The sequence below is a fragment of the Pituophis catenifer genome, unplaced genomic scaffold, assembly GCF_029215685.1.
Source record: "Pituophis catenifer annectens isolate HBS135680 unplaced genomic scaffold, rPitCat1.0.hap2 SCAF_1, whole genome shotgun sequence".
Lineage (NCBI taxonomy): Eukaryota > Metazoa > Chordata > Lepidosauria > Squamata > Colubridae > Pituophis > Pituophis catenifer.
In genome coordinates this window covers 93,531,898-94,086,315 of record NW_027256881.1, presented here as the reverse complement: position 1 = coordinate 94,086,315, position 554,418 = coordinate 93,531,898, and the positions used below count along the sequence as shown (strand labels likewise).

General features: G+C 38.1%; 4 protein-coding genes across 6 annotated transcripts; 3 read left to right on the top strand and 1 right to left on the bottom strand.

The window, feature by feature from the left end:
* The first annotated feature begins 67,263 nt into the window (after positions 1-67,263).
* Positions 67,264-359,236, top strand: NKAIN2 (sodium/potassium transporting ATPase interacting 2). The gene is made up of 6 exons (XM_070952837.1): positions 67,264-67,272; positions 74,237-74,374; positions 107,512-107,592; positions 229,932-230,132; positions 331,172-331,232; positions 359,151-359,236. The coding sequence occupies exons 1-6, from the start codon at positions 67,264-67,266 to the stop codon at positions 359,234-359,236; spliced, it is 576 nt and encodes a 191-aa protein (XP_070808938.1).
* Positions 359,237-414,493: 55,257 nt separating this feature from the next.
* Positions 414,494-466,211, top strand: RNF217 (ring finger protein 217). The gene is made up of 6 exons (XM_070952823.1): positions 414,494-415,117; positions 440,715-440,948; positions 447,716-447,880; positions 451,232-451,433; positions 464,216-464,287; positions 465,720-466,211. The coding sequence occupies exons 1-6, from the start codon at positions 414,494-414,496 to the stop codon at positions 465,797-465,799; spliced, it is 1,377 nt and encodes a 458-aa protein (XP_070808924.1). The 3' UTR covers positions 465,800-466,211.
* Positions 466,212-498,619: 32,408 nt separating this feature from the next.
* TPD52L1 (TPD52 like 1) lies at positions 498,620-522,863 on the top strand. Of its 3 annotated transcripts, XM_070932727.1 has the most exons (8): positions 498,620-498,664; positions 499,370-499,467; positions 506,577-506,692; positions 511,721-511,869; positions 515,166-515,267; positions 519,679-519,717; positions 521,059-521,119; positions 521,861-522,863. In XM_070932727.1, the coding sequence occupies exons 2-8, from the start codon at positions 499,377-499,379 to the stop codon at positions 521,990-521,992; spliced, it is 690 nt and encodes a 229-aa protein (XP_070788828.1). In that variant the 5' UTR covers positions 498,620-498,664; positions 499,370-499,376; the 3' UTR covers positions 521,993-522,863. The 3 variants fall into 3 exon arrangements, with proteins under 3 accessions (XP_070788828.1, XP_070788829.1, XP_070788827.1); XM_070932728.1 differs by lacking the exon at positions 499,370-499,467 and having other exon boundaries at positions 498,642-498,664; XM_070932726.1 differs by lacking the exons at positions 498,620-498,664; positions 499,370-499,467 and adding an exon at positions 504,832-504,943.
* Positions 522,864-523,462: 599 nt separating this feature from the next.
* On the bottom strand, positions 523,463-532,860 carry HDDC2 (HD domain containing 2). The gene is made up of 6 exons (XM_070932729.1): positions 532,734-532,860; positions 529,843-529,964; positions 527,628-527,730; positions 526,814-526,882; positions 524,721-524,859; positions 523,463-523,615 (listed from the first exon to the last, which is right to left on the bottom strand). Exons 1-6 carry the CDS (start codon positions 532,776-532,778, stop codon positions 523,518-523,520), a joined length of 576 nt encoding a protein of 191 aa, XP_070788830.1. The 5' UTR covers positions 532,779-532,860; the 3' UTR covers positions 523,463-523,517.
* Between the last annotated feature and the right edge of the window lie 21,558 nt (positions 532,861-554,418).

The window sequence follows — 554,418 nt, the reverse complement described above, 5'->3', positions numbered from 1 at the left end:
GAGAACTGATGTATCTTTGCTCAAATGGATGTAGAAGCTATCCTCAGATATACAGTCACAACAAGCTGGATGATAGCCAAAGCATATGCTCTTTATGGAAACAGGAATTATGAGCCTTTAATGGAGGTAAGATTGGAAAGTCATTTCGAAAGGAGACAATTGCATCTGCTTCTGCTTGGTTCATCTTGGATCCAGTCATCTGGATTTGAGCTCTCAGCTTGAGGGCTTTATCTTTTAATATTGACTAGATTTTGTTCAACTGAAATAAGTCAATGTTGTGTGTTTCTTTCAAAAGCTAATGACCCTGATGAGAGTTTGTCTCAAACTGGATTTTACCATATTCACTAAAAAAGTTCTTAAGCAGCCATCTCCATAATTCTCTTCGTACATTGTAGACTCTGTTCAGGGCCCTACCTAATGTGATAAGCAATTGGCAGGGAAGGAATATGAGCCAACACAGTTACATGTGTACTTAAATATGCTTACAATTGGGATGGGGGATTAGAGGATTAAGGACATTTAAGGAGGTTTAGTATAATTAGCTTTGGCGAGAAAGTTGCTTTTCATATGCATATGTTACTTCTGAGATTTAATGTTTGCCACCCTCTGAAAACATACATTTATTTCTAAATTTATAGATAGTAGAAAAAACACAAATAATGTTGTAAATTGCATTAAAAACTCAGGGATACCATAATATAAATTCCAGTTCTCCATGTATGTTTTGCCTTTAATGTTGCTCTAAGTGCAACAATAAGAAAACTCCACTGGTAAGCAATGTTGAATTCAGTGGGTCTGACTCCTGGCAAAGTAGAAATAGATGTGCGGTCGGATTGCAAACACAGAATTTCTTTCAGGATCATTTGCTTCAACCCAGCATACACAGCATTCGAAAGAAGGCAGACCCCACTAAAATGTTGCCTTCTACTTTAATGCATTAATTGGTATTGCACCTTCCTGACCTGATAGCAACCCCAGAATGCTTTGCCTCAGGCAGCCAAATTATACTGTCAGGTTTTCAGCAGTGCAAGGCTTATGAGGCTAGCAAATGAGCTCAGTAGCAAGGCACTGAATTACAATATACTAAATTAATATTGTCCGTGTTAGTTAGTGTGGCATTCATATGCCCTTAATAAAGCAGAGCTAATAGCATCATTAAACTCCTTGTTATACAATATTCCTCTCCTGTATGCTTGTTCAGGGTTAAAGCAATCCATCCATTTCTAAAAAAAACTGTAACTGCGGGAATGATAACCATCTAATGTTTTATCAGGGAAATCCAAAATGTTTTAAAGTATAAAACTGAAACATTTTAAAATTAAAAGTCAGAGATGAATGCAACTATCCCATAAAAACTGAAAAGCCACTTTTTTGAATCCTTGTTTTCTATTTTTCTTTTGATTTTTTCTTTTCTTGCACTGTTGGCTTTCTCTTTGCTTTCTTTTCTATTTTCCTTCCTTCCTTTATATTAGTAGTCCTCGACTTATGACCACAATTGAACCCAAAATTTCTGTTGCTGAGACACTTGTTTAGTGAGCTTTCTGCCATTTTACGACTTGTCTTGTCACCGTTGTTAAATGAATCACTTCAGTTAAGTTAGTAACATGGTGGTTAAGTGAATCTGGCTTCCCCAGGATCTTGCTTGTCAGAAGGTCGCAAAAGGTGATCCCACTGCAACCATCATAAACACGAGTCAGTTGCCAAATGTCTGAATTTTGATCACGTGACCAGGGGGATGCTGCAATGGTCGTAAATATGAAAAACAGCCATGAGACACTTTTTTCAGTGCCATTGTAACTTCAAACAGTCACTAAATGAAATGTTCTAAGTCGAGGACTATCTGTATTGTATTTTCTTTGAAAGTTGTATTGCAGTGGGCTGAATGAGAATGTTGGGGCCTGCCGGCAGCCTGCAGAGCTGGTAGGAGAGTTGGACAGTGAGGAGGTTAGGGAGGAATATGGGCCAGCCCTGGGGGCTGGGGAAAACTCAGGCAAGGGCTCTGCATCGAAGGCAGAAAGGGAGATAGACAGCAGTGAGTCAGAAGAAGAGTTGGAGCCTGTTCCCTTTGTGCACATGCTCACAGCTGCCAGAAGACAAAAACAACTAAGAAAGCAGGGTTGACTTGGGAGTAAAGCCACATCTTGGAGGTGATTGGCCCCTCCCATAGGAAACAAAAGAGTGAACGGGGAGGGGGCTTTTGCAGGAAACAATTCATTCAGTCAATCGTTGCCAAAGTGGAAAGTTCTGTTCATGACTTTAAAAGACTCTGTGCCAAGTTTTGCCTTGTCTGCAGTTGGAAACTAGTTTTCTCACTGCTTTGTCACTAATTCAAGCAAAAGTATTTGCAGTCCCTGTATAAGCATACACAGATGATTTAGAATGCACCTTGAAGTGGCCACACTGAACCTTGAGATGACATGACAACTTTGATGCTTTGAGGAGCAGCTCTTCACTTGCAACATTGCTCTGACAACAACAACACTTCAGACAATTAAAACCGCCCTAAATCTTGAGAGTATAAAGATTTTACAAAAACTGAAAAAAAATCAGATTTGTTTTTTTATTGAGAAAATAGAAGATAGATATACAATTGAAAAAATAAGTTTGAATATTTAATAGTTGTTGAGCAAAAACAAAGTAGAGTAATTCAAAAGGAATTCTTAAATTATGTCTCATATTTGGAGATGAACGTTAGAGTGCTAACATGGGCATTGTCATAAAATAACACAAAGACAATATCCACCTAGTGAGTTAAAGAAGAAATTATAACAACACCTATGGCAAGGTAACGTACTCAGTCCAGGGGTGAAATCCAGCAGGTTCTGACAGGTTCTGGAGAACAGGTAGCGGAAATTTTGAGTAGTTCAGAGAACCAGCAAATATCTCCTCTGGCTGGCCCCAGAGTGGGCTGGAAGTGGAGATTTTGCAATATCCTTCCCGCGCCATGCCCACCAAGCCACACCCACAGAACCCGTAGTAAAAAAATTTGGATTTCACCACTGACTCAGTCTATTAATAATATAAGCCCCAAATGAAATATCGGTGAACATCATATTATTTAAGAAAGCCTAAAGAAAATGCATTGGTGTAACATTATTCTAAGTATAGATTTGTTAAAATCTTTGCATGGAGGAACTTTTACTGGATAACTTTGCAAACATAGTTGTTCCCAGAGGGTAAGGTCCCTGATGTGTATCTTTTAGGAAACCCATTAATTATACTGACTTCTTATGTAGGCTACTTGGAAAGGAAGGATTTCATTTCAAGGAGGGAAATCTGAGTGTTTGAATAAAATGACTAACCATGATGGAGACCTATATTATTATGGACAAGAAAGACGATATTCTAAATAATGAGCAGCTGTCATAGAATAGTTTCTACGCAAAAAACCGAGTTGACCATTGCATTCCTATACTTTAATTGGGTGCTGTTCGCCTTGTTTATGGGAGAGAAATTCAGGTATGCACATGCGTGGTGGCCTCAAGTCTCTATTCTTAGCACAAATCTAGCATGCTAGGACTCACTGAATAGCATTTGAATTAGCAATGAAAAATGCATCATATATTTGTGAACCACAGGAGGGAAATATACAGTAGATCATCACTCAACATTTTTTCAGCATGTACAACAATTATTCCACCTCCACACAGCTCTAATGGCAGGTATGCTTCTTCTCTAGAATTTTCTGAACTGTAAAGAGGCCATAAAGTTATCTCTTTTAGTGTTGTGGCCCGTCAGCGGCCTGTGCGGATTGTAGCTGATTCTGAAGCGAGGAGGCTGGTGCGGTGTTGCACCAGCAGCCTGTGCAGCTGTCACCCGAGTCAGACAATGAGGAAGCTGGAGAAGATGTGGTGCCAGAGGCAGGGATTCAGCTAGGGCCTTCAGAACCTCCAGAAGCTCCTTTAAGTGAAGAGGACGAAGAGGAGGAGCCTCTTCTCGATGCACGGCTCGCAGAGCTGCCAAAAGGCAGGAGTGGCTCCTCAGGAGGAGGTCTCCTCGAGAGTAAGGCTTGGGGCTAATTGGCCACTCCCTTAGCCTATTTAAGGAGGAACGTCGACTGAAGCAAGTTGTAGGGAACAACTTTAGTTCACCCTACTTTGCATCTGGATTCTCTGCACATTGCTTCTGGGTTTTCTGCCAACCTTTGTAAGATTGTGATTACTTTATCTTTGGTTTCTTGTAGGCTGTTAAGAAAGCTTATTAACAGCCTTTGTTTTGAAAAAGTCTGAGTTATTTTAGTAAATTAAGTTTTGTACAAACTTTGTGTGTGATGTGTTCTTTGGGATCTGTAGCAGGGGCAGAACATTTAGGAAGGAAGGAAGGATGGTTCATGGAAATCTGCCAATTTATTGTTATCCTTTGAAACCCAAACAATTATCCCTATCTAACATTAGGCAGGGTTTTTTTTTAATTGAGTAAAAACAATAGAAGTGCTTCTTTTGTGTGTTCCTTAGATAGAATGATTGCAGTTAATTTGGTGAATTTATTGACATGAATGAAGATGCACTGTGAAAAGAGCTCCTTCTACATTTCATTTTCTTCATGTTATTAAGTACAGCTGCAGTCATTTCCAGACTTGCTTGGAGGTGATTATTTAAAGTTCTAAGTGTGAGGTTTTGACTTAATATAATCCAATTGTGATGGGAGGGGGGAGGAGGAATAAATCTGTAACAACTACAAACAAATACACTTACAGATCTAAGGGACAACCATCTTTAAAAACAGTATAAAATTAATAAAATTTCAATGATATCCATTGACCCTAATTTTCACTGGAGTATTTTAAAAGTAAAATGAAATATTTCAATAGTTCTGGCAATCTATTCGTAATTAGAACTCTGCATTTAAAGATCATTGAAAATGGTGATGCTGCAGTATAGCTTTCTTTCCTTCATCAGAAGATCTTGCCATAGTCATATAGCATAAGGAGTCTTGGAAAGTCTTTGTTTTTAATAGTGGATAGCAGGGGAGCTTGTTAAAACACTGGCCTAATATAACAGAGTTTTCTGTTTAGATGACTGGATGATGGTGACTTTTTGCCCTCTCCAATGCTTTATCATGCTTTACAGTTCCTCCTACATACTTAAGCAACCTTTTTTTTTTTACACAAAGTTTGGTTTTAAAAAGTACTCTAATTACATACAGTTCAGCTTTTTAAAATTTATTTCAATTACAGTTTCATTATTACCACTAGACTTTACTATCTTACTTTCTAGCAGCTATTTGCTCCAGTGAACTACAATATAATTTAAAAATTAAGAATAATAGACTTCATTCCTATGCATTTGTGGTGGTGCAATGGTTAAATGCAGTATTGCAAAATTGGATCCAAGAAATAATGGAGGAAAGCATAGATTTGGCCCCTGAAACCTTTCTCCTGGGAGTACTAAAGAGGACGTACGGGAAAAAAAAGAGATACTTAATTATACATATTATCATGGCAGCTAGATTAACATACGCACAACACTGGAAAGAAAAGGGAACACCACTGGAAGAACATTTAATTCGGAAAATATTAGAATGTGCTGAAATGAGCAAACTAACATATGAGATTAACGAGAAAGAGGAATCAGAATACTATATGGTGTGGGGACTTTGGTATAAATGGATGAAAGATCGAATAAAGAAGGGATAAGAGATAGTGTAAATAGTAAAATAAGTAGGTAAATTAGGAGGCACTATAACAAAAGAATGTATCCAATTTGTACATATATTAGCACTGTCAAACCGATATCTTATGTATTGTATTACAATGTAACTTAATAAAAATAAAATAAAAAAAAAGAATGCAGAATTGCAGACTAACTCTGCCCACTGCCAGGAGTTCAATCCCGTTCGACTCAGCCTTCCATCCTTTTGAAGTCAGTAAAATGAGGACCCAGATTGTTGGGAGCAATATGCTGACTCTGTAAACTGCTCAGAAAGTGCTGTAAAGCACTATGAAGCGGTATATAACTCTTAAGTGATCTTGTTATTCCTATTGCTATTTTAGCTGTTTTACATTTTCAAAAAAGAAAGCACAGTGCTTCTCTTTAACCCTCAGGATGCACTCACCGGTCCAGGTGGTGTGGTTTTCAAACATAGTTGTGTGTGTTTGCTTTAGTCTGATCGTATATTGTGGATGAGCCTGGGCTGTGGTTCCTGGACGTGAACATTGACATCAGACTGTTGTTGCACCTCTGGGTGTAATAGAAGGCAAGGGAAGCTTAATGGACTCTCATAAAACTGATTTAATAATTCTACATTTAGATTTATTAAATTACATGAATTTATATTTACTTTTACTTTACTTTACTTTACTTTACTTTACTTTACTTTACTTTACTTTACTTTACTTTACTTTACTTTACTTTACTTTACTTTACTTTACTTTAACCACGGATGATCTCGCCCAGCGGCTTCACATAAATGTTGAACAGGAGGAGCGAGAGGACCGACCCTTGCGGCACCCTGCATATGAGGGGCTTCAGGGTTGATCTCTGCCCCCCTGTCAACACAGACTGCGATCGGTCAGAGAGAAAGGAGGAGAACCACTGCAACACAGTGCCTCCCACCCCTAACTCTTCCAACCGCTGCAGCATGATACCATGGTCGATAGTATCAAAAGCCGCTGAGAGATCTAACAGGACCAGGACAGAGGAGCACCCCCTGTCCCGAGCCCTCCAGAGATCATCTACCAACGCGACCAATGCCGTTTCCATGCTGTACCCGGGTCTGAAACCCGACTGGAATGGATCCAGATACGTCGTTTCATCCAGGTGCTGGGGGAGCTGTTGCGCAACCACACTCTCAACAACCTTCGCCACAAAGCGAAGGTTGGAGACCGGACGGTAGTTTACCAACATTGCCGGGTCCAGGGAAGGCTTCTTGAGGAGAGGCCTCACCACCGCCTCTTTCAAGGCGGCGGGAAAGTCACCCTCACCCAACGAAGCATTTATAATTCCCTGGAGCCAGCCTCGTGTCACTTCCCAGGAAGCCACCACTAACCAGGAAGGATACAGGTCCAATAAACAAGTGGTCGCGTTCAGTCTGCCCAGAATCCTGTCCACATCCTCAGGGGTCACAGGATCAAACTCATCCCAGATAACATTCTCAAGACCTGCCCCAGTCCCTCCCCTGAGACTACCCAGTCGGAGTCCAGATCATCCCAAATCTGAGTGATTTTGTCATACAGGTACTGGACAAAATCCTCGGCTCTACCCTCCTTCTTCTTTGTTTAGAAATGCATGTGAAAAAGAGGTTTTTGATCGTGTCTTAGATAAAAATAAATACTGTACCATCACTATCTAAATGTACAAAAATCTCTGTTTCTTGTGTTTACATTAGAAAACTTCCGTTAAATCTACATTTTGTTATCTTTATAAAAGTACTCTTTTATCTCTCCATGTTACGTTGCATCTGGGTTCTGTTTAGCTACATTTAGCGACTGGCAGCGCTATTGTACTTTTATTTAGTTAGTGCTTCATTTGTGTTTTATTTAATTAGGAGGGTTCTAGTAGTTATCTTCTTCAAATACTACAGTGTATTGTTTATGGAAGTGCATCTGGCCTTGGAAATGAATGTATGGCTATTGCTTTTCCTTGTTTTCTGAAAATGCAAAATCCATATGGCATGCTCCGAAATGAAAGTGTTTATGTTTCCTTAGTGCCAAATTAGTTGTCATTACATGTGAAAAAAAGGTGAATCACATGAGGCAAAAATCTAGTGATCCTTTAGTGCTGCTTAGATTCCTTGTGTAAATTAAACATTTGCCATTTTAATAACTATATGGAAGATCTAAGTATATTTTTGTTGCTCTAAGTATATCTTTGTTGCAGTGAATCTTTATCATTTGCTAGGCTAAGAAACTAACCAGATGGATTGATAAAAGAACGAGGATATTAACTGATCAAAATCGGTGTCAGGCTGGCTAACAATTAACAAAATGCTGCTTCAGAATTTAGATGTAATCAAGAGGATAGTTGTGTATTGCTATTGTTATGTTTCTAATTTTATGAATATGTGGCATTCCCTGTAGAATTGGATACATGAATGCAATTGTTAATTTAGTATAAATTATTTATTTTCTCAGAGTACAGATTTCTTTTCTAAACAAGTCATTGGCCTACTGATTATCACGAAGCAGAGGATGAATTTTCTTAAATATCTGCATGATTTATTCAGCTTTGTAGAATATTAAAATATAATTGTAATTTAATTCTTGTATTTTTCTTATTTTTTATTTTCTTATTGTATGTAGTATGTAAACCATTCAGCATGCTGCTGGATTGGATTGGTAAGCCTATAAATGCAAGTAAATAATTAATAAATATAGCAATAGCACTTAGCAATAGCACTTAGACATATATACCGCTTTATAGTACTTTACAGCCCTCTCTAAGCAGTTTACAGAGTCAGCATATTGCGCCCAACAATCTGGGTCCTCATTTTATCCACCTCGGAACGATGGAAGGCTGAGTCAACCTTGTATAGATTTATAAAAGATTTATAAAAGTAGAATAAATGGCTTTCAGAAAGATAAGTTTATTTTCTAATTCCTCCCTCTTCCAACTCATGTTTCTTTTTTTAAAAAAAAATGAATTCAAATTCTGTCTAACCATTTGCATTTTAGTATATTCTTATAAAAACACTGATTAGAATTGCAGTGTATGTAAAAGAAAGAATAAATGCAGAATTAGTCTACGCAGACGATGAGGGTAGAATTTTGATGATAAAATTAGACAGGGAACATAAACAAATTTTATTAGTAGTGGTATATGCCCCAAATAAAAATCAACAGGAATATTTCAAAAAATTACATAATAGAATAATAGAACAAGAAATAGAAAATGTTTGCATAATAGGAGATTACAATGCCATAGCTGATAGTAAAAAAGATTATTACAGTAATAAGAAAAATAAAAAAAGAAGGAAATATTACCTAAAGAATTCTTCAACATGGTATCAGAATTAAGTTTAAGAGACACATGGAGAAAAATTTATAAAGAAGAAAAGCACTATACGTACTATCCTCATCCGCATCAATCTTGGTCCAGGATTGATATGGCCTGGATGACAGCACAATTACAATTAGAAAAAATAGACATAGGAATAAATTAATGGGCTGACCATAACCCGATAATTATCCATTGGAAAGGACAAAAAAGATACAAAAGATGGACGTTAAACCAAAACATATGTAAAGAGAAAGAATATAAACAATTGTTGGAAAAACAGCTAAAGATTTTGCTAAGTGTAAACAAAAAAGAAGACACGTCGACTCAAAACCTTTGGAATACATTAAAAGCATATATTAGAGGGGTGACGATCGCATATATGGCAAAGAAAAGAAAAGAGAAAAGGTCTCAGCAAAATAAACTACAGAAAGATCTTAAAAAATTAGAAGAAGACCTACAGAAAGACCCCCAAAATAAAAAAGTAAAAGAGGAAAAGAGAATAATTAAACATAAACTAAATTTGATAACCCAAAAGAAGTGGCATTGAAAATAAAGATGACAAAACAAAACTATTTTGAGCACGCAAACAAGGTGAGCAGATGGTTAGCTTATAAGTTAAAAAAGGAAAAGGATAAAAGAACGATACAACATTTGAAAGATGAGGAAGGGAAAATCCAATATAAAAGAGAAGATAAGAAACGAATTATACATATTTTTTTCTCCAAATTATATACACAGGAAGAAACGATAGAAGCAGAAATTAAAAATTATCTAGAGGAAACAAATGTATGTAAATTTACGGAGGAACAGAAAGAAGTATTAAACTGACCAATCTCTGAAACAGAATTTGGAATTGCAATAAAAAGGCAAAAAAACAATAAAACGCCAGGACCAGATGGAATATCAGTTGAGTTATATAGGAGTATACAAGAACAGATAGGAGGATTAATGCTGGAAATATTTAATGAATCACTACAGCAAACAAACATACCCAAAACATGGACAGAAGCATTAGTCACACTCATATACAAGGAAGGTTCAGATCAGCAATTAGTACAAAACTACAGGCCTATCTCTTTATTAAATTCTGATTACAAAATATACATGTCAATTATTGCGGAAAGGTTAAAAACAATCTTAAATAAACATACATTTGGATCAAAATGGTTTTTTGCCAGGTCAACAAATTAAAAAAAACACATGGACCATAATTGATATATTAGAGTTTTATGAAGTGTACCCAGAGAAACAAGTTTCATTGGTTTTCCTTGATGCCCAAAAAGCCTTCAATAATTTGAATTGGAGATTTATGATACAACAAATAAAAAAATGGAATTTGGGTCAAAATTTGAAAAAAGGGTTGAAAAACTATATTCAAAACAAACTGCAAGGGTAATTATTAATCAAGATATGACAGATAGATTTGAGATAACAAAAGGTGTGAGACAAGGATGCCCACTTTCCCCACTTCTCTTTATACTATCATTGGAGCCACTCTTAAAAAAATTTAGGGAAGATCAAGAGATAAAAGGATTGAAGATAAAAAAAATGAAGAGTATAAATTGCAAGCTTTTGCAGATGATATGGTTTTCATAATTGAGGAACCTCTAAAATCTGGCCCCAAATTGATCAAAAAAATAGAAGAATTTGGCGTAATGGCAGGTCTAAAAATTAATAAAAATAAATCTAAATTGCTAACTAAAAACCTTACAAAAATCAAGAGATAGAATTAGAAAACAGTATGAATATTCAGATAACAAACAAAAAAAAATACCTAGGGATTTGGCTAACAGCAAGAGTTCCTCAATCAAAAAGGACAATTATGATAAATTAATACTGCAAATTGGAAAAGATCTGGAAAATTGGAAAAATCTACAAATTTCATATATGGGAAGAGTGGCGGCAATAAAAATGAACATTCTGCCCAAAATTCTGTTCTTCTTCCAGGTTATACCGATAAGAATAGAAAAAAGCTTTTTTGATTTATTAAACAGATTGATCTCAAAATTTATATGGCAAGGGAGAAAGCCTAGAATTAGATTAAAAACCTTACAAGATACCAGGGATAGAGGAGGAGTAGCCCTTCTGGATTGGGAGATTTATTATCAAGCAGCATGCCTAACATGGTTAAAGGAATGGATGGAGTTGGGAAATAAAAGAATGTTAACAGTTGAAGGTCACAATTTACAGATAGGATGTCATGCATTCCAGGGGTGAAATGGTCCCGGTTTGGACCCGCTCGGGCGAGTAGGTAGCGGAGATTGAGGCTAGTTTGCCGAACCGGGAGCATGGCATGGCTGGCTGGCCACACCCCCAAATCAGTCCACGGCCCGCTGTCCTGCCATGCTTGCCTGCCTTCCATGCTGCCTTCCTGGCGTCCTGGTGGCCAGCTTGCGAAGGCAGGCAAGCAGAAGTCCACATGGAAGGCAGACAAGCATGGCAGGGCTGCGGGGAAGGAGCTAGCAGCTTACTGCCCGTCCCACTCAAGCAGTGGCTTCCCTGCTCACCCCCAACAAGCTATGCATCCATAGCAATGGGGTTGTTTTGTTCATCGCGGTGGTGCTTCGGGAAGGCAGGTGGACATATTCATTATAGTTGTCAGTTGCAGACGTCCGCCTTCCCTCCCGAAGTACCACCTCAGTGAACAAAACAACCCCATTGCGCTGCATCTCCTTCTGCAGTCAAATGTGCCCAGTTGTGTGTACCCTTTCCTCAAATGGGTTGTGCATGGGGCGCTTGGAGAGCGAGCGAGCAAGAGAGCTCTCCAACCTCTCTCTCTCTCTCTCTCTCTGTCTCTCTCTCTCTCTCTGTGTGTGTGTGTGTGTGTGTGTGTGTGTGAGAGAGAGAGAGAGAGAGAGAGAGCGATCTGAAGCTGAGCACCCAAACTTCTGGCAGTTGCACGGGTGGCTTCTGAGCAGCCCTGAGTCAACCAGCTCCACTTGACCTACTCCCTGAGTCTCGCCGTTCTCCTCACCCACTCAAGCAGCGGCAGGCTCTGCGGGGACCTCTCATTTTTCCCACAGCACGGCGTACACTTGCTACCTCTGCTTGTCTGCTTGCAAGCGATGATCTTCTCTGCTTCTATCGGGATGCTGGTGCGGGCACCATGGATGCATAGTTTGTTGGGGCTGAGCAGGGAATCCACTTCTTGAGTGGGGTGGGGGTGGGGGCGAGGAGAACAGCGAGACTCAGGGAGTAGGTCAGGTGGAGCTGGCTGCTCAGAAGCTGCCCCCGCCACTGCCAGAAGTTTGGGTGCCTCGGCTTAAGATCGCTCCCTCTCTCTCTCTCTCTCTCTCTCTCTCTCTCTCTCTCTCTCTCTCTCACACACACACACACACACACACACACACACACACACACACACACACATAGAGGTTGGAAAGCTGTCTTGCTCGCTGTCTCTCCAAGCACCCCATGCACAGCAGAGTGACATGAATGATGTCAAACTGGCCATGCCCACCCAGTCACATGACCACCAAGCCACACCACACCACACCAAGCCATGCCAACAGAACCGGTAGCAAAAAAATTTAGATTTCACCCCTGATGCATTCCTATGGGGTGAAAAGCATAAAACCCATTGGTATTTTAGAAGACATATAATTAGGAACTCATTATTATTACTTTGGAACAAAATCAAAAAGCAACATTATATGAGAATACTGTTTTGGATTTCGCCCAATGAAACATTAATGCATCCAAATTTAATAGACTGTACCAAAATAATTAGATACAGGGATATATTAAACGATTTGGGAAAATTAAAAACAAAACAAGAATTGGAACAAGATTTGAATAGGGAAGTTGAATGGTGGACATATTTACAAATAAGATCAAAATATTCAGAAGATATAAAGACATATTTTATTTTTTTTGCTTTAATTTATATGCCGCCCTTCTCCGGAGACTCAGGGCGGCTTACAATGCATTAAGCAATAGCCTTCATACTTTTGTATATTTATACAAAATGAGGTACAATTGGAGCAAAACGAATTGGATAAAATTGTGTATGGGGTGGAAACAAACATTAATTAGTAAAATATATAAATTCTTATTACGGTATAAAATGGAAGAGGAAATAGTGAAAGATACTATGATTAAATGGACAAGGAATTTCAACCACACAGTAGAATTAGAGAAGTGGGAAAAGATGTGGAGAATAAATATGAAATTGACAATATCAACGGCATACAAGGAAAACCAGATGAAAATGTTTCATAGATGGCATCTACCGCCAGCTAGAATAGCAAAGATGTTCCCTAGTAATTCACTAAAATGAATAACTATGGAACATACTACCTATATTCTATGGAACATACTACCATCTCTGGTGGACTTGCCCAGTGGCAAAGAAATTCTGGGCCAAAGTCAAAAAGTGGCTAGAGGAGATAACACAGAAATCAATAAAGGGAGAACCAGAGCAATTCTTACTAGAGATTCCCATAGAAAATTACACAAAGGAAATACAATATTTAACATTACACATACTAACAGCAGCCCGCATAGTCTATGCGCAAAATTGGAAGACGGAAAACTCACCAACAGAAGAAGATTTAATTAAAAAATTTTTAGAGTGCGCAGAGATGGACAAACTAACAAAAGAACTCAAGGAGAAAGGATACAGAATATTATAAAGTGTGGTGTAGATGGTATGAATGGTTGGAGAATAGGAAAAATGAGAAAGAGGAATAAAGGAGAGAGAAAAAAATGTTAAAGATCAAGGTAAAATGTATACGAAATAAGGAAAGATAGATAACAATGTGGAGTAAGATAAAGTTAAAATATGTGTAAATAGTAAGAAAGGACCACTTCGAAAGAGCTGTTAAAAAAAAGTGTATATATATAAATGTTGTATGTTTGTGTCTTGTTTTAATGTGTTTACAATAAAAAAATTCAAAAAAAAAAAAGAATTCTCACTTATTTGTATTAAATTCCAGGTACAGTTATTCCCACGTGGGAAACAGCTTGCTACGTAATAGAGAAATATAATTTCTCCACTTTAAAAAAAAACACAACTAGAAATCCTGAAGTAGAGTTCCAAATATTGACTGAATATCCAAATATTCAGATACAGTTGCTTAAAAGCTGAACAGCTAAAATTCTTTGCCTTGGTTAATTACCTTTTCTTTTTTCACATTTGAAATATCTTAATTATTAATTAACTTTATGTACTGTTTATGAACAACTGTGCAAGTTTGATAAGACAGTATTGAAAAGCAAAGAAAATTCATACCTTTCCTTTCTCATTTCACTATGTTCCTTAAGTAAAGTGACAAATCACCAGTTAACATATAAACACATTAAAATTATGGAAGTATTTTTACAAAATGGCTTCAATTTTCAGCCACAAAAGAAACAATCATGTTATTATGTTCTGCTTTGCAGTTCCATTTATTAGGAGAAACAAAAATAAATTATTGACATTAAGAGCACGATTATCCTTTTAAATATTTTCTAATATGCCTTTCTTCTGTTCATCAATGTAGTCACTTGAAACATTTTTCTTCTGGTTTGAATGCAGTTTTTATATTTTGCTGCTTGTTGGTTGGATTGTAGCTCCATGTTTTTATTTGTATACTTCTCTTTTTTTTAAATATTCATTTTAAAGTTTTATTATTCCCATACATTTCTCTCTCTTGTCCCCCTCCCTTCTGTACAGGTACTCCTCGAGCTATGGAACCAATTAGGACTGGAATTTCCATTGTTAAGTGGTGTGATAATAGAGTGCAACACCACATGAATGCATTGCTTAGCCATGGCCATCTCTGCAGTCCCAGTAGCCATTGTTAAGTAAGGATTGTGGGTCATTAAACAAGTATTTCCTTTCAATTTTCTGCTGGCTCCCAACAACCAAAGTCAGTGGGGAAACTGCCAAGAAATTGCATCTCCTGGGTGGTTTGTAAGCAGGTTGGCAAGCAGGTGTTGTGGCCCGCCAGCAGCCTGCGTGGATTGTTTCTGATCCCGACGAGGAGGAGGCTGGTGTGGTATCGCGCCAGCAGTCTGTGCAGCCGGCGCTCGAGTCGGACAGCGAGGAGGCTGAAGAAGATGTGGTGCCAGAGGCAGAGATTCAGCCAGGGCCTTCAGAACCTCCAGAGGCTCCTTCAAGTGAAGAGGATGAAGTGGAGGAGCCTCTTCTCAATGCACGAGCACGCACAGCTGCCAAAAGGCAGGAGTGGTTACTCAGGAGGAGGTCTCCTCGAGAGTAAGGCTTGAGGCTAATTGGCCACTCCCTTAGCCTATTTAAGTTTGCACACAGCTTGTAAACGTTGCAGGAAACAACGTATGTTCTCTCGCTGGTCATTGAATGTGGATTGTCTTTGCAAACCTTGCTTCTGGGATTTCTGCCAACTCTCGTAAGACTTTATCATATCTGTGGACTTTCTAGCAGGTTGTTAAGGATGTTTTAATTAACAGCCTGCGTTTGTAGAAAACTACGTTTGGAAGTAAATTGAGCTTTGTTCATAGTTTCTGTGTGCTACATTCCTTGGGATCCGTAGCTGGGGCAGAACAGCAGGGAAGGTTTCACAAAAATGCACAAGGAGGCGCTGTGCAAGCTAAACAAGGCTCATGGGGTGTGTGTAAGGGTGCATGATTGTCAGGGCACGTGCACAGTGGAGCTTGGGGTGATTGCTGCCGGTTGGGGGAGACTGTGTGACTGGTACGCAAGGGTGTGTTAAGTGGCAGGGGAGGTGTAGCAGAAGCATAGCAAAAATTCAGGGAAGAGATGTGAGTGTGTGCGGGTATCTGGGAAGGTGTGGCATGATTGCAAAGAGGCTGGGAGAAGGTGCCCAGGTGAGGGAGATTTACTTGAGCAACTTGCAATCTTCTCTGCCAGCTTCACCAGCATTGATTTTTCTTGTGGGAAGACAGCAAGGAAGGATGCAGATTGCAATCAAGTGATTGAAGAACACTGCGATCTTCATAAGGACCGATTGTAACCACCACTGATTCAGTGCCATCATAACTTTGCATAGATGCTGAAAGACTGGTTGTTAATTGAGGACTACCTGTATCTGTATTGCATTCTCTGTGCTTTCTAGTGATTCTTCAATTTTACCTGTAGTAATTTAATATTTTATTGTGGACTAAAATACATTTCAATTGTCTATAGCAGGGGTGTCAAACTCGATTTCATTGAGGGCCACATCAGGGTTGTGTTTGACCTCAGAGGGCTGGGGGGGCATGACCAGGGGGCATGGCCATGATGGGCGTGACACAGGACTCGTGTCGGGTGCATCTGTGGTGGCCAAGTGCTAAGGCAGGACTTCCCTGAGACCCTCCCTCACTCTCATTATAATCTCCTTCCTTCCTTCCTCCCTCCCTTCCTTCCTCCCTTCCCTTCCCTTCTTTTTCCTTCCTTCTTCATTTTTTCTTCTTCCTTCCCCTCTTTCCTTATTTTTCCTTCCTTTCTCTCTTTCCATCTTTCCCTTGTTTTTTTGTCTTTCCTCCTTCCCTTTCTCCTTTCCTGTCCCTTCTTGCATGTTGAAATGCAAAAAGGGAAACATTTTTCCTTTTGTTTTGTTTTTAGTTTGTTTTGATAGCTCTCTGCCAATTAAAATGGAGCTCAGAGGGGCCGTGTACAGCTCCCCCGTGCCCCATTTTCAACCACGACAGCCTCCTGCAGCCCTCCGCCAGCGAAAACCGAGTGCACGCCCCTCTCCGAACTCCATTTTTATTGACAGAAGACTGCAGGCCGGTCTTATGCTGTTTACAGGCCAGCCCCGGGCTCAGATCTAAGCATCCTGCGGGTCTTGAGTTTGACACCCTTGGTCTATAGCTATTTAGATATTTGTTCCAATTATAACATCATAACTAAATTCTCCGTTGTTGTTTTTAATATGGCACAGCACATAGATGTAATACGGCCAGTCTTTGTTGAAATAGATAGAAATAATGCTTGCATCATTTACGATTGCATCGTAAATGATTTCAGGAGAAATTGATATATCCCTCTCTGACAATGCTTCATACCAAAATGGTATATGATACATTCTCCTTGAAATTTTTATCTTTGTATTTACTTATTTATTTATTTAAATTAATATTTCATTATGGATATTTTAAATATGTATATGTACCTCTGGACATAAGGTGCACTTGTAGAATCTAATTTATTATCATTATTTATTGATAAAAGAAGCCACATTTTAGTGACTTTTGATATATGGTTTTCACTTTCACATTAATTTTTTACATTGCATCAAGTGAGTTGATGGCCTGAATTAAAAAAAGAGGATTTTTAATGGTTCATACTTTACATGAATTTTAATGTATAACTGCCTGAAGGTGTTGCTTTAAATTATTTCTGTTTATCATTTGAGCAAGGCTAATGGAATCCATAACAAAGAAAGCCTTTGCTTTTAATAAGAAACAAGAAATTGCTTGTTTATTTATTTATATTTACAAATAAATATACATAAAAATATAGCATAAATATATAAACAATCGATAAACAATACAAAATTATATGAACAGCTTCCATGCTATTTAAATTCAATGGGATTCTAATCTTAATCTTACTGATAAAGACCTATTTAATATTTTTATTGTAAGCTAGAGATAATTAATTGGATATTAGAACCTCACATGAGCCCAGATTGTATCAAGTGGTAAATCAACTCTATAAAAGTTTATTAGCCAGATGAATTCCTAAAAAAGAATGTATTATAAATATCATTATATGGGTGTATTCCTCAGTACAAAATATTTCCAGTCATCCAGATAAACTGGAAAAATAGCTCTTTGGTGTTCACTGGGGAAACTCAGGTTGCTATGAACTTTCTGGACAATTCTTGCTGTCATTCTCAGTTTTTTTGTTTTTGTTTCTGCACTACATTTACTGCAGTCTATTTTATCGTTATCTTTTATTTATTAGACCCAAATCTTTGACTACAGTTTTAGACATTTACTGTTCTTTTTATCTTAACATCTTTGCTATGTACATAGTCCTTGATTTACAACCATTCATTTAGCACCATTCGAAGTTACACCACCACTAAAAAAGGGGATTTGTGACACCCCTTGCAGTTAAAATTGTCACACTATGCCCACGGTTGCATAATCAAAATTTAGGCCCTTGGCTCAAATGAATTTATGAAGGCTGCAGCTTCCTTGGATTATGTGATTGCCATTTGTGACCTTCGCAGCCAGTTTTCAACAAATTCATTCACTTAACAACTGTGGAATTCATTGAATGACTACAGTGATTCACTTAACACATATGTCAAAACCTACAGCTGGTTAATATAACCTCAGTTAAGATGAGGCCTGTTCTTTCCCATCCAGATCCTCATAGTCTCCAGACAATGGAAAAGAACCTTTATGGTATCTCTTGGGGTGGAGTTCTATAGCTGAGTATCATCAGTATACTAATGATTCTTAATTCCATATTTCCATATTCAACAGATGACCTTAAACAGCAGCTTCATTGAGATATTAAAAAGAAGTAGATAGAATCCTGAAAAATCCAGCAAAGTTATACCTTTGTCACCCAATAATACCAACTGGAAGTGGCCCTAAACAAAAGAGAATTGTGAGTTTTAGTCCTACCAGAAAGCTGGTTGGGTGACATTGGGCCAGTCACTCTCTTTCAGATCAACCCAACTCATAGGATTGTTGTGGGGGGAAATAGGAGAAGGATGGACTATTATGTATCTTTATCCCCTTAAGTTATTTATAAAAATAATAAAATAGGGATAAAAATAAATAAAGGAGGATAACCATTCAACACTGTGCTTCCATCCCTAACCTCTGAACCTGGTTCATAAGGATATCATAATCAGTGGTACTGAAAACTGCTGAAAGATCAAGAAGGGCCAGAAGTAATGCGGCCTGACCATCTTCTCAACCACTTTCATTAAAAAGGATGGAGACAGCTATGTCGGATCCAGCAGAGTTTTATTGGGGAAGGGGTAGACCACTGCTTGTTTAGTGGGACCATTCCTCCTCCCTCAAAAATTTTTCACTACTGCTGGGATGTAACCACATATCATCTCCCAAGAGATTATCCAGTCAAAGTCACTGGTTGTAATTCACAAGTGACTTTCACTTACAGCACCAAGGATACTGTCCAGTTCAATAGTACAAACAAGCTAAAACTCTTCCCAGATAATCAAGCATGACTGTGTCTTGGTGACTTCCATAGTATCTACAAAGCCATCTTACAGTTTAAAGCAAAACAAAGTGCCTTCATCCAGCAGATAATTTGAATAGTACACATGGTAGCCCAGTAGGTGTTCCTCTGGATCCTTCTTAGCCATAAGGAACTAGGCCACTTCAAACAGGGCCACCACCCAGCTATCTTCAGATGCAATTAGAGTGGAAAAAATAGTTATATTTTGCTGCTGTTGTCATCACTTTAGTAAAAGCTCTCACCATGCTTAGATGAGTTCCTTCTTCATTTCCTCCAATAATTGTCTTTCTATTTCATCTTCCAGATTCCTCTGATCAGTGAGGTCTCTGGGTTTCACATATAAGAAAAGTCTATGAGTGATAATCCAAGGCTGTTGCTTTCTCATTCCAAGCAGCAACTAAGGCTTCAGTGAAATCATGAACTAGAACTTTAGGAACACTCCCCAATTCCCTCTGAAACCCAGCAAGGATCCATTAGGTACCTGAGGCAAACTAGAGAATACATTTTTCCTCTCAGCAGTGGAGAGCAGCTACAGAAAACTAAAAACAAAACCTGAACTGTGATCTGACCATTATAAGGGACTGATGATAGTATCCCCCTGCTTCAGATCACATCTCCACTGCCCTAAGCCAAATACCAGTTCTAACATGTGACCACTGAGAAGCCAAAGGATATACAATAGAAAGAATTAAGTAACATTGACGGGCTCTTTTGTGTATTGCAATCAACCTCATTTCAAAACAAATTATATCCCACTGACAACAGATCACTATTTATTGGCAAAATTTCAGCATAAACTAAACTATATGATCGCTTAATTCTAATTATGTATTGCCATTTGTAACTACTGAAAAAGATCTACTAAGTATACAGCATATTGTGCATTACTAAAGAATCTAAAAGCAATGATTCTTCTTTAAAAATAGATTTGGATAACATAAGTGAAGTGTCTTATTATTATCATGCATTTGGTAATATCATAGAAAGCTTGTGCTTTTCATCTTTTCTTTATGTCTCTGCACCCATCATTTTTTTGTGGAGCTAAATTGACTTCACTGGCAAATTGTTATTGCTTCTGATGATGGAAGCTTGTAGGCTCTAAAAATAAAGCATTATGGCTTTCTTCTGACTACACAAACAGACTTGCTGCTTGTGATCTACGGTTCCCTTTTTGTGGAAACATTTCAACCATTAATGTATATTTCCTGAAAAGTATTTCATATTGAAGTTCAGAAGTCAGGCATTGCAATGAACAAAAGATCAGCCCCAGTAAATATAAACTTTGCTGCAGAACAAAGAATCCTTCTGAATTCTGCCAGATTATTCCTGGACTGCACATTTCAGCAAAAAGAATAGGGATGATGTCTGTTCCATTATTTGCCTTCCCATATAAAGCATGCTGGCTTTGATGGAAAAGGTAAGAAGTAGAATTAGAATTAGAATTAAAAGATTAGAATTAGAATTTTTTATTGGCCAAATGTAATTGGACACACAAGGAATTTGTCTTGGTGCATATGCTCTCAGTATACATAAAAGAAAAGATACGTTCATCAAGAATCATAAAGTACAACACTTAATGATAGTCATAGGGTACAAATAAGCAATCCGGAAACAATATCAATATAAATCGTAAGGATACAAGCAACAAAATTACAGTCATACAGTCATAAGTGGAAGGAGATGGGTGGTGGGAATGATGAGAAGATTAATAGTAGTGCAGACTTAGTAAATAGTTTGACAGTGTTGAGGGAATTATTTGATTATCAAAGTGATGGCATTCGGGAAAAAACTGTTCTTGTGTCTAGTTGTTCTGGTGCGCATTGCTCTATAGCATCGTTTTGAGGATAGGAATTGAAACAGTTTATGTCCAGGATGCGAGTGGTCTGTAAATATTTTCACAGCCCTCTTTTTGACTCGTGCAGTATACAGGTCCTCAATGGAAGGCAGGTTGGTAGCAATTGTTTTTTCTGCAGTTCTAATTATCCTCTGAAATCTGTGTCTGTCTTGTTGGGTTGCAGAACCAAACCAGACAGTTATAGATGTGCAGATGACAGACTCAATAATTCCTCTGTAGAACTGTATCAGCAGCTCCTTGGGCAGTTTGAGCTTTCTGAGTTGGCGCAAAAAGAACATTCTTTGTTGTGCTTTTATGATGACATTTTTGATGTTAGCTGTCCATTTTAGATCTTGCAATATGGTAGAACCTAGAAATTTGAAGGTCTCTACTGTTGATATTGTGTTGTCTAGTACTGTGAGAGATGGAAGTAAGGAAGGGTTTGTCCTAAAGTCTACCACCATTTCTACGGTTTTTGAGTGTGTTCAGTTCCAGATTGTTCCGGTCACACCACGAGGCTAGTTGTTCAACCTCCTGTCCGTATGCGGATTCATCATTGTCTCGAATGAGACCAATCACTGTTGTGTCATAAAAGCATGTCATTTATGCAGAATTCTGCTAGCCTATGACATCACTATTTTCTTTTTCAAAAAAACTGACCAAACAAAATGCTTCATCATGCAACCTAGGTTGTATTAGAATTCATAATAGAGAAGAGAAGAAAGACTTTAACCTTGTTACCATCTGAGGTTTCCAGGAACAGTGTGGATGTGTTTGTGTGTGTATGTGTATGTGTATGTGTGTGAGAGAGTGGGGAATGTGTGTGTTTTCATTTCAACTATTACCATCAGCCCAAATAATTGTTATGTTCCACTACTGCTCATCTTTAAAAGTTCACTTCTGATTTTGACAGTCCCTTAGTAGCTAAAAAAATTAAACATTCTATCTATGATATGGATGCTTGATTTTTTAAAATCTAGCAAATAAAACATCCTTGCTTCTAAGAGGTATCTACAGTATGTTGTGGTCAAATGTTTTAATATAATCAATAAAACAAAATTACATGTATTTTGGCTTTTCTGTTATCTATTGAATATTAGCAATAGTGAGTTGGCATTCTGAATCTAATTTGCACATCTGGCATTTGTCATTCCATATATTGTTGAATTATGGGTTGGAAATCTTGAACATTATCTTGCTAATATGTGTGATAGGATACCCTGGTGTGAATTAAATTAGCAAAGTTTGTGTCAAGTCAGCCCCTATGATTACAGTACACGTGAACTGAATGAGGTTACCCTATTTTTTATTTTCTGTAATAAATAGTGTGTCTAAGAAAACTTTTAAGAATGGGTAATACTAGATTTTGTGATTCACATTTGCAAACAAAGAATGTATACAAGAAAAGCATATGTTATTCATATTTTGTATAGGAAAATAATTTATAAATGGTATAAAATAGACATTGCTTATAAATATTTCTGTCTGTAAAGCTTTACATTCAAAATGTTTCCTTAAATATATATATTTGAGGAATAATAAACAAAAATATGCATAAACGTTTTTTGCAGATTTCACGAACCGATGCAGGAACAAGAAGAAATGAATTTAGGACTGAAAAATTAGAAAGTCAAATGGTCCAATGCAGTTCCACCTTTCTACTTTTGGGCAATCAGACTGAAAGTGAAATCAGAAAAGTACAAACAAAAACATTGTTTCACATCAATGTTATTTAAGCCCGTGTCAAGATTGATTGCCTGCTTTGGGAAACGACACATAAGCACTTCCCTGGAGAACTCCATTATAGTTAGTTACATCAGAATAAGAATCGTTTTAGTCAAGAAGTAGCCGGCAAACTAAAATCACACTGTTGCTCATTTATGGGAAAATAATGAATTAATGCTGGAAGCGAAGATGTGTTAAGTTTGTGTTCTCACCTATTCCAGAGAACAGCACTTGCATTGGACCTGTTGAATAACAGCATGCTGGAATGTTGATGATTCATTTTTGCGGTTTGTCTAGCGCCTCTCTGCATGTCTGAGGTGGCATTCTAACTTTCTCTTGGGCTGCCAAACAGAAATAATTATTTTATGCAACATTCTTGACTATTTTTCTTGACTTGTCTCATTTATGAAGAGTCCATGTTTTTTATATATATATATATATATAAAACTAAATCTAACAAAAATAAAGATTTTTATTTTTTTTAAAAAAAATGAGAGAGGCATGTAGTTTTATTGCACATTTCCAGGCCATTGACCTGTAACGTTTACAGGTTTCTTTTTATTTCTGTTGTCCCAACCCAAATTACTTTTTCATAGCGTGTTGCTTTTCTCAGCTTTCGGCTGTTCAAATCTGTCTTATTACTTTCTTGCCTTTTACTCAGCGGAATCAATCGATAGCAAGTGTTTTTAGCAGTGACACATGACACCCGTTTACTGCAGAGTAGGTGCTGGATGGGATTAACCCTGTTGATCTCCCTTGCACTGTGTGTGGAGTTAAATAGCGGTTATCCTTTTGTGATCTTTTCAAATATGTCTTCATAGGCTTGAAACATGCCTAGAATTAAGCTTGAATAATATATATGCCTTCTTGAACTCTGCTGAAGAACATTGTAGTGCCATTGTTATTTCAAATTCTACCTGCAAAAGAGATTTTTCAAGGATCTGTAAATCCTTTATTCCAAGAGAAACAACTCCAAAGCTCTTCAGAAAATAGTGACTATTATTTATCGCTTTTTACTATTTGCAATTTTTGTTGAGTATAACCATTGCTCTGGGGCATGTCGTGAGAATGGCTGATGGTCAGATTCCGAAAGATCTCCTATATGGAGAATTAGTGCAGGGAAAGCGCCTCAGAGAGAGAGAGACCACAGTTGCGATATAAGGATATCTGCAAGAGGGACCAAAAGGCCCTGGGAATGGACATTAACAACTGGGAAAACTTGACTTCCGATTGTTCAACTTGGAGGCTAAAGACGCAGCATGGCCTTCTCCAATTTGAAGAGACACTTGTTTGGCAGGCTGAGGCAAAGAGGCAGTCCCAGAACCAGTGAAATCTGGGGGCTGGGCAGGGGACAGAATGTATCTGCCCTCAGTGTGGAAGGGATTGCCACTCTCGAATTGTTTAGTCACACTAGATGCTGTTTTAGGACGCTGTTTTAGGACCTCTTTCCAGAGCACAATACTATAGTCTCTTGAGACTGAAGAATGCCAATGATAATATTGCCACCTGGATGATGATTATGGTTACTATGTTCTCAAACAAAAACAAGCAAAATGATTATTAGTAAATACATGGGGAGTGAACATTTATGAAACAGTCACCACATTTAATATTATATTAAACTGCAGATGAAATATAATTTCTAAGTTCCAATTTATGCTGTGATTTGGCAGAATGTCTCCATTCTTTCATACTGTATAGATTTTAATTTGTCCTGGAACTAGTTCTCCTTTTTCCCCTCTTTTTTCATTGTGTTATATCCTTTCTTTACTTTATGGATGATTTACATGTCTTTCAGAACTCAAGATATAAATACTTTGGTTGACATTAATTCTCCTAAATCAGTATTTCTGCTTGTTTCAGCTTTACAAGTCAAACTTCAGAAATACTGCATACTCCCCATAGGAAGATACAGTTGATCAACAAAATAGTCTCACCACTTTCAGTAATTCTTGTTGAGTTCATATTATTACTTGGCCAAATTAGACTGAAAATGTACAAATACATGTTTATGCTGAGCCCATTTTTTTTTTTTTTCAAATGGCTTGGAGTACATCTATCAGTTCTGATAGTTTTTCCATATCTGTTCTGCAAGTCAGCTCTGAAAATATATAATATGAAGACTTGAAAACCCAGAATGCTTTTCTATGAAGAAGAAATGAATTATGGAAGCTCTCATAAAGTCCCTGCTTATTTACTGAACAGAAATGTGATTTAACAGAGAACTGATTTGGTCTATAAGGCATGATTTATGGCCTACGACTACATGTAAAGCAGGTCATAATGACTCCTGCGACACACTATGGTTTTTCTTCATTAGCTTTCTCAAAGACATAATGAAGAAGGGTTTCCCCTCCCCGAGTGCTTTTCCTGTTAACTTAGATTTCATATTTGAATATGCCCTAATATAATCAAAATATAGTTTGATTTAAAGTTCGAATGTCAGACTGTGGCTTTTACTTTTCTTCTCAGAAACAAAGTAATGAACTGAGAACAGGCAAGAAACAATGATTGCATACCATATCCACAATGTGTTCCATATTTGCAAGTTGAATTATATTTAATCCCACGAGAAACATGTTTAGTTATATGATTTTTGAGATTTTCTTACTTTCAAAATGGGCCATGGGGGGGGGTCACGTGCGCATTGCATTATGGGTGCAGGCACATGTGCACGCACTTTCGGCACGCAACGACAAAAAGGTTAGCTATCACTGCTCTAGGCCTTTTTATGTAACTAAACAACAAATTGTATCTGTGTTTCTCTTTTTCAAGTATATATCACATGAGTATAAGTACTGGTACCCTATTGTTTGAGCAATTGAATAGAATGAGTGAAATATTCAAAATCTTCGCTTTTAATGTCATTTAATTCAATGTCCACTGGAAATAAAAGGCAATTTATTTGCTGAACTTTTACATCTGTGTTGGCCTGTTAGACTGATCGATGCCTGGAGAGATTTCCTACTCAAAAGATTTGTAAGATGGGGCCGTTTGTAGTTTGGCAAATTGCTATCTGTCATAGTCTCTGTCCAATTACATAAGATCACCCAGGAGCAGCATCTTCCTTTCCTCCTTTCTATCACCTGTCATGCTACTGAACAACGCTAGGAGTTTGTGGGACTTCGGACTGTTGTGTTGACTTATGTGCTAACTTTTAGAACTGGAGACTGCAGTAACCTACCCAGATAAACTAAACTTAGAAGCCTTGTTGACAAGACATACTATAAGTTAGAGTACCTTTCTCATGATTTTTGGCGTTTCCCTGATTTTTCTCCAGTTCTGTATGTTTTTCATTATCTTATTTCTTCTAGGACTCTTGCTTATTTCAATAAGTCTGATTTTTGCTATGTTCTTCAGTTCTCATGCTTGGTTCTTTTACAGCTTCTGATTCATTTTTTACAGGTGCCTAAATCCCATGCTTATAGATACAATGTGTCATTATTGGGATTCACATTTTCTCATCCTTCTTGTCTTCAAACCATATATTATGTTGTCTGCTGAAAAGAAGGAAGCTTGTATTGTGGTGGAATTGTGACGTGCATTTTCAAGAATTTACAGGAAATAGTTTACGAAAATAAAGGTTATATGTATGTGCAGGTCTGGATGCCCTGCTGGTTATAGGAAATTATAATCTTATTGCATCTGGAACTAAAGTGCTGCATTACACTATGATGATATAATAGTTGCAGCTGCTGCAATTCTTTTGCATGTACTCAGTGTTAAGTCTAGTTTGTTCCCAGAGTTCGTAGAAAATGCCTGGTGTGAGAGACCCATGTGGGATTGTATTGCTCAATTTCATGAATTCAGCATAGGCCATAATGTTGATTCAAATGAAAATACAGAGCTAATGGATGGTATAATCAAATGTGTGCCAGTAGCAAGGCCACTGGGAATATAGCCAGTGTAGGAAACCAAGTGCTGAGTCAAGATTTTCCAGTTCACATGCTTAGCAAAACCAGCCCTTTATAAAATGAGTGATAAAATGTTTTGCTGCTTAATGTCTCTTTTTTTTACACTGACTGCACTAATTGCTATTATAACTGAACAATGGAGTGCAATCTCTATAATTATTCAAATAAGCATATTTGCTTTATGTGGAGTGGCCATAAAAAGCAAGAAGGAAAAAACTTTCAGTGCAGTTAAATTAAAAATATTTTTAAAGATGAAAAGCATTCAGGCTATTCATAAATTATCAAGAGATCTTATGCTATCTCTTTTTACTTGTACTTATGCTAATTGACTCTTAAAAGTCTGAGCTTAGGAACATTAGTGGATTTCAATTTCGGCCGCTACTTGGTTCGCTCATGGCCGTGAGCATGCGTAACACTTCTGCGCATGCGCAGAGATGGGTGAGTGGGCGGAGCCTCCTGCCGGTACCAGTCCGCCCGATCCAGGGCAAACCGGTAGCAACCCACCACTGCTTAGGAATCTTTGAAAGAAGGACATTGTGAAGAGATTTGCTCAGTATAGTAGTCATATGTGTTAACACTATAATTGTTCTTAAAATATTTTTCTAGGTAACTACACCTTTCAAAACATTTCCTATTTTAGTGATTCAAGTACAGGCAGACTTATGACTGATTGCTTAGCAGTTGGAAGTTATGACTGACCCTCCGAAAGCTTCTTATGACCCGATTTCAAATTACAATGGCCACAACCTTAATAACCACACCCGGACTCAGAGGATTACATTTTGGACTCATGGCAACCAGCTCATTTTTATGGTTTGTAGCATAAAGATGGCCATTTGTAGCATCCCACAGTCATTAAACAGCACAAGTCATGATTTTTACATTTCTTGGCTGTTTCCGGCATTTACTTCTGGTTTTCAGCAAAAAAAATGTCTATTGGGTAGAATGGATTTGCCTAACGACCATCACGTTTGCTTAATGACTGCCACAAAAACAGTCATGAAATCAGACCTTGTCATGCCTATTTAACAACCGCAACAACTTACAACCATAATACCAGGCTCAACTTTGGTAGTAAGTCAAGAACTACCTGTATATTACATTTCTCTGTACAATAACCTCAGAATAAAGAATAGCTGGGGGCAGCATATATTTAAACAACTAATAGTCTAATTTTTATGATCAATATGCCAGAATAATATTTATCTATGAGCTCCTTATTTGGTGTAATATTTGGGGCAGCTTTTGAGAACTAAGAATATATCTCTGTTCTAAAGAACCTATTTGCAGGTAAAAAAAAAACAGTTGAGATTAAAATGGAAAATGCAGATGGTCTTCACAGTCCTAAATGTGAAGCAATTCATAAAGAAAATATATTGCAAAGAAAGTCTTACATGAGAATCCTTTCCTTTGGGTAGTGAGTATCTGCTGATTCTCCAAACGGCGGGAACGGCAGTCAGGCATAGGAGGCAACCCTTGTCTGTTTCCATAGGACCGAGTCTGCCAATCAAATAAGTCCCGTCTCTTCCTGTGACTCTCCAGTTTTTCGACTCGGTCTGAACGAGTAGTGTTTTTAGTGTTAATGCTTTGTTTAAAATTTTAAAAAACCCTCAGAACTTTTTCTGAGCATTTTATGGAGAATAGTTAGATTTCTATGCAGAAATATTTTCCATTTAAAGGCTATTTTATTATCAGAAGCTAATTGGAGGCTTTTCCCTCCCATCTTTCATAGAATATAGAGCATTTCACATATGCATAATAAAATAAAGTAGTGACAATTAGACTTTTTGTGGATCGTGCTCTAAAATAGCTACTTAGGAAAAAAATTAGCCTAGTGAGCAATTGAGCTTCATATTCGTTTTCTCAAATATGATAGTGATAGTCATTACCTTCTGCGAGATTTATCTGCCATCAAATTGTTTAGAAAGCCAATACAGTACAGATAGTCCTCAACTTACAGAAGTTCATTTAGTGACTATTCAAAGTTACAACAGTACTGAAAAAAATGCCTTATGACTCTTTTTCATAGTTATAACCTTTGCAGCATCCCCATGATCATGTGATCAAAATTCAGATGTTTGGCAACTGGCTCATACTTATGTTCATTGCTGTGCCCCAAGGTCATGTGATCACCTTTTGTAACCTTCTGACAAGCAAAGCCAATGGGGAAGCCAGATTCACTTAACAATCAGGTCACTAATTTATCAACTGCAGTGATTCACTGTAGCAATGAAGGTCGTAAATGGAGCAAAACTCACTTAACAAATGTTTCACTTGGCAACAGAAATTTTGGGTTCAATTCTGGTTGTAAGTCAAGGACTATCTGTATAAAGGTTGTTGGACTAACCCAGGGAGACCCAGGTTCAAATCTACTCTTATTCACAGAGATTTACCAAAGTCACAGAGGTGACTTTGGGCTAGTCAGTAACCCAGATAGGAGAAAAGGAGGATTTTGTATGCCTTTTTGATCTGCTAAAGGAAAAATGGGATATAAATCTAACAAATAAATAAAATAAAGATTGCATCTGTTTCAGAAGCTTACAAACATCGTAGGTGAGCCATTATGTGAGAGCTCTGGTTGCTGAGTATTAGCTAGAAGCTGTAGCATCAAATGAACCAAGTTCTGAATGTGATTTGTCAAGTAACAGTGTAAATTGTAAACAGGTTGGTTTTACATTGATTCACCTCTCCCAGATGGGGGGGGGATTAATGTAATGTGCAGTTTCTGATCTTTAAGTGCTGAGATAAATTCTTGTTTTTGAATTCAGTTATTTAATTTTTTTTAAAAAACTGTTTAACTTACCTATTATACTGTACATGTTAGGACTTCGGCATAGTAATACATAATTATTGAACAGCAGCACAAATTCAGTAAGGGAACACACAATCCAGGCTTGTCAGAAACAATAATGATGCAGACTTCTGCAAAATCAGTGATCCAGTAAGTGTTTTGATTTTCAATTAAATGGTTTTCCTAAGGTAAAGGTAAAGGTTCCCCTCGCACATATGTGCTAGTCGTTCCCGACCCTAGGGAGCGGTGCTCATCTCTGTTTCAAAGCCAAAGAGCCAGTGCTGTCCGAAGACATCTCCGTGGTCATGTGGCCGGCCTGACTAAGTGCCAAAGGCGCACGGGACACTATTACCTTCCCACCAAAGGTGGTCCGTATTTTTCTACTTGCATTTTTTACATGCTTTCAAACTGCTAGGTTGGCAGAAGCTGGGACAAGTAACGGGAGCTCACCCCGTTACGTGGCACTAGGGATTCGAACCGCTGAACTGCCAACCTTTCAATCGACAAGCTCAGCATCTTAGTCACTGAGCCTCCATCCCTGTAGTTTTCCTAAGTTACTATAAATCCTTCAAAAATGGCATTTTTTTCTCAGTAGGTAGCCAGAATGTATGGGAACTATTATTGTAGTTGGCAAGGCACTGGGAGTAACCCATTCAACTTAGAGGAGCATGAAATGTTCGATCTTATAGAGCCAAGTGTTGGAAAGAATGAATTGGGAGAGGAGAAATCAGCATGAAGCTCCATATTCCATATGGACTAGATTTCACATTGCTTTCTGATCACAGGAAACCTTGCACACAGTCTGAAATAACACCACTGCTTTATTTTTATTAAAAAAAACTATCCGTGTTTATCAAGACTGATTTTATTGAGTGGTTGTCAGTGACGCTAGGGGGTAAAGACAATCTTAAAAATGATCTAGTGGGAATTTGGTTTGAATGGCACCGACTATTTCTGCCTAAAGGAAGAAAGTGAAAAGAAGGCAGAGATACCTACATATAACAAACACTGAGAAAAATGTCTCCAGTTGCTTTGGGATAGTATCTCCTGTCCAGCTAAAGGGTCAAGAAATTAGCTAAAGATTTGTATTTACAGGAAAAAGAAGAGGGTTTAATAGGTTTAGGCTTTGGAAGAAAAAATTACCTCAGAATCCAGAGAGCTCCCTGATCTTCAGAATCAGGATCATGGGAAAATCATTATAGACTAGCTCAGATTAAAAAAATAAAATGTGTTATTCTAGCATCAATATACAATTGGTGGCAAGATTAAGACGGCAAACCCTTTTTCTCTATCTCTGGATTGTTAAAATTTATTTTCATTCTCGATTGCCACCAAAAATTGTGATCATGTGACTGCTGGATGCTCCAAACATCCGTAAATGCAAGCTGGTTGCCAAAGTGCAAAGTGCAATCACAGGATCAGGGAGGAGGGGTGGATATAAGAACTCTGAAACTGGGTCATAAGTATCTTTTGGGGTGTCCCATCATAACCTTGAATGGTCACAAAATGATTGGTCATTAAGCGAGGGCTGTTTTGCATTCAACGAGCAATTGCAAAGAATAGAGTGTATTTCCCTTACGTTGCAAAGGGAAGCATCCTGCTCTTATGAACTGTGGCCTTTTCATGAAATATTTCCTGTACCAGAAGCAACACTTGTAAATAATCATCTCTTTCCCCCAAGAGCCTTGGTAGTACAGTGGTCTAAGACACCCTGTTATTAAGCTGGTTATTAAGACCAGCTGCCTGCAATTACTGCAGGTTCGAATCTCGCCAAGGCTCAAGATTGACTCAGCCTTCCATCCTTTCTAAGGTAGGTAAATTGAGGACCCAGTTGTGGGGGCAATAAGCTGACTTTATATAAATATACAAAAGGATGAAGGCTATTGCTGAGCACATTGTAAGCCGCCCTGAGTCTCTGGAGAAGGGCGGCATATAAATCAATTTTTTTTAAAAAAAGAAGACATAGTCTGAGTGGAGGACAAAAAGGCAAAAAGGAGCTAAGAAGCATAGGGGAAGCTGCTAGCCCTTTTAATACTATTACAAATTGCTGATCAACAATGCTGATTTTTATGCCAGAATAGCAGTGAGAGTGGAAAGACCCTAATCAGCTTTCTGTTGCTCCCAGCCTTAAGAAACAAAGAAATTCTTCAGTAGGAAAACCAACCCAATCCTACATTTTTTTTTTTTGTTATTAGAAGTAAAGATGTCACCAGTTTAGCAAAAATTCCACTATTTAAATTCTGTTTTGCAGAGAACCTCAGACAATTGCCACCTTCTGTAGTCTGAATCAGAGAAACCTTTGCAATATTTTCAATCTGTGGCTTCTTGGACAGAGAACAAACCTTCTGGTTGATCTTCCTTTTAAATCTTCCTTTTCTTTTGTTTGCTTTGTTCCTCTTGAATGATGATGCTAGAAGCATGAGCTCCTTTTTGAGGCATCTGATATGCAGGGCCTGGCTAATGGTCCTATTAATATTGTCATCTTCACTGGATAGCACAGGTAAAATGCAGCTGTACTTGTACTTTCTTGCAGAGAAAGGTCACAAAGCAGTCTATTATTCAATGTCCTTGGTCCTGAGGAGCAGGGTAGAGAAAAAATGTTCTTTACTTGATTTACTTAGGGGAAAAAAAGGTCAAAGTGTACTTTCAGGTTACCAATGCCATTTCCAGATCAACCCACTGTGAAATGTCTTAGTAACCAAAGAAAATAGTATATATATTAAAGTGTCCCACAAATACTCTTGAAAATTTCAAGTAGGTAATAAAAAAGGCATTAACTCTTGTTAAACAAATACTGTATGCACAGTTGATTCTTGTCTCATATTTGACTAAATAAATCACTCAGAGGTAAAACTGGAGCAGTTTTCCCCTTTTAGGAACATTTATTAATTTTACAAAGAGAAGGAATATAGTTGTACCAAAGTTATATACAAACAATATCCAAAGGTGCTTTTTCTAGAGGCAACTCGACTTTCTTTGTTTTTCCTTGAAGAAGTTTCACTTCTCATCCAAGAAGCTTCTTCATTTCTGACTGAATGGTGGAGAATGGAAGGATTTATAGTCCTTGCAGTCATCTCATCCTTAGCATTCTCTCTGAGAGTCGTTGAGACCACTTGGAGGCTTATCTGTGCCAATGGACTGTATTTTGAACATAATTGGAAAATGTGAATTAATCATCTTGCTGACTATTTACACAGGTCTCAGAGGTTGTAAACAGAATTTCAAATAGCAAAATTTTCCTTTCTATGTGCAAAGATTCTAATCTGACTTCTCCCTAAAATCTTTTATTGATATTTGAAGACAGGTTGTAGTTAACATTTCAAAAAGAATAAAAATATGATTTCTAAAAATAATCACAACAATAATACCATCCTGTCAATGATTGATTGATCCATTTGTGTAGCCTTCCTATTCAACACAAGATTGTGTGCATCATTGCTAGCAATAACAAATCCATTTAAAAAAAATACATAGATGGGTTGGGTTACCTCTACTTGTTCAGTGACCATCCAGAGTTGTAACTGTGCTGAACAAAGAGGACATGTGATCAGTCCTTGGAGTTCTAGCTATTGCAGCATCCCCACAGTCACATGATCACGATCCAGCTTGCAAGTTGCAGTCACATAATCATAATTTCTGACTTTATGGCTGCTGGCTTCCCACAAGCAAAGTCAATGGGGAAGACAGCAGGAAAACAGAAATCATGGTCATATGAGGTGTGACATTACACTTTGTGATCGTTGTTTAGCGATGACAATTCTAGTCTCAGTTGCCCTTATAAACTATCATGCCCCCAAAACCACAAAAGACACATGGTGATCATTTCAAGTAGATTTCTTTGTTGTTCCACACCTACAGACAGAATCTTGCCAAACTGAAGCACTCTACTATCTACATTAAGAATATACTTCGAGACCTATTAGGGAGTGGTTGTCTTCACCCTCTTTGTCTCAAACAAACTATCTGAACTGAGCTGCCTCTTATTCCTTTGGAATACACCCCTGCTTCCATGGAATTCAAGCTACTACATTCCATCACATAAGCTTAGGGCTACCTGTAATAAAACAAGATATGAAAACCAAATAAAAAATATATAAGTGCTGCCCCCTCCCCCAGCACTTATATTTTTGTTTACTGGCACTTGGCCTCTTCTGGGCCAAGTGCCAGTAAACAAAAAACAGGTGTTTATTGCCTTCCAAAAGAGTAATGTTGGGGCTAGCCAAATTTCAGGAGATACTATTGGAAAATGAATGGTCTCACAAATAACCTTGTTCTATACCATGTAAGTAAGTATCAGCACCTTGAATTGCAAATGGAAATGTATTTATATCCAGAGTATATTAAGCTATACCTGTAACTGCCAACATTGCTGCATTCTGGACCCAGTGAAGCTTCTGAGTGGTTCCCTTAGGCCAATGATGGTGAACCTTTTTGGCATTGAGTGCCCAAACCAGAATGCGTGTGCATGTGTGCGTGCCGGAGCACCAGGAACCCAAAGACCAGCTGGCCGGCGCACACATGCCTGTTTTTTTGCTGATTTGGGCTGTTTTTCGGGCTGTTTTCAGGCCATTTTTTCAGGCCATTTTTCGGGCCGTTTCTCGGGCCATTTTTGGCCTGAAAAACAACCTGAAAACGGCCCCAAAAAATAGCCTGAAAATGGTCTGGAAAACTGCCAGAAGATGGCAGATGGCAGACGGGCCATTTTCAGGCGCTCCAGTGCCCACAAAGACCAGCTGGCCAGCGCACATGTGCACGCCAGAAACCAGAAGAGCAGCTGGCGATGGCGCGTGTGCCACAGAGAGGGCTCTGTGTACCACCTCTGGCACCTGTGCCATAGGTTCGCCATCATGGCCTTAGGCAGTCCCATGTATGTATTATATAGGAATTTCCAGATTTAATTTCCAGATTGGAAAATAATGGAAATGATAATGCTGTGACTATGTATTTAGAGCTAGTTTGGCATAGTGGTTAAGACAACAAGCTAAAAACCATGAGTTCTAGTCCTGGTTTGAGTACAAAGCCACCTACCTGTGTGACTTTGGGCCAGCCTCTTTCTCGTAGCCTTAGAAAGCAGGCAATGGCATATCACTTCTGAAAAATCCTACCAAGAAAACTGCAGGGATTTCTCTAAGCTGTGTCTATCAATTGGACACAACTTAATTGAAGAAGAAAAATACTATGAGTATAAAAGGGTTATCATTGTTATTATTATTGCTGATATTAGTTTAGGTTGCTTTCACATTAATTGTACCATGTTATCAGTCCATCAAAGCTCAATTAATCTCTCCTTTTTTTGCGTATGTGCTATGAATCATTGAAATAAAGCATGATATACAGATCGAGAGTCTGATCAAAGATATGGTTGACAAGCAATCTGTTTTTGTGTTAGTTCTCTAAACATCCTTGTTGCATTAGCAATAACTGCATATCCTGCATAAAGAGTTGATATTTGATGTTAGTTCCATCTGGGAAAAGGGTAATAGATATAGAAATACAGAAAGAAAAACAATGACTAGAACAATGATATATATGGAATAAAATATGGTTTAAAAATCGATGGGAGATGCATCAAGAGCTTTTGGCAGCAATATCACTCACACAATCCCAGACAAGTTATAACATCAATGAATGAAGTTTTTTCAAAATATTGGTATAAAGATTAAGCATCTAGGGAAGCTTCTAGAATTATATCTGGACAAAAGTAAAGGAGTATGGATTTCTGAAAGTGGAGAATATAAAAAAAAAAGGGAGAGAGTTCCCTCATCACCCATCCTGGAAGATATACGTACACAATTGGAGCTGTCTTTGAAACAGAGTATATGTGATTTATTTCTATGGAATATAGTACATAGCAATATGGCGAGAGCAAACAAAGCAGAGTGTGAGCAGCTAATTCAGTCTTCAGAACATTTACTCTTATAGGCAGCACCCTGTAGTCCAGGGTTCACGGATCCAAAAAAATTCAGAATTACTTCTTATCAGATTTATCTAACCAGCCACAATAAGATATGGCAGAAGAGTACATATGGTCACCTGTGATTGAAATACAAATTGCACTATCCCAGTAATAGCTCATTTGATGCTCCTCTATAGGGGCAAAATAATAATTCCATCCGTAAACTAAATATCAGAGGCCATGACGTTTTAACTAAGCCTACTTGTTAATATGCTTGATTTCTATATATAAGTGTTTCAAAACAGAACATTCTAATAGCATTTGAGCAAAGTGTTTAGGGTAGTATCTTAAAAATCGATAGGAATAGGAAAAAGATAATTATTAAAATGTTAGATGAAAGTTTTAGTTTCCCAGAATTGTTTTCACTGCATCAGAAGGAAAGAAATTCTAACTGTGTTAACCTATGATCTTGGCATGCTATAACAAATGAACAGTGATAAAAAGCAGGTGAAAAAAAAAGCTTGAGCAAACAAGGCTGCCAAGCTCTACTGGTTTCATTACAGACAATCAATTTTCTGCTGTCCTGCTAGCCTAATGTCTAATTTAATGTTCTGATACTTCAGCAAACATCCACTTTTTCTTCGTAGAATTCTTTCATATGCACTCTCAAAGTCTACAGCCCACCAAAGTGTTACGGTACAAAGAAAACTTTGCTAAATTGCTGTTATCCAGATTTCCAATCCTTGATTGCCATATTTAAACAGAAAATATGATTTTTTTTCTACTTTTCAGGTTCATCTCTATTGGGCATTAAAACCTACCCTATCGCTATAGTCTCTTGTCCTGTCCTGTCTTATCCGTTCTCTTTTTTCTTAGCTGTTTCAGTTCTATGTAATTTTGAATTTTAAAAGGAACTTGGCAAAATAGAACCAATTAACCATAGATTCTTTTTTAAAAAAAGCAAAATAATGTTTGCCTTATACAAAACTCCTCTAATATAAAATTTAAGAATTCATATTTAGCATTTTTTTTAAAAAGAGCTTTCTTCACCATAAAAATTTCTTACTAATGATTCAATTTTTATTATACAAATATTGCAATTTGTCTCAGGACAAAAAAGTTAAAACCTTTTTAAAGGTTTTTAAATATGAAAGAAATAATCAGTTTAGTATAATGATTAAGGCACCAGGCTAAAAACTGGAAGACCGTAACTTCTAGTTTCATTTTAGGCATGAAACCAGATATGTGACCTTCAGTTAGTGACTCTTTCTCATCCCTAGGAAGAGTGAGGCAAGAGCAATCCATTTCTGGAATCTTGTCAAGAAAATTGCAGCAACTTTTTCAGGCAGTTGCAAAGAATCCAGATTGACTTGAAAGCACAGTAGAATGAATGAATGAATGAATGAATGAATGAATGAATGAATGAATGAATGAATGAATGAATGACTTTGAAAGTTGAAAAACCTTTCAACTTTTCCAATAACATTTGACAGGACTGTTCTATTAATAGAGACCTAAACTTCCTGTATTTTTTAACTTAAATCTTATGTGCATTTTAAAGAAACAGATTTCAAAATCATGTAGCTCAAAAATGTTGCCCTACAGTATTTGGATTTTCCATGTGTAAAGCTTTAATTTTCCTAGAAAATTAAACTTTGGAAAAAAATGGTAGAAAGCAACATTTTAGAGGTTTTGTTTGTTTTGTTTTTGATCTATATTCCAAATTTTCTTGGAATCAGTCTAGGGTTATCTTTCAGATTAATAAAAATGAAAGTAAGCCTCTTTTAGAGCTAAGGATTCACTTGTCAAGCAGGTTGCACAGCATTTCATGCATATTGTAGCTTTTTGACAATGAAATTACCATTGGTTTCAAGAAAAAAAAAAGCCATTCCCACATGGATACGACTGGGGTCTCTCTCTCTCTCTCCCTCCCTCCCTCCCTCTCTTTCTCTCTCTCTCTCTCTCTCCCTCCCTCCCCCTCTCTCCCTGTCTGCCTCTCCCTCCCTCAAAATTTTGGATTAGGGAGAAAAGATATATTATCTGTTTTATTTGCTACATTTAATAAAGAAATTGCAGTTCCTCTCCTTCCCATCCTGCTAGTGATTTGCTAGTGAATCAGGTCAAATACTGGCAAAATAAAGACAGCTGTTACTAGCATGTCTAATTTTATTCATGACTTGTATTCTTTCCTTAGATTCACATCTTGATTTCTTCGGCCAAAGGACAGTCTAAAAACAATTTTAATCAATAGCAAAATATATGAGTTGCCATTCCAGGGCATACTTCCTATCTTTGATCTGGTTTGGACAAAATAACTTTAAAAAACAACTATTTCTAATTCCCACAATTGTGGGGGAGGGATCATATTCAACTTTTTTGCTTTGAATTAAAAAACATTAAAATGGGAGAGTAGCCCCCTCCCATTTTAATGTTTGTAAGCAAATTTGTGTTTCCTATTTTGTCAGCACATGTTTGTTTTCTTTTCACTCCACTTTTTTTTCCCTTCTTCATGCTTTTCTCTCACAGTGCGATTGGCTTATAGCAAGTCTAGGCATCCTTGTGGGGAGCAATATGATTGTTTTATAGCGAATCTGAATTTGTCATTGTATCATAGCAAGAGCTCTGTATGTGAAAACAATACAGCTATGATTGCTCTACAGCAAAAAAAAAAATCTTCCTCTTTCTTTTTTATGCAAGCCATTCTTATTGTAGATGCATTTAAAACTTAAATAATTGCTGGAAACACTGGAAAAAGACATAGCTTGTATAATACTGTAATAACAACTCTAAATAAGGTTAGTTGGAATGAAAAGCAATTAAATGTAATTAGATATCTTTTGTTGCAGTTGATAATTTAGGAGGTATAGCGGCATTATTTAATTCACAAGATTGCATAATGTCACCTAGAGCTGTTTCTGATCCTGGCAAGGGTTAATTTCCAAGAATATTTTAGAAAAAGAAAGTGTGGCATGTTCCTATTAAGCACTAGGTAATCATCAAGACTGAAGAAGCAACCCTAAATTCTTTGTGACTCTTTTGAATAGCTTAATATTGAAAAACTGTTGCAGTCTAACCCTAGAAAGACTCAAACCCCCACCCACCCCTTATCATGTTGGTGCATAGAACAACTTTGAAAAGGGACCGCAACATAAGACAGAAATGAGGAAAACAAGGTGTCAGGGCAAAGAATCAGGGCCATTCATAAGGTTGCAGAATAGAAGATTTTTCAAGCAAATATGCAAGTATATGGTCAAGTAAAGTTCAACACCAAATTGGTACTAGATTAGGGTGAACAGAACTCAGGAGGGATGAAATTGGACCACTTGTGGGAATGCAAGGACTCTAAACTAATGATACACTTAACTCTGCCCCCACCCCAGCTTTGCTTGCTCTTCTTCTACACAAGGCCCTCTAGAAGATACTGATCTAAATCTCCAATAATCCTCACAATCCTAACCCAAATTGTGGTCATTGAGCAAGGTGGTCACATGACAACTCACTTAATGACCACTTCACTCAACAACCAAGATTATCATCTCAATTGTGGTCCTACTCTGAGGCTTTTTTGCTATGGTTCCCATACATGTATGGGTGCATAGATTTGGAAGAAGAACAGGCACAGCTGGGTGGGGGTGGAATTAAGTGAGTCATCAGCCTAGAGTTATTACATTCCCACAGATGGTCCAAGTTCAACCCATCTTGAATTCTGTTGATTTTTATTTGGTGCCAATTTAGTATTCTATGTTATTTGACTAAATTATTCTGTATAAGTTTCAGCAATAAACCTTCTGAACTAGAACTTATGTGCGATCCTGATCCTTTGTGCTTGACAACAGAAGGCCTTCCACTTGAAGGTTCCTGATATTGATTTGCTAATTATTTTGTTGGACTATGCTTATGGAACATAACTGTACATTAATAAAATCATTTGTGACTGTACCTTGTGTTTTATAAATGCTCCCCCATGTAACTTCTAAAGCCAATTTCTAATAAAACATGGATAAGACTGCTCTTCAGATCTTCCTGATTACTGATGGAGAGGCAAGGAAGCAAGGCCAGTTATGCAAAGAGACTAATTCACAAGGCCTCATATCCTTCCATGTTTTCAACATTTTAATGGATTCAAACAAAGAAGGAGAAGGTGATTTTAATTTATCTAAACATCAAATTCTAAATCTTAAAATACGTGCAATAAGATTCTGCAATGGATTTATGGGTAGTATTCAAACCAACAGCTTGGATTATCAGAGTGTGGCATCATCCTCAAAGCACTGTGTGTGTGTGTGTGTGTGTGTGTGTGTGTGTGTGTGTGTGTTTACTGGAATTGCTAGTAAAGTGAAGCTTCATTGCACAGTCCTATTAATAATAATAATAAATTTATTTACGGTCACAGACCAAAATGCAAGCATAGCTACAGAAAAACATAGGAAAAAGAACATCACGAACAGCCGGCCACTGGAAGCCCTGGCCGAGAGGGACCACAGCGCTCTCCTCTAATGGTTACGGCTCTTAGAAAAAATTTTGAGACCTGAGAGGTAGTGTATGAGGAGCCATCCCCTAAACAGTACAAGGCCAAATCACTATCATTGGGCCCACAGAAATCTGTCTCTAAGAGAGACATCAAATTAGTCCTGGCTACGTTGTACATGGGGCAGTGTAAAAGAACATGCTCCACAGCCTCAACCTCCGCTCTACCACAAGGACATAGCCGCTCGGCCCTCGGAAGCCTCTTGAATCGACCGTCCAGCAATGCTGAAGGCAAGACGTTAAAACGAGCAAGGGAGAAGACTCTTCTATTCTTAGGGATGGTTAGAGTATAGAAATATGAGGCCATCCTCAGTCCAAAATTATTAAGTTGGCTGAAGACCAGAGGGGAGCAGGTTTTATTGGCTCTAGCTCTCAGATATTGTAAGTCTATGTCCACAAGCTGTTGGACTACCCTACATTGGGCGTCTTTAAGGCCATAGTCACCCATGGCATCCCCCGAAAAACCTAACAGGTGGAGTTTCTTCATCAGATCCCTCTCCCATCGAGACATATGGGGGTCAGCTAACACCAGGGAGAGGTAGCTGCCAGGGGCTGCCAAAAAGAGTGCCCGAAACCACCATTTAAAGGTGTTGATCCACGCCATGCATTCGACTGATCGAATGCCCAGTTCCAGATACATCGGAGCAAAGCCAACACAGGGAGGGAGACCCAAAAGTTTCCTTAAAAAAGCAGCCTGGGTTCTTTCAATACACTCCTTGAAGCCCTGTATCCATATGGGAATTCCATAAAGAGTTTGGGCCAAGGTTTTGGCTTTGTAAATACGCAGAGCAGAAGGAATAAATTGGCCACCTTGGGTATAGAAAAATCTTAAAATCTGCTGATGGCTACAAAAAGCTGAATTCAGCACCTGGGTTCGGTGTCTAGTCCAGGCACCAGTGTTCTGAAAATGTATACCTAAATACTTAAAATGGGAAACCTGCTTAACAGCATTACCCTTAATAGCCCAGTTGTGTAACTTCCGGGCACTAGAGAACACCAAGACTTTTGATTTGTCGTAGTTAATGGACAAGTGATTCTCAGCACAGTAGGACCCAAATGCAGAGAGAAGCCTTTTCAGGCCAAGCCTCGTCAGTGATAGGAGGACCGTGTCATCAGCATAAAAGAGAAGCGGGATCACAGTCCTATTATAAGTTGCTGTATTAATATTAATTTTGCCTGGTGCAGCATCATTATATAGACTTTATTTCTTTGGTGGGGGTGGAGTCCATTGAGACTGATAACTCAGGAAATGAGAACCACTTGAATTTTTGCAATGATCTTTACTGCTAGGAGGGTAACATAACAGAATCTTGAAAGCCTATCAAAGCTATTCCCCAGCTGAATGTATCTTTAGTGTAATTAAGGCAGGGTTGCTTTGAGTGTCTGTCTCGTGCTACTTCCCTCCCCTCGGCTGGGGTCTCTCCTTTGCAACGTTCTCTTTTTCTCCTCCACTTACCCAAAATCTATTAGACATTCCATCGTAATTTGAAAGCCATTAGTACCTTTTGTTAAGATGGTTATCCATAGGTTTGGAATTGCAAAAAATACAACTAAATAGAAGTTATCTACACTATTTCTTGCATACGAACTTGACTAACAAGCACTTTTCCAATTAGTCAGCACAAGGCAAAATGAAGAAAAAATATGTTTAGTATGAGATAACTCTTTTCAGGTAGGAAAGCAATAAGTGCTGAACTAATTGGATTGCAGACATTTGGTGAACTCAGAGTCAAGTATCACCAATTCTGTTATGAGATGCAGTGAAAAATGGAGAGAGAGCTAATTAGTTCAGCAATAGTTATCTAAAAAGTGCATACGTTAAGGTGTTTTCTTGATCTCCAAGACCTATGTAGATGGCTTTCTGGAGATGAAGTCTGTTCCACCATCACCACCCTGGGCCTAGCAAAATTCAAAGTACTATTTAGGTGGGGAAATCCTCAGAATTAATATCTTAGCTGAAGAAAAAGTGTAACAAGCCAAAACAATATGCATCATAAAATATACCACATAAATATAATGCATTGTAAGCCGCCCTGAGTCTCCGGAGAAGGGTGGCATATAAATCAAATTTTATATATATCTATATCTATCTATCTATCTATCTATCTATCTATCTATCTATCTATCTATCTATCTATCTATCTATCTATCTACCTGATGAGGATCTCAGCCAGTCAGGCATAGGATGCTTTAGGATTTCATACTCTTTTAATTTTCATTCTTCCCAATGGATGATTATTATTCTGTGCCTACTGAGCATATTCAGTCCTCATTGCTCCATAATTATATATTTATGAGTTTATTTATTTGAAGTCTTTTTGGCTTACATATTTCATAGAATGATATTACGGTGAGAACAAATTAAAAACATAAAAATAGCAGAACAAACTAAACAAAGCAGCATGCTATTTTATATTATCTTGGTAAATAATTAAGTTTTAACCTGATGTTGAAATGTTTGCAAAATCATAGGTTTTTGAACTTCGGGTGGGGGAGGGAAGTATTCCAGTGACAAGTCTTCCCTTTGGAGTATATTCTCAGCAATTCTAGAAACAAGACAGAAACCACAGTTTAGAGAAAAATAGAGTAGATCCACATGACTTGTTAATCCAAACTAGTTGCATCAGATTACTTTGCCTCTGTCCGTTTCAATTCTGGAAGTTGCATTCTGCCCTATTTAAGGCTTCAATACTAACATTCTTACAGTTTTATTATAGGCTAAGTTGTAAAAAAGACCTTCAGCTCTTCCATCACTACTGTAACTGAATCCATCTATCTATAAACATAATTTATTATGTTTATAACTGTGCTTTACAAAGGAGAATTCAAGAGCAAAACCAAGAAAATAAATAAATGAATTTAAATGAATCCGAAGGACAGCTTTCTGAAATAAAGGATTGTCCTTTAAGGACATATGATCATTGTAATGTAGAACAAGCTAAACAAATGCACACAAATTCTAAACATATCCCATTCCTACATACATGATCTACTTGTAACTTTTTAAATGATTTTTTTCAGCCTTGAAAGGCAATAATGCCTTGAAAGGCAAGCCCAGAAAGGGGAGAAGGAGCATGTCATGAAACTTTTGGTTCAAGATACTCATTGCCAAAGAGATGGAAACTTCTTGACAAGTTCTAGTTTAATAATCCTTTTCATACTGAATAGAGCAAGATTCGTGAAATCTGTGCCAGACTCTTAAAAACAATTCATTTAATAATTTTCTGCCTGTCACCGGTCACCTGGGACTCTCCACAGGCTCTGTTGTTTACTACAACCAGTGCTGGCTAAACGGTATATGGCACCCCTCGATGACATTGACTGATGTCACTTTCTCCCACTGATGCAAAATGTTGTATTTTTAGAAAGTTTAGGAAGAAGGAAGGCATTGACACCCTAGACTACTGTCTACTGTATTTAGCCTAAATCTGGTTGCAGCTACATGTGACCTGACAGCATTCACTTATTTTTTAGAGCAGGCCCTTTCAAGCCCCTTTCCCTGATTCCCATCTGGACCAGTTTATTACATTTTTTGCTATAAACAGCCTTAGCCTGAGTTCACTCTCACATGACACATAATCACAAAACTTCATATTCATCTCCCATCCCCTAATTTCAATTTCTATGTGAAATTTCTAAAGTTCTCTCTTTATGTCTGTGTGTACCTTATGCCTTCTATAGCCCATTGTGTTACCAAGACAGTTCCTTCATCCTAGGCAGGTTTTTGCCCCCAGACAAAAAACATAAAACAAGAACCATTATTTTACATCAATTAAGATATTTAATTTAATAATTTAATTAATTTAATTTGTATGCCGCCCCTCTCCAAAGACTCAGGGCGGCTAAGCATACAAAGCTTCAGGTTATATTAAAACAGTGACATCAAAGACAAATTTACTTGTGGCATTGTCACATTCCCCCAGCCCCTTTGCGCTTGCACTTGTGCACCCTCTCTGATTCTAAATGCCTCCCTTGTCCCCTCTCTCACATCTTTCCCTCTCACACATCCTTCCCCTCTCACTTCATTTCTTACAATACCTCCCTGTCCCAGGCTACATTCTCAAATACTTCCTTGCACACCCAACCTTTCTGTCCTCACACACACCATTACACACCTCACATTGCATTACCTGTGTATTCCCTTACACCCCTATGGACCCTTCACACCCTCTTGTACTTCATTCACCCTCTCCAACTCACACCTTTTGAATCCTTCCCTGAAGCCTTGCAACCCAGTCCCATTCCTTCACACACCTGTCAGCAACTACTTACCTGTCTGCTGGCTAGGAGCTTAAAATTGGCATTGACTTTAGTTGTGGGAGATGGGTGGGAAGTTGCAATGCCAAATGACCATACGATTTGGTTAATGATGGCAACTGGAACTGCGGGAGTTGCGTTTAATCTGGTTGTGCTTTATGAGTGCATTGCTTAGTGATGGAAATTCTGGTTCTAATTTCCATCATAAGTTGTGATAGTTGTAGAGCAAGTCAATATGTGACTAGAACTGATTTTATTATCATTTTTACCATGGTTGTTAAGTGAATCACATGGTCTTTAAATGTATTGAGCTTCCCCAGTTGGCTTTTTTTGTCAGAAACTGGCTGGGAACTTTTTCAAATCATGATCACGTGACTATAGGAATCTGTAACCCGTCATAAATACAAGCTGGTTGCCAAGAACCTAAATTGGGAAAATGTGACCACGGAGGTAGTGCAACAGTCATAAATGCAAGGACACTTTCTGGGGCCCTAGTAACTTTGAACTATCACTAAATGAATGATCATAATTCAACTACCTGTATAAATGTTGGGTGGAAAATTGATCCAAATTTATAGCTACTGTATCCATTCTTATTTTTATTCTTCTCTATCCCTTAATATCTCTTTCATGTCCATCTGGAGCCTTACCCTAGACAACTAATACGTGCTATTTTCAAGCCCTGACCTCCTTTATTATTATTTGTTCTTGTAGTTTTTTTGACTGATCATGTACAGTAGGTTTTAGAAATTTCTTAACTGCCTGTTCGGATAGCCATTGGTCATTTCTGACTTATTTATTATTCAGTAAAATAATGCTGAAGCAAGACACTAAAGGAATTTTAGCCTGTGCCAGTATTAGATTTATATAGTTATATTTGTGCAAGGGTTGAAGTAGAATATTAGCAAGAGAATGATGATAAGAGGAAAAAAATCAAATATTTGTCTTCCAATGGTTAGGATGAGTTAATTCTGCATTATGGTAATGGAATTTATTCATGCATTTGTACATGATTGAGCTATAAGTTACCGGAACATTTCTTTTAATTTGTCAAATAATCATTCTGTTCATTTTTTTAAGTTGGTACCATAGTAAGAATAATAATATTAAAAGGCAAGCAAAATCCAGTGTTGCACTGAGCATTTGTCAGACTTTATTAACAAAACTGTAATCAAGGTGAATTAGCTAGCTAGTGTGATAGTTTCTGTTAAAAATTCAGTAAGATGAGTAAAATTAGTGACCTACTGAACTGAAACAGTAACTTTTTAATTAGACAATTAATATTTGATGATGTATGCATTTTAATAATACATATTTTTTCAGCTGACTGTCTTTTAGCCTCAATAGGTAGGCTTTGTTATAACTGCAAGAATCAGTTTGAACCAGGTGTGAAATTCACTTACCTTTCCTAGCGGTTCGCAAAAGTGCATGCACCGTGCGCACACTCACTTCACTTGCGTGCATCATCGCCCATGCATGTGCAAAGCCTTCTGCGCATGTGCAGAGGCTTAAAATCATCACAAAAAAGTGACATCATGATGTCCACACGGATGGGCGGAGCCTCCCACAGTCGCCGCCTAAGCCAGGTAGAACCAGCTGAATTTCACCCCTGATTTGAACCCTGATGGCAATGCAGTTGATGGAACACAGGCTACATACTTACATTCTCCTAACTGTGCACAAATATTCCTCAACAACCATTTTGATATGATCTCCTCATTAATGTGTAACTTCACCTCACCGTGAATCCATATTGATTCTCTTTACTTGACCTAGTTTTAAAGTGTAGCTTACCCTCTTCTCTCGAGATAGGCATTGCCACGGGTGCACTCTAGCATGTTTTATTAACAATTTGGTTTCTTTTCCAAATCATGATTTATTTTTTTTCATAATAGTATTAGTTATATTGCTCTTTAGCTTGTAGATAAAACTACTAGCTACAAAGGCTTTCTAAAATAAATATTAATTACAATGTTTTTAAAAGTTTAATGAAAGGAAATTTAAATTTAAAAGAAAAACAGGTGAGATCCAAATCTTCAGATACTTTCTTTAACTTACTTTAAAACTAAAGGAGAGCACCACTTGCTGGCCTCATTACTGTGGTAGAATAAAGCTCAGCTATCAGGGCTGCAAATTTTATGCTGACACACTTTCCTGCTAGCTCAAGGACTGAAGGATTGCACCTTAATACATCTGACTGGATGTGTCTGGGAGCAAATCCAAAGGAAGTATAAGAGAGGAACCATTGATTCCCTAATATTGTTTGGGTTGGAATATTAGTAAATCAGTATAAAATCTCCAAGAAAAAGCATTTGGACAGAAATTAATGAAATGAAAAGGGTTTAGTTAATACGATAAGCAAGCTATATTTCTTATTCTGACCATATCAGTGGAACTCAGATGCATGAAAATTAGAAAATGAATGGGCTTAGAATAATCAGTTCTCTGTTGATTCTTCGATAGGAAACTTTTACAAAGTGCCAGAAACATTGAAATATTCCAGATATTAGCATTTTATCCATGTAAACAACCCTATATAAAGACATACTTTTAAATATGTGCAAGCTATGAGATAGGAACAATTAAATATATATTAGGTGGGGAAGAGGATAAAATAGGAACATATGATGAACCCACTTAAGCTATGCCAAAATGAACATCTCACATTCTTCTGGCTTGGATGTGATTCAGATAGATCTGTGAAGCAAATTTGATTTGAAGACTTCAACTCCCAGAATACCTCAACCAACATGGTCATTGCTCAAAGTCTGAGGATTTGAGCCATAAATTTGGACATTGCCAAGGCGTTGTGATAATAATTCAGACAAATGTATTACCACAAATAGGTGTAAGTGAATTGTATCCAATCTACTAAAGAAATAACGGGTGTTCTGTCTTGAACTAGATACGTGAAAAATCTTAGAGAAGGAGTAAGTTGTCAGATGATCATTAGAAGGGAAATATGAGGAAATACAGAACAGTCTGTCTACTAAATAATAATATTCCTAAATATCTTGAAAGCAGTGTGGTTATTACCAGAAATCAATGACAAGTTTTGAGTAGAATAATTTTTTATCATATTTTTATTGGATAGCTTCCTTAGTAATTGTGGGAAAAATCATATATCTCAACTTCAACAAATTATTAAAGAAAATACCCCATGAAATTCTGATTAGCAACCTTTGCGTATAGGCTCAATAAGAATCAGGTGAATACACAGCTGTCTTGAAAATCATTTTCAACAATATCTTCTCAGTCATTTCTCATGACACTGTATTGTTTCAGAGTTTAATTCTGGGCCTTATACTCTTCAGAATTTTTTAAATTAATGATTGGATGATGTGATGCAAGGAATGTTTATAAATATTCAGGGAGGCAGAAATAAAATCCAGAATTATATTGCTAGATTAGAAATATGGGTTGGAAATAACAGATTTAACAAAGTCATAAAGTGTTTCATTTTATGGAACAGAAAAGCAATGCACAGATTCAATATCAAATATATGTGACTTGATAATAGTACTTCGGAAACAGATCTTAGAATACTAGTGGATTGCAAACTGAATAAGAATCAACAGTAGGATGTGGTTGCCTAAAAGGCAAATAAAATTTTAGACTGCATGAGCAGCAGTACAGTTTCCAGTCAGGACATATTATGTTGATCAGATCCCACCTTTATTGTGCTATGTGTTGAAAACTGTGCTGGGAAAGATTCAGACAAACTGGAACAGATTTAGAGAAGGATAATAATAGTCAGAGGACTAGAAAGTAAATCCTATGAAGAGAGATTAAAGTTATTGGGACTGTTCTGTTTGAGATGATTGCAGGATGGGGAGGGGGATGTAATAGCACTCTTCATATATCTTAAAGAATGTCTGCCTATCTGTCCATCTCTCTGTCTGATACACAGAGATCAAGACTTGTTCTCTGTTGTTTCTTCATAAAAGGAGATAGAAAAATGACTTTAAATTATAATAGAGCAGATTGTGACTGAATGTTAGAAGAAATTTCCTAGTAGTAAAAGCAAATCAATATGGATGCCGCCTTCCCCCCTTCACCAGAGCCTAGAAAACCATCTGTTGTAGTTGTTTAACTTTAATGCATAGCCCCTGATGTGATTTTATGGCTTAAGTGTTGCCTTCCAACTTTCTAATTCTATGTTTGATTACATCCCGTAATTCAAAGGCAATGAATGAATTCCTACTAGCTCTTTATTCAACATTCCTCTTTAAAAATATAGAAATAATTGAACATGTTAATAGTGATGAACCTATGGTGCTGAAATTTCACTTTGAAATATTCAAGAAGCCAAGAAAATAGCAGACTATATGAGTAAAGTACAGGTCAATCCCTCAAGAAAGGGATTCCATGGCTTAAGCTGCACTATTGCTCCTTGTTCTGACCAGTCTGCCTGATAGGTGGTTTTATACCAGGGGTGAAATGTTTCCAGTTCTGACCGGATCGCCTGATCCGGTAGCGATGGCGGCGGGTGGTTCGGAGAACCGGTAGCAAAAATCCCTATGCCCCCTCCCACACACACCATGCCCAGCTGAGCCACAGGATCATCAGAGGCTTTTTTTTTTTTTTTTACTTTTAAAAGCATTTTTTCTACAACCTCTTCCAATGAAAAAATGCTTTTAAAAGTAAAAAAAAAAAGTCTCTGATGATCACGCCGCTCAGCTGGGATCATCAGAAGCTTTTCAAAGCATTTTTTTCTGCAACCTTATGGCTGAAGAGGTGGTTTAAAAAATGCTTTGAAAAGTCTCTGACAATCCCAGTTGAGTTACCTGATCGGCAGAGAGGCATTTTTTAAAGAGCCTCTCTGACGATCCCAGCTGAGTTCCTGATCTGCAGAGAGGCTTTTCAAAGCATTAGAAAAAATGCTTTGAAAAGTTTTTTAAAAAAAAAGTTGGCCACTCTCACCCAGTCACATTACCCCCCACCAAGCCATGGCCACAGAACCTAGTAACAAATTTTACATTTCACCTCTGTTTTATACCAATATAAATGGCACAAAAGAAGAGTCACCTATTAAGATTTTCTGGTCCTGTCTAAGCAGTAGCAACCAATTTTTAATAGCTGTTGCTTTCAACTTATCCTGAAAGCTAAATTAATCAAGTTTAAGAGATAACTGTCAAATAGATGGCTGTGACTAAGCTCAATAGTTAAAAAAAAATAACTTCACAGATGGTGTCTTATCCATAGTAGATAAAAAACATTCATTATTAATGTCACCTTCCAGACTTCACCAAATAGTACTGAAGAAAATTGTACATCTAGATGAGTGCTGTTTTGTCACTAGTATCTTCAAAAGGGACACGGTGGCTCAGTGGCTAAGACGCTGAGCTTGTCGATCAAAAGGTCGGCAGTTCAGCGGTTGAATCCCTAGTGCTGCGTAACAGGGTGAGTTCCTGTTACTTGTCCAAGCTTCTGCCAACCTAGCAGTTCAAAAGCATGTGAAAAATGCAAGTAGAAAAATAGGGACCACCTTGGGTGGGAAGGTAACAGCGTTCCGTGCATCTTTGGCGTTTAGTCATACCGGCCACATGACCATGGAGACGTCTTCGGACAGCGCTGGCTCTTTGGCTTTGAAACTGAGATGAGCACCGCCCCCTAGAGTCAGGAATGACTAGCACATATGTGTGAGGGGAACCTTTACCTTTATCTTTTTATCTTCAAAAACTGGTTTTCCTTTTCACAAAGAACCTCTGTCTTACCTGAATTAAAATTCAGTATATTTTCTCTCCTCCCTTTTGAAGTAACTTCCAGTCCATATATCATCCACAGTCTCTCTAGATTCAGTCATTTGTCCCTTTTCTTTTGGTATCAGAAAACAATAACATGATTCTTTCTGTCACCAAGCACAGCTGTGGTCTTCACACATGTAGAACAGATTGTATATGTGTTTCATAAATAAACCACATCCATATTTTAACATTTATCCGGTCACTGTGTACATTTGCAATCTTAATGAAGAATACTTAGGAATTGGCTTTGACTTATTTTCTAAATGTTACGTATTAGTAATCTCTTATTTTCTGACTCTATCACTATTGTAGTCTGGATTTAGGTTTTGTAGAAAGGTTGGCTTATATTCTGTTTAAGCAGTGTTTTTACACTGAGTTAGTGGACTTGTAAATACCTATAGTAGCTGTACATTTTTGCTATATGATTTTAACAAAACCAGATACATTTTGCAAATCTAGATTTGACAGGTTATTGCAGTTGAATTGATCATCTCTGGGAGCATCATATTTTGGACCCAGAAAAGCTCTATTTGACATAATTGATGCATAGGTGCTTAAACTGAATATGTCAAGGATAAAGAGTAGCAGATTTTCTTCACTGTCTGGCTGTGCAGTCCCATCAATGGTGTTTCTGATGTTTTTAATTTACATAGATTAGGAAAGTAGCTAGGAAAAGCATTTAGTTCCTTTTATCATAATTAATAATTTTCTAGTTCAATTTTTAAAAAATTAATTATAACAACCAGTGGTCCATAAATTACAAGTGCCCTTGGATTGTTAAGGTTGGATTTAATTTTCTGCTTGAACATTTTGTTGAATATTCATTTTGATTGAATGTTTGACTCTAAGAAAATGAATTTGCCTAGAAACTAATAAAAACAACTGTTTTATGATGGGAAAGGAGCAAAGCTACAAAAACAACTTTTTAAAAAGATGATCCAGTTGGCAAAGTTATATATGAAAAATAGGCCCAGTTAATTCATATTTTAATAATACTTGTTTTTCTCTTGTAAAATGCATATGTGAATATGGAATTGGATTATTATGTTCTTTCAGACACAAAAACTTTAAAGTTATAGATTAAACTATAAATAATGCAGATTATGCTGTAACATCTATCGTAGTATCAGCCTATGCATTTTATGATCAGTTAAACTCAATGCAGCATCTTATGAATACATCTTTTAAATTTATTGCCTGTCTCAATCTACAGCAACATGGAGTTTATTATTACTCACTGGCAAACTACAAGAAATTATTGGTGAGCCATATTTAAAGTGAATTTTTTTCAGATCATTTTAGGAAGATGGATAGGTGAACTATATATGTCTTTCATTTATTCACCTTGTTCCTGTCCCAAAATCTGAGTGTTGAAAAGAGGGAAATGCATTTGAGAGACAAAATACTTTCCTAAATTCTCGATCACTGGGAAACAGTACACCAGGTTTGGTCAGCTAAATCATGAACTTCGTATTTTCTTTCCTCTCTTTCCTATTGGGGAAATAGATGAAATAGCAAATCCTAGTTTCATAGATATAAAATATTGCCAAATCTTAGTTTGTACATTTCATTATAATTCATTTTTTGAGATTGAAATACTATACATACCCTGCTTCTAAGGATTTCGTTAACATGGTTATTCTTAAAGATTGTTGCTTGGGAGAGGAAATGAAAGGTTTTTTGGTGTTTCATGTAGGGATAAATCTCATTTAGCAAAGTTTTAATTCTTGGATTGACTTGAAATGTGGGCTTTTTGGACTTTTTGTCTATTACCATAAAAGTTGATGTTTGAAATTCATCTGGATTTCAAATGTCACCTTTTGAATTTAAATCCTTTTGCTGATTGTAAAGCCTGATTCAATAAATGATATTTTAAATAAAAGTAGAATGTTACCTACCTTAAAAGAAATACCAAAGTACCTGTAGGCTTATGAACACCTATATTATTTGATGGTTAAGATTAAACCCATCTCAATTTTATGAATAGCCTTTATGAATAGGGAGAAAATATATGTCTTCTATATAACTCACTGACTTTCACATAGTCAGTATCTACCACACACTTATACTACAGGATTATTCATTCATTTATGAGGATAAAACGTTTCTGTATTCCTAATTGTTTCCGTGAAGGGTAATTTTACTTAGTGTCTGAGAATATCCCTCTGCATGCATAAAACATACCCCGTGCTAATAGAAGATAACATGGCAGAATCCTTCTGCATATGAAACACCATATGTACTCTATGAAAGTAAAAATAGCTCTGTTGCTTTTGTGTCCCACGCAAAAATGTTTCAATTATTAGAACTGAGGAAGTATCCAGGGAAGAAATTTCTCCTAATCTGATTTTCCCAAACTCCATCTGAATATCACCTGGCAGATTTGTGAATTCTTTGGGTTTTCCCAGAAATGCTTAGCCTGCAGGGGGCAAGGAAAAGAAATACACATTTCTTTCAATTTATAATCTGCGTGTTGTTGATTTACATTCATCTCCTCTCTATCACCTAGGAATCATTTGCAAAGCAAAGAAACTCCAGAGCACACTGCATATCCAATGTCCCATACAGTAGCTTTTAAAGCATTGGGCATGCAGATTTCATTTTTCAGGATCAGTTTTTCAAAACAATTCTCATACATCGTCACCGTTTTTCCTATAAAGCCCTCCCAACTATTCTTAAGAGATTCAGCAAATGTCAGGCAATTTATAGAGGACACTAAGATTTGAATTATTTATTTATTTAAAACATTTATGTGGCCTCCCAACTGATTTAGCAGGGGGAAAGCATCAAGAACATTTTATTAAAAACAAAGAGAAAGATAATCCCTGAATGAGTTTTCTTAACCCTGGAATTGATCCTTCTTTTCAAACTAAAAAGAGCTCATCTCTTATGACTAAAATAGCTCTTGAACAACTGTTGTATATCCACTCAGATTGCTTGTTTAGGTGGTTGTTTTTGGGTTTTCTTTTTAGTTCGCTAGCCAAGAGAATCTTCATAAAAAATAGGCTATATCAGGAGATTCAAACTCGATTTCATTGAGGGCCGCAACAGGATTGTGTCTGACCTCAGCATTGGCCAGGGTGGACATGGCCAGCTCAATATCACTTGTGTCGGGTGGGGGGGGGGGGCTGTGGCAACTCTATTCCTAGTAATTTTATATTAGGTATGAAATCTTTACAAAACAGCAACAATATTGTAATATAATTATGGCAGTCAGCTAAAAATAACAAAACTTATGAGCTTGCCAAAATGCAAACTGAACTTTGTAAGGTATAGATCTTCAGTCAATTGGAAATAAAAAGGAAATTGAGGCTGCTGCTGCTGCTAAGAGATTAACTGCAGATCAAGCTATGCCAGTAATATATTATATTCCATGCCATTCATTGGCAATGCTTTTTTTCTTCTTCCATGCTATTGTGGTTTAGCAGGAAAGAATTCTGTGCAATTTGAAAACTAGCTCATTACTCTGTCTGTGCTAATAATTGGTCTGATCTTTGTATATATGAAATTATTTTCACACAAATTGTGTTTGAAAGGGTGATTTTAGAGGGTGGCCTATGATAGAAAAAAAATCCTTTGGTACTTTTAACTAGACACTCCAGGATGTGAAGTTGTGTAAATCTTTTTGTTGCTTATTATGGACGGGTGCCAATTTCATCTTCACTATACATAAAAGTCTTTTAAGGAGATATTTCAAGTTTGATTTTACAATAAATGGATCTATAGGTCAAGTTGAAAATTTCATATTACTTCTGGTTGACACTTATGAAAATTGTAGTCTTAACTTGCTCCAGTCAACTGTGCCAAAAAAAAAAAATCACTATCATTTTATCTTTAAATTATCTAAAATAAAGCAGTACTGACTTACTATACAAATGTGCCAAAACTGTGATAGGTTTAACAGCAACCAGGGCAAAATCAAAATGGAATAACTTCAGTGACAGGATATCCTAAAATATACCAACAAGATTTCACTACTTGAAATAATATCATAATCATCTCTAATATTAGATATGTGGTATATCACTTAAAAGGTGCTTATTAAATATAACTGCCTCCTCCACTCAGAAGACTGAAGAGGGTATCCCCATGGCAGACATAAACCAAGTATTCTTATGTTACATAAAAAATAATTATGTTAATATCTGATTATAAATTATAACTATTACAGCAAATTGTGTGTTAGCAATCATGGCAAAGTGACCATTATAAGGTTCAGAATCCTTAAAGTCTATGAAAGACTTATCAGAATTCATTATCTATTTTCCCTTGAGCATCTATGCTTGATGAAACATGAGGGAATATGATAAACAGCAAAAGTCAGGAACCAAAACATACTATAGAAGATATGGAATTCTGTTTATTGACTACAACATAGCTGCTCACCTTCTTTGTATATGCTCTGTTTAATTTTTGAATGTCAGTAAAATCTACTTAATTTGCCAATATAAGCTGACATTTATACATTTCGGTGTATAAAGTAGTTTCAGCAAGCTGAACAGTTCAGAATATTAAAAAAAAACACCACCCTGTGGGTTTAAGAAAAATCACACATTTTCTTAGGTCTTAAAAGTGTCTTTAGAACAGAATATTGTTTCTGATCTTAACAGAGCAAATATGCATTTTATGGACCTCTGGGCCTCTCAGTAATGAAAGTATTTTAAGATTTCTTATAGTAGCTGCCTTTAAAGTTTTCTTCATCTGGAATTTTAGAAAGTAGTCCTCCATTACTTACTAGTTTTCAAATATTTGTGAAGTGCCTTATCAAATAATGGATTTAAAATAATGGATTAAAACAACAACTAATTGGGCCTGTCATTCTCACTCAACCCAGCTTACTTTATAGGGTTGTTATTGAAGAGATAAAATGAAGGACGCTGTCATGATCCCTTGGAGAAAAGGTGGGATAGAAATCAATCGAACAAATTGCTGCAATTTGTTTTCACGATCTAATTAGAACATTGTTTTTGAGAGACCAACAACATATGTAAGAGTAGTCATATTGTCTAGAAGATCCTTATCAAATCGTAGCTTGGGTCTCTGTAATGTGAGATGCCAGTGAATCGATTGTAAGCCTCTCTTTTTTTTTGCTATTGATGGAAATACGAAAGAGTACATACATTCATTTCTTTTCTGCCTCATTTTTTCTGTAAATCTTGCTCAGAATAATTGAATTAACCCTGAGGGAGTCAAGAGAGACAAAAAAAGAGAGATTTGATATTTCATGTATTTTTTTTCACAAAGCCAAACATTTTCATTTTGCTTACATTTCTGTCTTTGTTCAATGACTATAGATAGCAAATGAATCAACAGCCAATGTCCAGGAGTCCAAAAATCCTATATCCATATCAGAAGAACTTCTGTTCACTTTTCTTCCCTGCTTCAATTCCTTTCTTATGAAGATGTCTGCAACCTTTAAATACAAATAAGAGAATCAAAGGATTCAGAAGAAATAAGATTTTACTTATTTATTTAGCATATGGCATATCATACATGAACTAACAATATAAATTAACATTTCAACTAGCTTAATAGAACCCAATAAAATATAAATGTTAAAAAGATCTATGTTCAGATATCAATGTCTAGGCCATCTAACCATTGAAGCGCAGCATCATTTATATTATTAAAAAATAATATAAACCCATCCAAGACCGAGTGGCTGAGGTTTCCGACATCCCGATATAGTCAGTTGACGCCATCGCTGACTATTGGGGGTGAATCGCTGGCCCCCACGGAGAGGGCTCATAGCTTGGGCCTCCTCCTGGATTCACAGCTGTCTTTAGAAGAGCACTTGACGGCCGTGACCGGGAGGATTTTTCATCAGGTTCACCTGATTCGCCAGTTGCGTCCCTTTCTGGATCAGGACTCCCTACACACAGTCACTCATGCCCTTGTCACCTCCCACCTGGAGTATTGTAATGCTCTCTACATGGTGCTCCCCTTGAGGAGCACCCGGAGGCTTCAACTGGCGCAGAGTGCAGCCGCACGGGTGGTTATGGGAGCAACATGGCGTTCCCGTGTGACACCTCTCCTGCGTGAGCAGCACTGGCTCCCGGTGGTCTTCCGGGTGCGCTTCAAGGTTTTGGTTACCACCTTTAGAGCGCTCCATGGCTTAGGACCTGGTTACTTACGGGACTGCCTACTACCACAAACAGCCTCCCACAGGCTGGTACGCTCTCACAGAGAGGGGCTCTTCCGGGTGCTGTCAGCCAAGCAGTGTCAACTGGTGGCCCCCAGGGGGAGGGCCTTCTCTGTGGGGGCACCCACTATCTGGAACGAGCTCCCCCCGGAGATACGGAGGATCCTGGATCTGCGCACTTTCCGCCGTGCTCTTAAGACCCTCCTATTCCAGCAAGCTGGCCAGGCCTAATTTTCTCCCCTTTCTTTTTAATTTTTTAAACTGAAATTTTAATTTATTTTAAATTATGGGGTTTTTTTAATTGTCTTGGGCTAAATTATTTAATTTGGTTTTAAATTGTTCTTAACTTTTGTATTTATGTATTTTATTCTGTGCCTGTTCACCGCCCTGAGTCCTTCGGGAGTAGGGCGGTATATAAATTTAATAAAACAAACATAAAACAAACAAACAAACTTGGTATCAGACTCATGAGAACCTGAGCAATTATATTGTCCAAAGGCAAACATTTGTTTTAGCTTTAGTGCATGGTTATTGTTTTGTACAAAAGATGAAATCTTTTTTTTTTTTTTTTAGTAAAGGCTGTTCATTTTAATTCCAAAAATGCAGTGATTCTAACCAGTAGTGGGTTTCAAAAAATTTTTACTACCAGTTCTGTGGGTGTGGCTTGGTGGATGTGGCATACCATGGCTTGGTAGGCATGGCTTAGTGGGTGTGGCAAGGGAAGGATACGGTAAAATCTCCATTCCCTCCCCAATCCAGGGGAAGGTTACTGAAAAATCCCCATTTCCTCCCAATCAGCTGGGACTTGGGAGGCAGAGAATAGATGGGGGCAGGGCCAATCAGAATTTTTACTACCGGTTCTTGGAACTACTCAAAATTTCCACTACCGGTTCTCCAGAACTGGTCAGAACCTGCTGAAACCCACCTCTGATTCTAACCTAAGAAACTTCTTTTTCTTAGTTTCTTTATTTGCTTAAAAGAACAAATTTTGAAATCAATTTATTTCATTTACTCATTACATATTCATTTCTTACATTACATATTCATTCAGAATTGTGAGGTCAGTCCACCATCTGTGATATTGAAGAATCCAATGTGGCATTTATTATGGAACAACATTTATAAGTATTGATCCTAAAAACATTATCCTCGAATGGAGAATGAATACTAGGTTTTTAATCCATTAAAACTGTGCCAGAGTATACTTTTCTATAGGCATTCACATCCAAGTATCTAGGTTCCTTGTAAATATTTTAACTAGTGAATGTAGGATAGTTAGTGAATCTGTGCTCCTCCAGATGTTGAGGAATTATAAATCATTGCAGCCCTGTGACTTTTGGCTAGTGATGAAGGATGCTAAGAGCTATGGATTTCCAACTTCTGCAGGGCCACAATTTTTCCTTTTTTGTAGTGCCTCCTTCTACACATGGAGAAGGTTTCAAAATTATATTTGTTTTTGTATTCAGAAGTTTTTCACTAAGCTGTAGAGATTTTTTTAAATCCTCAAGGCACTGATGTTAGATTAGGAGCTCCAGATAAAAACTGCCATAGTAACATTTCACAGGAAGGTGTGTTTTGCCATCAATGCAGTCTTTGTGATGCATTTTAGAATTAATAAAATATAGCACAGTTGCTTTCTTTATTTCAAATTTTATAGAAGGGCTTGAGGGGTTCTGGGGCATTTGCTAATGGAACACCAAAAATAAAAATCAACAATCAACTTTATTTGCAATCATTAGCCTAAGAAAAATAAAGTTGTAACTGAACAAAAAGCAAAAGCAAAAACATTAAAAGCATATAGTTACTAACATACAATATATAAAGGATTTTACAAAGAAAATTAAATGACGAGTAACCACCTTTCCTTATATAGATAGTCTATGCCAACTAAAGATACATTCATAAATTGCTGATAACTTAATAATACAGTCATCCTGAATTGTTGGCGATATATTAATCTTTTTCACATTGAAGAAGTCTTTTAATTATACCTGTGTGCTTTTGAGTTGAGATTTTTGTTTTTTCTTTTTTACTCCTGTGATTGCCTGGACAAACCCAGGCAATTATTCTTGGCAAGGTTTTTCAGAAGTGGTTTGCTAATGTCTTCTTCCTAAGGCTGACAGAAAGTGACTGGCCCAAAGTTATGCAGCTGAATTTGTGCCTGAGATACAATTAGAACTCAGCCAAAGCCAGCTGCATTGGCTCTTACTTGTATGTAGGCATGGAGAATCCATTTTTTTTCAAATTTGTCACTTTCCGTCCAATAAAAATATAGTTCATATAAGCATAAACCATTACATTTTGTCTCAAAGCTGAATTAATAACATGTAATAATATTTCTCCCAAATGGAACAATTAGAAGACATTATACAATATGTTTAAATGAAGTACGAATCCCATTGCCTCTCCAATAGTTGGCAAATTTTAGTTTTCTACTCAAACCCAATGAAGTCCATTTGGTTTAAAATAATATTTTTGTTGAATAAAACATACTTCAAGGTTTATTGTAACTTTTGGTAAAATGTCAACTCCTCTTTCCATTGTCCGGGGGGGGGGGGGAGGAACCTCTAATTCTTTATTCCATACAATTGTTAAAGTGTGTATTTCAGTTGGAAGCCAGTGTTTTAAAAACTCAGATAATACTTTAATCTTAATGCTTTGCCCTGCTTTATTTGAATCAAATAAATCCATAAATAAATTTGTCCGGAATAGTACAGGTCTCCTTCTCAAGCAGGTCATTGGACTAGAATACTTCCAAAGTCCCTCACAACTCTGTTCTTCTGCTATTCTGTTACACCTTTCTTTCTTCCTGTACACACAAGTGGCCTAACTTTTAAGGAAGAAATTCCAGTTCAGACCAACATCTACTGGTGGACTCATACCTTGATTGATCGATTGATTTAAATTTATTGGTCATCCTACTCCAGTGGACTCTGGAAAGTGTACAATCCTAGAAACCAGAATAAAAAGAACAGCTAAAAATCATCAGACAGTACAGAATAAAGAATAACAAAATCAAAACAGGGCACATTAAACAAATCATAAACATAAAACCAGTGGTGGGCTTCAAATTTTTTAACAACCGGTTCTCTGCCCTAATGACTGGCTGGGTGGACGTGGCTGGGTGGTCATGTGGCTGGGTGGGCATGGCCAACTCGATGTCGCTTCTTTGTCTAAGAGATAGCCTATCTCTTTTGCTCCTTCTGGACTGATGAGTTAAAGAGCTGCCTCTAGACATTCATTTTAATAAGATTTTTAGAAATCTGCAGTGAAAGTTCTTCATGTCTCCTTACCCCGAAGACTCAATTTCATTTGGAATTTAATCCCAAAATGATTGCCTGATACTTCTCCAAAATGCACCCCTAAGAAGCCACATTTCTCCCTCCCCCCACCCACCCCCTCTCTCTCGCACACACAATTTAAGCAAATTCCCTTGTTTTGTAGACTTTAGACTCACAGGCTAGAAGGTATCTTGGAGGTCTTATAGTTCAAGGCAGAAGACCTCATACTTATGCAAGTTCACAGACATCCTAGCTTTGGCTGCAAGAACTGCAGGCAGCCTTCCCCACCACACACTTCCTCCTCCTGCCACCACAGGTGGGAGGCCCGAGAGAAAGCACCAGGTCTGGGCACACAGCCCTCCATGACGGAGCTCTTTCGGGGGAGCAAAGCAAGAATTCACTGATCCATCCTAAGGGTGAACTCCAGAGTGGTAGCAGCATTCTGGCCAGGTGGCCCTCGGGGGAGGAATTTTCTCTCAGGTCTCCCACCCATCAAGATGTTCCTTGATCTTGTGGCCGCTTCCTGCGGCCCTTGTTGTTGCTGGGCATGCCTTGGGCACTCGGTGAGACACTCCATGTGGTCTCCAGGTCAGCAGCTGTTTCTCTTCACTGCTGCTCTTGCTGGGAAAGCGTCTTGCACAGCACAGCAAAATTTAGCAGCCATGAGCCGCCACTTTCCTCTAAGTCCCATCTGGAAAGCGCTGCGACAGAGAGAAGCAGCCAAGTTGAATGCTGTTTCTCTCTGCTGCAAGCCCACAGCACTTTCCAGATGGAATTTACATGAGCCAAAGCGGCAGCTCACTGTTGCTAAATTTCACTGTGCTGCACAAGACGCCTCCCAGCAAGAACAGCAGAAGAGAGAGAGCACATGGAGCATCTCTATGAGAAACTGAGGCTCACCCAACACCAAGGGCCAGAAGAAGCAGCTGCAAGATCTGAGAGACGCCGGAGATTCAACCGGCTGCTTCTCTCCACTGCAGGACTTTCCGGATGGGACTTCTTACAGATAAGAACCTTACCCAAACCGCTTTGGGCCCCCTGCACCCACACAGTCACCCCATGACAGATAAATTGTTTTGGCCGGGGGGGCCGTAGTTTGAGGCCAGAGGGGGGCATGCGGGTGGAGGCCCCGGGAAAGGTCAGAGCCAGGGACTGGTGCATCCCATGAGAGGTGAGATAGGGTAGGGTGAGGTGGGCGGGGGCAGACAATAGTGGGATTTGCTGGTTCGCCGAACTGCACAGAATCGTAACAACTGCTTCACCCGAACTGGTCCGAACTAGCAGCAGCCCACGTCTGCATAAAACCCAGGCCTGGAACAAAAGCCAGATTTTCAAAGCTTTCTGGAGTTCAGAAGAGAGGGTGCAATGCTGTCCTTATGTCTGGATGGTGCTGTTCCAGATGGTGGCAGCGGCAATGTTTCCTAGATCCCACAAGATGACAATGTTCAATGGAGAGGACCTGGAGTGTACCCACTCTGCTGCAAAGTACTAGGTGGAAAGATAAGTTATGATATCCAATAGTTATATCCAAGCCTTGTATCACAGTTATCTTCTCTCTAGGTTAAATATACCTTTATCCTTTCACCATGCCTCATAGAATTTTAGCTTTACCATCATAGTAACCTTGTCTGAATTTGCACCAATATATATTGTCTTTTGGAAGTGGACCCAATACTCCAAATGGGATCAATCCAAGGGTGAAATGCTCCCAGTTCGGACCGGATCGCCCGATCCAGTAGCGATGGCAGCGGGTGATTCGGAGAACTGGTAGCAAAAATCCCTACACCCCCCCCACCACCACCACACACACCATGCTCAGCTGAGCCGCAGGATCATCAGAGGCTTTTTTTTTTTTACTTTTAAAAGCATTTTTTCTACAACCTCTTCCGCCGAAAAAAATGCTTTTAAAAGTAAAAAAAAAAAAAAAGCCTCTGATGATCACGCAGCTCAGCTGGGATAGTCAGAGGCTTTTCAAAGCATTTTTTTCTACAACCTCTTGGCCGAAGAGGTGGTAAAAAAAATGCTTTGAAAAGTCTCTGACAATCCCAGCTGAGTTTCCTCATTGGCAGAGAGGTATTTTTAAAAAAGCCTCTCTGACGATCCCAGCTGAGTTTCCTGATGGGCAGAGAGATATTTTTAAAATGCCTCTCTGACAATCCCAGCTGAGTTTCCTGATCGGCAGAGGCTTTTCAAAGCATTAGAAAAAATGCTTTGAACAGTTTAAAAAAAAAAAAAGTTGGCCATGCCCACCCAGTCACATTACCCCCACCACCACCAAGCCACGCCCACAGAACCGGTAGTAACAAATTTTACATTTTACCCCTGGATCAATCTATACTCCACTCTGAAATATTAAAGCAGCCACCTCCTTGGCAAGGCTCAAGTATTCCTTTGAAAGCTGTTCCCAGCCAAGTATTAGGACCAGGTTTTCTTGGTGGGACTAATGAAAAAGTTATCAACATTATGATTGGCGAGAGAAAAAGTCAGGTCAAAGTTACCTGGTGACTTCCAAGATGAATTTGGATCGCCAATGTTGAAATCTAACATCTAAACCCTCAAATAAGTCTCACATGTTGATTTTATTTCAAGCCTGTCACTGACTAATCTGTATAACTGATTTTAATTAACTCAGTTCTTTCTTAGTTAGATTTTCAGTGGGAACTATACAGAGCTTTAAAGCCTAAAATCCTTTAAAATCAATAGGGATTATATACCTGCTAAGAATCTGAATATTCTCAAATCTGACCTTTTTCCCCAGTTTAATGACTGGGCAGACTTACCTGGCTAGGGGCCTTCGGCTGTATAGAATCATATTACAGAATAACTAATACATATTTTTACAGGATTATAAAACTGTACAATCACCTTTTTATTGTGTGGGAAAAAATATCCATCTGGTTCAGTTCCAAGCTGGGAGAAAGACACTGGAAACATGGAGGATGATTGGAAAGATGGTTTATTGATGAAGAAGGACCACATTGGTTTGTGGTTCTGGGCAGTTCACAAAATGGAGTTGAGAGTAAGTTTTTTTAATAACTTCTCTTGGGCTTTGCACTTGAACTTCCTGTTCCTGGCAAGAACATGTATTCTATTGGCTGTTGTCAGACTCCCATGGGGCCACATAGGGGTTATGTAGGGGTCATAGCTGGCTCTATAGGCGAAGTGCAAATCATAGGTGTTTGTCTGAGCTAGGTTTGGTTGAAGTTTGGACTTCTCTGAGGATGATGCAATGAAGGGGCTTGTGTTTTGAAAGGGTGTTGGGTAATTCCTATTGTGGCTTAATGGCTTTCGTCCTGTTTTGGTTCTTGGTGAGGGTATTTGCTTATGAATAGAGCTATCCAGATACTTGTCTTCTTTCAATAAACTCTTTATCTCGTAAGTGCTGACATCTGCTGTGGGCTATTAAGAAAAGTGGGAGTTGCTTTCTGCCTCTAAAAAAACATGTTTCTCCCTTTCAGAAATATAATAATCTGCCTTTTTTAAATATTCCTCAAAATATTTCATCCTTCTAGGGGAGGGGGGCTTCCCACAATTGATAATTGTTTTTAGTAGAAAATTGTTAGAAATCTGTTCAGAATAGATGATACACATTACAGTATCTGCAGTTAGTATAGTTAGATTTGTTTCAAGAAGGGAGGTTTTGATTCAATGTATATTTTATGTATTTATTGTTACTAAACTGCCGAGCATTTCTACTGCTTTTATGAACTTAAATGAAGCATTAGATTTCTTTTCTCTTAGACTAATCTGTGTTAAATGAGTCAAAAACAGTTGTAAACACCTAGCTTTTGCTGGTCATGATTGCATAGCTAATTGCTTCTTACTTCAAAAAGGGTCATTAGCTAACAAGCCAAAGTCAATGAAAAAGGGAGATAACCTGAAATTTTCAACTTGCTTTTTTCCTCTCCTGATAGGCATTGTGGAAGAGTATGGCAATTTAATTTGCCTTTCATATCCTATGACAAGGCTCATGAGTATTAAAAATATTCAATGCCGCAAATGAGTAGACCCTACTGTTTTGGACTGGCAGAATTTAAATACCTGCCACCTAACTGTTTGCTGCATTGCACCCTGCCAGGATAATAATTATTGTTGAATTCTTGGATTTTATCAAACCAGCAAGGTGATCACCCCCTTGAAACAGCTAGAGATATGAGGTATGGCCAGAAAAAGGAGGCATCAACAATATCTCTCTGTTAGAACTCTGGCAAATGCTCTTTGAAATACGACATTTATTTGGCAGTGACAAGATTCTGTTGGAAAATTGCTTGCAGCCGCATTACATTACCACTTTGGCTGCTTCCAAGAGAAATTGCTGTAAGTACTGAAGCAAAGAAGCCAAATTCAAGGGAGGAGAGAACAAGGATTAGAAGGCAAATATGGGATAGAAAATTGGGCTTTGAGATGGTATGGGGTTGGACTTCCAATGAGCTTGCTTGGATTTTCTATTGAAGTTTAGGAAATGTTCCGTATCCTCTTCTGTTTTTCCTCCTGAAGCTTAGCAGGATGTGTTTGAGAGATGGTGATTGATGATGTGTAAAATATTCTTAATAGCTTTATCCCATTCTTACATTTAAAAAAGGTAGGGATAAGCAGGAAGCTTGCTGAGCATATGATTGCACATAATTCAGTAGGAATTGCAAATAATGTATGGTGGGGAGAAGTGATTATTAGTAGTGATATTTATATCTGTCAGCCATGCAAGGTAGTCCAGGCAAGAAGCACAAACCATGAGTATTAACACTACCTTTATTGTAAGGTTATAGTAAAGCAGAGGTCTCCAAACTTGGCACCTTTAAGACTTGTGGACTTCAACTCCCAGAATTCTTCAACCAGCCATACTGGTTGGGGAATTCTGGGAATTGAAGTCCATCAGTCTTAAAGGTGCCAGCTTTGAAGACCCCTGCAATAAAGAATTTTGCAAATCTGAAAATACCTGTACTCACCTCTCTATTCCTTTCCTTTTACTTTTCATAAAACTAAGGAGGGTCATGTACATTTTACTCCATTTCCATTTTTTCCTCTTATTATAATATAAGTTTAGGGGATCAGAAAGACTGGCCTAAAATCATCCAGGGAGGACTCTTGGCTTCTCTCATGATGTAGAGAGCAAAGGAGATGAGCTTGAGGGAGAGAGAGATCCATTACCAAGGCAACAAGCAAATAAATACTGTATTGCAGAAGTCCAGCTGAGGCAGGAGAAGTCCAAAAATATCTCAGGTAGACCCAACACAAATTCACATAAAGATAAAAGAGAAAGGAAGAGAAGCACATTCTGGCTTCCAAGATTCTATTATCACAGGTAGTCCTTGATTTACAACACTTCATTTAGTGACTGTTCAAAGTTACAACAGCACTGAAAAAGTGACTTATGACCATTGCAGCATCCCCATGATCACATCATCAAAATTCAGCCTCATATTTATGATAGTTGCAGTGTCCAGGGATCATGTGATCACCTGTTGTGACCTTTTGACAAGCAAAGTCAATGGGGAAGCCAGTGTCACTTAACAACTATGTTACTAACTTAACAATTGCAGTGATTCACTTAACAACTGTGGCAAGAATGGTCGTAAAATGGAGCAAAACTCACTTAGTGACAGAAATTTTGGGCTCAATTGTGATTGTTCATCAAGGACTGCCTGAATAGCCAATCTTAAAGTAGTTTAAGACAAACATTGATATCTGCTTCATGATCTGGTCTACCTTGCAGGGCTGACACATCTTAATTGCTACATAGCAATTGCTCTCAAAGCGAGAGAACCAGTATCGTTTAGTGATTACACTGCTGGACTAGAATCAGGTTCTAGGCCTCCCTTGGCCTGCAAATCAACTGAGTGATTTTAATCCATCCACTTCCTCATGAGTCCTAATCCATATCAGACTGTGTGATATGTGGATGGAAATTGCATTATTCATTGATAGCTCTGAGAACTGAATGAGTGCAGTACAAAGCAAGAAGACCTGCTAACCAAGTGGAACAAATATTATAAACTGTCTCTCCAAATGAGTTGACTTGCCCAAAGATCTGATCTATCTCCAGTTACAACCAAGCACAGACCTTTTCATGTCTCTCCCCCCCCCTTCCTATTTATTTGATCAAGCCCAGGAAAAATTATATACAGGGGCTCAGGCTAATTGTTAATTGTCTTTTTGGAGCAAAGAACTTCTGCAGTATATGAAGAAATATCTCATGCAGTTGAGGGTTTGCGGTCCTAATAACAGAATTATTATTTCAGTGCTTCCTTCCTAGTTTAAAAATGATAGGTGGGTTTTCTAAAGTTCATAAATTTACAAACGGCTAGAGTTTGTTCCTGTGGATACTCTTTCTTACTTCTGCTATTTAAGGATATCAAAGCTTAGAATAATAAGAATAGGGAGACTCTTCCTTACGTAATGATCTGTGAAGCATTAGGAAACCATTAGAGGGCCGTATCACAGCTTCCAATGTCCAATGTAATAACCTTTACCTTTAATCAAAGAAGACCACTTTAGAATTACAAAGAGGCTTGTGCTGTGCTGCTTTGCCTGTGTTGAACTTTAGAGTTGGCCTCTGGTGGCTTCAAACACTGTGCCAGAATGCTAAGCAATAGAACTTTTGCAGAAACTGCTGTTATCTCAAGTGATAACTCTGTAGTTGTGTTTGTGGGAGGGTGTTGTGGCATTTGCTATTCCTGAATTTCTGCTTGCCCTTCCCTGTCAACCTTCATTGGGAAGAAGCCTGAAAGAAGGATGCCGATGTATAAGCATCTCACATAATGTAGAACTTTCAATGTGTCGTACAGTAAAAATGTAAAATAGCAGAGCTAATTGTAATGTTGGATCATATCTACAATCCAATGTAACCCCTGATTTTGATATAGTAATTCTATAATATTAACATAGTACTGTAAATTAGGAAGTAATGGTGACATTTATGGTTACTATGCTAAAATGCCTTGTTAATGCCATGAAATCTGTTTCTCCATATTAGCACTCGAGAAGTACTTGTAACATTTTGAGCAGCAAAAAAAGAATGAAAAAAGCCCAACAGTACAAATCTCATAATATTACAAATATTTTCTGTATAGTAGCAAAGTAATCTTTGAAGTTGAAATGCAACTTTAAATTCTGCTATTCCCAACTATGACTCTATTCTATTCTATAGAGAGTTCTATTAGACCTCTCTTAAGTGGTCTTATAGATCATCTATAAAGCAAAATGAGCTTTATAGAGACAAAAAACAATTTGAGTGTCCGGATTTGGTGCCAAGTAACTAAAAAGCAGGAAATTTCTTCTTCCTCTGAAAACCTACAAGGACTATTTGTTCTTGTCATTAGTGCAGTCTGTAAATAAATATTTCTCTCTGAGGAGAAATATATGTCTAAAATTACTTTCTGACACTAATGGTTTATATTTGCAATGTAATTTTTTTAAAAAACTAGAAAAATCTTACATTTATTATAATTAAAAGAACTCTCTCTGTGTGTATCTGTGTCTGTGTAAATAATTTTCTAAAGGAAAGAGTTGTTTCATAGTCAATAGTCATTTTTTAAAAAACATTTAGAGAGAAGTTTAAGTACAGAGAAGTTTCTGCATTTCATTAAAAGAAACAATGATTTACACAGACACATCCATTGCTCAATACTTACTATCATTACTTGTGTCTTGCAATTCGCTGCATGAACTTTTACTATTGAAACTGCATATATAGAAGTTTTTTAATTGGAGTATAAAAACATGACATGTTTTTTCTTGGAGTAGCTTTTGGTGGGTCACTTCTGGATGATGTAGTGAGAAAAACACATAAATTTTCAATGAAATGGAAAACCTGCAGGCTTTTTATGATAGTGTTTATAATTCATAACTCTGTAAATGGTAGCAAATGTAATGCATAAATTACAAATAAGAGTAAGTTAACTCAGATAAATTAATAAAAATAAAGTTGCATTTTGATATAATTTTATATTGTTTATTTTTTAATACCTTGACCTATTTATCTCTCATTTCTAGGATGTACAGAGTTCTATAATTTTCCAATAAATATATCCTTTGGATTATTATTGCAGCTGTTAATATGCAGGCTATTAAATTTAGTGCAGATGCAACTAGTTATCTACATCTCAGTGATGATATGCATAAAAAAAATCCGTTGCATGGAAATTACAACTAAATAACATGGAAGATCTAACATACTGAATACAATCTATGTGATCAGCTTTTTTCAAGATTCTTGAAAGAGAATGCTCCTAAATCTTGTTGCTGAATATCAGCATGAGTTAGTTTACACTGGTTGTATATTATTCAGGGATATTCATTGTACCTGTTTGTTAGGCAAGAATGTAACATTTATTTGTTTGGCTTCAAGATCATGTATTTGTAAATTAATATGGCAACTGCATTTAAAAGTCATTAAAATCTGGTAGGAAGGGCCCATCCCTCCCATAAATACCACAAACAAAAGAGACAAAATGGGGAGGCATCTTTTAGATGTCTTTCAACTGCATATGTCTAAAATACTAACTTGATCTGGGCAAATTAATCAGTCCCTAACATATTGTACCATTCAGTCCAGCATTTGTCTAAAGAGATGTGTATCTCACTGAAAGGGATGGAACTGGAATATTTAAAAAAAATTCCCCTCAATTTGTAGGATTTGGAATTTGTTTGTTTTGGCACATAAAGTGTGCTAAGTCTCTTGGGTTTAACTCACCTATTTTACTTACTATTTTGACTATCTACTATATTACTTACTTATCTATATTACTTACTATTTTCACTATCAGGATCCCTTGTCCAACTCATCCTGAATTGATCTGCATTGATTTATATAGTTTAAAGGGTCTTGACAGTACACCTGTAAGGCATCATAGACCCAATATCCTGCTTGTCCCTACTGCTTGGTTGAGGCTTTATTTTCATAACAAGATTGGGCTACCGTTAGTAATTATACTTGAATCTGTCAGTGTTTTTCTATTAAACAGAAGAAGCCCAGAGACATTGTAGCTTGCCATCAGAAAAAAATTAAAAGTATCTTCAGCATATGCAGGATGCTTTCTCATTGCACTGAATAAATGAAATATGCAGTTAAAATTAAACAGGGCTCCATGCCCTTAGCAACCAGTTCCTATGCCAGAGATTGCTAGGACGTGTGGCTTTAAGGATTCTACCTTACCCTTTTACTTTACTCTGGAGATTAAAAAAACAAGTCCAGAAACAATGACACAGATACTTATGGTATCCCATGAGCCATAAACTGCAGAGACATATATACGTATACTAGTGAACATTGAATTACTACACAATTCTGTACTTAATAACAATCTCTCCCAGGTGGCCAAAAGAGCCACCACGAAGCACAAGGAGGCTGAGAGATAAGTTGAATATAAGCTGTTGAGACGAGAGAGAGAGAGAGAGAGAGAGAGAGAGAGAGAGAGAGAGAGAGGAGGGGAGAGGGAGAGAGAGAGGGGGTGGAGAGAGAGAGTTTTCTTGGTTCAATTGCAATTTTTAAGGGAAAGCAAGTGCTGCCAAAAGTTTTATATATTATAATCCACTTTTAGTAGTGGACTTTATCAATACATTTTGGGATGTTTTCTAGCCAGAAATTCCTTCTGCCAAGGAATAGTATTAAAATTCAGATTCAAGCACGTTCTTGATCTTGTGACTGTATTTTAAAAAGGAGTCTAACTTCTTGATTCTATTGTATGAAAAACCAATATCTCTCTCCTTCAGTTTCCAAGATGATTCGAATAAAAAATAGGGCATAATCAGAAATTTTAAAGAGATATGCAGAGATCATAAAGGATATCTTGTCAGGTGGCTGATAATTATTTTTCTTGTTTCTTTTTTGAACACAAGTAATGGGTTAGTGGATTGCTTATATTCCTAAATTAAAATGACCCTGGTATAATGTTCTGCCACTGAGAACTGCAGAACTGAGTCCCTCTCACCCAAATCCCATTTCCTAGTAATCCTGCTGGTTCCAGAATGCAGCTTCCAGGCATTCTGTTGAAAAAATAAACCAAGGTCTCTCTTGCCTATGGATTATTTTGGACTGTTAGAAAATATCACTGAGGCTTCGTATACAGTACTCTCTAGTTAACAGTTCTTGGCACCTGATTAGTGTCAGTTGTTTCCATTGACAACTGACACTAACGGAAATAAAAAAGAGTGTTAAAACATTCTTGGCAACAACACTACAGGGCTCTGCACACCAGAACAACTAGACACAAGGACAGTTTTTTCCCGAATGCCATCACTCTGCTAAACAACTAATTCCCACAACATTGTCAAATTATTTACTAAGACTGTATTACTATTCTTCTTCTCATCCTTCCTAGCACTTATCTCTTCCCACTTATGGCTATATCCATGTTGCTTGTATCATTACAATTTATATTGTTTAATTGTTTCCTAGAAAGATTTGATTGCTTATTAGTATCCTATGACTATCACTAAGTGTTGTATCTTATGATTCTTTATGTGTGTGTGTGTGTGTGTGTGTGTGTGTGTGTAGTGAAAACCACTCACACATTAATCAAGAAATCTCCCGAACTGTAAAGCCTACAAACTTGAAATTTGCCACATATGTCCCTCTTGGCTTCTAGGTGCTCACTAAGAAAGGATTTTTTGAAATGACCATCAGAGCATTGGTATTTCCTATATTATTATAACACGCTCTGATGCTAATTAGTTAGATGTTCTACTCCCCCTCCCAACTTGAAAATAACTCTGGAGAGAATGGGATAGCATAGGACAGGCTTCTGTGGGGCAAGCCTCATGGAGAGAAGGGGCTAGAAAGCCTGAGAGAGAGAAGGGGATGGGATAGGATCTTTGGGGCCAGCCTGAGGGAGAGAAGGAGATAAGAGAGGATGTATAGGGCCCAGCCTGAGGTAGAGAAGGGGGTAGGATAAGAGAGGCTTCTATGGAGCCAGCCTGAGGGAGAGGAGAGGCTTTTGTGGGGCCAGCCTGAGGGAGAGAAGAAGAGAGAAGAGGGTCTATGGGGCCAGCCTGAGGGAGAGAAGGGGAGAGGAGAGGATCTATGGGGCAAGCCTGAGGGAGAGAAGGAGAAAGAGAGGAGAGGCTTCATTATTCATTAATTTTCAAACTCTTAAGTGTCGATTTATCAAGCCTGATCACATAGTTTTGTAGCGGAGCACGGGTATTCAGCTAGTATATATATATATATATATATACACTGAGAGCATATGCACCAAATACAAAGTCCTTGTGTGTCCAATCACACTTGGCCAATAAAGAATTCTATTCTATGTGTTTCTTCACTGCTTTCCTGCATGTTTTTTTTTTTTAATTAGTATACCTGTGATATATAATGGTTAGTCTATCTCTAGCTTTTTTTCTCTGTTGCAATCCCTCTCTCTTAGTGTCTAAAAATGCTAAGATCTCTTTGGGAGGAAATACCCCTTTTTCTAAAGTTCAATTTTTTGGAAGAACTTGTCTGTTCAAACTGTCTTTGCCCATCATTTTTGTTTCTTTAGACTCCTTCCTGGCAGCTGAGCATTCCAAGTTGGTCGCCCTATGACAAAGATTAGCTAAAGCGCTTCCTGATGTGCTTTGCTAAAATATGAAAAGTCTTTAAACGCTTAATAATATGCCTAATGTAATATAATTGGTTGACAAAAATGGAATTACTGGATGTGTTGCTTGCCTGTAAATTCAGAGCAGAAACAAAATTCAAAGAAAATGGCAGAAGAGAGAAAGCTGTTTCTTCTTAAAATGTAAAAAAAAAATGGAAATACTCTTTATACGTTTTTCTACTCAAACATGGCAGTGGAGCAGTTGAATTAGATGCTTATGTTATGCACGCACCTTTGTTTATTTAAAGGCTAATATTGGTCTCTGAGATAAAGTATCTCACCAGAATAATTAATTTTGTTTACTGATTTTATTTTAATTTATAAAGGATTTCAAGGACACAGCTAGTTAAACCCTCTTGAGGGCCTTGTTCCTTACCAAGCTGTTGTTTGAATATAGCAAAATGATGCAAAGCATTTATATGCATACCATTTAAAATGGTACACTGTGTGCATATTTTGTTGGGTCTGGAATAAAGTACATAAATAATCATATTGAAGAGCTTCTCTATATTCCTTCGAGATTAATGTGATTATTCCTCAAGAGCATCAAAATCCCTGATCAATTGCTCACTTAGTTTATTCATGTAAACAATTAAAATAAACCAGTGCACTATAGATATATATTGGAGGTCCAAATCAGTTCAAATAAAAAATGTTTTCCTGCTTGTTGATGCCATTTTTATGATTATTACAAGATATGCATTGTAATTACCACAGTATATCTTAGGACATATACTGATATTGTTTGTACTTGATGTAATGTTAAAGATCTTAAGGATGAAGTATCATTTTTGTTATATAACAAAAGTCAACTTTCTTTGTTCCCTATGTCTAAATCTTCAAGTCAGCTTGAAAAAAAAATAGATAAACTTAAACCTGTTATGTGCTACTAGTGGTTTCCCATTTTGATTTACAACAACAACAGGCAATGCATAAACCATGTGTAGTCCTTGGCTAATGGTAATGGGTACCCAAGGGTGGCAAGCAAATGTTTTGCTTTCCCTTGCTTTTAATACCACTTTTCAAGATAGAGGAAAAGGATAGGCAGAAGTAAAGTTAATGAATGGATTTATGGGTAGGGATGTGTAAATAAGTTCAGAAATAGTTTCCAACTATGCAGTGAAAATTTCTTAATAAATTTGAATAAATGTATGAAGAATGCTTGTGATGATATTAGAGGTATTGAAGATATGGAAGTATTTTGTATTTTTGTGTGCAGATGTTGTGGTTTAGTTAGTTGGGACCCTGAGTTATTCGCAATAAATGTTATGTAGTTTGTATGATGCAATGGGAATATGGATGTGAAAACTGACATGTGTTAGACAGATAAAGTAGACTGAATGATTGTTCTATGTTTCCATAAGTGTGGCAACTTGATTCTAAAATTGGATTAATCGTATTACACAGTTTGTAAACAAAATTGCATTTTTCCCAAATTTCCTTGAAATTGTAATGTAGTATTTAATTGACATAAAGAATTATGTCATCCTTGAAATATTAAAATGACATTAGTTCAAATTTACTTTCATCCATCCATCCATCCATCCATACATCCATCCATACATCCATCCATACATCCATACATACATCTCACAACATAGAGAAGTAAGTTCTTGTTTCTATTGCAGGAAAACTTTGTGGTACCTAAAAGACTAGAGACTGGCATCTCAAATCATGTCATCAACTTTTTTGGATGGAAATCATTTTATTAATGCATAAATTGTCTCCTGATGACTATTTGGGCATATCTATTGTACAGTATATTGTTTTCCTTAAAACATTATAGAAGAGGCTTACTATAGCCTTCTTCTAATATGATTTTTTATTTCCCAGCTTAGTCTATAACTCTGGGATTTTATAATGGTTTCCCATTCAGCTATGAACCAGACCTCTTCTAGTTAACTTTTTAGATGAAAATCAGGATGCTGTCATCTTCTGGGATTTTATGAAAAATATCTGATTCCACTAAACCTGAATCTCACAGGTAATAGTAGTCATGAGGAAACTAAGCAAGTCTGCTGAATCAAACATCCCTCTCACTTTTCATAAATAAGATTCTGAAGGTGAGAACCAGGATTCAGCTCTCATTCATTTGTTCTTATGCATACATATTTTTTTCTGTCCTTTGCAACATTAATGAGAAATTCTTTCTATAGGAAGCAATAGACAAAAGGGGAGGCTACTTTGGTACTATTATTGCAGTTCTATCGTTCTTTAGCTCTTTCTGTCAACTCAGTGGAACCAAGTATACTTGGTCTGTGAATGGTGATGGTGCTAAAATGGTTGTCATATCGTTTCATCTGAGGCTGTTGTCCTCAGATGTGGATCAGAAGTGTAAAGTAGTGATGCATTTAGCTCATATGAAGCCATTCCATAGTGCTGAAAATTACAGTACACGGGTTTTGACAGTTGCTAAAATGGACTTCCACTTTACACAATGACAACTACAATCAGTGTGCCTTCTATGTTTGGCATTCCTGAGAAAAAGAAGTTCTGTACGTTTCCAAGAACTTGACACATTTTGAGAGACAATTATCTGAATGATCCATCTATGTTCTTAAGTGATGGTACGTGTCTAATGAGTCTCTGTCTCACTCTGTCTGTCTGTCTGTCTGTCTGTCTGTCTGTTTCTCTCCCCCCCCCTCTCTCTCTCTCATCAAGATAGGAGAGAAGTCTTAGAAATAAACTGAGTTTTTCAATAGATTTTCAGATGGTTTCAATAAGGCAGAATATAATTTATGTAAGATATCCGGTTCCCAAAATCTCTTTCAGGAATCTACAAAATGTTCAAGTCCATACCTTAAATAAATCCTTTATTTAATTGTTGTTAATTTTAACCCTTTTAATGCTTTCATACTATTGTAAACTACCCAGAGTTACTCTGGGTAGTGAAACTAGTGGCATATAAAATAAATTAGTAAATAAATAAATAATAAATCATAATTTTGCAGTGCAATCACTTGCCTTGCAAACCTGGATCAATCTTAATTTCCTATATCTGAAACTTGATTCAGATCCTTTCCTTTGCCACACACACACATGTACGCACTCACATTTTGATCTGAAAAAAACCTGTATCGGACTTGCAAACAAGCCTCCCATTCTAGACATGGAAATCCTATTGAAATCCTATTAATGGTAAATGATGAAGTTGTTAATGCTTCACTGCCTTCAGCTGCAGCATCTCATTGAATGAGGATTTGTAACTTGCTAAAACTGCCCTTGTGAATATTTTATCTAAACAGATCTCAGTGGACTGTTGCTCTAAAAAGGTACATTTTTACAAAAAGAGTGAATCATAGTGAAAATCTGCTTTTCTTTGCCTTTTTTGCCTCATCAAGCGATACGACAAGTTTCTAATGGTGGTACTGAAGAAGGAGAAACTATTTTTCAAAACACTGTTTTTTTCCCTCTCTCTTTTATTTCTCTTTTTTTCTTGAGCTATTCTAATCAAATCACTGTTGTTCTTTAATCCTAGGTCTGTGTGCTGGAGAGACAGATATTTGATTTCCTTGGTTATCAGTGGGCACCAATCCTGGCAAATTTTGTACACATTATTATAGTCATACTTGGCCTATTTGGAACCATCCAGTATAGAGCTCGCTACATAACAGGAGTAAGTATCATTGACTTTGTATGCTTAAGAATGTACCTGCTATATGCAGTAAGAATTAAGAGATGTTAAGACAATCTGTACAGATTAGGAGGCATCTGTTCATATAATCTTTGTGATCAAGACAGATTAACTATATCCAGAAAATACAACAAATTGTTCAGAGATCACTGGATTTTTTTTAAAAAAAGTATGTTACCAGGATTTACATAATGTCATGTATAAGTACTGGAGTATTTCAATATCTGAAAAGTTAAGCTATTTATGCTTTGTGAGTGAAATGGGTGGTTTCAGTCTCTCTCCTCCCTCCCTCTCTTCCTCCAATCTGACTCTTTCTTGTACCGTTTTCCTAAAAGAACTAAACATAAAATCCAGAAAGAACTATGCAAGTCTTGCAGTAGCTGCTCATAATAAATTTTGAAGGTCAGAATGGGTTAGGTGGCAGAGAGAGAAAAAATACTTAGATCCAGTCCTTAGCTCAATGAAACACTTAAAACAACATGCATAAAACTGTAACCTTAAAACTATTCACGATAATGGCAGATCTAATTCAGAGCTGAACTCAGATAGTAATCAGAGTTGAAGAGTATTCAAAGAAGGATGAAGGTAAAAAGGAATGCAATAAAAAATAGTTTTAAAGAAAAAATACAAGATGTCTGGCCAACAGAGATGACATTTCCATAGATTAAAGAGTCAGACTTTATCTATTCTTTTACTGCTCAGCCTACTAGATAGATGGCTTTTTTAGTTTTTCAACATATGCTGAAAAATGTTATCCATAAGGATCAATAATAACAGCAGATTAAGTTCATCAGCTAGAACTTAGCAATTGCTATTTCGACTCTATCAGCAACTTTGATGATTCAGAGTTATTATATGAATATAGTCCTTCATAATAATGTAGCTGTAGTTATATACTTCCGATTTTTGAAATGGATAACTGCTACTGAATGCTCAGAAGGCAAGAGGACTTTATTTATTTATTAAAGTTATTACAGCTGCCCACTCCAGGAGATTCTGAGAGGTTTGCAAACTATAATACTAAATTAGTTAAAAACATTGATAAAACAAAACAAGGCATCCTGGGCTAAAAACTACCATTAAAAACAAAAACAAAAAAAATGGAGTAATTAAATGTCTGCAAGAAGACAACCAAGCTCAGAGAGCATCACATTTTAACCCCGAGCTACAAATATTCTTCTTTATTGAAAATGAAGAATGGCAAGGACCTTCCCAAACACATCAACCCTGAACCTGGGACTAAAGCCAGGTTGTAAGAGCTTATTGGAATCACAGGAAAAAGAGCAGCATCCACATTTCTGGAGAAATGATGTCCCAGAGTATGGAGGTTGCAACAGAGAAGGCATGCTTTCCAAGTCCCAAAAAATGGTAACATGTAATAAAAGATACCTGGACTGCACCCATTCTGCCCAAACACACTGAATGGGCAAAAACAATGGGAGAAAGATGGTCCTCATTTAACAAGCTCATGAAGGGCTTCAGAGGTAAAAACCAGCACCTTGAACTGTATCTGGAATCCAACTGGCAGCCAATGCAACTCTCATAGCAGTGGTGACATATGGCCACAATGAGAAGTGCCCATTACTGCTTGCGCCACTACATTCTGAACATCTCTAGTTAAAAACATAATCAATGCTTAACACGTATTTTGAGAATGGTTGATATGGTTTGGAATGTCATGAAACACTCTTTTTGAATATTATGCCTCTTGTGGATATTCCTTTATGCTTAGTCAGTGTTGCTTCTAAGGAGCAAAATCTATTTCATTACAACAAAGCAGTTTGAAGTTTTAGTAGAAATAAAATTTCCATTTGGTTCTGTGTATGGTCTCACTAAACTCAGCTAATTGCAATAGTTTCTTCCTCAGAATTCCCTATCACAGTGGTTTGATTTGAATATTGTCTTAAAAGCTATGTTTATAATAAAACTGATACAGTAGAATATCCTATCATGCTAAGTATTTTTCCAAGCCAGTTCATTTAACTATACTGTGTAGTTTGTACTATCCTAGAAGAATTTCTGTAGTTTTACCACCATTGACATCTCTGCCAATACTATAGATTTTTGTCCTACACACATCAATTTGACAAACAAGCTAGATGTCTACTCCTTTGCTTTATGTCTGCAAGAGTCATGTCCTGTATCCGTCTTATACTTAGCATTCTCTTCGTTGAAGTCCAGCTCTGAAGCACTCTCCTCCGCCAAACTTATTAGTTCTTCATAGAATCATTCTGAATTATTGACATTATAAAACATAATTCACAGTTTTCCTCCAAATTATAGTAAAAGAGCTCCTAACATGCATGCAGATTCTTCTTTCCCTTCCTTCTGTTAGAATAGGTCACACAAAACAGGAATTCTGTGTCTGTTAGTTCTTGACATGTTTACAAGCAATCTCCTTCTGTATTAAATATATAGCCTTTTATACAGGATAAAGCATAGGTCAGTGAACTATCTGGGTGATTCACAGATTACAAGCATTGTCACACAAGAAGTAATTCTCAAGCCTACAAGAACTTGTTTTTGATATTTTGCCAAATATCCTGATAGGAAGATCCATGCAGCAAATCTACTCTCCTAATTTCATATAATGATTCTTGGATGTTCTGAATCTCTCTGTTTCACTGCTGGGAAAACTATAGATGTCAGCCTGATGCTCTTGTGGATTAAAATTAACATGTCAGAGGAATGAAATAGCAATTTCCATTCCTGATGTATACATGTTAATTAGAACAGATCTACAGAGCATGTTTGTGTATACATTTTGTGGATGATAAACATCAACATGCTTGGCATGGAGTTGAAGCTGCTTAATGCAATGTCATTCTGTCTCCAGGTAAAACGGAACACAAGAAAAAGGAGCACAGACAGAGCCAATTTTTTCTTCTTACATTGATTTACAAATTACTTATGCTTCATATCTGTCTCTGGCACATTTTCCTGGTAAAGCAATTTGGAAACATTGATTGGAAGCCATTCTACTAGAGAACATGAAGTATTTTCTTCCTAGTTCTGCAATATATGAACATTTGATTGCACATTTACCCTTCCAGTAGAACAGGATCTTCATACTCCCATTATCACTCTTCATATCCAGAGATTTAGAAAACTTTCCAGGATAATTTCTATTTTCACAGATAGAAAAGAAGGGGATCTGTGGGAATTTCTGTAAATCAAAGGAGTATTCATATAATATTGAATATAGCCCTATGCTTTGAAATGCTCTAATTATTTTATAAATTATTGACTCTACAATAGTTATTTTGAGAGTAGAACTTCAATTTATTTGCAGGCTGGTCCTAATTAAAAAAACAACAACAGTAAAGCAACAATCCTATCTCTATCTTTCATATTTATTCAAGGTGGAGAAATGGAAACATGTTTTAGTTTGAATGGTTATTTCCCAAACCTATGTGAGAACCAGAATAGATTTGCAAAATTCAGAAAATATACAGGCACTAAAAAGCATCTATTGAAAAAAAGTATGTACAAAATGAATATGTTTGAATAAATGTACATGATAGGATAAGGTGACCAGACGTCCCGCTTTTGGCGGGACAGTCCCAATTTTTAGCAATTTGTCCCGCGTCCCGCGGCGTTTTAAAAAAGTCCCGATTTTTCATTCTGCCTCCTGAGTCCCGGCTGCCTCCTGAGTCCCAGCTGATGGCTAGAGGAAAAAAAACTGTTTAAACTCTTGCCGCGGGGCTTCAAAGGGCCGACCTACAGCTGATCAGTGTTAAAAGAAAACAAATGAGTAGACCCATGCCTGCCCCTTACAGCTTCCGCATAGGTTAATTGGCTGCAAAGAGTTCCTGGAGCAGATTTTTTTTTCCCCTAGCTATGCTGAAAAAGCGAAAGTGAAAGTAAAGCTGCAACGTGACAAAATGAGGCAGAGAGAGATTTCTTTTTCTTTTTCCTCACCAAAAAAGGTAGGTGCAAAACTGCAAACAATGGGAAATTTAGGGCAAAAGAGGAGAGTTCAAGATTTTAAAACACAAAAGAAAAAAAGCTCTATTTAACTAGGGAATTGTAATAATTGAGATACTATTAATAATTGTATATTATGTTGAAAGCAGAAATGGTTAAGTTGTGGTTTGGAGGAATATATGGGGGAAATTATTTGGTTTATTATTATTGGTAAATATAATTAATTGATTTGTAAGAAATTGGATTGCATGGAAATAATTGGAATATTCATGTTCATATTGATTAATATACAAAAAAGATAGTTATATAACTAATTGATTTATATTAAAATGTTGAATTTGTATTAAACAACTGTATTACATAATTACATAATTAACCAATGTGAGGATGGATATAAAAATAGATGACAATGGGAAGGGGTATAATATAGAATAAAAGGGAAAAATTGAATTTGATTAAGATTAGAGATGAGGATGAAGGGTAATATTGGTTTTTTAAAAAAATAGATGAGGAATAAATATGGCAAAAAGGAAATATAGAAATTGTAAATTTAATTGAAATGACTAAACACTGTTTAAATTTGTGAACCGGCCAAATATTCTGTTCAAAGAAAATACATTGTATGTTTGTATGTGTGTTTCTAATTATTGCTATTTATTTATATTTGTTCTCTTTTATTCTTTAAAGTGTAACAATTCATTCTTTATCTTAATATCTTTATATTTGCTTGGGGTTGGCTTTCTTCCCTTTCATCTTTTTTATTGTACAGCAATCTTTCTCCTCAAACCTACCATCTCTCTCTTTTCTTTCCTTCTTACTTTCTCTTCCCCCCTCTTCTTCTCCCTACTTCCTCTTTCTTTCTCCTTCTCCTCCTCTCTTCCTCCCAGTCAAAGTGCGAGGACCTGTCAGAAATGACTTTTTTCAGCCCTCTGAGTAGTCCCTATACACATAGCCATGGCCACCCGGTCACATGACCAGCTAGCCACGCCCACCAGTCACATGACCTCCAAGCCACACCCACAATGGTGTCCCTCTTTACCAATGTTAAAATCTGGTCACCTTATGATAGGAATATTAAAGAAAACTAATATTTATGAAACATGTACAAATTAGAAAGTTCTCTCAATGACTAATATGTTATTAATTTTCAATCAGGTTTTCTTTTTTTGCAAGGTATTGGGTCTGAATTCATGAAGTACAGAAATGAGTGGAGTGAAATGAATTGAATGAATGAAGCTGAAAGGGAAAGAATTGCCCATTCTTAGTGCAAAGTCACATAAGCAGCATTTCTTGACTATTTCTGAAAATATCTTCCTTGATGCATCAAAATCGTCTCCTTTTCAAACAACAGCAAGTTTCAATTCATAAAACCAGAGTCTTTTTGTTAGATAAGTCTAAAAACTACATTAACTGCAGGTAATGGTTAAATATCTTTTTCTCAAACCTCTCTTAGAAAGAAAAATAAGCAAATGAATGTTCTGCTTTCATCTGGAGATTAGCAGTTAAATTAGTCTATCTTTCTACTTATAAAATCTAAGATACTGTTTTAATTACTGCTATGCAAATCACTGCTTGAATTTCAGTAGCTAATATGGATTTGTAGGTAAAGACTGTAAATTATCATAATTGGCTTTAAACTGCAATTTTAAACTCAAATGCTTGGAAGTAAACTTTATTGACTTTAGTGAGACTTCCAAATAAACCTTTTAGAGATGAGCTCTTTCCCCCTCCTCTCTGTATTTTAGCTTTTTATTTCTTTCTTCGATTATTTGTAATATATATTCCATATTTTTCCCCACAAAATCAGATTTTGATTTATTCAAATATAAATTTATGTTTTGTTTCATCTTTATGGAGCAGGTAACTGTTAAAAATCCATTCATTTTTGAAGAGTATCTGATATATTTTTAGCTATACTTCTTCATTATATTAGCATGGTTTATGATATTCCTGTGATCCCTTAGCCAGGAGATGGAAGAAAGGACACAACCCCCATAAAATGTATTCCTTTTTATTTCATTGTTATTTTAGTGGGGGGAAATCACTTTATTTTCTCTGCTGGCTCATGGATTCAAACATCCTATTCTTTGTTATGACATATTTATATTTCTGTAAGGTAATTCCTTTCTGGGATATTCTGCAATATTATGAGTAAGAAATAACGCATCTACGAAAATAAAAGCATGAAGCAAGATAATATCTAAATTTAATTCACAGCAACACCATTTTTCTATAGTTCTCTGTAGCTTTCTGTTCTTGCAAATATCCTTCTACCACATCCATATATAGTTCGAAACATATTTACATATGAAAAAAAAGCCTCTAAGGAAAATGTCTACTTGCTGACTTTCTTCTAAGCAGCAGGAAGGAGAAAATAAGGTTTATTCATAAATTTACCCAAATGTCTTTCCTGAATTTTTTGTTTTTTTTACTTGGATAGGTAGTTAGCTGTTACTATCAGCTTTAACTGTCCTAACAAAGACTTCTGAAGCTTGTCTTGACACAGGTACCTATAGGTACAGGTAAAGGTTCCCCTCGCACATATGTGCTAGTTGTTCCCGACTCTAGGGGTCGGTCATCATCTCTGTTTCAAAGCCAAAGAGCCAGCACTCTCCAAGACATCTCCGTGGTCATGTGGCCAGCATGACTAAATGCCAAAGGTGCATGGAATGCTGTTACCTTCCCACCAAAGGTAGTCCCTATTTTTCTACTTACATTTTTATGTGCTTTCAAACTGCTAGGTTGGAGCTCAGTTCACTCCGTTACACGGCACTAGGGATTCGAACCGCTGAACTGCCAATCTTTCGATCAACAAGCTCAGTGTCTTAGCCACTGAGCCACCGCATCCCCATACAGGTGCCTATAACATGCTTTATTTAAAGAAAAATAGAACTGTATATAAAAATAGAAGAGTTAGAATGAGGATACGTGGGATAAATTGTTTTAAACTACATTCAAAACTGTATAATAAAACCTAGCACCTGGCTGCTGCCTTCATGCCTTGATGTCATGAAAGATAACAGTGCAGGCTTATCCTTTTCCCAAAATACTAAACAGGAGTAACCTCAAGACATTTGACTTCAGGGGTTAGGCATCTTTATGATAGAAGTCTTCCATTACTTGAGGGGTTGTCACAAAAAAGAGAGGGTCAACCTATTCTCCAAAGCACCAGAGGGCAGGACAAGAAGTAGGGGGTGGAGGTTCATTAAAAAGAGATACAACCTAGAAGTAAGGAGAAATTTCCTGACAGAGAATGATTAATCAGTGCAATGGCTTGCCTCCAGAAGTTGTGGGTGCTCCATCACTGGAGGTTTTCAAGAAGAGACTGAACCACCATTTTCCCTAAATGGTATAAGGTGTCCTGCCATGGGCAAGAGGTTGGACCAGAAGACCGCCAAGGTCCCTTCCAACTTTATTATATTATGTTCTGTGTTCTATCTTAAGAGGCACATCCCCTAAGATCTTTAAAACATGATGGAAACTTCCTTCACACAGAACCCAGGCAAAACGTGTGGTGGCTTCAACAAATAAGAATTGTGTTGGATTTCTTTTCCAAAGGCCTTTAGATGCCTGCTAGGTGACTAGGTGAATTCTCAGAAGAAATCTAGCAGGTGACATTGCTCAGTTCCTTGAGCATAATTGTTGGTTGGATTCCAGTGCATGCTGCTCCTAGTTGAATTGATATGCCTAGTGGACAAGAGAAGATGCTGTGAAAGAGAGATCATGCCTAAGCTTACATGTAAAATCATCTTTTCTTTTCTACTATTGTGAAGCTATTGGGCAACTTAGCTCCCTTACTAGGAGAAAATTTAATGCCGTGGTAGAATATATAGTTTGCATATGGAAACTTTCATGTTCAATCTCAGAGATCACTAGTTAGAGCAGGGGTGTCAAACTCGTTCATTGAGGGCCGCATTAGGGTTGTGTTCAACCTTGGGGGGGGTGAGTAGGCATGGCCAGGGTGGGTGTGGCCAGCTCAACATCCTGCAGCCCTCTGCCATTGAAATGGAGCCTGGGAAGGCCACACATGGCTCTCTTGAGCTCCATTTTCGTTGGCAGAGGGCTGCAGGTGTCGCAGCCAAAAACGGAACCCAGGAGGGCCGCATGTGGCCCTCGCAAGCTCCGTTTTTGCTGACAGAGGCACCACAGGCAGGTCCTTCACTGTTTCCAGGGCGACCCTGTAGGCCAGATCTAAGCACCTTGAGTTTGATACCCCTGAGTTACAGCTAAGAAAAGCTCCAGCCAGGAAACTTGTAGACAATCTGTGTAAGCTATACTATGCCAAGTGGGGTTTGCACTTCTTTGAATTTGACAATTTTCAGTTGGAAAAAAAAAAAGGAATTGGAATCAATGCAAAAATTATTGTTGAGAGATAAAATACGATTGGGATTGTATAGTTGAAGGGAAAACATCTTCATAACTGCATAATTAGATATGTGGGGTTTTTTGAAAATTAAAATCATTGCTGATTAATGCAGAAATAAAATGAATTGACATATGACATAAATATATACAGTAATTTGAGTTTATTGTTTGGATAAAGAATTTGTCTTCATTCTTTTTTCACATTCTGTACACACACACGATCCGCATGCAGTTCTACTGTGATATTTTCTGTGAATGCTTCTTTTCTTCGTAACATGATTCATATCCTTTCTTTTGGAGAAGTAAGTTCTCTCTTTTTACTTTAAAGACCATGCTGTAAGACACGTGTACTGTGGTCAAAATACCTTTGCAACTGCATTGCTTTGTACTGGCTGACTTCCTTTAACTTTGCTTTAAGGATTCTTTTATTGTGTCTTCCCTTCTTTGAAAGTATGCACTGAGTTCGCTGTAAATCTTGCCATTTTGATCCTTCTGTATCTTACTGTTTCAGCAAGTTGTTCAGCTTTCGAGTGGTCTGCAGGGAAAACAGCAAATTACTTTTTCACACCATGCTTGTTGTCATGTGTGCTATTCCCTGGAAAGAAACATTTTACAGCTGACATTGAAAAGCAAGATAAAAAACGTGCATAGTGTGAAACACAGCAGTTAGAGTGCCCCCAAATTCCAATTTCTCACAATTTCCATAGTTTAGTTGTAAATTGTGCAATTTATCTAGAGACTTGTTTTATGTTTTATTGTCTATGCATAGGCACAGTGATAAGGCCACACAGATTCCTGTCAGAGGAACCATACTGCAGATAATAAATATCAAATGTAAAGTAATAAGAATCTCAGTGCTGTAGCATCTGATGTTCAGTTAGGTTTGCAGATATTGCATTATAAATGGCTACCAATATGGCACTTTATCCATATGGCACTGACAAAAGAATTATTTTTTTCCTAAATAGCATGGTTTTCTTTGCAACATGTACCATAATAAATATTATGCCATGCATAAGAGGCAGTGCTACTAACTTTGGTTTTCTCTCTCTGTACATGTAATCCTTGTTTAATCATGACAGTTGGGATTAGTAACTCAGTTGTGGGCACTAAACAAAACAAAATAAAACTGTGCATACAGTCTTATTTCTGCTTTCCTTTGACTTACACACCTGTGAAGATCATAAATGTAAGGACAGGTTGTAAAATTATTTTTCTTCACTCCTATAACTGTGAATAGTTGCTGTACGAAAGAATCATTGCACAAGGATTACCTGTAATTAAGAAATTAGCTGTGGTAAAAAGTTAACTAATTGAGGATCTGTATACTGCACGAGCCAGAAAGAGGGCTGTGAAAAAATCTACAGACCCCTCACATCCTGGACCTGTTTCAGGTCCTGTTTCATCCTGTTTCAACTCCTCCCCTCAGGGCACTGCTATAGGGCATTGCATGCCAAAACAACTAGATACGAAGATTCCTCCCCCTCATGCAAACAGTCTGTTAAACACCTAACTCCCACAGCACTGTCTTATGTAGAGCTGTATTGCTATTATTAGTCTCATCTTTCTTATCTTCTCATCATTCCTACTACCTTCTCCTATTGGTATCTTATGATTTATTACTTGTTACTTGTACCTTATGATTGTATCATATGATTTATGATCGGTGACACTTTGTTGTTTGTACAGAATGTACACTGAGAGACAAATTCCTTGTGTGTCCAATCACACTTGGCCAATAAAGAATATTCCAATTCCAATATTCCAATTACGTGTTTTCATTCTATTTCAGTGTCCATAATTTTGTTTGAACATAGAGTAAACCATTTGATACTTCTTTATATGTTATTCAATATAAGGTGTTATGAATAAACTACAGAGACTACAAGACTAGAACATAGTTGCTGGAGAAGATATATTTAAATCAATTTCATCTTGCCAACCATTATTTAAGAAAATAATGTAATATTTATTCATATAATTAGAATATTCATTTCTTTAAATAAATATTTTAAACTGTATCTTTACAAACCATTTGTAAAGAGAAATTACACTTACGTGCAAGAAAATTTGTGAAAAATCATTTATACTTTCATAATATCCTGATGTGATACCGGTGAGAAGGAAAACATGAAATAATTGAATCTCAAATGTGAACTTACTTCTGGATATGTATTAAATTAACTGTTACATGTTTCATCTATTACTAGGAAATGAGAAAATGAGGATGAAATTTATTTAATAACCAAATTTGAAATTCAGAATATACCATCATAGTTCTGACACCTTAAGACTATTGACAAATCTTAAAATTTTCATGTAGTTTATACACAACAGAGTTCGTTCCTCTGATGAGTCAGCCTATTCATTCCAACAAGTCATAGTAAATAAACTTCTAGTCTTCTGGATTTCTGAGCAGATTATGTCTTGCCATCATTCTTCAGTTTTACAAAAGAAAAGCAATTCAGCCATTGAGATGCCCTTTAGAAGGGTACCTGAAACAACTGTCCTTGTAATGAGGTGAAGTCAGATGGTGAAGCAGGGTGATATCAATATACTGGTCTGGTATTTCATTTTAGATGCTTATGAAAATTTAGGTGCAGTTAGGATAGTGGTGAGTTCTTCCCGGTTTGGCCCGGTTCTCCCAAGCCGGTAGCGGTGACAATATGATGTCATCGAACCAGTTCTGCCCCCCTGCCCCCCCTGCATTATTCTTACCTTTTATTTGGCCCCACCCCCAATCTATTGCTGCCTCCTGAGTCCCAGCTGATGGCTAGAGGGAAAAAACTGTTTAAACTCTTGCCATGGGGCTTCAAAGGGCCGCCCTACAGCTGATCAGTGTTAAAAGAAAACAAATGAATAGACCAGTGCCTGCAAAAATACATGAGTCAATCAGTGCCTGCAAAAATAAATGGGTAGACCAGTGCCTGTAAAAAATAAATGGGTAGATCGGTACAGCTCTGCAAGCAGTTAAAAGCTGCTTGGTAGACCAGTACCTCTGCTAAATCCTAAATAATTGTCACATGACCATCAAGCCATGCCCACAAAATAAAGCACATCCACAGAACCAGTAGTAAAAAAAAATTAGAATCCACCCCTGAGTTAGGAAGACATGAATGTCCTCAGAGAGGAAGGGGATTATAATGTAATTGTGCAAATGATGGAAGTAATCAGTTTGTGCATGAGTTACCACTGTGTTTTTTAGTGGATGCCTTGCGGTGAGTATGTGTGTGTGCGAGAGAGAGAGAGAGAAGGAGAGGGAGAGGAAGAGAGAGAGAGAGAGAGAGATAACAAAGATTTTTAAAAATACAATTTTCAGTGCAAAACTAAAGATACATAAGATGAGAAGAGACTGACTATTCCTCAGTAGAAACTATATGGGATAATAAATTTATATATAATTGTGTTGTATCTGCTGCAGAATTAGAACTAGAATTAAATCTAACCATCCTATCCTCATTCTTGATACACTCCAGAATATGTAATGACAAGAAACTGCTCTTCAAAGTATTGTCATGGTCCACCTCTTTCTTCACACTCCCCCACACCCACCCACCCAGACAGCTATACCAATCTATTTCAATCTATGTCTTGCTTGGGTAAGCAAGCAAGTTTGCCACCATCTCACCCTCAGATGAATCCATCTGTTGGCTCAGAAACACTCTTTCTTTCTTTCTTTTTCTTTCTTTCTTCTTTCTTCTCTCTCTCTCTCTCTCTCTTTCTTTCTTTCTTAAAATATTCTTCAACATCCACATGAAGCATAGCAGTGATTTCACTGGTATTGTTCAATTCATTTTTGAACTAAATGAGATTTTTGGAAGCTTTTTAAAAGCAATACAGATGTCTTAAGCTTAAGAAGCTTAATATGGTCATTTAGTTCTTATCTGAACTTTAAAAAGAACTAAAACTGCAGCAGAAGAAATCAGCAATTTGCCATTGAATTTTGGTAATATTTCTGATTCTGTGGGAACCTTGTTCCAGAGGCCAGGCAGGCCCTGCTACAGAGAAGACATACTTGCAGGGTTCTGAAAGGGCTTTATAGATGACAATTAACACCGTGAATAGGTGGCTCAGCGACCTGACTAGGTGGCTCAGTGGCTAAAACACTGAGCTTGTCGATCAGATAAGTCGGCAGTTCAGCGGTTCGAATCCCAAGTACAGGTCTCCTCGGTGAGCAGAGGGTTGGGCTAGATGACCTCCAAGGTCTCTTCCAACTCAGTTTCTGTTGTTATCAAAGTCATAAGTAAACTGGCAACCAGTACTATTAAGAAAACAGAGGTACAACATGGGCACACCAGTGGTGGGATTCAAATTTTTTTTACTATCGGTTCTGTGGGCATGGCTTGGTGGGCATGGCATGGCATGGCTTGGCTTGGTGGGCATAGCTTGGTGGGCATGGCAGGGGAAGGATACTGTAAAATCTCCATTCCCACCCTATTCCAGGGGAAGGATACTGTAAAATCTGCATTCCAGGGGTGAAATGCTCCCAGTTTGGACTGGATCAGCCAATGGTGATGGCGGCGGGGATTCAGAGAACCGGTAGCAGAAATCCCTGGTCCTCCCGCCCATGCCCACCCAATCGCCCGGTCACTCACTTGCCGCTTGTTTTTTAAAAAATGCTTTTAAAAGGGTAAAAGATAGGCTCTGACGATCCCAGCTGAGCTGCCTGATCATCAGAGGCTTATTTTTTTTTTTACTTTTAAAAGCATTTTTTAACAACCTATTTGGCCAAATAGGTTGTAAAAAAAATGCTTTTAAAAGTTAAAAAAAATATCGTGCACTACAGCTGATTCCCCCCTCCCAGGGTGCGCTGTTCTACTTACCCCATGCCTCCCATTTGGTGCATGGTGCGCAACCAGTGAACCGATAGTAAACCGGTTCAGATTTCAGCACTGCCCCATTCCCTCCTCACTCCAAGGGAAGGTTACTACAAAATCACCATTTCCTCCTGATCAGCTAGAACTCAGGAGGCAGAAAATAGATAGGGGCAGGGCCAGTCAGAGGTGGTATTTACCGGTTCTCTGAACTACTCAAAATTTCCACTACCAGTTCTCCAGAACTGGTCAGAACCTGCTGAATTCCACCTCTAACATATAGATATCAATGACAAGAGTTTGGTTAATAACAAGAACTGGGAGATACTGAAGCAGAGGTACGATCTAGGTTCAACCTTCTATAAAGTAGCATAGCATTTTTACTGTTACTTTTATGCTGAACCTACTTTAAATGGCAGCCCATTCGATTGTACTGTTCACTGTAAACCTGTCAGATTTTTAATGTCTCTATTCCAGTTGTAGGCAATGTGACCTGGTTTGGATTGCCTCTTATTCCATTCCTTTCTCTTCCTTATTAAATGAACTTGTAGGACCAAATTGCTCTAAATCTTAATTTACTAAGCTGTGCCACACCACAACCTGTACAATACCCAAAGCATACCCTCCCACCTGCCTCTTCCTTGTGCCAGACTGGCAGCTCAGAAGCAGGCCTGCATTTCATGCTCAGCTTCCTATGTGCTTGGGGACTCTATTGGCACAAATATACTGTAATATGTATGGCAGCAATTCTTGAGTTTGAGATTTTTCCTGGGCTAATTTTTTTTCCTTCAGTTTTTAATTAATTGAACATTATCTGTATCTTAATTATGTACATGTGCCTGGAAGGCCTTTGGGTATTGGGCATACATCACATTACTGTTAATAATGATATCGCTGCTTATATTATCATTACCAACCTATTATAATAAAAGAATATATATATATACTAGAGATTAAATAAATCTAAAGAAAGGAAAGGGGGCTTAGATGTGTCTTTATCAGGTTAGAAATGCAATAAATAATTTGTACAAGAAAACTCTTGTACAATGAGTTTTTTGAACAGGGTTCAAAAAAAACATAAGACAGGATCTTATTTTCGAGGAAACACGGTATATTTTAATAAGGTTAATACAATTAAGGGGGAAAAATACTCATTTGCCAACACGTTGCTTCTATATTTCATGTAGGTCAGCTGTCTACCATTCCTTACTACAGCATAATAAGGAAATTGCCTTCTAACTGTTCAGACTGTTTATCCAACTTGTCTGGGTCATGTGTATTTATTGGCCAAAACATAGGCAAAGAAAGGGAGGCGTGGCCAGTAAGCTGAAGTTCCAATTTAAGAAGACTTCTCCCTGCAAAACTGCGCTATATCTCTGAATATTTCATCTCTTTCTGGTCATAAGTCTGTACATGATAAAACACCATGGTTTCTAATGAGCATTTGTTTGTTCACATTTGCAAATCAGTAGTTCTTGCAGATGAAGCTTCTATTTTAGAAGTAGACATAGAAATACAGGATGTGAAATGGGATTTTATATTGAAAAATCTCTGGGTTTTCTTTTCTTTTTTTCATTTTTCCAACTCTTTTAATTTGGTAAAAGAAGCAGAAAGAGGAATGATTGGGATGATATGACTTGGATATTGATCACATTTTGACCTTAATGAGGTAAAAATGAAATATTCATATATACACTAGAAACATTTATTATTCTAGCTACCCAAAATAGCTTCTTCCTGACAGTTTTACATGCCTTGAGACTGTCTGTGAGGAGAGTGGAAATAATTTATATCTGGAAATGCTAACATTTAAAATTGGAATCTTGTTCTTTATGACAGAACTGAAGAAACTATAATTAAACATTAAATGTACAAAGAGAGAGAGAGCGACAGGTTATGATCATCTCAAAAATATTCACTGACTTAGTTTCTTTTCTTGTCAATTTACTCAGTGCCATTTTCCCTTTGGAAATAATGAGCACTAGCAGAAAACTTATATACTAAAATAGGAGAACTTGGCTGTAGTTGCATGAGTATATTGCTATCTTAGAGAATTTCAGAGTCTGATCTATGACTGCAGTTGGCTTTTAATGCTTCTTTGCATACCAAAAAAAAAAAAAAACCTATTTATGTAAGCACTTGCAATTTTTACTAAGTAGGGAGGGTGAGGAAAACAATCACCATAGATAGAAATTATAACACATGGTTTAATTGTTATTATTTCCAAGCAGCAAAATTAAATTTTTAGGTGGAATAATTAAACATTCAACTCATTCATATTGAAATACACCGCTGGAATATACTGCACACATTGTTTTATCCCTGTAGTTTGTCTCGTGGATTGACATTTTTAATATTAATAATAGTGCATGCACGCATTAACTTGGATCCCTTTTTTATTTATACTTTCTTGGAATCCTATTTTTATGTGTAAAGACTAAATGTTTTATAAGTGGGTGGATTCTACACAGACTTCATCAAACAAGTACTTATATCTATCTGTGCATAAACAGAAAAGTGGGTTATAGATGAAATCTAGTAACTTAGAGAACAGTAAGTGAATCTGAAAAATGTAATATACAGTACTATAATAATCATTCAAAATTGAGTGGTTATTACTTCTTCACTCTCTCTGAACTGGCCAAGTTTAAGAATAGAACAACATACCCAAATTTTGCCTCCACTACCTCAGTGCGGGGGGGGGGTGTTAAAGTCTTTTTTCATTTAATATTTTTATTAATCCATTTTCAAACAATTATAGGATAAAAAGAACAATTCTCCATATAAAAGCTAGTCATGCATGCTAATTCCACTTTTAATATAAGGTTGTCTTAACAGAATCTTGCAAGTCCAAATGTTCTTTCCCTTTTCCTCTCTCTATCTTTGTGAAAATAGAGAGGTTCTTTTCTGAAACACTTTCTGAGATAACAGTTCTGACTCTGACTCGAGTTTCTTTTAACTGATTGTTGTCTTCATTACAGCTCTTCATCCTGTTCCTCAAGATTATTTCTCCTTCATTCATTTTATCTACTTACGCTGAATACTAGCTTTCCTAGATTTGTGTTGCTTGTCACAAAAACCCCAGGATTATAAAGTCCCTTTAGAAATAAGAAATACCTTATTACACATATAATAACGGCAGCAAGAATCTCTTTTGCACAACATTGGAAGGAGAAAAATCTACCATCCAAGGAGCACGTAATAAGGAAAATACTGGAATGCGCCGAAATGAACAAACTGACATTAGAAATCAATGATAGAGAAGAAACTGACTACTACAGTGTTTGGGATTTGTGGTATGAGTGGTTGAAGAAAAGAAAAGGGTAGTGAAGCTCGAGAGAGCAAAAAGTTAAAAGGGATAATTAACTAAATGAGTATTTGGATATGAGCCATACTACCGGTAGTAGGGAATACAAGAGAGTAAAGAGGCAATCTTATGTAAATAAAATGTAATATTAAATATTAAGGATAACCAAAGTAAGAAACCCTATGGGTAGTATCTCTGAACTAAGATAATGAATTAATACTATGTAAATAATAATGTAAATATTATGAAGGTATATCAGTATATGTATACGAACACCATGAAACCGGAAGGATGTAATTGTACTACAATTTTTTAAACAATAAAAACTTTAAAAAAAAAACCTCCCTTTCTCCCAGTTATCGATATCTATCTTGCATTGTGTTTTGTGGATACAGACATCCATTCCTAAGTATGCCAACACTTTTTTTTTTTTTTTGGTAAAGCATTATGACATTACAATGCAAGCTCCACCTTGTCATAGTTGCATCTCAAGTTGTCTGGTAGTAGGGGCAGAGTTTGCACTGTGATTTATGATACATGTTATTTCACTTTACACACCACCAGCCCGCCACTTTTGCATCCTTCCCCAGTCACCAATGTAGATTAATAATTTGGACATTTGACACTTAGGGAACTAAGAAAGAGATTGCAGGCACTTTCATTATTAATTTCAATATTTAAACTTGGGGTGAAAAATAGATTAAACATAATACATGAACCTGCCACGGGAGATCATCTATCAGCACAAGGTCAGGTACCATTAGTATGCTGATGATAGCTAGTTATATTTCTTGACCTCAAGGCAAACAGGAATACAGTAAAAGTGTTGGCCAACTACCCGGAGACTGTGTAGGTTTATATGGGGAGGAACAGATTGAGTTTGAATGCCTCCAAACTAGAATGCTTTGGATTTCCAAAATTCTGTAATCTAACCCCCTTTTCTTTTCAATAAATTTGATTAATTAGACTCAATAAGAAAGCAGCTGAAGAAAGATAGTCATAATGAATGGAGAAAGCAAGTCTGGAGTCTAGTAGAATTAAAGCACTGTCCGTATCTAGGAAATGCAGACTAGATTAACTCTGTATCTAGGTTTTATTCCAGCACCTATGTGGGTTCAACCAAGGCTTTAAGAAAAAATGAAGAGTCTGATGGTTTCTCTGCTGAATCCTAGGTGCGTCCAACCTTGGCAACTTTAAGACTTGTGGACTTCAGCTCCCAGAATTCCCCAGCCAGAATGGCTGGCTCAGGTATTCTGGGAGTTGAAGTCCACAGATCTTAAAGTTGCCAAGGTTGGACACTCCTGCTCTATCCTGTTTGCTGCTGACTTTGGAAATAAAGGGTCCCAAAGATTGAAATGAAATTCATGTAGGCCAGTAAAACTATAGAAATTATATAAATGTGTCAATTAAAGATAGGTTTCCTCATCAGTCCAGAAGAAGTTCTGGGTGTATTTATTACTACTACATACTTATCAGAACTAGACTGAATCTGAAAATACACTAACATTTTCCATTTTCAATGTGCACATTTCAAATATGGCCTCATATTTTAGGATAGAATTCAGATGGAGTTTCTTATGTATATTGGAGTCTTCTTTTACCTTCTTTTACCTAATTCTTTTAGGATTAAGGGAAACATCCTGGTTGACAAGAATTCCCTTCTCTGTGTGTTGTGGCTGTATGTGTGTGTTGTGTGCTTTAGAGACAGTATCGACAAATCGCTGCAGATTTTCTGGCAAGGTTTTTCAGAAGTGAATTTTTTAAAAAAAAAAATGATTTATATGCCGCCCTTCTCCGGAGACTCAGGGTGCCTTACAATGCGTTAAGCAATAGCCTTCATACTTTTGTATATTTATACAAAGTCAGTTTATTGCCCCCACAAACTGGGTCCTCAATTTACCTACCTTAGAAAGGATGGAAGGCTGAGTCAACTTTGAGCCTGGTGAGATTCGAACTTACAGTAATTGCAGACAGCTGGTGTTAATCACAATGCTATCAGTCTGCTGAGCCACCAGGCCCTGTCTGGTGTTTGTCATTTGTCATTGCTTCCTTCCTAGCACTAAAAGAGGATGACTAGTCAAAAAGTTATGCAGATGACATCATGTCTAAAATGAGTCTAGAACTTCCAGTCTCCTGGTTTCTAGTCCGGTGCCTTAACTGCTACACCAAACTGGCTTTTGCAGAGTTCATTATGGACAAATATTTGGATATGTGCAGGATATATGGAAAAGTATTGTGTCTTGTCCTTCTTTAGAGACTTTTTTTTAAACTTGAAAGTGGGATTTCCAATTTTAGTAAGAATTTTAGACCAGACTGATATTTAGAAATACTTTCATTGACTAACTACCATGTTTCCTTGAAAATAAGACCCTGTCTTATATTTTTTTGAATCCCAAAATAAACGCTTGGCCTTATTTTCGGGGAAGTCTTAGTATTCTGCGGCACATGGAGCAAGATGGGGCTCCTCTTGCTGTCTTACCTGATTTCCAGTTCTGCGTTTAAATATTTTTGAGGAGGGCTTATTTTGGGGGAAGGCTTATTTTAGTGCATGCTGTCAAAAGCCTGATTGGGCTTATTATCAGCGGATGTCTTATTTTTGGGAAAATAGGGTATCATCAACCTAATTCTCAGATAACTAGACTTCTTCTGGGTTCTCCAAACATGCAAATGTTTGTTGATGAAAAGAAATGTGTGTTAACGATGAATGCCATTTCTTTTCCTGAAACAACAAAAATGCAAGACAGACTAAACGTATACCGCAACAATAACATAAATGAAGCTCACTTCAATTTTTAACTCAGCTTGAATTTCTGGTATTATATAGATTTGCACATTAAAATAGCATGCATTTAATGTGTTGTTGTTATATGGCAAAAGTAATCTCAGATTTTAACAGGCTATAGTAATGTATGTTTACATACCATATACAAATAAATGGTATCTCAAGTACAGCTAATGTTTGTTTATTCAGCATTCCATGACTGTTTTCCTAGAGCTGTGTGACATTGTGAGTGCAGAACTGATGTGGATAAAATGTGTTTGCTGTTTCCTTCAAGTGAAATTAGTTTTCATGAAAAAAAAGTCAGCTTGGAGGCATTAGAAAAAGAGTCAAGCTTTTATCTTTTGAGGATTAGACCAGCATGAGCACCTACCTCTCTTGGTAACATATGTATCAAAACCTTGGCAATTGAGCGGACACACCAATTCAATCTTCCTTCCTAGAGTTCATTGATGCAAATTCTCCATGACCAAATATTTCAATCTTTGCCCTTTCTGCCATATCCAATCTCATCTCAGTAGTTTCTGCTAGCGAGCTCATTAGATCAGTAAAGTGCCTAACAAAATTCTAAGTCAGCAAAATGTGAAAGTGACAAAGAATATAGCAACAGTTTCCTTTATTGCAGGCTCATCCATTATATTGTTGGATTTATTTTATATGTCTTCTTTTCCTCTTTTCCACTTTTTCCCTTCGGTTATGCTTTATTTCCAGTGCAATTAAGTAAACAGATTTTTCCTGTATAATGACTTATCCAAATTATATTGTGATGCTTATAATAGTGGATAAATCCCTCAAAGTGTATTTTAATGTAACCAGTTATTTCTTTTGATTTCATAAAATATTTAATGTAAATCATAGTTGACATAATACATGTATATATCCTACATCTTAATTGGAAGCCAGACAATGTAGTAGGCTATACTTAGGTTTTTAAAAATACTTTAGCTAACAAAATGGATTATTGAATCAAACCACTCTAGACTTCTTACACAAAATGGCAATATGAAAAGCATCTTAATGTAATCTCTCCATATACATTCACACTAAGCCTCCTTTTTGCTTTTATCAGTATGTGAACCTAGATAATTTATTCTAGCAGGAAAGAGTAGTCTCTTATATGCAAATTGATTTTGAAACCAGTGGTCTGTTTTATTAGGCAATCAAAAATATTTTGGATATAAAGATAGCTGGAACTGAACAAAATTATTATGAGTTATACATTATATATTGGATATCTTGATAATTATCGAGATGTTTCATCTAAAACTGTGGATATATGTTTGTTTATTAGTTGTCCAATTAAATGGAATGTCTACTAGACATCCAGTTGAATCACAAACATTTTAAATGCCTGTAATATAGTGGAATAATTAGTTTTAAATATACTGGAATAATTATCCCCAAAAAGATAATAGTTTGTTGATTCAAATATTTCAAATTGTTTCAATTGAGTTTCATATTAATGTATACACTTGGTTGAAAATTCTCAAAACTTTATGTGGAAGAATAAATGATAAATATGTTTCTCACAGTCTTAAAATGAGATTAATTCATCAAAAGATACTGTCATGTTTATTAGACAATCCAGCAGACATTTAAGAAGAGTTTGGTATCAGTTTTTATGCTAAATACTGTATGTAGTATTTTTCAGACACCTCTGACATGTGATTTGGGCTTACCAAATTGTCAATCTGTTAATTGTTCCATTTTGGTTTAATATTTGCATGATTTTGGAAAGATAAATAAGCCTTCAAGATGTTAATATGAATGATATACCAAAAATGATTTTGTTGAATTTTGGGCTTAATGTATTTGTTTTGTTGAATTTTTGCCTTAAAAAGATAATTTTGTGTTAGAAATAAATTACCTTTCCTGTGGATTTAATCAATGTTAAGTCTCAGCCATTGAATTGGTTCCTTGCTAATATAATAGAAAGGCTGATCAATATGATTCTCTTCTCATATTTGGGAGTCAAAATCTAGTATTGATATCAGCAGTCAGCCCAAAATTTCTGTTTGTAAGTGAGGCAATTAATAAATGATTTTTGCCCCATTTTATGACATTTCTTGCCACAGTTGTTAATTTAGTGACATGGTTGTTAAGTGAATCTAGCTTCCCATTGACTTTGCTTGTTAGAGAGTGATCACATGAACCAGAAACACTGAAACTGCAAGTCAGTTGCCAAGTGTCTAAATTTTGATCCCATGACCATGGGAATGCTGCAAGGTTTTAAGTGTGAAAAACGGTATTCAGTCACTTTTTTCAGTGCTGTTGTAACTTCGTACGGTCACTAAATGAACTATTGTAAATCAAGGACTACCTGTATAATTTAATTTTGTGCTGTCTATTTCATTTCTGTATTCTTAACAAAACTGCAAAATGTCTTTAATATTTTGGTAGTGATATATTCAGAAGCAGGATGTAGGAGAAGGAGTGGGAGTGCTTGGGAGCAGAGTCAAAAGAGGGATCAGTTTAGAATCTCTACATTGCTATAAGCACACTAAGTTCAACCCCTCTTGAATTCTGTTAACTCTTATCTACCACCAACTTGTGCTAACCATTAGTTGATTAGATTCCTCTGCTTAAGTATGAACAATCAATCAGTTTAAGCTGCTACTCAGCATAAAAGGTAGTGTTACTCTATAGAACCTACTATTAAATAATTCTGTTTTTAATTCTTGCCTAAGATAAGGCATGGGATTTTATTCTTTATCCATACTCTTATTTTTATTGAAGGGCATATGGGAAAGAATGAGTAGTTTCCATTAATTTATAGCTGGTTTTTAAGAAATGCTCCATTCAATCACTGATGACATGATATTTAAAAATCTATCTGAGCTGAGGCAAAGGATATATAACATATAGCTCGGTCAGTTACTTAAATACTAAGTAATTCTGATTGAAATAAACCTATTTGGAAATTAGCACCAAATAGATTCTGCAGCCGTTTTATGCTGTAAATAACTTCCTGGGGCAACAAATCTTAATCATATGTTGTTATTCTCTCTATATTTTTTTTCTTTGTCCTATTTCCAATTTGCTGTGTTTTTTATAAATTGATAGTCGAAACCACCAGGATTACATTCTTACCTTCATTAAGATTTTTCTTTTATTGTGTAAAATAAATTTGCCCATACAGTTGTTAACAATATGCAGAGACTGATGGTATACCATTCTTTCAGATAAAACCTACTTCTTGCGAAGAAGGCACAAGGTTTGGGAACCTGTCTATCAAAGGTTCCTTGGCACTAAAGCCCAATGTCGTACTCTAGCTAACCAAGAAGTGGCATGAGGCCATTGCAACAGATGGACCTGTGTGTGTGCAGAGCCAAAAGACAATGTATGTGCATCAAGTATAAATGCTGATGGCAACTTTCCCAGCCAGTGCCTAAGCTGTAGCTACAAGCATGCCAGCTTTGCTGTGGATTAAATTTCCAAAGAACTGAAAAGAAATCCACACCAATGGAGATATTTTACAGTAGACTCTAGGTACAAACTAAAATAGAAAATAAAGGATTAATGTGAATCTCATCTGCTGAAATCTCAGACAGACACTTACTCAGGTTGAGCTGCTACCAAAATTACTATTGACTGAATATTATTCAATCAATACTAAATTGACTGAATAATTGACTGAGCCTAGTCTTAAAATCTTCTAAAGCTTCCTGCTGAGCAGTGTTGATATATCAGATCCCTTGTAAACGGAAGTTCATTGGAACTCGTGCTTTATCTTCTTAGCACTGGGTATCTTGCAGACTGTTGGTTTTAAACTTGAAGGAATTTTTTAAGAGTGACTTTTTAATGGTAGAACATTCACATTTTGCAAAATCTCAGGTTGACTTTTCTAATTTCTCATTGCAAGTCCGTAATACCTCCATGAATAAGATCTTGAATTTCAGTTAATATTATAGTTTCATTTTTTATATATATAATGGGATCACCTTGGCCACCCTTTGTGTTTTTTATTATGAATTTATATATACCGTGTTTTCCCAAAAATAAGACCCTGTCTTATATTTTTTTGAACCCTGAATAAGTGGTTGGCCTTATTGCCATGCGCTCAAAAGCCCGATTGAGCGTATTATCAGGCAATGTCTTATTTTGGGGAAAACAGGGTATGTGTATGTATGTCTGTCTGTCTGTGATAGAGACATAATGTATGTCTCTATCTATCTATCTATCTATCTATCTATCTATCTATCTATCTATCTATCATCTATCAATTTTAGAGATAGTTCATCTTTTGTGCTTCATCTTTTTTTCCTCTTTCTTTTTCCCCACTCCTTGAGCACAATCCTCAGTTTTATATGTGTAGGATAATTAAATATTGCTCTTTGGTGAGACTCATTATTTTTTTTTGAACAATTAAGAAAAATATTCCATCTCTGGTATCTTTAATCATGAAAATTAGAAATTATCTAATAACTAAACTTTTCTTATTAATGTCCTTTGGAATTATATATGCACAATTGAGCTTCTACCAGCTGGGCCATTCTATAATGGTATTATATCGGGAAAGGCTTTTTTTGAACAATTTAGCATGGAGTCAATTTATCAGATGCTTTAGTAGACACTGTTGTGTCGTATCAGTGGTTGTCACACAAGGTTACACTAAAGCAGGAGCTCCTGGTATGATTGTTTTTAGTTAATTAAAATTAGTTTAATTTTAACAACAGGCCAGAATCACTGTTCTATGATACATAGCCATATCCATAAAAGTAAGTAACCCCTATCAAGCCATCCAGATAAAGTAAGTAACCTCTTGTATGAATATAATTATCATTTTTTGATTGTTTGAATAGCAGATTGTGAGATGCCAGATTGGAAGGCGCTTCTCTGATTACTGATGCCATGTACACACAAAAGCTGTAAGGAAGTTTGGTCACCAATGTTATCAATACTGAAAAAGAAGCACCTTGCTTTTTGAAGATCCATGAGCAAGAGATATGGAAAGCATGAAACAAGAAAAGTTGGAATTGTTAAAGCATGAATGAAGAGTACCATCCCAGATGTGTTAGGAATAAGTAAACCTAGATGTATTGGAATGGACTACTTTGATCCAGATTATTACACAGGATACTAATTCAAGGCATTAAATTAAAAAAGAACCCTGCTAAAAAGCTCTTAGCTTCAACCTAATAAAGAACAGAATTCCAACTATTATTATTAGTGGATATTTAGTAAACAGTGTTGTACAGCTGTTTGCTCTTACAGCTTTAAATAGTCTTACTGCCTTTAGAGAGGAGCACAAAGGTTAGGAGTAAAGTTGAATAAATCTCCAGATATCTAATTAGTTTAACAGTGTTACTAAGACCTGTTATTTGCTACAGATGTAGCTTTTCTTCATATCGATTCCATGCGATCTTCTGGGTCTATTTCTCTGATATCCTGATACGAAAACATACTGTTGTTAAGTGTTCCAACTATCTTTCTGTTTCTGCTATTGGAAAAACTAAAAGACACTTCAAAGCCTGGTATCACACCTGGGGACACCTTTGCCTTTGGAGACACATTTACAATCCCTGAAAACAGAATCTGGCACCCAAACTATCTGTTTAAAATAGTCTCAGGTTTATTAAGACACCGCACGGAAAAGAGAAAACACACAGGAACAGTAGATGTAAAGAAAAGGAAGAAGCTTCAAAAAAAAAAAGATGTAGACAAAGGAACAATGGGTACAGCAGAAGAAAGAAATCCTCTCTTTATACGTATTTAATGTCAAGGGAAAGTATTTATTCTACCAGAGGTAGAAGGGATTATTCTCCAGGTATGAATGTCTGTGGGATGCAGAAAGCGAATATTGTTGCAGTATTGCAAGGCAAATTCCACTCCTGAACTACTGGCATTACTACTTTTCCTATACTGGCATATAGGAAAAGACAGAGTTTGTGTCAGGCCTGGAAGCCATCTTTTGCATTGGGCCTTGTGGGAAACTGGGAGGGGGGATTGTGCGGAGCAGGGGTGATATATAGTCATAACAACATTCCTTTCTCAGAGAGTAAAGGACATCTTGCTCTGCACCTGGAGGGGTGTGACTGGGAGGCATCTCCAGTTGGAACAGTGCTTTGATTGGATTATGTGATGGACATGTGGGTGCAGGAGAAGGGACTTGGACTTTCCTTTGGGTGGAGAAAACCTGGAAGCTTTCAGATTCAGGTTTTTCCAGATGTGCCAATATGGCATCTCTAATTAAATGGAACTTTGAGGAACTTCAAGCCTCGGAGTCTTCTTTCATTGGGGGTGTTACTTGGAACCCTGACATTTTGTGCATTTGGTACAGGGAGTTTTAACTAATAACTGATCCCTTAGTGATTGTCCAAAATTACAACAGAGCTCCCCCAAGCTACAGGTACTTACAAATTACAACTACAATTGGGGCCGAAATTTCTAAGGTGGTCATTAAGTGAACAGCGCCTGATTTTACAACTTTTTTTTTTTGCAACAGCTGTTAAGCAAATCGTTGCAGTTGCTAAGTGAATCATGCAGTCATTAAGCGAATCCATCCCCCCCCCATTGACTTTGCTTCTTAGAAGCCGGCTAGAAAGATCTCAGATGGCGATCATGTGACCCCAGGATACTGCAACAATCGTACATATATGCCAGTTGCCAAGAGCCTGGATTTTGATCATGTGACCATGACGATGCTGTGACAGTTGTAAGTGCGAGGACCAGTTGCAAGTCCCTTTTATCGTGCCATTTTAAACAGTTGCTAAGTGAATGGTTTCAAGTCGAGAACTAACTGTACTTTCAATCCGGTTTCAAAATTCTGGTAGCTGTCACCCCTCTGTGGTCACGTGACTGCATTTTGGGCAATTGTCAACCAGCCTGCATTTATATACATTGGCAACATCCTGCAGTCACATGACCATATTATTACTATGACTATTATGACTATTATTATTATTATTATTATTATTATTATTATTATTATTATTGTGGGAAACTGGCATTTACATTTGGTTTCCAACAAAAAAACACTCATTGGCTATTATGGGATTGCTTAATAACCTCTACAAAAAAGATTATAAAATTGGGCACAGTCACATGGTGACCCACTTAGCAACTGGCATGATTACAACTATAATTCTGGGCTCAATTATACTATATTACTATAGTAATAGCAATAGCACTTAGACTTATACACCACTTCACAGTGCTTTACAGCCCTCTCTCAGCGGTTTTACAGAGTCAGGATATTGCCCCCAACAATCTGGGTCCTCATTTTACCCACCTCAGAAGGATGGGTGAGATTCGATCCGCCAAATTGCAGGCAGCCAGCAGGCAGCAGAAGTAGCCTGCATTCTAACCACTGCGCCACAGTGGTTGTCCTTATGGACAAAAATTGAGGATTACCTATATCAGCATGGCTATTTTCAGTCACCACTTTTTGCAGATAAACTGTAGCTATATTGCTGATCTAATAGGAAATTCTTAGAGCTTGCATTATTTGAAACACCCATTACCTCCTCCCACCAAGAAATTATCTCCAGAGATTAGTTTAAATATTCTCCTCCTAGCATGTTTTCTTACAACCAATAGTCTCTCTCTACAAATTAATCAGGTTCAAGAGAATATGCGTGTGGTGAGTCTATCCATAAAACCTACTCATTTGTGCAACCTCTGAAGGTAGAACGGCATCACTGCTATCCCATCCATAAAGTATGTCTACTTATGTTTCTATATAGCCCAAGACTTTTATAAAGCTCTTCTTTAAGAGCTTAATAAAAACCCAAATCCTGTTTCTCCCACTTTTAATCAGCACACTTACTGAATTTCTCTCTTCGGTGTATCTTGGAAAGGTATGACATACCTCTGGGGGGTTGAGCCTGGCAATCCTAATTTTCTATTGTTATAAAGACCTTATTGATTTGTGACTCTTGTAATTTGTGTCGTGGTTGCTGTCAGATTGTGTAGTTCCCTTACTATTCCCAGAAAACAGGAGGGCAGGTTTTCATAATTTGAAACTCTCTCATAAAATGCAGCGGTAAGAAGAAATAGAACATGGCATGGGATTGGTTCATTATCTTGCCACAGACCTTCTATGCTGCCTTGCCACATTGATTAGTTCAAGCATGAACCCAAAGAGGTATTTAAATGGCTGTAATCTGGAGGTCATACACCTTGACAAGTTTGAAACTTTTACAGTATTTTTTTGTAATGAGGCTTTGATTTTGAAGATAATTGTACTAGCAATCACACAATACAAGGCAACAGTTAGGAACTAGTACAGTTGCATTCTGTGGTCACTATGAACTAGGAAGTCTTTGATTCAAACCATTAGCTGAGTTAATTATTTTCCAATCCCAATTCCCTTCACCAACATATCATCAATATGTTGATGATAATATTGACCTATCTTCCAAAGAAGACAAGAGGAACTGGGAAGAAATGCTGTATGCTTAGGAACAGCTTTAATTACTGTTCTTACAGCAAAGCACCTTTGCACACCTGTCTGAAACGGAGTCCATGCATTAATTAATTATCTAACTTAATTAGTACTTACATCTATCAGCACACAGTGCTTCTTATTTATAGATTATTAAAGTTGTAATGATCAAAGGAAAATTCAGCTGTGAATAGATTTTTTTTCCTCTTGAGAAAAAGAAAGGAAAATTTGCCAGAAATTTAAAATTGGCATTGGAAAAATACTTACAAATATTATGGCTCAAAGTAGAATTTACAGAACTGCCACTTCTGTGGTAACATTATTTTTGATGGGTCAGTTTTAGTGACATGGATTTATTGTGACAGGCAAGGAGCAGAGATATTAGCACATTTTACCAACATCTCTCATTTTTCAGAGCAGCCACAAGGAAAAGAGTAGTCTTTTTGGATTAATTATGATTTAATGCTTGTTTGAAGGTGTCAACAAGGTAAGCCCAGCTGTAATTTGTTGAAATCATACTCAGAACCTATGATTTGGAGTTGGTTTGTGAAGTAGAACACTTCCTACCAAGGGTTATATTTAAATGGAAGCCGTGATATAATTAATTTGAAGTATAAATTCATGTATTGACCAATGCCAAAGTAACAAAGACTAACAGCCAATACTTGAAGGAGGTGGAAGTTATACCATATATCCTCTCCAGGGATTGATACATACAAATCTACAATTTGATTGGTTAGATTATGTCAAAGTATGAATATTCATAGACTGGAATAGATCAGCCAATGAATAAGCATAGCAACTAAATCAACCAGTGGGACTTTGGATAGACATGGTAACAGGTCAGCCAATGGGGACTGTTTAGAAACAGAAACTTAAGAAATCTGGGAGTGGCTTAGCTCTGCAGCTTTAAGCTCTTGAGTCTGATTCTGCGCCGAGAACTAAACAAGTCTGGGCTTGCCTGTTCTGAACTCTGAACTGAAACTAAGAACTGTTCTCTTCTCTGCCTGTAACTTCTACCACCTTGGAAGAATCAGCTCTTGGTATTGTAAATTTACTTCATGTATTATTATGTATATAAAGAAGTTAATGAATCCTGCTGAATCAGTTTACCTGTGTGTGCTTTCTGGATTTGATTTTGCAACAAACTCTGACAAGTTATAATTGCAGTTAATCAGCATTAATATAATCAATAATTACTGTTAACACAGGTGGCAAAATTACCTTTGTTCATTGGTTATAGTTTATGCTTATTAAAATACTCTGGAAGGAGTAGGCTAGATAAGATCACTCTTCCTTTTACAACAGAGACTTAATTTAAGCAATTGGATTTTTTAATCTATTTTAATGTTTTTTTTCTAACTGCCACCTGACACTAACCACTAACCATTCTCGGCCATCTTATGCACTCTGGCTTGCATTCTTGAAACTAAAGCAAACTAAAACTTCCCTTCTTCTTCTAGTCAGTCTAAGACAAGAAATGAAATGAAATGCATTAACCAAATAGATAGCCCTCAATTTACAATCACAATTGAGACCAGAATTTCCTTGGTTAAGCAGATTGGTCAAGTGGGCGCAATTTTATAACCTTTTTTTACCATGGATGTTAAGCAAATCACAGTAGTTCTTAAATTACTTAGTTTACTTTATTGATTAGCTCATGGGCCATATCAAAGTGCAGAGTTCCAAACGCAAATTATTACTAAAATCCAATAAAATACAATTTAAAATGAAATTGCAATAAAATACAGTTTAAAATGAGATTGGAATAAAATATAATAATTTAATATATGGATAAATAAAATATAATAAGATTATATTTCAGTGTCACTCCTTCAGTCTACCCCAGTCAGTCCCACATATGCCAATCTCAACCGAACTATTTTGCTCAAGTACTGTGCTGTATTAAATGTTGTTTTCAAATTCTGGTTACATATAAGTAAGTTGTTTTAATATGGGGTTCCCAATGGATCATTCGTTTAGTATATAGACCGAGGTACCTGTCTCACCCTCTCATACAATCAAATAGGCAACAATCAAATAGGATGTGTTGTTAAGTGAATCTGGGTTCTTCCATTGACGTTGGTTGACAAAAGCTGGCTGGAAAAGTCGCAAATGAAGATCACATGACTCTGGGATACTGCAATCGTTGTAAAAACATGCTGGTTGCCAAGCACTGTAGATAATTGAGATATAATTACCCTTAACAAATAAAACAGAATCACTGATTTACATGGTTGAAACAACTAAGTAGGCTTATGAAATGATAAAATGAGAGCATATAGCTTTAGAGTTGCGCTTTGATTTGCTTGAAAACAATTTTGATAGTAATATAATGATCTTATATAATTAATTTAATTATCATGGAGTTGAGGCAGATTAGCATGAAATTATTATTTATTCTTTAAGAACTACCAGAACTATCAGTACGTTGCTTATTTTTCCTAGTGGTAGTTGTGACTAATAACATTTTGGCTTGCAAATTAGTCCCTCATTTGCAAATCTGAGGTTTCATGGAAAAGTGTGAGCATTTTGGGGTAAAACTGAATTTATGCATATTTGTGCATAATTTATGAATTTATGCATATTGACAAAATGTTCTAAAATTGACCTAGACTGAGTATGAATATGCATGTGACATACAGACCCATTTCAGTCAGGATTCATGCAAGGATTCATACAGAGGTAGTGTTGCTTGAACTTGATGATGAACTCTGGAGCTGGGATAGAAATGGTATCCATCTTGTTGCTTCTTGGTTTCTCAGCAGCTTTTGGTACTGCCAACTACAGAATCCTTCTGGATCACCTGCAGGAATTGGAAATTGGGAGCACCTTTTTGTGGTGGTTCTCTCTCTTCCTGATCAAATCCAGTCAGTGTTGCCTGGATACAGGGGAAGTTCCCCCTTCTTTTGTCAGGTGCCACAGAACTCAACTCTCCCCATCTGTTTTACATCTATATGAAGTCCCTGGGTAAGCTCATCTGTCAGTTTAGGATTCTGCATCATGAATATACTGATCATATCCAAATATCTCTCTTGACTATGAGCTAATCAATTGAAATATGGTCCTGTCTCAGTGCCTGTAGACTGTGTGAGACCAAATGGGAAGGGACTAACTCCAAATCAGTCTTACCAACCTGCGTGGTTGTGGCTCTTGAGGTTCCTTGGAACTGAGGATTTTCTATCTATGCCCTTGGAGGGAACAACATGTATGAACGCAAGAGTGATATGTAATCTGGGAGTGTCTTGAATTTACAGCTGCTGTTCAAAGAGTAATAGGTGCCAGTTATGACTAAGGGACCTCGGTAAAGCTCAATCCAGTGCACCAGATGTACCCCTTCCTGGACCAGGAGTCCTTTCAGACAATCACTCATGCCTTCATCTTCTCAAGGCTTGACTATTGGAATATGCTCTACATGGGACTATCCTTGAAAATCACTCAAAAGTTTCAACTGGTCCAGAATATGGTGGCATGGGCAGTGATGGGCATACTAAAATGACACTTCTGCTCCATGAGCTGCATTGGTTCCCACTAAGCTTGGCATGATTCAAGATGTTGGTGATTACCTATGCAGGTAATGGCATAGGGCCTGTTTATCTTAAGAATCATGTATCTCCCATAGCTTCTGCCCAGCCAGTATGTATTGACAAATGGGAACACTTGGAATCCCTTTGATTAAATAGGACTATCTAGTGGGACCCTCAAAGCATGCTTTCTCTGTTGTGTTGCTACCCTGAAATCCATGTGGCTCCCATCCTGTGGGCATTCCAGCCTAGAAGACAGGGTTGTTGATTTGGTTGTTCTCCCAGGCCTTGAGCCAATGGATAGGACCCCTTTTTCGTGTTTTTGATTTTTTTTGGTTATGTTGCATAGAGTGCATATCAGGGTGGATTTGATTTAAATCAAATCAAGAGCCTTGGTAGTACAGTGGTCTAAAGCACCCTGTTATTAAGAACAGCTGCCTGCAATTACTGCAGGTTCGAATCTTGCCAAGGCTCAAGGTTGACTCAGCCTTCCATCCTTTCTAAGGTAGGTAAATTGAGGACCCAGTTGTGGGGGCAATAAGCTGACTTTGTATAAATATATACAAAAGAATGAAGGCTATTGCTTAGCGCATTGTAAGCCGTCCTGAGTCTCCGGAGAAGGGCGGCATATAAATCAAATTTAAAAAAAAATCGAGTTGATTTAAATCACAATTTAAATCATGATTTAAATCACTAGTAAAAAGGCTTGATTTAAATCAACTCGATTTAAATCATAATCTTTAAAGAGCAACTGTCATCTCTGCTACTCCTTTGACCCACTGTTGACTCACCGATAGTCCCAGTGTTGCAGAATATACAGCCTCATGCTACATAACTAAGCTCCATTTCATGCTGAATAAACTAAATTATTTATGTATCTTAAATAGAAAACTATTTTACGATAGATTTTTACCCCCAAAGTTTTTTATTAAAATAAATTTGATAAAAATAAAAAAAAAATCCGATTTAAATAAAAAAAATCTGATTTTTTTTTTATTTTTTTAAAAAAATCATTGATTTTTATCCACCCTGATGCATATAACTCCTCTTGTTTTGTAGAAATTTTTCATTAAGCTTTATATTGTGAACTGCTGCCCGGAAACAGTTCAAGTCAAGCAGTGCTTATATTGAATCAAATGAACAAGTCAGATAAACAAATACAATGAAATAGATGTCGTGCTGGGGCTAAAGTAGAAGCCCAGGGCCTTCAGCAATCTCTGAAGCATTGTGAGAAGACAGCATGTTGTTTGGAAAAACATGATTGTCCTTAGGAAGAAGGTCTGGTGCAGCCAGCATAGTCTTGCATAGGATCAGGCTGGATATGCCTAGTTAGCAACAGGAGGATGAAGATGGTGAAGGTTTGGTGGGGAGAGCACGACCTATGGATGACAGGGCGGCTAGTGCTTTGCAATGTGGCATTGGGTTGGTTGGCCACAGTATGGGGCTTGAGGCGACCCTCTTCATGGTGGTGGTGGCATCAGCAGTGCTGGAGTTGAAATAGAGGCTCAGGGAAAGGGGCAATTAACCCCAGTACCACCACTGCCCGTCCCCCCCCTCAGGGGTGCCACTGTACAGAGTGGCCAAATGAGCAGAGATGGGGGAAGATATGCAAGGGGCGGGAGTTGAAGTGCCCCTGCAGTTGTGTCAATGGGCTGCCAAGTGCCCACATTTTTATCACGTGACCATGGGAGCATTATTGTGGCCATAACTTCAGGGACCAGGCATAAGTACAAGTTGTATAACACTGTTATATGTTTGAATCGTTGCTGAATAAATTGTCATTCATTGAGGACTAGCACTCTTATCATATTACGATATGGAGTAAATGTGAAATGAAAGGTGCTGCTCATTTTGTCTTTATTTGGGAAGGTAAGTAAACCCCTTTCAAGTAACAAAATGATTGCATGCTGTGTATGCATGCCTGTGTCAGCATTTTCATCTTTGTTGTTTCAGAATCATTTCAGCCTAAACAGTATTAAAAAATAATAATGCATTATTTTCTTTTCCTTCTCTACAGTATGCTGTCTGGCTAATCCTCTGGGTTACATGGAACATATTTGTTATCTGCTTCTACTTGGAAGCTGGAGACCTATCAAAGGTAATTCACTGCCTAATAGGCTAAATCTTCTGATGTTTACCTCTCCTGTTCTAAAGACATTTGCTCTTACATACTTAAAATCTGTTCATTTCTTTAGTAATCTTGGAAATGAGGAATATCAGGGTTGCCTCAGTAGTGCATGTCTTAAATCACTGACAATACATTATCAGTATAAAATATACACCTAGGAGGAAAACCTCTAATGAGGCTATTGAATGGGCTAAGATTTCCAAAGACTACTGTATTTTTCAGAGTATAAGATGCACCGGAGTATAAGACACAGCTTAGTTTTTGGGGAGGAAAATAGGGGGAAAAAAATCTGCCTACCAGGTATTCATCTGGCTAGCATCCTTAGTCTGGTCAGCTTCAGCACATTAGTTTGCTGGTTTTTATTCCCTGCTTGGGGATAAAAAATAGCTTCTAAAACACAACTGATCGTTGGAGAGAGAAGCAATGAGAAAAGCAGGCAAACCACAGAGATCGCCTCACTTGCTAGTACCTCGTTAGGACTGAAAAAAACTTCACAGCTGAGAGTCAGAGGAACCAGGCAAAGCGCTTCACTGCTAGCACCTCGTTAGGGCTGAAAAAAAGCTTGGAAAAAGCTACATTCAGAATATAAGATGCATTCAAATTTTCAGCCTCTTTTAGGAGGGAAAAAAGTGTGTCTTATACTCTGAAAAATACGGTAATTTATATAATGTTAATTTCATACTTGGGAATACCATAACTTGGTCAGATGCTTTTAAATATGGTGCATATTATTGCTTTTTTTTTTGTGCATTGAGTTGTGGATTTGGTATATGAAGTAAACATATTCAAAATAATTTTGCCAATTAGTGAAGAAAGGACAAGATAACTGGCATTGGCAACTGTTTTGTAATTTTGTTTCCTTTTTAGCAATATATAGAAGGATTGAAGTATTTTGTTTATACTTCAAGTGATTTCAACAACTTTACTTCCACAGAACAGAATAACAGAGTTGGAAGGGAGGCTTGTGAAGTAGAACTCTTCCTACCAAAAGCATATAGAATATAGAATAATAGGGTTGGAAGGGACGAAGGTTTTCTAGCCCAACCTTTGCTTAAGCAGGAGACCCTATACCTGTGATGGCGAACCTATGGTAGGTGAGCCCTCGCCCCAGCTGAGCTGTATATACATCCAGCAGGAACAGGAAGTGCCTCACAGGAGCAGATAGAGGTAAATCCTAGAGAGGCAGGAAATGCATCACTGAACAATGGAGATGAATGCTAGAGAGGAATAAAGCTGCATACAAGGCAGACGTAACACCTGTAACAGCGTAGGCATGTGGGGGGGCAGGAGGGTGCAACGTCCCCCCATGACCCCCACCCCCTTTTTGGTGTCAGGAGGCATCAGGGAAGCCTGCTAAGCCCAAAACGGGGTGCGGGGTTGTCGCATGCATGTGTAGGGGGAGTGTCGTGAATGTATTGTATTATGGGTGTGGCACACTGTCATGTGTGCACGAGCATTTTCAGCAGGCAAGGACTAAAGGTTAGCCATCACTACCCTATACCATTTTGGACAAATGGTTGTCCAATCTCCTCTTAAAACCCTCCAGTTTTTCTGGAGGTAAGCTGTTCCACTGATTAATTGTTCTCACTGTTAGGAGATATCTCCTTAGTTCTAGGTTGCTTTTCTTCTTTATTAGTTTCCATCCATTGTTTCTTATCCTTTCTTCAGGTGCTTTGGAGAATAGGTTGACCCTCTCTTCTTTATGGCAACCCTTAGATATTGGAACCTCTAGTCCTTCTTTTCATTAAACTAGATATACCCAATTCCTGCAATCGTTCTTCACATGTTTTAACTTCTAGACCCCTAATCATACTGCTCCATTTTCTTTTCCCCACAGTACTGTGAGATGGTTGCACTGAGAAAATGGCTGGCCCAAAGTCATCCAACTAGCTGCCAAGCCTATGGAGGACTTGAAGTCAATTATGTATTCATACAGATCTAGCAATAGTTATCTGAGAAGTCCTGCCTTCCTATAAATGTGGATGGATGGATGGATGGATGGATGGATGGATGGATGGATGGATAGATAGATAGATAGAAGGATGGAACAAGGGAGAGAAGGAATTCAATGGGGAAGCCAATATGAATTCAGAAGTTGCCTCCCAGTCCCACTTATTTTTGTTTGCCTGTAATCATTCTGTTTTTCTGCTTAGGTAAGGTAATATCTCTGAAACAATGACCCAATAGGTCATAAATTCCCTAGTTTCCTATAAAGCTCTTTATGGCACAGCTATATGTTACTTTAGGCACTGTTTTGCTGCAATTAATTCTGTGGTCTAACTCAAGAAGACTTTATGGGAGTCCCCTCTTGTGAGGCTCATGGGACTTGAATGAATCCCAGTATATCAGGTTGAGGTTTCAATAGGTGCCTTGCATTCTTGAATTTAGAAAAATCAAAAAGTTGTCCTTTTTCTACAGTTTTTTAGATATTAATGATTGGACCTTTGGGTTCCTCCATTCAAATAATTTTGTTGCATTTTTATTATTATTTTGTTATTTGTGTATCTTTGATTTGTTTTACCCTGATGTGTGCCACCCAGAGTCCTGAGATTGTGATGGTTTACAAATAATGTAAAGAAGAAAAGCAACAGTTTAAATTACTAGTACTGCTTTGCTGGCCAAATGTTTCAACAAAATTTTCAAAGTTGTATAGGAAGTTATCAAGATTAATCAGAAATTCATTTTTGAGAAAAATATATAATATATATTTTGAGGAAAAAATATAATTATGAATAAGTGATTAAATGATTATGTTTCACTAAGTCATTATTGACTTAGTGACTACATAGCTAGATTGTCTTCATGAAGTAATGAGATGCACACTTTTATTTAATTTTGTGTATGGTTTAATAATACGTACAACATTTTGGACACCTAGAAAACACACTGTTCAACATAGAAATGGAATATGTGATATAAAACAATAAACAATATTTAATAAAAAAATAATACTTATAACAATTCATTAAAAGGATAGAACAGACAAGATTGGACACAAACGAAAATGATAAGAGTTTAAAAATAGACTGATCCATCTATTCTTACTCAGGCTATGTGGAGAAGATATACACTGATATGCAAAACAGAAGAGATGGATTCAAAGTGCCTGGGAAAAAATGTCTATTGGTGACCCAGCATATTTTGGATTAAGTCCTTTGTGAAAAGGATTACAGATGAAGAAATGTTTATTAAAATTTTTGATTATACTGCAAATTGTTTTTTGCCAGACCGTTTAAACAATAAACATGTTGCCTTTACTTTGGAAACCATTTTCCCTGCTTTTGTTTCTACTAATGTTTAGTGGAATTTGTGAATTGCTTCAAAACCACTTAGAATTTCTGCTTTTTCTGTTTACCTTGTTTCATTCAAATTGGCCTCCAGGTCACCTAATTTTTCACCAGATCATTAGAGAAGAGTTTTAGCCGAATTATTTAATAATAATTTTAAATTATTTTAATTGATGTTTGTCTTGTGCTTTTAATAGGCTGTACACCGCCCTGAGTCCTTCGGGAGAAGGGCTGTATAGAAATAAAATAATAATAATAATAATAATAATAATAATAATAATAATAATAATAATAATAATAATTATTATTATTATTATTATTGTTGTTGTTGTTGTTGTTGTTGTTGTTGTTGTTATCTTTATCACAAAGAAATGTAGCAACGATTGGAAGTTCAGTATTTCAAAACAAAGCATAACATTTTAAAAACTTACTATATTGACCTGAGTGTTTTCTTTCCAAAATGACAAAGAATCACTACTATTTTTAATCATAGCAAATGAAATAAACCAGCAATTGTTTCATTCTGATCTATCTTCATCTTTAAGGCCATGTATAACATATACCGTTGTATAGAAGCTATTTTAAAGCTTTTATGGGAATTGGCTTTCAGAAATCAAATGATTTTCTCTCTGATATTGAAAATCTTTGTCTACTGGAAAGTGTGTGTGTGTGAATCAAATTCAAATCTTTACTGTCAGTGCACAACATATGTGCAATGAGATTGGTTGAGCTCCCTCAGTGCACCCCCTCCCCCCCATCACCACAATACAACTCACAGTGAAGACAGAAAATCCCTAACCCAATAAATCACATTAACAAAATACCCAGTCCTATTGCACCAGTGTGAACATGTTACACATTGCGCCGGCCCTGAGAGAGAGGGATCAGGGGGAGAGAGATGATGGTATGGGAAAAAGAACTGATTTGTGTAGTGAATTAATCCATACAAACAATGTGAATCTCAGAGGCTGCCAGCATGGGAAGCCACAGCTTTCATGTGGTGCCCACATAATGGGCAATGCTTCTAAAGCAGATATATATTGTCTAGAATTTTGCCTGTGTAACAGTATGAAAGAAACGGTAGATACAGCATGAATTGATTGTGGTTCCTGCAGGGAATCAAGAGGTACTTAAAAGAGCCATATCCTTTGCTTCTGGCTTGAAAAAAAAAAAGAATTACTAGCAACTGCACATTTTCTGAAAAATACGTTTACAAATAAAAAGTCTGAAAGTTTGATGCGAAAGCAGACTCAAGTTAGATTTTATAAGATTTAATTCAATTAGCATGAAATACTGTTTTCTAGTCCCATGTCTAAGTGAGGAGCTTCTTATTTCCCCATCACTATTGATTCTGTTGTGATGCCCTCAAACTGTGAAATTTGTAATGAACTGGGTGGAAATTCCCTACTGTGTGGTATTCACTTCAATAGTCTCCTGTGTCACACTTATCTAGAACAGCTTTGAAGCTGCTGTGATATATCCACATCATGTGTTCCAAATGCTGCTACTAATACATCCCAAGTCATAGGAAGTCTAAGCATTGAATCAGCTTGTGATGGTAGTCACAGAAAAAGTACTATGACCCAACTGCAGATCATCAACTTTTTGAGAATGAATTGTTAGATGAAAGTTGTAAATCTGTTCCATCTTTTTAACAAGACTGAAGTATAAGTTTAATCACTTTGAATTATCAGAAATATTTGGAATGTAGACAAATTGATGGATACTTTCACAGAACTGGCTGACATCAATTAAACTATGTTTCTCTGAAGTAACTGTGTATACTTGCCTAAGAACCAGAACAGATAACAGATAGGGAAAAAAAGATTTTGACTTATGAATAATAAGAGAGAAATACAATCTTTCTTAAAGTTCACACCCAACACACTTACTCTTATTCAACCTGACACTCCTGACCACGTGATATATTTGATTACAGTATTCTACATGAGCATCATTGAAGATCACACACTCTAAAAACAACTTGTTCACTGTTTTCTTTAACAGAAAGTTCAAGTAGTCTTGAATGATCAAATGAGATTTAAGGTTGCCCCACTGTTTTGGTTTGTTTGGGTTTTTTTTTTCCTCATTATTTGAATGTTTCCCTGAAAATAAATATGACAGCATGGTTAAATGCACTCATGGGAAATTCTTTGTGCAAGAAAAAGAATATTGAACCTTGTTTGAAAAGGCTATTGCTGTGAATTAACTGTAAATAGCGAATAAAATGTGACCTTGGGGAAACTCTGACCCATTCCTATGTTACACCAGGGACACAGTTTAGATTGTAAAGCATGAGAGATAATCTTCCGCAAAGTAATTTTAAGAATCCATATGTTAAAAATATAGGTTAATAATTGCCCAGTTGGGAATATATTATTTTCTCTGTATGTAAAATATACCTTTCTTCCCTACGAAAAGCTATTTCACCTGAGAAGGAAGTAGATATGAGTCTTATTTTCCTCTTGATTTTCTGTCAATTACTTGCCTGATCAAAATCGCATTTTCCGAGCTATTGCTCTATTCCCTGTGAGAAAATTTACTAATGGTTCTTTCTCCTCCTCCCATGTCACAAAGGTTGTGACACTTTTACAGCAGCTCTTTACCAAAGTCAAAGAGCTTGATAACAATAATGGGGTATTCAGAATGATGAGATTAGCAGCTCCTGCCAATGAGTTGCTCTCTGTGCATTAGAACCTGAGATAGATAAATAATGTTAAGTTTGACAGCGGACTTAGGACATTTTGGGCCATTGTGTCATGGTTAATGTCTTTCCCTTGATAGCATGGCTTTCACAGCTTATCAAAATTATTACGAGCAGTTGCCAGGTAACAAAAAGGACAAAAGTTATATTTTAGAAAAGCTGCCTTATGTATGGAATATTTTCTGTTGGGAGAAAATTACATAGAGCTCATGCTATTATGCAGATGCTTTAAAATAATATTATGTTGGTAAGAAAAATTATATTATATGCTTTCCTAGTAGAGGTTGATTACTTTCTTCTTTAGAAATGAAGCTGTAATTTACTTCAGATTCACAGTCTCTTAGGTCACTGGAAGTGCATCTGGTGTCCTTGCTTCAAAGAACACTAAGTAGCACAGAATGTTTGCATGAAATTTTAATTTTTCAATTATCACCTTGAAATAAGGTGAGTTAGAAATACCGGCAGAGGAGGAATATTGGTTGTGATATCCCTGAGTACAAGGTTAAATAAAATAGGTCCTTTTGCTTTAGCATCACATTAAACTTTGCCCTGGAAATCAAGAGCAATACTATATAAGCTTCAGAAAGTGCTTTCAAGAGCACAGATGCATGAAGGTAGCCTCTGACTGCAACTCTTTAAAGCAGTTGTGCTTTTTCCCAGGATCAGATGGCAGTTGCAGAGGGCAGCAGCTTTTTGGAATGAATCCAAGGTATAAAATAGGTGAGGGCAGACTTTTAACCCTAAGAATCATCAAGGCTGATGAATTTTGAATATTGAATGTCACAGCTAAGAATGGCTACATAAATGCCGAGGGTGCACAGCACTTTCAAAAAAGCAGTCTTAATAGATCCAGGACCTAAATGAGTTGATTTAAATTGAAATATTTTCCTTTCCTTTCTTATTTTTGAGTATAGATTTCGCTCCTTCAAGTTAAGAAATATAGAATATCTTTCTTCTTCCTCTTCTTCCTCCTCCTCCTCCTCTTCCTCCTCTTTCTCTTTACCCCAAACACACAGAGTTTAGGGTATCTCTTTTACAAGCACAAATTACTGCCTTTTTCATACAAAATTGAGTATTCTTACTGCATTATTGTATGTTTTTTTTATACTTGCTGCTCTGGTGATTTTACTAGCTAATATAAACAACTTTATTATGGAGATTTGAAAGAATTGAAATAATTTGCAAATTCAAACTTATATACAAACTGGTTTAAACAAATACTGTAGTACTAGTGAGAGAAGAATGCACCATCAAATAGAAAATCTGCTCGAAACAGACAAAAATATACAGTATTCCTTTGATCTATGAAAGTACTTCAGTTATCTGACTGTTTTAAAGAATATGTGTTGTCATCCAAAAGCAATTGTATTATATATGTGTTGTTTAGCATGGGATAATTTTAGAGCCTCTGCAGTTAACATTTTTACACTTTGTTTGACATGGTATTTTGTTTGACATAAAGTTGTAATTGAATTGTTGCAAGTCTAGCACTTTGAAAACGTGTCTAGTTTGGTTTTATCTTTTCACTAAGGATGTAGAGAGACAACCATAGTTTTGCAGATCCAGTCTGATTTGATAGCTGGATCTGAAATGAGACTTAGGAAAAAAAGTGTTCTTTCCTAGTCTGGCATGAGAAAAACAAATTATATTTATATCTGTTTGTTTAGAAATGAAATTTGCAAAGAAGTTAAAGTGTCATAAAGGGATGAATATTCCACTGTTTTTTTTAGGTTACAATCCTTTAAAATCAGTTGCATTTGTTTGTTTTTTAAGTGCCCAGAGTTTAACTTTGTTCCTAGAACATGGTACAGTTAGTCCTCAACTTACAATCACAATTGAGCCCAAAATCTATATTGCTAAGCGAAACATTTGTTAAGTGAGTTTTGCCTATTTTGCAACTTTTCTTGCCACAGTGACTCACTGCAGTTGTTAAATGAATCTGGCTTCCCCCTTGATTTTGCTTGTCACAAAAGGTGATCACATGACCCGTCACTTCCTGTCCAACTGGGAATTGGAAAATGGGCTGTTTCAGGCCTCCGGGGGCCCTCCGAGAAGGCTGTTTTCACCCTTCCCAGATGCATAGAGAGGATCTGGAGCCAGGTGAGAAAGAAAAACGGGCCTCCCCCCCCCACCAGGCCGTCTGGAGGCAGAAACAGCCTCTTTCCCTACTTCTGGTGGGCCCAGAAGGCCTGAAAATCAGCTGGCCAATGCGCGCCAGAGCTGAGCTGGCATGCTCACTGATATGGCTACGCATGCCACCTGTGGCACGCGTGCCATAGGTTCACCATCACGGCTATAGAGACTATACATGGCCTGCCGCAATGATGTCTCGTAAATATTCATCTGTCAACAGGATCTTTAAATGTCCAAAAGACCACCATCCATGTAGAAGAGAGAGATGAAGAGCCTATCTGCATGTTTTTCAGAATTTTTAGTAATTCAAACAACTAGACCAAAATTAAATTACAGGAAGAAGATAAGAAATTGAATGCCCTCTAGATGGATTTAATTTATTGTGTATATTAGGCATACATTTATTCTTCTCTCTCCGTATTTTCATTTCATGATATCTGCTTCAGTGGAAATCTTTATTTTCAGCATATCTCAAAATGAATGTCTATGATTAGGGTTCCTGATTAAACTTAAGGATACTTTTAAGATTATCTGTAGGTCCACATGATTATGTCAGTATTCCTTTCCTTATCTACATGGTGCTAGTGACTCAGTTTCAAAATGAAAATGAAAAAGCTCACATTAGAGTCTACAAACATTAGCATAGAAGACCTTACAGATATCTAAGGTAACAGTTTTGCCGCATTGTATTATATTTTCAACCATGAGTCAATGAAATTGCATAATTTCAAATGTATGTTTTTACATTTGAACATAATAACAAGTTAAACATGTTATTTCATAACATGTAAAAGATAAGACATGTTTAATACAACATTTCAGCATTTTTCTCATTGTATTTTTCCTACTATCTTAGTACTGGAGTGATTTAGCCTTAGAGATATATTGGCCCCTTATTACTTTATATCTCTTAGAGAAATAATTTATAATGGAGTGGTTAGCAGTTAAATTTCAGTGTTGCATGTATTCTAATAAGGTACCTGCAGGATATTTAATTTTGAACATATTAGCTTCCATGGATATTGGTTTAGCAGATGTTCTGTTAAGATAACTGAGAAATTAAATTACTTTTCTTCTCAAAGCATCCAGTTAACTTTGTAGGTAAATGCCTTTGAGCATGAAATCTGACCATTTTTTTTTTTTTACAAATAGCTATCAAAATGTTTTAAGTAAATGACTTCATTTTATTTTTCCAACTTCTATTACTATTACAGATTTGACATGGTTGATCATATATCTTACAAATGAAAATTGAAAATGGAGCTGGTATCCAACAGTGTAGGCTATATTGGAGATAGTTTCATGGGTAGATACTATAAGGATCTTGTGGTTCCAGATAAATTAGTTTGCAGGGTTTTTTAACCTCATCATTTCTACCAGTTAGAATGGAAATGATTGCAAAATTAAATTCGATATTGCTGTAGAAATAGTGGATTTGGGTAAGCTTTCATGAACACTTTTATTTTTCTACTTTCAACTAATAATTCATATGGTAATAAGAAGTTAAAGGTGATAGAATAGAAGGAAATTATATTCATAGTGTGTTAGAAATATTTGAGTCTCTAGCAGATTGTAGGAGAGAATCTGACTAGGCTTTATTTGAAAGAGAATGGGATAGAGAGAGTACATTAACCAAATCTTAAGAGAATTCATAAAAATTAAAAGAACTCATGTTGGATGTATATTACAATGTCAGCTGCACATAACATGTTTAATCCCGCTTAATTGCAATCTCCAAATTTCAGCCAGGACTCCAGACAGGATTTGAGATTAGGTATGTAAATGGCAAAGAGTATGGTCTTGAACGACAGGACAGAAGGAAAAGCCACTACCAAGGCAATGCTCAGATAAGAGGACCTTGAGCCCAGGCCAAGAAAATTATGTGAGAAAACATCTCGGACTAACGAGTAGTGGGTTTCAAAAATTTTTGCTGCTGGTTCGATGGACATGGCTAGGTGGGGGGGCATATGACTAAGTGGGCGTGGCCAACTTGACATCACTCACGCCCATGCCCACTCAGTCACATGACCCCCCCACCTAGCCACACCCACAGGAAAAGGTAGAAAAATTTTGGAATTTCCACGTATCTACCCCCGCCCTCCCTTCACCAGTTGACCCCATTTCCCCTCCTTTAGCGGCCCTGGCCCCAACCCTGCTTCCTCCCCCACCATCGCCTCTTTGTTCGGGCTGCTTACCTTCAGTGGTGGCTAGTCCAGAGTCTGGAAGGCAAGCTGACCGGAGTTTTTGGCAGCCCCCAGCCAGCCGCCGCTACTGGAAAGCGGCTGGCAAAGAAGCCTCCCAGGCTGCCGAAAAGTACCGGAGGTCACGGAAAAAGCTGCTGCCGTCACATCCCATTCAACTTGCAAGGCAATGGGATGCGCATGTGCGAAGAACATGGCGGCAATGAACATGGCAGGCGGGGCGAGCAAGCGGCAACCAGGGGACCAGATCAGGGGCGTGGCCAGCCAGCCATAGCTACCAGTTTGGCAACCTTGGCCAAATTTCCGCCAACAGTTCATGCGAACTGGTGCAAACTGGCTGAATACCACCTCTGGGACAAACCCCTCTCTAGCTCACCCAAAGATAAAGTAGGGGAGGTGGAAACACATTCAGACTGAAAGATTCTGTTACGATAGATGTTACAGTGAAAGAAATCCTGACTTTGATGGCATTGGTCTGACCTTCTGGAAAGGCATAAAAATGTGGCTCTGCAGCCTTGCTTGGGGCACACAGCCATTGGACTACTTAGTGCTCTGAAAGTTCTACCCTCTTTTAATTAACTTTAACATTCCTTGCACTGTTTTAAATTTCATATACTGTTTTTGTGCTTTTAATATTTTATTGAAATATTTTAATTTTTATTGTACACAGTTCTTAAATAAATAAATAATAAACACAAAATTAGCTGAAAGATCACGTGTAAAGAATAGCTTAGAGAGAAACAGTATTACATAAAATGTAAAAGGAAAATAGAGAACAAAAGAAGAAAAAGGAAGTTTAATGTAGAACCAAACTCCAGTGCATGGAGAAAAAGCAATACATATCATTACATATCTCCATCTATTTTTCAGAAGTGGTACTACAACATCTGACATTCTCTCTGATCCTGTCTTCTAGTTATCTTTTAGCTGTGCCTGGTCTCATCACCTTGGCTCCTGGCCTCCTTTACAGATCGTGATTTTCAGATTTCTCATTTCCCCAGACTACTGCCTAGGTCTTATACCCAAATTTTATTACATCGTACAGTCATACTGCTTTTCTGCACAACTAGCACATTTATTTGTTCATTCATTTAAACCATTTATATTGTACTGCAAACTTGTTTTAAGAATACTTTATTGACTATCTCCAGGAAGGTTAATTTTTTAAAGTTCTAGAATTGCCATAAAAATGGAGCTATGTTTCTAATACATTCGTGACACTTGGCCCTCTTTTTTCCCCAGTGTGGCTTCTTTTGTTTCACGATGATGAAAAAATCCATTATGTGGTGACTTATTATCCCGTCCTACCCTTGTATATTCAGACATAGAGACTTGGTTGTACCTAATGTGCTCCTTCCAAAATCTGCTGCTGCAATTTCAGTGGGATTAATTTATGGTGCATGCTATCTGTTCACCAGACAATTGCAAGAGTATAGCATTCCACTTACCGAGGAACCACAAGCACTTATTCAAAAAGAAATTGGATTTTGTGTTTGTGGGGTGGGACTTGATTGATTAAGTAACCTTGCGAATCAGACAGAAGTGTAGGTGATTGTTGATTTCATACCAAGAGGTAGGTCTTTAACAAGGAACAGTATATCAAAGCACCTCTCTCCTAAAATAGCTAGCTAATTTGAGCAATTCTATGATCTGGACTTTTCTTCACCTGACTTTGCTCAGTGGTAAGTTTGTTTACATGCTGAGATCTAGCCTAATGGAAAAATACTTTAGATTAATGTACTACAGAAACTGTTATTAAGAAGCAGAAATGTGGCAAATCACCGGGACCGGATGGATTGCCAGTTGAATTATAGAAAGAGATATATGATATACTATTGCCAAATATGAAAGACCTATTTAATGAAGTTCTAACTAAAGGTATAGTTCCCAGGTCATGGATGGAAGCTTACATCACGTTGCTTCCGAAGCCTGATTCTGATCGAACACAGATTAAAAACTATAGACCCATCTCCCTACTAAATTCGGACTACAAAATATTTACATCAATATTAATGGAAAGACTAAAGGTTTTTTTAAACGAATACATCCACCAAGATCAAAACGGCTTTTTGCCATATAGATACCTACGAGACAACGTTAGAACCATCATGGGTACACTGGAATATTATGAAACACATACAGACAAAGAAATGGTTCTAATGTTCCTTGACGCGCAAAAGGCATTTGATAGGGTTAATTGGGACTTTATTTTATTACAAATTGAGGAGATGCATTTTGGATCTAGCTTTACACAAGCTATCCAGGCACTTTATACGGCGCAATACGCAAGAGTGTTAATCGAAGGTGAAACAACAGAGGAGATACAAATACGTAGGGGAACTAGGCAAGGATGCCCACTATCCCCGCTATTATTTATTTTGACTCTGGAACCTTTACTAAATCAAATCAGACAAAACAAAGAAATAAAAGGACTTAATGTTAGGAAAGAGGAGTTTAAAACACAAGTGTTTACAGATGACCTTGTTTTTATATTGGAGGAGCCAATGACCTCGGGGCCAAATTTGTTAAGAAGTATTGAGGAATTCGGCACAGTAGCGGGTCTACAAATTAACAGGGACAAAACCAAATTACTTGTTAAAAATCTTAAGGGGACATGGAAATTGGAGATAGAAAATATGATGGGAATACAAATAGCTAAAAAGGTAAAATACTTGGGCATATGGCTGACCCCAAAATGCTCCTAGATAAAAAAGAATAATGATGATAAACTCATCTTGCAAATGGAACAGGATTTAGATCGGTGGAGGAAAGTACAGCTATCCCTGTTAGGAAGAGCGGCAGTGATAAAGGCATACGGGCTGCCAAAATGGATATATCTTTTCCAAACGGCCCCAGCAAGATTAGAGAAAAGTTTCTTTAGAAAAATGGATCAGATAATTGGAAAATTCATATGACAAGGAAAAAAGCCACATATTAAAAGGAAAATAATGCAGGAGCATAAAACAAGGGGAGGCTTGGGACTCCCCAACTGGGAGCAGTACTATCAAGCTTCTTGCCTGGTTTGGGTAAAAGATTGGATAACACTGAAGAGGAAGCGTATAGTAAAAATTGAAGGGTATAATCTACAGCAGGGGTGGCATTATTTTCTCTGGCCAATTAAAGCAGGACAGCATAAATATTTTACAAATCACTATGTAAGGGGATGTCTGATTAAGGTATGGAATAAGATCAAAGGAATGATGTATATAGTAAGATTCCATATTGGTTTGTGACCTTTGAAGCGACTATATACCCACCTCTATACAACTTGGATAAACATGTGATATACAGGGAATTGTTGGACGGTGGGGGAAATCTTAGATCTAGAGCGGAACTACAAATACAGGGAATCAATTTGGACTGGTGGGCATATGCACAAATTCAAGCAAGATATCAAAAAGATAAAGCAATGGGGTTTTCACTTCACCACAAGAGTTCGATAAGGCCCTCCTGGAAGGTGATAAGAAATGTATCACTAAGGTATATAACCTCCTCCTGTCCCGATTTGTAGCTGAGGAAATAGTTAAAGACTCGATGATAGCCTGGGGGAGGAATTTTGGATATGCATTAGATCTGGAAAAATGGCAACAAATATGGAATAGAAATGCGAAAATGACGATGGCAGTGTCTTTTAAAGAAAATATATTTAAAATGTTATATAGATAGCATATACCACCAGCAAGAATTGCAAAGATGTTCCCTGGAACCTCAGCAGAATGTTGGAAATGTGGGTCAGCCAGGGGTACATTTTACCACCAATGGTGGACATGTCTACAAGCCCAAAACTATTGGAGTAAGATAGAAGTTTGGTTCATGGAGATTACAGGAGTCAGGTTTCAACTGGTCTACAGGTCTACTTGTTAGGAATAAACCCTGGGGGCATAAGAAAAGCAGACTGGTACCTTTTCGTACACATTACCACTGCGGCTAGAATTGCATATACGCAACTTTGGAAAGGGAAGGAAGTACTATCGGATCAGATGATTATCAACAAAATTTTGTGGTGTGCAGAATGTGATAGATTAACATATATACTTAAAGATAGACAAGAATCAATTTTCAATCAAAGCTGGGATAAATGGTACCAATGGATAGAAGTAAAAATGTCATGAGGTAGATGTTAGGGAAGCATGTAGCATAGAAATGTAAATAGCAAGCTAAATATAAATAAGGGAATATTAGATATAAGATTAACAAATGCAAGATGCAGTATGATAAACCAAACTGAAGCTGTATTATGATGATATGTAATGTTATTTAGAAACTGTATATATATGGGGGTTGAATCAACCTCAGTCGTACGTATGGGATTGTGTTTTGTTATAGTCTTTATTTTGTTTTTTGTTTCTAATTTATAATAAAAATTTAAAAAAAAAATACAGATTAGACAAGTGGTGGAGCAGAGGTGAATAATTCATTTATGACTGTAGGTCTTCAATCTGATGAGGTAGCTTTCAACTCCTCCTGGCAAAAATGTGAAAACAACTAATAAAAATAAAAGGCATATATAATAGAGACTGGCCAACATAATACTAACGTGAAGGAAGTAGCACACTTATTTCCATGCAAACAATATTTGCTGCTGATCTTTCAACAAATGCAAAGCTACCCAATCCTCTGTCTCTCCAAAATAATTTCTACACCCACCATTTCCTTGTTTCCTGAATCATGCTGTTATTTCTTACTCAAGAATACTTAGTTCACCTGAAGTTCTATCTTCAAGCTTATTATTGGAGCACCTTGTGGAGTTGTCATTATGCATATCTATATAATCAGCTATTGGTTTTCCTTTTCTTCCACAGGAAGAATTACATTTGGAATAACATCATGGAAGTTTATCTCCCCGTTACAGTTTACACTGATATGTTATTTATGTGACTGATTGTCAAGACTGGGTGTCAGCCTCTAGATAGCATTTGCTGAGGTGGGTGAGGCTTTACTTGAATGGGAAACTACCAAGAAATCAGTGTGGTAATTCATAATACATTCTGGAAGAAGGAAGTGGCAAACAATATCCATACTGTGACCAACAATACCGTCAGTTGAGTAAGACTTGACTTGACTTCTACCTCTTTATGTTACCTGTTATATAGATTTTATTCATGTGATTTTTAATTATTTTTGTGTCAGGCACGAAAGTCTGGGAACACATGTGAAGTTCTAATTAAAAACTGATTTAATTCATGCTTATGCACAGGAATCTATTTAACTAACAATCAGAACAATTTTGGCATTAATTAAGGGGTTGTATTTTATCAATTTGTGGCTATATAGAGACTCTAGGCCCATGATGGCAAACCTATGGCATGTATACCACAAGTGGCACACGGAGCCATATCGGTGGGCACGCGAGCTCAGGTCCCACCGGAAGTTGGCAAAAGGGCCATTTCCGGCCTCCGTGGGCTGAGAAAGTCCATTTTTGCCCTCCCCAGGCTCCTAGAAAGCCTCTGGAGCCTGGGGAGGGTGAAAAATGGGCCTACCGGGCTTACTGTGCCATCGCATGCCAAAAGCAGGAGGAATGTGGGGGGGTCACATGGGGGGGCAGGGCACATAGAATTATAGGTGTGGGCACACCTGTGTGTGACTCCCCCGTGCCCTCCCCGCTTTTGGCACGCAATGGCAAAAAGTTTTGCCACCACTGTTCTAGGCCGATTCCTCTTTTGACTCTGCTCCCAGGTTTTGCCACTTCTCCTACAGTAAGCCACACAGAGCTATTTGACATTGAGCAGTACATAAACTTGTGAAATAAAATAATATTACACAGAAAGTGGTTTCATGAAATTAAATAATACTTCTGATTCAGTGTATAAGGATCGGAATTCTAGATGGAATATAAAATTAAAGCTTTTATGAGTTAACAGTTTCCTGGGATGCAGAGCTTTTTAATATATATAAATGGGAAAATTAATGGGCTTCTAGTGTAATCAGGCATTTATTTGGAAGGAAGGTTTGGGGGAAAAGACTTACTAGGTTACTGATTATGAAGCAACATAATTAGTTTTTCTTCATTAGCACATATGACTTGAGAATACAATTGTAATGATAATTGGATGGCTCTTGGATTTCTAGGAATGTTTCTTGATGCATTTTTACAGTTTTCTCCCTACCTAATGAAATATCACATTCACATCACTATGAATGAACACAATTTAGTAGTCAATGTCCTTATTCAGACTCTTTGAAAAGTATGCAGCTTCCACAAGAATTTAATGGAATATATGATGCCAACTGTTGAGTAAAGTAGTGAATTCTCCTTCACTGGATAGAGACAGGACAGCTATCTGTCAAGGATGAGGTAAACTGGATTGTATTAGGATGTCTTAAATAGCTCTTCCAATTCTATGACTCTGTGCTTATTTATAAACAAGCATAGATGTGTGTATTAGAGCATCTTTGAATTATAAAATGCATAAGATATGCTAAATGAAAATTCAAGTACTCTTGGTCTCTAGAGTGCATCTATTTTGACATTAAAAAGACCAGAGATTTGATCTTTGTCATTTGCTGTATTTAATAACAACACTGGATATATTAAATTTTACAATTTATTTAAAATTTTAAATTCAGCTACCATACTTTTAAATAGTTATTTACAAGAGGTTTTGCTGTCAGCTTATAAGAAGCAGTGGTCATTGTTTAAATCACTTGATATGTAGGCAATCTAATATAGTCTGACAGTAAAGGCTGCTCTGCGAGTGGGACCTTGATGTCATCCTGATTCCCAGCCACTCCACTCACAATCCAGCAGTAAAAATGGCAGCTTCTGTGGTCTACTTATAAGGAGCAGTTATCTGGAGTTTGGATGATCTTGTGGATATATTCAATTGTTCCAGAGAAATTAAGCCTGTTCGGATCCAGTCACATTTCCTCTCACAAAAGCTGTTTTGTTAGCTAACAAAGGCCAGCAAGATGTCATGGAAGTTTGCAGCAAATAGCATTTTCTGATGGGGAACATTTTTCATCTGGCAGTCACTGAGATTGTCCACTTAACACTGGTTTAGGATTTCATGCCCATTGTAATGATCATGGACTTTCTCAATTATTATTCAGCCATGTGCTTGTAGTAGGGTATACTCTTTAGTATAGTGAAATCTCAATTTATTGACTCATGATGGAATGCACTTTGCTTGAAATGGACTTACATTTACATTACATAATGTAAAGCTATCATCTGGATAATTATGCTGTTACAGATCACAGTTTTTAACAGATATTTATAAATAGGAGACAGGTCCTCCTCCCAATTAATCTTACCAGGTTTTACTGTCTTCTGTTTATCTGAAACTGATGATCTGAAAATATAGGAATTCTGTGTAACTCAATTATTATGAACAGCTCATTCTCAGATAACGTTTAGATGAACAGCTGATATTATAAAAAGTTTGCTACAGTGGAGGAGTATTGAAATTGTCCAGCCTAGATCTCTCATGGATCTCCTGGTGGAATTGACTATCTGATACGTCAATGATACTTTTGGGATATCTTTGACATTATCTTTCCTAAACCCATCCTTCCCTCTAGCTAAAGGAGCATCTCAGTTTACCAGGAACCTGAGAGCAGTGAAGTATCTAGGTAGAAGGCTGAAGGCTGAACATGGAGTGCATCCTTTTTTTAAGGCAATGGTTGCAGCAAGTGGACTTGGCGTCCCTGCCTTCTTTCATCTGCACAAAATACGTTGCTAGTGTTACAGACGTCTTGCATTTTTAAGATTTCTTGAGAGATGAGCCAGAATAGTTGAAAAAAATCATTATTTATTTATTATTTATTTATTTTATTTTATTAGATTTTTATACCGCCCTTCTCCCACTGGACTCAGGGCGGTGTACAGCCAAGACTAAAAACATCGCATACAAAATTTAATTTTTTTAAAAAAAAATAATTAAACAAATTTTGGCCCAATAAATTTAAAACACCCCAACTAAAATCAATTAACAATTTAAAATATCTAAGAGAGGAGGGGGTTTAAGCCAGCCCGGCTTGATGAAATAAAAAAGTTTTAAGGGCACGTCGAAAAGCACGGAGATCTGGGATCCTACGTATCTCCGGGGGCAGGTCGTTCCAGAGGGCAGGTGCTGCCACAGAGAAGGCCCTCCCCCTGGAGGTCGCCAGCCGACATTGTCTGACTGACGGCACCCTGAGGAGTCCCTCTTTGTGGGAGCGTACTGGCTGGTCTTTGCAGAAAAAGACATAAGATATACTGTATATGGAAAGATTATAGTCACCATATGCTTTCTTGACCTTTCTTATTCTTGTTGGGTCAAAGAATCAGATTGGGATTGGTCCGTTACTGAAGGGAAGAATTCAGTAGTTCTTTGTGCATTTTCTTACAGAAGAATTACTTGAATATTTATTTATTTATTTAATTTGTTTGTTTGCTGCCCATCTCACCGCAAGGCGATTCAGAAGTTCTCTTTAATTATAGGGTGGAGGAGTCTCTGCAGATTTTACTCCACTAGTCATTGCCGACTATAGGGGGTGGTGCTTATCTCATTCCAAGGAAGTTGAGCCAGCACTGTCCGAAGACATTTCTGCAGTCATGTGGCCAGCATGACCTTTAGTTATAGGCTTGGCTCAATATTCCATTATTCAGTGAAATGAATTTAGAAAGTACTCATCTTGCAGCTCCAGATGCATTGTATAATTATCTGGATCTGTTTCAATCAAAATTTTGTCCATGAATCTTATCCATCAATATGGATCCAATATCAATACCTAGGCCTTGATTTCTGTACATTGACAAGCTTCTATCTTGTTCCGATGCTATTTTTCATCTTCATGTAGATGAAAAATCATTCGGGGCTCTATTCCAAACTCTAGTCCAATAAAGCAACTCATACTCTTTGGCATTGCTTTATCTTGATTAAAGTCTGGATGAAAGAGAATAATTTGGTATGAAATCTCAACAAGGCGAAGATTGTGTAGCTCACAAAAAAACTGGATTTGGGAATTAAAATTATATCTATTTTGGACAGCACTGCACTTGCCCAGAGAGAATGAGTTTATAATCTAGGCGTATTCCACGGTCATTGAATTCTTAGGTGATGGCTCTAATAAGAAATATATTGCCCAGATTCTTGGTTCAACCTGGTACTGGTTATCTAGACTTTGGTTGCAACAAATATTTATTACTGCAACATGCTCTAAGTGAGGCTATCCTTGAAAAGTATTCAGAAATGGCATTTGGTGCAAAATGCTGCAGGTATGTTGCTAAGACTGCAATGTGTGGGTATCACACAGTGGTGAAATTCAAATTTTTTTTACTACCGGTTCTGTGAGCATGGCTTGGTGGGCGTGGTGTGGCTTGGTGGACGTGTCTTGGTGAGCATGGCAGGGGAACGATACTGTAGAATCTCCATTCCCACCCCACTCCAGGAGAAAGATACTGCAAAATCACCATTCCCTCCCCACTCTGGGGCCAGCCAGAGGTGGCATTTGCCGGTTCTCCGAACTACTCAAAATTTCCGCTACTGGTTCTCCAGAACCTGTCAGAACCTGCTGGATTTCACCCCTGGTATCACATGATATCTACCGGAATACTGAAAAATCTGCACTGGCTATACATCACCCCATGGATATGATTTATGATTTCGGCATGGATTTTTGAACCCTATATAGCTTTGTGTCTGATTCTGTCAGGATTTACCATAGTGTATATTTTCAAGTATTTTGGAAAAATAACAGAAACACATCTCTTTCACCAAGCTTTCAGCTGTTAATTTATGTAATGATAGTGATTTTAATGATACTGATTTCACTGACATGGTTTATATTTTGTATTTAGTTCTAATTATTTCAAGCCCCCTAGAGTGCTTATATAAGCCGAAAAGCAGGCAATAAATATAATAAATAAATAAAATGTTGCTTCTGCAGTAATGCATCTCTATAAATATTTGAATGGTTAAAGTACTGTAAAATTAAATTAAAAGAAATGGCATGCATATCATAAAAACTTGTTCCTGTAAATTTGAGTCACTGGCAATTTCCAAAATACATGCCACTTTTAGTTGTTACTGTCCACTCATTCAATTTTATTCATGATCCTTTTAATTGGCTTAGATAAACTCTCTCCCGCTGATTTAAAACTATGTATTAAAATGCCAGCTCTCTGAAGACAAATGTTCTGGCTTAAGTGACTACAAGTATGTTGTGCCAATGGAATTAAGGATCTGAGGCATTTGGGGAATGGGGAATGAAAGCGCTCCTAAACATTTCTTCTAGAGATATATACAATTTCCTGTTGACTTTCATGAGCACCGTGCTCTTTTTTGCAGCTTTAGATGTAGTGAAACACACTACATCTAAAGATTCAGAATGAAAATAAAGACGTTTCAATTACCGTATTTTCCGGCATATAAAACGACTGGGAGTATAAGACGACCCCCAACTTTTCCTGTTAAAATATAGGGTTTGGGCTACACTCGCCATATAAGACTACCCCTCTTCCAACGCACACCAACTAAAAATTAAAAAACATCAACTGACTCACCCACAATGTAAAATCAGCTGTGCTGGACCCAAAATGGCCCCTGCAACAAGCAGGAACCTCACATAGCCACAAAAAGCCCAAAAAAACAACTTTCACACTTTACACACACACAACACAACACAACACAACTGGCTCACCCACAATGTAAAAGCAGCTGTGCTAGACCCAAAATGGCCCCTGCAACAAGCAGGAACCTCACACAGCCACAAAAAGCCCAAAAAACTACTTTCACACTTTACACACACACAAAACAACACAACTGGCTCACCCACAATGTAAAAGCAGCTGTACTAGACCCAAAATGGCCCCTGCAACAAGCAAGAACCTCACACAGCCACAAAAAGCCCAAAAAAACCCCCAACTTTCACACTTTACACACACAAAATTCCACATACAGCTTTGTGAGATTTTGTGTGTTTGTGTCGTTAGAGACACTAACTACTTTCTGTAGTATAGTTCTGTAGAAACACTACAGAAACACACTAAATCTCAGAAAGCTGCACAAATATTATTTTATTTTATTTTTATATGAAAACTAAATTTAAAACTTCCTAAACTTTAAATGGCTAGGTCTAAAAAAGAACAACTAAAAAAACCCCCAATTAACTATTTTTTTTAAAGCTCCCAAAGGGGGAAAAAACTTACCCAATAGAACAGGGGTCTCCAACCTTGGCAACTTTAAGACTTGTAGACTTCAACTCCCAGAATTCCTCAGCCAGCTTTGCTTTGTTGGCTGAGGAATTCTGGGAGTTGAAGTCCACAACTCCCTGCCTGCTTGATTGCAGGCAGGGAGTGGCTTGCTGATGGAATGGATTCAGGCAAGCGAAGCAAGACAAGTGTTGGGACTAGCAGCTAAGGTAAGCAAGCTGGAGGGGGAAAAGTTTTTTTCTTTTACATGGCTCTGGCGATCCAAGCTGAGTTGCCTGATTAGCAGGCAACTCAGCTGAGATCGTCAGAGCTTGGATCGCCAGAGCCATTTAAGGCTTGTCAGAGCCTTTCGGACTGGTCTGCCTGGTTACAGGAGAATACCCGGTGTATAAGACGACCTCCGACTTTTGAGAAGATTTTCATGTGTTAAAAAGTCGTCTTATACGCCGGAAACTACAGTAATGTACACATTTCTAGGCATATGCTGTTTCAGATTTGATCCTTTTAAGCACGTCTTCCTGAATCAGTTAAGACAAATGAAATGAGTTTTCATTACAGACATTTTATTTTTTAGTTAATACTGTGTTAAAATCTCTAGTCTCATGTAATTTTTAACCAGTAAAAGAGGTTCTTATTTGCTAACTCATTCTCAAGCCACTTTGAAAATTTCTCTTGGCTGACTTACTGTTTCAGCTGCTTTCTTTTTGTGAAGTGATAGAAAGGTACTGGGTCTCTTATCATTTACTTCAGTTCATCTCTTCCCCAACACCAAAGCCTCCTATCTGTAGAAAAAGGCTTCATGAGATGGATTCTCTTTTCATGCCCTTACCTAAGATTTAATTTTAAGAAACTGGAGGCCCATATAATGAAAGACAAGACATAGCCAAATTATGCATTTTTATCACAATTTGGATTTTAAAACAAATTGCACATCAATTTCTCTACATTAAAAACAATGGTATTCCTCTTTGACTAATTTTAAAAGATATTTTCCCATGATCAACAATTAAAAAAGCAAAATGGTTTGAAAACGAAAAGTGATAAAATTGAGACAGAGGGCATGCCTGGCATCACAGAATAATTTCGTGGAGGTGGGTGGGAATCAAAGGCCCTTTCATACCAAGAAACATTCTAAGCTTCTGGTTTAATTAACATGATGTTAAATGGATGAGCCTGATATGTAATCCTGTCAGTTTTTAAGACAAAAAGCAACAAGCGTTTGTATCAGAAAAGGCAATAAATACATGGAAACTGTGTTCTGAGTATCTGTCATTTACTGGATGTACTTCTGAATTGGTAGAATGGGACAACTTTCTGTTGGCTTGGAAGGCAGTAGTTAGACATTCTAGCTTGCAAAGTAGAGCATAGTAATCTCATTGGGAGAAATGCCAACTTCATTTGTGCTTCTGGCATACTGGCAAAAAAAAGGATCAGAATTGATCCTTGAACTATATGTGAGATTATGACTAAAGTTGATAACCTTGTCTATGCTGAAAGCCTCAATTAACCCAAGCCATCATAAGAGGTGGAATTCAATATTTATGAGCCCATAAGATTATACTCATGAAAATTTGCAATGTGAAATGTAAGAAGTAAGGCATGAATCAACAAATGAAATGAAAAATCTTCCAGTTCTAGATTGAATGTTGATTGCAATTATTATTTTTTTCTTGTAGAGAAAGAGTGTTATAATTGAGGTGGGACAGAAATTTAATAAAGAACAAAAGAGAATACAGAAAAATAGATACCTTATTAGTTTGCAAAATTTAAAGGAAAGGTTGAAGGATATAACACTAGTTTTCCAAAAATGATCTGGTCTCATGATCGATCTGATCAATACATACCATATAAAAAATAAATACATATGTTTAATTGCAAATAAAAGGAATAAAATGAGAATAAAATGAGAAATTAGTGTGTATGAATGTAGAAAGCCGTAGCACGGTGATAGTTGTATTACACTCCAATAAATGATCATAGTAGAAAATGTAGACATGATTCAGACATAAAAATTTGAATATTCTGAATTGTTTTGGTGGGGGAGAAAGACAAGAATCAAAGGAAGGAAGGAAGGAAGGAAGGAAGGAAGGAAGGAAGGAAGGAAGGAAGGAAGGAAGGAAGGAAAGGCAGCACTGTCTTCAGTTATCTTTGTCAATCCAATTTCAAGACATAGCTTTTCTGCCAAATGTCTGATGTACTCCATTGAGCAAAGGTAACTCTTTTATGTAATGTGAAAAACATCAGTACAATGTTGAATGCTAAAGCATTCTACTTTTTTATTTTTGTGACTCGGAAGAAGGTGATTAAAATAGCATGCGTGCAATTTGAAGCAATAGTAGATGATTGCAGATTGCTTCAATTATTTACTCTCCCGCTCCATGGCACTGTCTAGTTTGATGATCCAAATAATATAATTTGCCCAGCATTTTTCCTGTCCACTCAAGATTAGAAAAGGGAAATGTCATGTTATAGTTCTGTATTAAATCAATATATGATTTACCAAATGGAATGGAAAGATAAAAAGTGTTTTTGCTGTGTAGTTCCTTGGTACTTAGCACTTAAACTAATAAAAAAATTGTGGGGAAAGCTGATTTGTGGACAACTTTCTCTTATCCTATTTTTCTTGTCTAAAGAAGAAAGGTTAGTCCAAAAATTTCTCAGACCAGAACATTGCAAAACTGATGATTCTCCGACTGCAGGGAAAAATGATTTCATTAATTCTGCTGTGCTACCCAAAACTTTTTACCTTGTAGTACAGGGGTGTCAAACTCAAGGCCCAGGGGATGGATCTAACCCGTGGGGTGCTTAGATCTGGGTTAGGGATAGGGCCACCCAACGAATACCAGCCTGTGGTGCCTCTGCCAGTGAAAACGGAGCTCATGCGGGCTACATGCAGCCCCCCCCCCGAGTTCTGTTTTTGCTGGCAGAGGGTTGCAGGAGGCTACCCCAGCTCACGAGGGCTGCATGCTACTTTAATTAAGCCAAATAAGGACACTTTTAACTCATTTTATATTTTGAAGACATTTTATAACTTCAGTAACATTATCTTTTGCCAAGAATTTTGGGGTATTTAATATCATTTAGAACTGTGGCTCTTGGGATTTTAATTCTGGCGTTCTTCTTTAAATGAGTTTGTGTGGACAGTAGAAAAATATTTAATAATAAAGTAACAGAAATAAAGTGACAGTTTTAACAGATTTAGAATACAGTATTTTAATTATGATACATCTGAAAGCACTACCAGCTTCTTGACTATAATTGTTGATTTGTTCGAAGGTTGGAACCTGGCTGACATATGCAAAAAAAAAAGAACAAAGCCTTTGCTGTGAATCTTTCTTTGTTTTTAGTGGCATGAAGTCCCTTTATATGAGAAATAAAAATGCAAATTAACTAAAGTCTATTACTGTTCAGTTTCTGAATACATTAACTTGTAGATGAAAGGTTACATGACTTTTCAGTTATAGACTAGTACTCTTGAGAAGTGCAGCAAAACTTTTACTGAGCATAATCTTTAGTTGGGCCTGTGCTCTAACCAACAACTTTTAAATACCTTGAGGGCTTCCAAGAATAATTTTATATAGTCATTCTTCAGAAATTATCAAATAGAGAAATGATTTTTCTGGAAAGACTGCAGCTTCTTCTGCCTTACATGTTAGAGGCAGGTTTCTTAGCAGATTGCATAGTATTATTAGGAATTGTCAGTCTATACCTACTAAATTAATTTTTTTTAAAAAATACTGAATTTCCAAATATACGGTGAATACTTTGAGTGGCCATCTGAAATATGAAATGCAAAGGGAATGCAGATACTACATGCCAGATAAATTAGTACCAGTTTTTTTTTTAGGTTACCTGAAATGTATAACATGTACATATTGCTTTAGAGCCATATTCCTAGCTAGATTTTTATTTCTGTTTCATCCTTACTAAGCAATTAACCCAGAATCATTCAAAATAATAATAATAATAATAATAATAATAATAATAATAATAATAATAATAATAATAATAATAATAATAATAATAATAATGAAAGAACTGAAAATCTCGCATTTGATGTACATGGATGATTTGAAGTTGTTTGGTAAAACAAAAGCTGAACTGAATTTATTAATTGAAAACACAAAAGAATTCAGCCAAGACATTGGTATGCAGTTTGGAATTGACAATTGTGCAACAATAGCAACCAAAGCAGGCAAGATCATAGAAGAGGATGGAATAGAACTAGAGAATGAAGAAATGATAAAGGCAGTAAAATCAGAAGAAGGCTACAAGTACTTGGGGATTTTAGAAGCCTCTGACTTAATGCATAATAAAGTCAAGGAATCAACTTCAGCCAAGTACATTCGGTGAATTCGTAAGATATTAATGTCCAAACTGAGTGGAGGAAACATCATAAAAGCCATAAATACCTGGGCTATACCTGTGATTCAATACTCTGCAGGAATAATTGACTGGACCCAGATGGAGTTAGACAATCTGGATAGAAAAACAAGGAAGCTTATGACAATGAGCTCAAGAACAAGCCCTAGCCCTAGCCACAAACTGCATGAAGGCAAAAATTCAACATGCTACCACCAACAGCAAATGCCGCCTCTGTAATGAGAAAGATGAGACAGTTGACCACCTGATCAGTGGGTGCAGCAAAATTTCACAAACTGACTACCTACAACACCATGACTGCGTTGCTAAGATCATTCACTGAAAATTGTGCCAGAAGTTTGGATTTGAGTACAGCAAAAGCCACTGGGAACATCAGGTTGAGAAAGTTTTAGAGAATGAGAAACTCAAGATCTTGTGGGACTTCAGGATTCAGACCGACAGGCACTTGGTCCACAACACACCTGACATAACAATAGATGAAAAGAAAAAAGTATGGTTCATTGACATTGCAATACCTGGTGATGCACGGATTGAAGATAAGCAGCAAGAAAAAATCACAAAGTACCGGGACTTGCAAATTGAAGTTGAGTGACTGTGGAAAAAGAAATTGTGTGTTGTCCCGATTGTAAGTGGAGCCCTTGGAGCAATACCCAAAGGGCTACCCCTCTAGAAATTCTAAATTTACTGGACTTGAACATTTTGACTCTACAAAAAAACACCTTACTCGGAACAACTTACATCCTCCGACGATACCTTAACAGTTCCTAGGTCCTTGGTTAGGACTCGAGCTGCTGAGCTATTAACCAGCCTCAAAGGCTGTGAATCTCACTAAAAATTAAATAATAATAATAATAATAATAATAATAATAATAATAATAATAATAAACTTTCGAATACAGACGGACCGTCATTTGGAGCATAACACGCCAGATATCACGGTTGTTGAGGGCCAATGCATACAGTTTATTGATATCGCTGTACCGGGAGACACCAGAGTCAAAGAAAAAGAACTGGAAAAAATCATGAAATATTGCAACCTGGCCATCGAAACTACACAGCTATGGATGAAACATGTAACAGTGATACCCATTATCATCGGGGCACTTGGTACCATGTCCAAGAATTTTATAAGATATATCAACAAACTGCAGCTTCCTGCAATAACACCAGCTGAACTGTAAAAAACTGCGCTACTTGGAACATCATACATCTTAAGAAGGTACTTGGTTGATACCTAGGATGCTGGCAGCAACCCGTATCAATGTCCTGAGCAGATGGCTGTGATGCCACATCCCGGGCTTTGGTTTGGCTCCGAGTTTGAGGTCTTGCCAAGTGTTCATGGCGTGTGTCAGTTTGCTTTGTGTGGGGATCAGAGAGGGGCGCAGCAGCTGGTGATGCCGCCGTGGTCTGGCTTCTGGATGGTGGTTGTATTTCGTCTATGGGATGGGTTTGGGTTTGAATCTGGTGAGGATAATTGGTGGTGGTGTCATGTGTTATCTTGGATCCAGTGTTAATCTTCGTGACTGGGACTTTTCTGTTGATTAGGGCTAGTTTCCAGATGTCCGGTAGGCGGGAGGCATCATCGTGTTTATTCATGTTATGGGGGTGTTTCTCTATTTTGATGGCTTCCATGATTATTCTCTTGTTGAAGTGTTCAGTTTTGGAGATTAATTTGGTTCCTTCAAAGTCAATTTTGCGTCCTGTTGTTTTAAGGTGCTGGAAAAGGGAGGAAGTTTTTTCTTCTTTTCTGATTGTGTTCTTGTGTTCTGCAATGTGTGCATTTATTCTCCTATTAGTTTGTCCAATGTATGTGGCTCGGCAGATTTTGCATGGTATTTCATAGACTCCTTAGTTTTATAGCTGGATCTTGTCTTTGGGGTTTCTTAAGATGTTGGCTATTTTTTGGTCAGTGCAGAAGGCTGTCTTGATATTGTGTTTGTGGAGAATTTTACTGATTTTATCTGTGGTGCCTTTGATGTAAGGGAGGATGGCGATGCCATTATCCTGTTCTGTGTCTCGGTTCTTGGGGGGTGTCTCCCTTTGGATTAGGTTGGTAATTGTGTTTCTTTGGAATCCGTTAGAGATTAATACGTTTGTGAGATTTTGTAATTCAATTTTCAGGTGGTCTTTGTCAGCTAGGCGTTTGGTTTTGGAGATGAGAGTCTTGGCTATGGAGTTGATCTGTGCAGGGTGGTGATGTGATTGTGTGTTTAAGTAGCGATTGGTGTGTGTTTTTTCCCGGTATTAGTGTGTCCTAGGGAGCCGTTGGGTTTTTGTAGATTAGGACGTCCAGAAAGGGGAGTTGGTTGTTAGCTTCTATTTCCATAGTAAATTGTATTTTGGGGTGTAGGCTGTTGAGATGTGTGAGGAAGTTGTCCAGTTTTTCTTTTCCGTGTGGCCAAATTACAAAAGTGTCATCTACATATCTAAGCCAGAATTTGGGTTTGTGTTCAGATTTATCTAAAGCATTGGTTTCAAAGTGTTCCATGTATAGGTTTGCGATGACGCAAACCTATACATGGAAATCTATAAAGAAACAAAACCTACAACCCAGCGACCTACTCGTGAGCTTCGATGTCATATCCCTCTTCACCCAAATACCTATTAACGAAGCCTTGACAGCTATCCAAAACAAATACAACCCTCCTAAGCACATCCTAGATCTGACCAACCACTGCCTAACCAACACATACTTCATCCACAATGGACAAAGATACAAACAGATAGAAGGAGCACCTATGGGATTACCCCTCTCACCTGTCATCGCAAACCTATACATGGAACACTTTGAAACCAACACTTTAGATAAATCTGAACACAAACCCACTGTATTGGCCACCACTTTGAATGGCTTTAAAAAGAGATTACACAAAAATATTGAAGATAAAGCCATCAATTGTTACTTGTTACTGCATTATCTCTAGCATCATAGGCAATAAACCCTTCAATGAAAGTTGCTGCAGCATAGAAACAGAAATTATTTTGAGAACATGATGCTTGATTTGATAAGTATTTAGTTTGAATTATCTTTATATTTCTTATGAATTTAAGTGACAGGTACAGAGATAAATTTAAATGTTAAATATCTAGAGACGCTAAACATTAGCAGAAAGACTAAGCTCAAGGAAGAAATTGTAAGCAAATGTATTATATACGCAGCGGTATATGAATATAAATCCTGTACTGAAAGTAAGTACATATTGGCTTTTCCATCTGAACATAAATATTTGTGTTACACATTTAAACCTTTGTGTATTGTGAGAAGAGTTATTTCATTGAACTAGTTGATCAAGTTTCTACACAGGAGTTTGTGATGGAAAATTGTAGTGAAAGAGTATTCATCAGATATTCCTCATTGAATTGGAGAAAGGTATTGAGTGGGATGCTGTGAGGCTTAGTCCTAAGTTATCTAGTCTTCAGTGGTTTTATTAATGTTTGTGATAGATCTACAAAGGGAACAAATGCAAATTTAGGCTGTATCAACAGAAATATAATTTCCAAATCATGCAAAGTAATCATTCCATTTAGTTCTGCTTTGGTTAGACTTTACCAAATCATTGGGTCTGTTTCTGTGCATCACAGTTTAAGAAGGATTCAAGAAATGGGGGAATAGTAACAAAGATGATATAAAATTTGAAGGAACTGTGTATTTAAATTTGTTAAAAGTCAACTGAGCACTCAGCATCTAGGGGAAAAAAGTGAAAAGGTGCTATAGTTACTGTCTCAGTTTCTATCTGTCAACAAGATAAAATGTGCAAGGGCTGATACTGCTGGAGATGCATGGCCCCCAATTATGGAAGGAATGTTGCATCCCCTTTGTAAAAAAAGGGAAATGCTTGTCCACTTCATGAAAGAGTAGAAATTCCAGGAGTCTGGAAACAAAATGAGGAGTGAGTTCCCACCAGTGGGAGACTTTCCTGCCCATAGCTCCAAGAAAACGTTACACATTTATTATGTCTTCAGCAAAGAAAAAGCAACCTCAATTTTCCAATGCTCATGTGGGTTCCTTAATGTTATGAGATCTAGGGCAGTTCCAGTCTCAAATCATAGCAGCCCAAATCTCTGGAAAGATGTTTACAGCCTTCCCAAAATGAGAGAGAGAAAAAGCAAATTCCTCAGCCTAGGAGCAAAAGCTCTTAAGGTTCTGCTTTTCAACTATTCAAAAGTATATGTAATTATGAATTTTTATGAAATGAGAAATGTGAGATCGATCTCTCTTGATCTCTCTCTCTCGTTCCCTCCCTCCTTCTCTCTCCAACCCACCCCACCCCACAACCATAAGTTATTTTGGATCTTGAACTACACAAACACTCACATGGTAGGTGAAATATCTAGGCTAGGATTCACATATAGCTGAGCATTGTATAGTAATTTTGTTCTATTTACATTTGTATTTCTGTCTATTCTTCCTTTAGGAGACAATGTTGGTGAGGACAATTCATAGTTGTCTTTTCACACACATATATATAGTAGTATGTTGGTTTCTATGAACAGATTAATAGTTTAACACACTTTTAACTAGAATAAATGAATAGCTAAAGTCCTAAAAACAATATTTGATAAGCATCTCATAGAAACACCATTGAAATGACTGAAAATATGTGAAGTGCTGGAATGTTTAGGAACAATGACCTTTAAGACCATTTTTAATGTAACACTCAGATCCTCTCTATTTTAAATACTTTGAGTAAAATACTCTGACATACTAAAGTTATTGAATCTATATATATAAAAGCAAAAACCACTCACGCATTGATCACAAAAATCTCTAGAACCATAAAACCTACAAATTTGAAATTTGCCACATATATTCCTTTTGGCTTCTACGTGCTCACTAAGAAAGAATTTTTCGAAATGACCATCAGAGCATTAGTATTTCCTATATTATTTTTAACATGCTCTGATGCTAAGGAATTCTACTACCCCTCCCCACCTGAAAAGAAATCTGTTCCACACTCTCTGATGCTAAGGAATTCTACTCCTCCTCCCCACCTCAAAAGAAATCTGTTCCAAATGCAAAACACAAGCAGAGGAGTCACTTTCAGTTTTACTTTCACAGCAGCAAGCAGCTTTATTACAGAACAGTTGAGCTAAGCCAGTGATAGCTAACCTTTTTGCCATTGCGTGCCAGGAAGGGAGGGGCGGGGGAGGTTCGTGCATGTGTGTGCCCACACCCATAATTCTATGCGCCCTGCCCTGCGCATGTGCACACAGCCCCCCTTCCCCCCCCCCCCCGCTCCTGGCACGTGATGGCCCGGTAGGTCCGTTTTTCTTTCTCACCTGGCTCCAGATCCTCTCTATGCATCTGGGGAGGGTGAAAACAGCCTTCCCCGCCCCTTGGAGGCCCTCCAGAGGCCTGAAACGGCCCATTTCCCAACTCCCGGTTGGACAGGAAGTGATGTTTTTTGCTGTCTCCACCCTCCAGAGACTCCTAGAGAAGCCTTCCCCACCCCCAGGCCCCCCGGAGGCAGGAAACAGCCTGTTTCCCTACTTCTGGTGGGCCCAGAAGGCCCAAAAATCAGTTGGCCAGTGCGCGCATGCACGCCAGAGCTGAGCTGGCATGCCCATTGATATGGCTACGTGTGCCACCTGTGGCATGCATGCCATAGGTTCGCCATCACGGAGCTAAGCCATGCCCAGCCTCCTTCCTGTCTCCTTCTTGCTCACACAGCAAATACTGTTTGAGTTTCCAAACACCCGTCCACTCTCTCACACACTGACAAGATGCTAGCCAGATGAATACCGATGGATGCTGCGGGCTGGGACATTCTGCTCCCACTCCCCCTCTGTTCCAACTGCCAGTTGCATATATTAACATACTCTGAGGCTATGAAGTTACACATTCTACATTAAGTTTCAGGCCGTGAGTATCAATTTATCAAGCCCAAGCACATAGTTTCATAGCTAAGTACGGGCATCCAGCTAGTGAATATATATTATTGTTTCTTGTCATGACAGAGCACTGCCAGCAAGCTGCATAAGTCAGCTGTTAATGGACAGTTAGAGGCACCTGCCTTTCTAAATGAAAGAACTTCCTGCAGATTTTTCTTTAGGAGTGCAAAAATGAAGAAAAGAGCACCTTTGTGAGCTTTCTAGATGGGATTGTCAAAGATATGAGTCTCATCTTCAAACCAGGATTTACTTGCTTATCCAAATCAAAGACAATTTTTTTAGCACTTGTCTGCTTCCAATTAATTCCTGCAGGTTGTAAACTATCTCACTGCAGTTAATATCATGTTAAGCTATGGGTTATTGAATAAGTTACACAAAAACACAAAGCCACAAACTGTTGTTTATAAATACAATGGCTCCATCTGCTTATTATGTCAAAAACTAACATATAGCATCAATAAACATGAATATTTGTAGCTCAGGTTTGAAATGAGAGGTCCTTGATGCTCCCTGAGCTTGGTTGTTTTTTTGCAGAAGTTTCATTATCCAAACTCGATAATATCAATGGTGCTAATAAGGATTGATCTCAGTTTATAGTCTAGGGCTGAGGTCTCCAACCATGGCAACTTTAAGACTTGTGGACTTCAGAATTCCTCAGCCAGTTTAGCAAAGTCTTAAAGTTGCCAGGTCTAGGGCAAGAGTCCCCATCTCCCAGTCCATGAACTGGCACTGGTCCACAGCATGCCAGAAACTGGGCCACGGAAACAAGCAAAGCCCCATCCATGGGATACAGGCAGCACATGAAACCACGCCCCCTCCGGTCTGCAGAAAATCCTCTCTCTGTGGAATCGATTCTTAGTGCCCAAAAGGTTGGGGGCCGCTGGTCTAGGGATTTGCTCTGTCAATGTTGGTCAGGGTTGGCCCTTGATTGGGATATTGTTTACTTGATTATTGGTCTGTTGGTAATCTTGGAGTTAATCTATGCTTACCTATGTGCTGATTGCTGGTAGAGAGATGCTTAGCTCTTTTTGTTCCCTTTTTGGCTGATTGTCTCCTTTGCATAGTCTATAGATGCTAATGTCTATGTGTCTATTGAATTTGTCAGATTTCCAGGCTTCTAGAAATTCTCTATGGTTTTGGACTTGGCTTCGTCTCAGATGGTCATAGTTTTCCAACTGAAACTATGGTTAAGTCTGTCCATATGTTGTGAAATTTAAAATATTTCATCATGTCTTCTGATTGCTAGTTGGTGTTCATGGATGTTTTCTGCCAGTCTTCTGTTATGTGTATATCCATTTTGTTGGAATATATTGTATAGATACTCTTGTTTCTTATTTCTGCTGTTCAGAGTTGTTGCAGTGAGTTTGTGCTCATCTAAATAAAGTTCTTATGCAGCTTCTCGTGTGGGAGGTTGGGTTGTTGCTTTTGGTAGTGGAGCACTTAGTTGGTGTGGGTGGTTTTTCTGTACACTTGTGTTTCTAGTTTGCCATTATGGTCTCTATTGTTGTTGCTTTCTTTCTTTCTTTCTTTCTTTTTTGTAAACTGTATTCCTTTCACAATGTTATTGATGGTTCTATGGGTGTCATTAACCTACAGTATTATCTAAGAATGTATAAATGCAATGATTATTTCAAGTACAGTTGAGAAGCTCTTCTTGTGCTTCTTTTTCTTTCCTATGGATATATCAAATATTGCTTAAGGAAATTTTAATTCCAAAACACAGTACTCAGTTTTGTTAAATTTAGGAATAAAGGTATGCAAAACACTGAATTTACTGGGCATCAGGAGAGAAACTGATAGGGAAAATATGATTCTTTCTTAACTATTTTATTATTGGGGTACTCATCTAATTTAGAGCTAAGTTTATTTGCCATTTCCAGTTGACCAATTTTTAAATCTATGGCTGACAAACTAAAGATTAGATTGTATTTCCTTTGACAATCTTCAAGAAAGTCTACCAGAAATGTCCCAGCTGGTAGCCTATCAGAATAATCGGGAATGCTGAGAAAGTTCCCTTGCCAAGTACAATAATTTTATCTTTATCAAACTTATCAGCTGAGTTATAGACTACACGCTGTGGACAAGGAAGAAGGAATCTATTCTGCAAAATGTCATTCAGTCCATGGACAAACACTATAACCCTCAGCATTTGCGGTACTGATATTGTAGCAATCAAATAAATTATAGGTTTGAAGTGTTGTAATGTCAGTTATTACTATCCTCCAAAGTTGTAATTTATGTGATTGTTACAAGTGGGGCTTTCCTTCTTGATTTGGAATTGGAGTATGATTCTATTTCAGTTCAAGAGAAAGCCTGACTAAATTCAACTAACCTTATTTTCAATAATTTATTTTATTTATTTTATTTTATTTTGAATTTGTATACCGCCCTTCTCCCTGAGGACTCAGGGCGGTGAACAGCCAAGTAAAAACATCAAGTACAAATATTAAAATACAGTTAAAATATACATATATAAATTTGGCCCCATTAATTAAAAACAATAAACAAAACACTTAAAAACACTTAAAAAAATTAGGCCAGCCCGGCTTGCTGGAAAAGGAAGGTTTTAAGGGCACGGCGGAAGGCACCGAGGTCTTGGATTCTCCTTATCTCTGGAGGCAATTGATTCCAGAGGGTAGGTGCCCCCACAGAGAAGGCCCTCCCCCTGGGGGTCACCAGCCTGCACTGTTTGGCTGATGGCACCCCGAGGAGGCCCTCTCTGTGGGAGCGCACGGGTCGATGGGAGATTGTCGGTGGCAGCAGGCGGTCTCGAAGATAGCTAGGCCCTATGCCATGGAGCGCTTTAAAGGTGATAACCAACACCTTGAAGCGCACCCGGAAGACCACTGGGAGCCAGTGCAGCTCGCGCAGGAGCGGTGTTACATGGGAGCGCCAGGCTGCTCCCGTCACTACCCCCGCTGCTGCATTCTGGACCAGTTGGAGCCTCCGGGTGCTCCTCAAGGGGAGCCCCATGTAGAGAGCGTTGCAGTAGTCAAGGCGAGAGGTGACGAGGGCATGAGTGACTGTGCACAGGGAATCCCGATCAAGAAAGGGCCGCAACTGGCGGATCAGGCGAACCTGACAAAAGGTCCCCCTGGTTACAGCCGTCAGATGTTCCTCCAAGGACAGCTGCCTATCCAGGAGGACTCCCAGATTGCGAGCCCTCTCTGTGGGGGCCAACGACTCGCCCCCAATAGTCAGTGATGGAGTCAACTGACTATATCGGGATGCCGGGAGCCACAGCCACTCAGTCTTGGAAGGGTTGAGCCTGAGCCTGTTCCTCCCCATCCAGATCCGCACAGCCTCCAGGCACTGGGACATCACTTCAAGGGCATCGTTGGGGTGGCCTGGGGTGGAGATGTACAGCTGGGTGTCATCAGCGTACTGGTGGTATCTCACCCCAAAGCCACGGATGATCTCGCCCAGCGGCTTCACATAAATGTTGAACAGGAGGGGCGAGAGGACCGAGTTAAGCAGTTATTCCACCGGAGAATGCATTTATTGCTTTTTATTATTCTTATCCCCATAAATATCATCAATAGTATTTAATTTAACTCATTTCTGACAGGTTCAGTTTGGACAAAAATATTTTGATATCTAAAAAAAATCAAAAGCCATTGAAATCACATTCTGATATGGTTTGAATATATTTTTAAATATATTAATAGTTCTTAGTGTAAACATCCATCTGTTATTTGACCTATGGTTTAATTTTTTTTTTTCTTTGTTTGCTGATTCAGTGTGTGACTTTTTGAGTTTCAGAAATTGGCTTTGCTTATTCCTCCTTAAACTATTTCTCCCCTAAGCACACATTTCTTTCTTGGTCAAAGCTTTGTGTATGTTCCTCTACTTTATTAGTATTTGCATATTTACATTCCATTGGCACCGAACAACTATTCTAGATTAGGGTCCCAGTGCTGTTGACCTTTTTCAGTAATCTGATTTGCATACTGTTAATTGCGAAGGGAAGGAAAAATGCAAGCACAGTGCCCTTTCTGCTTCTGTCTCCAACATTATTATGAAATGGCAAGTTAGGCACAGATATTAACTCTTTTGTTGATTTTATGTACAACTGAAAAAATAAAGCCCCTTTTCTATGTATTCTTTGCTCCGTAGGGCTCCAACTTTCCTTCTTGACTAACTAGCTGTCTTGCGACCTCTTACCTAACAAAAAATCAGTAGCATTGCAAAAAAGATACCAGAAGAATTGCAAAACTGGGCTCGTTGCCAGAGTAAAAGGGAGTTGCAGGGAGAGAGTTGGAAAATTAACTGGTATGCAATTTTGCATTAAAACTCCCCTGCCAGAATTGGGGGGTAAAAGCTGAGAGCACAGTTAAAAAACCGCAATAAAAGAGGAAATAAAAAACTTAAAAGCCGAGCGGGAGAAGCATATATCCTACCAGTCCTCCATCTTGGATTTTTCCTCAGGCTAAAACATATGATGAACAGTTGCAGGAACTGGGCCTGGCTAGTCTAGTGAAGAGAAGGACCAGGCTCAGTAGCATTAAAACTCAAGATAAAACATTTTTCCAGTAGTAAAGAGTCAGGAATGATTATTAGACATAATATTTAAATCGATTATTGGGAATTTTGTAGTATCCTTGGCGCTTTCTGAACTTGGTTAGATAGAATACATCAGGCCTGTCAAACTGGTGGCCCATGGGCTGGATGTATCACGCACAGGCCACGCCCACCCCAGCTCCACAAAGGCAAAAAATGTCACGCTATGTCACACAATTGAGTTTGATACCCGTGCAATACATGAAGCGAATGTCATTGAACAATCGACTATTAACTGAAGATGTTATTGGATACCAAAATTTCTGCAAGTAAACAACCAAACTCAGAAAGCACCCAGGACACCACAGTTCAACTCTAAGATACATGTATTCTCTTCTATTGATATGCATTTTTAAAAATCGTTTAACATTCTATGGTATTGGTTCAGCATCATATATGTATCCAGAATTTATGGCTAATAATCAGTGACATTTGGTTCATGCCTTATGTGGTTAAACCAAGCGTAGCTCAGTGAAGTGTGTAAATTCAGCCACGGTTTCCTGGCTGTAAAAACCCTCCACCTTTCTTTCACAAACAGTATTATAGTAGCATTCCTAGCACACACAAAAAATCACACTTTATCACTGTCTTTCACAATCCTTTAGAATCCTTCCTCTCTTTGGAATGCATTATTTACTTCTTCATATATATCAATCTTTAAATTTTTTTGCTCATCAATCTGTTTTTCACCTACAATAGAATGGTAGCATTTTGGAACAGACACTTTATATTCAGCTTCATTGATCCCAATCTGTGATTCTCACAAAACACCAACTACAAGCTACAAAAACAAGTCTGCCTTGATCTCATTCAGCTGTCACCTTTTTTTTTAATGATATCTCTTTCGGCCTTTGGGGGTCTTCTTTTCACTAGCAATGAAATGGCACTAACTGCTCTCACACTTTTATCAAAGGCAGAGATAAAAGGAACAGTAGAAAAAATCAGCCTGGTTTGGTTATGACTAGAAATATAATTCCATTTGCTTCATTCTGTACCGCAGGGGTGAACACTGCATAAGAAAGATAGGCTATTTTGTATCACATAAATATGTCTAGCAATATATATTTACATTTCCTGGGGAAGCTCCATCTCTCCATGTCCATTTAAATAAATAAATATTGAATATGGGATGCTGTGGATATTTTCAGCAGCTATTTTTATGCCGTTGGTGTTGGTTTTAGCTATTTTATCTTGTTTTTGTTTTAATTGCTTGCCACCCAAATGAGATGAGCCACCGCATGCATTTACTAAAAAAAATAAAAATAAAATTCAAATGCAAGGCTGCAATATGTTACACAAACACATCTTTTTACATAGCTTTGAGGGTAATAGGTCATGAATTGTCCCTCTGTGAAGGGGGTGGGCAGTTCAAAAAGGCAATACATTAAAAATAAGTAAATAAAATAATAAAATAAATTGGCTGTTTTGGTATCCCATTACTGTCTATTTCCTGGCTTATAAATTATGATAGGGTTATGATAGGTATTCATACACACAATGTCAAACTTCATGTTTTCATTTTTGCCATAAGATCGGATCCAGACTTTGCTCTGACTGGTGGCAATGCCTGTTGAGCAGAAGTCTGGTTTAGAAATAGTTGTATTAGCAGAATGGGATTGCTCATTCTACTGTAAATTGTGGGGAGACTAACCAGAACTGTGGACAGCTGCTTTTGTATATGACTGTGCTTCTAAATGGAGATTTACCCTACCTTTCTCCCAGTAGATCAAAGATCTGTATTTAATTTTCCATTCCCCAGATTTGTTCCCCTGCAATCTTAGGTAAGGGTTTTCTTTTGGTTCTGAATATTCCCATCCCAATAGATTATAGTTCCTAGATTTTTTTTCAGTTGTAATCATTGCAGAATCATAGCAATTAGCTTCTCTAAATGGAACTAGTTTGTAGCTGGGGATTTGACATTTTTGTATAAAATTTGTATAAAATTCCTACATCATAATTCAGAAGGTTCAGGATACTAATATTATAAAATTCATTATACTTTAGTTGGCTGGAATTTCCTTTTGAGTGTAACAATACAACCTGTATATCTAAAATTCCATAAATTACTGTAACTTCTGAACAAAATCACATGGATTTTTTTAAACTGCATGTCACGCATACTTAAGTGTTTGTGTTATTGTTAAAATAAAATAATATGCTTAAGCAGTTTCCTATATAAATATGGAGAGGTATTATATTTGACTATTAAAATGACAGTAAGAAGGCAGCTAGGATAAAAATCCCTGTAAATCCAAGGAAATGTTTGGTTTTTATCTTATTTCAGATATGCAAACCTTTCACAGTATATTTGATACACAATAATAATCTGCCTTTTTATTTACATATGAAATGTATCCTGTATCATTTCCTTTCAACATTTAGCATGACTTTTCTTCCGAATCTGTTTATTTTTCATTGTTGCTAAATAGAAGTTCATAGTCCATTTGATATATGAACTGCACCCTATTAAAGAAATGTTAGCAGGTTGCTGATGTCTTCAGGGTCTAATGTTTCTGTTAGCAAATAAAACAAACAAACAAATAAATAAAGCTGAATACCACAGAGACTATAAAGAGTTCAGGATCAAAGAGGTCTACATTCTTGTGTACTTTTAACAGCCACAATATTGCACAAATCTCCACCTTCCTATGTAATGGATCATGGACTAGAATTATTCACAATTAAATTATAAGCATTACAATTGAATTGTGTGACCTTTGGGGCAGAGCTCTATCTTCATTAATTTTCTAATACAAATATGAAAATATTATGCATCCTGCTCCTAGCCAACATGATAGCAGAGCCTTTGCTTGCCTTTCAAAGTTTTGCCTCAGTGCCGTATTAAGTCTTCTTGGTGAGTCCTCACAATTCTAAGCTCCCCTCTTCTCCCTTCACCTTTGTTCTGTCAATCTTAAATTGTAAGCCCGTAGGCAAGAACTGTAACAACTTCTGTATTTTGAGCTACCTCTAACTCTCTGTGAATGCTTTGATGCAATGAGGCACTCTTTTCACCCCAGGCTGTCTTAGATAATTACTCTGTTTTTGGATCCCAGGTTTGAATTGAGTTTGATAGTTAATTGAGCCCTATATCTAGTATTTAATGACATTCTGTGTTTGAAGAGGTTTACAGTACATGAAACATTTTTCAGTCGTTGATCAGGCACAGAACTGAACCTTCACCTGTCCATATGGTAGAAAAGAGTGGCCTTTCTCTCGGTATTCTCTTGTATTGCAATGACATTTTTATATGCTACTCATGTTTTGATTGTTACTGCTATATTTGGAAATCAAGTATTTATTGTGCATAAGAAATTCCACAAAGATTTATTGTTTTCAAAGGAGATGCAGAATATTGCCTTTTGTTCAGGCATATTTTTAAACATCGACTTTATGGCAAGGCACTGCCAATTGTTGATAGGGAAAATAGAAGTCCTTATTTGTTCATGTATTTACACATGTACACAAACACACACACACACATTATCACATGTATTATCAGGTTCTATTTACAAAATATAGGGACGTGGTGGCTCAGTGGATAAAAGGCTGAGCTTGTCGATCAAAAGGGTTAGGGTTAGGGCAGTTCAGCAGTTCGAATCCCTAGTGCCGCATAACAGGGTGAACTCCTGTTACTTGTCCAAGCTTCTGCCAACCTAGCAGTTCGAAGGCACATAAAAAATGTAAGTAGAAAAATAGGGACCACCTTTAGTGGGAAGGTAACAGCGTTCTGTGCGCCTTTGGTGTTTAGTCATGCCGGCCACATGACCACAGAGATGTCTTCGGACAGCACTGGTTCTTCGGCCTTGAAACAGAGATGAGCACCGCCCCCTAGTGTTGCGAACGACTGGCACATATGTGCGAGGGGAACCTTTACCTTTTACCTTATTTACAGAATTCCATTAACATTTAAAAGGGGAGGATGATAAAGAATATATAAGTGAGTAATTTTGTAATATACTTTTTCCCCAAAATCCTTATTAGTGCACATAATTATTTTCCCTTATTTACTATCTGAACTGAAAATAAATTATTGTCTGCTGACACAAGCCACAAGTCACAAGCCACAAAAATATAAGGGACAGAACAACCTGGACAATCTTTTCCCTCATAGTTTAATGAACAGGGCATCACTTTTGTAATATGACAATGCATGTGAGTAATCTTTTATCTCTGCCTTGTTTTATGAGATTCCAGATTTCTGATAAACATTCACAAAGAAAAATGATACTGGAATATATGCTTCCAGAAAGGAGGCTATTAGCTTAGGTCTTTAGAACAAATGAGACACAGGTCATAAAGCAGTTTGACAAGGGATCATTTTCCATCTCTCGACAGCCAACAATGAATTGTCTAGGAAGAAAGTGCAAAACAACTGAATTTTGGTGCCGGGTGAGTCTGACACAATTGCACCATCAAACCAAACTTGTATAGACAAGAGAATACCATGAATATTTGATATAAATGTCTTCCCAGAAAGAACAGTGTGAATGTGTCCTCTCATTTTCTGAAAAGGGCTCCTTTAATGTCAGTTTGAATCTCTTTGAAATAGGCCACTTGTGAACCACAAAGTTTTCTCTGGTGTTTTTACTCTTTGGCTTGGTTGTATTTGGCAGTGCATAAGAGTAGCTTAGTGGAAAGAATATATATCTCCAATTTGCTGGGTTATTTTTCTTTCCCCCAAGCATATTTCTCATGATGTTTCTCACCAGACAGCATTATGCTTATTACAAGACAACCAGCTGTACACAAAAATAGATGCGACCAAGATGAATACTTGGGTATAAAACATTCTTCCATCACAAACAGGAGAACATTAGGTTCAGATATGAATCAATTTTTTTCTTTATCATACTAAAAAAAAATCAGTGTTAACTAATGTTGTGTTATCTATACTTTCAACTGCAAATTAGTGCTGAAGGCTGTAGGGTTCAGTTAGAAAGTATGGTGTTCTGTTCGTATAAAGTTATATTAAGCAGAGACTCATGAGAAAATAATCAATTCCTATTTATTTTTACTGCAAGGTTAATTCCAAGGAGAAGTTTGGAATGTGTTTGAGGGTAGAAGCAGGATTTGCTATTTCCTCTCCCAGATGATGTAAATAAGACTTAAGACTTAAAACAGGAATTGTGCCCAGATAAAAAAAGCATATTTATTAATGCAAGCCAAGTATAATACATTTCAAGAAGATAAAATGCTTTCAAATTAGCACGCAGAATCACATAAGAGAAAATTTAAAAAGATCAGTATGAACCATATCTTTAATCAAATGTTTAGTTTCCCAAATATTTTTCAATCTCGATTGCCTATTCAGTGATAACTATATAATTATCTAACTCTATTGAGCAAATCTTTTTTCCATCTATTTTAGATTCATTTTGTATTACAAATGAAAATTTAAATGAAAAAAAATTTTTTAGTAGTAGTTAGCAGTATTGCAGTGCATTATCACCTATTGTGAATATTTCAGGGCTCTGCAAACTACATAAAAATTGCGTAGTGAATCTGCAATAGGTCAGGAATTTTACTCTTCAAAGTAGGCAAAACAGAAATAGATTCAGGATTTTTTTTCCCTAAGAAAGGCTTAGCCTTCAAAAAGTTGAACCAGGACTATTTTTAACTAATTGAACATTACAAGAGGGTTTAAAATAAGATGCGCCCGCCGCCACCCACAGCTGAGCTTTTTTAAGTCTTATTGATTTCACTCATATTCCTCTAAGATCAATAATGGAACTTGAAAGCTTTTGGTGAAATGATGCTCGCACTGATTAATATCAAAATCTTTCTCTCCTTCAGCCACTTATATTGATTCATTTGACTGATCGTGGGGCAGCGTTCTGAATTAGTAAATGTTTTCATTTGATGTAATCATAAAAACCATAATGTTTTGCAGCTTCCCCCCAGTTATATTTTTCAAAATTCAGTAAATTGATTTTCCAGAATCGAGACCACCTGAAATAAAATCCTATTGATGTTCTTGTTTCCAGACCCATTTTTAGATTCAGGGAGCTGAGGATACTTCCTCTGAAAGTATCACTAATAGGGGTTAACTTGGCAACATCCCATTTATAACTTCCTGGGGAAATAAAGATGAAAATGAGGCTTGGCTACATTGGGCTTCGAGAAAATTGCTGTCAGGTGCTTCCAATGCTAGATAGTATTCCCCACCCACCCCCCAAAAAAATCCCACATGCATTTCAACCACCCAAAAATGGATAGAAATACAGCAATAGTTAAAAGGAAGCATTAGACTTTCCAATAATGATGCCAGTTACTGTAAGAGAATCCAAAATAGTCTTTCTAGGAAAAGGTGTTTTCGAGAATTAATGCATCCATTGTTTTTTAAATGGTGATAATGCTTCCTCATTTACAGTAATGCATTACAAATGAACTGCTTTATTACTGCAAATTTATAGTAATATAATCAAATGAAATAAGACTATAGTAGCAAGGAAACACATTTCAATAATTCTGATACTGAATACTGTACATCATATAAAGGAAGGAAGGGAAGGCAATGGGAAATCACCTGTTTAGTATGGTTACTAAGAAACCAATATAGACTTATTTAGATTTTTTTCAGATTTTTTAAATCCCTTTATTATTTTTATAAATAACTCAAGGCAGCAAACATACATAATACTCATTCCTCCTGCTATTTTCTCCACAAAAATTAACTTGTCTTGTGAATTGGCTAAGAGAGAATGACTTGGCTGGCTTTCATGCCTAAGGCAAGACTAGAACTCACAGTCTTCTGGTTTCTATCCTGGTGCCTTAACCACTAGACCAAACTGGCTTCCATAGCCTCATAGTCCTATAGACATATCCATTTAATTTACAGGATGTCTATGGAGATTCTCAGTCATCCAGGTCATGGTTGTCCCAAAGGTGCATTTTCAAGAGGCAACTGGACTTTCTGGTTTTTCTTTGACGATGTTTCTTGGATGAAGGTTGGAGAAGGTTCTTGGATGAGAAGTGAAACATCTTCAAAGAAAAACCAGAAAGTCCGGCTGCTTCTTGAAAAAACACCTTTCGGTTAATTACCAGGAATTGAATCAACTGATGAGAGCAAGTGTCATATGCTTGTCTGATCCCAGAAGCTAAGTAGGAAGAGGACTGGAGGACCACGAGGAGAGTCCTGGTCTGTAGGCTACATTGGGGAGTTGAAAACTATCCTGGAGGAAGACTCTGACAAGCCATTTCTGAACCAAGAAAATTGCCTAGTTTTTCTTCAGGTAGTTGTCAGTCCTGGAAGCCATCTTTTACTTTGGATCTTCAGGGTTGCCACATTTAGTGCTGTGAGAAACTGGGAGGGGGGGATTGTATGGAGTTGGAGAGATATCTAATAACATTCACAAAAACAACAAATTCAACAGTCACCAAAACTTCCAAGATCTTTACTGCTTAGAAAATGTAATCTCAGATTTTTTATTTATTTATTTTATTTATTAATTAATTTTATTTCTATACCGCCCTTCTCCCGAAGGACTCAGGGACAGCCTGATTAAAAGCACAAAGACAGACAAAATTTAAAAATAATTAAATTTTTTAAATAATAGGCTCATTATAATTTTTAATCAAAATCCATGTACTCCCTCATTTACTGGATCATATTGCTTCTCTTTTGCTTCTCAGTAATTAGAACATTTCAGCCATTTATTGAGTCAGGAATGAGGAACAACTGTGAAGCAAAAAGATCTAAATATTATGCATGTGGAAAAACAGAAAACAATGCTGAACTAATGACATCTCTTGCTATGCAATTTTGTTTTCCTTCTTTAAAAATTAAGCGTGATTGCCTAAGGTCCTTCTCTGTGTACTGTTTATCTGTACCGGGCCATAAGAAACACCCAAATTGTGTAAAAGTAGTTCTAATATTTCAAGTGTGATTAACATATCCACACGCAGAAGTGGTGAATCTAACCTTGGAGAGCTGTAGGGTGTATCTGCCATTGGCCCTGTAATTGCAATATGTTTATGTTCTCTCTATTAAATGTGGGCAATGCCTTGAAACTCTGTACTTCACAAAACATTCTAAGTTACAATTACTATCATATATGTTCTGTTGTCAACAAACTCAATTTATTTAATATATTAACCACAGCCTTCCTATTAATTTCTTATATGGATTCAGTAACAAAACAAAAGAAATAGAATGTTCTCTCAACTCTTTTTGGTGGCAGAGTACAATTGCCATATTGAATGCATTACTGAATTTAACCTTGATTCTAGCTAGACTTCCCAGTGCTTGTTTGCACAATTACCTACTCCAGATTCCTGCTGTCTTTTTTTTTTTTTTAATTTTGATTTATATGCCGCCCTTCTCCGGAGACTCAGGGCAGCTTACAATGCATTAAGCAATAGCCTTCATACTTTGTATATTTATACAAAGTCATCTTATTGCCCCCACAAAGTGGGTCCTCATTTAACCTACCTTAGAAAGGATGGAAGGCTGAGTCAACCTTGAGCCTGGTGAGATTCAAATTTACAGTAATTGCAGACAGCTGGTGTTAATCACAATGCTTTTAGTCTGCTGAGCTACCAGGGCTCTTTCATAGAACGACTTCAATGTTTTCACATATTGCTGTCATCAAAGGGCAGAAACAGAGTCAAATTTGGAGTGATACCTTGGTAAACGGGAATTCACTGGTGGTGAACTGCTTGTGCTCGTAGAAATTAAAACTAAATCTTCTCAAGCAAAAGAAATGAGCACACATATGTATTTTTATAATTAAGAATTTTTTAAAAAGATGGCACTGTTGGAGGGAGATCATAAGATTTTCCTCTCTCAAACTTGAAAAATTGGCCAGTTTTGAACTATTCTTATTGCTGGGAAATAATTGAGAGAGAAACAAATACATGGATATTTCTGCATTGTGCATGTGATTATTTGTTTAGAAATTTTATATGTCCCCCTATTTTATATATAATAACCCTAGATGTCCCTCGATAATACTTAATAAAAAGCGGAGAAATATGACCAACTTAATAAAAAGAAATATGAAGAAATATAACAACATTTCACCAAACCACCGAACAACATCCCACTAATTCCATATTTATGTTAACATTTATTGGGTTCATATCTATCTTAGCTTATTGCCTGAGCAAAAACCAAGTCTTTGCAGCTTTCCAGAAGACCTCATGTCCCCTTTTGAGGATAATTAGAACAAGATTACATTATCTTATTCCTTGAGATGAAAAATATAGTTAACAAAACACAACAAAAAAAGTTGCCAGTTGGCTTTTTAATACATGTTCTTATTGAGTGGGATAATAGGAAATGAGCAGACACTGTGGTTACTGTAAAGTTTTTGCACATATTCTATGCATTAATCTTTATCTACCTAAGACTCCTGGAGATCTATAACCGAATGAAAAGATAGATTTGAAATTGATTCCACCCAGAACAGATAGGTCATGTTATCCATTAATTTTAACATTCTGTTGCACAAATAATTATTTGTGTAAATGTGAATACTTTAATAAATATAGAATGAAAGGTGCACTGCACTAAGTTTCACCTACATTTTTTAGTACAATTAGATTAGCACATTGGGGTTTTTGGGCAAAGGGGTCCATTAAATTAACAGGAAACTCCTCATCTGTTACAATTAGATTGAATTGGCCTTCTCACTTTTGTTCAGAGACAATAATTTTAGAATCCTAAAAGGTGATTTTCCCCTAGACTATAGCAAAGAACAGTAAAAAGGGCAGAATTTCACTATTCAAATTATGATGGAAATAACTTTCAAGATATGTCAATAACATCTACCAAAAGTCTGGACATGCAATATAAGCTCTCCAATTTTTTTCTTTAAAGATTTATATCCAAATTGATCCTAAAAGTTTCCTTCTGGTATTTTCTACATCATTAGATCAATGAAGTTAGTGAGAGGCAGAGTTCAGATGTTTTGGATCTATTTTGAACAGAGCCCCATGGAGAAGGCAAACGTTTAAAATGAAACAAGAAAATTTTGTAATTTAATTACATTTCTAAAATTCTTCCATCATTAAAGTTTCTTTACTTCATTTTTTTATTGCTCAGAAATGAGTAATAAACATGAGGAGCAGTTTAGGGATTATTTTGGGAGGAAAAAGAGAAATAATTAGGCATATTTAGTTTAGAGAAGGAATTATAAAGATGCAATATCATTATCTTCAGACATTTGAAGAGCTGGAAGGGACCTAGGAAGTGATCTAATCCAACCCTCTGTCTAATGCAGAAATCCACTATGACATGGATGTCAAACTCAAGGCCCGGGGGCCAGATCCGGCCCGCTGGGTGCTTAGATCTGGCCCACAGGGCCACCCTGGAAACAGCAAAGGCCAGAGCGCTCAGGCCACCACAGGCATTCCCAACACAAATGATGTTGAGCTGGCCTTGCCCACCCTGGTCACATCCACTCAGCCCTCCAGAGGTCAAACACAAACCTGATGTGGCCCTCAATGAAATCAAGTTTGACACCCCTGCACTTTGATCTGTATAACAAGAAAAGTTTAAAAATGTGTTTCACATTGTTCAGGATGCTAGACAAGAGATCCAATTTAGAAGATTCAGATGATGCCACAAACTCTCCAAAAATGGAACAGATTCTATGGGGAGCAGGTAAACAATATGTCCTGTATTTAGCATCTTTAAGTGAATGATGGACAGCTACCAACAAGGGCACAGTTTTTCCTCCATCAGAAGAGTTGAGTGGGAGCGTCTGCAGTAAGCCAAGGTTTTGCTCAAAGGTCTAAATGTATGCTGTTGACATCATGTGCAAACTCTGCCCTTTATATTCTTACATTGTGTCATGACATATTATTTGTGCCCACTCATTGCATACATGAGGATGCCCATGATGGAATTATGTTTCTGGTCCTTCTGTTATTCTAGAAGTAACTTCTTGCATTTTTACAGTGTTCTGGTAAAAAAAGTGATATGAATGCGATACTAGTCTTCCTACGAAGGCTGATAAAAATCCAAAGCAGAAAGCAAAGAGATCATTGTAGGCCCCCAGTTTTATCTAATTATTTACCTGTCAGATTCAAGCTGTTAAGGAGAAACCACACATGTGTTTGCTCATCATTTAATAACTGCAGCATGAAGTAATGATATGCAAAATGAACCTCACAAATCAAACCTCAGAGACATAACAAATGCAAAGCAGTTTACTGGAGGCTGTCCATGCATTAGGCAGTAAATTATACAATAATAGAGATGCATGTATGAATCAGCTCTTAGAATGAGCTTTATGTCACTTTATATTGTGGACAGTATTACTTTCATTGTTGAAGCTATTTCACTGCTTTGGAAAAATACAAACACTGAATAACTATGGTCATTTATGGATGGATGGATGGATGGATAAAGGGACAGATGGGTGGGTGGACAGAAAGACATATGTTTCACTCAGAACTCTGCCTTCTCTCAGATTTAATTGAGATGGGGGTCAAAAGAAATTTAGAAATTTATAAGACTGGGTGTCTAAAGGAAAAATTAGAAAGACTCAACTTCACACACATTATATAACAGCTCATTTTATGGCACACCCACGACTCCTAAAATTGGGTCTCTCCCCTTTGTCCTCTTACTTGCTTTCCTTTCAGCTTTATTGGTATTTTAAACTTCATCAGAAAACTATATCTTTGCATAATGCAGTTTGCAAAGTATGATCATTTGAGCCTCGTCATATTTGCCTCAAATGAGAACTCTGGGTTGATTTGTTTTGCAGGAATCTCCTGCAAAACCAATAATCAAATACATCAGTATTTGTTGATGTATTTCAAATAACAAATACATCAATTTGTTATTGCTAACTGCTATTTCAAAACCCAATATTCCCCATCTTATACCTATGCATTATAGCTATGTTTCATTGGGGAAGAATTTTGCATTTGTTTCTATTAAACTTGATACTATGATTTTCAATCTCTTTCAATAATTTATCAAAATGGTTATTTCAGTCTACTTAAGTTTTACTTCTGGGCTTCTTTCTGGGAATGATACCCAATTTTATGTCAGCACCAGTCTTCATCTAAGCCATTAATAAAAATACTAAAGAATTCAGGGTCAAATCTTAATATTTTGACATCCCACTCAATATCTTGCTCCAGTTTGATAATGAACCATTGATGAGCATACTTTGAGCATGTTTTTTAAGCCAGTTATGTACCTGCTTAATTGGGATGTCATCAAGCTCACGCTTAATTAGCTAGTTAACCAATTAATTTGAGTTATGAGTTACTTTCTCAAATGCTTTGATGAAATCAAGGTATGTTACATGCAGTATTCCAGTGATGGTAATGATGATAACCATAACAGCAAAAATCTAATCAAAAAGCGAGATTAAAATTCTCTGTCCCTTTTTATCTTCCAAAAAAGTAAGAGTTGTTTATCTTCATTCATTCCTCTGTTCTAAGAAAGTTCAGTTAGATAGCTTCACTTTAAAATTTGTTGTTAGTTGTAAAGTCGTGTCTGACCCATCGTGACCCCATAGACAACTTTCGTCCAGGCCTTCCTGTCCTCTATCATCCACCACAGACCATTTAAACTCATGCCAACTGCTTCAGTGACACCATCCAGCCACCTCATTCTCTGCTGTCCCCTTCTATTGCCCTCAATCATTCCCAGCATTAGGCTCTTCTCCAGTGAGTCCTTCCTTCTCATTAAGTGGCCAAAGTATTTGAGTTTCATCTTCAGGATCTGACCTTCTAAAGAGCAGTCAGGGTTGATCTCCTCTAGGGTTATGGATGGATGTTTGTATATTTTTTCAGCATGATTCCTTTTGTTTCTATTAATTGACATGTTTCTTCATAATCACTTGAATATAAAGTGTTCTTCCTTTTATTTCTTTGCATTTTATAGATACATAGTTTTGCTGATTATTTTGCTACATTTTATAGATATTAACTTTTCAACATAGTTAACATCAATCATAAACCTTTCTTCCTTCTTTCTTTCCTTCCTTCCTTCTTTCCTTCCTTCCTTCTTTCCTTTCCTTCCTTCCTTTTCTGGGGGAGAAATGTGTAATGAAATATTCAGTAGGGTTTTTTTTAGCAGTGGCATGGCACCTTCCACCTGAAATTAAGCCAAAATTGCAAGAAAATGAAAATGGGCAAAACCTGTCTAATAGAGAAATAAATGCCAAACAAACTGATTCTATGGATCATTATCACATAGCAAACTGAATTGCTATCTTCAGGGCATCTGTTGTTCAGTTATATGTAAATCAGTGAAACCATGATACGTTGGAAAGGGACACATTTTGGGAACTGGCCATCCAAGAATTATTGTGAAACTCTGAACTGAGTAACTAATTTCTTGTATCATTTTGAAATTTCATCATTTAAACAATGTTTGCATTTTTATTCATAGAAACGCATATTCTATATGTGGTTTTATTCTCTAGAATATATTCAGGTTTCACTGGTGAAAAGTAACTGATATGTACGGGCTCTAGGTCATGGGTGTCAAACTCGCAGTGTCACGTTGCTGTCACGTGATGTTTTGCAATGGTTTTTCCTTTTGCAGAGCTGGGGTGGGTGTGGCCTGCATGTGACGCATCCTCCCTGCAGGCCACTAGTTTGACACCTCTGCTCTAGACAAAGAGAAAACATTTTGCAACATTAATCTGAAGAGCTTGTTCACAAGATGCCCTGAACTGAGTCATGGGGCAGAAGATGATTCATATGCACCTTGTAAAGGTGTTTTGAACCTCTTGTCCTGAAATTGGAGCTGAAGTCTCAGGCATCATGGAAGCCTTAAGTTCTTATTTTGATGATATTTCAAAGGGGTGATTTGGGGATACTCCTATAGATCTCCATATATCCTTGACACACCCCTAGAACCCAGAAGGAACAATACTAATTTTGGAACTGCCATAGGTTTTTTCTTCTTCCATTCTGGAGAAAAGTAAGAAAGACCATTGTTCTTTTTTCTGGAACCAAATTGGAACTCTCCATAAAAAATGGGCAGGATTGTTTGGTAAATCTGCCATTTAGTCCTTTGGGACAGAATCAAGGAGAACATTTGAATTCTTTAGCTCCTCTGCATTTGGGCTAAAAATATGCTGTATCTAATTCTACCATTCATAATGCTAGGTACAGTTAAAAGTGTATCATTTCACTTTTTAATATATTAAGAAAGGAACTACAATTTACTGTGAATTACCTTGCATTGACAATGCGTTTGAAGATAAATGAAAATTCTATGTGTTTCACTTGTTTGGCAGAAGAAATTCCTTGAAAAAGCTTTAGAACAGTTCAGAAAAGAGAAATGTTTATGATGTTGAATGTTCCACTTCAATGTTATTATGTTGAAGGTTCATGATAAATGTGTGCTTAAGATATTTCTAGTGTTACCAAGTTGAATTTCTGTTTTGTCTAGGCATTGTCTAACATTGATTTGCCCCCTGTGTGTTTCTGAGTTCTGCTTAAAGAATAGTTCAAATTTGCTGACACCCTTTTTCAAATGTGCTGACTCACCCAAATGTACTTTTATGGTGTGAACATAGAATCACAATGAATTAATATGTAAATAAATATTGCCACCGAGCAGCAAATATTCATCCATGATATAAAAAGGAGAGCTCTGTGAAAAAATCCTGTGTATGTCTTAGTACTATTTTCTTGGAAATGCAGCTCTGGTTTCTTTGAACAATGTAAACCTGAGTTCCCTTAATTGGTCAATATTAACACCTACCCACCCCCCAAGGTCAGTCAGACTATCCAAGAGAATATTATTGTTGTTATTATAGAATAGAATAGAATTCTTTATTGGCCAAGTGTGATTGGACACACAAGGAATTTGTCTTGGTGCATACGCTCTTGGTGTACATAAAAGGAAAGATATATTAGTCAAGAATCATTTATTTATAGTACTATTAATGAAAATAGTATTTATTAAATTACTTTCATATAATAAATGTTTGGGGGTTCATGAACAATCTGAAACTTCAGAAAAGGGCCAAGAGTTTGGGGAAACCTGATGTAAACAAAACTTTAATGTAATTAATTCATGGTATGCGGGTTTTCTACCACTACTCCAAACAGTGAACAATGACATCAAAAATACTTTCCTTCCATCTTCTTTAACTATTTCCATTTCTCCTTCTTTTTTTCTTTTTTCTTTTTTTTTTGCTTTTGCAAAAAGTAAGTAAGCACCCGACATAATAGGCTTATAGTTTCAATCTATTACATAAAAAGTAGGCCTCACCCACCATGGCCACACCCATCCAGCAACTGGGCAGAGAACCAGTTGCTAAAATTTTTGAACCCCACCCCTGTCTAAATGTCTTGCTCTGACCACTTATTTTTCTACGCATTCCCATCTTTAGAGCAGGGGTCCCCAACCTCCGGGCTGCAGCCTAGTGCTGGGCCACAGCCCATTTGGACTGGGCCATGGAATTGATGGGCAAGTGCACTCATGCTTGCAAAGCTGCCTTTGTGAAAACTGCATTCAAACCATCCCCACACCTCTCTGTTGCCTCTTCTGCCTGTCCGCTGAGCCAGAAGAAGTTTGGAGACCACTGCTTTAAAGTAAAGACAAGAAAATGTTTTCTCTCACTAGCAATACCTCATCACAGTTTATATCTCTTCCATCCATGGAACAATGGGAAAACCCATGTCAGTTTTTCTTAGATATAACAATCCTTTTCATCTGAACAACATTGTTCATAGGAATAGTTTATTCTGTTATTTTGTTGGATTTCCAGCCATCTGTTTAGGTTTTCATCTTAACACTGCTACTACACCTTCTGCTGCTGGCTGCCAGTTGCTGCTACTATTTTTGCCCGTTGCTTTGTTTCATTTGATCAGTGTTATTTATTTTGATTATATTGTGTTGGAACCATAGTGCTGAAAGGTGAGATGCAAGTTCTCTAGATAAAACAAGCAAACAGACATTAAACACTTTCCAATAATAAGGATTGTATTCAAAACAAAATTTGGCAGTGAAAGCTACATTGTGTATGTGTTGAAGCCATGCTGGGCAAGGATCCAGATAAATAGAATCCAGGAGATGCCAGTTGTGAGGTTTGGAAAACTTCCCTGACATTGTAGATGTACAATACTGAGCCTATGAAAGAGCAGAACACATTGAACAAATGCTAAGATTTTAGAAGAGCTTTGCATGATAATGAGAAAATCATCTCTGCATGTAGACTATAAACTTATAGGTAACAATAAGTAAGGTCCTGAAGAGACCAGGAGCATTTCCCCGCTCAGCAAACTTTGCTCTGCTTGAACCTCTTTAAAAGCCCATTCACATCTCTCCGTGCAGTCTTGTCGCTAAGTGTGTTAACAAGTTGACCTTGTGTCCTCAGCTGCTTCTTTTTTAAAATCTTCTTTTGCTAAAAACTTTGATGCCACAAAATTTAAAAAAAAAAACTGAGCAAAAAAAGAAGTAGTAGAATTTTGAGCATCTGAATAGGTCCCTAACGAAGTGGAAGAATCCTTGTTCAACAACTTTTCTGTTAAATAAATAGTTGTAATTAGGGCAAGAGCTGTTGGAAAATAATGATATAACTGAAGTTGAATCATATGAAGCTGCCGTTCTTTTTCTTAAGCCAAGTCTTTTATAACATTCTTATAATGCAAAATACATGTAAAACTATAATGCAAAAAATATTTTTCCTCATCTTATTTTAAAAAATTGACTAATCTCTACTTCTGTATTCTAGGCCCATACATTTTGTCATTCATTATAAATGTTCTTACCTACCAGAAATGAGAAGGGAAGCTGGATTACGCTGGAGTTCTAAATCTGTGCATTTTACACTTGAAGAAATTTTCCTCACACTTTCAAAACATGTGGATAATGGCAATATAACTTCAGTGAGATATAAAAGTCTAATGTTAGAATGAATTGACACCAGTGGTGGGATTCAAATAATTTAAGAACCGGTTGTCTGCCGTAATGACTGAGTGGTTGGCCTGGCCATGGTGGGCGTGGCTGGGGGTGTGACAGGCACGGTCTCCTGCACCGCCCCCAGGAGCAAAAACGGGCCACAGGAGAGGGACATGTCACCCCCCCACACACCCCATTTTGGGCCTAGGAGGCCTCCCTGCACTTACCTGGGAGGCAAAATCGGGCGTGTGGGGACTCCGGGAAGGGGAGGGGAGGGACGTGGCCAGCCAGCAATTTAACTACCAGTTTGCTCAAGCCAGCTGACTCCAACCACTGGTTGACACACTATATCACAAGGAATGGACATTAGTCATTAAAGTTCTAAATAATGGGCTACCTAAAGGAAAGGTTCTAGGTAATCCAGTTTGATGTAACAATTAAGACATCAGACTAGAAATCAGGTGCCTAAGAGAGAAATGAATGTATTCACCATTTAAAAGCAAAAAAATGATCATATTATTTTATTTACCTGCAGATTTAAAAGTTCTTTATTTGATTGAGTGACTGATTGATGTCCCATCAAGTAAATGTCAAGTCTTACAGAGACCATTAATCTCAGCTAATTTACAATCCTATATATATATATTATAATTCAGAAGGAAGACCAAGTAATTTTTTTAGAAAAAGGTAGTATTAATAGAATAGAATAGAATAGAATAGAATAGAATAGAATAGAATAGAATAGAATAGAATAGAATTTTTTATAGACTCATAAGACACAACACTTAGTGATAGTCATAGGATACTAATAAGCAATCAAATCATACTAGGAACCAATAAAAACAATATAAGTTGTAAAGATACAAGCAACAAGGATATAGCTATAAGTAGGAAGAGATAGGTTCTAGTAAGGATGAGAGGAAGAATAGTAATAGTCTTAGTAGTTAATTTGACAGTGTCATGGGAATTAGTTGTTTAGCAGAGTGATGGCATTCAGGAAAAAACTGTCCTTGTGTCTTGTTGTTCAGGTGTGCAGAGCCCTATAGCATTGTTTCGAGGGTAGAAGTTGAAACAATTTAACTCCAGAATGTGAGGGATCTGTAGATATTTTCACAGCCCTCTTTTTGACTCGTGCAGTATACAGCTTCTCAACGGAAGGCAGGTTGGTAGCAATTATTTTTTCTGCAGTTCTAATTATCTGTTGAAGTCTGTGTCTGTCTTGTTTGGTTACAGAACCAAACCAGATAGTTACAGAGATGCAGATGACAGACTCAACAATTCCTCTGTAGAACTGGATCAGCAGCTCCTTGGGCAGTTTGAGCTTTCTGAGTTGACACAGAAAGAACATTCTTTGTTGTGCTTTTTTGATGATGTTTTTGATGTTAGGTGTCCATTTTAAGTCTTGAGCTATGACAGAACCTAGAAACTTGAAGGGCTCTACTGTTGATACTGTGTTGTCTAGTATTGTAAGAGGTGGTAGTATAGGAGGGTTTCTCCTAAAATGTATTGCCATTTCTACAGTTTTGAGTGTATTTAGTTCAAGAATGTTCTGGTTGTACCACAAGGCTAGTTGTTCAACCTCCCATCTGTATGCAGATTCATCGTTGTCTCAAATGAGACCAATCACTGTTGTATCATCTGCAAACTTCAGTACTTTAACAGAGGGATCTTTGGAGATGCAGACATTGATATATAGAGAGAAGAAAAGTGGAGAGAGAGCACACAACCTTGAGGGGCTCCTGTGCTAATTGTACAGGTATCAGATGTGATTTTGCCTAACTTCACCTGCTGCTTCCTGTCTGTTAGAAGCTTATGATCCATTTACAAGTGTGGTCAGGTACAGCTAGCTGATTTAGTTTAATTAGAAGAATATTTGGAATGATGGTATTGAATGCTGAGCTGAAGTCTACAAAGAGGATCTTTACATAGGTTTTTGGAGATTCAAGATGTTGTAGGATGTAGTGCAGAGTCATATTAACAGTATCATCTGTCGATTTATTTGCTCAGTAGGCAAATTGTAAGGGGTCTAATAGCGGATCCGTGATGGTTTTCAGGTGGGCCAGCACTAGCCTTTCAAAGGTCTTCATAACAACAGATGTCAGAGCAACTGGTCTGAAGTTGTTCAGTTCCTTGATGGAGCGTTTCTTCGGCACTGAAATGATAGTAAAATGTTTGAAGCAAGAAGGAACATAGTACATCTCTAGAGTTCTAGGATTTGTTTACTCAATTTTCCAGACTAATCTACAATTCTGAATTTTCTGCTGGGCTCTTATTCTTCAAAGCTAACTAATTCTGATGCAAGTCAAGAACAGTTAATATCAAAATCAGTTAAAATGTTACCACTCGCTGTGTTCAGTGTACTGTATGTCTACAACTCCTAAGTCGCTTTTAGTTAATTAAATAAAATGACTCTGTTGTGGTCTAAAGAAGAATGGATACTGATTATTTTTTAAATATGTAGATTAGATTTCAGATTTGGTTTAACTCTGTAATAGAAAAATCCAAAGAAAATAGGGAAGAAAAGCAAAATTATGTGGAATTTATGCTAGCAGAGTGAAAGATAGGGATATAGTTCAGGGGTGGGTTCTACTTATCTTTACTACTGGTTCGCAACGGGATCGCGCACATGCCTTGCTTCTACGGATGCGCAAGTCGCTAATGATGACATCCAGAGCAGTGGGCGGGGCCTCCCGCCAGTTTTACTACTAGTTCTTGCGAACCGGTCCGAACTGAGGCAACCCACCACTAATATAGTTGAAAATACTGTAATTGTATTTATGAAAGACTAGGAATTATCAGTAATGAGTATACTGGAGCTCAGGCTGGAGAAGGTTGTACTAGATAAAATATGATTACCTGTAGTGTTTTCTTTTTCCATCATGTACCGAAATATATGATGGCCAAACAGGAGAACAAGTGATTCATCATTTGGTCTGTATTCATTTGCTATGATGAATGTTTGTCAAAAGTTGTCAGTAAAACAATCAGAAGTGGTTACCTATGTCCAGTTATCTATTTTGCTTATGTAAGTTAATTCAAGCTAGCCTTTTTCTTATGCTCAGACCTGACTGCATATTCTCATTTTACCAAAACTAGAACCACATTTTATGCAGCCATATAGATAAATCTGTAGAATACTAACAATATTTTAAATTAATTTTAAAATATTTTGTCTGCCCGCACAACATTTCTCCTACCTCTTCCTGCCTGATTTGTGAGACCTGTTCCAAATAATGGTATCTCTCAGTTAATTAAAAGAAAACTGGTAAAATATTTTCTTTAAATATAATTGCTACTGTGGAGCTTATGTTATTTGCCACTTGTATAATCATATATTATACAAGTGGCAAATATAAATATATGATATTTATATATATATATATATATAAATCATATATTTATAAAAAATATATGATTAATACCATACATAATGCAGATAAAAATCTCTCATCTGTTTCCGAATTGGAGAGAAAATATGTAACATGAGCTCTTTAAATTTAATGACTAAATTATACTGGCCAGCTAGCCAGAAATGAATACTCAAGTTTCTTGCTTCTGCTTCTTTCCCTGTTAACAGCCAATATATGCTAGAAAGCATACAGTGTCATAGTAAAAAAATATTTCTAACTGTTGTTGTTTGGTTGATTTATTTTATTCTGTTTTATTTAATATTATAGTGAACTACCTAGGATTATCTTGTATAGAATAAGAGGAAGGAAGGAAGGAAGGAAGGAAGGAAGGAAGGAAGGAAGGAAGGAAGGAAGGAAGGAAGGAAGGAAGGAAGTTTTAATGTTATTAATTTAAAGAAAGAATATAGAGCACAAATCTCAAACTTGCAGTTCTAGAGAACTATGGAGATGGTCAGTGGTGGGTTGCCCCCAGTTCGCACCGGTTCTATAGAACCGGTAGTAAAACCGGTGGGAAGCTCCGCTTATCGACCCCGACGTCATCAAAACGCTTCTGTGCATGCGCAGAAGAGCACGCATGCCCACTTGTTTCACTTGTGCACACGCGCAGCCCCATTGCAAACCGGTAGTAAAGGTAAGTAGAACCTTTACTTACTTTACTTCTTCAGGAGATGGTCCTGAAGAACAAATTCAGCAACTGTTGCATAAACATCAACTTAACTTGGATACGCAGGAAAGAATGAGGAAAAAAATTCCAGTTTGATCCACTTTAATTTTTTTAATATAAGAGGGGAGAGAGAATCTCTTTCAGGCTTTCAACCTGTGTTATTATTTGGTTGCTATTATAACAACGGAGTTCCAGTCATTCTTGTGACTTTTGTTTCCTAAGCTGTACCATTTCAAAATGCTGAGAGCAACCCATAGGCCATATTCAAACACCAATCATTTTCTGGGGCCCAAAACAAAACTTCCTATATGCGAAGAACTTTGTCCAGCAATATAAGAGTGCTGAATACCATGTAGACATACAGGAAGCACCCAGGAAGAGGAACAGGTAAACAATCACGCCCTTAAACTTTCCCTAGCCCAGCTTACAGAAATATGATCAGGGAGTGATTGATGCATATGCCACCATGACAGATACAACTTGTTCAGCACCATCTGGAAGAGGTCAAAAGGACTCCTGGTCACTGTTGCTAACTGAACAACTATCTACTTCCTTGGCTAACTTTTAGTGAGAGTTGAATTGCTGATTAATAGATTTATTATGCTGATGTTCTTTCCGGTGCAATTCTAGTCAGATCGTCCAATGTCATCCCAGAAATTAATTAATTGACTAATTAATTACAATTTAGAGGCCTGGATAACTCACTCTTTAAAAACAAGAAACAACCTTGCAAAAATGGGTGTCCAGATTTATTTATTTATTTTATCTATACACTACGAGATAACTTTTATTGTCATTTTTTACTGTGAGCACACTGGCACACATTAAAAATGAAATTCTGTTGCCTTCTCTCAAAGTATATATCTACCCATACACACATATATACATGCTACACACACACACAACACACACACACATTCCCATACATATCTTTATATTAATCACTGTCCATTTTGAATATATAGCGGAAAGAGGAAACTTGAAAGTTCATAACGTTGATGCTCTATGGAACAAAACTGTGCCTGAATCTTCTGCTTCAGATATCACGAAGCCTCCTCCCAGAAAGTAACAAGGAAAACAGGTCAAGAAGAGGATGTGTTGCATCCCAGACAATGCTGCAGACCCTTCTTAAGCATCGCTTATATGCTATGCTATGCTATGCTATGCTATGCTATGCTATGCTATGCTATGCTATGCTATGCTATGCTATGCTATGCTATGCTATGCTATTTTATGCTGTGCTATGTATAACTTCCCATCTCACACACAGTATGTGACTCTGGAGTGGCATATAATAAAATACATTAAAAACAAATAAAATATATAACATAAAATAAAAGCACAGGAGCCAAGCTTCATAAAACAACAAAACCAAGAGATGGGCTCTATCGCATTTACACAAAGCCCATGCAAAAACATAAGTTTTTAGGACCTTGAGATTGAAGTTAATCTAATTTTAGGTGGAATAATATGCCTCAATTCCTTTATGCCCTTATAACTTCATATTTAAAAAGTAAATCTGATGTTTTTCTCTATGTGGAAATTAGTCTTGGATTATAATTTTATACATGGAATCATGCCACGTTCCAAATTTGAGTTTTCTTATTTGCAGAGTTCCATGTTATAATTTGATGTATCACTTCTAGTTCCAAATTGGTGAGTAATGTAATCCTGAATACGAGTTATTATTCATATTCAATCAGGCATGCTTTTTATCTTCCTGTTACAGTGCTTCGGACATCTCTGGCATTTCACTTCCCAAAGCTCTTTGGAAAACCAAGATGCACCATGGGATTAGTGCACAGGGAAAGGCTGAATAGGGGCAATGTGATCTAAAGTCTCAGCCACTCACCGATTCCAAGCTGTAACTTACCTTCAGCTGAATTGTCCACCAGGCCCAAAGCTCCTTCTGGAACTCAACAGATCCAAAAGTTACCTGGAGCAAGCCATTTTAAAAGGCCTTGTCTCACTGAAAGGATGGGGTAATACCAGAAACTGAAAGACAGAGACTGATCTGACCATATCAACAGGCTGGCGTGAATGTCCTCCACTGGTTTACAATTGCCTTGTGATTTACAATTGCCTTGAGACCAAATCCTTTCCCAATATATTTTGAAGTGTGACCACCAGTATGCACCAGGGTTTCAATGACTTTGGACAGGTTCATGGCCACCATGGTGGCCATGAACTTCGTAGCTACTCTAGACTCATTGTCACCCGGTAGAAGTTGAAAGCCCTGAAGACTAACAGGGTTTATAACCAGCATGTCAATAGACTCAGCAGGCCAGGCAGGGATGATGCTGTGTAGCAGGGAAGACAGTACAACTAGTGGCAATCACAACTGATCCCTAAAGTCCAACTTTAGTTAGAGAATGATACCAGGCAATAATCCATAGTGCAGAAGTTCTGAAAAGCCACCAATACATGGATAACAATAGTTACCCTTCTTCCCAGGTTGCTAAACCTTAAACCTGAGTGGGAACTGAGGGGAACTCCTTGTTTTGGGCTACCTAGGTCTCAGTTATACATGCCAGGTAAGTTGCTTCATCTAAATTGATGCCAGCACCCCATTACATTTGCATGAATATTGCTTGGTTAGTGAAAGTTATCTAAATCTTTATCACTGATGGAGGATCATGCAAGAGGATGCCATGCTCGCATTTCAAACCAGTATCTTTTTTTTTTTCCCTTTAACTCTTGAAATTGGTCTCCCTTCAGTACTTAATGTTGGGCATTGATTCAGAAGAGTTCTGTCATGAGATCTTCTGTGTCCAGCTTTCTTACTTTCCATCGCTTTTTGTCTGTTGTGGCCCACCAGTGGCCTGCGCGGATCGTGGCTGATCCCGACGATGAGGAGGCTGGTGTGGTGTCACGCCAACAGCCTGCGCAGCCGGCACTCGCATCGGACAGCGAGGAGGCTGAAGAGGATGTGGTGCCAGAGGCAGAGACTCAGCCAGGGCCTTCAGAACCTCCAGAGGCTCCTTCCAGTTGAGATAGCAAAGTGGAAGAGCCTCTCCTCAATGCTCGTGCACTCAGGGCAGGAGTGGCTACTCAGGAGGAGGAGGTCTCCTTGAGAGTAAGGCTTGAGGATAATTGGCCACTCCCTTAGCCTATTTAAGTCACACGCCGTTAGTAAGTTTCTTGCTAGAAACAACTTGTAATTATCATCAGAGCATTTTTGGAAAAGTCTTATCGTATCTTGTTTTCTGGGCTGGTTGCCAACCTTTGCCGGACTTTGGTTTATTCTTGCTACTTAATAAATTTGATAAGGACCGTTGGTGTGTGTCAATATCCTCGGGAATTCGGAGCTGGGGCAGAACATTGTCTGGTGAAAGAAAGAAAGATCAAACCCCCTTGTTGATCATTTTGTCTGTGCCACAGCATTTTCTGGCTGATTGATTTTGCGGAGTCCTCTTTACAATATGTGAATGTGCAAGCCTGTTAATCCAATTTCGCTTCTGGCAGAGGGAGAACTGTTTACCTAAACGTAGTGGTACCTGGGGTCAAAGGAAAGGAGTTAGTGCTAATTTAAAGAAGTCGTGGGGCTGCTGCAATCCCTTCCAGGCTAATAAGGGGGTGCAAAAAGATAAGTCAGAATTTGCCTTCTCAAGCACCATGGAGAATAGATAGCATTATTTTAGGTTTGCTTTCAAGCCAGCTGGCTAATGAAGCTTCTGTGCAAAAATGCTGGAGAGACTATAATCACTGTGAACTTGAGAGAGTGAACAGAGTCTGCAACATTTTTGGATCTAAATTACCAAATACATACATATTTAATTTAATTTAATTAATCATATTTCTATGCCGCCCAACTCCCAAGAGACTCTGGGCGGCTTACAACAAAAATAATACAAACAATGAACATATTTTTTTTAAAAAAAAACATGATAAAAGCATTTTAAAAACATTAAAACACATGCACACCATCCATGGCCGGATCTCGCAAGATTGAACAGCGAGATCAACGGCCCCAGGCCTGCCGGAAAAGCCGGTTCTTCACCACTTTCCGGAAGGCCAATAGGGTGGGGGTAGTCCAGACCTCAGGAGGTAACTGGTTCCAAAGAGCTGGGGCAGCCACAGAGAAAGCCCTCCCCCGTGGGCCCGCCAGCCAGCATTGTTTAGCTGACGGGACCCGGAGGAGACCAACTCTATGGGATCTTACCAGTCGCTGGGAGCTATGCAGTAGAAGGCGGTCTCGAAGATAGCCTGGCCCTGAGCCATGTAGGGCTTTAAAGGTAATAACCAACACCTTGAATTGTGCCCGGAGACCAATAGGGAGCCAGTGCAGCTCGTGGAGAATTGGTGTAATGTGGGTGCATCTAGGTGCACCCACGATAGTTCACGCAGCTGCATTCTGGACCAACTGTAGTCTCCGAACTACAGTTAGTTGTCATTAAACCTTTTTTGATTGTTCATTTTATGGTTCAGAACAGCCATGCAACAGCTTGGCGCATAGAGCTACAAAGGTACCATTTTTACTTGAACTGAAGATAACCCTCCTAGAAAAGGAAGAGAAAACAGAAACGCATTCAAATTAAGTTAACTGCAGCTAAAGCCAATTCTGCAGACTTCCCCACCCAAATAATTGTCGGGACATGAACTTGGATGTGTAAATATAAATGTCACTTCTCACAAAGTGGGTCGGGTGGGGTCAGAACCAGGAAAAACAATAATTTAACTTAATGAATCATGAATAATAAAAATTGAATGATGAATAATTGGAGTCCATCCATCGATTATAACTTTTTCCATGTACACTTAGCAGAACATCTTGTGTTAAAACAGTGTTTCTCAATCTTGGAAGCTTGAAGATGGGTGGACTTCAACTCCCAGAATCCCCCATCCAACGGTGCTGGCTGGAGGATTCTGAGAGTTGAACTCCACCCATCTTCAAGCTACCAAGGTTGAGAAACACTGTGTTAAAACAAAACTAAACACAACAAAATATTTGTTAATAAAACTTTCCTTTCATTTTGCGTTGGCTTTCTGAATACTACATCTTCACATGAGCATCACAGAGTGCCTCCCAAATGCACATATCTGCATGTGTCCTCCATCTATACAAGTCCTACCTGCCCCAACTTTCTATAGAATGAATTATTTGGTGTTGTATAAGAAAAGGGTCACAGGGAGGGATGCTGTTACATTTCTATTCAAAAGCACTATCTTGATTCCTACATAGATATTCCTTCTGGTGACATAACTCACTGGTGAATCCATCTGAGCATAATAACATTTTGTTCTGTTTGTTTTCATCTCTGGATGAGTACAGAATCTGTTTGTAAGGCCATTTCTACAAAATGGACAGTGATCCCTGGAATTCTTAAAATTTGCAGTATGAGTGACACACATCCATATCTAGATCCTTCAGTTAGTAAGGGAGACTTGTATCTCTCCAACTCCCACAAGCTACCCTTCCTTTTAAAATACAGTGGTGGTGATCTGGTCACAAGGCAGTAATTTTAATTTGGGGACACAAGTGTGGATCACTACTACTTCCCTTCTCCAGCTATCATGACATTTTATACAAATTGGAAATGTTGTGTCGTTGTTTACTTGTTTTGATTTGGTACGGTTGCTGCACCACCATATTTAGCTCTGCATCAGAATTCAAGGACAACAGATCAGTATTTACTAAGCTTTATTAAAGATTTTCAATTAGGACAAGGCAGATTAGAGCTATGCTGTTTCTTGTAAATAACAATCTGTCCCAAAATCACTTTAAAAGTTCCCCTCACACATATGTGCTAGTCATTCCCGACTCTAGGGGCGTCATCTCCATTTCAAAGCCAAAGAGCCAGCACTGTCCGAAGACGTCTCTGTGGTCATGTGGCCGGCATGACGAAACACCAAAGGCTCACAGAAAGCTGTTATCTTCCCACCAAAGGTGGTCCCTATTTTTCTACTTGCATTTTTTACCTGCTTTCGAACTGCTAGGTTGGCAGAAGCTGGGACAAGTAACAGGAGCTCACCCCGTTACGCAACACTAGGGATTCGAACCTCTGAACTGCCAACCTTTCGATCGACAAACTCAGCATCTTAGCCACTGAGCCACCGCGTCCCAAAATCACATACTGTTTAAAGTGCATAGTGATATGATACATAAAATCACTTTAGCTGACCCTAATTTCCAGGTTTTGTCCAGATTCAGAGAATTTAATAGAAACTAGGTTTGTCATATCCTAGACTTCCAAGGAAATAGAGATGTTGAGCAGAAAGCAGGATCGCAGAAAAATTCTGTTCCCTGAGATTAGGGAAAATTCACACTAGATTGAAAACACTCAAACATGGCAGGATAGAAGAGGACTTAGAGGAGAGAAATAAACTATCAACTTACATTATGCAACCTAAGCTTTGTTATATGAGAGTTGACATCAGAATGAAGCCTTCTTTCCTGGCCAATTTCCTATCAGTGGTTTTCTCCATCCAACTCAGTTAACAGGATGTCTCCTCCAGAAACTGCATTTCTCCTCCTGTCTGAACCAGCCCATAATACAGAGGGCCCGCAGGCTGCCTAGTCACATTAACCATAAAAATCTGCTGAAATATTCCTTAAAATGAATATTGCATTTGTACAATAATAATGGAGTTACCCCCATCAAAGGAAAACATCCTAGAAGTCTGAACATACTGTTTAATGTGCATCGTGATATGATACATAAAAGGATTATTTATATACCTTGCTCTGAATTAATGTAATTTTGTTCTCTGGAAACAGGTTTAATAACAGATGCTAAGGCTAGTGCAACTCCTGTCTAGTATAAATTGACATTGATTACCTAAGTGACTCTGGACAGAACACGCTTCCCGACAAAAATAATAAGAGGCTCTGCTAATGCCTCTTAAGTCTGAATGCCAAAGGATGCCCTTGAGGGACTTAAACAAGAGAGTTCAAAATTAGCTAGAGCACTGAGCTGGTCACTTGTTAAATAATTATAATTTACTTATCCTGCTGAATCTCTCCCTTGCTCTGTTCCCCAACTGGATGCATAAATTATTTCCCATAATTCAAATGCAAATTATAGGTAGGTGCTTAGAAAGAGAAACCCTCCTATACAGAAACATCCTAAAATAACATTGATGCTGTTCTTAAAATATTTATGCAGTAGCATTGAGTGAGAAGTAACATTTCACCCTTTTAAGATAATAGGCTTCTACCAACTACTGGATCACATTAAAAATAAGAGGTGAAGCTTCTAAGATTCATAATGCTCTGAAACCTCAAAAGCATGAAGTTCTCAGCCTCTTTTAAATTGCACACATTATCATGCTATTCCAAATTTATATTTGAATTTAAAAGAAGTATTTACCCCAAACTAACAGACTGCTGGTTGCTAAAGGGCATTCCTGGCAAATGTCAATAATGTTGGACAGATTAAATTGAAAAACAACTAATGGATGCCTACAGTCTTCTCTGTATGATCTGCAACCATGTACAAGTCACTGACACATGTTAACTTTTGCATGAGGTGTCCATGCAAAGAAACAATGCCTCTTATGAAAAACATATCTGAACGACACTGTCCCAATTGCATATCCTTTTCCTATTTACCTTTGTCTCCCCTTAAATTTTTCTATTATTAACCCATGGTGATATTTATATAATCAGATGTTTGGGGCAGAATACTACCCTTTTAAATTTGTAGTGTAAAAAGTCAAGGGCATAGATGATAGTAGAAAAAGGAATTTTTTTTAAAAAAGTTGATTGGGACTATTCAACGTTTCAGGTTTAATTTTAAAAAATGCTTCAGGGGAAACAGACAAGCAAGCCCGGGGAAAGGCCCAGCTCCAGAGAGGCCCAAGCTACAGATCGGTCCTACATGTTTGGCCCTGTGTCCTTCAAAGCTTCTTTCTAGAATATGTCCCAAAATGATGCAGAGTGCTACTGGCAAGCATTTCCTAAGGCAAAATCTGAAAACCACAAGCAGACATAAATAGCAACACTAATGGCAATGTTTGTTAGTCTGTTGATTAGATTTTAGAGCAATCATTCCTTAACATCGTATCAGTACATTGTAAAAAACAAAACTGGGTATTTTGTGTACCTCTGGCTATCCTCCTAATTCAGTATGGTTCATACATGCAGCATGCTTAACAGGAGTAGATATGTAAACTTTATCAGGACGTAACAATCAAATCAGGCTGGAAAAGGAACTTTTTGGAGGAGAGAGGAGAGAGAAAGATATATTTAATATAATCTTTCACATGCCTACATATAGGAAGGCTGAACTTAGTTAGCAGTGGAATTTCTACTTGCCTAAATGAGCTGAGGCATTGCAGCTCCAATCCCAATAATATTTCCTTCTCCTTACAATGCAAAATGTATTGAGGCTTAGGGAAGATGGCTTCAACAGAGTGGTCTCCTTCAGCATTGCTACTTTGCTGCACTTGAAAAATAGTGCTCCATTTTTCCTCACGAAATCATAGACTCTTAGATCAGATGAAAAGTAGCTAAGGAGGGAAATGGACAATGCTGAGACATTGAGCAATACAAAAAACAAAGATGGAATACTTTTTCCAATTAAAAAGTGTAAAACAAGACCCATTTGTGGAAACACATTTTAATTTCTGTTTTAAAAGAAACACAGAGTATGGGGAGATCACACTGTGTTAGGCATTAAGGATTCTGTGAAAAGAGCATGAAAAACGAAGAGACTGAGGTAGATTGACTATATCATCTTCTTCATAGCAATCTTCATAATAATTTCCTTTCTCTGCTCTAACAGGCCAGTGACATCACTTAACAAATAATATCTATGTAATAAAACTTTCAAAAATTATTGAACATACCGGTAGTAATAAAAGCATTAGTGAGACCACTAACTAAATCTCAGAATCTAAGATTCTTGAAAGAGGATATATAAACACTGCTCCTTGACCATGCCCATGTGGGAAATGTAGAAAAAACTAATAGAAATTTTCCTGTGTTGTTGTTTTTTTTTAAAGAATTTCCATAGCACCATGGTGGCCGCCTGAACACAAACATCTCCAGGCACTGCAGCCAATTTTTAGTATAATTTTTTAGATAGAAACTGAGAAATCACATGGCAAGGAGCAAAATCCTGTTTTTGCTTGTCAGGCACAGTGCCTTTCAAGATGTAGAAAGTGTAGGTGGAAAGAAATCAGTGGAATTTGAATGATAGTTTAATATTTTAATTTGCTTTTATGAATTGCTATGTAATGTACATTTTATACTCTGCAGTGTTTTGTATGTGGCCAAGTATAGGTAGGCTGTGTTACATTTTTTTCCAATTCTCGTCCTATTGGCTATGATTGATTCTTGAACTGAGATTATTTTAATTCAAGGACAGATGATGTCTTAGAACAGTGGGTTCAAACTCAATTTCATTGAGGGCCGCATCAGGGTTGTGTTTGACCTTGAGGGCCTGGGTGGGTATGGCCTGGGTGGGCATGGCCAGCTCAACATCACTCACGTCTTCTCGACGTCACTTGATTTTGGCCATGACGGCCTCCTGCAGCCCTCTGCCAGCGAAAACGGAGCTCAGAGGGGCTGCACGCAAGCTCCATTTTTGCTGGCAGACAGCTGCAGGAAGGCATCACGGCTGAAAATGGAGCTTGGGAGGACCGCACGTGGCCCTCCCAAGCTCTGTTTTCGCTGGCAATGCAGGCCAGTCCTTTTCTGTTTCTAGGGCAGCCCCGTGGGCCAGATCTAAGCACCCCTTGGGCCGGATGCGACCCACGGCCTTGAGTTTGAAACCCTGTCTTAGAAGAAAGCATGTTGCATTATGGGATAATTATTGCAATTGACAATATTCAGCCTAGCTAAAGATGAAGTACAAGACCACAAATCTTGGTCATTTACTTTATGTTGAAATAAATAACTCTAGAAATGTTGCATCAAATTATGCTGGTAAGGAGGGACTTCAGTGTAGAGTGCAAGGAATTGTTTTCTGCAGTCCTGTTTGTTAGAATATAGAACGCATTGAATTTGAGGGGGGGAAAGCAAATAGAAAGAGGGGTAGAAACTGAATATGGTAATAGGGCTTGTTTATCTTTTCATTAAAATGTTGTTTTGCTCTCTTTGAGTGTTAAGAATCCCGAGACTTAATCTTTGATCTGAGACCTTTAAAACAGCAGATATTTCTGCTTTGTGACATTTTCACTTGCATTTAATTGATAAAAATGCATAAAACTTGGAATATGCATTTCATTTTAAATGTTACAAGCTTGATTTTAATAAAATTACACAGTTTGCAATTATGCTGTCTTTTTATGCATTAAGGGGTTTTCTTAGCACTAGAAGGCCACTTCTTTAAGCAATCTAGTGCACAGCGAGGCATTGAACTTGACATTTTTGGCGCATGAATATTTGCCATCATCTGCCTTTCCATTTTCAAGCATGCTAATTGTACTTTTCCAGATGTACTGTTTATTTTACAGCTTTTGATTCCAATATGATCATTTTTAATACTGTATCATGAGGAAAAAGATAATATTGTATATTCATTGTAATCCATGTTAATCATACATAATCAGCACATCTAGAAAACAAGACAATCTATACATTCAGATTAACAGCATAGCTCACGTGACAGTACTGGGTGGGAAGTGTATGTCTTGAATACTTTTTGTATATGTAGTTTTTTATTCAAGGAAAATGGCTGTCTTAGGAAAGAAGTTTTCTCTTTATTTCATAGATTCACAAAGTTCTGAATCATGAAATAACAGAATAACAAAGTTGGAAGGGACCTTGGAGGTCTTCTAATCCAACCCCCTATAACCGTGATGGTGAACCTATGGCACGCGTGCCACATGTAGCACTCGTAGCCATCTCTACGGGCACTCAAACCATTGCCCTAGGTCAACTCCACCATGCATACGCGCGCACCTTCTGCCGGCCAGCTCATTTTCAGGTCTGTGCCACACATGCGGGAGACATGTGTGCATGTGCGGGGGGGTGTCACACACACATGCGCGGGATGCCCCCTGCACCCCATTTTTGGCCCCAGGAGGCTTCAGGGAGGCCTGCTAGGCCCAAAATGGGGTGCGGGGGGGGTTCGTGCATGCATGTGCAGGGGGTGGTGGAGCGCAGGGAGCATGTATACATGCACAGCGGGGCGGGGGCCCGGGGCATTACATTATGGATGTGGGCGCGCATGCGCGTGTTTTCGGCACCCAAGGAAAAAAAGGTTAGCCATCACTGCCCTATAACATTTCAGACAAATGGTTGTCTAATCTCTTCTTAAAAACTTCCAGTCTTGCAGCATCCACAACTTCTGGAGACAAATCGTTCCACTGATTAATTGTGCTAATTGTTAGGAAATTTCTCCTTAGTTCTAGGTTGTTTCTGTCCTTGATTCTTGTCCTGCCTTCAGGTGTTTTGGAGAATAGGTTGACCCCCTCTTCTTTATGGAAGCCCCTTAGATATTGGAACACTGCTATCATGTCACCCCTAGTCCCTCTTTTCATTAAACTAGTCATACCCAATTCCAACAACTGTTCTTTATATTTTTTAGCATCCAATCCTCTAATCATCTTTGTTGGTCTTCTCTGTACTGTTTCTAGAATCTCCACACCTTTTTTACATCGTGGCGACCAAAACTGGATGTAGTACACCAAGTGTGGTCTTACCAAGGCCAATCAAAAAAATCTGTCTTGAAAAATAAAATGCTTATTAAAAAACTGTAGGTCTTAGCATTATGCAGTATTTTTCTAGGCGCAGACCCTTACCCACATCAATATACACAGAGAGACAAATATAAGAAAACCTTTGTACCTTGCCTTTGGGAAAGCTGATATACAGAACTGGATCCTTTCCAGAGTTAGTCATGCTTAGGATAAACCCATCACAATAGGACTTAAGTTATCATGATTGTTAGTACAAAAAAAACAGCAGATGGCAGTACCATGTGATCTATTCTAATTTCTTTTACAAAAGAAAAATGTAATTTCTAAAACTATGCCTATGATTATGAATGCGTGCATCATCTAAAATAAAAATATGCCTCTTCCTGCAGAAATACTGTGTCTTCATTCATATGCAAAATTATGCCAGTGTAATAGAACAGTCAATTAATTGTCTAAAGCTCATTTGATTAACTATTTGAAATTTCTTTAGTTAGGTTGCAAAACCACACACAAACACATATACAATGGCATTATATGTCAGCTGTACAGAATTGGGACATTATCTCTATATCTAGTTATTTGTAATTGTCAATTCTTTAAGAAGTTATGTTTAATTTGTCCTCTCCAATCCTGACTAATTATATGTTCTTAGTCTATTTTTCTACAGATTAATTGCTTTCAAACTTTTATATTTGGCTGTGATAACCAAGCAAGTCATTATACACTTTGACAGCACATAATTATAAGGCTTGTTTATAGAAGTTGTCCTCAGGTTAGGACCACTTGTTCAGCAACTGTTACAATATAAGAGTTATATTGGCGCTGGATGAACGATACTTATTGGTCCTTAAAGTTCTGGCCATCACAGCTTCCCCCACAGTCACATGATCTTAATTCAGTCTCTTGACAACCAGTTCACATTTATGAAGTTGCAGCATTCCAGCGTCATGTGACTGCATTTATGACCTTCTCTGCTATCTTCCCACAAGCACAGTCAATCCCCACTCCTACTACTTTTTCTCCGTAGAACCTTCACTATGTAGACCAGAGGTCCCCAAACTTGGCAGCTTTAAGACTTGTGGACTTTAATTCTCAGAATTCTCAGCCAGCTATGCTATGCTGGCTGGAGAATTCTGGGAGTTGAAGTCCACAAGTCTTAAAGCTGCCAAGTTTGGGACCTCTGATATAGACCTTGTAGCACTTGCCTGCAGCACCTCCCACCTACACTCTATAATGACCACCCACCGGGTTATAATTAAACTGGACCACAGGAGCCACCCTGCCAGTTTTCATACCATGCTGAAGCACCGTCACCTACCTGTATGTATTTGCACCACTGTACTTGCCCACGCATACTTGCATTATGCCACAACATTTCACAGCACCTGACATCCTTCTGCCCCCAGCCTGCATTCATGGCACAGCACCTACCCTCCCACACACCATGGCACTAACCTGCCCAGTAACCTAGGGAAAGGCTTGTCATAACTGGCACTTCCAACTTCCTGCCAGCTTCCCCATTGAATTCGCTTGTGGAAACCAGCAGGAAGTTGCAAATTGCAGTCAAGTGAGGTCTTTGCTTAATACCCTATGATCGTGATGGCGAACCTATGGCACACATGCCACAGGTGGCACGTGGAGCCATATCTATGGGCATGCAAGGGTTGCCCTAGCTTAGCTCCAGCGTGCATGCACGTGCCAGCCAGCTGATTTTTGGGCCTTCTGGGCTCACTGGAAGTCAGGAAACAGGCCCGGGGGGTGGGGAAGACCATTTTCGCTCTTCCCAGGCTCCAAGAAAGCCTCTGGAGCCTGGGGAGGGTGAAAAACAGGGCTACCGGGCCCACTGTGCCAAAAGTGGGGGGAGCGCAGGCGTCCTGCACACATGCACGGGACGCATTGAATTATGGATGTGGGCAAGCTCGTGCGAGCCCCCCCCCGCGCTCCCCCGCTTTTGGCACGTGACCGCAGAAAAGGTTAGCCATCACTGCCCTATGATCTTCACTTGATTATTGCAACAGGGTCTATCAGCCTGCCAACACTACACAATGTACTCATGTGATCACACATTTTACTACTGCATAGAAATTCTGGTCCCAATTACCATCATTAATTGAGGAATACCTGTACCTAATCTGTCTGCACAAATTCTTAATGCACATAGACATATAGAACATATAGATATATACATTTGGAAATGGCTGTCAAGATCATGATGCCATGTTGATGATTTTATTATCACTATACCAATTCTGTAGGATTATTTTTATTTCAAAATATTCCTAGTTCTTGTGTAGTCTGACCGTGACTTTGAATATTAAAGGTATTTAATATGAAACCTATGTTAAAATGTTCACATTCATTATAATGAATAGAGAAGATGACACCAACATTAATCTGTTTATTCTCAAACCTTAACATCATATTGTACAAGAGCACAAAGTCAGGTTTTGGGTTATTTCAAAATGAAGGATCAATGATGGCACTACTCAGTAACTGAGCAGATGGAGGACTGGCAGTGTAGGAATCATGTTCTCTACATTTCAGACAGTTTACTCGTTGAAGTACCTGATGGAAAGTGAATGTTTAGAGTTATTTCAGGTTTTTTTTTCACCTGCATCTACTATTCAGACACACAAAATGAATAGAAGCAATTGCAGAGCTTGAAAATGAATTGAATTGGACTGGACCATTGTCAGTTTCTTCATTTCCTTTTTTGTAATAGTCATTGAAAAGCCTCCTTGTCTCACTTCAATAAAAGGCTGGCCAGTGCCTGCAAACCTTCAAGCCAGCTAGTTTATTGGAAATGTAAGCGAATTCCCTCGTGGTACAGATAGACGTTGCATCTGACAAATGGAAATCTCTGCCAGCAAATATATAAAATAGCTAGATGGACATCCATCAATGTTGTCTTGTCCTTTTGGAGGAAGAGAGGGAGTTGGGACAATCACAGTGTAGCAGACAAAATATATAGAATACAATACTCTTTCTTGAAACAACTTTTTGCTGGTAATTATTCCAGGGCAGCTGAATGTACAACTAGTAACAATTCCGTCTTCCTTTCCATCTCTCAGAAATAATTATGCACCGCAGTAAAGCACCACAGTGTCATAAGAGAAAACAAGGATGAACAGAATAATGTTTGGAAAAGCTAGTTTCCCCCCACACCCATTAATGTTTCTGCTTGGTTTTTATTGTACGAAAAGATAATTTATCCAGTAACCAAGGGATAGACTTAAGTTTTCAAAATAAAAGCAAGCAGATGAATATGAGCAAAAGAAGAAGTTTCAGAACTGATGAAACCTGAATTTAGAGTTGGCTAAAATGATCGGAGTAACATTGAATCAAATAGTCTGGCAGATCCGCTATTTTATATCTCTATACTTTTTCCTCACCTCTTTTCTATCTGCCTGCTTTTTGCTCTGTCCCATAGCATGAAGCTGAAGAAACAGCTTAGACAGTCTGTAGCATATTTCAGCCAAAGCTCCCAAACCAGACGGTTACCTTTACTAATAACAAATTACATTCATCTTTGATGGCATTTTAAAAAGTTTCACAGCCTGCTGTGTATTCTAATGAAGCTTGTATTGCTATCAATTAGACACCTGCAATAGAAGCGGGCTGTGCAATTCCAACGTCCCAAATGCTATTTTCCATCTCACATTAAGGTTGCAAATGAAATCTCATTGCAGATAATGGTTAAAGGCCTTTTCCCTTTCGTGCCAGAATATCATATGGAAGGTAGCCAAACATCTCCAGTTCATTTTAATGGCAGCTACACCTCACTATGTCTTTTGAAAGTGCACTTACATTGCCTTTTAGGTTAATAAAATTCTCCCTACATACACACACACACACACACACACAAAACAAGTTGGCAGGTTTTGCAGGACTCTTGATTATTGCTTCAAGCTTTTCAGCTTCAGAGGCAAGAAATTCAAGTGTGAGTCAGTGTAGTTCAGGGGTGTCAAATTCAAGGCCCATGGGTCGGATCCGGCCCATGGGGTGGTTAGATCTGGCCCATGGAGCCACCCTGAAAACAGCAAAGGACTGGCTTACAGTGCCTCTGCCAATGAAAGTAGACCTCGGGAGGGCCTCCCAAGCTCCGTTTTTGCTGGCAGAGGGTTGCAGGAGGCCAGCACAGACGAAAACAGAGCCCATTTTCACTGGCAGAGCGCTCGGGCTACCACAGGTGCCCCCGACATGAGTGATTTAAATCTGGCCACATCCATCCCAGCCCTCTGAGGTCAAACACAATGCAGCCCTCAATGAAATCGAGATTGACACCCGTGCTGTAGTTCATAAAGGATGCAGACAAACCCTCTCTTCGTAAATAACCAAATAAACAGCAGTAGTGACTTATGGAACTGCACTTCTTGTAGTTTCAAATAATCAAATAAACTAAGATAAATTGAGCACACCAGATTCGTGCAACATTCAAAATGCCAAAGTAAATTTATAACTGCATAGTTCAGTGTTCCTTGCACCACCAATGCTTTCAGTCAGGCATAACTTGGTTTTAGATCAGTGGTGGGTTGCCCCTAGTTCGCACTGGTTCTATAAACCAGTAGTAAAACCGGTGGGAGGCTCCACCCACCGATCCCGACGTCATCAGAATGCTTCTGTGCAGAAGAGTACGTGCGCGAGCGAAGCAAGTAGTAAAGGTAAGCAGAACCCATCCCCGGTTTAGATACTTGTTTTGCTTCATTCTGCCACTTTTGCTAGTTCCTCTCTAACTGACTCACTTTCCCCAGTTTTGACTTGCCTGCTTTTAGAAGACTGAAAGTTAGTAAGCCTGGTGGAGACAACAGCAGCACTGCTATCTCTCCATTTGTTTTACGTTTGTCTCCAGATTTTTTCCTTTGTAACTTTTGCCATGTTGAAATCTAGTCTCTATTTTGATATTCTCGGAGACTGATATTGGAATGTGGTTCTCTGAATTCCTAGCCAGGCTAAGACTTATCTCATACACGTAGAAGATAATTGAATACAAAAGATTCACTCTCTAAATTTCTTTACATTTGTTCTTTGTAAAATATGTATTATATACACAATTGGATTAGTGTTCCCATTCATAGAAAATGAGATAAATACACACTGGCAAATTCTACTTAGGAACAAAAGCAGCTTACTCTGGATTGGGCCCTTGGTCTATCCAGTTTCATTTTCTCTATGGTACACTATCTGTGAGTCTTTGGTAGTTCAAAAGAAAAAGAATGGGAGGGGGAATAAAGATTATTTTAAAGACAGAATATATTCTATATATTCTACATACAAAAACTTGTATTCATAGTATCATCATTCAGAACTTTCCCTGATATGCATAAGTACACATTTTCTAAACATACATAATTTTAAACTGAATTTCCCTTAACCTATACTTTAAAAATTAGCAATAGCAATAGCACTTAGACTTACTGTATTTTTTGCACTATAAGATGCACCTGACCATAAGGTTTAGAGGAGGAAAACAAGAAAAAAATATGAATATGGAGCGCCGTCTCACTGTGAATATGAAGCACCAAATATGGAGCAGCAATGTAGTGTGGGCAGGAGGCGAAGCCTGAGAGGACCACAGATAGGTGTCCTCTCATGTGCTAGCTCTGCCTATTGATTCCTGCACTGCGGAAAAGAGACAGAAGAGGTGGAGTTCAGCACCAACATTATCTTGCCTACAAAAATAGAATTTATTTTAATTCACAATGAGGCAAAAACATGTCAATCAAAATAGGAGAGCAGGGAAAATACCGTATACCATACAATCTGCAATTGAATATTTGACAAAGTACAATGTTAATGCCACAAATGAATTTTTGAGTAACCTATGCCACATATTAGTAGAGCTAAAAATAGTTAAATGTTACTAATGAAGTAGATAATTTCTGTATGGCAATGGTGAAATCCAATTTTTTTTTACTACTGGTTCTGTGGGCGTGGCTTGGTGGGCATGGTGTGGCTTGGTGGGCGTGGCTTGGTGGGCATGGCAGGGGAACGATATTGCAAAATCCCCATTCCCTCCCCACTCTTGGGGAAAAGATATTGCAAAATCCCCATTCCCTCCCCACTCTGGGACCAGCCAGAGGTAGTATTTGCCGGTTCTCTGAACTACTCAAAATTTCCGCTATCAGTTCTCCAGAACCTACTGGATTTCACCCCTGGTCTATGGAGATTCTCAATCTTCCAGGTCATGGTTGTCCCAAAGGTACTTTTTTTTCCAAAAGGCAACTGGACTTTTGTGAGGGGTTTTCCTTGGAAACTGAAAAATTGAAGTTACAACTGAAGAAGTTTATTGCATGAGAAGCAAAACATTTTCAAAGGAAAAAAAACAAGTCCAGTTACCTTTTGGAAAAACCACCTTTGGGATGTATATACCTTCTACACATTGATTTGAAAGAATAAGTAGATGTAGATCTGAATAAACAAATATTTAATAAGGTATACTAGAAATATGGAAAAAAATATTATGAATTCAATATAGAACAGCCCTACCCAATTTTCTTCTACATTTAAAATATGTTATACTATAGTCTCAGTTTTGTAAATATATTGGGCATGATAGAGAAATTAACACAAAGTTGGTAATATCAATAAGAATTCACCTTGTTTCATTTTTACAGTTTGAAGCAGCGGTGACATCCAGCATGTTCTGACAGGTTCTGGAGAACCGGTAGCGGAAATTTTGAGCAGTTTGAAGAACTGGCAAATACCACCTCTGGCTGGCCCCAGAGTGGGGTGGGAATGGGGATTTTGCGGTATCCTTTCCCTGGAGTGGGGTAGGAATGGAGATTTTGCAGTATCCTTCCCCTGCCATGCCCACCAAGCCACACCATGCCCACCAAGCCACGCCCACAGAACCGGTAGTAAAAAAATTTGGATTTCATCACTGGTTTGAAGCCATGCTACAACTAGAATTGAAAAATCTTAATGTTAAGATTAAAAAGTTACTGCTGAATATTTTTAAGAGAGTTAAGTACATACAGTTTATTTGATATTCTAGTTCCCCCTATTTCTTATTTCTAACCTTTGTTGTGATAATTCCCATAACTAAGGCTATTGGTCGCTAGTTAAGAAGGAAACCCAATTACTGTATATATGCATAGGCCCAATTTGCAAAATTTTAGCTCCCCAGTTTAAAATAGAGGATATTTCTCCCTTCCAATAGAAATTATATTCAATTTGTTCATTACCAGTTTGGCAGATTAAACAGTGGAATATATATTAATATTAAAAAATCTTCATGTTTAAAAAATAAATCTGATATATAAATCTGATACATATAATAATATAATTTGGAAACCATTTATGGACTATAGTTTTGTACATAGATTTCTGTAAAATCTGAAGTTTCAGTTTCTTTTAAGCTAAGGTTTCAAAGCACTGGGCATTGGGTTCCTTCTGACTGTCCATAATAATATTGTGTAACAATTCTTTCTCATTCTTGTTATATTATTAATAATTTGAGTGATTCTTTATATCAAATTGGTAGTTTTTGTCAATATCTGATCTGATTTTAATATTCATTGTCAAAGTGCCAAACTAATGCATCATTTTTTTAAAAAAATACTTGTTCCATTTCATGATTACTAGTGAGAATATTGGTGGTAGTTTTCCTTTGACTTTAAGTATATATAACTTTTATATTTTGTCAGTCCTAGGTATATTCTTTTTCTTTTTTTCTTTCTTCCAATGAAGGCTTAAAAAATAAAAGGGAAAATAAAGGTGTGCCTATTCCATCACCATCCTGCCATAAATGTTGGCTATATTTACTCTATTGTAAATACAGTATTAGATGGGTGCTTATAACATTTGTGGCTTAATGATATAATAACTGGGTAAGTCGTTTTTCCAATGTGCCCATAACTGCAACTTTATGTGATCCTGGTGCCAATGGTAAGGAATAAATTGTCATCTCATGCTGGTGGGATGGGGGAAGAAGGAAGCTGTCTTATCATTAATTCTGACCAGCTACCTCATATAGTAAAAACATGGGATGCACATTCAGCTATAATAGTGTCAGGCCCTGCTTCTACATGGTTCATAAGTAAGCTGGTTTTATTTTCTGCTAATGACTTGTTAGAGTTGAGAATCTCATGAAAATTGGGGAGTGTTGCCGAAATCTGTTGTTGCATCAGATGCCTCATTAAGTCCCTATATGACCACAAACTCACTTCCCAGTACCCAAAGGAAATCTTGGTTTCCCAGAGCTTGGCTGTTTAGATTATTGTGTGGAAAGGGGTATATACGAATGCAGAATAAGATAATTACATAGTTTTTTCCATCATTCTTTTTTTAAAAATCTGAGCTCCTACTTTCAGTGTAGAATCCAAATTTCAGGCTTGTAACCTACTATAAACAAAACACAAATGTTACGAGCGCCCTTTTTCTTTCTCTAGAGAGCTAGTTCATGTAGTGATTAATGCACCAGGTTAGAAACTAGGAAACCTTGAGTTCTAGTCCCACCTTTAGACTGTGCTTTCCACCTGACCCAATGGTTATACATTGATGGTCTGCAAGAAACTTATAAGTGACCCAGCTTTGTTTGCTTCAACTCTACCTACCTAACTCTACCCTCAGCAAAACCTATTTGCTGAGACAGGACATGTCCTGGTTAGCTTGTCAGTGGAGACACAACAGGGGGATTTAAGACTTCATGTGGAAATGATAGTTTTTCTAAGAATTTTTCTGAAGACTTCCAAAGCTTTATATCTTGACATATCAGGGATTCAGAGAGAAGCAAGAAGGAAGGTAGTTTTGTCTTCCTCCTCCTTTTGACCTTAACCAGCTAAGATTGGTTAAGAAGGTTGAGGGAACGAGGAGGAAAGAGAACAAATTCATAGTGACTAGGAAATACATTATTTCCTAATTTGGGGAGAAAATGCTCTCTTTACTTTTGACCTAAATTAATGCAAGTGCAATAATTTCAGTCAGGCATAACCTGGTTTTAGATCAGTGGTGGGTTGCCCCTAGTTCGCACTGGTTCTATAGAACCAGTAGTAAAACCGGTGTAAACACAGTGTATAATGTAATAAATATGCCAAACAAACGGTGTCATTTTTGTTTGCTATAGGAATTGTTTTGTTGTTCCCCATGCATACATAATAGCAAATTTGGAACTTGGAAATGATTGGGTCTTTTTATTATCAGGTGACATACAATGTTTTTAAGCTTTATTTTGAAGAACAAAATTCCAATCCTGAATTAGAGTTTATAACTGGTTTTATTAAAAAAAAACTGTGTGATCCTGTTTAATGATAAACATTATTTCTAGAGAAGGAAAGAGATTGAATTGCAATGACTTAAATGCAATTAAGCTGTATTCTAATCAGCCTGAAGTTTGCTATTTATACTGCAAGATTGAAACTGTTACCTTATTACCTATGCAGAGTGTTTTGCATGGCAGAAGGGAAATGAATTATGACTTTTTATTTCTGTAAAGAAAAAACTAGCACACATGTTTACAGTGAAGCACTGTGCTTTGGACACACATTTGAACGATTTATGTTAGTACCTAAAAGGTGCTGGAGAAGACTCCTGCGAGTCCCTTGGACTGCAAGGCGATCAAACCGGTCAGTCCTAGAGGAGATCAACCCTGACTGCTCTTTAGAAGGCCAGATCCTGAAGATGAAACTCAAATACTTTGGCCACCTAATGAGAAGGAAGGACTCACTGGAGCAGAGCCTAATGCTGGGAAAGGTTGAGGGCAAAAGAAGAAGGAGACAACAGAGAACGAGGTGGCTGGATGGAGTCACTGAAGCAGTAGGTGTGAGCTTAAATGGACTCCAGAGGATGGTAGAGGACAGGAAGGCCTGGAGGAAAGTAGTCTGTGGGGTCACGATGGGTTGGACATGACTTTACAACTAACCAGTCTGAAACTTTGGTAGATTTTGGACATGCACATATAGACATTTATTTGATAAATTTCATTTGATTACTCAAACTAAATGGAATCTAGTAAGTTCAAATCGAGTTATTGATTCAAAAGTTCAGATTGGACCTTGACTGATTAGCACATCCCTAACCTGCAGGTTTTAAAAATAGATGATATTGCTTTCCGTGCTTGGTTTTTTTTTTCTGGGATATTTTCATTTTATTTGTGAAGGCAAATATTTATTTTTCAACATTTATTACCAAAAATATTGCCTACAGGGTATTGTTTGGAGGTCAAAATAAATTTTCCTCTAACTCCTGGTAACTTCATAGGTAAAGGTAAAGGTACCCCTTGCACATATGTGCTAGTCCTTCCCAACTCTAGGGGACGTTGCTTATCTCCATTTCAAAGCTGAAGAGCCAGCGCTGTCTGAAGACGTCTCTGTGGTCATGTGGCCGGCATGACTAAACCCCAAAGGCACACGGAATGCTGTTACCTTCCCACCAAAGGTGGTCCCTATTTTTCTACTTGCATTTTTTACGTGCTTTCGAACTGCTAGGTTGGCAGAAGCTGGGACAAATAACAGGAGCTCACCACATTACGCAGCATTAGGGATTCAAACCGCTGAACTGCCGACCTTTCGATCGACAAACTCAGCGTCTTAGCCACTGAGACACTGCGTCCCTTTTTGGTAACTTCATTAAACATGGCTATATTGGGTTTTTGGCAGCAGTACAGATGTGATCTGGCACTGTTGTCTTTGCCATTATTTTCTAAATTTCCCTTCTAGTTTACAGCCATTATGGTATTCCTGATTTGCTAACCCAAGTTTGAACCCCACTTAGGGTTTTCAAGATGAGCTAGGTATTGGTCAGGTATTGTCACCAGAAATCAAGTTTGATTTGAGGAAGCTTTTACTTTATCCCTATAAATGTCTTAAATAATATTTAGTCAAATGAACATTGTTCTTGCTCTCACATCTGTTCTGAGGATTACAGCCTTATGTAATCTTCCCATTTGGAGCCCTTTAACTATGCTAGATTCCCTCTCCCATGAGATTGCCTTGATGAGTATGGGAGATTGAAATGATAGTCTATCACATGGATAGTATGAAGTACTTTAAAAAAATTCCCATATATCCCCTTGTGGAGTTTTGTGCTTAATTTATTGTTTGAGGCAGTAGAAAGTTATTTTGCAATATATGGAACTAACAGATCTAGTCTGCAAAAATCACATATAATCTTCCCCTCTTGGGAAAGCAATATGCTCACAACATCTAACATACTTTGAAAAAAAGTATTTCTCAACATTTAAGACTTCTTACTTTGCTGTTATCTTCAAGCACTTTTTAAAAAAGTGATAGCATTTTTAAAACCTTCTTTAAATTAGTTTTCCTCAACCTGGTTGTATCTAATGCCCCAGGTATTTTGTGAATTAAATTCAACATGTTTGAAAGAAACTAGAATTGAGTTGGGAAAGCTGCTTTAAATAATTTAATATAGCCAGCCAAGAGGAATATGTCCATCATTTACAGAAGCTGTTACATTCTGGAAATTTCTCAGAGTCAGAAAGTGGAGCTACCTTTAGTTTAAGAATAATTATTAAGTTCTTGGAATTTTCAGAAAATCCCTCCTCTCTTTGTTATGGCATCATTACAATACAGTTGACTTTGCAATGACCAATTAGCTTAGACTTATGGGAGGTCTAAATAAAATGACCTCATGATTTACAGATCACAAATAGTATGTAAATGGAAAGGATTTACTTTGTATCCCCCAATTTTTCTGCCTGCTTTTTTGCCTAAATTTTGCTTATCTCAGGTAAGCAAATATGTGCCATTCTCGCCAGGCACATATTCACAGGTATAAAGTAGATGTATTTCTTGTAAATAGATCTTATTTCTCTTATAATCATAAGACCTGCTTCACCAATAATAGCTCGTCAGTTTTCTATTTCAGAAATGTTCACACAGACATACAAATGCCTCCAAATAATATTTCAACTTCCAACAAGAATGCTGATTGCATGAATTTTGCTCTTTGTGCTTTTAGTAATCAGTAGCCAATAAAGGATAAAAACTCTTTTTGTCAGTGCAATAGGGAAGACACATATTCTGAAAGAACAGAGACTGGAGTTATTTGAAAGTTTGCTATTCAGAATAACTGAGGATAGAGAATGAAGTACAAAAATAAGATGAAGTAAGAAACAGAAAGGTGAATCATGTGAGAGATTTTAATACTACGTTAGTTCCTCCAAAATACAGAGTATATTTGAAACTCCATTATATTTTTATTCTCTTAGTTTCTGTTAAATAGCGGGTGGTTGAAGAAAGGACTTGACATAAAGTACAATATCAATGCTTTATTTAAGCTCCGTAACAGCAATGGCGATTCCAGCCACGGCAGCCCTTTTTAAGCCGGAGCTGTCCGCGGCTTCAGCCACTGATGTTTCTCTAAATTTCCCGCTCTCAGGATTAACTCCTGATTGGCTCATTTAAACTGTTACTTAATACTCAATAGTTTCATATTTCTCTTTCTAGTAAAATGATGTTATATTAACTTGACTGAATACCTCATTTCATTCTAGTTTTTCACTCTCTTTTAAATGAATATGATCCTGTTTTTTAAAATTTCTTGGAGAAACATTGAGGACTAAATGTTTATAATGTTTTAATGTCAATATTATGGTAAAACAATTTTCTTTAAAATAGTACAAGACAGGTTTATTTTTTTAAATACTTATATTTTCTTAATTTGGGGCAGCAATTTCAGGAATTCAAATTTTCAGACAAAAACCATTACTTTTTCCAATAGTCTAATCTGTTTCCAAGGAGATTTCATCACAATAGGGTTAACCTCCTTTGGGTATCCTTTGGATAGATTCATCAGACAATTAAGGTGCTGATGGTCTGTCATGACAAAGGGGATTCTATTTGCTTTTTATATACTTAAAATCTGGTGGCTTTATTTAAGCTTCTCTTTTAGCAGTTGCCTAGTTTAAGGAGTGTTGTATGCTGTTCTAACCAGCCATATGCTCATATCTGCACATGTGCACACAAAACAACCAATCATTTTCTCCATTAGTACTGAACTGCATTTTTCTTAAGTTATATAGAATAAAGTATCTATCCTAGAGTTCTTGTCCATGAAAAAATTCAAAATAACTGTCATGTTTCTAAGGAAACTTAAAAATGCACACCACCAATGAACAATAACTCAGACCTTTTTTAAAAAATCACAAAAAATTATCTAGATATTAACCATAGCACTGACAAAAACCAGAAGAGCTGAAACTAATAGAAATAATATTACATTTAAATGTATTTTTTAAATGTGTAGTTTTGGCTTACTCCTCTAAACTTGTTGAACTTTTCAATTTCTATTCTGTTTCCCAGGGTACAGCATCCTACTGAATAATTTATTCCAAATCAGTAATGTGCTAATAATAAGGTCTCGTTCAATAAAAATTTTAGTCCAATTGTAGATCAACCTAATAAGCCATTTAGTCCAAATTTAATTGGTTCATCAGAATGGGTGCTTTGTCAAAAGCACTTGCTTTGTCAAATGCTTTGGTGAATATAAGATATACAGTATTATGCTTGCAACACTTCCACTTTCAAATAAGGAAGTTACCTGATTAAAGAAATGAAACATTATTTTGATTATTCTGAAAAGACTTATTCTTGATAATTTCACACTGAGGGTGATGATGATTAGTAAATTTCTAATGTAGGTTGAGGAGTTTATGACTCAGTGTTATTCCTGATTTTTCTTTGAGTGGCTTAATAGGCAACTTTTTCGTTATTCTTTACTTATTCTTTCAGTGCATATCTACTTATCAGAATTTTGTAAGGTTTTATAGCTCATATAAGACTCAAGCTAAAGTTCCTGATCAATTTACCATGCTTCAGCCATATACTATACATTCTTCCTAGTGTTTGTGAGTTGCAATTCATCATGTGCTAGCAGGCTGTCATCCAAGAAATAAATAACATGTTCTTAAAAACAAAATGTTCCCCATAGGTAACTTTTAGTTTTCAGTGTTCTTTCTGTTTCTGCTTACTTTCCATGGAAAGAATGATGAGAATACTACCTGTTATTTTTCTGCTTCCTTCCTAACTTTTGAAAACTGAGATGATGCAGTTTTAGCCTTTCATTGATTGAATTCTTATCTACTTCCTCTTTTTCCACTTTATTGAATAATTACATTCAATACTTATTTTTGTTTTAGGGAAGAATTATTGACATTGTTTTGGAAATAAATATATTGGGATTCATGATGTGGTTCTATAAGCAATTAAATAATAAGGGTTTCATTTATTTCTTTGGCTTACATGAAACATGGAATTCAGTTTGGAGAATGTCACTTGTGTGTCTGACTAGAGCAATGCCAAACCTCCTGATGGTTAATACATTTATTGTACTTTATATAAAAGCAGTTCAGATTGAGAATCAAGGAATTCATCTCATTTGAAAGATGTAAGTTTCTTTCCAAAGTATGATGCCATTGAGACTGAGACCCCAATATTTTTGCTGGTTGTTTAATGTCTCCATTTCCAGGTAGTGGTTCTCACCAAAAGTGCTAAATATCGGCTTAGACAAGTCAATGTATTAGTGGCAAAGGGTGTGCCAGGATCTAGTCTGGCATCTCTAATAGGGCTGGAGTCTGACGAATTGAAATCCTGGAATGTTACTGCCAACCTGACCTAAGAGAAAGAGCTAAATGGACCAATAACTTCACTCAGTAGGAAAGCAATTTCTTACTGCTGATGGCCACTGGGCAATTCCAGAATGGATTAATTAAATGCATTTTAGCATTATGCCAGGCTAATTCTGAAGAGGCTTTTGGTTTTAGCTAGAATTTAGTTATTGTGGAGATGCAAAGAGGAAAATCTCACTACCAGGGAGATGTTAGAATAAAGTGCTAGTGTTTGGATGAAATACAAAAAAATGTGAGGCAAAACTGGAATTACCATATAGTATTTTAAGTCAGCAAATGCTACAAATAATATTTCTTTCTGATAGTGTGCAATAATAAGCAAAGAAAAATAAATACATTTGGCTAAGAAATCAAACAAAGTTTGAAACCCCAAAAGTTATTCTCACAATATTACAGATTTTTTTTTTTGCTTTTCAGGAGAAATATTGTATGATGATTCACCTAGTTTGGGTAATGAAACATCTGGAAGAAAACAGCCAAGCTCAGAAACCCCTCATTTCAACACTGAGCTGTATATATTCCCCTCTAGCGGAAATACTGTGCAGGTTACAAAGGGGGAAAAACAATGGAACTGCTTAATGATGAAATTTATTTAATCTTACATTACATTTTAAATACACAACCTTAAAACAACCGTTGACATGTACAACAGGCTACGGATGATGTTTTAATTTATGTCCAACAAGAATTGCATGCTGTGGAAATAACTCAGGTCTCTTCAACGCAAAGAGTGAATATTATGTTCCTCTATAAAGCTTGCAGTCTCTTCATTCATTTCTTGATCAGGATTCCATCACTCATGCCCTCGTCACCTCTCGCCTGGACTATTGCAACACTCTCTACATGGGGCTCCCCTTGAGGAGCACCCGGAGGCTCCAACTGGTCCAGAATGCGGCCGCGCGGGTAATTACGGGAGCCGCTTGGCTTGCCCACATAACACCACTCCTGCGTGAGCTGCACTGGCTCCCAGTGGTCTTCCGGGTGCGCTTCAAGGTGTTGGTTACCACCTTTAAAGCGTTCCATGGCATAGGACCTAGTTATCTTCGAGACCGCCTGCTGCTACCGATGACCTCCCACCGACCCGTGCACTCCCACAGAGAGGGCCTCCTCGGGGTGCCATCAGCCAAACAATGTAGGCTGGCGACCCCCAGGGGGAGGGCCTTCTCTGTGGGGGCACCTACCCTATGGAACCAGCTGCCCACAGAGATAAAGAGAAGCCAAGACCTCAATGCCTTCCGCCGTGCCCTTAAAACTTTCTTTTTTCAGCAAGCCGGGCTGGCTTAACATATTTTTAAATATTTTAATTGGTTTGTCATTTTAAACTGGGGCCAAATTAATATATATTCTTTTAATTGTTTTTAATGTTTGTATTGTATGTTTTTATCTGGCTGTACACCGCCCTGAGTCCCTCGGGAGAAGGTGTGGTATATAAATTCGAAATAAAATAAAATAAAATAAATAAATTGTTTTTTCTGTCTTTCATTCAGTCTCATCTGTTATTTGCAAGTATGCATGTACAAGTATATTTAAGTTTTTTACTTCATTATTTCGAAGTATTAGAAGTTATTCCAAAAACTTTCGTTGGTATTTTTTTTCTGGAGGAGGGGTAGAAAGAGAAGTAGTAGATGTCATGAGTAAACTGGCTTCAGACTTTTGCTAGAATTTTTCATACCTACTCAAGTATTTCCAACCTCTATCTTGCACATAAACTCACATTAGTTAAGCCACATTATAGGGTCTGGAATGTAATAATATATTAGTAATATCTCAAATCCTGTTATTAGTGAAGGCTTTGAAGTTACAGTGAAAGTTTTCAAAATATGATTTAAAAAATCCAAGTATATCATAAAAACGATTTATCACTGTTAAATTACACTGCTGAGCAAATAAAGCCACAAATCTTTGCTGTGATTGACATACTGTTTTTAATGATAGTAACCTCAAACGACCCTCTCTTCACCCAAAATGCATTGTAAGTTCATTTCCATTTTAATAAAAAGCAAACATTTCCATGGCAGGGATGCTTTAAAAAATGACTTTATGATTCATTTAATTTACTTCAAAGGAAGTAAGGCATTGAATATGCAAGATCCAAAACTCAGTCCAAAGAGGCTTTGCTGAAATACTCCTGAAACTTATTGTCAGTGGGATCTATAATCATGCAGAAAAATAACTTAAGCGCAACAGAGCTTTCATTATTTCTTCCAAACTAATGACTGATTGCTTCTGGGTAAAAGCCACAGGGATCAATGTAGCACCTGGGCTAATTTTAATGTTCAAATTAAGCTATTACTTTCTGTTTCCAGGTATTGTAACTCTTCAACCTTTAAACAGTCTAATGTGATAAACGAGTCTAATGTACTTACTAAAATAACTAATTTAATTTAATATTTAAATTTATATACCACCCTTCTCCTGAAGGACTCAGGGCAGTGAACAGCCATAGATAAAAAACATAGGATACAAAATTTAAAAACAATTTAAAAATATATTAAGCAATTTGGCCCGTCAGTTAAAATCCCCCATTTAAAATTAAAATTAAAATTACACCATTGGAAAGTTAGGCCAGCCCGGCTTGATGAAATAAAAAAGTTTTGAGGGCCCGACGGAAAGTACATAGATCCGGAATTGTCCGTATCTCCGGGGGGAGCTCGTTCCAGAGGGCAGGCGCTCCCACAGAGAAAGCTCTCCGCCTGGGGGCCACCAGTCAACATTGTTTGGCTGATGGCACCTGGAGGAGCCCCTCTCTGTGGGAGCATACTGGCTGGTGGGAGGCTCTCGGTGGCAGAAGGCGGTCTCGTAAGTATCCAGGTCCTAAGCCATGGTGCTCTCTAAAGGTGGTCACCAACACCTTGAATCGCATCCGGAGGATAGATGTTCTGTGATAGTGGCTGATGAACCCCATGAATGGCATATGGTAATAAAATGACTATAAAAGATTTTGGTTTTAATTGTGCATTAACAAACAATTGTGGTATCCTTTTCCATGTTGCTTAATATTTTAATTATGCCAGGATGCTACTTGAAAGAAAAAGAAACCTTACCTTGAAGAATTTGCAGCATTTAAACGACCATAGATTTATGCCTAAGTATCATAAAGTTGTGGGAGAGCAAACCAGTCTGTTCTTTGACTAAGGCTGATGATATATGATTTATTATCTCTTAAACGCAGCACTTGCTAGTAACATTCCAGTGGTAAAATCCAAGCAGACTTTTTTAAAGCATTCTACCGGAGCTACGATTTGATTTATATAGCAGGAATGTAAGTAAAAATATGGAGTGTTCCAAACTGCCAGTGTTTGTCTTTATTGCTATTCATAGGAGGGAAAATATGTCTGAAATGTGGACAAAATCAACACTCATAGCTGTATGAGTCAATGGAGGAAAAAGCTGGATGGATGATACTTTGGTAATACAAAAAAGTTTAAAAGTTCTCCAGAACTCTTCATCAGGCAAAAACCTTGCACATCCTTTTGTATTATATTAGCTGTGTTAATGAAAATATTTCTCAGTTATGGCTTCAAGAATAAATCTAGATGCCATTCACCATGTTTATAAAGGAAAACTGCATAACCAATAAAATTAGGGTTTGGAGAAATATGGAGTGTGCCTTGTGAATATAACCTTTTCCAGTCACATTTCTTTCTAGGGAGATTACTTTATTCGTATATTTATAATGTTGAGTGAATCTCAAAGATACAATCCTGATACTAGTTTTAACAAATGATTATTAAAATAATTCCTCTGAACTTTGCTTTCTATTAAGTGCTTAATTTTATCTGGCTTGCTATTATTTATACCTGCCAGGATAAAGTGCTTAGATTGAATGGTAGAGACTTGCTATGCAGCAGCTACAAGATTTGAACACTTCATTCTGATGTTTGGATCTATAGTTTCAAGCAATTTCTTACATGTAGAAAAAAGATGCTTGCTAGCAGAAAAATGTTTCTAGATTTTACCCACATGTGAAAACAAAATCTGCAGGGGAAAAAAATGGATGTTTATTTCTAATAATATAATTTTAGTTTCTCAAGTTACTTGCAACCAAATTGATATTCATAGTAAAATCTGCAACTAAAACTGCATGTATCAGGAGAAAGCACAGGAAAGAAATCATATATGAAAAAATGGCTTGTAAAAATGGAGAGCATTAAATGGAGAGGGAAAAAAATAATTGCTCATTTTTGAAAATGAAAAACTGTGATACTATGATTGATAGATTTGCCCATTCCCAGTTGTTAGTATGTGTATAATATTCATTGTTCCTGAAAGTCCTCATGATGGAAAGCTGTCAACTGTATATATTACTTATCTATCACAATGATGGACAGTGAGGTATTAATACATTCATATACTCTCTATAAAACTATCTCATAGATCACCAAGAGAACGGGCAAGGTATATACTAAAACATTATATAACATGACAGTAATGAAAAGAGAGGGAACGCGGTGGCTCAGTGACTAAGACGCTGAGCTTGTCAATCGAAAGGTCGGCAGTTCAGCAGTTCGAAACCCTAGTGCCGCGTAATGTGGTGAGCTCCCGTTACTTGTCCCAGCATCTGCCAACCTAGCAGTTCAAAAACACATAAAAAATGCAAGTAGAAAAATAGGGACCACCTTTGGTGGGAAGGTAACAGCGTTCCATGCGCCTTTGGCGTTTAGTCATGCAGGCCACATGACCACGGAGACGTCTTTGGACAGCACTGGCTTTGAAATGGAGATGAGCATCGCCCCCTAGAGTCGGGAATGACTAGTACATATATGCGAGGGGAACCTTTACCTTTACTTTTAATGAAAAGAGGGATAGGAGATCAGTGTGGAAAAGAGAATAGGGCTCTTTACTGAACTGTCCATTTTACTAAGCAAACAATTCACTAAGACTGTCCATTTTACATAATGCAGTGAAACTATTTTATGGACATAATGTTCTACCAGTGTTTCTCAACCTTGGCAGCTTGAAGATTGGTGGACTTCAATTCCCAGAATTCCCCAGCAAGCCTTGCAGGCTGAGAAATTCTGAGACTTGAAGGCCACCCATTCACAAGTTGCCAAGGTTGAGAAACACTGGTCTACCCAATACATTGAAATATGGTTACAAACAGGGGTGGGTTCTAAATTTTTTTACTACCAGTTCTGTGGGCATGGCCTATTTTGTGGGCGTGGTTTGATGGTCATGTGACAAATCTTTAGGATTTAGCAGAGGTACTGGTCTACCAGGCTTTTAACTGCTTGCAGAGCTGTACCAGTCTACCCATTTGTTTTTGGAGGCACCGGTCTACCCATTTGTTTTTGGAGGCACCGGTCTACCCATTTGTTTTTGGAGCGGACCGGTCTACCCATTTGTTTTTCGAGCATACTGGTCTACCACACACTGCCTTTTAACACTGATCAGCTGTAGGGCAGCCCTTTGAAGCCCCGCGGCAAGAGTTTAAACAGTTTTTTTCCTTCTAGCCGATCAACTGGGACTCTGGAGGCAGCAAATAGATTGGGGGCGGGGCCAAATAAAAGGTAAGAATAACACGGGGGCCGGCGGGAGGGCCCAGCTCCCGAACAAAGAGAACCGGCTCAGTGATGTCATATCGTCACCGCTACCGGCTCGGCCAAATTTCTTGAAACAAAAAGTTTCAAGAAATGCAGAACCATAGGCAAGTATTTTATTCGTTTTATTTATTTAATTGGTATTCCATCAGATTAACTATAGAGCCAGTGTTGTTTGCCATGGCAATCAACAATAAAATACATATTAAAACAATTACAGTAAGTACACCTCAAATAAAAAATAATAAAACTTTTCAGAGCAAATCTAAGCAGTTCACAGTAAACACACATATTATAGTAATAACAAATATTCCTAACAATAATAGCAACACAAAATGAGATAAAGTCAAATGAATAAAGTAAAAATAACAGCAAGAAATTACCTACCAAATATTCTTTGGAAAACCTCATTTTAAAATAGCTTTTAAAATATTAAAGAAGATGAGCAAACTGTAATTGTCCTAGATGGTCTGTGAAATAGCCATTATATGTTGTATATTTTCCATTTATGTGAGCGTGAGGTTTTCCATTCACGAAAGCTTAACGGTGACATGAGAATGGATCATTGAACAAAATCATCTTAGCATATATAGAGGTAGTCACTTAGTCGCCAAATTGGGACAAAACTTCATCCTTAAGCAACTCAGTCACTAAGTGTGACCATGATTGTATTTTATGATTATGATCATGATTTTATTTGTTGCTTTATTTATTTATCACTTGTTGCTTGTATGTACGCTGAGAGTTTATGCATGGGAGAAAAATTGCTTGTGTGTCCAATCACACCTGGCCAATAAATTATTCTATTCTATTCTATGATGCGTTTACAACATTATTTCCTATTTGGTAATTGAGCAAGGTATCACATGATCACAATTTATGATTTTACTTATGCATTCTCCATTAACTCTGCTTGTTGGAAGCCGATTGTGATGCTTACAAATGATCACATGACCATGGGATGCCACAACAGTCATAAATGTAAGGCTTGGTTGGAAAGTTGGCTTTTTTACAGTGTTTTAACTTGTAAGAGTTGTTAAATAAGGCAACCGGTAAGCAAGGAATATCTGTACTACGTATTCCCATTCCTGTGATGTTTACATTAGCCTTGTTTTTCTATTCAACCCATTCAGCTTTCCATGCTGAATGGTTACTTTAGGATCTCGAGTAACCTACAGTGCATTCAAGGTTGAATGGGAAAGAAAGAATTACCGGTATATTTTAAAAATTCCTTCTATAAATGGTTTCTGTAGCCCCATGTGAAGAAGGATCCTGGCTGTAATATTTGTTCATCTTTCATTCTAAGTATTATCACAGAGATCAATTGTCCTAGATCAGAACTTATTCAGAATATATGGGCTCAAGAATTGCCAGGAATAAATGGGCAATTCTCTCCAAATCCTGATGTGCTGTATGTGTTCTTGGGAGGGATGAATGAAGAATGTTGGGAGTCTACGCCAAGACTATACCAAAGCATGAAGTTCTCAGGTCATGAAAACAAGTGCTTATAATCAGGTAGAAGTGATATAGAAAAATGCAAAGAAACAGTTTGGTGTAATGGTTAAGACATCAGGCTTGGTACCAGTAGACTGAGTTCCAATTCCATTTTAGGCATAAAGCCAGCTGAGTGATCTTGGGCCAGTCATTTTCTCACAGCTGTAAAAAGCAGACAATGGCAAACTACTTCTGACATCTTGCCAAGTGCAGGCACTAGTCCAGGAGTCGACATGATTCAAAGGCACATACACACACAAGTGCAAACTATCATGCGATATTGTTAATTTTACATATTAACAAAATAATACTTAGGTTCATTCACACAAATTAGCCAGGCTCAAATCTGTGTACTTTGGATACTGACCTAGCTCTCTAGACAAGGCTCTAATGCTGAGAAAGGTAGAAAGAAAGAGGACAACCCACAGCCAGATGTATGGATTCAGTTACAGTTGTGATAGATGCTTGTTGGAACACCTAAAATACAGGTGAGGAACAAATTGTCATGGAGAAATATCTATGTATGATTGCTAAGAGTCAACAATGACTTGATGACACACAATCTATCAACCAAATGAAGAGTAGTTTGGTAAAATAATTGTAAGTGAAGAAGATGAATGGTACGACACATGCAAGGTGTATGTTTACTGGATGGGTTTTCCCCCCTTTCCTTTAAGACAGAGGTCTTCAAACTTGGCAGCTTTAAGACTTGTGGACTTCAACTCCACAATTCTCCAGCTATGCTGGCTGGACAATTCTGGGAGTTGAAGTCCACAAGTCTTAAAGCTGCCAGATTGGGACCCCTGCTTTAAGAGAAAAAGAGTGGGAGCTCAGTAAAACAGTGCTTCAATCCTCTCAAATACAGTATATATATATATAACTCAGGCATGTGTTTAGAATTTCATTCAGTAAAAATCTGGTCTCAGCTTCCATTTTTGTCTTGCTGTTCCTGCTATTGTGTGTGTTTATCTGCTGCTTCATTGATGGTAGTGAATTGGCAGTGTGGCAGATGAAAGACTGTTTGTGAAATAAGATTAATATTGGCTTCCTTCACCATTTTGAGGCAGCCTTGTAATTTGTAAAATTGAGCCCTTGATCATGCTCTTTACCACAGAGCTTGAAGAGGGAACATTTGCAAGTACTTTCTCCTATATAACTCCTCCTATCATTTCAAAATCTTGTTAAGTTTTTTTTGGGGGGGCGGGAAGGGTTGTTTTTTAATTAATAGTGAAATTCCATGCAAATTCATTCCAAAAGTAAACGCTATTGAATTCAGAGGGTTTTACTACCCATTACATAAGAACAGGGGTGGGTTCTAAATTTTTTTACTACCAGTTCTTTGGGCGTGGCTTATTTTGTGGGTGTTGCTTGAAGGTCATGTGACTAGGTGGGCGTGGTGGGCGTGGTCAGAGTCATTTCTGGAAGGTCCTCACACTTAGGACCAGTCCTCACACTTACGACCCAACTCATTTGTTTGCTTTTCACACTGATCAGCTGTAGGAAGGCCCTTTGAAGCCCCGCGGCAAGAGTTTAAACAGTTTTTTTCCCTCTAGTCATCAGCTGGGACTCAGGAGGCAGCAATAGATTGGGGGTGGGACCAAATAAAAGGTAAGAATAACATGGGGGGTGGGAGGGCGGGGGTGGTGGAGAACCGGTTCAGTGACGTCATATCGTCACCGCTACCGGCTCAGCCGAACTGGACCGAACCGGGAGGAACCCACCACTGCATAAGAATACTTTCTCATGTGTGTTTATGTTTTGTATTATACTTAAAGCAAAGGCAGCAGTGTATAGTGGCATCCATTTAATCTTTACTATTACAACAGTGAAGGAAATGACAACTACTTCCATGTTTATCAACTGAAATCAATACTTGTTTCTTAAAATTCACCCACACAGACTGCAGAGTTCAATTTCATTCCCTGTGACCAAGGCCAGCTCACTTATTTCTTCTTTTAAAATGTCTCATTTTAAAAACCCATCTTTTTGAGTCAGTAGTATCAAACTAATTGCATTGATTCCATAAAACTGCATTTTCAGAGGGTAAGCTAGAAAAAAAAGTATATCAACAGGGAATGTGATTTTTCGTCATGATTCATTATTGGGACATAATTCCTACCTGCCATAGGGAGGGCAAATAATGTGAACTACTAAAGAAGATGGTAAAAATTCAGCTTTGCATTCCGTACTGATGCAATCTTCATAATAGTAGGGAAAAACTATCCTATTATATAATAATCTATATTTTCTAAAAAGAAAAACCCCTACGCTAATCTACATAAAATAAAAATAGGGGGGGGAATACAAGAGACAATAAAAGAAACTTTACAAACATTTTTAAATGAACGATAAAACTTGAAAAATAGCAACTACATTTGATCTTAGTGAAAAGGTCAAGAAGAAGCAATGAGTATAATGTCTCATTTTTTGCTTCTAGTTTTTTCACTTTTCAGATTTTATCACCTTATTAATTGCTGGGGTCATAACGTAGATAAACTTGGTGTTGCACAGAAAGAGATAACCTTTTGCCTTTGTACAATATAGTCCTTTAGATAAACAACTTATGTTATATAGTTACATAGGCAACCCTCTGCCCGGGAATTATTTTTAACAGGCTCTTACACAAGGCTGCAGTGTGTGAAAAAGCCACTAGGATTTGGACAAATTGTGGAGATAATTAAACCATTACACATTCTTTTTAGAATCACAGGGTTAGAACGGGTAATTAAGGCCATTCATTACAGCCCCATGCCCAGTGTACTAATCCAAATTAAAGCATCCCTAAGTGATAGCTATCTAGTCTCCATTTAAACACATCCAACAAAGGGAGACTACCATCTCGCTGGCTAACCTGTTCCATTCTCCAGCACAATTTCTGTTCAGAACTCTTTTTCTAATTTTCAATCAAGCTTGAGTGCATAATGGGGATGATCTGACATAACCTGGCTGGTAAGTCACAGTGTTTTGTCTCTGACAGATAAGAATGGAGCAGTCAATGAAATTGTCATACTGCACCATTCCTACAGTTATTGGTCTTCATCCAAAGTCAGTCATAAATGTCTCCAGATGGCGAAGGGTTTTTCTGGAGCGCTTTGTTTAACTCTGCTTTTTAATAACCTAACAGCAGTCGCACAAGTCAAACATTTAAATAGTCTCGAAAACAAAAGGGCCAAAGTTGCTATTGTCATTACTGATAGATTGGACAAACAGTGGAGGATAATAACACTGGAAGAAAAAGAATTCATAAACATCAGAATCAACATTCATTAAATCTTCTTATGTTTAGCATAATTCCAGCATTTATGCATGATAGAGATTAAAAAAATCAAGCTGGCGAATATGAAGAAGACACAAATACAGATAAACAGAGTTGGAAGGGACCTTGTAGGTCATCTAGTCCAACCCCCTGCCCAAGAAAACCCTACACCATTTCTGACAGATGGCAGTCCAGTCTCTTGTTGAAAGCTTTCAGTGATGAAGCTCCCACAACTTCTGAAAGCAAGCTGTTCCATTGGTTGATTGTTGTCACCGTCAGAAAATTTCTCCTTATTTCTAGGTTGAATCTCTCCTTCATCAGTTTCCATCCATTATTCCTGGTCTGGCCTTCAGGTGTTTTGGAAAACAGGTTGACCCCTTCCTCTCTGTGGCAGCCCCTCAAATATTGGAAGACTGCTATCATGTCTTCCCTGGTCCTTCTCTTCACTAGACTAGCCATGGCCAGTTCCTGTAACTGTTCTTCATATGTTTTAGTCTCTAGTCCCCTAATCATCTTGGTGCTCTTCTCTGCACTCTTTCTAGAGTCTCAACATCTTTTTTATAGTGTGGTGACCAAAACTGGTGTGGTCTTACTAAGGCTTTATAGAGTGGTTTTAGTACCTCACTAAAAGAAGAAGGGCAAAAACCTAATTCAATAGTATCTTACACTGGTTCTTTAGTACTAATATGCATATGCTATTCTTTGACTAAATCACAAAGTTATATGCAGGTAGTCCTCGACTTACGGCCACAATTGACCCCAACCTTTCTGTTGCCAAGTGAAACATTTGTAAAGTGGGTTTTTCCCCATTTACGATCTTCATTGCCACCGTTGTTAAGTGAATCACTGCAGTGGATACATTAGTAACCCGGTGGTTAAATGAATCTGGCTTCCCCATTGACTTTGCTTGTCAGAAGGTTGCAAAAGGTGATCACATGACCCTGGGACACTGCAACGGTCATAAGAGTGAACCAGTTGCCAAGCATCTGCAAAGGCTGTAACTGTGAAAAATGGTCCTAAGTGACTTTTTTCAGTGCCGTTGTAACTTTGAACAGTCACTAAATGAACTGTTGTAAGTCGAGGACTACCTGTGTATATATAATTGGGGGGGATGACTTAAAAACATTCTTTTTTTGGAAAAAAAATATAGAAACTTCCAATAAATAAAGGAAACAATTAAACGGATGTTCTGTAATAGTTTTTTTCTAAAAAAAACCAAGGCTATTCATAGCCTCCAGCACCATGATGGCAAACCTATGGCACGTGTGCCACAGCTGGCACACAGAGCCCTCTCTACGGGCACGTGAGCCGTCGCCCAGCTCAGCTCCACCACGCATGCTCGCACGTACCTCCCACCTGCCAGCTGATGTGCGGGGGTGGGGTGCATGCAGGGAGACATGCATGCATGCGCAGGGGGTGCATGGGCAGAGGCACACATGCATGCGCAGGGGTGCAGCATGCCTCCCCCGCGGCCCGTTTTGAGCCCAGGAGGCTGCAGGGAGGCCTGCTAGGCCAAAAATGGATGAGGGATTGCGTGTGCATGCACAGGGGGCAGGGGGAGCATGGGGGGGTTGTGCTCACATGCACGGGGGAGCGCGCATTGCATTATGGGTGCCAGCATGCATGCGCACTGTCGCCCGCCCACACGCACGCATTCGGCGCACAATGAGAAAATGGTTAGCCATCACTGCTCTAGCACATGCCACAGTTTAGGAGAAGCCATCTGTCAAGTATTAAAAACCACTGGGGATTCTCAAGACCTGAGTCTACTGTTGGAGAAAGTGAGTTCAGAGCTGAACAGAGATTATGCCAATTTGAACTATAATGGACCTCTTTGATTCTATTGCATGCATGAGAGACTTCCTGGTGTAGCCCAGCAGAAATCTTCTTTGAAATGAGTGTCAAGGACTATGGAGAAATTGATCGTTTATATGAAAGAATGTTATTTCTCTGGTTTATTCTGTTTGTGCAACCACTTGAAAAAGATGTCCTTTCTTGACAGAATCATTTGATGGGGGGGGGGATCCACTATAATAAATGGGTTCCTTATTAATTTTTGTACAGTTAGGTTAAATACTACATTGCACATTAAGCGCTTTCTTAAAACTTCCTTGTAATAAATTGTACAGCTTGCTTCTTTGATCTTCCAGACTGAAGGATTCAATGTTTTGATTTATTTTTCATCAAGAAAATAAAAAAAAAGAAGGCAGCGTCAGTCTAAAAGTGTGGGATAGTAACTCTTTATGAACCAAAGTATGGCTAAACTATGATTCTTGTTCCATTGGCAGTCTTTCTCAGAAAGATAAGAGATCCTTCTCAAGAGGATTCATATTCTCCATTGGTAGGTCTTCCAAACAAATGCCTTAAAACAGTTATTTTAAATACATGTACACTCTCCATTACTACTGTGCACTTCCTATTTGCTTTCCAAATAGCCATTCTATGTTCCTCTTTCCCATTTAGAGAGCATAGTGCAGTGATTGCTAACCTTTTCCAAACTGAGTGCCCAAAGCACGTGCCCAAACCCACAAAATGCAATGCGTACGTGGCCCCCCACATGTGCCCCATGCATGCGTGCATGTGCTCCCATTGCCCCACCCCATGCACATGTGCATGTAGCCCCCCGCACACCCCCACACATGTGCACGCCCCGCATGTGCCACGTACATGCACACGCGGCCCCCCGCACGCGTGGCAGAGACCTGAAGACCAGCTGGCTGGTGGGAGGCGCATGCATGCATGGTGGAGCTGAACTGGGGTGACAGCTCACGTGCCATAGGTTCACTATCCATTGATGTTTGGGCATACAATCAATTTCCCCCAAAGCCAATGCATATGCTACTCAGTCTTCAGTGTGAAACTGATTAAAGCGTGGTTGATTTCAGGCAGCAGTTCCCAGCCAGTGAGAGGGTCTAATCAACTAATTAAAGTCGCACAGTTGAATTTGTTAACTTATGGTTAACACTTTTTTTGAAATGTGCTGCTGTACAGCAGAGAAATCAGCACCTCAAGAAGAGATAGCTTTTTAAGGCAATTCTCCATCCCTGTGAGGGGCAAAAAAAAAAAGCCAAAATGGGTCAGGCAAAAGACACCAGTAGCAACCTGTAATCCTCATAGTCAGTCAGTCAGCCTCTCTCTCTCTCCCTCTCTCTCTCTCTCCCTCCCTCCCTCCCTCCCTCCCCCCTTTCCCTCTCCCTCCCCCATTCCCTCCTCCCCTCTCTTCCCGTAATGACCAGGTCATTGGAATAGAATGTGGTTACTAAACAAGAAGAGGGTAACAAGGAAATTGTAGGAGGAAGAGTAGTTCTATAATCGAAGCATTTTTCAAAGTCTGCAGAATTATAATGATCAGGATAAAAGTCAATGCTGGCATGATAATTAAGCATTCACCAAGTTCCAGCGCAAGTCATTTATCCAGCCATGGGGAACTTAAAGTTTTTTTCAGCTGATAACAAACATATACAACAGGGGTGTCAAACTTAAGGCCCTGGGACTGGGGCCGGCCCACGGGGTGCTTAGATCTGGCCCATGAGACCACCCTGGAATCAGCAAAGGACCAGCCTGTGGTGTCTCTGCCAGTGAAAACGAAGCTCAGGAGGGCTGTGTTGCTCCATTTTCATTGGCAAAAGTTTGCAGGAGGCCATTGCAGCCAAAAACAGAACTCGGGTGCTCATTTTCACTGGCACAGCGCTCGGGCCCCCTCAGGCGCCCTCAACATGAGTGATGTTGAGCTGGCCACGCCCACCCTGGCATAGGCAAACCCACCCCGGCCCCCCGAGGTCAAACAACCCTGATGTAACCCTCAATGAAATTGAGTTTGACACTTCTGATCTACAACTTTAAAATGGGAAAACAGCATTCAAAATAACAAAATTAGTTTTTGTTTGTATTTATCTCTTCTTTGATCTTTCTTTGTTCTTGTTGTGCCATCTTCAGTGTTATAAGGGTGATGTGGTGCATTCTTTATTACTCTATTCACACATACACACCCAAAACGTCATTTCTTTCAGGACTCATCTAATCTGAGGAAATAAGGTTTTCAAATAAGAAAACCAGTGTGTTATGACAGACCGGTGTGCATAAAATTTAAGGTTTAGAAATTAAGCCCAGGTATGGAACAAGAGCTACAAAAAGTCTTAACACACTAAGGCTAACAAATTTATTAGCATATAAGCATTCACGGATCACAGTTCTTTTTTAGAGTTCTCACTTTCCCACACCATCTGTTGCCTGTTAGATGGAATTTTGCTCTCAACAGGAGCCATTTCCAAGTTGGAGACAGGGCGAAAGGATGAAGAGGCAAGATATCGAATTTGGGATTGCATCTGTTCTCTTGGCTCTATGCATGGGGTCAGAATCATTAAATAGCTTAAAATTAGAATTCCTCTTTCGGAAGAATTTAAATAGAGTCAAAATGCATGGAAAGGATAAGTGTATTGTCTATAATTAGAGATAAACATAAGAATGCTTATGCTTTCACACTACTCCCCCCTCCCTTTTTTAAAAAAAAATATGCTCACTTATTTCTTTATTAGGGTCTGATGCACCAGTCTGGATTGCTGTTATCTCATGCAGTTCTTTTTTTCCCATCATTTTGATTAATATCTGTTTTAGGACTAATATAACTGAAGTGCAGTCTTCGTAGCGAAAACTGGGCTGCATAATTACTCTGCCTGGATTTGAGCAGCAGTTACCGATGTAGGTGGTGACAACTATCTGGGGCTGTCCAGGAGTGAAATCAGAAGTGGATTTCAGCAGGTTTCTGACCAGTTCTTGAGAACCGGTAGCAGAAATTTTGAGTAATTCAGAGAACCGGTAGTAAAAATGCTGACTGGCCCCTCTCCCATCTATTCTCTGCCTCTCAAGTCCCAGCTGATCGGGAGGAAATCGGGATTTTGTAGTAACCTTCCCCTGGAGTGGGGTGGGAATGGAGATTTTACAGTATCCTTCCCCTGCCATGGCCACCAAGCCACACCCACCAAGCCATACCACGCCCACCAAGCCAACCCACAGAACCGGTACTAAAAAATTTTGAAACCCACCACTGAGTGAAATGGTTTTGTTATTGTTGTTGTATTGTAAAGGATAACATTGCAGATGCTCATATTTAAATGCTTCTTTAATGTAACAATCTTGGAGCAGGAGGAGAAAAGAAAAGGAGGGTTTCCAGAGCCACCTGTCCTGTCTGATATGCTTGAATTTTCCTCTCCATCTAGTTTGGAGCAGGTATCTTGGTAGCATATACAGGTATTCTTCTCCAATTACTTGTTCATCACTGATCTCTACTGCCTTGCTCCTCTTTGTCCTCTGGGAATAATTTCAGTTTTGGATCTGGTTCAACCACTGAGTATCTGTTGCAGTACAAAGGATGGAAACTCGCTGTCCAAATTCAGTTTTAGGTGATCAACACATGTTTTCTTTTTGTCGCTGAATAGAGGGAATTTTTTTATTTGGAACGGATTACTGAGCTTTCTCATCTGACATTAAGGACAGAATCCAGCTGCTTTTCTCTTGAAAAGAGTCTTTCCGCTATATCTGATTCTTTCTAAATCAATTTCTATGGCGAACCTAATTATTAGGATTATCTCACTTCAGCAAGGCACATAAGTGTCAATAGATATTTAAACACTTGCCTAGAAGGCCAATCACGCCCTCAAGACTGTTAACGATGGTATTGTATGTAAAGCTCCATTGAGTCAATCTGATTCCTAGTAACTTCAAAAATGCCCATGTGGTATTCTTGGCAGAAATGTAGTAGTAGTTTAACATTAAGTTCTTTTGGCTTGTTTTCACTTTTCCCAATCTAGACTATAGTCCAGGTATGCCCTGGGAAGGAAACATCCAAGCACTAGTTAAACCTAATTCAAGTTCTCAGGTCAGCCATGTCCAGCCAGGTACTGGGTTTAACTTATGGAAAATTGAAGGGCAGACCCGATGGAGAAAGACAGAGTAAGAGCACAAAAGATAACTGCTTATATGTGTGCCTGTATTCATCCCTAATGGGTATTCATTGCATTTTGGAAGTTTTACTTAGCAGGCACACATTATTTGGTTTATTAAGATGTAGGGAGAATCCCCACCCTTACCCCCTTTTAATATAAGAAAGTCCCCATGTTAGCAAAGTAATTCTACCACCCACCCACCCACCCACCCAAGAGAAAAGGCTTCCCTAAAGTAAAAATCATTCGAGTGGCCGGCCCCTGTGAATGGATATTTGGTTTCACAAACTGTTCCTTCATAAACAAAATGCCTTCAGCTACAGTCTCTATAGAAGGCTGGAATGGATCAGATTAAAAAGCAGAGAGTAAAAGACATCTAAAATCTGCATTCCCCCACCCGACCTCAAGGACAGGGCATGACCTCCCAGCCACATTAGAAACCAAGCCACCACTATCAGAATAACACACACTTGAAACTATTGTCCAACAAGCCCAGAAATCTCAATCGCACCGCCCCAAAATAATATAAGTCCATCCGCTCACCAGACCAGGTTGTCAGCTGTCCCAGAACCAATTGCTATGTCATTTCGCTTCTGATTCCTAAATAAATGGAGACCTCCTTTCCTGCAGCCTGCTTCCAATTCACTTGTTTTCCCCCAGCGCCTTTCTCCCAGTTTGGAACTGGATCAGATTTTACTTCCAACAAAAATATAGATGCCTCAAGGAATCACAGATTTTGGGGATTCCTAAAAAGTATCTCTGGCCCTCATCTACAATCAAGAGAGAAACCTTTGGCGTTCAGCAGTTGAAATTTGAAAAAATACTGAAATGAAATTCAGTATTTTATTCCTGCAGCCTGTTTCACCTCTTACTTTCAAATTTTACTGTATAAAAGTCAGAGAAAGCTGTATGTGGAAGGGAGAATACTAACAAAAGAATTATATTACACTATAAAGAATGCTTTTCCTAGGGGGAAGAAATCCTTAAAGATTTCAGTGTGATTAGTGAAGCATTGGATTAAAGTTTCATTATATACTGCTTTTAATTTATTAACTTTGATTTCTTCTCTCTGTGACTTTCTCATTAGCTTAATCATATTCTTTGTCCTGGCAAATGATCTTTGCACTTTTTCTTGTGGAATTTTGCTCTTCTGAGTAGTAAAGTATCATCTTATTTCTATCCTAAATGTATTCATGGTCATGTTTATATCCTTTTGTTCTTAGAAAATACATGCTCTTTTGCTATGCTCCCCTTTTACTTGACATTCTTTGAAAGACTAAGTGGAAGGAAATGGATTAAAAAAAATAACAGGAGAAAATTAGGTCAGTATAGTAACTATGAATAGTAATCCTGATAATAAAAATTATCCATAAACCACTGTCATATGGTTAGTATTTTTTTTCCTTTGAAGCATTAACTGCAATTCAGGACTTCCGTTGTATTCATTGATTTTCTTAAGAGGACTCTGGCAATAGCTTTAAACTTCAGAAAGCTGCTTTGAAACCAAAATGTACCTGTCAATTAACTGAGTTTGATGTCCTGGCTTTTCTTGAGAACAATGCTTTGCCTTTAAGTAGAATCTCATGAAATTTAATATAATTGTCAATCTGATTAAGGGAGAAAGAAAAAGCATTTATTAATACACTGTAGAAGCCAGAGCTTCTTGTTAGTGTACAAAGAGTAGGTCATGTTGAAAAGACCAACTGAATATTTAGTTTAACACACTAAAGCATACTGAATTGCGTAACATAAAAGAATGAAAATCTAATTTGAACTTGGTGTTAATGAATAATACCACATTAAAATATAATGCTTAAATTAACATAATTTGTTTATCCTTATTTCTAATATTTAAAACGTTCAATGTATATAGCCCTTCACTTAAAGAGGGCTTTAAAATAAAGGATGAAGTCTGTGAAGCTAGAAATATCTACTGTTGTAGCTGATGTTTTGATTTGAGTTGTTAGAATAAAACAAAGGATTCCGTGTTTGCATTCATTTATTTCTCTGTGTGGCCTTGTGCTTACAATGAGTGTCATAACAGCATGGCCATGGATGGATGCTTGCTTGCTTTTTCTAATTTACAGAAAAGGCTGCTACTTTGGTTTGACAAAAGTAACTCTACCATAAGGAGCTTTTCTTAATTAGGTGCCCTTTAGCTGTATAGAACTACAACTCCTATCATATCCAGTTAGTCTATATGGGAAGATCAGCTGGGCATTTCAAAGGCACAAGAATTAGGGAATGGTGGCAAAAACAGCCTCCAGCAAGATGTATTGTGGTTTCCCTATTAGCCTATGACTTCAGCTGGAAACTGCATATTGAAAATCCCAAATTGACTTTCTGGTGTGGATAAATATAGGGGCAGTCATCAAATAGCGTTATTAGCTTATCTTCATTTTCTTTCCATAAACTTGGGATTTCCCATGCTTAGTAATAGTACTTCATACCTCAAGCCAGCAATTAGATCAAAAAGTAGGTGATGTTCTTAAATAAGCAAAACAATTCATCTATTTTAAAGAATAATTAGCAACCAAACAGGTGTCACATTTGTCTAATGATGAGATTAACAATCAAAGAATTATATCTGAATCCAACAGTAAATAGGAACACTTAGTAATTTCCATAACGTTTGAAACCATATTTCCATCCCTTGTTTGACATAGGGTATTTTTCAAACAGAATAACTTGCAATTACTAATAGTATTGCTCAGCCCTGAAATATGGAAAATAGGAGATAAATGAGGAAAGACCCAATGATATCCTATTCTAGGGCTTTTTATATCTGTTTTATATATAAAAGAATGTTTTATGTTGCTTTGCTTTCCTGCCGGTAATTTTGTAATTAAGGTTTTTTTGAATAAGTATGATGAGTAAACTAAAGAAAAAGAGAAAACTGTAGAATAGGTGTGTAGAGGAATAAGTAAATAAATGGTTAAATGAATAAATAAGGGCATTAAATAAACATAAGTGCACAGACCTGTTGCTTATGGGAAAAACTTGTGCGCATCAGTGCTTTGTCATAACAAACTTCTACATCTGGGAAATTGCCTTGCCTGAAGATGTAATTTTTGGCTAGATTAAGCCACATTTTTCTCTTTTATAAGATTTCATAGTTTTCATATTAAGGTAAATCTGATCAAACAAAATAGATTTTTCTTAGAGTAAAACATGCATAGATTCCAGTATAGAGACTAGGTTTTTTTTTCCTATTCATGAGTTTAAATACTTCCTATCTCCCATAGGTTACCACATTCTAAGCATTTATGCTAATAGCCTGGTAAAGAATGTTGCCAAATAAACACCCATCACTGTCATTAGCTTCCAAAGCATCCTGCCAAACAGCTAATCACAGGGATGGGTATTCACTCATCAGAAAGAGTGTGCTATTGCTGATACCATTTCCTGATCAGTATTGAATGATAACTACATACAAATAGGCAGCAACGCTGAAAATTCACAATTAGGTCATATGATAAAAACAAATATGAGAGGGTGAAACAAGTAAAAAAGCAAGCTATTGCAGCTATATAAAATTTAATTACATAACACAGTTTTAACATTTTAGATGAATGATGTAACACTAGCGAACTACTACAATATTGCCTAATTTGGTGTATGATGTGAGTTTAATAGGGCATAGTACCAAGTCACTCTCCGCGCATGTGAGCTTCTAAAATAAAATGGTCTTTTTTAATCTATGGAAATTAACAAAGGTATAATAAGAAAGCTTTGCCTAATACCTTTCTTAACATTTTCTCAGATGGAACAGTTCATTTGAATTGGAAAACAAAATGAGAAAGAGCTGTTGAATTAATATCTGTTCCTCCAACCCACCCATTTCTAGATACTAGAAATCACTGAAAGTCAGGTGTTAAACCCTAAAAATCACAGAAAATAATTGTGTGTTCTCCAGAATTAATAAGAGAATAATGCTCACACTTCTAGAGTTTCAAAAGAGAAAGTAGAATTTCTTGATCTTGCTTACTTCAAAGGGCTAACACATGTTGACCTTACACTAATAATAATGGCTGACTATATGCAACCAATCGTGATGATAATAACTAATACAACAACAAAAATAAAAACAATCCCAAAAAGTGGGTTACAAATACAAATGCAAAGCACAATCAATTGACAATTAAAAATAGCAATGATACTGCCATCAAAATAATGTTTGTATCTGCAATATATACAATGGCATTAGCAATAGCATTTAGGCTTAAATATTATCCCATAACTCTCTGGATGGTTTACCATATAAGCATAATTCGCATATTACCCCCAACAGTCTGGGTCCCCATTTTACCAACTTCTGAAGGATGGAAGGCCAAATCAATCTTGAGCTCTGTCAGGATTGAATTCCAGGCTGTGGGCCTGTACCACCAGGACTCCAAACATATTCAAACATATCCTGAATCATCAAATGCTACAAATAGTATTGCTATAAATGTTCAGATCAGGTTCAAATCCAGCAGGTTCTGACAGGTTCAGAAGAACCGGTAGCGGACATTTTGAGCAGTTCAGAGAACGGCAAATACCACCTCTGGCTGGCCCCAGAGTGGGGTGGGAATGGAGATTTTGCAATATCCTTCCCCTGGAGTGTGGAGGGAATGGGGATTTTGCAGTATCCTTCCCCTGCAGTGGAGTGGGAATGGAGATTTTATTTATTTATTTATTTATTGGTTCGATTTATATGCCGCCCTTCTCCAGAGACTCAGGGCGGCTAACAATGCATTAAGCAATAGCCTTCATACTTTTGTATATACCTTCTTAGTAGGGCTTTCGGTCCCCCGTAAACGGTGTTCTTTTTTATACAAAGTCAGTTTATTGCCCCCACAATCCAGGTCCTCATTTTACCTACCTTGAAAGGATGGAAGGCTGAGTCAACCTTGAGCCTGGTGAGATTTGAACTTGCAGTAATTGCAGGCAGCTGGTGTTACTCAACAGCACTTTAGTCTGCTGCACCACCAAGGCTCTTTTTTTGCAGTATCCTTCCCCTGCCACACCCACCAAGCCACACCATGCCCACCAAGCCATGCCCACAGAACCGGTAATAAAAAAATATGGATTTCTCCACTGGTTCAGATTTTGAATTTATACAGCAAAGGAATTATTTCAGATACTATTATGGATACATAGGCAGTTTGCTGAATTTGGATAATATGTCATGTATACAGAGCTTCTGCCCTGTTGTAATAACAAGCTTAAGTATTGAATATGAAATTTATTATTTGTGTTAACAGTTCTTGAATTATAAATACTTTCACTATAGTTCATTTTTCTACTTTGACCACACATATTCTTTATTTCAGATTTCAGATTTTTGTAAGAGGAAAATGATCAAATGAATACAGAGAAAATGAATATTGGACAACATATTAGTATTTTTCTTTTTAATTTGATTTATATGCCGCCCTTCTCCGGAGACCTAGGGCGGCTTACAATGCGTTAAGCAATAGCCTTCATACTTTTGTATATTTATACAAAGTCAGCTGATTGCCCCCACAAACAGAGTCCTCATTTAATCTACTTTAGAAAGGATGGAAGGCTGAGTCAACCTTGAGCCTGGTGAGATTTGAACTTACAGTAATTGCAGACAGCTGGTGTTAATCACAATGCTTTTAGTCTGCTGAGCTACCAGGCCCGGTAGTAATGAAAAGCATATTTGTTGAATGTTTTATCTGAAACAAGGTTAGGACAAAGTGCATTAAGTATGAAATCAGCAGTGACCAGAGCTGGTATTCAGCTGGTTCGGATCAGTTCGGGAAAACCAGTAGCACTGACAATTAGTTGGTTCCTCCCACCCGCCCCCACTCTATCTTGTCATTTGTTTCCTGCTTTGTAGCTCATCTCAATCGTGCGGCACAGCTGATTTCCCCCCCTCGCTGTTCTACTTACCGTTCCTGATTTGGAAGGTAAACAGCTGAGCTTCTAAATGTTCTATTTTTAGCGCTGCGCGCAAATGCCTTAGGTACACACACACATGCTTGCTCACCAAACTGGTTGTTAAACCAGCAACATCCCACCACTGACAGTGACATCGGAAGTGATAATGATGTACTGTATGAGAAGATCACAGAAACTGATAAGAGGAGAACTATACAGAAAGCCCAATTCTACCCTTTGGGCTGAATTTTCATGATTAAGCTTAGGAAGAACAAATACTCAGAAATATTTATGGGTGAATAGAGGAAAAAGCGATTTGGTGTCTCACTGGACACCTCCAGCTTTTTTTTTTTTAAATGATGTTCAATAACAACCAAGAGGAACAGATATCTTTCCCCTGTGAGATCCATTATCTCTGATTAATTTCACATGTTTTATAGAACGAGCCTCAGAAAAACAACTATTCCATTACATTCTGAGCTAAATATTGATGGGACGTTATCAGACTTTTGAAATAGAAACCTAATGACAAAGTTAGCAGGGGCCAAGTCATAGCCGGCTAAGTCTTTTATTAGTGTGTATGATCAATTCAAATGTATTCCTATCTCACAAAATAATTGGCTGGCAAACATTGAAGGCTTTCAGAGCTGGCAAACTTTAGTTTAGGCAGAAGAAAATGTTCCAGAAGCAGATTGGGTATGGGATCAAAGAGCAATAAGCAAGTTAAACTTGCAGAAATGAACTATGTGGCTCTGTTTAATCTGCCTCCACTAATGTCAGTCTTATATCATCCAGGCTGGGTAGCATGTAGTGACACCAAAGGTTTTCATGCTTGGAGACTAGCAAAAAAGTACTGTACAACTTATTGAATACAGTCTCTCTTTTGCAGGGAGTGGGGAACCTGGTCTAATCTATCATACCTGGAAATTGGTCACTTTCCTAACCAGATTTACATCAAGCAGGTCTTGGTGTAAATTTTTACCACAGCTGTTATTTATGATATTCTCCAAATGCCATTTTTGGATTACAGTATTTTTGCGTAAGCATGAGAGTAACCTAAGTACATCTTTGTAAGATGGTTGTTCATTAACTTTTCCATATCCATACAAAAGATAGAAGGAACCAGAATCTCTGTCAATTGGACATTCCCCGGTCTAGCCTGGGAGTTGACCCTTAATCAATATCAACAAAAAGACATCTTGGCACTCTACATGAGGCTATTCCTGAAGAGCATTCAGAAGCTTCAACTGGTACAAATATAGCTACCAGTACAGACATAGTAAATGGTATCTGGTATGCAATACATAAATGAGCCTGAGTGGCGTAGGAGGCTAATGCCTCCTACTAAGGCAGCATTTAACATCCAGCTGCCTGCAATTACTGCGAGTTCAATTCTCACCAGGCTCAAGGTCAACTCAGCCTTCCATCCTTTCTAAGGTAGGTAAAATGAGGACCCAGATTGTGGGGGCAATAAACTGACTTTGTATAAAATATACAAAAGTATGAAGGCTATTGCTTAATGCATTGTAAGCCGCCCTGAGTCTCCGGAGAAGGGCGGCATATAAAAATAAATAAAATAAAATAAAATAAATAAATAAAATACCATAATAGCTGCATCAGTTACCAGTATGTTTCCAATTCAATTCAAATCTTTATTGTCAGTGCACAACATATGTGCAATGAGATTGGTTGAGCTCCTTCAGTGCACCCCCCCAACACAATACAACTCACAGTGAAGACAGAAAATCCCTAACCCAATAAATCATATTAACAAAACACCCAGTCCTATTGCAACAGTGTGAACATGTTACACATTGCGCTGGCCCTGCAGTCCATCATACTACATAGTTATGATGTTATTTCTCATTCGGGAGTCTGACAGCCCATGGATTCCAGATACAATTCAAGGTGCTGGTTGTCACCCTTAAAGCCCTGGGCTTGGGACTGGTTACCCAAAGGATCATCTTTTCCCAATAGTTTTTGCATGACCAATCGGGTCCAGCTAATATTCAAGGCATGCTCGTAATTTCCTGGGCCAAGGAATATTAACTGGCAGGGATCAGAAGACCTACCTTCTCTTCTGTAGCCCTGCCCTTTGAAACATCCTTCTTTCAGAAATTAGAATGGCCCTGACTCTGTTAGCATTTTGTAAGTCTTTTTTAAAACTCGTTCAGGCCTGGAACTCTGAATATATTTAGGACCCTGTTTCTGGTTTTTACTCACAATTATTATGATAATTTTATTGGATGCCATATATATTTATTTTGTACTGTTTTTTAAATATTCTTAAAATTGTTGGTAGCCTAGAATAAATTGGTTGAGATGGCTAACTTTCTTCTACTGCCACTAAGTAGAATAGGCACTGCCACATGTGACATCCAGCTCTGTCCCCACTACTGTTGGTCGTACCTCAGATCTTCTACTTGAAATAATCCTATTATCCTGCTTAACAACGACCCAGCATTGTAAAGAAAGCAAGTGATTAGGCAATCACATTATTTTTGAATGGTTGGGGTTGTTCCATTAATGTTCATATTTATGTGTGCTTGACTGCATTGCTCCCTGGTCTCATTAGCACCTCATTGAACAAGAATGAGCCATTGAGTTTTATGTACACATCTTGAATTGAGAATGAAAACATTCCTAATGTTGCTTTCAGATTTGTTGCACTTTTTTCTTGTTTCCTTTTATTGGGGAGGGAGGGAGAGAGAGAGAGAGGGAGGGAGGGAGGGAGGAAGGAAGGAAGGAAGGAAGGAAGGAAGGAAGAAAGAAAGAAAGAAAGAAAGAAAGAAAGAAAGAAAGAAAGAAAGAAAGAAAGAAAGAAAGAAAGAAAGAAAGAAAGAAAGAAAGAAAGAAAGCACTAACCAACCTAGTACATAATTTGTCCTTTGCGGATACAACACTTAGGGCAGTGCAGCCATTTCTGATAGTAAATGCTTCTGCGAAACAGCAACTCTACGGAGGAGGACCTTAGAAGCAACATGTCCAAAAGGGGATGGTGGATTCTTTGACAATAGACTTCCCTTGCCTGAGGCCCTGTTCCAGAGGTATCCCCACAGTGAAGGCAAAAGAGTAAGAGATTATGGTGAAAAAAATATACTGGCTTGACCTAGCAGCCTGAAGAGAAGGATGAACAGAGGGGGTTGAGACTAGGAGAGTTTGAAAGAGTAACTATAGCACATTTGAGGGGCCAAATAGTATTCTGAAGACAATAGACACAGTGGGATATTTTATTACTTAATAAATGGAATTGTTAGTTCCCACAAACTGCTAGGTTCAGGAACCTGTGCACTAATGTGTAAATGTTCTCTGCGCTAATACATAAATGTTCTAATTAGGAAATGTGCGCAATAGATCTTTTCAGCTCTTTCAAATATCTTATTTGCCTTATCATGTATAGATTAAAATAGTGTGTGGTTCTGTGCGTGTAGCCATGAACAAATAAATATGGATTTCACAACTTGTCTTAAAGATTTTCCACATCCACTCAAATTATATACTGCCAGAAAAAATGGCTATTAAAAGCTGTGCTATAGTTTTGATGCTCGTAATAGTTTTGCTGTTCCCTGGGTGTATTTCTTTCTCCATAATTTTTTTCTTTTTTTTTTCCTTTCCCCTCTCTTCTACAGTTTGTTTGTTTATTTATTGATTTGATTTATATTGCCGCCTATTCGCACATGGCAACTCAAGGCGACTTACAAGAATATAAAAACACCATGAGCCTCAGTGGTGGAGTGGCTAGAATGCAGTACTGCAGGATACTTCTGCTGATTGCCAGCTGCCTGCAATTTGGCAATTTAAACCCCACCAGGATCAAGAATGACTCAGCCTTCCATCCTTCTGAGGTGTGCAAAATGAAGACCCAAATTGTTGGGGGCAATATGCTGACTGTAAAGTGGCATATAAGTCTAAGTACTATTGCTATCATATAAAAACAATAAAACTCATAAAAGAGAGAATCATATATATAAATAAAAGAACCCCCCCCCCCCGCCCCAATGACAACACATCATCCGAGCCATTTAATGGGCTCCATCTGGCCCTGCGTTCCCCGAACCAGGTCTTCAGTGCCTTCTGGAAGAGTGTTAGAGTGGGGGCCATTCTAATCCCTGGGGTAATGATGTTCCAGAGAGAAGGAACCACCACAGAGAAGGTCCTTCTTCTGAGTCCCACCAGGTGTATCTCCCTGGGGGATGGGACCCGTAACATTCCTTGTCTCCCCGCTCTGGTGAGTTGGTTAGATGTGACCGGCAAGAGACGGTCCCTCAGATATCTTTTCCCTCATACAGCAGTCGGTTTCTACCTGCCATCAAAACTTAACTTTGATGTCCTTACAAGCCTTCTCCAAGTTTATTAATTTGGTAGTTTATATCTCTTTATTCTTTGCTTTTGTGGACAATTAAGTGTCAGAAAGTGAATGTAGCATTTATTCTCATTGACATCATACTTATGTATTGCTTGGTTAGAGTAAGCCATTTTCTTAATTGGAAGAATATCTATAATTAAAATAATGCTACAATTCCTTTTAAGAATCTCTATATTATCATATTCTACTAAATTGACAGTGATGCATTATTCTCTTATTTTGAGTTCACATTTCCTAATGTTTTACCTTTTGAAACCCAGAAAGAAAGGAAGAAAAGAAACTTTCTATAGTATTTCCCCCAGCCGGCGACCTATTGAATATACCAGCTTTCCAATTCAAAGTAATAAAAGCATTGATCTTCCAGCTCTCTAACACAGCAGTCCCTCTAATTCTGCATTAGTACTAAACACAAACAAAAAAATTTAGTATAAGAAGACCCAGGAGACAGCTCAGCCACATTTTTGCATTTCCCAGGAACAAATCAGCTACTGAAAACTTAATTTAAGACGCTGACAGAGGCATCAGAGTTAGAAGGGTAAATCTGCGGTCTACCAGATCCTTAAATAAACATTTCAGTCACCTATTCAGACTTCAGAAACAGGGAGTTTTCTTTGTAACTGTCTCTGCAGCAAGTCATTCTTATTAAAGTTCATTGCTTTTAGTGCTGAAAGGTATCTGGAAGGACTTTGAGGTGTTTGAGCCAGTGGCTGAAAAGGCTTTTCTTTTATCAACTGAATTGATTAAAAACTGGTGCATGGACAATGCATCCTGAGAAGCTTGATGCATTAAGAAGCCTTAATACATCAAGAAATGTATAAGCCAGAGAAAGAAGAGAAAGTCTATGGAGTCTAAGCCAGACCAAAATATGTCTACATTCTAGTCACTAGTAGAGAAGAGAGAATCAAGTAATTCCTTTTGATTTTGTTTCATACCCACTCACTATGAAGCATACAATGTGTCTTTAAACCGGTTATATTTCATAAAGAAGTACATTAATTATATACTACCCTGGTTTCCTTTAAGAAACAGTGGGGGAGGGAGGAAAGAAGGAAGGAAGGAGGGGAGGAAAGGAAAGGAAAGGAAAGGAAAGGAAAGGAAAGGAAAGGAAAGGAAAGGAAAGGAAAGGAAAGGAAAGGAAAGGAAGATTATTTATGGATTTATTCTCTTTATGTATTTATGTATATTTCACATTTTTATGCCACCCAACTCCAACAACAAATCAGGAAAGTGACTTGGATAATTTTCCTACATTGGATTAAAACCTGTTAAAAGTTTTTAAAAAACTAGGTGAGAAAGGCAGGGGAAAAAAATCAAGTTCTAAGATATTTGGAGGAATGAAAGATCGTTAGATCTTGTTTTTTAACAATCTTGTTAGATTGTAACATTGATTTATTTGACCAGGAGTAAAATTTAGGGACCTGTATAAATCATGAATCAAATTTCTGAATATATTAAGAAAAAAATTTAAAAACTTATCTTCATTCTGCATAAAGAACCGAAATATGAACTCAGCATCCAACTTCTCTTATATTTAGCTATAAGTAGTTGTACTAATAAGAGCCAGTTTGGTGTAGTGGTTAAAGCACCAGACTAGAAACAAGGAGACTGACAGTTCTATTCCCCCCTTACACACAAAGCCAGCTGAATGACCTTAGGCCAGTCCCTCTATCTGTCAAATCTAAGAAGATGACATTGGCAGATACTTGCCAAAAAAACTGCTAGGTTTAGTCCATGCAATTGCCAGGAGTCAATATTCACTCAGAGGCGCACACACACAAGACAAATTTTATTCCTAATGCTGCCTGTTCCACTTGTTCCTAATTATTGATTTGAGGATCGTGAATTTTCAGCTTCTATGAAGTAGAGCCAACTGCTAAGACACTACAGCTGCAGAGATCATACAGTTTGACTCTGTTGCCTGAGTTTCAATCTTTATCCTAACCTTGAGGTTATTTGATTCTCCTGATGATATCTCCTATTGCGTCACTAACTATTTCCTGCTGGTATCTCAACATAGTACAATCTGTATATAGTGTTATTATCCTTTCCAGTTGCCAACCCCCTGCTGTTGCTATGCACATTGAATCCTGTGCTCTACAGGCTGCTAGTAAACTTGCCAATCCAACCTGTTGCTGCTGCAATCGAAAATGCATTCCCTGAGGAATCCAGGCAGAAGAATTGTTTGATAGATGGAAGGAGGATCCCTAATATGAGGTTTGGCAATAACTGTGTAAGGATGACTTCAGGCTAGTCAAGAGTATATTCTGAAGTTCCAATAAAACTAAATGAACATCCTCACCTGTGTTCTTGTACTTTGTAAAGTATTGATTTAATTATTTGAATTGTTCACTCCATAATCTCATTGGATTGAAGATACTTTGGGCCGAAACAGGTTAATCTTACTCCTCAAGATCTTGTAAACTATGTCATTTAACTAGCTGAAAGTTCGACTTTCAATTCTAAAATAGATGCAGCTCACTTATCTAACAGAAATAGTAGAAACATAGGGAGAATGTATGGAAGAAAGGGTTGAAATTTACCATTGAATTATAATTTTAAGAGGATTTTTATAAAACAATGTTATCATTTGTACATGACACCAGAAAAATTGTCAAAAACATACAAGGCACGGGTGTCAAACTCAAAGCCCGGGTGCCAGATCTGGCCCCCGGGGTATTTAGATCCAGCCTGCGGGGCCACCCTGGAAACAGCGAAGGACCGTGGTGGTTCTGCCAGTGAAAACGGACTCCCAAGCTCTGTTTTCAGCTGCCCCTCCTCCTGCAACCCTCTGCTCGGGAGGGCCGACCTCAGAGCTCCGGAGCCCATTTTTGCTGGCAGAGCACTCGGACAACCACAAGAGTCCCCGACATGAGTGACTTTGAGCTGCCATGCCCATCTTGGCCATGCCTACCCCAGCCCCCAGAGGTCAAGTACAACCCTGATGTGGCCCTCAATGAAATCGAGTTTGACACCCCTGGTATAAGGGAATCTCAGATATTTGCTGGAAATGTAATCAAATTAAAGGAATTTTTTTTTTATTTTTGGTGGACATGTAATAAAGCTTAGAAAATATTGTAATCAAGTTATGTATTTTGATGCAGAAGATGTTAAAAGTGAATGTAAAGTTGAACCAGGAGCTTTTCTTTGGGGCTTAAGGGACAAACAAATGGAAACATCTTATGTAACTTTATTTTTATGTATGATAATGGCAATGAAATTTTTATATCTCATTTTTTTATATGCTGAAAGGTAGAAGGACTTACAATTAACTACAATGGAAGAACGGATCTTGACACTGATAGAATTGGTAGCAATGGTGAAATTGGCAGCCTTGATTAGAGAAAAAACTTTGACAAATTTTATTTGTACTTGGAAAACATTTTTGAACTCTGAGATAAACTGAAAGAAATGAAAATTGATTTTGGGATTTGATGATATGGGAAATAATTTAGACAAACGTTAATCTTAGAGTAAGAATTTAAGCTGTTTTTTTATTTATGTTGACACCAAAAATGTTGTGATTCATTCTTTTTCTATTTTTATTTCTCGTTTTTCCATTTCTTTTTTACACTTTCACTCTTTCCTAGCTTTTTCTTTTTTTAAAATCTTTTTTGTTTATTTATCTTTTAACTTTGTATCTTTTTTGAAAATTAATAAAGTTATATTAAGGAAAACAAAGATGCCATGTAAAAGTCACTCATGTCGGGGACTCTTGTGGTTGTCCTAGTGCTCTGCCAGCAAAAATGGGCTCCGGATATATACTACCTGATGTAACTAGGCAATTTGTGTCAGTCAATCATGACACAAAAGAGTTATGTTGTGTAATATGTATTGTATGATGACATCATGAAGGATGTGGCATCACTTGCCTCCCTTTATGCTTTGTCTAGTGTCCCCCAATGTCTTCTGATTTCTCTCTGTTATCTTTTAAGAAACCTGTAAAAAATTGACACTCATAGCAAGTCTTGGGTTAGAGTATCTTAATAAATCTGCTGGAAATATGTGATATTTTAATGCTTTTTCATTTCCTTGACACGATCTTCCTTCTTTTCTCCCTCCCTCCCTCCCTCCCTCCCTCCCTCCTTCCTTCCTTCCTTCCTTCCTTTCTTCTTTCCTTCCTTCCTTCCTTCCTTCCTTCCTTCCTTCCTTCCTTTTTAACATTTTAGTGTGCAGTCTTGAGCTGCTTTTCTGATGAAATGGCTTATAAATTAAATGCTGTAAATTATTTTCGTTAACATCAACCTCTATTCTTTATAAATCTTGCACCTTTCGGTTAAATTGACACTCTTAGTTGTATCATTTTGGCCAGTACAAAAACTTCTTATTTTGTTCTTTGAGTACTTTGATAATGGTTTATGAAGGAGACTAAGCATGTCTACTCTTGTATGACTAAGTATAGTAATCTTACCCTGTCTTCAAGAGACCATCCTGTGAAGATCATAGCTTCATGCACCAATATAATTGCAGAATAACTTCTAGTTGCTTTGTCCATCATGGCCACCCAGAATGAACAAAACCAGATAAGGACTATAATTCCAGACATTGACTTTATGATAGCTGCATCAACAAATCTACTCCTGCCTTAGATATAAAATGTACACAGTAAGCTACTTTGCCAACTGTAACAATGTCATTCAATAATTCAATATTTAGCAATGCTTCTATAGAAAATAAATCTACAATCAGCAGTTGTTCACTAGAAACATGCTGGAGGACTATCTGTACATTGCATTTTTCTAACTGAAAGCATTGCAATTATCCTACTATTTGCCAGTGAAATTTACAGAAGTTGCCTTGTGGCTTCTGATCCATTTGTAATTTTTTTAACATTTAAGTTTTAAGATTTAAATACACTGATGAAATCTCTTAGAAGCAAAGACAATAATAACTTTTTCTTACTGCAGCATTATTCTGTTGTGTTGGCCAAAATTTTTAATACATATGAACATCCGCTTGTAAAAGGCAAGCCCCAACTCATTCTGAGATCTCATTCTGAGATGCATCTACTTGAATAATTGTCTTATTTGCGTCATATAACTTCAAAAGAGGTCCTGTACATAATACAGTGGACATTTTCTTTTCAAAAGTTTTGCTTCCTGAAAAATGTTTAGTGGTTATTAGACCCCTTTAAACTGAAGACTAACATACCATATTTTTCACACTATAAGATGCTCTGGACTATAAAATGCACATTAACTTTAGAGGAGGAAAAAAAATCTGCCTCTGCCTCCCAGCATCCATCTGATATTCATCTGGCTAGTGTCCTTGCAGCAAACAGCAAACAGCAAACAGCCTGCCTCCTCCATGTCTCATGCCTCCGCCGGGGAATGCTGGAGCCTTTGTTGCCAAGCAGCTGATTGGCAGTTGGATTGGCGTCCCGAAATACCACTGATCAGCTGTTCTAGGCATTGGAGATCACCGCTACTGCCTATCACAGCCTATTGCCACCGCTGTTCACTGCCGCCCGTTCACCTTCGCTGCCGCCTGTTCGCCTTCGCCGCGAATTGTCGTTGCCTGTTCACCACTGCCCATTCTCTACCAAGTGCTGCTGCTCATTTGCCGCTGTCGTTCGCTGCCGATCACCGCCACCCATTTGCTGCCGCCACCCATTCACCGCCAGACGACAGCAGCAAACAGGTGGTGGCCAATGGGTGATGGCCAATGGCAGCGGCAATAGGAGGCACCGATCTCCGCTGCCTAGAACAGCTGATCAGCGTTATTCTGGAAGGCCGATCCAACCGCCAATCAGCTGCTCGGCAGCGAAGGCTCCAGCGTTCCCCGGTGGCAGTGAATGGTGGCGTACCAACCCCCTTCCTCCCCACCGCAATATTCACTCTATAAGATACACAGACATTTCCACCCAGTTTGGGGGGGGGGAGTGCATCTTATAGTGCAAAAAATATGGTAATTTCAAATAACTGTATTACATAAAAATCTTGAGAAATATGAAATTAACTATATATGACTATAATGTATTTAATTGTATAATATTTTCCATGCTCTGCATGGGTTCAACAGGACTAAGTGCTTGCTGCTGATTTTTGTTTGTATTCCATGTCTGATACATCTTGCTGAAGTGTCCAACAGTAGTTAGCCAGCATTGATGGATTCCATGATACCATTTTTCCATTGTGGCAATGACCTAGTGAAAACTTTCACCATGTTCATCACTGATTGCACCTAGATTGTTGGGAAAGAAGTCCAAGCGTGAAGGCAGAAAATGAATTTTCGGTAACATGTTTCACTGCATGGTCTTGTACACTGTAAGAAGTTGTCGGGTCAACAAGTGGTTTTTCTGTCCTAGGACCAAATTCTTTCTGACTGGCCATTTTGTTTTAATGTAGTATGACTTTCTTGCATGGCTGTCCCATTTGCAAATGTAATGACAGTACTTGGTACATCTACTTGACATATCCAAGTAGCAGAGTCACTATTTTTAGATTTCCATAGATATTCCAGTTGTACTTGGTGTACTGGATGTGCTTCAACAGCAATTCCATGTTTTTGTATATTTCTTTCATTTGTTCAGCATGGCCAACAGTTACTGAAGAGTATACATTGCCATTGTGTGACAAGACAGCCTTGAAACTTAACACTGATGACTCAATAAAAAAACACCATTCTAATGGGTATTAGTAATTAGTAAAATTAAAATGAGTAAACTTTGCTAAATTACTAAACTTAAAACATACATTATATAAAAAGAAATCACAAAAACAGAAGATTTCTATAAAATGATACATGATAGGTTAAATTACAGGTTATTTTTGTGATTCACAGCCAAAAATCTATAAGATACACCCAAAAGTATTCAGAAAATAAGATCTTTGTTGTCCAGTAAATTTTTCAGAAATGTCAATGTATTGCCATATCCCCAAGACCATTGCAACATGACATTATCAAGCAGAGGTTGCTGTCAGTTCAATCTGACCCTCCCCCAAATTATCTGTTAACCTTTCTTTATCTTGTAATGCAATAATTAACTATAGCTTGAACTTTACTATCATTTGGCTTAATGCTTTTTGATGAAAATGTATGTCCCAGATGCCTAACTTCATTCATTTTAAACGGGATCTTATCTGGGTTAATTTAACATTCTCCCATTGGGCTGTTTCAATCACTTCCTGCAGAATCCTATCATCCTGCTCTTCCTTTGTGGGGACAGCTACAAGCGCACCATCAGCTATGACATGAATAGCAGTGATATTGCCTAATCTCCCATTTATTCTACTGCCAAAAACACTTCACTGACAGGGAGTTGGTTCACATGAAGGATACAAACAACTTCCTTTTTGTCCTAATGGAATTTATTTATTTATTTATTTATTTATTTATTTATTTATTTATTTATTATATTTCTATACCGCCTTTCTCCCGTAGGACTCAAGGCGGTGTACAGTCAAGAAAAATATAGACACACAAACATCATAAAATTGCTAATTAAAATTATTACTTAGTTTGGTCAATTAAATAAAACCCAGAATTAGATAACATTTAAAAAATCATTCACATGTTCGTATGTTTAGCCCCGCCTGTTGGAACATCAGGGTCTTGAGGGCACGGCGGAAAGCACGGAGATCAGGGATATTCCGTATCTCAGGGGGCAGTTCATTCCAAAGGGTTGGAGCCCCCACAGAGAAGGCCCTCCCCCTGGGAGTCGCCAGTTGACATAATTTGACTGACGGTACCCTGAGTAGTCCCTTCCTGTGAGAACGAACTGGTCGGTGGGAATGAAGGGCAAGTGCTAAATTTTCACCATTCTTTAGGTGAGGCATCATTCTATGTCTTTTAGGGTTTTTTTCCCCCTTTAGAGTCAAAATTATATGCTCAATGAAAGGACATCTTCTTTTTTATGAAGACTTCTTAAGATGGACTCCAGCACCAGTTCTAAAGCTCAAAAAAGTAAACCTCTGGTTCCGGTGACCGACCCAGATTCGATCTTGCAACATTATTCTGGGACACGTATATTTGCCCTCATTCTTAAGAACTTCCCATTTGCAGCTTTGAATCTCAGCAAGGCTGAGCTCTAAGTCAGACCTAAAGAACTCATGAACTACAGATTTCTGTGGGACACATTTTATTGTTAATATCCTCATAGCCTCTATAAATTATTTATTCACTGTTAATCAATTATTTATAAAAAGGAGTACACCACAGAGTAATTGGCCATCTTGGTTGTTAAGATATTTCACATATAAACTGACACAGATGTGAAGTGCATGGAGCCAAGCAGCCAATGACCATGTTGAATGTGTTTAGTTTTTGTTTAGATAATAGAGGTAGATAATTTAAATAATTTAAGTGTAGCACTGTTTGTGACAGATTTTCTTTGCTCAGCTGTTGAACTGTATCTCTTATCAGACTATTAAGAGTGGATCTCACACCTTGGTTAGGTTTAGGACTAATATCTTAGTAGATATGCATACGACTGCCCTATAACACTGCTGAACTGCATTAAATCTTACAAATAGGAATTGGATTGACTTCATGAAAGTTCTGGAGCAATACCGTAGTTTATCCAACCTATATTTCTTTCCTTTTTTCTATACTTATCACGGTAACTACCCTGTTTCCCTGAAAATAAGACATCCCCCAATAATAAGCCCAATCAGGCTTTTGAGAGCATGTGCTAAAATAATCCCCCCCCCCCCGAAAATAAGCCCTCCCCAAAAATATTTAACCACATGCGCAGCCGGTCCCTGCCATTTCCTCTGGTTAGGGTTAGGGATACAAAGCTGGAAATCAAGTAAGATGGCAAGAGGAGCCCCGTCTTGCTCCATGTGCCCCAAAATAATAAGACCTCCCCGAAAATAAGGCCCCAAAAATAAGGCTTATTTCGGGGTTCAAAAAAATATAAGACAGGGTCTTATCTTCAGGGAAACATAGTAGCAGTTAGCCTTCTGCCTTGTTAAGCCTCTAGAACAGCATATAAAGTGGGCCAGGAATTCTGTAGTTTACAATTTTGTTACAGTACATTTTATTTTTGCTTCCCCCCTCCTGGGGTAAAAGATTTTTATTTTGTGGATTTTAAGGAAGATAACAAGGGGAGGGTTTTCTTTTTCTGCCTCAGGTGTCTTCAAAGGGAACATATATCAACCTGAATCCCAATCGTATTTAGACGTCATCCTGCCAAATGCTTAATTTCAATTAAAACGCAACAGCATTAGTTTCATATTATTAAATTAATTGTGGCATGTAAAATTAAGAGCTTGACTGATTGTAACCAAAAATAATGAGAGGTAAAATGAAGTAGTCTTCATCGTTTTATTTTTGTGACATCTGTTGAAAAGCATAGTTTTCTCTGTGGTTGTGATCTCTAAAAGGTTATTTACCTATTTACACTTACTCTCTCTCTCTCTTTCTTTCTTTCTATCTATCTCTCTCTCTGTGTATACTCAATATAACAATACAGAATAATAGAACACTACACTGTAGCCAAAGTATACTCACCACACCAGTATGATGCCTAGCATGGAATAAATTGGAATTTTCATCACCTTACGATATGACCTCAAGGTCCTTTTTCTGGTCAGTCAATTATGATCTTCCTAGAGCATATATTGAGCTGTAATACTTAACTCCAAAATGTTTTACATTTAGATTTATAGTGAACTACTTTGGCCATTCATTGCCCATTTAACAATTTGATGGGATAATCCTGAATAACCTGCAAAAATGATCGTATTAAAATTCATCTCTAAATCTACTGTAAATTATTCATACATACATAGACACACTTTAAAGCCAATGCAGATTTTTGAAGTACAGGTAGTCCTTGTTTAGCAGCTCCCTTATTAAAGACCATTTGAAGTTCCAACAGTGATGAAACAGACTTTTACTTCTACAAACTTTTATCTATACAATTTGGGATGAACACCCTTTGAATGGTGTAGGAGTAGGAATGGATTTCCAGAGAAAAAAATTGCAGACTACAGGAACCAGGAGCACTACTCAGGTGACCCTGAGGACACAGATAAACCTCCAAGTGCTTCAACAATGCTCTAAAAGGATGCAAATAACCAGCTGTCTGCGAGGAATATAAATCCTTCCATTCCCCACTATCCTGTCAGAGCTGAAGAAGCTTCTTGGATGAGAAGCAAAACATCTTCAAAGAAAAAACAAGAAAGTCCATTTGCCTCCTGAAAAAGCACCTTTGGGACAGCCCTGACCTGGATGACTGAGAATCTCTTTTCATTGATGAAACAGTAATTTTATGACCGATCCTAATATTTTTATCATCTGCAAGTCTGTAAAGCAAACAGAAAGCTGACATAAGATCATAAGCACAGTTGCAGTATCTCTTAGTGACTGCTTTACTTCACCCCCAAACTGCCAGTCCCTACTGTGGTTACTAAACCAGGACTACCTGAATTCTACTTCACATTTCTCCATTCTTATTCTTTAGTCACTTATAAGCTACAGTATTAAGAGGACCTCACTGGATGAGAATTGTCATTTCTTAAGAAATTTTGAAAAGGTAATTTAGTTAAGAGCTTTATGAAAACATTATATATAATTATAGTATTTATGCAGTAGTTTATCACCACATTAAACCATAATATGGTATAGCTATATAAAGTAGCTATGGTATAGCTATATAAACCAGTAGATTGCCTTATTGGTTATTTACAGGCTTTGAATAATCAATGAGAACAATCAATCAATCAATAATCAATGAGAACAATCAAATATATGGCAATTAACTGGCTGTTCCAATGTACAGTTCTCTGAAAATATATTTGTGTCTTTTTGATCTTCTGAATTTTTGTATAACTCTGTACTGTATCTTATCGGAGCTTCAAGTGAGAGATAATAAATAATAAATTGAATGAATAAATAACACCAATATTTAGTACTTGTTTCATTTATTTCATAAGCAAAACAATCCAGTGAGTATGAGGCACGAATGTAAAAAAGGAACTATCCTTTTCAGTAATATCAGTGGCAATAACTGCAACCAAATGCTTCCGCCATCTGGTGACCAACCTCCTATGTTCCTATGTAAGCATTTTGGCTCATTCCTTCATGCTGACTTCAGGAATATCTGAGGGTTTCCAAGTGATATCAGATAGTGCTACATGTCTATGCGGTTTCAGTCTAACATTCATTTGGCCATTCCAAAACATGATACATCAGAGGTGGGCTTCATCTAATTTAACAACTGGTTCGCCTACTGCAGAACCAAAAATGTGAGTGCGCCTTCTGCGCTTGTGTGCAGCTTCAAACACACGGCAATTTCATGTGTGCGGCTTCCAGCACACCTTCTCGGGCAGCCACGGTGAGTAGAATGGGCGAGGCGCAGAAATCAGCTTGGCTGTGTGGGTGGGGCGAGCGAACCAGAGAGTGAGAGATATAGGACGGGATAGCACCAGGGCAGGTGGGCGGGCCCAGCTGGTGGTTGGAACTACTGATACGGGCGAACCGGTCCAAACCGGCAGTAGCCCACCTCTGCATACCATGTTTTGTGCTAAGGGATGGATGGCCTGATGTAAAGCAAAAATTTCTGCTTACTTCAGTGATGGTAAGTAACCCAATACTGAGGCCACAAAATACAAGTAGTCCTCAACTCACAGCAATTCATTTAGTGACCGTTACAATGGCACTGAAAAAAAAAAAAAGACCGATGACCATTTTTCATACTTACAACCTTAGCATCATCCCTATGGTCACATAATCAAAATTCAGATGTTTGGCAACTGACTCATATTTATGACAATTGCAGTGTCCCTGGGCCACATGATCACCTTTTACACCCTTCTGACAAGCAAAGTCAGTGGGGAAGCCAGACTCATTTAACAACCGTGTTACTAACTTAACAACTACAATGAATCACTTAACAACTGTGGCAAGAAAGGTTGTAAAATGGGCAAATTCACTTAACAAGCGTCTCATCAGAACAGAAATGTTGGGCTCAATTGCGTTCATAAGTCGAAGACTACCTCTATCCCCAAACCATGACATTACCACTTTCATATTCAACAGTTAATATGAAGTTGTTATTGTGGAATATAATGATTCTCTTCCATCAGACATAAGTATCTTTGGTTTCAAAATCTTCATTAGGTAGCTCAATATTGATAATAAAAATTAATGGAACTGTAAAACCAATCTGTGGGGATGATTGGATTCTGAGCAGCTGTTTCACACAAAAGGTTTGATTTTCTTGCTTGACTGAACACTTGGATTCCTTTTCACAGGTGGCTTCTTTTCTTTTCACAGGTGGCTTCTTTTAAACTGATGGTGGCAGAATCACCACTCTCTTATTTGTGGAAGCAGAATGATGTCATAAAAACTGAAATATTGTGTCACAAATTACAAGTCCAGTTGCAAATTTTAATTTTAAAACTGAGTGGAGACAATTTTAAGTTGTGTGTGTTTGTTTGTTTTTTTAAAGTAACGCCATCGTTCAAACTAAACTTCACCTGATGGTTTATTGACTTTTCCCTTTGACAGGAAACAGATCTTATTCTGACCTTCAATATTTCAATGCACCGGTCTTGGTGGATGGAAAATGGCCCAGGCTGCACAGTGACATCTGTGACTCCAGCCCCAGATTGGGCCCCAGAAGACCATCGCTACATCACTGTGTCAGGGTGCGTTCTTGAATATCAATATATAGAAGTGGCTCACAGTGCTCTACAAATCTTTTTTGCAGTAAGTATCCCATTATTTCTTCTTTCATTGTCTTCTTATATGAGGTATCTCAACCCAAGAGAATACAAAAATTGCAATACTCTTTTTAAATATATTTACGTATTTTTCGGAGTATAAGACGCACCTTTTTCCTCCCTAAAAGGGGGTAAAAATTTAGGTGCGTTTTATACACTGAATGTTGCCCCGCCCACCCACTGCCCCCCACCCTTTGGCCTGTGCCTCGCAGCAGTTACCTCCTTGCAAGCAAACAGCAAGAAAAAACAGCTCCTTTCAGCTTCAGCACAATCTAATTAGCACAAGTTGATTGGATAGGCCTCCCGGCTCTCAGCTGATTTGCTGTCAGCTATTTTGCCCAGCAAAGCTATTTTGCTTGCTGCAAAGAGGTAAATTGCTGGAGCAGATTTTTTTTTTTCCTTGTGCTAATCAAGCTATGCTGAAAACAAAAACGAAAGTAAAGAAGGCTGTTTGCTGTTTGCTGCAAGGAGGCAAAATTGCTCAGAGGCAGAGGCAGATTCCTTTTTCTTCTTTTCCTCCCAAAAAAGGTAGGTGCGTCTTATACTCTGGTGTGTCTTATACTCCAAAAAATACGGTACTTTGAACCACATAACATTTTTAAAGAATGATCTCTAGAATTGTGTGAATCTAGAAGACACAAAATCATGTGGTGTTCTACAGAACATTTGCAAGCTATAGTTTCAGATGCGAGCATCAGAATTTCAATGTTTTGTGAGAAGCATTTAGGGATAAATGCAAGGTGTATGATTGAGCAAGCTACCATCTTTTTATTAAAAACTGCAGAAATATGGATAGTTCTTCAGTTGTACTATTTGATGGAGCAACAAGACTTAGTCTATATTCATTGGAATAATTCCACAAGTTTAGAATTATACTACAATACTTAGTTGTACATATGCTGTTCCAGTGTTTTCTTCTTTATCCAGAACTTTATTTATTCATTATATTTACATGGATGATCAATAGAAAAGTATTAAAATATGAATATATATATGCTCAATAAAAAAGCATTAATATATGAATATATAAATTCATAAATAAATAAGAGATTTTTTAAAAAAAAATCAGTAAGGCTTTTTTATTACAAGAAGAACTCCCTATGGAAACCCACAATAATTGTGTAAATTGTGCTTTAGAAGTGAATAGATTATTAATTGAGATTTCTAAAAATCAAGAAACCTGAAATATATATCAAATGAGCTTCTGTAAAATCACCCTGTTTTCTCTAGATTCATTATTCCATTTTTGATCTAGTACAATTAATTTTTATTTTCAGGAACAAATCTGCCAGGAAAGTCTAAGCCCATATTCAGAGTTTAAAACTGGAGTTTTAGAAGAAAGAAATACTCGCATATCTTTCTATATACCATAAAAAGCAGGCACAATATTTAATATTTAATTCTTCACCTGATATAATAACCTTAAAAGCATTAAACCACAGCCATTTTACATTCTGCAGAGCATGCTTATGGAAGCAGAACTACGATCTTAAATTAATCACCTATTTTTTTCTGAAAATTTATATACTGTAAACTAGAAAAAACATTGCACCAAGTACTGAAAAACAGAGTAGGTAAATATTACTATAGACTATTTCCCCAAAAGTGATTCTTGGAAAACAGAACAGAAAAGAGATATATTTGCACAAATATGTCCAAGTATTGGAGAATATATAAATCAGTGAGTTGAGCTGTAATTTAATAATAAATCACAACTCTGATTAAAAGGAATGAAATACAATATCATGTTACCGCATTATAGAGCTCTCTTTCTCTCTTTCTCTAACACATAGACATAGAACAAGAAGTAGCTTGGTGAAACAATATTGTTGTTTCCCATATGCCTATGAAATATGTGTGAATTTCACAAGAACATGAGCTGAATTTATACCTAGAGCCATGATAGTGAACCTATGGCACGCATGCCACAAGTGGCACGCAGCGCCCTCTCTGTAGGAATGCGAGCCATCACCCAGTTCAGCTCTGCCGCACATGCGTGCGCGCCTCCACTGGCCAGCTGGTTGTCGAGTCTCTGCCGCGCATGCACAAGGGCCAGGATGCATGTGGGGGTGGGGCACCTGCATGGGGCCCTTTGCACACTTTGTATTTTGGGGGTTCGGGGGTGCTTTGGGCACTCGGTCCAGAAAAGGTTAGCCATCACTGACCTAGAGCTTTTCCCTTTATGTTGAAATCTAATAGTATACATAATCTACATTGAGTAGACATTTACTTGGCTCCTGCTTCATATTCACACAATATTCACATTACTATTACTTAATTTCTGAGGGATTGTTTCTCAAATTATAAAACCAGAGCCCTTATTTTAAAAGTTGCATCCATAAAAAGTACAGTACATTTTACTAATGAGCCATGGTATTAGTCTATAGAGCTGATTTCCATATGGACTAACAATGGAGTCATAAAGTTTCAGGTAGAAGTCCTCCTCAGTCTTACCTGAATATGCCAGGGATACAGCCTGGGATTTTACATATATCAGATTCATATTTTATTCATTTTATTCTCTGTAGGCAGTGTGTGTAGAAAGCCACAGATATAACCTTGGGAAACCTATGTAGCAAGAGTTAGAAAAACAGGCTTTAAGCCCAGAAAATGAGGAACAATAACAACAACAAAAACAAATACACTCACATTGGCTCTGCCCGAATTCCTTGGGTTATAGAGGAAGGGAAAGGACTTCACAGTCAGGACTTCATGATTTGTTTCTATAGCATTTATTAATAAAGTGTGGTTCTAGTTTACCTGCCTGACATAGACAGTTTCCATGGGCTGGTCCTACTATTGATCACAGCTAGAATTGATAGCACTTATTGGTCAGGTGTAACTAAATATTCAAAGCCAACATTTCTACTTTTTACATTTTACATTTTAAAGGAAATTCACAAACTTTATAAACATTGGCAACTCATACCCCACTCATTCCATTAGTAAATCTTTTACATGGACCAACCACTAATGTCATCTAGTAGTATCTAATGCAATGTTCTTTCTATTTCCATAATTGCAATTCCTGATGTTATCTAGTTTTGTGTATTGTACTAAGGGAGCATAAGCTACAATAATTGTTTGAGTCTTTTCTAAACAATTCCAAATATCTTTCCCAAAAAATTCCTTCTTTCTTCCTTACCTGCCTTGCTCACTTTCTCTCGTTAGGAGTTCTTGATAAGAACCTAGTAGCAATGGACTTCTAATCACTCAAGATTCTTCATGGACAGTGTTTGAAAGATGTCCAAATAATCCCCACCCTCTGAAGTGATCACTGTTTTGCACAGTGTTCTAGAACAGGGGCCCCCAACCCCTGGTCCATGGACTGGCAGTCTGCGGCATGCCAGCAACTGGTCCATGCAAACAAACAAAGCTCCATCTGCAGTATGCAGAAAGCATGCAAAACCACGCCCCCTCCCACCTACAGAAGAACCTTTTTCCACGGAACTGGTCCCTAGTGCTCAAAAGTTGGAGGGCACTGTTCTAGAATTCATTTTGGCCTCAACGAATGCTGTGGCAAGGGTATGCTCTGCCACCTGTGAATTGGATCTATGCTCTCCTGGTTATTTCATGGGGTTGGGTGATATGAATACCAAAGAAGTAATCAGCTGCACCCAGAAGGAAGTGGTATTGTGGCTCTTTCTTAAGAAGCCTTCTGTGAACTCGGCTGCTTTATGCCATTATCTTCAAGATATGGTTCTAAGTTACAGAGTGCCTTAGAAAAGGAGATCACTTGGACTGTCTTCAGTCAAGATTCAGGCCTAGAGATGGGACAGGGAAAAAAATGATGTTACGGTGGATGACTTTTCCTGGGTCTTACATGCCCTTCTAGTCCATTTGAATTTCTGAATCATGAATTCTGGTATGTTGCAATCCATAAGTGATGGAAATCAGAGGCACTGTTCTGCAGTTGTTCCATTCTTCTAGGTGTGCAGTTCCAATTAGAGCTAATGGAAATGAGAGATTGGACAGATGAACATTCCCTTGCAATGTACCTCGGGATTTGGTTTGTTTTCACCTGTTGTTTACTGTCAGAGGAAGTCATATGTTGGTGTAGAATGAAATGTTATACAACTGTATATCTCCATTCCAGACCAGGCTGGCGAGCCAATGAAACTCTTGACCCAGTATCTAGAGTCTACATGGACCTAGATGGGACAAAACTGAGGCTGAGATTGTCTCTAGAAATATGAAGCTGCTGTGTGTTTAGAAACCACTTGGTTCTCTGTCATCTCTGATTTTAACCATGAATGAGGTGGCATGCCTACAAAGGAGCAGGTCTGCAACTTGGGAATTCTTTTGGAATCACAACTACAGCAAGGCTGTGGCTAGGGGGGCATTGGGCAAACTAGCTTATGTAACAATCATAGCCCTATCTGGAGCAAGAACTAGTTACTGCCCTATCTGGAACAGAATCCTACATGTTATCATCATTTGCTTTTCATGAGCCTGTCTTTGAAAACCATCCAAAAACTTCAGTTGCGGCTGAATACAGTGGATGGCAGGTGGGCAGGTGAGAGTTATTAGAGGCACATAATGCATTGGTTTCCAGTAGGCTTCTGAATATAATTTAAAGAGCTGTTTTGGCTCCTAGGACCACCTTTTCCAGACAGAACCCATCTATCCAATATAATTATCCCAGGTGGGAAAGTGTAGGGTACCTGGGGAGTATCTGAAGGGAGTGCTTTATTGTTCTGGATCCATCTTATGAAAAAGCCTCTTCTCAGCAAATTTTGATTTCACCTCCTTTGAGTCATTTAGAAGGGCTTTGAAAACTGAAGCCTTCTGCAGGGCATTTCAGTTCTAACGGTTATGAGATTATGTAGCGCCATGGTTCTTATTTCTGTATGTATAGCTGCTTTTATGTGTAGATATTATATGATTGTAAACCACTGAGAAATTGCTCACAGCTGGTGGTAAATAAGTAAGTAGATGGGGCTATCAGCTTTGCAAGCATTTATAGGCCCCAGCTTAGTTACACTATAAATATTCATGCCATGCAGGAGGGAAAATTTCTGCAATTTTTTTTCTATCTAATCTCCATTCATGAAAGAGAATTTGCTGTTGAAATTTACTACAAAGATGAGAAATTCTCAGGAGTGAAGTTGAACTTAGTTAATTATGAAGTGGCTGTCTGGATGTCTTGTCTGTTACTGTACTATCCTCTCTTCCGTGGTCTGAATCTGTCCTGACATTCAGCACTTCAGTTTAATCCCAAAGGGGAAAATCGTGAATATCATCTTTTCTTTCCACTTTTTCATCTTAGACAGCCCAGGATCTTCAAAAAGATGGCAACAGAAAACAGCTATTCTAGCAGTAGCACCCTTCACACCTCTAGCTCTGTTAAGTAACCTTGTAAACCCTACCTAGATAAATTCAGAAGAAATGCTCAAGCCTAGGGGGAAAAAAGATGCTTGTTTCAAAGTGAGAGGGAAAAAAGGACATTTTGAGAAACCAAGAGACATATTATAGCAAAACTTCAGGAAAAAAACAAACAGCCTGGCAACCTAGCAACTAGTTTTGAAGATGTCCACAGCTCCATGTGATTCCAGGTCTCCTCTAAGCTCCATTGTCTGACCTTGTCATTAAAGAGAGAGAAGGTGAGATGATCACAAATATTGCATTTAGAAATGGAATCAAATTAAAGCCTTCGTCTGAGCATCGCTATTCATGTAAATAAGATTATTTAACTTAAGTAATTTGTCAGGTTCTATTTTCAGTACTAATGCCTCATATTTTGTTGCTATTCAGTAGTGGTGTTTTATTTTTAACACAACATTCTAATGTGCCTCCTACTTATGTATAACTATATAAAGCAAATCTGAACTCCTCAGATATTTCTTGTGATTCAAACTGAACTTTGATATCTGATGCAAAAAGAAAGGAATATGCTTTTTTTTAAAAAAAGTTCATATTTAAGCTATTTATAATGGTATTACTGGGAATATAGAGTTTTGATTGCTAGAATGAGGAGAAACATATTTTATTCTACATGAAAAGAAGAAATCAAGAGAACTCTTGACATACAAACAAAAAAAGTAGCTGGACATATTTTTATTTTATAATAATGAAATCTTGCAAGTTATACTTCACAGCTATTTATTTTTCTTCACTTCTTCCTCTCCTATGAAATAAATTATTCTAGATATGATCCCCTCCTTTCTGAAGTGCCCTGCTTCAGGATTCCTGCCATCCATTCTGTCCAAGTGAGTGAGGCATGAAAGTTCCGCCTGTCTTGGATATTTTGGTTTTCTTCTCTTCCCTTGTGCCAGATATTCAGTATTGAATGTCTGCTGAGAATCCTTGTCCTCCCTGGGATGTTATTCTTTTTTGTTTTATTTTTTGGTAGGCTTTTGTTAGTATTTTTGTGAAGGGATGTCACGGGGAAGAACCTTGGTGGCGCAGCAGACTAAAGCACTGTTAAGTAACACCAGCTGCCTGCAATTACTGCAAGTTCAAATCTCACCAGGCTCAAGGTTGACTCAGCCTTCCATCCTTTCGAGGTAGGTAAAATGAGGACCCTGTTTGTGGGGGCAATAAGATGACTTTGTATAAAAAAAGAACACCGCTTGGGGGGGGCGAAAGCCCTACTAAGCAGATATATACAAAAGTATGAAGGCTATTGCTTAATGCATTGTAAGCCGCTCTGAGTCTCCAGAAAAGGGCAGCATATAAATTGAACCAATAAATAAATAAATGTATTTCCTCTGAAACCTGAGGGAAGACAAAAACCAACAGATGGAAGGTTTAGAGTGGGAGATCCAAACTTGAGCTAAGGAGGAATTTCCTGACTGTAAAAGCTATTAAGCAATGGAAGAACCTGCCTCCTGAAATTGTGGATGCTCCATAACTGGAGACATTCAAGAAAAGACTGGGCAGTCATTTGTTTCCTGCACTAAATACTTATTCCTTGGGCAGGTGGTTGGACTAGCAGACTTCCAAAGTCTGTTCCAACTCTATGGATCATTTGATAAACTGCAGATTACTTCTGAATAAATTGAGATTCTCTTTCACAGTGGTGGGGCTTTAATTTGAATCCAGTCAGGATTAATTTACTGGAGCAGTTGTTTTCTGAGCAATCTTACTACACTTAATTAAGCTGTACGTCTGAGAAAGGTTGTTTATAACTTTAATAAAAATAAATATTTAACTATTAATAGTTTCAAGAATACATAGCATTTGCACTTTATCGCTGAACAAAATAAATAAATGCAAAGAACAACAATTGCATGATGAAACTATTCAACAAGAGATTCCTTCCACTCTACAAAGGCAAAGGAATCTTATCATACTACATGTGTTAATTATCTCAGTAATGTCAGAATATCACACCTAACAACTGTCTTGTGAATGGCCCCTGTCAAGTAGGTAATTATCACTCTCTATGCCTTTTGTATTTTAATTCTGTTCGACCTCTTAATTATTCATTTCCACCCAACACCTTTAAGCCTATACAAATTAAAACCTGTTAAAGGTAGGGATATACAGAAATGAGTCAGTATACCTCTGGATCTTCCAAAGTTAGTTGATTTACTCTAGAACATTTGGGATAATTCAGCTAACTCATTCCACAGAAAAATGTATTTCTATCTTCCCCAAAAATATGGCTCTAAGAAATGAAATGTACAAGAAAGGCAGAAATTTCAATAAAGGGAAACTGAATTATGTTTAACCACAAATTGGTATGGAGGATTTTGAATTATAACTGCCTGTGACTTTCATATTTGGGGACAGAACTAGATAAAGTTTAAGAACAGGTGAATTGTTCATATATTGCACATGTAGGTAGTCCTCAACTTAGAAAAACAATTGGAGTTAGAACTGTAGCTAAATAATGCAGTTGTTAAGTGAGTTATGTTCAATTTAACCCATTAAGACATTTTGCCTTGGTTGTTAAGAGAATCATGTGGTCATTAAGCGAATCTGGTTCTTCCCATTGATCTTGCTTGTCAAAAGCTCCTGAGAGGAACACAAATAGCAATCACATCACCCCAGGATGCTACAACTATCATAAATACATGCCAGTTGCCAAGCACCCAAATTTTGATCATGTGACTGCAATGGTTTTGATGCTGCAATGGTTGTAAGGAGTGGTTGATAGTTATTTTTTTCAGCACTGTTGTAACGCTAAGTGAATGGTCATAAGTCAAGGACTATCTGTACATTTTTGATGATATAGCTGAAGTTGAGAGATATTTGTAGCAGATTTTGGACACATGATTTAATATCTGTGTGTGCAAGAGGAAGAAGATGGCACTCTCTGAATGTGGAGGTAATTTGCTGATTGTCAGGAGTGAAGTAAAAGTGTAAGGCATGAGTTTGGTGTTTTTTCTGTCATTTAAATCTATTATTCAGTTGACCAACTAGCTAACTCAGCTCCTAAAATATTTATTTATTTATTTACTTATTTATTTATTGGTTCGATTTATATGCCGCTCTTCTCCGGAGATTCAGGGCGGCTTACAATGCGTTAAGCAATAGCCTTCATACTTTTGAATATACCTCCTTAGTAGAGCTTTCGCCCCCCCCACCCCAAAGCGGTGTTCTTTTTTATACAAAGTCAGCTTATCGCCCCCACAAACCAGGTCCTCATTTTACCTACCTCGAAAGGATGGAAGGCTGAGTCAACCTTGAGTCTGCTGAGATTTGAACTTGCAGTAATTGCAGGCAGCTGGTGCTACTTAACAGCAGTTTAGTCTGCTGCGCCACCAAGGCTCTTAATATCATCACAAACTGTTTAGAATGAGCAGAGAAAGACTGGAGAAAGAGATCAAGATGGCAGCTTTACTGTCGACAAGTCTTCAGATTACTAACACGCATGCGCACACGCTGATCCGCTGGCCAGTACACATGTTCATGCCAGGAAATAGAAGACCAGCTCTGATGCAAGCACAAAGGCCAGCTGATTGTCGCATGCGCATGTGCACCAGAAACCTGGAAGAGGAACGGGTACTGCCGTGCATGCCAGGCGACATGGTTTCACTTTGGGCATGCATGCCATAGGTTCGCCATCACAGTGCTAAGATATAATAAAATCTGGGTGTCACCGTAGGGGTACTAAAAGTCAAGATGGCAGCCACAACCATGTAATAAAAGTCATGCTTCCTTTTAATGTGTGTAGCAACACTATAAAATAGAGATTGGGCTTCAATTAATTGGTTGCAGTCATCATATTGACCTTTCTGTGAATGCCCTTCTCCAAACCACACTCTTAATTAGTCTGCTGCACATTGGATTACCTTGATTCTGCCTGATTGTCCCCTTAAATGTTTTGTCTGTTTCTCTAAACAATGAGCGGTGTTTTCTATGGTACAGATTTCTTACAGTAGCAGTGTTCCCACCGGGTAATCTATGAGATCTCTTCTATCTCAATCCGTATCCCTCTGAGATGTTTTTCAAGCTGTTGACAGCTTTAAAATATGTGGACTTCAACTCCCAGAATTCCCCAGAGCTGAAGTCCACACATTTTAAAGCTGGAAAGGTTGAAAAAAAGTTAGTTGTGTGATATTCCAGTTGTTATGGCCTATAACGCATTAGAGGGAAATTGGAGTCACTGCAATTTTATTTAAGAATTTTAGTTTGTTTGATATAAGCCTCGTTACAGGTACTGCATTTCTCCTTCTCTTAGAGAAAATTCACTAAATACCTGTTTGAAGTATAAAACTGAACAAACTGTGTCATTAATCTTGGAAATCCGTAGATCAAAGATTTCCCTCAATTATAGTTTACAAGACAGTTAATACTATTCATATGCATAAACTTTCCCAAAAAATAATTACTTCAAAAATCTATCTCTGCTCTTCACCAAGGATAGTTTGGGATACATACAGTACTGCACCTTATTACAGATTTAGGATATAAAAAGATATTCTTCAACTACATTTGCTTAGAGTTTATATATGATAATTTTCTGTATCTCATATTCAAAAATAACTTTGAATGTAATTTTAGCAAAAAAAAAAACCTTTATTGCACACACACACACACACACATAAACATTTGTGTGGGTAGCTATATACTATTTGAACTCTTGTTCCTGTAACCCAGGGGTCAACAACCTGCGGCTCTGGAGCCACATGTGGCTCTTTCATCCCTCTGCTGCGGCTCCCTGTCACTCAAAATAGGCGTCACAACCGCCAATGTGTGACACCTGCCAGCATGCCGTTTATTGAGTTTTTCATCCCCCGGTAGGCCAACCATGGATAAATCCAAGAAAATAAAAGTTTCAGAAGAAAATAGAATGTTTAATTCAACTACATATGCTAGTTTTGTGGCCACTTAAGAAATAGTCAGGCAAGGAAGGGTTTGTGGCTCCCGGTATTTTCTTTTCTGTGGGAAATGGGTCCAAATGGCTCTTTGAGTGTTTAAGGTTGCCGACCCCCGCTATAACCTTTAAACTGGATGAAATGGTACATTATAAGAAAACAATTTTTGAACCAAGGTACCTCAAATGGGATAACTTACAGCATGCATTCCAAATCTGGGATCCATGATTCCTGAGGGAATGAAATTTGGGAAACCTGTGAGTTAGTGGGGGGATCCTCCCTGTTTAACAACTGGTTCGATGATTGCACGCTTCGTGCGTGCCCAGTTTGAAGAAATCTTCACTTCCGCGTCTCTTTGGAGGAGAAACACAGCTGAGGCACAGCAATCTGCTCTGCTGTGTGAATCAGATGAAAAGATAAAGGCAGAAAAATAACACGGGTGGGTGGGCCCATCTGATCATCAGGGCGAACCTGTTCTCTCCCAACTGATCGTCGGAGCTACTGGTTCACCTGAACAGGTCCGAACCAGTAGAATCCCACCTCTGCTGTGAGTGCCTTAGTGCTGCTGGGTGGCTGCTAGTGCTGCTACAGCATTGCTGGGCTGCTGCAGCTGCAGTCATGTGATGCTTATTTTGAATGTGCTGTGACAGTTCCCAGACACTCTCACAATCTCTGACTCTCCCCTTCCCTCCTCCCTAACCAGCACCAGAAGAAAAGGGGAAATAGAAAGCAAGGACACACACACCCTGCACACTTCTTGGCCTACATAGTTCCTGCAGAGTTCCCTAACTGTACAGCACTTCTTACACACCTCCACAAGCCAAAGTAGCGGAAGGAAGGAAGGAAGGAAGGAAGGAAGGAAGGAAAGAAAGAAAGAAAGAAGGTGGGGGAAGCTGACAAGAATTTGGAAATTGCTTCTGCTCCCTCTGTTTTTTTGCCTACCCATGGTCATTCTGTTTTCTGTTTAGGATAAGGAAATATCTCTGAAATGATGACATTGCTTGTCTAGTTTACACATATTTGGGGATTATGTAATCCTATTTATCCAACCTTTAGGAGCTGATAAAAGTTGTTTCTTTATTTCAAAAGGAACATTCCCTTCATCAGCTTTAAATACTAGTTTAAAGTAGTTTAGAACAATAAATGTTTACGTTAAATAAGCTAATTCTTCCAAAATATTATAACATTATATTAACATTAGTAAATTCAAATTACTATAAACATTAGTAAATTTAAATTACTATAAACATTAGTAAATTCAAGAAAAGTAGAATAGTGATTTAATGTATAAAGTATATAAACATATGCAATAAGTATAGCATGAACGATACCAGAGTTACTAGAGAATTTAGGAATCATTTCTACAATTGGAAGTCTCATGGTACAAAGAGTCAAAGTAGTTGACCAGCTTCGGACTTTGTGAAAGATGAAGTATAAATTTCTGTGCTGCCTGGGCTTTTATAAAATCTAGGAAGAAGAAACGGAAAACTTGAGCAACAGCATTCCAATCATATCTGCTACTTGAGGGAATCCAAAAGAAGTGAGGCCTTATCTTCAGACTGAAGAGAAACATCATAAATTGCATTTTCAGGGTTATTGTGTCTTGTCTGCTGAGACTTAATGCTGTTTCTCAACAAACTCAGTCATAATCAACACGATCCTTTGAAATTTTCTTTACTCCTTCCTACTGAGTCAAAACTCTGTGTTCTATTTTTTTCTTTTTTTCCAGTTTGTACTAGTTTTTGCCATTGTGGTTATAATTTTTAATTAAAGTACTATTAAAAATTAAAAGAAGTCTTACTTTTGTATATTGAACCACCCAAAGATTGGAGGGAATATAAGAAGCAATAGATCCTTCTAATCAAGGAGAGAAGCAACCTAGAACTAAGGAAAAATTTCTTGACAGTTAGAACAAGTAATCAATGGAACAGCTTGCCTCCAGAAGTTGTGGAGGCAACTGGACATTTTAAAGAAGAGATTTGACAACCATTTATCTGAAATGGTACAGGGTTTCCTGTTTGAGCAATAGGATTGGATTAAATTTCCAAGGTCCATTCCAATTCTGTTATTCTTGTAATATGCCAGCATACTCTTGGCTGAATAGGAATAGGAACAGAACAGAACAGAACAGAACAGAATAACAGAGTTGGAAGGAACCTTGGAGGTCTTCTAGTACAAACCCCTACTTAGGCTGGAGACTCTACAGCACTTCAGACAAATGGTTATTTTATCTCTTCTTAAAAACTTCCAGTGTTGGAGCATTTACAACTTCTGGAGGCAAGTTGTTCCACTGATTAATTGTTCTAACTGTCAGGAAATTTATCCTTAGTTCTAAATTGCTTCTCTCCTTGATTAGTTTCCACCCATTGCTTCTTGTTTTACCCTCAGGTGCTTTGGAGAATAGTTTGACTCCCTCTTCTTTGTGGCAACCTCTGAGATATTGGAACACTGCTATCATGTCACCCCTAGTCCTTCTTTTCATAAGACTAGACATATCCAGTTCCAGCAACCGTTCTTTATATGTTTTATCCTCAAGTCCCCTAATCATCTTTGTTGCTCTTCTCTGCACTCTTGATTTAATTATTTATTAAATCAATTATTTATTAAATTCACTCTTGATTTAATAATTGAGTTAGAAATGGATTGATTTCCTCTGAGTGAAAAATCTGAATTGGACAAGACGGTCAGTAAGAGTTTCATCTGAAACTCATGTTGGAGACTGTTGCCCAAATGTCCATAAGACTTGACTAGAAGCCATTCCACCTTTCACAGTGTAATAGCAGGCTTAAAAGAGTTAGATGGCAGCTTTTTTTAGATCCTCATATGCCTCCATTTACTCTAATGTTTAAGTTATATGATTAGTTTGTAGGAGACACTTTTTATAAGATTTTTCTTTCTGAGTTTGCCAGTTGTGTGAGATTTCTGAGCCTTCTCCGTTCTTTTTTCTTACTTCCTTTTCAAAGACTAAGTTCAGAGATGGGGACCTCCTTTCCTCTGTTGGCTATGGAAGCAGCATTTCATGCACAAATCATTTGTTTTGGCAGAATGAATAATTTTGTTACGTTGGCTCTCAATGAACTTTACAAGAGACTCTTTTGAAGCATCTATTTTATTTTTAACCATGGTCAACAGGTGGGAGCTTAAAAGAACAGTTTGCGCCAATAAAAAACAATGTCTTGTCATCTAAACAAGTGTATTTACTCTTTTCAAAGATTCAAGATTTAAATTCCCATCCCCATCCTGCATGAGCTGTATAGCCACTGAGCAAGCAGCAGCTACAGTCTGAGGAGAAAGAACATTCTCTCTCAAGGAGGAAGAAAGATCTATAAATGGCTGATTTTCAATCTGAGCTTGTAAATCCCACTCCAGGGAATCATACCTATTGGACAGCCAAAGTGGAGTGATGTTACCTACAAGACAGCAGTGGTGAAATTCAATTTTTTTTACTACCAGTACTGTGGGTGTGGCTTGGTGGGTGTGGCAGGGGAAGGATACTGCAAAATCTCCATTCCTACCCCACTCTGGGGTCAGCCAGAGGTGGTATTTGCCAGTTCTCCAAACTACTCAAAATTTCCACTACCAGTTCTCCAGAACCATCGGAACCTGCTGAATTTCACCCCTGCAATAGAGGCTTGCTTGCTTGTCATAGATCTGTGAACTCTCTGTTTTTCATAGTCTTGGATGGAGTCTCTGATGCAGATGTAGCCTGTATCTTCTTCCTTTTCCCCATAGTACTAATATAAATATCCACACTTGTAAAGGAACAACCCAATAATGACTATAGTAAAAAAAACAAATGAAGATAAGGGAGGATAAAGTGATGTGAAAATAAGACAATAAAATGGAACACAAAGTAATTGAGAAGACTTTAGAGGACAAGTTCATTATACCTTGATGCCATTTCCCTACTTTCCTCCTGTACTGGATATATTGAGTTGGTAAGGTATATTTGTTCAAGAAGATGTTATAACCCAACATGCAGGTCAAAGAATGCTATTTCCACTACTTTCATCATCTATTTCATTCTATTAGGACCAGTCTTTTTCAACGAATCCATATGTGAGCTGGCTTGCTGAGCAAACAAAGGAAAAAGATCTCTCAGGTCATTCAGTCTACCAGTGATTGTATTTTTCCCTCAGGGGTTGGATCATTTCTTTTCTCACCAAGCGGCCTAATTAGATGATAGTCTGAAGTTCTCAAAAGCATTTTTCTGATTTGTCGTACTGCCAGCATCTTGGAAACAAGTACATTCTTCTGCCAAACATGGAAAATGTTCCTGTGGATCTTAATATTTCTGAACCACTGACTAGCTAAGGCTCTTCTCTCAAATCCTCTTAGATTTTTACACCATTTGGCACCCAGTACGTGGACTAATTAGTCCAGGGCACTAGCTAAGTTTGGTGTTAATTGTTGTGGAGGTTATTAAATCAATGAAATGTGAACCTATATCTCTTTGAAACTCTACTTAAACAAATGAGCCTCTGAAGCAGCCTACAGCAAATGTTTTTATTTACACAATAAAAACATAATAATATATATACAATCAATAAACATCACTAAGTTACTATTATAAATTATACTGTCAGCTATCTATCTATATACATATATATTCTATCTAAACTATGCTATCTATGAATATTCTTCCTCAGAAGAAATACCACAATATACCACAGAACTGCTCTTCAAACGACTTCCAGACTGCTCATAGTTATATAAAGGAAGATCCTAGAATACAATACAATACTAGACAGAAAGGCAAACTGAACAGCAAGGTGAAGAGCAAACTGAATACCAAACTGAAGAGCAAGGGTTTCTGTTAAGAATCACCTTTTTTACTGTTAACTGTGACAGTTAGGGGAAGGCCCTGGAGTTTCAAACATACTAGCTGCCCTCTGATTGGCCCACGTATCTGTACATTCCAAAAGCCATCAATAGTCACAGCTATATAGAAATAATTTTTCTCTAACATTAATTAATCAGTATAATCCTAAATTGCTACATATACAGCCTGTCCCAATCCATCTGTAGATCCAGCCACAGAGATGATCTTAGAGAAGCTATGCAGAAACGGTTAAACAAGCAAAAGTATACTTTTAAATCAGGGCAACAGAAAAAGTAGATTTTGAAGGGCTATATCAGATCAAGAAATAAACATCGCATAGGCCTAACATTACTTGTAATTAGAATGGCTATAGCAGCATCATTTTTCAAGTCTGGATGTTCTTCCTCTCTTCTCTCTTTAATTGCCATGTGAATTAGGAAGCACTGTTCTTAGGCATTTTTGTAAATCTTCATATAGGCTTAAACCATGTTTATCTGATCGTTGCCTTGGTAGATCTTTCCTCTCTCCATCAGTGGCGACCTTTATACTCTCTACAGCAGGGGTCTCCAATCTTGGCAACTTTAAGACTTGTGGACTTCAATTCACACAATTCCTCAGCCAGCTTTGTGGGAGTTGAAGTCCACAAGTCTTAAAGTTGCCAAGATTGGAAGAGCCCTGCTCTACAGGCTGGCATTATCCTGATTCTTGACTGATTCCCATTCACAGTAATAAAACCTGGAATTATATGACAGGGATACTGGGAGAAGTCAGGAGTAAACATATTGCTATAGTGTGAGAAGTTTATGCTCAAGCCAGATAAATCAGACAGCAATATGAAGGTGGCATAGATAGCAAAGATAGATAGCAAAACTGAAAATTTTCTTCTCAAGTGATTTACTTAAAATAAAGAAGCCAGGTAATATTACCTTCCCATCATCACCATTAATTAATGATGGAAAATGGTTTCTTTTCTTTTCTTTTTTTTCTGTTGAATAGAGAAATAATTGTAATATATTTCTATATTCTGCAGAAATATTCATTCATAAGTTACTGTTTGTCTTTGTACAATAATGTACAATATAATATTAAAATGTTATTGCAATTACTGCTGGCTTACTTTTTAATTATTCTAGACTAAGCTTCTCCAAAGTAGCCAATATTAACATTGGGGGTCAGTGAGGTATTTATGGTTGGTCATAGAGTCATCCAGACATTTAGATTGGATTTGACATTTTTATCCACCTATTGAGTCCTTCCTAAGGACCTGGGATAGGCAGATGTGGATGTTTGATGGTATTTAAAGGTATCATCTCAGGATGTAAATTGTTCTAAGTAAAGTTGCCTTTTGCAATTGACCAGTTGTGATTTTGTCAATGGCAATGTTGTTCAAGTGGTGCTTCAGTTGCGTTGGGGTTACACCCAAACTTGGTATTGGGATCGCCTGTTACTACTAACACTACCTTTGCTTTTTTTTTGCCACAGTCATTCTACTACATTTAAAGGGTGAAAATAGATTTAAAAAAAATGAGAGAACCCCCCACAAATCTCTGCATCTATTTTCTCCTCTTTTCTGTTAATTTGATTTTTTTTTTACTTCTTAGACATTTGGTTTGTCATTGAGCTGAAACTAATGTTTTGAGACATAAAGCATTATATTTCCTATATTATAATCAACTTGTGAGCATCAGAATCCTGTGACTGTTAACCAAGGGAAACATGTTTATTATTCTTTAACTGCCATTCAGATGCTCCTTTCCCCAAAATATACTATTGCACATAATTCAACAATGAAAAAAGAAAAAGTTGGTTAATTCTTTATCTATACCTTACAAATATATCTTTAGTAATAGTTTTAATACAACCAGCAACGAGAATTGATATAAAAGCTGCATATTTTCCTATTGATCATTCTGAGTGCTTGCCTATATAATGTTCTACATATTGACTGCAATTTGTTTTCCACTGACGTTATAGGAGTACATTAAAATAATTATTGTGATAGCATTACCAACCTCCCTTTATGTTTAATAACCAAATCCCGTAATCAGGTTAGCAGTTCTGGATTTTTACAGTAAATGCTTTGTGGAAAAATAGATACAGTTAACTCCTTATTCGTAGGACTTGCCTAGCCTATTTTTATTTCTCTTTTTAAAAATCAATATTATTGTTATCAGATAATATAAGCTATTATAGTATCATTATATCTTATTATAAGATTTACAACCTCCCACAATTCTTTTTTAAATTCCAAAGCAGACTAAAAAAAAAAAGCTTTAATCACTAAAATCAAAATGGATTCCCTAAAGCACTATTCAACTAGTATAAGATTGCCATCACAATCCCTCTAATTCCACAGAACTACAACTTTATTAACAGAATTATATTCAAAAGGGAATATTTTTTTCAAACATTACATTAAAATATCTAAATTATACTTGTAATTATAAAAGCATAGAATAATAGAATTGGAAGAAGCCGTTTAAGTCACTGACCTCAACCCAAATTTCAGTGCAGGAATCTAAACTAAAATATCCTTTGACCCAGGGTGAAATTCAGCAGGTTCTTTTTTTAAAAAAATTAATTTTATTTTTTTTAAAACAAAACATAAAACAAATCCATCATCCATTACAAATACAAACAGTGTGTCAATCAGTTACAAATCTTTTGTGCATCATTCCCCTATTCAAAATTTACTGATTATCTAATTTCTCATATTGTCAAAGAAATCAACTTCCTCATTTATCATTTATTTAACTATTGCATTGTTGCTTCAAAAAAAAATATTTTCAAATATTATATTTATAACATTCATTTCATATTTCATTTCCACAGTAACACTACAGTATCTTGCACACACTATAGAGCAATGTTTGTAATCGAGGTGCTATTCAGCAGGTTCTAACAGGTTCTGGAGAACCGGTAGCGGAAATTTTGAGTAGTTTGGAGAACCGACAAATACCACCTCTGGCTGGCCCCAGAGTGGGGTGGGAATAGAGATTTTGCAATATCCTTCCTCCGGAGTGGGGTGGGAATGGAGATTTTGCAATATCCTTCCCCCGGAGTGGGGTGGGAATGGAGATTTTGCAGTAACCTTCCCCTGCCATGCCCACCAAGCCACACCACGCTCACCAAGCCACGCCCACAGAACTGGTAGTGAAAAAAATTGAATTCCACCACTGCTCTAACCAATGTTTCCACTTAAAGATATCCCAAAAATGGGAAGACTACTAATTTCTATATAATTGCTTACCCCGTCAGACTTCTCTTATTTTTAGGAATATTTTCTAATATTTGATCCCATCGCTTAAATCCATTATTCTGTGTCCTGCATTCTAAAATAAAGAGTAGGCCTTGCCCTTTTTCCATTTAACATGTTTTCAGGTATTGGAAGGACACCATCATGGTCCTCTCGGTCTTTGTTTCCCAAGACCATATGGGCATTTATTAATGTATTAATCAAAAATTATGTAGCTATCCTTTTCACTAAAGACAAATTTCAAATTTCTCAATTGTCTCAAATTTCCTTATCTTATTTTCAGTAGATTTTTCTGTCTTAATAAATTCATTCTTAATTTTATTCTGTTTTTAGGATATAATTAGTTGTCCCATCCTATTTTATGTCATTTGCAAATTGCATTCTTTGAAATTGAAATAATTAATTAAAATAGTGAATACAAAATTTAAGACACAACTTTATGGAATCCCATTCAGTATCTCAGTCCAGTTTGATAAGGCATCTGTCAAGCTCAGCCATGGCTCGACACACGATCTGTGAGGGGAAACAGCAAGCTAGCACAACCTTCAAGGCCTCAACCCTAGGAGGGGCTGGGCACCGGGTGGTTAGGATATATGTGGTGGCGGGTTCACTAAGTAATGGCGGGGGTGCTATTCATGCTATGAGCAGCAACCAGGACACTGAAAAAAGGGGATGACCAATCGGGGACAGCGGGGCTGCAAGTCCCGGCTTGGTTGACTGCTGACACATCACGCAAATGGGAATGGCAGATCGGAGACGGCTGCATGTCCTGGCGTTGTTGACTGCTGAAGCAAGGAAACACTGGAAACTGCCGAAACTCTGATCAGCTGTGACGCGCTGCCAAGGGCGGGGCACAGGGCGGCGCAGCATGTTTAAAAAGTGCTGAGAGGTGGTAGCTCTCAGTGCCGACTTTGTGCATCGCATACTCGACTTTTGCTGATACCCATTTGTAGTGGAGATTAAACAATCATTGATATAGCCAGACAAACCGTGATTGATGATTCAGCATTTGTTCAGACAAACATGGATTAGAAAGCCGAGAGCATCACTCATAAGCATACATTTCACATAATTTTTGTGTGATCTATGTAGCTATGCAATTGTCAAGCCAGTCATCATTCAGTTGGCCTGTTAAACAATATATCTTGGAGTATATTGATTCAATTTATTGTGGGATTTTCTCTGTTTTCAAGGTATTTAGACTGGTTTATTTATGACCTGCTGTGGAATTTCCCCAGTATTAATTTCATAGAAATTACAATTAATTTGTAATTCCCTGGATTCTCTTTTGCCCCTTTTTGAAGGCAGATACATTCCCCGCCCCCCTCTGCTCAGCTGGCATTTACTAGTTTTCTAGGATTTCTTAAAAACAGTCTAAGATAATGCCTTAACTATCCTGGGATCAGGGATACAATTAAACTTATTCAGAGTAAATAGACAGTATTCCATATTTTCTGATCATTTTTTTATTGAAATTTCAATCTTTTTCCTTCTCTTGTTCTTCACAAAAACTGAGCCATAATGAGAGTTTTCTTTGTTATCATTTTATACTCATTGATAACATAATAGTTATTTTTTTCTTCCTTCTCTAGAGATGTCTAAAAAGTTGTTTTGGTAATTCTTAGCATCTTTTGCTAATCTCAGTTTATTCTGAGGTTTAATTTTCCTGACAACAACCTCTGAAGTTCTGGGCTAGCTGTATCTTGACGACTTCTCTTTTTCTATTTCCTATATGTGTCATGATTTTGGCTTTATACATCTTCATTAAACTTTTGATGTAGCAGTATACTTTTCTTATCCTGTTCTCTATTTTCCCCACTGGAGTTGTTTGCAACTGTGCTTTTATTATTTCCCACTTTAAGCTTCTTTTCCCATAAAATTAAGGAATCCAGCATTATATAGTCACTTTGTCCCTGCTACTTTGTGTTCCTCACTTAAGACAAAAAAAAAAAAAAGAACTTCCTGAATTGCTTAGCTTCAAGCATGTCTTTTTATCCTCTTTCATCACACCAAATAAGGAATGGTTCACAATATTTCTTATATTACCAACATACTACATTAAATAAGGAATTTAAAGGACCATCCCTGACAGAATTGTCACAACACTTATTGGGATGATCATGATTAGTATTTTAGCACTACTATAGGAATATTGCAGGTTCCCAACCACAAGAGGTGATATGGTGGGACTGATAATATAACTTCTTAGTGGCTGTCCTCTTCTCTTTAGGACATCTTGTCTCTCAAGATGAGGAATATCTCAAATCTGATACTCAAAAGAGGCCTTTAAAATTTCTATAGTGGCTGCTACTGATACTTGTGTTGTCTTAGCTTATTGATTAGATAGTTTTATAGCCTACATTTAGTTTACGAGCTCAAGATAGTATGGCTAGTGCTTCCTCATTCTATTTTTCTCCACAATAAGCATTTTGTGAGATAGGATCAGCTGAGAATGAATAACTTGCCCAAATTCCCATCCAAGGAACATCCATGGTGGACTTGATGTCTTCTTAATACCAAAGCTAACAACTTTATGATTTTAAATTGTTGTATTATTTGGATTGTCCTTTTGAAAGCAGTTGGTCTACAAATGAAAAACAAAAAATACTACATACCTCTTTAAAAATCTGCAGTTTGCTTTTATAAAATATCATTCATATCTGTTCCTTAGTTGGGTAAGCAATAGTACCTATCAATAACACCATTGCCTTTATTCTTTTTTCCACTATTTTTATAAAATAGTGTCTACACCAAGTTCATTCACTTGGATTTCTGATATGTTTAACAAATAGTGCTACTTACCATTCTTCTTAATTGCTTCTGTTTCTTTTGGATGAATTGGATCCTTTACTTGCTGTATCCTATTCATGGGACTCATCCCACCAGGTCTTTACTAGATCTATTTAATCAGATCTGCCTTCCTTTACGAAGAGTTCTGAACAATATTTTTCAGCAATAGTATCCAGAAAACAAAGACCATGAAGCCAATCTTACTTCTAATTTTTTTTCACTGAGCAATTTAATAAGCCACATTGCAGAAATATTCCTATTTTCTTTTACACTCAACAAGTCTATGTGAGATCCTTGTTTCAGGGTTTTACTAATTCCACCCACAGAATTAGACTCCCTCTGATCAAGCAAATCATACCAGACATACTTTTATGAAACATCATTCCTGTTCATATAGTCTTCTGGAGGTAATATGCTCCTAATAACTTTTCCTTCGGATCTGATTCTATAAATCACCCAAATCTGCACTGAGTATAAAAGTCTGCTTTTAGATCTTTTTATCACTTCAGAATTATTCCTTCTTTTCAAATTTTCAGAAAACTTATGAAGTTTCCTGTAAGTAGACCTCTTTCTGAAGCTGGGATTTTCTGTCTGCTTGAAGTTGTATCATAACAACAGGCCGGGTACAGCTTCACATCATTTCACCAATCAGCTTTCGCCTCTTGCCTTTTTCCAACCTTTCTGGAGAGAAGTAGTTGTTTTGCTCTCAACTTTTAGCTGTGCTGCTCTCAGTTACAAACCAGCCTTCCAATTTGACTTTCTCCGTTATAAATTGGCCTAATTATAATTTTCCTATGACATTCTCCAACTGCTTAACTGATCAATTCTCATTTTAAAATCTTGGCCAGAACATGAAAGCTACTTCTTTCCTCAGTCATGATTAAGATAGATGTACTGATTTTAGTATAATCCAAATTTAACAGAATAACAGAGTTGGCAGGGACCTTGGAGGTTTTCTAGTCGAAACCTCTACTCAAGTAGGAACCGTATAACATTTCAGACAAATGGTTATCCAATCTCTTATTTAAAACCTCCAGTGTTGGAGCACTCACAACTTCTGGAGGCAAGTTGTTCTACTGATTAATTATTCCAAATATCAGGAAATTTCCCCTTAGTTCTAGGTTGGTTCCCTCCTTGAGTTTCCATCCATTGCTTATTGCCCTGCCTTCAGGTGCTTTGAAGAATAGCTTGATCCCCTCTTCTTTGTGACAGCCCCTTAGAACACTGCTATCATATCATCCCTAGTCCTTCGTTTCATTAAACTAGACATTCTCAATTCCTGCAAACATTCTTCATATGTTTTAGGTGCCAGTCCCCTAAACATCTTTGTTGCTCTTCTCTGCATTCTTTCTAGAGTCTCAACATCTTTTTTATATTGTGGCGACCAAAACTGGATGCAGTATTCCAAGTGTGGCCTTACCAAAACATTATAAAGTGATATTAACACTTCATGTGATCTTGATTCTATACCTCTGTTAATGCAACTTAGTCAGTGTTGGCTTTTTTGGCAGCTGCAGTACACTGCTGACTCATATTTAAGTGATTGTCCACTAGGACTCCAAGATTCCTCTCACAATTATTACTGTTGAGCCAGGTACCACCTATTCTGTACCTGTGTGTTTGGTTTTTCTTGTCTAAATTTAGAACTTTATTTTTCTCACCATTGAATTGTATTTTGTTAGATAGGGCCCAGTGTTCCAGTGTGTTGAGATCCTTCTGTATCTTCAGCCTGTCTTCTGGAGTGCTGGCTATTCCTACCAGCTTGGTGTCGTCTGCAAATTTAATTAAGTTTGAATTCTTCTCAACATTTATATGAAAATATGTTGAATGAAAACCCCAATATTTAAATGAAATTGTGCACTGTGCAGCCGAAGTGTCAATAGTCAGTTCTTTACTGCCATGAAAATTTTCAGTATAAGAACATCAGCCGCTTGATCTACTATCGTACTGTCAACTTAACCCAAATTGAAGCAGTTAATCTACATATTGAGAGCTCTGCTGTGGATATTCCACCATTTGAATTATTTAAAATCAACTTTCTCTTTTGAAGGACATTGTGATGTTTTTGTTAGGCCTGTCCAAAATTAAGCAGCTCAGCACCTACCCACAAAGGTGGGAGCAAAGAGAGTGATTCAGTTTTGGTGGAAGGAACTTTCAATATACTTCCGTCAATCAAATGCAGTTAGATATTTTAAAGCTGGAGTTATCTTTATATTCCTGAGTAAATGTGCTGAAAAAATTGGGTCACCTGTTCAGATTTTGGAGAGAATATTACAAACTTTATCTGGAGAATTTTCTCACAATGCATTGAAAACATTGTTGCCAAATCTTTCTATGCTTCAGGTGATTAGTAATAATTTGTTAAATGACCTGAAATCTTTTGTAATAAAGTTTGGGCTCAATGGGCATAGTGAGAAAATAATAATATTTGATTGAGGTGGAGCTGTTTGTTGAGTCAATGCAACTCATTTTTTTTAACCCGAACAATTGGTTGTCACTGATACAGATAGATGTTGAAGAGTGAATAGTCCTTCAGATAAGAATGAATGAAATTAGTACATGGTATAAATATGTGTGAGACCACACACTGTTTATGCAATAAAACCATCCTGTCTTATTAGCAAAAAAAGTGACTTCAGCTGTAGTCTGCTTGACATTGCCTCAGAACAGCATATATTGACGAGTCTGACAGTAATATTAAGCAGCATATCATTAGCAGTGGAAGTTTGGGGGAAGAAAAAACCACCAAGTCATTGTATCATCTGTTTGGACTGATAGATTTAGTCACATAAGCTCTTATTTTACAAAGGAAATTTCAAGTATAAAGTTTACCCTTGATCTTTTGTAGAAGTTTTTTTTTAAAAAAATGGGTTTGATTGGGAGCATAATACAACACTTGGTCAGTTTTACAGGGCATTTAATGTATAGTGCACAGAGAGATAAATCTTGGGCTGTTTATCTTTTAGTTCATCAGTATTAAATCTACTCCCATAATGATGGTTTGTCTATAATGGAAGGAATGGTGCATAGATTATAAGGATTGCATAATAAGAATGGTGTGGTGGCTGGCATTTCCTTGTGACAGATTGAGTGGGACTCAATCTCAGTGGCAGAGAATAGGGTTTGTCCTGGTTACAAGAATTCCCTATAATGTGGAAGTTTTACATAGGAGTAAATGACAAAATTCATTTACATTAGAAGGCATCAAGGATGAGGGCTGAACCCCGTCGTTGCCCTTGCTCACTGCAAGCATTTGACAAAGCCTCAAGGGGATTTTTATTGCTCATTCAAGATTTGTGCCTTTGTAACGCTCACAACCTCCTTTTTGTCATTATTTGACCCCACTGGTTGAAAGGAGCCTGAGCAGAATTAAAGTGAATGAGCAGATAATTTTCAATTATCATGAAATTGTGCTTCAAAAAGAAATACTTCCAAATAAGTATACCTAGGAATTCAATGTCTAATAAAATGATATCATTGAAGGCAGCTGTAACAAAATATTAGGATCTTCTTATTCCATAGCTTCCTTGAACTTCAGTATTTTGACGTTTACCTGTAATTAAAACTTTATTACACCACAACTTCATACAAATTTTATCTACTCTGATAAGAGCCCCTAAGTAATTGGTAAGTCTTCCAAATAAGGAGATTTAAGATGGCAGGTTCAGTCCTGGCATTTTCAGCTAAACAAATTAGGCACACAATAAGTTCTTCCCTTAAATCACAGGCTTTAATCTTACCAGAGTTTTGCCTTTGAAAGACCAAGTGTATAAGGTATAATGTTTTCCCCCTTTTAGCAGTCAGAAAGGATAACTAGTGTTTCTTAGTTATCTTGGTACAGTAGAAGAGATCCCTATCTCAGTCCTTCCAGAAGAAAACACAAGTAACATATATTTGTGCCTCTTGGGTTAATGTGTGAAAAATGAAAACACGCATAAAGAAATATGTTAGTTCCTTGTACACTACTCCTAATGAAAACTGGATGAAAAAAAAGTGTTATATCAATTTTGCACAGCTTGCATAAGGTACAAAATTGGCAGCTCTCTTTCTTTACTTAAGGAAAGTGTGCATGTATTATGTATTTGGTTGGGATATAAATGATAGATAGCAAAATTAATTATGATGCCTTTATCATTTTTTCTGGGAGAAGGTTTTAGTAAAGCCAAGGGCAAGTTTTGTGGATAGCAACCAATAGATCAACAATTGTGGAAATTTAAGATGCACTTAGGAAACCATTTACTAAGGAGCAGTCCAACTGGCATTTTGCAATAAACAGTTTTGGTAAGTGAGAGTGAATAATAATGGTTTCATAATTGCAGGCTAAGTAGAGGTAAGTAATACCAAATGAGAACTTAGGGCTCTAATGAAATACCTTCTGGAAGTATTAAACACAAGAAATACCACAGATTTTGCCTCCCTTTTGTGTTCTTACTAAATAATTCAGACCATATCTATATTAGAAAGGTACAGTTGGAACCAGCAATGTGTTGTGGATCTGATCTCAGACTTTGGATAGTAGAAATCAGTGTTCTAATTCCACTTTAACTATGAAACTCACCACATAATATTACTCATCTTCAGGTTTACTCAACTCATAGTGTGAATAGAAATGTCATAAAAAAAAAGATTTTCCCCATCCTTCTCAGCATCCCATGAAAATCCTTTCTAGAAAGTCAAAGAAATTCTCTACACAGAGAAGATGAGATGGGGAATTTAGAATCCTTATATATGCCATGTATATTATCTCTTCTTTTTCCCGTGGCTGCTGTCAAGCTTTACTTTACAAATGATTCTGGGTTTTTAAAAGATCTGTTTACCAATCCTTAAAGAAAAGAGAATATGCAACTTCATATTTTAAGTTCACTTAATTTATAATTATGTAATAACTATAAGGAAGGAATATAGGTTGCTTCTGTGATCCTGGGGTTAAATCATTTTTCTTAGCTATAAACAGAATATTTCTATAGTAAAGCAAAATACTTTAAAAGTACCAATAATAAAATGAACACTTTCTTTCTTTTTACTTGATGAGCCAGGTTTCCTCAGACTCCAGGTAGTCCCCTACTGGGACTTTAATTGGGACTGGTTTCTTGATTATTGATCAAAACGATTAATAAACAAAATATTGCATGACTGCTTCTCTCAGTGACTGCAACCTCAGCACTGCCAGTTGTGGTCATTAAGCAATTTTATAGGTCATTAAGTCTATGGATTCCCAGCAGGATAGGGGAGGTCCTCGGAGGCCTGACCCAGGCCATTCTTGAGGGGGAGATGTACTTTAGTGTCGTGCAAGCACAAGAAGGCCAGAAAAAGAAGTGGCAGTGGGCCGGGAAGTTGGAGCTGCTCTGAGCCACCCTTGCTCAGGACAGGAAAGCAGAATGAGGCAGCCATTAAAGCCACTCCAATCTGAATCTTTCCCCATGCATAATAACAGCAGCTGAACCACTCACTCCAGTAGCTTCCTTCAAAAACACCATGGCAACACTTACATCAGACTTTTCCATCCGCGTCCCCCAGAGTCAGGTTTAACCTTCTGGCTAGACCAGTCGGGGCCCTGCCAGGGTCTTTGGCTGGTGGGCTTCCTTTCTCCTGAGTGGCCCTGTTTCCAACAGGCCACCAGTTAAAAAGGAAGAAAAAATCCTACTAGAATCTACATCCCAAGCATCCCTACTCTTTGCAGCAGCAAGCTCCTCTCCTCTCCTGTTCTCTCCTCCTCTCCCTCCCTTCCCCTCTCCTTGTTTCCCCTTCCCTCCCTGCATTTAGAATATAGACTTCATAGTACTTTACAGCCCTCTCTAAGCAGTTTACAGAGTCAGCATATTGCCCCCAACAATCTGGCTCCTCATCTTACCGATCTCAAAAGGATAGAAGGCTGAGTCAATCTTAAGCCTATGAGATTTGAATTGCTGGCTGTCAGCATAATTAGCCTGCAATACTGCATTCTAACCACTGTGCCACCACGGCTCTAGAGCCAAATTCAAAGCCTCCTCCTCCATTGTTCCAGTAACAAATGAAAGGGCATGTATCAATGGCTTGGTTGCAAAGTTCCTTGTTGCAACATGAATTGATAGCACCACTGTAAGATTTAGGTGAGTACAGTACAAAAACCAACAGTTCCTTCAAACAAGGAAGACAATTGCTAAGGAAAACAACAACAAACTATTGCAGGGCTCTACTACTTGGGTCTTCTACTGTAGGTTGTGTTGTGACCTCGGCTTCCTGAGTCATTAAAACATACAAATAGTCCCAAAAACCTCTTTTATTGCAATAGCTGTGAATTACATTCATTCACAGCTGAGTCCCAATTAGTTGCAAAAAGTCCTTCAGGAAAAGTCCTTCGGGATAATCACCAACCTTTATCTCCTTTGACACGCTGCCAAAGACCTACTTGGCAGAGCCACACAGGGTCCAGAATCAAACAGAGATGCAGACTGGGAACAGAATTAACAACGTTGCTTTTCTGCAAAGGGCCCACGTGCCTTTGCTCCTCTTTTAAGCCTTATGGGAGGGGCCAATCATCTCCAGGCCTTACTAATAAGTCATCCCTTTTGTTTTAACTGTTCTTGCCTTCTGACAGTTCTGCGCATGTGCGCACTAGGAACAGGCTCCTCCTGTTCCTCTGCCTCTCTGATGTCTGACTCTGGAGGCTCCGGACTCCGCGCATAACTCCCAGATGGCCCTGGCCCCATCTTTGCCTCTGACACAGAGAACTCTTCCAAGCCTTCCCAGACTCCAGGACTGGCCCATGTTCCTCCCCAGCCTCCTCACTGTCTGACTCCGCTGCCAGCTCTGCAGGCTGCTGGCGGACCACAACAGGTTGGACATCTAGTATATATTTCCAACAGATCATATGATTGCCTTTGCTTCATATAGCAATCTTGCTGTTGTTGGTTAAGGACTGAGATGATGGCTTCATATTGAGCCTGAATTGTTTATTTTTCTTGTTCTGTCAATATCTAATACTACATTTAAATTATCTCTAATACATAATCAGGTAATACATTTTTCAAGTTTTTCAATGATTCCACCCTAGAATCAGTATCCAGATTTTTTAATCCAATTTATTTATACCTTATTTATTTTCTGAAACAAGCAGAAAGACCACAATTTATTAATAATCATCAGTGGAGCACAAGGCTTTTACTTTATCGATAGAAACTATTCAATCACTCAAAATGAAATAAAACCTTAGAAGGAAGAAAGACCAAAGGGGAATTGATAACACTCTTTGACATGTTTAAAATCTTTTCTCTGGGTAAAAGATCTAAATGACGTTTCAGTTATGAACCATTAAAAGCTCTTGTGCAAGGAAATTTCCCTTCTAAGGAATAAATGTACTTATTAAAACCAGTCTATTTTTGTATGTACACAACTTTTGGTTGTATTTCCTATATAAATATGGATCCTCATTCACTAAATTTGCTTTTCTGTACAATAGTTGCTAGATGGAAGAATGTATGTGAGCATGGTATAATATGGAGGGTAAGCTGAAATTAGTAGCTATTTGAAATATCCATTGAGCTTTTATTTTTAAATTGAGACACTGAAATTTTTTTGAATTTAGACCAGACTGAGCTAGTCTCCTGCTTAATTCTTTTTAAATAACTCTATCTCAGCTGACTTTAAAAGATTATTGTGAGAATAAAAAATAGATTCCATTTACATTCCTTGGCATGTTTGAAATGTGACATATACAAATAAAAAGCTGATAGCTAGGATGAGAGTATCTGACCTACTCACTATGATCTTATTTATAATGAAAAAAATTATTACAAGGATTTTGTTCCATAACAGCTGTTGTAAAGTTGTAACAATAAATAGGAAAAAAAAATATTACTATGAAGTAGAAATTTTTCTATGGTACAACTCTCAGAGAATAGTTAAATGGATGAGGAGTATAGGAGAATATGTATAAATCTGTCAGTCCCTTCCTTTTGTCTGCTTTTACCTTTCAACTTTTTAAACTACAAATTACATACCAGCTGACTTAATTGATTCCTTCTCCATGTTGTCAATTGACGAATCTATATGCTAATTTCTCAGATTAAAAAAAAAAACAGGAAAATTATTTGAAACTGCTTACATTCCACTATAGCATACTGTGGCATCTTTCCTCTTCTGAAAACATATGGTGCTATGTGTATAAAGACCACTCTAGAGATTTACTGTAATTATGTCATGATGGGCTTATTGTTATGGGTTTGACAGCTTTTCTTACATTTCTACCTGCTTTGTTTGAGAACAGCTGCTCACTTCAAGCAGCCTGTCACTGTCTGTTTCCAGCACCAAAGCAGAATGAAGAAATGCTTAGGAGGGAGGGCAAAACAGAATAAAAGAAAAGAGCCAATCTAACCCCATTGTGGAGACCTGGTGAAATTAGTAGCAGCTACTTGATTATTTGCTGATGGTGATAGCAATATGAAAAAGGATCTCTGAAGCCTTTATAGCTGGAAAAGGATGAATGTTCTCCTATCTTTTTATTGATTTTACTTCATTTCCATTTCTGTGGGGAAATGTGGAAGCTCTCTTTGAAACCCATGCTGAAGTCCCATTGGTGTGGCAATGACCACAGGGAAGACTTAGAGAATCATCCAACTTTGCCAAATTTTCTCTAGCCCATCAAATGGAGACCAGTGTTGGAGACCAGGGCACAAATGGCCATCTACTTTTTTAATAGTAATTTTATTAAACATTACAGTTAAAGAGATAAAAATGATACAACTAAAAAAAAGATAAAAGAATAAAAATAATAAATAAAAACTGAAGAAAGGAAACAATAGAGAAATAGAAAAGAAATAAAGAATAATAATATAGATAAGAAAAATAATAATATAGATAAGAAAAAGAAATTAAATATATAAAAAGGACTCCCCCCCTTAATTGCAATAAGTATAAAAAATTTTAGTAACTTATCCCCTTCCCTTAAAATACAATAAATATTCTCTTCTTCCCATATCCCATCTCTTATCTCTAAACAAATCATTAAACCAGGCCTGATCAGCAAAAATCCATTAAGGGTTACCAGAGGTAACATATCTATTTTAACTTTGATCAAATAAACCAACTTTATATTCCTGTATTTTTATAATTTTGATTTTTAATTCCTTCAAATAATGTCCTAGAGTTTAATTTCTTTTCACTTTCTGTTTGTTTCTTCTCATAAATTTCTTCAAACAAGTCTCTCCTAAATACAATATAGGAAACAAATCTAATATCTGGGTTTCTTATTTACATATTCTTTTTAATTATTATGACATCAGCCAGTTTCGTTTGAATATCCAGTGTAGCATCTTTTTCCATATCAATATTCTTCTCCAAACTTGTCAACTTTAAGACTTAAGTACTATAACTCCCAAAATTCTAAGAATTGAAGCCTGTCATTTTTCAATCCATTTTCAGATGAATCTCAGTCATGTTTGGTAAAACTTCCTCCACTTCGATAACATTTTTGGAATAGAATCTGTCTATAGAGGCTAACACTCTTAAAATTAATATCTGGGTCCATTGTTCAAAAATATCCTTCAACATTTCTGTCATTCTGCATTTGTAAATTGTCTTTGAATGTTGTTCTCTTTTAATTGTAATCTTTAATTCCTTCTACAGTAGTTCCCTCTAGTGTCCAATTTTTGGTCTTATCTTATTTTTTAAGAATTCAAACAAAAGTATTTTTCCCACAGGAAGGATTCTTTATAATTAATTCTACGCTCTCATTTCAAATTTTTCTGGGCCCTTAGTCGATTGGTAACATTCCAAAATCAAAGTTTTAATCACTTTAGGTTCCTCATTTTCTATTGCTTTGTCTATTTTATACTCCCAGCAATTCATCCTTGCTAGACATTTTTGTAGCATTACATTGTGCCAAAGTGAAAACTCATGTAATTATTTCATTGGGTGCACAGAAACATTTTGATAAAATTAATTGGCAGTGTCTGTTTTTCAGCCTTTCAAGATGTTATTTTCTTTGACATTTTTTAAGTCAATTTAAGACCAAGGTCAAGACCAATGGGATTTTATTGAAGCCCCTTTTTTTTTAAAGTCATCTCCTTTCTCCATTAATGTATTATGCTTAGAATATTAGCAGGTGAGATTACACGTAATATTGAGATTCTTGGTTTCAATCATACTGGCAAGGAGTATTAAACAACCTGGTTCACAGTTGATCTGTTGACACTGGTAATGTTTTTTATACCAGAATTAATACAGTGAATTGAGTTATGCATCCATCTCACCAGAAGTGACTATTAATATTAATTGATCTAAATCACAACTGATGCCATTTGAAGCTGTCAAGATATAAAAATCAGTTTTATTCTAATAGTGCACAGAATCAATAATTTATCTTACACAGGAAGGGTTATACCTAGAATATTTCAAAAATATTAAGAAGAAATAGCACTATTCAGAAATAGTACTAGGTTCAGATAGGTGGGCTGTACAAAAGCTGAGTATTTGCAATAAAATCAAAATATTTAAAACATTTTGCTCATGGTCATCCATGCCATTTGTCATATATTGAGAAAGAGAGAGAGAAAAAGTTCCTTAGGCATATTTTCAGGAATTTAACACATCGTTTTGGAAGTTTATGGAGAAATTTCCTCCCATATTTTTCACTCAGAAAAGCTCCCTTTCCTGAAAAAAAAAGTTTTAATTTTATATTATATTGTGTAATTTCTGTCTCATATCAATAAATGCACGGTTTGTCCTCTTGAAATTTTTCCTGAGTAGCTGTTTTAAAATAGGCATGTTTCACCCATCTAATAAATTTGAAGGCCCAGTTCTTTAAAAAAAATGTAGATTTTCTCATGTTTTTACGGTAGCTGCCAAGAGTGGTATGGGTTGCAATAGCTCACAATCTTATCATGCTAGATTAATGATATGGGAGAAACCTCATTAGAAAATAGAAATAGAAAGTAGAAAATATCTATTGTACTAGACAATACAGGTCGAATGAGGAGCATAGTCATTTGATTGAATCAGATGGTGATGATGCTACTTGAGGTTTTGCGGCATAATTTTTTTTTGCCAAAATCCAAAAAATGGAAATAATTGAAATCAAACACCTTGTGATAATCACTATACGAAGCCCTAAGCTATTCAAAATTGCCTCTGCTTATAGATTTAGCAGAATCCCTACAATATAATACCGTGTTTCCCCGAAAATAAGACCCTGTCTTATATTTTTTAAACCCTGAAATAAGCACTTGGCCTTATTGTCATGTGCTCAAAAACCTGATTGAGCTTATTATCAGGGGATGTCTTATTTTGGGGGAAACAGGGTAAGTACAATACAATACAATGCAACTTTTATAGGTCATATAGATATTAAAGAATATAGGGAGATACAGAATAAGGAATTGTAATGTTCCATAGATCTATTCCAAGGAAAACTATAAATCTTATTTGTAAGATTTAAAACTTTTATTTTTCTCTGAAAGTCTCCTTAGTTATTGTAGATGGTGATGTTCTTTTGAATTACATGTCCAGTGTGGAAACCAACAAGAGGACGAAGAAATGGACATTGCATAATTTTATAATTGCACAATGGTTTTTATTAACAGATCCCAAGATACTTTGTATATGTCAGTTACATCAGAATTTATCAAATTTTTGATTTGAACACTATATTTTCTCCTTGGAGTTTTCATGGGGGAACTATTTAGAAATTAACACTGTTTATGCTTATCTATATATTTAATCCTACTTTTTTTTTCTTCTTATGAAACAGGTAAACGGATTTAAATATAAAAAAATAATTCTATAATATGATATGATTTATATATAAACCTAACTGAATATGAAGGATATGTATTCTTATAAAAGCTTCCTTTTGTTTTGTTATTTAATAATAAAAATAAACAGTTTATGAAGAAAATCATTGCAACCATGCAAAAACATAATTTCAGTGTGGACCAAAGTTATTAGAATTGAAAAATCAATCAGAAATAAAAACCTTTAATCAAGGCAAAATTAATCAGAAAGACATCATAATACGGCACCTTTATTTCAACATGAAGAGGCAGTTTTTCTGGATGACACAGAAAAATTAGTTGGAGCAAAAAAAATCAGTCTTCTCATCTTAGAAACAACATTTGCAAGAATTTGAAGAGGAAAACCAGAATGAATGATATTACAATGAAAAAATGCAGTTAAACCCAAGCAAGATGGGAATTGAGTTAAGAAAACACAGGGGATTGAAGGCTGAGAGATAGCATTATCAATAAAAACAAACTATGTCAGAAAGTGCAAACTGAACACAAGCAGAACAATTATATGCAATTTGCACCACTTGGAAGATCTGATATACTAAATTAAATGACTATGTGGTCTATTAGATACTAACAGATGCAATAGTAACTTATTTATGACATTAGATCAAGGTTGCTATCTGATTGAGGGATCTAACTCCAAGGAGAATATAATATAACAGGAAGCAGTTTCATGGGACAAAGATATGTTGACGAAGAAAAATAGATCTGGACTCTATGACAAATGATAGGATTGTACAATCCAATCCAATATTACATTTATCTGCCAAAAACGCTCCTTGCGTACAGTGGGACATACCCCCAGAAACAGCACTTAAGGCTTGCAACCTTAAAGGAATTGTCTGTATTACAACACTTCCCTCTTCCCTCTCAGACCTTAAAATCAATGTGGCCTTCATGAACACAAGCTTATTTCTTCAGCAAAGAAACAAAAATTGTTTATTCAGGCACCGAGACTAATCATCTGATGCCTTACCATGGACTTTCTTTCATATGTAAACTTAAAAAGCTACCTGGAAAGAAATTACAGCTGTTAGCTGATTAATTCTTACCTAATTAATTAAGCAATTAAATTTACATATGCATATAAACAACTTTTCTGAAGGAAATGCATATTTGTTTGAGTTTGGATATGTTACAGCAGGCATTTATTTTTAAACGTTTCTCCACTGTGTGGGGGAAAAAAGGGCCTTTCTTTAGATAGCATGTCTCTCCACAACATAATTGCTTGCATTAGAAATGTTGTCCAAATAAGGGGATATTATTCTATGAAAAGGATTTTAAGAAATTGATTTGATTAACTGATAAAATGTGGATTCCTAGAAATAATGCACCTGCTTAAAAAATAGACCAGAAGTAGTAATAGAATCCCAATACATAAAAAACACAATAAATTGGGAGGTGGGGGGAGAGATAATGCAGATGAATAGAAAAGTAATATAATCTGACCAATTGTGTCATAGTAAATTTTGAAGTGCAAGTCTCATACTCCCTAGTTGTCCCATTTTAATCTTCACCAATTGTCCACTATAACCAGCTCTTGTTAAATGCTAAACATCTTAATCGACTGCTTACCAATAGCTTGCACTAATCTACCTAACTACTACATTGGTGATAATTAGTATGATGTCCTGTTTCAAGTTTGGATTACATAGGAGACTAGATTCAAGCCCACATTAAACCATGGAATGTCAGTGGTCAATGGTGGGCCATATGTTTCTTAGCCTATCATAACTTTCAATGTTGTTTAGTGAGGATAAAATTGGAGGAAGAAGCCATATGCACAAATAAAATCCCATTATAAAAAGGACAAGGAGGAGTTTGGCATTGAGATAAGCATCAACGGATTTGATAAGATATGGATGGAACCGACAACAAAATATTAGCTAAATTGTACAATTATTTGCTGGAATACGACACGGTAGAAGAGGTGGTTAAGGAGCAGATGATAGCATGGGCCAAAAACATTGGACAAAATATAAATTTAAACGAATGGGACACAATTTGGAATAGCAACCTCAAAATGACTAGGGTGGTGACTTATAAGGAAGATCAATATAAGATGCTGTACAGGTGGCACTTAGCCCCTGCCAGGATAGCCAAAATTTATCCCAACCTGAGTCCCAACTGCTGGAAATGCAGCCATCACCAAGGCACCTTCTACCACTGTTGGTGGACCTGTCCCCAAGTGAAAAAATTTTGGAAAATTATTTGGAAATGGATTATGGAAATAATAAAAGATAATATTGATTTTGAACCAAAAATCTTTCTCCTGAGAATCCTAAAAACAGAGTACGAAAAAAAGAAGTACCTAATTATACATATAATGACAGCGGCAAGAATAACGTATGCCCAGTATTGGAAAGAAAAAAAAAACTACCACCCGAAGAACAAGTAATCAGGAAAATATTAGAGTGCGCCGAAATGAATAAGCTAACGTTAGAACTTAACGAAAGAGAGAATACGGAATATTATAATATGTGGGAGTTGTGGTATGAGTGGATAGAGAAAAGAAATAAAAAGTGAAGTTTGAGAACTAATAATGATCATAAAGAGTTGAGTACTATTACTTGCATTATTGAATTAAGGATGCAATTTATGTAAACAACAAGTAAACAACATGTATATATGATCATAAAGAACTGCGCATTACCATTTGCAATTCTTCAAATCATACCTGAGCAAAGATGCAATACTATGTAAATAATATGTAAATAACATGTATGTATATCTTAACACCACGGAACCGAAAAATGTTGAATTGTATTACTATATTTCATAATAAAAACAAAAACAAAAAAATTGGAGGAAGAAATACCATGTAGAGCAGAGTTCCTCAACCTTTACGGCTTTGTGGACTGGGGGTGGTGGTGATGAGAAGGGATGGTTCCATTCAAATGGCCGTGTGTGTTGTGGTCCGCCAGCGGCCTGCGCGGATTGTTGCTGATCCCGACGACGAGGAGGCTGGTGTGGTGCTGCGCCAACAGCCTGTGCAGCCGGCGCTTGAGTCGGACAGCGAGAAGGCTGAAGAAGATGTGGTGCCAGAGGCAGGGATTCAGTTAGGGCCTTCAGAACCTCCAAAGGCTCGTTTAAGTGAAGAGGATGAAGAGGAGGAGCCTCTTCTCAATGCACGGGCACACAGAGCTGCCAAAAGGCAGGAGTAGTTCCTCAGGAGGAGGGCTCCTTGAGAGTAAGGCTTGGGGCTAATTGGCCACACCCTTAGCCTATTTAAGAAAGAACGCAGCTTGTAACAAGCTGCAGGAAACAACTTTAGTTCGCTAATCATCGCGTTGGAATTTCTCTGCAACCTTGCTTCTGGGCTTTCTGCCAACTCCAGTAAGACTCTGTCTATCTTATCTGTGGAATTCTGGCAGGCTATTAAGAATGCTTATTAACAGCCGGCATTTGCTAAAACTGCGTTATTTGAGTAAACTAAGTTTTGCTCAGAGTTTGTGTCTGCTGTGTTCTTTGGGATCCGTAGCTGGGGCAGAACAGTGTGCAAAATGGCACCAAGTACAGCTCACACAGTAAAGGTATGAAATGCACCATCCTTGGGTGACCAAAATTGCTTGCACTGCTGCATTTTGTATCAACTGTAGCTTCTGGATATTCTTCAAGGGTAGCCCTATATTTAGCATATTGCAATATTCCATAAAGGAGATAATCAGGAAATGAGTGATCGAGAGAAGGGTCTTCCAATCCAATAAGGGATCTATCTTCTAAATTATTAATAACAACCCCCCCACAGCTTGGTGTCATATGCACATTTGATGAACGCCCCCTTAATCTCCTCATCTAGGTTATTTATATGTAATGCATTGATGCATAATGCAAGCTTGTAGCTTGGAAGCAAAATGAGATATCATTCAACAAGGTCTCCTTGTGCAGTGCAAAACTAAAGATGTGCTACATAACAATAGATGACTTTAATTTTTTTTTTGGTTTGCTGACAAATAAACAGCTCTAAAGATATAGAAACAAATCGTAACGTTATTTTGTTATTAGATGTTTGTTCAGTAAGAAGATTTCCATGCTGTTCCCCCCAGTAATACAGCTGAGACCAAAGCAGCTGACTGGAATTGGACGGGGAAGGGATACACAGGCAGATGGATTAGAACATAATTGTGGACTTTCCTGTCTTTTCCTTGATAATAATTTTAACAAGCTGCAGGTGATTTCTATTTCTTTATATCAACACTCAATCCAAATAAGGCCCAATGGGATTACAAGGAAAAGATAGATGGATTCCTCCTTTTTTCTTCTTCTTCACATGAGACCATTTGCCTTATGGGCACTTAAGAGAGCTGCAGTGTGAAAAAAGCAATTAGCTGTTTTAGTCTTGGGTGCCATTTAAAACAGCCAGGTCTGTGCGCTTCATCATACAATTGACCTTTTTAATTTTTGCACTTACTTGCACTTAAATCTTAAAAGATTTAACATATATATATGTTATACACACACACATACACACACACACAACCACACACACACATATACACACACACACATATATATATATGTTTTAGGTTTTATGTGTATGTCTCTTTAGTCAGGTTCTACCTACATAAACCAAGATGTTATGCAGCCCTAGTTCAGTGAAATCACAATTCACTAGTTTCTGGGCTTTTTTTTTTCTTTTTCTGGCAGCCAGCAGACCCTTTGCTGCCCATTGGGAGACTAAGATAGATCTATTTCGGCCTTATAAGGCCTCATCAGTTAGCCACACCCTCATCTCATGTATCCTCTCTGTAAAGGTACAATATTTGTTTTTCTTTCTTTTTCGTAGGTTTTATGTGTATGTCTCTTTAGCCAGGTTAAAGGGTCTGCTGGCTGCCAGAAGAAGAAAAAAAAAAAGCCCAGAAACTAGTGAATTGTGATTTCACTGAACTAGGGCTGCATAATATCTTGGTTTATGTAGGTAGAACCTGGCTAAAGAGACATACACATAAAACCTACGAAAAAGAAAGAAAAACAAATATTGTACCTTTACAGGGAGGATACATGAGATGAGGGTGTGGCTAACTGATGAGGCCTTATAAGGCCGAAATAGATCTATCTTAGTCTCCCAATGGGCAGCAAAAGCCCCAAAGCACTACTATAGCTTCTGCTCATTACTATGAATATTATCGAGTCTATCAGATTGCAGACTTAATGTTTAAATAACTATGGTAATTAAGTAATATAATGATACTCATTATATGTATTTTACACATAGGCTATACACAGGAGATAGCCAGGCTTTTTATTATATTGCTTAGAAATTCTGCTGCTGTCATCACTACATACCACATAGAAATTTCTCTGTTGCCATGAATGAGAATAGCCCTATCAGCTAACCTTCCTGTGCTGTTCTAACAGGTATGACACAAGATTGTTTGTACACTCATGCTTCCTGGATTAAGTCTTTAGTTGTTAAAGTGAAAACCTGCACAAGACATTGCTTCAAGACTACTGTTTACCTCATCAGCTATATGATGTAGCAAGTTCTGACAAAGATTTCCAGAAGTATCAGTATGAGTAGTAAGGTTATATGTAAATGTCTGGTCAAGCAGTTGTGGACACATTTAATTTTTTTGATATTTGATAACAGAAATGTTTACCATGTTTCCCCGAAAATAAGACCAGGTCTTATTTTTTATTTTTTTATGTTATTTTATTATATTAATTTTTGCTCTAAAAGACGCATTAGGGTTTATTTTCTGGTTAAGTCTTATTTGGGAGAAAATACGGTACTAAATGCACCATCTGGCTGACAATCTTAACTGGGGCTTATTTTGGGATAGGGCTTATATTACAAGCATCCTGAAAAATCATGGTAGGACTTATTTTCTAGTTGGGTCTTATTTTTGGGGAAACAGGGTAGCTGTAAGATACTTCTTACATTTCTTTATATGAACAGTCTACTGGTGTGAAGAAGAGGCTCTGAAATAAGTTGAAAGAAAGAAAATTATGACATGAGCCTCCTTATAGTTTAAAGAAATGTGGTATACTTTATTTCTAAGCCATCAATTGAAACCTAGCATGAGAAAAATCAGTATTATTGTGAAACAATATTATTTCTTCTCTGGTGAATAATTGATAAAAACTTTAAACATTAGTTTATGCAATTACATTCAAAGTGAAAGTGAGATCACAAGAAAGCCAGAAATCAATCCATGTCAGCAAAGAAGAAATGCTTGCCCCTACTACTATACCCTAGGCAAGAAATGAGGAAAAGAAGATAGGGATTTTAATCTCATTTTTTGCTTGGAAGTGGGAAAATCATTCTGCCTTAGGCTGAACAAAAAGAACCACAGAGAAGAATCTTCTTTTGAGGAAATAGAATAACCACAGTATTTAAATAGTCAATGAGTGCTGCAGGTGTCTTGAAAAATCAAGACTTTAACAATATCCAAGAAGGCATCACACAGAAAGCTATAAGATATTCATAAAAGTCAGATTCCATGGCCAAAAAAAAGTGAGAAAGGGAGGAGGAAATGGAAAGGGCATTGAACTATACCAGATCATGTAGTGAATCAACCCAAAAGGGAATTAGAACCTTAGGAAGCCAGGCAGACTCCAAACTGATTATCATGCCATCCTCCAGTGATCAAGAGATAAAATATTATCTGGGGGGAAAGAAGAAGCAATGGAACTCAGTCAGAAAAGCCTGAATGGTTTTTGAGCTTGAGCGAATGGGAGATGAAATTAAGAAGCAATTCTTGCCATAGATGCTGCTCAAAAGCTTGATAAGACCAATGGCATCTGCAAAGTGATACACCCTTAGCAATAGACATGGTAGTTGGTAAACACCTGGGAATGTAAAACGTATATAGGCTATATTTTATTGATAATGGCTTTGTGAGTTAATAAAAATTGAGCAATATTTATATATTGTGCTCTGACCCTGGAATATTTCAAGTTTAGAATGAATTGTTCAGTATTTATAGATAAATCTGGTTTTGAAAAATAAATTCATAATTTCAATGGAAGCTACTCCTGGATAAACCCATTTAGAATTTCAACCTAAACACCTTGGAAGCAACTATGGTAAAACTTTGTCAAACTTAACTAAATCAAGCAGCCTTATTGAAAAGGGGAAAAAAAACATGCATTAATTATTTTCAGACCATTTCTGGATTTAGAACTACAATGCAATTACAGTAAGTGTATTGTATAACTGTACAATAAGTGTACAGTTATTATAACTGGCCTATTTAATCTTTTTCCAGTGCACAATAATAGCTTATGATATTTGTTTTCATCATAAACAGCATAAACAGTTAATTGCCTGCCAGGCCTAAGAAAAATTGATTGTGCTATTAGAGTCAGTACTGCTCTGGTTTGACAGCCCATTCAGTGATTCCTTATAAAGTTAGATTTTATTGTATAAATTTAAGATTTTTAAACCAGCTAGTCTCTCAGCCCTTCGCATTGAAAATAACAGGCTTAACAAAATCTTTTCAATGCAATTAAGAAGGGGGAAAACAACTCTTTAACATAACTTTAAAAGATATATTGATAATCAGGTCATAAATAATAAAAGAATATCATAGCTTTATTTAAAGCCATGATCAACATCCAATAATTCCTAACCAGGAAAGCATAGCAATGCTTTCTTTTGAAAGTATAGTAATGTGTCATAGATACTGTATCTATATTTTCTTTTTATATTTATCTGTCTCTTGGATAGGCATTAAGAGAAAATAGGGGCAGGCATGTAAATCATGGAATCCTTTGAATCAAGAAATTCCTAACCTGGGAAGCTTTCAAAGAGATTACAGTAGTTAAAGTGAAACAGAACTATCAGCAATTCCTTGCGTTGATAGTGATTATGTATTACAGGCAGTCCTCGACTTACGACGACAGAGTAACGACCTAACGTTTCTCTTACAAAGCAAGATAGTTGTTAAGTGAATTTTGCCCCATTTTATGATCTTTCTTGTCACCATTGCAAGTTGTTAAATTAGCAACTTGGTTGTGAAATGAATCTGGCTTCCCCATTGACTTTGCTTGTCAAAATCTGATCAGATAACCCTGGGAAACAGCCAATCATCCTAATTTTAATCATGTGACCCTAGGAATGACACAACAGTCATAAGTGTGAAAAGCAGTCATACAGTCACTTTTTTTAGTACCGTTGTAACTTCAAGAGGTCACTAAACAAATGGCTGTAAATGGAGGACTACCTCTACCTTCAGTATCAACTCTACCTGTCTGTGAAGTATCTACACCTTCCTCAATACAGTTCCATAAATAGAGGGTGCAATCAGATGTAACCTGATCAAAATCTAGATCCTAAGCTGCCTTTCTTAAGGACTGAACCCTGTGCTAAATAGATAAGTATCACATGGAAGGACTTGATCAAATTATCAAGTTGGGTCAAAATTCCAATAATGTCCTTTCCCTTTTATTCCCAGAAAAAACTGATGGGTGATGTTTATTTTCTCTTCTAACAGCTACAGAGTTACCTATATATGTTACAATGTCACAGGAAAGTCCCTTAGATCAGGGCTGACAAACTCCTGGGCCATAGGCCACACGTCCATGCCCGTTTTAGCAAAGGGGGGAAAAATCCCGATACATCACGTGACGATGACGTGACGACATGAGTTTGACACCCCTGCCTTAGATATTTTGAAATATTTAGTTCCCTGATAAGTTTAGATAATTATGTCTATCTTTTCTTTGATTTTACATTTCTGACTTTTCTCATAGAAGGTGGAGCAACCTTAACATTTATCCTGAGTCTGGGGAGCATCTTACCAATGGGCCAGACTTCCAAGCATTCATATTTATCTGTTTCTTATTCTAGAATTCTAGAAAAGGGTCTTGGTTTACTAATGCAACACATGTCTGTTTTTTCTGTCTTCAGGCAGAGTTAAATTAACTATTATTAATCAATAAGTGGTGATAGCGTAGCTACTTCCCAAAAAATAAAATAAAGAGGGCTTTTAGCAGCTTGTCGTCTCTCAGGAAGTATGTGCATAGTGCATTGCTGGGAGGGGAAATGGGAAAAAATTAACAAGCACAAATCCTAATTGTGAAGTTTTCTTAATGCAATTAGCTGAACACTATAAGAATACAGTTCTGGACTACATAGGCTTTCGATCTGAATCAACAGTAGTTTGAGACTATATATTGTTTTGCTTGATGGTAAATAATATATTTCTACTACTTGTGTTGTTCAGTACAGCTAACAAAAAATCTATGGCCAGCTCCAAGAATTGGGTCCTACTATAAAAATATACATCTGAATCAGGGGTGGGTTCTACTTACCTTTACTACCGGTTCGCAACAGGGCCGCACGTGCACTCTTCTGCGCATGCGCAGAAGCATTTTCATGACGTCAGGGTCAATGGGCGGAGCCTCCTGCCGGTTTTACTACCAGTTCTATAGAACCGGTGCGAACCGGGGGCAACCCACCACTGATCTGAATATACAAAGTCTATTATGAAATCCCTGCAGAATTAGAGGTGAAACTTCCTTGTAGACAATGGAGACCAGAGCTACAAAAAGAATCTGGATTAAAGCTGAACCCAGCCAATCAAAACGATACCTCCTTGCCTTTAAACACAATGCAAATTTATGACCTTAGATAAATGTGTTAAACGTGAGGTAAAGACACGGTGGCTTGATTGATAAACCAATCAAAAGAAATGCTCTGGGTGATTAATGGCTGTGTCATATCTAATAAGACACATGTTTAATGTCCTTCTGGGTTCTGGTAAATCTCTGGCAACTAATTGTACTACCTTAAACTTGTGCAGTCTTTCAAGCCACGACAACAAAAGTTTCCATTTGGGACAGGTTGGAAATGCTAGCGAAGTCTTGCCTGTGTGTTGTTGTTGTTGTTGTTTTTCATACCATAGCAGATGTCATAATGCATGCTTATTTTCAGAATTCTTATCATTAATGTCTTATTTCACTTTAAGCCCTTTCAATGCACACGACAAGAAGCAGGCAAAAATGAAGGGTTCTGCAATCAGACAACAAAAGAAAACACTGTACTTACGAATCTAATTTTCATTTAAGTGTTGCAGATTGCGGCTCCCTGAAGCACTCCTTGATATCAGAAAACCAATTTCTGGCAGATTGGAGGGGTTATTCCCCTTTGGTTTTCCTGCATCAGCAAGGAGACGGGAACGGAGGACCCATTCTCAGGGGGTTGGCAACTTCACAAAAGAAAAAAACAGATGGGACCTGACAGGTTATTTCCAGGAGATGGAGGCTCTGAAGCAGGAAGCTGGGATGCCTGAGTGACTACTGGGGGCCTCTTGCTTTTAAACTGGGAGAGTCAAGGAGTCTGATGAGATAACAGCAGGCGACATTCTTTGTCAGGTGTTCTGTGGTCTCATCTTTCACACATTTTCTCCTCCTTTCTAAGATATAATTTGCAGGTTGTCTTGTGAGTACTATATTATTTAACCCTGTATACCACCCTAGGCTGTGTTCAGTGGATATTTATTTGCCTTTGCAGTTTTCTTGAATAAAATGCTGAACTGAGTGTACCTATGCTGTTCAGGTATTTCAAGACTAAGCCTGTCCTTTTGTCTCTCCTCAAGCTAAAACGAAAAAACAGACAACCTAATAATAACAGTAACTGAGTTGGAAGGGACCTTGGAGGTCATCTAGTCCAACCCCCTGCTCATGCAGGAGAACTATACTAGGGATTTGAACCGCCGAACTGCCAACCTTTCTGATCAACAAGCTCAATGTCTTAGCCACTGAGCCACCTAGCCAGTAGTTATATCCCAAAATATCCATCCCAATATATGCTACCACAGATGCTTAAGATGTAATTTGGGCAATCAATTTCCCTGTTCCCTCCATCAGAATAATAACTGCTTCCACATATAAGGCAGTTTATATGTATTTATTTTTTCCTTCCTTCGTTGTTAGGTATTTGAAATCAATGCATGTTGATCACGCATTACAAATTATTATTAGACCAGTTGGAAGATCTCTTGGTTAGCCAGATGGCTAGGGGGAGATTGCGAGTTTCAAAATTCACTGAGTTAAATTTTATAGCTCATACTTTGAAATATTTATAAATGACTTAATTCAACTGAGACTTGATCTATTACCTTTTGCAGGACTTCAACAGATGAAACTGTGCTCAGCTATGAATAGATCTAAATATAATATCACTAATTTAGAGTATTTATAGAAATGGCAACGCATTTACTTGGCTACGATTACATTCTTTCTATTGCTCAAAGAGAGTTTTAAGACCATTTTTCTCTTGGTTCTAATTTCCTTGTAGGGAGCTTTATGCTAAAGCTAAAGCAAATGGTGGCTGGGGCCAGAGTCAGAATTTGTTTTAGATTTTTCACTCCCCATCTTTCTTTTAAGGCACACAAAGGATCAGGAGAATCTTCCAGAATTCTGAAAACAGAATTGCTTAAAAAGAGATTTTGAAATTAGTCCTAAGATTACATAAAATTAGGCAAAGCAGCACATAGTCATTGGGTTTTAAAGTACAGGTAGTCCTCAGCTCACAACACTTCATTTAGTGATGGCTCAAAGTTACAGCAGCACTGAAAAAAGTGACTTATGACTGTTTTTCACACTTACAAACATTGGGACATCCCAATGCTTAGTGAACAAAATTCAGATGCTTCACAACTGACTCATATTTATGATGGTTGAAATTTCCTGGACTCATGTGATCCCCTTTTGCGACCTTCTAACAAGCAAAGTCAAATGGGGAAGCCAGATTCATTTAACAACTGTGTTACTGACTTGGCAACTGCAGTGATTCATTTAACCACTGTGGCAAGAAAGGTTGTAAAATGGGGCAAAATTCACTTATGAAATGTCTCACTTAGCAAAAGAAATTTTAGGCTCAATTGTGGTGGTCGTAAGTCAAGGACTACCTTTACTTGCCTCTTCTAAAGGCTGGTGATAGGTGGCTACTTATCATAAACAAGATGTGTTTCATGAAGTTCAGTCCAAATACTATTGGCACAACTGGACAATTTGATTGTCCCTGGGCCTGCACAGATCGATAGTCACAAGATCTTCCTGGATCTGGAGTGCTAGTAACCAGAAGAATTGCTAATGATTATATTGAGGAGCCCTGTGTAAGTATTGATGATGGCTTAGCAATTTTAAAGTTAGAGAAATGAATTAGAGGGTAAACACGGCTATGTTAGAAAATGATTGCTCAAGTTGTTAGGTGGTTTTTCTACCTACCAGGGTATGCAAGAGACATTGCACAAGGCAAAGGTGTGAGGATGCAAGGGGGTGCACAAGAGGTGCTGCATGATTGGTCAGCAAGCGTGCATGAGGGCATAGGGTGGTTGTGACAAGTAATATGCAAGTTGGGGAGAATATATAGGGATGCCCAAGAGTACAATGAGACAAAGGTCAGGAAGGGTACAGGAGAGGCACTGTGTGGTTCGGAGAAGGTGTGCTTGAGTGGAAGCACAGTTCAAGCACAGAAGACCTGGGTGCAGTAGGAAAGACTTATCCCAGTGACTTACAGCCTTCCCTGCAAACTTCCCCATTGATTTTCTGGAGAAATCAGCCAGGAAATTTGCAAATGATAATCATAAAGTTACAGGGTCCAGATTGTAATGATGTGACCATGGAGCTGCTGGGACACCCGCCCTCCAAGGACAAGCTGTAAATGGCATTTGTTCAAGATCATAGTTACTTGGAATGGTCATAGGTTGAAAACTATCTGTAGACTGGTAATTTTATTACAAATTTATTACAAATTTTGAAAGAAGTACAGAGAAAACAATATGCAGAAACAAAAAAATAATAATATAGATAATATCTTACTTTCTAAATATGTATGTATAGATACATATTGTTTCTTGTTTCTTTTTAATAGTTCCTTAGTTCATCCTTTTTTAGATTCTCATTTTTCATAACTTTATACTTTCTATGGCTCATATTTTTTGCATATTCTTTTACATAATTTCCTTTAGATGCTCACTTTTACTAATGACATTTTACTAATGTCTTTTAGATTTATAATTTTTTTGGTTTGCCTGTTTTATTTTTGTTTCTTCCTACTAATTTTTGCCCCATTCCCTTAGGCTGTTCTATGAACATAATAAAGATTTATATGATTTGAATAGTAATATGCACACGTAGAATGAATTAATTAGTTAGAAAGTTAGAAAACCAAAACAAATAAAAGGAAAATTAAAAAGAATAAAATGAAATGAAAAAGAGAACCCTAAAAATTAACATATTCACATAAATCATTTAAATATATTACATTTTCATTTAATGATTTAATAAGGATGTAACAAATTACAAACAAAAAATTACCATGCTTCCAAATATTATGAAATCAATTCAAATTGTAAATGGGTTGTATTATTTTTAATTAGTAGAAATAACAGTCTTTTCAAAAATTGGCAATTTACACATTTCTTGAATCCTGTCTATGACATCTGGGTTAATGGTACCTTTTCAGTTTCTTAGTATAATTCCTTTTCTTCTAGCTACTCTACTAATTTCTTAGTATGAATGTAGTTTTGTTTAAATTCAAGAACTCTTAGCCTCTTCTTCCTTCTTTTAATCCATTATGTTCAGTTGACTTTGCTTTTTAGCTAAATTGTCTGAGTATTAATTCTACAAATTAAATGAAAAACTGCTTTGGACAGCTGACTCACAACTCTAAAATCTCATTTTCCCAAAGGCTTTCTAATGTTTATTTCTGGGCATCTTCATTAATTATTCCAAGCCTTCTTGTTTCATTTGGGTGTTTAATAACAAAAGTTAAGCCACAGTTAAGTATTTTATATACATGCATTACGCAACAACTTGAATACATGTGTGTGTTGTGCATTCCCTTTGTTTTACAGGGTGGTCTTTGAAAAAGACCAATTCTAGGCTACAAAGCCAACACATTTCTAGGCTGCATTAACAGAGGGATAGGATCAAGATCACGTGAAGTATTATTGGTAATACCACTTTATAATGCTTTGGTTAAGGCCACACTTGGAATAATGCAACCAATTTTGATGGTCACGATATAGAAAAGAGGTTGAGACTCTAGAAAGAGTGAAGAGAAGAGCAACAAAGATGATTAGGGGATTCGAAGCTAAAACATGTAAAGAATGGTTGCTGGAATTGGGTATATCTAGTGTCATGAAAAGAAGGACTAAGGGTGACATAATAGCAGCATTCCAATATCTCTGCCTCAGAGCAGAGGCAGTTGAGCCAGGGGTGAAATGCTCCCGATTCGGACTGGCTCGGGCGAGTAGGTAGCGATGGCGGCGGGCAGTTCGGAGAACCGGTAGCAAAAATCCCTGCCCCCGCCCCCCCATGCCCAGCTGAGCCCCGCGATCATCAGAGCCTTTTTTTCCTTTTAAATGGCTCTGACCAGCCAAGCTGTGACATCCCAGCTGAGCTGCCTGCTAATCAGGCAACTCAGCTTGGATTGCCAGAGCCATGTAAAAGAAAAAAAGTTTCTTTTTTTCTCCCCCCCTCTCCTCAGCCTCCAGCTTGCTTACCTTAGCTGCTGATCGCATGACGAGCACAATCCATGCATCAGCAAGCAACTGGATGTCCCTGCCTGCAATCAAGCTAATCAGTGAGCAGCTCTATCTGCAACTTTAAGACTTGTGGACTTCAACTCCCAGCAAAGCTGGCTGAGGAATTCTGGGAGTTGAAGTCCACAAGTCTTAAAGTTGCCAAGGTTGGAGACCCCTGTTCTATTGGGTAAGTTTTTCCCCTTTGGGAGCTTTAAAAAAAATTGTTAATTGGGGTTTTTGTTAGTTGTTCTTTTTTTAGACCTAGCCATTTAAAGTTTAGGAAGTTTTAAATTTAGCTGTTTATATAAAAATAAAAATAAAATAAAATAATATTTGTGCAGGTTTCTGAGATTTAGTGTGTTTCTGTAGTGTTTCACTCTAACTACACAAACACACAAAATCTCACAAAGCTGTATGTGGAATTTTGTGTGTGTAAAGTGTGAAAGTTGGTTTTTGGGGCTTTTTGTGGCTGTGTGAGGTTCCTGCTTGTTGCAGGGGCCATTTTGGGTCTAGCACAGCTGCTTTTACATTGTGGGTGAGCCAGTTGTGTTGTGTTGTGTTTTGTAGGTTAAAAAAATGGCAAAGAAGTGACATTGACTTGGCCACACCCACCTAGTCATCTTACCACCAAGCCCTGCCCACTAATTAAGCCATGACCACAGAACCAGTAGGAAAAAAATTTAGATTTCACCCCTGAGTTGAGCTATTCTCCAAAGCACTTGAAGTCAGGACAAGAAGCGAAGGGTGGAAACTAATCAAGGAAAGAAGCAACCTAGAACTAAGAATAAATTTCATGACAGAACAATTAATAAGTGGAACAACTTGCCTCCAGAAGTTGTGAATGTTCCAACACTGGAACTGTTTAAGAAGAAATTGGACAACCATTTGTTTCAAATGGTATAGGGTTTCCTGTCTGAGCAGGGGTTGGACTAGAAGACCTCCAAGATGCCTTCCAACTCCGTTATTCTATTCTATTCTATTCTGTTCTACTCTACTCTACTCTACTCTACTCTACTCTACTCTACTCTACTCTACTCTAAATACTTTAGGAAAAATGAGTAAAGATAGGTGAATTCAGGCCTTGCAATTAATTTACAAGAGAGAGCTGGTCTTAGACAAGTATATCCTCTTTCTACAATTCATTCAAGAAAACCGACCTTTCTCTGCCTTTTTCCATGGCAGGAAAAAAAAAATCCCATCCTATGTCATTGTTTTAAAGATTCCATTCATTAAAATTACAGCAAGTCTCCATATAGCAGAAAGTGCAGCATTCTTGCTTGCCCCAGGCTTGAAGTACTTACAAGCCTAGTAAATAAACAGAAAGAGTGAGAGAAACTTCCAGAGGAAAGGAAAAACCATTGACCCCTTTCTTGTACTTGGGGACAATTGAGCTGAATTACTTTTTTTTCACTGAATTTCTTTTTTTCCTCTTCCGCCCATCTTCATTTTGCTTCTATTCATCTAGGAAGGGCTTGCACCTTAATTCTTAGATCTTAGGGCAATAATTGAAAACCTCTAAAACAGACACAAATCTTAACATTAGGATGTTATGGTGAAGTATATGCATTTTGCTGAACAAAAAGTTCACTTGTAAGCATGGTGCAGGAGTTGCAATCAACTCAGTTTTGTCATAGATGGAAATATAAAAGAAAGTTTAATGCTGTGATACAGGAATTACTTTTTCTATCTTCTTCCTAAAAATCAGCTCATCGTTACAGTAAACGACCAGCTCTGCATGGTCTCGGGAGTTTCACTCAACTGTTTACACTACAGCTGTCAAAGAATTTGTCACACCTCATCTCAAAATAGAAAGATTATGATTTCTTGTCATTGAACTTCTGCAGTTTTGCCTTGACCACCTCCTGCCTCAACCCTGCGTCAATTTTCACTCTTCTCTGAACATAGTGCTAGTTACAGACATATCTACAGGTGCTTTCAACACCTTCAAACGTACCTTAAAATACATAGGTACCAAAATTTTGGAACAGTAAAATACTTACACCCTTTTCTGGGTCCTCAGTCATAATATGGATATTCTGATGTTTTTAACAATGAAAAATGAAAACAAGCCCTCCCAATTATAATACACAGACAAGGTGAAATACAACATCATCTGTTTGTATTATTTTATATTAGCTAAATTGGATTTTTTCCTAAAAAATGAAATACTTTTTTAAAGAAAAAATGAATTCAGCATTATGAATTAAAAACAGCCTCCTTTTATCCAAACAACTAAAAAGACTGAAATCTAGGATCATATGTACAGAATATGGAAAAAAGAATGTGTTCCATGATACTTGGGAACTGCAATATCTTTCAGATTATATAAAATCATTTATTCTTTCTACTCTCCTCACCAATGATCACATTTCTTCAACTTGCAATAAATGAAGGTATCATTTTCATTCAGGTATTAATTTATGAACCACGGTTTTTTGGCCAACTTAGTGGGAGCATTAAGATTATCAAGGAATAAAAAAATTATATAGTAATGAGCAATTATATACTTTCATGTCCTGAGAAATGTGAAGAACTTAATTTAAAATTTGTTGGCTGGTAAGATAGTCTTCATTTCAAATCTCAAAATAGATTAAAAATAGTTTATGGCATACTTACAGAAATCACAATTTTGTGACCAGAAGGTTATCAGAAGAGCATGCTATTTGTGTCATAGGTATACTGTAACTAGGGCTGCTAACCTAGTTTACACTTTCCTTTTTCTTCCTGGAAAAAAGTTGAAGGGTGGAAGGAGATGTTAGTATTCATGAGCCCATCTGTTGACAGTGTATGGAAGCTTCCATGAATTAATTAGTGGAATTAAAGAAGGAAAAATGTGTATTTGAAAAACAAAAACAAAGGTGAAAGATTTATAGATTTGAATGAGAATGGATGAATTTGGAGGTAATGAATGTTGTTGTTAGTTACGAAGTTGTGTCCGACCCATCACGAGTTGCGACCCAATGGACAATGTTCCTCCAGGCCTTCCTGTCCTCTACCATCCTCTGGCATCCACTTAAGCTCATGCCTACTGCTTCAGTGACTCCATCCAGCCACCTTATTCTCTGTCGTCCCTTTCTTCTTTTGTCCTCAATCTTTCCCAGCATTAGGCTCTTCTCTAGTGAGTCCAGTGAGCCAAAGCCAAAAGGTAATGAATATTCCCGTGGAAATGTAGATTTCAGATACATTCTTAATGAAAAGTCTAAAATCTCAGAAAGTAGGAGTTGATAACAGTTAACCTGTAATAGGGAATCTGAGTGGAAGTTGCAATTCCCAGGTGACTTACAAGCAGACCAGATGGCAGATGAGTACTAGGGTGTGAGGCAGGGGGATGCAGTGGCAACTGCATGAACATTGGGGAAAGGTTACTGCAACACTCTGAGTCTGTGCAGGCTGAGGAGGGTTGTTGAGATCATAGTGTGGCTTTTCAGGAGTAAAAATGATGAGAGCAACTTGCAATATTCTCTGCTAATTCCCCACTGACTTTGCTTGTGGGAAGTTAGCAAGGAAGGTCACAAATAGTGATCAAATGACTGCAGGATGCTACAACTATCATAAGTGTAAACCAAACTTGTGAATTGTGATTAGGTGATTGTGGGGGTAGTGCAGTGGGCAGGACCTCAATGATTGATCATATGTACCAGCCATTCAGCACTACTGCAACTTTGAATGGTCACTGAACAAGTGGTTGTTGACTGAGAACTACCTGTAAATTAGAAGCTACTCAGATCTCTTCATTTCAGATATATTTAAGCACATGTCTTTTCACAGGTACTTAGAGATAAGATTAATTTAATAGTTTAATGTAAAAGTCTGAAAGAATCAGTGAAAAACGGAAAACTGATGAGAGTTTCTGGATGTGTGTAGGACCCAAATGATTTGCCATAAATATTTTGCTAATACTTGCCCACCCTCATTTCTAAATCTTCTGGAGGGGCATTTTTTAGTGTGTGTGAATCAGATTGCCTTCATCATAAAACCCTAATTTGCTACATGGGCCTTAAACTATACCAGTTTAGTTAAATTCATTTAATAGACTGATTATGTGCCATCAAGTCAAAGTTGACTCTTAGCAACTTTTCTTCATGAATTTTTCTTTGTGATTTTCTTCAGGATGATCTGTCCCTAACCTGATACCTCAGGTCTTCCACTGAAGTAGGAAGTAGTGATACATCACTACTGTAATTGGGTTTATCCACCTGGTTGCTGGTTATCTTCTTCTTCTCCATCTTTCCCAGCATTACACTTATCTAGGAAGCTAAATGTTTACATAATATATCCAAATTACAATAATTTGCATAGAACAATCATTTGCATCTTGAGTGAAAAATAGGGGTTGATTTGTGTGATGATACATTTGTTTGTTTTCTTGGCTGTCCATGGCATTTTTTAGGAATCTTCTCCAACACCAAAGTTCAAAGGCATCAGTACCAGAGGTGGGTTTCAGCAGGTTCTGACAGGTTCTGGAGAACCGGTAGCGGAAATTTTTAATAGTTCGGAGAACCGGTAGTAAAAATTCTGACTGGCCCCACTCGATCTATTCTCTACCTCCCAAATCCCAGCTGATCAGGAGGAAATGGGGATTTTGCAGTAACCTTCCCCTGCAGTGGGGTGGGAATGGAGATTTTACAGTATCCTTCCCCTACCACGGCCACCAAGCCACGGCCACCAAGCTATGCCATGCCCACCAAGCCACACCCACAGAACTGGTAGTAAAAAATTTTGAAACCCACCACTGATCAGTACTGTTCCTATCATCCTTTTTCAAAGTCCAACTTTTTCTTCCAAAGAGTATCACGTGGAATACCATTGTTTGCTCAATTCTCATTATGGTATGTATAAGCTTTTGCAAGACCTTCATGGCTGCTCTACCGAGTGCTAATCTGCAACAGATTTCTTGTCTCCTTGTTCCTTTAGTTTATGATTGATCTTAAAAGGAAGACTTTATCTACCGTGATCATTGTCAATTCTAAGGCTCATTGTTCTAATTATTGTCATTCGTTTACTCCTAGTCTCATTTTTTTAAACATGCTCCTTGACTTTTTTATTGCAACTTGCATTTGCATTTTCAGGTGTCAGAATATTGTCATCAATATAAAACAGGTTATTGATGTTTCTTCCTCAAATTTTAAATCCATGGTCATCTTCTTCCAATCCATCTTCCCTTAATACGTATTCAACATATAGGTTGAATAAATAAGGGAAGTGTATACAACCTTATCATACTCCGTTGCCATCCTGGAGCCAATCTGTTTTGCCATGTTCTGTTTTGGAATTCCTGACCTGTATGTAAGTTTCTCTTTTATGTATATTAAGTAGTTGAAATGAGAAATTACATTTTAATACCTTTATGCTTATTTGATGGCCTTTTCAGAGTCTTTAGGAATAATTAGTGCTTTTGAAATTATTTATTAATTGTGCAATAGGAGGGGTGGAAAGGGAAAAATATTTTCAGGTTCACTCTTCTTTAAAAACAATAAGGGAGAATTATTTTTATGCAAATTGATTTAAGCAAATGTTTTTAAATAAATTTTATTATATTACTCCTGGGAAAGTGTCTAGCTGCTCACTTAAGCAATAAGTGAAAGAAAAAGTAATACTAGTTATTTAATATTAGTGTTAGATCAAGTCCATTGAATGAATAACTGAATTTGTACTTAACTGTCAAAGTTTAAGTCAGTAAGATCTTGGAACCACAACTACAAATTAAGATCTCAAATAAATTGTTTATGCTTTTAAAGTGTACACGATCAGGCTTTTGATAGGAAGAAATTCTGTTTTCTTCTAGATTCCAGCTTTAAGGTTTATTTTCTCTTTAGGCTAAAATTTGCCTGCTGGCTGCAATGAATACCAATTGTAAGTTTTTTGGAAAAAAAATTCCATTGCTCCTTTTGTGTTGAGCTGTACAATTCATCAAACATCTGCAACTGAACTGTAGGATGAACTTGCAGACATCAAGTGCATGGAAAAGAATTCTTTATTTTTCTTTCAGTTTCAATATATTTCGTTTTTTGGCAACAGCAAAGCTTATACCAAATGGAGCACTCAGCACAAGTTTTCTAATAAGCAAAAGCACCAGGCAAGGGGCCCCCACTTTCTCCCTCATTATCTGTAATTGCTTTAGAAAGCTTATCAGATAAGATTTGTAGAGACAGAAAAAATTCAGGATCCAAATCCAAGAAGAATACAAGCTGAAATGCATATAATGTAGTATGTTCCATTATGTAGCCACAGAATGCCACAGTTGATGAAAACAATGAAAGACTTTGGTAAAATCTCCAGATATAAAATCCGGGTGTCTTACAAGCATTAAAAGCATTAAAAGGATAAATATTTCTAAAACAATGACAATGAAAATTACAATCAAAATAGAATTACACTTAAAAGATGGGGAGGGAGGGAGGGAGTAGGATTCACGGTGGGGAGATTGGTTCTTAATTCATCAACCACCTCCAGTGTGATGCTCACCCTTGGGCCAGCAGGCCGAGCCAGGTCTTCAGGCCCTTATAGCAGGTCAGAAGGATAGGAGTCAATCTCATCTCAGAAGGCAAAATGTTCCGAAGGGCCAGGACTGTGGCAGATAAAGCTGTTCTTCTGAACCCTGCCAGCTGGAATTCCTTGACTGATGGGACCCGCAGCATGCCTCTTCTGCCAGCTCAGGTGGGGCAGACCAGTTCTTACTGGGCTGAGATGATTTCTCAATGTAAAGAAAATAAATTCACAATAGGTAAGGTAAAGGTTCCCCACGCACATATGTGCTAGTCGTTCCTGACTCTAGGGGGTGGTGCTCATCTCTGTTTCCAAGCCGAAGAGCCAGCACTATCAGAAGATGTCTCCATTGTCATGTGGCCGGCAAGACTAAATGCCAAAGGTGCACAGAACGATGTTATCTTCCCACCAAAGGCGGTCCCTATTTTTCTACTTGCATTTTTTACGTGCTTTCAAACTGCTAGGTTGGCAGAAGAAATTCACAACATTTAACCACAAAAGAAAAAAAATGCAAAAAATGTGTTTCTATAACAAAAACTCCAGTGAAATATTTGGGACTTTATCTGACAAGATGCAATAAAGACTTATTTCAGAACAATTGTAATAAATTATGGAAAGGGATTTTTTCAAAGAATCTTAAAATATCACAAATCTTAAATTTTCTTGACCAGGACTTATCCCAACTGTAAAAATGCAATACTATCCAAGATCAGCTGTTTATTTCAAATGGCCCAAATTCCAGGTAAAGGCAAGTTTCATGAAGTGTTTTAAAAAGACAAAATGCCAAACTTTAAAATTTTGCAGGATTCAAATGAAAAAGGTAACCTTGTATTTCATAACCTTAAATTATATTACTGTGCTGGTTGTCCATCATGGGTAACAGAATGGATTAAATCTCCAAATAGTAGGATATCAGTCACAGAAGGAGCCAATTTAGCCAATGGACTTCATAGATATTTACGATACAAACCAACAAAAGACGAAAAGAATTTGAAAGCACATATTCTTTCAAGCACATTTGAAAGACAAAGTTTGATAAAAAATATGGAATCTTTAAAAAACTAGAATAGGTCCAGCAAGTTCACCATTAGTTTCAGGGTCAAAGGCATTTTATTTCAGGGACATTGTAGTATGAAACAGTATATGTTATACAGATTCAATTATAACTTCATCCAACTTTTAAATACTTTTAGGAGATATTTAAAGTTTTGTGGATATCAGTCACCTCTGCCCAGAAAGTGACCAATATTCATTTTCCTTCTAAAAGAGAACACTTTCCTGAGCTTCATTGTAAGATAGCAATTGAAAAAAAAATCCTTTCTACAGATAATCTTTATTTATGAACATTTGTTTAGTGACCATTTGAAGTTACAATGGTGCTGAAGCAAATATCTTACAACCAGTCCTTCCAAAAAGCAAAGTCAATGGGGGAGCCAGATTCGCTTAACAACCATGTGATCCACTTAACAACTATGGTGATTCACTTTATGATGACAGCAAAAAAAGATAGTAAAATTAGGCACAACCTCTTTGTTTACTGACAGAAGTTATGGTTCCAATTGTGGTCATAAGTCAAGGACTACCTGTACTTTCTTCTAAATTCTTTATCAGAGTTTCATTATCTAAATGTTTACGTAAGTATGTAATTGATTTTGAATACTATCTTATCTACAGTTCCCCATAAAAAATCATTTCTATTGCTTTTTTTTAATAGGGCTCGGGTGAGATATTATTTAGCCCAATGATAAATGGACTTTGATCATCTTCTCCTAGGACAGGAGTGTCAAACTCAAGGCCTGCAGGCCAGATCCAGCCCACAATGTGATTGGATCTGGCCTGTGGGGCCATCCTGGAAAACGTAAGGTGCCGGCCTGCATTGCTTCAGTCACTCTATCCAATGCAGCTTCGGCCCAGTCTACCCAGTGTGAAGAGGAAACATGCCAGCAGTTTGGGGACTAGTATCAAACTGGCCATGCCCATCCAATTGGCCACACACTCCCCCCCCCCGAGGTCAACCACAGCCCTGATGCGGCCCTCAATGAAATTGAGTTTGACATTCCTGTCGTAGATAAACGTAATGCCTAGCAAGACTAATATGGTTCATGTTCTGTTCTGAGAACAATGTATGAGAGCGGAGGCAAGGCGAATTAATAATAACTTTTATTAACAACAACAGCTAACATCAGACCCACTCGGTGCTGAGGACCTTGGAGAGCGGGGCAGCTTCTGAGGCACTGACAGCTCTTAAATATGCAGAGCTGTCGGCGGCTGGGCCAATCAGGATGTGCACATTTCCCGTCGGCTGGTAGCCGTCGATCGGGCCATTCGGCTGCTCCATCCTTGTCACATGTGCGGCCTCCGGATGCAACAGTTCAGTTGCCATTCACACTATCACCTCATGAAAGCTTTTCTCAAAATGGTCCATTTATTATTCCGCCTGTCATTCAAATGGCTAAAACTACAAAACATGTGAATGGTAAGAAATTAAAGTCAAAATAGCATGATTATACGTAACCTTTATCTAATGAAAATACAATTTCTGTGGCTACAAAAATAGTTTAGGAGGAAATATAGCTGGACAGCAGCCTGTGAACACAGCTGCCAAGCAAAGGAGCAAAACAGCACTTAAAGCAATGATAGCTATTTTACAACAGAAGAAAATTGGATCAGACATATCAAACACCTGGCACAGTAGGGGACTTGTTGGCCCCGTAGCAACTTGAGTTCATGGTGGAATACATTTCACCATTATTACTAACAAGGATTTATAGTTATCAGACTTAACTGTGTCTACGGTTTAAGTGGTCATTTTTGAAAATATAATGGTCTGTAGTGTTGATAATATACTTTTTAATGAGCATTCAGTTTTAAATGATGAAATACATTAGTACTAATATTATGAGGATTATTATTTTATTAAAATGTTCATATTGTAGTTCTTCTACAGATCAAAACAAATCACGTAGTGCAGAAACTAATTTAAAAATATAAAGGTTTCTCCTGTTTTAATTCTTTGCTATAGACCAGGGGTGTCAAACTGGCGGCCTGTGGGCTGGATGCGTCATTTACAGGCCACACCTACCCCAGCTCCGCAAAGGGGAAAACATCACGAAATATCACATGACGGCAATGTGATGTGGCAAGTTTGACACCCGTGCTGTAGGCAGTTAAAAAAAGGTTGTCTAGCATTTAGCAGGCCATAATAGAACACTTGTTGTCAGCCATGTTTACATTGTACTTTGCAAACTTCCTTTCAGCCCTTGTAAAATATAGCAAAATTATTACTCCAAATATCTAGAATTTAAAGTGAGAGGTAGGCTATTTGTGCATTCTTTTCTATAAAATAATATGAGTGTGAGTCTCCTTGCTGAGCTACCTTTCCTGCAGTCAGCAGCAATAAATATTACATTGGCATGCTGTTTCTGTGCAAGGAATGTATTTTTAATCATATCAGGCAGTTAATGAAGAAATAGCTTGCTAGCGACCAATAGCTTGAAGCCAACCGATTTAAATGTTTGGAAATGAAAGATAATCAGAGAGAATCAATAGGATGTGCTTCGTGCTATACATAAAAATTGAGAATTTCTTTTATGAAATTATAATTAATTAACTATTCAGATTTGGGAGTAGGAATTAAAATATAATAACCTAGATCAGCAGTCCCCAATTTTTTTGGCATCAGGGACCATTCATTATGGAAGATGAATATTCTGGCTGCTACTATATAAGAGGATCTGGCAAAAACAGTAAAAAAAAAACAGTATTTTTTTTACTAAGTTTAGACTAAATTCTATGAATGCTGTTTTAAAGAATTGGGTAGGTTTATCCCAGTGGTGAAATCCAAATTTTTTTACTACTGGTTCTGTGGGCATGGCTTGGTGGGCGTGGCAGGGGAAGAATGCTGCAAAATATCCAGTCCCACTCTACTCCAGGGGAAGGATACTGCAAAATCTCCATTCCCTTCCCACTCCTAGGGGAAGGATACTGCAAAATCCCCATTCCCTCCCCACTCTGGGGCCAGCCAGAGGTGGCATTTGCCAGTTCTCCAAACTACTTAAAATTTCTGCTACCGATTCTCCGAACTACTCAAATTTTCCCGCTACCGGTTCTCCAGAATCTGTCAGGACCTACTGGATTTCACCCCTGGTTTATCCTAAAGAAAAAACTAAGGAAATACATGATAGTAGTTTCTAATACTTGAAGGGAAGAGAATTTATTCTCCATAGCATTTGAAGGTAGTAACCAATGAATGGAAAATTTGCAAAGGAAGATCCACACTTAATTTTTTTGATTATAAGTGTTATTAATTGGTGAGATGGACTCTCTCATGGACTCATAATGCTCAGTCACTAGAAGTTTTCAGTCTCAGGTTAGATAATCATTTGTCTGGGATGCTATGAAGATTCCTGCCCTGGCCAGAGAATTGAACTAGAAGACTTCCAAAATCCATTCTGACTCTATAATTTATTGTTATATAAAGTGCTAGAATTTTTAGTTATTTTACTGTTTAATTTCTAGAAGCAGCATGGTGGCCTAGGGGTGGAGTTCTCGCTTTCCAATCAGGAGGCTGTGAGTTCAATCCTAGGTAGTGGCTGATATTTCTCTCTTTGAAAAATATCTCCTTTGAACTCCACATAGGTGTCAGAAAGGGCATCAAGCCAATAAACACTCAGCTCCATTCAATCACCCCAACTCCATCCCAATGCAAAGGATTACATGGTCTTTAAAAAAAACATTTGTTTAATTTCTAGAAGAGTTTCTTTCTATAGGAGCTCAATTCTCCCTGGAAACAACATCTTTTGTACCAAGTTTAATACCATGTGCTAATACAGAAACATTACAATCTTATTTGCAGCTACCTCACCTAGTTTTTGAGTAGTTAAATGGGCAGTAAAGATGTCATGAATATATATTACTTCATTCTCAATCGTTTCTACTGTCTTATTTGGCTAGTAATCTAACCGTTATTCCTATTTTAAAAATGGAATCAATACTTTGGAAAATCAACATACTATTGATTTTTCAATTATATACAGGTACATTTCTCCAAATACCATAAATCAGGGGTGGGCAACTATGGCCCTTTTATAACTTGTGGACTTCAACTCCCAGAATTCCTGAGCCAGCCATGTTAGCTCAGGAATTCTGGGAATTTATTTATTTATTTATTTATTTATTTATTTTTCATATTTGTATACCGCCCTACTCCCGAAGGACTCAGGGCGGTGAACAGCCATAATAAATACAAATACATATAGAAGTTAAAAACTATTAAGAAACAGATTAAGTAATTTAGGCTCAAAGATTAAAAAACATCCAAATTTATCTAAAGAGGTTTAAAACCCAATTTAAAAGACAGTTTAAAAGCCAATTAAAAAGGGAGAGTTAGGCCAGACCAGCTTGTTGGAATAGAAATGTTTTCAGGGCACGGCGGAATATGCGTAAGTCTTGGATGTTTCGTAACTCCGGGGGAAGCCCGTTCCAGATGGTAGGTGCCCCCACAGAAAAGGCTCTCCCCCTGGGGGCCGTCAGTTGACATTGTTTGGCCGACGGCACCCTGAGGAGTCCCTCTCTATGGGAGCGAACTGGTCGGTGAGAGGCTATTGGTGGCAGGAGGCGGTCTCGTAAGTACCCTGGTCCTGAGCCATGGAGCGCTCTAAAGATAGTAACCAAAACCTTGAAGCGCACCCGGAAGACCACTGGGAGCCAGTGCAGCTCGCGCAGGAGGGGGGTTACATGAGAGCGCCACATTGCTCCCATTACCACCCGCGCGGCCGCATTCTGGACCAGTTGGAGCCTTCGGGTGCTTCTCAAGGGGAGCCCCATGTAGAGAGCATTACAATAATCCAGGCGTGAGGTGACAAGGGCGTGAGTGACTGTGCGTAACGAGTCCCGATCCAGAAAGGGATGCAACTGGCGAATCAGGCGAACCTGATAAAAAGTCCTCCTGGCTACGGCCGTCATATGCTCTTCAAAAGACAGCCGTGAGTCCAGGAGGATGCCCAAGTTGCGAACCCCATCTATGGGGGCCAACGACTCGCCCCCAATAGTCAGAGATGGCGCCAAATGACTATATCGGGACGACGGAAACCACAGCCACTCAGTCTTGGATGGGTTGAGTCTGAGTTTGTTCCTCCCCATCCAGATCCGTACGGCCTCCAGGCACCGGGACATCACCTCGAGGGCATCATTGGGGTGGTCTGGGGTGGAGATGTACAGCTGGGTGTCATCAGCGTACTGATGGTACTTCACCCCAAAACCACGGATGATCTCACCCAGCGGCTTCACATAAATGTTGAATAGAAGGGGCGAGAGGACCGATCCTTGTGGCACCCCACATATAAGGGGCCTTGGGGTCGACCTCTGCCCCCCTGTCAACACAGACTGCGACCGGTCAGAGAGAAAGGAGGAGAACCACTGTAAAACAGTGCCCCCCACCCCCAACCCTTCCAACCGGTGCAGCATGATATCATGATCAATGGTATCAAAAGCCGCTGAGAGGTCTAATAGGACAAGGACTGAGGAGCAACCCCTGTCTCGAGCCCTCCAGAGATCATCAACCAATGCGACCAATGCTGTCTCTGTGCTGTACCCGGGCCTGAATCCCGACTGGAACGGATCTAGATAATTCGATTCATCCAGGTACTGAGGCAGTTGTCGTGCAACCACACTCTCAACAACCTTTGCAACAAAGCGAAGGTTGGAGACAGGACGATAATTTGCTAATACAGCTGGATCCAGGGAGGGCTTCTTGAGGAGGGGCCTCACCACCGCCTCTTTCAAGACGGTGGGAAAGACACCCTCACTCAAAGAAGCATTTATAATCTCCTGGAGCCAGCCTCGTGTCACCTCCCGGGAGGCCAGTACCAACCAGGATGGACACGGGTCCAATAAACATGTGGTCGCATTTAGTCTGTTCAGTATCCTGTCCACGCTTTCGGGAGTCACAGGATCAAACTCTTCCCAAATAATATTCTCAGGACCTGCCCCTGTCATCTCCTCTGGATCAATCCAGTCAGAGTCTAGCTGTTCACGAATCTGAGCAATTTTGTCATACAGATATTGTACAAAATCCTCAGCTCTACCCTCCAAGGGGTCTTCCCGCGTCTCTTGATGGAGCAGAGAGCGGGTCACCCTAAACAGGGTGGCTGGGCGATTATCTGATGATGCAATAAGAGTAGAAAAGTAGTTACTCTTCTCTACTCTTATCGCCACTAGGTAATTCTTAATATGAGATCTTACCAGTGTTCGGTCGGATTCAGAACGACTAGCCCTCCAACTGCTCTCTAGGCGTCTTTTCCGGCGCTTCATCTCCCTCAGCTCCTCAGTATACCAAGGAGCCAGGTGAGACCGGCGCCGGGTCAGAGGCCGCAAAGGCACGACTCGGTCTAAAGCATCAGCCGCTGCCCTATCCCAGGCGGCCACTAAGTCCTCAGCCGAGTCGTGTGCTAGAACCTCAGGAAATGGCCCAAGCTCCATCTGGAATCTCTCAGGATCCATCAGGCGCCTGGGGCGGAACCACCTGGTCGGTTCCGCCTCCCTGTGGCGGGGTGTGGCGGTTCGAAGGTCCAGGCGAAGGAGGGAGTGATCTGACCATGACAAGGGTTCAATCACTATATCCCCTATCTCGAGATCACTCAACCACTGTCCAGAGACAAAAACAAGGTCCAGTGTGTGTCCCCCCATGTGAGTAGAGCCATAAATTAACTGGGTCAGGTCCATAGCCGTCATGGAAGCCATGAACTCCCGAGCCACCTCAGGTGTCTCGCCAACTGATGACAGGTTAAAATCCCCCATGACCATAAGCCTGGGGGTGTCAACAGCCACCGCGGCTATAACATCAAGCAGCTCAGGCAGGGCTGCAGCCACATGGCAGGGAGCCAGGTACGTGACTAGCAAGCCCAACTGCACCCTATGACCCCACTTCACAAGAAGGGACTCACATCCAGCCGTCTGAGGAACAGTGGCCTCCCTTGGTCCAAGACCCTCGTTAATAACAACCGCCACCCCTCCACCCCTCCCCTGAGACCTTGGCTGATGGAAAGCACGGAAACCTGGTGGGCACATATCAACAAGGGGGGCTCCCCCTTCCTGGCCCAACCAGGTCTCCGTAATACCCGCCAGGTCCGCACCCCCCTCCTGAATAAGATCACAAATGAGGGGGGCTTTATTTACCACAGACCTGGCGTTGCACAGCATCAGCCGAAGGCCTGGGGCCCGAGGTTCCGTACAACCTGGGGAACGAGAAGAGCTTTGAGGGTCGGAGCGCGCCACCGCTTGTAAACAGCGAGGACGCACTCCCGTAGGATGATGTGGCCCCCTGCTCCCGCCATATCTGCCCCTCCCACCTATAGTATCGATGTTATGGGCATCTGTATCGTAAGATCTAATCATCTCCTTGACCCCAGTGTTCACACCTCCCATGCCATGCCCTACGGCTGGCCCAGATACCCTCCCCCGCGGGTCTTCCCCCGAACCCACGTAATCTACCCCCCTCCCAGAATCCCTTAAAATCTTATTAAGAAATTTCCCTAAAAAACCCCATAACCCTCTTTTTGCTGTATGCCATCTCTCCGGACTCCAAAGTCCGTCATCGAGATGAATTGAAGTCCACAAGTCATAAAAGGGCCATAGTTGCCCACTTCTGCCATAAATGATAGCATGGGAGTCTTAAAACCTTGCTGTACCAGCAAATAAATGTAGGAGGTTTATAGGGGTTCAATGGGATCATTTTAATATTGAACTACCTGGAGTATATTTGGAATTTGAACAGACCAACTATAAACATTGGTCATTGATCAGTGTGATCATTGATTATTACTTGTTTTTTAAGCAGCTAGAATTCAAAGCATGGGCACCTGGAAAGGGGAATAAGAAAAGACAAATGACAAAACATATTAAGACATCGCACAGCTGTGTGGCTTATTTTCTTGTTTCTGTTAGAAGATATCATGACACAACTATGAGATTTATCTTCTTGTTTCTGATATCAGGATACATCATGGCGTCATTTGGTTGAGACATCAATACATGTACAGCATCATTTTGTTATCATGGTTTGCTATAGTTGCTGCTGATTCAGAGCAGTGTCTCTTGGTACAGCCTATCCTACCAGTTTGTTGTGAAAAAGACTGGAAAAGATAATGCTATGTGTATTGTTGCGAGCTCCAGGAGAAAAAGTAGGCTAGCAAATCAGTCTAACAAATGAGTAAATAATTTTCATTCCCTTGGATTCTGATGTCAACAAAAGGCACATGGTACAGGCTTCTTTCTGATTAAGCTCTGATTACAAATTGCTAATTTTAAGATGACTGTAGTTCTGCCATGTAATAGTTAGAGGAGAATCACTAAGAATTCTTTTTTTTTTCTAGAACAAATATTTAACTTAAACTTCAGTGGTATCCTAGTATTTTGGGGTCTCAAAAAGGCACTACCATACAGTTCTCCTGATTCAGATGAATTGAAATATACCAGCTGCAGAATTTATTGTGGGGAATATATTATTTTGGGGAAGAACAACATATGTTTTAAATGTAGAGGACTGCAGACTTCCTTCTAAAGCTTTTAGTTCTTACATATCTGGCCATATTTCACTTCAGCTAAATCTGTATTTTTTTTTTTTCTGGGTAATGCTCTCACAACTATAAGCATTACTTGACTAATCTCAGTTGTCTAATAACCATGATTCCCACCCCCCTCTTTGCACAAGATTTAATTCTGTAAGAAGCATTAGAAATGTACTGCTGCTACCTTTTAGAAATAGATCCACAGATATTTTCCTTGCTTTGTGTATGAGAAGGGTAAGATCTCAAAGCAGCTTTATTGCTTGGCTTTGCCTGGCATTTCTTCTTATCGTGCAGCTGCACAGATCATCTGTTTTTGAAGATGGCTACATGACTTCAAGCCTACTGTGTAATGTCATCTTGCATCCTCTTCTAGTCTGCCAATTAAATTTTCCTGCTTCAGCTTGGATTTAGCCAAGGCAATGAATCCAGCTATAATAAGGTCATACTTTCAGTTTAGCCTGTTATTTCACTTGAATGTAAACTGCCCTTCCTTTCTCCTTCCCGTCCAGACTAAGCAATCATTCCACTCATTCCATTTTACAGTGTGTCTCAAACAACACCATTTTGGCCCATAACATTTTTAACCAGCTTCTTGCTTATCTTTTCTTTTCTTTTCTAATTTGTACAGTGTGTACAGTGTTCTCCTTGGGGCTTGGGGGTTTGTTGTGGTAGGCTTTATTATAAAAGTTGTTTGGGTTTATGATGTTTGTTACAAAAGAAATAAAACTAAATAATCATTCATTAAAGATAGAAAACATGCATATACTGATTGCTCATATCAACATGACTGCATTTATGGTCATGTTTTGGCCAGAAACACCTATTTCAGTACAGTGGTGTCGTTTAAATAACTTTTTGTTTGGAGACATTTTTCAGTTATTTTTCCTCCCTAGTTAGTTTAGTACTTTCTACCCCATATGGATGCTTCTTCTTACTGGGTTACAAGGGTGATCAGTCTACTACATGGTCAATAAGATTTCTCTATGTAATTATATCACTGAAAAACAAGAAAATCACAGAGGATCATTGGTTGCCCCCTCTCCTCTTTGGAAGAGCTTTATAGCTCCCGCTGCCTTAAGAAAGTTCAGAACATTCATAAAGATCCATCTCATCCTGGGCACCCTTTTTTTTAACTATTACCATCTGGCAGATGGTACAGGATAATAAAAACAAGGACAAATAGGCTGAAAAACAGCTTCTATCCCAGGGCAGTAACTATATTGAATTCTACTGTATAGTGCAATATTAATGCAATATCGGTTTCAATTCAATTGTATAGAATGTGAAGGATGTTTATTTGTGTTTTATTTTTATAATTATAATGTACACTGAAAATGGCATTTAATTTCGTCGTACGAGGTGCAATGACAATAAAGTAAAACAAAATGAAATAAAATAGGGTAATTAACTCATACTCTCTTAAGACTCAGAAGCAGGGGTGAAATGCTACTGGTTCGGGCCGGTTCGCCTGAACCGGTAGTAAAAAATGCTACTGGTTCGCCAAACCGGTAGTAAAAAAAAGTAAAAAAAAAAGTTCCGACGATTAGCAGAGCAACGTGCGATCGTCAGAACTTTTTTTTTTTTTTTTTTACTTTTTAAGCATTTTTTTACTACCGGTTCTCTGAAAACCAGTATTTAAAAATGCTTTAAAAAAGAAAAAAAAAGTTCCAATGATTGCGCATCACTCAGCTGATCATTGGAACTTTTTTTTTTTTTACTTTTTAAGCATTTTTTTTTTTTACTACAGGTTCGGGCGAATAGGTAGTAAAAAAATGCTTTTAAAAAGCAAAAAAAAAAGGTTCGGACGATTATGCGGCATAGCTGGGATTGTCCAAGCCTTTTTTGTTTTTATACTTTTATAAAGCATTTTTTTACTACCTATTCGTCTGTATGTGGACAAAAGTGTGGATGCGCATGCGCAGTGCACACTTGGCATGCAGCGTGCATGTGCAGCCAGTGAACCAGTAGCAAACCAATTCAGATTTCACCGCTGCCCAGAAGTAATGTATGACTACATACAAATTACTAACAATTCTTTCATAGATAAAGTGTTTGGATGAGGGATTTATAGCCAACTCTTATATATATATTATTATTATTGAGTCTTCGGAGAGGGGCGGCATATAAATTAAATTTATTAAATTAAATTTATTAAATTAATTTGCTGTCCATCTTGTTTCAAAATGACTCTGGATGGCTTAGAGTCTTAAAAGCATTAAAATGATAAAAGATAAACATTTCTAAAACAATGACAATGAAAATTACAATCAAAATAGAATTATGGTTAAAAGGATGCACGGCGGGGAGTAGGATTGGCTCTTAATTCATCAGCCACTTCCAGTGTGATGCTCCCTCTTGGCCCCAAGCCAGCTGGCAGAGCCAGGTCTTCAAGCCCTTATAGAAGGTCAAAAAGATAGGAGCCAATCTACTAAAGTAACAGTAACAGAGTTGGAAGGGACCTTGACGGTCATCTAGTCCAACCCCCTGCTCCCGCAGGAGACCTGTACTAAGGATTCGAACTGCCGACCTGCCGACCTTTCTGATCACCAGGCTCAGTGTCTTAATCACTGAGCCACCTAATTAAGATCAATCTCAGCTCAGAGGGCAAGAAATTCCAAAGGGCCAGGATTGCAGCAGAGAAGGCTGTTCTCCTGGACCCCACCCCCAAGCTGGAATTCCTTGACTGACAATGCCCATAGCATGCCTCTTTTACCAGCACAGTCAGAGGTGGGTTTCAGCAGGTTCTGACCAGTTCTGGAGAACCGGTAGCAGAAATTTTGAGTAGTTCGCAGAACCGGTAGTAAAAATTCTGACTGGCCCCGCCCCCATCTATTCTCTGCCTCCCAAGTCCCAGCTGATCGGAAGGAAATGGGGATTTTGCAATAACCTTCCCCTGGATTGGGGAGGGAATGGAGATGTTACAATATCCTTCCCCTGGAGTGGGGAGGGAATGGAGATTTTACAGTATCCTTCCCCTGCCAAGCCACACCCACCAAGCCATGCCAGGTCCACCAGCCATGCCTAACTACCCACAGAACGGGTAGTAAAAAAAATTGAAACCCACCACTGAGCACAGTCCTAGTGGAGTGAAGCCTAGTGGATGGTTCCTTAAGTAACCTAGACCCATGCCATGCAAGGTTTTAAAAGTAATAATTCTTGGCATTATTCCAGGAAATAGAACCTATTAAATAAATAAAAGAACTTATTTCAGTCTGAATTGAGCCTGAATTCTACTTTGAGACAGAGACTGCCATGATTGCTACATGGAATGAACTTTGCCGAGAACAAGAAATAGGAATAATGCACCTGCTGATTCTATTAGACATCTCAGCAACTTTTGAAAACATAGAGCAGAGTATCCTGTTGTACTGACTGTTAAAGTTGGATGAACTATTTTATAATGACTCTGTTGTCCCTTTTTGATATGCAGCTTTCAAACAGTGTTGCATAAAAAAATTATAGCTCTTCACCATGACAGTGTCATGGGGCTCCTTAAGGTTCAGTTTTATTCCCCATGCTGGATGCTTTGCTAACATGGTCTGCTAACAGGGCCTCAGTGCTTTCCATAGCAGTGTGCAGGCCACATTAGGCAAGAATGGGTTGCTTTGTCCTTATTTTTAATAGTAAGAAACCTTTTTCAGTGTTATAACAATGTGATTATGCCACGAAACTTTGTGAAGTTTGATTATGTATTTATATGAGAAAATATTAATGGAATTTGTTCTATTGTTATTAGGCCCATTGAAGACCATAACAATAAATTTTATTATTATTACCTTGTAGCAATGACAGTACAGCTTAGAAGAATAATTTCATAAGTGGTACTGAAAAAGGACATTTTTTTGTACTGCTAAATGTTCAGTAAAAACAAAGCTTTCGTCGATTCTGTTTCTTATTATTAACCTTGCTGAAAATAGGCCTTCTGTAATTAAAACAAATATTAGTGGGGATGGTGTAGGATACGGGAAGTAAAAAATAAAGAGTAAAAAATATAATTGAAAAGGAGAAATGTTGTTCAGACACTAGAAATTAAGGACATTAGCCATCCAATTACAAAGGACATTAAACTGTTGGCTTTTTGTAGAAAACTAATTTTACTACAACAATTATATTATCCTTTCCACTACTACCACATCCAAACTCTTTAACACAAACTATAACAGAAATATAGTACCCCAAGGTGCCACAGAAATATGTTTACAATCTATTACTAGTCCAGTTTTTTAAAGATAGGGAAAATATTATCCTCAAGTTAAAGCAAGTGAATTTGAGAACAGAGTTCTCAGTGCAAAGTTCCATGAAAACAGGTCATATACCCACCTTATGCAGGATTCTTATAACATCTACACTGAGTAGGGGGACCTGGACTGGACTCAGTGAGCTAGATGATCCTTCCAACATGGCTTTTCTGTCTTAATGTTCTCTAGAGGACTTCCCTAGATGGGCCCCTCATTAATATTGAGGCTTTCTACCTTGTGGAAACTAGAACTGTCATGCAGTTACTATGTTCCCTATACTAACTTCCATCCTGAGCTCCTTTCAGATTTATGAACTACCATAATTATTTGCAATGACCATGCTAGCTAGGGAAATATGGGAGTTGAAGCTCACACATCACATCTTGAGGATGTGATGTGTTGGGGAAGATTATCCTAGGCAATTGTTTGTACATTGCAGCAAACATTGGTTGACTCCAATGTGGCAATTATGAAATAGATTCCTCCTGTCTTTCCCTGCCATAGTAGCCAGCAATGGAATATGAGTGATATTTTTTTCTTTTAAGTTAATCTTGCATTCTGTAAAGACCAAGCATACTTTTTGTCTTTCTTCTCTGTCTCAACTGTCAGATGCATTTATTAACTATAATGAATTTTGTTATGGCTTGGTGCACTCCTCTTGTTTTCAGATGTTTTGTGTAAACAAAACAAATGTCTTAAAATAAGGTGAGTGCATTAAGCCATAGCACATTTTCACAATAATAATTGTTAGCAATTAATACTTGGAGGATAATTGCAGAGTAATAATTAAATAATATACTTGCAGTTATTTTGGTCTCCTTTAATCTGAATTCCATCCATACAAACGATTCCCTTCCTTAAGGAACACCCCAGTTCATTGTTTTTATTATCATTTAATAACAAACACAGATTACTGAATACCAATTAGGGTACTCTGATATTCCACCTTGAGCCCCCTTGGACTGGATTTGAGGTTTTCCTCTAGGGAATGCAATACAAAATGAAGGAGTTTAGGATTGTTCCTTCTCAAAAAAAAAAAAAAAACATTTAGGAAGTTGTGATTATATTTATTTTGTTAAAATGCAACGATGTCTAAGGGACTTCTTTCAAGTTGTTTCAATTTTTAAAAAGTCCAACAAACAGCAAGACTTATATGCATTGTTTATTTTGTTTTGGTTTTCCCATGCTTCCTGAACTGACTTTGTTCCATAATCCATTAGGATTATCTTCCAAATGTTAAAACAAGTTGAAAGTAACCCCTCTACTACCGTACTTCATACATTTAAAAAAAATAAAATCTGGTCTAAAGAATGTTTATTTCATTTAAGAAATTTTTGAGACGTTTTAAAACATTTCAGTAATTATGTTCGTATTTATTGCTTTGGATAGTGAGAAGGGTGGCATACATATTTAATTAAAAAATAATAATTTTGCAGATTAATCAACTATTCCTTGACCCATATATATGGCTTTAAAGTAACTAATTCAGTTCATCTGATTAAGGAATTTGTAATAAACTAAATCCTCCAAACAACTGAGTGGATTCAAGGTCTACAGTTTCACTTAGGAAAATCATCGGAGTACAAACACTATTAACAGAGTAACAAGAGCTGAAAAGGACCTTGTAGGTCTTGTAGTCCAAACTCCTGCTGAAGCAGGAGACCCTATACCCGTGATGGCGAACCTATGGCATGCGTGCCAGAGGTGGCACACAGAGCCCTGTATGTGGGCACACACACCATCGCCAGCTGCTCTTCTGGTTTTCAGTGTGCACATGCACACCGGTCAGCTGGTCTTCGCGGGCACTGGAATGCCAGAAAATAGCCCGAAGAACTGCCTGAAAATGCCCCCCAAAATGCCCCAAAACAGCCTGAAAATCAGCCCACAAAAGGTGTTGAATTCATCCTGGCGGGCTCCTCATGTATGGTCCAGATTAGAAAAAACACAGGACAAGTGTTTTCTCGGGATGAGAGAGCAGCAAACAAAAGGCTACAATCTCTTTTATTAGGTACCAAAATACAGCGTCATCAGAAGGCGTTATTATGACTACACATCTCACATTACGTACAAGAGATGGGAAAACAATAGTAATGATGCAAAGCGGAACTTTAACTCTGGCTTTTTACAATTCTCAGATATTATTAGGCGAGAGGCCCATCTCCGTTATCTGCTTCTCAGGAATGTGATTCTCAGGAAGGAGATAAGAGATATTTTTACTTTGTATCCCAGGATGTTTATACAAGGAGATATCTTTACTTTTGCAGGCACATCCTATGTTAAAAACAATGAGAGAATGAATAGGGCCCTTCATATAGTATCCATGTGAACCCGCTTTTCATTGTCTGGTTATTTCGGTGCTAAGCTCCATACAAGTGTCCAACCAGTTAAACTGGTTTAAACATGTTTTATGGCCACCGCATTCCCACATTTCCTCTGTTTTTGTTTTTTGCAACTAGGTTCAGCTGTGTTGTTATTATGATGTTCTCTTTATGCCTGGGAAACATGTCTATCATCATAGCAAACAAAGCAGGAATATATTGAATACATACAAAAATAAGCAAAGCAATAAGAAAGGCATACAAATGGTTATACATGTTATTATAGTTAGTTTCTTAAGTCATAGGGAGATTGTCTCCTTTATTCCCCTGATCCCATTACCACATATGAATCTAACTCAGAATCTGTAAGTTCTTCCATAGGGCAGGGACCAAGTTGATCAAGAAGATGTTCTGTCAAAGCTAGTTCCTTCTCAACTTGAATCTCTTTTACCGCTCTGATAGATAATTGTCTAATGATTGGTATCACACATGGGATGAACGTTAAACCAGCTATTGCGCATATGAACAAAAATATCATTTGCTTAATCCATCCGGATCCAGGCACCCAAGAAAACCACATGTCAGGAGTTTGTAACCTCTGAGTTATCTTGGAAGCCCTATCCTGTAATTCCCGAGCACCTTCTCTGACCACACCTGATTTGTTCCTCCAGTTCCAGAAGGGCTTTGGTTTCACTTATCAGGACGTCCTTCCTATTGGAGGGAATAAAACCTTTGCATATTTGCAGAAGGGAGGGGAGACATTGGATACAGCAACAAAGCAAAACAAGCAGTACAATTATAGATACAATAGTTGGCATAATTGATTTCAACCAAGAACCATCCAGGAGCCATGACCAAAGAGCAGTCCAGGTGTCAATGGCGCCAGATCCATTGGATGATAAGGGATTGTTTTTTGATCAAGTTTTCCATATGTTCTATGGTGTGAGTGATGTTATACTGATAATCAGATACATAGGTACAACAATGTGAATGTATAAGGGCACAATCGCCTCCTTTAGCTAAGGCATATCGGTTTTGTAAGACTACCTCTCTGATTTCAGCCAGTTCTTTATTCATCAGCTTCAGCACCTTGATAGTCTCGTTGAACATATATACTGTCCAGTTATTTAATAAATGAAGATCCCAATAGTTCATTGCCACCCGAGATTGGGCAAGATGCCTCTGGCTATCTGAGTTTTTAATGAGCCACCCAGTGTCAGTGATGGGTGTGGTTTAGAAAATAGGAGTAGTGGAGTTTGTCCGATTAGCAGCTATTTGAATGTCTTTTACTGTCCCATCATGATTGAATGTAGAGGCTGCTGACATGAAGGATCATGAGATGTAGGGGCAATAGATGCAAGATCGTGACTTAATTCCAGAATCCATGATATATAATCTCCTTTATGTAATTGTTACAGAGACCCATTGTCCTTATCCACTCCCCCCTCAGCTGGAAATGTCAATATGGGAACCTTAGGTGTTGGAGTAGACTTAGGTAGAAAGTAAGGACCTTGTGCATAGACAATGCGTTTGTGGCAGGAGTGTTCTTACATGGTCACTTGAGAGTCCCAAAGCTAACAATGTCCAAGGCCATAAACAAATCATAGTCACTTATACGTGTGAAACAAAATTACTAGCAAAATTAGAAAAACAATTCTACTATTAGTATGTGTAAGAAAGTGTTAAAATGTATATGTACAATGTGAAGGTATTTTTTCTCCTGATGAAATCTTCCGCTGTGCGCAGGGGACCAACTTCCGGTGTAGTTCTGCAAAGCTGATGGTCACCACCTTGCGTTAAGAGTCTGTTGCCGGGAGGACTCAGCAAGATGTTTTTTCTCTTAAATGTCAGCACCAAGGGTTTCTCCTTCTTTTTGTTGTAAATGAAATGGTCTTACGTGTCTTTTGGGGATCCAAATGATGCGATCATTGTCCTGGACAGCAGCATATCCATGGCCCCAGGTAATAAGGTCAGCAGGTCCTCTCCATGCAGGATCAGGTTGTTGGTAGAAATAGACATTTGGTTTTAGGGCAGCTGATGGATAAGCAAAAAAATGACGGGTCGCAGCCGATGTGGGAGGCTGTCCAGTCAGGTTAAGAAAGTTCAAAGTATATAAACAAAGATTGAGTTTGTTTTGCATGGCTGGGAGGCCGAGGCATTTTTCCTCTTTCAATTTTATAAGCCAAATGTGTGTGTGATGGACCACTTGTTACAAAAGTTTGCAAAGGCAGTACTAGTGTAGTAGATCCATTGTCAGTTTTAAATTCAATTGGGCGTCCCATCGATGCAGAAATCCGAATACAATGATTTATTACATGTTTGGTTGCTTCTCCCCTTTGTGGAGATGCCATAATAAATCCTGAATAAGTGTCCACGGAAACATGCAAATATTTCCATGGGGCAAAGGATGGGTATTGAGTTACATCCATTTGCCAGATTTCACAAGTTTTAAGCCCTCTGGGGTTAACACCCATAGGGATAGAATGAGCTTGTTGACTACAGGTAGGACATTGTTGTATGATGGCAGTCACTTCAGCTGCCATGAGACCAAATTGTTTCGCTAATGCTTTTTATTTTGATGAAAATAGGCATGACTGTCCCATGGTGTGATGGAAGATATAACCATGAGCGCAGTTGCAGCTTTGTCATTTCCCCCTTCCAATCTCTGTCTCCGCTACTCACAATATCTATAACCTTCCAATAAACAAATCTCCTTATAACACTAAACATTCAAGTCCTTTCTCCCACTGCCATTCTGACTTCCAAGCCAGCCCAAGTCTGTGCAAACCAACTTTCTTTTAAACAATTCAACTCCTTCTTACATTCCCTGTAACACTGGATTCTTTGCATACCAGTCTTTATTCAAAATAGCACAATTATCTATTCACAGCCTACAATATCCAATCAGTCCTAAAAATTTCCTCAACTCTTCAGGTGTTATCTTCTGTCATTAATTAAATGTCCTATATATTTTATCTCTCTTTCTACATATTATAACTTCTAACTCATCTCTGTGATAATTCCAAACAAACAAACAAATAAACAAACAACAGACAAACAAAGAACAAACATGCCATCTGTTAAGTATGCAAAATGCACGTAGACATAAAAACAATAAGGAGTATTTTGAGTCAATGCTCTGAAATAGAATTGGGTATGAAAGTATTTAAAATGTCAAAAATGTTCAGAAGGAAAAAATCAAAATTGCATTCTGAGCCGTTCAGTGCTCTGCAAAGGCAGGTATCAGATATCACCCTTTCACTCCCGCCTTTCTCTGGCTGGTTCTCTGAGAGAAAAAAAAATGGTTAAAAGTACAAAGTAGCCCCCCCCTCTTTCGTGCCTCTCATCTCCCAGGGAAAAAAGGGAGGGGGTGAGGGAAAGGAAAAAAATTTTAAAACAGACCAAGCCTCCCTTCTCCTCGGAGGGCAGGGAGAGAAAAGAAAAAAAAGTGCTTATACACAAAATTACATTTCATGCAATCCAATACACACCCATTCACATCTGTACTGCAATCAGACCTTTTGTATAATACATCCTTCATGCGAATCAGTCATTCAAATTATTTCAATGAACTAGTTTATTCCCAAAACAGTGAAAAACTTTCAGGCAACAGTCATAATCACAAAAAGTGATATGGGCCCATAACCATTGCCCGGTTTTCCACAGTTTCAAGTTCAAACCCAGTCAATTTTTGCTGGCCAGCCAAGCATATCAATTCCACACACTATCATTATAGATGCACATCAACAAAATATTTTTAACAGAAATCACTTCAAGTTGATTAGTTCAAATTATCTGAGTCTTCCCATTTAGACAGGCTCTAATTTTATTTCCTGCTAAACCCCGGGTGGGAAGAACAATAAACAATTTATTTATTTATTTATTTATTTTTTCAGCCTGAGAAACATACTGAGAGTCAGAGATCAAATTAAAAGCTTGTTGAGAAAAAGTGTGAAAGCTAAGATAGTCGCAGACAATTAGTGTAAGATTCTTTCCAGATGTCATCATGAGTATCCTTGTAAGCAATGGCTCCTCTGGAGAAAATCATTAAGCAAGTAAACCTAGGATCTTTAGGCAAATAATATGAAATACAGCTTACATAGTCAGTTAGAGCACACTGAAGAGATGAATTATTCTGAAGATAAAAGTAAAAGTCAGATTTTGAGATAGAAAGAATAATATTTATTAGATCAGTTCCATTTCTTCGACAGTCTGGATTACGTCCCAAGGTTATAATTTCAGCAATAGCTTAAATAAAGGGTAAAACATTTTTAGATGGTAATGAGACAAATAAAGCAATGTACTTTTTACTGTTTTAAAACAGAATTAAATCTCCTGGCTTTTTTCTTTTAGTCAATAACTCAAATAATGGGCTAAGTAAATGCATGGGTAAAGAGAAATATGAGCAGTCCCAATTAATAGTACCCAGTAATTGTTGCAAATTTTACTTTGGGTAACTTTAAAAGCTGGAGCAGAAAGAGATTGCACATACAGATAAGGAGCTGTATTTTCTCTGGGGCAATGTGCAATTCATTTACACATAAATCATTTTGTATTTACAAAAAGCCAATTAGGTTGTATTTTTTGTGCTCCAATTTAAATGTCATCTATATGATGATCCTGACACATTTTAATCATATCTGCCAAATTAAGATTTTTTCCCAGCCCAACAATAGCTTTTAAGTGGTGTTGTTTTTTTAGCTTTCTTTCTTTATGTTAGAGAAGGCTTGTTGACGCTTGCCAGAAACAAGCATTTTTCTGAAGGCTTGTTAAGCACATTCAGAAGAAGCTTGCAAAATTGCAGCCGGCAGACACACTGAAAGCATTTCAGCAATTTATTCTATCCATCCCCTTTTTTTTTTGTCTAACTGTTTCTTTAAATTCTGCTTAGTGGGGGTATAACTGACTCCTTCAGAATGAGCTGATGCTTAATTTCATGCCGTGCGTCTGCGTGGGTGATTTAACGTGAGAGCAATCTCTCAACAAAGTCTGAAAAGGAACTATTAACAGTGTCCTGAAGGCTTTTATTTATTTATTTTTTAATGTATCATAAAACACTCCATAACTAATCTCCAGAGTGCAAAAAATTTTTTTTTTTTCCAGGGCTGGGGAGGTTTGTGGAGGCATGTTCCCATCTGCTTCCACATATTCACTTTTAAAGAGCCCTTTTATTGCCAAAAGTATTTTAGAAGGTAGATCAAATTCTTTTCATGGGCAGGACTTTCCCGTTATCTTTTAAAAACAATAATATTAGTCTTGGATATCTCACCAAGCTCCTCAGATACTGCGTCTGCTGCTTGGAAAGACCTCCCCCCCATACTCACGAAAGATTGTCGCCGTGTTTCAGGCTAAATCGTGGTGCACAGCCTCTTCCAGGCGGTGAGAACAGGGGTTCCAAGAAACGTATAGCCTCAGCGGGTTATCACGTCGAGACGTATCTGTTTCAGAGATCACGTCGGGGACACCAGATGTTGAATTCATCCTGGCGGGCTCCTCATGTATGGTCCAGATTAGAAAAAACACAGGACAAGTGTTTTCTCGGGATGAGAGAGCAGCAAACAAAAGGCTACAATCTCTTTTATTAGGTACCAAAATACAGCGTCATCAGAAGGCGTTATTATGACTACACATCTCACATTACGTACAAGAGATGGGAAAACAATAGTAATGATGCAAAGCGGAACTTTAACTCTGGCTTTTTACAATTCTCAGATATTATTAGGCGAGAGGCCCATCTCCGTTATCTGCTTCTCAGGAATGTGATTCTCAGGAAGGAGATAAGAGATATTTTTACTTTGTATCCCAGGATGTTTATACAAGGAGATATCTTTACTTTTGCAGGCACATCCTATGTTAAAAACAATGAGAGAATGAATAGGGCCCTTCATATAGTATCCATGTGAACCCGCTTTTCATTGTCTGGTTATTTCGGTGCTAAGCTCCATACAAGTGTCCAACCAGTTAAACTGGTTTAAACATGTTTTATGGCCACCGCATTCCCACAAAAAGGCCTGAAAATAGCCTGGAAAATGGCCTGAAAACGGCCCAGAAAACTGCCAAAAAGGGCCAAAAAACAGGCATGCGCACACGAGCCAGCTGGTCTTCGGGTTTCCAGCACTGCGGCACATGCACTTACATGTACGGGCATTCCGGTTTGGGCACTCGGTGCCGAAAAGGTTCGCTATCACTGCCCTATACCATTCCAGGCAAAAGGCTTTCCAATCTCTTCTTAAAAGCCTCCAGTGATGGAGCACCCACAACTTCTGAAGGCAAGCATTCCACTTTGTTGTCACTGTTAGAAAATTTCTCCTGAGTTAATCAAGGAGAGAGTTGCCTCTCTCTCCTTGATTAGTTGCCATCCATTGTTTCTTGTCTTGCCTTCTGGTGCTTTGAAAAACAGGTTGACCCCCTCCACTGTGTGGCAGCTCCTGAAATATTGGAACACTGCTATACTATACTTTTGCTGCTACTGCTTTTCCTCAAATAAAGGTTATACAATGGAGATACTAACTGCAAATTGGCTCTGGCTCTGGTTCCCCTCCTTTAAGTGATTGATTGATTGATTGATTGATTGATTGATTGATTGAGATTTTTTTGCCCACAGCAATCTAACAGACTCTTTGTGGTTTACAAATATAATAGAACCCCAGGACAAAAAATCAAGAATATAAAAATAGTGCTAAAGTGCTAAAACCCACACAGCTATAAATATCAAAGAAACATCAACCCCCCCCCCCGACAATGTCTTGAAGATCTCAATGTAGAATGTCTTCTGGAAGGTGGCCAATGTAGGAACAGATCTAACTTCAAGTTCAAAGCTGTTCTGAAGGGTCAGCACTATCACAAAAAAATCCACTTCCAAGCATTATTCCCCCTTAATTTCTTTCATCTCTTTTTGCATCTGTTATTTTTATCTTTCTTCTAAACACTAAACCAATTACAAAGTCTAAAAACTCAGGGTAAACTCAGATGAGTCATAACTGATTTCTTATTTGTTGAAGGTACACCTTATTTGCAATGCACAGTTGGGCTACAAAACTCACGATGCGGAAAAGGGAATTTTCTGCACCCCTGTGTTATTATCTCATGGTCATTTGGCTCTTTGCAACCCAGAGCTGATAGCTCCCTTTATTTGTAGACTTTTTCAAGTCTACAAGTCTACTCTAGATCTGGAGTACATATAGACAGACTAGGAGCAAAAACATACAAAAAATGCTGAGCTTTTAACTTGAAAATAAATCATAAGGGTAGAGACACTCACTATTCTCCCCCCACCCCTTAAAATACATATAGCAACTATAAGGGTAAGGAGATATGTTTGGAAATGGAGATGAAACTAAAGCTTGGTGCTTTTTGGCAACTTACCAGCCTTTAATATAATTAGTCTCTGGTACATCTTTAAGGAGGCGTCAATGGACTGTGAGAGAGAGTCATGGTGGCACAATGGTTAGAATGCAGTTTTGTAGGCTAATTCTGCCACTTGCCAGCAGTTCAATTCTCAGTGGCTCAAGGTTGACTCAGCCTTCCATCCTTCTGAGGTTGGTAAATTGGTAACCCAGATTGTTGGGGGCAATATGCTGACTCTGTAAACCGCTTAGAGAGGGCTGTAAAGCTCTATGAAGCAGTATGTAAGTCTAAGTGCTATTGCTATGGTGTCTAAAGCAGAGTTTTTCAATCATTTTCAGGTGGTGAAAGTGTTACTGACTGAAAATTTGAGTGTGGCGGGGGTGGCTTTTTTATCCCTAATTTCTTATAGAACTTAGTTTGAAAAACCCTGGTCTACAGGATAGCTGTAAAGAGCATCACTCTGTCGGAAAATAGCAGAGTCCTACCTAGTCTGAAATTCTGTATGCCAGGCTGGCTAACCACATGAGAGGCCTCCTACAGGACTCATAAAATGTCTTTTCACTTTATTTTCACCCAGCAGCTCTTCCTCAAGCAAACATTTCTTTCTGGGCCAACAAATCGTCCTCTGGCCTTCTCATGGTTTGTGGAGCAGATGACTGATGAGTTAGGCTTCAGCAGTTAAAACTTCATGCCACAATAAATTTGGGAAATGTTTAAGGTACTGCAGAAACTTCTTCGCTTTTGTTACATCTGTGCAGCTACTTCACAGATTCGTTTGCAGTTAAATAAAAAGAAAGTATTCCAAAAGAAGTATTTAGCATAATAATTAAATTCTTGAGATGCAGAGGGAGGTTGTGTGATCCTCTCCTTCCCAAACTTGGTGGGGGGGGGATTCTAAAAAGAGAACTCAAAGCATTGTTCCACCTTTTATCATTGCCATTTCTAATCAAGATTTTTCAATTGAGTTATAAAAGTCAAACTCTACACTTTCGAACCACGGCTCAAAAGAACAAATGTAGGGTTTCTTTTCTGACACAGGAGAGAAACCGCTAGTCATTTAGCAAAATGGACCAATGGTCTGAATTGGCATAAGACAGCTTCCTGTTATTTCCATGCTTCCCCCCCTTCTCCTCCCACCCCCGGGGGGGGGCAATTTAATGCTACTAATAATTGTGCATTCAGGTCTATTGTGAGGTATACAAAGCCCAAGAGCTCCAGGTTGAATATTGCTGATTTGGCAGCAGAAGAGACAATCTCAGCTAAAACACTTGGTATTAAATGGATCTCTGATTCCTGCCACCACTGGGGTCTAATTTTGACTTCCCTGGATCTTGCTAGCTGGCACTTTCCCAGATAGCACATTATATTAACAAGGCTCATAAACTGTCAGAAATAACTTGTTCACTTAACTGGCTACAGTGATGCAGTTTTAGAAGGAGAGAGACAGCCTTCCCAAGAATGAGTCCTCTTTTTAATTTGTCGCCTCCCCTCCTTGTAGCTACTAAAATAATTTTGTTAGATTCCAGAGATAAAGGCTTTTACAGCTTTAATTTCTTGGGAGATTCCAGCTTCTTTGGACCAGTTGCTTGTAGAATGACATATCATACCAGACTGTGAGTGTCTCACCCTCAAAGAAGTCCATATTATGCCTCCGATAAATCACTGCCTTGTCGAGTAGTGTAAGTATCATAATTCTCCCATATGTCTTTATATGTATCAGAGACTGTGGCTTTCTAAAACTGTCCTATTCCTGAGGAGATGAGTATTGATTATTTTTAAGCAAGCTGCTTGGGGAAAGATGGCCATAGTAGAGACGCTTAATGTTTTCCTTTTCCATCCTTTTTTAAAAAAACTTCCAGTTTTCCTGGCTAATCCCAAAGCTGAAAATGTATATTGTTTACCCATCTCACTATTAATTACCTAAATGATGAGTCAAATCTTCCTTCTTCTCTGCAGATGCCCACACCTGTAAGTTCCTAGTTTATTCCTAGTGCTTAAATGGGAATCCATCACCATTAATACATCTCACTCAAGCAGTGCTTGGGTTGCAGATATGTTAAGAGGATGCTCATTAAAATACACTTTCTAGAGCTCTGATATTACATTGGAAATCTGAAGGAGGAAAATTTAACAATTATGCAAAGATGAGCGTAATATAGAAAGTCATCAGGATTGCAATGATGAAGTGAGCTGCAGTTCATAAAAATATATGGCTTTTAATTTAAAAAAAAATTACAAAAGTTTGTACTAGATTTCTTATTTTTGGTCCATAAGAAAGTGAATGCAGAGATAACGCTTTTCACTCTTACAAATGTTGCCTTGAATTAAATAGAGTCTGGAAACCATTTTCCATCAAGGGAGTTAGTTGGAGACCAATTTCTGTTCTACCATTCCTAAACAAACCCTAGTCAGTTATTAAAAGTGATGGAGCTCTTAATTATATTTTAATGATAATGCTATTAAAAGGCTAATGTTAATTAATGAGACAGAGAAGAGAGAAAGAGAGGGAAAGGAAGAAAAGAAAAGAAAACCCCACTTTTCCTCTAACCCAGAGATGCACGGCTATGACCCAGAAATGAAGGACATCCCATATGTTTCGCCATTCCTAAAAAGTATGAGGTGTTTTTATTTTGGTACCTGAAAAACGAATTGGATTCTCAAAAGAAAAGCATCTGATCCTTTTAATGATCCATTTTATAACAATGATTTCAGAAGCAGTACCATTTTAATGAACATTTTTAACATCATGTTGTGTGCCATTTGTGCCTTTTCCTAGATCATGAGGCTGTGCACACGGTCACTCATGTCCTTGTCATCTCTCTGTTAGATTACTGTAATGCACTCTTACATGGAGCTATCCTTTAAGAGTATTCGGAAGGTACAACTGGCACAGAACACAGCAGTACAGTCAGTTCTGGAGGCCCCTTGGGTTCACATAACATCTCTGTTATAATGAGCTGCACTAGTTGCCAGTATGCTTATGGGTTCAATTCAAGGTGTTGGTCATTACTCTTAAAGCTCTTCATGGCATGGGTCCAGAGCAGTAGTGGGTTTCAAAACCCATCACTACCGGTTTGCTTGTGCGCGCTCGTGCGCCACTTCTGCACATGCGCAGAAGTGTCCGGGCGGGTGGGTGGAGCCTCCCGTCACAACCACCGCTACTGGTTCGCCTGATCCAGGGCGAACTGGTAGCAACCCACCACTGGACCAGAGTATCTGAGAAGTCATCTTGCCCCAGTGGCAGTAGCCTGCCCCACTCACTCCAGCGGAATAGGCCTACTTCAAATCCCGCCTGCCAAAGAATTTCAGCTTGTGGGATGCAGGAGAAGAGACTTTTCTACTGTGGCCCCTACGCACGTACTCCTGGTATTCTGAAAGAGCTGGCTCTGCTACCTGGCCCGGAGTCCCAATAGGAGCACATTTCTTTGGGGTGGCTGAGCAATAAAGAGAAGATCCTACCACCATGTTACCCATCCTCTTGGTTTTAAGCTTTATATTTAATCCTTTTAATTATAATTGTTTTGTATTGTCTTTATATTGTAAGCCTCCCAGTCACTTCATCAGAGAGTCTGGCAGCATTAAAATGTAATAAATAAATAAAATTTAATAAATAAATGTGATGTCTCTAGAGATTTGACTAAAATACTACTACTTTGGTTCTCCTTTAAAATACCCTTTCTGGTCCTTCCCTCATCAGCTTGCTAGCTCTTGTCAAATTCAGATATCTTAGATCGAGAAAGCTCCTTTCTCGCTCCTGTCAGCCTGCCCAGCTGTCATGTAACAAGTGAACAGTAGACCATAGACATTAGCAGTGCCTTGTGGTTTAGTTAGAAGAGAAGCTGCAGATGATGTATAAAGGATGCCCTTGGGAGAGATCAGCAAAATGGAGATGCCTGGCAAGGTAACACATTTCCTAACAGGTACAATAGGTCATGGTAAGCAATGAACACATCTTATTTACAGATGGTTCTTCTTTCAGTAAATAAAACAAATTATTAAATCACACCATGGATGCTGTTGGGTATCTGATTGTGCTTTCTAAAGCAGACTGATCTAAGCTTTTGTTAATTTCTCTCTTCAAGCTGTATTACAATTGTGAGGCAAGCATGGATCTCCAAGGAGCCCTTACAGATGCTAAGCAATCCAAATTGTTTAATTTGCATGCATTCAGAGTGAGACTAATACACTGGCTTTTGTTTGCTTTAATAAACACAGATAAAGAAAAAAAAAGACAATACAACTCCCTCCCCCCCAAAAAATCAGAAAGCTTTGTTGTATATGACCAAATATGATGATGCATCATGCTATGTTATTATGACAGTTGTTTTACCATCTTTAGCACCTGCAATTGCATAATAACAAGAACACAACTTTAGTAGTTCCACAGGCTCAGATGGAGATTGGGATCACAAACTGGAACCAATAAATAGGTTTGTTTTTGTTTTTTTTGAGGAAAAAGAATGTCATCCTTTGAAAGCACGTTTATATCAAATCTACAGGAAATTTCTCCATAATCCATTTTATGCAAGTTTTCGCTATTGATCAGTTAGGATGGGAACATGGCCCTATTCATTACTAAAAGAAGCTGGCAGTGGTTGATAATAACTAGGCCAAATTGAATGGCAATGTAAGGATCTGTTGAATCTGTCTATAAGTTGTTCTATCTAGGACAGTGATGGTGAACCCTTTTAGACACCGAATGCCCAAACTGCATGCGCATGCACGCCCAAACTGAAAGGTGCATGTATGCACATAAACATGCACATGTGCAAACATGCGCTTGCACAAACATGCGAGCACACATGCGCAGCAAAGACCGAAAGACAAGCTGGCTGGCGGGAGGTGGGGTATCCCAACACTGGCAACGCAACAAGAGGTAAGATCTTTTTCTTTTGTGAGCTTCTGTTTCGCCGTTTGCAGGAAAACAAAAGCTCACGAAAGAAACGCCACAGAGATCTGACCTGTGCCATAGGTTTGCCATCATGGATCTAGGATGTTCAGAAATCCCTAATGCATTTATTTCCCTGGAAAATCCAGAATAGTTATAAATAACTAGCAGAAGAACCATGTAATCGGAACCTCTTAAGTGATCCAGTGTAATGGCTTCCCAGAACACCCATCATGGATCTTATTTTTCAATACATGCATACATTGAACATGACTATATTCTTAAAGACTGTACTTTGGATGATGTATATTTTATGATTTAATAATTTTAAAGTAGCTGCAATATTCTACTGTTACTTATGGTAAAATAAATATAATGCTTCCACTTTTATGTTTGTTTTCCTCAGAAACAAAATGTTTGAAAATGTTTGCTTTCCTTTCCTTTTTTCCTTTTAAAATACACCTCCAGAACTTGGATACAAAGAATAAATGAAAGATAAAAATGTTGGAGCTGCTGTTTCTCCCAGTGTCTCCTGAGGTGACCATGCCAAGCAATTATAACCGTCTTGAGATGCTTAGAAAAAAATACTCTAAATTCAGAACCCATCCTTCATGCAAATAGTTCACCATATGGGTTTCCAGCTTATGAGGCAGTTTGTACTCAGCAGAAAAGAGCTTGTCAGAGCTTGTCTTTGTTTACCAAAAAGATTCTGGCTTGTATTTTTTGCTATCAGAAATAGATCTCAGCAAACAGTCTTCCCAGTCTTCAGGATATGCAGATGTTGTCTGCTCCAAATAACTGCCTAACATTTATAATCAGCTACTTGATCTAATCCAGGTGGTTACAAGGAGGGGGCCATTGAAGGCAAGGCATTCCTTTGTAGAGCTGTGAACAGGAGGTGGTTTTGTCAGATCTGCAGCAGCACAAAGCACCAATTTTTCTTATCCTAATCCTAAAGCTGATGGGAAAAGGTGACATTCAGGGAGACATTACGCTAGGAAAAGCTCATGCTGCCGAAGGCAGTCAGATATCAAAACCAGGTGATTAAAAACCATTCGGTAACTTTCTCGGAAACCATGGATGCGGGAAGGTATTATGTATGCTTCCTTCTTGAAAAGCACTTGAGGAAAAAGTGACAGGCAGGTACACTCCTTCATATGCTTCCCTGCTCTGACAGGAAGGAGGAGAAGCAGCACATTCAGTGCATTCTCTATACACATTTTACTGCTTTCTCCTACTGTCCTTTCATCATCAGAATAGAGGTTTTGTGAAACAGAGCAATGCAGGACCTGTTGTTCCAAGTCAGTCAAATAAATACAGTTGGGCAGGAATGGAAGAAGATATTGAGATATCCAGCTTGGTTGTAATAGAACGGTAAAAATTGGGGGAGAGAGTGGGAGAGGGAAGGTTCACAGTTGGGTTAATGCATCTTTATATATTCATATATTCCAGTTTGGTCGAGTGATTAAGGCACCAGCTAGAAAGTGGAAGAACGTGAGTCCTAGTCCCACCTTGGCCATGAAAGCCGGCTGGGTGACCTTGGGTCAGTCACTCTTTCTGAGCCCAACACACTTCACAGGGTTATTGTTATAGACAAAAAAGGAGAAGGAAGATGTGCTGGATATCTTTGCCAAGTTCACTTATTTATAAAAAGTAATAAAGGCAAGATATAAAAATATGAGTAAATAAATATACATTTTAAAAATCACAATCTTTTTCTAGTCCATAAGAAGGTGGTTTTTTTTTTTCCAGTAAACACTCAATTTCAAGTGTATTTCCTTCATGGTAATGATTGCCATAACCTTTAGCTCGTATCTTTGTATATATCTAGCTTAAGGCAAGGCATTCAGTATTTGTATTTATAAATTTGAAACTTTAGTACATTTACTGAAAGTTCTGAGAGTTTTTCTCTGCAGGTTTTAGTCCTTTTCTTTCATGTCAGTGCCAAAGGAAATGCTTTTGGAATATATTTCAGAAAATAAAATTTTGGAGGGGAGCATTTCTCATGAATGAGTTGCTGGATTCATATTGCTAATTTAATTAGAAAGTGGCTGAGGAGTGGACCAAATGGCCTGTCCTTTACTGTTCTGCTATCTCTGAACTAGCATGAGGATTTTCAAGTTTCAAAATTTAATCCTAAAATTAACTCCTAAGATTTAATGCCTATCATGAGACAGTTCTTCCTATTGAGTTGTTTCAATAAAGCAAGATCGCAAGGAAAACAGTGTAGTGGTAGCGTTTCCCAACCTCAGACATTTTCAGAAGTGTGTAGATTTCAACTCCAAGCAATATCTCATTACTGGCTAGGGTATTTTGGGAGTTGAAGTCCACACGTCTGAAAATGGCTAGAATTGGGAAGCACTGGTGAAGTGTTAGTGTTATATGTGTTGGGAAACAGCTACAATACTTTATCTATGTTTTTCATTTTGATTATGTTAATATAAGTCTTCATACAATTATGAAATTTTAATGATATTTATTAAATTCTTAACATTCTATTATTTTGACTTCTTAGAGCAGTGCTGGCGAACCTTTTTGGCACCAAGTGCCGAAATGGGAGTGTGTGCACCGAGGGGGGGGGAGCACCCGAAACCAAAAGAGCGACTCCCCAGCATACACGTGCGGGAGCACCGGAAACTGGAAGAGCAATTCTCCAGTGTGCATGCACGGGCTGGGAAGCTGAGCTTCCGGTTTCCGACATGCACATGTGCGCCGGTCACCTGGTCTTCTGGTATATGGTGCGCATGCGCAGGTGAAGACCAGCTGGCCGGCGCACCTGCGCGCACCAGAAACTCAGCTTCCCAGCATGTGCATGTGTGCCAGAGAGCTGCTCTTCCAGTTTCCAGCCTTCCAGTCTTCCAGTAAAATGAGGACTCAGATTATTGGGGGCAATATATGCTGATTCTGTAAACAGTTTAGAGAGGGCTGTAAAGCACTGTGGAGGGTATATAAGTCTAAGCGCTATTGCTATTATTTGATTTTTATCGTTCAAAATTAAGCTGCATACTCTGCAGCTCATGTTGGAAATCCCTCCACTTCCTCTAATTTTGCCACTATCCCAAATAACGCCTCCCGCTGAGCTTCCAACTGTAAGCTCCATGCCTTGCCATCTTCCTCCCCAGCAAACTCCCTTCAGCAGATGTGGGAGACTCCACCACACTGCTGGGCTTACTAGGCACATTCCAGGGCAGCATCTTCACCCAGCTGGAAAGAAGTTAACAAGCAATTTCCAAAAATGATTAGAAAAAGGAAGTGTTTGAACCTAGTGTCTTTTAAAGGTGCTGACTATGATTTGAACGAGTTGTCTGTTTGCTCAGCTCCCAGAACCCCCCGAGTCTGTTGTCTCGCAGTCTCCTCACAAGGAGCAACAGTTTGGAGCACTGGTGAGTGATCCTCTCCTTCACTGGAGAAAAAATACAAAGAGCTGGTCTATGTAGTAGTTCTTCATTTTGCTTCAGTTGTTGGCTCCACTTTTAATGGCACAGTTTCTAGTTTGTTCACGGGAAGTCCAAAATATATGAAAATTTTGAGGGTCAGCTTTCCTGAGCTCACTTTCTCACTGCCTTTTTTTCTCAGAAAAAAGCGTACAAACCTAAAGCATATACTCTTTCAACTTTCTTTCTCATTGGATGTAGTTAGCTAGCTTTGCCTATTTATATAATGTATTTTCTGTAATTAAATCTTCTTGTTGTAATTATGAAATCTTCAGTAGTCTTTTCTCAGATTAGAGTCCTTCAGTTTCCAGTAATTTCATGGATAGTCCCTATCCTTGAAAATGTTTGACCTTAGGGAGAAAATGTCTTCTTCAAATTTAATTGATTTGCATTGGTTGGCATTATTTGTTAACATAGAAACGTGTATAGAGTATATGTATGTTAATATTGGTGTATAAGTTAAATTAGTGAAGGCACAATACACAATCTGAACAAATTCCTTTCCCAATTTTGAACTACTTGCTTGCTCCATATCCCTTAGCACTTGATTGCTATACTCAATTTTTTGCACTGCTTTATTTAGTTATAATTCTTTCTCTGCCCTTCTCTGGAACTCTATGATTAGCTGGACAATTTTTCATCTTTCTTGTTTGTTGCTTCCTATCTTCCTTTGTGTTTTTTTAAATCCATTTATATTCTACTCTTCTTTATGAGGAAAATGAGGAAAAAAGCAAAACACAGGATAATAATAATAGAGATACATACATTGTCAAAGAAAAGAAACAAAACAGCACATAAAAGATCCATATAAAATCTACGCTTATAGCCAATCCACTTGTAAGTGGCAAGTTCAATCAGGTCTTCAATTCACTGAATAAATGGAGTCATACATCTTTCCAATGTTGCAATATCAGTCATTTAGCTACAATAAGGGCATGGAGAACCCATTTATGTTGTCTGGTTGTCAAATTCCATGCAGTAGGTATATAGTTCAAAAGAATATTATCCTTTTCAATTTAGCTTTTGTTGCACAATCATATTTATATAATCCACTACTTTTCTTCCAGACTTGGTAGGTATGAGACATTCTAGAAACATATTTTAAAAAAGCATTATCCTTCTTACATCTCCAAGGAAGCAATGTTTTTGACCGTCTTTCTCTGTACAAATGTAATGAAGTCCAATAAATTCTATGTAATTATTACTTGTTATGTAAGTCATAATTTGAAATTCATTGACACTTTTGCTGTAGAGGTTCAGTTGCTTTCCCATTGCCTTGACAATATAGGAACCTCTAGTTCTTTATTCCACTCATTTCCTAACATCTGCATATCAAATTCATGTATTGATAACAAATATTTATAAAAACTAATACTAGCTTTTTTAGTTTTAAAGGGCTTAACAAGTTATTCTAGTATCTCAGGTGTCTCGGAAACTGGAAATGCTACTGGTCCAAACAGTGTTGTTAACAAATGTTGTAATTGTAAATATTGGCACTGAGTAAATATTTGATGGATGATATTTATCTCTTAATACAGAGTATGTTAACAATTCATCTTCTGGGTCAAAGTCAATATCCCCATTTCATCTATTTTTTCTGTATCACCAATTTTCTCCCAATTTTAAAAGTTCGATCTTTCCATAAAGTCAATTTAAAATGGAAAAAGGGTCAGTTTTTTTTAATTAGACATTACATCCCATAATTTTCTAATTTACATGGAGACTTATGATATTTAGATCCTAATGCTGTCCATCCAACCAAAGGTGCTATATATGTATATCATGAGTTACAGTCCAGACTTGCTCAGGGATTCTATTTTTCATCTGTAATCCATAAGATCTGTTCTTTATCTTCATATGGGATATTGGTTAAACCGTATCTTGTTGGACTGATTATTTGATTATTTAACTGAAGCTGTAATTTTTTTTCAAGAAAGAACTGGTCTTCTGAGCTGCAACCAGTACCAAATCTTGTGATTGCTTACAGAGTACATAGTCAATTTGATTTTAATGTTGTCCATCTAGTGATGTCTTTGTGTAAAGTCATCTTTTAGATTGTTTGAAGAAAATATTTTCTGTACCACTTGTATTTTTTGGCAGATCTGTTTCTTGCTTCATTTCATACCCGAAGTACTTTTTTTTTCATTATACTAGATGCTAGTTTACTTCCAACTTTAGCATTCCAGTCTCCTATGATTAATTATCTTTTATTTTAGTATTGCATTGACAAGATATTGCAAACTCATTGTGTCCTCAGGATGTGCCTGGCCAGGTAATGATTCTGAAGAAGCCTTGGTGTATATGCAGTTTAAAATTATGAAACGCTTTTGTAGAGTTCTGATTTGGTATTTGTTTTCCGTCAGCAAGCTTGTCTAGGCTTTTTACTCCTCCTTTTGAAGTAGCCTTAAGGAGCATTTCTTAAAAGAAATAAAACATTTCTCAATAGGGGCCAGTCAGGTCTAGATTCTCATTGTAATTTCATCTGTATTTTCCACAGCATCTTCTTCTTCACCTCCTTCAACTAACCTCCTTCAATTTACCCAGGTTCTCTTCTTCCTTCACTGTTTTTATATATATTTTCTTACTATCTTAAAATCAAGTTACCTGCTTTTGATCATCAGTTTAGTGTTTGAACATTAACAGGAAAAAAAAGCATATATAAGAGTTATGTGCTTTCCTATATAGCATGCCTCTCCCTCACCAATTCAGATGGTATTTTGAGTGTATGAAAACAATTTGTTTCCATAAACAGAGGAAACAGATAGGCAGAATTTTATTTTTATTTTAGTATTATCTCAGAAGTTAGTGACCTTGTTAACTATATGTGTTCACTGACATCTACATTCAAGAAAACTCTTAAGAGTCTATCTGTCTGTCTATATATCTATTATTTGTCTATCTATCTCTATTGATATATCTGTCTTTCAGATTTCCATTATTTTTTAATTATTTGTACAATAATTGTGACTGATCCTGCATAGACAGAATCTCAGTCTGCAGCTGCTGCCCTTTGCTACTTGTTCTCTTCACTAAGGTAGAATTGTATGGAAGAGAATCCAGCCTTCAAGGTTATAAAGATCCCACATTTTACATAATTATATATTTAATTTATTATATAAACAAGAGAACTAGTACAGGTTGTTGTTTCATTCACACATAGGTGTTTGATACTTTCTATAGTTGAAGCAGTTCTCAGTTGCATACAATTTAAGTTTATTTTATTGTTATTGCACCTCATACAACGAAATTAAATGTCATCTTCAGTGTACATTATAACTGTAAAACACACATCCTTCTCATTCTATATAATTGAAATGAAAATCCGATATTGCATTAATATACAGTAGAATTCAATATAGTTCAATATAGTTACTGCCCTGGAATAGAAGCTGCTTTTCAGCCTATTTGTCCTTGTTTTTATTATCCTGTATCATCTACCAGATGGTAATAGTTCAAAAAAAGGGTGCCCAGGATGAGATGGATCTTTAAGAATGTTTTGAACTTTCTTAAGATGGCAGGAGCTATAAACAGTGGTGGGATTCTACCAGTTTGGATTGGTTCGGCCTAACTGGTAGCTCCCACTTCCTTCAGTTCTCTGTTGCTGTGAAAGTGGGCTCGCCCGCCCACCCCCGGGTTATACTGATCTTTATTTCTGCTTCTGAAGTCCAGCTGATCAGATTGAATTGGCCCTCCTCAACTGTTTTCCTTGCTTCTTTCCTTGTTTGCAACGCGGAAGTTCAATTTTATGGAAACTGTGCGCGTCTGGTGCACGTGTGCTCAGCAAACCAGTTGTTCAACCGGTAGGATCCCACCCCTGGCTATAAAGCTCTTCCAAAGAGTGGAAAGGTCAACCACTGATCCTCTGGGCAATGACGTTAACTCTCTGGAGTGCTGTCCTACCTTCCACTGTGCAATTGGCAAACCATACACAGATGCAGTAAGTTAAAATACTCTCTATGGTGCAGCGGTAGAAGGTCACCAGCAGTTTTTCATTCAGTTGTTGTTTCCTGAGGTAGTATAATCTCTGCTGGGCCCTTTTGACCAGTGCTGCAATGTGAGTGATCCAGATCAGGTCCTCTTTTATGATAACACCCAGAAACTTAACACTGGCCACTTGCTCCACTCAGTCTCCATTGATAAGCAAGGGCTGGATGTCTGATCTATTCCTTCTATAGTCCACTATAAACTCCTTGGTTTTATTGGTGTTAAGGACCAAGTTATTGTCTCCACACCATGAAAGCAACTGCTCCACGTCAATTTATGTCTTAACGCAACCTGAAAATCATACATTGTTATTTTCAACGCATTTAACTGAACATTTGTTGTTGTTACTATTGTTGTTTTTCTTCTTTTCTTCAATTCTGGTTTATAAATTTTTTGAATTACAAATTACAATGACAATTACTTTGATTCTAAGCAAAATATGCTCCTTATTCATAACAAGGGTTGTTTTTTTTTAAAAAAAAAATCCCTATGCCTCATAACTGTGAAATCTTTTCTACTGAGGAAACGCTGCCTCTATAAACAATCTCAAACTGCAGGTGGACATATCCTCTTCAGTCTCCAAAGGTTTCCTGGAACACCAAGATTTAACAGCTTTCTTCAATACCAAAATGTGTGGAACTGCTCTAATCCCTACTCCTAGAGGACTGGGGTGGAACATAAAAAGTCACTATGCTATACTATAAATGCTTTTCTTTGCTCTTCCTGTCAACACTCCATACAAATCTTACAGCTCGTCCCCAATTTCCCAGCAATACTGCAATACTGGCAGCCTGTCCAAACTCTATGCAGCCTTCTTATGACTATCAAGTCTCCAGTTGAGACCTGTCTGAATCTTCTCTGCTCTGATTTTGCAGAGCTCCCCTACCTCTTCCAGTTTGTAGCTTTCCTCAACTCTTCTAACTGGGAACAGAGGTCTTTCTTTCATTCTTTCTCTTTTTCCTCCTCTTCTTTTTTTTTTCTATTTTTTTTTTATATGGTTGAACCTGCTGTATAAAAATGCTTGGGAAAAATCAAGTCTTCTAGTTACAGACATAAGCTTTATGGTATGTAAATTATAACAGGGTCTTGTTAAACTAAGTAGTATCATGCCATGATTGAGTCGGGTCAAGAAATTTGCATGCCATGGCCTCACATTGCCAAGTCCAGATCTAAGGGAAGGTGTTTCCTATTCTAGGCTCTTCATTTCAATCCAGGTACACATTTCTGTCTTAAGGAGATATGAAGGAGAAGGATATTGGGGGGTGGGTGAGGGACAAAGAGGAAGAGAAATTGTTTGGTGCATCTGAATCTGTTCCACTTCTCTACCCCAGACATAACTAACCAAGCCTTTCTTTCAATAAATCTGGATACTCTTAAAGCTGGGAAGATATAGATTGAATCTTGGCAGAATGCTCTACTCCATTGCTTCTAATCATTATAGTCTCTACAAGAGGAAAAGAGGTTTCAGAAAAATCTCTCAAAATAAGAAATGTTTCCATGGCAGCGTTTCTACCTTAAGGGTAATTCTGTAAGGAAAATCTAGGGTCTTTCACTGCACCATCCCCCAAAGGCTCATTATCTCCTTTCTAGTGGTGCCATTTTTTTCATTAAATTCTGAAAGGTACCTTAAAACTTACTATATCATGTTCAAATCCATTTGAAAATCTACGGTACTCTATTGAAATACTCCTTTTCAGGGAAAAGAGAAAAGATGCATGATATATGCCAGTCCTCTTAAGCAAACTTTTTAAATCAAACTAGTAATTCACACAATTAACCCAAAGGGGTTATGTTTAGACCTAAACCTGGACTAGATTTAGATAAAATAACTCCTCCATCAAATTTTCCCATCATATGTAAACTACTTACTGTGGAATGAGTTGATTCTCTTGCCTTCTAAGACTGAGACAATCCCATAGAGAGACCTTGCAAAAATAGATGGTCCATAGGGAGAATCTGAGTAAGTGCTTCTCCCAATCTGTCTGCAGTGAGGTTGGCCCCAATCATGCCACCAATCTGAGCAGAGGGACGGATGAAAAGAAAAAGAAAATGCAAGAAATAGAGAAGATGTCAACCTTTCTTTTTTTACAGAGGCTAAGGCAGCTTTAAAAGTTCTGTAAGGGAATGGCCGGACCATGCATCAGACAAACAAAGTCACTTTGTGCTGCTTGATTTCAAGCCATCCTTAATCACCTCCTCTGGGAAAGGCAGCTAAGTGCCTGTTGCTACACTTGAACCACTTATTACAGAGAAAGAATTTGTGTAATGTTAAAGGAGAAAATCCACACTTCAATGGGAACAAATCCTGGAGATGTAGAGATTTATGTAAGAATTAATTTACATACTGCATCTGTGTATGGTTTGCCCATTGCACAGTGGAAGATAGGACAGCACTCCAGAGGGTCAACGTCATTGCCCAGAGGATCATTGGTTGCCCTCTCCCCTCTTTGGAAGAGCTTTATAGCTCCCGCTGCCTTAAGAAAGTTCAAAACATTCTTAAAGATCCATCTCAACCTGGGCACCCTTTTTTTTTTTTTGAACTATTACCATCTGGCAGACGGTACAGGTCGATAAAAACAAGAATAGGTTGAAAAACAGCATCTATCCCAGAGCAATAACCATATTGAATTCTACAGTATAGTCCAATATCAGATTTTCAATTTCAATTATGTAAAATGTAAAGGATGTGTGTTTGTGTTTTTATTTTTATAGTTATAATGTACACTGAAGATGGCATTTAATTTTGTTGTACCATGTGCAACGACAATAAAGTAAACTATGAACTATAAACTATATTATATTAATGATATCGGGCAAATGTATTCAATGTTCTTCCACAAAAGTCCATTTTCCATTATGAAAATTGGTTCCAAGACAGAAAGCATTCCCATATATTTAGTGCCTTCATTAAAACTTTACTGCTATGGTAGTAAATCGTAACTGTGATAAAACTATGTTGTATTTGGCTATGGAGCAACATCCATGGAGTTGAATCACAATAAAATGAAGTACTGATGTCAGAAGTTAACAACAGTTAACAAAAATCAACTGAATTGTAGGTTTTTAGTTTTGATAAATTTCCTATGGTGTACCAAGGGGGGGTTGTTAATAACTTATTCAATTTTGATATTGTTATAGAAAGCGAGAAATCTTTGAGTAGAAACACTTTTCTGTGTTTTTAGATCTCCTTTAGAAATCCTGAACTATTTGACTCAGTGTTCAACATGATGAGAAAGAGAATCCCATACATAGAACAAAATCATCCACCTTTAAGCCATGTAAAAAGAATAATAAAATATGGCAGAGAGGATATGCTACAATGACAAAAAGTGCAACAAGGTTCCACATTACTTCGTGTCTATCTTTATTCCCCTCCTTGTCTTACTTAACAACCTTACCTGTGTATGCAAAAGATGCTATCTGAAAACAAAAAGCAAATCTGTATTTGGAAAACTTGCCACTTTTCACCTGGGAACTGATCTCTGAAATGCTAATTTCTTCATGAAAAATAACATTGTTGTTGTTGTTGTTGTTATTTTATTCAGCAAGCCTGCATGCTCATCTTAGCCCTATTTTTTTTTTTTAATTTTGATTTATATGCCGCCCTTCTCCAGAGACTCAGAGCAGTTTACAATGCGTTAAGCAATAGCCTTCATACTTTTGTATATTTATACAAAGTCAGCTTATTGCTCCCACAAACTGGGTCCTCATTTAACCTACCTTAGAAAGGATGGAAGGCTGAATCAACCTTGAGCCTGGTAAGATTCGAACCTGCAGAAATTGTAGGCAGCTATGTTAATAACAGGGTTTGATGCTTAGGCCTTAAGATAACTCCAGGATCAAATTTGATAATACAGGGGAAATCTTTGGTTAGTTGTGTTTGTGTACTGTATATATAATTTCAAAAAACAGCTATGGGCAGAGAATCTTGAAATAGGGGATTTCAAATTTATACCCATTCCCTGTCTTATCATTTGTAGAAGAATTTTCAGCAGGAAAACACCATGAAGTAAGGAAGAATTTTGAAAAGCATTATGTTCCCATCCTAATTGAGATCCTACTGTTGCTGTTGCGAGCAAAATATAAACAAAAATTGCACATAAGTAATGCATTGTGGAATTTGACCCTCCAGAAAAACACGAATTCTGTGTTTAACATACTGAGAACCAAAAGGTCAAGAATAAATAATTGTTGTTTACATAGAATGGCAAACAACAATTGATATAGCTGTTGCCTATTAAAATAGCTATAGTAAAATGAAATGGTACCATTCTAAAGTAGGGAAATGCCATCTTAGATATGGGACATACTGTGTTTAAATGATCTCCTGTGTAAAATATTATCTAAAAATAAAACTATAGAATTCTTCCAAATGACTCCCAATTCAGTATTCATTTCTTTTCATGGTTCTGTGGTTTGTGACTCTAGAGCTAGATACATAATCATAAGATCCTGACAATCTTACATGTACATAAGAAATTAGGATCACCCCCCCAAAAAAAATAAAGGAAATTTGTTATTTATATACATTAGCTATGTTATATATTTTATATGTGACCCAAAAATTTCCTCTTCACTCAGGCAAGCCAAAAGATTTGATACTCCTAATCTAAATAATATTTGGGGGAGGGGGGAGAGAAAATCCAAGTGATAAACTTTGTTTATCTGACCAAGTTTTCTGACTTTGTTTTAAGCCAGTAAATCAAGAGCTTTTAACAGCTTAATCAAGACTGGTTCAAAACACTAGAGCAGGCAGGATAAAAAAAATTCAAGACTTTTATTAGAAATTCTTCAATTACATCTTAGAATAGGAACAAGCAATTGTTTGAAAGCAGACGCAGGAGAGCACTAGAGTTATATAAATAATTATTATTTTATCAGCAGGTTATAAATCTTGAAACAGAGACAAAGGCTGGCTATTTATTTAGAGAGCAGCAAGAATTGAAGAGTTTGCTTGCCTTGTAATTATGCCTAGCACTCCACGATAGTCAAGAATATTTAGAGACAGGAAAGCGAAGTTCAAGATAAGTATATACAGTAGGTTGAGTCAGTCTGAAAAGCAAGCCACATGTTTGATCCCAGGGCAAAGAGGCACTATTTGGAACAGGTATTAGAGACACAGAAATATAGAAGCAGGAATATAATTTCCAATAGAGGGAATATCTGAAATTCACTGTTATGTAGGCAGTTCCTGGCTGTGTTAATCAAAGAAGTTAATGTCGCTTTCCCTCAAAGTCCTGGTCATCAGAATCAGCTGCCAACTGGGTTGAGTCAGACCCATCACTCTCGGGTGACTAACAGCCTGTTGCCTCTTGAACTTCAGGCCAACAGCTTGTTAAGATCTTTACTTCAGCCTCCAAAACAATGGAGCCAGAGGAGTCCATAAGACATGCCAAACAATATCAAAAACCCTAGCTTTTTTAAGTTTAATAAGAGTAAAAACAACACACTGTCATTCATAGTTATTTAGTTCAAAGCCATCTCTACCAAATAAATTTAGAATTAACATCTATACACTTTCAACCATTCTGATGCCTTGCAAACAGCCATCATTGGCTTGACATGACACCATTTTCCAAGGCATCAGAGCACTTTGTGTCTTAGCCCACAGCTATTTCTTTTGAAAGTACATCATCTGTTGCCAGTTTGGGCGAGTTTCCCAATATACCTCTTCAGTGGCCACCATCTGCTAAACATCTTAATAGTGAAAAATATGTTTGTAATTAGCCTGGTATTAAAGGATCTTAGTAAAAGTTAAATTAGACAAATGGGCTACTTTGCCAGAAGCATGCCATTGCATTTCATGCCTCAAAACTGATTTCATGCCAGTCCTTTGTAATATTAACATAGACAGCAGATGGATAACTAGTATATTTTCTCCACCTATGTGCACGCTCATAAAATTCAAATGGCACATACTTTAGATAAGGCAAGATTTTATTAAATTTTTATTTAAACTCTTTGGGCAGTTTACAATAAAATACACCCAAAGACATAATTTCAGTAAAAACATATGCAATGAAGCCAAACTAAATACAAAATGAAAACACTATGCAAATTAAGCAACAGCAAGGTGATAATTCAAAACCTAAAATAATACAAATTAAAATACAGTTGGAAGGCATTTAAAAATCTGATGCTGAAATTATTCTAATCTGGGCATCAGTCAGGGTAGGAAATTCCATAAATGGAGTATCAGCACAAAAACTTTTCCCCTCTCTAGAGCCCCTACCCACCTCCTTTACTGGAAGCATAAGGAGAAAGGCCTCATTAGAAGATCAGGTAACAAGGTCCTAAGCAACAATGCTTTAAAAATCAAAATTGTCGTGTGAACTGGATATGGAAATGGACTTACAGCCAATATGGATGAGTGAAACACTGACTTAATATATAAATAGTGGCCCATTCTAATGAGTCCTCTAGCCTCTCTATTTTGAACTAACTCAAGTTTAAAAGGGACACGGTAGCTCAGTGGCTAAGATGCTGAGCTTGTCGATCGAAAGGTCGGGAGTTCAGTGGTTTGAATCCCTAGTGCCGCGTAACAGTGTGAGCTTCTGCCATCTTCTGCCATCTTAGCAATTCGAAAGCACGTAAAAATGCAAGTAGAAAAATAGGAACCACCTTTGGTGGGAAGGTAACAGCGTTCCGTGCACCTTTTGCATTTAGTCACGCCAGCCACATGATCATGGAGAAGTCTTCGTGCTGGCTCGACAGTGCTGGCTCTTTGGCTTTGAAATGAAGATGAGCACCACCCCCTAGAGTCTGGAACGATTAGCACATATGTACGAGGGGAACCTTTACCTGTACCTTAAAGTTTCTGGACCACTTTAGCTCCAGATAGAATGCATTCCTATAGTTTAGCCAGAAAATCATGAGAATTATTAAATATTGTGAAATTTTCTCTGTTCAGAAAAGGTTGCAATTGGTAAGTGAGCTTTAAGTAATGGTGGTGAAAAAAAACGCTTCATGCCACAGAAGCTATCTGGGCCTCTAATGACAGTGGTAGATCTAGGAGCCTCTTCAATTTGCTCCTTTAGGGCAAGTGCAGACCATTACAGGACACACACACACACACACACACCCCTCTATTTTGTATGTATTAAATCTTGCTTTGTTGCCTCTCAGGCAATCCTTGATCCTGCCCAAGCACTGGTTCAAAACACCAAACACAGCTGGCCTGTGTTAGATGAAAAGGAGAGGTATGTCTGATGTCATTCGCATATCAATGGTATCTCCCTCCCTTGCCAAAATGACCTCTCCCAGCTCTTTCATGTAGATGTTAAAAAGCATGGGGGATTAAATGGAGTCCTGAGGGACTCCCTAATGAAACAGGCTTGAAGCAGAATAGTAATCCTTCAGCACCACCTTCTGGAAACAATCATCTAAAATATATACTCTATAAAACACATTTAATACTAGCCAAATTGTTTAATGACAGAACAGAACATTAAATTTGCAGATCCCTCCAAAGCTAAGAAGGTTAACTAGGAAGCTACCAGGAAAATAAAAGGAAAGTAGATTGGACTGAGAAATTAAGAAGCATTCCAGAAGGCAGCTTTAAGAATGAATGAGTCTATATAATCCCAGGAATCAAAAAGAGAAAAAAATGCTTTCTTCATGAGATATGACAATATTCTACTACAGTTTCTCCTAATCCTTTTGAGCAATGTAGTTCTTTACTATTATAGTTTGATTTAGACACCTCTTGAATAGTATCACATGTTTTTTAATCTATGTATACACTATGTCGATAGTGTAAGAATTGTACTGAATTTCAAACTTGCTGAAAGTCTTACATAATGCAGCGCATCTCTTATCGCCTATTAGATATAATTAAAATAATTCTTCAACGTATTCAACAGAATTTTTCAACCAATTTACCTCAGGGATGTGCACTTCCTCTGCACATCTGTGCTAATTTGCTGTTCTTCCCAATGGCTAGCTTAAAGAGAGAGCGGAAAGATGCAAACATTTTCTCCCTAGTGGCCCAAAGGTCAGAAAGTGTATAACTGGGCAGACCAGCCACTGAACACCCATCTAGGGTTGATCACCAGCTGGGAAATTGTGATAAAAGAGATGGTTCAGTGAACAGTTATAATTGGCTCCATTCGGAGGCCTGCTTGACAAGCTGTGCTAAAGCACAGCAGAGAGTCTTTGTGTGCTGGTCGGGAACTCCTGCTCTATGGAGCTCAGCTGGTGACCTATGAAGAAATACATTTTTCCTACCATCCGCTGTTAAAATGATCAGCCACATCTAGTCATTCGAATGCATGAGTGGAGCTCCAAAAGAGCAGGCATAAGACTCTTCTTGATCTTAAGGGAAGCGCAAGTTGCTTGCCTTTTTTGTTCTTGGGAAACCGTCTGAGCATTAAAGGGAGTTTTTTTAAAAATCTAATAATTCTCTAATGTTCATTGAACATTCAAGACTCTGGTGCTGTGAACCATTGTCAGTATGAACCCCTCGTGATGGAAGCTTAATGAATATTACCTGTTTCTACTACAAAGAAATGGCTGTGCCTGAAATCACACAACTTCCTAGGCTATGCATTCTGATCTCTGTGAACACTGAAAGAAGGGTCAATATAATCTCTTTGTTGTAAAGAATAACATTTTCCTGGTAATATATGAAGCAAACTTTATAGTCAAGCTTTTGCTGACCATCTCCCCATAACCCCCTTCCTTTCATTTACATCAGAGTTGTGGAACGATGGCCTTTTTATGACTTGTGGCTCAGGAATTCTGCAGTTGAAGTCCACAAGTCATAAAGGGGCTATCATTTCCCAACTCTGATTTACATGAAAATCTTGTAATGGCAAATGAAGTCTCGGATAATTTACAAAACACAAAATCCAGCAAAAGTCCAAAACTGGTTCCAATAATGATGAAGTATTGGAGGAAGCGTGCAGACTTAATGCATATCATTCGGGAGGGGAAGTGCTAAAGGCATGGCTTTGGTTGCCAAGTATACTGTGATAAACTAACACAGAAATGTAATTATCTCACTGTTAGATCACCAGATAAGAAATAATGGAGCAGGCTTCTTTTTAAAAGAAAAAAAAAATACAATCTTTAAAAATCTTTTAGACCTGTCCACTCCATAGCCCATGGGCTACATGCTGCCCTGGACAGGTAGTAATGTGGCCCCATAATATATAAAATAATATTAAAAATATAAAAATAATATAAAAATATATAAAAAATAAAGGAAGTTTGTTATTTATATATATTAACTATGTTACGTATTTTATATGCAGCCCAAGACAATTTCTCTTCACTCAGTGTGGCCCAGGAAAGCCAAAAGGGAGGACACCAGGAATGGGTTCTACTTACCTTTACTACCGGTTCGCAATGGGGCCGCACACGTGCACTCGCTTCACTCACATGCACGCTCTTCTGTGCAGAAGCATTCTGATGACGTCAGGGTCAGTGGGTGGAGCCTCCCACCAGTTTTACTACCAGTTCCATAGAACCGGTGCAAACCGGGGGCAACCCACCACTGCTGGACACCTATGATTTAAACTGTACTGCTAATGGGAAAATAGACTATCTAATCCTGTTGGTGGCCTCAGCATGCCCATAGCAGCAATTTCATAATACTGCCCAAGTAGTATTACATTTAAACATCGTGTTTCCCTCTAAAACCAGGCCAAGTGCAACAGGGTAATCAGGTTTCTTCCCACCAGTTCCAAGACTGAACATCTTCTTCATGAATCTGTCAACTTTCTGGTTTTTGCCTACCCATTTTTGCAGCTACTCTTCCTTATTTCCCCACCCAACCCCCTTTCACTTTTAAGTTTAATGCTATAGATCCATGGATTCTTGTAGAAAAGTCACTAGATTATGGTGTGTGGACTTCAGCTCCCAGCATGCAGTCTAGGGAATTCTGGAAGTTGAAGTCCACACATCTTAAAGTCGCCAAGTTTGAAAAACACTGTCCTAGATTATTATTGCAGTTTCTACACTAGAGATTTACTAACTAGAGCAGGGTAACCTTGTTGCTGCCATGTCAAGGGATACTTATTTACATTTTATACAATATCAACAACATGGATTTTGTTTGAGGGGGGGGCTTTACTAACCTCCAGACAAATGACAATATGACATTAGTTACTTAATTTTCTTATTTTTTTAAAAAATATTTTATGGCCTTGGACCTGCTACAGTTGAACAGCTCTGTTAACAGCTAGCTTGAAGGCAGGAATGGTGAATACTGCTACTTTCTTCAAGATCTAGTGCAAAAAAGGGAAGCACTCTGAATTTTATATAGATTTCTCTATGGTAAACAGGACCTATAAGTTTATTTAAAAATGGGCTGTGAATTCTAGTGGAATGGAAGATTAGTAATCTGAAAATGTATTTTTCACTTCTTGTTTGAGTAGTTTTTATGGCATCCTTGGAGCTCTCTGTGCTCTGTTGATCGTTTGCAGACATTTCATTACCTGTCTAGGTAAGATCTTTAGCACACTGAAGATGCAGTGCAGAGCACTGAAGATATTACCTAGTCAGGTTATTAAAACGTCTGCAAGCCAACAACCACGTTCAGAGAGCATCAAGGATGCCACAGTGCAATCCTCCTGACCCATATATATATATATATATATTCTCTTCTATTGATGCTAGATTTTTGTTGTATTTATAAACAGAGGTCTCTTTAAAGCCACTTTCGTTTTCTCTTCTGCAATGCACATATGGATGGATTGTTGAAACGAGAGGGAGCAATTTCCCCTGAATGAAAAGTGTTTCATTCACCCTTTTCCTTAGATTTGAGTGGCTATCTTATAACTTGTAAGAGTTGTAGGAAACACACCATGACTTTTGCTTGTTTCGGCAAGCTTTCAGTGAAACAGCTACAGGCATTCTTATATACCAATTTATTATTATATTATAAGAGCTGTGGTGGCGCAGTGGTTAGAATGCAGTATTGCAGGCTAATACTGCTGACTGCCAGCAGCTCAGGAGTTTGATTCTCACCAGCTCAAGATTGACTCAGTCTTCCATCCTTCTGAGGTCGGTAAAAGGAGGACCCAGATTGTTGGGGGCAATACGCTAACTCTGTAAATTGCTTGGAGAGGACTGTAAAGCACTGTGAAGCAATATATAACTCTAAGTACTATTGCTATTTATTTCTGAGTGACAAAAATATGTTCATAAATTAAGAAAAAAAATCCACCACTGCAGTAGACCCAGACAATTATTACACATTGCCCTATCCTGTGCAGATTATTATTGCTGGAAATGTATCATTGTTTTAAATACAACACATGCCATTTTCTTAATAAAATGGGGGAGTGAGCAGGATAGCATTTGTCTTGTAGGAACAAGCCACTGCCAAGCCTACTAACCACTTTGTCTGCACATCTAATATTGTCCCATTTTGTTTAAGCTGGCAGGATTCATCTACGCCTGTTATGTTGTGAAATGTATCACCGAAGAAGAGGACAGCTGTAAGTACTAAAGGTTTATTACGTGCGGGTTGAAATCATTTTTATATCACCCATCTCGCTCATCCATTCCACTCTAATACCATTCTGAATACTTTGTCATGCTATAAAAGATAGGAATAAGTTAAAGTGTAGAAGCTTGCCTAACATATGGGCTCCAAAAAAGCTCCCAAGTGTTTGAAGCCAATGGGGAGAAGAGTAACATGCAGCTTTACAAAATAACTACTTTGTTCTGAAATGAAGCTGCGCATATTCTCTCCCTGCAAACATTCTTCATTAGCACAGCTCGTTTTGTTTCTCACTATGACTGATAACTACAGCCTTACTAATGCTTTATCCTGTATGTAAAACTCTTGTACCTGGCTATGAGGTTTGTGGTGGCATTTGGCAAGGATAGATACAGTTTCATGGCAAAGAGATGAAATAGAAGAGACTCTGCTAACATCAAAAGAGGGTGCAGTAATATATATATATGGTTTTCTCTTGGTTTAACATGCCTGTACAGCTAGTTGAATAATGATTACCCATAGTTTAGTGGCTTTAGTTTTACTTTTGACATAGGTATGGGTATGTGTGAATCATGATACAGTTCAGAATTCAGAGTTGGCAAGGTCTGATTTGGATTTGAGTTTCTAAGGAAAGAGGCTTCCATTTAATCAATTCAGGATTTGTGATTCAATTTGGTAAAAGATTCAACAATATATTACAATGTGAAAACATCAAAATGTCTACAATTGTTCCTGTTTTTTTTTCTTTGCTAGTCTTTTGTAAGCCACTAAAAATCTGACTTTGCCATCAGTCCTAGGGCCTTGATAATATGGGTGAGCCCAATTTGTGGTTAGTTTGAGTGTTTATGAATATTCTCTGCTGCTATCCTATGCTTTTCCTGGTTTTTTTTCCCAATTCTGTGTGTTCTTATTATTTTTACTCTGATTTAATTATTATCCTTCCAGAAATATATGAGTTGGGTGGCCATGTATTAATTAAATAAATAATGAGGGTGTTGTCACAATGGTATACACAATACACTATGTTATAAAGATTTAGTCTGCATTGTCTACTGTTTTTCAGCAACGGGCATGCAGTCTTGGATTCATTCATGCAATGAAGTCTTAATACAATACAAGCTAGTGACAGTGAAGTAGCAGAAGGCAGGCATAAGGATTGCATATTTGTTGGGGTAGACAGAATCAAAGGGAAATGAAAGATGAAGCTGAAAGAATTGATGAATGGCAATTTAGATGTAGGACACAAGACTAGGTAGAGTGAGAGATAAAAAAAAGTAAAGATAAAAATAAACAAAGATCTGGGGAAAGACAAGAAAAACATTGTTAAAAAAGAGCAGTAGAATAATAGGAAAATCTCCTCCCCCCCCCTTCTTTCTTTCTTTCCTTCTTTCCTTCCTTCCTTCCTTCCTTCCCTCTCTCCCTCCCTGCTATGTTCTTAAAGAAATTATGTCAGAAAAGAAAGACACAGACATCAAGGCAACACACTTCCCACTGCTTTCACAGGTAGGGATTGTGGAGATAATAAAACTAATGAGGAACTGACTTGTATCAGCCAGCCTCTTACATCAACCAGCTCCCAATCCCTTTGGTTTTCTCCACATATGGAAGGAAAGCCGCAACAACCATTGAGTTTCTGAAACTCTCTGAAATCATTTAAAGACACTGCCTTGATTCTATATCCTGAATGACCTTGGAGATTTTTGAATGGAATCACCCTTTAAAGCTACACACAATGCTAATAGTCATCCCTCTTCCTTAATTCTTTGGGTTTATTATGTCATCATTTTCAACTTCCATTCTACCTTTTGCACTGTACATCAGGGCCATGGACAAACATTACAAACAGTTCAAATATTGTAGGCACACATATAGCTACATGCACAAAATATAAATTAGAAGTACATTTTCCCTTAACAACTTACTTGCAGTTTTCTCGTCACATCTGCGCTAACATAACAAAATGTTTCTGAAGGTAGAAATACATATTATGTCTAAGAGCCCTAGAAGGTGAAAGCTCTGTGTTGAGTTTTCTCACCATTCCAAAAATGTTCACTTACACTTATTATCTTTATTTCTCAAATTCTGCTATAACATCCTTTTAAGGAGTCCTGAGTGGTGCAGTGGTTAGAATGCAGCAATGCAGGCAAACTCTACCAACTGCCAGCAGTTTGATCCTGACTGGGTTCAAGGTTGACTCAGCCTTTCATCCTTGTAATCGGTAAAATGAGGAGCAAGATTGTTGGGGAAAATAAGCTGACATTGTAAACCACCCGGAGAATGCACAATGGGGCAGTATACAAGTCTAGATGCTATTGCTGTTGAATATAATATAATATAATAATGTCCACAATGCAAATAAATAGACTTAAAATGCTACTGGGAGATGGAGAGGGGTTAGAATTGACAAGAGACTACTATTTTTCAGCTCCAGTCTGTGTTAAACATGACATCTACTTCTGCCCTAAGGATACAAATGTTGTTCTTTAATATTTCAGTAACCATGTGCATAGTTTAGCATTCTGAAGCCTCTTAGATTTCACCAGGAGAAGAAAATTAAGTTCTAACGGTTGCTGGATTGGATCTCCTGTTGTGGGGCAAAATTATTTCCTAGTTTTCTTTCATAAAAGAAAATCCATGAAGTCTGGAATCAGGATGCATGAATACCTCAAATCTTTTTCTTTTCTCATAATTGACATGTACTCCAGAGTTTGTTATTGAAATTATTATTCAATATAAGTACAATATAAGATGTTTTAATGATCCAAGAATGTACCAGTGTGAGAGAAGATGAATTTATTTTATGCTTTGTTTTATAGACTTTACACAGATACTATCACTCTCTATAAGGAATATATTCCAATAAACCATCTGATCAAGAAAAAGATTTGTTTAGGTACATGTTCACTATCTCATTGGTGTCCTAAGAAGGTTGTAAATAGGCCTAGATCTTAGGATATCTTTATTTCCCTGTAAAATGAACAGCTGTAACAAGTTTTATTAGCAAGGAGAGGTAAAATCTCTGTCAGGTTGGACACCTGGTGACTTCATGGACATCTCTATGTATTTCTTTGAACAACAATACATAAGTGATTTCCCTTGCTGCCTTTAGTGGGTCTCCTCTCCACAACTTCCTAGTTCAGCCTACAGAGATAGGCTGAATAGTAGCCTATCTCTGTAAGTAAGTAGATCTTAATAATCTACTATGTAAGCAGGTAGACCTTAATAATCTACTATGGGTATCTTAAGGCTGAGAATCAGCCCCAGTAAGCTGAGAGAAGAGGAAACAAAAAATAGTTACAGTCTCCAATAACGTACAGGATCATTTTATATTCCATATCATACTGTGTAGCAGCTGAATGAAATTATATTTGGTTTGGATAGTATTGTAAATTAGGCAGATTCATATTCTAAATCAGTAAGGTCCCCAATGTAGTTAAAATACTCCGGCATTAAAATAATCATTTTATTATTTTAGATAAACTGTCCAAAATTTTATTGGGAAATATTCAGTGAAATCTGGAAGTCTTGGAACAGTTGCTTCATATGCCAAGGCATAAGCAATATCAATTAATGGAAGATTTTGGGGCTTCTCTAAGGGAAGTAGATGGGGAAAATGAATTAAGGTGTAAAATAGAATATAAAGCTAAAAATTAAACTTTTCAGAAATAAAATGTGATAGAGTTAGAGTTCTATGACACAGAGAGGAAATCTGTGTTTCCCTTATTTTTCACAGTCACTGAATTTGATACCATAAACCAATTGTATTCTACTGTCACTATTAGCAGTAGCAATCTAAAGCAACTAAAATGTCAACATTTATCTTTCATGATGGAATATCTTATCCATACATTATAGTTATTTTTGGAACTCTTATTAGAGCTACATTTTTTTAAAAATTGCACAGTAATTTTATTACTTTGAAATATTCATTTAATCAGTTTAAACTCTATGCAATTTGATTCCTCCAATACAAGCTTTATGTCAACCTCCCCAACAATTCTGGTTCTTTAAAAAAAAAATCATTAAATATTTAGTTACTTCATAAAAAGCTCTAGAGAGTCATCAATAAAATACCAGCCTGCTGGGATTTGTAGATTACATGAAATTAAAAGAAGAATTTCTAAGACTGCTTTCCCTTTTGGCACTACTGTGCCCTAATAAAAAAGGAATGGTGTAAACATAGTGAATTTTAAAAGATAAAGTCATATTACCATATTTAAAACATTCTTCCCAGCTGTATGTTCTTCATATCATTGTACTTCAATATTCGTAATCCCTATCAAGAATAGCAAAAGCTACTTTTTTGTGTGCAAATTGTTGTTGTTGTTGTTTTTTATTCCTAGTGACTGTCTGGACTAGTCTCTGCAATTTTCTTGGTCAGAAGAAATTTACAAACCACTTTTTTGGGAAGTGGTTTACCCTTCCTTGCTTCTTAGGACTGAGAGAGAGTGGCTGGTCCAAGGTTACCCATTTGGCTTTGTGGCTAAAATAGAATAAACTCTGGTTTTCTAACCTGGTGACTTTATCACCACATCTTTAACATATGTGGAGATGAATACATAGTGGAGGCTTTCAAAAGAGCTTTTCCTGATTCCACTTTAGGATAAATGCAGTTTGCCAAATAGGATTATTTAGATAAAAGAGTATTATTTTTAAATAATTTAGTACAGAGCTTTTGTTGTGTAATATCTTCTTTTGTGGCCCTTATCACTTAGTTTCCACATTTATTTCTCTTATTCTGTTCTAGAGCAGGGGTGTCAAACTCAAGGCCCGTGGGCCAGATCCGGCCCATGGGATACTTAGATCTGGCCTGTGGGGTGTTGCCTGTGGCCTGTTGGAAACAGCAAAGGACCGTGGTGCCTCTGCCAGCAAAAATGGGGCTCGGGAGGGCCATGTGTGGCTCTGTTTTTGCTGGCAGAGGGTTGCAGGAGGCTGTCACAACTGAAAACAGAGCTCGGGAGCCCGTTTTCTCTGGCAGAGTGCTTGGGCCACCATAGGCTCCCCCAATACAAGGGACATTGAACTGGCCATACCCACCCTGGCCATGCCCACTCTGCCACCCCGAGGTCAAACACAACCCTGATACAGCCCTCAATGAAATTGAGTTTGACACCCCTGTTATAGAGCAACACAGGAAATTAATTAATGTTGCATTAATGTTAGCAAGCATGAGCTATGATGTAATAATATCTATTCTCTTTATAAATAAATCTGATTTCATTTTTGATGAATACCTAGCTTTGCACATCGTCTTAGAAGTAAGTTTCACTAAGTTCAGTGAGCCTTTCTTCCAGACTGACGTGTATATAATTTCAATCTCCTGAAAGTATATAGAATAGCATTTCCTTGTAAGAAAATTTACAAAATCAGGTTACAGGCTATAGTCTTAAAATTGCAATCATTTAACTCTGTGGGATTAAATTATTTAACCCCTTTCTACAAAGCATTTACCATGTTATGTCATGTCATGTTATTATTTTTTACATTCATTTTTATTATATGGCCAAGCATATTATCATTTATATTAGTAGTTTCTTTCTGAAGATATTGTAGGTAGACAAACACCATTATTCCTTAATGGGAGTGAGGCAGCTACTTGTTGCTTCATAAAGATTGATATTGCTCACAGTAGTTTTGGGGTATATTGAGGATACTTTGCAATCTGGCTAGACTGTTGTTTTATTTTTCACACTTTCAATCTGTGGTTCTGAGTAGTTATACACATTTTAATTCTTACTGCTAACTTTATGCACAAATGTAGATGTTTCAATTACTTCAGATTATTGGAGATTAAAAATATTACAATTTTCTCTGTTAAGCATTATAATTTGACATACAATTGGTATTTCATCAAATCTTAAATTGCCATTTAAATTCCCAAATAATCTCTCTGTTCAATGCAGGAATCCAGATAAAGCCTTATTAGCCTTTACTAATAAGTATCCATTCACTGTCTGAACACATGCAGTGAAGGAGAGCCCATCAATTCCTTTGATATGGCTTCAGTGTTGAACTGTTCTTACTATTACATTGATCCTTTAAAGGTTCCTTCAGAAAGTAATCAACATTGAAAATCCAAGTCAGGCATCCATTCATCTATCTAGCTAGAGAGAAATTCAAAAATTGCTCACATATGAATAGGTTTCTCAGAAATTTAACAAGTCTTTAATAAAAAATGTGAGAAAAATCAATTAACAGAACAATCTTAAACATACATGTCATAGAAGCTGAAAATAAACAGTTGCAAAATAGTCATCTTTTTGAAAGCATGCTTACAACTCTGAGAGGGAAAGAAAAAACATACTACCAGAAAACACAGAAATACTGTGATCATGAGAGACTCTTGGACCGAAGACAAATCTTTTCAATCAAGTGTGTTAGCAATGACATCTGTTTGCACCCAGCATAGAAAAAGAGCCAGTGAGTATAGGATAATGAGGGCATAGCCCAGTACAGACATAGAGATCACCACACAAACAGTACAAAATGATGACAAACGTATCACTCTACCATCTACCAGTACTTCAGCCAACTACAATTCTGTTAGGCCAGCCCCTAGATATCCATATAGATAGATCCAGATTGCCTCTTCAATCAAAAATTCAGGACCAACAAAGGGCCTTAACTAAGGAGAAAACACACACTAGACTAGGGGAACGAGCAATCTATAGCAGGGCAGCCTACTATAAACTGAGAACAAACTCCAAATGCAGTTGCCCTGATGATGTTGCCTAATTGATAATGCAATGTTTGCAAGCAAAAAACCAAGCTCAGAGAGCAACAATGACTCCAGAGTTCAACTCTGAGTTACATATGTTCTGTTGGAATAAAGTTTATTTTGACAAACAGTTGAGCAGGAAGCAAATATGCACGCAGCAAAGCTGACTGGAATTGTCTCATGGAGTCTTAAAGAATTGTTCTTCAACAAATATGAGACAGGTTTGAGTATGGAAAAAATCAGAGACAATGAGCTTGAACGCTAGATAAGAGTAGAAATCAAACATTGCAAAAGATAAATATGTATGCAGAATCAGCTATCCACACATTTGGTGATTAGGAGCTTTCAAATTAACATAGTTGCTGAGAGGTTGAATATTACATAAAAGCACTGAACCAAGATTTGTTGAAATTGACAATCACTATTCACAGAATATTTCAAATTCTCAAATCAGTGCAAGTATCTGTCAGAGTTATCACAATCATCTAATAACATTTACTTAAGTATTCCTACCATTTTTTAAATTAGCATAGCCTCATATATGTAGCATAGCCACATAGATATGTCACATTAAAAAAAAAAAACCTGTAGATGTCACCTGAAAAAAAAATCTCTTGATCCCACCCACCTGGACAACATTTCTCCAGTTTCCCATCTTCCCATTTGGTTAAAAAATGTTGCTTGGCAGCTTCAGAGAGTCCTGGATAAAATTGATTGTCTTGACCCCTTCCAGTCAGAATTCAGGCCCAGTTCTGGGACAGAAATAACAATGATTGCACTTGATCTCTGGTAAAAGCAGGATAGGAGTAGTACACCCATCCTTGGTCTCCTTGACCTCTCAGTGGCCTTTGATATCATCAACCATGATATGCTTTTGGACAGTTACAGGGTATAGGGCAGGACAGTGCAGTCTTGCTCTGGTTTGTTCCTTTCCCCAAAGCCAGTGCCAATCAATGTTGATAGAGATTGAAAGATCCAGCTCACAGCCATTCCTTTGTGGCATGCCATAGGGCTTGGTACTCTCTCCACTCCTTTTTAACATCTACAGCTGGGTGAGATCACCAGGACTTGAAGTATCATCAGTATGTGGATCAGGGGTGAGATCTACTTACCTTTCCTACCGGTTCGGAAGTGCGTGTGTGCGTCACATGCAATTTTGGACCCTCTGTGCATGCGCAAAACTTTACTTTTACTTTACTTTTATTTGATTTATATACCGCCCTACTCCCAAAGGACTCAGGGCGGTGAACAGCCAACAATAAAATACATACATACAAAATTTAAAAAGCAGAGATAAAATTGAATTAAATAGTTTGGCCCAGACAGATTTAAAACCCCAATCAATTTAAAACAAATTTAAACTTTGAATATTAAAAATACTAAAAAATATTTAAAAATATTTAAAATGTTTAAAAAGAGGGAGAAAGTTAGGCCAGGCCTGCCTGGTGAAATAAAAAGGTCTTTAGAGCGCAGCGGAAGGTGCGCAGATCTGGGATCCTCCGTATCTCCGGGGATAGCTCGTTCCAGATAGTAGGTGCCCCCACAGAGAAGGCTCTCCCCCTGGGGGCCGCCAGTCGACATTGTTTGGCCGACGGCACCCGGAGGAGCCCCTCTCTATGAGAGCGTACCAGCCGGTGGGAGGCTATTGGTGGTAGTAGGGGGTCCCGCAAGTACCCAGGTCCTGAGCCATGGAGCGCTTTAAAGGTGGTAACCAAAACCTTGAAGCACACTCGGAGGACCACCGGGAGCCAGTGCATTTCGCGCAGGAGGGGTGTTACATAGGAACGCCATGTCGCTCCCATTACCACCCGCGCGGCTGCACTCTGTGCCAGTTGGAGCCTCCGGGAGCGTTACAATAGTCCAGACGAAGGCATGAGTGACCGTGCGTAAGGAGTCCCAATCCAGAAAGGGACGCAACTGGCGAATCAGGCGAACCTGATGAAAAATCCTCCCGGTCACGGCCGTCAAGTGCTCTTCTAAAGACAGCCGTGAATCCAGGAGGATGCCCAAGTTGCGTGCCCTCTCCGTGGGGGCCAATGATTCGCCCCCAATAGTCAGTGATGGCACCAACTGACGATATCGGGACGTCGGAAACCACATTCACTCGGTCTTGGATGGGTTGCGCCTGAGCCTATTCCTCCCCATCCAGATCCGCACGGCCTCCAGGCACCGGGACATCACTTCAAGGGCATCGTTGGGGTGGTCTGGGGTGGAGATGTACAGCTGGGTGTCATCAGCGTACTGGTGATACTTCACCCCAAAACCACGGATGATCTTGCCCAGCGGCTTCACATAAATGTTGAACAGGAGGGGCGAGAAGACCGACCCTTGCGGCACCCCGCATATGAGGGGCCTTGGGGTCGACCTCTGCCCCCCTGTCAACACAGACTGCGACCGGTCAGAGAGAAAGGAGGAGAACCACTGCAACACAGTGCCTCCCACCCCTAACTCTTCCAACCGGTGCAGCATAATACCATGCACAGAGGGTAAAAAACAGGTTACTTCCTGGTTAAAACCAGGAAGTAACGACATCTGGGCGGGCGGGCGGAGCCTCACTCTGCCACCGCTACTGGTTCTCCGAACCACCCGCCACTACCGGTTCACCCGAACTGGCGCAAACCGGTAGCATTTCACCCCTGCCATGGATCTCCAACCCATGTGATGCTGTCACTGCTCTCTCATGGTTCCTGGAGACTGTGGGGATCGAGATAGGAGACAATAGGCTTCGACTGAACCCTGACAAGTCTAAATGGCTTTGGGTGCATGGAGCTTCAAGATCTGGGCCTACTACAGATAGAACTGGTGCAGAACTTGGGGGTTCTCCTGGACTCACAACTCCTTGAAGAGCAGGCGGCAGTTGTGACAAGGAGAATATTTTCACAATTTCACATGTGTGCCAATTGCAACCTTTCTGAATCAGGAATCTCTGCACTCAGTCATTCAAGCCCTGGCCATCTTATGCCTGGATTATTGCAATGCACTCTACATGGGGCTGCCTGTGAAAAATATTCAGAAGCTACAACTGGTACAGAATGTGGGGCAGAGGCAGTCCTTGGGGCCCCTAGGTTGGCCCAAGGTACAGTCTGATTTGTTTTGCAAGGCCCATGAACTTAAGAACTTCTTAACAACTTCTAGGCATTAAAAGAGGCTGAGAATGAGAATATTTCTCAAAGAAAGAGCTTGTTAGAGTGGCTTCAGACCCAGAAATGTTGAAAGAGAAATGAGTAATTTGGCATGAGATGATGTTCAAAGAAAAATTATTCCTCCAGGCATAGCAATGCACTGCATAGTAATGTCGTGAATCTCAGACATTGTGTATGTACAAGTGGCACTTAACCCCAGACCTTTGTGCTGATGGTTTTATACGACTTGAACTATAAGGGCAGAAATAATGTTGCACTAGATATATGTGGGCAATTGGCTCAAGATACTGTCTTTAATGAAAAGTTGACATGGGAAGCTGCCTTTCTCAGAAAATTAAACTCAAAAGGAGATAACTGTGGCTTAAACCCTCCCATTCCAGCCATTTTCCATAGTTTTCTTCAGCTCATTTTCTTTATTTTAAAAACAAAATATACTGAATTATTCAGTTGCACATTAAAATATTGTCCTGTTTGTTTAGTAGAGATGCAGTGAACAATTCAGCTAATTATGGATGATGACACCAGTACAGTGTACAACAATCATGTGGATTATCTGTGCTTAAGAATCTTCCCAGCAATGAACAAAAAGTCAGAAATGTTTATGGAGTTAGTAACAGTTTTCCCATTGCGCTCTGAATTGTATCAATCCCAGATTGGCGTATCGTAAGGTTTTTAAAAGCTCAGGCCTTGTAGAGGCAGAACAAAATCATTATAATGTTATCACAAATAGAAGCAGATACACTCCCTGTATCTGGAAGTAATCTAAGCTGAAAGGATAGCTAGTAAAACCAGCTACTAAGGCTGGTTTAAATTTTAGCAAGTAATTAGGCTGAAGACAAAAGCAGAGGTGGCATTTTATAAGTGCAATTAATTTAAAGGTTAATTTCCTTGGGTGCTAAAATCTTATTTAAAACATTTACCAGGAAAGAAAATTAGGATGTTACTATCAAGATGCATGAAGTGCTTTTGGGAATCCATTCCTATTATCAGTAAAAAATTAGGTTAGGCTCAAGATGGGAATTTCAATTCATTTTAGTGGATTATAAATGGCTTTGAGTGGAAGGATTTTGCATTTCTTTTGTTTGAAATTATTAATTGCAACTATTTTGAACAAAAGGTCTGCATTTATATGTGAACAAGCACAACATGAAAAGAAAATTGGCTATGGATTGCTGCCTTCCCAAGTAATGAAGCTGATGTTAAGGAAATTGTGAGACAATAAGTGTGTAATGAAAAACAATTAATAAATGGAATTGCACTCTAAAAGTGGTGCTATCGATGTGCTTCCTATATATTAATTTATCTGCTCCTCTTTCCTCAACATTTATCTGGTCCCCTTCTTTTCTGAACAATAGTTACCACCTCCTCAAGGAACTGTTGATATAACTATGGATAAAAATATAGATAGGGACGCGGTGGCTCAGTGGCTAAGACACTGAACTTGTCAATCGAAAGTTCAGCAGTTCGAATTCCTAGTGCCGTGTAATGGGGTGAGCTCCCATTACTTGTCCCAGCTTCTGCCAACCTAGCAGTTCAAAGGCACATAAAAAATGCAAGTAGAAAAATAGGGACCACCTTTGGTGGGAAGGTAACAGCGTTCCGTGCGTCTTTGACATTTAGTCAATGCCGGCCACATGACCATGGAGATGTCTTCGGACAGCACTGGCTCTTTGGCTTTGAAATGGAGATGAGCACTGCCCCCTAGAGTTGGGAAAGATTAGCACATATGTGCGAGGGAAACCACTTTAGTATCCTTTAAAGTTTTGTCACTCCCTGTATCTATATAAACATTTAGTATCATGTCATTGTCCTAAGATTCTGCTTAATAAATATTCAGTACTGTTTAATAACTATAACAGTTTAATATTCTACCCAATCATAGTATAATAAATGGATTGGCACCACCTGAATTTTATTGATTTTCTCTTCATCTGTCACATAGCTTTATTATATAGAAGTATTATAATCTTTTAAAAATACATATATAGATATGAATCTGGTGTAGTTGAACTGACAGCTACAAATAAGATAAGCCACTAGAATCCTTCCTGGGAGAATATACATCATAACCGACATTGGGAAAACAACAATTTTATATTCTGCCAATCTCTGAATAATAATCTTGAAAGCAATAATTGTGGAAATGGGGGGACTCATTTCTAACCTACCTTCAATTCTGCTGCTCATGTACTCTAGTTTCTTGAACTGGTTCAGTTAGAATTTCAACTAAAACAAACCACGGTTTGAAGTAAGGAAATGATCAGAATTTATGGACTAGCAGTTAGGAACATCCTAAAATATGTGTGTTGGATTAGGGTTGATGCATCTATTCACTGCATGTTGCTTTATTTCTCACACTTTTCATCCACTAGCATTTTGACAACTTAACAGACTAATACTGTTTAGAAGCTTCTAAAGTAGTATCCAGTGAACCATTAATTATTTTTTTAAAAAAAATACATTACCTATTAAAGAAAATCACATCTCTATTTTCTCAAACTCTCACCTGAGTTTTGGCCTGCTAAAATTTACAGCTGAATACCCGGTGATGGGCGGAAGATTGGCCTACTGGCTCCCTGGAGCAAACCAGAGTATGTATTTCTTTATCATTATGAATGTTTTGCTTCGAGTGTCCTTTGAAATGGTTTGTGGGAACTCTTACAATAATTTCTTTCATTCTTTCTCCTTTTTTTCTTTTTCTTTTTTTCTTTTCTTTTTTTTTTCTGGCATGAGTTCACTTCTGAGATCTGCTTTCCTATGACCCTTCAAGTTCTTCATATGCACCATAAAACATTCTTCTTCAGAGTGCTTTAAAAGAATTTGGGTTCTGTTGTTTTAGAAACTTTGCCTGTAGTTATGTTTACGTGAATGAATTAATAAATGAGTGAATGAATGAATGCATATTAAAAAAAAAAGCATGTGATAAAATGAATGGCTTGAATTATGGAATGTTTTGCACTGTTTTGCTGCTAAATAAATAAGACAGAAATGTTATAGAAGTAAAAAAAAAAAGTATCAGAATAAGTTAAATGCTTAGTGAATGGTCCAACATTGAGCAAGAAATAAAATTAGGATGTTTGATGTCCTCTTGGGTGTTTAATGAATGTATGCATGCATGCATGAATGAATGAATGTATTAGGAACATTTTTTATGATGTTAGAAGGATGTTGATCATAAATATATGTTGAACACAAATGGTGCCATATGTCTGGCTAAATGAATATTAGATAGATTATGTCTATTAGATATTTTCAGACCTTCATAGACTGTTATTAAAGATGGGAAGGCAGATGGAGAAATTTAAGACATGCAAATACTGGGGGAAAGTAGTTGGATATATGTCATCAGTTGTGGGAATGAACATTTGTTAAAAGTAAATGCTTTCAGCCCATTTTTTTTTATATCAAAGGGGGAATTGGATGAGTAAAGTCAATACAGTAGGAATATTCAGAAAGTATATGTGATAGGACAAGAAGAGTTAGGTCAAGAATGAGTGGGAGCTGAATGAATATAAGTTGAATATAAAAATAAGTAATCAGTATGAACAAAGTACCTTGCAGAAAATGAATGAAGATTAAATTATAAAATAGATATAAAGAGAACAGTTAATGGGCTGAGAAGAAGAAGAAGACTGAGAAAATCATGATTTGATAGTTGAGGAAATCCATAAAAAGAGAGAAGTGAGAAGTTTAAAGAACGAAAAACTATATATGACATAATGAATGGACTTAGTGGAAGAAAGGATTATTTTCAAGATACTGAGAACTGCTGTGAATTATATAGATAATAACTAGATTTAAGTATGTTTTCTTCTTTTATCTCATGTCTTGAATTTATTTAGCTTGCTGTTGCTTACTTCTTTAGCTTACAAAGCATTCCTTACCCTGAAAGGGAATACCCTGATATGTGAATGTATTTAGATGTATATAGAGTGTTGTTACTTGTAGAATGTTTGGAACTTTAATTTGACATTTTTAATAACTGTGTGGTGTCAGAGTTAACATATTGTATTAAAGAGCCTTGGTAGTACAGTGGTCTAAGGCACCCTGTTATTAAGCCAGTTATTAAGATCAGCTGCCTGCAATTACTGCAGGGTTCGAATCTCGCCAAGGCTCAAGGTTGACTCAGCCTTCCATCCTTTCTAAGGTAGGTAAATTGAGGATCCAGTTGTGGGGGCAATAAGCTGACTTTGTATAAATATATACAAAAGGATGAAGGCTATTGCTGAGCACATTGTAAGCCGCCCTGAGTCTTCAGAGAAGGGCAGCATATAAATCAAATTAAAAAAAAAAAAAACTCCAAGAAAACCCTGATATATGTCCATCTTCAGCTATAGAAATTCATTGGGGGCTTTGGGCTAATCACTTCTCTAAGCCTGATTATTTCATACCTTAAAAGAGTGTCTCTCAACCTTGGTGACTTGAGGATATGTGGATGGAGGGCCAGGAATTCTGGATCTGAAGTCCCACATGTTCAAGTGGCCAAGATTGAGAAACACTGTCCTACAGTATTGTTATCATGATAAAATGAAGAGATATTCCTTATATACTCTTTGACCTCTAGAGAAAAGCTTACATTGAACTATGCTGTGCTATGCTATGCTATGCTATGCTATGCTATGCTATGCTATGCTATGCTATGCTATGCTATGCTATGCTATGCTATGCTATGCTATGCTATGCTATGCTATGCTATGCTACGATACGATACGATACGATACGATATGCTACATCACACCATACAACATCACACCAAATCACACTACACAGTGTATTGTACTATATATTATGGACAGTGTGGCTAGAATAATCACATCTTAGAATTCAACAAAACCATAACAAATCTTCATCTAGGCATACTTTTTATTAGAAATCGTTGTGAAAATAAGTCTTTTGGAACCTCACCAAATTTACCCAATCTAAAATGTTATTTCTGCTCTGACTTGACAAATAGCAGCCCTTTAAAACTGTTCTCGTAAGGATCTGCATTGCATTTTGAATTATGTACCAGGAGTTCCTTGGTGAAAGCAGTAATGGTGGACAATTTTTTCTAAAGCAGCCAAACTATTCCGTCTGAAATCTGAAAGTTTAAAAGAATATTTGGTGCTTTTCCAAAGATTTCTTGTGAGTAAGACTCAGTCTAAGCTCTCTCCAAATCCCAGATGTATCCCAAGGCATAGCTTACATCTGTGAACAATTCCATAGAAAATCTTCAGGGGCTTCTGTCCAGCCAAGTTCATAAGAAAAGAATTGCCTGAAGGTAGAACATCTGGACGTAATTGTTGTTGACTCACACTTGCTTTAACCTTTCAGAATACTAATCTTCCTGCTGGAGTTTTCCTCCATTTGTACAAGTTTTCTGCCTATATTTCTCTTCTAATAAAATTGTCTACATCAATCTCTACTAACAACTTATTTCATTAGAGATTTATTTCATTGCTTGGGCTGGCTCTAAATGGCATTGATTGGGCATGGTTTGCCTCTTTTCTTTTCTTCTCCTTTTTTCTCTTCTCAACTTATTTGAAGCATTCGTTCAATTTGAGAATCCTTCAGGGACAGTTTGAGAATGCTCCACATGTAAAATGGAACATTATTATGGAAATGATTCTGGAAATACCCCTGTTCAACTGAAATTTGATTTCAAAGAGAAAAAATATAAATTATATTTCTCAGTGCTCTGTCTGAATTGTATGCATGAAATGTAGGTTCTTTTGAGTGCTCTGAATGTCTACATTATTCCCTGCTCACTGACTATCAGGTTTTATGAGTAAGAGATAGCCATTTCTAAACATTTGGTCAATGCTAACACTATTAGTTGACTAAAAAGAGCCTTGATAGTACAGTGGTTTAGTGCACCCTGTTATTAACACAGCTGCCTGCAATTTCTGCTGGTTCAAATCTCTCCAAGGCTCAAGGTTGACTCAGCCTTCCATCCTTTCTAAGGTAGGTGAAATGAGGACCCAGTTTGTGGGGGCAATAAGCTGACTTTGTATAAAATATACAAAAGAATGAAGGCTATTGCTTAACGCATTGTAAGCCGCCCTGAGTCTCCGGAGAAGGGCGGCATATAAATCAAATTAAAAAAAAAAAACCCTAATAGGTGTTGTTTGTGAGCAGGTGAATATCAGAGCAGTCTGAAGTCCTGGTCTATAATATCTTGAATATACAGGACCTTTTCTATTAAGTAAACCCAAAGGATATCTAATAGAATCTAGTCAAGTGTGCATCTTGGACATTAGGAAATTTGATTTCAAAAAACTTAAGAAATACCAGTTGGAATATATAGGATCCCATGAATACAATCAAGAAGAAGGTGGTTCAGGAATAGTAAGAGTGACTTAAAGCAAACTTTTAACAGCATAATAGCAAGTAATTCCAATAAGACTACCTTCCTTAACTTGGATGATTATTTTTATTATTTATTTATTTATTAAATTTCTACCCTGCCCATCTCACCAGCTGATTGTGGGCACTTTACAACACAAATATGGCCAACTCTCAGAATTGCCCACTCAGGTATAGTATTGCCAAGACTGATATAAATAGTCCCCAGTTAATGACTGCTCTATTTTATGGTCTTTTGTTGTTACAACTATCATGAAAAAGTAACTTTACAACCAGTCTTCAAATTTATGACTGTTGCAGTGTCCCACAGTCAGGGATCGCAATTTGGGTATTTTACAACCAGAGCACACGCGCGCGCACACACACACACACCATATTTTTCGGAGTATAAGATGTACCTTTTTCCCCCAAAAAAGAGAGTGAAAATCTGGGTGCATCTTATACTCCGAATGTAGCCCAGCCCAGCCTCGCAAACGGAATTTCAGGGCTGAAAGAAGCCTCTGAAAGAAGCTTCAGAAAAAAAGCCTCTGAAAGGCTTTTATCTAAAATAATATGACAAGCAACAAAAGAAGAATCAGTAAAGGTTCTAACCAAACTATGTTAACAAATCTGGAGAATGACACAATATCCAACAGATCGGAAGAGGTTAATCTACATACCAATACCAATGAAAGGAGTTTGAACAGAGTACAGATAGTCCTTCGGAATAAAAGCCTCTGAAAGAAGCTTCAGAAAAAATGCCTCTGAAAGAAGCTTCAGAAAAAAAAGCCTTTTTTTCTGAAGCTCTGTTTCAGAGGCTTTCAGAAGCAGAAATTTTTTTTTTTCTGAAACAGAGTTTCAGAAATTTCAGAGGCAGAAAAAAAAGCAAGGCACAGAGCTTACAACCAACAAACCTGTTGCTAAAATTCACCTCTGGAAACAGCTGATTGGGGGTATTCCAGGAGGCCAATCCACCCACCAATCAGCTTTTTTCTTATTTTCCTCCCCTAAAACTAAGGTGCGTCTTAAACTCTGAAAAATACGGTATATATCATTTTCATAGCGTCCCTCAGTCACAAGCTTTCTGTCCAAAAGAGTGGAGTGCCAGGAACAGCTAAGATGCTGCACAGAACCTTCAACCCTTCAAACTGCCAGGTAGAAGTCCAAAGAATGAGGAAGACATATACCACCCATAGGGGTGAGAAGGAGATTTATTTATACTATATGTGTAAAGGGTTTCCAGGTAAAGGTTTTCTTTACTAAAACCGTGATGTTTATACACTTTCAAAATTCATGAATTAAAAGCAGAGACTTGTAACTTGTCTGGGTACAATAGCTCAGTGGTCCCCAACCCCCGGTCCGCGGACCGGTGTCGGGCCGTGGAGTACCTGGCACCGGGCCGCGCAGCGGCCGGGGGACATGAACGCTGCAGCGCAAAGGCTCCTCGGCCGTGCGCAAAAGCTCCTGGGCCGTGCGCAAAAGCTCCTGGGCCGTGCGCAAAGGCTCCAGGGAAGAGAGCCCCGCGCAGGTACGCACGTGTGGCCCAAAGCCCCCACCCCTGCGCGCGCTCAGCGGGCCACGGTAAAATTATCAAAGGCTGATTGGTCCGCGGCGATAAAAAGGTTGGGGACCACTGCAATAGCTGGCTGGATATTAACAGGGGATTTGCTAACAGTGTTTCACAAATATGAAATGTCACAGAAAGGATGGCCTCTACATATACACGTTTGACAGGATGAAATTCCAATAATGGAAGAAATCTTGTTTCCACTTAAAGCTCAAGAACTCTACCTGACATATGCTGATCATTTTTACATTATAACTCACTGCAGTGACTCAGAAGAATTGCTTCATTCATTCATCTGTGTCTGTCTGTAATTTTGCTGGGTTTTAATCATGCAACCTAAGGGAAAGAAGCCAAACTTCACAGCTCTTCCACTCTGTTCATTTCCTAATTCTGCATATCATACTAAATGTGAACAGCTCCTTTCCCCCACAATCTTTTCAGTTGCTGGCTTGGGTTTGCTTTTCCCCCCATACCAGGGGTGAAATCCAGCAGGTTGTGACAGGTTCTGGAGAACCAATAGCAGAAATTTTGAGCAGTTCGGAGAACCGGCAAATACCACCTCTAGCTGGTCCCAAAGTGGGGGGGGAGAGATGGAGATTTTGCAATATCCTTCCCCCAGGAGTGGGGAGGGAATGGGGATTTTGCAGTATCCTTCCCCTGGAGTGGAGAGTGAATGGGGATTTTGCAGTATCCTTCCCCTGGAGTGGGGTGGGAATGGAGATTTTGCAATATCCTTCCTCCAGGAGTGGGGAGGGAATGGGGATTTTGCAGTATTCTTCCCCTGCCATGCCTACCAAGCCATGCCACGCCCACAGAACCGGTAGTAAAATAATTTGGATTTCACCACTGCCCCACACCGCTGCTTTCTTCTATTTCATATTCCATTTCACAAGTCAGATCTTACCTGGCTGCTACTGTAACCCATTTGTTAATAGTCCTTGGTCTCTCACAGATACCTTTCGCCAATAATATTGTCTCACTTTCTCCTTCATTTTAACATTCCAGTACATTCTGTACATAATTACTGACTTACTAGTCACTAGTGTAATGCTGACTAGTTATATGCTAAAGGATTTTTGGACCTTTCTACCTCAACACCTGGTATTTTGAGGTGCATTGGAATCAGCTAGATTGGAATAAGTGCTGGACGAAATTTCTGAACAAAAAAAATGGAAATTCAAAAGTGAATACATAGATACATTAAGAAAACAACCCTCGTGTCCAGCCTAATCCTTTATATACTTTTTGGAAGTAAGCCCCACAATTTGATTTGTTCACAGATAAGTTGGATGGAACTGCAGCTAGTGTTTGTTTCAGGTTTTCTGCATTAATTAAAATTTTGTGTTTGTTTTGTTCTGTTAATAAGTTTTTTTCTCTTTCTTTTTTATTTTTATTTTTCATCAACATGTTTAAATGTACAGTCTTTTATCCATCCTTATACATTGTTTGTTCATCTTCTTCAACTTTCATAAGGTAATTAATTAATTATTTGTTCAGGTCTGCTCTTTTACCATTTCCTTCTTTTGTTTTACTACAACCTTTCCTTTTCCCTTCCCTTCTTTCTCCTCCTTTCTTTCTTCTTTCCTCATTCCTCCTCTCCTTTCCTTTCCTTTCCTACTTCCTTTCCTCTTTCCCCTCTCTTCTTCCTCCCCTTCTTCCTCTCTCTCCTGCTCGTCTTTTCCCTTCCTTCTTCTTTTCCTTTCCCCATTCTTCTTTTCTCTTCTTCTCACCTCCCCACTCCCCTACTTTCCCCTCTCAACTCTTCCCCTCTTTTCCATTCCTTTGTTGTTTCCTTTTTTAATTCAATCTGAGATGGCATTCGAGCAGACCTGATTTCTATTTACATACGTCTTCATTTCCAATTTCATTTTTTACTTTACTATTATTCCTCTAGTATTCCTGTACATTTTTTAATCAATCCATGTATAATCTGGGTATAACATTTGTGCTATCATCTTCAAAGTTTACCATTATTTCTTAAAATATATATTTATCTTTCCTTCTTTCATTTAATTTTAATATACTACAACATATTCATCTCAAACTTCTTGTCTTTATCCTGTTTATTATCTATACTCACTTTCGGTTAACAAGTTTTTTTCACTGTCAGTATGGCTCAAGAGCAAAACAAGCTCACTGATGCAGATATGCAAGGGTGTAATTTGATTATGTGCTACTGTCTGCCTAGATTTTTACCTCTGAACTTTCCAACAGTTGGTATTGGTGATGTCCTTCATCTTCCTTGGGCTTGCTTAAGAAAAGGGGAAAGATAGGAAAGAATGGGTACGGCTAAATAATACAGGTTTTGCAATATTAAAAAAGGTCCAAAATAGAGAAGTAAATTATCTTTAACTCAATATTCTATTTATGTGCATTTTTATTGTGGGAAATGGTTTATGCCACCAGGTTTTATGAGACAATGAAATTCTGAATTTTATAAAGGGATAGCAGTGCATGTGTGAGTGAGCAAATGATTGAGTATGTGTGTAGGTATCTCTCTCTCTGTCTCTCTCTCAAATTTTAGATATTAAAATGTTGGGGAAATGATTTTGGTTTTGGGTTCCAAAACTATATGTAAAGGGTGATGCTTAGGTCTCTGATTATTTTTCACTAAGGGGAATATGCATTTCTTCACATTTGATATATGAAGAGAAATGAGAATGAAAAAATCTGACTATTTTCAATAGGCGCTTGTTACTGTACATTTATCTCCAGTCACCAGACTGGAACTAGTTTAGAGCTAAGAGAGATCTCTGAAGAAAAAAGAACTAACGATAAGCATTTTCCTGTGGATGCAGATACAAATACATTGTATTTATCCAAACATTTTACAGACAAATTAGGTGAAATTACATTCTCTCACAGTCTGTGAAGCATTTCTAAGTTGCATTCCAATGCTGACTTATCTGGTTATTCCCATAATGATATTTTCTATAAACATGTGCTTCTACACTTATAAATATTTAAGTCTTTTAACTATTGTACAGAGGTGGATATTTAGGACACGTTCTTAATGTTTTCCCCACATGGACATCAAAGAAAGATCATTGGACACCACACTCTGGGGTACTTGTATTTCAGTGTCCATGTCTATCAGCCAATTACAGAAAGGTTGTGGACCTGGAATGCTGACTGTAACATAGAGTATGCCATACGACCTGTGGCCTTGATGCATTTCACTGAAGTATATACAATCTATATCAGTATGTCATTTGGTCATATTTGCTGGAGGCAGCTTCTTTGAGGAATATATAATACATAAAACTAATGTCTGAACTGTATAGGTGGATTCTTTATTGACCAGGCAAGCTTGATATTACCTAGTGCTGCATAGTAAAAGATTGTAAAGTCATTTATTTATTGTGTTACTCTGGCTCAATCAGTGTCCACCTCTCTGAGGGCATGAGTGACTGGCACCAAGACATCCTAGAATCTCACATCATGAACCAATATTTTCTGGGGAAACACAACTCTTTTGAGTAAATATTGAAACTGCTGTTACTTCATCATCTAGATGTCCACTGACAAACAGCAACTTTGTCTTGTAAGGATTTAAACTGACCATGTTTAATCCCATCTAGACCCTTATAGCCTCCAGATACCAGTTCAAGGCTTCCACAGTAGCTCTGGCTTGGTCCAGAGTACCAATGTATAGCTGGATGTTATTGTCCTGTTCCAGGCCAAGCACACACAAATACACAAAAAAGGAGCTTGCTTACTTTACTAAACACACACACTTGCAGTTAGAGAAACGTCCCTCACCCCAAAGTTCAACATGTTTGGCTTACAGAGTTCCAAAATCAAAGCGGTGAGTAGAAGAGTAATCAAGTATAGCAATAGCAACTTAGACTCATATACTGCTTCACAATGCTTTACAGCCATCTCTAACCAGTTTACAGAGTCAGCCTATTGCCCCCAACAATCTGGGTCCTCATTTTACCGACCTCGGAAAGATAGAAGGATGAATCAACCTTGAGCTGGTGAGAATCAAACTGCTGGCAGTGGCAGTCAGCAGAAGTAGCCTGCAGTGCTTCATTCTAATCACTGTGCCACCATGGCATTTAGTCTGAGGGTTAGAGCATGTAGATTCATGGAAGGATTCACCAAGAGGGGGAATTCACCTTTTTAGTGCTGGTGACATAATGCCACCTAATTTATTGCCTTATTATATCATGTTGTATCATATAATTATATAATAATGCCCAGTGAAGTGTTAACACTTCATCCCGCATCCAAACATTCATGTCCTGCCTGGTGCCCCTAAGGAAACAGGAAGCCTACAGAAAGGAGCCTTCAAAACACAGCAAGTGCCCTATTAACTTCCTTAGGCACCACAAACTCAAATGAATCCCAAATTACCATGTAGGACATTGTCTCTTTTACCACTGTAGAATCTATCTAGTCCTGAGTGGATATGGACAATTTTAGCCACAAAGAAAACTGGTAAACCATTGTGAGTGCCTATAAGAGCCTAGTCTTGCTCACCTTTCCAAAATAAAGTTGCTGGCAGAATCTGCAGATACTGTTATTGCTACTATGTAGATTCAAACCTAACCTCATATCAATGCTTGGTCACATCCACTTTTAGTTTTTTTCTACCATTATTGCTTGCTTGCTTGTTTGCTTTCATTTATTTATTTATTTATTTATTTTAAAAAAGATGCTTTAGGCATCTTTTCAGTCAGCTCTAGACATGATATTTTGTTGAAGAAAAAATTGTATAACAAGATGTAATCATATAATGTGAAACATCCAATCTAATTCAGCCATTACAATCAGAATGTTTCCATTTGCTCTAAAACCAAGTGAAAAAAATTGCAGTGGCTACATTTCTTAAATGAAATCATCAGTACAGGAACTGGTAATGTGAATTCATCCTTTTCTCCATGTGAAAGATTAAAAAATTCCTCCTTTAAAATAGCCCATTGCAAAGTATACAAAAGCCACAAGGGCCCTGTAATAGAATGTACAGCTTGATATTTGTTTGAATCTTTTAGAGATATAATTTAGTAAAACGCATTGATAGATACACTCTAGGTAAGTCCTCTGAGGTCTTTTATTTTCTTACATTTGGGGGGTTTATCTCTTCAGTTCCAGTTTTATTTCCATCATTCTCACCATTTATCTGAACTAGCTGATACATATCCAGGATTGTAGGAAATTAATTCTGTGTATCTGAGAGAACATATACATGTTTTAGGATGGGTGTCTTAATAAGCATTTCTCTAAAAATGCATAGATTGCTTTAATAGTCATTATAACAAATGAAATATATTTGCAATCAAACAATATTTTTATTTATTTAACCTGTATGGAATGGATGTTTCATCTCCTAACCAGAAAACCGCTAATCCTTCACTCCAGCCTAACATGGGATTTTTCCAGCTGGAAGGCTACAGAATCCGAGAGCTACACACTAATTGCTTTTCCCCTGGATCCTACAAATGGAATTGCAATAGATTTCTCACACAGTGATTGATGTTGTGCTTAGTATGTTTATCTATTGGGTGCGCTCTGTCTAACCCAAATAGGCAGGGAGAGGACAATTCCTTTTCTTCCCGCCTCCCTAATATCACTGCAGGCTTTACACCTTGGTGGCTGGTGTTTTTTATTTATTTATTGGTTTGGTTTTGTCTAAAAGTGGGCAGATAGATTTTTAAAATGCCCCACTGCCCTTTTCCCATTGTCTTTTGCTGTTCTGGATTACAAAATGAGCAATGTAGGGAGAAAAATCACAATTCAACCCAGCAATTTCTTTGTTGTTACAAGACACAGAGGCTTCCTGCTGTTCTCATCCAAGAGGATCAGAGAAACAACAGCAGTTCTGAACTAACTATTCTTTTCCATCCTCTCTTGTCCGAAAAAATTTGGCCTGTGAAAGTCACCAGAGATTAGGTTGCCATTCAGATTTCTTCCTTTCATTGTTTGGGAAACATTTGCACATGTGGGGTGGGAAGGGAGTCCTGCTGCCACCCATGCATCTCTCCATTTTGTGCACACTAAATATTACATCTTTACAAAGCATTTGAATGAGAGGCTTCATAAACTGCAGTTGTAGCACAAGCAAAGCAGCTATCTTTGAATCATTAAAGCAACTATGTCTTTTTCAGACTTATGTGGCTGTTTCAAAAGCTGTTCACAACTGTCTCTGCAGGTACTGGTCATACGTGTGTTGACATACACAGTCCCTTTGTCACACAAGTATGCAGAGATATCCGGAAGAAGCCTCTGAAATAACTGCACAAGCCTGAGAAAATGTGTGGCTGCTTTAGTAATCCAAGCAGAGGCTGAATTTCTTACATGTTTCAAAGTACCATTTTGAAAAAATTACAGGCAGACCGTGGTTAACAACTGACCTGTGAGCAACTATTCGGGCTTAGGGTCACACTGAAAAACTGTGTCTGGTCCTTACTAGCATTGCACAATCATGTGATTAAATAAATAAATAAATAACTTGATTGTCATTGTATACGACAATGGGTATACTGTGTATACTGTGTATACACAGTATACCCATACAACGAAATTCACTTAACACCCAAAGACCAGGTCCAACATACATAACAATCCCCAAACACACTCCCACCCACCACAATTCCCCACCCCTAAACCACCCAAACATCCACACAACAGACCAAGTTAGGAGCTTCACAACCAGCTTTTGACACTCAGTGGAGAAGCTGGCAGTTAGTTGTAAGCCATGGTCATGCGATGTGCTTAATGTCTGTAGGTGATTCACTTAATGACAGTAATGAAACTGATGTCATAAGACAAGTGAGGTCACATGATGTTTCACTTAATGTCCATGTCACCTAGTTGCAGAGTGCTAGTCCCAACGTGGTTATTAAGTGAGGACTGCCTATATTGACTCTAAATGTTTTAAATCTGATGCCTTGCTTACATAATTCTATTCCCCTGGAATTTCAGATACATTTTTTAAAAAATCAAGTTACAAATTAAAATTGTATAGTTAAATTGCTAGCCAAGTGTAAAATTTAATGTTACTGCTAAGAATCAAAGCTGCTTCAAATCATCTAGATGCTTTAGTAAGCTACTAAATTAATACAAGCATGATTTAGAATGGGGATAGTATTATTATTGTTGTTGTTGTTATGCTGCATAACTCCCTGTAACTCTGAGTAGTTAAAAGACATAAAAACTGCTTATGTGACACCCAGACACCCAATATCTACTGAACATTTCCTTTGGTGCTTTGTAGACTCTCTGACACATGATTGTTCCCCCACCTTTTAAACATTCTTGTAATTTTCATGCTGAAAAGCAAATTGCTAGTCTCTAGTATCATCTTTATTTGCAAGAATTTTTTTATTTTATTTGAAAATTTTTAAGAGATGGATGGCTATATCCCACTTCTTTGCTAAGAAATATGTTCAACCAGACTAGGAAAAGAAGAAAGGTACGATGAGATAATTTGGAGCATCCTGCAGGAGAGATGGGGGGCCTGACAAATCAGATCTTTGTTTATATCACCATGGCTGCCATTCTGTGCATGTGTGCCCTGAAAGCAGCCATTTTGTGAGAGAGCCCTCGTGTTTTCAAAATTCCAAACGGACTCACCTTCTCAGAAAGTTTCAGGCCTATGCTTGAGAATGCTTAATAGAAGTAAAAGGCAAGTCTCGGTAAGAGAAAGAAATTATGTTTTATTTCTAACACAACATTCCCCAAAGCAGGATGCTTAGTCTCTCTATACCTCATCCAGAGGCTGAGCAAAAATAGTGATTGCGTGCTATTCTCCATTTCCTTTTATAATTAAAGTTTTATGATTCGAAAAAAGGAAGAAGCAGTGCTAGGAAAATCTAGGGGAACTGTAAGAAGATGATTATATTATGTTCATGCATCACCTTTTGCATGAGAAATGTAGTTAAAGGCAATTTATATAACCAGGTACTAGCATGCTTGAATCTTCTATTTCCTGATTAATATTTGCTGCATTCTAGTGTAAAGAGAACTAAAGCCTCAGTGAAATCATCAATCAAGCTTACTTCCAGATAAGCATATAGATTTTGGGGCTTCACGAGATTTAACATAATTCCTTCTTTTAAAAGTATTTCTAAGCCTTTGATGTTTTATATCAGTGAGAAGATATCTCTTAGCACTTTTATGCTTTTTCTGAAAGAAGAAGCTTAATTAGTGATGATATTGGATGATTATTTTTCAAGTTACAAAGCAAAGCTCTAAAGCACTTTTGATAAATCATTTTAGGAGTTAGAGCATCTGTTGGTATTTATTTTATATCTGTGTTATTAGAAAGGAGCTGATGAAACTTTTTGCAGCTTTTTAGGCACTTCCATGCTAAGACGCCTAGTGGAAAGAACAACAATTGGGAAAATGTTCAAGATGTCAAAATAAAAAATTTATTTCAGGCTGGACGCTATGTAAGGACTGCCAGTTCTGAGTACATGGTACTATAATATAGCTTACAGATATTGGGCAAAATTCTATGGCCCTGTGCTATATTTAGCACCATCACCATCAAGCTAAGGGAAGTGATTGGATTGCATATCTGTAGTGCAAACTTAGCATAATAGTGCTACAATAAATGTTAAACTAATTTGTGACATAAAATTGCAACGTAACAGGGTTATCCATACAATTACTATACAAAATGTGTTTATTTGTTGGGTCAAAGAAAATATAAAGTTAGAGATGCCTCCTTGGCAAGCTGGGCTCTCAATTCCTTATGGTATTTGGCCAACATGCAACAATTCTGGGAATTGAAGTTCAGCTACAATTGAAGGACCAGAGGTTTCCCATATTCAGTCTATACCAGGGATGTCAAACTGGCGGCCTGCAGGCCGGATGCGTCACACACAGGCCACACCCACCCCAGCTCCACAAATGGGGAAAATGTCACAAAAGTCACATGACAGCAATGTGACGCCATGAGTTTGACACCCATGGTCTACAGAGTCTTTAATATTGATCAACATATAGGGATTCTTTGATGCCAGGCCAAGGCATCTCTGATAAGAAATAGGCTTAAGTAAATATATTTGTTTTTAGAAGTGAGAAGAATAACAATTATTTTATGCGAAACATGTTTTTGTGATATCAATATAGTCAAGCCGGGCTTATGTTTTGAGGCTGGTTTTATTCTAGTGACCTTATAGTCTAAATGTATAGACTTTTTTCCTTTCTTTTTCCTTTTTTTTCCCCTATTCCCTATCCCCTATTTTTGATAATAATATCTTGCCTGTTTAAAAGTTTTGGAGAAATCGAAACTGACATGCTTTTTATGTCATTTTTTTAGTTGTTGGTGCTAGTAGGTTTATCATCCCATTGTGGATTTTGGCTTTTTCCCCCATGGATCACCGCAACCATGATTGTTTTTTCTTTCTTTCTCTTTCCATTTCTCCCTCCTTTCCTCCTATGCTGAAGCCTTTTTATTTTTTCAAAAGCATTGTCCACCTGCTTGCATCTCTTTTTCAGGGAATCACAGTGTGGCAGCAAATATGTAATACCTATAATCACAACTAGCTAAAACATTTGGAAGTTGCAAAGGAATGGTTTTGCATTGTTTGCAGCTTCAACAAATGAGCATGCCACCTAGGTCAGGGGTCAGCAGCCCGCGGCTCTGGAGCTGCATGTAGCTCTTTCATCCCTCTGCTGTGGCTCCCTGTTGCTGGTCGGCTCCACAATTGATAGGGCTTTCGGTTAGGACAGGTAGAGGAAAAAGGATGCGGCGCTAGGAGGAGACACTATGGTGGGGAAACCGGACTTCCAGTCAGCAGAGGAAAAAGGACGCCGTGCGAGGAGGAGACTCTATGGTGGGGGAACCGGACTTCCAGTCAGCAGAGGAAGAAGGACGCCGTGACAGGAGGGGACTCTATGGTGGAGGAACCGGACTTCCTGTCGGCTCCAGAATTGAACGGGGGCTTCCGGTTAGGACCTTTGTGGCTCTTTGAGTGTTTAAGGTTGCTGACCCCTGACCTAGGTGGACTGCTTGCTGGCAGCAGAAGCAATGTATAATTCTTTTTATTATACAGATAGATACTAATAAATCTGTGACTGGCATCTTCCTAAAGACAGGAAGAGAAGCTGCTGGCTGGGATAGACTTTGTGTAAAACTGTTTTAAAGTCATGATGCTTAGCCCTTCAAAGTATGATATCAGCAATTAAAGAAATACTTTCCTTTTTCAGTTGATTTCATAGGTGGATTTGACTCTTACGGCTATCAAGGCCCACAGAAGACATCACATTTACAGCTACAACCAATGTATATGTGAGTATCTACATTCATGTTTCTTTAGTGAACTGCTGGAGACATACTAAAAAATTAAAGAAAAATTACTTGTTGTAATTCAAAGAAAATTATTCAGTGGTACCTGAATAATGTTAGTTCACAATGTATTCACAATAAAGTGTAACTTTTATAGTATGCGGCAATTTGTCCTCTGCAATGCTTGGTATAAGGGCACTGAAAGGTAAAATATATACTGAGCCAGGTGGTGCAGCAGACTAAAGCACTGTTATTAACATCAGCTGCCTGCAATTACTGTAAGTTCGAATCTCACCAGGCTCAAGGTTGACTCAGCCTTCCATCCTTTCTAAGGTAGGTAAATTGAGGACCTAGTTTGTGGGGTCAATAAGGTGACTTTGTATAAAATATACAAAAGTATGAAGGCTATTGCTTAACGCATTGTAAGCCGCCCTGAGTCTCTGGAGAAGGGCGGCATATAAATCAAATAAAAATAAAAAATAATATATATATATAATGGTGACAGATGTGTTAGGCTTGTCAAACTTTGAGATTGCCATTAATCAAATCTGCTTCATCAGGAAGAAATGTTTTTTAAAAATGTTTGTGAATGCCAGCACATTAATGTGTACATTCAACTGAAATCAACTAGCTTTCCTTATGGACAATAAGCTTACCACATTCTATGAAGTGTTCCTCATTCCCTGCTCCTATTGTTGAATTCAGCTTGTCCATACAGTGGTTATTAGAGAACGTATGAATATACTTTTTATGTTAGAGGATATGACTATTTTCTGGTTCTAGATTTAGGGACTGAGTCAACTTTATTGAAGCAGCAGGAAGAGAAATACCATATCTTCATGACATGGTTCATACTTTGCATATATAAAGTCCCACAATCAGTTTTCAGGGAGGGCTGGAGACCCATGAACAGCTTATTGTCAGTAAGCAAGAAAAATACTAAGCTAAATAGTCTTTGTTTTAAAAGACTTTTTAAAAAAGAAGGTTGCTAGGTATTTTGAAAACTAAATTTCCATGTATAGATTTTGTATCCTGAATATTTATTATTTTATATATCTGATAAGAGGCCAATCCAAGATGGCTATTCCTAAAACAACATAAGAACTAATCAGATCAAGTTAAATTTATCAGAGCATCAAAAACAAAACACACAAACATTGGAAATTAAAATATTCACAACATACTAAAATTCTCATCCTCCAAAAACTCCACGAGGCCAAAAATGGAAAGCAAAATAAATCAGTTTTGGCTATAAATCTAATCTTCATACATGTACAGTGTTATATTTGTGTTAAATCCAGGGCTTAATTAGAAGGCATGATAGGAAGGGGAAAGATTGGGGAGCAAGGATATCTAAAGCTTGGCATGACCATCAATCTGTGCCCTGCCTTCTCCAATATCAGAGCAGTGACATTGAAAAGTTCAAGGCTGCTGAAGTTTCAAAAGATTGGAAGGGAATTCTCTCACTTACCCTAATATGATGGCAGCCTAACAGACATGCCCTGCGAAGACCCCAATTACATTATAAGACTAGAAATCTTATAACTAGAAGACCTTCCAACTCTGTTATTCTGTGAAGAGCCCATGCTAATCAGCTAGGGAATCCCAGATTTTAGGGGCATTGAAAACAGTATCTCTGTGCCATTTCCTTTCAATATACAATGTTAGCATGGAATTGGTCTGCCTATTTAATAAGCTGCTTTCCAATAATTAAATGCCATATGCAATTTTTTTCTTGATGTTATCAGAAGCTTCTGTGTTGGTAGTCATAAGAGCCACAAATAGCAGCACATGGTCCTATCATGGCTGTGGCTGGGAAACTGTGGCTGTGGCTTTAACATAAAGTTTTTCAAATGCATGTGTCTAGAAAAATGTTTTACCCTCTCTTTGGTTGTATGTTATACAGCTAGTCCTCAATTTACAACCTTTCGTTTAGTGATCGTTCAGTTATAACGGCACTAAAAAAAGGTGACTTATGACCATTTTTCACACTTACAATCATTGCAGCATCCTCATGTGATGTCACGTGATCAAAATTCAGATGCTTGTAAATTGGTTCATATTTATGACAGTTGCAGTGTCCCTGGGCCATGTGATCATTTTTTTGCAACCTTCTAACAAGCAAAATCAATGGAGAATAAGTCAAGGACTACCTATACATGTAACAAAATCTACTTAGAGCAATTCTAATTGTATTTTTTCTTTTAGGTAGTATACCTTGCCATCAACATACAGAACCTCCTAGCTGAGATATTGTTCCATTCTTTTTATGTTCTCGGCTTAGAGGGTAGCTGTTTGTATTCACAGAGCTTATTAAATGGGAAGCTGTAGGGCTGGAGGAGTCAACATAAATTTTGAAGCATATAGCTGAAACACGGGAGTACAGGAAGAACATTTGAAACTCTGCTTTGTTTCATTTTTTAACTGCTTTCTCATTGACATGTTGGTAAATTCAGCATAGTATTTCTAATAAAGCAGCAGAGGACATACTGTCACAGTCTGGCAAATTCTTACAAGCCAACTGACATTGAGAAGAAGCTGGTAGCCCAGTAGATGGATTCATACCACATGATGTGTAATTTTGACAAATGCCATGTGTAAACTCAGTCACTGCTGCTGTAATTTGGTTACTGTTGTGTAAATCCAGCTGTCTCTGATTCAGCAAACCAGGATTTTAAAATGATAATTATACAATCCATGGTTTAAAACAAACATAGCAATGACTGCAACATCTTTCTGGGCCTTTTTGTTGTGATGTATTGTCTAACCAAAATTATCTGTCTCCTATTCCATATTTATGTTAATTTTTTTCTCCAAAACGTAAGAGTTTGATGAGAAATGACTCTCTAGTAGTAATAATAATCCCGAGAACCAAGAAAGGGTGTCATGTTTCAGATGGTGCTTTTGGATAGCCAGGTTGTGTTAATCCTGTACATTTGTCAACATTTCAGAAAGTAAAAAAAGAGTGCTACATGTTGCTGGGCATGATATTGCCAAGTTTTAGTCCCTCAAGCTGAGTATCTTTTCTTGACAGATTTACCTCCAATCCACTTGATCCACATGCAGTCTATAATTTTACTGATGCTAGGCAGAATCATTTGCCTCTTTTATTCCTCTCTTTTACTCCTCAAATTTTATTGCACTGTAAAATAAAGGGATAACAGTCCTGCCAGTAACTTCGTTCCTCTAGAAAACAGGTGTCAAACTCACCGCGTCACATTGCCATCACGTGAAGTTTCGTGACATTTTTCCCTTCTGAGGAGCTGGGGTGGGCATGGCCTGCACGTGACACATCCGGCCCATGGGCTGCCATTTGACACCCATGCTCTAGAAGGTCTCTAAAGGACACAAGGCAAGGAAGGACAAAAACTGTTGAGGCTAGTAATGGAAATTAAAGATAAGGAAACAGAGCATTACTTAACATGGGACTTATGGTACAAATAATTAGATAACAGGTGCAGATATTAGTAACTTAATAACGAAAGAAGATTAACAAAATAGAAATAAATACATATATAGAGATATATATAAGCAGATATATATATAAGCAGATATATATATATAAGCAGATATAGATATAGATATAGATATAGATATAGATATAGATATATATTTGTCTATGTAAGTTTATATAGAAGCAGATATATATATATCAGAAAACATATATATAAGCATATATACTATAAGTAATATTACCATTGGACTGTACTATAGATTAAAGTGTAAAGGGTGTATAGTGTTATGGTATAACTACGAGAATAATGGTTATAACTAGGGTGTACAAGATTATGTATATTTAAAAGAGACTACATTGTATAATTATGAGAACAATAGTTATAATCAGGATGTATAATACTATGTATACTTGATACAAACAGTACTCTGTCATTGCAGAAATGGGAAGTGTTATATAAATAAAGGAAAATGTATAATAAAAGATAATATTTAAAAAAAACTGCTGAGGCTAGAAACTATCTTAGCTATTGAGCCATCTGTACCTGGTAACCCAGTTTAAATAATACCACTGTTAGTGAGTAATGCAGGTAGGTCATTTCTAATTCTAATGGTCCAAAAAGTCATCAGAAATTATTTGCCTCCAGTAGTGAGTAAGTATGTTATTTCTTTTTTCTCCTACTAAGGGAGAAGAGAAAGAGTAGGGGAAAGGCAGAGAAGATTTAGAGAGAACCAGAAGTGCTTGGAAATTGTTTTCCTTTCATTTATTAGGAGGCTAAGGCTTCTGCCTCAGTTGACACAATCAAGCACATCTTAAGCAAAATTCTCTAGGTACTGATTTGTGATAAATAACCAGTCTAAATATAGCCTAATAAATGTAAATAACCAACCTGATTATGACATGGAATTCTGCAGTGATTATATTCTGTGAGGCTTTGGCATGTCAACCAGAAAGCAGAACTTTGGCTTTGTTTAGCAAATGGAATTGAATCTCAGAAATGGATTTTGTATCAATAAATTAAAAATTAGTACCAATTAAATTTTGAGTTATGTAATAGCAGTTATACTAGGAAATCCTTATAGAAGAGATACAACTGGGTTGATAGAAAAGGGAAGGGAAGGGAAGGAAAGGAAAGGGAAATGGAAAGGAAAGGAAAGGAAAGGAAAGGAAAGGAAAGGAAAGGAAAGGAAAGGAAAGGAAAGGAAAGGAAAGGAAAGGAATCATATGCTGGTTGTATTGGAAGAATTGCTCAAGAACAGCTCACTACTATTGAAGGATTTTGTATGTCATAGTGTGAAGTATTTCAGCCATGCATGTTCTGTCATCTATATGGAGCCACAAATCCAATGACATACAATTTGCTTCTTTAAGTAAAACCTTTAATTTAGGAAGTTTTTAGATCTTGTGATCCATCTTAAACCATATTGGGATTCACTCACTGGAATCAATAAAGATTTAGACACTTTACATTGATTCCATCATTTGTGATCATGGGAAAACATTTACGCATGTATTATTAAACCTTTATGCTGTCCAGATTCCAAAGACTGTACCTTTAAAGACTCCATTGCCCTAATGCATTTTGTTACCACATTTCCCTCTCCACATTTTCTTGTGCTTCTTCTCTAAGCTAGAAGAGCAATCTTAGAATGTCATTGTTTAGTTATAATCCACTATGTCCCTAAGAGCCAAAACAAATGTCAGTTGTATCATATCCCCTTCTACAGTTCAGTGAGATTTGATCCTATTGTTCCATTGAGAAACAGCCAACTGTTGTCACCTTATCACTTACAGTCTCCAGATAACATGAAGAAACCTGAAACAACTCTAACTTCTATGCACTGATTTTAAAATGGAGTCAGAAATCTAAGGCTATCTAAACAGCGTTGAAATAGAATTCCCAGTTGCTTTCACCATTGGCCCTATGGAGCAGTTGCTGCTAAGACTTGGGAAGTAAACACTAGATTTAGAGAAATTCTTCACTTTTATCATTCCCTCTCCCCTTAACAGGGAAATGCCTCTAGAAAAGCCAAACAACTATTAAATAGAAGCATGAAATGGAAAGGGACCACAATCTCAGGCACCCTGTCCCATCTTCTTCAGGTATCAGATTGTTGCTATTGGTGCTAGTAGGAAAATATTAAGATGAATAATATATAAAATAGTATGCATGTGTATCTTGTAACATGTAGTGATATACTATCAAGAATATCCAGACTTCCAGGGTCAAACCAAAATACTTATTTACTCTTTCAATTAACTTTGAATTGTTTTGATATTCTTTGATATTAAATGGTGTGGCGCTTTTTAGTGGTTGTATTGTGTTTAACTGTAGTTTAAACAAGACCTTTCGAGTAGATGCAAAAATGGATTAAAGATAATTTTGGAGAAGGAACATGAATTAGGCTCATGCTGCTGTTCAAAGGGAATTGATGAGGTATAAATTATATTTGTGACAAAATGTCTTTGTCTTCTATTTCTCTTTCTTTCTAGGTCTAAGTAGACACAAGCTGAATCTGTCCTGGGGATGAAAGACTGGACAAAGATCTACTTCTTGCACAGCCTCCTACAGGTTGCAGAAGAATGAAAGAAGACCTAACTTTTCCGTTTCAATATATAATAGAACACTCAGAGACAAGGGCCTCTCTGTCTAGCTAGTGCTGGCAGAAGTGCACAAGATCCAGTCCCTCCCAACTTTGATTTTCCAAGTTCCTACACAGAAGGTTTAAAAAAAAAAGCAGTGGTGCCATCTCCTGGCCACTATCTACCTTCTGTCTTTTTTTTTTTTTTTTTTTTGCACTTGCCTCTGATTTATGAAACAATCTCATCTGTTTTAGCTACTTGAGGCTCTTTTGTACTCTGTCTGGAGCCATGTCTTCTTAGTCCATACAGATTAAAGATCTTTAGATAACGTTGAAGCTGAAGTCAGTAGACAGGAAGTTGTTCACCCTAAAGGCTGTTTAATATATGCTTGCCTTAACCCATACGAAGTCACACCCACAGAACTTTGATGAAAGCTCTCTGAAATCACTTACTTTAGGATCAACCATACTGTTCATGAATTCTAAACAAAAATTATAAAGCTGTGTCAGGTAATAGTCTACGCTCCCACTATTCCGGAGATGTCTGTATTAAAAAAAAAAATCTGTCAGAAAAAAAAGTGCTTTATGGTTAAGCTTCCAGAATACCTAGTTTCAAATTACTTCAATGTATTTTAAAAGAACTGGACACTTTGGGAGCTGGGGAATGCCAAGAAAATGAACTTTTACTAAATAATAACTAAAGAAAGTGCAAACTCAGTGCTCCTTAACCCCACTGTTTTAGTGAATGCACTCTAAGTGCTTTTATAAATGATTCTAACCTACGTCTTTTACTAATAACAGAGATATCTGCATATTTCTATCGACAGAGGCCAACTGCATAAGTATTAACAATGTTTACTCTTTTATAACTAATTCCAGTTGAAAACTTTATGTAAGTGAGCTTTTTTTAAAAAAAACAAAACACTGAAAACCTGCAGCATATAAGATCTTTCTGGATTCTGTTCTTTTTTTTTTTTTTTAAGTTGGGGTGGGAGTACTTGCATTGGTGAGATTTTTGAAAACCTTTTTTTGTGGTACTGGGGAAAACTGTTGTGTGTTAGAATGTGTATCTTATCTTCCTGTATTTTTGTGGCTAAAAAAAACCTGTGCTGTTATGTAGTTGGCAACAAGATGCCTTTGGAAACTTTACTAGTAGGTCAATGTCTATGAAATACTCTTGACTCCTAGAAGCGTCTGTATTCTGAATTTGAGCTGTATATTCAACTACTGCAGTGGCTTTTCTTTGGAAAGAGTTATATTGCTCAGGCTTTTTTTTTTTAACTTGAATTGCCCTAATTTCTTTATTTAAAACCTACAAATACATCAGCCTTAGGCACTTGCTGGATTAGGGTCTTCTTAGCCCACTACAGCTTCTTCAAATAACTTTTGTCTGCACATGCCAAATGTTTCAATTCTATATGGCCTAGATATCCACCATCCATTGTAGTAACTCTCCGTACAAGTATCCTAGAAATAAGACAGTTAACCTTTACCCATTACCACCAGTGTATACATACCATTCATACCAGTGTATTTATAAAAATGCCACCTGAATGACAACAGAACAGGTATTTCTAACAGAAACAAAAACTAATTGGTTCCAGCAATAAATGTCACATCAGTAACAGCGATATGAGTGGAACACAATAATGAAATGTATATAAAATAGTGGTTCGTACTTGAAAATTCCAAAAAATATAAGACTTATAATTAAGCCTCTGCCTGGTTATATCAACACCAGTGGTAGTAATGATAGCATATGTACTGTCGCTTTAGTTAAGCTTTTAAAGATGCTCTCAGTTTTAATGGTTGTTTGCAATTTAATTATTTTTTGTCAGAGTCAAGAGGCACAACTCTTGTAGACCTGAAATTTACTTATTACCAGTGAAATTAGTATGGAGTACATGATATATGGATTGTCTCCCCAACCTTGTTTTTTACATTTATTATCCTTAATATCAATGAAAAAATGAGATGACTCTGCAGTAAGTAGCATAAAGTCAAGACAAATGTATAGGTTTGCATTCAAATCATCGAAGCAGCAGGTTTGAAGAAATGAACTCTCACTGACATTCTACAACCAATAAAATAGGACAAAGTATTTTTAAAAGTAAATTTGTAGATTCTAGAAAAGAAGTTTAGACATCTTAAAATGCTAACTGTTCTGTATCTCAAAGTCTTATTAAGAAGAAATAAGGATCCATTGCATAATTTATGCACTAGTTCACTTTTACTGAATACTTTATAACCTAATTCTTTTAATATTACAATTAGGTGCATAGTTTTGCCCTATGATGTAACCATATAACTGGGGAGAAAAGCAATGGGTAACCACTTCTGCATTGTCAAGAGAGCTGCATGTTTGTGAAGTCACCAGCAGTTCAATTCTACTCAAAAGAGACATTAAAATTTATAATAATAAATAAACAAAAGCATACAGTACATCATACATGCTGGGGACTAATGAAATTTTGCTTGCTGTCACTCCCCATGAGCAAACATTGTGATTCTTCTAGTTTAGAATTATTGAGTGCAAACTAAGCACATTTGACCAATTCCTGCTTTGTGCCACATTCTAAATTAAGGCATTCCTGTATCTCTACATCAAATGTTTACTTTGATACAGTTAAGGAAAGAGTCTTTTTTCTGTTACTTAACAGTTTATATACAGTATCTCCCCCCAACACACACACACACTCACTCACTCACTCTCTCACACACATACACACTCGGAGGGAGAAGCAAATCACCCAGTATGGGACATAAGTGAATAAGAAGAAGGTGGAACATTCCCATATATTCTATGTGTTGATGCACCACTCGGCCTGTGGGCATATTTGTCTCCATGTAAAAAATCAAGAGCCTCCATAAACAGCATGGAAAGTTTTGCAGGCCTATAACCAGCTATACTAGACTTTATCAGAAACATGATTTTGAGCATCAGCAATTATTTGGAGCATAGCACAGTAACTGTAGATGATGGTTTAAGTAGCAGAGCAGATGGCAGGAAGAAAAACAGGTTTCTGTGTTCGAATGAGACACAGAAGAGTGTCTCATTCTAGCCTCTTCCTGTTGATCCAGGAAGAGGCTAGAAAGTACATTTGAATAAGACTAGAGAATTTTGAGGCAATGAGAATTCTAAATTCAAATAAAACATTGTCCACTATATAGAAATATGCCTGCACAAACCTATATACATTAAACACGTGGACAGACATGGGACCAGGTATTTATTTTCATTCTTGTGCAGCAAAATCAGTACCATTCCAAAAGAATTATTACAACAATAACTGAATTGACAAATCCACTATGGCAAAAAAATTTAAGAGCACAGTAGTGTGAGAATATTTGAACACTGTTGAATTATACAGCTGCATCCTCTTCAAAATCCAATGAAGTATGTTATTTTTCTAGACTGGGCTTTCTGTTATTGTTATAAATCCAAATATTCAAAAGGCAAGTGTTAAGGATCCAAATGTCTCTCTCATTTTTTTTTCTTAAGAGTCATTTGTTAATTCTGAATGTATTTTTAACAAAAGGTGACCTTTTTTGACTAACTAGTGTAATTTGCATTTTAAAAAATAAATGGAAAAAATATATAGGTTTCCCAGTTTTTATGGTCCTCTGATACTTTTCACAGCTTTTTTCTGATCTGTCATTCTTGAAAGAACAAAAATACCACAAAAAAAATCCTATTATATTTACATGAAAGCAATTGTGAGCTGTGCTCCACATAGATATGTCAGGACTGAATAGAAATTGCCAGGTCATGACATCATTTTAACTCAGTCAAAGGTGACCAGTATTTTCATTATCTACTGACATTAAAAGGCTTTTTCTAGAACTCAGACTGTATAACAAAATCTCTGCTATTAAAATATGCCTTTTTATTGCCTCCTGATCAGTGAATTTAAAGTCTATAATAGACTTTCAGTAATATTAAGGCACTGCTTTAAATAATCCCTGTTGACAGAGTGTGATACCATATCTATATTAAGACAATGTCTCTGCCATTCATTGGAACAGCTTTTCACATTATAATTTTTTTCTTTGAAAATTTAACACTATAAATAATAGTGGTAGTCCAAAGACAACTTTGTTCAACTATACTGTTCTTGGACTAAATGATTATCATCTTAATTTCTGCAGAAAGAACAATCTTGATCTCCAGAAACCGTGAATTCAGATTGCTTTCCCCAGATGGCCATCGACTAATACTTCTGTTGCAGCTGATGTGCTGTTTTTGAAATTGATCGAACTTGGTAGCTCATTCTTATTTCCATGCTCACACAACACTCAAGTGATCACCATCATTTCTGACGGTAGCAGATTAGAACATGGTTGGGCAGTCTTCAAGACGGTTAGTGGAGTGAAAGGTGATCCTAGTGAGTGAGTAGCAGATAATTCAACATTTTATAGCAGATATTTCAACACCTTATATGTCAAGCACAATCCCAGAAAAAAATAATAAAAAGTTACATGTGGAGCATTGTTTTCCACAACAAAAACATATTCAGGACTTATAACCACTTAGAATATATATATAGTTATTGGAAACAAACTAAAATACTGCATTGTAATTTAGCTGAAAGCCTTGAGCCATTTTATAAAAAATGATTGTGTCAGAAATCTAAACTATCTTTTAGCTTTAGAAATTATTGAAATGAGTAGAACTCTCATCTGAAATCCTGCATTTCCTGAGAAAAGTTTCCCAATCAAAGGCCTTTGATTTTAACAGCCTTCTGGGATCTTCTGATTGGAAACAGATTTTTTTTTGTTACTGAAATTGCGTTGAAGAATAAATTCAGGTATGTGCCCTCATTTATGCCATGTGGCCAGCGGCAGAAAAAAAAAACTCCTTTTGCTGCTGCTGCTGCTAAAGATAAGGTTGACTTTCTCCATTTGAGAAAATTTGGTAAATATTTTATGCTTGAGACAAACCAATGGGTTTGTTTGAGCCAAAGGTCCCTTTAGTTGGGAAATCTGCTGAAATCTATTTAATATTGCTGCATAAGAAAGCAGATTGTGATTTGGGGTCAAATAAATGGGAACAGACTAATTCTGGACATTACAGCTTTATTCCAAAAGCAACTTGAGAAAATTCCTTTAATCTTGGAAAAGGCAAATGATAAGAAACTTGTCAATGGTCAAGTTCAGGGCAAGAAACCTTAATGTCATGCAAAAAAAATTCTATACACAGAGGCAGAATCTAGCAGACAAGTAGATCAGATCAGTTTTCCTCCTCAGTGAAAATAATTTACACATATAACCCAGTGGACACCTTGCAGGTTTGGCCAAATCATAAGAAATCTCTTTGCAAATCAGTGATCACATAATGAACTTTAAAAGGGGCAGGGGAACTGATGAAAGTCTTATTTCAGACCTGTCTACAGAAGTTTCTAGAACCTACTTCACCTCATACATGTTTGCTGCTAGCTCTGGCAGCAAGAATATCTACATTCTAAGGTAGTTTACCCCAATATCTAGTGCAGAGAAATGTGAGTTTAATGCATATGTGTCTCTTGATCAAAGAAATAATCTTTGGGGCTGAGACACATCTGTACCAAAGGCTTTAGTGTGTCATGTGGAAGAAATCTCCATGGAGTCTAATATAGAAATAGCATCCTTAAAGATTCTTCCAGTAAAAACATGGCTTTAAGAAAGAGCTATTTTGTATGCTGTCCACCCTAGAACATTATTGATCTTGCTATTCCCCACATAAAAGCAGAACTATAGAAATTGTTCCAGTTGGGAGTTTTGAGAACACTCAACTAACATGCACTTCAGTGATATTGGTGCCCAAGAGATAGTTCACTTATGTGCCAATATTAAAGAGCTGTGCAAACCTGTGAAAACAGAAATGCAGCTGTGCTAACTGTAGATAACATTCTTCTGGGACTTACAGATGCTCACGCAATGATCCCAATCCCCCCAAAAATGAATCCTTCATGAAATAAACAGATTTGAGGACATGGAGCAATTTTTACCACAACTGACAGATGTTCTGGAGCTCTTTAAGTACTATACCATTTAGTATACATGATACAAAGTTATCAGCCACACCCAATGTGGTGATTCTGTGATATAAATCTATATGGGGCTGTACAGGTAGTCCTTTATTTAAACAGCATTTAGTGACCATTCAAAGTTACAACAGCACCAGAGATGGTATTCAGCAGGTTCTGATCAGTTCTGGAGAACCGGTAGCAGAAATTTTGAGTAGTTCGGAGAACCAGTAAATACCACCTCTGACTGGCTCCACCCCCATCTATTCTCTGCTTCCCGAGTCCCATCTGATCGGGAGGCAATGGGGATTTTGCGGTAATCTTCCCCTGGAATGGGGAGGAAATGGAGATTTTACAGTATCCTTTTCCTGGAGTGGGGTGGGAATGGAGATTTTACAGTATCCTTCCCCTGCCATACCCACCAAGCCAAGCCAAGCCAAGCCAAGCCAAGCCACGCCCACCAAACCATACCACACCCACCAAGCCACGCCCACAGAACCGGTAGTAAAAAAATTTGAATCCCACCACTGAACAGCACTGAAAAAAGTGACTTATGACCAATTTTCACAGTTATGATCTTTGCTGCATCCCCATGATCATGTGATCAAAATTCAGATGCTTGGCAACTTGTTCATATTTATGACTGTTGCAGTGTCCCACAGTCATGTGATCCCATTTTGCGACTTTCTGACAAGCAAAGTCAATGGGGAAGCCAGATTCACTTAACAATCGGGCTACTAGGAGCCTGGTGGCGCAGCAGACTAAACTATTGTTAAAAGTAGCATTTAGCTGCCAGCTGCCTGCAATTACTGCGAGTTCAATTCTCACCAGGCTCAAGGTTGACTCAGCCTTCCATCCTTTCAAGGTAGGTAAAATGAGGACCCGGTTTGTGCAATAAGCTGACTTTGTATAAAATAGAACACCGCTTAGGGGGGGCAAAAAAAGCCCTACTAAGCAGGTATATACAAAAGTATGAAGGCTATTGCTTAACGCATTGTAAGTCGCTCTGAGTCTCCGGAGAAGGGCGGCATATAAATCAAACTAATAAAATAATAAATAATAATACTAACTTATCAACTGCAGTGATTCACTTAACAACTGTGGCCAGAAAGGTCGTAAAATAGGGCAAAACTCACTTAATAAATGTCTCACTTAACAACATAAATTTTGGGCTCAATTGTGGTCATAAATCGACTACCTGTATATTGCCTATTTTGGAGCTATGGAATATAGTCTATCATGGGGGGAGCGAATCAAGAATTTAGTATACTTCAAATGAGGAAGAATATCTTGAAACGTGAATAATTCTTAAAAGTTTTTAATGGAATGAAAGCCTTCTACCGGTAGCAATATTTATTTATTTATTAGTTTGTTTGTTTATATTTATATACTGCCCTTCTCCCGAAGGTCTCGGGGCAGTGAACAGCCAACAGATAAAACACAAGAAATACAAAATTTAAAAACAGTATTAAAATCCAATTAAATTAATTTGGCCCACAATTAAAAGCACCCCTGTATTAAAACCCATAATTAAACAGTTTAAAAATTAAAACAATTTAAAAGAGTTAGGCCAGCCCGGCTTGCTGGAATAAAAACGTCTTTAGGGAACGGCAAAAGGTGCGAAGATCCGGGATCCGACGTATCTCCGGGGGCAGCTCATTCCAGAGGACAGGTGCCCCCAAAGAGAAGGCTCTCCCCCTGGGGGCCACCAGTCTACATTGTTTGACCGACGGCACCCTGAGGAGCCCCTCTCTGTGAGAGCGTACTGGTCGGTGGGAGGCTATCGATGGCAGAAAGCGGTCTTGTAAATACCTGGGTCCTGAGCCATCGAGCGCTCTAAAGGTGGTAACCAATACCTTGAAGCGCACCCGGAAGACCACCGGGAGCCAGTGCAGCTCACGCAGGAGAGGTATTACATGGGAGCGCCGAGTTGCCCCCATAACCACCCGCGTGGCTGCATTCTGGACCAGCTGGAGCCTCCGGGTGCTCCTCAAGGGGAGCCCCATGTAGAGAGCATTGCAGTAGTCCAGGTGGGATGTGACGAGAGCATGAGTGACCATGCGTAAGGCATATGTAGATACTATTATAAATACTATTCATTCTTCTGAATAATCTGTCAATAGTTGGGATGAATATTAATGAGATAAAAGTGATTTTTCCATATGACGATATATAATCCTCATGCTGAGTATTATTCAAATAAAACACATGTGCTTTGTCCTACTGTCCACTAAAATGTTCTGGCCAGTGGTGGTATTCAGCCGGTTCTATCTGGTTCGGGTGAATCGGTAGCGGCGGCTGCGGGAGGCTCCGCCCACCCATCTGGACATCATCATGTCCCCTTTTTGATGCTCTGCTTATGTGCAGAAGGTTCTGCACATGTGCAGGGGTGTCACGCACGAGCAAAGCGAGCGCATGTGCTCACCTTTGCAAACCGGTAGCGAAGGTAAGTCAATACCACCCCTGATTCTGACCCAGAATCAGTTCAACGTACCAGTCTCACATACCTCAAAAACTATTTCTTAATGATTTCTTTAAAAAAAACAAAAAAACAACCCTATCTTATCTTTAACCCAGAACAACATGCAATATTTCACTTTATCATAATGTGATCAGTTACCACACATGCATGCCGTATGCCAACTGGATTCAACCGTATTCTATGCACAGGAAGGAAGGCACAAAATATCACAAAGTTCAATTGCCTACGTGTCAGAATTGTTAACTCTAGCTACAATGCTGCAAAAAGATTGGGAGGGGGGAACTATCTTAGGCATCACTAAATGTAGAGGATGTGCATAACTATTTCGTATGATTGCTGAGTCTAAATTTTAAAACATTTGTAGCAGAGTAAGTGTCCTACACATTATAATTTATAGCACTATCCAACCATTCTTGAATCAGCAAGAAAGTAATTACCAGCATGAAATCTGCTATCCCTATAGCTCATCCCTGCCCTGCTTCTCTTGCTTAGTGCTGCAGTCATCTGACTTCCTTCCAAGATAAATAGTGGCAAAGCCCAACAGGTTTTGCGACTTTACGCTGCCTTTGGAAAGTGCTGGAATAAGGGAGAAAATTAATTCTCTACAGTTAAGGAAGACTTATGCCTGTCTCCCTCCTGAGCTGAGAATGAAATGAAGGCAACATCCTGAGGACACAGCAGAAAAAAAACATGTCATGTTTGTGCCATGCTATGGTGCAAATGAGGAAGTTGTCCGAAAATATTGCCTGAAAAACAAATGTCGGCAAAAGGCGAAGTACTGTTTCTTACACAAATCCCAGATAGACCTCGAAAGATAAGGAGATAATATTTGTGAATGCAGACATAGAACTTCATTAATTGTATACTATTTTTTCCAGATATCTCAAGATTGCCAATAGTATGGCTCATCTTGTAAGATGTCAGAAAAATCTGATCGTTAGACAGAGAAGTCCTGAGGAACATGAGAGAATGCACAATGATTTGCTGAGGAAAAATTGCACTATTTTCAGAGAAATACAGGTAGTCCTTGACAGACAAGCGTAATGGAGCCTGCCCTTTCTTGTCATATGTTGTGATGGTTGTAAAACAGATTGGTTATGTGTCCAAGCTGGTTTTGCTGCAGGATTTAAGTGAATCACCATATGTTTGTCATTTAGCAAACACTACAATCATTAAGTAAACTAATGGTTCACTATGGGCTCAGTTTAGCTGAAAAGTAGTAATAGGTGCTGTTTTTCAGCGAAACCATCACAAAACACAATTTATCTGAGGGCAGAATGTAGAAAATGGCTATAAACGTAGCTATGTTGCTGTGGGATTGACATTCGGTCACATGATCACAGATAGGACGAGACAATAAGATCTTTGACTCCAAGTCACAAATTTCCTTTTTTAGGTTAGTGGTAACTTCAAAAGGTCACTAAGCAACCAGTTCAGTGGTGGGTTCCTCCCAGTTTGGCCCGGTTCTACCGAGCTGGTAGCAGTGACGATATGATGTCACCGAACCAGTTCTGGCCCCCCCACCCCCACCCCACCCCCCCTGCATTATTCTTACCTTTTATTTGGCCCCACCCCCAATCTATTGCTGCCTCCTGAGTCCCAACTATCGGCTAGAGGGAAAAAAACTGTTTAAACTCTTGCCGCGGGGCTTCAAAGGGCCACCCTACAGCTGATCAGTGTTAAAAGAAAACAAATGAGTAGACCAGTGCCTCCAAAAACAAATGAGTAGACCAGTACAGCTCTGCAAGCAGTTAAAAGCCTGGTAGACCAGTACCTCTGCTAAAGAATTGTCACATGATCATCAAGCCACGCCCACAAAATAAGCCACGCCCACAGAACCGGTAGTAAAAAAATTAGAACTCACCCCTGAACCAGTTGTAACTTGAGGATTACCTGTATAAGTGTAGCTATAATATAACCAGTCTCCACTATCTGCAAGCCAATGAAGAAATAGAAACATTGATTCAGATTGCGGAATGAATTGCAGCAGAGGAACAACCATTCTTAAGTTTAGTCTGTAACAAATAACAGGTGTTATGGATTATGGATCCTAGTATCAATTGTCTAAACTTACTTGCAATCTTAGCCCAATGTAAAAAAAAATGTATTGAAGTAAAAGCATTCTACAAAATCCATTCCATGTAGGTTTTATAAGAACTGTATCCTGGATCCCACGTGCAAATGAAATTAGATGGTGAGAAATTAGGATCAGAATCCAAAACTGGAGGAACAATGTTAGCCACCAAAACACAGACACAACGAGCCACTTATAGCCCATAGGGAAGCAGCAGTCATTGGAGGAAAAGGAGGAGACAACTAAAGGAAGAGACAATCAATACCTTAAACAACATACCAGAAATAATAGAAGCAGATTTAGTTGGAGAATTTTTATACTAGAAAAAGTAGATTAAAGGCCATATGAAGTTTATGTAACTTTTAATTATAAAAATAATTATTTTTGTTATTTATCTTAAAATCACGTCCTTTTATAAAACCTGACATTTAAATAATATTATGTTTTTCATTGGAGTTCTGGAAACCAAAGCTGAAGAGCATGTATTTACAGTGAGAGACAGAACTGGGTCTCATCATTCATTCAACTTTCCTATTTTTAGATTCCATGTTTTAATAGCTTCACTATTTAAAAGAGTTAGTTTGTAATGATTAAATCATCAGACTAGAAATCAGGAGGCTGAGCTCTAATCCCACCTTGGCATGTCATTAAGCCAGTCATTATAATTCAACCCTAGAAAGGAAGCAATGCAATGGTGGGTTGCTATCAGTTCACCCAGGATCAGGCGAACCAGTAGCGGCGGTGGCATGAGGCTCCGCCCACCAATCTGGACGCTTCTGTGCATGCACAGAAGCATCTCACATGTGCAGAAGCATCACGAGCGCAAGCACCCACTCACCCACGAGGGAACTGGTAGCGATGGCATTTGCAACCCACTGCTGAGGCAATGATAATCAAATCTTGAAATCTTATCAAAACAATCAAACCTCCAAAACATCAGTAGCATTTAACAAGTAACAACAAAGGATTTGCTGAGCTAATAATAACTGATTTAGGAAGATGGAGTGAGTAGAAATACCCAAGGAAAAAAGCTGAAGAGGCAATAATTTTATTATGAAATAAGAATCCTAGAGGAAAAAATGAAATATGTTATTCACTTGTCCCTCTGCTATTAGTTCTCATGGAACTGTTAGCACAATCAAGAATAGCTTTGCAGGCAAGCAGAAATGTTGAAGGTAAAAGATTTCTGGAAATGGAGAAAAACAATGAGAATAGCTTTTGTTGATATTTTCTATATTCAGGGATTTTTTTAAATGTATTTATTGTTTTAGCTGATGAATATTTAATCTTTTCCTTCCATCTGAAATAGTAGAGAACTCAGGTGTGCTGAGCAAAACAAAAGGAGACAGTCTTATAGTACTGATATTACTAAAACAACTTTTGAAGACAGCCAAAAGAAGCAAAGAAATGAATTTCCATCTAATGTGAACTAAACAATAATGTTCACTGGAGGGGGAGGAGGCCTCCTTCTTTGGCTCAAAAAAATTAACAGATCAAGCTTTCCAAAATACTGCATTTCCACATAAGGAAAAGAAGTCCCTCCTGCTATTTTGTTGCTTGCTGGGGAAAATCTGTATTTCAGACTCTTAACCCAGGACTATACATCCTTCTGTCAACTCCACTCCTCTGTTAGCAACAGAATACCTTATGCCACCAGACTCGAAATTTTGGGCTTAGACAACTTAGAACTTCGCCGCCTTCGGTCTGACCTAAACGTAGTACATAAAATTATCTGCTACAATGTCCTACCAGTCAATGAATACTTCAGCTTCAATCAAAACAATACAAGAGCACACAATAGATACAAACTTATGGTAAACCGCGCCAAACTTGATTGTAGAAAATACGACTTCAGTAATAGAGTTGTTAATGCCTGGAATGAATAACCTGACTCTGTGGTTTCTTCCCCAAACCCCCAAAACTTTAACCTTAGACTGTCTACTGTCAACCCCACCCCATTCCTAAGAGGTCTTTAAGGGGCGTGCATAAGCGCACCAGCGTGCCTACCGTCCCTGTCCTAATGTTCCCTTTTATTCGTATCCATTTCATGTATTCATAATCATGTTTATACTTATATCTGTTATTTAATACATACTTGACGAAATAAATAAATAAATAAATAAAACTCACTTCAGAATTTTAGTCAGTAAGATCTGGGAGACAGGAGGAAAAAATAAGCAACAGAACTCTAGCAGTGAAGTAATTGAACCTCATACCATTCAGTATAGGCGAAATTATGAACGCATGTACGTTCACATACTATAAATATATTCCATACCTCATCTTCTACTGATGTGCTCTTTACAAGTGTACTTCAGACAGGAATCACACTCTGAAAATCGAATCTGGCACCAAAACATAATGGATTGATTCAATTAACCAATAAGACATCTTAAGAGTTTTGCTGGGAGAGGCATACTAAAGCCATATAGTGTTTTGGCTGTCTTCAAGGTTTTGTAATCTGGCTTTTTTTTTTCTTTCTTCGTTATTATATTTAGTTTCATTCTGTAAGTATTTGGAAAATATTCTATTTTCAGTGGGTAGGCTGTTCTGCGTATATCTGCTTATCTTAGACATATTGTATAACTTTGTAACAAAGGCAACAAGACATCTTCCTACTTTAGTTATTTCATATATTAAAGATGAGCAGATACTTCTCCACAAGTAGTCCTGATTAGTTGAAAGAGAATCATCCTGCATATATGCAACTGCTGTGGTCCGCCAGCAGCCTGTGGAGCTGGCAGCGGAGTCGGACAGTGATGAGGCTGAGAAAGAACATGGGCCAGTCCTGGAGGCTGGGGAAGGCCTGGATGAGGACACTGCATCAGAGGCAGAGATGGGACCAGGGCCATCGGGGAATGGAGTGCGGACTCCAGAGCTTCCAGAGACTGATAGGAGTGAGGCAGAGGAACAGGAAGAGCCTGTTCCTAATGCACGCATGAGAAGAGCTGCCAGAAGGCAAGAGCAGCTCAAGCAAAGAGGATAACTCAGGAGTGGCGCCAAGAGATGATTGGCCCCTCCCATAAGGCTTAAAACAGACCAGCAATGGCGTTTTGGATTTGCCTGAAAACAACGTTGGTAGCTTTGTCTTCTTCTTCGTCTACGTCTTGTATTTATTTTTGTATCTGGGACTTCTGAATGTTTGCCAAGAAAGGCCTTTGGCAGTTTGCCTAATTGGACAAGGTTTGCAATAGGACTGAGGAATTTGTGTGGGGAGAAATTTGCTTAAATTTAATTGAACGATGCTGGGAATGAAGTAATTCTCAGCTGTTCGAATAAAGTTTGTTTGTTTTTTCACTGACTGATTTTCCTACTACTTACTTGGGCCTGGATCACAACAGCAACTCTGCCTTGGGTTTCATGAACTTCAGAACCAGGAAAAGCCAAACTTGCAGAAATCAATGCCAGCTCCCTTTTTACAAAATGACAGGATCTGAAGGATGTGGCTCTTAGCAAGACAATCTTGATTTCTCTATAAAATCTTATCAGTTGATTAAATGCTTGCCAGCTGGTAGGCATGTTAGAAATTTTGAAATCATGTTATGGGCTTTCTTAGCCAAAAGCCACCACTGAGCCACGGTGGCGCAGTGCTTAGAAAACAGTATTGCAAGCTACTTCTATTGACTGCTGGGTGCCTGCAATTTGACAGTTCGAATCTCACCAGGCTCAAGGTGGACTCAGCCTTCCATCCTTCTGAGGTCAGTAAAATGAGGACCTAGATTGTTGGGGGCAGTATGCTGATTCTGTAAACCGCTTAGAGAGGGCTGTAAAGCACTGTGAAGTATAAGTCTAACTACTATTACTATGAAGAACATATAAGTCTAACTACTATTGCTATGAAGAACATGGCTTATCAAAAACCACCCTTTTACCAACTAGACACAAATCTAAACAAAGCTCAGCTATAGCCTTTACTGCATGATTTTTCTTTTCTAAGAATGATTCTGGGCCCTACAAACATTTTTGTATATGTGGATTAGTTTTAAGATTAATGCTGGCCTTTCACATTCAAGCTTCTTATGTATTAAAGCAAAACAAAACAAAAGCAAACATTACAATAATGGGGAAAAGAAATAGCTGAGGGATGGAGTTTAGCAACCACTAAGCCGGCACAATTGTGCTCATTGGCACCATGGAGGAGGCCAATGTCATAGGCTAAGTTATAAACAGTTGGTTTACACTCCAACTGTTGGTTTATGTTTTGAATTACATGTTTATTTCCTGGTACTCCCTGTCACTGCTGACTGTGAGTTGCTTATCATATAGTTCAGGGGTGTCAAACTCAAGGCCCACGGGCCGGATTCGGCCTGTGCTGTGGTCGGATCCGGCCCGCACGACCGCCTGGTGTACCCAATGTGAAGAGGAAACATGCCAGCAGTTTGAGGAGTGGTGTCAAGCTGGCCACGCCCACCCAGTTGGTCACACCCATCCAGTTAGCCACATCCATCCAGTCAGCCACAGCCGGCCAGTCCCCCAAGGTCAACCACAGCCCTGATGCAGCCCTCAATGAAATTGAGTTTGACACCCCTGATATAATTGTACTTATCTCAACAGTGCCCTGTTGAGTAATCAGGAAAAAAATATCCAGAAATTTGGAGTGGCCTATAAAAATATGACGTTTAGTCTGGATTAGATAAAATACAGACTATAACATGCCAATCTGACTGGATTCTTTTTTGTCTTATGGATTACTCATTCCCAATGTCTAGTCATATCTGAATATTTCTTCATATACTGGTGATGGTTCTCAGAATGCAAAGATTTCCTAGAGTTACAAAACTTTCTTTCTTCACATATAAACCATAAAATTGCTATGTTTGTTTCATTAAATGCTTGAATCTCAAAAGTTTAAACAGAAATATTAACACTTTTAGGTGCTATGACATTTTTCTTTATTATTTTATTTTAAAGTTTTACATGAGACTCTTCAATAAAATTCCTAGGGCAGCCTGCAAATTTTCCAAGCACAATAGTAGAAATTTAAATCACACAGAAATATAGCAAAACTTAAACTGTAAAATTAGTACGAGCCAAATCCAAATCCAGCCACAATAAAAATATCAAACTGAATTAGAATGTTGACTATTTTTAAGGACAAATCAGGAGCCATGACTTGCACATCTTATTAGTAATGACCAAATTAAACAAGATTATACCTATGTATGGCACACCATGAATGAGAACAATCCTTCCATTTGTAAAAAAAGTTGATCCCTATCAGAACTTTCCTGCATCAAAGAAAAATTGGAGAAAACTGCCATACATAAACATTTATCATTCCTCTAGCGTCCATATAATGCAGGTCACAGATTACAGTTTTATACTTCTGGGAAATGCTGTGTAATCATTCAGTTATGTCATGATTCCAAAATTGCCAGTGTCAAGACTTCAGATCTCCAACAATTGCTTTATCAACCTGGGCATAAGCAAAATATGAACTCCATCAATTTAAGTTTAGTCACACTGAGGATATATTCACTGAACCTAGCAAATTTCAACTAGTACAAATGATGCATTTGTACTACATTTACATTTACCTATAGAGGTATTGTGGTTGTTGATAATTTATAGCTTACTACAAATGTAATAACTACCCAGATTCATGAATATATTCAAAACTCTGGGTATTTGTCTATATCATTTTGTCCCACACATAATTACTTAGCATTTTTATTATTTCTTGTTTCAATAGCAAAATATAATTAGATTTCTAAAATACAGGCTCATATATGGATAAGGAGCTATTATAAGACACAATTTATTCTTTAGAATCCAGTCTTCCTGAAAAAGTCTTATCTTTTTAAACAAATACATTTTATGGAAAACGACACAGTGGATTGCAGTTACATCCAAACTCATAAAAGATTTGCTAGTTCAGTGGATTTTTCCATTGTTTTCATCAACCACTACCAATTTTGAATATACTCTAATCTTCTTTCTTCCACAACCTTTGGAGATTTGAAAAATGTTCAAATATAGGAAACAAATATAAGAAGGACTATATGATAAACTAAAAGTTCATTCTGTGCAATAATTGTATGCCCCATCATAGTGGTTGGCAAACCTTTTGGTGACCAAGGACCACACATCTATTAGGGTGGGGGGAATTTGAGGGCCACCTGGAGCCTATACAACAATTATCAGCAAAGCTCAGGTTTCAAGGGAGCTTGAATTCTGTGTGTTTGCACCATTATTTGCTTCTTTTATGGCACAGTAATTTCCATCTACTCATTGTCCTCAAGTTTCAGTAGTCATATTTAGATTCTGAAGGGCATAAAAAGGCTTCTTGAAATCTAAAGATGGAGAAGTTCAAGGGGTCTAAAAGGGGATCAGGTACAGCTCTGAGAGCTAGATTTTTGTATTAAAATAACATTATTCAATCAAATTATTTTTGTTGCTCTTTACATTTTAGAGAGGATTCATTAAATAGGCACTTTTTAAAAAGTGAACCTTGAGCCTGTTCAATGAATCATAGTTGAAAAGGTCTTTTTACAATCCTATTTTTACGGTAGAAAATCTAGAGTATATCTCTATAGGATGAAAACCTGAAGAGTCATTAGTGCCTGAAAAGTTCAATAATTGACTATCCGCATTCTACCTTTACTGCCACATAGATATTGCCTTACATTAGTACTTTTGGACTAAACTTCATCAATAGAAAGAATTGTGATGAGATTTCTTGAGGCACTTTTCTTTATATCAAAGCAATCATGGAGGGCAATTAATTTAAGAGACAGAATGTTAACAGCAAGAAGAGAGAACTGTCCAAATGACAATTACGGCTGCTATTGTTGGGCGGGGGGGAGGGGTTAACATCCCCCAAACTTCTTTGCCCAGTCAAATCAGCATCTTCTCACTGGTTTTGGCCAATCAATGCCGCACCTCTCTACACATATCCCAAAAGTGCTTTTCAAAAAGGAACTGGACTTTCTTGGCTTTTTCCTTGAAAACATTTTGCTTCTCATCCAAGAACCTTCTTCTGTTCCACTGAATTCCTAAAACTTAATGCAGGATTGAATACTGAAACCTGTGGATATTTCCCCATCTCAATTATCTCTCGCTTTTATTACTATTTGCTTTTGAATGTGTAATAATTCTGAAATATTCATTTTCATCTTAATTAATAGCACTAAAATATCATATTTCCTTTTCTTAACATGCCACCTGATTTGTAACTGTTATGATTTATAACAATGTCTTTCAAACTTGCCAACCTTAAAAAAATGTGAACTTCATCTCCCAGAATTCCCCCTCAGCATGCTGTCTTGGGGACTTCTGGGAGTTGAAGTCCACATGTCTTAAAGTTGCCCAGGTTGAAAAACACTGATTTATTGCTTTATATAAACCAGTGAATATATTTCAGAAATATTGAGAAGGAGCAGCATGAAAAACATGGATTGAATATGTAGTTGCTATGCTGCATGCACACCCTAATAGCTTTTCTTTGTTTAAATATTTTAGAACCAATGAATGACTAACTAAAAGGAAGAAGAAACTGTTCCCTCTCCATTCAGGCAAGCTGATATATTTGGGGACTGTGGGTACAACAAATCCATTATTGCATTCAGTGGGGAGGTATTTATAATGCCATAAATTTACCTAATGAATTTCAATACTATTGTTTTATAAATCTCCAGGAGTATAAGAATTTTTCCAATGGAGCAGATATTTGCATAATTCTTGCAATGCTTCTATACTGTTATTTGGAAGAGGGTTTTAGTTTCACTGAAGATACACTATGTCAGCAATGAGAAAGAAATATAAAATTACAGCAGATGCTATGCTTGTCTCTTCCAGTTGGAGCAGTGGTGAAATTCAATTTTTTTTACTAACGGTTCTGTGGGCGTGGCTTGGTGGGCGTGGCTGGGGAACGATACTGCAAAATCCCCATTCCCTCCCCACTCCTGGGGAAGGATATTGCATAATCTCCATTCCCATCCAACTCTGGGGCCAGCCAGAGGTGATATTTGCTGGTTCTCCGAACTACTCAAAATTTCTGCTACTGGTTCTCCAGAATCTGTCAGAACCTGCTGGATTTCACCCCTGAGTTGGAGGTATAAAGGCCAGCTATGAATGTTTCAGTGTTCTGGCTTTGTTTTGCCAGAGCCTAGATCTATTTCTGCCTCTCCCACTCTTAGTTCATTGCCAATTAATAATCAGTTTCCTTAGAGTCCTCAGCCCATTTCAGACTCAGATGTTTCGGATACTGCCTTATTCTGTTATGTTATGGAAGAGGGGTGATCAATGGAAGTTGCTGCCAAAAAGTAGGAGATTTTCAGTGATGAGAAATATGTTATCAGGAGAGAAAGAAATAAAATAAAATTCAACCAAATTTCAATAATGAAATTATTTATTAATGGTTATATAAAGAACTGGATGTGGTTTATTCAGATGTGTAATGAAGTGAAGGAGGTACTTAATAACAAAAATGTGTGTACCGTGTTTCCCCTAAAATGAGACAGAAAGAAGCCCTATCACATTTTTTAACGCATGCATTCAAATTAAGCCCTACCCCCAAAATTAGCTCTAATTAAGACCCTGCCCACCCTGGGGTGCTGGGTGTGGGGCAAGGTAAAAATTAAGCTACGGTGGGGATGGGGGATGGAGCTGCCCTAGTTATCAAGCCTCGCACATCCTGACGCCTGCCTCGCCTTCTTCTGCAGCCTCTTCTTCTGCGGCCTATTTCTTCTGTGCTTCTTCTTCTGCAGCCGCTTCCTGCCGCTTGCACACATTGCCCCCAGCCTCCGTTTTGCCTTCAGATGCCTTCCGGAAAGCCCTCTACAGCCAATAACAGCAGGCTCTGTTATTGGCTGCAGAGGGCTTTCCAGAAGGCATCTGAAGGTGAAACAGAAGCCAGGGGGTGCCACATGCATCGATCCAGAGCCTGTTTCTCAGCTGCAGAGGGCTTTCTGGAAGGCTCTGATGGCGAAACAGTGGCTGGGGGCGACACATGTGAGCAGCAGCAACCCCAAAGACAAAATAGAATTAGAAGATCAAGGCATATATGAAATCCCATGTGCTTCCTGCCCATCAACATACATTGGACAGACCAACAGAAGAATGAGTGTGCGCATCGAGGAACACAAAAACTCAATACAAAAGCAAGAACACACATCATCATTAGTTCAACATATAAATACAACAGGACACAACATTAATTTTAATAAACAAAAACAGTTGCAAAAATAGAACATCTCAATGGCAGGATAATCAGAGAAGCAATAGAAATGGAAAGAAGACCATATTGCATGAATAAACGGGATGACACTTCACGTCTGCCTACTATTTGGAAACCTGCTCTCATAGATAGACGAATCTTGACACCATATGTGGAAGATGGACCAAACATTGCACAAAAAAATCCCAACCAAATCATATTCAAACCAGCCACAAAGATGAAGCCCTGCCACCTAGTGGAGAAAAACCGACCATACACCCGAAGCCAAACCAATAAACACATACTGGGACTCCCAACCAATCAGAATGAAAAGGTGGAGCCATCCCAGAATACCAACACCAGATTTGAAATTCCAACGTCAGTTAGTGCAAAATGACTACTGGCATAAGCCTGATGATGGCAGATGGGATTCTGCCGAAACGTCGCTTCTACCCTTTTAGGGATATATCCACAATTACACGGGAAGAAACCCGAAATATTAACTATACACACATACATACCCGTGAAAACTTACATAAACAAATATATATATATATATATATATATATATATATATATATATATATATATATGATATTTTTGCAATCAGGGTTTTTTTCCTATGTTGAAAGATGTTAAAATGGCCAATATATATATATATATTGCAGGGCATTTGCAAGGGGAGAAGCAGTTCCCTCCAGCATCACCCATGGGTGCACCTCATGCCAAGTATTGTTCAATATGAACAGGTCAATCATGCCAGGAAGTAAAACCAATCAGCTAAAATATAAAGGCAATATTTTTTTCAATATATTGAGTTACACAGTTCTACCTACTGGGTCACTGGCTTCAGTGATCTGAGATGAAAATGGAAAGGAATCATCTGAACAGCTTGTTCCCTGATTCATAAAAAGGTCTTGGCTTTAATTGCCCACTAATCTAGCGCAGAAATTGTCACCTTGTTGCTTTTGGATAACCTCTAGTGCAGTGATGGCTAAACTTTTCCAGACCGAGTGCCCAAAGCGCACATGCCCGAAGCCCCAAATGCAATGCACACATGGCTCCCGTGCACACCCCAACCCTCCGTATGTGCACATATGGGCCCCCTCATGCATCACACACATGCGGACACAGCCCCCCACGCACCCTGTGCCCTATGCATGCGCATGAGCACCTCCAACGCGCCCCGCCCCTCTCATGCATGGCAGAGACCCAATGACCAGCTGCCCAGCAGGAGGTGCGCACACCTGCGCAGCAGAGCTGAACTGGGGCAACGGCTCACATGCCCACAGAGAGCACGTGCCATAGGTTCACCATCACAGCTTTAGTGTGTAAGTTGATGATGACTTCTTATCAAATCCTGAAGAGGAATTGGAAGATCACGATAAGTGTTCACTTCACTCATATAGGCAGATTTACAGTTCAGCAAACATATGATTTAATAAATTTGATCTAGGGCTAAATTAAGACATATAGTGACCCTTGTAGTAAATATGGACCTCAGAGGAGTTGTTCCCTTGTAGATTCATACATGTTGACTGAGATGCACCAGCTGGTGGCTGCATTTGAGAACAGTCACTATGTGCTGTAAATCTGAAGATAATTCAGATTTAGGGAAAAATTGTAGACATTTAAGGGCACAGCTTAAATGAGCAATCAAAGAGGTCTCTTTAGCCAAAAAAATTATCTGAGTTTCACCACATGTTTTGCTTGGACAGTAATACAACAGAAAGTCTCTTTCAAATAGAGTTCAGTTTAGATAAATCTGCTTCTGCCTACATATATTTTTCAGGCCTCCAAAATATTTCAGCTGGCTATTGTATTCTGAGATAATATAGAGAAAAGTAGGAAGAGCCAGGTCCTGGAGGCAAACAGCAGTTGTATTTACTTTTCTTCAGAAGTTGCATTAGATTCCCCTCACTTTTTAAACAACATTAAAAAGCTTAGAACCTATGTAGCTTACTTTAAAGGCTGCAGCTCTTTTAAAGTACTCCTCAGATTGCTAGTTTTTTTTTTTAAACAAATAATGGAATGGACCTCTTGGACAAATGATAAAACTAAAATATGTGCAATCTTGTATGCACTATGGGAGGTTGGAAGATACGTAGAATTTGTTCTCAGCATCTGTCCCACTTGAGACTGGCTGAAAGATAATATCCAAGCGACTTCTAATTCTGAACTGAGGTAATAATCTCTTCATATCAAAATGCAGTTGCAAAACATACGTCCACAATACGTTTTTCACAAAGCCCAGAAAAATGTTTTTAAGAGGCAATAAAAAAGGAAAGCAATCAAAATCGGAGCCTATAGTGGCTGCTGTAATGCAATCACTGCCAGAGTTGTCTCACTGTTGCTCACATAACAATTTGATATATAGACTTAAGCTGCCATAATGGGCAAGAATTGTAATCACACATTTTCATTGTTGGATTGGGGTCACTAGTTACCCCTGAAGAACAGGAAAGATTGCATAGAAAGATTTGTCAGATTAATATTATTTCTTTAGAATTCAGACACAAACCTCTTATCTCATTTTAAATATTCAGGGTCATAATAGGGAAAAATATTTACATCCAAAAGCTTAATCTTTCCCCTCAATGAAAACAACCTGACAGGGGGAGTATAATTCAGGGTGTGTGGAAAAGTCCGGTTAAGGTGCTATTACAATATAAATCGTAACAACATTTTATTACCCTGCCCAAAGCTCTGTAAATAACCACTTTAAAACTTGCATCACAGGTAAACACCATTAATTCCTCAGAGATGCAATATAGTGACATCATTTCAGCGTTTCTTGTATCTTTATTATTCAGCTGTGTAAAATTTGATTCTCAAGTAAACATTAAAACTGTCCTCAGCAGAAGGACAGGTTTATGTACAATTAATTCAAGTACCCTTCCCTGTCCTCAGTGTTGTTTCTTAGGTAATTCTTATAAAAAGGAAAACAGAATTCATTAAAGTTCCTCGGCATGAAGGAAGCCTCATGGAGGAAAAAAACAAGTGTCTGCTTCCCATCTACCTCCATCTTTGCTTGCACACAGATCACAGAAAAAGCCATTTCAGAATACAGAGACATACAAATTTCCTACTTATCTTCCTCTTCTGCTGCTCTTTTTTCAAACAAACAAAAAATAAGTTAATTAAGAAGTGAATAGGACTACCAGGTATCTGAACTGGCATAGGGAGACATGGACCATTGGAATGGGGGATAAATCTCCTGGATTGTTTAACTTTCTTGGTATCTGTAACAAAAAATATAGTGAAAATTTGCCTACATGTATATGAATAGTTTTTTTCAGCATCAGAAAGACTGATTTTTCAATAGCATTATTTTTCCAACAAACTTTTACTTTTGAGAAATATGCCAGTGATAATATAGAATTGGCAATGGGACACTTTTCTAATTTCATATAAATTAGAAAATGTGAAATATGTACTCATGTGCTCTACTGACAAGAGGGATTGTTGATTTTGAGAGGGCTAGGCTGAAACCAATTGCTGGACTTAGAAAATAAATTATGTAAATCTAGGGGTCAGTGAAATGAAGAAACAGACAATTTATAAGGTGACAATAGTCAAAAGTTTCAATTTTAAAAACCTCAAAAAAAATTGGGCAATACTTTATTTTAAGTCTACGCCAAATGGGTGGAGGATATGAGAAGATGTGCCCTCCTTTTGCCAGTTATCTGATAACCCTAGAAATGGGATGGCATGACTCCTGAGAGTTATTCGAGATATATTCAGCTTTTTAACCTGCCATGAAGGCAACTGCACAGTCTTTCAAGACAAGAGAGAGTACAACAGAAAACTGCCTTGTCCTGTGGTCAAAGTAGAGAACTTGGTGCTATCCAGGTATTTTAGGTGTCAAATCCTATCAGGCCTTGGTCATGATGACCCAGGGGTGCTATTCAGCAGTTTCTAACAGGTTCTGGAGAAGCGGTAGTGGAAATTTTGAGTAGTTCAGAGAACAGCAAATATCACCTTTGGTTGGCCCCAGAGTGGGGTGGGAGTGGAGATTTTTGCAATATCCTTCCCCCAGGAGTGGGGTGGGAATGGGGATTTTGCAATATCTTTTCCCCAGGAGTGGGGAGGGAATGGGGATTTTGCAATATCCTTTCTCTAGGAGTGGGGTGGGAATGGAGATTTTGCAGTATCCTTCCCCTGCCACGCCCACCAAGCCATGCTGACCAAGCCACACCACATCCACCAAGCCACACCCAAAGAACCGGTAGTAAAACAAATTGATTTCCACCACTGGGATGACCCATAATGTAGGACATAAGTACTGTTACTGAAAACATGTGAAAGACACCAGATTGACAAATCATAAAAATTCCCCAATGCACTGCACATTCATATGAAAGAGTCAGATTTCACATAGATAATCAGTAATACATAAACACAGAAAGATGCTGTATTTTAAGGTAGACAATTGTTCCAAAAGGCGTGCTATATTCATCACTAGAGGGGGTGGATTTTACAATACCTGGCCTAAATATCAATATGTCTGTTTTCCTGTTTAGTAAACCAAATGACTAAAATCTGGTTAAGTGCTTTTTTTTACAGACAAATCAAAGCTTTAGTACTATAGACATTGATCTGGGACTAAATTCCACTCAATTCAAAGGGACTTACTTACAAGAAGGCATTTAACATTGTACCTAGATTGTGAGGGAGGGTTTGTTTGTTTATTTTGAAAAATGATCCTTTTCTCCTTATCTCACCTTTTCCTGAGTTTGCCTTAGTTCTTCTTCAATAGAAGAGAATATATCAAGTTTAGAATTGAACAGTCAATTTTTGGTGCTCTCTGACCTTGGTTGTTTCTGGTGGATGTTTCACTATGAGGCTAAACGTCTATGGAGATTTTCAGTGTTCCAATTCAATTCAATCCTTCCAACTTCCACCATTTGGAAGATGGAAGGATTTTTGCTTCCTGGATGAGAAGCAAAACATCTTCAAGGGAAAAAAACAAAGTCCAGTTGCCTTTTCAAAAAGCACTTTTGGGACAATATCAGGCTAGGTAACATTGTCAGTGTGAAGGACAGCAGGGTTTTGCTGGCTGTTTATATATAGTAGCTTGCTCTATCAGTTTTGGTTATGACGTGTTTTTTTCTTTCTATGATTCCTTGATTAAAGTATTGTTTCTTTTTTGATTATTTATCTTGCTTATCCAGATATTGGTTGCTAGGAAGGGTGTGCTCTGGGCTGTTTATTTCCTTCAGGAAACAAATACTATAATCAAGACATCATAGAAAGAAACACTGCAGCCAAGCTTTTATATATAAACATCCAGCATACCTCACTCACCTTCACATTAAGGAGCTTTTAAATTCATCCCAAATTGAAGAAGAACATGGAAGCCAAGTAGGATATATTATGTCCTTGGCAGTAAGGAAACCAAAAATTCTTCTCAAGTCTAGGCACGTATGAAGTTCTTGGATATTTGGTCATGGATTTCAGAGGAATCAATCCCACAAAACTGAAAAACAGAAAAAAGCATCAATGAAATGATTGATCTAATCATCTAAACATGATAAATTCATATAATCAATGTGTTGTATTGAATTGTTCATATTAATCTCAATACAAGTATGAATCTATTCGTATTATTAAAATATATACTGCACTTCAGTCACACAAGACTGAGAATTTGCTTCTATCAGTACTGGATGTTTTGATATGTTCTAATCTTAATCCCGTCGAGAAACCTAAATCCTGATCTGTAAATAGCTTGTGTAAGAGTTAGAAATCCCTTATCTATCTTCCTTCTGTTTTGTTCCAGCTTGCACATGCTGCTAAAAAGCAGAATATCCACAACTGACTGCATTAATATAGCACAGCTTAGAGAAAAATAAACCATTTTACTCAAGAACAAAATGCCAGAGAGAAATGTTGAGCCTCTTTTGATCACATGAGATAGAATCCAAGTAATGTGGAATAGGCAGGAAATAATTTAGAAACTGCTCAGAAGATTAATGTTTTCAACAGAGAGAATTCAAATGGGAACATCTAGAATAACAGTCAAATGCCCTACGTGTAGGTGCTTTGCTCCCTAAACACAATGTGACATTCAGTTAGAATTTGAGGTGAGATCTGCGTTATAACTTTTACATAAAAAGGACACTTTTTTAAAAAAAAGGATGAAGAATAATTGAATCTTTAATAATGCAGAAAAGCGTTTGCTTCTTGCAAAGGCACGAAAGTATTCAGAAATTAGATCAATGTTTCTGCTGACTCCAGTTTTTTATGATCTGGGTGTTCTTATTATTGCTTATTTAGAACTAGCCAACAAGTGATCTAGATATATCTGAATGATAAATGTCATCTCTGCTATCTAGCATGGCACTTAATGAAAGATGATAGGATGCAGGAACACCTGCTGGACCACATGTTGCCTACTGTATTTTCCAGAGAGATGAGTAAACGAGGGCCAGTAAATTGAGATACATTTCAGACTATATGAAGAAATTATTGTGGTTCCACTGATTAAATTATTCTCACTCTATATAAAATGAATTGTCATTTCCTCAAGAACCAGATTTAGAGTTTAAGAATGTTCTTCAATCCATCATTTCAATTAGACACCTAGGTAGCTCAGTATGTCTTTTCGATTCAGATTCATAGCCTAACTATTACTCTGCCTGAGCAGTCTTGAGATAGATATGCACGCTCTGAATCACTCAGCTTTGGGTTACAGCACTATGCTATTAATATGAGTTAAAGAACATGAATTTCTGTATAGCCAATATTCCAGGAATTTTGGGCTGGGCAAGTTGAGTGTCCCTGTTATAATTCTGCAACAGTTTGCAGAACCTGTTTGACATTATTAAGGTCAGGCCTGGTTAGAACCTGGAGGGAAACTTACAAGCCATTACAGGGCCATAGATTTGAGAAGTTGAAAATTATCAGAGAAGATTGCAATTGCAATATTTTGGTACTGGGGCCAAGACAATGGCTGCATCAATAAGTGAGGGTTTCTTTGTCTCTATCTCTAAATCAACTGTATGTGCATTTCTCCAGCTCATGGCATCTCTGTTGGCTGATCCATCAGCAGTGCCCAAAGAGTTTACCTATTCAAAGGGGTTTTTCTGGAAGCCAATGTTATACAAAACTGGGATTGAACACTGAAAAAGAGAGAAAATTTGGGAAATAAATTTCCCATGCCTGATGAATTTACTTTCTTCCCTTAGAATTTTAGAATGTTACTGAATTGCTTTACAGTACTACAGTACAGTATAGTAATTCCTTCTCTATTAAATTTTTATGTTCTATCTTTTATACATTAGATTTTTAAAGTGGCATTCTTACTGCTTTAACTTTTTGTAATTGACTTCTTTTCTTCCTGAGAACAATATTGCTGAAGTGTGTGTGTGTGAGAGAGAGAGGGGGGGGATATGTATTTAAATAACAATGATATAAATGAGGGAACAGAATATAAATATTTTCAGTCCTAATTTTAGTAGATAACAGATATATACTGTCGAGCGTCAAGAAGCACTCGACATCATGTCCATGCACCGGCAGAACATGGATACCCGACTGGAAGGGGGGGGGTTGAGCCACATGGGTGATGGTGGTGGAATAGGCTTCCGAGTAGGCGTTTATGTGCACGGGTGCCTTATGGGGTCGCGTGGGGTTAGCTTACTACTCTGAGAACACTCTAGAAAAATGACGGCATCCCAGTACGTCCGAAGGAAATGAGGAAGTACGAGACCTTCCAGCTGAATGTAATCTGGAAGGAACTATATAAGGACTCGCTTGCAAGGGCGTGACAGCTGCGTCTTTGTTTTGCTAGCTTTGCATTCCGGTTTCTGTAAGCGCTGATTGCCACGATTAAATGAAGATACACCAGCTTGGCTTTAAGCGTGTTCTTTGAGCGTGGACACGGTCCTAGGGGAGCCGAGAGGAAGACGCAGCTCTCCCTTTTCACAAGCCGTTTTGGAGCCGCCCCCCCCGTGAAGGAAGGAACGGGATGGCAGAGGGCGTAGCGGCCGACGTGCTGCCGGAGGATACAGCGGAGACCGTGGGCGAAGCGGAGGAGGAGGTTGACGCCGGGATGGATGGGGCGGCCAGCCCGCCGGTGGTGCGGCCGAAACAGCATGAGCCCGGGGTCGACGGCGCCCCTAGTGAACGAAAGGAACGCGAACGCAACGCCCGGGAGACGCCCGGCCCAGAGACAGGTGGGATGCGTCTTCAAACCCCGCCCTATGCCGGTTCCCAGTTCCAGGATTGGAGGGAACGGCGATGGCTGGAAGACGAGGAAGGGGACTGGAGCCACTCCACTGGCCTGGGGCCTTCCACCCTAGAGATCCTACGCGACCGTTTTGGCGAGGCGAGCTTTCGCGACGCGCCCTCCTGGCAGCCATGGGCGCCCAGCATGGAGGGAGCCACCTCCTGGTCGGGAGGCGGTACGGCGGGTGGGAGTTCTGACAGCAAATTCCGCCTTGCCAGCCCGAAGCTGAAGTTGGAGGGGCGTGAACAACGCTGGGTGAGTGGAGAGCGGAGACAGGCTGTACATTCATACGGTGGGGGCGAGGGCAGCCACGCAACTTCCGGTGCCGCTACACAGCCCGGGAGAGAGAGGAGAGTAGATCCCGTGAGAGACGCCCCTCGACAGCTACCCGGCACAGGAGATAGGCCACCACAACAGCGTTACAGAGACCCGCTACCGGCATGGGGCCACGGTCCCTGGGCACCCCCCCTTCAGCAACATCCCTGGGGATTACCGCCTGTGCAGGCTGCATTTGATGGAACTGCAGGAAAGGTGGCACTGTTCCTGAGTCAGGTAATAAGCCATATGGACCTTTATGGCAGATTATATCCTTCGCAGTGGTCCATGGTCGTGGCGGTCACAGCAGTGCTCACGGGGGAGGCAGCTGAATGGGTTGCCGATTTGCATAGTGAACACGCCCGCGAGTTAACAGATCTGGGCCTGTTCCTTGAAGCATTACGCAATAGGTTCGAGGATGAAACTCGGACCCAGGTCATCGAAGGTGAATTGGTCAACCTACGACAGCGTGGTCGCCCTGCCAAGGATTATGTCAAGGAGTTCCGTAATCTGGCAGGAAAACTCCATTCGTGGCCAGAGCGATTACTTATCCACCAATTCCAGGCAGGGCTAGATAGAGAAATAAAACAGGCCTGTGTATACCGGGGTCTAGGCCCACGATTGTCCGAATGGTACAAGGCAGCGGTGAGCCTAGATGTTGGTTTACGAGAATTCAGGCCTCGGAACACACCACCGTTCCAGTCCCGTCGTGGTCCAAGTGGCAGATCCAGTGACCGCGGGGCGTTTAGAGGAACCCCGGCATTCGGGCCGACCGCTACCGAGGCGAACAGACGCCCGTTCCGGTGCTTTCGATGCAACCAAGAGGGTCATAGAGCTGCGGACTGCCCCGTCGCAGCCCCGCGACTGTCAACTTCCCGGCCATCCGTTCCGACTACCACGCCACGTGACCGACCCCTACGAACACCAGAACACTCTAGGGCAGCCACGCAGACGCCCTCGTTAGAACCGACAACCCGGTCCAGTAATACCATGCCAGGGACGGCTCGTGTCCCCGACGCATCCGAAGAAAGCGACAACGGAGATGAGTTGCAGGATCCTATGGTAAGTGACCCTGTACACCCCTTCCTGATACCAGTGACCCTTAGACATCCTGTCACTAAGAAGGAGTGTGAACAAAAAGCCTTAATTGATACAGGCTGTACTCGATGCCTTATGCGGCAGTCGGTAGCTGAGGGCTTGGGCCTTCGGATCCTGACTCTTCGTACCCCCATTAAATTCGAGCAGATGGATGGGTCCATCCTGGGAGGCACACCTACTGCCAGTGTTACAGAACCCGTATTCCTGCAAATAGGAGCCCATCAGGAAATGATCCGGTTCATTGTAGTAACCCAGATGATCGAACCCATCATTCTTGGGCTCGCGTGGTTGGACAGGTGGGAACCACACATATGGTGGGAGGGGGGTTATCGTAGGCTCAGACTGCCATGTACAAAAGAGAGGGTGGCTCTCCAGCAAGAAACAACAAGACAAGGTACATACCCCCAAGCATATAATGACCTCGCCCGAGTATTTAGCGAGGAAGAATGTGACATCCTGCCCCCCCATCGGGATACGGATTGTGGTATCGAAATACTTCCCGGAGCCCGGTTGCCAAAACCCCGTATGTACTCGATGACACCACAGGAACTGAAGGAATTGCGAACGTATATAGATAAAAACCTGGCCCGGGGATTTATTCGTCCCAGTCGTTCGCATTTAGCGGCACCCGTCCTCTTTCGAGGTAAGAAGGATGGTGGCTTACGTTTATGTGTTGACTACCGGGGATTGAATGCTGTCTGCGTAGAACCGTTGTACCCCCTGCCGCTGATAACTGATTTGTTGGCTACCCTGGCGTCAGGGAAAATCTTCACGAAATTGGACCTCCGCGAAGCCTATTATCGGGTACGGATACGTCAGGGAGACGAGTGGAAAACCACATTTAACACTCCCCTCGGCAGCTACCAGTTCCTGGTGATGCCTTTCGGTCTACAAGGGGCACCAGCGGTGTTTATGCAGCTTATAAACGGTATTTTACATGAACACCTATATCGGGGCGTCTTAGTCTATCTGGACGACATTTTGATCTACTCTGATACAATGGAAGAACACGTCCAGCTGGTTAGACAGGTCCTGACCAAGTTGCTGGACGCACATCTTTTTGTAAAACTCTCAAAATGTGAGTTCCACCGGGAGGAGATCGATTATCTAGGTTTTCGAATTAGTCGTACTGGTATCCAGATGGACCCGAAGAAAGTAGCTGCGGTCTTAGAGTGGAAAGCTCCGCAAACCCGTAAACAACTGCAAAGTTTTTTAGGTTTTGCAAACTTTTATCGACATTTCATTCCGTCCTTTGCAACAACAGCATTACCATTAACGGAGCTATTGCGAACAAAAGGTGTGGTGGCCCCTGGGAAAAAGCCTAGGCCGGGATACAAACTACAATGGTCATCTGAATGCCAACAAGCCTTTGAAAATCTTAAACGGGCTTTTGCCACTGAACCCGTATTAATACACCCTAACACGTCACAACCGTTCGTAATACAAGCGGATGCTAGTGACGTGGCAGTAGGAGCTATTCTAATGCAGAAAGATGCGAACGGTATGTTAAGGCCTTGTGCATACACCTCCCGAAAATTTACAACCGCAGAAAGGAACTGGGCAGTGTGGGAGAAAGAGGCCTATGCCGTAAAATGGGCATTACAGACATGGCGGCACCTACTGGAGGGTAATCCCATACCGTTCGAGGTCTGGACAGATCACAAGAATCTACAGGCCCTCCAAACACCTCGGAAACTGTCCCCAAAACAGGTGAGATGGGCACAATATTTTCAGCGGTTCCGTTTTGCCCTCGTGTATAAGCCAGCTAGAGGAATGTTTTTAGCGGATGCATTGTCACGGATGCCGCAATATCACAGTAAACGAGATGAGGGTTTACAAGCAGTAATCTCACCCCTAAAAGCGTATGTATTGACAGCCCCGCAGACCGAGGATTGGCTCACGCTTTTACGGAAAGCCATTCGGACGGACGCATGGGCACAAAACAATGCAGCATCCCTAACCCACCATGACGGCCTAGCGTGGTGGGGAGATAAACTCTATATTCCAGCAACATTGAGACAACGAGTGTTACTCCAGTGCCATGATAGGAAAACCGCCGGACACTTCGGGTTCCTTAAAACCCTACATCTGACGCGCAGACAATTCTGGTGGCCTAAAATGAGGAAAGACATTGACCAATACGTCCGGGGATGCCACACATGCGCGGTATCCAAGCCACAACCAGGGAAGCCACTGGGCTTATTACAAACCGTAGCCGAACCAAACAGACCATGGGAGGAAATAGCCATGGATTTCATTGTAGACCTTCCCAGTAGCAGAGGTTATACCGTTATTTGGACAGTAGTCGATCTTTTCTCAAAGCAAGCCCACTTTATTCCATGTAAAGGCTTACCCTCTGCCCGACGCCTGGTACGTTTATTCCTACAACATATTTACCGTTTGCATGGAGTGCCTAAGAGGATAATATCAGACAGAGGGGTACAATTCACCGCCCGATTCTGGAGAGGGTTTCTCCGTGATATAGGGTCAACCCAGGGCCTTAGTTCAGCCTATCACCCTAGTACGAACGGTGTTGCTGAACGCACGAATGCCATGATAGAACGATACTTACGCTCCTACGTTACCTACCAACAAAACGATTGGGTTGATTACCTTCTATTTGCTGAAACGGCATACAATAACGCAGTACATCGGAGTACCGGATTTACTCCGTTCCGGGTAGTCATGGGGAGGGACTTCCCTGCTATCCCGGAGTTAGACCTTTCCCTCCAAAAACCTATGACTCCCAACGACTGGGCTACTAACGTGAATGCTGTGTGGCCTCACGTAAAAACCGCTTTGACACGGGCAGCCGATGAATACAAGCTCCAGGCAGACAAAAGGAGGGCTACATGTCCATCTTTTCAGATCGGAGACCTGGTTTATTTGTCAACAAAATACTTAAAGCTACGATTACCAAGTAAAAAACTAGGACCCAAATATATAGGCCCATTTCCTATCATTAGAGTAATTAACCCCGTAACATTCATGCTAAAACTACCCCCCTTATTGGGAAAGACCCATCCGGTTTTCCACTCTAGCTTGTTAAAACCGGCCACTACACCCACTACAACACCAAAACCACCTCCTGGCCCGGTAACCGGTGCCCACTATGAAATACAAGACATCATCGATTCCAAACTACGTAGAGGCCAGTTATACTATTTAGTCCGCTGGACAGGGTATCCTGATAGTGAAGCATCCTGGGTACCTGTAAAAGACATAAACGCCCCCAGATTACTGAGAAAGTTCCACAAAGCAAACCCCCAGAAACCACATCCCTTACCTGACCATTAATATCATCTCTTTTTGTCTCCTCCTCTTAGACGGACGCCTGGTAGGGGGAGCCGCCTGTCGAGCGTCAAGAAGCACTCGACATCATGTCCATGCACCGGCAGAACATGGATACCCGACTGGAAGGGGGGGGGTTGAGCCACATGGGTGATGGTGGTGGAATAGGCTTCCGAGTAGGCGTTTATGTGCACGGGTGCCTTATGGGGTCGCGTGGGGTTAGCTTACTACTCTGAGAACACTCTAGAAAAATGACGGCATCCCAGTACGTCCGAAGGAAATGAGGAAGTACGAGACCTTCCAGCTGAATGTAATCTGGAAGGAACTATATAAGGACTCGCTTGCAAGGGCGTGACAGCTGCGTCTTTGTTTTGCTAGCTTTGCATTCCGGTTTCTGTAAGCGCTGATTGCCACGATTAAATGAAGATACACCAGCTTGGCTTTAAGCGTGTTCTTTGAGCGTGGACACGGTCCTAGGGGAGCCGAGATATACTTCTTTATGCCATTAGGTATGATAAAGAAGCTTGTTTATTTGTTACTCAAAATAGAGTTTTTCCCTAGAAAATATACCTGCAATAACAAATATTGATGAAACACAATAAAATATATTATACTTTATAGGAATGTTGAAATTGGCTGGAATTGGGAAGACATTTAGCAGTTCAAGTTATTTGTATTGCAGAATTAAAGGAACCAAATAATTCTTTTTGATTTGACAGCACCACCTATTGGCAAACTAAAATATTAATCCATCTCTTCTTAAAAGTATGGCATTTCTGAAACAATAGACTAAAGTGCTGCAAAAAATCTGCATGTTTACTCCCAACTTTCCGAGTTTTATCCTGAGTATTCAGATTATCTTTACCTTAAATCTGATTCTATCAACCAATGCTTTAGAGGGGCTTAGTAAACTTTTCCAGAATGCCTCTGAAATGTAGCTAGATGCAAGTTGTTGTTTTAAATATTGCCTCTCACAATCAATGGTTCTTTCTTTCCTGTTTAAACTTGTTTCATCTGTTCTTCCTTTCTTGTTACTTTTATAATAGATTGTCAACTCTGATATCCTGTATTCTATTAAATCCTTAGAAGATAATATTTTAAACAGCATTTTAATAACATAAAGTCAGAAACTGTATGGTAAGAGAAAACCCATGGAGAAGATTAGTATCAGTTACAGAATACCCATGAAAGGATTAGTATTAATTAACTTGAGGCAACAAAAACTAGTAATCTGATTCATTTAAATCATGCTATGAATTTTGATTTCAAGGTAGATTTGTAAGCATAAATAAGAATGCTGCCCTAACAAATTGATATATACTAAATTGAATTTTAAAGGCCAGGTATCTATGAGTTGTTAGACTGCAGAGATAAGAAACAACTTATAATGTTCCCTTCCAAGTTCAGGAATAAAGTAGCAATTATCTGATAAAAATTGTATTTCAGAAATGTAAAACTGCAGCTTCATTCATGATAATGGTAGATAATCGAAAGCTTTAAAAGTTAGAAGAGTTACCATAATACACAAGAGAAAATGTATCACTTCTTCCCAAAAATCAAATCTGAGAAGAAGGATAATTTACATGAACGAAAAAAAAGATTTAAAGAGGGAGAAGAAAGTGAAGGTGGAGATAAACATGATATTAGAAAACACCCAGACATGCCAAAATCAGTATATTATTACAGCTTTTGTTAGAAACTTCATCCCTTATTAAAAAAAAACCCAACAACCTAAAATACAATTTTAAAAAGGGGACAATGGATAAAAGATCAACCCATAATATTTTAAATATATAAGGATGAAAATAAGTGTATATAATAATGTTGCCCGGGACCAGAAAGAAAGCAATGAGTTTACATACCTGATATTCCCTGAAGATCCTAACTAGATTTAGCCTTCCTTAACTTCTGATACCACCTTTTTGTGTTGGTACCATAACAAAAAATGTCCTCCCTGTTTAGATGTAATTTACTGTACTTCTGGTAGGTAAGGTACACAGAGGAGATTACTGGAGCTTTACAATGACTAGGTAGTTTTATAATTAGGCAGGACTTTGAGTTCTATGTCTCACAGAATTACTTTAAAAAATAATAGCCAGCACTTTGAATTGAGCTCAGAAGCAATTAAGAGACTCCTGCCCCAATCCCGTTAATGTTTTTGGCACTAACTGTAGTTTCTCCTAGGACGGTCTCATATGCTATTCATGGCATAAAATCCCATAAATATTACTAACTGAGAGCCAGTTTGGGCTAGTGTTTAAGGCAACAAGTTAGAAAGCAGAAGACCACGAGTTCAAGTGCTGCCCAAGCCATGAAAGCCTGCTGAGTGACTCTGAGTGACTCATTCTCTCTCAGTCCAACCACAAAGTTGTTGTGGGGAAAATAGGAAGAGGATCGCATTTTGGATATGTTCGCTGCCTTGAGTTATTCGCAAAAACAATAAATTTGGAATTCATTCATTCTGTCTGTCTATCCCTCTCTCTCTCTCTCTCTCTCTCTCTCTTTCTATCTATCTATCTATCTATCTATCTATCATCTATCTATCTATCTATCTATCTATCTATCTATCTATCTATCTATCTATCTATTATATATCTATATTCTTGAAATATTTTGCCTGAACATTATGTTCTTTTCTGACCATTACCAGATACTGGAAAGATCAGATGAAAGCACTTGACATCATTGTTACTTGTTAGTTATTCAGGGCATTTTACACATGTTTAAAAACACACATTCTTCAACATGGATATTTTCAGCAGGATGTTTTGCAATGAATGGCAAAAAAAAAAAAAGTAGATCAGAAACTATTTTTTTCTGAGCGTACTTACTTACAATAATGTTTGTTGTCTCCTTGCTTTAGCTTTTTGCTTTTGGCATTAAAGAAAGATGCAACAAATAAGGAGGCATGAGAAAGAAAGCAAATGACAATGAGTTCAAACTCCAGGAGCTAAATTTGGAAGAAGTGTCTTGGTATTCTTCTTTGTCCTTTTCAGGAAAATTGGACAGAAAACATCTTGTGTACATTCCCCCATCACATTTTTCTAAAAAATAGTTTGGGATAAAATGCATTTTGTGAGCTGATGGAGTTTATTAATTTTAAAAAAGAATTAGCTAAAAAACCAAAATATTTTTCATGATGGCTATCACTGCTAACTGCCTCAAATACCTAGCAGATGCAGGCCAGATTTCTTCACATGATATTTCAATACTTTCTTTCTTGCAGCTGGACCTAACTTTTTTCCCATGATCATTTTTATCTCTATGAGTGCAGTTTTAACTGGACTAGGGAATACAGGTAGTGAGCCTGCAGCTTTCTCTCAATTATTACAGATTTATTAGACAGCAAGAGATTTCTGATCTTAGTCAGATGCATCACCCTCTATCAGTTTTACTCATTGTTCCATCTGGTACTGATACTTCTTCAGGATTAATGGTCACAGACCTCTTGGGGATATGGATAGGGAGGACTGATATTTTGTATATGTGGGTTTACCTTCCCTAATATTTTTACTTCTGCACACCTTTGAGTTTCCCCAAATGTACTGATGCCTCCATCTTATTTCTCAGTGGTTCTCCATTTCACTTGATACTACCTTAGTTCATGGCTTGAAGGACTGATCAGATGCTTGTATCATATCAAAGAACCATAACCAAAAGAATGAATAAATAATAGGGAGCAATAGCCTTAATTATTGTAATGCTTTTCATACTAACCAAATATACACAAGAGGGAGCTCTAGGACTAACATGATCTTTATAGAGTTTTATATCTGACCAAAATAACTATTCTAATGTTTAATCATCTCACAAATATAACTAACACACAGTATATATCAAGGGAAAATGGTAGGAAAGGATGGCAGAAGAAGACAGAAATTATAAAAGAGTAGAAGCATCTTTGAAACAAAGTTTTAACATGACTGTATTTTTGCCAGATGAGCGCTTTCAAATAATCTTGAATAATGTTATGTTTTTTTTTAAAAAAAAAACCTTTGTTTAATTTAGGAACAAGGCTATTTGTTATGTATGTACATCAAACATCAGGCCACAGCATTCTATCACCAGCATATAACTCAGAAGCAGAAGTTCTTATAACTGGTCCAGGTTTCATTTGAAAATTGGAATTATCAGGAAAAAAATTATTCCCATCTCAAAAGTGTGTTTATTGCTTTTTCCCCATGTACCTGAATGACTCCTCTTTTAATAGAGAAAATAAAATGTAGTGTCCCAGGAAAAATCCTGAAATGAGTTCAATATTCTACAACCATCAGGGATATTAGGCCATTCTTTCTAATTTGGTGCCCTTAAAGTATATTCCATACCAGTCACCAAATTCCCAACTAGCATGAAAGAACTTCCAGAATTTTGGAAGTTGCAATCCCAACGGATCTAGTTGGGGTAGCTGCTCTACCCAGTCTCTATTTCTAAAGAAGAATCATTAAGTATATTGCCAAGAAACACTGTCAATGAGATTGAGGAATTTATTGATTTAAATTATTTAACTGTCCATTTCACATTGGTACTCTGGGTGGTGTACATCTGAAAAAAATTCCTGGTGTTCTCCTTGAAAATGGTAAGTATATTGTATGTTCAAGATCATATTTTGGTAACTGGTTGGCTTTCTTTTTCTTTAACTTAACTTGGAACTTACCACTGAACAGTTCATGATCAGCCAGCACCTGACTATGTATTTAAAGCTATAATTAAGCTCTTTTATCTCCTTTTAGTAATGATGTAGTCAATATGAATTCTATGTACTCTGGTACTTCTAAAATACTTCATCAGGCTTTAACTGCTGGCCTTTATTTATGATGAGTGAAATACCTGGCAGATAACGGTTGTGGAACTGAAATTCATGTCAAATTCTCCTCGAAATTCTTTTTACTTTATTGTAATTGTTTTATTATTAACATAGCAGAATTCTATGCTTTTCAACCCAGAGCAGAACTGTATTTCACAAATCTAACTAATTTGACTCCATTTACTTCAGCTGGACATGTTCAATGATTAGGTTTACTGAGCAAGATGTTATGAAGGTACAATAACTTTCAGTTGCCCTAATTTAATGATTATCTGTGTCTAATCATGGAACTAGAAGCTACAGTCCATGCAACCAGCCAAGCAAAACAAGCTTCTAGGTATTACCGATTCATAACAGTAGCTACTTAATTTCATCTGAATGGCTTAGTTTAATAATGGAAGAATCTGATTAGCCTAGAGCATCATGTACAAGCTGCAAAGTATTTTATGAGAAGCCTGGCAGAATTAACTTTAAACAAATAACATAAAATTAGAGGAAAAAATATGAGGAAACAACCTTCCTCTGTTAACCTTTTCAATCATCTTTACAGTATATTTGGCTTGCTCTCGATTTTAAGGCAACCATATTATTATTATTATTGGTTACCCAGTCAGCCATATGTTTAGACTGGATTTGGTATTTTATTCACCTACCAACTCTTTTCCAAAGCCCTGGGATAGAGATGATGTTGTTTAATAATATTACAGGCATCATCGCAGAATGTAAGCTGTTCCAAGGAAAACTGCCTTTTGCAATTGATTGATGATGACTTTGACAATGTTGATGATGTTCGAGTGATGCTCCAGATGTTCTGGAATTGCACCCAAGGCTCCTACTACTATTGGTGCTATCTTTGCCTCCTTTTGCCACAATTGTTCTACTTCTGTTTGGAGGTCTTTGTATTTTGTTATTTTCCCTAGTTTTTTTCTTTTCTATTCTGCTGTCAGACCCAAGTCCAGACATGAAACAGTGAGATCCAATCAAGTGCAATCCTTTATTTTCTGGCATCTAATGGACAAATCTTGCCAAACTAAAGTTTTAACTTTATAACCTACTAGAGATATCCTAAGAGATTCTAGTGTGGCTATCCAGAATTTCTTCCCCCCTCCCCTATCTATCTTGGAATTGCAGTGCACAGGCTCTTAATCCAGATCTTGTTTGGGGAAAGTTCTTTGTTAGCAAAATACTTTCCCTTTGCTGCTACAGGTGCGGAGTCTGTCTTCTAACCAGACTTTTTTTGTCTTTCTTAACAATTATTAAGGGTTGTTGTGTAGCAGATGCTTGTTTATTTGAATTCTATGTTCACGGTTGTTGTTGCACTTATAGGCAGTATAAATTTGCAAACATTAGAGACTTACAAATTCCGTTCTTTTAATTTTTTGTGATGTAAAAATTTAACAGTTTTCCCAAATAATTTGTATACTGAATTTGATAATTTAATAATTATTTGTAAAAAGAAAGATAGCATGTGCTGTCATTTTTTACTGCACATTGTACATTGTACACCTATATATATTCAAAAATAATTCTCATTGACTTACATTCAATTAGACTTCTCTAAAAACATTAATATCTCAGTATTAATATTTATATCACTAAATTGTTACTAATGCTATTAGTCATGTAATCTTGTGAGCATGGAAAATGGACACAATTTTGCACAGAACGCTGAACGTTTCCAACCATTTCCTGTTTTGTTAACCAAAGACTGAAATATACAGTTTTGGTAATAGAAGGCTTTTATATAAGTTATTTAAAATATAAGGTGTTTTTTTAAAAAAGAAATATGAATTGTCATTTGCAAAATTTGAAGGATCAGAATTTGTTATGTCTCTCATTTTATAATGAGATGCTGTACATTTGTACAGACCAAAAGCAGTGCTAATCACAAAGGCAACAGTTATTTGGTAATTTCTTCTTCCTACAAAATAACATTTCTTGTGTTAAAAATACTGTTTTATATAATAAAAATGGCAGATCCAGCAAATCCAGCTTGTATCAGCTATTGTTGTTGTTACTATTATTAGGTCACCGATAGTGGCAGCATTTCAGAATGAGTATAGACAAAATCTGTAAGCAGATTTTGTTCCATAATCTTCCAGCTGTACCATGCAAACCTCTGATGAGTTACTGATCTGGCCCTAATTTATTCTTAAATTATGAGGCCATGTTTCAATTTGGGATCAATGTGAGCCTCAGTCAACTGGGAATATTAGGCTTTCCATTGCGACTTGACCTAGCCATTCCTATCTTAATTCCTTCTAAATAGAGAATAGCCAGGCTGGTTAACAATAATGGAACAGTGGTAGACCACACTTAGAAGACCATATACTGTACCTCAAACTCTGTTGGGTCTGGGCAGGGAACAAGAATGAGTAATTGGCAAGTTGCCGATCAAGGAAGTGTGCTTCTCCAGTAACCGTTTAAGAATCTCTGGGGGGCTTTAAAGCCAGTGGATTAAAATTATGATATCTATAATACTTCTTAGCCAAAAATGCAAATTAAGACCCCAAGGTAAAGGAACTCTGTGTTCTTCTCTGAATACGGTCCTTCACCAGAGAAGTTCTAAGCCAACTTATTTCTGAACAGAGCCTTTATATATAATGTAGCAACATAATATATAACCCTGTGCATCCCAGGCAAGTAAATCCTAAACTCACCTATATTTGGTTTCCCTGAGCCAGCAGCTGAAAGTGCTCAAATTTCTCTGGAGACCTCAGTAACAATGCCCTGCTGTCTACAGTAAAAGCTTTCTTTTCTGAAAAGGAATCAAAGAACTTATATAAAGTCTTTATATTGATACAGAAGTGAAATAAAATCATCAGCAGGTTGGCTTAACATTTGGACCATCACACGTCGCGTTAGCAAAGGAAGAATGGGCTACAGACCACAATTTAGGGAAAGAATAAATCGTGCAGCTTCAAAATGAGAATACAGAGGTGATCTCAAATTCCAAGCAGGAAAAAGGAAATCTCACAAAGATATCTGAAATGACACTAACCTCAGGACAAATAAGAGTTCAGGAAATGGGCCTCTATAGGGTCTGAAAGCAGCATCTAGAAAATAAATAAACTTTTTTTCCTCTGAGATTTCTCAACAGGGCAGCATTAGATGTCCCATTAAATGGATCTCTGTTAAATAGATAACAGATCACGGTAGGAATTACATCCTCATTCATACTTGCAGAAAAAATCAAAACAAGGATCTTAATCTTCAGATTTTGTATCATTAGATAGTATTTAATTTAAGAAAAATGAAGAATAGGCTACTACCTTTTTTTATAACCCTCCCAATCTTCACCTACAATATAAGTAAATTTCCAAATCATTATATATTAATACACAGGCAGGCATGTGATGTATGATCATTTTGAAAGAAACTTCAGGAACTACGGTATATCATATTCAGAAAGCACTTATTTACTTCTGCCAGAAAGAACTTGAACGTGCAACATGATTGTGCAAGCTTAGAAACATTTCTATCTGCAGCATGAAATTCCCTTCTCGGTCTGAGAATCACAAGACAACTCACTTTCAGTTCATTTACATTCTTCAGTACCAGTTCAATCCCATTTTACCAAGGAGACCTACCTTAGTGCATGAAAGGGGAATTCTTCATTTACAGCCTGTTTCTTTTCCTTGGCATGCTCTTTGGCAGGGGGTGAGGGGGGGCGCCTTGAGCCTCCCGGCCTCCAGGAGGGCGAAAACAGCCTCCACAGGCTCCAGAGGCCTGAACTTCCGGTAGGCCCGTTTTTCACCCTCCCTGAGCCTCCGTGCGCGGCCTGAACTTACCTGCATCTGAAACGGGCCACGTGGGGACTCCTGGGAGGGGAAGGGTGGGGAAGATGGGGCCATCCAGGAGTGGGATTTGGGGGTTCTCCGAACTGCATAGAATCTTAGCTAGTGGTTCTCCCGAAACCCTGCGAACCAGGAGTGGGTTCTAAATTTTTTACTACCAGTTCTGTGGGCATGGCTTATTTTGTGGACATGGCTTGATGGTCATATGACAATTCTTTAGGATTTAGTAGAGATACTGGTCTACCTAACTGCTTGCAGAGCTGTACCAGTCTACTCATTTGTTTTTGGAGGCACTGGTCTACCCATTTATTTTTGCAGGCACTAGTCTACCCATTTATTTTTGCAGGCACTAGTCTACCCATTTATTTTTGCAGGCAGCAGTCTACTCATTTGTTTTTGGAGGCACTGGTCTACCCATTTATTTTTGCAGGCACCAGTCTACTCATTTGTTTTTGGAGGCACCGGTCTACCACCACACTGCCTTTTAACACTGATCAGCTGTAGGGTGGCCTTTTGAAGCCCCGCAGCAACAGTTTAAACAGCTTTTTCATTCTAGCCGATCAGCTGAGACTCGGGAGGCAGCAATAGATTGGGGGTGGGGCCAAATAAAAGGTAAGAATAATGCGGGGGATGGGGAGCGGGGGGGGCAGAACCGGTTCGGTGACATCATTCGGCCAAACGGGGAGGAACCCACCACTGCTGCAAACCCCCAGCAGCCCTGCTCTTTGGTGACTGGCTCCCTATGAGTTGCATACAGTTTCCTTTTGCTCAAGTTTGTGAAGAGGATATGAATCGTAGGTCATAAAGTTCTAACTTTATTGGTGATTGGAATGTTTCAAATATGCCCGTAGAGAAGTGCTGATTAAAGTACTCCGATCTGAGAATCCTAATCCCTTTATTATATTGCAGCAGTTCATAGATATTTAAATGAAAAGACATCAAGAGCTGTGGTGGTGCAGTGGTTAGAATGCAGTACTACAGGCTAACTCACTGCTCACTCCAGGAGTTCAATCCTGACCGGCTCAAGGTTGACTCAGCATTCCATCCTTCCGAGAGGTCGGTAAAATGAGAACTCAGATTGTTGAGGGCAATATGCTGATTCTGTAAACCACTTAGTCAGGGCTGTAAAGCACTGTGAAGCAGTATATAAATCTCAGTGCTATTGCTATCAAGCCAATGGTTTCAAACCTCACGGGCTTCAGTAATTCACATCTCTTGAAGCATTCAGAATGGCAGAGTCCTCTGTCAACCAACCTACCTACCTGACAGATCCTCTGGAAATCATTATATTTGTTTGATAGATTGATGTCAAAGAAAGGGCAATGAAGAAATATTTATAGGAGCCTAGCAACAAATGATATGAGTGCACGAGATGAATAAGCCACTTACCTATCAGTCCAGTGGCAAAATACACCACACCATAATTAGCTGTGGTTTATTGATTGTGGTTTATTAGTTGAAATGCTTTGGATGTTCTGAGTCCACCAATGAACCCTCCCCTTCTTTTATTTAAAGACCAAGGGACAGGAAGTTTAAATAGCTTAAACCTGCACTTCTGGAAGCAAAAGGACAACACAGGTTTGGCCATCTTACAAAACTGGTTCCACTGTGCAGGGGTAAAAATGCAACAGTTGACTAAAATCTGAGCTCTGTCGTCACAGGTTTATACAGTCCTACTTTCTGAGATACCAGGACTGGAATGTAAAGTGGGGACAAAGCTAGTCAAACCAGGATATATGATATTTACATGTTTCTAGTTCAGTTTGTCTTACTTTTTTTCTCCCAGGCAATTACAAAACAGATTAATCCCAAAGCAAATATGAATAATAATTACAGCTAAAGGGTTTGGGGTTTTATTTGTTTTTATTTGTTTGTTAATGGCACATAGTAGTTTTAAGATCCTTCTTAATAATTTAATCTGTGATCCAAGTTGAGCTCTCATACTAAACAGAAAATGGCTGAGCATGTCATGTGAATATAGATAATATTTCAGCATCAATGACCAAGGTGAAAAGCTAAGCATGGACAAAATTAAATATTCATCTAGGAAAAACTAAGATCTTCCCATATAAGCTGTCATTTAAGCCGTTATTAATTCACCAACTTTTTGAGACTAAGTATACAAAGAATTTGAGTATATAATTCAATATCATATAAACATGTTTAAAATTTTAAATTTTGCCATAACTCTACATACATATATTTATATACATATATATATATATATCCCAAAAAGGTATCAAAAAATCACAGGACTATATCATGTATGTGAATGAACTCTCAAATATAATTTAGAACATCTTGGACTCTCCAAATAATGTATTTGAAAAGGTATAATGGGTAAAGTTTGTAATCATGTTATTTCTGCTAAGCCTTACTGCATTTTTGCTGATTAATATGGAGAGATGAGGTTTTACATGTGGACTTATAGAGAATGGGCTGGGTATGGGATGAAGAGGTGTTTAGTTGTATTTTAAGAGATAGTGATAAGTTGTTAATGTTGATTGTATTTGCTGTGGCTGAAGGGGGAGGCTTCTTCTTGTATCCTTTTCTTTCTCCTTTTTTTGTACATTTTTAATTTTCTTTTTTTAATTTATTTTTGAAATATGTATTTAATTAATGTTATCTATATAATATAATCATCAATAAATTTATTGGCTGTGGCCAGGGGGGCTTTTTATCAGGTTCGCCTGATCTGCCAGTTTGATCTGCCCTTTCTGGATCAGGATGCCTTATACACGGTCACTCAGGCTCTTGTCACGTCCCACCTGGACTACTGTAATGGGGCTCCCCTTGAAGAGCACCCGGAGGCTCCAACTGGTCCAGAATGCGGCCGCGTGGGTGGTTATGGGGGCGACTTGGCGCTCCCATGTAACACCTCTCCTGCACGAGCTGCACTGACTCCCGGTGGTCTTCTGGGTGCACTTCAAGGTATTGGTTACCACCTTTAGAGCGCTTCATGGCTTAGGACTTGGGTATTTAAGAGACTGCTTTCTGCCACCAATAGCTTCCCACCGACCAGTATGCTCCCACAGAGAGGGGCTCCTCAGGGTACTGTCGGTCAAACAATGCCGACTGGTGGCCCCCAGGGGGAGAGCCTTCTCTGTGGGGGCACCTACCCTCTGGAATGAGCTGTCCCCGGAGATACGGCAGATCCCAGATCTACGCACCTTTCGCCGTGCCCTAAAGATGTTTTTATTCCAACAAGCCGGGCTGGCCTAACTCTTTTAAATTGTTTTAATTTTTAAACTGTTTAATTATGGGTTTTAATACAGGGGTGCTTTTAATTGTGGGCCAAATTAATTTAATCGGATTTTAATACTGTTTTTAAATTTTGTGTTTCTTGTGTTTTATCTGTTGGCTGTTCACCGCTCTGAGTCCTTCAGGAGAAGGGTGGTATATAAATATAAACAATAAATAAATAAATAAATAAATAAATAAATAAATAAATAAATAAATAAATAAATATTGAAAAAATATAAAATTTTTAGATGACTCAACTTTAATCTCAAATCCTTTGATTCCTTTTTAGCAGAAGCAATGCCTCTTGGAAGATAGGTTGCAAGAAGATTTAGAATTTTCCAGATTAAGAAAAAGTAAGTACGGAGAATATGATAAATATGTTTACAATTAAGTCTATTATGGGTAATATGTTCCTCTCTTATAATTCCAGAATCTAGAATAGAATAACAGAGTTGGAAGGGACCTTGGAGGTCTTCTAGTCCAACCCCCTGCTTAGGCAGGAAACTCTACATCACTTCAGACAATGGTTATCCAACATCTTCTTAAAAACTTCCAGTGTCGAAGCATTCACAACTTCTGGAGGCAAGTTGTTCCACTGATTAATTGTTCTAACTGTCAGAAAATTTCTCCTTAGTTCTAAGTTGCTTCTCTCCTTGATTAGTTTCCACCCATTGCTTCTTGTCCTGCCTTCAGGTACTTTGGAGAATAGCTTGACTCCCTCTTCTTTGTGGCAGCCCCTGAGATATTGGAACACTGCTATCATGTCTCCCCTAGTCCTTCTTTTCATTAAACTAGACATACCCAGTTCCTGCAACCATTCTTCATATGTTTTAGCCTCCAGTTCCCTAATCATCTTTGTTGCTCTTCTCTGCACTCTTTCTAGAGTTTCCACATTTTTTTACATTGTGGTGACCAAAACTGAATGCAGTATTCCAAGTGTGGCCTTACTGAGGCATTATAAAATGGTATTAGCACTTCACGTGATCTTGATTCTATCCCTCTGTTTATGCAGCTTAGAACTGTGTGGCTTTTTTGGCAGCTGCTACACACTGCTGGCTCATATTTAAGAGTCCATCTGAGAGAGTCAAGTAGAGAGGAGTGCTTTCTCCTGATAATGTTTAAAAAACTGGAATTCATAACCATAAAATAGTGACTGCAATCCTCTGGGATCCATTCATGAAGGATAAATCAATCAATGACTATATATACAACCTCCAGTATTAAAGGCAAAATACATCTTAATATAAATGTGGGTTGTACAGGATCAGGATTTGAAGGGTAAAATATGATTCTGATAGAACACTTGAGGAATACTTGTGATAGAAACATTTTAAAGCAGCTGTGGGTTTTCTGGGACTTGCATGGCTGTCCTGACATATGATCCTAGGAAAACATGTGTTTGAAACATTTGCTGCAATCATAAGCAGAACAGTGCTACTGCAGTCACATCCTGTTTATGGGGTAATTATAAGCATTTTGTTAGTCATTATGGAAACTGAATGCTGAATTGAATAGATTTTGTTAAGATCTGCCCAGTTCTTTTAACTTTCTTGTTGGGTAGAATGAGTATGTACAGCAAATGTAAATTATTCCATTGGAATAAGGTATGCTTTATTGCATTAGTTGACTGCTATTCTATTCATTTGAATATAGGGCTATGATTTCTAAGATCTATCTGCACATATGTACAGTTAGAACTATGTTAACTACTAGCTTATTGAGGTTTTTTATTCCTCTTATCTGACAGATAATGAAACATGTTGAAAAATGCATTTGCCCAAAAATAGCATCTGGTTTCAACAGATTGTGCAATCCTAAAAGGCTTAAAACTGAAAGCAAAAATATTTCTCTAATCTACTTTTTTGCAAATTGTCTGAATGAGATAATGCTAGCTACATACATACATACGTACATACATACATACAATTTCATATTATATATATATATACATACATACATATATAATAATATAATATAATATAATAAATATAATATAATATAATATAATATAATATAATATAATATAATATAATATAATATAATATAATATAATATAATATAATATAATATAATATAATATAATATAATATACCGGTACACACACACACACACAGCTTTCTATAGAGTTAATTACACTTCTAGTAATTATAGATGCACTACCTCCAATTTACTAGTATTGTATGCTAACTTTAAACAGTAAATATAGTTCTAAGTACAAAATGATTGTGAAATATAAACAGCCTGACTTTATGGAAGACAATAGGAAAAATAAATCTGTTGTTTTTAATTTAAACTAGTGCTTGACACAAGAGGGTGACTTAAACTTAGTTGTTCAGAACAGTGAATAATTCAGGGATTATTGTGTTTACTCTTCTAGCCTCTAGAGCAATAGATTACAGTAGAAACAAAAAGGAATCCCAAAGACCAAAATGGTCTTGCATCTTCCAGTCTATAATAAAAATCTCACCTATGTATTTCATCTATGTTTAATTGCATCCAATGCATTTCTTAACTTTCTCAGGCATTTCACATTGTTGCTAAGCTTGTCCCTTGGGACTCTATCCATTTACTATGTTCACTGTTAATTAATTCCCTTGATAAATAAATAGCATCTTCAGCAAAGGATTACATATAATGGATTTTTCTTAAATACGATAGCTGCAAAAGGTATCCAGATTTTTTAAGTTTATGGAGATAATAAAACTTTTTCCTTTGCTTAATTCTATGTACTATTATACTTGCTTAACTTGCTTGTTATATATTAAACTACTGTTAAAAATACAGAAATTGTCATAAAAAGAGGCAACCAATGCAAATATAATCTTCAACATGGATGAAGCATTAATAATAGCATAGTGGGAGATTAGGTAAAACTAGTCATGTGCTATATCAAATTATAACATATTGTTCTGACTTAGTGGATTATGTGAATCCAGAAAGTTCAGTTTATAAACCATGATTTAGGGCTGTTGTGTGAAACAGAATATGATGTTTATAAAATCTTAATTGAAAGAAAAACATGCATTGGTGAGTGGTGCACGTAACTTCAAAGACTGTTGACCTTATCTTTCTATAGGGCACTTCAGCCAAAAAATCTTTCACATACACAGGTCCAAATGAAGTTTGGATGGGATTCTAATGGAAGCGTGAAATTTGAAAATGCAAAACCTCTGGTTTTACATATATTGAGGATGCTGTCTCCGAAACAATTACGTCCTTCTCAAAATTGTTCTCTATGCTACCTTCTGAGTATACACTTCTTTCTTGAAATTAAGATAGAATGTATAGATTTTAACATAAAAAGTCTCAGAGAAATGTTGTTGCTGAAAAAGCACTTCTGGAAATCTGTGGCAAGCAAAATGTTTAAGGATCAATCAAAAGCATTATTTCTAAGTCCTCATGCTGAGTCCTATTTCTCTGTGCTTCTGGTTTTCTACAGATTACTGTATACCAATTGTGAATACGCCTACCCTTTAGCAATTGTGCAATACAATAAAAGTGTAGCAGAACTTAGGGATGTCTAGTGAGAAACTATGTGTGAGCAAGACAAAATATTACGTGGTAGAGTGCTTTGACTTAAAAATTTGTGCTACTTTCCCATTTGTCCTGCTTGACAAGTTCTCACTTCCTTTTTGTTAAATTGACATTTAAAATTGGATGGTCATCAACTCATAGAGAATATTTTACTTGAAACATAACTGTTATTTAATTATATTTATATATCTTTGCTTCTATTATACTTTTTGTTATATTTTAGTTATAATGTAATAATGATTTCCAGCCAGTATAACTTTTCTCATCTTGAATCGAGTGAGGGGTGTTCTTTCTGTTGCTGTTGTTTTTTGCTATAGAAGGTAACATTTCTCAGTTGCCTTCTGTTCTTTTCCGGATCCTCCTTAGTCACGGCAGCAGCCCTGTTGTCTGATTTCTTTCGTTTAGTGAACCGATCGTGGGGTTAAAATGACTTTATCGAATAACTTTTCCTTACCATAGCCTGGCTAGTCAAAATCAGACAGTAAGGTAAATCCGTGACGTAAATCCCCGAGGAGCCCCTTAATATACCGTATACAAATGTCACGCTCATTCAGTTTTATTAACAACTTTGGTTCCTCCCCGCCTCCGCCGCCCCTCCCTTTCCCTCGCACTTTGATTAAACCTGCATAACTTCAACTATCTGAAAAGTACGCTGATAAAATGAGGCGAGTTGAGGGAGGCTCTTTCAAAGACAATCCCTTTCGTGTGTGTGTGTAGGGGGGAGAAATCTAGGCTGCTGTACCCATGTTCTATTCATACACCATCTAAGTAAGAGAAAGGTGGCATTGCGATGACTGAATTTGGAAACGTCGAAGAGAGGGGGGGGCGCGCGCGCCGGAATGGTAGGCGCGTCAGCGAGCTGGATACAATCCCGCAAAAGAGGAAGGTAGGTAATACGAGGCGGTGTGTCGTGCGCGCGCGGCGCTGGGGAGGAGCTACTCCTCTTTGAACTCGGCGAGCCGAAGCAGGAGGAGGCGGTGCCGCGTTGGGGCGTCAGGCCCTCGGCGCGGAGAGCTGCGAAGTGGCTGCTGCTCCTCCTGGCTTCCTTTTGCCAAGGGGGCCCCGACGGTCGCCTCTGGAAGGAGTTCTCTTCCCCCCACCCCGCCCCCACCGCGGTTTGGGTGCGAAGGCCAGTTCCGGCTTGGGAACTGGATGGGAAGCAGCTCCGGCGAGGGTGGCTGCAGGGGCGGCGGGCATGGGGGAGCGTCTTAGCACGGCGAGCTCTCCGCCGGAGCCAGACGGAGCCGCCCCCGAGCCGCGTCTCCCGGGCACGGAGACTCAACCTCCGCTCCCCACAGTCAGTGGAAGGACACCGAGGCCACAGCAAGAGGACGATGCTGGACCGCCGCCGGCTGAACCGCAAGGCCAGGAGGCTGGCGACGGCGGCGGGGCTCCCTTGGAGGAGGGTCCGCGATCGGAAGCACCAAGTAGCAACAGCTGCCGGCTTCCTTTGAGGCCCGTCTCCCGTGCGGAGAGCGAGGAGTCCCGCGACGGCCCGCCACCGTCTCCGCCTCCTCCTCCTCCTCCTCCTCCAATTCCAGGAGAAGAGGGCCGACAAGAAGACCCCCAGCCCGCCGTCTCGCCGCCGCCTTCCCAGCCAAGCGTAGTGGGAGCTGGAGGAAAAGGGACCCCTTCCGGCAACGTCGAGGTTGACTTGTATCTTCTGCCCGAATCTTTCTCCGGGCTGATCTCCGGGGACTTCGGGACCCTCCTGGTGCTGTCTTGCCGCGTCTGTCTGGAGGAGAAACCCCTGAAGCCGCTGCCGTGTTGCAAGAAGCCCGTCTGCGAAGCGTGCCTCAAGCGCTATCTCAGCTCGCAAGTGGGTACAGCTTTGGCGCAGTTGTCCTTGACCTGCCCTTCTCTCCCTTTCCCCGGAACGGCTTGGGGGAGGTGTGTGTGTGTGATGCCTCCCCCTCCCCAAAGGCCCTCGGCCGTGTGGTCTTCGCCGGGAGGCTCCCTCCCTTGTTTGCCTCCTAGGGCGATCCCGAGTTGCCCGTTCTTCCGTCTCCTGCGGGCGTCGGTAAAATCCGTGCCGGGATTATAGCGCTCGGCACATGTGCAGAAATGCTTCCCTCCCAAATCCGTGAAAACCCCACTCTCCACCGGACCCTCAGGCACACACGTATGTTTAGGGGACGAAGCTACCAGCCTTGAAGTCAGGGAAGACCTGGCTTAATCTTCTTCTAGCTCTTATAGATTCCCACCGTCGTCTTTTCCTATTTCATACAGTGATCGTAGGGCTTCTTAAATGTGGAACGTCCCTCCTTTTTACAACATGTTCTTCCTGAGTTGAACGTCTAAATTCTTTTATTGTTATCCTCCACATGGTTTAGTAACACCTTTTCTATCGGTAACACCCCCTCCCCCCACACACACACTTCCTGTTCGGTATCCTGCATCCCTGAATTTCCTGTTCTTCCTTTCTCCTCTCATTTCTCTTTGGTCCACTAGGCAAAACTTGTATGGGGAGAGGGGGGGGAGGAGAGATCACCTTGTTTTTAAAAGACACAAATGTCATGCTTTCCTTGAAGCTTCCTGCTTCTTTTGTTTGTTGGGTGGGGGGGAGAATGGTGATTGTATGGGCTGGTTGTTTATTGTCATTGAAGCCATTGAAGGCAGTGCAGTAAGAAGATAATGCAGCCTTTTCCGAATTTGAACTTACTCTAGGTTGGAACAAATCAGGTTAGAGCATGGATGGGCGATATGGAATAGAACAGTGGTTCTCAACCTGTGGTCTGTGAAAACCTTGGGGGGGGCACGATGTCATCACAGGGGGGGTCTGCGAAGAAATGTTATGATTTAAATCCTGAGTTAAGTCTGTGGGGTCCGTGGCCATGGTCTGTGGCCACAAAAGGTATTTAAAGGAGCTCCGTGATGAAGAAAAGGTTGAGAACCACAGGAATAGAATAAATAGAAAGTGGGTGGAAGTGGAAACATCCTCAAAGAAGATAACATCAAATTCTTCCATGTTGTTGTGGGGAAAACTAACCATGTGTAGTCACCGTAGTAATTGAGAATTACTCAACTTGAAGGAGATTTTTTACTTTACTCAGTGCTGTAGGAAATGGCATTGGCATTTTCCTGTGAATAATTTTCTTTTTTTCTCAATATCAACAATCCATTGCTGCTCTAATGCTTGAGTTCTGTTGCAAATCATAACTGCAGCTCCTCCTATGGGACACATAAACATACTTTTGCAATTTTTTTTCTTTAATGTTAGCTACACTTTGTGTTTTGATTTTTTTTTTCTCTGCCAAGGTCTGTCTTCACCAAAGTTCAATTTTTGCATTTCTTTTAGAGTTAAAATCAGTGCAGGAATAGTAAGTGAGTGAGTGAGAAAGAGAGAGAGAAAGAAAAGGAAGGAAGGAAAGAGAGTGAGAGAAAGAAAGAAAGAAAGAGGAAAGAAAGAAAGAAAGAAAGAAAGAAAGAAGGAAGGAAGGAAGGAAGGAAGGAAGGAAGGAAGGAAGGAAGGAAGGAAGGGACTTATTCCTCTGTAAAGAGGTGGGAAAAACTTGAATGTTATAGAAGGTGAAAAGGCTTTTCATTTTTTTCCAAAACTGTTCAGGCTAGTTAAGAAAAAAAGGGTGTATGAGTGAAAGAGATTAGTAAAATTAGCAACATTAGATTTGTATCCCATATAATGCTAGTTTACTTATCAAAAAGTGTTCCCATCACCATGTTGCTGACATTTTTGCATGCATTTTTTTCTTTATCTCATATTTGCTGATACCATCATAATTTTTACAAGGAAGATTAGCAGAGTAATCTAGCTAATTAGTACCTATAAGCCAAGGCTTGTTTTAACTATATTTTTCTGAGTTAGGTTCATACATTCTGCTAAATCATAAACTATGTTTTGCAAATGTGTTACATAGATTACACAAATCACATTATGAATTAATATTGTGAACCCAGATAATTGTACTTTAGTTAATAAACTGTGATTTAGCAGGAGAGAATCAGGTGACTTTCTAGTTTAAAACTTTTAATCAGTTTTAATCAGGCTAATAGCTTGGATATGTATTTAAGCAAGATACTCTTTTTATGCTGTGGAATAACTGTTATTCATCAAGATCTGTTGAAGATATTTTTATGTTCATAAAAGAATGTTTAAAGACCAAAGTGATAGTTTATTTCTATTTTCTTATTTTCTATATGTATTTAAATACATATATATATTTAATACTTTCTATTCATCTGAAAATAATACTAGAACAGATTACAATTATCAGAAATAAAAGAATCTTCAGACAAAATACAGAAAGAAAAGAGGGTAAGAGAAAAGAATTCTGTATATATTAACAGCCCTATGATGTAGGAGCAAGCTATGTAAGAGTGATATGGTTAAATGATATAACAGTCTATAAAGAAGTTGAATTCCACCTCCATATTTACATCAAAGAATCTGAGGCACTAATCTGAGCAGTTTTCACTATATGATTGACAAAAAAGCTGTTGTCTTTATGACTACATTTTTGTGGTATATTTAAACTGAGTCATTGGGATATGAAATTGGACAAAAGGTTATTTAATATTTTACATTTATATGAGGCTTTGCTCTCTTGTTCCAGTAAAAATAAAATCCTATGCCCAGTTTTGGTGCTAAATGTTTTTGTTTTGTTTTCTTGCTTGTCTTGATGCTCTTCTTTTGAAAAAGTTTATTTTTTACTTAACTTGATAGAAAATTCAGGTCTTTCAGGATAGGTGGAATGTTGACTTGCTGGTAGTATCTACTGATACACACACTTCCTCATTTTATTCTATAAAATTTCTCAGTAATTTTTGTTTCCCTAATTCCGTCAGAGGCTGGGGGAACTCAGCAATTTTGAGACACTAGTGACATTACTCCAAGCAGTTGACCAAGATTTATCTTGAAAAAACTTTTTGTGTTTGATTTTAATTTTAAACAGATACACATAAACACCTGAATTATAAAAAGGAATTTAATTTCATTTTTTGTACACAATGGAAAAATAGTTATTGTATGCTTATATAATTTAATTGTATGTTTAGTATGCTCCTGGCACTTAATAAGTTCGTATGTTGTAGGAAAGTTAAAAATAGTATATAACATGACAATAAATGTTCCGAAAGCTTCATATTTATTCCTTCCATGTTACAAACATCTCTGGGAATAGGTCAATGTTACTTTGTTTATCATTTGTGACATTCTTTGCTCTAGAAAGTACAGAGAGGTGTTTGCCCATAACCCAGAAAACACAATAAAATGTTTAAAATACTAATTGGGGAAAGGGGGGTATCAGTTACTGATGAATATCAATTAAAGCTCATACCACTGTGTAGAACTATGTATACAGATGTTGATTTTAGCTAAGTCTCGAGCTTTCAGTCACTCCAAATCTTAATGGTATGTCTCTACTCCAATATAATAAATTGAACTGAATAGGATTGCAATTTTTTTTGCATCAGAAGTGACAAACAATTACTTTTAAGATACTTAAACTCAGAGACAATCTGTTGAGAGGGCATATCTGAATTCATCACCTAAAGACCCTTGAAATGGGGCTGGGGCTTGAAGTATCTTTGAATACTAGAAGCACTAAATCAAGGTCATAATGACCCACAGTAATGCATATTGTTTTGGACAATTGGGTCATAGGTCCTCACCTTGCAAAGTCCTGAGCAAATGTTTGTTTAATGGGTAAATATACTAAATAATTAAACAAAAGGGTTTTTAAATATATATATATATATGAAAAATATGATGTGCATTGTGTGTAGCCCAAGTCTTGGCTTTGTTATTTCCTGTAGAACACACCATACAAGTGCATGCTAAATTAGGTAGGATAAAACTGTATGTATAAGGCGATCGGTTCTTGACTCATTTTTGATACACAAAATTGCGGCAGCTCCTTCAGCATAGCTTGGCCAGGAAATAGGAAATATTTTGTATGATCACATTATATAACCAGTATACTTCAAAACATGGGTTGGTCATGTGCTGTCTTCAACCAAATAATAATAGGAAATAACTGGATTATACAAGACAATAATACACAATGAAAAAATGAAACATTATAATAAGCCGTAATTGTATTTGTTTGCTTTGGGCATAGCGTTTTATGCACATCCAGCTATTACTGTGTTTGACAGGCTTAAGACCAGGCAATTGTATTCTTGTTTCAACAAAATATAGTTGAACAAACCATAGCTTAATCTAACATGTGAACCTACATAGTAACTGCAATGAATTGACCCTTGTATGCCTTAGATATAGTGGCTGAACAAGGAATGGAAGTTATGGCAAGAATATTCTTCATTTTTTTCTTTAGATATTTCTAGTGAGAAATAGAACATACGGTACTTAAATCTCAGCTAGAAATCATTCTAAAGCTGCTTCAGTCTTCAGGATTATGTCAAGTGATGGGGGCGGAATGTCCAACTTTCTATCTATGGCAAACATTTTCAAACTGCTTCACTCTTTAATCAAATTTTGTAAGATTCTCAAGGAAAAAGATCTCTTTTTCTGTTCTGCTGCTGATTAATGACTGTGTCAACAGAAACATTTCTGTGTTTTGTGTGTGCGTGTGAATTGCACACACTTTGTTTAATAATAATAATAGGCTTACCTCTTCCAACTACAGGAAGTCCTTGACCTATGACCTCATTTGAGCCCAAAATTTCTGTTGTTAAGTGAAACATTTGTTAAGTGAGTTTTGCCCCATTTTATAACCTTTCTTGCCACAGTTGTTAAGTGAATCACTGCAGTTGATAAGTTAGTAACCCAGTTATTAGGTGAATTTGGTTTCCTCATTGACTTTGTTTGTCAGAAATGGGATCACGTGACCCCGGGACACTGCAATATCATAAATATGAATCAGCTGCCAAGCATTTGAATTTTGATCACATGAACATGGAGATGCTGCAAAGGTCATAACTCTGAAAAATGATCGTAAGTCACTTTTTTCAGTGGCGTTGTAACCTTGAACGGTCACTAAATGAACTGTTGTAAGTCAAGGACTACCTGTATGTATATTAAAGAATTCAAATATTTTATCAAAATTCCACTAGGCTGGAATAACAACAAACCTGTACAGAGTATTCCTCGCTATATTAAAATTTGAACTAATTATTTGTTATAAAATTCCATGTAATGTATTATGTTTTATTCATTATATGATATACGTTGTTGTACAGAATATAGTTTATTCCCAAGTGACTTGTAATTTAAAATATAGACCTATATTTGAATATAAATAAATTTTCTTTTAAAGTTCAGTGATGATATTCTTTGCACCTGTGCAAAAAATATCATCACTGAACTTTAAAAAAAAATTTATTTAGATTTAAATTTATTAAACACTGTACACTGCATGCTGTTAATGAACTGAAAGAATAGTATTACACTACAGTAATGTCAGACAAATAATGAGCAGCTGGAGATAGAAGCCTGTGGAGTCAGCAGGCAAAAATAGGCATCATTTTGAGTAAGCTGAGTCACATCTTCAGTAGAGTTTTTCCAGCCAATTATTAATTGAACTTTAATTTTTTTTTATTAAATTGTTTGTGTATAGGGCTCGGGTGATGACAAAAAATGCATCTGGCAATATATTAGCCTTTTTAATTTCCAGCCATATGCAGTATATGAAGTGTTTTCTTGCTATACTGCACTTTCTTTCTCTTACCAAGTTATGGATTATAGTCCTTTAAATTGTTGGATCAAGATAGCTCTCTCTGAATTACCTTGGGTATTACATGAGTTGCTGTTGTTTTTGTGTTGTTTTCTGTTGCTTCTTTGTTTCTAAATGTTTTAACAATATGTAAACTACCCCAAGAGTATATGAATATACAGCATATAAATTTAAGTTGTTATTTCGGTGTGCTAATTTAAGGCAAGAACAACTGGCCAAATTTACCAAGCAAACGTCAGGGCATGTGGGGATTCAATCGATTACATAAATGTGTGCATTAATAACACTCAAATATTAATTAATATGTATGCTATGAAGTGTTAAGGGACTTCACTGCATTTACACAGCATTTTCTAAGATCTGCTCCAATAATTCCTGAAGCCCTTTTGCTGTGCAAGTCTTCCTCCCCTTTAAGACTGTAATACAAGATCTGTGAATGCTGTTGAATGCTTGATATGCATGTACTCTATGGAAAACACACTCCTGTGTATGTCTGTATGTTTTCTATATAGAGTAATGATGCCTTGTGTTCAATATACTGTTCAGAGTGTGCTGTGATGGCTCAACTCAAAATATTTTGCATTGTATGAACTGCCTAGGCTTTTTAAATTGAGTTTCCAGCAATTTTGAGTTGCAATTTATTATGCTGAATCTGAGGAATTACCTTCTTATACAGAAGCTATGCTGTTTTGGAGTCATCATCTTTCAGGCAAACTGGACCTACTTCCAACCAGGTAGACTATAGAGACCATATGCACCATAAAATACCCCTAATTTTAGTGTTTGATATATACCCTAACCTTACTGTTTTAATGTTTGATTCTTTCTTAGAATGATTTATATGGGGTGGCAATTTTAAATGAAATGGTTCAGATTTCTTCATAAGCAATGCTTTTAAAGTAACTACCATGGTGTTCTATCATGTTCTTTTTAGTGATAATTAACCAGTTTTTTATAGCTGGCTCTTACTGGATTGAGGGAAGACAGGTTTGAAGATTTGAATGTAATACAGATAAATTGATCCTCAATTTACGATCACAATTGAGCCCAAAATTTCTGTTGTTAAGTGAGGCATTTAAGTATGTTTTGCTCCATTTTATGACTTTTCTTGCCACAGTTGTAAGCAAATCACTGCAGCTGATAAATAAGTAACTCGGTTCTTAAATAAATCTGGCTTCTCCACTGACTTTGCTTGTGAGAAGGTTGCAAAAGGTGATCACATGATCCTGGGATGCATAAGCATCTGAATTTTGATCACATGATCATGAAGATGCTGCAAAGATTGCAACTGTGAAAAATGGTCATAAGTCACATTTTTCAATGCTTGTAACTTTTTCTGCTGGTGAATATAGGCCTTGCTCAATGCAAGAGAGAGGGAAAGCTTCACCACAAAAATTACTCTTCTTTCTACCATACATACTAGTTTGAACAATTGCTGTTTTATTAAACAATATTCTTAGTATTTTATTTATCTAGTTCTGAAATTTATATGCTGCCCATCTCACCTAGAGGTGACTAGTATACACCAGCTTTCCCAAATTGCTCTGCTCCTGGGTTCTGTTGACTGATAATTCCGAGATTTGTAATCCATCACAACTGGACAGTTTCAGGCTATGAATGGTTTATTGCAAAACTTCCAACATCACTATAATTACCACATTACAAAATGGGTTGGACCAAGGCCGATTTTGAAAGGAATTTTTAAAATGTTAATAGTCATTTTTTCCTTGTTTGCTGTTTCTTATTTGATTAAATAACATAGCGAATGCCATTTTAAAAACATTGCTGGCATTAAATGAAAAAGAAGAGGCACGTTAAGCCATGATTGTACTTGGTGGGTTACCCTAATTTTAAAAAGACATATTTAGCTTGCCAACCACACCACTTATGGTCTATTATGCTATATAGCTAAAATGTTGTGGTTGGAAACTTGTAATTTAATGCGGGTATAAGAAAAGTTGGAAGTTCATTATCTAAAATAATCCAGTGGCAATATGCGGTTTCCAGACTCACTTGAAGAGTTTTCTGAAACAGTAATGACATTTCCATGGAGAGATTTAACTGGTTGCTGAAAAGGATAGGCATTAATAATGGTCTGGAAGGCCATTGAGGTCAATTTCTTAGGAGGACAAAATTATTTGGGTCTACTTGAAGTTAGATGTCAGCTGAGCAAATTCAGAGGAAGTGTCTGAGACTACATTTTCACAGATTATCTGTGAGGAGTTTGATTCTGTAATATCCAAGGAACTGGACAAGGTGGACTGCAGCATTGACTTTCCACCATGTAATCATGGATTTTTGCCCTTCCTAGTTGGTGAAAGTTTCTGGGGAAGTGCTGGGAACCTATATTGAGGTGGTGATAAATGCATTGCTAAGTAGAGAGAGTGGCCATCCTCCCTGAATGAAGCAATAGGTGGTTCTATTGCATTACATGGACATTCTGGAAACATGTCCAGAATGTTTCCAACCTTCTGTTTTAGAGAAGGTTGTTAAGAAAGTCATGGGGCTGCCACTTAGAGAGCCCTGGAGGAATTGGACTCAATTTAGTCGGATTTCAAGCTTGGGCATAGTACAGATATGACATTGTTTACATTGTGGGTAACCAGATAGGGGAAATGTGATGCCCCTAGTGTTGTTTGATCTCTCTTATTGCCCTTCATATTGCCCAAGGATTATGGAATCCTTCTGACTTGCCACCAAGATTTGGAATGGGAGGCACAGTGATTCCAACAGGGGTGGCTCCAGCTGATAGTGATGGAGAGAAAGTTATAGGCTTCGCTGTTATGGAATGAAGTCATTCTTCTTCTAAGCATGGGCTTAGGTATTTTCAATACGTAAGATAATGCCAATGAAATCTCTGCAGATACTTGCAACCTGTTTGGGTCTGGAAAGCAGAGATAGATTGAGTCTTAACCCCTTTGGGATGCTGTGGCTCTGGGTTTGTAACCATTCAACTCCAGAGCAGTTTGCCACAATAGTTCTGGTTTGGGTTGGTTTCTACTGTATTGACTTGACTTATAAGTTGGAAGTTCTTTTATGATATACTGCTCCTCTTAGGGAACAAGCTGTAGCTCCCTCCTGTGATACAGCCTTTTCTTCAAATGATACCTTTCCTTTTGGCATTTTAGGAAGTCTATTAAAACATTGCTAGTTAAACTATTATATTTTCCCTTCATCTTTAAAGTAGTTAATTATGACTAGTTGATTGTATTTTATTCCTAACTCCTTGGTCTTACTATAAAATTATATGTTGTATTTTCTTTTTTTATCTTTTTATGCTAAGTAGGAACCAGTTCATTCTTTCAAGTCTGTCTGTCCTTAATCCAAAAATGATTGTGGTTATGCCCCTCAAAGTAATAAGGCAACCAAAATGGAGTTTGCTTCATTAAGAGGAAATGCATTAATTCAGAAATAGCTTGATTGGGATTCAAACCTCAGTGTGTTAACTTTTTGCCAAACAAGTTTCAATTACTGAAATGATATAATATGTGTTCCTGAAAGCTCCCTTTGGAAGAATGTTAAGTTCTACAGAAGTGAGAATGTTTCATGTTAGATGAATATTCTGTGATTTCAGTTTCTGTATTAAAATGTTTTTTAGATGAAGAAATTTTGGAAAAGTTACTCAGTCTGCTGCAGAATATTTCATGGTTTGGGATAAAAATGTGGAAAAGGAAGTTCTTTACAAATATTGAATTAACGAGTTTACATATTCCACTTTCACATTAATTTATAGTATGATAAACAGTATTACGTTTTTATGTCTCAAGCTTGGAAGCAGATTGAATTTTAATTAAATTTCAGACAAGTGGTACTATTCCAAAATTGGGTTCTTTAAGCTATGAAAATGTAGTAAATGAGAAATATTCATTTGTGCTAAATAAAATAACATATACATAATCTGTAGATATTTATATACTTTGAAGGAGTAGATGGTAAGATTGGAAGATATATTTTCTGCGTTTCAAAATCAGTTTCCAATTCAATGTTAAATTGTCTTGAAAAGAAAACAAAAAAAAATCAAAAGTTTCTATTCAAATAATTTTGATTTAGGATTTAGACACATTCCATGGAAACAAAATTTCTAAGGAGAAAATAATAAAATTGCTACAGCAGAAAGGAAATTTGTTGTCTTGCACCTGCAAGAACTATTTTAACTGAAAGGCAGTTTTGCTTCTTGATAAACTAGACACCAGGGAATCCTAGCAAGGAGAACATTCAGACTGTGGTGACTCACTGTCTCTTACCACTAATTTATATACTGATCATTGAATTAATTTACCTTGCACTCAAATTTTAAATACAGCAGATACTTTTGCAACCTTCCCCAAGCTATCACCTTCCAATTGTGTTAGGGTTGCCATGTTATGTGGGAATTGCAACTCCAGCACAATAAAGCATGCTTTATTGATAGCTTCTGCTTTAATGTATCTACATACTCATTGATTTGTGTAGCTGTAATGGAATGTGTAGATGACCTTGGGGGAAAAGGGGGATGAGATGCTGCCTAGGAAACGATCAGACAAGAGAGGCAGGTTCCCCCCCCCGGGAGTTAATAGTCACAGAACGTTAGGAAGGACCCTCCTAATTGTTCAAATGGTTAAAAGTGGTGTACTTGGAAGATTCTATCAACGTAGCCTCACAATAAAGTAGAATTAGTACATCTACTGTATTTCTTGTCTGGCTTATGGTATATGTGCGCGCACGTGTGCGTGCATGCGCCTACGTGTGTGGTGTGTGTGTGTGTGTGGGGGGGGGGGCTGACAGTAATTTACTGTTACCACACTTGTATGTCAAAATTATTAGAGTACTGTATTAATATTAAATTGCATATGAAGCATTAGTGTTATTATTCATTTGACTGATTACCTTGCAATTCTAGCTGTGGAACCTGATACATTCCTCTCTAAATGCTATAATGTGAAGCAAAAATGCACATTATGACATCTCTAGGGCTCTATATGGGTCCCAAAAGGTTGGGTGTGGCCCCTAAAGCCCTTCCAAAAGTTGTTGCCAAACTGCATTTTTAAAATGTAATATTACAAATGACAACTATAAAATGCATCAGGAATATCCCTATGTTTATATTAAATTAAATATATATTTAATTCTAAATTAAATAATATTTTTAATCTTCAGCCTATTTTTGGTTTGTGACCCCATTCCAAGATTAGTGTGATCCTTAGCCCCAAAGTGCTCTATACCCAGGCATTAAATGAATGTATCTAAATACTGAATTTTCAACACATTTTGGTATGCTGACATAATACATAGTTGCTCTAAATATTGCAGGGCAGATATTTTATTGCAAATGTTTAGCAGGATACTTGCTTTTAAATAATATATAGTTTTATCTAAATTCAGCTTTATATAAGCAATAAATAGTGGATAGCTGGGATGTGTGAAATTAATCTCTTATTAGTGTCTCACTCTATTTATTCCTGATTCCTGTTTTTTAAGATTTCCTTAAGAATTATTTTTTGCTTCTGAAATACCAAGTAGATACTTAAAATAATTACGCAGTATGTAAGTAAAGCCTCCGTACGGTATTATTTCATATAATACATCATGGTACTTTTGAACCTTACTTTAGTCTTCAAATAATGTCTTCTTGTATTAAAATTGCATGTATGAATAGTTTGACCATTTACCTCTGAATTCAGTGTCTTTGTTGAAATGTGATGATCAGGAAATCATTTCCATTCATAGTAAAAGAAGCCAAAAAGAGAACAAAAAGGCAATCAACACCCAGATGAGCAGAGAATAACACCAAAATTAACATTACGCCAACAATCAAGAAGCAAACAGTGGTTCATAGCATACCAGATTTAATTGTGGTTGAAAAGAAGGAAACGTGAATAACTGATATGGCAATAATGGGGGACAGTAAACTAGAAGACCAGTAATTGGAGAAGATCACTAAGTATCAAGATCTGAAAACTGAAGTTGGAAGATTATGGCATAAACCAGCCATGGGGGTCTCAGTGGTTATTGCCACACTGGGTGTCATAACAAAAAATCTTAGATAGCACTTAGAAAATCTGCACATTAACAAAATTTTCATCTGCCAAATACAAAAGCCACACTGCTTGGATTTACTATGTTGATACATTGCTATCCTAGGTTCTTGGGAAAAACTTGATGTATATGAAGGCCAACTTCAGCTAAAGAATTGGCAGCTTTAATTTCACATTGCTGTGTACAATAATAATAATAAGTTGGTAAACTCTAATCAAGTGAACGGCCTAACTGTGGAATAGCTGTGAACAGCCAGATACTAAGTCAAAGCAAAACAAGAACCTTATAGTATCTTCCAGTTAAATTCCAGCAACTAGCATTGAGGGGCTGACTGCTTCTTGACAATAAAAAAGTAACATATAATGATAATATTGCCAGTCATTTAGCCTCTGTGGATTTATTGAATGTTCAGGAATTACAGCAAATTCAGAAATTAAAATAGTACCAATATTTTTTGTTGGTCATGAAACATTTTTCTGAAATAATCCATTGAACCTGTTGAAACTAAGCAATTCTGGAATTGGATCAGAACTTCCAAAGAAATTCCACTCTTCCAACAGAAAAAAAAATGATAGCATGATTGTTGTTTTATGTCTTATCTATATTTCTGCATGGAATTTTAGGACAAGGGATTTTTTTAAGTAACGGAAGTTTATTTCAAGAAGTTTTTCTTAACATTGTCTTGCTGTTGTGTTGCTGCTGTGTTATTCAACTCCCACTATACCTAGCACAGTTTGTAGTCTTAAGACATGTGGAGGGAACACGGTTGGAAAACGTAATTTTAGATGAGAATATTCTTCAAAATGTAGAATATTGTGTCCTTGTTGATATTATTCTCAAGTCCAACTTGTAAAACTGATTTCTGCTTTCAGATCTTGAATGGATTTGGGCTGGGTTATTTGAGAAATAGCTATTACTACTTTTAGAACAAAAGAATGTCTCCGCTTACTTTTTAGATCAAGTGTAGAGAGATATTCAGTATCATCTTACTGCTTGAAGTTTAGTAAGAGACATGTACTCCCAAAAGGCAACATTTCTGGTTCAATCACAGGTTAATACAGCAATTATTGAAGCATGGTTCTTCTAAAAGCTGTTGTAGTGAGATAATTTCAAAATGTCCAGAATTAAATCAATGATGTGCAACTTCTCAAGTTTGAAGTCCTTTCTTGGCCTTTGATTGCCATGCTGGGTTACACTCTACAACAGGGGTGTCAAACTCATGTCACGGTGGCATCACGTGACATATAGGGACTTTTTTCCCCTTCGCTAAACTGGGTGTGGGCGTGGCCAGCACGTGACGCATCCAGCCCGCTGGCCGGGAGTTTGAAAGCCCTGCTCTACAAACTAGAGAGTGGTGCTAGGATAAAATATACAGTATAAAAGCTAAAAGTAAAAGTTTCCCCTGTCCAGTCATGTCTGATTGGTGGTGTGTGTGCTCATCTCCATTTCTTATCCAAGGGAGCCAGCATTGTCTGAAGACCATTCTGTGGTCATATGACCAGCATAACTATAAGCACACAGAATGCTGTTAACTTCCCACCAAAGTGGTACCTATTAATCTATTCTCGTTTGCATGCTTTTGAACTGCTAGATAGGCAGGAACTGAGGCAAATAATGGGAGCTCACCCCGTTGTGTCGCATTCGGGTCTCGAACCCTGGCTGTCAGCTTTTTAGCTACAAGCTCGGTGTCATTAAATGCTAAGTCATCACGCTCCTTATACAATATATAAAGTGAAATATTAAGGCTGTGAAGTGTTTGAGTTTCACTTTGAAAATGGTGCTTTGAAACACTCAGGAATGCAAATGCAGCCATGTTTGGGCATCGTTAAAGCAGCAACTGTTTACCAGAATGTACAGCTGATAAACTGTAGCAGAAGCCTCCCTCTAGCAGCTGTGCAAACCTGGAAAATCAGCATATCTGCTTTAATGATATGCAGACAGTTGCTGTATTTGCATGCATGTGAATTGTCTTTTGAACCAACCCTAATTATTGCGCAGACTTATAAAATTATCAACATAATTGCTTTACATAATTATGTTGTGCTGTTGTCAAGTTATATTGATAGTGGACATTTGAAGTCTCTGGGTGCTACACCTAAAGCTTTGGCCCCATGCTGATTTAAATCAACAATTTTAAATTAGGAGGAAACTAGACCAATTTAAAACAAGTTCTTGCTAGTGCGATGCATATCCTTTATATTGAGCCGTGGTGGCGCAGTGGTTAGAATGCAGTACTGCAGGCTAACTCAATTCTCACTCCAGGAGTTCGATTCTGAGAGGCTCAAGCCTTCCATTCTTAGGATGGTAAAATGATCCAAATTTTTGGGGGCAACATGCTGACTCTGTAAACCACTTAGAGAGGGCTGTAAAGCACTGTGAAGAGGTAAACAGGTAGTCCTTGACTTACAATCACAATTGAGCCCAAAATTTCTGTTGTTAGGTGAAACATTTGTTAAGTGAGTTTTGCCCCATTTTATTTCTTCCCACAGTTGTTTTTTTTTTTTTAATAAAAAAGTTTTTATTTTCTGATCAAACAAGTATACAATATAAACAATCATTCATACTATCATCAGAAAAAAAGAAAAAAAAATCAATTTGGTAAACTCAATCTTCAACCCCTCCTTACCACCCCCCACCCCCGACTTCCCAGAACAAAAACAGGGCATAGATTTCACCAAACATTCGCTAAAATAAACTAGCTAACTGCAAGATTTAATAACTCCCAAGACCCCTTAACTCCCCTTTTACAATTTCATCAACCTCCCTTTATATAAACACAAAGTAACATGTAATCCAATAACTCTAAGAATTTTAAAACCATTAACAAATCTTAAATATTCAAACCTAAAAACATTTTTCCCCCTCCTATTTTTCTCAAAGTTCAGATATTTTGAAATCTCATAACAAAAAATAAACCTTAGATATTCACTAATTAAATTTCTACATTTTTATAATTAACCATTAGTACATTAACTAGAAAACCAAAAAAGATTAATCAACCATTAATACATCATATTTAAAAATCAATATTCAACTTTATACTTTTTCCCCCTCAGTAGTTATAACACCTAAAACATAATCAATTTAAACCATGAATAGAACAACTGCAAAGCCAAAAAAAAAAAAATTAATCTTCCATTCTTGGTTTCTTATTTTGAAATCTCATAACAAAAAATAAACCTTAGATATTCACTAATTAAATTTCTACATTTTTTAAGTTTCTAAATTTCCCCCCTTCATTATTCCTCCCTCCAATTTTTAAAATTTAAAAGATAATCAACAACATAATTAACCATTAATACATAAACTAAAAAACCAAAAAGGATTAATCAACCATTAGTACATCATATTTAAAAATCAATATTTAACTTTATACTTTTTCCCCCCTCAGTAGTTATAATACCTACAACATAATCATTTTTAACCATGAGTAGAACAACTACAAAGCCAAAAGAAAAGGTTAATCTTCCATTCTTGCTTTCTTTTTATATTTTTTCCAATCTTTCTGCATCCCTCCTACTTCTATTTTGAGGAGGTTTTTCATTTTAATTTGAGGTTGATATAACTGCAAAAATTGTCCCCTTTTTAAAAAAGTTTCCTCTGATTTAGAGCCCCCAAATCGCCTCTTCATGCTTATATAAATCAGTTCATTTTCCACTGTGCTGCTCCTCCAATCCATGGACGGGTAGCTTCTCCTTAGTTGCTGGGCAGAACTGAGTGCTGATCTCCTTCCTGTAAAGTGGTCACGCCCACGCTGTCCAATCAGCTCCAGTCTTTCTCACTCAGTTGCTGTGAGAACTAGCAATTCTGAGTGCTCTATAGTATAAATTCTAATATTTTCCTTGTTTATTATTTTTGTCTCCTTCCCTTTGTGTTTCAATACTTGGTTCTTTAAAGTGAATTTCGGGGCTGCTGAGACACGCGCGAGCTTGGGGCTCCAAGTCGCAGTCTCTGCTGCCTGCATAGGCTAGCGGCCTTCCGGATCCGACCCGGCCGGGCGGATCCGTGTATAATCGTGGCTGGCCGTCGCTTGGAAACTGATTGGACAGCCTGAAGCAGCGTGGACGCGTGCAAGCTTGGGGATCCAAGCCGCAGTCCCTACCGGCTAGATTCAGCCAGTAACCCTCCGGATCTGACCCGGCTGGGCGGATCCGTGCAAGGCTGTAGATCGCCGTCACCAGAGCCATCGAGACGGTAGGACTGACATCGCCGCAGCGTCGGGATCGTTAGCGGCTCCGTTTCTTTGGCCGGCGAAATTAAGAACAGCTGGGAAGCGCCTGGAGCGCCGTGGGCATTTTAACCTCCCGCCGAAGCCGCGTTTGAATTGACGGCCGCCAATATAGGAGGAGGAGGCTGTGAGGCGCTCGCAGTGCCTTTGCCCTTATTGTCTTTCCCGCCAGAGCCGTGTTTGAAGTGACGGCCGCCATTTTAGAAGCAGGCGGCCATTTTGTGGCTCCATACCAAAGGCCCCAGGATTGTTTTGTCGGACTGGCTATTGTTGAAGGGCTTGAGCTCAGCGATTTCTGAGCCTTTGACCCACATTCTAAGGGGGCAGATTTAAAGTGGATCATCCTATTGGCTGGCATTTGAGCTCAGCGTCTTCTGAGCCTGTTAAATTTTATCTTAAAGGGCGCATTCCCCATCTGAAAGCCGCTGAACAATAAGTCACCTGTCAACGTGTACTTTTCGCTTCTCTGCTTTCCAGTCAAAGATGGCGGATATCCCACTATCTTCGGACTCTGAGCTGGACTGTTCTCCCCCGCGCATTCAACAACCAGCTCGGGCGAAAAAGACCAAAGGGGGGCGGCATCATGCTCAACCAAGGTCTAATAAAGCAGAGCAACGTAGACACCAGGTTTTAGAAAAACAATTTGAGAAGGCCCGTCAGCAGTCTTCAATTCCTGGTCAGTCCTCGGTGGCGGATGATGGAGCAGGCCCGTCCAGAGCCTTTCAATTGGGATCATCTTCGGGCGGACAGGTTTTGCAAGCCTCTTCTAATCTTCGCCAGTCTAGAGGCGTTTCTATGTCACTACCAGATGTGTCAGGCCAATCTGTTCCGGAATGTTCTGCTCAGAGGCGTTTACCCGAAGCGACTTTTACACCAACTGCTGCTGGCCTTCGGCCTGATTTCCCAGATAATTCTGTTAATTTTCAGGCTGCCTTGTCAGATGCGTTAGCTAAGATTCTGGCGGCGGGGATTCAGCAAGGTGCGGTGGGTTCTGCTCCTCCTTCCATTGATCCACCGGTACCAGTTCGAGCTGAACCTAGACCAGCGCAACCTGCCACTCGCCAGACTGACGAAGTATCGTCGGATGAATTCGAATCCGGCGAGATTTGCCCTGAGGACGTAGAATTTTCGGAGGACGAAGGCCTCCCACCGGACAGACCTGTTTTTACTAGCCTTTTCCGTCCGTCTGTTTTTAAATCACTCCTACACAAAGCCAAACTTACCACAAAGTTTGGCGTTTCGGACGTTCAATCGGACAGTAATTCTCAAGCACCACACGATGCTCTTTTTCAGGTCTCGAAACCGGAACAAGACGTAATTCCTTGTCCTCCGTTGTTCTCAAATGTCATCAATGCGGCCTTTGGTCAGCCAGGCTCTTTGTCTTCACCAAGTGGCATTGACAAACGTCTCTACGCCTCAGCTAAAGAACTGGAGAATGCACTGGCCATACCTTCTGTTGACCCTCCTGTGGCTAGTTTATCTACGTCTTCTTTACTGACATCAGACGTGGCAGATGGCCTAAAAGCTGAGGACCGAAAGATGGAACTTGGGTTTCGGAAAGCGCACCAGGCGGCAGCTTGGGCAATAAAGGCGGCCACAGCGACTTCATTTTTCAATCGCGCCGCTCTAATCTGGCTCAGACAATTGCAGGAGAGATTACCACCTGATGACACACGGCTACATCAGGACATTAATAAGTTAGTGGCCGCAACTGAATATTCGGCCGACGCATCTCTCACGGCAGCCAAGTTTGCTTCCAGATCTATGGCAGCATCTGTAACAAATCGTCGTTTGTTTTGGCTCCGTAATTGGAGGGCGGATGCCAGAGCCAAGTGGAAGTTAGCGTCCGCTCCATATTCAGCTCCATCTCTCTTTGGTGCCGCTCTGGAACCGATTTTAATAGAGGACAAGGACAAGCGCAAAGTCCTCCCATCCTCCTTTCGTCGATCTGAGAGGAGATACACACCTTATTCTCAGCGGCCGCCCTTTCGGACCTACTCAGGGTCAGGCGGACCCTACTGGCCTCGTTCATATTCCCAGTCTTCGGACAGGACCATGGACAGACAATCTTTTCGGGACCGCTCACGGGGCCAGTCCCAGTCGAAACGCCCCTTCCGAGGCTCCAGTTTCCGTCCAGCTCGCAGGGGCAAGTGACGCCCCCGAGTCAGGTCCTATTGGGGGTCGACTCCAGCACTTCCACCTCCAGTGGGACCTATCGACAACAGACGCTTGGATCCGTCATACGATTCAACAGGGCCTTCACATCGAATTCCACTCCACACCGCCCAACAGATTTCGCAGCTGTCCTGTTCCTCTGTGTTCCTTGAAAAGACAACTCATGGATGCAGAAATAACGCATCTTCTTTTCATCAAGGCGATAGAACCAGTGCCCCAGGGACAGGAATGCACCGGATTTTATGCTACCTTGTTTCTGGTGCCCAAGTCATCGGGCGGTCACAGGGCCATCTTGAACCTGAAGAGTCTCAACCGATACGTTCGGTATCGCAGGTTCAAGATGCATTCCCTTCGGTCGATTCTGGCGGCGGTCAGACCCAACGACCTTCTACAATCTGTGGACCTGCGCGAAGCCTACTTACATGTCCCAGTGCATCCTCTCCACCGTCGTTACCTGAGGTTCGCCTACAACAACAACCACTATCAATATTGTGCGATGCCCTTCGGGTTGTCATCGGCACCCAGGACTTTTACCAAACTGGTGGAGGTAGTGGCAGCGGCTGTCAGGGCGCACACAATCCGATTAATGTGTTATCTGGACGATATTATCGTCATGTCGACGTCGCATGCTCAGGCTATGAGGGACATGGAGTTGGTTTTACAGATTTTCCAGGCCCACGGTTTTTCCATCAACCGTCAAAAGAGCCACTTCTGCCCAACAACCCGTTTACATCATCTGGGAGCGGTGATAGATTCGCAACTGGGCCAGGTATTCTTGTCCCCGGCTCGCATTCAGGACCTCAGGGCAATGGTGAGCCAAGTGCAAGGTCAGAGGAAAGTGCCACTTCTACTACTATCTCAACTGCTAGGGAAGATGGTGTCCTGTATATCCATCGTGCCGTGGGCTCGCAGGCATGCCCGTCCCCTACAGTGGCTGCTGCTTCCCTTCCAGAAGCAGGGCCGCGGCACTTCCAGATATCCAATTGCCTTGCCTCCTCAGGTTCATCTATCGCTTCGGTGGTGGAGGACTTCCGCGATTCAGAAGGGGTGTCTGTTTCTCGAACCCAACCGACTGGTCCTGACATCCGACGCAAGTCTACACGGTTTGGGGGCTCATCTACAGGACGCGGTGGTACAAGGTCAGTGGTCTCCGGCGGAGCGGGCGAACAGCATCAATTGGCTGGAATTGAGGGCTGTTCGTCTCGCGTTACGCCACTTCCATCACATCCTCGAGGGCCAACATGTGCTGGTCCGAACGGACAACATCACCACCAAGGCACACATAAATCGGGAGGGGGGCACCCGCTCCAAAGCCTTGATGATGGAGTCCGAGAGACTGTTAGCCTGGGCGGAACTCCACACAGCGTCTCTGGTGGCAGACCACATTTCGGGACAGTCCAATGTGATGGCAGACTGGCTCAGCAGGGAGCACATCGACCCTGCGGAGTGGAGCCTGAACCATGCCGTCTTCGATCAGCTGACACACAAATTCGGGCAACCTCAGGTGGACTTGTTTGCCACTGTTCAGAACGCCCAGCTACCCCGCTTCTACTCCCGCTATCCAAGCGCAAGATCAGAGGGCAGCGATGCACTACGTTGCCCGTGGCCCACCGGACTTCTTTATGCCTTCCCCCCGATTCCTTTAATCCCTCGCTTACTTCGGAAACTGATCCGGGAGGGTGCAGAGCTGTTGCTGATAGCCCCACTATGGCCTCGGAGACCATGGTATGCAGATCTGCTGGAGCTCTCCATCGTTCCACCCTGGACGTTACCGGCCCGGACAGACTTGCTAACTCAAGGGGTCGTTGTCCACCCAGACCCGCAATGGCTCCGATTAACCGCCTGGCGTTTGAGCGGCTCCAGTTACAGAAGGACAGACTGTCTGTTGGGGTCATCTCTGTGATTCAATCTGCCAGGCGTCCCTCCACGACACGAATTTACGAGGCTTCGTGGCGTGCCTTTACCTTTTGGTGCCTATCACACCACGTGGATCCGACCTCTCCGGATATCCCAGATATCTTGGACTTTTTACATGACGGCCTCTCCAAAGGCCTCGCCCCAGCGACATTGAGACGCCAGGTGGCAGCTTTATCCACTGTTATCACCTGGGAGCGCCACCACACTCTCTCATCGAATCCCAGAATTCGGGCCTTTTTACATGGTGCCACCAACATCTCACCACCAGTGGTACATAGGTTCCCGTCATGGGATCTACCATTGGTTCTTAAAGCTCTAACTTCAACACCGTTTGAGCCTTTAGCATCTACATCTCTAAAATTTCTTACCATCAAACTCGCCTTTCTATTGGCAATTACATCCGCCCGGCGGGTGTCAGAACTCACCGCTCTATCCATACGCAAAGAGCTCTGTATCTTTCACAGTGACAGAGTCGTCCTGAGGTTAGACCCAACGTTTGTACCGAAGATTAATTCATTGTTTCACAGGACCCAGGAGGTGATAATACCTGATTTTTGTCCGAACCCTCGCCATCCGTCAGAGACTCTATGGCACACTCTGGATGTGCGTCGCGCACTTCGTCGCTATATCAGGCGTACAGAATCTTTCAGACAAACCGAGGCATTGTTCGTTTCCTTTCATCCTTCATCAATGGGGAAGAAGGTATCGACAGCTACAGTTGCGCGCTGGATCAAAATCTGCATAGCGACGGCCTACGACATCCAAGGCCGGCCTCGTCCTTCACATATTTCTGCTCATTCTACCAGGAGTGCAGCCGCTACGGCGGCTTGGTCTACACAGGCTTCAGTTCTGGAGATTTGCCGTGCGGCTTCATGGTCCTCCGCTTCGTCGTTTATTCGACATTATAAAATTGATTCGTATGCTTCAGCTGAAGCTTCCTTTGGTCGCAGGGTTTTACAACAGGTGGCCACAGCCCAGGTCTCTGAGAGCAGACAGCCCCCTCCCTGAGCAGTGAACTTGGGTACATCCCGTCCATGGATTGGAGGAGCAGCACAGTGGAAAAAGGACGTTGTCTCACCTGAACGTCCATTTTCGATGTGCTGCGACTCCAATCCATACCCACCCTTGGGCTTCTGCTAAGTTTGGACTTGTGACAGTTGTGTTGTTATTCCAGTTTGAGTTTTTTCCAGTTTGAGTTCTGGCGCCTTCGTGAGGAAAGACTGGAGCTGATTGGACAGCGTGGGCGTGACCACTTTACAGGAAGGAGATCAGCACTCAGTTCTGCCCAGCAACTAAGGAGAAGCTACCCGTCCATGGATTGGAGTCGCAGCACATCGAAAATGGACGTTCAGGTGAGACAACGTCCTTTCCTTCGTCTGTAAAACCAAAGTTTGTCAAGAGTTTGTGAAGAAAAGTTCAATTGTTTCTTTTCTATTAAATGTATAGATGCCACTGACAAGTCTCCTTCATCTTCTGAAACTTCGAAAGTCTGGTCATTTACTACTTTTTTCCAAACCAAGTCATAATTTTGAAGGATTCTATCAATTTTTCTGAAAAGAGCAGAGAGTAAGCTCGAAAATTCTTGAGAAAATTCTTCCACCCTCTCTGCTGCAATATCTCCTGAGTTGTCATCATGCTCCGTAGTTGTTTTGATTTCCTCAGTCATTTCTGTTGTTATCACTTTAAGAATTGCTATTTGGTTACTTATAGCTGCAGTATGATTATTCATGGCTTCTTTTATAAATTCTGTAAGTTCTGCATCAAAATCCTTACAACTCTGTAAATCAGACAACTGTTTCGTTTCTGACACCTCCAAATAGCATCCAGCACTTTCAAGATCTCCTTTCTTAGAAGCCATTTTATTTTAAAGAAATTTTCTTTCTTCCCACAACCATAAAATCATAAAGTCAGAGCCATCCTTTTGAGCAGCATTCAGCAATTTCTTTATAAACAATCTTTTCCCAAACAGCTCTTCAAAATCTATTCCAGCAACTTAAAGCCAGTCTCTGAGCACGAGTCTGTTAGCAAAAACTTTTTCTAACTTTCCCTTTTAAAATCGCAACAAAGAAACGCCATCTTAACTTCCAGCTCAGAAAATCCAATTAGAAACATTGTATCCTCGGAGTTAAGTGTTATACTTGCAAAAAGCTTGTCCTCCTGCTTCTGTTCCGCCTGCTTTTTTGAAATCATTTAATCTTCTGTTTGACAGCAGAAATTGGACGCAACACCTAGCTCTGTAAAAAAAAACAGAGTCCCCCCGGATCCAGAGCTTCAGTGGGCTGAACGGGGAGCTCTCACCCTCCTAACCCCTGGAATTAATCCAGGGGTTTTCAGGGAGCTCTACCCTCACCCACCTGCTCTCCTCCCCTTCTTTTCCCGAAGGGGAGATTTTCAAGCCGTTTGACAGCTGATTAACGCTGTCAGAACGGCTCAACGGAATCACGGGGGCGGCGGTCTAAAAAGACCGTCAATGGTGCTGCGGAGCCAACCCGGAAGTCCCTCTTCCCACAGTTGTTAAGTGAATCATTGCAGTTGATAAGTTAGTAAGATAGTTGTTAAGTGAATCTGTCTTTCCCATTGATTTTGCTTGTCAAAAGGTTGCAAATGATGATCACATGACCTAGGGACATTGTAACATTCATAAGCATGAACCAGTATGAGCCAAGTATCTGAATTTTGATCACATGATCGTAGGGATGCTACCAAGGTGGTACGTTTGAAAAATAGTCCTGTCACTTTTTTTCAGTGGCGTTGTAACTTTGAATGATCATTAAATGAACTGTTGAAAGTCAAGGACTACCTGTATAAGTAAGTGCTATTGCTATATAATGCTGCAAACCTAATCACTAAGCCACATTAATTTACAGCTAAATAGTTGGATACAATCAATCTAATTTTATAGCAGTGCAGCAGTCTTTGTATCTTTGTTTCATACTGAACTCACAATGCATGTTTTTTTAAACTTACAAGTAATGATTTTAAAAGTTCCATAACTAGATTTTGAAGTTAAGATTGATAAGAGGTAAGACACTTGCACAATCTTAGCTTTTTTCTTTGTAATGCTGCTAATTTCTGCTACTCCTGGCCTGACTCAGGCTCAAAATAAAGGAATATTGTCTATAATTGATAGGTTTAAGTAAGATTTTACTTTTATTGAACTTCTTTTGCCATTTATTTTTATCAGATCAAAATGAAATGCTGATAATATGGTAATTGAAATATAAATATTTGTATTACAATATCAATGCTTCATTATTCATTTAAATTAAAAAAATATTTCATTTATTTAGAATATCTCAAAAAATACCAATTGAATAAGGTAAAATATGTACAGATTATTTAACATGAATATACTTAATATTTGAGAATATTTTTCTCAAAAACGCTAGGTTTTTTTCCAAATTATTTTAAATTTATTCTTTTTATGATTATTTCTATTGCCTGCCTTAGCTGAAAGTATGTGTGACAGACAAAGGAGGAATACAAACATGGAATTAATTGAAACCAATTTTTTCTTCTTAGAGATTGATTTGATATACTGTTTTGCTACTTTTTTCATTTACCCGTTCCCATTTGTTTTAGTTGGGTCAAAACAACATATGGTATTTGAAGTATAAATATTCAAAATAAATCCTAAAATAAGCATTTTAAGGCTTGTGAGACTCCTCAATTGAATCAACCTCATTTTTTTTTTACATCCACTAAGAGAGGCATGCTCCAGGTCCCACCCATTAGGTGCTGTCATCTACTGGGACTGTCAGCCTTCCTAAGTAGACAGGACAGGAAACATGATGAGCTAATTCTATTTTATTTTAAGGCTACATTATCAAAATCGTCTAAGTCTGAAAGTACAAATCGCTTACCCTCTTTTTACAAACTGATAAATTAAGATCCTTTCTGAGTTTCTTTCTTTGCCCATCATGCACTAGGAGCTCTCTCTTCATCCCCACCACACAAAGTCATTCCCACATCCCATCACAGGGACCCAGGAAGAGATCTGTTTATGTTATGGTGCCTGCCATTTGGAACAGCATTGCCCCAGAGATTAGACTTGCCCTGACTTTGTTGGCCTTTTTGTAATCTTGAAGAAAGGTTTTTTTTATCAAGCCTGAGGCCCCGGATGTATAGTTGAGCCTGTGTCACAGGGGTGTCAAAGTCAAGGCCCGGGGGCCAGATCTGACTTGTGGGTGCTTAGATCTGGCCCAAGGGCTGTCCTGGAAATAGCGAAGGACTGCCCACGGTGCCTCTGCCACTGAAAACGGAGCTCGGGAGGGCCACATGCAGCCCTCCCGAGGGTCCATTTTTGCTGGCAGAGGACTTCAGGAGGATCCCCTCTCAGGCCACATCCAGTTCCCCCCTGACACTAGTGACTTCAAGCTGGCCATGCCCACCCTGGCCATGCCCATCCTTCCCCCCCAAGGTCAAACACAACCCTGATGCGGCCCTCAATGAAATCAAGTTTGACACCCCTGCTGTATCATGATTGTTGTGGTATGTTAGCTTTTCTTGGCTGTTACATATTTTTCTAGTTTTGTTAACATTGTTTCACTGGATGTAGATGTACTTGATAGATCTAGCTTTCACTGTAGAGATTAATTTGCCTGGGTAACTGATAATTTTTGAGGGTTTTTTTATTTAAATTGTGCAAACGTGTGAGATTAAAAACCTTTATTCTTCATTTTGAATTTGTTTTGTAGGCAGATTTTTTTTTAAAAAAATAAAATGTCTACACAAACTTGGTGGCAGAGGTTGTCCTTAAATGTTAATGAATTAAGCCTCCTCACAGTCTCTGAGCATTGGTTGTTTTATTGACCCAAGCAACTTTTGGACTCTATGAGACCACAGCTTCTAATTCTTATATTAGAATATTCCATAATGGTGTTAATAGATTCTGTTTTTTTTCCTTTCATTTTGTGAATATAACTTGTAGTATTTACACACAATAAAATTGATAGTAAATTAAACCCCATTGCCTTATACCAGGTAGTCCTCATTTAATAACCACAATTGGGACTGGCAACTTCATCATTAAGCAATGCTATCATTAAGCAAGATATCTTGTGCACCCAACTTTCAACTTTTTTGCTAGCTTCTCCATTGACACTTTGCTTGTTGGAAGCTGTCTTTGAAGCACACAAATGGTGATCATGTAACTGCAGGATATGGTGAAGGTCATAAAGGCCTGATGGTCGTGAAGCACCCAAACCTCTTATTTCATGACTGTGGGAATGCTATGATGGTCATAAGTGTGAGGGCTAGTCATAAAATTACTTTTTCAGCCCCATCAGAACTTTAAACTGTGACTAAACAGGGCAGGCATTAAGTGAGGACCAGGTCTAGCTATTCACTTAAAAGATGAATTGAATAGTTCTATGAGGTTACTTTTGTGACATATTATCTTATCAACATGTTCTTCTATTTATATGCAGGTGCAAGTGGGACAAGCAGATATCCCATGTCCGATTACAGAGTGCAGTGAACATCTGGATGAAACCACCATCCTCTTCAACTTGCCACATGATGACATCATCAAATATAAATACTTCCTGGAACTTGGCCGTATCAGCTCAAGCACCAAGCCATGCCCTCAATGCAAGCACTTTACAACCTTCAAGAGGAAAGGTCATATTCCGACCCCTACCAAAATGGAGAACAAGTACAAAGTGAGCATGCTCACACGAGTTATGGATTAAATGGCAGAGTGTGAGCAGCAAAATTAGGCCAGGATATGGTGGGCATTTAAATGGGCTTTCTTCTCTTACTGGAATCTCATGTAAGATGTGTTTTTAGACTACAAATATATAGCTTCATACCCAGTATTAGTCAGCCATTAATCTATCTCGACTAATTAGTCAGATGCCATGTTAATCCTTATGTTTGTTAAGTCTTTTTGTCTGCTTTTGAAAATGGCCATCTGGCCTGCATTATTTTATGGAGTTTGGTAGTTCTTACGCTTTGAAGTATTTGGTGGTCTTTGCAATGTTTATTTTAAGTACTGTACTATATGAGTACCTAGCAATGTGAAAAACCCAATTGGAAAAGAAAGTCTTCACACATAAAACCTTGGGGATAGGTTATCTGGTGCCCTCTGGATGTTGTATATTGTAAGACTACTTCCCCTAATCACTAACTATGTTGGTTGAGCTGAGGAAAATTAAATCCAGATCATCTGAAGGGAGCCAGGCTAAATCTTAGATTTATTCATTTAGAGTATGGCATGAAATACATGGCTAGCAGTAGTAAGGATGTATATAAGGAACATGTAATAATATCATACACATACAGTGAAGATCTGTGGTCAATTTCATAAGGTATAAGAAATTCAAGAAGTTACATTTTGAATTAGATTTTTGTATCCTATTGGATAAACTGTAAGATTGTACAAAGCACTTTATACACTTTATAAAGCACTCATTAAGGTATTTGTAGCCTTATGAAGGATCAAATATTTGATTCACTGGTCTTCCCAGGCTCTGTGTGTGTGCATGCATAGGCATCTGTTCCATAAGGTATGCTGGCAAAGTTGTTTGGCCTACAGATACCTGCTGAAACAATCTGGAATAGACCTTAAGAAAAACTTTGTTAAGTCTTCCAGAAGATGTAGATACTTGGCACTTTGAATAGTGGTCTTTCATATGTTAAGTACAATATCTACACCTAACTTAAACCTTCAGTTGAAATGTTTTGCACATATTTAATAATCTATACTTTATATAGTTATATATGATTGCTTTTCTTCTGCAGAGAGATTTTTAAGGATAGATTCTGTTTTGCTGACATCAAAAATAAACGCCATTTGGTATCTTTCTTTGAACACTAAGCTTTACCATTCTTTGCATATAGAAGAGATATCTGAAATGGCTGATCTTGTAAGATTATACCAGGTGTTTCCTACACACCCAAAACGAGAATACTCTGTAGTATATAGTACATGTTAAGCTTGCACTATAAATCTGTTAGTGTTATCTCCATTTACTTCAATTTACTTTATTGGTTCTAAATTTTGCACTTTTTCTATGCAAATGCACATTGTCAATTCATTAAAAAATATTTAGCCAGTTTAATGATAATAAAGAACTATCAGGTATATACAAGTAGCTTATGTCTAGCTTAAGTTTAATTTGATATTAAAATTTACCTCATATTGTTGGTGACAAATATATCTTTGTTGCAAAACTAGGTTTTGGTTGAACATTAAGAGTACAACTTGCTCAACTAGATCATATTTACATCTGATTATTAATATTTCAAAGGTCAGCTGCTTTTTTTTTTAAGTTGCTGCATGTTAAGCAGAGAGTACAGCTGAACAGCTCCACCAAGGATAGAATATTACAACTTGGAAAAGTAGAAGACCATGTTGGAAGGATAATTACCTAGTTGGTTACCTAATTTCTAAGAAGGGGCCTAATCAAAGAATTTCCAATATTGATCAGTGCAAAAAAAAATGTCATGACTACTGATTCAAACAATATTACTGATTTTTAAAACTATAACATATTCTGTTGAAAATATGATATAGGAATAGTGTATTTGGCCAAATATATGTTACCAGGAAGAACATTCATTTAATTTATTGTTTCTTTTCTCTAGAAAATCATATCAATATAGAAAGCATTTCATTTCTTTTTCTTTCAAATCTGGGAGGTTATATTGGGCTAAGAGATAGCAACTGTGCCAGTGAGCCTTGGTGACTGGGAGGGTCTTGCACATGGAAATCCCAAGTGCTGTTACAACAAATTAAACACAACATTTAGAAGGCAGGGTGGAGGATTTCAGACAATACCTGTATGACAAAATCGCTCAGATCCGGGGGGATTTGGACTCTGACTGGGTAGATCAGGGCAGGGTGACGAGGAACAGTCTTGAGAATGTTATCTGGGAGGAGTTTGATGCTGTGACTCCCGATGATGTGGACAGGATTTTGGGGAGACTTAGTGTTTACATGTTTACTGGACCCGTGTCCCTCCTGGTTGGTACTGGCTTCCTGGGAGGTTACACGAGGCTGGCTCATTAATGCTTCGTTGAGTGAGGCTCACTTCCCCGCTGCCCTGAAAGAGGCAGTGGTGAGGCCTCTCCTCAAGAAGCCGTCCCTGGATCTGGCAATATTGGCTAACTATCGTCCTGTCTCCAACCTTCGCTTCATTGCGAAGGTTGTTGAGAGTGTGGTCGCGCAACAGTTTCCGCAATTCCTGGAGGAAACATCCTATCTAGATCCGTTCCAGTCGGGTTTCAGGTCTGGGCACAGCACGGAAACGGCATTGGTCGCATTGGTGGATGATCTCTGGAGGGCTCGGGACGGGTTATTCCTCTGTTCTGGTCCTATTATATCTCTCAGCGGCTTTTGATACCATTGACCATGGTATCATGCTGCACCGGCTGGAAGAGTTGAGGGTGGGAGGCACTGTGTTGCGGTGGTTCTCCTCCTTTCTCTCCGACCGGTCGCAGTTTGTGTTGGCAGGGGGGCAGAGGTCGACCTCGAGGCCTCTCATCTGTGGAGTGCCGCAGGGATCGGTCCTCTCGCCCCTTCTGTTCAACATTTATGTGAAGCCGCTGGGTGAGATCATCCGTGGCTTTGGGGTGAGATACCATCAGTACGCTGATGACACCCAGCTGTACATCTCCACCCCAGGCCACCCCAATGATGCCCTTGAAGTGATGTCCCGGTGCCTGGAGGCTATGCGGATCTGGATGGGGAGGAACAGGCTCAAACTCAACCCTTCCAAGACTGAGTGGCTGTGGCTCCCGGCATCCCGATATAGTCAGTTGACTCCATCACTGACTATTGGGGGCGAGTCTTTGGCCCCCACTGAAAGGGCTCGCAATCTGGGAGTCCTCCTGGATAGGCAGCTGTCTTTGGAGGAACATCTGACGGCTGTTACCAGGGGGACCTTTTATCAGGTTCGCCTGATTCACCAGTTGCGGCCCTTTCTCAATCGGGATTCCTTGTGCAGTCACTCACGCCCTCGTCACCTCTCGCCTTGACTACTGCAATGCTCTCTACATGGGGCTCCCCTTGAAGAGCACCCGGAGGCTCCAGCTGGTCCAGAATGCAGCAGCGCGGGTAGTGATGGGAGCAACATGGCGCTCCCATGTAACACCTCTCCTACGCGAGCTGCACTGGCTCCTGGTGGTCTTCCGGGTGCGCTTCAAGGTGTTGGTTATCACCTTTAAAGCGCTCCATGGCATAGGGGCTAGCTATCTGCGAGACCGCCTGCTGCTACCGACGACCTCCCATCGACCCGTGCGCTCCCACAGAGAGGGCCTCCTCAGGGTGCCATCAGCCAAACAATGTAGGCTGGTGGCCCCCAGGGGGAGGGCCTTCTCTGTGGGGGCTCCCACCCTCTGGAATCAGTTGCCCCTGGAGATAAGGAGAATCCATGACCTCAATGCCTTCCGTCGTTCCCTGAAAACCCATCTTTTCCAGCAAGCTGGGCTGGCTTAAGAAGAAATTTTTAAATTCTTTTAATTAGTTTATGATTTTTTTTAACTTTCGGGCCAAAATTTATATATATATTTAAATGTTTTAATATTTGTATTCTATGTTTTTTATCTTGGCTGTACACCGCCCTGAGTCCTCAGGGAGAAGGGCGGTATATAAATTGGAAATTAAATTAAATTAAATTAAACATTTCACTGGCCTCATTTATGTAAGAAGAAAATAGGGATTTATCTATGCCTCCTTGAACTCCTGAATGAAAGGCAACATAAAGTCAAACAACTATAACTCGCAGTCCTGACATAGCCAGTAGCTATGGGAAATATCTAGGATAAAGGAACTGTAGTTATGAGGTTACTCTTTTTGTGTTATACAGTTTGCCTATTATTTCAAGCAGTAGTAGAGCTTGGCCACATTGCACTCATCCATTATATATATATAAAATTATGTTCAAAAATTAAAATAAAATAGATTTTTGTCTTGACCAGGAAGACATAATGAACTTGACCTCTGCTTAATTAATATTTTGCTAACAGCTTTGCTGTGCCATATTTTTAGAGCTGTATAAATTCTTATTAATACAAAACCAGGAGTGAAATGCTCCTGGTTCAGACTGGATCACCCGATCTGGTAGCGATGGCGGCAGGTGGTTCAGAGAACCAGTAGCAAAAATCCCTGTGCCACCCCCATGCCCAGCTGAGCCGTGAGATCATCAGAGGCTTTTTTTTTTTTACTTTTAAAAGCATTTTTTCTACAACCTCTTCAGCCGAAAAAATGCTTTTAAAAGTAAAAAAAAAGTCTCTGATGATCGAGCGGCTCAGCTGGGATCATCAAAGGCTTTTAAAAGCATTTTATGTACAACCTCTTAAGGTTGTGGAAAAAATGCTTTTAAAAGTAAAAAAAAAAAGTTGGCCACGCCCACCCAGTCACATTACCCCCCACCACCAAGCCACGTCCACAGAACCAGTGGTAACAAATTTTACATTTCACCACTGTACAAAATCTCATGCAAGAAAACTGGCTTTGATCAGAGGTCATAATAATAGGATGCTTGCTGAAATCTTAATGGGATCTTACCAAGACACTAGTTCCATTGCAACAAATCCACAATCCTTATCATATCCAGATTGTTGCAGACAAATAGCTAGAGGGTTCTATCAAAATGCCTTACCAATATGAAGATAAATGTATTAACTTGGTAGGAAAGATAAACATATGACACCAGTTTTTCATTTGGCATGTTACAATAAATGTAACAGAGTTGACATTCTGGATTGTTACGAAAGTTAAAACCTGTCTGAGAGTCATCACTGGACAAGATGGGTAGCACATAAATTAAATAAATAAAGACATAAAACAGGTGAGAAAGAGAATAAAGACTGGATGTGTTTGCCTATTTTAGGAGTAAAACACCTAAAGCATTCAGCAGATGGTCTCTATTACTAATTTAATGAGATTTGCTTTCCTTAGAAGAAAAGTAAACATAAGCATACAAAGATTACTGTTGTTATTGCACTTGGTCCATAGTGCATATTGAAAACTCAGATTCCTGTATTCCTTAAAGATTATCACCAAAACATTGTAAAAATGATAGTATTATAGTATACTACAAAACTTAAACAAGAACAATAAGTCTTCATAATGAAAACAATATGTTTTGAGGAAAATTTACATATGACACAAAGCCTGAACAAAATTCCCAGATGTCTCTTACCAGTCAATGAATAAGAGAATTCTTCTTATTGTGTAAGGGTACACCTGAATATTTGTTTCAGATTCTATTTATTGTAAGATTGAAGGCATCTTCTGTCATTAAATAGGTTTTGAAGACAATTCTATTTATCAGGGGCATGCAACTTTTTATAAATTGAAGATCACAGCCTTTGTCTGTCAGGCATTGGGGTCAGGGGGCGCAAGATTCCAAAAAGAAAGTGGGCATAACCATGACAAATATAAATTTACATAATTATATTTGATTTAACTTTTTAATTAACTTGGAAGAAAGCCTGACCTCTCTATCTACTGAAGATTGAATATTGATTAGTGTTTTCCACTTACCATTATTCAATTGATTGATAATGAGAATTTGCAACTTTTTGTGTATTTGATCAATTTCCTAAGGAAAAGCTGGTCTATAGTTGGTGCTCAATGAAAGATAAATGAAATGAACACTATCAGCTAATAATAATAAATGGATATTTTACTACTTGTCTTCCAAGTTTGGTTAGAGCACTAATATTGGTGATAAGAATAGGTTTTGTACTGACAGTAGTTGAAGTAAGTGGAATTAGTGTGGTGGGGAGATAAATTATATAAATCAGCCTGCAGTGACCACACCCTGATTTCAAGAGAATTTTATTGGTTTAAGATGCCCAACAAAGTTAATTCCCTATAAAATGTATTTTTCTCTAATCGCTAATGCTTCTTAAGAGCTTCATCTTAATGTGTGGGTAAATGATAAGTTGCAAAATTACAGGTAGTCCTTGACTTACAACAGTTCATTAAGTGACCATTCAAAGTTCCAATGGCACTGAAAAATGTGCCTTATGACTGTTTTTCACAGTTACAACCTTTGCAGCTTCCCCATGATCATTTGATCAAAATTCATACACTTGGCAAGTGGTTCATATTTATGACCATTGCTGTGTCCCAAGGTCATGTAATCATCTTTTTCGACCTTCTCATAAGCAAAGTCAATGGGGAAGCCAGATAACAACCGCGTTATTAAGTCATTAACTGCAGTGATTCATTTAACAACTGTGGCACAAAAGGTTGTAAAATGGGGTAAAACTCACTTAACAACAGAAACTTTGGGCTCAATTGTGGTCATAAGTTGAGGTCTACCTGCATTAGGTGGTTTTCCTGATAATATGCCTTCACCATCTACACCCCCTTGTAATTTTCATACAAGGGGGAGCTGAGTTATGCTTTCCCAGCTTCATGTAATGGCCATTTGTTTAGATGTTTATTGCTTTATGCTCTTTACTTAAATAGATCCAGTGCCCAACCTGCCAATTTGTGTGGTGTTTTAAGTGCCACTCTCCTTGGCACGAAGGTGTCAACTGCAAAGAGTTTAAAAAGGGAGACAAACTGCTACGTCACTGGGCCAGTGAAATTGAACATGGGCAAAGAAATGCTCAAAAATGTCCAAAATGCAAGGTAAGAAGACAGCATATGTTCTTTCAATACTCTTTGAGGTGCCTGGGCAGAGTCAATTAGTAGAACTAACACCTACTAAGAAACAAACTGAGAAAACCAATCCCTTTCATCTGTTGACATTACAGTTCTTATCACCCTCTTTATTGAACCATGAACATTCTGTTTCTCAGGAAAAGAAAAGAAGCCAAGTAACCTTTCCTTCCCTCATTTCCCAAAGTTTTTTTTAGAATAACCTAAGATGTATTTAAATGGCAAGTTCTGAGGATACACTATTCTGGGTAATGATATTTGATAATGTATTTCTCTGTTTCAAGACATTCCGGATTGGAAGTTGGAGAAAGAAATTTCAACTGAACTTCTTTGATGAAATTTACATTGAGCAATATTGAAAACCACTGCATTTTTTTAAAAAATATTAATGTTGGTTATTGATGAAATGTGAATTGAATTGCCAAGATTGGACCCATATTTCTTAAAGACCATGCAATGCAGTTTTATGTGAAAATGTTTTCTTTTTTAAATAAAACCATTTAACTCTTTTGTTTAAAATCTAAAAAAAAATTATGACAACATTCATTTTTAAAAAAATGTTTGCTTTTTGCAGATGAATTACAGTGTAGTTTCCGTACTGTACATGAAGTGTCAATGATATTTTCAGGAATGATTTTACAGATTGGGAGCTTCCTTCTATTACTCAACATCTCGAAAAAAACCAACCAAATCTTGCAAAAATTTAGCCCCAAATATTTTGAGAAGGTCACTGATTGATGGTTGCTTTCTTCCCTATGGGCAGTATTTCTTTGATCTGTGCTTTTACACAAATAAAAGTTGTAATATGCAAATTTATTTTTCAGGAGCTGTCCAAAAGTTATTGAAACAGTGAGGCTCTTGCATTTATTTAAGTAAAATTAAAGCAAAATGTTTGCAACTAAGTGCATAAATAGCATTCAGGCAGTAAATAAGAAAATAATGTGATTAGATGCTAGTCTGAAAATAGAAAATGATTTTCCCACATTCTGATGATGTAGCCTGAATGTTAACAGCTATTGTTTCATTCATTAACGAATACAGAACTCAAAATCTGACTGCAGAAATAAAATGTGTTTCAAGTTTCTTCATTTGACAACTTTGAAAACTCCAGTGAAAATGAACTTTCTACACACAAGAATTTTTATTGAGCAAACTTGTGTTTTATGTTCTACGGGTGATAATATGCTTCATGTTTCCACCAACTGGTTCTGCTTGTTTTTACAAATTGCATATTCATTATATAAAACTGAAGTGGAATACATTTTTGGAACATTTTGTCCTGATTTGAAAATAACATTTCAGATTTTCAGCACTGCTTTCCTAGTGTTTATTATAAATAAATAAATCTATTGGGTTACTGTAGAAGAGGCTATAAATACCAAATGATTACTTCTTTCGGTTAGTTATCAATTTGTATCTAGTCTGCAATTCTTATTTTTAATGTCAAGGCAATGTTACTGTTTTAAAATTGTAAACTTTGAAATTGAGTACTGTATAGAATTCAAGTAAAGGGTTATTCAAGATTCTCTGCTACCATTTTTCAAAGTTTTAAATACTGCTACATAAAAAAGGAAGTACCTTAGCTTTCCAGTGAGTTGCTATAGTAAATATGGTAGTTAACAAAAGATATTGAATTTATTTGTTATTTTTGAAATCTGAAAGTGGCACTAGAATTATATTTATTTATAATGTATTAATTATAAATAAATACCACATGCTATTTATCAAATTTCTTCAAAAGCTTTTGATCAAAATGAATAAACAGTTTACCAGCAGTTGTAATTGGTATCAGTTTGATTATAACTTTCAAGTGCAATTTAAAAATACTTCGAAGATTCTACAATTTTAAGAAGATGGATTTTAAGTTCAATTATGTTTATAGTCAATTCCTGGTTAAGTTATACAACTGAAAAGTCACGTGTTTCAGTAGTTTAAATTTTAAATAACATTGTGCAAAAATACTGCTTTACTAACTTTCAGCATAATCTAAAATATTTTTGCTGTACTAATAGGGAATATTTTTCACACATAAAATACCTAGAATCTCGATTTGCTTCTAAAAAGTAGAAATACCATTGACACTTTACAGGATTCTTCATGACTTTTTGTATAAACTCTGTGTGATTATGCTTTGTTGATTTAAAACAGGGGTGTCAAATTCAAGGTTAGATCTGGCCTGTGGGGCCACCCTGGAAATGGGGAAGGATGAGCCCGTTATGCCTCTGCCAGCAAAACGGAGCTCGGGAGGGCTGTGCACAGCCCCCTGAGCTCTGTTTTTGGCTGTGATGGCCTCCTGAAACTTTCTGCCAGCAAAAACGGAGCTCGGGAGACACAGTCCTCCCGAGCTCCGTTTTCACTGGCAGAAAGTTGCAGGAGGCCACCACAGGCACCTCCGACATTAATGACATTGAACACCCTGGCCATGCCTACTTGCCCCCCCCCCAAGGTCAAACACAACCCTGATAGAGCCCTCAATGAAATTGAGTTTGACAACTCTGATTTAAAACAATTAAAATAATTATGACTTTATCTATTTTATTTTTTTTAATTTAATTAGCCCATTTGTTTTCTGTTTTATTATTGTGAACTACTCAGGGTTTCCAGTTGGAACAACAAACACATGACATTAAATAGATAAACAGTTGAATGAATTTTCTCAATAACCAACATTAATAAACTAGAAATATAATCAATTAATAAGAAAAAAATCAAAAGAACCAACTTGTCATTGAATATATTTAATACACATATATATGTATATGTGCATCATGGAGTCTTTATTGATGTTTATGTACTGTATATCTGGGCATAGATTCATACTGTAAATTACCTTCCAAAACATACCAATGGCACTGTATAAATATAAACCTATGACTCTATCCAAAGACTTAGGCAACTGTTTGGTGATGGTCTATGGGATAATAGCTTTCCTCCTTTGCTAGGAATGAGAGGCTTGGAATGCTAGTTTGGGAAATCTGAATTGCTGAAAAATCTTGTCAATTTTCTTGAATGTCTTAACTTTGCAGCACTTTAATCGTTTTTTCTTAGATTTAACTTATTGTTGTGTCATTGTTACAGAGAAAATAACCAGTCTCTTAAGTTTATAAATTTTTGTGGTTTTAGACAGTATTTTAAAAACCTTAATTGCAGCAGCCTTTTAACTTCTCCTATAAATCTCTCTGTTAATACAATAGTACCTTTCTTCAGAATTTGTTGGATGATTTGTCATAAAACAATTGAGGTAGTTAAAGTTGGGTGGAATCTTCCTTTTTTTAAAGCAATTATTTTTATCTCTCCCTCCCACCTGTTTTACTTTTAAAGATTCATATTCAGAGAACAGAAGGCTGTGATCATATGACTTGCTCACAATGCAACACTAACTTCTGTTACCGCTGTGGGGAGAGATATCGCCAGCTTCGTTTCTTTGGAGATCACACATCAAACCTCAGTGTTTTTGGATGCAGATACCGCTACCTCCCTGAAAATCCACATTTAAGGAGATTAGTGAGAGGCTCTGTCTGTGGTAAGTGGGTAATAAAATCTACTGGAAAATTATGTCGTCCATGAAGTAATTGCCATTGATAAGAACTCTGATGTTTATTCCTCATTAACACGTCGTAGAATAATAAACATACTTCCTCCAACTATAAATTTTTGTTCTGAATGTAAGATTCATTACCATGGGAATTTCTTCCTAAAGTATGTTTGTCAGGTTTCCTAATTCTGTGCATCTTGAGGTTGCATCAATACAATCAAGATACGAAAAAGATCTTAAACAGTATGGTTTTAATATGGGTAAATCAGAATTGGATGAGATACTGATGGGAACAGATGAAAAAATGATTAAGAAATTATATAATTATCTACTGCAAATTAGATTAGAAGATGAAGTAAAAGAAACAATGATAGCGTGGGCAAAAAATTTTGGCTATACGATTGAATTAGAGAAATGGCAACAACTATGGGAAAGGAATTATAAATTAACAATGGCAACAGCATATAAAGAAAATTTATATAAAATATTTTATAGATGGCATATGCCACCAGAAAGGTTAGCAAAAATGTTTAAAGACAAATCAGCTAAATGTTGGAAATGTCATCAGTTGCCAGGATCATTATCATATGTGGTGTCATGTAAGGAAGCAAAGAGTTATTGCGTTAAAATACAAACATGGTTAGAAGGAATACTACACCAGTGTATAGAATTAAAACCAGAAACATTTTTATTGGGAATTTTACTGGAGAAATATGGCAAAGAAGATACATATTTGATTATACATATAATAACAGCGGCTAGAATAGTATTTGCACAAAACTGGAAAGCAGAAAAAATCCTGTTAGAAGGAGAGATAATAAAGAAAATTTTAGAATGTGCAGAAATGAACAGATTAACGTTAAGAATAAAAGATAAAGAGGACTCGGTGTACTTCAAAATATGGGAACATTTTTATGATTGGCTAGAAAAGGAATATGAATAAAAATAAATGAGGGGGGGAAAAAGAATTGCACAAATGTGATTTGAACTTCTTAACAGATATATAATTAGATGCCAGTTATATACTGTATTTTGAGAATCTAACGATCGAGAGCAGGGGTGTCCAACCTTAGCAACTTTAAGCCTTGTGGACTTCAACTCCCAGAATTCCCCAGCCTCCACCAAAGAAATGGAGAAATTAGAACTTTGGTTTCACAATCACATCTGTTAACATAATGATGGATTTATCCTAATATTTTCTATACATTTCAGACTTAATCTGTTTTTTTAAAATGCAAATCATGTATCTATAGAAAATAATAAACAGCTAGGCTTACACATTTTCCATTTTTCTGAACCCATTTTTTTCTCCATCCATCCAGCCCCTTGTCTCTGTCTCTATATGGGAGATGCTCCCATACAGCCCCCTTGACTTCTAGGAGAACTGGTAATAAATTGAATAATTAATTAATCTTAAGGGTTTCATAGTTGTCAAAAGTTGCGTTGCTATTACAAAGAATGAGTTTAAAGGTACAGGTTTTTTGTCTAGATCATGATGTCATCCTGTTAAAAAATGGAAAGGTTATATGATATATAGGGTTTTTTTTTTATGTGCTTTAATGGAACTCTCATAATACATATCAGAATCATGGATACAGGGGAGCATAGCAGAATAGCTGTTAGAACTTTTTATTTCTTTTATTCTTTTTACAAGATCATGATGGAACAGCAAACAACAACCTAGCAGCAGAGTTTAAAATAAATAAATAAAATACACTGGATGTTTTTAAAATATTTGTGTAAACTAAAATGATGATTGCCTATGGTTCAGAATTATTAAAAAAAAAAACTTCAAGGAATTTCTGCATTGTTGGAAGGATATTGCTTCTTGTGCTTTGATTTTATAGACCTGCAGAATAAGTACTAAACATTGAGAAATGGGTAGAAAAGAAAATGGGTTAAGGAGACACAATTATTAATAAGAATACTAGTAGCTGGAACAGTAGTACATTTGTTCTTATCAATGTAACTCAATGAAATATATGAAATAAATGTACTGACCACTCCATTAAGCAATTACTGCAATGTTAACTGAATTGTCAGTGGAAGCTATCGTTCTTAGGTATGAAGTAGCTTGCCTTATAAATTGTTGGTGGGAGGGGGGAGTTTATTGAGAAGTTAACAAAGGAATACATTTCTACTATGTATTCCATTTTCTGTATCTTCATCTGATAAACTATAGCGTGGGGAACATCAAGAAGAAACATGCTTTTTAAAATTATTTGGCAAAGAACAAGGCGAAATTTTAACTAATTTCTTTTTGCTCAGCTGCTTTGAAACTCAAGATGCTCTTCCAAAGTTACTGATGTTTTGGCCAAGATTGCATATCCCACTGATGGTTTGGAAATTAGTAAAATGCAGCTCTTTCAAATGTATTAAGATATTAAAGCACTGCAGAATCTGAATCCAATTAAGTGAATTAAATAATAGATCAGATGATGCATTACTGCTTTTGTATTGTACTCAGAGGTAAAACAAACCACAGAATTCATTTCTTTATAGTGGGGGTGGGAGCTGCTTGGCATTCAACAGATTTCAATTGATTTAACTTCAGAAGAAATATAAAGATGTACAGATTACTAAATGATCATGAGTCCCTGCCCATGCATAAGCCTCTCTGTAATCAGTAGAAAATATGTACTCTTAAATAAGTCCAGGACTAAATTTAATTTCTCTACTTAACAAGATATGCATACATCTGTCTAGGCAGAGCTAGGACAACTAACAAATTAAGCATTATGAGAGCAACATTTCCAATACTTATGGAAGTATTGTGTGTGTGTGTGTGTGTGTGTGTGTGTGTGTGTGTGTGTGTGTGTGTGTGTTTATAAATGATACATTGTTTGGCATTTTGATCTGTGATTACATGTGTTGTCCTGGGTTTGGATAAAGGAGGGTTGTAAGAAATATTTCATAAAATTGCTTTAAAAACCTACTACACTTGCATCGCATCGTGTTGGAAGCACTAAGGCACTTCTGGGTTGAAAGGATTAGCTGGTGACATTACCGTTGCCTGGGGATGCCCAGTTGGGGGCTCCTTTCATGTCCCTGTTAATGTGCCCACCATAGTGGTACCTGTTTATCTACTTGCATTTGCAGGTTTCGAGCTGCTAGGTGGGCAGGTGGGCATACTTTGACATGCAATGTGTAGGCAAGATTTTTAGATCTTGCTGTCAGGTTTCAATGTCATTTCAAATAAATTGCACTCCCAAACAATTAATCTTTGCTGAAATATTCCATTTATTGAGTACAACAGATCTGGCCCCGACTTTGTCGTAGCCAATACTAACCCTCTGACCCCCAAACCCTTCCCTTTCCATTCCCCAATTCTCATCTTCTCATTGGCCATCTTCCAAGTCAGTCTCCCCAGCTTCTGACCTCAGCCCACAGGAATGTTCCCCCCCCTCCCATCCCATCTCCTAGGGGATATTATCTACAGAGAAAATAAGTAGGTGAAAAGTCAAGCCTCGTCCCCTCCTTTTTATGGCAGCATCAGAATGCTGACACTTGCTTTTTTCCCTCAACTTCTCCCATGTTGTTTCACCACTGTGTACATTTCATGCTTGTGAGCTGCTCATAGTGAGTTTCCATACTGCACAACAGCCTGCTTCCGACAAAGAAAAGCATTAGAGGCATTGCATAATTTGCCTGTTACTTCTATTGTAAATTTCTGGTCCAGTGAAGAATCCCCATTTGACCATGTTGATTCTTGGCCAAGGTCTTTTGTTCATTAAATATTATTTATAAACCAGATAAGCCAACTGTCTTAAATATCAGAAAAGTCAGTTTAAAGCTGACAATAGATTAATCATTTGCAAACTGAAAATAGACTTGCTGCTGCAATTATATTGTTGATTTTGTCATTGCACAGATAGTCTTTGGTTTAGGAATATCATTTAATGACCAAAGTTACCATGGCCTAAGAAAGATGTTTTTCTTCCCATAAACCACAGTCATTGCAAAACATCTCACTGTATCCTCCCTCCACAGTCAAATCACCATATTTTGGTAACTTGACAACTGGTTTGTATTTATGACTGGCTACCAAGCACCATACAATCATGCAATTGCCATTTGCAATTTTCTCTGCCAGCTTCTGCAGAAAACCAATTGGGAAGTTCAAGATAAAGGTTGCAAGCTGAGGGGATGGAGAAGAGAGGAAAATCCTTGTGGGGCTGCAGGAATAGAGCTGAAACATTTGAGTTTGAAAGGGCCCCTAGCCAGGAGGATTTCAGCTCCACACAGAACTGAAACCCTCTGGTAAGCAGCCCTTTCACTCTCAAGAAACTGCCTGCCAGGAGAATTTCAGTTCTGTGCAGAGCTGAAATCCTTTAGCAGGCAGCTCTTTTGCTCCAGCCACTTAATGACCAGGGGATGGTTTAATTACTGCAACTGGAAGTGCCAAGATTGCAGTCAATGAGCAAAGCAGTCACATAGTCTCTAACTTAAGTACCACTGCATTCAACAACTGATTCTGGTCCTAATTTTGTAAGTTGCGGAGTACCTGAATATGTATATTACCGTGCATATGCAAATGCATGTATACTCACATCCTTAGTTTTGTATCTTTGTTCAAATTCTCTTTTGAAGCACTTTCTCAACTGTCTTGGTTATCACTTTTCTCTACATAACCCTTAAGGTGAAATGGGAGCATCCTATGTACAGTTACAAGAAAAAGTATGTGAACCCCTTGGGATTACGTGGAGTTTTGCATGAATTGGTCATAAAATGTGCTCTGAACTTCATCTAAGTCACAACAACAGAAAAGCACAGTCTGCTTAAAATAATACTACACAAACATTAGATGTTGCCATGGTTTAATGGAACATAACATGTAAATATTCACAGTGCAGGGAGGAAAAAGTATGTGAACCTTTGGACTTAATAACTGGTTGACCCTCCTTTGGCAGCAATAAACTCAACCAAACGTTTCCTGTAGTTGCAGATCAGACCTGCACAACGATCTGGAGTAATTTTGGAGCACTCCTCTTCACAAAACTGTTTCAGTGTAGCAATATTCTTGGGATGTCTGGTGTGAATCGCTCTCTTAAGGTCATGCCACAGCATGTCAATCGGGTTGAGGTCAGGATTCTGACTGGGCGTATTCTGTGAATACGTATTCACAGAAGGCGTATTCTGTGCTGTTGAAGCCATTTTTTTGTTGAATTACTTGTATGCTTTGGGTCATTGTCCTGTTGCATCACCCATCCTCTGCGGAGCTTCAGTTGGCGGACAGATGGTCGTACGTTTTCCTGCAAAATGTCTCGATAAACTCTGGAATTCATTTTCCCATCAATGACAACAATCCGTCCAGGCCCTGAGGCAGCAAAGCAGCCCCAAACCATGATGCTCCCTCCACCATGTTTTACAGTGGGGATGAGGTTTTGATGTTGGTGTGCTGTGCCTTTTTTTCTCCACGCATAGTGTTGTGTGTTCTTCCCAAACAACTCAACTTTGGTTTCATCTGTCCACACTATATTTTGCCAGTAGTGCTGTGGAACATCCAGGTGCTCTTTTGCAAACTTCAAATGTGCTGCAATATTTTTTTTGGACAGCAGTGGCTTCCTCCGTGGTGTCCTCCCATGTCCTCCATTCTTGTTTAATGTTTTCCTTATTGTAGATGTGTCAACAAAAATGTTAGCATGTGCCAGAGATTTCTGTAGGTCTTTAGCTGACACTCTAGGATTCTTCTTTACCTCATGAAACATTCTGTGCTGTGCTCTTGCAGTCATTTTTACAGGACGACCACACCTAGGGAGAGTAGCAACAGTGCTAAACTTTCTCCATTTGTAGACAGTCTGTCTTACCATGGACACATGAACATCAAGGCTTTTGGAGATACTTTTATAACCCTTTCCAGCTTCATGCAAGTCAACAATTCTTGATCGTACGTCTTCTGAGAACTCTTTTCTGCAAGGCATGGTTCACATCAGACAGTGCTTCTTGAAACCAGTAAACCCAAAACAGGTGTGTGTTTTTAAAGGGCAGGACAGCTGTCAGCAACACATCCAATATCGTCACACTGATTAGAGTCAAGGTTGGCTCACTCCTGGCTCCAATTAGCTCTTGGAGAGGTCATTAGGCTAGGGGCTCACATACTTTTTCCTCCCTGCACTGTGAATGTTTACATGTTATGTTCAATTAAACCATGGCAACATCTAATGTTTGTGTAGTATTATTTTAAGCAGACTGTGTTTTTCTATTGTTATGACTTAGATGAAGTTCAGAGCACATTTTATGACCAATTCATGCAAAACTCCACGTAATCCCAAGGGGTTCACATACTTTTTCTTGCAACTGTACTTGTATACAGAGTCACTGGCAAGGAAAGCAGGGGATAGGCAAGCATGATACATGCATTTGCACTCTAAACTGTTCTGACCTAGGCTTCCTGATATAGTAAAAAGCACACAATTAGTCCCAAAACCCCTTTTTTAAATTTTAACAGCTGTGAATTTCTTTCATTCACAGCACGTGCTGAATCACCAAGAGTTTATAAATAGTCCAACAGAAGTCTGCCACAGTCCTTCGGATAAGGCTGGTAAATACCCACCTTTATCTTCTTTGACATGCTGCCAAAGACCTAATTGGCAATTATCTTGGCAAGGCCACACGGAAACACACAGAGTCAAAAACGGAGCTTCAAATTACAAACCGACATCATCCATAACGTTGCTTCCTGCAAAGGCCCACATGCCTTTGCTTTTGCTTTATATCTTATGGGAGGGGCCAATGATCTTCAAGCCTTACTCCTGAGTTGTCCCTTTCATTTTAACTGTTCTTGCCTTCTGGCAGCTCTGCACATGCGCGCACTAGGAACAGGCTCCCCCTGTTCCTTTGCCTCTTTGATGTCCGACTCTATAGACTCCGGAGTCCGCACATAACTCCCAGATGGCCCTGGACCCATCTCTGCCTCCAATGCAGAGCCCTTGTCTGAGCCTTCCCCAGACTCCAGGATTGGCCCATGTTCCTTCCCAGCCTCCTCACTGACCGCTGCCAGCTCCGCAGGCTGCTGGCGGACCACAACATAAACTGCTAGTATAGGGTGTGAGAGATAGGCAAATCTTGTGAGTGTATTTGCACATGGAGTTGTAGACATGAAGAGAAAGGGAAAGGAGAGGATGATTTGCATCCAGAGTTATTAGCACAGAAAATGTTTGTCTGGATAGATAAAGTAGGTAGATCAGGCTAAGTAGGTAGAATAGGTGGGTAGATGTCAGCCCATTAGAATGCAGGATGCAGATAGAATAGAATAGAATAGATTTTTTTATTGGCCAAATGTGATTGACAAGGACTTTGTCTTGGTGCATATGCTCTCAGGGTACATAAAAGAAAAGATACGTTCATCAAGAATCATAAGGTACAACACTTAATGATAGTCATAGGTTACACATAAGCAATCAGGAAACTATCAATATAAATCGTAAGGATACCAGCAACAAGGTTACAGTAATACAGTTCATAAGTGGGAGGAGATGGGTGGTGGGAACGATGAGAAAATTAATAGTAGTGCAGACTTAATAAATAGTTTGACAGTGTTGAGGGAATTATTTGTTTAGCAGAGTGATGGCGTTTGGGAAAAAACTGTTCATGTGTCTAGTTCTGGTCTGCAGTGCTCTATAGTGTCGTTTTGAGGGTAGGAGTTGAAACAGTTTATGTTCAGGATGCGAGGAGTCTGTAAATATTTTCACAGCCCTCTTTTTGACTCGTGCAATATATAGGTCCTCAATGGAAGGCAGGTTGGTAGCAATTGTTTTTTCTGCAGTTCTAATTATCGTCTGAAATCTGTGTCTGTCTTGTTGGGTTGCAGAACCAAACCAGACAGTTATAGAGGTGCAGATGACAGACTCAATAATTCCTCTGTAGAACTGGATCAGCAGCTCCTTGGTCAGTTTGAGCTTTCTGAGTTGGCGCAGAAAGAACATTCTTTGTTGTGCTTTTTTGATGACGTTTTTGATGTTAGCTGTCCATTTTAGATCTTGCGATATGGTAGAACCTAGAAATTTGAAGGTCTTTAATGTTGATACTGTGTTGTCTAGTATTGTGAGAGGTGGAAGTATGGAAGGGTTTCTCCTAAAGTCTACCATCATTTCTACGGTTTTCAGTGTGTTCAGTTCCAGGTTGTTCCGGTAGCACCACGAGGTATTTATGGTTGATATCTATGGTTGACTAGAACTACTTTTATTGAGATTGTCTGTAATAGCAGAATCATGCAATTCTGATTGTGCTGTTCTCCACCCCACCCCACCCACCCACACTTTAACATCTGCCTGAGCTACTTCTGAGCGCTCTCTTGTTTGTTAGATCTTAAAAGATGTTTCAGCATCCTTTGTATGTAGGAAATCGTTCTTTCATATTTCCAACAGAAGCCATCTCCCCAACTTTCTAGAGTAGATACACTAGGTAAACTAGACCAGAAAATCATTTCCACAAGAAAATTAGAACTAGATTGAGATTGGCTAAAGTAACAGAATCTTGCAAGCCTGATAATGCTTTACCTCCTTTCCTTCTTAAACCTTAGCGAATCAGAGAGATCCTTGCCTGAGCACCTTCCAGATAATACTTTGCTTCCCAGAATTTAAAGAATGTATCAGCTGTCTCTGTTTATGTAATAGTCTTGCATATTTGTCTCAAGGTCATCTCCCTTATTATTTGCAGAGATCAAAGGACAGAAAATAGGGTAATCTAGGAATTCAACTTTGATGTGTCAAATGCACATTTCTCTGATTTTACATATAGGTGGCGCTGTCATAAGCATTGAAGACAATTTTCATGTGACTGCAATGAGTAGTTGTGCTCCCTGTGTCTTCAGGGATTTATTTCTAAATTGAGTTTAATTAAATTTACCTAGATTAAAACACTTAGCATTTTTCCCTTTCTGCTTATAAGTCTTCATTATACTTCTACCTACCTTTATATATTGATGGTCTTTTAAAATAAAATAATATTTATCCAATTCACAGGTATTTATACCCAATATTTGTGTTAAGGATTGTTAGGTGTCTATCCATTCCATCAATGTCTATAGTTCACACTCTCACTTCCTTAATTATTTTGCATTAGCTGGATCAGTGATTCAAGTGTTTCAGCCTTTCTGATCCCACATGCAGGGATAGAATTTAAGATATTGATAATGGTATAAAGACCAATCACTGAACACATGCCACAGGAGTCACCCAGGATGTTGGGTCTTTTTCTTTTTGCCAGCTTACCCATTTTTTATCTTTACCAAGTTTGAATTGGAGAGGGGATCTGAGAGGAATTAGGACAAGGATGAAATCATTTGTGGGCATAATTTTTGTTCACCAGTCAACCAGAGGTGGATTTCAGCAGGTTCTGACCAGTTCTGGAGAACCGGTAGCAGAAATTTTGAGTAGTTCGGAGAACTGGTAGTAAAAATTCTGACTGGCCCATCTCTGCCTCCCAAGTCCCAGCTGATTGGGAAGAAATGGGGATTTTGCAGTAACCTTCCCCTGGAGTGGGGTGGGAATGGAGATTTTACAGTATCCTTTCACTGCCACGCCCACAAAGCCACACCCACAGAACCGATAGTAAAAAATTTTGAAACCCACCACTGCAGTCAACCCCTTCCAATTCTACTTACCAAATTATTATATAAAATTGATTCCTTTACCAAAAATGCTGTAAAGAAAAAGGATTGTATTGCATCTTCTTTAACAACAACCAAAGCATCTGTCTCACATAATCAGATGACAATGAATCAGAAAACAGAGTCTTTTATTTTATCTGTTTACATATATACAATACAAACTGACTTGCACTACTTACCAACTGGATAGTATATTATAATATGTTATAAGACCTGGGCATTTATGTTATAATAGATGGAATGCAGTCTCTGATAATAGCCATTGGGGAAAGTTTACTTTATCTCTTAACAGCTTTGTTCTTTGTTGCCTACTGTACTGTTATTTATACTCTGTGCTGTCTGCTGGCTTGTTTGCTTAACAAGAGTGGCGCTGTCTGCTTTTTCTACAACACAGTGTCTGCCCTACAGGATTCCAGGAAAGAAAAGATAATAACTTTTTACATAAAACAATTGAAATGAAATGGAATACAGTCAATTATAGGACAGCATGTAGCAGAGCATCAGTGAACATTTAAAATGGCAATGAGCATTTAAGATAAATGTTGGGAGAAATGTCAGCATGCTAAATGTCATCAGACTTTTTGCAATGTAAGCTTAACCTTGTTTTTTTTTTTAAAAAAATACAAAGCTGACATCGCCAATAGAAATGGAATAAATCTCTTACCCAAAATTAAGCATTGCAAAAGGTGGAAGGGGTGATATTTTGCTTCCACACCTCACATGGATGCATTTTTAAATCCTATTTACATCTTATATATAAAAGGGGAAAGAAAAAGATAACAGAAAAGATTCATGTATATTATATAAAGAATTAGTTTACATTTTACCAACTGTGATTCTTTCCTCTTTCAAAATAACTCACTATGTCTGTGAGTTATGTACTATGTTCCTCTTTTATCTGGCTAATTTATATTCTGTGTCTCATCAGTATATTTAAACAATAAACTTGTAGGCGAACATACTTTCAAATAAAACTCAGTTTTTAATTTTTTAAATAATATTTCTGGGGTCTATGCAGAGTCCAGTAGCCTGCATTTTTGCCTGAAGCTGATAATTTTGTAATAATATGCCAACTTTCTACTAATCATTATTTTTCAATTAAATGGATGTAAAATAAATTAGTAAATCAAGTGAAACTTGATTGTCACCAAGGGAGGCACCATAATAGAACTGTGGATGTGATGTTGGAAATTCAGGCCATAGCAGGCCATCAAGGTAGATGCAGGGGTGAAATCCAGCAGGTTCTGACAGGTTCTGGAGAACCGGTAGCCAAAATTTTGAGCAGTTAGGAGAACTGGTAAATACCACCTCTGGCTGGCCCCAGAGTGAGGGTGGGAATAGAGATTTTGCAATATCCTTCCCCTACCACGCCCACCAAGCCATGCCCACCAAGCCACACCACACCCACCAAGCCACGCCCACAGAATCTAGTAAAAAAAAATTGGATTTCACCACTCTGTAGATGTTTATATATTTTTAAAATTTCTGTTCTAAATTTATAAACATCTACCCTCTATACTTACAGTCTGTTGAACATGCAAAAACTGCCCTCTTATTTTTAACTTATACACCTTCATTTCCATTGTTAGTTTATAGTTTTAACAGTGGAAAGTACAATATTGTACTTGAGAATATTCATTAAAATCAGATAATAATTAAAACACTAACAAGTTCATTTATTGCACAAACTGTTGTGGTCAAATTCTGACTGGTGTCCCATAACAGAAAAGTAAAATTGAAAGAATTAAGAGGGGGAAGCAAAATAAAACTACCAGAACCTAGTGGCAGTTAATTTGTTAGTCCAGGTCTGTTCCTTTTATAACCCGTGAGCCACATACAGTCCCCCAATGATCCCAGTCTGACCATCTGGGTAAAGCAGTGCGCTCGCAGGGGTGAAATTCAGCCGGATCTATCCAGATCACACGGTCCGGTAGCGCCAGTGGTGGGAGGCTCCACCCACCCGCCCGGACATCGTCATGTCCCATTTTTTATCCTCTGCTCATGCGCAGAAGGCTCTGCGCATGCGTGGAGGAAGCGCACATGCTCACATTTGCAAGCTGGTAGGGAAAGGTAAGTGAATTTCACTCCTGATGTGGATCCATGGGAAAAATTAATTGCTCACCTCTGTTCTAGCCATTGAGTCACTGAGGAAGAGTCCTACAGCAGCAATTGCCTACTGCAAAGGCAGAGAGAGAGAGAGAGAGAGAGAGAGAGAGAGAGTTATATAAATATACACAGCTCATATTTGACAGGCAATGGATTTCTTCAGCAAAGTCCAAATATCTTGGGTGTACAGTACTGTGCATTATGTTAGGCAGTTGGGCAAAAATGCTATAAATTAAGAATGCTTTCAGAAGCAGAAGTGTTAATAGTTTATTTTTATCAATTAACAAAATGGAAGGTGTAAATAAAAACACAAATGCACATCAAATCAATATTTGGTGTGACCACCCTTTGCCTTTAAAACAGTATCAATTCTTACACTTGCACAAAGTCATGAATTTTGTAGGATTGGAGTCAGGTATATGATTAACCAATTATAAAAAGCAGGGACTAATGATCATCTATTTCATGCATACTGTATTTCTAAACTACTCTTAGAAAAAATGAAATAGATTCTGATTGTGCACTTTTACCCTCTTCTTAGTCTCTTCGGAGAGAAAAGAAACCCCAAAGTGGAAGGTTCCATGATTTCAAAAGACAATTACTTTTGGGTTTTGTAACATGTTTTGTAAGGAGCCAATTACACGTTGAATTAATAGTGTGGTTTTTGATGTTATGAGTAATTTTGAAATTTAATCCTAGAAAAAGGGTACAGTTTCCACTGAGAAGATAACAGAAGTTCAGTTTTATCCCCTAATCTAGTTATTCACTTCCTTGTGTGCAACTGGAGTTAGATTTACGAAGCAGTGATCTCCAGTCTTTGGAGTTGGATGGCCCATAAGTTACATAAATTAAATGATTTTTTTCATTAAGGGGTATATAGTGTAATTCACAAAAAGCAAAACAATTTAGTATTTTCTCATGTAAGTAAATAGTATGCATATTCGTTAAATTTTTAATGTTTGTTCGCTTATTTTTATTAGTTTGTTCCCAGCAGAAATTAAAATAGCATGGTTTGAAATATCTCACAATCTGTATACAAAATTCTATTTTTCAGGTGGGAAGTTACTTATTGCACCAGTAATACTGGTTTTGGGACTGGTAGTAGGAGCTGTAGTTGTTCTAATAGGTAAGAGAAAAAGGTATGTTTTGAATTACATAATTTTCAAACTCTGGAACATATCGAATTCAAAAAAATTATAAATGGGGAAAGAAGAAATATTTCAGAGATATCTGACATTGAGATCTTGGAAACTCAGTTAAAGGCACAATTAACTCTCTTTCTGTCTCCAGAAATTCAACCTCTATTTATCTATAAATAACACCCTACAATTCAGTAACTGCACATTTGGAAGATATTGATTATATTTAATATTTGCAAGTAACAGTTCACACAATTCCATTTTAACACTGATTGTATTCATTTGGATTACATTAGGTTTTCATGAATTGAAGGGATTCTGATCCAGTGTAACATTTAAATGTTATAGATAATGACTTTTTTCTGATTCTTCTTCCTCTTATCTTTACTCTGTTTCCCAATAGATTTAGTTGAAACTGCTATCTTCTTCCTATCATTATATGAAAGTAAATTTTAAAAAAGTCACAAGAGTTAGAATAAATAAATTCAGCAGGAACCATTGAAAACACTAGCAAACAGCACATTGTAAAATTCTCTTCCGAATATCAGAAGCTAAGTCACAGTGAGTAGATATGTTTGGAATTATGAGAACCTGTTACAGATGTTGTATGTCAAGAGTCACACTGTCTGAGTTGGGCAGCCTTTTAAATCTTGAAATGAAATGGCGGCTTTGTCCACCCACAATGGTTACCATGCATGCTATAATCCCATTTCAGAATCTACTTAACATGCCAATAAAACCTATTGCTCTTTATTTTTATAATGTTATAATATTTATATTTTATAATCTAATTACTTTTAGTATTGCATTTTCTTTGCTATTCCTGAATCATAATTTGTATTCATGCTTTCATGCCCTCAGCCATGTATATATTCACTGGATGATTTTAGGCTGGTCCAGTTTAAGTCACAGGTGGTTATGGGAAGACTTTGCAAGAAAATGTGCTGCATATGACCCTGAGCTTTTGAAAGAAAGGCGATAGAAATCTAAATAAAGCATGTTGCTCTAAAATTCACTATTCTGAAGCAAGCATTTTCTTATTATGTGGCATCAAATTGTTTTTGACTCCAAGCCAACTACCTTGATAGATTTTCTCAATGATGATCTATCCATAACTTTTGCCCCTAAAATTGAGTCCATTCATTCTGCCATGCCACCTTGTCATCATCTTCTCTTTCCTTTCACTTTTCCCATCATCAGAGCCTTTTCCAGAGAGCTGGGTCTTCACATAATATAGATAATTTGAGTCTAGTCATCTAGTGCCAGATGAGAATTCTGGAGAATAACAAGTTATGTGCACTGTTACTGAATTTTGCTTGACTTTACCAGAATACATTTATTCCAGTTCAAAATACACTTGTGTACAGTGATATTGTGGGCATATGTTTAAAATGCAATGATTTCTCTTGTTTTTAATAGGTTTATTTGTGTTCCCCATCTATTGCCTTTGTAAAAAGAAGAAGAAAAGACCACAAACTGAAATGCCCTGGTACGAGTGAAGAGTTGTGCATTTGAATGGAGCTGATCCTGCAAGGCTTATGCAAAATAACAGCTACACAGCAATAGTGTGTTGGTTAACTATCTTGATATCACAGCCCTGGCAGAGATTAGGGCCATCTGCCATATTCTTATTGCACTGTACACTACTAAAGAAAAGCCAGAATTCTGCTCAGACCTGGGGCCCCAGAAGTTCTTTTTTTAAAAACTCCCAACCCAACTGCCTAAGGTTTAGTTCAGCTCTTCCGTCTTGAACAGCTTATATCTGCACTGTAAATGCCTATCTACTGATGAGCTCATGAAAGGAGTATATAATTCAGCAACATTTTTCCCAGTTATTGACAATAATTCTGGAACTTTTACAGAAACAATCTGAGTGAAGGTGACTTCTCTTCAGAGATTGGTTTCATGCTGGCAGTTGATTAAAAGTATTATGTTAAATGATTACTATGGTCATCAACAGTATGATGATTGGATCCATTTGGTGCTGAATGCAATAATTGTCTTAGATGTAAAATTTTGCCTAATAATGAACCATATTATTAGCTGTTGACAGATATCCAGAATAGAAATGAAAAATGATTAGAACAGCATCAATATCTCATACTTTACTACTGTTCAAAAAGTTGGAAAAATTAGCTTGGATGTTTGGGAGATAATGTCATCTATTTATAGTGTTTTGAATTGTATAAGCAATTCACTGTGTCTAACCTAATTAGAGAAAGACAAAAACCTGCTCTTTGATTGTTCTGTAGAGTCTGATGTAATGCAACCTTTGTCATACATATCCACACTGCAAGATAGTAGCATGATCATAACCTAGTAGGCCACAGAAAACAAGATGTTTTGAAGAGCTAGGAAATGAAATTATCTTCCTTCAGATAGTTCTTCACAATGTTCAGCAAAGTCCATTATAGAAAGTAACACTTTGCTCTGAAGAAATCAACATATATTACATTTCCACCAAACTGTATCAGTTTATCTAAAACTGTGTTTCCAGTTCTTCCCTAGGAACATTTAGGAATGTCTGTACTTCCAGAAAAGGTTCTTAATATAAGGCCAATTAAAACACAGTGCCAGTTGGTCTGGTTCTTCATAATGGCGAAGAGAAGATGTGGACCTTACTGATTAGTCTGCCATATCATGATTCCTCCCTAAAAGTTGAGAAGGATCATGACTACCAGGTGAAATCTCTATGGACTCAGCATGCTCATGCTTCTCTACAGTTCTCTGGTGTTCATCAAGTGTCATAAAGTAGGTTATTATATACCTAAATTGACCCATATACACATACTGAATATAAGTGATTGAATTAAAAAATTACCAGTAAAATTCTAAGTTTCTTAAAAGCTATTACAACAAAATTGAATGATACGTTTGTTTGACTTCAAGAGCAGTTAGCGGAATAACGTTTTTCTTATTAGTTTGCTTTTAAAATAATAACTATTTATTGGATTTAAAATTTAACAATGATAATAGGCTAACAGGTTTAGGAATAAAAATGATCAAGGATATTTTTTTTAAAAAAAAATCTGTTTTGTCCGGGTAACATAGATGAGAATGTTGGGGGAAAAGGGAATATGGTATGCAGTTAGTCTTTAGGAACTGAATTTTAAAAGTGTCCTTTAAGTCACTGAAGTAGTTCTACAGTGAGAGGAAGGATCTTTCACTCATTGAAGACCTGCAGCTCAAGTGCAATCTCTCTCTCTCTCTCATGTTGTTTTTGGCTTGGGTGAGAGGCCAAATCACCTTTTCCATTTCCATGAGTCAGTGTTGAGACTTCCATTTGCATTCTATGGACAGCATGATTCAGTCTGAGGTATTAATTACTTCTTTCACTATTGGAGATCCTTAAAAAAAAAAAAAGACAGTATTACTGAAAATGGCTATTTTGCCATAGTTAGTTTTTGAATTCAGTCTATAATAATGCTAATAGGTTCCAAGCATTGTACAGGAAGGGAACATGTACCCATTTTAGCAAAACTTCTTAAATGGATCAGTTTGTTGATCTGTATAAAATCAACTGTAGTATATAATCTGGATTCATTGTCTGGCCTGTTGAAGTAAACTAATGTCTCTTAATTTGTTAAATATGTTCACTTTAAATTCTGTTTTGCATCAGTTATTTTCTATTAACCCCAAATAATACCCAAATTTATTACTGCCTTTTCATCCATTAAAATTAAACTAATTTTGGGGAGTCCCTAAGGAGACATTGCATTTTAACATAATTTTTATTTATTAAAAAATAAGTTTAGATCTGTTAAAATTAACAGCCTTTAAATTAGTTAGAACTATTTCAGATAATTTGATTTTAATCGGTCTGCTGTTAACGCAAATCTGCATTCAACTATATATCATTAATATGTTTTTAGCTTGGTATGTTTTTCTTTTATTGTGGTTCTCAAAGTTGAATGTTGCCTTAAGAAACTTTTTTTTAAAAGATTGTATACTTAATCCCAAATAATTGTTTTCTCAGGCCAAACATATCTATTGTCTTTGATTTACTCAGGGATTTTAGTCCTTCCTTATAATGTCAGATGCTTTTGTGAAAACATTTTTGTATTACTAACATTCAGGCATCCAAGTTATGATTGGATTTGATGTTTCTAGTCTGGAATACATTAAAGCAATGTCGAGGCTTCCATTTGATTTAAGAATTATCTTTTCCTGCAATGCTTCCATATTTTCCCCTTCTTTTATCCTTGTGAAACATACTGCCTATATAGCAATTCTTGGATTTTGTCTAGAAACCTTCATATGTAAAAGCAAATTATGTGCAAAGATAAATGCTTATCAGCTAGCCCATTTGCCTAGAATAAAATATCAATACAATTGATAGAGATAACAATCAATGATTTTGCATAGATTCTGCATTTGAACTATCAGAGTGGACCCTTATGAAATACCGCAGTCTTTTTCATTCATGTTTGCACATTTGGGACCACATAAGATAATCTCATTTATGGAAACCGAATGTTCTAATGGATTACTTTTGCTGGATAAAATGCATGTCTGTTTTCCTTTTTTTTTTAAAATGGCATCTTGGATATAAATTGAGTAGTATTGAAAAAGTTGATATATTAAAATAAAAACTACAAATATGTATGCATATTATGCCTGTAAGAAATTTAAAATTAAAGCTTTATTCCCATTCTAATTCTTAACTTTTAACACTAAACATACTGCTTGAAGAAATATTTCAGTCAAATCCTGTATTCTTATTTTAGTAAATTCACCCCAAAATGAGATACTATCTCATTAAAAAAAACATGCATTAGAAGCCTTCTATAAAGTGTTCATTAAAGATTAATCCTTGCAAATTGTACTTCAATCAGCCTTAACTACATATCTGTGAACATGTTCAGTTTAACAATCATTGAATACTTATGGATTGTTTCCGGGAGAAAGTGTATTTTTCTGAATTGTTTTTTGTATTATCAATATTGTGTTTCTCATTCACAATTTCTGGCTTGATATTTGGTACTTTTCTGAGAAAAGTTACTCCAGTTTAAATTACTTTTGTCCCCCATGTCTCTAGCCTTTCCTTATTTATAATAAGGAAGCCATCTTTAATATTTTTATTTATATAATGTAACTTTATCTAATCAAAAGACTTGAAATATTTAAATTATTTAAAAGTTTCCTTTTTAGGATATAATTCTTCTTTAGTTTGACAGTAAAAAATAGAAAAGCTTGAATGATATTGTGCCACTCAAGTATTTATTCTAAGGTCCTGATTGCTATATAACTAAATATGTCAACCCCAGGAAGATTAGATTATCCAGCGCTTTTTAAAATATATATTTGCCAAATAGAATTGTATTTGCATTTAAAGTAAAATACTAAATTGCATGAGATTTCATCAATGGAGAAATTACTAAAATTCTGGCTCCATTTGATATTTAGCTTGTGTTTGGTTCCAGCAAATAGGCTTTCTCTGATTATAACAAACTATAGTGCTATTTTTGGACATTTTCAGTAAATGAAGTTACCTTATAAAAACCATAATCACAACGCAGTGCAGTTCTTGGCTATATATTGGCTACAGTTCTGTATTTCTAGAGCACTTTCTTTAGAACTATTCATTTAATGCGTTGTCTATATTAAAGTAATGAATAGATTTTTAAAAAATAAGATGTTGTAATCATGTAACACTACTGCCATTTCTGGTACAGCTTTACTAAGACATTCAGCGAATTATAAGAAATACGATCTTGCTTTAGGTGGCGTGATGGTTGATATTTATTGATGCTTGCCTGCTTTTTTTCTAAAGATGACGCCACTCAAAAAGTTTTGTTAAAAACAGAGAAAACTGCCCTGTAATTTGGTGGATCCGACATATTGAAAAAAGCAGGTGAATTATTGAACACATTTTGTTTCACTGATGTTAATCTATGAAAATATGTCAGGTAACCTTTTCTTAAAATATACAATTGTATCCCATCCATTTATACTTCCCTCCAGCAGTGCTGATTTATGCCTTTAAAGGGCGTCTGTAATTGTGTTGTCTTTCTGAATGTGTCTTAGTATTAGCAAAATACGCTAGAGAAGAAAACCCTCTATGACATGCATAGTAATTCTGTGGCATCAGATCTGATAGTACTGATCAACTGTATCTCATGGGAGGAGATAACTTCATTTTCCATCAAGAATGTCAGCTGTGTAAGTTGTTGCTTTACCCATTTGCTTCTCTGAGGTATACTATGGCGGTGAGAGCTGAATACAGAACTTTGAGAACTGTAGCGTACTAATTATTACTGAGTACATAGAACATTAATTTACACTTGCAATCATATACAGAAGTTTCAAGGACGAAGGAGTGAATATGTCTTTTTTCCCCCTGTGTAGCATCCATAATCTTTTTTAATGCATTGCCAATGTTATGTGCTAACTTCATAGCTTCTCTGTGTAACATTTCCAAATAAGTTGCATACGAAATCCTGACTATGTGAGAAGGCAAGGTGGTTTGTTTGTTTTAATTTATTTAAACAACCTAGTATGTGTTAAAATTACACTTGGACCTAAATGTACTTTTGTGCTGTTTTAGACTTTATTTGATTTATAAAAATCATAAACAATATTTCTGAAAGGAAGTGGTGGACTAATTGACACACAGTAAATCTGAAACCGTACACTTCCTATGGTAAAAATAAAATAAAAACATCTGTGTTCTCCTCTGGTTTCAGAATCAATGTCTCTATTTTTCTTCTTCTATAAAACTTTGTATTAAAGACTTCAATTTTCCTGCCCCTTCTGTAGTTCCCAATAACTGGAGGGATCTCTCATGTCAGGATCAGTTTTCAGGAATATAATGGTAGAATTTTTACTGAGAAGAGGGAGGAAAACTGGATACATCTGCAATTTTTACCTCTAGCCCCTATTTTCTATATGAAGTGAATGTGAAGAACATTTTTAATAATACTGGGGATTATTAGAGCCACACAGGAATTCCATTAAAGTGATTTAAAACCATGGAGAATGAATATTAAGCAGAGATTTTGCAACCCTGAGTGAAATTTCCTGACCTTTAATGCAATTTGGGGTAAAATAAATGTGAAATTTATTCAGTAAAACCCATTGGGATAAGAACATTTCACCTCAGAACACTCCCCTCCCTTTTTTTCCCCTGTTGTGTGTGAGAGAGAGATAGAAATAGATGACCAAGGAGCTGAGATTTAAAACACACTATTTCCCACAAAGAGCCAAGATTTTGGGGTCTGAAGTGATAAAATCAGCTATGTTGCCTGGAAATTTTAAAGGTGCCCAGTCATAAGTTGCCCTTTCCTGATAAAAAATATGAATAGAAGGTAATATAATTATAATTAAACCAATGCTTTTCCAATGGATGAGCCCACTTTGTAGGAGTATCTGTGTTTGGTAGGGAGATAACTGATCAATTAAGATAGATAGATAGATAGATAGATAGATAGATAGATAGATAGATAGATAGATAGATAGATAGAGAGATAGATAGAGAGATGATAGATAGATAGATGATAGATAATTATATATTATGTTTTGGGTATGGGTATGCATATGTTGAGTTGAAAAAATAGTATATAAGTAGTCACTAGAATACATAGGATAGATTTTAAAAAATGAGATATATCCACATTTTGCTAAAAAAAAATATTTTGCATCCTAAGAGCATAGGTTTATTCCTTTCCATCTTCTGAATAACTTGGTGCTGTGTATATGTCATATTTGAATATTTACCTAGAAATAGTAAAATGTTTTATTTGATCCCATAAATTTCAATTACCTTGAATTTGAGACTTCCATATGAAATCATTCCTATGGCTGGTATTCTGAAAACTCTCAAAATATTCCATCTGTATTTTCATAATACTGAAGTAAATTTGATAAGTGTTACTCTTCCTATTTCTTGTTATATCCTGTTAATCCAAATTAAACAATTCTCACTTTTAGCATAAAATCATTTCTTTGCATGGAAGTTTTAAAAGTAAGCAACTTATCAATAATATATTTTGCATTGTATAAAATTACTTCCAATCTTCCATTAAGCCACTTAATGGAGAAAATGCTTCATAAAATGAGAAATGAAATTGTAGCATTGCACTGGCCTTTTCAGCATCATTGCCACCCATGGTCCCAGTATACTAATTACTTTTTCATAGTCGTCGTACATGAAGAAAAATTTATCCTTCTGAAACATTATAATTATTCATAATCCAAGATCTAGAGTTTGCAAATCCACTAAGTTCTGGAGGAATCAGGGGTGAAATGCTCCCAGTTCGGACCGAATCGCCCGATCCGGTAGCAATGGAGGCAGGTGGTTCGGAGAACCGGTAGCAAAAATCCCTGCCGCCCCCCCCCCCCACATGCCCAGCTGAGCTGTCCGATCATCAGAGACTGTTTTTTTTACTTTTAAAAGCATTTTTTTCTGCAACCTCTTCGGCTGAAAACATGCTTTTAAAAGTTAAAAAAAAGAAGCCTCTGATGATCACGTGGCTCAGCTGGGATCTTCAGAGCCTTTTAAAAGCTTTTTTTTCTACAACCTCTTCGGCGGAAGAGGTTGTAGAAAAAAATGCTTTTAAAAGTTAAAAAAAAAATTGGCCACGCTCACCCAGTCACATTACCACCACCACCACCCCCCAGCCACATCCACAGAACCAGTAATAACAAATTTTACATTTCACCACTGGGAGAATGTACTATATTTGTATTTATTGAAATTAATCTTTGTCTATGTCAGTGATAGCAAACCTTTTTGGCACTAAAGGCAGCAAGTGCCGGAAAAGGAGCACTTTGTGTGCGCTCGTCAGGGCTGCGACCAGGAAAAGGAGTTGCCCAGGGGGCATGCATATGCCAGATAAGGTACTTCTGGTTTCCGGCACGTGCATGCGTGCTGGCCAGCAAGTCTTCCGGTTACTGCCGTGCACGCGCACGTGCCAATCAGCTGGCCAGTGTGCATGCTCACGCAGGAAAACAGAAGACCAGCTCTTCCGGTTTCCGGCACTGCCCCACACACAAAGGCCATCTGATCATCGTGTGCACATGCACGCCAGAAAGAGGAATGGGCGATGCCAAGCGTGCCAGGCAACATGGATCCGTGTGCCACTTCAGGCATGCGTGCCATAGGTTCGCCATCACGGACCTATGTTGTCCTATTTTTATTTATAAAAATTAACTTGATGGTTCAGGCTGAAGTTCCATTTCGTCCAAGAGTTGTTTTCAAATAACATTTAAAACTTTTGAAATACAAAAGTCAGAACATAAATACAATAATTACTTGTCCCCAGCATATTAGCAAACTGCTTCTTTACAGGCGGATTCCATTTAGAGATTTGTGCTGTTATCAATGGATAATAGCGATTCAACGTTTATGACAATGATTCATCTATAGTATTTTAGATACAGATTTAGCATATTAAGAAGCAATATATTTTCTAGGCTCAACTGTGTTACAGCTTTGTAATGTACTTCACTAACAAATTGAGGCAATATTTTCCCAATATATTTCTGAACATTTACATTGGAATGCCAGTGGCTATTAATTCTTGGTCATGTTGGTTGAAGCTACATCCAAAATGTTTTATATTGTTCTAAGCAAGTGCCTTTTGGTTTAAAAATGGCCTGTACAGTTTCTTTTCTATGTTGCCTATGTATTGAAATAAACATGTCCTAATGAATGTAGATCATACCTTAATTGAACAGACTGTGCATGCAAATATATATAATATTCAAGATACAAAAGGAAAGTATTCTGCTGCTAATGTATGTCCTGCTGGACAGGACTTTTTAACACAAAGTGAAGTTTTTTAAAAAAATTGGTTACCATAAATTGAACTGATTCTTCAGTTACAATCGTGTCTTTCATTTTCTTTTTTGAAAATTGAATGCTATTTATGGTGTAAGCAACTCCCGTAATTTGTGTTATCAGTAACAGCTGATTAATGGTCAGAAGCATAAAGAATACTTTTGTTTTTGTTTTCCATTGATCTTCAAGATTATTTGTGCTTAAGATGAAAAAAAAAACAATCACAATAAATATGTACAGATCATATTAATTTGATCTAAAAACTGTATATTAGGGAGGCAAGATACGGATATTTATATGCAGAGATATAATAGTGTTTTTTTTAAATTGCACAGTAACTTTCATAGCAATGTTAGCCTAATAAACTTTTTAAAAGAAATGCCTGATTTGATGCCTGTTTCATTGCACTGATTTAGTTTTCACCATTTTTAATAAGAAATTATTACGAGTTAAGTTCATCACACATTGTAAACTCAATTGTTAAAAAGCCTAATATGCATATGAAGTTAAGTAAATATTTCTACTTTATATCGTATAAACATGCAAGCATTCTAAAAATGTATTTTCCTTTCTCACAAAAACTGAACAAAGTCAAAGAAATACAGAAATGTGGATGTATTCATGTAAAGTGTTTTGCTGGTGCACTCTGAAGTAAGCATAGAACCATATTTTTATCAACTGCCTATATTTTTCTGTGTATAACACTTTCCACAATTCTTTGACACGGGTAGTTGGACCATGCAAAACCGAATGAAGAACCCGAAAGCTGTAAGACAGCTGCATCTTTTTGAAGGCTGTCCATAGCTTTCTGAGCATGAGTACAGCCAGTGAAAGTATTCATGCATGCACTTTGGACTTGCACATGCAGTTAAGCAGCTATGCATTCTTTACAAAGGATGCAGTTCCTTTAATACTTCGAGTATGCTTCACTTGTGCCAACACATTTTGCAGAGTACTTCTCTTGAATGCTTTGCAGAACTTTATTGCATAATAAGGTCTGCAATAATATTCTAATTACATTCAGCTGAATACAAGTGGAATTGGTGATGCCAAGTAGTGTACTGTGCTCAAACATTTATGTGTAAAATTTCCCTGTTACTATCATAGCAAAATCGGGGATCTAAGCAGCCAAGACTGATCTATGCAGTCTGTTCTCTAGTTTTATGTATTTTGGATAATCCATGGATAAAATGTTTTAAAATATATAAAATATATTTTATTGATACCTCTTCAAAACAAGATTATTTCAAGATAGATTTATTGATCAAGCATTTTATTCTTCAAGAGCACAACAGACAGTACTAGATATCCTTTTTACGATTGCTGTCCTTTTGATATCTGGGTAATGTCCAGAAAGTCTGATCATTTAAATGCAGTTCCAGTGTGTAGAGGAAAGTTGTTTTGAATTTAGACACTGCTTTGGTTGACTACTCATTTTATATGTCAAAGTGTTTTTCTTAGCAGGTTTCCAAACGTTTTGTCTGGCTGTACAGAAATACTGTAGGATTAACCTGTCAATGATATGCACAGGATATGCAAGCAAATGGAATAAAATGTCATATCACTGCAATTAGCTGCAGTAATATAGATTTCATCACAGAAGTATATGAAGTGTATGTCACAAATTTATTCTGTAACAAATTCCTTTCTTGTCAGAATTTTGAGCAGTAGCTGAATTAACCTTGAAGCAATTTACACCAAGATATTTAAGTTTTATTTCACTTTACAGGTCACCCCGATGTTCTACACGCATAAGCTGAGGTCTTTTAATAGCTTTATGGGAAAGTACCACAAATGAATAAAGTTTAGCTGTACTATATTCAAGTTGTTCAGAAAAATGGTCAAATCAAATCTTTTGCATCTCAATTTCTTGACTTTCTTTGACTCCTGTTAACCTATACAGCACTGTAGTATTCAGAGTACTACAATGTTTAACATTAAGTGTAAATATAACATTTGACATCACATTCCAAAAATGTAAATAGTGTGATCCAATGTATTCTACTTTCTTTAATACCTACAACAAAATACTTTCATATGCTACATTGTGCTTAGAGTTGTCTCTGCAGGCAGCTATCCAACTCCATGATAGGAAATTATGTCTCAATCAAACTACATATTGTATTAAAGTTTTCAGCCTCTCAAAAGGGTGTGAAATTTTGTGATTATTTCATCCTCCTCAAATGTTCAAAAATAAATGTTATCACTATATATCACATAATTAGAAAATGTTTATGTACATATTGCTATTCTGTTAATAAAATCCTTAAAATTGTACCGTTGCAGTAGAAAGTGCATTCACTTGATCAGAGAGGTTAAGAGGCACAAAGCTGAGTGTAGAGTAAAAAATGACTCAGTAAATGGCTCAGTAGGCAATGTTTGGAGAAATATAAGCCCCCAATGATTAGAGAAAAATAATATAGAAATAGCAAATGCCAGTTTACCTTGGGTAGATGCAACTGAAGCAATAGCATTACAGGTAGTCCTTGACTTACAACCTTTCATTTAGTGACCATTCGAAGTTACAACAACACTGAAAAAAGTGACTTAAGAGCATTTTTCACTTATGACACTTTCAGCATCCCCATGGTCATGTGATCAAAATTAGGACGCTTAGCAACTGGCTCATATTTATGACCAATGCAGCGTTCTGGGGTCATTTTGTGATCTTCTGGCAAACAAAGTTAATGGGAAAGCCAGGTTCACTTTACAACCCTGTTGCTAACTTAACAACTGTGGCAAGAAAGGTCATAAAATGGGGCAAAACTCCCTTAACAATTGTCTCGCTTAACCACAGAAATGTTGAACTCAGTTGTGGTTGCTACGTCAAGGACTACCTATATGCTCTCCTTACTGATCCTATGTCCCTCTATTGTATATTCAATTGGAAACTGTGGATTAAAAAAATATAGCATTATTCACATAATATAAATTTAAATAATTGATATATTTGTCTCTAATTTGCAGTTTGCTTAGGAGACTAAAATCATAGATTCCCTTCACTTCAAAACAATAAACTAATATGTGTTTTTTGGGGGGGAGGCAACATTATTTTTTTTAAAAAAAAGACAGGTAAGCACTTCAGAACTATAACCCAAAAAATGCTTTCCAAACCAATCCAAATTATTCATGAGAAGTCTCTTTAGGATTTGATAAAACCACCTATTTTATTTTCATTTTAATGACTTTTTAATGCAGTGATATAAAGCAGTATTTTGGATTCAAAGAGAAGCTATTTAGGGACATGGCATATCTTTTTTTGGAATCAGTCTGCAGATTTGGAGTGGTATGATTTCTCTCTGTGTGAACAGTAGTTGCTATAAGAATTGTGGACAATTCTAGATGCTCCCAAGCATCTTTTTGCCATTGAATCCAAGGAGCTATGAGGTTTAGCACACAGCATATTAATTGAAGAAAGCAGTTCAGCTGCTTTAACTCCACTATTTAATTACGCTAAGAATACATTTAACACGCTAATAATAATTGGAATCAATTCAACCTTCAAATCTTGTGGCTTTTCCACAATATCTGAGTTGAGCTGGCTTTAGAAAAGCCTACATTATTAAGGTTGAAACAGGCCATAGCTTTGATCTGAAGAACAAAAATCTAAGCTACAACCTGGAGCTCAAGGCATATTTAAAGATCCTTCTGAGTGATCTGGTATTTTGGCAGCATTTTTTACATTAACCAGATTGTGTATGCTGACTTCATCAAACATAGACAGGAAATCAAATGCCTGTTCCTTTGCAAGGATGCCTTTTACTCTTATCTGCTTTAACAATGTGAGCCAGTTGCTCGTACCCTTCTCCTTTGCCCAATTTATTCTGTCTGGCTCAAGGAGTTTGAGTTTGAACAATGTCCTGCACTCCTTCAGGTTTGTTTTATTCATTGTAAAGACAAAGCAAAGCATGAGCAGACTGTCAGATGAAACTGCAAACCTTTGGATTGCTTGCATTCAGTTCGTACAACAGTTCGTTTGTTGTCTGTTCAAAGTTACAGAGGCACTGAAAGTTACGAACTTTGCACCATCCCCATGATCATGTGATCAAAATTCAGATGCTTGGCAATTTCTTCATACTTATAATTGTTGCTGCATCCCAAGGTCATGTGATCACTTTTTGCAACCTTCTGACAAGCAAAGTCAATGGGGAAGCCAGATTCACTTAACTACTGGATTACTAACTTAACAACTGTAGTGATTCACTTAACAACTGTGGGAAGAAAGGCCGTAAAATGGGGCAAAACTGACTTAACAAATGTCTCACTTAACAGAAATTTTGGACTCAATTGTGGTCATAAGTCAAGGACTACCTGTACTTAACTACTACTCATCTAAGGATTGCTGATTCTACCTGTATGGCAGTGGTGGGATTCAAATTTTTTTACTACCAGTTCTGTGGGTGTGGCTTGGTGGTGTGGCATGGCTTGGTGGGCATGGCTTGTTAGGTGTGGCAGGGGAAGGATACTGTAAAATCCCCATTTCCTCCTGATCAGCTGGGATTTGGGAGGCAAAGAATAGATGGGAGTGGGGCCAGTCAGAGGTGGTATTTACCGGTTCTCCGAACTACTCAAAATTTTCGCTACCGGTTCTCCAGAACTGGTCAGAGCCTCCTGAATACCTCTGCTGTATGGGGACGGGGCCTGAGATGAGATGAAAGGAAAGACAAAGCCAGCCGACCTCCGGCGCTTCTTTGCCGCAATTTCTTTTCTGTCCGAGTGGAGGGAGGGGAACACAGGACGTGACACCAAATGGGGGGGGGGGTTCAGGTGAACCTGCCTTTTTTTGCAACAACACCTGGAGGACAATGTGGGGGAGGAGGGAAATCTTGCAATTTCAGGGGTGGCCGCTTGCCAACAGCCTTTCATCTGAAAGCGGTTGCGCCAGTGAGCACTTGGCTTTATGGAAGCCAGGCTTCGCGCTAAGAACATGATCCCAAAAGGTGCTTTTTTCAAGAGGCAACTGGACTTTCTGGTTTTTCTTTGAAGATGTTTTGCTTCTCATCTATTCTTCAGAGCTGAAGAAGCTTCTTGGATGAGAAGTGAAACGTCTTCAAAGAATAATGAGGATGTCCAGTTGCCTCTTAAAAAAACACCTTTGGGTCAACCATGACCTGGATGTCTGAGAAACTCCATAGACACTAGGAAGACGATTTGGGACGAATTTGGGATGAACACCCTTTGAATGGTGTGGGAATATGAACTGATTTCCAGAAAAAAAAATCAGCCTACAGGAACCATTAGCACTACTTGGGTGACCCTGAAGACACCCAAGTAGTGTTAATGGTTCCTGTAGTCTGAATTTAGTCTGATAAACCTCCAGGTGCCTCAACAACCTTCTAAAAGGATGCAAATGACCAGCTGTCATATAAATTCTTCCATTCCCCACTATCCTGTCAGAGTTGAAGAAGCTTCTTGGATGAGAAGTGAAACGAGCGAGTCCAGAGATATTTCACAAGAAGAGTCCTCCACTCCTCTGCTCTCAACAATACCTTATGCCACCAAGCTTGAAATTTTGGGCTTAGACAACTTTGAACTATCCTGCCCTCAGTCTGACCAAAGCATAGTACATAAAATTATCTGCTACAATGTACTTCTTGTCAATGACTACTTCAGCTTCAACCACAACAATACACAAGCACACAACAGATACAAACAAGGTAAACCGCTTCAAACTCGATTGCAGAAAATACGACTTCAGCAACAGAGTGGTCAATACCTGGAATGCACTCCCTGACTCTGTGGTTACTTCCTCAAACTCCCCAAACTTTAACCTTAGACTGTCTACTGTTGACCTCACCCCATTCCCAAGAGGTCTGTAAGGGGTGTGCATAAGCCTGTCCTAATGTCCCCATTTATTCGTATCCATTTCATGTCTTCATAATCACGTTTATACTTAGATCTGTTATCTTATACCTGCTTGACAAAATAAATTAATTAATTAATTAATACAAATAAATTAATAAATAAAAATAAAAAAATAAAAAATAAGATAGATAGATAGATAGATAGATAGATAGATAGATAGATAGATAGATAGATACATACATACATACATACATACATACATACATACATACATACATACCAGAAAGTCGGGTTCTTGCCTGGTTCTTGACAACCACGACCTGGATGACTGAAAATCTCTATAGACTAAGAAGACGATGTACCTTTACTGCATCAGAACTGAGGAACAGCTTGTCCGGGTTTGCAAATGTCTTAAGGAAATCGCGGAGGTTGCAGTGAGGAAAAAGCAGCACGAAACCTGCCCTCTTTCGTCAAAACCGAATACAACTTAGCTCTCTCCTCCCTTGCTTTTTCTCCCTCTTTGCTTTTTCCCCCGCCCGGCCCTGCCTCCGCTGCCGCCCTCTGACGTTTTGGCTTCGGCTGGCTCCCAAGGAAAGTTGGCTAAGGCTGTGCCTGGAGGTTGCCGTGGAGACGAAGAGCCGCCGGTCGGTTGCATTGGCTTTTCCTGGAGAGCTGAGCTTCCTCCAGAAAGATAAAGAGTTTCGGTCTTTTCCTTTGCCTGCCATTGCCCTTCCCTACGCCGTCCCTTCCCGGCGTTGAGCGACCGAAAGCGCTTCAAGAGAACAGCTCGCTTCTTGCGGTTAATCGTGAGACAAGCCTGCTGCTTCTGCTCTCGGTAAGAACTCATGGACGTCCGTGCTGAGAAAGTTGGGTCGTTAGCAACTGCTTGCAAAATGAACCCTCTTCGGAATCCATTTGCTTGTGCTGGGTTTAAACAACCCCGCTCGTCCATCACCCGTGATTAACAAACCTCAAACAAACCGCAAAGGGAAAAACCGAGGGTGCAAAATGCGCACGGTTTACCACAGATAAAAGCATAAACCACTTTAAAGACTGAAGGGACTGGCCCGGTGTTTTAGCTTAAAGGCCAAGGGTCGTGCATTTTTTTGCATCTCTGGGAGCCCAGCTTTCTAGTAATTGTGTTGCAGTGATTCAATCTGTTTCTTGTAACCTTTTTTTTTCTCCCTGCAAGAGAGTTTAAAAATATAATCGGTGTACACGCACGGATCTCTTCTTCGGGTTTGGACTGGGCTGAAGTACTTGGGAACGAAATAAGAAACGGTCTGATTCCAGGATCAATCCTGATGGAAAGATTTAAAAATGGATCATCATTTAACTACATTGGTAGTAATTTATTGCTTTAAATTAGCCTCATTTGACTTGCAAACCTTCCCTTAGTTAAAAGACATACTCATTTTGTTTGGCAGAGGATCAGCAGAAATGGACCTGAATTACATTTTGAAAAAAAATTGCAACAGCAGGGTAGTATAAAATACCAGTACACTTGGACCAGGCTTTTAAATACTTGCTGACTTAAAACATAATTACATGAATGATGGTGAGCAAATACACTGGCTTGACTTCTTAAAATACCAACAAGTTTAAAGTAAATAATCTTGCATTATTTTTAGTAAAATGAAAGATTTTTGATAGGGTTATTGGCTTTTAACATAACATCTATAATAAAAACATCCAGAATAAAAATTGTGAGCATTTGTATTTGTCCATTTAAAGCAATAACAGCAACAACTGTATTCTCCTTTGCTTACTTATCAAGGAGAAAACCTATGGAACTCATTGGAAATTTCTTCTGAATATATATATATATGTATATAATTCTTCTCTGTTTATTCAGTTTATATTACCATTTCCTTTTAAAGGGTACCATATCAAATATTCCAAAGGGACATTTGTAAATTTATTACATAATGAAACAATTTCTGCAAAGCTGCTAGTGATTGGACCTGATTGGAGCAGTGGTGAAATCCAATTTGTTTTACTACCGGTTCTGTGGGCCTGGCTTGGTGGGTGTGGTGTGGCTTAGTGGGCGTGGCTTGGTGGATTAAAACTTCAATTTGAAAATGTACATTTTATAAAATGGGGAAAACTCCCTTCTGATTTTATTTTTTATTATTTTAATTATTTTGTGAATAATGGCTTTCCAGTAATAACTTTTATTGATTAAAGGATTTTTTTGATTGTTGAATAAACTTTTCCCCTCCTGTCAATCTTGTCCAAGTCTCAAAGATTGCCTGGACAAGACCCTGCAGTTTTTTTGACAAGATTTTTCAGAAGCTGTTTGCTTGAGAGGAAGTGATTGGCTCAAAGTCATCCACTTGCCTTTGTGTCCAGGATGGGACTAGAATTTACAGTCTTCTGATTTCTAGCTTGATGCCTTAACCACTACACCAACTGGTTTTTATTGAGTATATTCCTAGTATATTGTGTATACCACTGTATAGATGGTGACATGTGTGTAACTGTATGTTGAACTGCCAAAGAAATGTAGAGATCCTACTAAATTATATAGAATAGCTTGAGGAAACTTTGGTAAAACTAGGTTTTTGTGAAATGTTGGACAAAATGTTCCAAAACTGACTGAAAATGTCTTTAGCAGTGGCAGGGATGGTTGCATATGGGCATGAGTGTTTTGTTTTGTTTTTTTGCTTTAATTTATATGCCGCCCTTCTCCGGAGATTCAGGGCGGCTTACAATGCGTTAAGCAATAGTTGTATGCCAAGGTGGTGGTTGCAACTGTGCAATGAAAATCCTGCCCCCTTTTTACAAGAATAAGGATGTATGTAAAAATGTATGGTTATTATCATATGATTGTGGTCATCCTCCTGACTTTTGACTCCCCCCCCCCCCAGAATTCCTGATTCTGAATGATTTTTTTTCCAAAAATTAATAGAAAAGATTTTTTTTTGATGGAGTGGCTGTACAATTTACTTAATATCTGGTAAGGATTATAGCTTGGGCCCAAGGATTAGAAGATGATGCTGATTTTCTCATGTAGAAGGGAAAAGTAGTAAGGGTGGATGCAAAATTACATTTTATTATAAAACTCACATAACAGTATTATCATTATTTTGCTTTGACATCCTCCCCCCCTCCCCGCCCCATTCATGCTTTCCAAATAGGTAAAAATAAAGAACAATAGAGGCTAAAATTCCCTGTTGCACATCATTGGCTTATCCAGAACATTGCATCAAAATGACTGTTTGAGAACTCTAGAAACATTTATTTGTCCAACTTGTATGCTGCCTTTCTCCGAAGACTCAAGGCAGCTAGAAAACATAGAAAACTGATGGCAGAAAAAGATTGAGCGGTCCATCAGGTCTGCCCTTTGAGGGGGTTTTGGTTGTTGTTTTATTTTCTTATTTCTTATTATTTTCTTATTTAAATTTTTATCAGATGATGGACATGTGTTTATGCCAAGCATATTTAAACTCAGTTACTGATGAATTGACCCACTGGAAATTGGTTCCAAGCTTCCACTACTCTTTCTCTAAGTAATACTTTCTAATGTTACTTTTCAACTTCTATCCTGTCCATGTAACAGTTAAGTACTGTATAAAACTTTTTTTAAAAATCAAAAGAAATACAAGTTTATAAGTTTAATTTTATTTTTATTTATTTTTTTTTTGCTTTTAGAAATGGAAAATCCATCACTATGCATAGAATCTGAATACATCAAGAATCTTCAACAGCAAATTTATTTCCTTGAATTGGAAGCTAAGTTTCTATATCCTATGCATTTCTGAGTATGGTTAACTAAAACATGTTTAAGTCATAAAACATATGACTTAAAGAATTATAGGGGTAGGATCAGGGGTGAAATGTAAAATCTGTTACTACTGGTTCTGTGGGCGTGGCTTGGTGGGGGGGATAATGTGACAGTGGGCGTGGCCAACTTTTTTTTTTTTAACTTTTCAAAGCATTTTTTCTAATGCTTTGAAAAGCCTCTCTGCCCATCAGGAACTCAGCTGGGCTCGTCAGAGAGGCTTTTTAAAAAAATGCCTCTCTGCCAATCAGGGAACTCAGCTGGGAACGTCAGAGGCTTTTCAAAGCATTTTTTTTTACCACCTCTTTGGCCAAGAGGTTGCAGAAAAAAATGCTTTGAAAAGCCTCTGATGATCCCAGCTGAGCCACACGATCATCAGAGGCTTTTTTTTTTCTTTTAAAAGCATTTTTTCATCGGAAGAAATTGTAGAAAAAATGCTTTTAAAAGTTAAAAAAAAAAGCCCTTGATGATCATGCGGCTCAGCTGGGCATGGTGGTGGTGGGGGAGGTGCAGGATTTTTGCTACCGGTTCTCCGAATCACCCGCTGCCATCGCTATCGGATCGGGCGATCCAGTCCGAACTGGGAGCATTTCACCCCTGGGTAGGATGTTCAAAAGATTATTTGTAATATTGGACTCAAATATTTTATTAATGGGGAAACCGAATGAGAATTGCTCAGCTATTTTCTATTTTAAATTTTATTTAAAGTTATTTAGTTGATATTTCATCCTTTTGCCTTAACTTTTTGTTATTACTCGTGAACAGACTAAAAAAGCAATTAATACTCAGCCTCTCCTTGCATGTGAAATGGAACATATGCTACAAAACCAACAGGTAATTTTTATCTCTGTTTGACAACTAATGGCAAAGTAATTCTTTGCATATTTATTTATACTTAGTGGGTTATTAATAGAGGAAAGTGAAAGGACTACTGTAGCTTCTTCTAGCAGTTTCAAAATGTGAATTGAATTGAGGACTTGCTACCAAAAATAAAAACACAAGGAAAACAGGAGTCTAACTACCAACAAATACATTTGAAATATATGTACAGGTAGTGGTCAATTTATGACCAGTCACTTAGTGATCATTCAAACTTACAATGGAACTCTAAAACATACATATAACCCACTTCCGAGGTTATGACATGACCGCATTTTAGATGTTTGGCAACTGGCCCACATTTAGAGTTGTTTGCAGTGCCTTGTGATAACATGGCCACTATGATAGATTTTTTTCTTGGAAGCTGGCATTTACATTTGGTTGTTGGAAAAAAACGACCATAGTGAATAATGAGTTTGCTTAATGACTGCTATATGTGGTTAACAACCACCACAAAAAAGGTTGTAAAATTGAGTCTAATTATTTGATGATCCAGTTTACGACTGTCACAACTTACAAATGGAATTGCTAGGACCAATTAGAGTTGAAAGTCAAAGATTACCTGTATGAAAATATTTTTCAATATTACAGGAGGTCTGAAATCCAATTTATCAGAACATATATTTAAAACGAACTCCTTAAGATACTGAACTTCTCTGTTATTTCAGTATAACTATAGTTTTATAACTATAACTCACTGTATTTTTATTGTTTTATAGACATTACAGTGTAAGGCTGATAGCCTTGATCTGGAGCTGAAGCGAAAGAAAGATGGTTTACACATGCTGATAATGGAAAGAAATCAACTTAATAACCAAATCAGTATGGCTAATGGTAATCATTTTTTCAGCATTATCAAAATTATGTAGATTTTCCCATGGTACTATTTTTTAAATTTAATAAACATTTGGATTTTTTGTTGACTTCTAATTTCTGGGGGGGAAGAAAGCCTCAGAAAATTTTATTGCAAATCATTTTCATTACACTACAAAAAACCCTCCAAACTCCCCTACTGAAATCACTAAATAATGCCACTGTAGATAGGGAAAAAAGGTTTTGCAAATGTCCAGCTATGGTATTGTTCTTTTGCAATAATAAAGAATAAGAAACTTTACTAAAACCATCCAAGATAATTGAACCTCTAATAAATTCTAATAATTACTGTGCTTGAAAAAAAATTCTTTTCTAGATAATAGTACTGTAATAACTCTTTTCTCTGTAAAGTGTGCAGCATCGTGAATTTATCACCAAGGCATAGCCTTAGTAAAGGCATACTAAAGATTATTTTAAAGAACTACCAGTAATATTTTCAATATCTAGCATATGCTTATGCTATTTAGCAAATAGAAACAGGTATTTAAGCAGACAATAGAGCCAAACAGCAAATATAGAAGGAAAGACAGACTAGGACAGATTTTTAATTTCACTCTAAATTCATAGTATAAGATACATCATTCCAGTATTATACAGCTTATTTGAAACTGTTGCTGACAATGCCCATTTTAAAAAGCCAAATATAATTTAAGTTTAAGTTTCAGGTGACTGTTTTTTTCCCCAAAATAGCACCACCCTGTGGTAAATTTATATATTATTGCTTAAATAATATCTTCAGGAAATAGTAGCATGTTTTCTTTCTTACTGTCAATTAGGCAGATCAAATTCTAACAGAAAATATGAATGTGTTGAATAACTGATTATAAATTAGTCTCCAAAAGGCAGTTCAAATACAGGAAGTGGAGATGAAGTAAAATCTGTTCCCTTGATCTCTAAATAATACGGTCTTGTTTGTTGAGTCTTTGGGTTTAGAAAAGATGGAGCCTTATTAAAGCTTTCCACTAGAGGGTGCTTAGACAGAATGAATCTAGAAACAAGTTAGGTGTTACTGACAATTATATACAGTATGTCAATTTCAGGCAAATGGAGAAAAGTAGTGTTCTAAGTAGTGGCATTGTACAGATTTGTGTTGTAAATCAGCACATGAATACTTATTTAACCATGATTTATTAACTAATCCACAATTGTCAGAACTTAGATATCACACCAAGATACAAATAGGCAAACCAAATTGTAACTTAGTATGATATATAGATACTATATAAGACAGCAGATGAATAGCAGCTCTCATTCACTAGCACATTGGCCACCAGCCCTTGCCTATTTAAAGACACCTAAAAAGAGATGGAACTAAATCACAGTTAGGGCATTCATACTACAGAGAACAAAATCTTTTATTTTGTTGATATTGTTGAGTCATCAATAGGTTCTGGCCTGTTAACACAACAAGGTTGCATCAAACAACCTTGTGGATTTCCATGTTTTACCAATTATCCACAAACCAGCATGTATGAATCATTGGTTAAAACCACCACAGGTATTTTTCAGATGCTATAGGACCGTGATGGCGAACCTATGGCACGCGTGCCACAAGTGGCACACAGAGCCATACCAGTGGGCATGCGAGCTCAGCTCCGGCATGCATGTGCGCACTGGCCAGCTGATTTTCGGGCCTTCTGGGCCCACCGGAAGTAGGGAAACAGGTTGTTTCCTGCCTCCGGAGGGCCTGTGTGTGGGGGGGGGGGGAAACGCCTGTTTTTCTCTCTCCCCAGGTTCCAGAGGCTTTCTAGGAGCTTGGGGAGGGTGAAAACGGCCTTCCCCACCCACCTGGAGGCCTTCCAGAGGCTGGAAACGGCCCGTTTGTCAACTTCTTAGAAAGCCTCTGGAGCCTGGGAAGGGCAAAAAATGGGCCTACTGGGCCCACCGTCCCATCATGTGCCAAAAAGCAGGCGGAGCGTGGGGGGTCGCGTACACATGCATGGGGGACAGGGCGCATAGAATTATGGGTGTGGGCTGGCACATCCATGCCCCCCCCACCCGCGACCCTCTCGCTTTTGGCACGCGATGGCAAAGAGGTTAGCCATCACTGCTATAGGATCTTTTTTTTTTTTTTGCTGCAACAGTCTACCATATCTATCCCTATGACATCAATCAGACAAAACATCCAGCTTAGTTGTTTATTTCCCTATGAATAGATAAGATAGATAATGCACAAAATACATTATTTATTTTCCTTATTTTTCCATGGATTCTGTCTTTAATTTTGTGCTAAATTTTTTGAAGTTTTGAGGTAATTTAATTTGATTTTAACCTACAACTATGTTAATCTGATCACAATCGAAGTGAGCTTTTATTAAAAGTATGAAAAGCATTAATTATCTCACGCTGGCAAGAACTTCATTATAAATTCTACTTTCAGAGCAGCATTTAAAAGAGAAACAGGGTTTGATAGAGGAAATCAGACAATGGAAGAGAAAGAAAGCAGAGAAGGATGAGCAAATCTCTGCAAAGCAAATTGAGATCTCGTATGCTAAGCAGGAACTGGAAGAAGAACAAATGAATCTGAAAAACAAAGAACAAACTATCCTTATGCTAAAAACAAAGGTATTGGTTATTTGATAGTTTATTACATCCTAATATGATTGGTCTATTTTTTTTTTCAAAAACAGTAATATATACACAGAATTATACAGCTGGGAGACTTTATATTTCATCTGTCTAATAAGTGTATGCATTCATAATGGCCATAATTGTTTCTGTACATCTGTCAAGCCCTCTGAGGCTGCCAAACTTGGGAAACAGGAACCAATTGGATTTCTGTAAATATGTTTATTGCTAATGGACTAATGGAGTGGTAGTAGGATGGGATGCTGAGAGAGCAAGCTACACTATCTCAACAGCAATGGGCAGAGTGAGATATGGTGGGGATCTGAGGGTGGATCATACTCTCAGACACTGGGGTTGCTGTTTGTCGTTCTGCTGTCCAGTTCTTGGCTTGCTATGTGTCAGACAATCAGATCCAGGAATTCTGCTATTGTTTTTGAATACACCAGGTTGGTGTATAACAAAAGGGAAAAAAAAACTATTCCTTGGGTAGGATTCCTTCTATTTCATGTCATCAATGTTCAGAGGCACTTTTTGACTAGGGAAGAAACATTCCTCTAAACATTCAAGGTTCCTTTACAGTCTTCTGTCTAAGTCGACAATTGGAAGAAAAGACTTTTCTCACAAAGCCATTGAAAGCAAATTCTGACATCTGTTGTGGTCTATCATATTCTATTGTTGCCACATTTTTTCCTCCCCTGTATAAACAAGTGTATTCTTTCATTTCCTTCTGCATTACTGCAAGTTATGGAAAAACTGTTTTGAAAAATGTGACAAGAGAAGCAATACTCTTGTGAAACAGTAATGGCCTCTTGGACACTCACAATCCTTTCTCCAAATAATCATTAAGAGAGTTGTTAGTAGACAAAATCTTTTAATGCCTTGATAAATCAGATACCACACACTACATAATATGCAAGAGCTCCTAGGATCTATGGTAGTAACATATTACCTTGTTTTCTAAGCTGAACTGGACATGTAGTATCAAACATATCTCCTTGTGAGGTTTTATATAAACAAAAGAACATGATCCTGTATTTTTCTCACTCATTTTGGGGTTATCTCAGAGTTGTTATCCTGGAAAGACAGATAGCATTATGATGAAATCTTTCTAGATATTCCTGCTAAAAAGGTCCTTCCTTCCTTCCTTCCTTCTTTCCTTCTTCAGAAAAGTTATTGTAAATATTTGAAAAACAAAAAAGCAAGAATTTCAAAGTTCTAAGTTTAGATATATGACTAATTATTCCATGAATCTTGTTCTGTGATAAAATGATCCTCAATTATTTTTGAATTACAGTTCTGTAGAATATTTACCTGCTACCACATGTTATATTTAAATCAAGGTGACGCAACAGTTGGAACGGCAAAAGGCAATGGAGTTGCAGCTTTCTGAAAAGAAAAAGGAATTTTTGGATATGCAGTCTGCTGTACATGCAATGGAAGAAAAAATCCTTAAGAAAACAGCAGCAATACATGCTCAAATTACTCGTGAATTACGGTACTAATTAATGAATTTTGGAGAAAATGAAGGCTAGGTAAAATAATACCATATTCAACCTTGCAAGTATTTATAAATGGTGTAAACCCCTACTTAAATTATTAATTTGTTATAGTATTAGTGCTGGAAGCATAGAAAAAATATTCATTAATGGTTCCTCCCAATGGATTTAGCATATTGAGTGTTTGTCTGGAGGCTTGACTAGGAAACGATGGTAAATGTTTGAAATGAAACCTTTTCAAGTAGAACTCTATAATTAGAGAATTCTCTACTGAGACTATCATGCTTTACATTTTTTGTGATGGTATATATATGATTGGCAAAGGCCCTGTGTTTCAAGGGAGTTCTGAATCTGATTATATTATTTTCTAATTATTAATCATCCATGAAGCTCTGTTACTTTGTTTTACTGATTTTCTTTTTGAATCCGGTATGCCTTTTTAAATAATTTTGTTTTGCATTTTAATTATTGTGAAGTTGCTTCAGGATTCATTGACTAAAAAGTAATTATAAAATCAATCTCTCTCTCTCTCTCTCTCTCTCTCTCTCTCTCTCTCTCTCTCTCTCTCTCTCTCTCTCTCTCTCTCTCTCTCTCTCTCTCTATATATATATATATATATATATATATATATATATATATCACCTAGCTACACGTGTCATGCATTTCTGTCTTCTTCAACAATAGACAACAATTCTCATAATCAAAATTAGGAATGATGCAGAATTGTGGCCTATGGCATCAGAATGATAGCAAACTCGGGAAATTGTATTTTTTTATTAATGTAGGAATGAGACATCTTTTTTGCACCATCAAATTCGTGAACGAGAGCTACTGGCAGAACAGGACCGTCTCTTACGAAGTAAAATAGCGGATGATTATGCAGCTTTGACCAAGGAAAATAATCTCTTGCAATCCAGGTTTTTGGAACTTGTCAAACAAACAAACATTGTAAGAAAAATATTAATTTCATTCACAATAAGAACATACATATCTGGTTGACAGTATGTGAGAAAATATACGGGCTTCTACTGATTTTGATTTTTTTAAAAGTGTGCCCTTTTTACCTACCATCCAGTATTCCAGTAAAAATATATTAATAAAGGCTGTTCTATTTCTTGCTACAAATAGACCATTGAATATACATTCTCCCTTTTCCTCTCAAGGGACAAAATTTTGTATGTATTTGTACATTTTGTATGTATTTGTGTCATGCCAACGATATTAATGCTTAAATAATTCTCTTTATTATAAAAATAAAGCAAAATATAGTATTTTTAAATAAAAAGAAAACCATATGGTCAGAATGATCTAAACCCCAGGATACAAGAAGAGCTGGTTAAGAATATGAGATGACTTGTATACATTCAAAGTGGCCTTGTATGTTTTCAAAAGACAGAAATTCTATACTAGGATCACAGTGAAAAGATTATTATATAAAATGAAGAATGCTGTCTTCTGTATTAATTAGTGTTAATTAGGAATTGTTGCATAGTAAATAGAATCAAAAGATAAAGACTGGATGGGCCTGCCTAACAGAGGAACTGACTTAAAGTTATAGTTTCTCATATTCATACATTTCACTTTTAAAGAGGAAAAAATCTCATCAGTGCCTCTCCTGATAACATAATATACCACATTTTGCTCACTGTCTCACCGTTTTTTAGTCTCTTTTGGTCAGATTCTGCCAAATACCTTCCTGGGCACAGTTAACAAATGTATTTATTTATTCAATTAGTATAAGTGCCCATTTCAGATCAATAAAATTAATCTCCCTGTGGATTATTTATTAACTTTTTCTATATATACCCAAACATTTCTAATCAGGGATTATTGTGCTGTTGTTGCGAATATTAAACAACTTGCATAGCCATTCTATTACAAAACCAGATCTTTATTTTTATATTTCTCCAAGTTCCTCAACTTCAGAAGCAACAACCTTGCTATTTTTTCAAAGTGGACTTTTTTCCCTACTATTTTTTCTGGGACACTAGCATTTATAACATTTATTTCATTATGTGATATTGTGTTATAATTATCATGTAAATGTCTAAAATACTTCTTCCAGCATTCCCTCACTTCAGTTTCATCTTCAATTATTTCATCATGTTATTTTCAATGTCATTTACTTTACTGGAAGCTCCTTGTTTAGCCTTTCACCAGCCTCCTGGTTGTTGTTGTTTTTCATTTCCATCAAAATTACTCTGCATTTTTTTTTTTTGCCTCTTCTACTCTTGAGTCTCTTTGATTACATTCTTTGAACCTATATTTTATGATTTTATAGGTTTATTCATACACATCTTCTACCAAAATGACGTTTCTCATATTTAGAATTCCCTTGCACCCTTTCACCATGGACATACAATTCTTTTGCCTTGTATATATATATATATGCATGAATATATTTATGGTCGAACTATTCAAAAGAATCAAACCTTTTTCATGATTCTCATTTATTCTTGCATTTCTAAAATGGTTCAATCACTTTTTCTGTACTCCCTCACTTTATTTTCACCCATCAATGCATATCACCCATCTCTTTTTTCTAGATTACAATTCATTTCTTCATCTAACTTCATCTTACACAGAAAATTGCTTGCTGCAGGGCTTCATTATTTTATATAGCTCTAAATATCTTGGGTTGACTGGTATGCTTTTAGAAAAGGTACATGTTTCTTTCGAAATTTCATGAATAGCTCACATTTTCTTATTGTAGGAAAGAGTTCTCAAGGAAGAGATGTATACAACCCATTCAGCGAGCATTCCTCAATTTCTGACAGTGAAAGATCAGGAAGAGCAACTGCAACATGAAATTAAGACACACCAAGACCTTCTGGAGCAAGAAATGAGCACCTTCCAGGAGCTTGAAGATAAGGTTGAATGACTAAATAAAAACATTGTTATATAGGCTGTTAAAAATAGCAAAATCAGCATTAGACCAGTTCAGATATCACAACAACATGTCTATGATTTTGTGTAGGACTTAAAATATGACTTTATACAATTACCAATCAATTCCTTACTTATTTGTGTAGAGAACAGCACAGGAATCATTTCTTGTGTCTTTAGTAATACTTCAGTGTGATGGGAAATGGCTGCCTGACATTTTGCTGCTACCAGCTAAACGGCTATTATGCTAAATTATCACTAATTGGATGTGTTATAAAACAGACCTAGTTTGAACTTAATGATTAACAAATCAGATCCTTATTCTATAATTCATGTATAATGGTAATACAGGAACATGATGCATACTAGTTAAGTACTTAAAGATAAAGTGTAAAGATAATCCAGCACTTAGTTCAGTGACAGTCTGTGCATATCAAATCCTGTACTAACTGCTTCGTCATCCAGGTTCATTTTTAAACAAAATCCTTTTAAAGCAATTAGAAACATTTTCAGAGAATAACAGATGGGTGCAATTGAGTCAAAACATTCACTTCCTACTGCTGATTTTTCCTTTGCTTTTGTGTTATAAAGAAACCAGATGCTTGAAAACATCTAGTTCTCCTCTAAGGTTCAATCTCAAGCCAATATTATATCCTTCACAGATTGCTTGTTTCTGATACTTAAGTCAATAACTTTTGATCTTCAGAAGGTCCATTATACTCATGATCAATATTCAAGCCCTTTGATAGAATAGGAAAGCAGGAGGTAGGCCTTCTGAGGGCATCACAGATATAGGGAAATTGCTCATCTAAGTTTTTTTATTGATTTTCTCTGGGCTTTCCCTTATATTTTCTTGCTTTGTTGTAGTGATGTACATCAACTAAACAATTATAGCATTTTTATATTTGTATGTATTTCTTTTAAATGTCTGCTCCCTGGTTTTTATTGTTTATGGTTGCTGATTTATTCTAGATTAGCCTGTTAGAAAAAAGAAGCACAAGTGTTGATTTAAATATTGCAACATTGAGTAGCCGAATAGCTGAAGTTAGAGCTATGCTAGAAAAAGAAGAACAAGACAACATTGAACTAAAAAGAGAGAATTCTCTGCTAATTGATTTTGCATCCAATCTAAAAAAACAGGTGATTTCTTTTATCATTTGTGTAAGGAAATGTAAGGAATTGTGGGTAATAAAGAACATCTGTAATGAAATTAGAAAGCTCCTATGGAAATACTGTTCTTACATGTACATATGCATGTACATATGTGTATACACTTGCATTCACATGTACACACTATAAATAATCTGGATATATTGTGCCATGAGATATTTTATACCAATTCCACTTAAGAGGCTATAGGAAGTAGATAATGATATGTTGAAATTGCATGAAAATACTGAAATCACAAAGGAATTGATGCAGGAGCTATTATTATGTCAAATATTTCACAGTCTGCCCAAAAAGATAAAGCTATGAGTGCTTAAAAACAAAACTAGTATTTTGTATTGTATTTTAAGCTTTTGTACTGATTCGTATTTCATCCTTTTATCAAAATTAAGTTACCCGTAAATGTAATCTCTTTTCCTATGCTAGTCAGTTGAAGAATAGAGCTATGCTTTGCTTTTTTGAGGTCTTTCTCTGAATCTGGGTTTTTGAAAACATCTAAAGTAACCTAGTTAAGTAAGCCTTCTGTAATTCTCATGAAAGTACTGGAGAAGATACTAGGGTTTGCATATTTTTAAATGAGTATATGACAAAAGGGAGAAGAATAAAAGGATAAATTATAATTTGCTATTAATTTATGAGGAGTTTAGTTATTACTATAGGACCAAACTACACATTTAAGTTAAATATGATGTTTATTAATGGAATTATAGCCAGGATCCTCTCTTCAGGATTAATTTGAGGCATAAGAAAATAACCTTTTCCACAATATCTGAAGGTATTATTCACCAGATTAGTTCTTTCCCCTTGTTCTAATAGGCAGAGTTTGATTTCATACATACAGGTATTGGAGTAGCAGTAGCAATAGCACTTAGACTTATATACTGCTTCATAGTGCTTTTACAGCCCTCTCTATAAGCGATTTACAGAGTCAGCATATTGCCCCCAACAATCTGGGTCCTCATTTTACTCACCTCGGAAGGATGGAAGGCTGAATCAACCTTGAGCCAGTGAGATTTGAACTGCTGAACTGCAGCTAGCAGTCAGCTGAAGTAGCCTGCAGTACTGCACTCTAACCACTGTGCCACTCTAGTTAAAATCCTGTCTTTTCCATTATTGCAAAAATACTTTGGGAGAAATTCATAGAATACTTTGTGTAAGTTTGACAGAACATAACTGACAGAATTTTTTCTCTTATACCATTTTTTTGTTGAAAATCATATATTACAATGCTGTCGTTGGACCACAAAAAGTGCTATTTGCAGCAAGAATAGCTGCATTTGAAGCAAATGGCAAGTTAAAGACATAACAATTAAGAAATATAGTACAATCACTGTCTGCCCGTTCCTTTGGCTGATAAAGTAGTTTGGCCTTAAGAACAATATCTTTACATAATTTTCACATTTTTCTATCTTCAGCTTGCTGGAAAAGAAAATAGTCTACTGGAGGCATCAAATAAGATGCTGGGCCTGGATGAAGCAATTTCAGCTTTAAAAATGAAGCATACATTACATCAATCTCTTCAATCAGAAAAATGGGACAAAATCTCCAAAATGGCAAATTCCATGATGAAACTCAGCAATTCAATGGTGAATATTATTGACAGAATAGGAAAAGAATAATTGAGATGTGTTAATGAGTTTTGATTTCCTATGAGAAATGTTGAATTATGTATGATTTCATAGAACCTTCTTGAATCATGTCAATTTAATGATGTTACTTATTCTTTGAATCATGACTGTAGACAGAAAGAAGATGCAGTGGTATTTGGGAATGACTTTGGGAGATAGGAGGAAGACCCACAGACAGATGGGTCTTGATCTAGTTAAATAAGCAATGGTCGGATAAGAAGTAGCGGAGCCTTCAGTAGAAATGGGGGCATGACAAATTTTAGAAGGGACTCTTTCTAGTTTCTTGAGGTGTAAAGAGAAGGGGGGGTGATGTATGTTCGGGCTCACAAGATTCTGTATATTTAACATTACAATAAGGATGGAGTTGGTATTTCTGGTATGCTTCTTGTCTGGACTACCTTGCAAGGCTGAAATAAGACGACTTTGAAATTGAAATCTTCAAAAGCAATTGTATAAATTTAAGCATAATCTATACTTACCTTGCAAATATTTATACATTTAATTATTACTGATGGAACAGTAATTTAGAACATATTTAAAAATAATTATAATTGCCAGGGCACAATTTATTGTGTGGCATGAAATAATTCTTTTACCAAAGGACAATATTTAATAGAATTCAATGGGGTTTGCTACCAAGAAACAGATTGCACTAAGAATATACCTTATTTAATAGATTTTTAAAATGTTAACTGTTAAAGCTGAAAAGCAGCAGCAAATAATAATGTACTGCATTATAGGATAATAGGTGATACCTGGCAGCATTTATTTTATTCTGTATCCTCAACTTTATATATAAGATTTTAAACCATTGTACAGAAATTTAAATTTGGTAACCTTTGTTTAAATGATTGTGTGTATTCTGGTCTTGAAATAAATTTCAATTTCAAATCTTTACTGTCAGCGCACAACATATGTACAATGAGATTGGTTGAGCTCCCTCAGTGCAGCCCTCCCAACACAATACAACTCACAGTGAAGACAGAAAATCCCAAATCCAATAAATCATGTTAACAAAACACCCAGACCTGTTGCACTAGTGTGAACATGTTACACGTTGCGCCGGCCCTGCAAGTCCATCATACTACGTAGTTATGATGTTATTTCGCATTCAGGAGTCTGACAGCCCATGGATAAAAACTATTCTTCAGCCTATTTGCGTGGTTATGTTCTATATCTCCTTCCCGATGGTAAGAGGGTAAAGAAGTGGTGACCAAGGTGAGAGTCGTCCCTGAGAATTTTCCTCACTCTTCTAAGGCAGTGAGCCCTAGCGATCTCATCTAGTGGTATCAGGACAGCCCACGATGTTTTGTGCTGTGCTCACCACCCTCTGTAATGTTTTTCTCTGTAAAAATATTCTAGGAAATATTAAAAAGGCAGAATATTATATCTTCCTGGATGAGAAAAGGAGAAACATGCCCTTGGAAAGCGGCCCCCACCTTTGTAAATAGCCCCAGAAAGACAAAAGACATCTTATCTACAACACAAAAGACCTTCAGTTCCAGGGTGATGGGATTAAGACACGGACCTCAGGACATGATAGGATTAGCCCTCTACCCATCTCACCACATGGTACCTAGGAAGATTACATCACCCAGCAAGGTCAACCAAGCTTGGGACTCAGGACAGCATACAAAGTTATTCTTGCATGGCCCCATGGGAGTCTGACAACCAATCAGAATACAAGCTCAAATTCAAATCTCAACAGAGGGTATAAATCTCTCTCTCTCTCCACTCCGTGTTGCAATCACAGTCTTCAATGATCCTTGTACAGTTGGTAATTTGCATCTCATTTTTAAGTATGGGAAACTCATCCACAATCTTTCCAAAATAATTTGCACACCAATTTCTCTTTTGTGGCACAGAGAAAACTACTAACTATAAAAAGGGTCAACTCATCCAAGAAAGCCATTCATAATTCATAGGGTAAATTCAGATTTGTGAACAATCTGTTCACAAATCTGCTCACAATCTGTTCACAATTTGCTCACAATGGTTTGTGAGCAAATTTCAGTTAAGTAATTTCAGACGCCTAAAGTGAAGAAAACATTGGGTAGTTTAGAAAGAAAGAAGCTATGAAAAGAAAAATTATGACACCATATAAAGGTTTCTTAACCTTCTTGGTCTTAGCTTTAAAAGCAGCTGACTGTACAGAAAAAGTGTGACATGTATTATCTCAGAAGTTAGAGGCCATAATTAAAGGAAACACTTATGCTATACTTACAACAAGATACCAATATATAGTTTACTATGTACTACCAATACTACACTATAGTTTATATTTACTAAACTATAATATAGCATACTTGTTTGGGAGTTAGCATGATCCATCATCCCAACCACTGTAGTTTTGTGAAATGTTTTAGTATGATTTAGTATTAATAAGCTACCTGTACTATATTAATCATTTAATACTTACTGCATGTATGAACATCTGATCCATAAATTCAAACCTATTCTGTTCAGTTGCTGTATCCCAATAGCTTAGAAATAGATTGTGTATCTAAGCTCTTTCTAGAAATCAGTGAAAAGGCAAGGCAATAACATTTGGGTATTTTTGCTGAAGAACTGCCACACAGCAAGAAGGTAACCACATCCAAACAACAGAGCAGAGCAGCAAATAAAACTACAAACTGCCTAACAGATTTAAGCGCCCTGAGTCCCTTCTGGGAGAAGGGCGGTATACAAATTAAATTAATAAATTAATTAATAAAATAAAATAAATAATAAAATAAAATAATAAAATAATAAATAAATAAGATTGAAATAGCACTAGCAATTCGTATAACTGAGCAAGGGAAAGCTCCATGGAACAAAACTGCTCACGTTAAGCTCTGAGTAGATAAGGGCAGTGTTGAATTTAGATTTGGTGACCCCCTTGTTAAAAAGTTACACCATAAAGGTGTGTGTCAAAATAGAACTTGTCACCACCACCCCATTGAAAACGTGTACCTAATAAGGTGAGAAATTCAATTTTTTTCAGGGATCTACTCTCAAAAGTTCTGTTCAATGTAAACTCGAAATCAAGAGAAAATTTGGGCTTAAAATGTTTATTACAGTACACATAAAAAGCCACACAAGCCAAAAAAAAAAAAAAAACCCAACCCCAATTCAACCTTGAAATGTTGTGAGGCCCTTCAGATTGTAAACCCCTAAATTGTAGTTTGCTTAGTTCATGCCTAAATCCGGCACCGAGTAAAGGAAGAAAAACAGATTGGCTTTCACGAAACGTGTAACGACGCCTTCTCCCCCAAAAGCGTCCGCACACACACAACAAAAAGCAGAGGTCTTGTGACAGAGCGGGCAAAAGGCCGACAGGTGGCGCTGCCTCAGAGCACGGGCAAGGGCATCGAAGCCGGAGCCGCCGATGATCAGCAGAAGCAGCAATCGCGGCGTCGAAGCGGCCGCGTTTTAGACGCGGATCCCTCCGCTGGTCTTCTCTGCGGCGAAGCGCTGCCGGAGAAGTGCCGGCAGGACAATGGAAACACAGGCGCAAGGTGCGTGGCTTAGCTGGTCCTTCTGGGGAAGCCGCGTGCGTTTGTTTCCATTCTTCTTGTCAGAGATTTCCAACCTTTTTTCTCCCCCCCCCCCAACCGCATTCGCTTTCTGCTCGGTATTGTTTTTTTCGGAGAGAGGAGTGGGTGTCAATCAAAGCTTAGACCTCTTACTCTGGTTGCAAAAAGCAGAGAAAGTTCTGAAAAGAACTCGCAAAATAATCCTAATCGTAATAGATGAGAGAGAAAGACACGGTGTTCTAGAATAAAGCATTGTTTCTTTTCTGTGGATCTTCGAAGGTTAGGAAGTAGAACCTGACTAGGTGGCTCAGTGGCTAAGACACTGAGCTTGTGGATCAGAAAGGTCGGCAGGTTCGGTGGTTTGGATCCCTAGTATAGGTCTCCTGCATGAGCAGGGGGTTGGACTGGATGACCTCCAAGGTCCCTTCCAACTCTTATTACTGTTACTTTGTTTTAAGATACATTTTTTGGGGGGTGAGCTATTCAAGGGACTTAACCCTCCCCACCCCAAAATATATCTTAAAACAAAAAAATTTTAAGAAAGTTAAGAGTTCCGCATGGCTCGGTCTGTTGCTCTTACCAAAGAACTACAAGCTTGAACCGTAAGCGGTCCAGTGATGAAAAAAGGCTAAGAACTTGTTCTTCTGGGTCTCCTTCAGTCCAACCTAATGCCGTTTTTTCCGGCAGCCAGGGCATGCTCTCGTTTGGCGCCGTGCAGCAGAAGCCCAAAGCCCTAAAGTGGCGTGCTCCGTTACTTTTACTCTCCCGTCAAGAGGCGCAGCCTGGTAAATATTGATTCTAATTCTTTGCTAACTAGATCAAATCGAAGCACTGAAAGAGCCATGGCAAAGCGCTGAGGACACTCTCTCCGTTTGCAGTTTCTCCCTGAAAAGGCTCCCGTATATTCTTAAAACGTGCGTTCAAATACAGTAAAAGTTAATAAAGCAACAACTCATTTTCTTCTTTTATTACTTTGGTTTTTTTGTCAGTTGCAAAGCAAAGCTCCTTTGTTGAGTTGGTGAATAGAATGCGATCCACTGTTTACCTAAGGCTTTCTATGAGCGTCGGGAAGGCCCTTACTTTCAAATCCCTTCTAAGTCTCTTTCCCCACCCCCCACCCCGACCTCAAATTTATTATGGAATACGGCTTTGGTGTATTAAAGACAATTGTTTCCATAAGAGCTACTTGCAGCACGGTCTCTTAATGAGTTTTGCTTGGATTGCTGTGTAACAGGTTTGGCAATAGAAAGTAAATGTCAGAATCTCTCTTAAAATCCTTGTTCCTTGTACCACTTGCTTCTTTTTGGTCAGTGAACTTTATGAACCACAACTTATGTTATTTGCTGCTTCTGTTTACATCCCTAATTTCATGCCTGCATTGTTAATAAATGCCATTAGTGGAGAAAGATCTAGTAAAATTAGAGTTTTTCCATGGAGCATTTGCTTAGTAATGACCTCTGTCCTATAATCCTCTTCTTGTGACTCCATTAGTTACATCAATATCACTTTCTAAACCTAAGAAATCATCGAGGAAGGCTTTTTATATTACTCTTTTTTAAGGAGTGTTGTTCAGAAAATTTTAGCTGGTGCCATTTGCCATTTTGCATACATGCTTGAATATTTCTGAAAGAAATTAATTGTATAACATTCTGCCAACTAATTTATTATTGGGATAATTTCATACTGCCATCTTGTAAGTAAAAAAAATGAACATTTGAAACAAGTTTGCAAAATAAGAGAAGTTGTTTTAAGTGAATACATTCGCTCATTATTGTTTAGTTTTAATAAAGGGATTGAATGTAATTTTGCACAATATCATGGTTGAATAATTATTTATATTTCTACCAACGGCTAGTGCTGAGTGAGATTTCTTTCCAAGTAAAATATGGATTGCATCAGGCTGAAAAAGTGTACAGTTGATACAGTTTAAACATGAATTGTTTTGATAATGCATGCAATTAGTCTCAAATAATTGAAAGAAACTCTTTCAATTTCACTGTGTTTATTCACCGCTCAGAGTCATTGTTAATTGCAACTGTCAGCTTTCTGTTAAAACTCATGGATTTCAGTGGGACTTGCTGGGGAGAGCATGCTTTGGATGCCAACTTCTCACATTATTAACTGTGATGTGTAAACTGACATGATAGTGATCATCCAGAAAAATCAGTTGCTGGTTTCTAGATGGGGCAGAGCCAGCAGGTTCTGGATCCTCTAGAAAAGCCAGAACCATTTTTAAATGAGTACCTTTTCTCTGACAGGTTCATAAAGCTTTTCCTCTCAAAATATTCACAGGTATGAGAAAGATTTGTGAGTGATCACAATTTTATTTTGGAGTTCTGCTCTGTGTGGCATTTAGTTAACTATTTATTAAGCTAAATAACTGACGATTAGGGCACCTTCAGTACACTTTTTTAATAGAAAGTTGCCAAAATGATTTCAATAGTTAAACTTTGTTGTGAAGGATTACCCAGAATTCATTTAATGCTTGTGCTGGCTGGTAATATGCTTCCCACACATTATGAGGTGTTAATGTAAAGCCTATAAAAGATTTTTTTTTAATGTTTATTGTTTTGAGTTATGAAAAGGTTGCAAGGAGAAGAAAACATTGTACAGTTCAGTGCCTCCTAAGGGAATAAGTATTTTGAAGTACCAGGCATTCTTCTGAAATCTTTTGTAGAGTGTTGTGAAGAATTTTGAATAGTGATGAAAAGATTTTGAACTGTGGGCTCTCAGTTTCTTGAACAATTCTTATTCAGACTTTACCATAATGGTGTTTGGTTATCATTTTCACTTTCTGCCCACTTGATATCTGATATCCATCTAATATTGGAGGGTACTTCCAAAATAAAAGAATAGCTTCCTTGCAAAAGATCATTAGATATGGGTTCCAACATGTAATGGGTATATCTGCCTTTCCTGGAGTTGAATGTTGAGAACTCCTAATAGTCTATTTAAAAAAATAATAATCAAAATCCAGAATCAATAATCAGAACAAACATACAATAACAAACAATTATTATTGCTAATCTAGTTCAGAAGAACTGTCTGATCTGGAAGGTGCATTGCTTAGAGCAGGAGTGTCAAGCTTGTGGCGTCACATCTTCACATGATGTATCGCAATTTTTTTCCCCTTTGCTAAACTGGGGGTGGGCCAGTTAGAGGGAAAAGCAGGAATACACATAACTTGCTGAGTCCAAGTTGATAACCTTTTGCATTGGTGACAAATTTATCCAGATGAAAAAGAATCTTCCACTCTTTTTAAGTATTAATAGCAATTGTCAAGGAACATTCAATCTATTGAATATTGTTTGTGTTTTCAGAAAAAACATACAAAGAGAAAACGAGAAAGATTAAATCTCCAAATAATGTTAATTTAAGTAGAAAGGAACATGGATTACAATCTCCAGAGTACATTACTAAATGACAAAATATTTGGGGTGGTGGTGGTGGGGGCAAACGTCCAAAGGGAGTAACTTTCTTGAACTTATAAACTGTGTTTCTTAGGAATATATTAAAAACAGAAAGATCCTCAGATGGGATTGGAAAAATCAAGATGTCCCAAAGATGCTTTTTCAATAAGAAGCTTCTTGGATGAAAAGCGAAACGTCTTCGAAGAAAAACAAAGAAAGTCCAGTTGCCTCTTCTTTGGGACAACCATGACCTGGATCACTGAGAATCTCCATAGACAAAAATCAAGATTGCAGCCTCAGTTATACAATCAGAGATCCAGAGATTTTTTACATTACATCATGACGTGAAATGTAAATGTAGATAAATCATAAATGTAGAATGCATGTACAAAGGGAACGGGGCTTTGGAAGCATGGGTGTGACAGCCATCTTGAGTTTTTTAACACCCCTTCTCCCACCCTCAATTAGTGACAGGTATTGGGCACTGCTGCTGTATGCCAATGATTCAGCATTTCTGTCATTTATCCAAGTGGGCTTAGGAGACTTCTGAAAGCTTTAATGGAATATTGTGCTTCATTATATTCATGACTCCAAAACCAACACTAGGCTCTTCTTGGGAGACCTAGTTGCATTAACCCGAGTGGCAAATTAGAAATAATAAATCTGAACAAGTTCCGGTTTTTAAATATCTTGGCATAATTTCCCAAGCTTCCAGAAGCTAGAGGGAACAAATCAGATCCATCTTTGCCAAAGCTAACAGCAGTGTTAAGGCAATTCTAGGCTTTTTCCATTCTAAAGTGGGTAGATGCATGCTTGCCACTACTGAGTTTTTAAAAGCTAAAATTATATCCCAGATGTCCTACAGTGCTCCTGTGTGCATTTACAGTGAACTACAAGCCCCAAGACATTGTTCAGTCTAAGTCTTTATGAGCACTTTTCTAGGTCCCATGCTGGGTCTCAAATGCCTTAATCTGCATGGAAACCCTTTGGAGGCGAGAGGCCACAGTTGCCTCCACTTTTATGAGCTTTAACTTTTTGTTCTCTAATGGCTCACTGACCCTGTTAATTTTCATCAAGGTGGAAAGTGAAAACTCTTAGCTGACCTGTGTGGTTACAGCCTATCTTTTTTCTACTTCTCCTGGCTTTAAAGAAAACTAACATGAAAAAACTCTTGGAAAGTTTTCAATATCATGTGGCAGAAGGATTTGGGCACTTTAGCACTAGTGGGTTTCAATCCAAAACCACTTTATATTTCCAACAGCTTATTCATCCTTATTTGTCCAGCACACTGCAAAGTGTTTACTTTGTCTCATTACAATGCTTTACCTTCTGCTGTACTAGAAGGGAAGTTCTGTTCAATAGAATCCCATTCACCAAGAAATGTAGCCCTGGTAACTTATGTTTTCTTTCGTTGCTTTTGCAATAATGTATGTCCTGGTAAGGGCAGGTGGCTCAGTGGCTAAGATGGTGAGCTTGTCGATTGAAAGGTTGGCAGTTCAGCGGTTCGAATCCCTAGTGCCGGGCGAGCTCCCGTTACTTGTGCCAACTTCTAGAGCTAGCAGTTCGAAAGCATGTAAAAAAGGAAGTAGAAAAATAGGGACCACCTTTGGTGGAAAGGTAACAGTGTTCCATGCGCCTCTGGCATTTAGTCATGCCGGCCACATGACCACAAAGATGTCTTTGGATAGCGCTGGCTCTTCGGCTTTGAAACGGAGATGAGCACCACCCCCTAGAGTTGGGAACGACTAACACATATGTGCGAGGGGAACCTTTACCTTTACCTTATGTACTGGTAAATGGCAGGAGAAGTCTCCATTACCTGCAAATAACCAAGAAGGAACCTATTGGTTAATATGAGAAGCAAAATGCTAGTTTAAAATGACCCTGATCTGATCCAGTACAGTTTATACTTGTAGAAGAAATTATTGTGCATCTAAAACCTATTAGTGCTGAGTGAGATATAATAAATGACTATGTTTTTTTCTTATTTATTTGATGTATATCTCCATTCCTACCGATGAATAATATTCAAGGCAACTAGCAGTAAAAAAAAAAGCCTAATTAAATTTTGGATTCTTGTATTTCATAGAAAAATGTGAACTGATTATGTTTAAATCATTTCTGTTAACCTAGCTCATATGCTGTTTAATGTTTACTTCATTGGTATAGCAAGCTTTGCCTAATTAGAGCTGCAGTCCTAATCAGCTACATTACTGTGTGGTTTCACTAAGCACAACCAGTAAATTTAATAACAAGTCTCAAACTCCTTTGTCTATTGTTATTTGATTTAATTATTTGGATGCCATCAAGTTGGGCCCAGCCATTGGCAACTGCATGAATCAATATTCACCATCTCAATCTGATCTGAAAACCTGTAGCTCTTCTAAGGGGATAACACTGATCTCTTGATCCCACCCATACTTGTTGTCTTTCCTTTCTTCTACTTGCAAATCATACTTCTACTTCATCATACTTTTGCATTACATGCCCCCAAATTAGTTTCTGCATGCTACTCATCACTTCAAGGGATCAGTCAGTCTTTATTTAATCCAGGACTGATTGATGGGTTCTTTTAGTAACTATTAATCTATAATTGAAAGCATCTGGGTTCCTGCTCTTTCTAAATATACAGCTTTTAAACTATCCATTGTTAGCGGAAAAACATTCCTTTATCTTCATTTTATCATCCTGATCTTCATTTGTCATAGAAATATTCTTCCTGCATAAGTTTGTTCATAAATGCCGGTAGCTGTTCCTGACCCAAGAAGACAACGCTGTCACTTCTTTGCCATGAACTACAGAGTTATTGCAAAAAACTGGGTGACTGGTAGATGGCAGCAAAGAGATGGAGGTCAGTTTGGGTTTACTCCTTCCCTAGTATGGATAATAGCACCATGAAGTCTGTTTGTTTCTATCCTTAGAAGTAAGAATTGACGTATCTTAATCTTCTCACCTCCAAAATCTATGTTCTGACAATGAATTGTATTCTCTTTTCTGAACTTCTTAATTGTTCTTAAGAGCTGGTTCCATTTATATAGTTAATATTAGTCTGTTTGATCAGTTACAGGGAATTGGTCTTCTCGCTGTTCTCAGTATCTGGTTTATCATTGAAATAAAGTGGTGTTGTACAGAAAAAGTATTTTCAGAAGCATGATGTTTATACATCATTTTAATATTAAACAACCGTGCAGTAGCAGTTCGCTTTACAAGATCTATATTGGTTTAAGGAGCAGAACAAGAAGTATAGTAACTTTGTATGATGTTATTGCAAATAATGACAGGGAATGATGTAATTGGCTTTAATTAACTTCCCTTAAGGTTGACATTTCAACCAGAATACACAAAGAAATGTGAAGGCATTTCGTACCGGTAACTACCTGAACTGAATAGCTCTTTGGAAATTACACACAAATGCTCTGCTTCCTTCCAATGTTCCTTTGTTATTTCTTTTGAATATATTTTGTGCCATTTAAATCATCATAAGGTCTAAATTAATGAGCTGTACAAAGTAATGATTCTGAGGGAAGGTTGTATATGTGATGGAGAAAAAATGAATGTTAGATTTGGCAGCAAAGAATTGAACATATGTTAGCTGGTCAACGTGTACTGTTTTCTGCAGAAAAATTGGATCCGATATATTACAGCATGTCTACAGTCTTTAAGCTTCATAAATTTTCACCATGTCTCAAGAACCTTTGGTTCTATTTTTAAAACTATATTCAAGCTATCTATTATAAAATCTTCTTTATAATAAAGATGTCCAGTACATCATCTTGAGTAAATTAAGTCATAAGATCAAACGAGTTGACAGTCTATATGGAAAACTGGATATGAGAATCCTAAGGATAAGTCTTACCTGAGCTTGAGAATATTTACTGGGTAGTCTTGGACAGCCTAATGTATATCAAATTGTTCATGTTCTTTGTTAACACAAGGAACACACGCTACACTGTAAATTACTTAAATTGCTTCTATTCATATTATAAATTTATTTCCAGAAAGCTGGACTTGGGCGCCTATTTATACTTTCAAGATTTATACACTAATGATTATTCCTTACAGCTAGCCGTTGACTGACATCAGCTCATTTAGTGACCATTCAAAGTTAGAATAGCACTGAGAAAAGTGACTTATGACCTTTTTCACACTTATGACCATTACAGTTTCTCCTACGTGATCACCTTTTGTGGCCTTATGACTAGCAAAGTCAATGGGGAAGCCAGAATCATTTAATAACCATGTTACTAACTTAACAACTGCAGTGATTCACTTAACAACTATGGCAAGAAAGGTCATAAAATGGGACAAAACTCACTTAACAAATGTCTCACAGCAGAAATTTTGGCTGTAAATCGAGGATTATCTTTATTTGTGTTATCTTTATGTCTCCCCCCCCCCCCATCACTTGTCCAGGATGACCCAGGAATCGAGCTTGCTTTGAAGGAGCCCATATATTTTCACTCTTTTCTGTGTTATTTCCAAAGGTCTATTAGAAAAACTAACATTCCACGAGACAGATGAAGACACCATCACTGATGTTGATTTGACCAATGTGATTTCTGAAGAAGAGCGAGAAGAATTAAAAGTTGAAGTAATCAAGGTAATTTTATTTTATCATTTTAAATCAAATATTCTTTTTTTAGAATTCATTGCTTTTACTATTTTTTCAGTTTCTAATATTTTTGGTCACTTAGTTGTGCAAAGCTATTGGATTATAATTACAAGCAGCCCTGGTTAAAACAGATTATCTGGATCATTGGGGTTTAGATTCAGATCTGGATATGGAATCAAAATTGCAATGGTTGCTCTTGTTGATAAACTTTGGTGCAACTGAGATAGAAGGATGTGGTTATCCCAATCATCTTGGACACTATTAACCACAATATCGTCCTCCTAGATCAGGGGTGTCAAACTCAAGGCCCGTGGACTGGATCTGACCCATGGGGTGCTTAGATCTGGCCCGCGGTGCCACCCTGGAAACAGCAAAGGACCGGCCCACTGTGCCTCTGCCAGTGAAAATGGAGCTCGGGAGGACTGTGAGCTCTGTTTTCGCTGGCAGAGGGCTGCAGGAGGATCCCCCCAGCCTCACCCGGGCCACCACAGTTGCCTCCGAAACGAATGACCTCGAACTGACCACGGCCACCCTGGCCACACCCACCCTTCCACCCGATGTCCCTTAATGAAATTGAGTTTGCACCCCTGTCCTAGATTGTCTGTCAGAATTGGGAAACGGGAGCTATTATTTTTCAGTTGGCTCCCTGAAAGTTCAGTTGGTCAGATTCAGCATATGTTTTGGTGGGGCCACACAACACCCAATAGTTTGAGGAACGAGGATTATCCATTCCTGGTCACTTGGTTATTATTGTGTATCTGTTTATTATTTATAAAATTGAGTCAAAATCAAGTACAAAGAATTTTATGTTTAGCTCTATAAGTTTTTATTCTCCAGTGTTTCCTCCAGTGTGAGGTGAGGTTAAGGCCTTTATTCTCAAAGCACATGCCACAGCGCAAATTGTTTTGTAGTCTTTGTGATTATGGAATCTAGGTCAATTCTGATCTTAGAACATTCATAACATTCAGATGCCATACTATTTCATTGTTTCAAAGAAGTGCCCTGGAGATTTGCCTTCAGAAATGCTTGAAACTTCTCCAAGTTTACCAATTTTCTGAAGAGTCAATGAAGTTTTGCTTGTTTAGATTAGCTGTTACCCTTCCATTGGAAGCTATGGGCCTCCTGGCTCTCCGCACCTTTGCAGACAGTCAGTAGTTAAATATACTTATTTATTTATTAAACCTGACTACATTCTCCAAAAGTAATAAACACTGTAAATATTATACGTATAACTGGTCCTCTTTCTCCTCACCAACTCTACCAAATTATAACACATGAAGTTGGGGCTACTAGAATAGGTTACAGAAATTAGATGACCAGCAGATTGCATTTGGAAGGTATTGCTCCAACCCAGTGCTCATTTGAATTTTTGTAGGTTAGATCTGGTAGATCTAGATAAGGGGTGTCAAACTCGCAGCATGCGGACGGGATGCAGCATGTGCTGGCCATGCCCATCTCCCAGTTTAGCGAAGGGGGGGGGAAAGTCACGTCACATGACGTCACAAGTTTGACACCCCTGATCTAGATGAAGCAGAATTCCTATCGATACCAGCTAGTTTTATTATAACCCTAAATTTTACATCCCATTCTTTCGCATCTTAGATATTTTTTAAGACTCCTTCTTCTAACCATGCTGTCTTATAATACATGAGTCAGTTTTTTAATTGTTTATATAAACTGTCTTACCTAAATTTCCCAACCATTGTTTAAAGAGACATGTGTATATAGCAATATTTACAGAATCTTTACTCATTTCAGGATTTTTACATGAATGCTGTTATGGATAATAAATAAGCAGGCAAGCTAAGTTTAGGCTGCTTTATGTTTATTTGCCAATTGGTTTTCAACTGTTTCATCCACATTTGCCTTTTATCTATGTTTGCATATTAAGTCAAGTATCATAGAAGATATGTGCCCAACCCCTAGAAGATTCAGATATCATAATACTAGAATTACTCAAAAGTTTTGAGTGGGAAAGTTTTAGATTTGAAACAGCTTGTTTCAACATTACTGGAAGAGATGCAATGCCATTTCAGCCATTCCAGGAGAATTTAGAGCTTGAAAATGGTGTATTGAGCTCATGGAGCCATTTGATTATGGAATGGCAAGAACAGCTCTGTAGTGCAGGATATTTCAGATTTTGCATTGCTCTTTATATCTCCAAGTAAATGTTACAGTCTACAATGGCACAGTGCAGAGGTGGGTTTCAGCAGGTTCTGATCAGTTTTGGAGAACCGGTAGCGGAAATTTTGAGTAGTTCGGAGAACCGGTAGTAAAAATTCTGACTGGCTCCACCCCCATCTATTCTCTGCCTCCCAAGTCCTAGATGATCAGGAGGAAATGGGGATTTTGTAGTGACCTTCCCCTGGATTGGGGAGGGAATGGAGATTTTACAGTATCCTTCCCCTGCCACGGCCACCAAGCCACGCCCATCAAGCCACACCCACAGAACCGGTAATAAAAAAAATTTGAAACCCACCACTGGCACAGTGCATCTTGCTTTGTGACATTATGTAAGATTAATTGGGTTTGGGGATTGTTTTTATTTATTTTTATGCTCTGACATAGGGAATTTCTTGAATATTTTTTTAAATTATGAAACTCATGGCCCATAAAGTGAAGTTTTATTCGGAGTTGGCATAACAGTGGAGGAGTACATACAATAATTATCTTTATTTTGTTACTAGTTTATTTTGCGCCCATGAGACCCAGAAAAACCCTATGTATGTTTTCAGCACATCCCATGGGTTTTATCAGATTTCAGGGGAAACTACACAGCATAACCTTCTGGAGCTCTTATCACCCACATTGCCCTTTTTCTAGAGCCACCTTGCTTTCTTCCTACCAACTCCACCCCTCTCTTTCCTTTTCCTGATGCTCTGATAATTATGCTGTACTTGTCACAACTGGCTAAGTATCAGGAAGACAGACCTTTTATTCTTTTTCATTTAATCCAATTAGACAACTCTACAAAACAACAGCAACAACCCCAAGACCCTTTTTGGAGATATGAAAATAACCTTGGCAGTAGTTGCTTTGTTGCTGGAATGCACCCATGATTGACTATGATATCCTTTTTGCCTGCCATAAATTTAGGCTTTTATAGTGCTTCTACTTCTTCCTTCATGGGCAGTTTCAGTCAGTAGTTTTCAGAGAAAAAAAGTCAGGCCACAGTCACTCAACTGTGGAATACTTTAGGGTTCAGTTCTCCTCTTTCAGGATTTAATATCTATATTAACCCACTGGGAGACATCAACTGTTAGTTAGGAGTTTGGTATCATCTGTATGCTGAGGATACAGCTTTGGTACAACTCATTCCTACTGTGCCAGAGTGAACAGGTGATGTCATGGAAGTCTTATCCCAATTCCTGGCGGGAGTATAACAGATTAAAGTTTTAACCCAAACAGGACAAAGCTACTGCTTTGTTGTTCAAGGTTCTCAGCCAGCTCCAGTCAAGTCTTAACTCAAGCATTACTCCCTTGGGGGGGGTCTTTCTGAAGTTACCAATCCTCCTGAGAGGGCCATATACAGGGGGATCTTTATCCATCTTCAGGCATCTTGTAACAGTAATTGTAATCATCACATCAGTGGTGGGATTCAAATTTTTTTATTACCGGTTCTGTGGGCATGGCTTGGTAGGCGTGGCAGGGGAAGGATACTGTAAAATCTCCATTTTCTCCCCACTCCAGGGGAAGGTTACTGCAAAATCCCGATTTCCTCCCAATCAGCTGGGACTTGGGAGGCAGAAAATAGCTGGGGGTGGGGCCAGTCAGAGGTGGTATTTACCGGTCCTCCAAACTACTCAAAATTTCCGCTACCGGTTCTCCAGAACTGGTCAGAACCTGTTGAATACCACCTCTGCATCTCATGCATAAATTACAGCAGTATGATGTACATGGAGATGCCTTTGAAGATCATATGGAAGCTATAAATTACTAATTACTGTCAGTAATTACTAATTACTGTCACCAGGAGCATAGTGCAGTTCAAGTTACTGGCCTATAAAGCTCAATATTGCTTGGCATCAAGGTATTTTCAGGACCACTTTCTCCAAGTAGAATTATTCTATCCAGTGCAAACCTCTTGGGAGAAACTCTAATAATCCTAGGTTTCCATGCTATGGGAGTGGGGCTAAACCAGGACACTATACATTTCTGTATTTATTTATTTATTTATTTATTTATTTATTTATTTATTTATTTATTTATTTATTTATTTATTTATTTATTTATTTATTTATTTATTTATTTATTTATTTATTTATTTATTTATTTATTTATTTATTTATTTATTTATTTATTTATTTAATCAAATTTCTATACCGCCCTACTCCCGAAGGACTCAGGGCGGTGAACAGCCAAGATAAAATACAAATAATACAAATATTAAAAAATCCCTTAAAATTATTAAATATTTTGGCCGAAACACAGATTAAAACACCCAATTTATAAAATTGCAAATTAAAAATTTAAAAGAGGAGAGTTAGGCCAGGCCAGCCTGCTGAAATAAAAAAGTTTTGAGAGCACGACAAAATGTGCGCAGGTCCGGGATCCTCCGTATCTCTGGGGGGAGCTCGTTCCAGATGGTAGGTGCCCCCACAGAGAAGGCACTAATACTAGAAAACACATTGGAGCTTAAATTAACCTCCATTTTTGCAACCTTTTCCAAATTATGGAATATTCTGTAGCTGTCATAGGATTGTTATACTACGGTTATCACTAATTCAGAGTGATAGACTGCTAAGATATTGTATGGGCGCTATAAATATCAGTGTAAATAATTTATTGCGAATGTTTATATTTCTGTGGATGGTTTATTGTTTTCTGCTGTTTATATCATAGTCATATTCATTAATTAAGACATTCTTTAAGTGAATAAAAGCAATATATATTTGGTAGAGATCCAGTTATTTGGCATTATTGTATTTAAGGAAAGTGTGCCACTTAAAATTAATGGGCATGAACAACAAGGAGTAATGATCCAAGCTTTTCCTTTATTTTATTTCTTATATGCAGCTGGAGGATGAAATTGCAACTTTACGCCAAGTTTTAGCAGCCAAAGAGAAGCACCTTGTGGAAATAAAGCAAAAGCTGGGCCTCAATCTGATGAATGAGCTGAAGCAGAACTTCAGCAAAAGCTGGCATGATGTGCAAACTACTACTGCGTGAGTGCAAATTCGCTTTCTTCTTTCCTCTAGCTATTACTCAATATAACTTGCATAGGCATCCAGAACTTGGGGTGGAACCAATTTGATTTCTACAACTCAATTTTTATCTACCATTCTATCATGACTCTACCTGGAACGCTCTTTTGTTGGTTTGGACTTTCTCATGGAGCACTTTTGAGGTTCAAGACAAAAGAACTATCAAATCTGCCAATTTACGCTCTTAGAAATAATTGTGGAATGCCCAGCTTATGTGGGATGCTTTGCATCTTTTTGGGGGAATGGAGTAGTTGTTTAGCTACCACCTGTCAATGAAAACCCATTGAAATTAATTTGTCAGGTACAGAAAAGACTGAGCCTGCTATGTTGCAAGGTTGCATTGCAGTATAGAGGAATCTCCCTTTTTTGTTACATTAATTGAAGGAAATATACTGGACACTTTAGAATGAATATTGGATATTATTCTTTGGACAAACTAACTCCATTTGACTTTCAAAAATGCATTGTAGATAGATGGGCCTATCTGAGTCCAAGCAGATATATATTTTAATGACAGCACCAGCGATTTAATATATAGGAAATTAAAAAACAACAACCATGAGATATTGCTTGCATCACTTTTCAGTTTTTGCATTATCTCTCTGCAAAGAAGCTAGTTTCACGCACACTTTTGTAATGCATGACAGGCATCCAATTGATACACCAGACTTTGTTTTTCTTCAATTAGCCCTTATTAATTATAATGACCCATTGAAGTTTCTAAATTCATGGAGCGGGTAACGCATTTCCTTCTGCCTCTAAATGGTTTAAAACTTTTAATCAATAAAAGTTTGATTAAAGGTAATCAAGGTAAAGGTAAAAGTTTGATTGGGGTAACTTTTAATAAAAGTTACCCCAATATTCATAATAAAAAACCAATTCATGTTAATATTCTGCAAACTTGTACTTAACTGCAGTACAAATGGTAAGATTTAAATCTGTTACGTTCTAAGTTTCCTTAGTTTCTCATCATCCATTTTCCATCAAAAGATATAATTCTGATGATTACTTCATTGTTGCCTAGAAACTTTTAAATGGATTAAGGCTCAGTTGGACTTATTTAAGACTTTGAAATTAATTGAAAGGATCCTTCCTCGTGGGAGAATTTTTCTTCTTACACGCCGAGACTAATAAAACGCTTTGAAAGGTTGGACACAAGAGGGCAATAGAGGGCTAACTTAAAAGAAGTGTTTGATATATGGGTGCAAGAAGTTTTTAAATTATTCAACTTCATAGCAGAATCAGAAGGTGTAATTGAAGAGGAAAAATCCTGTTGCTTAAAACTGAAGTTGACTTAGAAGTGCATTTAAAAATTACACCCTAGGGAAAGAGATGGAAATAATGGTTTACAAATTAAATTGGATGATGACTTAAACATTACAAAAAGATAGACACATAATAAATCAGAAGATAGATGTGGAATACTATCCTATGCTAGACTTACAAAAGGGATTTGTTGGAGTTATCCCTCAAGATTGGGAGTGGATTGATCCAAATTGGTTAGAAGGAAACACAGCTGCCTAATTCTCAACGTTTATTTCTGGAGGTTCTGATCCAAATATTTTTACTTCTTTCAGGTTGTTTTCTAAATGTTTGAGTCATTGACAAATATTTTGGGGTGCTCATTGACATAATCATGATCAATGGGTATTCCATAATTACAGAGGATAAAGGTAGTACAAATATGACACTTTAGCGGGTTCTTTGTATTATTATTATTTGTTAGTATTATATCCTGTTTCTCTTAATGATGTGCTTTTTTATTTCACTTTGTTATTTTATTTCTTCATTCCTCTAGGTCACAGTTGTTTTCATTTTAAGACTTAATAGAGCAAAGAAATATATTGAATTAATTTATAATCAGTGAACTGGGTTTGGTAAACCAATTATACCAATATAAATGTAAATAGATTGATGCCATCTGCTTGCTCAGTATTTTTACAAAGGATCAGAGTAAAAGAAAGAATAGTAATAATATTACTTGAGTATGTTTGAGTATGAGCATATACCTCCAGCATAGGTACAAAGGTAAAGATAAATTGTGAGATACGAATGAGCATACTCAGCAAATACAATTGACGAAAACTGACTTGCTGGTTTCTAGATTTTAAAACAGTTTTGCAGCTGTATTGAAAAATGGAAATTAAATAACAAATTAAAGCATGACCTATAAATCAGTCATGTGCAAATTTAAGAGGATTGTGATATGCATTGTATTGGCTGTTTTAAGAAGAAAAGCAGAATTCCTTTTAATGTGAATCTGTTCAATCAACTCTGCGGTTAGTGAGCTGTGACTGAAATGGCTAGTCTTGCTTTTTTTTTTTCCTAATGTTGATATTGTAGTTGACATTTTTGAAATGCTCAATGCAATGATCTTGATTAGCCATCAAATAAATTTCCTAGCTATGGGATAATTTTAACCAGTATAATGCTTTACGCATCTGTACAATACAAATCAATCTGGCTGATGTGCATCATACCAATGAACTCTGATGGCCTGACATGTACTTAGTGATACTTGGGGATGCATGCTGTTGCTTGCTCTTCAACCAATCTTCACAAACTGCAGTATAAGATAATAGAATTCTAGACTGTTTCTCCTTTAGCTAAGTAATCACATTTTTACTGCCCGCCCCCATAGCATTCATCAATATGTAATAGATAACTAGCAATTAACATATTAAGGAAACTTAAGTTGCATATTATTTTAGTCCATGGCCGTGAATCTCCTAAGGAAGTTGATGTATAAGGTTCTTGATCTTTCTAGGTTAGAGCATATCTAATAAAGACTGTAATCTTTGAAAACCATTTGATAGTGTTTTGGAATGTGGGAGCAGAAGTACAGTACTCTTAAATCTCTTAAAACAGTACTGTCTTTTTCAGTTTTCTGTATGATTCTCAAAAAAGAACGTGGATGCTTTAATAAGTGACTCGTTAAAGCATTCATATCATTGCAATTCATTAAAGTGACCATATTATTTTTCAAACTTGCATGGAAAAGCTGCTGTTAGCAATTTCAAACAATGCACAGCCATATTTAGGAGCATAATAATAATTTGAAAGAATGACTAATCCATTTTAGACATAGATACAACTCGTTCACCCTGGTTCACCGTAACTCAGTTTGCACTTTGGCTCTCAATTCCTGTAATAGAATGTTGGCTTCTTGCTTTCAGTTTATGATATGCTGTTATTTTAAGGGCACAAAAAAAATGAATCTTTGTTCTTAATTAGGATTGCTATTTACGCTATGCTAGGTATAAGAAGACTCAAGAAACTCTAACTCAAGCAGGGCAAAAGGCCACAGCAGCTATCAGCAACGTTGGAACAGTTATCAGCAAGAAGTTTGGAGATATGAGGTATGCAAGTATGGATTTAATTTAAAGGATGAAATTTAGTTCCTCCTGGTTATTCTTCAATTTACTAGCTTTGCAAAATTGAATCATAGTTAAATTAGCTTTCATTTTTCCTGTTTTTTCGTAAAGTAAATTGCTACCCTATTAAGATACATTTCTGATTTAACTCCTTTATAATGGCACCAAAGAACTTAAGTCCAGTTTGCTAATTCTTATTAATATATGTATAGTTGGGCCACAAAAACTGTATTAGCTTAATTCTTTTCATGGATGGAATCTTAAAGGGAAAGTATTTTGAAGAATAACTATCTATGCTGATTCTCAATCATCCAGGTCATAATAGTCCCAAAGGTGCTTTTTCAAAAGGCAACTGGAGTTCAGTTCAGTCTTCAGTGCTTCAGAATTGAAGATCCTTCTTGGATTAGAAGTGAAACATCTTCAAGGAAAAAACTAAATCCTTTAAAAAAGCACCTTTGGGATTAAGAATAACTAGTTTACCTCCAAACTCTTAAAAATGCCAGGTACAGTGACAGCTGCACACATTCCTAAGTGATTAGAATGTTAGAACTTGTAAAACCGTCAGTACCTTCATTCATCATTTTCAGTGGACTGCTCTGTCTTTTCAGACAGAGTTGTCTTTCATAGAAAATCAGGATTATTAGACATTTCAAGGTTGATCTGACTGATGAATAGCAAGGTGATCTGTTCCAGGTTTTTAAGCTTCTTAGACAACTAGTTTTAATTTTGTATTTGCTTTGTTACTTATTGCCAAGGTTTTAGCAGTTTGGTAGGAATGAGGTGAAAGACATTGGAGATAGATCTGAGATGAAAGGATTAACAACCTTTTTCAAAGAGATAGTTCCTAATCTTCAAAACAATAGCTGGCAGTAAAGCAAGTTGCCCATGGCTTGACCTATAGATTGCAAGTTATCTTCCATCATCTTAAGGGGAACATCCTATGTTGACTTTAATTTATATTGTTGGATCTGAGACGTCTCCAATTCAGTATCGAGGGTTGACACTTTTTCATTTCCAGTTCAAACAAAGCCAGTCTTGGCTAATTTTTGCCCACATTAGCGGTTGATTTTGCCATAGCTATGTCTCCCCCTTTTCTAATGGAAAAGAATTATTTGAATGAGGATAATTTACTCTGCAGCTCTCTAATGTAATTCCAACTAATAATAGGTACATTTTACCATGGTTATTTGCCACTTGATAAATAATGTAGCACAAAATAGTTGTGTCTGGTTTGTTCTTAAAAAATAATAATGGAGATCTGATATTAATAACGAGCTTCGAAAAAGTAAAGATAAATATGTCACATTAAAATAATATATAAATATTCTTATATTAATGATAAAACTGGGTAATTTTTATAGCATCAGGTTCAGGAAATGATTTATTATGTGACATTGAGTCAGTGTTGATTCTTGGTGATCATGTAGTTTGATTTTCTCCATGTTTATATCATCAAGGACTTCAGTTGATTCAATTTAAATCATCACTGTTTTCTTTCGTTAGCTGACATAATTTATGCCATTGAATTATATATGACAAGTGTGCAGCCCAGCAAGTAAGTTCTACCATTGAATTCTTTCATTTCTTACAGTGGAATTGGCTTGAAATTATCTTGCAAGTCCTGCTGAATTCCTGTTGGAAGCACAGCCAGATGTAGTTGATTAATTAATTCATAAATTAATCTAAGGTTTCTGTGCCACTCCATTCTAAATTGGCTCTGAGAAACAAACAAAACTTGGTGATCCTAACCTATCCCATGCTTTTAATTTCACTTAATTTTATGCATATTTAACTGAAACTAACTGGCTCACCTATATGTTTATGTTGCATATGTTGCAACTGATTTGATTTATAGATACAATTTTTAAAACAATTTTGTTGATTTAAGGGATGAAGATGCATTCTGAGCTAAGACATTCTTCTTTTGCTATTTAATTACCAGAGCTGCTGCTGATGATAATAGTCTATTAAATTTCTGCGCTCTAAAATAGCTTTGTTTTAGGAGTATTAAATAGTTCTGAACATTGCAAACTTCATTTAACAGACACAAATTATTTGAAATGTTGCAGTTTGACTGCTAGCACCCTCTGGGAACAAGTTTTCAAAATCGTGTTCTTATTAGAAACATATTTGAGATTGCAAATATTGATAGTTATAGGGCTGTATAAAGCATTGGAAAGGGGAGCTAAGCAGAGGGCTTTCTACAAATTAGGCATCACTTTTCAAAGTCTGAAAGCACCTGGGTGGTACATAGACACTGGCTGGGACGGATGGAAGAGTATTCATTCATTCATTCATTCATTCATTCATTCATTCATTCATTCATTCAGCTGGTGCTTTGCATGTGCTAACATATTTCATGAAACACCATTTTCACATGCTTTCTGCTCATGAAAAATACTGTAAATATTGTTCAATCCCTCTTGGCACTGAGTAGACTATGTTGGGTTTTGAAAGAACTTCCATAGCTTAATTCTTCCTGATTTTTCCTTATGCTGCTGATCCAGGTCACAGTCCCTTGGGTAAGGTGATTGACTATATGTTGCTACTACTTCTTGTTCTTTCTCTGTCTCTCAGTTTCTTATCTGTAAGCCATCCATTATGCATTCCGGAAACTTCGAAATTATATGAAGAATGCCAGAATATACCCCCAAAATTGCTTTGGCTTATCTGTGGATAGATGTATCCATGAGTATAAATGATTATACTTTTTAAAACATGCCATATTTCTCATACATACTTGTGGATAAGTCCACCTGCAGATAAAAATATCCTAACTTTTTAAACCAAAATATCATGAAAAATGCAAGTTGGATTATCTGTGAGTATATAGGGTACATACCAGTGGTGGGTTCCTCCCAGTTCAGTCCGGTTCGACCGAGCCAGTAGCGGTGACAATATGACGTCACCGAACCGGTTCTCCCCCCCTGCCCTCCCACCCACCCACGTACGTTATTCTTACCTTTTATTTGGCCCCACCCCCAATCTGTTGCTGCCTCCTGAGTCCCAGCTGATGACTAGAGGGGAAAAAACTGTTTAAACTCTTGCCGCACGGCTTCAAAGGGCCATCCTACAGCTGATCAGTGTTAAAAGCAAACAAATGAGTCGGGTCGTAAGTGCGAGGACTGTTCATAAGTGCGAGGACCTTCCAGAAATGACTCTGACCAGCTAGCCACGCCCACCTAGTCACATGACCTCCAAGCCACACCCACAAAATAAGCCACGCCCACAGAACCGGTAGTAAAAAAAAATTAGAACCCACCCCTGGTACATACATACTGTAAATATTTGGCAGTGTTTCTTATTATGACAATGTTTCCCTTCCTTTAAGGAGGGAGGTTATTACTTTAATTAAAACATTTTTGAATATATAACTAGATCAAACAGTATAGATTGCTAAGGAATGAAAAAAATATCTGCAAACATTATTGAGAAAGTTGCTAATATGATACTTAAGAAAATTTAAAACTTCCTATTAGAGGTAGCGCTTCTAAAGTAAATATGCATGTATTGATCTTAGTATAAGTATCCATGATACTATCAATTATAGCTTGGCACTTTCCAGCTGCCTGAAAGCTTGTTTCTTTCTGAAAAATGGAAACAATTGAGTTAGCTCTAAATCTGTCCTTTTTCTCATTTTTAGAATATTTATGAGCAGGATGTGGCTAGATTGTATTGATTTGACTTGTATAGGAGGTAGCTTTCTGTCTTCTGTCTGCTCCTTATTGTTGCAGTGTTTAAAAAGAGGGTTAGACACAAGAAGTGTCCCCCCCCCTCCTTCTCTTCCTCCCATTTGACAAAAGGCTACATGAACTTTCATAGATATAGATAAAGACCCAGGTAGCAGGATCTTTAAAACAGAGCCCTTTTAGAGACAAGAGTTTTACTCTTCAGTCCCGTAAAAGACTGTGTTTATTAAAGGCAACCATTAACCTAAGACCTATTCATCTTATCTTAGAAGTAATGCATTATAGGACTTAACCAATTGAATGCAAGTGGATAAAGTATTTCCTGGTTTAGAATTATTGCTCTTCTTCCCGTTAGTATCTTAATCATTGCCTTCCTTCCTGCTGTTGCTATTGGCAGTCCCCAGACTACTCCAGATAGGCACAATTAGAATGTTATACCGTCCTAACCCCATCTAGCTATAGTCCATCCATCAATTAAAGCCAAATGAAGTAGATTAAAGTGTCACCACGGAAGATCTTCCATTAGATTCTGACAACGGACTGTTGTATTTTAGTGAGATTCCAAAGTAGCTTTTCATCAGTGAGCATGCTCTTAGAATGTAAACTACAATAGTCTACTGCAAGATGTGGTTAATGTGAAATCAATATAGCTGCAAACCTGTAATCGCTGTGTATTTTCTCTTCTTTTTCATGCTTTTGCAAAGCAGGTATTCTATCCGCCATTCCATGAGTATGCCTGCTATGAGGTAACTATGGTTATATATCCAATGGTATTGTAAAAATATTTAATCCTACAACCTTTATATTGAATATTAGGAATGTTTTGCATAATTGTGTTTTCCATTTTTTCTGATACATTTTTAGTTAAAGAAAATGTGTCAGGCTCAGAGTTATTAAGAGACCCTCTTGTTTAGCTGAGATGGAAACTTATTGGCAAAAGAATATTGCACTGAGTATTAGCAGTAATTGATGATGGAGAATGGAAAACATTCCTTATTTTAGCAGTGCCTTAAAACAAAAATGTTTGGATACATTTGTTTGTACCTGATGTATGTTATATTTAGAGAAAATGGGAAGCATCCTTGAGGGGAAGGGCACCCATTACATTTTCTATCTTATACTTTATTTTCAAAGTTTCTAAGGCCAAAGTCCCAGTCAGATCATTTTAATTCAGAAACAAACTCGATTCTAATTCCTGGCTAGAGTATCTGTGTCTCAGTTTCATTTACTAACATTGCCTACATGCCACAGTACTTTCACATCAACAATCTAATTCTCCTAGAACCGTGATGGCAAACCTATGGCACACATGCCACAGATGGCACGCAGAGCCATATCGGTGGCCACGCGAACATTGCCCTAGCTCAGCTCCAGAGGGCCTCTGGCGGGGTGGGGAAGGCCGATTTCGCCTTCCCCAGGCTCCAAGAAAGTCTCTGGAGCCTGGGGAGGGCATAAAACGGGCCTAATGGGTCCACTGTGCCATCAAGTTCCAAAAGCGAGGGGACTGTGGGGTGCGTTGAATTATGAGTGTGGGCACGCCCGCATGTGACACACACACACCCCGCGCTCCCCCCGCTTTTGGCACACAATGGCAAAAAGGTTAGCCATCACTGTCCTAGAACAATGCCAGAAGTGAATGCTCTGCAAAAAGGATTTGAATCAATTTTAAATGCTTTCTGTTGTTTTGTACCATTGAATTAAAGCTTCTTTCTGTATGGCATCAGCCTTCCAACTGAAGTGTTTGTTCCTATGCAAAGAATTGACATACGGTACTCTCTGAACATCATTATTTCTCCAATACAGTCTCAGTCCAAGCTGTCCAAATTTCCATAGATTTGTATCAAGTATCTTTCTTTCTTCTTGAAGAATGATGTCGGGAAAAATAGGGCCATAAAGAATTTGTATGGTGATGTGGGCTAAATAGATGTCCAAGTATTTCAAAATAATTCATGTTGTTCTTGGTGCCCCATGTAAGCATACAGCACTTTTCTCCTAAATGGGGTACTTTAAACTTTTAAATATTGACTTAAGGAAATGAACACGATTAAGTAGTAACAAATACTGGTCTTCGTTTTATTTATTTTAAGGAATTCTCCTACATTCAAATCCTTTGAAGAAAAGGTTGAAACCACTGTTACAAGCATTAAGGTAGGGATGAGAACAAAGGTGAAAGGGATTAGGGGAGCCAGGCAAACCCTTAAGAAAAACCTTGTGAAAAGTTGGTCAGTTAAGTCATTGTTGTATAAGCAAACTTGTGTTATAAGCAAACTAGATGTTCACAGGGTTCCTTCTATGAAATCCCAGTGCATTTTTAATCCCCGAGTGTTGTTTATCAGTTGAAATACTTGGTTCAAGAGCAAGCCATATTTTCAATAGAACTTATATCAATAGAACTCAGATCTAGGGCCAGGTCATGCACATTTTTTCCCAGGGTTCCTGGTAATTTCTGTTACTCAGATAAGTTTCTTGTTTTCCCCACAGTACTAATTTGCCCAAAATGTAACATCTGTGAAGGAAAGCGGATGAATTCATAACCAACTTTGCATTTAAGAGCTATTTTGAATCAAGGAACATCTGTCCTGCACTTCAAAATACCTAATTTAATACAAATGGTCACAATTATATAACACAAAGCTTGCCTATTTGTTGACACGAATAAGCTCCTAAGACATTTTTGCTCTGGCACAAGCTTCTTGCCTTTTAAACAAGTTCTGCCTCACTTGCTGCTTTGTGAGCAGGGACAATCAAAAGATAGAATGAGTTACCAAATAGAATGGGTGCCAAATAGTTCATGGTATGGTAGTCAAAATATGTAAACAGCCCAGAGGGACAAAGATGAAATTATTGATTTTAGCAAAATAAATAAATAAATGGTTTTGTTTCTTTCAGACAAAAGTTGGAGGTACACCTCATCCTGGAGGAAGCTTTGAAGAAGTTCTTAGCTCAGCGGCCAATGCCAGTGCTCGAAGCCCCATTGCAGGCAGCCAACTTTCAGAAACCGAAAAGGAGCTCCATTGCTAGGTGAAGGATTCTTTGCCCTGCTGTTTCTTTTCTCCCCAGGGCTGAGTATGAAGTTGTAGGACTGCATTGAGAATATACCTAGACAGACAGTACTAGGCAGAGAGATCGGCTGGGATGCAACCAAATGGCAGCTATTGCTGCAGAAATAACTGCTAGCTGTCCTTCTATGCTAGTTTTATTCTATTTATGCTGATCAGTGATTTTACATTGTAACTTCTATACAATTGTGTCAATTTTTTAAATGGTATATATTATCGTAAGAAATTTGTCCATGTTATGTTTTTATAGTGAATTTCAGAAAATAAGATGAGAGTATTGTTCAAGCTATTACCTATTCTCCTGGTATAAACAACAAAGCTGTTTTTGCCTGTTCTGTGTTTATGTGCCTGTTTCTGACTGTTAAAAAAAAATCAGCCTCTTCATTATTATAGGTGCCATTGGGATAAGGATTGGAACCAAAAACAATTACGTTGCAAAGTTTTCTGTCTAAAGAAGCAATGATACACATGCCTTTAGTACAAAGTACTGAGGAAATATTTTTTTTAAAAAAACGCGATAATTTTGGAATAGTCAATCAGTAAAAAGTTTGGTGTATATAAACAGTTCCAATTTCCTTGGAAACATGTGGCATGTAGCGTTTTAATCTGATAACAATCTGAGCCAGATTATATCCATGCTTGCCTGCAATTGTTTGAATTGTAATAACGTTTTTCACTTTTCAGTTGGAGTAAAATAAGTGTGCCTATCCAAAAGACACGAGCATACTTATGCTTTTTAAAAGAAAATATTTAAAATTTCAATTCTTAATTTAGGGCTGGACCTTTAAACTATGTTTAAAAAATAAATAAATCTTGTAACATATGACTTCTGAACCTGGCAAAAAATTGATATCTAAAAGATATGGAGCTCAATTAAATTTATGCAGCATTAACCAATTTGAATTATTTGTGTTTATTTATAAGTTATGTAGAGTGTGACATGAGCAGCTATTTTTATTTTCCTGTTTCACTTTTGTCTCTCTATCTTGCTGGGTTATGTGGTTCATTTAAAGAAGGTCACTGTTTCTATTGCAAATATTCAGAGAAGCAGACTAAAAAGCTGACACACGGTTTAATCATTTGGGTTTTCGTATCTGAAATTCCATAACCGGAACTGCCCAAATGGTGAACGTGTTTTCTCACTTAATACAGACTTTTGCCGTGCAAAGAGTCTGAGATGGAAATAACAAAGTGGTTCATACTGTGTCCAATTTTAATTTATTGCTGAATATTCTCGATACTAGTTGCCTCCTATAAAACTCCAACCATGCTTTTAAAGCAGCCACTTTATTTTTTTGACTCCAATACTTAAAAAAATCTTTGCTTTCCTATCCCATTTCACAGCCTCATTTATTGCCTACATTTTCTACATTTTCTAATAAACCAACAGTCTTTACGTATATTATGCCACAAGACCACATACACACACACGTTCAAATCATAAAATAATTTATTTAAGATGCAGGTAAGCACATTTCAAACGTGATTCAAGTTGGAGGATCACTGTTTTTCGCAGCTATATTTGCATTTCTTTCTTTATTTATCGAAGATACAAGCTGGACTATTTCTGGATGACTAAATTTTCCTGTAGAAAAAGATTTTAGTTAGTTTACATACTCTTCAAGTAGACTAAGTACAAAATTATGGCAGTAACTCTGGTAACTATAATTTTATCTACAAGAACTGTGTTACTATATTATATTTGGTATTCATCTGTTTGCCTAGACTAGCTCTATTTTCTAAGGTATTCCTTCCTAAAATTACAATAAAGCTTGGAATGTTGAAAAAAATGCTAGGTACCTGTGTTATGTTATTGCCTTAATCTGTCATCTGAAATCAGATCAGATGAGAGGAGGAGCAAGTCCATAGCACACATCAACACAACCGGCTAGGCTTTTAAATGTCCTTTGCCTCTGAAATCAACGTCACAGAGAGCTACACAAATTGATAGCTTTTTTGCTAGCCTTCCAAAATACAAGTAGACAAGCCAAAGTCATGGAAAACAAGGGCACCAAAACCATCAGAGAAATGGTTTTTGGCAGCTTCTTGTGTCTTTGAAAAATTCTAACCAGAATGTCTTCCAACTTCAATCATGTGGAAGACTTTAATGGATGAATCCATTTCCTCAAGGACAAGTTCCTACAACCAAAATTAAATTTCTTGGAAAATGTACAAGTAACTAGACTTCTACAAGATTTAGGCTATGAATAACCTCTGATCCTATAGCTTTCCAGAGGCCAAGGCAACAAGCCTTTTTCCAGTCAGCAAAAGGGAGAAGCCCCCAGAAGGACAGTCCAACTCCTTCCCTTTCCCATCTTGGTGCTATCAGCTTCTGGCTTGAGAAATTTTGATACCAGAGCACTTTGAAAGGGCGATTGTGGGGATCCCAGTCATCTGTTTCAAATTAATATCCCATCTTTATTTTATTTAGTGTATGACAATGTTACATTAGCCGGGAGACTACAATGCTAATACATACTAGTAGTTTGGCTGTCTAAGATTGCTGGCCCTGTTTGGTTCACGGTCGTGCACTTTCCAAGCTGTGCCACAAGGGACAAGCTAGCTCCGCACCAGAAAGAAAGACAAATGGCATCCTGCAGCGTCATCCCTCAGCAGAAAAGCCATCCTATAACATCTGTTTTGTCTCATGAGTCATAAACATAGACTCGTTTAAAGGAAAGGATATTTACCAGCAGTAGTATCATAAAAGTCTTGTAATGTCCCAGGTCGTTTCTCTAACTCTTCATACTCTAAAGCTTGAATAATCATTTCACATTGGTCCAGCTGTTTTACAAATTTTGCTTCTGCAGTAGACTGATATTCATATTCCTGAAGAGAATTATATAATGGAAAACTAGTTCATCCTATCACACTGGGGTCTGTAAGTCATTCCCAGCAGTACTTTTTCTAGCAAGTCAGACATGTAGAAACAAATGCAGGTTTATATTCTGTATTCTCTTTCTGATCCAAGAGCTCCACTCTAAACTATATGTTCTCTTCCTTCACACATCCAAACATACTTCCCAATGCAAAAGTTAGGTTTGAGTTCCAGAACAGTCAAGGTGACCTACACAGAATGTTTCTTCTATGCAGTGGCTTCTAAGGACTACAGTACCCACTCACCGGGTTACTCAAAGCATTTCTTTCCTCTCTCCTGGTACTTTTCCAGCAGAGTGCCTTTCTTCCCTTAGTTCACATGGAAACTATGCGTTTTGAAAACTCTCTTTCGTTGCTAGAGAGATACCTTGCTAAACCTTTGTTAAAGTTGCAATTCTCCACATGTAGCATAAGCTGAAATCTTCCTAAATGAACTTTGCCTGTTTTGAGTGAATCTTAAGTTTTTTCATCCACATGCATACTGTTTAATAGATGCACAATGCCACTGCTCTTCTCAACCATCTCTAAGGAAGCCATCAGTACTGTGGGATATTGCCTCACCTGAATAATGGGCTAAATGAGAGGGAACAAGCTGAAATTAAATTCAGAGAAACTAGAGGTGTTGATGGTAAGGAGAAAGCTTCACTCTGGGACTGAGCTGAAGCTTTTTCTGAATGAGATTGCACTCCAGAAAGAACACACACACACCTTTTGAATGGTTCTTGACATTCAGTGGTCATTTGCAGATTGTGACTGTGATGTGTATACTTACAGGTGTGCAAACTTTTCTAAGCCAGTTTATGTCTGGAATACAATCTGACCAAACTACTGTATTGTGCTTTACTAAGGGCTGCTCTTGAAAAGTGTCTGAAATTGCAAAGTAGAGCATTACAAGTAGCCCTTGACTTATGACCACAATTTGGCCCAGAACCTTCATTGTTAACAGATACAGTCACTAAGTGAGACAATTCAATTTTATGACATTTTTGCCGTGGTCATTAAGGAAATAGGAATACCACTTAGACTTATATACTGCTTAAGCAAATCAGGCTTCCCCCATTGACTCTGCTTGTTATGATCCCTGGGAAGGTTGTAAATGGCGATCATGTGACCCCAGGATACTGCAACTGTCAAATACATGCCAGTTGCCAAGCATCCAAATTTTAATTACCTGACTGCTGGGATTCTGCAATGGTAAGTTTGAAGACCGGTTGTAAGTCACTTTTTTCAACACCATCATAACTTTGAATGGTCATTAAATAATCAGTTGTAACTTGAGGACTATATATACATATATATGATGCCTATGATGAAAGATCTGCACTATTAACCATTTTAATGACTTCAAAATGGTTTGTTAATTAAAATTAACAAAAGCTTGGCAAAAGACAGGTTCCCCCCTCCACCACTACCCCTCCCTCTATATATATAATACACACACACACACACCTTGTTGCTTTATGACCCTAAAGATTTGGTTGATTGAGACAAGGGTATAATTCCGATAATAAATAATCTTATGAAAAGGATTCTGCTCCCTATTATCCACTACACACATTATTTCATGAAACACAGTATTTTCCCAAATTAAAACTAACATACTTTAATGTAAACGTAAGAACATAATTCACTTTCTTAAGCTGTTAAGCAAAAACTGAAGAAAGAAGTCACTTTAATGGACAAGGTATACTGATCATGTTAAGTATGTATACTTCAAATTGCTAACTGCCCTTTCTAACTCCCAATATAGTGGATCATAGCTGCATGACAATTACCCTGAATCTTATAATGAGCAGTAGAGAGGGGTCTCTTAAATTGATGGTGGCTTTCATGCAAAACATTTTTTAACATGTTTTCTTTTAGGAAAAAAAAAATCTGTGAATAATTTTATATGCTGAAAACTTACTTCCCAGAGTTCATAAATCTCTTTTCCCAGATCCTCTGACAGCAATCTGGTCAAATGTTTCATAGCTTCCTAAAAAGAAAGAAGAAGAAAGAAAAAAACAAAACAAAATCTTCAAGGTCCTCTAATTTTTATTGAAATGCTAACAAATCCCTGTATCCTGTTCTCTGCTTTTGGACATCAATAAAAGCCATGGTCTATTGCACTGCTATTCAGAATTGGTAAGACCAGGGGATGTTAGCTTGGTTTTTATCACAAGAAGTAGTCACTGATTTACAACCAGTTGCTTGGTGGTCTTTCATAGTTACAATGGGCCTTCATAGTTACAAGTTGTATTTACAACTTGGTTCTGAAATTCCAACAGCTGACTGACTGTGTCCATCACTCAGCAATGACCACATAGACAGCTATTTGCAGCACCTGTGGTCATGCAATCACGTATTTATGATGGTTCTGTTAAAAACTGGTATTCACTTCCAGCCTATAGGGAACAATTGATTTGCTTAATGACCGACACAAAAAAGGTCACAAAATCAGGTCTGGAATGTGCTTGATTCAATTAAGGAGCACCACAATTTATAACTCTAATGGGCAGGTTCCATTATGGTTGTAATTCAAGGACTAGTAGATTAGAACCCTACATTTACCTGTAAATGTATAATAACCCACCATAATTGGTGGAAATGACACAAATAGTTAAACAATCAAAAGTTCTATACCAGAAAGATGTTCTAAAAGTGTTTTTTTAATGTTTTGGGAATGGCAGTTCAGGGAAAGCTGCTACAGACAATCACACTACTCCCATCTTCATACTGACCTTTTCTTGCCGATGTTTCTCTTCTTTGGAAATATTGTCAGCAGGAGCAATGTCACCAACTATGCATTCAGCCATATCATGAACCAAAGCTAATCGGATGCACCTGCAAAGAAAATATGTATAAAGAAAGGCAACAGAGAAGCACCACCAGCAAAATTTACTTTGAATATTAGTGAATCATATATAGATCTCCAACAAAACATCTCTTCATATATGTTAATGAAATAAAAAACTTTTGTCACACAAAGGATCATAAAGAGGTTTTAACAGTAGTCTTTGTTCCAAAAACGCCAGTAATAATAATAATTTTAAAAATTCATTCTTTGACCAATGCAACCATTTGTAACAACATTTTGAGGGCCTAACAACAAAAGCCCTCACTGTGAAACTGATTAAGGTCTGGCCAACGTCAAAACAGGAAAACTAGCTAGTCAAGAGGGTTCTAATCTATTAAATAAGGACAGCAACTAACCAGTAACCTTCACAGTGTCTTTCTGTCATGTATTATCTTAACGACCATTCTGCTTCTAATTTTAAGGAACAGATTGTGATCACTAAACAAGGAGGGGATGTAGTTTTGGAGTACTGAACTTCAGTAGCAGCACTGGCCCTTGGGAGTGGCTTCCCTCTGGATCTTCCACTTTTAACTGCATTTTGGAAGAAGCTGAAAATTGAGCTCTTCTGGACACTTTGATTTGGGAAGCTTTCGTTTTGTATTGTTTAGAATTATTGCTATTCTATTATTTTATTCAAATCTATTATTTTAATGACGACTTATGACGAAATGTGGGAATGACCCTGAAGAAATGGGGAAAGAGATACTGCTTTAATCAGGCAAGGAGTGGCATCTGAAGACATTTCTGTGATCATGTGGCCAGGGGTGCACTGAGGTGCTCGAAACAGTTACTTTCCCATTGAAGTGGTACCTATTTATCTACTTGCATTTGCATGCTCTCAAACTGCTAGATGGGCAGAAGCTGGGGCAAGTAATGGGAGCTCACCCAGTCGTGCAGTACTCTGATCTTGAACCCAGGTTATCAATTTTCCAGATGATAAACTCAATGTCTTTAACAGATGAGCCTCTGTGCCAGCGGATCTATCCGGCTCGCACGAACCGGTAGGGCTGGCTGTGGGAGGCTCCGTCCACCCCCTGGGACATCATTATGTCCCATTTTTGGCATGCGCAGAAGGCTCTACACATGTGCAGAAGAGGCACGCACGCACTCTCACATTTCCGAACCGGTATCAAAGGTAAGTGCATTTCACCGCTGCTCTGTGCCCCCATGTGATGTAATATAAATGTAATCAATCAATTAATCTGCCCTTTTACATTGCAAATAATGCTCATCTTTAAAGAGAACTAAAACATCATGAATTCTGCTTTATATCAGTTATGCAGATCTAAAAATGTAATCCAACATGCATCCCATTTTAAAACAAAGCCAATGCGATCAAATATGACCAACTTTTGGGAAGGAACATTTTAATAATAGCCACAAGAGATAGTGCAACCATCAGCATGATTGGTGACATTTATTTGAACAATTAGTGCTATTTCACAATTAGGCTTCAACTGGTGTAGAGTGCAGTGGCATGGGCAGTTCTTGGGGTCCCTAGGGTGCATCATGTTACACCACTGATCCGTGATCTCCCCTGGATGCCAATTTGTTTCTGGGTGCAATTCAAGGTTTTGGTTATTACTTTTAAAGCCCTGCATGGTATGGGCCCAGATTACTTAAGGAACTATCTCATCCACTGGGAATGGTCCACCCCACCCACACTGGCAGAGGAGGCATGCTGCAGGTCCCATTGGTCAAGGAATTTCAGCTGGTGGGGTCCAGGAGAAGGGCCTTCTTTGCCATGGCTCCTGTCCTTTGGAACATCTTACCCCAAGGTGAGATTGGCTCCTACTTTTTTGTCTTTCTGCAGGAGTCTGAAGACCTGGCTCTGCCATATGGCTTGGGACCCTAACAGAAGAGCATCACTTGGGAGGTGATGGTTGAATTAAGAGGCAATTCAAAAGGCCCGTTCTTTCCCTCCCCATATTTTAACTATATTTTATCTTGTTTGGGATTTCTATTTTTCTTGTTTTAAAGATATTTGTTAGTATTTTAATGCTGGAAACCAAACAGAGTCATATCCTTACAATATGGATAGCAAATAAATTCAATTAATATAAATTACATTTATTTAATTAATTTTAAAGTCCACTCACCTATCTTTATTAAGAGTTTTATCTTCAGTGACCATAGCCATAATTGCCATTCTGTACATGTGATCTGAGACACTTTCTGGATTGTTTACCTTTCTGTATACCCAGCCAGTCCGGGGTACTCTCTGGTTTCAAAAAAGGAAAAAGAAAACCCAGATCGAGAAGTAGACCTATGCTCCAAGTAGCATGTTCATCTATTGTACCACATAAACATTTTTAAAAAATATTTACTGATAATTTTTTTTCAGCAAATATTTAGTATTTACTTTAAATATTCAGTAAAAAAAAAGGACTCAGTCAGGTTGTTTTCAATATCATACAAGTACAATTAGATGAAACCTGGCTCAAAAACAGTAACTGTGAGAGGGACCTTAGAGTCCTAGTTGATGACCACTTAAATAAGAGCTAGCAGTGTGCAGCAGCAGTCAAAAAAGCCAATACAATCCTTACTTCTTCTTTTTTTTAATTTGATTTATATGCCGCCCTTCCCCGGAGACTCAGGGTGGCTTACAATGCCTTAAGCAATAGCCTTCATACTTTTGTATATTTATACAAAGTCACCTTATTGCCCCCACAAACTGGGTCCTCAATTTACCTACCTTAGAATGGATGGAAGGCTGAGTCAACCTTGAGCCTGGCAAGATTCGAACTTACTAATTGCAGACAGCTGGAGTTAAATTACATTGCATTAGTCTGCTGAGCTATCTAGGCTCCTGTCTATCCAGGCTCCTTGTATAAACAGAGGCATAGAATCAAAACCATGTGAAGTATTAGTACTGTATATTAAACTTTAGTAAGCCACACCTGGAATACTGCATCTAGTTTTGGTTACCACATTACAAAAAAAAATGTTGAGACTTTGGAAAAAGTGCAAAGAAGAGCAACTAAGATGATTATTTATTTATTTATTTATTTATTAATCAAATTTCTATACCGCCCTACTCCCGAAGGACTCAGGGCGGTGAACAGCCAAGATAAAATATAGACAATACAAATATTAAAAATCCCTTAAAATTATTAAATATTTCGGCCGAAACACAGATTAAAACACCCAATTTATAAAATCACGAATTAAAAAATTTAAAATTTAAGAATTTAAAAGAGGGGAGATTAAAGGCCTGGAGACTAAAACATATGAAGAACGGTTGGAGGATTTGGGTTTGGCTAGTCTAGAGAAAAGAAGGACTAAGGAGCGACATGATAGCAATATTGGATGGAAACTATTCAAGGAAAGAAGCAACCTGGAACTGAGGAGAAACTTCCTAACAGTGAGGACAATGATCCAATGGAATAGCTTGCCTTCAGAAGTTATGGGTGCTTTATCACTGGAGGTTTTTAAGAAGAGACTGGACTTGTCTTGAAATGGTATAAAGATCTCCTGCTTGAGCAGAGAACTGGATTAGAAGACCTCCAAGGTCCCTTCCAATCAGCTCTATTCTAACTGATTGATTGATTTGGCAACTTCATAAAAATATCTATGCAGGTTGTTTTTTTCCCACAGCGGTATTTATTTATTCAATTTATATAGCTGCAATCTCACAATAGCAACGCTGGGTAACTTTAAAAAAAAACGGGTAACTTTTAAAAACATAACTTTTAAAAACAATGCAATCACAAAATATAAACCATAAGCAGCAGAGGTATCCAAGCAGCCTATAAAAAGATAATAATAATCACATCATCCATGGGCTCTAAGTAACGCATTATTATTATTATTATTATTATTATTATTATTATTATTATTATTATTATTATTATTATTATTATTTATTGAATTTCTATACCGCCCTTCTCCCGACGGACTCAGGGTGGTGAACATAATAAGATTTCATATACATATAATATTTTTTATTTTATTTTTTTATAAACAGTAAATAATAAATTGAGTCAACTTGGTGTATCTGCTAAGACCTTGGCATAGAATTTAGATGTTTATGCTAGCCCTGCTTGTTGAAAACAGAAAGGTCTTCAGGGCACGTCGGAAAGTGCGAAGATCTGGGATTATTATTACTCTAACCCTCATGCCCAGAACCCATTCATGTCAAAACTCCCTTTAAATACACATTAAATACAGCTCATACACTGCCGGCCTCCTGGAAAATTATGTTTTTGAATGAATTAGATCAGTGTTTCTCAACCTTGGAAGCTTGAAGATGGATGGACTTCAACTCCCAGAATCCCCCAGCCAGCGCTGCTGGCTGGGGGATTCTGGGAGTTGAAGTCCATCCATCTTCAAGCTACCAAGGTTGAGAAACACTGAATTAGATTCATGGGAAGAGCCAGGTTCAAATCCATCACCAGCCAGCCATGGAAATTCAACCGAGTGTGGGCAAGGCCCGTTATATGTCTCTCAGCAGCCCTAATCTGTCATACAAAGGTGGCCACAGGGGGAAAAAACTAGATTAGAGCCTATCGGGGAACAGCAGTTCGAGCGAGCAGATCAAAAAAGCGGAATGACAGTTATCTTTGCTCTCTTTCTTCGTTTTAATTGGCTTTAGGGCCGATTCCCAGCCGCTCAGAGTGGCTGGGAAAAGCCAGGCGAATCGGATGAAATACGTTAAAATCTAAAGCCGAAATGAATAAATGAAAATGTTATTTTCGTGCGCTTTGGATCCCCAACGACTCGCCTTCCAACAAGCCCCCGGATAAGCCGGGGAAGCTCGGGTCGCCTTGGCTGGGATCGCAGCCTTGTAACGCCCGCCTCGGAGGCACCGCTTATCGTGCTCATCCTACGCCCCAAATACCCGGCTTCGGAACCACGAAGATCGGAGACTGGGCTTCCGAAAGGAGCCGGAATGAGCGAGCCAGGTCCGCGGAGGGACCGGCAACCCAAGCCTGCTAAAATCCACACACAATCCCCCCACCCCGCCCCGCTCGTCGCCCGGATTTCCCACCTTCAGCTGCCCCACCAACTTCAGAAACTGCAGCAAATTCCCCATCGCGTCGGCGACAACAACGTCGACGACGCCCGAATTCAACAACCGCCGCCAAGCAGCCGAGAAAGAGGCGGGATCCGCTCAGTCCGTTTAGGCGGGACTTCCGGCCGCCTGCACCAATCCGCTGGCCGCTGACCAACCCTCGATTGCTTTGACTCCGCCTTCTCCTTCGTCAACGAACGTTGCTCGCGGGAGGCCCGTTTCCTTTATTGTACGCGCTACGTGCGTTGCGTACATAACGGCAACGTAGTAAAAAAAAAAAAAAAAAACAACCCTGCAGGAAGAAATCCCAAGGGTGTTGTTGTTTTTTTTTCAGGAGGCAACTGGGCTTTCTTGTTTTTTTGTTTTTTTTGCTTCTCATTCAAGAAGCTTCTTCAGCTCTGACAGGATAGTGGGGAATGGAAGGATTTCTATTCCTCGCAGACAGCTGGTCATTTGCATCCTATTCAGAGCAGGGCTCTCCAACCTTGGCAACTTTAAGACTTGTGGACTTCAACTCCCAGAATTCCTCAGTCTGGCTGAGGAATTCTGGGAGTTGAAGTCCACAAGTCTTAAAGTTGCCAAGGTTGGAGAGCCCTGTTTTAGAGGGTTGTTGAAGCATTTGGAGGTTTATCGGTGTCCTCGGGGTCACCTGAGTAGTGCTCCTGGTTCCTGTAGTCTGCAATTTTTTTCTCTGGAAATCCATTCTTACTCCTACACCATTCAAAGGGTGTTCATCCCAAATTGTATAGCTAAAAGTCTAAGGTGACCCTGAGGACACAGATAAACCTCCAAGTGCTTCAATGACCCTCTAAAAAGATGCAAATGACCAGCTGTCTGTGAGGAATATAAATTCTTCCATTCCCCACCATCCAGTCAGAGCTGAAGAAGCTTCTTGGATGAGAAGTGAAACGTTTTCAAAGAAAAAACCAAAAAAGTCCAGTTGCCTCCTGAAAAAGCACCTTTGGGACAACCATGACCTGGATGACTGAGAATCTCTACAGACTATTGCAGGAGGAAATATTTTCAGGGTCCTCAAATTTGTGTTAAAACTAGAAAGCATGGATTGCTTAGCTGCCGTTTATGGAAAAACCACAAGCAACTGCATTTTGGCAACATACTAGGTCAGTGATGGCTAACCTTTTCTGGACTGAATGCTCAAAGTGCGTGTGCGTGAGAATGCGCATGCACGCACCAAACCCCCAAAATGCAATGTGTGTGTGGCCCCCCTGCATGTGCCCCCACATGCATGCGCCCCCAGCATGCTCCCACCATGTATGCACAGCAGACCCCCACATGTGCCGTCCCCATGCATGCACGTGTGTTCTGGCATGCGCATGCTCCCCCACGCATGCACATGCACCCCTGCGCATGCACATGCAGCCCCTGCATGCCCCATGCCTCCCACTCATGTGCGGCAGAGACTCAAAGACCAGCTGGTCGACAGGAGGCATGCGTGCATGTGCAGCGGAGCTGAACTGGGGCGATGACTCGCTTGCCCAGAGAAAGCGCTGCCATAGGTTTGCAATCACGGTATTAGGTGGTAAAGAGAGTCAGTTTGGTGTAGTGGTTAAGGAATTGGGCTAAAAAATGAAAAACCTTGAGTTTTAAGACAGCGTGATCTCAAACCACCTGCATTCACCCACATCCAACTATTTCCCAACAAAAGCAACAGACGCCACCCGTCCAACCTCCCACCCGCATGCCCACGAACAACCACTCACACTGACACCTAAACTACCTTTCTCTTAGCAAACAAAGTGCAGCCAAAACTTGCCGTTACCCAAATAGAAAACACAACCTTCTGCACTTGCACGTCCTTTTCCCCCCTCTTACCTTGGTCTCAAACACAGCAAGCCTCCACCTGCCCTCTGGACTGCCCCACTCCCTTGCACCGAAGGGCAGCAGCAAGGAGGAGAAACACCAAGGTACACCCTCACCGCCACAAAATTAAAATTGACACCCCCCTGTGCCAAAAACCTTGCCTTTTTTTGTAGTGAAAACAACACAGATACTCCCTCACCTCCACAAACTTCAAATTAATTGCTCCCCCTCCCCCGTGCCAAAAAGGGTTGCCCCTTTTTGTAGAGAATCCATAGCACACAGCATACGCGAGCAGCCGCCCTTCCGAACTGTGGCCGAAGCTTTACCAGCTTCGTCAGCAGACATGCCACGCTCTGCTGCTTAGGAGCTATAGAAAGAGCCAGTGTTGCTGCTCTCTCTTTAGCTATTTCACTCCCTTCAAATGAAATCATCTTGTTTCTCCCTCCCACTTTTGCATTTTTCATCTTCTCTTACTTCATATCTAGAAAAACATCCTCTGTTTAATAACATGATCAAACTACGCAGCCTTACAAGATGCACATCTACAAATCATGGGGGAAAGCAGCCTGGGGTGGGATGGACACTTCGGAAACTCATCATGGAACCTCTTTCACAGAGCAAGGAAAAGCTTTGCCATCTCCGTCTCACTGGATGATCTTTAAGAGAGGGGACCTGGGGGCATCCACCTAGCTGGATTGGGGGGATGGACAGATACTCTCAAAGAAAGGTAGACCTGCAATTATTCTGGCTCTGTATTAGTCAAAGCCTTAAAAGTCATGAGAAAATGCTTCCTCTCCATCCAGACCCCCACAGCCTCTTGGCACTAATTCAGCACCTTAATGGCATTGACCACTGATGGAAATGTGGGACTATCTGGGTTGCCTTAGGCTGCACTATGTGGGCTGCTGCTTCTTTTTTATATCTATCCAATACTATGACCGTACCTGCCCATCACACTAAGCCAGATACGGTGGGTGCCTTCATGTATTCTCCCTTAAATGCTGTCATCTTCTGAGACCTAGGCAGCGCACCTTTTCCTTAGCTGGCCCTGCTCTATGAAAGAGTTTTTTCCATGAGATCCATTAGCTTCCTCCACCTGGGTCGAAATTGTGTAATATTTTTAATAATTTTAAATTTTGATATTTGTATATTTTTTGTTTTAATAGGCTGTACACCGCCCCGAGTCCTTCGGGAACGGGGCGGTATAGAAATAAAATAATAATAATAATAATAATAATAATAATAATAATAATAATAATAATAATTGTTATTATTGTCCTGTATTCCCCTCGTAAGGAGCTGCCATCCAGAGCACATATCGGTGATCTCCCATCCTCTCTTTTATCTGGAGAAGTTCCAAGGAACTGGTCTATTCATTCCTTTGTCTTTGCCATATTTATTAGCTCTGTTTTGGCAAATCTGCCTTTTATTCACCTTCCTCAGAAGCCACCATGTGACTTTTTTTTTACCTCCCCCCCCATACCCCCTCCCCCATAATAGTTCTGTCTTAAGAAATTCATTCAGGTATCACAGAATAAAGATATGATACCAGGAAAATACACAGACAAGAATAATCAATTACGAATTAAGTACTAATTTATGAGAGCATGGCTGTACAACTCTACTTCTTCTGACATGGAGGTGAAGGATTTTATTTTTCAAAGAACAGTGTGATGAGAAACATTTTGCTGATTAATTTGTTATATGTCAGGGTAGGACATAATCTTGGAACTCAGTCAAGAAAAATGATGGCAACTCTATTGTTTTAATACATCATCAAAGCTTTTGTCTCATATTTTCTGACTAAAGGAGTTTGACTCATACATAAATCTTCATGCTTCATAACCAATTTCAGGTTTGAGAAAACGCTATCAGTCTGTCGTACACAATCACTGGACTCCCTCACATTGACAGTGATGAATAAACTGTTGGGGCAGAATTAAAGAGTGATGCACAAAGAGGCAAAAGAATTCCAAACCACCTTCGTGTGGCAGCATTGGGAAAGAAAAAAGGGGCTAAAAGAAATGTGTTGCAGCTGTAATTTTCCAGTAAATCCAGGAGGAAAGAAATGCAAAACTGCTGCCGTTCTGCAAAGCCCTTTCTGCATTTTTAAATAAAAGGAGAAAAAAAATCCTTAACCCCAAAATTGTTTATTTATACAGGTAGTCCTTGACTTACAACAATTCATTTAGTGACTGTTCAAAATTACAACAGTAGTGAAAGAAGTTACTTATGACCATTTTTCACAGTTACAACCCTTGTAGCATCCCCATGATTGTGTGATCAAAATTCAGGTGCTTGGCAACTGGTTCATATTTATGACCGTTGCTGTGTCCCAAGGTCATGTGATCTCCTTTTGCAATCTTTTGACAAGCAAAGTTAATAGGGAAGCCAGATTCACTTAACAACTGGATTATTAGTTTATCAACTGCAGTGATTCACTTAACAACTGTAGCAAGAAAGGTCATAAAATGGGGCAAAACTCACTTAACAAATGTTTCACTTATCAAAAGAAATTTTGGGATCAATTGTGGTTGTAAGACGAGGACTAACTATATTGAATTATACAGAATAAAATGATTGACATTTATGATATCAAGGGAGTAAATTAAAAATGATACACACACACACCCCTTATCATATGTTTACTAGGGATGACTGAAAGGAAAGAGAGAGGTAATTTAAATTCTAGTGTATCTTGCAATAAACTTAGTGCTTTCCAATGCAAAGATACAATTTGAATTAGCCTGCCTGAATTATCTGGCCTTCTATTATGGAAGGAAAGACTGGTTTCAAACAACTATAAACCATAAATGTTTCTCAAGAAACTGCTGGCTGTAAATATGGCCTTACTTGCATGTTCACGGTAAAACTGATCACCCTCTTTGGATTTAATCAGAAATCAGTTGTGTTGCCCAGCTACAGAAAGCAAGATAGCAAACCTAAGGCAAAACAGGATATATGAAGCAACTTAAAAATAAAAAAACATTTTATGAAAATACATATTGGTATTTGGGGTTCTATTGATTTGTGATTGTGAACTTTATGATGTAACTTTATGATGTAATATGTTATCTCCCCAAAAGAAAGTCTATTTGTTTTTCTCACATTATTTATATTAAAAATGGGAAAGTCATCTAGGAATTGTGGCCAATGCAGGGGTGAAATCCAGCACGTTCTGACAGGTTCTGGAGGACCGGTAGTGGAAATTCTGAGCAGTTCGGAGAATCGGCAGCGGAAATTTTGATTAGTTTGGAGAACCGGCAAATACCACCTCTGGCTGGCCCCAGAGTGGGGTAGAAATGGAGATTTTGCAATATCCTTCCCCCAAGAGTGGGGAGGGAATGGGGATTTTGCAGTATCCTTCCCCTGGAGTGGGGTGGTAATGGAGAGTTTGAAGTATCCTTCCCCTACCACACCCACCAAGCCACACCATGCCCACCAAGCCATGCCCAGAGAACCGGTAGTAAAAAAATTTGGATTTCACCACTGGGCCAATGCAACAAAAGAGCACTTTTTTCCTGTCTCTTCTAAAGAGAAAGCTTCGTAACAATTCACAATTGTTTTCCTGTTGGGTAAAGGCAGTAATACATAGTTTCCCTCACCATCAACAACAGGATAAAAATAAAAACAATAAAGATAAGACATCCTTTGGAGCTCCATTTCCCTTGTATCTTCTCAGTATGTACATAATTTTTAATTTATTTATTATTTATTTATTTATGTTTATGTAATATATATATTGGAGATGGTGACCCTTTGAGAGCTGTATGCAATGAAATTTCATTTTATTGTATGCCGATTAGTGTACATTTATTAAGTATGATTTTACACCTCACAAATATAGACATTCTTTTCTGACTGGAGACAAGAAATAGTTATTTATTGTAAAAACTTTTAACATCACCTCAATTGTTTAAGCTGCAAGCATTTAAAGCAACAACATATAATACATGACATTAAAATAATTAACACATTATCAAAACTTGTCAGATATATCAAATAATAAAGCAATGAACATTACAACAAAAGTGAAACTAGACACGCGCCAAGACCAAACAGCTCCCATGTTTGCCACAATCTCCAGACACACATTGGAAAAAAAAATCTTTTTAACTATTATATTTCCAAAATATTAGAAGTTAAGGGTGGAGTTCTTACATTTGCTTGGCAGATGTTCCCCCCCAGAGGAGAGGCCCTGCAAGCAGAGCTCCCCAGGAGTGACTTCAATTACTTCACTAACTTTTTAGTCTCTAATTTCCAATAACCTGGGACAGGTTAGGGGATCTGGCTCCTTTAAAGGGGCCAAAATTACAAGCCCACCCATTTATGAGGATGTCCCTGAGATTCCATAAATGAATTGGTCCGGCAGAATTTTCCACTGGCAGCTGCAGTTCGGGGTTCAGTGCCGCCTCTGCTGTCTCTCCAGCCTGCTTCCAGAAAGCATAGGGGGGAAAGCAGGGGCTGTTTCAGACAGAGCAACCATCAGCAAAAGGAGCGGACCTTATTCCCATTTAGCTCGGGCTCTCTAAGCAAATGGCTCTGCTGAAGTTGAAAGAGCGCTGGAACTAAAGCGCCCTCTGGATTTCCTTTAGCAACGTGGGAGGCGACAGAGTTTGGCCTTCGTTGCCCAAAACCCGTTGGCTAATTATGGCTGAGAGCGCCTCCTCTCTGAAGGAAAAGGCATTCTAGATAGTATAGAACAGAAGGGGTGGGGGTGGGGGGTGGAACCTGTCTTTGAACTCTTGTAACAGCAAACTTCGCCAAATCTTGGAAAAAAGAGCCAGGAAAGGGACGCATCCAATTTGCAAGATGTTGGAGGGTAAGAAAAATTGGCTGAAATCATTTTCTTTGCAAGATACCCCCTCACCTCCACCAAATTGATTGCCGCCCCTGGGACAAAAAGCCTTGCCTTTTTTTGTAGTGAAAACAACACAGATACTCCCTCACCTCCACAAACTTCAAATTAATTGCTCCCCCTCCCCCGTGCCAAAAAGGGTTGCCCCTTTTTGTAGAGAATCCATAGCACACAGCATACGCGAGCAGCCGCCCTTCCAAACTGTGGCCGAAGCGTTACCAGCTTCATCAGCAGACATGCCACGCTCTGCTGCTTATGAGCTATAGAAAGAGCCGGTATTGCTGCTCTCTCTTTAGCTATTTCACTCCCTTCAAATGAAATCATCTTGTTTCTCCCCCCCACTTTTGCATTTTTCATCTTCTCTTACTTCATATCTAGAAAAACATCCTCTGTTTAATAACATGATCAAACTACGCAGCCTTACAAGATGCACATCTACAAATCATGGGGGAAAGCAGCCTGGGGTGGGATGGACACTTCGGAAACTCATCATGGAACCTCTTTCACAGAGCAAGGAAAAGCTTTGCCATCTCCGTCTCACTGGATGATCTTTAAGAGAGGAGACCTGGGGGCATCCACCTAGCTGGATTGGGGGGATGGACAGATACCCTCAAAGAGACGTAGACCTGCAACTATCCTGGCTCTGTATTAGTCAAGCCTTAAAAGTCATGAGAAAATGCTTCCTCTCCATTCAGACCCCCACAGCCTCTTAGCACTAATTCATCACCTCAATGGCATTGACCACTGATGGAAATGTGGGACTATCTGGGTTGCCTTAGGCTGCACTATGTGGGCTGCTGCTTCTTTTTTATATCTATCCAATACTATGACCGTACCTGCCCATCACACTAAGCCAGATACGGTGGGTGCCTTCATGTATTCTCCCTTAAATGCTGTCATCTTCTGAGACCTAGGCAGCGCACCTTTTCCTTAGCTGGCCCTGCTCTATGAGAGAGTTTTTTCCATGAGATCCATTATCTTCCTCCACCCCCCACTTTTTGAAGGTTTAGAAAAGAATGGTTTCTTCCCCCAAAATTGGACTAGGGTGAAACTGGAGTCCAAAAGAAGTGGGGGGAGAGATGTGTGGGCACCATATGGTATACTGTTTGTGGTTAGTATCACTGCCATTGTTGGTTTCTATATGTGATGGTTATTGACCCGCCCAGCGATGTCGTATATAAGATGGATGGACATCTCAGTCTCTTAAAATGAACAGAATAAAGGGAAGGCGTTACTTCTGCCTGTCCAAAGACAAAATGAAGTGATTCAAATGAACAAGTCATTTCCTCAGGGTACCGAAGGGACAATCCATTTTTATTCAGTGTGTGTCAGCTGACCAGGAAGAGAAAAGGAAGAGAAATCCCTTTAACTTTCCTCCTCGTCTGATTATTTGTCTCACCACAAATACCTTAATAAGTATCAGTCTGACCTACTGAAACTTCACAGATCAAACCAATCATTACACTTCTCAAGAAGATGCTTGAGACAATTTTTCCTTCCTTCCCTTCCCAAACCTAGTTTGTGACAAACCTGAGACAAATTCATTCAGCCTGGACCATATTTGCATCATTTCCTTCCGTAGGTCTCAGAAGGCAGAGCAAAAAGCAGCCAGCCAATCCAAGTCAAAAACCAATACAAAATACCCATAGGAGCTTTTTTTTCAAGAGGCAACTGGACTTTCTGTTTTTTTTCTTTGAAGACCTATTGCTTCTCATCCAAGAAGCTTTTGGATAAGAAATGAAACTTCTTCAAAGACAAACCAGAAAGTCCAGTTGCCTCTTGAAAAAAAAAACACCTTTGGAATAACCATGACCTGGATAACTGAGAATCTCCATAGACAACAGAAAATATTTATATGCAGTCAATCAGCCACAGCAAGAAGGACTCCATCTCACAATTCGAGGGAAAGGGTTCTGCCTTGTGTTAGCTAGGTGGAATCTGGAATCTGCAAATTCCTGGATTCTTAAGGATAGCTCCCTTTCTTTTATTGACAATCTCAAACATGAGGAATTACACACACATAATATACCTTATGAGGATGTTCCTGGATTTCATAAATGAATCAGTCCAGCAGAATTTCCCGTTGGCAGCTGCAGTTCTGCTTCAAAGTTGCGCCTGCTTCAAGAAAGCATAGGGGGAAAAGCAGGGCTGTTTCAGGCAGAAGAACAATCAGTAAACAGAGCGGGCCTTATTCCCATTTATCTCAGCCTTTGTTGGCAAGTGGCTTGGCTGTAGTTGAAAGCGAGTTAGAACTAAAGCGCTCTCAGAAGTCTGGGTCATCTTCAGAGCTGCAACAGCAACAGCAACAGCAGAAGATTCCTTGGTCAGCCAAAACCCAAGTTGGCAAATTCTACTCAAGATCACCCCCTCTCAGAAGGGAAAGGCATTGCCTCTGGATAGAATAGCAACGGGGAGGGGGTGGGGGTAGGGGAACAGGTCTTTGAGGTCTTATAATGACAAACTTTGCCTTAATCTTGGAGAAAAGACTGTTTATTTGTATCAAAAAGATGAGGAAGAATAATCCCCGCTTTTGTGAATTATCCATAGCAGACAGCGCTCACATGTAGTCACCCATCCAGATAGAAACCTAAGCCTTTCCAGCTTAGCAATTGGGACATAGCATGCTTGCTGCCAGAGAGCTACAGATAGAATTAAGAGTGGAGCCTTGCCTTTTCCCCTTTCACTCGATTACAGTTGCAGTTTCACTTCTTCCACTCTGATGGTGTCTTTACAATCCATTCCCTCTGCTTGCCCTTTCAGTTCAGTACCACATTTCACTCCACTTCACTTCCTCAAACCACCTGCCTTCACCCACATCCAACAATTTCACAACAAAAGCACCAGGCACCACCCACCCAACCTTTCACCTGTGTGCCCAGGAACAACCACTCACACTGCCCCCTAAACTACTTCTCTCATAGCAAAGAAAGTACACGCACAACTTGCTGCTGCCCAAACAGAAAACACAAAGAACGGTCCAAATAGGGGCGAAACTGGCGCACCAGGCTAACCTGGGCAAACACCCCCTGGTCACGGCTATTATATGATCTTCTAAACTCAACCGTGAGTCCAGGAGGACACTTAAGTTGCGTGCCCTGTCTACAGGGGGCAAAACCTCACCCCCTATAGCCAAAGATGGAACCTCACTATCGGTCCGAGATGCCGGTACCCACAGCCACTCGGTCTTGGCAGGGTTGAGCTGAAGCCTGTACCTCCCCATCCAGACCCACACTGCTTCCAGGCACCGGGACATCACGTCGAGGGCAACCTTCCACCTGCGTGCCCAGGAACAACCACTCACACTGCCCCCTAAACTACTTTTCTCATAGCAAAGAAAGTGCATGCACAACCTGCTGCTGCCCAAACAGAAAACACAAAGAACCAGTGCTGCTATTCTCTCTTTAGCTATTTCACTCCCTTCAAATAAAATCATCTTGTTTGGGTTTTTTTCTCCCCTGCTTGCACTTTTTCAACTTCCAACAATTCATGTCTAGAAAAATATCTTCTGCATTAATAACATGATCAAACTACACACCCTTACAAGATGCACATCTACAAATTATGGGGGAAAGTGGGGTCAGGTGGGGTGGAGACTTCTGAATCTTATCACGGAACCTCTTTCACAAAACAGGAACAGCTATGGAAAAGATGTGCCATCTCGGTCTCACTGGATAATCATTAAGAGAGAGGACCTGGAGGCATCCACCTATCCTCAAAGAAAGGTGGACCTGCAACGATCCCGGCTCTGTGTTATTCATAGCCTTAAAAGTCATGAGGAACTGCTTCCTCTCCATCCAGACCCTTTACTCAGAACAGCTTCCATCCTGAAACATCTGTAACACAATCAAACATCTAGTCCTGCCTTTCCTAGGTCCTTGGAAATGACTTGATAGGTAGACAAAAATGCCAAATTCAGTCTGAACATTTGGCTGACTATGCGAAGAACCAATAGCAAGAAAGTTGAAGACCGAGAGGCTGCAAAGAACTGCAAATAGATGTAGAACGACTCTGGCAAAAGGGAGCAAAGATAGTACCGATAGTAATAGACACCTTGGATGAGATCCCAAACAAACTAGAGCATCACTTGAACACTGTAGGCATTGATAAAATCACCATCTGTCACAAGACAGTTTTACTTGGAACAGTTTACATCCTGCGATGATACTTTTAACACCACCAAAAACCACTTTCCTATCCCAGGTCCTTGGAAAGGACTCAATAGGTAGACAAAATTGTCGAATCCAATCTAAACATCTGGCTGACTGTGTGACAAACCACAATAAGCAAGAACCCCTCCCCCCCCAATTACTTATCACTTTGTGCTGTCCGAGTCTGCACACAGTTTCAAAAAAATCTTGTTTGGCTAAACCAATCAAGCCACAGATACTTCCGGACACTGCATACAGCTACCATGTTGTGTCCTTCTCAACAACCATCATATTTGCTTTCAATCAACTATCAGAGGAGTTTAATTATTTATCAATCAAATTTAGAAACTGCCCATCTACCTCACAGAGGGTCTCTGGTTGTGATAGACTATTAGCTGATAGACTTCATGCTCTTTGCCTTCTGACACGGATTTTTATGTGGGACATGTTGCTTTTTTCAAACATTTTTCAGTTAAAATAGGATTTCCCTTTCTTATACCTTGAAATATTTTTCTGTGCCAAGGTTTAGAGTTTTAATTTTTTAACTTGATTACTATTAATGTAAAGAATTAAGAATCCCCCTGATTACTATTAATATAAAGAGTTAAGAATCCCTGAGTTTAAGGGGAGGAAAAAGAAAGAATATGTAATAAATATTTCTCCAGGGTGGGCACACTAATGCAGAGTTTTGGAATCACATCCAGAGGCCCATTGCAGAAAAATGAACAGAAAGGTTCCAAAGTATAATAGCTTTCTCTTAAGACTTTTTGTTTTTTTCAAGTGAAAAACCATACACAATTGGTTGTGATAGACTTAAACTATATCCTTGGAAATCAAAGGAATTAAAATTACTTGTGAGGGGTCCTTGGTCAGGGGTAAAATCTACTTACCTTCGCTACCGGTTCGCAAATGGGACCATGTTCGCATGTGCCACCTCTGTGCATGCTCAGGACCTTCTGCGCATGCGGAGAGCATCCAAAATAGGACATGATGATGTCCAGGCGAGTGGGTGGAGCCTCCTGCCATCGGCACTACCAGTTTGCCGGAGCCGGATAGAACTAGCTGCATTTCACCACTGTCCTTGGTGCTCTCTGAGCTTGCTTGGGTTTTTTTTGCCAAAGTTTCATTACCCTAACTAGGTAACATCATCAACTACCACTGATGATATTACCTAGTTAGGGTAATGAAATGTCTGCAAGAAGGCAAGCTCAGAGAGCACCAAGGACTCCTCATTTTAACCCTGAGCTATAAATATTCTCCTTTAAAGTTAGTCTTCTTTGAATAAGTTCAGTCTTATTGATCAACAACACTTCTGGATTTAAATAGGCCAGCCATGACTGTATCTGGGCCAGAGGTGGGTTTCAGCAGGTTCTGACCAGTTCTGTAGAACCGGTAGCAGAAATTTTGAGTAGTTCGGAGAACCAGTAGTAAAAATTCTGACTAGCCCCGCCCCCATCTATTCTCTGCCTCCCAAGTCCCAGCTGATTGGGAGGAAATGGGGATTTTGCAGTATTCTTCCCTTGCCACACCCAAGCCACACCCACCAATCCATGCCACACCCACCAAGCCACAGCCACAGAACCGGTAGTAAAAATTTTTGAAACCTACCACTGATCTGGGCCCAAGTCATAGCCAGCTGAAGATGAAACTCCCAGTGGAACTATAAAATCCAGAGTTCAAAACTCCCAAACTGTACCATTTTCCTCAGCCCAGTGTCAATCCAACCTTTGTTCTGGAAGGCCAAGAGGTTCCCTGAGACCCTGATGGGGCTTTCCTCAGAGTACAAGAGCTTCTCTGGAGCAGAGGTTCTCCATCATTATGCACATGTTGCACAATGGAAAATTGCATTTTTTTCAAACAAGCCTCACAATCCACTGCAGCAACAACAACAACAAAGTAACAAACAAGCAAACGAAATACGAAACTAAATGTGGTTGATTTGATTTGTTGCTGCTGGGGTGGGGTTTTTAATGGGGTTTTATGTTGTGGGTGTTTTTAATGTTGTAAGTCACCCAGAGTCACCTATCTGTGATTGGGTGACTATATAAATTTGTTAAATAAATGAACAAATAAACCGGCTGTATAATGGATAGAAAAAATTAAAAATGTCCCTCAATGATGTCACCTATTGTTGGAAAAAAAGAGAATAGAAAAATAGTAACACCTACTGAAATACATTCATACATTTATTAATTGCAGACCGTAATTCAGCATCATATCTTTGATCTTTATCTTTACTTTCCCAATATATTATTTCAATGCTTCTCAACCTCAGAAAGTTTAAAGTGGGTGGACTTCAACTCCCAGAATTTGACAGTCAGCATTGCAAAGAGCTGGACAGTGAAGAATCCAAATGATACCAGTATATACTAACTAATGTATCTATTGATATTAATCCTGGATGTTTGATTGAGGTAATTGGGATAATTATTACAGCATATTAATTCATTGTTATGGTTATTTGCACAATCAACCATATGTTCAAACCGCACTTGGCATTTTTATCCACCTATCAAGACCTTCCCAAGGATTTTGGATAGGCAGATATTGTTTAGTAGTTTTTAAAGGAATCGTCACAAAGCGTAAGCTATTCAAAGCCAAGCTGCCTTTTACAATTGACTCATCTTAATTTTGTCAAGGCAGATGGTATTCAGGTGGTGCTCCAGTTGTTTTGGGGTGGCACTGAACACACCTATTATGATCAGTACTATACAGTATTTGCTTTCTTTTGTCATAGTCGTTCTACTATTATTTGTTAATTTGTGGTAGTTTAAGAGGTGTTTGTGGCTTGATCATGTTATTAAAACAAAGCCTGTTTTTCTGGACATGAAATACTTGGAAGATGAAAAAATGCAGGGGAAGAAACAATAAAATGATTTCATTTGAAGGGAGTGAAATAGCTAAAGAGAGCGCAGCAACACCGGCTCTTTCTATAGCTCATAAGCAGCAGAGCGTGGCATGTCTGCTGATGAAGCTGGTAAAGCTTTGGCCACAGTTCGGAAGGGCGGCTGCTCGCATATGCTGTGTGCTATGGATTCTCTACAAAAAGGGGCAACCCTTTTTGGCATGGGGGAGGGGGGAGCAATTAATTTGAAGTTTGTGGAGGTGAGGGAGCATCTGTGCTGTTTTCTCTACAAAAAGGGGCAAGGCTTTTTGGCACAGGGGCGGCAATTAATTTGGTGGAGGTGAGGGGGTGTCTTGCTGTTTTTCCTCCTTGCTGCTGTCCTTCAGTGCAAGGGAGTGGGGCAGGCTAGAGGGCAGGTGGAGTCTTGCTGTATTTGAGACCAAGATAAGAGGGGGAAAAGGAGGTGCAAGTGCAGAAGGTTGTGTTTTCTATTTGGGCAAGGGCAAGTTGTGGCTGCAGTTTGTTTGCTAAGAGAAAGGTAGTTTAGGTGTCAGTGTGAGTGGTTGTTCGTGGGCATGCGGGTGGGAGGTTGGGCGGGTGGCGTCTGTTGCTTTTGTTGGGAAATAGTTGGATGTGGGTGAATGCAGGTGGTTTGAGGAGGTGAAGTGGAGTGAAATGGGGTACTGAATTGAAATCGCAAGCAGAAGGAATTGATTGTAAAGCTCCAGAGTGGAGGAAGCAAAACTGCAGTTGTAATCGAGTGAAAGAGGTAAAAGTAAGACTCCTCCCCTAGTTCTATCTGTAGCTCTCTGGCAGCAAGCATGCTATGTCCCAATTGCTAAGCTGGAAAGGCTTTGGTTTCTATCTGGATGGGTGACTACATGTGAGCGCTGTCTGCTATGGATAATTCACAAAAGTGGGGGATTAATATTTCTTTCATCTTTTTGATACAAATAAACAGTCTTTTCTCCAAGATTTTACTTTACTTTACTTTTTACTTTATTTTGAATTTATATACCGCCCTACTCCCGAAGGACTCAGGGCGGTGAACAGCCAAAAGATAAAACACACATAATACAAAATTTAAAAACAATGTAAAAGCACATTAAATAATTTGGCCCAAACAATTTAAAACACCCCTATTGTTTTAAAACAAAATTAAAATTAACAATTAAAAAGGAGGTTAGGCCAGGTCAGCCTGTTGAAATAAAAAGGTCTTGAGGGCACGGCGGAAAGTTCGTAAGTCAGGGATCCTCCGTATCTCCGGAGGGAGCTCGTTCCAGATGGCAGGTGCCCCCACAGAGAAGGCTCTCCTCCTGAGGGCCGCCAGTCGACACTGGCCGACGGCACCCTGAGGAGCCCCCTCTCTATTGGACCGTACTGGCCAGTGAGAGGCTACTGGTGGCAGAAGGCGGTCTCGTAAGTACCCAGGGCCTAAGCCATGGAGCGCTCTAAAGGTGGTAACCAAAACCTTGAAGCGCACCCGGAAGACCACCAGGAGCCAGTGCAGCTCACGCAGGAGAGGTGTTACATGGGAACGCCACGTCGCTCCCATAACCACCCGCGTGGCCGCATTCTGGACCAGTTGGAGCCTCTGGGTGCTCCTCAAGGGGAGCCCCATGTAGAGAGCATTACAGTAGTCCAGGCGGGAGGTGACGAGGGCATGAGTGACCGTGCATAAGGAGTCCCGATCCAGAAAGGGACGCAACTGGCAAATCAGGCGGACCTGATAGAAAGTCCTCCCGGCCACAGCCGTCAAATGCTCTTCTAAAGACAGCCGTGAATCCAGGAGGACACCCAAGTTGCGAGCCCTCTCCGTGGGGGCCAACGACTCACCCCCAATAGTCAGTGATGGCACCAACTGACTATATCGGGATGCCAGAAACCACAGCCACTCGGTCTTGGATGGGTTGAGCCTGAGTCTGTTTCTCCCCATCCAGATCCGCACAGCCTCCAGGCACCGGGACATCACTTCCAGGGCAACATTGGGGTGATTAAGATTAAGGCAAAGTTTGTCATTATAAGAACTCAAAGGCCTGTTCCCCCACCCCCACCCCGTTGCTATTCTATCCAGAGGCAATGCCTTTCTCTTCTGAGAGAGGGTGATCTTGAGCAGAATTTGCCAATGGGTCTTGGCTGATCAAGGAATCTTCTCCTGTTGCTGTTGCAGCTCTGAAGATGACCCAGACTTTGTATCTTTGCATTGGAAAGCACTAAGTTTATTGCAAGATACACTAGAATTTAAATTACCTCTCCCTTTCCTTTCAATCATCCCTAGTAAACATATGATAAGGGGTGTGTGTGTGTGTGTATCATTTTTAATTTACTCCCTTGATATGATAAATGTCAACCATTTTATTCTGTATAATTCAATATAGTTAGTTCTCGCCTTACAACCACAATTGAGCCCAAAATTTCTTTTTGTTAAATGAAACATTTGTTAAGTGAGTTTTGCCCCACTTTATGACCTTTCTTGCTTCAGTTGTTAAGTAAATCACTGCAGTTGATAAACTAATAATCCAGTTGTTAAGTGAATCTGGCTTCCCCATTATCTTTGCTTGTCAAAAGATTGCAAAAGGAGATCACATGACCTTGGGACACAGCAACGGTCATAAGTATGAACCAGTTGCCAAGCACCTGAATTTTGATCACACGATCATGGGGATGCTAGAAGGGTCGTAACTGTGAAAAATGGTCATAAGTAACTTCTTTCACTACTGTTGTAATTTTGAACAGTCACTAAATGAATTGTTGTAAGTCAAGGACTACCTGTATAAATAAACAATTTTGGGGTTAAGGATTTTTTTTCTCCTTTTATTTAAAAATGCAGACAGGGCTTTTCAGAACAGCAGCTGTTTTGCATTTCTTTCCTCCTGGATTTACTGGAAAATTACAGCTGCAACACATTTCTTTTAGCCCCTTTTTTCTTTCCCAATGCTGCCACACGAAGGTGGTTTGGAATTCTTTTGCCTCTTTGTGCATCTCTCTTTAATTCTGCCCCAACAGTTTATTCGTCACTGGCAACGTGAGGGAGCCCAGTGATTGTGTACGACAGACTGATAGCGTTTTCTCAAACCTGAAATTGGTTATGAAGCATGAAGATTTATGTATGAGTCAAACTCTTTTAGTCAGAAAATATGAGACAAAAGCTTTGATGATGTATTAAAACAATAGAGTTGCCATCATTTTTCTTGATTGAGTTCCAAGCTTTTAACCCTACCCTGACATATAACAAATTAATTAGCAAAATGTTTCTCATCACACTGTTCTTAGAAAAATAAAATTCTTCACCTCCATGTCAGAAGTAGAGTTGCATAGCCATGCTCTCTAAAGCTAATTAGTACTTAATTCGTAATTGATTATTCTTGTCTGTGTATTTTCCTGGTATCATACCTTCAGTCTGTGATACCTGAATGAATTTCTTAAGACAGAACTGTCAGGAGGGGGGTGTTATGTGGGGGGGAGGTTAAAAAAAGTCACATGGTGGCTTCTGAGGAAGGTGAATAAAAGGCAGATTTGCCAAAACAGAGCTAATAAATATGGCAAAGACGAAGGAATGAATAGATCAGTTCCTTGGAACTTATCCAGATAAAAGAGAGGATGGGAGATCACCCACATGTGCTCTGGATGGCAGCTCCTTACAAGGGGAATGCAGGACAGTGGGCCATCTTGCTTGCAATTGTGGCAGAGACTTTTAAAGAACTTTAAATTTGCAAGCCTCACTTTTGGAAATTGCTTTTAAACTGTTTCTAAGATATTACAGTTTTGGAATGAAAAATTTAAAAATGTCAGGTGATTCTACCTTCAGCCCCAAGAGCCTTGGTAGTACAAGGGTTTAAGGCACCCTGTTATTAAGCTGCTTAAGACCAGCTGCCTGCAATTACTGTAGGGTTCGAATCTCGCCAAGGCTCAAGGTTGACTCAGCCTTCCATCCTTTCTAAGGTAGGTGAAATGAGGACCCAGTTTGTGGGGGCAATAAGCTGACTTTGTATAAATATACAAAAGGATGAAGGCTATTGCTGAGCACATTGTAAGCCGTCCTGAGTCTTCGGAGAAGGGCGGCATATAAATCAAATTTAAAAAAAAAAAAAAAGAAGTAAAATATTAATTTTAAATTTAGGAATTTAAAAATCTGCAAATAAACAGGAAAAACTTAAATAAGATTTTGATCTTAGAAAGTTATAAATAGATTAAGAGTCCAGATAAAATTGAAATACTGAAACTTACAATAAAATTTTGGAATCAACTATAAAATAAATAGTAATAGTCTCATGGTAAATAGAGCTTGTTTGGTTTTTTAAAAGGCATAACATAGATTAATAATTTTGTAATTTCAAAAACTGGACACTAGAGGGGACTAAAGATTTTAAATAGAGGAAAGATATATAGGCCTGCAAGATGGTACAAAAAGTTGTGACAATAAAGTTACTGAAGGATAGTTTTGAAGAATGGAATCAGAAAATAGCCACAATCAAGTGTTAATAATGATGTATGCTTCTATGGATAGTCCAAAAGATGTTGAAGAAATGTAGGACAAATTTTAACTGACAAGATAGATATGATATCAAAAGTAGTTTCATAACTGGCAAGCCAAGAAAATGATTTAGAAAAGGATGTTTCACCGGATCTACAAAAGAAATTGGCTGAGTTTTTAAAATTTAAAAGGGGAAAATAAACGACTAAAAGAGTGGCGTGCATATTTTTTTTCCAACTGCATTTACAAAAGACACTTGTTAAAACCTTGAAGAAAACTATGCAATAGGATAAAGAAGAATAAAATCCTACAACATAATTTGAATGAATTAAAGATTAAAATTTAGGAAGGTGGATAAAGTTGATTTATTTAATCAAGGTTAAAATCAGATACGTTGTTACTTCTGGTTATCCTTTATGGAATATCTGCTGACAATAGGACAGAATATAATAATACATTGTGGATTTGTTTAAAGATAAGAGATGGAATATTGGATGAAGGGATAAATGTTTGTAATTTTAGTAAGGGTGAAGAGTTACTAAATTTGTTTATATTTGTGATGAAGATTGGAAGTCATTTCTTTATATATTTCTTTTCCTTTCCTTTTATTCTTACTTTTCTCTTTTTCCTTGCATTTTTTCCTCCTTTCTGTTCTAAGTTCTATTTGTATTAGAGTTTGCTGTTATAATTAAATATTAAAAATAATATTTATATCAAAACATTATACAATAATCTTTTATTTAGTATATTTGTTATTATTATAAAATAATATATAAATAAATATTTTATTTATGTTATATACTTCATTATATATATATAAAATCAATCAAGTGGCAGCCACAACCATCCACATATAACAGATATAACAGATTAACAGAGTTGGACGGGACCTTATAGGTCATCTAGTCCAACCCCTGCTCAAGCAGGAAACCCTACACCATTTCTGACAAATGGCAGTCCAATCTTTTCTTGAAAGTCTCAAGTGATAAAGCTCCCACAACTTCCGAAGGCAAGCTATTCCATTGGTTGATTGTTCTCACTGTCAGAAAGTTCCTCATTTCTAGGTTAGATAGATAGATAATTTTATTTCTATACTGCCCCTCTCCCGAAGGACTCGGGGCGGTGCACAGCCAAGTAAAAAACACAATACAAATCCCAATTAAATTTAAAAATTATTAAAATTATTACATTTACGGCCAAGATTCGTTAAAAACCCAAAAATTTAAAACTCCGAATTTAAAACTCCTTTACAAAGATAGCCCTGCCTGTCGAAAGAGCAGGGTCTTGAGGGCACAGCGAAAAACTCCGAGGTCAGAGATTGTGCGTATTTCCGGGGGCAGTTCGTTCCAAAGGGCAGGAGCTCCCACAGAGAAGGCTCTCTCCCTGGGTGTCGCCAGCCGACATAGTTTGGCCGACGGCACCCTGAGGAGTCCCTCTTTGTGGGAGCGAACTGGTCGGTGGGAGGCTACCGGTGGCAGAAGGCGGTCTCGTAAGTATCCAGGCCCTGAGCCATGGAGCGCTTTAAAGGTGGTAACCAACACCTTGAATTGCACCTGGAAGACCACTGGGAGCCAGTGCAGCTCGCGCAGGAGAGGTGTTACATGAGCGCAACGGGTTGCACCCATAATCACCCACGCGGCTGCATTCTGGACCAGCTGGAGCCTCCGAGTGCTCATCAAGGGGAGCCCCATGTAGGGAGCATTACAATAGTCCAGCCGAGAGGTAACAAGGGCGTGAGTGACCGTGCGCAAGGCATCCCAGTCCAGAAAGGGACGCAACTGGTGGATCAGGCAAACCTGATAGAAGGCCCCCCTGGCCACGGCCATCATATGCTGTTCTAAAGACAACCGTGCGTCCAGGAGGACACCCAGATTGCGAGCTCTCTCTGTGGGGGGTAAAGATTCACCCCCTATAGACAGCGATGGCGACAGCTGACTATACCAGGACGCCGGAAGCCACAGCCACTCGGTCTTGGAAGGGTTGAGTTTGAGCCTATTTCTCCCCGTCCAGACCTGCACGGCCTCCAGGCAGTGGGACATCATGTCAAGGCATCATTGGGATGGTCTGGGGTGGAGATGTACAGCTGAGTATCATCATCGTACTGATGTACCCTCACCCCAAAACTACGGATGATCTCGCCCAGCGGCTTCACATAAATGTTGAACAAAAGGGGCGAGAGGACCGACCCTTGCGGCACCCCGCAAGCGAGGCGCCTCGAGGTTGACCTCTGCCCCCCTGCCAACACAAACTGCGAGCGGTTGGAGAGGAAGGAGGAGAACCACCACAACACGGTGCCCCCTATTCCTAACCCCGTCAACCACTGCAGCATGATACCATGGTCAATGGTATCAAAAGCCGCTGACAGATCTAATAGGACCAGGACAGAGGAGCAACCCCTGTCCCGAGCCCTCCAGAGATCATCAACCAATGCGACCAATGCCGTTTCCGTGCTGTACCCCTCCCTGAAGCCCGACTGGTACGGGTCTAGATAGACAGCTTCATCCAGGTACCGGGGGAGCTGTCGTGCCACCACACTCTCAACAACCTTTGCCACAAAACGAAGGTTGGAGACCGGACGATAATTAGCTAATACAGCCGGGTCCAGGGAAGGCTTCTTGAGAAGAGGCCTCACCACTACCTCTTTCAAGGCGGCGGGAAAGGCACCCTCACTCAAAGAAGCATTTATAATCCCCTGGAGCCAGCCTCGTGTAACCTCCCGAGAGGCCAGTACCAACCAGAAGAGATACAGGTCCAGTAAACATGTGGCAGCACTAAGCCTACCCAGAATCCTGTCCATGTCCTCAGGAGCCACATGGTCAAACTCTTCCCAGATAATATTCTCAAGACCTACCCCCGTATCCCCCCCGGACTCATCTAGCGGGACTCCAGGCCTTCCTGAATCTGAGCGACTTTATCATGCAGGAATCTCTCCTTGGTCAGTTTACATCCGTTATTCCTTGTCTGGCCTTCAAGTGCTTTGGAAAACAGCTTGACCCCCTCCTCTCTGTGGCAGCCCCTCAAATATTGGAAAACTGCTATCATATCTCCCCTGGTCCTTCTTTTCACTAGACTAGCCATGCCCAGTTCATGTAACCATTCTTCATATGTTTTAGTCTCCAGTCCCCTAATCATCCTGGTTGCTGTCCTCTGCACTTTTTCTAGAGTCTCAACATCTTTTTATAGTGTGGTGACCAAACTGGATGCAGTATTCTAGGTGTGGTCTTACTAGGGCTTTATAGAGTGGTATTAGTGCCTCACTTGATCTTGATTGTATCCCTCTGTTAATGCAACTTCGGATTGCGTTGGCTTTTTTAGCTGCCTCTGCACATTGCTAGCTCATATTTAGCTGATTGTCCACTAAGACTCCAAGATGTATCTTTTCTTTTTATGTACACTGAGAGCATATGCACCAAGACAAATTCCTTATGTGTCCAATCACACTTGGCCAATAAAAAAAATTCTATTCTATTCTATTCTATTCTAAAGATCCCTCTCACAGTCACTGCTATTAAGCC

Bases quoted from the DNA above. Each gene is read 5' to 3' on its own strand.
- NKAIN2 (XM_070952837.1), top strand. The intron at 107,593-229,931 runs GTAATTCACTGC...TCCCTTTGACAG, and splicing joins AAGCTGGAGACCTATCAAAG to GAAACAGATCTTATTCTGAC. The intron at 331,233-359,150 runs GTAAGTACTAAA...TTCCTTTTTCAG, and splicing joins CACCGAAGAAGAGGACAGCT to TTGATTTCATAGGTGGATTT.
- RNF217 (XM_070952823.1), top strand. From the start codon at position 414,494: ATGGGGGAGCGTCTTAGCACGGCGAGCTCTCCGCCGGAGCCAGACGGA. The intron at 415,118-440,714 runs GTGGGTACAGCT...ATTTATATGCAG, and splicing joins AGCGCTATCTCAGCTCGCAA to GTGCAAGTGGGACAAGCAGA. The intron at 440,949-447,715 runs GTGAGCATGCTC...TTACTTAAATAG, and splicing joins AAATGGAGAACAAGTACAAA to ATCCAGTGCCCAACCTGCCA.
- TPD52L1 (XM_070932726.1), top strand. From the start codon at position 504,832: ATGCCGGTAGCTGTTCCTGACCCAAGAAGACAACGCTGTCACTTCTTT. The intron at 511,870-515,165 runs GTGAGTGCAAAT...ACGCTATGCTAG, and splicing joins GATGTGCAAACTACTACTGC to GTATAAGAAGACTCAAGAAA. The intron at 515,268-519,678 runs GTATGCAAGTAT...TTTGCAAAGCAG, and splicing joins AAGAAGTTTGGAGATATGAG to GTATTCTATCCGCCATTCCA.
- HDDC2 (XM_070932729.1), bottom strand. From the start codon at position 532,778: ATGGGGAATTTGCTGCAGTTTCTGAAGTTGGTGGGGCAGCTGAAG. The intron at 526,883-527,627 runs GTCAGTATGAAG...CTTTCTTTTTAG, and splicing joins AGAAACATCGGCAAGAAAAG to GAAGCTATGAAACATTTGAC. The intron at 523,616-524,720 runs GTAAATATCCTT...CTTTTTCTACAG, and splicing joins CTTTTATGATACTACTGCTG to GAAAATTTAGTCATCCAGAA.